Raw genomic sequence first — 576,716 nt, 5'->3', positions numbered from 1 at the left:
TCCAGAGGGTCGGAGCCCCCACAGAGAAGGCTCTTCCCCTGGGTCCCGCCAGACGACATTGTTTAGTCGACGGGACCCGGAGAAGGCCAACTCTGTGGGACCTAACCGGTCGCTGGGATTCGTGCGGCAGGAGGCGGTCCCGAAGATATTCTGGTCCGGTGCCATGAAGGGCTTTATAGGTCATAACCAACACTTTGAATTGTGACCGGAAACTGATCGGCAGCCAATGCAGACTGCGGAGTGTTGGAGTGATATGGGCATACTTGGAGAAGCCCATAATTGCTCTCGCAGCTGCATTCTGCACGATCTGAAGTTTCCGAACACTTTTCAAAGGTAGCCCCATGTAGAGAGCGTTACAGTAGTCGAGCCTCGAGGTGATGAGGGCATGAGTGACTGTGAGCAATGACTCCCGGTCCAAATAGGGCCGCAACTGGCGCACCAGGCGAACGTGGGCAAACGCCCCCCTCGCCACAGCTGAAAGGTGTTTTTCTAATGTGAGCTGTGGATCGAGGAGGACGCCCAAGTTGCTGACCCTCTCTGAGGGGGTCAATAATCCCCCCCCCCCAGGGTAATGGACGGACAGATAGAATTGTCCTTGGGAGGCAAAACCCACAGCCACTCCGTCTTGTCTGGGTTGAGGTTGAGTTTGTTGACACCCATCCAGGCCCCAACAGCCTCCAGGCACCGGCACATCACTTCCACTGCTTCGTTGACTGGACATGGGGTGGAGATGTACAACTGGGTATCATCGGCATATTGATGATACCTCACCCCATGCCCTTGGATGATCTCACCCAGCGGTTTCATGTAGATATTAAATAGCAGGGGGGAGAGGACCGACCCCTGAGGCACCCCACAAGGAAGAAACCTCGGGGTCGACCTCTGACCCCCCACCAACACCGACTGCGACCGACCGGAGAGGTAGGAGGAGAACCACTGAAGAACAGTGCCTCCCACTCCCAACCCCTCCAGCCGGCGCAGAAGGATACCATGCTCGATGGTATCGAAAGCCGCTGAGAGGTCAAGGAGCACCAGGACAGAGGACAAGCCCCTGTCCCGGGCCCGCCAGAGATCATCCATCAACGCGACCAAAGCAGTTTCTGTGCTGTAGCCGGGCCTGAATCCAGACTGCTGAGGACCTAGATAATCGGCTTCATCCAAGGACCTCATAGTTATCAGTACAAATATAATATACAGTGGTACCTCTACTTAAGAACGCTTCTACTTAAGAACTTTTCTAGATAAGAACCGTGTTCAAGATTTTTTTGCCACTTCTTAAGAACCATTTTCTACTTAAGAACCTGAGCCTGGAAAAATTTCCCAGGAAATTTGAGAGCAGCACGAAGGCCTGGTCAGTTTCCTGCCATTCCCCCTTTAAACCTGGCCATCTCAGGTTTTTCTGGGCTGCTAGAGGAGCCTTTCGGTGGCGCTTAAGGAGGCTTTGGCAGTCCAGAGTGAACAAAGCATTTTCCTTTCTCTGGGCACTTGGAGAGGGAATAAACCTGATGGAGGCTAGAGAAATGAAGTGCAGGCTGCTTGTTTTTGTTGCTTGCTTGCTTTTGCTTTTGATGGCTTAACTTTTGGCTGGTTTAATGGCAAAGATAGTTCTCAACTGGTTACAAATTCAGCCTTCTCTTTTGCAGGGGACATGCTACTTTGTCAAAATGCAAGACTGGTTTATTATTCGACAAAACTTGTCGATTTCAGGTGCAGCAGTTACCTTAAAATGGAAATGAGGGTAAAAATGAGGGATCTACTGAGATCTGCAAAACTGAAATATCCTAATCACATTTGATCACTAGGAGGTTTGCATCATTGTCTGATTGCCCCTGAAGCGTTACAATAAAAGCTAAAAGTAGAATTGCAGTTCTATAAATAGTTCACATTAGTTTACGTTGTCTTCACCTTGCTCTTAAAAAAAATGTTATCTAGGCATTTCGGTACAATAGTTCCCGTTTTATATTTTCTAGCACATTTTCCTCCTTTACTTTTATTTTACGTTTACCAAATTTAACATAACTTTACATTCAATATAAATGATATTTAATATATTTATAAATGTAAAATAATTTTATAGAGTTGTCTAACTTAAATATGTTTCTATTTTGTCTTTTTCCATAAAAAGATGGAAACATTATTACTTGCCATTTTATTCTGAATCCTTTCTCTTCGCTAATAATTATTTAATAACTTGCATCTACAAGTTTATACTGCTGCAGAAAACTGGGTTATGTTTGCCATAAATATTCTCTATGAAATTTTTTCTTGAGCAGTTCTATGGATTCTGGAATCATAATATTCTCTATTATGTATTAATAATCAACAAGTGTATAATGACAAGTACAAGACTGCACACTAATTTAAGGAGACTTGCAACAGTGGAATAATTTGGAGAAGGAAAATAAAAAGACAGGGATAAAGTTTTTTTAAAATATGAGCTGTATATATTGCTTGGAATACAGAATATCAACCTCATCTTATCTCCTACTCTGCTATAATCTTCACTCTGATGAGAATCTTTTGGAACTGCTGAATTCTACTTTGGTTTATGATGTGGAATGCTACATCCCATTTTGATATGCTGCCTGATTCATCAGATTATAATTACCCCAATTATGGAGGCTGCTCCTCAAATGTCAATACAGGAAGAAATAATATTTGAAAGCATTAACCTCACTGTAGTTTTGGACAGTCAGTCTTGGTGAAATGTCAATTAAGGGCACCTGGGAGGAAAAAACCCTGCCTCGCCGGACTTATTTTAAGGTCCTTCTATAGATTAATCCAGATCAGCATCGCACACTCCCCCTCATAATCTTGTAATGCTAGGGCAGTTCATGTGCTCTTTTGTGTCTGAGCTCAGATGCATCACAGGAGAAAACTCCGGAACCCCAAAGTGGTAGGCTGTTTCTCTCTGCCAAAATTGCTTCTTGGTGCCTCAGTTGTTCCCTGTGATGAAAGCAGGGTGCCCTGGCAGGATATCAATTTTCGATTCTAACACTGGCCAACTTGGAGGGGTTTAATCCATATATGGGGAATAATATTTCCATGAAAGCTGTGGCATGCACATTGATGCTTCATTATTATAAAATATCCATTTCCTTAATCTTTCTCTTCACAGGCTAAAGATACTAGAATTGCTGGTACGTTTTGCATGTATCTCTTTCACTCCTTAATTTCCACCTGAGCTTTTCTCATAATTCAATGTGGTAGCATTTTTCCTAGTATTAGGATTTGGGAGTGTTATGTAATATTTTATACCGGTATTTTACTTCTTTTTTTTGGGGGGGGGACTGTCTAAATCCTATTTACCAGCTGCAAATGAAAATGTCTGCATTCAGTTTTCCAACTCTATAGTATGTAAGATGAATTTAATAGGTCAGAATCAGAATGTACTGAATTCTCAGAAATCAATATGCGAGATTTTTTAAAAGGAATACATATGGGTAATAAAATTATAAAAATGAAACACAGGTGCAAATATGATAAATATATGGGAGAGATAATAATAATAATAATAATAACAAGAACAACAAGAACAACAAGAACAACAAGAACAACAAGAACAACAAGAACAACAAGAACAACAATAATAATAATAATTCCGTCTTTTCTTGCCATCTCCTGTAGTAATTCCTATTAAGCCTATCTAAATATTTCTTAAAGTATCAGTGGTTCAATTAACTTACAATGCTGAATCCTAATGTAGTTTGGTTTGGTTTGTCTTAGTGTATTATAAGAATCCTGCCATTAAGGTTTGTAAATAATTATTTATGTGTCAAGGGTTAATGACATGGGTGTCAAACTCAAGGCCTGGGGCCTGGATTGGGTCCCTGGGGTCTTAGATCTGACCCTGGAAACAGTGAAAGACTGATCTGTGGTGCTTTTGCCCGCAAAAACGGAGCTCCGTTTTAGTTGGCAAACAGTTGCAGGAGGCCATCACAGTCGAAAATGAGCTTGGAAACCCATTTTCTCTGGCAGAGCACTCGGGCCACTACACGATTGATGTCGAGCCACACCCACTTTATCCCCCTGAGGTCAAACACAACCTTGACATGGCCCTCAATGAAATCAAGTTTGACACACCTGGTTTATGAGAACCCAGATAACTGTGATTGGCTAAACAAACTACAGTTATGCAAACCATGGCTTAACACAATCTGTGAATCTGATAAGTTATTTGGTAGAATTACAAGATCTGGGATCAGGCAAGTAGAATAAATGATCTGGTACATGTATCAAATTAAATCATGGGTGTACAACTTTTATTTTGTATAGCATGCGTGGCTAAGACTACAATGCAAATAAAGAGGAAGTAGGTTAAAATATTAAAAAGTTTATATTTAAATGTAATTAAAATGAAAACTATTTGGTGATACTATTTGGAATGTCAGGAACCCATATTTTTATCTTTTTTGCTAAATTGGGCTAATGAGTCTTCTCTAACTCAGCTGGGTATCATAAAGTTTAATTAACTTGTGCTTACAAATTACTCTGACACATTCAAATAAAAGGTGTTAAACATAAGGTGCTATTATCTCCAAAACACTAATGTTTATTTCCTGTCACAGTTGGGCTTAAAAATTGAAAATACAAATTCAAGCAATTAGGAGAATCACATTTTCTTTAACAAAGAGTTAATAACGATATCTATCAGGACTATGACTGACATGAACAATGAGATAGAGAAGAGGAAAGAATATTTGTATTTAATTTAGCATGCATTTTCTATAAACACATACTAGTCACTGCTATTAGATATTAATTAGTGTTCTAAAGAATGAAAAAAGGTTAAGAAGAGGGTAAGTAAATTGGCAGGTGTTAAAATAAGATTAGACAACATCAGAAGACTTAATTTTTTTTTCTAATATGGAGAAATTGTCCTGAATTCTTTCCAGTCTCTAATTTTAGTTTTGCCCTTGTGAAATGAACCATCAGAATCAGACAAAGGAATGCTCAGAAAATAAGATTTTGAGCTTTTCAACACCAAAATGTTTCTTGTCTTAGCGGGAGACTTTTTGTACCCACAAAGTTGCAAGTTTCCCAAAAAGACACTGTCTGTTGATGCTGATATCACAATGTTTCATAGACAAACAGTTAAGATCTTACTTAATATTTCCAAAGGACAAACATCAAGATAGAAGGTGAAACAAATTACAGATGTCCAGTTTCTAAAGAAGACTTTCATTGTTGGCTTATGTCTATCCTAACAATAACATGAGCAGGATCATGATTAATAATACGAGAAAGATAAAATGATCTTTTTTTTCTTTTCTAGTTCCAGGCCTTTAGGGGACAGTACAATCCCATTATTATTTTTTTTCTACACAGGCATTTGCCAAACTAAAATATTACATTAGGTAAATCATTTTTTAGAATTCATATTTGTATGATTTAGTACTTAGTTATGATATTAAGGATAAAGAACTCCCCTATTATGTGACCTAATAAAATATTTACAATTCCACAAGCTTTGCAAGACACAAAATGTAAAAAAAGGTTCTTTCTTTTCCTTCTGAATCAATTAGCCCCAAAAACTTAATATGCTATTATTCACCTCCCATTTCCAAAAGGGCAACATTCTGGCTCTGTGCCAGAGATGCTTCTCTTAGATATTTAATCTTACATAGAAAGTTAACCCCAGAAAATCAGGGATTTAGCTATAAAGCATAATTCAACTAAACTAAGTGGTTTCAGATCAGGCAAGTAGAACAGTTATAGTAGGTATATAATTTTTTCAAAATGAAAAACAAATTCAGGAGTCTACATTTTCAGCAAAAATACTGGTAGAATTCCTTCTTAGAAGAGTCCTTTTAGATGCTATTCTACCTGTATAACACACATAAATATTGATAAACTTGTTCCTTAGTTGAAAAATACATGTTTTTTAAAAGAAAAGTGTAAGCAACTCTAACCATTTTCTAAAATACTTAACCGCCTTCTGCTGTTTTCATTTCTTTTGTATGTCATACAATCGTAATAACTTTAATTTCATGAATTAAAAATGTTCTCCTGTGTAGAACATATTCTTCCTTGCATGCTGCACATAGGATGAGTCAAGTCACAAACACTGTACACATTTTTTAAAATTCATGTGCATGTTTGCTCTTGTAATTGTTTGTTTGCTTATTTATTTTACTTTAGCTTGGACCCAGTTTAAAGATTTGGGCAGGGTACAACAAGGTATAAAAATATGAATTCAAAGTGGAACAAAGAAGCCAACCCTGCTTCCAAAATGAATGCCACAAAGTAATAAACTAAAATTAAAAGCTCAGTAGAACAAAGAAATTTTGACCAGTTTACAAAACACTAAGAGGGAAGAGAGGTTTCTGTTTCACTGAAAATGGAATTTCAGGGCATAGGAGTCACAACAGAAAAGTCCATGCCCCCCCCCCTCGACCAGTAGGCTTTCGTGAGATATTCTTACGGGATGGGCAGATTTGGAAAATGCAATTATACTATTCTGTATAGGGCTTTGTAAGTAATTACCAGCATTTTGAATTGGATCCAGAAACTTATTGAAACTTACGATATACAGGCTACTATGTTCTAAACTTCTTATCTCTTCTCCAAAGCTCCTGCAGATCCAGCATTTTGCAGTGTCTCATGTGAGTGGTGATGGCAGAATGAATTCAGGGGATAAAGGAGGGAAATTAAGGAGATATTATGTTCTGAACATGTTTGTCATCATCTTCAATAGCTGGTGAAAGGCAGGAGAGGAGGGGAAAAGATGGTGAGAAGATTGGAGATGGAGAAGTCTATAGACAAACTCAAGTAAGCCTTTTAGTTGGGTTAACCAGATGTAGATAGCAGGGAAATAAGGGTGGGCTACAATACTTTAATCTTTTACATTAGCTTAGTATGTCATAAACATATCCTAAAGCCATTATGTTGCTGGTCTGGTTTCAGTTTTACACAAGATGTGATTGCAGTCAAAGAGACTTGTAAACTTGGTTTATAGCAGGAATAAGCAACATTTTGGTGGCTAAAGGCCAACACTATTTAGTCTAAAGGCTAATGTGGATGTAGTAGCAAAACAAAATGTATAGTATGGTACCTATCAAGCCAGGCTGAGATTTTTTCTTTTATATAAAGTAGTTTAGGAATTTTGTTTGTAAACTATGTTCAGGCTATTTCAGGACTTACACTAGTTGTTATGCATTTCCAAGCACAGAATAACAGGAAACCCTGTTGTTTACATTCAGCAATTATGCTTTCAAATTTCAACAGCCTGGTCATTGAAAGCTCAGAGCTCACAACAATGGGATTCAGATATTGTATGTGGAGCTACAACTGCAGAGTTTATTACATCAGATTTAACAGTTAAGTTTAGCGGTTAAGTTTAGCATGTGCAAATTGAGTTTATGGTTTGACACAATGTGTTGCCCTTGCCGTTATGGATATTATATCTGATAATCTTAAATAATCTCTTCAGAGAAATGTGTGACATGATGTCTATTTGCTTGCATGAATAAGCTTTGATCTTAGGAAGGCTAGAAAGGAAGCTGGCTATTGAGAAAACAAATGTACACACATCTTAAAAAGTTAACTTGAATCAATGAGAACAGAGTGATGGTGAACGAAAACATTAACAACTTGAAATGTTTAGGGCTAATGTATGTAAGATGTAAAAATCTGGGTGACTTTTTTTCTGTATCGTTTTGCCATCTTGTGGTTATCCATATTTTTCCAGCCAAGACATGGCAGCTCAGTAACAACCTCAATAAGAAATAAGCAAGAAATGGTTAAACAGAGTGAGTGAACAATGGGTTTAAATCATTTTAGTGATATATCACCAATAATCTAGGTGCAAAAATCCTGGTTCTTCTGGAACACATTTGAGATTTTGACAATGCGTCATTGACATGGAAGGCTTCCTGTTCCCAAAGAGCTACCATACATGGTGTGGACAATCACAAAACTTTATCCAAAGCCGAATGGATAACATTGTTCCCTATTTTACTTTCTAGATTCCTAAGCAACTTGGATTAAGCCCCAGTTTATTTTTATCTCCTGGCTATGTTGTATATTTACAAACAAAGCACTGACTTGCCACTTTTAATTTCCAAGAATGCCTTTAGCTCTTATGTGGAAACACTATATTTCTTCTTAGAAATATGACATTGAAGGTCAGTGCTTGGATTTGCAGCATATCTATATTCTTGTATTTGATCAAAAATAAAGAGGGTTTGTTTTTTTTAAAAAAGGGAACATATTCCAAGTATAGCTAGAGAGTCCGGAGGTAACAAGGAATTATCTGCAGGTACACTGATGCCCACAGATACCATACTGGGGATATTAGATCTATGAAACATTTATTTTTTTTACTTTAATGACTCTTATTTGAGAAACTTGATGACTTTCCCTATTTTATTCTCAAACCTAAGAATAGCCTTGCTGCATCAGGCCAAGCCTATCCCAGTTTGTAAATGGATTAAATAATCCATTTAAAGGTCTCCCAAAGTTGTAGACCTCAACACATATTTGTGATCAAGCAGTATTATGTTTCTAGATTCCCACAGTCATACTGCTGAATTAAAACAGCATTACCCACTCCTCTTTTTGTTGACAGAGAACAATAGAAATTTCAGCATGAAATTTCCTACCCATATTGTCAATTCTACTGATACTGTCTCTATTCAAAATCTCTTCGGAGTTGCTATTGCTGTTCTGTTCGGGTCGTATGTGACCCGAAGCCAAGTTTGAGTCCCTGTAAAAAATTTTCCCTGCATATCTGAAATTTGAAATTTCATGAGTTTTCATCATTTCAGGGGTTCTCTCTATGAGAATTTTTTTGGGGGGGTGGGAGGTTTCTTTCTTGCTGAAAAAAAAACCCTCCCTAATGTTATGTTCCCGGGTCTATTTGACCCGGACTGCAAATTGATCATTGTAGGTACTTATATTTGGTCTTTTTGAAAGCTTTTTTCACCTGGAAACATGTTTGAACATTTCTGCACACAATGGAATGAAAATTGAACTGAAAAAATTAATCCTTATTGGTTTATTTTGCACATAAATGTGCCTCCCCCCCGTTTTTGTGAAAGTTTTTTTCAATTTATGGATAGTTTTGCTTGCAAAATGCAGTCTATTTTACTGCAGTTGGTGTGGGAATGGTACCTTGAACATTTCTGAATATAAGAAAAATATAAAGGAACTGAAAAAAATGATTCTTACTGGTTTTTTAACATCAGAAATAAGGCCCCCCCCCCCTCGGCTGCTTGCAACCATTTTCACTTTTTTTTTTTAATGCTCCAAATCCGAAATATTCTTTAAAATCTTAGGCATCCATTTACTCAATTTAACAATGCTGATCATCAAAAAATATTTTTGGGGTGGTGGCTAATTGTTTTCTGGGCAAAAAAAAATCATAACTTCGAATCTGTTTCTGTTCATATATGACCGGACCAAAAATATTTTTTTTAGGTACTTGAATTTGATCTTTTTGAAAACTTTTTCAACTGGAAAACTAGTTTGAACATTTATGAACATAATGATATGAAAATTGAACTGGAAAAATTGAGACTTATATTTTTATTTTGATCAAAAAGCCCCTCCCCCCATCCTTTCTGAATTTCGTGTCAATTTCTATTTTTTAAGGCTACAAATCCCTAAGGAATTTTCCCCCAAAAGGTTTGATATACTAAATTGAACATTTCTGAATATAAGAAAAATATAAATGAACTGAAAAAAATGGTTCTTATTGGTTTATTTTTGCCACAAAAGGGACCCCCCCCAGCCTTGATGTGTGCCATTATTGTCACTGTTTATACATATTTGTCTAGAAATATTTGGAATATCCTTTTGAAAATCAACCACATTGTAGCCAGATAACTAATTTTATGAAAGAAATCCATTTTACTAAAAAAAGTATGTAAGTTTGAAATTAACAGCATAATTTTTATATAAATTAAAATAACTTTATATGCAAGATAAACCAATATGCATCAATTTTTCCACTTCAATTTTCATATCATTATGTTCAGAAATGTTCAAGCTACAAATCCCACACCAACTTTAGCAAAATTGAATGTATTCTGCTAGCAAAACTATCCATAAAGTGAAGACTATGTCACAGAAACGGGGGGGAGGCACATTTATGTGCAAAATAAACCAATAAGGATTAATTTTCTCAGTTCAATTTTCATATCATTGTGTGCAGAAATGTTCAAGCTACCAATCCCACACCAACTTTAGTAAAATAGACTGCATTTTGCAAGCAAAACTATCCATAAATTGAAAAAAACTTTCACAAAAACGGGGGGGAGGCACATTTATGTGCAAAATAAACCAATAAGGATTAATTTTTTCAGTTCAATTTTCATTCCATTGTGTGCAGAAATGTTCAAACATGTTTCCAGGTGAAAAAAGCTTTCAAAAAGACCAAATATAAGTACCTAAAATGATCAATTTGCAGTCCGGGTCAAATAGACCCGGGAACATAATATTAGGAAGTTTTTTCGAACAGAACAGCAGAGTTAAGTTATTCCGATTACAGCACGATAAGCTAAGCAACTATCTGACTCCTCCAGATTTACTCAAGCATGTTAACTGCCAATGGGAACACCATTAGCCAACCATGATATTGGAGCAGGAATAGTGTAGATTTTACATTAATACTCTATTGGACATTTCTAGGACATTTATTTGTCCTTTTACTAGACCTATCATAATGCCACTTTAAAAGCTGGGAAGGGCAAAAAAAAGGAGACTACTAACAAAGTTTCTGGTATGCATTTTACAAGGGAGGGTACATTCTTATTTAGGATTTCTTTTCTATATGGTCACCTTTGGTCAACTTGTGGATTCATCTGTCTTATCATGAAGGACTCCAGGTTGATCCCTTTCAGTGTTACATAAGTTCAGTTTGTTGTCTTATTTCAGATACTAGCAACATTATGTTCTATGGCGTGACAAGTAGAATGGTGACAGAAGTTAATCAGCATCAGACTGAAACACCAGTAGATGCTTTCATGATTGGTGACTTAATTTTATCTCCATTGTCAAAATGACAATATCTAATAGATTTTATACACCCTGAGGCTATCACTGGATAGAATTCAGAATAAGGGAGAAAATACTAATTTAACATCAGTATAGCTAAAGAAGTTCTAAGCCTGTCTCATCCATAGACTGAGAATGGAAAAAAGGCAATATCCTGATGAAAAATGGATAAGTGCTATTGTCAAGGACTGATTGTGTTGTGGTTCTGCGCAAGGGGGGGGGCATAGCCATAATAATTTCAAAATTGTACACAAGTCTTACCTACCTCTTTCATTTATCAACATACACTTTTGGCCTCAGTTCTTTCCAAGATGAATGAGATCTACTTGTAGACTGTTGATAAATGGCTTAACTAACAGTAGCAACTTTAGAACAGTATCTGGTTCTTACTAAACATGTTGAACCAAAATTCCCATAAACACAAGCTAGTGATATAAACATGCAATTTTAAATGGTTTGTTCAACATGCTAAATAGATGCCATACACTTTCAAATAATCACCAGCACAAGAACATTGTCAGTGAAATGCAAGGATTATGGACAAATGAATGTGAAGCAAACCCAGGTTGTACAACACCGTACCTGGAGTTGTTTCTGGCAAAGTAGAAACAGAGTGGTACAGATCAGCACATTCTGAAATTCTGAAATATTTTTCAGGCCCCTTCATTGCTCTATGGCGTTGATGACTGAAGCACAGAGAGACTTGAATTAATTCACCTCTCCCTCATCTTACATGCTTGGCATAGTTGTCTGCTTAATTTATTCCTGACCCCCCCCCCAAACCCCAGACAGTCTGACCTTCTCTTCTTTGTTATTCTTTCTTGTAAAATCCCTTTTTATGAGGAGGGAAGTACTTCAAGAGGATTGAGAGTCAACTTTATTTTCATCGGGTGGGAGAGGGGGAAGAGACCAAGCAGCTGAATTGAAGGTCGGCTGAAGATGATTTTGTCTGTGGAAATTAAAACGTTTGGCTAACTCAGTCCTTACAACTGATTGCAATGTTAATTTATGGCTGGATGAGGGAAACGTTGTTGTTTTTTTATTTCCTCCCCCCCTCTCTCTCCCTCCCGCCCATGGACCCCACATTCTTGCTTCCCAACATCAAAAAAAGAGGCAAACACAAGAGTTATTTGTTAGCAAAGGAGCTGCTATCAAGAGCCGCTTCTTTTATTTTTGGGACTGATGCAGCGATTGGGGCGGTGGGTGGCGGGGTGGAGAATGGCTTAAAACTTAATCATATTCACATGACAAACCATAAATAAAGGGCAAAAAAAACCCCGAATACTGCAAAAGAGAGAGAGAGAGAGAAAAAACCTCTCACAAGTCGGAGCGAGCAGCTTGTCCACAGTTATAGGGAGGGGGAGAGGGAGGGAAGGAGAGAGAAGCTGTCAGACTTAGGGGAGGGCGCAGTTTTCCTCAGACGTTTGAGTTTTTCACCCCATTGGAGACGCCGGTCCGGCAAGGAGGCAACAAGGCTTGTGGGTAGCTCGCAACAAAAGGCTCGGGACTTCCCTCACGGGTTCGAGGCGCATTCAAAACCCTCCGCAGGAAATAGGGTTTCCTCTTTTGCGGCTGCCACCCTCTCCTCTCCCCCCCCCCGTTTCCCGCCTCCCGTCCCCTCCCCAATTGCACAGCCAAAGGAAACCTCATGCTCTGTGCAGAGCGACAGCCCAGGCGGCAGGATGGTTCGGCGAGGCGCTAACCAGCTCCCGTCGCCGGATGGCGGCTGCTTTTTCCACCTCCTGGTGGTCTCCCTGGTGCTGCCGGGGCTCGGGCTGAAGGTGCAGCGCAAGTTCGTCTCGCCCACCGCCACCAACAACTTCGCCCTGGATGGGCCGGGCGGCAGGATCTACCTGGCGGCGGTCAACCGGCTGTATCAACTCTCGGCTCCCAACCTGACTCTGGAGGTGGAAGAGCAGGTGGGCCCCAAGGAGGACAACCCCTTGTGCCACGCTCCCCAGCTGCCCCAGGCGTCCTGCGAGCACGCCAAGAAGCCGACCGACAACTACAACAAGCTGCTCCAGCCGGACCCGGAGCAGGGCATCCTGGTGGTCTGCGGCTCGGTCTACCAAGGTTTCTGTCAGCTGCGGAGCATGGACAACATCTCGGTGGTGGCCGTCCCCTTCCCGCCTCGCACAGGTGGAGGAGGAGGAGGCGAAGGGGGCGACCAGGTCACGGTTTTCCCCAGCATGCTCAACGTAGCGGCCAACCACGCCAACGCCTCCACCGTCGGCTTGGTGCTCAAGCAAGGCGGGCAAGACACGCGGCTCTTGGTGGCCGCCACTTACACGGGGTTGGGCAGCCCGTTTTTCCCGCGCAACGCCAGCCTGGAAGATCACCGCTTCGAGAACACGCCCGAGATCGCCATTCGGGCTCTCAACGCCCGCGGGGACCTGGCCCGGCTCTTCACGTTCGACATCAACCCGTCCGACGACAACATCTTCAAGATTAAGCAGGGCGCCAAAGACCGGCACAAGCTCAGCTTCGTCCGCGCTTTCCTCCACCAGGGAAGCCGAGGCTCGGCGACGCCCTCTAGCCCCGAAGGGGGCGCCACAGGAGGCCGGAGTCCTCAAGCGGGGACACCGGGGGCCCCCTATTCATCCCGGGGACCCCAGGCTGCCAAACCCGGCCGACCCCCGGCCGCTTTGCCCCGGGGCGGCCGCCCGTCGGCCTCCTATGCTTATTTGGCCCTCAACAGTGAGGCGAATGCGCGGGAAAAGGAAAGCCACTCGCACAGCCTTTTGGCACGCATCTGCTTGGCGGACCCGGCCGAGGCCACCCCTCTCAATAACACCAACGGCGGCAACGGCAACGGCGAGACCAAAAAGTTAACCGAGTCGTACATTCAAATGGCGCTGCAGTGTAGCCGCCCCGGAGCCGGCGGGGTAACGCCGGGAGGCTCCAGCGGGGATCTCTTCAACAGGCTGGTCTCCGTCTTTCCCGCTCGCGCCGCCCTGCAGGTGGATCCCGGGAGTCCTCCGTCGTCCCAGCCGGAGGAGCTGCTCTTCGGGGTGTTTGAGAAAGCTGCCAACCCGGGCGCCGGGCTTGGCGGTCGTCAGGCTCCTCAGCCCTCGGCGCTCTGCGTCTTCCGCTTCGCGGAGATCGAGGACGCCATCCGGGTGGCCAGAAACTCATGTTTCGTGGCGCCGGACGCCGACCTGGTCACTGTGCTGGACAGCGTCGTACAAGGCACCGGGCCTGCCTGCGAGAAGAGGAAAATCCAGGTAAGGTCGGGAAAATCCAGGTGGGCAGAAAAAAACTGCCGGTTATCTAAGTAACTAAAGTAGTGTGGACAAATTGATCTGCGGGGCTTAATGCTTGACCTGATTGCTTATTTGACCCCTATTATTGTTGTGAGCCGCCCCGAGTCTGCGGAGAGGGGCGCATACAAATCTAATAAATTATTATTATTATTATTATTATTATTATTATTATTACTACTACTACTACTACTACTACTACTACTACTACTATTATTATTACTATGATGATGATGACAATCATTAAGTGTACCATTAATCATTAAGAATCATTCCTTCAAGATTCTTGACAAATGTGTCTTTTCTTTTATGTACACTGAGAGCATATGCACCAAGACAAATTCCTTGTGAGTCCAATCACACTTGGCCAATAAAAATTCTACTCTATTCTATTCTTTATGATCAGTTGCCTGGGTGTGTGAATCAAGCTAAATGACGCGTTTTGCCTAAAGTGTACAAGCTGTTGTGGTTTATAAATTGTAGTCTGTGGTTTGTATGTCCCAACCTAGTGGTTTATTCAGTAAACGAATACATTAGGCAAACCATGGCGTAATGAGATTTGAGGCACTTTCTGGAAAGTACTGCTAAGGACAACTATTGGTGATGAATCTGAAAGGAGGGCTAAGAAGTGTTTTGGAAAACCCTTTTTGGAAAACCCTCCAATAGTGATGAACTTCCCTCAGAGACTGGAAGATGCTGAACAAATATGGAAGACACTAAGTTGGGAAAGGATAGATGAAACCACCAAACTAGTTTCTGGCCTAGCGCTGCTGTTTTAGAATCACAGGATCAGATCTCCAAATTTTAGGAAACTAGCCTTTGGATGAGTTATGGGGAAAATTTCCAAAGGAAAAATTGTGTTTGACTTTGATTTTTTTTAAAATCAGCAACCTAAGGGTAAATGTTAAGTTTATTATTGGACAAATTTTTTGAACCATAGTCTACAAAAGTTTATTTATTAATTTATTTATTTGACCTTGAGGTGTCACAAAATGCTTTGTTATTTCACACAGCTTCTGTGGTTCTATTTGAGACTTACTTGATCATAAGAGCAAAACTGGAAAACATACAGAAGAGGGCAGCCAAAGCAATCAAAGTATTGAAATACCTTCCATCTGGAGCAAGCAGTTTAGAGAAAAGATTGAGACCACAATAGAATTGGGCTTAGTGTAGAAAAATGTGTTCCCTTCTTTTCATTTTTGTTCATGGAAAACAATACCAGATTTTTAAAAAGGTTTATTAAGCGGTAGGTATTTTTTAAGTGGTTGCCTGAGTTCTTGGCACAATACTATCTGCAATGTTTTAAAGATATTATTATGGACATTTTTCAGAGAATGAATCTAAGAGATAACTCAATGTTCAAAGTAAGCTACCACAATCACTTTGGATAGTGAGATGGATGGTATATAAAGTAAGTAAGTCAGTAAATAAGTAAATTAAAGGTCAAGGCTTGAAGGATGACTGGTGCTTTCAGAACCAGCTTGTAAATTACCAGAATGTATCTGCCTGATTATATGCTAGTATTCTGTGATGTAAATATTGGGAAGTTTTGGCTCAACTGATATTGATGAGTGATGACAGCTGCCCCCAGTCAGGGGATGCTGCAGTCATCTTTTAGCAACATTTTGAGAGCCACAGTTTTCTTATCTTTGTCTTAGAGCCATGTTAAGTATTTACAAAATGCATATTAGATTGTGTGTACCCAGGGGTGGGCAGCAGGCAGGACGGGGTGGAACACAGTTCCACCGGTGGAAATGAAGATGCTTGCGCAGCTCCAGCTGATCGGCGGCTGTCACTTCCTGGATTACTCGGCTCAGCTCTCCTTCCCCCCCCTGCTGGTGGTGGTGCGTCTGCGCTCCTTGCTTTTTTCCTCTTTCATTTGTACTGGCTTCAGACAAGCTTCCCTCTCTCCTGCCCAGCTCCCCCACATCCTCATGCAACCACTTCCCGCCTGAGTTGCAAGCAGAAGGTGTGGGTGGAAGCGGCACTGGAATTTATGCTTCTGGCAGCACCCGTTCACCCAGCTACCCAGCCTGAGGCGGGGGGGGCAACCCAAGAAGGAGTGCCCGGGAAACATGGAGCAAATTGTCACCCCAGTGAGCAATACTGGTAAGGTTGTAAGTCAGGGACTTAACAGTTCACTTGAACGATTATGATCGTTCAAGCCACTCCTACCCAGTCATATGGCCATTAAGCCACACCCACAAAATAAGCTACACCCACAGCGTGGCAGAAAATTTTTTGGATGCCCATTAGTGTGTATACCTAATACACACGAGTCTTCGGAGAGGGGCGGCATACAAATCTAAGTAATAATAATAAATAAATAAACAATCTAATATTGTGGGAGTTTTATTTAGTTCATGAAAGCCAGGGTCCTATATTGAAAGTGTTAGAGTAGGATTGAGAAGCTTACAAGATAGACTTATTAGTGTTAGTTCTCATTGTTTCTTCTTAGCAGCTGATATTTAAGGCTTACTGCTGTAATTCAGACATAATATTCAGCCATTAACTCTAAAGGTTACAAAACTGTCTTCCATGCAGTTTGTCTGGTTTTGTTTTAAAGCCAACTGACCCTTACCATATTTAATGCCAGCAAATACTGTAATACAATTTTCCATTAATTTAATGTTGTGTTTCCATTTATCTGTCCTAAATAGCTCTGTGTTCAATTTTAATGGCATTTAATACTAACATTTTGAAAGATAGAGAAAAAAAGTCTAATTATGCATTGAATAATTTTATATTCATCTGGCATCCTCCCCCAAATCACCTTTGCTCCCAGTTAAAAATCTCCAAATATTTCTTCCTTGCAGGGACATGTTTCGGCTTCACAATATATTTTTACAGCCATAGATTTATAGAATGGCACCACAGTTATGCAATCTCCTTATAATTCTCTGTGTGGAATTCTCTTTGTTTCTTTTGCAGGAGTAACTTTGGACTGAATTTTTTGTTGGGATATTATTCATTCATTATTATCCATTATTTTCATGATTATTGCTATCAGGCACTGCACTTTAGTGTTGAGCTTACTGCACCAACACAATCACTTTGCATATTGAATTATATTTGTCATTTTCAGATTCTTTCAACCAGGAGAAACTATTGTGAAACTCATTGCAAACAGTTTTCATTTTACATCCTGAATAAATTATTATTATAGTATAAGCTCACTCGGTTACCTTACAAAGGTGCTTTTGGGGGCAACCCGATGACTGAGAATCTCCATAGATGGTTATTTATTTATTTATTCGATTTTCATGCCGCCCTTCGCCTTAGACTCAGGTGGCTTACAACATGTTAGCAATAGCACTTCTTAACAGAGCCAGCATATTGCCCCCACAATCCGGGTCCTCATTTTACCCACCTCGGAAGGAGGGCTGAGTCAACCTTGAGCCGATTATGAGATTTGAACCGCTAACCTTCAGATCTACAGTCAGCTTCAGTGGCCTGCAGTACAGCACTCTACCTGCTGCTCCACTCCGGCTCTTATCTTATTATATTATATCTTATTATATCTTATTATATTTACCTAAATTATCTTTTTTTCCTACATTTCCAAAATCCACTTTGTAGTATATCTCTTAAATGTCCATTTAACTGTATTGTGCTTTAGCAAGTTACCAATTGATGACTAAACCTGTTCTCTTAATATAGAGTTTTGTCAGCAGCTTTTGATGGTGACATTTATTAAAGGCGTTCTGAAAGTTGTAGTTGACTGATTTGATTGTGTGCCATCAAATTATTGCCAATTCTTAGTGACTACATCAATTATTTCCATGATAATGTATCCCTAATCTGATCTTTCAGAGCTTCAAGCAATCAAATTGTAATTGGTTTAAACATGGGTCATAAATAAGTTAAAATCTATGCAGAGGTGATGAATTTTAAAACTACACCTATATATAAAACTCATCTGAGATGGTCTCTCCTTTCAAGAGCAATGTCAAAAGGATTGTCATACTTCTCCCAAAGGTTTAGGCTACTGTATTTGTTTAATGATACTGAATGAAAAGTTGGAATGTTTTTCAGCAATGATTGTGGCAGTTTGGAGAACATATTATTGGAGGCAATTAGGAGCCCAAATTTTGGGGTATCAGAGCCCTGTTCCCCCTTTAGGATTTTACATAAAACACCAAAGAGATTAGAAAAGATAACAGATAAACGTTCTCCTCATCACAAAGTTACAGGCAAAGGTTATGGTAAGTTATCAAGCACAGCAGCACAATTGTCTGCTGCAGTCTTAGTTATGTCAAGGCACTATTGATAAACAAGGAAGGGATCTGTTCTGCTTGCTTTTCATCATAGCATACAATTGAGTAATAATATTATCCATACACAAATCAAATTAGATGTCTGCAGTGTGTATCCTGAATTTATTTACATGTCTTGCTGTAAAATGATGTGGAATGGGGAAAGGGTCTAATAAACATTTTGAAACTGGCACCCTTAATTCTGGGGCCATGAACACTTTTTATGTGCCTATCTTTCATCTTCTATAAAAGATAGAATTTCTGGAGAAGATCACAATATAAGCTGTAAATTATCCATGCTTACAGCAGCAACTTGGTTTGGAAGGAAAGTTCGAGCACATAGTATCTGTTAGAATAATGCTGTTGGTATGCTTGTTGGCAAATTTTAAAAAGTGCATAAGGTGAATGAGAGAGGATTTGCATGTTAGCTCCTATGTAGCAGAATTTGTCTTATTTATGCTTTCTTAGGGTAGCTCCTGGATCTATGGGTTGAGAAACTAGTTGTTCTATCTGACAACTATAATGATCGCCCAGATTTTTGCAATCCAGATTTGGTAATCCTGTGCTTGATTTATGATTCTGTAATACCATAATGTCTTCAACCATTTTACCTGCAATTTCATTGACCTGAAGTTAGTCTTTGACTTACCACTCAGTTCATTTAATGACCTTTCGAAATTACAGTGGCACTGAAAATGACAATTTTTTATACTTACGACTGTTGCAGCTTTCCCATGGTCAAAATTCAGACGCTTTGGCTACTGACTCATGTTTATGGTGGTTGCAGTTTCCAGGGGTCACCTGGTCACCTTTTGTGACCTTCTGACAAGCAAAGTCAATGGGAAAGCCAGATTCACTTAACAATGATGTTGCTAACTTCACAATAGCAGTGATTCACTTAACAACTGTGGCACAAAAGGTCGTAAAATGGGGCAAAATTCACTTAACAGTTGTTTAGCAACAGAACTTGGTGGCTCCATTGTGGTTGTAAGTCAAAGATCAAGCTTACTGCAAGTTGCCTGTAATCCCTTTCTAAGTGTATCATATAAATATGATGTGGACAGCTATATCGTTCTCTGTTACTTTCCTTATTGGCAGAAACTAAAACTTACATCTGGTTCATATTCATACAGTAAATATTTAGTAATTTTGCACAATGCAATACACAGAGTATTTTTTAGAAAAACGGGACAAACATGCATGCATAGTTTTTCCTTACCGATCAATATTCATACATTATTCAGTGACCCTGGATATAGTGTGAAATTCAGATAAACTTGTTTTCAATTTATTATGGAGCAAAATATACAGCATTGGGTTTGCATAGATGCAAAAACGATTTGTTCCTTGCCTTTTATTAGGCTCTTTTCTTCCCCATGTTCTTTTTGTCCCAAGGGAACCAGTTGTGACTCAGAGTTATGTCTCCCCCTTCCTCATTTTTGGTTAGTTCTTATTGCACTGACGCTGAAGAAAGACAGCTCTGGGAACATGTGTTCCCTTACATATATTTCCTTCCCACATCCTCAGCCTGCACATTCCTGCAATGGACAGCATTGGTTGTGTAAAATTCAGAAAGAAGGGACATAGGCTGCTTTGTTTTATTGCTTTCAGGGTGAAAGTTTACTAGTACTATAATTTGTTACCAAGCCGACATAAATGGTAATGACAACTGCATATATCTATTCCCATTTTTAAAAGTTAACAGTCAAGTCACAATAAGGTTGTGTTGTTTTGTTTTCTTCTCTTTTGGGAAAGATGCAGAACATGTCCTCCCCCGCAGAGATGCAGATCACATTTTTAAATCTTAAAACATTTGCTTGATTTCACAGCCAAGTTAGACCAAGAACACTTGGTGTCAACAGTATCAAAAAGGGTTTCTGTGTTACCAAAATACATTTGGCATGGTGGCTTTGATGTTGTGCCTTGTTGCAATAATTCATAGATCAACTTTAATAAGATAAAAGTCCAGATTTTAAGCAGCCAGAATCAAAACATTTTGACAACAGAATGTTGCAGCAGTTAATTCCTTAAAACCGAATAGATTAAATATTGCTCTTCTTTGCAATCACATGACGTACTGTGGATATTTGGTTTTTATAGTGGTTGAACTGTTTACTGCTAGAACCAGACATCCAGTTATTTGTAGAGTTTAGCTTTTGAAATGAGCTGAAGGTGAAAGCAAAGATTTAATGAAAGTTTATATTTTTATTGTCTGATTTCTAATTATGAATCTATAGTTGCCATGTCTGTAATAAATATATCAATATGTAAATAGTGCTTTCATTTTAAGTATATTTCATTAAGACATGCTCATTTAGGTTTGAAGGCAAAGATCAGAGCTTTTTGGAATCAAGAAGTTCATATATTTATAATCTGCTTCTGTAGGTCACCCCCCCCCAATGTCCTATATATGCATATATCAATCAATATAAAGTGAGGTACCTGTAAAAATTCTAGAGCAAATCGTAAACTTATAGAGTGACTCTATAATCTGTAAATATTGTAATGTTCTTGGTTTAAAATGATATAAAAAAGGTAGACCCTCATTTTGGTGGAGGGGTCAGAATAAATGATGTATCTCCAACAGTTAGCTATCCAACTTCTACTCAAATACATCCCATGAAGAGGCTCCTACTACCTGTGTGAGTAATATTTAACTGTTCTTACTGTTTGGGGCTTGAGAACCCTTTCTTTCAGTTTGAATCTCTCTTCTTCTAACTTTAAAAAATTATTCTTGTACTCCAGGGTGACAATACTTAGGTTTAAACCTTCTTCATAGTGACCTCCTTTTAACTACTAGAATAATGCTATTGTGTCCCCTTTGGGTCTCTCTTCTGAAAGCTAAATATATTCTACTTCTTCAACCTCTCTTCACAGAGCTTAGTTCTAATCCCCTGATCATCCTCAAAGTCCTGCTTTGAAATATTCTCATTTTTCCAAATTCTTCTTAAAATGTGGTATTAGAGCTGGACATAATAGTTGGTGCAGACTGCCCAGTGCATAATAGGATAACATAGTTGCATCTGTTAATAGGACTTTAAATTTTGTCCTTTTCCAACCATATTGTAATGCTTGTTCATATTCAATTTTCATTCACCTGTCATTTCCACAAATTATGTTTTCATGGCCCATCTACACGGTCCAGGAGTGAATCTTATGGCACCCTACTTGGTAGATCACTCCAGTTTGATGAAGAACCATTGATGAGCTGTTCTTATGAATATGAGGTCAAACCATCCATTTACTGTCATGCCACCTAGCTCAAATTTAATTGGATTGCTCAGAATCAGAATCAAGTACTTTGTTAAATGATTGTGAAAACCAAGATACATTATGCTGTTATACTGTATGTGTATATCAGGGTGGTATTCACTTACGCAAAGCCTTCTGCACATGCTCAGAGCATCAAAAACATGACATGCTTACGTCTAGATTAGTGGGCAAGGCAACCCGCAGTCAGCGCTACCAGTTCACCTGATCTGCCTAGAACAGGCTGAATACCACCATTGGTGTATATGCTTATGAGAAAATTACCTGATCAAAAACCTGAAATTAGGATATTTAATGTTATAGATTTTGTGAAAGACTGTGTCTTAGATTTTCATTTTCTGTAACATTAGTACCCTGTTTATCTTTGAAGTCATGCACAATAGTTTATATTTTGCCTCTCTTTTATCCTCATATCAGCCAGAAAGATTACATTAAAAGATATGTCCTAGTTCAAGAAATAAGACTTCTGGGCAGTAAATAGAACCCAGATCTTCCTGGTCTTAGTCTATTGCATCACATCCATTCCAAGCTTATTATCTTATTTGAAGCATTTCTCGTAAACTGAAATTAGCTTTAAAAGATCAGCTTTCTAAAAAAATTCTCAAATACCCTCCATGATAGTATTCCACATGCATGTTGAAATTAACATTAAACATAAGGTAATAGCCTGCTGATCATCTTAAGAGCATTAAATTAAGAACATTTTTTAAAAAATGAAACAAGTAATAGTTATTTTGCTATTGGTGATAAAGTGGCATCAAATAAAAGGGTTAAACCCTCTTTTCTCCATTTATATTTGGCTTTTTGCTTGATTTTGGATAACCTACAGTATGTGACGACCTAGCTCTTTTAAGGTCATTGTAATGCTGGAAAAGGTAGAACAAAAGAAAAAAAAGAGAATCATTAGGAGCAAGATGGATATATCAGTTGGAAATTTTGAAGAGCCAAGTGAATGAGAGATGGCCCTGGAGAAAATCTCTGTGTTCGCTGAGAGTCAATACTGACTCCTTGGCACATATTTGAAGATAAGATAATCTATAGCAGTGATGGCGAACCTATGGCATGGGTGCCACAGATGGCACGCGGAGCCATATCTGTTGGCACACAAGCCATTGCCCTAGCTCAGCTCCAACGTGCATGTCGCATGCTGGCCAGTTGATTTTCGACTCACAAGGAGGCTATGGGAGGATGGTTTCAGCTCACAGAAGGGAGTGGGAGAAGGCATTTCTGCCCTTTCCAGGCTCCAGGGAAGCCCCTAGAACCTGGGGAGAGGGAAAAATGGGCCTAGTGGGCCCACCAGAAGTTGGGAAATGGGCCATTTCTGGCCTCCAGTGAGAGAGGGAGGGCGTTTTGGATGTGGGCACTCACGCATGCATGATAGCGTGTGCACGCACACTTTCGGCACCCATGGGCAAAAAGGTTCGCCATCACTGATCTATAGCTTGCAAATACGTCCGTAGACAGACTATTCATGTTTGAATTGTATGCTTAAAAATAACATCTAGATCCGTGATGGCGAACTTATTGCACATGTGCTAGAGGTGGCACACAAAGCCCTCTCTGCTGGCACATACGCCGCTGCCCCAGGTCAGATCTCTGTGGCGTTTCTTTCGTGAGCTTCTTTTTACCTGCAGTCTGGAAGCACAGCTTTGAAGGATCATTTTTAGCTGAAGGAGGAAAAGGATAAAGTTAGTCTTCTGTGTTATTTCACTAACGAAACTAGCAGTTTTCTACAGCTGATTTTTTTTAACAATGGAAAAATTTGCAGTTTATATATAGAAAAGCACTCTGCCTGAAATACAAATCTAAAAATTGCTATATTTATATCAGTGTTGTAGGATTTCTGTGATATGTTATTAAATATACAGACCATGTTTTCTAGTAAAACCTGTAGCCTTAAAACTAGTTTCTGAAGTGACTAACTTGAAAGTAGATTGCATGGATATTTATGGGTTGTATTTTCATGTGTGTCAGTTGGCAATAGAAGTTACTTTGATGTCTTTGAAAACAACACTCATAAAATCAAATGTAAAAACAGACAACTATCTCTGCTAGTTATCATATCAGTAAGCATTGTTTGACAAAGAGTCCATTTCATATTGTATTCTGAGCCTAGCAAAATTATATTAATAGATAATCTATAAGATTAGTATAATGGTTTTCTTATATAACATTTAAAAAACAAAGTGAGATATGATACCTTTTGATATAAAAACATAAGAAGAGCCATGCTGAATCAGGCCAAAGCCCATCAAGTCCAGCATTCTGTGTCACACAGTGGCCCACCAATTGTCCATGTGGATCTTGAGTAGAAAGAGAAAGCAAAACCCTCCCTTTCTCTTGACCCCCAACAAATGGTACTAAAGGGAATCCTGCCTGCCTCAACCAACCTAGAGGCGGCACATGGACATCCGTTTCAATAACCAATATGCACTAGCAATTATTTTTATCATGTCTTTTACAAGGTTTCTATATCTAGAGTTTAAAAATTCCAGACTTCTGTGATAGAGTTTAACAAAATATTAACATATTTAGCTCTTAACTGCCTTCCAAGAAAATAGTTCTGCTATTTAAATATCTTAAATAGATATTTAAGCAGTAAGAACATCGTAGCATATTCTACATCTCAAAATGTCTTTAAATCTATTACATCTCTAGCATGGAATGATGAGAACCATTAAAAAAATCATTTCAGGGTCTGATAGATCCTAAAGAGGTTTGGTTTAGCTCTCCTCAACATTTTAGGTCATGCAAACACAATGAACATTCTTTCAAGTCTATTACCATTGGCTGAGCAATATAGCATACTGCAATTCTGTATGAGAACCAGTTTGATGTAATGGTTAAGGCAACAGTTAAAGCTGGGAGATTGTAAGTGCTGGTCCTGCCTTAGGCACAAAGCCAGTTGCATGACCTTGGGCCAGTCATTCTCTCTCTCAGTCCTAGGAAGTAGGGAATGACAAATCACTTCTGAAAAATCTTGCCAAGGAAACTACAAAGATTTGCCTAGGCAGCCACTAGAAGCCAATACTGATTCAAAGACATATATATAAACAATTCTCTGTTACAGGATTTTTTGTTTTTTGTTTTGGGTATACTGAATATGTGCTATTTTTGAATCCTAATAGCTAGAAAGATGAATAGAGAGATCTTGTGTATTACTCAATATTTTTTTGATTATTTTGGTAATAATAAATTGTCAATATAGTTTTAGTAAAGAACTTTCTTAATATATTTAATAGTTCTAGCATTTCAGAAGCTATAAGGGCATTGATAGCTAATGCCATGGATAACAAGTGTTTTAAATTACAGTACTGTATTGCCATTCAAACTTTCTATGTGCATTTTTTTTGGTAAAATCTAAGAAGTTTTAAATTGGTTCCCATAACAGTTGATTAATTATGAGCCATATTAAATATTACCAACCCTTTAAAAATAACTATTGCTCCAAAGGGCTATTTTGTGATGAGAAGAAAAATCACATGCAAATATTTTGTTTGCCAGTAAAGTCCAAGTAAACCAATATCTGCTAAAAATTGTCAAAAAATGCTAAAAAAAAGAACGATTGCAAAGATTGCTCCAATTATTGCACAATTGCTCTCATCCTGCACAACACCAAGGTTCTGCTTAAAATTATGTAATGTTTACCACAACTATCAAAAAAGAATTACTTGCTTATATCCATGCTAGCTTTTGAAGGTATCATAGCATTTGTGTTACCTACAGCTGCCTATAGATTTGAAAAAGCAAATCCTGGAAAAAGCAAGACAGGAAGAAGATTTATTTGAACTATGGTGCTGGAGAACCCTGCATATTCCTTGGACACTATCAAAGCTGATACCAGCCAGAGCATAGAAAAACACAAAGAATACTTGCCGGTGGTCTTCATCCCCCGGCGCGTTTTGCAGGAGGGCCGGAGGACACAGCCATCGGCGTAGCCGCCATCTTTAAAGTGGGCTGAGATCTCGCGAGATTTCGCGAGATTTCGGCCAAATTCGGGTGGCTTGGGCCTACCCGATGACGAGTCCGGGGAGGAGCCTGCTGGGCAGGCCTGAAATCCTCCTTTTGCTCCGGACTCGTCAAAGCGAACACCCACCCACCCTCCCTATCTTGCAGTGTGCCTTGAGGGTTGCCCTAGGGGGGCGAATAGGAATTTTTGGCGGTCTTGGCATTTGCCACGATCGTTTTTTTGCCTATTCCACACTGGGGAGACGCATAAGCAGTTAGGGGGTGCTTCGCCCCTTTTAGGCTAATTGGCTTACCTTTGGTCATTTGGGTAGGCAGGTTAGGGGCGGAAAACTGGGTGGTGGTTTAGCAACTGCGTGTTCTCCGTTGGGCATCTTTGGGGATGATTGACAGGTTCTCTCCAAAGGCTTGTGGTGTGAGCGACCTGAGCAATGGGGGGGGGGGACCTGTCTTTGGGTCCCGCCCATTTACTTCCCCTTGTAGGGGTTAGCAGGCGGGACCTCCTACATGCAAGTGCATGGCATGACTCAGGTGAGGGCGTGGTCCCTCACCTGGATCAGCATGGAGCTACACCCATAAGTTGCCCCGGAAGTTTTTATGATGTCATTTTCCGCCCCGGAAGCAATTGTTTGACCCTGCGGGTCCTTGTTAGGGTTATAGTTAATTATGCTAATTATGCTAATTAATTTGATAAATTATGCAAATTTCATTAATAAAAATGACCCAGTTTTAAATCCAGCTCTTGTGTCTGTGTCGTTACTTGGCCTCTCCTGCAAATAGAGCAAGATTGGAAGATGTTGAGTGATCTGGCCACTACCACTTTGCAGAACCGAGCTGAACCGGGAGCAACCCACCGCTGGTTTGGGAGGCCTGTAGAGTGCTCCTAAGGGCAGCGAAGGGCAAAAATGAGAAAAAACAGGGCCATTTTTTGGGGGGGAAAGGGGGCTGCAGAGACTTTGGGAGGCCTGTAGAGTGATCCTGGGAGTTGAGGAGAGCAAAAATGAGCTTAAAACAGGCCTGGGGTTTTTTTGCAAAAGCAGGGGTCTTGCCCTGCCTAGCCCCCAGGAGCACTCTGCAGGCCTCCCAAACTCTCTGCATGCCTCATTTTACGCAAAAATGGGACATACAGAAGGTTTGGTAGGCTTGGAGAATGCTCCTGGGGGGCGAGGAGGGCAAAAAGTTTTATTTTTTTTGGTTCACCTCTTCAAAATCTTGTTGCATCTTATACTCCGGTAAGTCTTATAGTGTGAAAAATACGGTAATAGAAGTAACTGGCATTTCTCTCAAAATATACCGGTAATACTTAATACAAAATTCATAGATATATTTAACACCCACCAGTTTACTAATTTATCAGAATATTTGCCATGCAACTGTACTGCTTATACAAATTGAAATGAAACTTATTGATATGCATTTCAAGGATATTTTTAATTATTAATGACATATTCAAATTCCAATAAACGAATTCCTTTAATTTTATGATTGTATCTTAGTAGACATGCTAGGCCTTCCAATATTACATTAAAAATTACATGAGATAAAGAACATCCTTGATGAATTCTGTGTTTCATTTTAATTACTAATGGAATAATCCTATTAATAATTTTCTTACATGAGGAAAAGGATTAAAATATTAAATTATATAAGAAATTTTAATTTCTGTAGCTGTTGAACCAAATATATGATTTAAACCATATCAAAAGCTTTTTCTGCATCCACTAACATGACAGATTGATTTGTATCAGCATAAAAGGCTACTACATTAACCAGAAACTTTGAAACCCTTTTTTTTAACTTTTAAAATGATAGCATCAAAATCTAAGAAGGATATTGGGCAATAACTTATTAACTGAAGATAATGTTTTCATCTTCAAAGTTACAATCATAAAAGCTTCAAAGTATGAAACTGGCAGGTCTTTATTTTACAAATGTCTTATTAATTATTTAAAGAAGTATAACAACTATTTTATCCTTAGATTTTTATACCATTGCATAATTACTTTATCTGATTTAGAAACTTTCTAGATTTTATCATATCAGTAATATAGATTTCTTGAGATATAAGAGATGCATTACTCCTGACTATAAATCAGAAATTTCTCGAGATGTCCGTTTATTTATTTGCAGTCAAAAAACAATATTTTAAAAAAATGTATAAGTAACAATAAAATTGCTTACATTTTAAAATTTATTTAAAAACACATGGAAACAAACAAGACATAGCCACTGTATGCATCCAAATAATATAATACAAGTAATAAGAAATTGCCATTTTAGCTCTGTAAAAGTAGCTAGCCAATCCAGGCTTTGGGCATGATTAAGTTCATTGACTTCTAAGGGCAATTACCATGGAGCTGAACACTGCCATATTTCTGTCTTTTATTTTTCTCCTTTACGAAATGTACAATCTTGGCCTTGGTTCAGACCCTAACATCTAACAAGAATGGATGAAGTAATTTTGGTCACATTCCTGACACCATAGTTCCCTCTAAGCTGAGCAGTGAGCAATCGCTCACTTAAAAATCATCATCAACTCAGAGTTTTCCAAACCTGCCCAGAAGCCGAGAGGGAAAGAGTGAGAGGGAAGGAGAGAGAGAGGAAGAGAGGAAGAGAGAGAAACAGATAGAAAAAAGAGAGGAAGGAAAAGAGAAAGAAAAAGAATGGGAGTAAGGAAGAGAGAAAGAAAATCAAAATCTAGTTTGAAACTAGCTCAACTATTTAAGTGGCATTTTGATATTGATAGAGTTGCCCTATTATGAGCTCACTGTTATAGACACACAGTATAGTATTTTATTTTGAAATTCTCTGAGGCAAAACAGGGTGGGTTTTTTATTTGTTTGTTTGTTTGTTTGTTTGTTTGTTTGTCTGTCTATCTATCTATCTATCTATCTATCTATCTATCTATCTATCTATCTATCTATCTATCTATCTATCTACCTACCTACCTATCTATTTATTATTTCTGTGCCGCCCAGTCCCAAAGGGACTGCCGCTCAGACACTATACTTTTCTGCCCACCCCCCCAAAAAATTAGAGGGAACACTGCCTGACACAATGGAAAATTCTGAAAGATTTACATCTTACATTAAAAAAAACTCTCTGACAAATGTGTAAAATATAATTTTTATAGAATTCACCAAACTGAACATACATTTCTTTATAATAAATGTGATTTGTCCCTAAGGAATTTATCAAAGATAGTATTTTACTTTGTTTGAAATAATTCTTTGAATAATCTGATCAGAATCACCTTGTGCAGGAAATGGGGTAATAATAATAGTAGTAGTAGTAGTAGTAGTAGTAGTAGTAGTAGTAGTAGTAGTTGTTGTTGTTCAGGAGGCAAGAAGCGACCCAACTCTTGTGTAGTGATTTTCTTTCTTTTCCATTCTTTTCGTTTTGGAAAAAAAAGATCCTTGGTTCTACTCAATATAATGAATCTGAAAGCTATAATACTCGGTTTTTGTTAGAAACAAAAACAAAGTTGTTTTTGTTTCCAACTTCTTAGAAAAATAGCTTTTGCAGCATGTGCTTTTTTGCATGAAATACACTAGTTTTGACTTTGAATACTACAAAATTATCCCAAGGGGAAAAAATGTAATAGGACTTGTGGTATTACAATCAAAGGTCTACTTTCCAATTGAAGTACCATTTATTTGCAACTTTCTTTATTTTTACAGAATTTAACTGCTTGAAACTTTGTTTAAAATCTAGTTCTATGGACTAATTGTTTTTGCATGAAGTTACAGTACACTATTTAGAAGGGATGCAGTGGCTCAATGGGTAAGATGCTGAGCTTGTTGATCAAAAGATCAGCAGTTCAGCGGTTCGAATCCCTAGTGCCACATAACGGGGTGAATTTTTGTTAAGTGTCCCAGATTCTGCCAACCTAGCAGTTTGAAAGCACGTAAAAAATGCAAGTAGAAAAATAGGGACTACCTTTGGTGGGAAGGTAACAGCATTCCATGCACCTTTACCATTTAGTCATGTCAGCAACATGGCCATGGAGATGTGTTCAGACAGCACTGGCTGTTCAGCTTTGAAATGGAGATGAGCACTGTCCCCTAGAGTCAGGAAAGACTAGCACATATGTGCGAGGGGAACCTTTACCTTTATATTATTAATACAGTACTGAATACAGATATTCTGGCTCTGACCACCATCTAGTCTTGAAGTCCACTGAAACTTAAATCAATGTATTCTATATATACCATATTTTTCATAGTAAAGGATGCACCTTTTTCTTCCCTAAAAAGGCTGAAATTTGGGTGTGTCTTATATTCCGAATGTAACTTTTTCAAGGAGTTTTTTTCCCAGCCCTAACAATCATTCCCTCCCTCTAAAGAAGGTTTTTTCTAGCCCTTAGTCTTTGCAGCCTTGTTTTCATTCCTACCCCCTCTGAAAAAGGGTTTTTCACCCCTAATGTGGGACTAAAGATCTCTCTGGCTTGTAGCATTTCTTTTTATTCCTACTCCCTCTGAAGCAGTTTTTCCTGCCCTAAATCTTTGCAGGTTTGTTTTCATTCCTACTCCCTCTGAAAGAGGCTTTTGTAGCCCTAAACTGGAGATAAAATAATGTGCTGAAGCTGAACAGAGCAAGGATGCTAGCCAGATGAATACCTGATAGGTAGATTCCCCCACCCCTATTTTCCTCCCCTAAAACAAAGGTGTGTCTTACACTCCGATGCGTCTTATTATATTCTGAAAAATACGGTAATGTATTAGGTTCAGTTGAATTGTCAAATAAGAGTTTTGACAAAATCAAAGAATTAAGTACAGTGGTACCTCAAGATACGAACCCCTCGTCTTACGAACAACTCAAGATACGAACCCGGGGTTCAGAAAAAATTTGCCTCTTCTTACGAACTTTTTTCGTGTTACGAACGCCAAATCCGAACTTCCGGGTTCGGCATTCGGGAGGCTGCTGGGAAGCCCCCCGGCTGTTTTAAAAGGTGACAGCCGGGCGGCGGGGCTTCCCAGCAGCCTCCGAACGCGGAAGTTCGGGTTTGGCATTCGGCTTCGGGAGGCTGCTGGAAAGCCGCCCGGCTGTTTTAAAAAGTGACAGCCGGGCTGGGGGGCTTCCCAGCAACCTCCCGAACCCGGAAGTTTGGCAAAAGTTCGGGGTTCGGGAGGCTGCTGGGAAGCCCCCCAGCCCGGCTGTCACCTTTTAAAACAGCTGGGCGGCTTTCCAACAGCCTCCGAACACCGAACGCAGAAGTTCGGGTTTGGCGTTCGGCTTCGGGAGGCTGCTGGAAAGCCTCCCGGCTGTTTTAAAAGGTGACAGCCGGGCTGGGGGGCTTCCCAGCAACCTCCCGAACCCCGAACCCGGAAATTCGGCAAAAGTTTGGGGTTCGGGAGGCTGCTGGGAAGCCCCCCAGCCCGGCTGTCACCTATTAAAACAGCCGGGCGGCTTTCCAGCAGCCTCCCGAAGCCGAACGCCAAACCCGAACTTCCGCATTCGGCGTTCGGAGGCTGCTGGGAAGCCCCGCCGCCCGGCTGTCACCTTTTAAAACAGCCTGGGGGCTTCTCAGTGGCCTCCCAAATGCCGAACCCGGAAGTTCGGGTTTGGCGTTCGGCGTTCGGGAGGTCGCTGAGAAGCCCCCAGGCTGTTTTAAAAGGTGACAGCCGGGCGGCAGCGTTTTTTTGCGGGGGGTTTTTTTTTGGTTGCACGGATTAATTGACTTTACATTGTTTCCTATGGGAAACAATGTTTCGTCTTACGAACCTTTCGTCTTACGAACCTCCCCCTGGAACCAATTAGGTTCGTAAGACGAGGTATGACTGTAATTAATTATAGCAATGCTATAATTAGATACTGAATTATGCATAAGGGATTTATTTTAGCAAAATAGAAAAGCTACATAGATAATGTACACATTGGTACTTTGCATTTGACACTAAAGGAATGATTGAATGTTAACTAATAGTCCAATTTTAGATATAGCAGTTCAAAGATAAATCCCAATGACTCATGAAAGGGAGTAATCCCAAATTAATAAAAACCAGAAGCCTGACTCACCTGCTAAAGCAATTCGTATTGCTTACAGCAGGCATGAGAAATTTGCAGTCCCATAGCCCTGGACAGCTAATAATGTTATTTGGAAAACTTCAATATTATTATGTGATTTATAAACATTAACTATATATATTTATATGTTCTTCCTCTTCAGTCAATGTGGCCCAGGCAAGGCAAAAGACTGGACAATCATGGTATAAAGGCAGTTTTCAACATATGACTGTAATGGAATTACCCATTGTGATTGCATGCCAAGATAGTTGAGAATTGCATCAATCACATGATTGACCTGATTTTATTGTATTTTTTGCTGTGGTGATTAAGTGAATAGAAATTAAAGTCACCGTTTTGCCGCATTTGTGGTTGGCTTCGTTCTTTCCTGCCATACCTACCTGACAGAGTTGTCATAAAATGAACTCTGCAGTCATTAAACTACCACCAGTAAAACCATCATAAAATGTCACATGGCCATGGAATGCTGCAAATGGCGGAAAAAGTTGCTATGTTGCCAAATGCCGAAAGTGCAGTCACATGATATAAGGATTGATGGGCCCGACCACCAGAATTTTGCAATAGTGACAATAGTGACAATAGTGAGTTTTATAGTAATAACCTGCCAAACAATGTTTATTACTTTGATAAACATTTTCATTGTGAATAAACTGGTTTGGGAGTTAAATCTAAACCAAGAAATTGTTAACAAAGTTGAATCCACATGGGAGTATGAGAAGAAATTTACTATGAATTAAATATAATCAGTCATTTCATTTGGATTGTGTTTTAAAGGAATATGTTATTTTGAATAATTAGTTTATATTAATCCAGAAAATCAAAACGTATCTTCCCATTCATCTTCAAAAAATTCTCTACTTTTATGGTAAAGCTTGGGAAGTTAGATTTATTAGAAAATAATTCTATAGATATAAATTTATATAAATTGTCACTCTGTTACCACTGTGTAGATTACAAATTTATTTATTTACATATATTATAGTTATCCAACTGCTGTCTGACCATGGGTGACATACAAAACATTAGCCCTTAGTTGTACTTGGTCATGACAATTTTGACTTTTGCAATGACACCGTTGGCATCTTTCCACTCATTTCATTTCTCTCCACTCACAAAACTGAAAAGCTGCTTGAAATTGACAACTGAAAAGGTGCCTCACAAAAACATTCTCATTTCATGTCAAAATATATTTGATCTTTATCATTTATCTTTCCACCATGAGTAGTCCATTTGTTCAAAATATTCAATTTGTTGGCAATACTAGTTGAATTACAAAAGAAAATAGCTATCGTGACAAAGGCAGCAGAAGGAACAATCCAACCAATTATTGTCAGCCAATACCTATATGTCTCACCATATGCATTTGGGATATCCATTCCTGGATTGACAGGCTCTACTTACAGTGACTGATGTCCTGGTCACCTCAACATTAGACCACTGCAGTGTGCTCTACATGGGGTTGCTCTTGAAGAGTATTGGCAGTTTCGGCTAATACAGAATGCAGCAGTGGAGGCAATTACAGTATGTGTGCTCCTCGAGTAAGGCATGTTATATCTCTGCTCCGCAAGCTACTTTGCTTCTGGGTCCAATTCAAGATGCTGGTTTTCAACGCCTTCATGACATATGACCGATTTATCTGAGGGACAACCTTTTCTGGTCACATTATCTCATCCCATTAGATCTGGCAGAATAGCATGTTGCAATTACAGGGCGCATTCCAAAAGTAATGCAATTATTTTTTTTAAAGTAATTTATTGAATAGATTTGCACAAACACTTAAAATTCTTCAAAGTACTGTCCTTGGGCCTCTACACATTTTTTCCAGCGACTCTGCCATGACTGGTACGCGCCCCGGAAGGCATCTGCAGGGACCTCTCACAAGGTCTTCATCACGGCTGATTGGATCTCTTCTATGGACGCGCCTTGCCACAATGCGCTACGAGTCCGCGAATTCCTGGCCAAACACCAGGTGCCAACGCTGCCCCCCCCCCAGTCCTGACATCGCCCCAGCAGAATTCTTTTTGTTCCCAACCCTGAAAGGAACCCGTTTTTCGTCCATAGAAGAGATTATTATTATTATTATTATTATTATTATTATTATTATTATTTATTTATTAGATTTGTATGCCGCTCCTCTCCGTAGATCCAAGCAGCCGTGACGAAGACCTTGCGAGAGGTCCCCAAGACATCTTCCAGGACACGTACTGGTCATGGCAGAGTCGCTGGAAAAAATGTGTAGAGGCCCAAGGACAGTACTTTGAAGAATTTTAAGTGTTTGTGCAAATCTGTTCAATAAATTACTTTAAAAAATAATTGCATTACTTTTGGAATGTACCCTGTATCACCAGAATAACAGAGTTGGAAGAAACCTTGGAGATGTTCTAGTGCAACACCCTGCTCAAGCAGGAAACCCTATATCCATGATGGCGAACCTATGGCACACATGCCACAGGTGGCAAGCAGAGCCATATGGGAGGGCACATGAGACTTTTCCATATTTCAGCTCCAGCCAGCTGATTTTTGGCTTTGGGAAAGGCTGTTTCGTCCTCCGGATGCTTCAAGGAATCTTCCCTATAGCCCCAGAGGAACAAAAAAATCCCCCAACGTACAAAATGGAAGTTCAGAAAAGTGCATTTTTTTCACCTACCAGCAATGGTGGGTTCATACCATTTTGGTCCAGAGAGCTGCACTGGTATGAACCCACTGAATTTTTAGCTATTTTTTTCCAGTGTCTCCGCATAGAAGAAGCCCTCAGCTGTGCTTCGGGTGAAGAATAAAGGTCGGCAATAAGATGAGGGAGGCGGGAGGGCTTATTCTGACACAGAGACCTTGGAAGAAAATTGCTGAAAATTGCTGGGCGGCTCTCTGGACCACACCAATAGAAACCCATCACTGCCTACCAGGCTTCAGAAAGACCTGTGTACAGCGCGGGGGATGCACATGTGTGTATGTGGGGGACAGATGATATGTGGCTACATGCACACATGCTAGCACACCCAAAAAAGGTTTGCCATCACTGCCCTATATCATTTCAAACAAATGGTTGTCCAATCTCTTCTTAAAAACTTCCAGTGTTGGAGCATTCACAATTTCTGGAGGCAAGTCATTCCGCTGATTAATTGTTCTAACTGTCATAAAATTTCTCCTTAGTTCTAGGTTACTTCTCTCCTTGTCTGCCTTCAGTTAGGAAACTTCATATAGTGGGTTCTAGGAGACTCCCCTTCTCTACTATCTGTATTATCTCTACTCTACTTGTCTGCCTTATGGAACTATCAGCCTCTCAAAATTATATCATCTCTTGTTATTCCGAAAAGCCTTTAAGGGATGAATATGTTTTTAGTCCCGTGGCTCTCATGCATCCAGAGACTTACTTAGATGGCTCCATTGTTGAGATGGATATTTTTATTCATACATATTTATATATGTATGTTTTTATTAGATTTTTTAAAAATATGATTGTTGTATGCCAGCCAGAGTTGCGGTTATGTAACTTTGATTAATAAATAATTCAAAAATAAGAGAAAATGTCATTTTATTAAAGAATGTAACACATGATTAAATATAAACAAACCCGATCAAATGACTACAAAGATTTCATTTGTAAATAGCTATTTTTTGGAAGGGAACTATGTATACTACTTCCAGTGTAGTTTATTAGAAGCACTATTAAGGGTATGAGAAACAAAGTTTATTGTCAATCCAAAATTTTGTCCTCTGGGAAAGTTAGGCTCGAAGTCTATTACTAAAGCTGGAACTGAGCATAAATGAGAAACACAGCTTGAATGGTTAAAAAGGGGTTTCTCTTGAGAAAAGAGCAGCTAAGAAAATATGACCAGAATAATAGGGTAGAGTCTGAATAAATCAGATTACTTATTCCAAACAATTTCAGTAGTGACATTTTAGCTGAGCTTTCTCAATTGGTGGAATGCCCTTGCAAAGAGGAGATTTGACTTAAGACTTCTGTCCCTGAGGAGCATAAGCAGAAAAATCGCATTTTCTGAGTAGAGTGGTTTTGGAGAAACACAAAGGATTTTGTTTCTTAAACATATAATACTTTGACTGTAATAGCTTTTTCAGGGGCTATTGTTCTTTAATCCATCATCTCTTAGTTCAAGGTTTTCACTGTATAAGCTTGAAGAATTATATTAACACAAGATGAAGAAAAATCAACCTGACCAGTTTGATAGCAATATAAAAGATGTACATTTTTCAAAAAGGGTAAATGTTTCCCAAATAGCTCTAATTGCTTGGGTACTTTGTATTGTAGTTACACAAGGATGATACTGTATGCATTCCTAATCCTCTTTGAGAACAGCAAGCACTTGCCCTGATAACATTCATTGATTTATCTGTGATGAAAATGTAGAAAATTCTCAAATGGTGCAAAATATGTCTGAATTTTAAAATAGATTATTTTATTAATAATTTCAGGACATGTAGATTCTGTTCACCAGATTCCATAGAGTTGTCAATCTGACATGCCTTTTAAATTCAACTCACAGAAGTGGTTTAGTTTCTGAATGTCAATGGAGATTCTCAGTCATCCAGGACATGGTTGTCCTAAAGGTGCTTTTTCAAGAGGCAACTGGACTTTCTGTATTTTCTTTTGAGATGTTTCGCTTCTCATCCAAGAAGCTTTTTCAGCTCTGGCTGCATGGTGGGCTGTGGAAGGATTTATACCCCGTGCAGATAACTGGTCATTTGCATTCTTTTAGTAAGTCCTTGAGGCCACCTGGAGGTTTAACTGTGTCATCAGGGTCACCTAGTAGTACAAATTGGTATAGAATCTTATTGGAATTGTTTGAAAGGACTGTGTTGTAGACTGAAGATTAATAATAATAATAATAATAATAATAATAATAATAATAATAATTTATTAGCTTCTGAATGTATGTTTGTTGAAAAGAAGTAGATAAGATTCCTGAAAAACCTCTAAAAAGAGATTACTACTGTAATATTTTTTATGTTTTGCTTGTAAACATTTATGAAAAGTTTCAAAATTCAAAGAAAAAAAATCAGTTTTTTTGTACAGGAACTTTCTTGTGTTTTCCAAAGAACTCTTGATATGATTGAGTGGAAATAGGCCTTAAAAATTTGAATCCCACATTATCATTACTAGTTAATTAAGATTCATTTCCTGGGTCTTTAATGGATAGGTAATTGCTTTCTTTTCTGCAGCTGAGATATTAAAGCTTAATAATGCTGGTTTTGATATATTTATTTTTTTGAAATTATCAGGTATACATTAATTGTTAATATATTATTTCTACTGCACTTAAAAGTGTTAATGGCTTTATATTTTATCTGTCTTAAATCACTGTTTCCCAATCTCAAACTTTAATTTTTTTTTAATTTAGTAAGAATAACAAGGTGCAAAATACCATTAGAGTTTCTATTACCGTACTTCTTTTAAAACATTTTGTTTCATCCAGCAATGAACTTAGCATAAAATAAAATAATGTTTGGTAGCTTAATTGATATTAAGTAATGTATTCTGTTGTAAAAAAAATGACAAAAATGCATCTTTCTAAAGTGTTGTTCACATCAGTAGTGGATTCTAAAACCCTTTACTACCGGTTCGTGCGCAAGCAAAATGCTTCTGTGCATGTGCAGAAGCATCCCTTCAGTGATTCTATTTCCTGAAGTTTTGCAATTATTGTGTAGTTCCACCATTCATGGTCACTAGAGAGATTCGTGGGAGTTGGCGTCCTCCCCACTTACTTTAATATGTGCATGAGTCTGCTGGGAGATGCCATCTGTTGCTATAAACAATAATAATAATAATAATAATACAGCATATCTAGCTGAATATCATCTCCCCAGCAGGCCATACTCAGAACACATCTTGATTCAATGTGTTTAGGCTGTATAGCAGTGGTTCTCAAACTTTCTAATGCCACGACCCCTTAATACAGTTCTTCGTGTTGGGATGGCCCCCAACCATAAGTCTAGCGCCAGTTCAGCCAACAGAGCTTTAAGCTGATTGGCAGGAAGGTCGGAGGGACACCCCCACTGTAAACGCCTGATTGGTTGGATTGTAAAAATATGTTCCAAGGCACCAAATTAGAAGCTTTAGTTCCTAACACCATGGGAAATTTGTCTTTTCCCATGGTCTTAGGTGACCCTGTGAAACAGCCGTTCGTCCCCCAAAGGGGTCCCGACCCCCAAGTTGAGAATCACTGCTGTAGAGGATTGGGTGGGAAGAAATAGGCTTAGACAACAAGATATACAGTGATCCCCCGCTCGTTGCGAGGGTTCCGTTCCAGGACCCCCCGCAATGAGCGGGTTTTCGCGAAGTAGCGCTGCAGAAGTAAAAACACCATCTGCGCATGTGCAGATGGTGTTTTTACTCCCGCAGCGCTAGCGAGGAGCCGAAGATTGGGGGCGGCGCGGCTGTTTTAAAACGTCGCCGCCGGCATGGGGGGCTTCCTAGCAGCCCCCCAAACCCGGGTTGGGGGTCCGGGGGGTGCTGGCAAGCCCCCCCATGCCAGCGGCGATGTTTTAAAACAGCCGCGCCGCCCCCAATCTTCGGCTCCTCGTTAGCGGGCAGGCAGGCAGCGGACAAGCCGTTCGCTAGCGCTCGGTCTCGCCGCTTTCGAGCTGAGTCCTGAAGCGAATTTGCTTCAGGACTCAGCTCGAAAGCGGCGAGACCGAGCGCCAGCGAACGGCTTGTCCGCGCTCGCTCTCGCCGCTTTCAAGCTGAGTCCTGAAGCGAATTCGCTTCAGGACTCAGCTCGAAAGTGGCGAGAATGAACGGCGTGGGCGGGCGAAGGGCGGGCGGCAGCGAGGAGTTTGCGTGGGCGGTGGGGAAACTCCTTGCTGATGCCCGCTGCTCGCCCTCCCGCCAGCAAGAGGGGGAAGACCCAGGGAAGCCGCCCAGCAGCTGATCTGCCGGGCGCCATCTACGCATGCGTGCCCATAGGAAAAAGGGCACGCATGCGCAGATGGTGTTTTGACTTCCGGGTTGAAAAATCGCAAATTACCCTGTTCACAATGGTCGGGGACGCAATAACCGGGGGATCACTGTAATAGCTGTTCATTGAGAATCAAATTCCAGGAAAAGTCTAAAGGGACTTTTTTAAAAAAAGAAGCTGTGGACAGGAGACCTTTTAACCAGTTCCAACTGGTATGTGTTACAATAATTCTGAAATGAGATGTTCTGGTTGCTATCCTTTATACCAGTGGTTCTCAACCTTTCTAAAGCCCTGACCCCTTAATACAGTTCCTCATGTTGTGGTGACCCCAACCATAAGTCTAGTGCCAATTCTCCTAACAGAGGCTTAAGCTGATTGGCAGGAAAGTCAGAGGGACACCCCCACTGTAAACTCCTGATTGGTCGATTGTAAAAATATGTTCCAAAGCGCCAGAATAGAAGCTTTAGTTCCTAACACCATGGGAAATTTGTCTTTTCCCATAGTTTTAGGCGACCCCTGTGAAACAGTCGTTTGACCCCCAAAGGGGTCCCGACCCCCATGTTGGGAACACCTTATACCCTTATTATTTCAAACTACTGCAAGTTATCATACACGGAGCTGCCCCGAATATTACTCAGAAGAGTCAACTAGTGCAAAATATAGAAGCCTTCCGGATTACATTTAGCCAGCCCAGTTATATAATAACTCTGTTGCAGGAGCTGTACCAATTACTGATTTCCTTCTCAATGCAATTTAAGGTGCTGGTGATTACTTTTACTGTCTACTCTGATTAGAATTTATCCACCTGATATGGACAAACAGAGGAGCAAGCATGCTGTAGGTTCTAAGAAAAATAGATGGTGTGTGGCCTTGGAAACAGTTGTGACTCTTGTAACTCTGGAATATGGTTTCCTCCCAATTAATATTGAGGAAGAGCCTTCAGAAATAATGTTTTGCTACACTGTGTTTGAATGAGCCAGCAATTATGGAAATTATAGATGTCATACTTTCATAATTGTTTTATTTTTATAACAACATTTTGTGGATCATACTGAAATGTAAGCTGCCTTAAATATATAGGTTGAGATGGCATACAGGGTTAAATATTGATTTATTTATATACACTATATATCTGTTATTATTTTTGCAATTAACTCAAGGCCAGTGATCATAGCCAACATTCCCTCCTATTTTCCCCACAACAACAACTTTGTGACATAAGTTGGGCTGAGATAGAGTGACTGGCCCATAGTCACCAAATTGACTTTCATGGTTAAGGTGGGAGTAGAATTTACAGACTGTTGCTTTCTAGTTTGGTGCCTTAGCCACTAGGCCAAACTGCCTCTCCGATTTGGATCATTATACGAAAATAAGCAAATTACCAACACATTTGAAAGGTATGATTTCAAATTTAAAAGCTGAATGTGAAAATACAATCTTATTAGAGATAAAAAGTTAAATGATATAAATATATAATATAAATAAATATAATATAATTAAATAATATCTATAATTGTATTGTGAGAGGACAAAGCTCTGAATGTTGATTCTTTTATAATGTTGATTATAACTCAGTTTCTTCAATATCGATTTTATATTTCCCTATATAATTAAAAATAGTTTGAAAGAAATAAATTCTTTCTATTGTTATTTAGTAGCATTTGGATGAAAATCTAATACAATCATCAATAATTAAAAGCTTGCTTCTATTTTGTATGCATTGTTTTTATAATCAATGCCTAAGGAAAAAAATTACTCTGTCATGAAACTAGTATACCTGATTCAAAATGGTAGATGTAAAATAGTATATTCTTTCAAGCGATATTATCTAAAGCTATATAAAAATAATCTGAATATTATGATTTCATCTGAACAAGTGTAATTATTTGCTTCAGATATGAGAGCCATTTTGTATTTATTATAAAATGTATACTTTTTTGTTGAATTTTTAATGTTGCAATTTAACTTTTGTATCTTGTTTTCTCCTTTTCCCATAGATCACAAATAGTGTTCTCTTTATTCTGATGAGCCTATTTAGAGAAATCTCTGCACTTTAAGTTCAATTTATTGCAAATCGAGTAGAAATAGGGAGAAAAATAAAATGCATATAGAATGAAAGAAAACTCTTTGAAGTCTGATCAATTGAACAAATTATTTTAACTATTGTAATATATCCGAAGATTGTGAGCTCAAACAACTATTTTTTTGCAAGGAATGGAGGTTGATTTCACTTGGTCTTGTTCAGTGAATGCTCATTTATAACCACAGTGTGACTCATTATAGGTTGATAGAGGCAATCAATTACAGGTTGTCTTCAAGTTATGTCCTGTCACTTAGCAACCATTTGAAGTTATGACTACTTCAAACCAATTTTCAAAGTTTAAGTGATTGCACACCTACATTCCATGCTCACATAACCGCATTTTGGGCACTTGGGAACTGGCTTGCAGCCATTTGCAGTGTCCCATGGCCACATGAATGCAATTTCCAACTTTTTTGCCAATTTTCTGATATTTATTTCTGGTTTCTGGCAAAAATACCTGTTGGGTAAAAGTGGTTTATTTTATTGACCATGGCAATTGCTTAACCACTAAAAAACTGTAAAGTGTAAAATTGGGTTTCGTCACATGGTGACCCACTTAATAATTGCAACTATCTTAGACCATAATTCCACACTCAATTATGGGTAATAAGTTTACATTCACACATCTTGTTGTTAGATTTCAAATTTTGTATTTCAAATGTGTTGGTCATTTGCTTACCGTATTTTTCAGAGTATAAGACACACCTTTTTACCTCCAAAAAGAGAGTGAAAACTTGGGTGCATCTTACATACCGAATGTAGCCCCACCCACCCAACCATCCCCACCCTTTGGCCTCCTTGCAGGAAACAGAACAGAGCCTATTAAGCCAAGCAACTGATTATCAGCTTCCTGACTCTCAGCTGACTGAGGCTGCAAGGCAAGCCACATGCTAAAATGAAAGTGAAACTAAAGTGAAGCTTTAGTTGCAAGGAGGCAAGAGGCAGAATTTTAGTTTCTTGTGCTAAACAGTGGCTGAATCTGCATGCAAGGAGGTAAGTAATAACTATAAATGTCTACAGAATGTTCAAATTATTAGATTTATTTTTAAAATAAGGTTGACACAGCCTTCTACCCTTCCGAGGTGGGTAAAATGAGGACCCAGATTGTTGGGTCCTCATTTTACAGCAATATATGCTGACTCTGTAAACCACTAAGAGAGGGCTGTAAAGCACTGTGAAGTGGTATATAAGTAAATGCTATTGCTAAAGACTGCTTTATAATTGTAATAATAATACAGAGTTGGAAGGGACCTTGGAGGTCTTCTAGTCCAACCCCCTGCTTAGCCAGGAAACCTTACACTACTTCAGATAGATGGTTATCCAACATCTTCTTAAAAACTTCCAGTGTTGGAGCATTCACAAGTTCGGGAGGCAAGCTGTTCCACTGATTAATTTTTCTAACTGTCAAGAAATTTCTCCTTAGTTCTAAGTTGCTTCTCTCCTTGTTCAGCTTCCACCCATTGCTTCTTGTTCTACCCTCAGGTGTTTTGGAGAATAGCTTGACTCCCTCTTCTTTGTGGCAACCCCTGAGATATTGGAACACAGCTATCATGTCTCCTCTGGTCCTTCTTTTCATTAAACTATAGCCATGCCCAGTTCTTGCAACTGTTCTTCATATGTTTCAGCCTCCAGTCCCCCAGTCATCTTTGTCGCTCTTCCATGCACTCTTTCCAGAGTCTCAACATCCCCTCTGCATTGTTTTAGACAACTTAACAAAAGAAGAAGCTTTTTAAAATAAATGTTTGATCTAAAGAGGCCCAGTGCTATTGTATCTTCTTTTAAATTATAGAGAATAATGTATACTTCCAGTGCCCAGCGCATCTTATACTCCCAAAAATATGGTATTTTCATATAATGATACTGAGGGAATTATGTGTTTTAATTAGGCAATGCTTATTTTCTGCTTTTGATAAATAAACATATATATTTAATGTGTATTTCAGTGCAAATCATTTCACTAATTGCACTCACATGTTGAATGGTCTGTATATATAGTATATGTTGTAAGTTTGATAAAATACATAAATATACTTAACCTCAATATTTTATAAAAATATTAAATTGTTTAGGAGCCTGAAAACTGAAGTTAATTCCCAAGAGAGCTAATCCAAGAGTCTTTTCCCCCCTTAAAATGATAGAAAAGATAACACATGTATTTCCTATCTAGAGTGATAACTATAGGAACAAAGTATGCCTAATAGTGAAAATAATATCTCACAGGAAATTTGTATTTTATTTGGATATCTTTAGTTGGATAGATTAAATTGCTATTGGGAAACTGTCAGCCAGGCAAGGAGGAGGTGTCAAGTGGGGAACTAGCCTTGAGTCCTTGCACAATTGCAAGAAGCCTAAGCCTGGCCCTGCTCCAAGTTCCATGGGACCTTATCTGTTTATTCCCAAGAAAGAGCAATCAGTCTGGGAAGATTTTGATATAAAGTGGTAGCTTGAACCCTTAATGTGAATCTGGTTGCCTGCACTTAACAATTACTCCCATTCCGTTGTTGCTTAACAGACCGGAAGGAGGGCAGGGGAAGGGAGAAAAATGTTTACACTGATTGTGTATTTGGATCTTCAATCCATATTTATTAGTAATAGTTATTGTTTTACAATTCAACACTATTGTCAGACTTTATATATTGATGAAAATATTCCTGTTTATATGGATTTAAGTCATAAAAAGGCATTACTGTATTCTGAAATGCTATTTTTGAGTTCAGACACTTCCACCTCTCTTAAATGTTCTTATAGTCTTAATCATGTAAACATTTAAAAAAAAATTTTTAGCCAACATTAGAACATTGGTTTTATTTTTGTCATTAATGTAAAGTACACAGTGGACTTTAAGCATGTGAAGCCTGTTATAAGTTTAAGAGATCATAAGTTTAAGAATTCAGAAAAAGATAACCTGACACCCCCTATTTAAAAATAATTTAAAAAATAAATCTATATGTTAGTTGGGCTGTGAATGATTGGTCCATGGCTGATAAGGGATTCCTAGGTTATAGTCCAGCCTTTTAATTACTACATTACATTACACTACACTCAGTTTCTATTAGCTCCAGGAGTGGGTTCCTCCTGGTTCGGATCGGTTCGCCCGAACCAGTGGTGACTCACTGGTGATGTCACAATGATGTCCCAGAGCCAGTTCGGTCAGTGCTGGTCTGTGGGCTCCGCCATCTTGTTTTTGAATTTTTTTAAATTGATTTTTTTTAATTTTCCTTCTGAGCATGTGCAGAAGCCAAGTTTCCAGCACTGTGCATGTGGCTTGTTTTTGGTTTTTTATTTTCTTTTTGATTTTTTGGGATTTTTCGGCACTGCATATGCACACACATGCAGCATGGGAGGAAGTGAATTAGCAGAAAGGTAAATTAGAACCCACCCCAGATTAGCTCTTTATGTTCCATGCAAAACAAAATATCACTTCAGATTTGGACTGTCCTAACAGTTGGTGGCAGAGGGACTGTTTCAAACTCACAACCCACAAAACAAAACAAAGCAAAACTCTTTTTTTCCTGAGTGTCATTTTAACTCTTCTTTCTTTCTGTATTTCTTCGGAAACAGATTTCCCGAAAGCTAATCTCTCTAGTTGAATTATTCTTCCCTACAGTAAAAGCTATAGTTAATTATCGGAAGTCTCTGGTTCAAGATTTAAGAGAGAGAGGGATGAATATAAAGTAATTTAAATGGGATATATTTTTCTTTATCTCTAAGACCATTATTCTCTTGTTTTCTATTATAACTTTTTTTTCTTAATACTATAATAACTGTGTAATCCTCAGACTATTATCTGTCTGCAAGTTATACATGTTGAATATATTTAAGGTAAAGAAAACTCTGTTTTGAATCAAGCTCGGCTGGTGGCTACATACCTAAATGTGTCTGTGTTGTTACCTTGGCAACAAAAGGAAACTATTTTCTGTTGGCTTGTTCGGGGCCTTTTTATTCTTCAAATCTTGATCTAGATTATAGTAGTAGGATTTTATAGCAGTCTCATCCAAGTGATAAGGTCAACCTGCTTTCTTTTTGAGAGCATCCAAGATTAAATTGGTTGATGTGATGTGCTTAGCTATAGTTGTATAAAATATGTGCACTTTTCATATGGACATAATGAAGACAGTTTGTCTGTTTATGCTCCAGTCTTTATAAGGTCAAATCAGAGTAAGGTTTTTCGCCACCAAATCAGTTTTTAAATATCACATTCTGAAATATTCAGGTGCTTGAGAGATTTTTGCCCTGCTGTCAGGGTTATAACCTGTAGGGAGCACTATCTTCCAATTCATGTCCCTGTTCATATCCCATTAAGGACTTAAACTAAAAGGCAGGTGGGTGAAATAACTTCACTTAGGACATCCTTAATTCAGTTGTGCTATCCCTTTCTCACTAAGAAACTCTTCTGTTATCTTACCATCATTATAGTTTAAGCCACAAACTTTCCACTTTGTTTTCTTTTTCTATTTGGAAAAGCAACGATGGTGAAAATGGAGTTGGGGAGGGATTGGTAAAAGGGAATCATTTTAATCCATTTCCTTTTCTACCTAATATTTAAGGTACCAAAAGCCTCTTTACTTTACCTCTAGCTCCATTATTCATAGAAATAAAGTTTTATATTATTCAGCAGGAATAGAATTCTGTGTATGCTGACAGCAGGTGAAGAATTGGACTTAAATTAACATATATTATAGCCTTCCCAGACCTGAGCTTCAGCTCTTAGAATTATCAGCAGTGATCATGCTGAGTAAGAATCTCTTTAGGAAAGGCTGATAACATACCTTGGGAACAAACTAATAAGGCTTGGTTTTCACAAGATAATATCTAGGAAAGCTGAATTGCTATAATGATATACCGCACAAGGATTGCTGAAGTGAAAATTCGCTATCTCACAGAAGGTACATACATTTTAAAAAAAAAGAAATCATGATTAAAGCCAAAAATTCTCAGTTTGAACTATTTACTAAATTGTTAACTAAATATATTATCCATGCAACTGGCTTTCATTTCTCTACTTTCTAATTTGTCATTCGGCTCCTCCATTTTGAATTTGGTCTTCTTTATTCTAAAGTATTCATCCTCTTTTTTTTCAAATAAATACATTTAATATTTAAACTGACTCTAATGCAATTTTATATTTGGTGCAGTCTATTCCCAAAGGAGTAATGGGTTTTTTTCTTATTTAAAGTTTGTCCTTAAAAAAATAATTGCCACTTATTCACCCAGGGCAACTCAATTTGCCCATGGCAACAACTTGTAAGCTACACTCTAGAGGGGTTATATTCCGATCCTTCCCCTTTAATTCTTGGAGCATTGGTACACTCCACCTGAAGAGCCTTACTGCCCCCACTGCCGCCAATTTTGCTGCCGCCGATTTCGCTGCCGCTGGGCCCCTCAGCTGTTTGGCGGACCACATGTCTTCTGTTGGCCGCCGCGGGGGCAGGAGGTGCAATCTGGGCAGCGGTAGCCAAGGCTCAGCCCCCTCGCCGGACCCGTCTTTTTTTGGCACCGGCGCTACTTGGGGAGGAGCCCTCGGTGGCTATGGGCGTGCCTCCGGATCCGACTACCCGCCTGCAGCAGCAAAGGGGGCCGACAGTTTGGGCTGGTCAGCATCGGGAGCTGCTCCTCCGATGCCACCGCCAATTTCACTGCAGCCGATTTCGCTGCCGCCGGGCCTCTCAGCTGTCTGGCGACCCACATGTCTTCTGTTGGTCGCGACTTTGAAGTGAATCTGAAATGTAAAGTGGCCCAAGCAATAGATATTATTTCTAAACAGTTTCCCTTTCCCATGCATTAAGTTAAAAACCAGAGCTTTTTTTAGTGGGGAAACCGAGAGCAATGACATAGCTGTCAGAATGGTAGCTTGAACATACACCAGAGAAATCTCATATTGAATTGGCTCAAGCCTAAACTAAAGCCCATTTGGAGCACTGTAATGAAGGCAACAAAGAAGGTTTCTAATTCTTTTGCACCTGCTGATATTGCTTTTGTGCACATGTTGCATCCTCCAAGGAGTGTATTTGCACAATTAGGTTTCATGTACCAGCTACAATCATTCCTGAGTCAGTCAACCTGGCAACAGTTAAATCTCAAGGGTCTCTAATTCTTTAATAGTGGTCTGGAAATTTTACTTGATGCAAAATGCTGCAGCCAATCTGCTAACAAAGGCATATTAATGCCCAAGTTGAAAGTGTTGCATTGGTTGTTGATGTTCTTCAGGCTCAATTTAAGATGAAGGATTTGAGTTCTATAACCCTAAACAGTTTAGACTTGACAATTTGAGATATCTGCTTAGTCACTAAATTAGAAGACAAGGCGTGTTTAAAGAAACTCTTATTTTCTGACGTCTGTTTCTCAAACAGATATATTGTATAAGAGAGACTTCTCTTATATTTTTTGCTCCTGAATTATACAGTGTATTCTAAGCTGCCCTTAGCCCCCTTTTTCATTTTAGGAAAGTGGTTAAGATTTTTTTCTTTTGTTTGGTTTTTCCCCTTTGATTAATTAATTTTAATTGCTTTTCTCACATTTAAAAGAATATATTGTAACCTTGACTTTTCTCATGGCAGAAAGATTACTAGTAAATATATATAATTTGCTAATTACATTGTTTTATAGCTTTTCTGTTTGGAAAAGTACTTAAAGCCATTAAACTTACACAAACAATGTAAAGATAACAAGATGTCTGTGTCAAATGAAAGAGAAGATAGTAGCAAAATAAATAGTCATCTTGGATGCAGTTCCAAACCAAGCATTGACAAAAGCACTATTAGTTTATTACAAAAGGCAGCTTTGTTTGGAACAGCTAACATCCTGAAACAATACCTTTAGCACCATCAAACAACAATAACTTATCTATCCCTGGTCTTTGGAAAGGACGTGATAAGTGGATAAAAATCTCAAATCCAGTTCAAACATCTGGCTGACTGTGCTATGAGCTATAATGTTAATAGTTACAGGTAATCCTTGAGTTACGAATGAGAGTTTGCCAATCACATTTGTAACCTGAGGATTCATTAATTGGAACTCATTAAAGGAATAAGCACAATTCCTTTTTAACTGTTGTGGTCTCAGGCATCTTCCCATCTTATGCCCCTTTCCCGGTGCCCCTCACTTTGCGTCTGGCAAGCGACTGGCATTGGATGGGCAGCGCTCCAAGCTCTCCAGCAGCACAATTGCTGAAATCCAGATGGGAGATCTGGCAGGCAGGAAGGTGTCTTCAGGCCACAACTGTTGCCTGAGGCAGATGCTCCTGGAAGCAATTTTATTTTCCACTTTCTAGCCTCAGAGTAATGGATGAGACCTTGGAATGATACAAAGAGCTTTGTGGATTACGATTCAATCCCCTTTGTGATTCAACAAGGACAATTCTACTTCTGTACAATAAAATTGCCTGATTGCCTTCCTTAAATACATTTTTGTATTTCAAAATTCACATATTAAATGCCTTCTTAGTCTGAAAGTTTAATAATATAATGTTTGTTAGCATGAGTGTTGTCTCCTTGGCTTGGCTTATATTTCCTGCAAATCACTATGTAAACAATAATCAGCATAGTAATCACAGTGTATTAGTAAAGTGGGAAAGTTTAAGTATTATGTAGCCTTTGGTATACTTTTAGTATTTTCCTTGTTTTCTATGAGAAAGCAGTCATATGTGCATAATCAGTGGTTATTGAAACAGATGTCCATGTGCCGCCTCTATGTTGGTTGAGGCAGGCAGGATTCCCTTGAGTACCATTTGTTGGGGGTCAAGGGAAAGGGAGGATTTTGCCTTCTCTTTCTGCTCAAGATCCCCATGGACAATTGGTGGGCTACTGTGTGACACAGAAGGCTGGACTCGATGGGCTTTGACCTGATTCAGCATGGCTCTTCCTATGTTCTGATATGTACATAGAAATAAATTACTTTCCGAAAATCAACAATCCTGAAGGAGAGTATTGTACGTCATCTGTAAATATTGAAGCTTAAATTAGTATTATTAAAGTAGAATAGAATTCTTCATTGGCCAAGTGTGATTGGACACACAAGGAATTTGTCTTGGTGCATATGCTCTCAGTGTACATATAAGAAAAGATACCGTATTTTTTGAACTATAAGATGCATTGGAGTATAAGAGAAAAATAAGAAAAAAACTTATTGGGCGGATGGATCAGCCTCCCAGAGGTGAATGTTAGCAACAGTTTCATTGGTTCTGAGCTTTGCACCTTGCTTTTTTTTTTACTGCCTCTGAAACTTCCATTTCAGAGGCTTTTTTTCAGCCTCTGAAACCTTTGTAGGAGAGACTGGGCAGGGCTACATTCGGAGTATAAGACGCACCTAGATTTTCACCCTCTTTTGGGAGGGCCCGAAAGTGTGTCCTGTACTCTGAAGAATATGGTAAGTTATATATAGATACCATAAGATATACAGTACTTAATATGATTAGTCAAGACAGGATTCAGAAGACCTACAAATGATTTTATCATTCTGACTTTGTGTACAATAAACAGAAACTTCAATTTAGATGAAGGTAGAAGCTTTATCGTTGCTTATTTGTTTCTCTTGTGTGAAAGATAAGGTGAATTTGGGGCTAAGGTGTTTATTTTATTTATTTATTTATTTATTTATTTGATTTGATTTGATTTGATTTGATTTGATTTGATTTGATTTGATTTGATTTGTATGCCGCCCCTCTCCGAAGACTCTGGGCGGCTAACAACAATAAAAAAGACAATGTAACAAATCTAATATTAAAAAATAATCTAAAAACCCCAATTTAAGAGACCAATCATACAAACAAGCATACCATGTATAAATTCTATAAGCCTAGGGGGAAGGGGAAAAATTTCAGTTTCCCCATGCCTGATGACAGAGGTGGGTTTTAAGGAGCTTGCGAAAGGCAAGGAGGGTGGGGGCAACTCTGATATCTGGGGGGAGCTGGTTCCAGAGGGTCGGGGCCACCACAGAGAAGGCTCTTCTCCTGGGTCCCGCCAAATGACATTGTTTAGTCGACGGGACCCGGAGAAGGCCAACTCTGTGGGACCTAACCGGTCGCTGGGATTCGTGCGGCAGAAGGCGGTCCCGGAGATATTCTGGTCCGATGTGTTACATTCATAAGTGATATATATTGCCTATACTGTACTGGATATGAACCAGATTCCATTACAACTTGCCAACAGTGGATCAGTTTGTTAAGATTTTGTAGTAAAAAAGGCCCTGCAGATATCATTTGAAAGAGGCATGAGACCATGAGACTTTGCCAAGTGTCAAGCAGTGGCCTGGTGCCAGACAATTGGTTCTTTGAAGATCCAAGGGCAATGAACGCACCAGTCGGAAAAGAAATGTGATTAATAACTTGAGCAGCCAGATGTAAACAAAAACATAAATGCATAACATAACATAGCATAACATAACATACCAATCAAGATGCTCTCGCTTCAGCTATTGGAAGCCCCCCAGTGACAACAGCAGAGAAAACCCCCCCTCCTCTCCACAGTGTTGAGTATTCAAACCTGTGACAAAGCTCAAAGTGCAATTTCAAGGTTTTTATTAAAACTTGGCATTACCATTGCTTCCATGGTCAGGACATTGCAAGACTAGACCTTGGCTAAATAGTGCATAACTCTGGGATGGGAATGAAAGACTGAGAATTATATAGATAAGCTGGTGTTTTGTATCTATGTGAAGATTTCTCCACCTTGCCAGCAAGTGTTAAAAACCCCCAAACCCCCGAGATTAAACATAGTTCAGAATGAACCCAAATTTAAAGTGTTTTCTAAATATGAAGGAGAAATCAAAATACATCACTAAACGCCTCATAATAGTCTTTCACAGGGCACGTGATTACTCTGTTTGTAAGCATTTGCTATATCACGGAATATCTGTTAAATAAAACAGTGAAAGGAATAGTGTCATACAATAATAAAAGGAAATTTGCCTATTTAAAGAAAGAAATGTAAATATTGTTTAAAGGTGAAAGCATTTTTTAAAAAGGTAATGTACTTAATAATTAACGTAGAAATGAAAAAAATATTTTTGCAGAGATCCTCATGATCCTCTTTTTTCCTGCATTAAATTCTGTGCCATATCTTGGAAGTCCTTATGGCATTCACAAAGAATAAAAGGGTTTTTAAAAATATATATTTTCCCTTTTTACTTTAAGTGCAGTAAACTGAAGAGCTATGGGGAGGTTACAGTGATCTCTAATTCAATAATCACTACTATAGTATTCCAAGCCCTGCTTATGCTTCCTCATCATGGAGAAGGTATTCCTGATAGTTCTATGACAACTCCTGTCATCAACTCACCATCGGCAACTTGCTGCCACCAACTCACGCCTTCCACCTTGCCCTGGGACACCTCACCCTTACCAACTCATGGTGGAGACAACTTGCTGCAAGCCTGGGACCTTCCGCTCTGGTTTCTAAAACCAGCCCAGCTTAAGGGAAGCATGGTATGTTAGTATGTATGATTGGTTTCTAAATTGGGGTTTTAAATTAACTTAAATATTAGATTTGTTTACATTGTATTATTATTGCTGTTAGCTGCCCGGAGTCTGCGGAGAGGGGCGGCATACAAATCTGATAAATAAATAAACAAACAAACAAACAAACAAATAAAAAGTTCTTGTCAGCCTGCACTGCACTCCTTCTTCAAAGGCTTCATTGCCTAACTTTCAAGGCTCTTCTCTCGAAAGTTGGGCTAAGTGGAAGCCATTGTTTAAAAACAGACACACACACAAAGACACACACAAAGACACACACATACACACACACCATTTCAAGCTTGGAGACTTTTAATCTGCTAAGCTGCCAGTCATTCCCAGGCTCCGGGAGAGCAGGATCTCCCCTTCAGCAGACTGTGCTGGACCCTGTTGGCTTCCAGGCAGACAGAGGGGCAAGCAAGGACAAGTTTTCCCCATAGTGAATTTGTCAGCGCCTCGTGTTCCACGGCAAGGTGGTGGGGATGAGTTGTCCCATTCAGATTCCTGGCAGAGAAGAATGAAGAACCACTGGGAATGGTCAGCAAGAGCATATAGAGATAGTCCTTGACTTACAACCATAATTGAGCCTGGAATTCAGGGGTGGACCAGATCGCTCAAACCATTAGCAACCCGCTGGTGATGTAATTTTGGCATAATGGATGCAGTTTGTCTGTGCTGGTCTGTGCATGCTGTCTTTTTTTTTCTTTTGAATTTTCCCCATTTCCCCCCCATTGTTTGTATGGCTTCTCCTCGTCCTCTGCTGTGAAAAAAGCCCTCCTGCCCACCCCCAGGTTATTACTGACCTTTATGTCTTCATCCAAAGCACAGCCGAGCAGTTCCTGAGCTGTGTTTTGGGCTGAAACTACCTTCTGAGCATGCACAGAAGGGAAATTGCAGGAAGGGACACATGCGCGTACTAATAGCAAAAAGTAAGTTGGAACCCACCCTTGCAGGAATTACAGTTGTCAGTCATGCTGGGTTATCTGTGGATTATCCCATGACCGTGCTTGATTTTACTGCCTTCTTTTATGGTGGCCGTTAACCAAATCACTAGTCTTTTGCAAACATGACAGCCATTACACGAATCCATTGTATGCAATAGGCATTTTCTGCATATTTTAATATGATTATTGTCCTACTTTATGGGCTAATCATTGATGCAGAAAAAGAGGAATCTGATGAGTTCTGTGGTCGACCTCAAATGAACAAAACATGCAGGCAAAATGTACTGCTTGTGGCTAGAGGCTGGAATAGCAAAATTAGAAATAGTAAGGAGAAAAGTGTAGTTGGATCAATATAGCCTTGGAAACAGAAATTAAACAGGAAAACAACAATTACTGTCAGTCCAATGATTTCTTCATAGTTAACACAATCTTCAAGTAACCAAAGTGATGGCTATATATACATATGGACATTACCAGGTAGAGCACACAGAAATCAAATTGATTATCTTACTAGTTCAAGGAGATGGAAGACTGCAGTTATAAACAGCAAAGATGTAACTGACAATGGCTCAGCTCACAAATGGCTCGCATGCAGTTTCCATGTCAAGCTGATGTTGAAGAAAAGCCAACCAGTTTCCATCAGGATCACTTTGAAGTCTTGAACCTCATTTAGGAATGATGAAATGAAATCAAAGACGTTGTTAAGGATGAATGAGGAAAGAGAATGCCAAATATAAAATAACAGAATAAAGCAAATACGATTTTAAAACAAAAGATATAAATTGCCAAGAAGAGAAGCCAAAACCAAGAAAGGCAATGATCTCAAAGAATTTTGAAGAACAGAAGAGACAAAAAATGGTATGACATCAGTTAAGACACTGAAAATGGAAACAGATACAAAAAAAACCAAGGATAGACCTCTGAATTCAGAAGCAAGTTCCTGTCTCATATTGGTATGCTGAATGATACCAATGGATAGATAGCAACTTTCATGGAAAATCAAATAAAGATGGAAGGAGCACAATTGCATTGCAGAAATTCGACATTCAAGATATCTCAGAATAGATTCTCTATTACAAGAATTTACAGTCCTAGATATGAAGCTAGCTAAGCATTCCTCATCATTCTCGAATTGGAAGGTTATCGAAATATCTACAGCAACAAGGCAAGCATGAAACAGAAGAATCAGTCCAGAAATATGCAAACCACAGAAGAAGGATCTACATCAGCACATCTGGAGAAAAACATAATAGTTTACAGAATAGATGAAATTAATCAACATGTAAATTCCAAAAAAGGGAGAATTAATACAATGTGCAAACTATCATACAACATCCTTGAGTTCAGACATTGGCAAAATAATTAGGATCATCCAACACTAATTAGGGCCATACCTGGAAAGGGAGATGCCAGATGTTCCATTTGGTTTTAGAAAAGACCAAAAACAATGGACGTTAGTGTTGATGTGTGAGGGATAAGTGAGAAAGTGAAAGTACTAAAGCATGATTTTCATAAATTATTGAAAGGCCTTTGATTATAACAATCATGACAAGTTGTGGAATATTCTTACCAAAATAGGGATCTTGGAACATTTCAGTATCTTGGTATGAAACCTATACATAGGACAAGGATTTGCAAACGGGTTGGATACCAAAATTGATACCAGGCCTGAATACCTCTGGAGTGGAAAAGAATATATTGATAAATTAAAAATACTGTAATCTTGAGCCACAAAAGAATATCTGGCAGTCAATAGGTGAAGGCTATCTTTGCGTTCTCTTTGCAGATGATGTCAAACTATTTAATACCACCGACAATGCTGCTACCCTTCAAAAAGACCTTGACCACGTAGCAGAATGGTCTAAAACCTGGCAACTTCAAATCTCCACCACTAAATGCTCTGTCTTACACATTGGTAAAAAGAATCAGAATACTAAATATAAACTTTGAGGAATTGAACTTATTTATAACCCTCAATCTGTCAAAGACCTTGGAGTACTCATATCCAATGACCTAAGTCCTAGTAGCCACTGCAACAACATTGCCAAAAAAGCTTTAAGAGTTGTTAAGCTAATCCTTCGCAGCTTCTTCTCTGGTAATTGTGAACTGCCAACAAGAGCTTACAAAACATTTGTCAGACCAATCCTAGAATACAGCTCACCTGTATGGAACCCACATTGCATATCTGACACCAACACAATTGAGAGAGTCCAAAAATATTTCACAAGAAGAGTCCTTCATTCCTCTTCTCACAACAAAAAACCTTACTCCGCCAGACTTGAAATTCTTGGTTTAGACAACTTACAACTCCGTCGTCTCTGTTCCGACTTATAGTTCATAAAATCATATACCAAAATGTCCTACCTGTTAACGACTACTTCACCTTCAACCGCAACAACACACGAGCACAAAATTGATTTAAACTAAATGTCAACCGCTCCAAACTTGTCTGCAAAAAATACGACTTCAGCAACAGAGTAATCAACGCCTGGAATGCACTACCTGATTCTGTGGTTTCTACTCCTAACCCCAAAACCTTTAACCTTAGACTATCTACAATTGACCTCTCCCCCTTCCTAAGAGGTCTGTAAGGGGCGTGCATAAGTGCACCACTGTGCCTACCGTCCCTGTCCTATTGTCTTCTTTTGTTACTTTTTATCATTACTTATCTAATGTTTTATTTGTACAAATTATCACCCTATAATTGTTTGACAAAATAAATAAATTACAAAATTACAAATTACCTGTATTGGTTAGTTCATTTATAACAGTAAAACCAAATTCTCTGGATTATAGTAAAGAAACCAGGCTAGTAATGGGGGCTATTTAATCATTTGTACTCTGCTCCTACCTCTTACCTTGGTTAAGGAGATAGCCCCAAGTATGATCCTTTTCCATTAGGGAAAGTACTGGTCAACTGAAAGTGAAATCTTTGCGGTTCTCCCAAATGAGAACTTAATAGTGTTGGTGTATCCACTTTATGATTCCCCCTCCTCTGTAGAAATACAAACCAGTCAACCTTATGGCTGCTTTCAAGGACACCTCTGATGCAGCTGCTTTTTCTTCCAGGCACCCCTTCTATTAGATATAATTCACATATCTGATGCTTAATTGCTTGCCTTATATGCTTGGCCTGCATTGCATTACTTGTGATTTATTACCTAATTGATTCTGTACAAGATTTGTATGCTAATTTTCTCCAATGCAATCAATTGAACACGAGAATTAAATAAAATAAAGTCTTTTTGGGGAAACTGGAACTGTGTGTCAGCGGATACTTTTATGAAGTAAAATTATACAGCAGGATAGAGTAATACTGCTGCAGCATTAAAGAACATGGACAGAGTTTAAACATATCTAGTTAGCTTGTAAATATTACCGGAGACTTTCATGATATATAGTTACTTAATGTTGCAGAGTAACATGAATATACCCAATTTAAAATGCGATTTACTCTTCAGATTTTAATATGCATATTTTAATTGTCTGCAACCATAGGGATTAAAGTAGTTTTAAGTTTTATTTTCCACTCATTTCCTAGTTATGTCTAGCATGGAATTTGCCCTTTCCACAATTGCTACCCACTGAGTCAACATCTTCATTGAGCTATCTAATAGGATCCTTTTTCCCTTAATCACTGACATTTCAGACCCCATCAGAATATGTGTGAAATTAGCATTACTTGCTACAGATATTCGTAGCTTTATTCTTATTTCAACTGAGCTGCATTTCTCATTTGATCATTTCACCCAGTGCAAAGATAAGCTTTTCAGAGGCATATTTTCATTGTAGTTTTTTTGTTGATTTGAATAGGTTGGTATCATCTGTAAACTTTGTTAATATGTAGTCTCTCAGGTCCTGGCATATATCTTGTTACTCAATTTGTTTTAGTAGTTTCAGTACCTTCCCAGAGATAGTCGGTGCAGACTTAAGCATCTGTCCTATATCTTCTGCAGGAATTGCAGATGGAAATAATTAATTTAGTTTCTTTGCTGTATCCATATCCTCCTTGAATGTCCTTAAAATGTGCACATAAAATAGAACAAGTGAACATAAAAAATATGTATCTCTGTTTTAGATGACTACTTATTATAAAATAAGAGCCTAGTTTACTCCTAATTGTATTTTCAGTTAGGAAGGGGGTTACAAACCTTTGCTATATTTAGAATATAGGTCTCATGAAATTTATGTTAAAGCTATATTTTATTTTATGCTAGCATTTCTATGCCATTATATTCCAAACCAGAACTAGTTCGCACTTTGATCCTGTGATTAAGGCACCAAGCTAGAAACCAGGAGACTATGAGTTCTAGTCCTGGGTTAGGGTAGACTCCTTAGTGCTACTCACCTCACAGGGTGGTTTTTGTGTGGAAAATAGGAGAGGAAGGAGTATTAGGTATGATTGCTGCCTTGAGTTATTTATAAAAATAATAAAGGTGGGATAAAAATAAAAAGCAAAGCTAAGAGTAGCAGACATAAAAACAAAAGCAAAGGATTAAAAGATTAAAAGGCTATCCTTGAAAAGTGTTCGGAGACAGTAGATAGTCCAGAATGCAGTCACGCGAGCTGTCATGGGTATACCTAGGTACATCCATATAACACCAATGCTCCGTGTGCTCCACTGGCTGCCAATTAGTCTCTGGTCACAATTCAAGGTGTTGGTTATTACCTATAAAGTCCTACATGACTTAGGACCAGACTATCTATGGGACCGTCTCCTGCCGCATACCTCCCATAGACCAATTAGATCACACAGGGTTGGCCTCCTCCAGGTCCGGTCGACCAAGCAATGCAGGTTGATGGGCCCATGGGGAGGGCCTTCTCTGTGGCTGCCCCGGACCTATGGAACCAACCACCTCCCAATGTCCACACTGCTCTTATTCTACTGGCCTTCTGAAAGGTTGTGAAGAACTGGCTCTGGCAGAAGGCCTGTGGGTCATGAATATTAATATCTAGTCACGGCCGAACTGTGATTGACTTATATGTATGTGTGTTTGATGAGATAATTTGCTTGGGTTTTATAATGGGTTATTTTTTACTGTTTTTATTATTTAATATTTGACTTTTTTATCAGTTTATTGTATTATTTATTGTTGTAAGCCGCCCTGAGTCCCATGGGATTGAACAGCATAGAAGTCAAATAAATTAAATTAAAAGTACTCAAAAATATGCATTTTAATAGAATTGATTAATATGGCTAGATGCAACACCTAACAATCCTGAATGTTCTCTTCCAGGGCCCTGTTTTTACTTCTACATAGAAATTCCTTAGGAAAAAAGTAGTCATTGTATATGAGGCCAAGTTGTTCCATAAAAATAGCAGCATTGGCAGGAAGGCCCTGTCATGGGATACTTGCAGAAGGATTCCTTTGGAGATGAGCCCTTCAGGGCTTCTCCTTCATATCTAAATAGATAAAAATAGCATTCCAAGGTCACAACTTGCAGATCATCTTGGATTCACAGCATCTGCTGCAACAATAGGTCGCCCTTATGACTAGGATATATTTTCGCTTTATTACATCATATGTGCCAGTTTGCAACCATTTTTGGATCCGGAAGTTCTGTACACGGTCACTCACACTGTTGTCATCTGAAGTCTTGAATATGAGGCCAACACCATGAAGACTTAGGACTTTTCAGGAGAATATTTGGGACAGCAATCATTATTTGGCATATTTAGTGGAGGTTTATTTTATTAATCCTGATAGTCTTGATGCATTAATTGATATAAGCTATTTACAGTCTTTTGGAATTGAGTGGTGCATAAGGCACAATGAATAATATAAATAAATAAAATTATATCCACTAATATATCCTTTTCTTTTCAGTTGCAACCAGAACAACTGGACTGTGGTGCAGCACATCTCCAACATCCATTATCAATTTTGCATCCAATTAAGGCTAAACCAGTATTTACTTCACCAGGCCTTACATCAGTGGCTGTCTCCAGTATCAATAATTACACAGTTGTGTTTTTAGGAACAACAAATGGAAGACTGCTTAAGGTAAAATGAACTGGATACCAAATAATTATGGGTGTTTTTGCAATTAACAATGGAGTATCTTTTTGATTGTTATCCTCCCATTCCTAAACGCCATGTTGATAATTTTAGCTCATGCTAAGCCATTGTAGTTTGTAAACCATACCACAGTATGAATGAAGCAAGGCAACTGGTTTATTCAGCAAATTATTATTTGATTTATGGTCAAAACGACTAGCTTTCTTCATTAATCAGTTTTCTAATGAGGCATTTATTTTCCATACTAATTATTCTTTCTTATCTCCCATCTCTTAAGGTTTTATGAATTCTGTTCAGTGATAGCTGCATGTTCTTAATATTTATGTGGAAGAAGCTGCAAGCTTTATGTAGTACAGTATTGATAAATTTTTTGAACAACCTGTGTATTTTTGTGAAATCAAAATTTTGAGAAATCCTCTAAACAGCATATTTTATTTTAAATAAATTTTAAACAATAGAATTTCTTTTAACAACAAAAGTAAATGAACCTTGCAGAAATTTTAGTTTCCATAACAGGCGTAGTTGTATCTGTCTAAAGAAGAAAGTAGACTGCGTAGGCCAGGGATAGGCAAAGTTGGCTCTTCTATGTCTTGTGGACTTCAACTCCCAGAATTCATGAGCCAATCATATTAGCTCAGGAATTCTGGGAGTCCACATGTCGTAGAAGAGCCAACTTTGCCTACCCCTAGCCTAGGCATCTTTTTGTACATGGCAAATGAAGATTCTGTCTATATTGCAAGGAGCCTCGATTCTTTTTTTATCTCTAGCAAAATCTTACTATCTATTTCTTAGCTTGAATTTGTGCCCCAAGCAGTCAATACTAGTGGTGAGCGTGCAGCTTACATTCATCATGATGGGTGGAGCTAGCATTCAGAATGGGTTGTCCTTGTCCAATCAGAGTGAGGACTGAGTCTGTCAATCTTCTTTTTTGAAGCTCTGTCCGCCATTACATTCAGCTTTGACTCAGGATTCGTGGCGCTTCAGTGAGTGTCATGAGCTACTTTAGCCCAGCATCAGTCGCAGGACCTTTGGTACAAGGCCACATAGTTAGTTCTGATTTGTATTGCTTAGCTGCCAGGTAGAAAGGCAATTTCCCCAACTGTTCTCTAGCTGCTGGGGGTTACAGCATAGTTTCTGAAAGTTCTCATTATTTCTCAATCTGCCTCATCTCATTCTGCAGCCAGAGACAATTGAGGCAAACAACCAGGGGAAATTCCCATTTTCTTGCTGCCCTGTGCCTGGACCAACAAAGGGCCTGCTATAGGTTGGCTCCAATGGTCCATTCCCATCAGCCCATCTAAAGACTTCATAATCTGTCACCAGATTTATTCCACCTGTTGCCAGTTGTGGAAATCCCCAAATGGCGGATGCCGTGGCCTAAATCTCCAGCCAGAAACTGCATGGAAAGTGGCAACATAAATCGGCCCATTCTGAGCCCAGGGAGGATAGGCAGAGGTTGCCTTCACAATCTCGTGGATCCCACAAGCTGTCCAAGGCTACTGAGAGGGATGAACAACAGAGGGACTGGGCGTTGCAGAAACTCTGTGCATAAACAGACAAAAAGGCCTTAGTTCTTCCAGTTACACAAGACAACAAAGCCACCTCTAGAGACCCATCCAGCTTCCAAATGATGCCGGAGCCTTCAAGGACCAGTTAGCCCTTGACAACATGGGCCTGGCACAGTTTGCATCGTTTGTCAACTCACCCCACCTGCACCCAGTGCTGTGCCTTTATCTTCGGAGGCATCTACCAGGGGCAGGGGTTCCATTGGGTCCTGTTTTGGGCCCCTTTAACCCAGCAGATCTGCAGTTAATGATCGCAGCTGCTGTGCAGGAAGGTCTTCTCTTTGCCTCTCTTCAGCCCTTAGGGTGTTCACCAAGGTGCTAGCAGCCCTAGAGGCCCATCTCAGGTCCATTTTCGTGTGTGTGTCCAGTGTTACTTGAATGATATTTTAGTGCAGGCACGGGTTCTCTGTCAACATGGACAAAAGCCATCTTTCTCCCTTCATTTCCTTGATCCACTTAGGAGCCATTGTAGACTCCCTAGAGCAGTGATGGCAAACATATGGCACACGTGGCACGCGGATCCATATCTGCTGGCATGCGGAGCCATATCAGTTCCAGTGTGCATGTGCATGCCAGCCAGTTGATTTGCAGCTCACACAGAGGCTATGGGAGGGCATTTTCGGCCTCCAGGAGAATGGGTGACAGCATTTTTGTCCTCTCCAGGAAGCCTCTAGAGCTTGGGGGGGTGAAAAACAGTCCTACCAGGCCTACCAGAAGTTGGGAATCAGGCTATTTCTGGCCTCCAAAGGACCTCCAGGGGGAGGTCATTTTCATCCTCCCCAGGCATTGAATTATGGGTGTGGGCACTCACACATGTGCGATAGTGCGTGTCCATGCTCTTTCGGCACCCAAGGAAAAAAGGTTTGCCATCACTGCTCTAGATAATTCAGTTGATTGTATTCATCTATCTTTGCTTAATAGGAAATTTGGTCCATCATACATCCCTGGGATGTAAGTGTTACTGTAAATAATATTTTGGGCGAGCCAAATAATAACTCTTTTCTCCAGTGTTCAAATATGTTTATACCAGAGTTGGAAGGGAGCTTGGAGGTCTTCTAATCTAACCCACTGCTCAAGTAGGAAACCATTCTGGCCAAATGGCTGTCCAATCTCTTGTTAAAAGCCTCTAGTGATGGAGCACCCACAACCCCTGAAGGCAAGCTGATTAATTGTTCTCACTTTCAGGCAATTTCTCCTTGGTTCCAGATTAGATCTCTCCTGGGTTAGCTTCCATCCATTACTTCTTGTCCTGCTCTTAGGTGCTTTGGAGAATAAACCAACTCCTTCTGAGTGACAGCTCCTCAGATATTGAATGACTGCTATTATGCCATCCCTAGTCCTTCTATTCATTATACTAGATGCAGCTAATTTCTGCAACTGATGGGCAAAGTTATGCTGATGCAGCTTATTTGATTAGAACCCTGTTGATAAAATTAAAGAATTCATGTTTGGGAAATGTAAGACTGGCCTGGCATATTAATCCAAGATTCTCCTAACTCAAAACAGAAAAATTAATCACTCCTCAAAGTGATCATCACACAGGCTTTCATTCTTCAATAAAGAAGGAATTAGTTGTTCCTTTAAGTTGCATATGGATATACAATATCTTCTAATTCTTAACTTTTAATCAGCAGTGGAGGCTAGAGTGTAATCAAGATGTTATTTAATATATTGTAGGAATAAATGCTTGTACTTAAGATGTTATTGCACAGCTTTCAGTTATTAACAATGCCTATTTATACATTTTCCTCTTTTGATTGGTACTTGTGAAAAACACAGCCCCCCCCCCACTTTCGGTGGTCAATGCCTCATTGGTTATAGTCATTGCTGAACTGAAGTGTGTGTAATATGCCTGCTTTATCGGTGTGAAACAATACACTGGAGACCAAAATTTAAGGCACCATTATGGTCTCTATACCCAGCAACAGCCAGCAGCTGTGATAACTTTACCGTATGCTGTTTGCTGAGAGCTCATTGTCAGCCAATTGCTGCTTACACCTATTCCTGCTAAATAGATGCCACCCTCTCACGGAAAGACATAAGTAGAAACTGGTTTATATCAATCTGAAGATAATAACACGCACTGTAGAATATTAGATCAGAGTAGGAAGTGAAAAGAAGGGAATCGGATTTCTCTCCTGCTTTGAAAATGTTCCAAGCAGGTGGGAAAGATAGCTGAGGTTTTTTTCTCTGATTTGATACTTGCCCAGAGGCCCAGTTTACACAACTGAAGTGCTAGGTAACTGGCCTGCACAAGCAATGAATGTGAACTACATTCCTCACCCAGCTTATATTCACACCGCAATAACAGCTCTGTTTCCATTATCGTATCAGAAATGGCAGCCTTATCTGCTGAACCTCCATTAGAAAAAGATTCCTAGCTCTTTTATTCCTAGGATAATTTGTTGAGATAGCTATAATCTAATTGTACTCCACAGCTGCACAACCAGAAGCCTTTTTACCTTGGGGGCTCCTTCTTATTTGGCACGGAATACGGATTATTTGAGTGATAATTCAGGTTTCCCATCCAAGACAAGACAGTAAAAGGAGGGTAGGCGATGTTCAGCCAGTTCCTAAGCAGCAATTATAATTTCCTATCACATAGGCAATTAATATGGTCCAGTAAATGATAAAGTACACCGGGCGAAGGCATATCACAAGGGCCATTACCAGTGGCACATTCAAGGGAGTCATTAACAGAACAAAAGTAAACGTAAAGGAGCAACACGTCCAATGTTACATAAAATATATTGCAAATTAAAACCATAAGACAAACCATTTTGCCAAGGCATATTTCTGAAATACAGTTTTGATAAACCTTGATTAGCTTAAATAATACATGACTGGCTAATTTGAGTCTAAAAACAACAGTGGAATTTTTGGGGGGGACATATTTTTTTAAAAAAATTACTTTAATATACTGTATAGAAGATAAAATAAAAGTTAAAAAGAAGGAAAAAAGGAAAACCATGTTTATACATGTGTATTTAATTAAGATATTTAGGCTTGCTGATACCAAATAATATTGATCATTCTTTCCATCCAAAAAGACCCATTTCATAAGCAGAGAAGGTATGTCATCATGTCATGATTATATTAGCATCTTTTTGTATGCCTCACACTTAATAAATCCATTAATATAGTTCTACATTCATACGTTTCAGATAGTTGTTATACAATTCCCAATTAGATTTACAGTTTAAAATTGTGTTCTCTTCTTAACAAACTAATGAACATTATATCACAAAGATTAATAAATATTGAGTCAAGGCCGTATGATATGGATAGTTGTTCCCTTGATCATTTTACAGCAGTATAATGTGTAATTTGGAATACTGTGTTCAGTTCTGGAGACCTCACCTACAAAAAGATATTGACAAAATTGAACAGGTCCAAAGACGGGCTACAAGAATGGTGGAAGGTCTTAAGCATAAAACGTATCAGGAAAGACTTAATGAACTCAATCTGTATAGTCTGGAGGACAGAAGGAAAAGGGGGGACATGATCGAAACATTTAAATATGTTAAAGGGTTAAATAAGGTTCAGGAGGGAAGTGTTTTTAATAGGAAAGTGAACACAAGAACAAGGGGACACAATCTGAAGTTAGTTGGGGGAAAGATCAAAAGCAACATGAGAAAATATTATTTTACTGAAAGAGTAGTAGATCCTTGGAACAAACTTCCAGCACACCTGGTAGATAAATCCACAGTAACTGAATTTAAACATGCCTGGGATAAACATATATCCCTCCTAAGATAAAATACAGAAAATAGTATAAGGGCAGACTAGATGGACCATGAGGTCTTTTTCTGCCGTCAGACTTCTATGTTTCTAATTGTTATTAAACATTCTGAGATGTCCAGTAAGCATGAACAAAATTAAGATGATCTTAAACTCATGAGAAAACATTATTCTTCAAGATGCTTAACCATTGATTTGCTAACATGGGTTATTTCAACTCTGTAATCCAGGGTTCTTGCAAGTAATTGCTCTACGACTTAGCAATGTTCTTTACTTGCATATTCAAAATGTTTTTAGTTTTAGAATAACACATCACATATTTCAATCCTGATAGCAATTCAGGAATTTTATATGCTACTAATGCATGGTTTAGTTTACAATAGCCATCATTTTCTTACTTAATGTTCTTGTGTTATCAAGTTAAAGATGAAAAGGATTTTTCACTTAATACTTTTCAAGATTCCATAGTGCTACTGTTTTTTAAACATCTTTTATAGGTCCATTCTCGTCTTTTTCCTCAAAATTTATGATATTGGAGGTTATATAAAATGTTCCCTTTTTACAGATTAATCTGAACAGTTCCATGGAGGTTATAAGCAGGGAGTCAATTATGGTCGCTTACAGTGAACCTGTCCATCCTATAATGCAGTTTGATCCATCTGATTCCAGTTACCTGTATTTAATGACTTCTCATCAGGTAAGATTCTTTCCTAAACCCACCTTTCTATGAAGTTTCAATGTAATCTGTTAGGGAGTTTCTTCAACTCTTTCTACATCAAACTTTTCACTGCTGCACAGATGACAAATACTGTGGGTCAGTATTTCTTATAACATATTATAAATACTTTCAAAATAATTGTTGGTCTTATTGGCTTGTCTTGAAATTCGTATTTTTGCAATATATTGTCATTGTTGCCAAATTATTGCTCCATTATTCCTCATCACTGATCATATTTTGTAGACATGGTTTAGGGCTGTGGGATGCCACATTTTTCTGGGAAGTGCAGATATAATTGCTGGGCATATTTTGTAAGTTTGTCAGCATAGCTTTTGAGAGCTTATTGGCATGGTGAGACAGGATTTTTCTCAAACAAGCCATAATTAGAGGATTCATTTTCATAGCAAGTCTAAAAAGAAAGAAATCATTATTTAGGAGTCTCTGTGAATTAGACTATTGAATGCTTCTTATAAGCAGATTTAATACACTTTTAATCTGCCCTTGATGATGTATTAGATGGAACAAGGTGGAAAATAAAACATTACTCCCAATACAATAAAAATTGATTGTTTAGTATGAGATAAAAACAATGTATTCAAAACACAGCAGAGACCAGATCTTAGAATGTTTGTACTATGGTTGTTACAAGTGGGAAAAGGCTGACAGCTGGCTGATACATTTCTCTTGTATAATTACGCTGTCCTACTGTTTGTGTTCAATTATGGTGGTAATAAGTGCACTGTTGGGATTCTCATCGGGTAGGTTGGGGACAGATTCACCAAGAGAAAGTCTATGTGGTCACTAAGAATCAGTACAAATTTGATAGTACATTACATAGGACAACAACATTTTTTCCCAAAAGTTTTTCTTTCTTAAACGAAGCCTATGATAGAACCCTTCAGACTAAATACAAATTTAATTTAATTTAATTTACTAGACTTGTATGCCGCCCCTCTCCGAAGACTCGGAGCGGCTCACAGCAATATAATATCAGAATTATTTATCATGTGGGATCCCCGAGAAATAGAAATTAACTCAGTTGTTATAATGTATTTAATCACATGTTTCCGACATGATGCATGCATTCAAGGGGATTAAAAGTGTTTCACTGTTGATTTTTGTTAGTACTGAATTCACCTTACTGCATTGTCCAACTGCATTGTCAGGCAGCATCGATGGACAGTTGCCCTGATATTGTTTTTATATTGTGGCAATATCCTGGTGAAAACTTTCCCCATGTTTATCATTTACTGCATTTAGATTTTTGGGAAAGTAGTCCAAGTGTGAATACAGAAAATGAATCTTCAGTGACATGTATTGTGTGTTCTCAGAAGTTAGAAATATGTTCTATTATTATTATTATTATTATTATTATTATTATTATTATTATTACTACTACTACTATTACTATTACCATTACTATTATTATTATTATTATTATTATTATTATTTATTAGATTTGTATGATTGTACAAGTTTGTCAATCATCTGAATGTAGTTTAGTGCTCTGTTTTCTTCAGTTTTATTTCGTCTTTTACTGTTTTGGCTGTCAAAGGAAATATAAAGTTCTGGTTCTTGCTTTTTTGACGGCCTCAAACCGTCAATTATTATTTTAAGCTATTGTAGTGTGTCTTTGATGTTGTCTCTCCATCTTCTGGATCTTCCTCTTTTTCTCTGACCTTCTCCTCTTTTTGTATATGCTTTGTATGGTATTGAATCCCAAGACATCCTCTCAAGATGAGCAAAGCACTTTATTTGCTGTTTTTGTTCGTAGTTTTAGGATTGGTCTATGCCAGTTCTTTCTCTTACGATCTCATTTTTATTTATTTATTTATATTTATTTGTCAAAACAAGTACAAGATGAGAGGTATGGTATAAACATAAACAAAAGCAAAGTAGGTATAGGTAAATTTGGACAATAAGACTGTAGGGTAGGGATGGTAGGCACAATGGTGCACTTATGCATGCCCCTTACAGATCTCTTAGGATTGGGAGACTGTAGACAGTCTAAGATTAACGCTTTTCGGACTTGGGGAAGAAACCACAGAGTCAGGCAGTGCATTCCGTGCATTGATCACTCTGTTGCTGAAATTATATTTTCTGCAGTCAGGTTTCGAGTGGTTTGCATTGAGTTTGAATCTATTTTGTGCACATGTGTTGTTGGGGTTGAAGGTGAAGTATTCATTGACAGGTAGGGCATTGTGATAGATAATTTTATGAACTACATTTAGAGATCGAAGGTGATGTAGCTCTAGGCTGTCTAAGCCCAAAATTTCAAATCTTGTGGAATTGCGAGCAGAGGAGTGAAGGACTACTCTTCTTGTGAAATATTTCTGGACTCTCTCAGTTAAAATGTTCAATATGCAGTGTGGGTTCCAAACAGGTGAGCTTTATTCGAGGATTGGTCTGGCAAATGTTTTGCATGCTTTGATTAGCAGTTTAATATTGCCCGAGAAAAAGCTACGCAGGATTAGGTTAACAACTCTTAGTGCCTTTTTGGCAATATTGTTACAATGGGCTCTGGCACTTAGGTCATTAGATATGAGTACTCCAAAGTCCTTTACAGAGTGAGGTCGTCTGCAAGGCTGTATCCTCTAAGTTTGTATTCTGATTCTTTTTGCCAATGTGTAAGGCAGAGCATTTATTGGTTGAGATTTGTAGTTGCCAGTTATCAAACCATTGTGATACATGGTCTAGGTCAGTGATGGCGAACCTATGGCACAGGTACCACAGGTGGCATGTGGAGCCATATTTGCTGGCACACGAGATGTTCAGTTCAGTTCCAACATGCATGTGTGCCGGCCAGCTGATTTTTGGCTCACACAGAGGCTCTGGGAGGGCGTTTTTAGCTTCCAGAGAGCCTCCAGGATGAGGGGGAAGGTGTTTTTACCCTCCCTGGCTCCAAGGAAGCTTTGGAAACTGGGGAGGGAAAAACATGAGCCTACTGGACCCACCAGAAGTTGGGAAACAAGCCATTTCTGGCCGCCAGAGGGCCTCCGGGGGGTGGGGAAAGCTGCTTTCGCCTTCCCCGGGCATTGAATTATGGGTATGGGCACTCATGCATGCACAACAGTGTGCATGCATGCTCTTTCAGCACCCAAGGAAAAAAAGGTTCACCATCACTGGTCTAGGTCTTTTTGAAGGGTAGAAATATTATTGATGGTGTTGAATAGTTTAACATTGTCAGAAAAGAGAATGCCGTTACTTATAATATGATCACAAAGGTTGTTTATGTAAAGAATGAATAGTGTTGGTCCTAGAATGCTGCCTTGAGGGACACAACTGTTGACAGGTGCAGGATTTGATAGGGCACTCCCTATTTTAAACATTTATTATCTGTTTGAAAAGAACGCAGTTATCCAGTCATGAAAGGGACCAGAGATGCCATAAGATTTTAGTTTACAAAGCAGTTTGTTGTATACTACTGAATCAAAGGCTTTACAAAGGTCTATGTAAATTGCATCTATTGATTTACCTTGATCGAGTTGTGACCTCTATATGTTTTTTGCAGTGCAGGAGTTGCAGGTTAGTGGATAATTTTTCTCTGAAACTAAATTATTTGTTGGAGAGTAGGTTGTTAGTTTCTAGATGAAGGGTGATGGAATGATTTATGATTGATTCTATGACTTTGCAGGTGACACGACATAAAGAGATTGATCTGTAATTTTCAACATTACTTGGATCTCCTTTTTTGAAGGTAGGGATGACTGTGGCTAGTGACCATAAGTTGGGTAAGAAGCTAGTCCTGAAGGATTTTTCAAAAATTATGCTTAGAGGTTTAGCTATGGTTGTGGAGAGCTTTTTTAAAACAAATATGCACATAGACCTTCAGGTCCAATGGATAGAAAAGGTTTTAGGTTGCTCATGCTTTTCCAACATTATCTTCAGGAAAATAAATTTGTGTTAGATTGTTGCAATTGTTTGAGGTGCAACTAGGAAATATTGGGCCTGAGCCATTGCTGTTTACATTTTTGAGTTTATATTTTCTGGTCACTCCAGCAGCTTTACTCAAATACTGTATCTCATTTTCATGATGACTAACTTTCATTTATATTTTATTGTGTCAGTGTTTGGCACTGGTAATATAAAGTTGGTAAGAATATGCTTTCTATGAGATGCTTCTTTGTGCTGATCAGTACTGACTTATGTTGTAGGAGTGGAGTGAGCTGTCCCAATACTTGGTTTACTTTACTATACAGGTAGTCCCCGACTTACGACAGGGATCCGTTCCCATGGCCCGTCATAAGCCGAGTTTGGTGTAAGTCAGAATATTTCAATTTATACTGATTTACACGGCGGCGGGGGGGGGGCGGCTTCTTCAAGGAACCAACATCCGGCAAAGCCTCCTGCTAAACGTTCAGGTGAGGGGAATTCCGCTGTGGGTGGCCTCAGAGGTTACAGCAATGCAGTGCCGAGAAGGACTGGCTTCAATGGACCAACAGCCGGTCCTTCTCGACGCTGAGTGGCTGTAGCCTCCGAGACTGCCCACCGCGGAGATCCCCTCGCCCGAACAGAGGCGGCGGCGGCAGCCTTGGAGGCTGTAGCAACGCAATGCTGAGAAGGACCGGCTTCAAGGAACCAACAGCTGGTCCTTCTCGGCGCTGCGTTGCTGTAGCCTCTGAGGCTGCCCACCATGGAGATCCCCTCACCCGAACAGAGGTGTTGGCGGTGGCAGCAGTCTCGGAGGCTCCAGCAATCCAGCGCCGAGAAGGACCAGCTGTTGGTCCCTTGAAGCCGCCGCTGCCTCCGTTCGGGCAAGGGGGTGTCCGCGGGGTCTCCGAAGCCGCTGCCCACCACGGAGATCCCTTCACCCAAACGGAGGCAGCGGCAGCAGTGGTGGCTTCGAAGCTGTCCCCGGATCGTCGTAACGATGAAACGTCATATGTCGGGGACAATGTAACCCGGGGACTACCTGTATCATATGTTAATCTCTCTGTCCATTTTACCATCTTCGATGAATGTTGTTCGTAGATATTTGAACTTTGATAGTTGTTTTACGCTTGTTCCCCCATTACTATGTTTAAGTTCAAGTTTCAAGTTTTATTGGATTTATATGCCGCCCCTCTCTGAAAACTTGGGGCGGCTAACAGCAATCATAAACAGTATACAATAATAATCCAATACTAAAAGCAAATTAAAAAACCCTTAATATACAAAACCAAACATACATACAAACATACCATGCATACAATTGTAACGGCCCAGGGGGAGAAGAAATCTTAATTCCCCCATGCCTGGCGGCAGAGGTGGGTTTTAAGTAGCTTACGAAAGGCAAGGAGGGTGGGAGCAATTCTAATCTCTGGGGGGAGTTGGTTCCAGAGGGCCGGGGCCGCCACAGAGAAGGCTCTTCCCCTGGCTCCCGCCAAGCGGCATTGTTTAGTTGACGGGACCCGGAGAAGACCCACTCTGTGGGACCTAACTGGTCGCTGGGATTCGTGCAGCAGAAGGCGGTCCCTGAGGTAATCTGGTCCGGTGCCATGAAGGGCTTTATAGGTCATAACCAATAAGTTTGTTTGAATTATGTTTATGTTTAAGTTGTTGCCAAGAAAATTTTCAATAGCATCCTTGAATACTTTCCAGGCAATTTTCTTGGGCCTCACTAACAGATCTTGTCACTGATGATATATCTGATCCATGGACCAACAAAAATGCCTTTCTTAATCTTGGCATAAGATATTCTTGAAAACATCTGTCTCAAAGAACAAAAAAACCCATCTTCATTGCACCTTCATAAAATGTTTCATCAGTCTGAAGCAGAATCAAAAATATCTTTGTCTGGTCAACAAGTGGTTTGTGTGCCATGTTCAGTTTATTCATTGACTTTGCTGATCAGAAGCGGGCTGTAAAGTATGAAACTACATGAGCAGTCTTTGTCATGTGACCATTGGGATCCAATGACAGTTATAAGTGCTATACCATTTGAAAGTTTTTTTTCAGTGCCACCATAACTTTAAACAGTTGCTAATAGACAATCATTAAGTGATGACTACCTTTACTTAAAAAACAAAATAAAGATGATCTTGAATTGAACACATGAACATACTATTTAGTTGTCTTGGGAGTTATATGAAATTGGTTTGCAGTTATGTTTTTCTGGGTTTTTTTTCCCAACTAACTAATAGCCTTGAATTTAGTTTCTGATCCAAGTACTAATCAAATCCAACCTTGCTTAGTTTCCAAGCCTATAAAAGCTTGAGCAGGTGTTGCCATCTGCTGAGATATAGTGAAAGCCATATTAATCTATTATTAGCAATAATACTTAACATGGGAACTGTCAAGGGAAGAGGAATGGGTATTCTGCTTGCAATAGAATCACAATATGTTCTATATAAACTACCTAAGGCAAGATTAAAATTTAAAATTGCAAGATGTAATAATTTGGTGGAAGCCATGCAACATTTTGTGTCTGCACCCACACAGAATGCCTTTTGTTGTTAGGAATGACATCTTTAAAATGAAAAAAAAATGAAAATTTAATAAATAAACTATAGGGAAAAACATCTGTTAAAACACCCCAAGTCCTTTGTAAATATCAAACAAACATTTATTTGTGAGAGGATTCATATTCCCTGGATGAAGAATTTCAACTGCCCAGAGATATTGTGAACCTATGTCAGAATGATTTGTCAATCTGGTTTTGTTTATTGGCAGAAATACCTTCTGAGTACATTCATATAAATGTATGTGGAACTAAGGCCATCAGGGAGCAGTATAATTCTGAATGGGGTCAACGTTATTGCAAATACAAAAGGCTTATCTTACATTTGAGTATGGTTAAGACAAATAACTGAAGTGATTGATCCAATGGCAGACTATGGCAGCATTGTATTAAATTCTTGTCAGATCTAACATTTAGAAAATAAAGATATCTTAAGAGAGTAAACGGTGTTAGAGGTCTGTAAAAATCCAAATTTATACTTAGGAGGAAACATCCATGGATGTTTTCAAGCCAGTTTCCATCTCCCATTTTCACTTACATATCTGCAGTGGATTTTTCTAAAGCAAATACTGTACTTTTCTCAGGTATTGGAAGAAATATGTGCCAAATATATTACCCATAAAAGAATGCACTAGCTTTTCACAAATACCTAGAAGCAAATTGCAGATACTGGTATTAATCATTTTCTCTTCTTAAACTATATTATTTTGTATTTTAGCCAAATTATAGTTGTCTATATACCTTTTATTAATCAAATCTTTCTTTTTTACCACTTACTGTGATTCATGCAGCAGAACATAGTTCCACCTGAATAATGAAACTATATTATTAAAGTGTGCATGCATCAATATCAGTGTTCTCCCACCCACCCCGTGTATGTAGAGTATGAAAAACAATTTCTAGGATAGATGGATGGGTGGGTAGGTAGGTAGGTAGGTAGGTAGGTAGGTAGGTAGGTAGATAGATAGATAGATAGATAGATAGATAGATAGATAGATAGATAGATAGATAGATAGATAGATAGATAATTTAAAATTAACATAGAAAGGGGGGGAAGCAAAAGGAGTATAAAAGGAGCACACGTGCATGATTTTAAAAGTAGACCAAAAATATGCTGAAGGGCAAGGAAGTGAACTGGTCCTAAACCTTTTAAGATTCCAAGAGCAAAAAAACACTCTCGATGACTATTTATCAAATAAAAATAAATAAATAAAACATTCAACCCATTATCCATGGATGGATGACTAGCTAAATTATCTCTGCTGGGGATCATTTACATGTATGTCTACTGTACAGTGGAACCCCGACATAAGAGCTGCTCTACTTAAGAGCAACTCGAGATAAGAGCTGGGAGGGGAGAGATATTTTTGTTCTACTTACAAGCCCAAATTCGAGATACAAGCGCCAAGGAGCTGTCTCCTGAAGCCAAACGCTAACTTCCGCGTTCGGCTTCAGGAGACAGCTGCGAAGCGGCGCGCGTGTTTTAAAAGGTTGCAGCCGGCCTGGGGGGCTCGAGGGGGTGCTTGCAGCTTTCTTTCTTGCTCTTTTTCTTTCTCTCTTTTACCTTCCCTTCCTCTATTTCTTCTTTTCTTTCTCCTTCCCACCTTCTTCCCTCCCTCCCTCCCTTCACTCATTCCTCTCTTACTCTCCCCTTTCATAAGTTTCCTTGCTTCCTTCCTCTGTTCCTGTCCCTTCCCTCTTTCCTTCCTTCCTTCCCACCCTCCGTCCATTCATTCACCCATTCCTCTCTTGATCGCTTAAAGCCGGTCCCTGGTGCAAAAAGGGTTGGGGACCTCTGTCCTACAGGATTGGGTGACAGAGAAGTTGAACATATGTAAATTTAAAAGTTTAAGAAAGTTTACAAGTTAAGTGAAAGAAACTTCATTATTCATTTATATGTACATGTACATTTCTTCATTAAAAACATGTCTTTCTGCATAATTTAGACTAACTTTGTGAGTTTTTTGAGGGCTGGAACCAATTAAAATTATTTACATTAATTCCTATGGGGAAAAGTCGTTCGAGATAAGAGCTGCTCGACTTAAGAGCCCAGGTCCGGAACGAATTAAACTCGTATCTCGAGGTACCACTGTATATAATTCAAAGAATATTATGAAAAGCAAAAAAATGACAGAGTTCTATTATAAGCTTTATAAAGCTGCTCTTTTGGAAGGGAAAAACTCTATTTATAACAATTTAATGATCACTAAATCTGGCAGATGAACCTCCTACTAGACAAGATTTCAATTTTCTAAGTATAAGGCTTGAGAGCAACTAACATCTCATCAGGGGTGGGTTCCTCCCGGTTTGGATCAGATCACCTGAACCGTTAAGTGACCCACTGATGACATAACATTGGCATCATGGATCCAGTTTGCTGGTGCCGGTCCATGCATGCCGCCATCTTTTTTTCTGAATTTTCAGTTAATTTCCCTGTGTTTAAGATCCTCCTTATTCTCTGCTTTGAAAAAAACCCTCCCGATCACCCCTGGGTTAATACTGACCTTTATTTCTTCGCCCAAAGCACAGCTGATCAGCTCCTCAGCTGTGTTTTGGGCTGGTTCCATCTTCTGAGCATGCACATGAACTGTAATTGCACTAGGGGACACACGTGAAATGTCACGATGCGAACCAGTGGCGAAAGTAATGGAACCCACTCTTGCATCTCAACTGTATTGGATCAAAAAGGACAGGTAAACCTGTGTGCCATCCATATTCTGATGATAAATGTTTCTAATCTTTCGATCAGTCTGGATAAGTATAAGGTGCTCTGTTGCTGATGTTGATTAAACAAGAATGTGCTAATAATAAATAATTATTATTATTTAAAACTGTTACCTTGATTTTTTTTTCCTGTTACACAGATTGCTCGTGTGAAAGTAGCTGCTTGTGATCAATACAGTACATGTGCAGACTGCTTGGCTGCAGCTGATGCTTATTGTGGATGGTGTACCTTGGAGACCAGGTGGAAAAATTTTGCATTTTATTATTATTATTATTATTATTATTATTATTATTATTATTATTATTTATTAGATTTGTATGCCGCCCCTCTCTGTAGACTCGGGGCGGCTGACAACAGTGATAAAAACAATACATAATGACAAATCTAATAATTAGAATCTAAAATAACAATAGTACATTTAAAAAGTCTAAAAAGCAAGGAACCCCAATATAAAAAACATACATACAGTCATATCATGCATAAAAACTACATAGGCAGGGGGAGATGTCTCAGTTCCCCCATGCTTGACGACAGAGGTGGGTTTTAAGGAGTTTGCGAAAGGCAAGGAGGGTGGGGGCAGTTCTAATCTCTGGAGGGAGCTGATTCCAGAGGGTCGGAGCTGCCACAGAGAAGGCTCTTCCCCTGGGTCCCGCCAGACGACAGTAAGCCCTTCTGAACAGATAATGATAACTTAATATTATTGTAAACTTTCACCAGATTCACTGACTTGTACAATAATAAATAGCTGATGCAGACTTCACAGATTATGTGAATATAAATACAATCAAATCATTGTTGGATAAATAGCATTTGAACAATTTTCATTTTTTTATGAGAATTCACACATAAGCTTAATTATTTTGTGGGGGAGAATCAATAAGTAGACTTGAGTATTATACTGTGCATGAGATAGTCCAAGGCAGCATTGATTTTGAAAATAATAAAAACTCATGCAATTCATAGTTATATCTTAATATAAAATTACCTGTCATATGTATTATGTCATTTCTTTTTTCACTTTAAATGTGATAGGATAAATCAAAATATTTCTTTTAAAAATGTTAAATTACACTAAGGTACTCTTATCATAAGAAAAGTCTCCAGAGAGGGGCGGCATACAAATCAAATCAAATCAATCAATCAATAAACAAACAAACAAACAAACAAACAAACAAACAAACAAACAAACAAACCAAAAGTCATGGACAGCATGCACAGTTTGAACCAGTCAAAAGTCTTTGTAGGAAACAGGATGGAGCCATGAAAATCAATGTATTATTTTTGAACAATATTTTAGGAGAGTCTAGGGCAGTGGTTCTCAACCTTTCTAATGCCATCACCCCTTAATACAGCCTCATGTTGTGGTGATCCCCAACCAAAAGTCTAGCCCCAATTCTCCCAACAGAGTTTTAAGCTATTTGGCAGGAAGGTCAGAGGGATACCCCCACTGTAAACACCTGATTGGTTGGATTGTAAAAATACGTTCCAAAGCAGCACAATAGAAGCTTTAATTCCTAACACCATGAGAAATTTGTCTTTTTCCATGGTCTTAGACAACCCCTGTGAAACAGTTGTTTGACACCCAAACAGGTCCCGACCCCCAGGTTGACAACCACTGGTCTAGAGTAAACAGAAATAGGACATATGAAATTGAGGGGAAACATTGAATGACTACCTGATGTTCTGTTAAGTCAGCAAAATTCAAAAGCTGACCATCTTATTTCTGTGGATTTAATAGCCTTTATCTCCTGTATCTTTGTTAGGAAAAACCCAGCCAGGCAGGGTGGAAGGGTCAAGGGTGGGGTTAGCCTGGAGTCATTGCACAACCACAAAAGACTGACCCCTCTAAATTCCTTGAAGGTTTATCTATTTGTTCTTAAGGGAAAGTTGCCAGGCTGGGCCAATTCTTGATAGGCAGAAAATAATAAGGTAGTAAGTTTGAACTCGGCATGTGTTGGTGTGATTGCTCGTGCCTGACAAACTTAGCTGTAAAAAAAATATCAAGATAAACAGAAGGCAAAACAATATAAAAATATATGAATCTTTCCTTTTCAGGAAAATTAATAATTGGTTTTCTTCTAAAGGTCTGGTGTCATAAATGTTCTACTTTAAAGCCCTACATGGCATCGGACCAGAAAACCTCCGGAACCGCCTTCTACCGCACGAATCCCAGCAGCCGATAAGGTCCCACAGAGTTGGCCTTCTCTGGGTCCCATCGACTAAACAATGTCGTTTGGCAGGCCCCAGGGGAAGAACCTTCTCTGTGGCAGCCCCGGCCCTCTGGAATCAACTCCTTCCAGAGATTAGAACTGCCCCCACCCTCCTTGTCTTTCGCAAATTACTTAAGACCCACCTGTATTGCCAGGCATGGGGGAACTGAGACACCTCCCCCGGGCTTTTTATATTTTATGTTTGGTATGAGTGTGTTGCATGGTTTTTAAATGATGGGGTTTTTAGATGTTTTTAATATTAGATTTGTTTCATTGTAACATTGTTATTATTATTGTTGTGAGCCGCCCAGAGTCTTCGGAGAGGGGTGGCATACAAATCTAATAAATTATTATTATTATTATTATTATTATTATTATTATTATTATTATTATTACTACTACTACTACTACTACTACTACTTGTTTTAGGTGTTCACTACAGCATGAATGCGCCCATTCGGAAGAATCCTATTTCTGGATCAGTGCCAATGAGGGAGTACAACAGTGCCCTTCCATGACCACAATGCCTTCAGAAATAAATATTGAGAACGAAAATAAGGTATGGGAAGTAGGAACTGTAATGTCTGTGAATAGATTGTCTTAAGGAAAGGGAACTGATGGCAAAGCATTATGAACAAAGTTTAAATAATTTATCTGCCCCCCCCCATCTTAAACTGTAACAATAACTCTTGGCAATGTGCAAGGATTACAACAACAGCTATAAACAATGTTCTATGTCACCCAAGGTAAACAATAAATCCCAATAATAAAAAGTCACATCAGCTGCATAGTGAAACAGCCTTGTGAAAGGTTGTCAGGGCCAGAGCCATCTAGATCTTTACAGAGGACATTGTTCCACTGGGCAAGTGTTGACACATAGAAGGCATCTTGTAATTTTACAACTCAGTCTCTGAATATTCAGTGCACTTGTTATTTTCACTCAAACAAAGTTAACTTAAAAATACTATTTTCAAAACCTATTTGTCAATATAATTTAATTTTTTGTTAATCTGTTAGAATGAAAACATTTTGTTGTTCATTTTTTAGGGCATGATAATCCAAATAAATGGGAACATTCCAAATATGAACGGAATGGAAATAACTTGCAATTATGGAAATAATATCCAAACCACTGCTAGAATTCATCCCCAATCTCATAACCAAGTAATTTACTGCAGTTTTCTTCCCAGAGAGCATTATCCAGCCTTTCCATTAAATCAAGGTATGTATGAAAAATAATGATGATTTAATAATGAGATTAAAGATGAGTTTCTTAATTTTATTAATTAAATGAAACATTATTAATTTTTTTTATTTAGTATTTGCATTTATTTTGGTAATGTTTCTATAATTGAGACACATTTGATCAGTGATGGATTTCTGAAAGCTTGCTTTGTTGAAATATATTTGTTGGTTTCTATACATACTCTGCATTGCGAACTAGCCTATTAGATTTTTAGGCTAATCTGAGTTCTACCCTAAAAAATTCTGTGGGGAAAAATACCCTACTAATTAAATGGCACAGGTAGACAAAATTCATAAATGCACAAGAAGTACTGTGAACTAGAACCAAACACATTTTTTTTAAAAAAAACACTTTCATTCTTTCATGTATGCACAATTTTTTTATGTCTTTGCCTTTACATTTCTCTAATCCAAAATGATATAAATTGACTATAAGAGAAAGTCACATTAAAAATTGCTCCACCCTCTTTTCAGGCAGACACCACAATAATTGACATAACCATGGAGGGTGGAGTATATCACAACTGGACTTGTAAAATTCTGTTTTTATAGCCATAACCCTGGGGGGGGATTACTGACCCCCTCAGAGAGGGTCCGTAACCTGGGCATCCTCCTCGATCCACAGCTCACATTAGAGAAACATCTTTCAGCTGTGGCGAGGGGGGCGTTTGCCCAGGTTCACCTGGTGCACCAGTTGCGGCCCTATCTGGACCGGGACTCACTGCTCACAGTCACTCATGCCCTCATCACCTCGAGGCTCGACTACTGTAATGCTCTCTACATGGGGCTACCTTTGAAAAGTGTTCGGAAACTTCAGATCGTGCAGAATGCAGCTGCGAGAGCAATCATGGGCTTCCCAAGGCATGCCCATGTTACTCCAACACTCCGCAGTCTGCATTGGTTGCCAATCAGTTTCCGGTCACAATTCAAAGTGTTGGTTATGACCTATAAAGCCCTTCATGGCACTGGACCAGAATATCTCCGGGACCGCCTCCTGCCACACAAATCCCAGCGACCGGTTAGCTCCCACAGAGTTGGCCTTCTCCAGGTCCTGTCGACTAAACAATGTCATTTGGCGGGACCCAGGAGAAGAGCCATCTCTGTGGCGGCCCCGACCCTCTGGAACCAGCTCCCCCCAGATATCAGAGTTGCCCCCACCCTCCTTGCCTTTCGCAAGCTCCTTAAAACCCACCTCTGTTGTCAGGCATGGGGGAATTGAAAAATTTTTCTCCCTTCCCCCTAGGCTTATAGAATTTATACATCGTATGTTTGTTGGTATGATTGGTCTCTTAAATTGGGGTTTTTTAGATTACTTTTTAATATTAGATTTGTTACATTGTTTTTTATTGTTGTTAGCCGCCCCAAGTCTTCGGAGAGGGGCGGCATACAAATCTAAATAAACTAAACTAAACTAAACTAAACACATTCAACAAAAGTAGTTTTTACCATTCGGTGGAGTTGATTCCTGGTCTGGTCTATCTGACAGAGCTGAGAAGTTGCCAGAAAAGGAATGAGAGAATGGATATATATATAGTAGTGGATTTATTTTTATTTTATTTATTTATTTTTATTTATTTTTCAAATTTATAGGCCACCCTTCTCCAACCAGACTAAGGGCAGCTTACAACAATAAAATGATTACAACATTAAAATACTCCAATACATAAAATAAGAAAAAGTAGAAAAGTTAAACCCCAATATAAACAACATACAATCATCACTCACTCATACTATTGGCCGGAGCGGAAAACCATTGCTCGACGGCCCCAGGCCTGCCAACATAAGTATGTTTTCAAAGCCTTTGGAAGGTGAGGAGACTGGGGGTGGTACGAATCTCTGGGGAGGAGTTGATTCCAGAGAATTGGAGCCACAACAGAGAAGGCTCTTCCCTGTGTTCCTACCAGCCGGCATTTCTTGGCTGACAGGACCTGGAGAAGGCCGACTCTGTGCAATCTAATCATCTAATCAAATCAGGGACTTTTGAGGCAGAAGACAGTCCTGTAAATAATTTATTTATATCAGTGGTGGGTTGCTCCCAGTTCGACCCACTACTGATTTACATCATACCTTTATTATTGTTACAAAGAATTCAAGACAGCAAACATATCCAACATATCTTTCTCCTCCTATTTTCAGTAGGAGGAGAAAGTAATCCTGTGAGAAAATTTGGCTGAGAGAGAGTGACCAGCTTAAAGTCACCCAGTTGGCTTTCATGACTAAGGAAGGATTTGAACTCACAGTTTCCTGCTTTGAGTGAATTCATTAAAAAAAAAGGTTCAGGCTTCTTTGAGTGAGGGAATGATGTCATCAATCTTAAAAGATATAGTAGTATCTTCTGAACAAGCTGTTATTATGGCAAGTCAAATTTTCCTTGCACAACATCTCCAATCAGAAATTATACAAGTCTTCCCCAGCCCAGGTGTTTTCCAGATGTGATAGCATCAACTGCAAAATGCTTCAAGCATGGAGCATAAAATAAGTGTCAGTTTACATAAGACATAACATACATCTGCAGGATATTTGGGATGGTGTCGTCCCTTCAAACTAGACCAAATCAGGAAACAGACTCCACAGAATTTACTGGAACTCTTTTTAATTGGTGCAGGTTATAGAAACATAATCTTGACAGTATTTTGTTCCCTTCCTCTTATCATATAGTTCTCAATTTCTGACTGCAATTGAGCCCAAAATTTGCGTTGATAAGCAAGCCAATTGTTAAGTGAGTTTTTCCCCATGTTACAACCTTTTGTTGTTGTTGTTAAGTCAGTAAAATGGTGGTAAGTGAATCTGGCTTTGCTTGTCAGAAGGTTGCAAAAGGTGATCATATGTCCCCAGGATACTGCAACTGTCATAAATACATGCAAGTTGCAAGCATCTGAATTTTGATCATGTGACCATGGGGATACTGCAGAAGTCCTAAGTGTGAAAAACAGTCATACGTCTCTTTTTTCACTGCTTTTGTAACTTCAAACAGTCACTAAACCAATGATGGTAAGTTGAGGACTACCTGCCCCAAAGAACTTAAGGCATAGCTAGTTGAAGTTTCTTTCTAATGGTCTCTTCCTTAAATCATGTTTTGCTAACTCTCCCCATAGACCTTCTCCAAGGCAACTTTTCTAATTCAGTATAGAGTGTCTCAATTTGATATGAAACATGTTGAGTCATGTTTAAAAAAACCCCTTATGTACAGTATTAAACACTTGTCACACGGCTATCTCATTCATTAATGTTACTTGCGTATACAGTTTTTTACCCCGAAAATTAAATTACCAGTTTCAAATCACGGTTTGGTTATTTGTTTCACTTTGTTTAATGAAAGTAATTTGTCATGGTCATGCAATACTTAATAAATCTATGTATAAAGTTTGGATCTGTTTATCTTGGTTACAGTTCAAGAGACTTGCCAAAACAAATACTTTATATGAAAATCCTGACTTTTCAAACTACTGAATTTATGTTAAATAATAATGCATGAAAAATTGCTTCAAAATAAAGAATGAATTATTATATCAACTCCATTTGGTTCATTTTCAAAATTCTTCAAATCTCAATTTTATCCCATCCGGTTTTTTTTTTTTTACAAAAAAGGGATATTTCTGTACAAGCTCCATTCCAAAATTTAAACATGTAAATAATTTTTTCTGTATATTCTAATTCAACATATCAGTTTCTCAATATTTAAAACAAACATATTAAAAAATTTACTAACAAAAATAAACCCTCGAAGAGATTACTTACATACATAATACATAATCATTCACAAAAATATGTATTGCCAGCTTTCCCTGTTTCATATATTAATTAGTATTTGTAATGTAACAAAATAACCTTGGGACTATGTGGAGAATTTGAATGCTTGAGAAACTTCAACTCTTGAGTAAACAGCAGTTTTGGATTTTTTTTTCTTTTTTTCAGACATTTATGTTGTCTTGGAAGTAAACTATGAAAAGAGTTCCCTTGTGACTTGCTTTTTTGGGGGTTGTGTGTTTCAGATCATGTAATTATTCAAACTGCAGTACAGGTCAACGGAAAAAACATTGTGTGGGCCAATTTCACCATCTATGATTGCAAGAGAACTGGGAATATTTATCCAAAGACAGCGTAAGTAAACTTATGGCCTGTAAATTATAGAAAGGCAGGTTGCTTAGCTTTGGTTTGCATCAGAATTCACTGGTCATGAATTCCTTTATCTTTGTTGGTGGTTTCAATTTAAGCAGGAGGAAATATTGCAAGACAGATAATCCAAAATACTACATATTCAACATTTTAATTTTTTTAGATAAGAGGCTTTCAAACTATGAGTTGCAGCTGCTTGGGAATTGCAGTATTGTTTGTTATAGCACTTTTACAAAATACTCAGTATATCCATAAAAATCTGCTACATCCAAAATTTCAGGAAACCTTTTAACTTGTCTTGATTAATTGTCATGGATTGGAGCTTTTTATGCAGTGAGTGTTATGGACCATCCCCGCATTTCTATGGGCTATTACAACTGAAAACTGTCGATCATGATAAACTGTTATTGGATATTGGTGTTTCATTGACATGGAACACAAATAATTGCATTTGTCTTCTGTCATTAATATTCATGTCTGTAGCATCCATGCCAGCAAGGCATGCAACACTGTATTTGTAGTCTTTGAAGTGTACATGCTTGTGTAGCTCAAGAGATTTTCTCCTGTAATTTTAACAAATGTTAAAACAATTACTAGTATACTTGCTACTAAAGAGGGGAAGCAATTCTTCTGACACATCTCAGCTGACACCTCTTTGAATATAAAATTTCTGGGGGGAAAAAATCTCCTCGAATTTTGGAGCAAGGTACAAAATTAGTACAGTGATCCCCCGAGTTTCGCGATCTCGATCTTTGCGAAACGCTATATCGCGATTTTTCCACCTGATGATGTCACTCCCTTCCTTTCTCATCTTTCTTTCTCTCTCTCTTTCTCTATCTTGCTTCTTCCTCTCTCACACTCTCTTCCTCCCTCTCTCATCTCTTTCCTTCTCTCTCTTTCTCTATCTCTCCCCCTCTTGCTCTCGAGCGGCGGGTGGCACCCAGGGAAGGTTCCTTCGGCCGCCCACCAGCTGATCTGCTCGGCAGCGCAGTAGCAGCGAGGAGCCGAAGATGGGGTTTCCCCTTTGCGTGGGCAACAGGGAAACCCCATCTTCGGCTCCTCGCTGCTACTGCGCTGCCGAGCAGATCAGCTGGTGGGCGGCCGAAGGAACCTTCCCTGGGTCTTCAACTCCCAGAGCGGTGGACAAGCGGAAAAGCGGCGGACAAGCGGGCAGGCAGGCGGCTCCTCAGCTGCTGGGTCTTCCCATGTGCGGAAGTAAAAACACCATCTGCGCATGCGCGGCCATGGAAAAAGGGGCGCGCATGCGCAGATGGTGTTTTTACTTCCGCACCGCTACATCGTGAGAAATCGATTATCGCGAGGGGTCTTGGAACGGAACCCTCGCGATAATCGGGGGACCACTGTACTATGATTTAAGAGATCCAGTTTGGTCTAGTTTTAAGGCACCAGTGTTGAAAGTAGGAGGCTGTGAGTTCTAATGCTGACTCAGCCATAAAAGCCTGTTGGGTGATTTTGGGCCAGTCACCTTCTGTCAGCCCAACTCACCTCACAGGGTCGTTATTGTGGAGAAATTAGAAGGGAAGTACATTGGATATGTTTGTTGCCTTCAGTTATATGAAAACATTATAAAGGCAAGATACAAACAAATATGGGAAGTCTACAGATATACTGAAGTCTATATAAGATAGGATATAATTCAATAAAGAACAAATATTAATAAATAATAATAATTATTATTATTATTTATTTAATTATTTAATTAATTATTTAATTATTTATTGCATTTGTATGCCGCCCCTCCCCGTGGACTCGGGGCGGCTAACAACAGTGATAAAAACAGAATGTAAAAATCCAATACTAAAACAGCTAAAAACCCTTGTTATAAAACCAATCATACATACAAACATACCATGCACAAATTGTAGAAGCCTAGGGGGAAGAGAATATCTTAGTTTCCCCCATGCCTGACGGCAGAGGTGGGTTTTGAGGAGCTTACGAAAGACAAGGAGGGTGGGGGCTATTCTAATCTCTGGGGGGAGTTGGTTCCAGAGGGCCGGGGCCGCCACAGAGAAGGCTAGATTTGTATGCCGCCCCTCTCCGAAGACAAATATATGTGGAATGAAAAATAGGAATGGCTGTCTCAGAAATAAAAACTAGGAATCATGCAAAAATAATCAAGTTCATCTTTCTAATTAAAAAAAAAATATGATTTTGAATATGACAATTTTGGTTTGTTGGAACAGGTTTTTTTTAAGTTATAAAGTTTGTGAAGTTTTCAAAATGTTTCATTTGATAAATATATAAAATTATTACTAAAATTCTTTTTTTTTGGCCCAATGCTAATTCTAATGATTTTTTTAGTTTAATTGTGAGGTAAAAGATGGCAGAAGCACAAACGCCTTCATTTTTTAAGTGATCACAGTACCAAACAGTTGGGAAACCTTGTTGCAGATTTACTACACTTTGTTATCTACAAGGTATTTTAGATACTGGGCAGGATTGGCAGGAAAGATGGTATAACCTGCCAAGAATTGCAGAGACTGGGTTTTAGAGTATTTCAGGCCATCTGGATATGTTGATGGTTTGGGGCAATTTTTCCTTTCCCATTTTCCCATGATAATATTCTTGACTGAAAGCTTTAGAGTTAACCCTCAGAAAGCTGATATAAGGAACAACTACATTTTTGAGATCATTTAATTTATATGTGGATATAGCTGAGTATCATGTTTGGTTTAATTTAATTAGTTATTAATAGTATGGCAGAAGCCATACTATTAATTTCACATGGTTTTTCTTGCTATCCTTTTAAAGCAATTTATTTTGGGTTTTTAGGAGTTATAGATAATAGCAAATGCAATCTAAGGTGCATTGAAAGACCTTCAGTATAATTTTAAAAATTCTAAGTCAAGAACAAGCAGATTTTTCACAAAATGTCTTGCCAATCCCAAAGTATGATACCAATTATATATTGTGCTAAGCCCATTGTGCTATAATTTATTGAATTAACCAAAAGAATTGTCATCCTTAAGCCAAACTAGTTATTTATAGTAGAAATGAGAAAGGGAATGTATTTATCCTAGAAGAATAGTAGCAAAAATAGTAAGCAAAAATTTGGACAAAATGAAAAGGAAATGGCAAAGGAGAAACAGGGCTACATAATAAATAAATTAGATCTATTCTAAAAGAATAATGTACTTGCATGGGCTGATACTGAAATTACTGAAATAATATTCTTCAGAATTAAAAAGTGGATAAGAATGGTTGGAAACATGCTATTTTTTAACATGTGGTCTTGTTTACTGTATTTAACTTATCATAAATACCTGAAAAATACAATTCACAGTTCAAGAATCCCTCTTTACAATAATTTGGTATTGAAAACATATTATTTTGAATTACATAATTTATTATTTCTTCTCTTGTTTAAAATAAAACCTCCACCACAACCAACAACAACAATATATATGTGATTACAATAGAAGGCATATTTTTAGCTCAGGGGTGAACTGTGGGATCCTTGATGGCATCCATGAACATCAATGAGCAGTCCAAAGACATGAAGAGAACTCTTTAATTGCCTAACACAAGGATAGACTTCACCATAATTTTGTCTGAGAGATGAGAGTCTCCACTAGAGAATTTCTGGAATCTTGAAACTCAGACAAATCAGCCATCAACAGGCACATTGAGATAGGCAACATCTACATACCATTGAAAAGAGACAATAGAAAATTTTAAAAATCACAACACCCCTTGATGAGCAATCAACATCATAAGGAAGCTTAATATCAAGCAGTAAACAACAGCTGGGGTGGCGCAATAGTTAGAGTGCAGCACTGCAGGCTACTTCAGCTAACTGCTAGCTGTAGTTCAGCGGTTCAAATCTTACTACCTGCTCAAGGATGACTCAGCCTTCCATCCTTCCGAGGTGGGTAAAATGAGGACCCAGATTGTTAGGGGCAATATGCTGACTCTGTAAACCGCTTAGAGAGGGCTGTAAAAGCACAATGAAGAGATATATAAGTCTAAATGCTAAATGTTAAAAGCCTAATCAAGGAACCACCAAGAACACTCCCATCAACACTGACAGGTCAACCCATCTGAATATAAGCAGAGAGCAAGCCCCAATACCTTCTAGCACAGTGGTGGCACAGTGGTTAGAATGCAGTATTTCAGGCTAACACTGTCCATAGCCAGGAGTTTGATCCTGACTGGTTCAAGGTTGACTCAGCTTTCTATTCTTCCAAAGTCAGTAAAATGAAGTCATATTGTTGGGGACAATATGCTGACATTTTTAAACCTGTGAGAGATTGCTGTAAAGCACTTTGGAACGATATATAAGTCTAAATGCAATTTCTACCGTACATATGCACAGGCAATTTAAAATATTTTAGCTTTTCAATAGATAGTTTTACCATAAGCCATAACAGAATTTGCAGATTCATAAAGAAAACAAAGCTTCAAAGAAGAGTCTGCTATGCTTAGTAAATGTAGTTTCTTTTATATATTTCAGATGTATCAGTTGCCTCTCAGCTAAATGGAAATGTTATTGGTGTCCTAGAAGAAGTTCCTGTGTATCCAATGTGACTGAATGTGAGGATTCAGTACAGATTACTGTAAGGCACATAACATTATAGTTTATTTTTTTAAATTTTTGCTTTGTTTCTCTTGTGTTGGGAGGAAATAAATGCTGCCAAGACTTTTTAAAAATATTATAGAAATGCTTATGTTCCGAAAATGTTGCATATCATTGAGGGGAATGGGAGAGAGTGTTGGAGGACTGTATCTGGTTACCTTTTATAGCATGCTTTCAAATAACTGAGATTTCCAGGGCTCTACAACTTATTCTATTTATAAATTGCCCAATTCCATTACAACTGTGCGCAGCATAAAATATGCAAAATGTAAAATAAAACAATCTACACAAAGAGAATATGTGGAGAAAAACAAAAAAAAATGTTTCACAAATCAAATAACTCACAAGAGGCCCATCTGCTAATCTAGCCAGGTTTTAAAGACATGTCAGGGTGTGACCTATACAATCTGTTGAAGAGAGGGAGAGATGAGATTGTGAGGTTCTTGTGAATCCCACACACCAGGGATATTTGCCTAAATTTCAGCTGGATCAGAGGTGGGTTGCTGTCGTTTGGACCGGTTCTTTAGAACTGGTTGTGGGGAATTTCCCCCTGTTTGCTGAACTGGAAGCGATCGCCAGTTGGCCATGTCCATAAACCAGTTCTAATGGTCTATGGTGGTGCTATCTTGTTTTTGGCACTGTGCATGCATGTATGTGCAATGTGTGTGTTCCCACGCGGCATGGGAGGAAGCAAACTGGCGGCAAATTAAGTTAGAATGCACCCTGAACTGGATCCAAATACAGAAAAAAAGAGAAGAATCAAACCCTTAAAATATTTCTTATGGCAGCTATCTAAAGGGCCATCTCTCCAGAGTGGGGGAAGAGTACAGCTATCTAAGGACCGATAAGAGCAGAGAAATAATTATATTTTGCTAACTTTATCTCTACAGTGTGATTCCTACTATGGGTTTTATTCATACCCAATTGGGTTCACTCTGTGCCTTTTAATGGTGCTATAACCAGGGGTGGGCTGCTGCCCAGATGGCAGGGGGGGTAGCAAAAATGGAGCTCCACCCCAGAGCACCCAATTTGCACTGAAAGATGTTGAAAGAAAATACAGGGCATCCTGCATAAGCCACGCCCACAGTGTGATAGTAAAATTTTTGGTAGCCCTTCACTGGCTCTAACCATCTCTTACAATGTTTTGTCTCCCAGTCCCTTGGAAAACCAAGATACCTCTTAGAATTGGCCCATAATGATAAGCTTCAGAGGAGCAATCCAGACCAAGAAATGCCTATTCTAGGCAATGACCAAGGCCTCACTTAAACTACTAATCAGATCCTTAGGGGAGGGGAAACAGTTATCTCTGTAACACTCTATTAGTTAGATTGGGGCAGATCAATCTAAAGTGTCCTACCTCTCTATGGTGGGAAGAGTTAATTAAAAGGCAATTAAAATGCGATCTGACCATGGCAAAGGACTGATGGTAATATCCCCTGTTCCCACATCATATTGCAGCTACCTGAAGTTAAAACAAACAAACAAACAAAAAACAGGTCTAGCATGTCCCCCCCCTCCCCCATCTATATATGTGAGACTCCTGTTACTTGGGTCAGGTACATTGTTGCCATAAGTTGTCATAAGCCTTGAAGACTCTACTACCTGAGCAAAGGTACTGATGAAACCCTTTCCAAAGCATGGTGCCACTTACTCTTGGGACTTGTTCCAGTGTACATCTTCATCTCCATTTCCTGTTTCTTGATTGGAACATACGGTACCTACAACTCTTTCTGATTGGAGCAGGCTGCCTTCGCTGTTGCCACACAAATGCTGTCTTTGAAAGCAGACTTACATTTTATATGCCTATTTGTGCAGTCTTATTAATTTTATTTCTGCTATCTGTTGCTTACTTTAATTAGCAGAATAATGTTGTCAGAGGAGTTGGATGTAGAATTACCACTATTTTATTCTTGCATCCCTAATGCTTAGGGATGGGAAATAATTTCTTCTGAAATAGATGTGATAAGCCAATTGGAGGCTCCTTTCAATAATCTTTTTTTTTCTCTTAAATTGGAACTATCCAGTATACCATCCTTACAAGTAATTTTATAAGTGTGATCCCTATCACTCTTGTCCATTCCATTGGGAGTCATTACCTCCCAGTGTCTTTTGTAGGTGGAGTCCATGCCCTCTCCGCCTAGACACATCTCCAACCACCATCCAGTAGCTGACTGGCCAGCTTCAGCTAGCAGTCCTTTCACAGCAAACGGTCTGCCAGGGCTCCATTCTATTTTTCCAGCAACCAGTCCTCCCCCAGCAACTAGTCTTTAGGAGCTCCAGTCTGTGGACCACCACTGCATTGTTATAGCCACTGCCAGTCAGCTGATTATTGGCATCCTGGCGCACTACCGATCACCTGGGCTGGGTGACCAGAAATGTTGCCATCACATGCTGCCTCCATCTGATAGACACTGGAACCTTCACCGCTGAACAGCTGGTTGGCGGATGGCTCCCAGCCTCCCAGCACGCCGCCTATCAGCTGTTCCAGACAGCCAGGATTGTCGTCCCAGTTCGTTGCTGCTTTTCTAAAATTCCCCTCCCTCCAGATACGGCAAACCCCCACTGGGGTTTGACACAGGTGTTCCTTGTTTTTCACTTTAAGCTTGCTTCCATTGGACTTATCTCTTATATCTAGCGCTTTGCCTCATTTATTGCAGAACCTGTTTGCAGACTCTAATACTACTGGGCCAATACTATGCTCCAAAAATCCTAGAACAATACTGCAATTAAAAAAAATCTATAGGTATACAGTGGTCCCTCGATCATCGCGAGGGTTCCGTTCCAGGACCCCAAGCGATGATCGATTTTTCGCGAAGTAGCGGTGCGGAAGTAAAAACACCATCTGCGCATGCGCAGATGGTGTTTTTACTTCCACCGCCGCCCGCCCTTCGCCCGCCCACCCCGTTGCTCGCGCCTGGGGTTTCCCCGCGTGCGTGCCGCCCGCCCGCCCATGCCGTTGCTGGGGCCGCTTCCCAGCTGGGAAGCGGAGCTGGGATGTCCCCAAGCGCGCGCGCGTTGCTGGGGCCGCTTCCCAGCTGGGAAGCGGAGCTGGGGTTTCCCCAAGCGCGCGTGCACCGCCCGCCGGCCCACGCTGTCGCTGGGGCCGCTTCCCAGCTGGGAAGCGGAGCTGGGATGTCCCCAAGCGCGCGCGCGTTGCTAGGGCCGCTTCCCAGCTGGGAAGCGGAGCTGGGGTTTCCCCGCGCGCGTGCCGCCCGCCCACACTGTTGCTGGGGCCGCTTCCCAGCTGGGAAGCGGAGCTGGGATGTCCCCAAGCGCGCGCACGTTGCTGGGGCCGCTTCCCAGCTGGGAAGCGGAGCTGGGGTTTCCCTAAGCGCGCGCGCACCGCCCGCCCACCCACGCTGTTGCTGGGGCCGCTTCCCAGCTGGGAAGCGGAGCTGGGATGTCCCCAAGCGCGCGCGCGTTGCTGGGGCTGCTTCCCAGCTGGGAAGCGGAGCTGGGGTTTTCCCAAGCGCGCGCGCACCGCCCGCCCGCCCACGCCGTTGCTGGGGCCGCTTCTCAGCTGGGAAGCGGAGATGGGGTGTCCCTGCGCGTGCTGCCCGCCCGCCCACGCCGTTGCTCGCGCCGCCGCTGGGGTCTTACCGGGGCAAGAGGGGGAAGACCCAGGGAAGCCGCCCAGCAGCTTATCTGCCCGGCGGGAAACTCCACCATCTACGCATGCGTGGCCATAGAAAAAAGGCACGCATGCACAGATGGTGGAGTTTACTTCCGGGTTGAAAACTCGCGATATAGCCCTTTCGCGATGCTCGAGGACGCGAAACTCGAGGGATCACTGTATCTCATTTGGAAGCATTCCCTCTTCTCAGGATTTACAGCTGTATTGAAAGCAGCTACTGCTAAGAGCTGAAAGTCCTTAGACTCACTGATGAACCATGGAAGTTCCTGTGTCTTCTGATTTGTTCCTGTGGCTGAAAAAAAGTTGTTGGAACACTCCAGCAGTCATTGCTAGTTCTATATATTTGATTTATAAAATCCAGAAAGTTTGACTAGATTGGTGAGATGGTCTCTTCCTTTCCCCTTTATTCTAATCAGAGAAATACAAAACCATCTGTTTATATCTTCTTTCATTTGCATGCAAATCTGGGTAAGGTCCAATTTACCAGCTGAGAAGCTTTAATAGGAATACCAAGATAACCAAAGGAGTCAGAACAAATCCGATCGCTAATTACATTATTACTGGGGATCCAGTGGCATCAAGTTTGATTTGTTTCAAATTATAAAATAACCAGATAGAATGCCAGATTTACATATCATTAACATGAGATTGGAAATTGGGTTCTGAATTATGAATAACTTTTTCATTGCAAAAACTTCCAATGAATTTTTAGTGAATTTTTAGTTTAATTAATGTGTATAACTTGTCCCTTCCTATTCTTATGATGGAGAATGGGTGACTTTACTGCAGTTCTCCTATAGTTCTTTAAGCTGCTGGCAGTTTGACATTTAGGGCTTCTATTGCTGAGCACTGAATGGCTTTTAAACAGTGATTTTAGTATATCGAATAGATTAGTTCTGTATCATCTTTATCTTATTACCCGAGATAAGGTTCTCCTTCAACCAGACATCTTTTCTCCCAAAGGTTTTTATTTTTAAAAATAAAAATCCAGATATGACTAACTGAATTCTACTGTGGATTCAAAATTGGTATTTATTTATGTTTTGGATATAATCTGCAACCTTTGACCATAAATTTGTTTATGCTGAATAAAGCAATTGTTGCTTTTAGGACTCTATTTTTCAAGAAGCTTCTTTGTGGATAAGCTGTCTTCTCCTTGAAAACATTGTTCACTAAGCATATGATCCTTTTTGCTTTAGAAACTCAGATTAACTTTTTATAGGAATTATATACTTTCCAATCGCTTCTTGACTCTGACTGCATCTTATGATGCTTACACTGTCAACAAAACAAGCTGCTTAACATATATAGTCCCAAGTTATGACAGCAACTGGGACTGAAATTTCCATCATAGAGCAATGTGATAGCAAAGTGTGAGTTCATCTGGCTGCATCGCTTAGTGATGGCAATTCCAGGACTCCCCATTACTGTTATCTACAGATTATCAAAATGGGTGTGTTAAGTAAAGATATTTCCCACTAGCTTCCCACAAGCATAGTCAATGGGAAAGCCAGCATAAGTTTCAAGTCCCATGCAGCTTGCAAGCAGGCCAGTAGAAAGGTAAGATGTGCACAGGTCTGGACATGTGTGCTGGGAGTGGTGAGGCCAGATCTATCCCAAGAAAAAGCTGTAAATTCTAGAGTGACTTGTGACTTTTCCTGCTGACTCCTTCATCTAATGTCCATCAAGTTAAATATCGATCAAACCTAACATGTTATATTCTTGATAATTATGTCATGCCATTAATACATCTTATTTAAATTGTATAGCAATATGGTTTATATTCCAATTACAGGGAGCACGGTGGCCTTGCAGTTAAGACACTAGGTTTATTAGTTGAAAGGTTGAGAGTTCAAGACTCAAGTACCATTGATAGAGTTAGCTCCGGTTCTTGACCCAGCTCCTGCTATCCTAGCTGCTCAAAAGCATGCAAATGCAAGTAGATAAATAGATACCACTTCAGTGGAAAGGTAAACGTGCACCTTGGCATATAGTCATGCTAGCTACATGACTACGCAAGCATCTTCAAACTGCTCACTTGGCTAGGAAATGGAAATGGCTATTGCTCTTTAGAATGAGACATGAGTGAATGTGGGGAAATCTTTACTTTTACCTTTTGTATTCCAAATATGTCATTAACTGGAGAAAATCTAGTGTGATGGCCCTTCGGGACCCCCTATATCTCTAGTGTATTGCAAGTTCCTTCCTAATTTCTCTGTCTTTCTTGGCCTTGGCTACGCTTCTCTTATTGGCTGTTTCCACTATCTTATAACATCCAATTTGCTTTCTTCTGTTTCTTGATGTTTGGCTGTCTCTTCAATTCATCCTCAATAATGTGGTGTCTGAAAGTTCTCAGTATTTTTTGAAATGGGTCACCATATGCTCAAAATCACATCAGAGAAAAACCGTTTGGCTTTGTTCTTCCACTTTAGCTTGACTTCACTTGGAATTTACACATGAGTGGATTGTAATATGTTCCACAAAGGAGACTCACTGAGTGCAACTTTGACATTACAATTGATCTTTCCACCTGCTTGTACCAATAATAATCAACATTGACTTCTAGGTATTCCATTTTATGATGTCTTTTGCTGTTTGAAGAGTGCGTTAATACTGAAGAAATCACTGCTTGAAGAAGCTGAAAGTCTTTCTCTTGCATTCATTTCTGTTCCCAAAACCAAACATTTCAATTACATTTTCTTCCTTATTGTTTCCAACATTGGCATTCCAATCTTCAACCACAAACACCATGCATGTTCTACCGATTTGAGATTGATCTTAATAATAAAAGATATCGATCTCTTCTTCATGTCAGTTGTTTGGGCATAAACCTGAATAATTCTCATTATTTATCTATCTATCTACCTATCTATCTATCTATCTATCTATCTATCTATCTATCTATCTATTTATTGTTAGAGTTGGAAGGGACCATGCGGGTCATCAAGTCCAACCCCCTGCCTAAGCAGGAACCCTATAGCATCCTAGCCAAATGGCAGTCCAATTTCCTCTTTAAAATGTTCAGAGTATTGGAGTTCACAACCTCCGCTGGTAGGTTGTTCCACTGGTTTATCGTTCTGACCGTCAGGAAGTTCTTCCTTATTTCCAGGTTGAATCTCTCCTTGGTCAGCTTCCAGCCGTTGTTCCTCGTCCGGCCCTCTCGCCCTGGAGAATAAAGTGATTCCCTGCTCTCTCTGGCAACCCCTCATATACCTGTAGACTGCTATCATGTCCGCTCTGGCCCTCCTTTTCTCTAGAATATCCATGCCCAGTTCCCGCAGTCTCTCTTCGTAAGTCTTGGTTTCTAGACCCCTGATCATTTTGGTTGCTCTTTTCTGCACCATTAAAAAGGGCTGATATTATTTGGTCATGATTGCATTGTACTTGGGGACTGTCTTTGCTTTATCCGTCATGATTTTAAAAAGAATATCATTCCTTAGTTGCTTTTGGCATCCTCAGTAATAAATAACATGATGATCTGATTAAAAGAGTCTAATTTCAATTCATTTCACTGATGCCTAAATTATCGTTTCATTTCATTCTGTTCATTTCATCATTTACTGTTGAGCTTTCTCATGTTCATATTTTTTACATACTTTTTTCTCATTGTATTTCTGTCTTCACAATTTGGGGTCAAAGTATCTTAGCCTCCTCTTTATCTATGGCTGTTAACATCAATTTGATAACACATAATAAATCAATAGCAACCTCAGCAATTAGAAACATAGGAACATAGAAGATTGACGGCAGAAAAAAGACCTCATGGTTCAACTAGTTTGCCCTTATACTATTTTGTGTATTTTATCTTAGGATAGATATATGTTTATCCCAGGCAAGTTCAGTTACTGTGGATTTACCAAACACATCTGCTGGAAGTTTGTTCCAAGGATCTACTACTCTTTCAGTAAAATAATATTTTCTCATGTTGCTTCTGATCTTTCCCCCAACTAACCTCAGATTGTGTCCCCTTCTTCTTGTGTTCACTTTCCTATTATAAACACTTCCCTCCTGAACCTTATTTAACCCTTTAACATATTTAAATGTTTTGATCATGTCCCCCCTTTTCCTTCTGTCCTCCAGACTATACAGATTGAGTTCATTAAGTCTTTCCTGATAAATTTTATGCTTAAGACCTTCTACCATTCTTGTAGCCCGTCTTTGGACCCGTTCAATTTTGTCAATATCTTTTTGTAGGTGAGGTCTCCAGAACTGAACACAGTATTCCAAATGTGGTCTCACCAGCACTCTATATAGCGGGATCACAATCTCCCTCTTCCTGCTTGTTATACCTCTAGCTATGCAGCCAAGCATTCTACTTGCTTTTCCTATTGCCTGACCGCACTGTTCACCCATTTTGAGATTGTCAGAAATCACTAGCCCTAAATCCTTCTCTTCTGAAGTTTTTGCTAACACAGAACTGCCAATACAAAACAATTGAGGATTCCTTTTCCCCAAGTGCATTATTTTACATTTTTAAACATTGAACTGCAGTTTCCATTGCTTTGACCATTTATCTAATAAAGCTAAATCATTTGCCATATTACAGACACCTCCAATATCAACCCTATTGCACACTTTAGAGTCATCGGCAAACCTTCCCTACCAAATGTCACTCGCAGGTCTTCTAGTCCAACCCACCCTGCTCAGGCTGGAAACCATATATCATTTCAAGACAAATGGTCGTCCAATCTCTTCTTAAAAACTTCTAGTGTTGGAGCATTCACAACTTCTAGAGGCAAGTTGTTCCACTGATTAATTGTTCTGTCGGGAAATTTGTAGTAGATCCAATTAGGCATTCATCCCTTGTTTCTTGGAATTCTGCACTATTGGAGAATCATACAATAAGTATGAAGCTTGTTTTTATCATCGGCTTGCCTATGACACAACCCTCTTCGGCTTATTGCATTATATCCATCATGTTGTTTCTCCTCATTTCAATGTCCCAAGTGCATTTTTAAAAATCTGTCTAGTTGCGATAATTAGAGCCTTTTTGGAAAGCAGTTTCAGAGTCTCAGATCATAAGCACTGTTTAAATACAGAACCTTAGTAATAGATTTCTAAAGGATTAAGCACCAAATGTGCAATGGCATTTTCCAATTCAGGTATACTCAGGCAGCTGTACCCGCTGTGGAGCTGAATATACCAGGTTCATCCATCTAGAATGTAGTTGCTAGAGTGATTAAACATAAGTATGCATGGTTTTGCAGCATTCACTTGATTTCCTTGGATTGAAAACAAGACTGAAGCATAGAAAGGAAGCAGCTGAGTGGATTTAACCCTTAACACACATTGGAAATGAATATTGGGCCTGTTAATGATGATCTTCAATAACAATTTCCGCTTTTCAGACATTTTTAATGATAAAAAGTTCTTCATTTGTCATACAGTGTTCCCTCGATTTTTGCGGGTTCAAACTTCGCGAAAACTCTATACCACGGTTTTTCAAAAATATTAATTAAAAAATACTTTGCAGTTTTCCCCCCTATACCACAGTTTTTCCTGCCCGATGACGTCATATATCATTGCCAAACTTTCATTCGCCTTTAATAAATATTCTTTTTAATAAACTTTAATAAATAAACATGGTGAGTAATAATCTAAATGGTTGCTAAGAGAATGGGAAATTGTAATTTAGGGGTTTAAAGTGTTACGGGAAGGCTTGTGACACTGTTCATAGCCAAAAATACTGTATTTACTTCCACATCTCTACTTCGCAGAAATTCAATTTTCGCGGGCGGTCTCGGAACGCATCCCCCACGAAAATCGAGGGAACACTGTATACCCTTTAAATGTAAACTAGGTCAGGGTAGGTCACAAACTAGGTCACTTCAGCAAATGCTTTACAAAAATAAGAGGACTTATATATTACATATATTAAAATGGCAAGTACCATTTTAAGATTAAGTGCCTATTTTTCATTGCTTGGTGTGGAAAAAGCATTGGAGATGTTACCTACTTGGGTAACGAAACATCTGCAAGAAAACAACCAAGCATCCTTTTGGACAGACCTCAGTATTATAATTTTCAAAACTGAAATAGCACCTAATGAAAATGCAGTACAGCACTAATTCATAGTAACCTCTCCTTTTAGGAGATTTCTAAAATGTCAAACCATGGACTGTAAGCATATATTTAAGTAGCAATAAGTTTGATTCAAATAGATAGAGGTTTTTTGACTTGGTGGGAAGGGTTAGTTTAGAAGAAAGAACAATTAGCGCTGTTCTTTAGCTTGTATGGTAGGAAAAAATAATTCTGCTCTTCAATTCCATTATTCTTCCTCATTCCCTTGTTATGAACACAGCAAAACTCCTTTCATCTGACTGAAGAGAAGCCCTTATTTGCAACCAAAGCTTTATGTACATATCGGACATGTTGAATTTAGATTTCAGCAAATGCCTTTGCTAGTCTAAGTGAAGATTTTTAAAGCGTTATCATAAATGGAAATGCAAGTATTTTTAAGTTTAAGCAGCCAGTGCCCTATATTATTTGTTCTGACAGCTGTAAGATAATATCATTTTCAATGATATTTAATTTTGCTACTTCTTGATGTAGGAGAAAAACCATTAATTTGCAGGAAAGACTACTAGAATTTTAAATGAATCAGGAACTAAGCGATTCAGAGAAGTTTTAAAAAGCAGGGCTTCATTTTCTCCCCCTTTTCAGTGATATTTTGGGTAATGGTTTTTTGTGGTTTGATGTCTTATCTATTTTTCAGCTAAAGCACTTGACATTTCCTCTTGTAAGCAAAGATCTATAGTGTCACTGGGAAATGGAAGAATGATGATAATGGAATTAGCCAGACTGAACATTTACAAAAAAAGGGAATTTTTGGAACATTCAATTTTTTTCCCCTGTGTCACCCACAAATGAAAGACACACTAAATTTTCACAAGACAGGAGATGGAATTGCAGATAGTTAAATGGTTCTGCAGTGTTTCTTTTTCTAGCAACTGAAGTGGTTGCTTTTACATTAAGTATGCAGACATGCCCTTCCTTTCTGGATTTGTTTTTCTTGAGGAGGCTTATGGGTCAGAATGCTGCCATGTCTCTCAGCTAATTTGCTTCTTTACTTGCAATGCTCTGAAAGTACTTTTTTTCTCACGAAGGGAAGCATTTTAAGATTATTGAGAAGACAAGAGGCATTTTCTTCATGCAAATGTTTCCGTTTGCAGCATTTAAGATGGAGAAGAACATTGCTTACCCCTTTAAGTTTTAGTTTTCCATTTATCCCACTCTTAAATAAATCACAAACTATTTAATGATATCAGAAGGAAAATTATTGTCCAGCATTGAAAACCGTTTTCTCAATTAATGTAGTTCATGCATATTGGGTTATAGTTGTTTTAATTGGATATTTTGGAGAAAAATATGGCAAAGTTAGGTTGTTTCTCCCTCCCTTTTCCTTTAGATAACCCAAACCCCTTCTCCGGGTCCCGTCGACTAAGCAATGTCGTTTGGTGGGTCCCAGGGGAAGAGCCTTCTCTGTGGCGACCCCGACCCTCTGGAAACAGCTCCCCCCTGAGATTAGAACTGCCCCCACCCTCCTTGCCTTTCGTAAACTCCTTAAAACCCACCTCTGCCGTTAGGCATGGGGGAATTGAGACATCTCCCTCGGGGCTATACAATTCATGTATGGTATGTTTGTGTGTATGTCTGCTTTAATAATGGTTTTTTTTAATGTTTTTAAATTATTAGATTTCTCTTGAATTGTTCTATTGTTGTTGTGAGCCGCCCCGAGTCTACGGAGAGGGGCGGCATACAAATCTAATAAATCATCAATCTAATCAATCATCATAAATCCTATTTTTTTTGTTGTGTGTTGAGACTGGTCTCTAGCATCAGCATCATGTGACTTCCGTTGTATGTGCATACTGTGTATATAAAAACAATTACAATAAAGTATTTATTATTCTTAAATCTAATCCATTTATTTGTACTTACTTATACATTTGGGGAAAGAATAGTGAGAGAGATTTTTATATCGTGGAATTACCTTTCATTTTGTTCCTGAAAGTTTGAATAGTTGAATGATGTTATATAGAAATAAGAGAAATAACACAGGATCCCCTTATTGGGGAAACAGGCAGCATATATATTTAATAAATAAATAAAACTGAAAATACTATTTATACCACTCCACTGACTTAGGAATGATATACTTCTTAGAGAGCAGAGGAAGAAATTAAATTTGGATTCAAGAGTATTGAAGTCTGTGCTGTTTCCACCATCACAAGTGGAAAATTTATCAGAACATAGAGACTCATATCTAAGCAAGGAGTGGATTTTTCAGCTTTAGCTGGTTCATTAGCTTTGCTGTTCCTAGATAGGATTAATTTGGCTGAATGTTCTTTATATATGGAACATCTGCATTAGATTATTGCAGTGTACGCCATAGAGTCTACGGAAAGGGGCAGCATACAAATCTAATAAATAAATAAACATAAAAACATAGAAGACTGACGGCAGAAAAAGACCTCATGGTCCATCTAGTCTGCCCTTATACTATTTCCTGTATTTTATCTTACAATGGATATATGTTTATCCCAGGCATGTTTAAATTCAGTTACTGGGGATTTACCAACCACGTCTGCTGGAAGTTTGTTCCAAGGATCTACTGCTCTTTCAGTGAAATAATATTTTCTCACGTTGCTTTTGATCTTTCCCCCAACTAACTTCAGATTGTGTCCCCTTCTTCTTGTGTTCACTTTCCTACTAAAAACACTTCCCTCCTGAACCTTATTTAACCCTTTAACATATTTAAATGTTTCGATCATGTCCCCCCTTTTCCTTCTGTCATCCAGACTGTCCGCCATGGTGGGTTACTGCAGAATGTTGCATTGTGTCATTGAAAAAGGCAATTAGAGCATATAATACCTGCTCTGAAGGTACCTATAAAGGCATACAAAAGCTCATATTAAGTTTTAGTAGTGGGATATCTGTCAGAGAATGTGCTTTTCCTGTCTGTTACCTGTAGAGGCCACAATAATTTGCTATGCAATCACATAAGAGAATATACTCTTGATACAAGCACTACCTCTCTCTTGAGGTTTTATCCTTGGTTTAAGATAAATCAGTTTGCTTCAGATTTTAAATAAATTAATGGATTTATGCCTTTTGTCCCATTTTCTTACAGTCTTCTGCATGATCTGCTTACTCATATTAACATCAATTTTTGGAAGGATTTTACTCAATTGTTTATTGTTAAATTTTAACTTTTTAAAATTTTAAATATGTCTATATGCCTATTATAAAATGTTTTTTGGAATGCTTCTTAGTTTAGCGTTGTTTTCTAACAGAAATTACATAGAAAATAGTAATTATCTAACAGTTTTGAATTTAATAGTGATTTGAGGGTTGCTCCATGTTCATGTATGTCTGTGTGCCTACACACATACCTCCAAACCACAGCAAGTCTCAAATTTCAGTGTTTTTAATTTGTATTTAATTTTTTGATCCCAGAAATATCGTTTGGTATCCCATATTTTATTTATTTATTGAATGATTGTATTTGCCACCCATCTTTTATGATGCTTATGTGTGCCAAGAAGTCCACCCAAGGGTAGGGTCATCAGGACTTTTGTTGGTAATGTAATTATCTGCATAAGGGAAATGATGTAATACAGGGATGTCAAATCAATTTCATTGAGAGATGCATCAGGGTTGTGTGATCTCAGGGGCCCAGAATGGGCAGGGTGGACATGGCCAACTCAACGTCACTCGTGTCAAGGCGCCTATGGTAGCCTGAGCACTCTTCCAGAGAAAACAGGTTCCCAAGGTCCATTTTGTGACAGCCTACTGCAACCCTCTACCAGTGAAAACAGAGCATGGGAAGACCCACATGTGCCCCCCCCCCCCGAGCTCCATTTTTATTGGCAGAGGCACTGCAGGCCAGTCCTTTGCTGTTTCCAGGGTGGCCCCACAGAGAGATCTAAGCACCTTGCTTTGAGAGAGATCTAAGCACCACAGGCTTTGAGTTTGACACCCTGATGTAATGGCTAGGATAAGCTCCTGATCAAATTGGTTAATATCCTCCTCTTTATTTGTCTTATTGGTGTATTTATTTATTATATATATCTTTAGATTGCATTTCTTCTCTCAAGACATACTAAAAATACTAAAGCAATTAAATCCATATCAACTTCTATTTTAAAAAATAGTAGCTACCAAACAAAAGAAAATCATAGTAATGAGTTAAGAGTACAATAATCTTTTAGTCATCTTTTTAATATGAAAATTATAAAAAAATTCAGTGCAGAATAATAAAATATGAGACATAACTCTTTATCATTGAAGACCAACTAAAAGGAGAAAACAATTCAAGTGCTCTCTAAAATACTTCCCAAAACAGAAAATTCCATAATTTGGGGGATCTGCTCTAAAAGTTTCTGTATAGCACCAAACACTGCATTCTTCCTAATGGATATTTGAATATAGCTTATATAAACTGGTTCTGTTTTAGGGCTTGGCTATATGCATAATAACATCTACCTCAAAATTAGTAGAAAGCCTTGCAGTACATTTGAAAAATTGTGGCCAGAGGCCATCCTAAACCTGATTATCCAAAACAAAATCAATCATTTGAACTGGACATAGTAGGAAATGAGTAGCTACTGGGTTGAATGCCGAAATCGGTATCTTGTTGTCACCTTAGCATGCCACACCTTCTAATATCTAATCTGAGCTGTTCTTCTTCAATTCAAATGTCTGAAGCGTTCCTGAAGCTGAAGACTAGTGTAGGGTTTCCTGCAATCTACTCTGGATGCGAACAATCACAGTGTATCCTGATGATGTTACAGTTGACATATCAGTTTTGCTTCTGTGGAGTATAATGATGGACCTCCAAAAACACCTTCACCTGAGCTGCACTCCAATTCAAGGACGATTTTAGAATGAACCTGGAAAAAACCTGTGAAGACTCTAGAAGGAACTTTCTGATTCTATAGAAAACACACAGTATCTTTGTTAGCATCATTTGATTATTTTCTTCTGATGAAACAGTGGGTAGAGTATCTACTTCATATTGACAGCTGAGGAGAGCATATGGTTTTCCATTTAATTTGTGGACAAATTAATTTCACTGTGAAAAATCCCAGATTGATAACAGAGTTGCCTGAAGTCACAAAGCTGAGTGTTCATCTATGGACATATAATGAAGAAAAAAAGAAATAGCACAAGCCAATCAAGTTTCACACCTTAGGGAGAATATTGGTGAAGTTTCTTTTGCTTTCACACTAATATGTGCTGAGTCTGTGCAAGCAAAGGTGTTATTTCATACCAAACATTCATTTGGCATCTGTCCATTAAGTTCAAAATTTACACTATTTCCTAGTGTACTTTTAAAGTTGAAAATTCGGGTAACATTAACATAAATGTAGGCAATTATTTAGTATACCCTCTAGGAATAAGATAATAGATTATATTGGAACTTATTTTATACTAAGATTAAACTCTATTATGTAAAGAATTATCAATGTGGGAGTACTCTAAGCTAATAACTTGTGAGAACACCCATTTTTGTAGCTTGGTTCTGCTATCTCAATGTTAAGAAGGTTGAATTTTTTTCCACCCTGACCTTCAATTCTTTCACTTGTTTCCTGAAATACAGAACAGTGCTGATTGTCCACAGATTGTGCCTGTTTCTCTTGCACCAGTATCCACAGGGACTTCTCAGGACATTACAATCACTTTGAAAAATGCTGCTTTTATAAAGGTAATAAAATAAATAGACTTTGTAAAGAAAGAGAAGGTAGATCCTATATTTGCACCTGTAGTCCTATAATTGAGATTATTAAATTAAGTAATTAAGTATTTAATTTAATTAAGTATTAAATTAAGTAATTAAGTATGTAGGAAAAGAGGTGTGATATGCTAGATTCAGTACAAACAGAGGGAATTTACAAATACAGTGGTACCTCAAGATACGAACCCCTCGTCTTACGAACAACTCGTGATACGAACCCGGGGTTCAGAAAAATTTTGCCTCTTCTTACGAACTTTTTTCGAGTTACAAACCGGCGTTCGGAGACTGCTGGGAAGCCGCGCGGCTGTTTTAAAAGGTAACAGCCGGGCGGCGGGGCTTTCCAGAAGCCTCCCGAACGCCGGTTCGTAACTCGAACAAAGTTCATAAGAAGAGGCAAAATTTTGCTGAACCCCGGGTTCGGTTCGGGAGGTTGCTCGGAAGCCCCCCAGGCCGGCTGCGACCTTTTAAAACACCCGCGCCGCTTCGCAGCTGTCTCCCGAAGCCGAACGCGGAAGTTCGGCTTTAGCGTTCGGCTTCAGGAGACAGCTGCGAAGCGGCGCGGGTGTTTTAAAAGGTCGCAGCCGGCCTGGGGGGCTTGCCAGCACCCCCCGAACCCTGAACTTTTACCGAACTTCTGGGTTCGGGGTTCGGGGGGTGCTGGCAAGCCCCCCAGGCCGGCTGCGACCTTTTAAAACACCCACGCCACTTCGCGGCTGTCTCCCGAAGCCGAACGCGGAAGTTCGGCTTTAGCGTTCGGCTTCAGGAGACAGCTGGGAAGCGGCGCGGGTGTTTTAAAAGGTCACAGCCGGCCTGGGGGGCTTACCAGCACCCCCCCGAAACCCGAACTTTTGCCGAACTTCCGGGTTCGGGGTTTGGGGGGGTGCTGGCAAGCCCCCCAGGCCGGCTGTGACCTTTTAAAAGAGCCGCGCCGCTTCCCATCTGTCTCCTGAAGCCGAACGCTAAAGCCAAACTTCTGCATTTGGCTTCAGGAGACAGCTGCGAAGCGGCGCAGGTGTTTTAAAAGGTCGCAGCCGGCCTGGGGGGCTTGCCAGCACCCCCCCGAACCCCGAACCTTTGCCGAACTTCCGGGTTCGGGGTTCGGGGGGTTCTGGGAAGCCCCCCAGGCCGGCTGCGACCTTTTAAAAGAGCCGCGCCGCTTCCCATCTGTCTCCTGAAGCCGAACGCTAAAGCCGAACTTCCGCATTCGGCTTCAGGAGACAGCTGCGAAGTGGCGCGGGTGTTTTAAAAGGTCGCGGCCGGCCTGGGGGGCTTGCCAGCACCCCCCCGAACCCCAAACTTTTGCCGAACTTCCGGGTTCGGGGTTTGGGGGGTGCTGGGAAGCCCCCCAGGCCGGCTGCGACCTTTTAAAAAAGCCGCGCCGCTTCACTGCTGTCTTCTGAAGCCGAATGCGGAAGTTCGGCTTTGCCGTTCGGCTTCAGGAGACAGATGGGAAGCGGCGCGGCTCTTTTAAAAGGTCGCAGCCGGCCTGTGGGGCTTCCCAGCACCCCCCGAACCCCGAATCCGGGTTCGGGGGGGTGCTGGGAAGCCCCCCAGGCCGGATGTCACCTTTTAAAACAGCCGCGCGGCTTCCCAGCAGTCGCTGAAAGCCGTTTTTCACGGGGGTTTTTTTGGTTGCACGGATTAATTGACTTTACATCGTTTCCTATGGGAAACAATGTTTTGTCTTACGAACCTTTCGTCTTACGAACCTCCTCCTTGCACCAATTAAGTTCGTATCATGAGGTATTACTGTATCTAACTACTAGATTTAAAACTGAAAATTTAAGACATGATAGTGAAACTTTCAATAATTGAAATACATGTTATGTCTTGCCTTCCTAAGAAAATATTTATAGATATACAGTAAATTGGATTGCTGGTTTGTGCGTCTATTCTTGTCTCACTTTATTGGCATAACCTTTTAACAACATAGGCAGGAATATTTTGTAATTATGAGACCATTTAATAGATATCTTATTTATTCAAAGATGTATTTCTTCTATTCTTCTATTTGGGTGGCCTATCCCTGAACTACGGGAAATTTTAATTTAAAATATGTAAAATATTTAGTTATTTCAACAAGCTTGTTGAAATTAATCAGCATAATCATTACTAATACAACTGTTATAATAAATGATATTCAATAATTGAGTTCAGAACTTGGCTCATTGATTTATCAACATATAAAGAAATAAATACCTAAAATCATTCCTTTTCTGTTAGAAAGTATGTAAAATATTATTACTCTACAGTTTTCTCTTTACATTTTTACTGTTTAGGCAATGCATTTGGAGTGTCACTTTGAAACTGAAATATTTGAGGCTCAGTGGCTAAATGCATCTGCTGTTCAGTGTACTAATGTGTTGGTGAGTTCATGACTGATTATTTTAATATTTTTAGAGTTTTCTGATTATAAATACCGTAGTAGCATGTTACTACCAGGTCCATACCATTTTATTGTCACACTTTCCATCAAAAATTTCAGTAGTCTAGCTCAGTGGTTCTCAACCTGGGGTCAGGACCCTTTTGGAGGTTGAATGACCATTTCACAGGGGTCACCCAAGACTATGGGAAAAGACAAATTTTCTATGGTGTTAGGAACTAAGACTTCTATTTTGGTGCCTTGGGACATATTTTTACAATCCGACCAATCAGGGGTTTACAGGGCGGTGTCCCTCTGACCTTCCTGCCAATCAGCTTAAAGCTCTGTTGGGAGAATTGGCACTAGACTTATGTTTGGGGAGCATCACAACATAAGGAACTGTATTAATGGGTCATGGCATTAGAAAGGTTGAGAACCACAGCTCTAGCTCCATGCTCCATATATGTTCAGTTCCAAAGCTGCTCTTTTTATTAGGAACTTCAATTCATCTTGATGTATGTATATACCTTATTTACATACTTACTTCAGTTTATACACCATACATTTCCAAAGAGGCTTACAACATGCTAATACAATGTGTAATTGAATTAGATTGAATGATTAAAATAACAGGAAAAAACAACTTGCAATAAAAATTAGAGCAAATCTGATGCACCATCGTTCAAGTGGTGGCATTGTATTTCTTCACCTCTGTTTTTACTGCGGTCCAGAAACACAATATAAAGAGAGAGGTAAGTTTTTTTCCAATTCAGCAATGGGATCCCTTCATTCCTTTGGTGGTAGACCATAGATTAAGCCTTCTATCTATGGTCTCACCAGACACAAAACTTCAGTTCAGAGAAAGTGATCTAAGATGTGTCCAGGCCCAGTGTGATATAGGAATTCCAAAGTGATGTCCAGCATCTTAGGTTGCATTCGGAAATTAATTGTAATTAGAGCAATTCCCATAACGGTAGGGTTATATAAGTGAACTTCAGTATGCTATCTGGGCTGCTGCTCAAGATTTTGAATAATCTTCATAGAGTATATTGTAATTGTCTAGGTCTAGGAATTAAACAGAAAATGGTGATGTAGAACCCTCTAGACCAGTGTTCCCCAAACTTGGCAATTTGAAGCTATTTGGACTTCAACTCCCAGAATTCCCCAGCCAGCAAATGCTGGCTGGGGAATTCTGGGTGTTGAAGTCCAGATAGCTTCAAGTTGCCACGGTTGGAAAACACTGCTCTAGACATAGGGCCCTCTAGACACATTTCCACTGCATCTCCTGCCCAGCTCATAAACTGGGTATTACTTATGAATTGATTATATTCTCCCAATGATCCACATAGATGTTAAATAGTTAAAGAAAAAAGACAAAGCTCAATGGCAGCAAGAAGTAGAGTTCCTGAGAGTTTGATCTCTTGTCCACCCATCAAGTAGAACTGACCACTCAAAGAGAACAGTAGGGAACAACTTGCTACACAAAAGTCTTCATTTCTCTTAGCCCGTCCGTAAGAGTCTCCTGCCCACTTGGAGGGGAAGGGAAATTATTTTGCTGCTGCAGCAGCAGCATTTTATAGATTTCCCTGTGGCTTCCACATTAATTTTCTGGGGAAGCTGACAGAGAAAATTGCAAATAAAGACCACATGATTATGGGGCACTTGACAACCAATTATAAGTGCCAAAAGGTTGCCAAGTGCCAAAAATGCAACAGTGTGACCTTGGGGATAGTGCACAGGTCCTAACTTTCAAGGACAAGTTGTAAATATTTTTTCCTGAATCTCTCATAACTACAAATAGTCATTAAGCAAAGGATAACATCTGTATGGTATTTGTTTAGTGCATTCTCCTGGTTTCTTCTGTTGAATATGTGTATCTTGTAATACAAAAATACTTACACAGTAAAAGCTTAATTTACACATTTTGGACTTCTGGTTCAGTAAATGAACTCTCCTCTTTTTTATGCAGCTTTATACCTTAGAGAAAAGACATTTATTTCTGGTAAATCTTCAGTTGAAAGGAAGATCTGAAAAATTTATTGACAGTCCACAGATGATGACAGGTTTGACATAAATTTGGTTTGCTTTTTATCACTTTCTAATTTGAGTGTTTCATCTAAAAAAGGCTTACATGTTTTTTACTAATTGGTCTTTTCATTTTATAGTCTCCCAAAGTAGGTTAGAGTTTGTAAAGCCAAAAAATGCAATATTTCAATATTCATAATTTATATCTATATGCAGATTATCTTGGTTCTTGTTCACAATTTAGGTGGATTTCATATAGTTGCTAGCAAACTGCATATTGATAAAAATAACACTTGCCATTGTATTTAGAATGTATTTTCTCAGTCAGCTTCAGTATATTTGCATATTGTTACATTTATGTCAATAAGACATATGGGACAAATGTATTTTGGAATGGAATGGAATGGAATTTATTATTATAGTACAAGATATGTGGTATCCAATAGTTTAAGGCTGATTTACATTTTACTTTAGAGCTGTTTTTAGTTTTTATTTTAAATTGATAATGTCCGAAGGTCTTGTCTATCTAGATGAATTTTGTAATATCTACAACAAATGTTCTCTCAGAATGGTGGCAGAACTCGGAGAACAATTGTATTTCTGGATCATAGATGTTTTAGATAGCTATTAACCATAATATGCAAATAAAAATGTATATGCGGGGTTTAATTACAAAATTATGAAGCTATAGGAAATGTCTACAAACAGTCTACAATTCACTTGTTATTGAGTGGCCTTGATGAAACTTTGCTTTATTTCAAAATTATTTTTCTAGTCTAAAGATTAATTGAAATCCAGTTCATGTTTCACCAAGTATTAGTACAGACTATTGATTAATGAGAGTCCTTAATTTCAGGGACAAATTATTTTTGAATGATACATACAGATTTTTTTTTTTAAAAAAAATATCCTTTAATGTTTTTACACCAATGTTGAAAGTTATTGGTTGTTATTGGTTTAAGATAGTTTGTAAACCACCTAAAGATATTCTGAACTATTGTGAATTGTGAGGATCAGGGCAGAACAAAAAGAACTGAACTTGACAGCCTTGGGACATAAGAAATAACCCCATTCATCTTCAATGAACTGTTTACCATTATACTTTGAGAACTTTTTTCATCAACAGTACAGTTACTTTGTATTACTTTGTATGAATAGTTAGGATTTTTGTCACAATGTGCATCTCTTTACATTTGCTTACATTGAATTGTATCTACCATTGGGATGCCTACTGTACTTCCCTAATGTACAGAAATCCATTTGGAGAATAAGGAAACAGCCAGGTATTCATTGTCTGAGAAAAGCTAACAGCTTTGAGGCCATCCAAAACACCAAGGAATGTTCTTCCTCATAGTAGATGCTGCTACTGAGATGAGCTGATTCCATCAAAATTACATTTTTTGAAAGAACAGATCTGGAGCGTACCCTATTTATTAAGATCAAGTACAACAGAAAAATAAGCAATAGGAGAAAGTCTGTCCACAGCAAGTAGCCTGACCCTATGCCATAGATGTCTTTATAGGTGATGAACAGGACCTTGAATTTTCACCTGTAACATGAAAAATCTTTGATGAGGGTCTTTATTAGAGGCTTCTTCAATATCTATGTAATTGATGTCTACTGACCCTTATCCACATGCTTATTAACAGCTTTAATAAACTCTAGTAAATTAGTCTAACTCTAGTTAGACAGGATCATGCTTAGTGAAACCATGTTAGATATCCTTGAGCATGCGTTGGGTCGCCAGATGTTTGGTAGTATAATTTTTAATAGCTGTTTCCACTGTCTTCCCCAGGACAGATGTTAAACTGACAGGCCCAGAATTTCCTGGATTTCCCCTGGAGCCATTCTTAAAAATAGGACTTAAATTGGCCAACTTCCAGTTCTCAACTGCAGAGACCAAAAAGTAGAAATAGGTTACATATTTCAGTTAGGAGGTCAACAGTCCCAATATTTAGGTCCTTAATAATCCTTGGGTAGATACCATCTGGGCCTGGTGACTTGTTGATATTCAGTTTTGTAATAAGGACCAATACCTGTTCTGTTGTCACCATTATACAGCTCCATTTTCCTGATTCTCTTCCCTTCCTTTTGATGGCAAGTTAGTGAAATGTTCACATCACACTGTTTGCTATGGAAAATAATGTTTGCTATCTTTTCTAACTGGATTCTGTTTGCTATCTTTTCTAACTGGATTCTGTAGTACAGAATTGATTCTCATGCAGTAGTCTAGAATTTTAAAAACATAACCCAGTGTGACAAAGGGAATTCTTAAATACTAAATTATGTTGTATAAAGGAGAAGTGCCAAGAATTACTGGGAAAGCTTTAGGGTTACAGGAGAAAACTCCTGTGCAAACTCTTATTCTTCTATCGGATTTTAAATGTTATGTTGCTGGAAAGGGGGAGGGGTTGCACATGTTTCAGTTTTAGCATATGCTGTCTGTTTTTTTCAGTTGAGATTTACAATTGTGCAATTGGAAGTGCTGATTGTTCTCAATGTCTTGGGAGAGAAGATCTTGGTCATCAGTGCATTTGGAGCGAGATCACTTCTAGCTGCAGACAAAATACAGAAGCCTCCCAGATCCCAGCCGTGTGTCCTCCTCCTGAAATCAGGAAGGTAAAATTTGGATTCAGAGCAGCATTCGCTGCATTTCAACTCTGGGGCTTTAAAGTAAAAGACAAAGAATGAAGAGTCTATCTATGGGCAGAATTGAGAAGCCTAGTGTCCTTAATGGAGGATGAAGCAGGAATCTGAATTTTGATCTTCGTAACAGATATATTAAGATAGTTTTATACATGATAGAAACAATGAATGATCATGTAAACATAATGCCTTTTATAAGAAAAGAAAATCATGGATCATAGTTTTCAAATGAGATATCTCCTGAAGAGATATAGGAATAGAAGAAAGGTATAGGAGATATAGGAGAGCAATAGGACATGCTTAGTCAGCACTTCACTATGATTGGCTGACTGAGTCACCAAACAAGATTCATTGACTAACCATGTTCTGATTGGCTGTCCCAGTCAGGAATAAATCTCAACAGAACCATCCCCACTCTACCCCCACCGGGCTGCCAAAGTTGGGGAAAGGTTGGGGACCACCGCTCTATACAAAACTAGTTGCTCTATTCAAGATGGAGAATGGTCAAAGCAGGTTAAAATGGAACAATGACCCCAAAGATGATTTGAAAATAATTCTGAGATGTGGCTGAAAACTAACTAACTTACTTTGTTTGTTTGTTTATATTACATATAGATATCACCCATCTCACTTTCATTTGGTTTCTTCACTGCCATATCATGCTGTTGCCTCATGTTTTGTTTCCAATTTACTACTAAGATCTTTTTCCCCAAAGTATCTTTAACAGCCAGGAAATCACCATTCCATTCAACATCCTTTCAACATCTTTAGTACCTTGTTTATCAGCACTTTTCAGTTAATTTAGTCTTGCTTCATGAGATATAGTAGCCATTTCTTTCAACTCCACCATGCTCTTATCAGGAGATTCGGGCAACAAATGTATTGCTTCCATTGAAGGTTTTAATCGTTTGCAATCATGAAAAAGGGAGCATTTAAAATAAGCAATTCCAAATTAGTCACTTTCTCTGTCTCTGGTATCTTTAATGATTCAGGAATAAAAATAGCTTTGCAATTTTGCTCAGTAATGTCTACTTCAGCTTTTCTATTAGCCTATTCTTCTCCACCAATTGAAACCAGTAGAAGTGATTATCTTCTCTTGAGTCTTACCTGAAACCCATAATTTACCAATAACTGCTTTCACTTAAAAATGAAGCTCTCTGCTACCCAAATAGGTATAGGTTATATTGCACACCAAAATAACGAGCTACCCTCCAAAACTGCTTTAGAACCTGTACTCATGATTCAGAAAATAAATTAAATTCACTTTATGATACATTGCCTTTATAGTACTCAATGGCACATTATTTTTTCATGGGTAAAGCTATATGCTCCTGCTCATTAGAGCAATTCTTTATTTTACGTTCAAGAGAAGAAAAGGCAGAAAAGATATAAAAATAACAACACATACTTATGCAGCAAGTTGCTGCATGAAGTATCCACAAGAACATGGACAGCATGAGTAACCATTTTACCCAATCTCTTCTGTTGATGCTATTTGTATAGTTATTGACTTGTAGTGTTCGTCTTTCCTTTCATTATATGTATCCATGAGCTGGAGAGATGGATAAAAACACTGGTTGAGTGCTCAGATTATCGTGCTTTCTCTGAAAGTTTTCAAAAATGTCAGGTAATACAGGTTGCCCTTGATTTACGACCACAATTGAGCCCAAAATTTCTATTGCTGATGTGAGAAGTTTGCTTAGTGAGTTTTGCTCCATTTTAAAACCTCTCTTGCCGTAGCTGTTAAATGAATCACTGCAGTTGTTAAGTTAGTAACATGGTTGTTAAGTGAATCTGGCTTCACCATTGACTTTGCTTGGTAGAAGGTTATAAAAGGTTATTTACATGATCTTAAAAGCAGTGGTGGGTTGCTACCGGTTCAGATTTGTTCATCCGAACAGTTAGTTCTGACTCCAAGTCAAGCGCGAACCAGTTCTTTGTATCTGTGAACGTGGACTTGCCCGCCCATCCCTGGGTTATACTGACATTCATCTCTGCTTCCATAGCTCAGCTGATCAGGGCGGCTGATTGAATTGTAAATCCGCAGCTGTTTTCTTTGCTCCTTGCCTAGTTTGCAACCCAGAAGTTCTATTTCCAGCAGATGTGGTTGGTAAATCCACAGTAACTGAATTTAAACATGCCTGGGATAAAGATATATCCATTCTAAGATAAGATACAGGAAATAGTATAAGGGCAGACTAGACGGACCATGAGGTCTTTTTCTGCCCTCAATCTTCTATGTTTCTATTTTCCCCAAACTGTGCATGTGCACGCACTCAGCAAACCAGTGGTAAATCCAGTAGCAACCCACTATTACTTGGAACACGGTGACCTCATAAATATGAACCAATGACTAAGCAACTGAACATTGATCACACAGCCATGGGGATGCTGCAATGGTTGTAAGTGTGAAAAAGGGTCATAAGTAGTGATGGGCAAACCCAACGGTGTTCGGGTTCAGGAAGTTCGGACGAACTTTATGCAAAATTCGGCCGAACCCAAACCAAACTCAAACCCGAACGGGGAATCCCTCCCCCGAAGAGATTCCAGGAAGTGATCACCTTGGCATCCTTAGCAACCTGCCGGTGACATCAATGCTCTGAATGCCGAACACAACCCCAAACTTTACCCAAAGTTTGAAAAAATTTTGGGTTCGTGTTCGGCATACCGAACACCGCAAAATTCGGTACGGACCCGAATTGTGCGGGTTCAGTTCGCCCATCACTAGTCATAAGTCACTTCAATGCCGTTGCAACTTCAAACAGTCACTAAATGAACAGGACTACTCATGTGGAAATAAATGCTTCTTTGAAGTGTCATTTATATGTACTGAAATGAAGGGATTCCTTCTTAAACTTGCCTGGCTGACTTCAAGAAAAACAGGACTTTGCATATCATGTTGCAGCATCCTAATCATTCATCTATGCTTTTGCTTTTTAGCACAGCAATACGTGAAAAGATTTCATTTAATTTCCATATGTTCACATTGCCAAGTAATTTTTTTTTTACTTTAAAGGAAAATCTGATTATAGTTTTCCATGCTGGAGTTCTAATCGCTTGTTCTTTGGGCTAATTCCCTGGAATTTGGCCACCTTGTATTTCTCTTAATACAGTCTCTGATTATTCCTCCAGAAGCACTCACTTCTCCTCCTATTTTCTTTTAACATTGGAAAGAGAAACATGTGACTCCAACTATTTGGTGCTTTGCACAATTGGTTAGTATAGATTAGCCACGATGACTGCAACAAATTATAGCTTTCAATAATCGAAATGGTTACTGTACAACTTTATGCACGTCTGTATGTGAATATCTGATCTTTAGGTTCTTTCTCTTTTTTTGGCTTTTCTTCTTTTGTAAATTTTTGTAGTTTTTTCTTTGGTTTTTGTATTTAGTTATTTTTTTAAAAAAGGATCAGCCACTCTATTGTCCACAATAGGTAATTAGGAAGCCGCAGAACACATCTCCTTGCAATCAGACATTATTCAGGACATAAGTTTTCCAACCCTCATAGTTTACCATGCAGTCCTTCAGATTCTTGTTGAATTGACAATTGGTTAGCTATGCCTTGTTAGCTATGCCATGATGAATATGTGGTATGATCAATATTCTCATCTGTGCCAGTAATTCGTAGAACTAGTAACATATATCTATTACGTAGATCTGGTAACATATATCGGAATTCTCTTGTCTCTAATCAAAATCTGTGAAGGCACTACAGGTATGAAGGCACCAGACGTATGATCAAAATTGAGCTCAGAACACCAGTTGTTAAACAAGGTATTTGTTAAGTGAGTTTTGCCCCATTGTATGATTTTTTTCTTGCCACATTTGTTAAGTGACTCGCGGCAGGGTGAAATTAGTCATACAATTGTTTAAGCAAATCTGGCTTCCCGTTAACTTTGCTTGTCAGAAAGTTGCAAAAGGTTAGTGACCCCGGGACCTTGCAATTGCCAGGAGTCTGGATTTTGATCATGTGACCAAGGGAATGTTACTGCAGCAGTCAGTCGTTAAGAGTAGAAACGGTCAGAAGTCACTTTTTTCAATACTGTTGCAATTTCTAATAGTCACTAAGCCAACTGTTGTAAGTCAAGGACTAATTGTATGCAGTTTATTTGGTAATCTTTCTATAGGAAACTAGCTGCATATGAAAGAATTCTAATGGACAAAGTAGAAAAATCTAATCCACCCAGGGAACTTAGAGTTGGTAGTTTCCTCATCTGTTCAAAATCAAGTAGCTAATTTATTACTAATATGTAAAATATGTTTCTGTTTCTTTGGTCTAACAATGCAGAGGAAATGCTAATGAGGCCCACTCAGTTCCACTGTACAGTGTAGGAAACTGAGCCCCTTGCTGTCTGCAAAAAGCAACTAGTGAAAACAAATCATCAGCATTAGCGTTATTAGACTAGAATGCTATTTCCTTAGCAGATGCTGTATATTCCATTTCAAAAATAAACAAGGAGGGGTTTTTTTTAGTGTCTCTAGAGTTGTCCTGAGAGGAAGAAGAACACGAGGACAAGTGTAGCTCTATTGGAGCAGTGAAGTAAGGGAGATTATCAAGTTTAAGCAGCTTGGTGGAAGAAAACGCATCCGCTGATGACCTTTTGCCCTGCCTGACATCATGTTATGTTGGCAGCAGTTAGAGGGAAAGGCAAGCTGTAGGCTTTGTAACTGAACTTCCAGGAAGGAAGTCCGCAGTTCCTTTGCTGTTCCTTTATTGTTGATTGTATAGATTTGTTGCGAAATGAAAATTTGTCACCAACTGACAACCTACAATTTTCTAATTGTAGGTTATTAAGGAAACTCAGACATCCTGTGAAATCAGTGACTTTGGTTTATGGAAAAAAACAAGTGGTAGCAAGTGAAATCTCCCCTGGGATTTGGTATTGTTGTAAAATAACGTTGTAGCTTCCGACATCATACTTACAAAATGGATAAATCCATTGCAGATGGTGTAAGGATGTTAGGGAATGATTGAACTGAATCAATTTTGAATAATCTTGTCACAAATTATTTTATTGATCATGGTGGAATTTTAGAAGCTGGGTGGTACGGGTTTGGTTTCCATCCAAAAATGTTACAGTTTATCTATATTTTCCATTGGCTAATCTTGTTGCTTCTCACATTCTTTTCATATTATTATGAAATGATGTTTTAGCAGGAATGATGTAAAGTAAAGGAACCCCTGGGGTTTTTACTCTGCTAGTTGTAGGCCAACTTTAGGGAGCAGTGTTCGTCTCTGTTTCATTAAACCATTGAGCCAGCACTGTCCAAAGATGTTTCCATGGTCATAAGATCATGTCACACAGTACAAAGTGTAGGGCAATTGTTACCTTCCCAGCAGGCAATTTTTACCTTCCCAGCAGTGATGGGCTCCTATGGGAATGCAAAACTAGTAGAAATGTTTTTTTTCTTTTTTCCCCTTGTGGGCTCTGGGTATGTTTTTTCTATTGCAGTAAATGAGATTGAATGTGTATAATTTTAGAAGAACTGTGTGCATGCATTTGTATATGTACATACACTTATAGTAGATAATGTATATTTTGTGTGCCTGTGTGTAATATGTATGTACACATATGGTATATATACATAGAATTAAATAGTATATTTTGGACGTTGAATAATAGTAAATAGATAGGGAAATTGTATCTCTTTAAGGTGAGAAGAGGCCAGGTACCCTAACCTTAACCCAAACCCTTGACATGAGTGACATCAAGTTGGCCACCTTTAAGCCAGTCACATGACCTTTAAGCAGTGAAGGGCTACCAAAATTTTTACCATCACACTGTGGGCGTGGCTTATGTAGAACGCCCTGCATTTTCTTTCAACATCTTTCAGTGCAAATTGGGTGCTCTGGGGTGGAGCTCCATTTTTGCTATCCCACTGCATCCCCTCCCCCCGTCCGGGCAGTAGCCCACCCCTGCCTTTAAGCCACCCCCAATCACATGATCATCAAGCCACTCCCACCTGGTCACATGGCCGGAAAGCCACACCGACAAAATAAGCCATGCCCACAGTGTAGTAGTAAAACAAATTGCACCCCTTCACTGCTTCCCAGTAAAGTGGTACCTATTTATCTACTCTTGTTTACATGCTTTCAAATTGCTAGCTTAGCAGTAACTGAGGCAGGTGATGGGAGCTCCCTCATGTAATTATATTATTATTATTATTATTATTATTATTATTATTATTATTATTATTTATTAGATTTATATGCCACCCCTCTCCGTGGACTCCGTAGACTCCGTAGACTCCGTAGATGCTAGGACTTGAACCAGCAGATTATTAGACCTTCTCTGACATCTTTTAAGCCACTGAGCCACTGTCCACTGTTTCCGCAATCATGTAGCCAGCATAAAATCATGCTGCAGCGCAAAGTGTATGGCAAAACACAGAACACAGTTACCTTTCCACCAAAGTGATGCCTATTTATCCACTCACATTTACATGCTTTCAAACTGCTAGCTTGGCAGAAGCAGAAGCTGAGGCAGGGGGCAGGAGCTCACTCCCTCATGTGATGACTTGAACCCGCAGAGTATAGACCAGTGATTTCCCAACTTCTAGTGGGCCCGATAAGCTCATTTTTTTTGCCTTCCTCAGGCTCCAGAAGCAAAAATGCTCTTCCCCCATCCCGCCAGAGACTCTGTGGAAGCCAAAAATGCCCTCCCAGAGCCTCCAGGTGAGCCAAAAATCAGCTGGCCAACACACATGCACATTGGAGATGAGCTAGGGCAATGGCTCATGTGCCAGCAGATATGGTTCTGTGTGCCACCGGTGGCAGCCGTGCCATAGATTCGCCATCACTGATATAGACCTCTCTCTGACATCTTTTAAGCCACTGAGCCGCCACACTGCTAGTAGTATCATAGGTAGTATAAAATAAAGCCATAAAATTTTAAATCATATATGAATGTTAACGATACGATTTGTTGGTTTGTTTGCTTGTTGGAGCAAATTAAAAAATCCCCCTTTTGTCTTCAGTTGTTTTCATTAAGGTGTTTTTTTTTTTGAACTTACAGATTGAGCCTCTGGATGGACCCTTGGAAGGAGGAACTCAGGTCACCATTCGAGGGAGAAATCTTGGCCGTAGATTCAGTGATGTTGTTAATGCTGTCAAGATAGGAAATGTGAAATGCTTGCCACTTCAGGACAGATATATAGTCTCCGAGGAGTGAGTAATTCAAGTTAGATTGTTTTGAAATGAAGCACATGGGAAGTGTTGATTTTGTCCTTTTCAGCAAATTGATCCTTTCTTGCTTTAGGGTTCAGGCCTGTGATGGCTTTGGTAAATGACTGCATAGAGGATTGCATGAACCTGTTAATATGTAAATTGATAACAGAATATTCAGTCCTTAACTTCTGTTACTGTTACTACTAACTGCTACTATTTGCCTACTGACCCAGAAAAATGAAACCCTCTGGTGCAAACAATCAAACAATCAGACCCACACACCAGCGGTTTTATTGCCGAAATGTTCTCAGACTGATGGTTTGCAGCTGAGTGAGACTAGATAAGGTTCAACTTAATTCAACTTAAAGGGATTGGATTTCACCTCTTACACCCATATAGGAATTCTAGACTAAGTTCCCATTTGACTCCTCCCCTGGCTGTCTCCCCTGACAGACAGACTCCTTCCCTAATCTGTCTCCTACAGAAACTATCTGGACCACCCCATTTCTAGAAGAACTGTCTGTCTGTCTGTCTCTCTCTCTCTCTCTCTTTCTCTCTATCACACACACACACACACACACACACACACACACACCTTTTCATTTTTAATGAGGAAATTTCTTCAAAATTATAGGTAACAAAACTGGAACTTAAAATTGACATATTATAAGTATTCACATCCTAGAATTCCAGCCCTTTATGCTGCATATTATTGTTCTGATTGAAAAAAATTGCATACATTTCAGGTTTTTTTTTAAAGCGCACAGATAATGTAAGTAAGGAAATTACATTTTATATAAAGTAATGCCTTACTGACAAGCATAAGTTGTTCTTTAGTTAGCTGTCTTTGTGTAACAAAGGACTGTAATCCACCAAATTCAGAGCTTCCTCATCTCTTACAGACAGGGAGGAACTTAGGGTGACAAGTGTAATAAAACTTACACAGCTGCTGCCTACTCTGTCATAGTTTACAAAAAAATTCTACAGTTCTATCAATCCCCCCCCCCCCCTAGTTTCACATCCACATACTTTTTGCAGTTGTTTTCATTACTGAAACTAGATAGGCTTCACAGACCAGCTAAGGTGAATTGTCTACATCCTGCTTTGGAATAAAATCATCCATATAGGAAAAATTCTATTTTGTTCTGTAAATGGAATACTCACTCAACAACCTAGATTAGAAAATTTAGCCAATAACTAGTAATCAAAAATTACTGATTCTTTGTTGTTCTGTTATTAAAAGCACTATAACTACATTTAACTTTGAACCATGCACGGATTATACATTATAGAGAATTGATGGATATATGGTAGGTAGGGATAAGTATGCTTAAATTAAGAAAAAGGGAAAATATACATAGCCATGCTAAAAATGAATGATAATTAAAATAAATGTATGTGATTGAATGCCTAAATATGCTTATTACAACTTACTATTGTCCCTGATACATTTTTTTTTACTTCTGGTTATTTATGAATTAAAGCATCCTTACACTTATAACTTTCTACAACGGCCCTTTAATTTTCTGGCCATCTATTATATTTTAAAACTTTCCCCATCATAGCCACTGTTGCAGCTTTTTCTTCAGCATAAAATATTTTAATAGCAATAATATTGACCAGAAGTGACATTCTTTCTCTCTCGTGTGCAGGAGAAGGGGACCTTTCCATTTATATGTAGGGTGTTGTTTATCCTACAGAAATTATTCCTATCTCTCTTTTGTTACATGTATGACAGAATAAACTTGAATACAGGGCATCGATGGTGGATGGGGATGTGGTGAATGTCCCAAAGACTACCATTTTCAGTTTTAAACCACCACTACCCCAACACTTCTGGCTAAGTATGTATGCATTCACCACAACAATATTATTATTTTACAATAGCACCCACTTAGTAGAAAACAAAACTTCTTGCTGTATTTGGTAATAGCAATATTGAGTTCATTAAAGTTACCTCTCCCCCCAAAAATCCCCACAGTGTAGTTCCTGGAAAAATTAGATGAAAAATGCATCAACAGCGCAATGGACAAAGGGCTAATGAAAAAGTTACGGTTCAATTAATTAAAGCAGTGCCGTGATTTTGGGTGCAGACATTCTTTAAATTTCAAATCCTATTCCAAGCAGAAGCTGGCAGTACGTTTAAATCACAGAATTGCTTTTTGAAAGTATTTTTAAAAGTTGAAAAATAGAGAAAAAATGAGAAAAACCTAAAAGACCAACCCCCCCCCCACACACACACACACAAAAACCAGCAACTAAAATAAACAACAAGATTATATAATATATCAATCAAAAACCATTCAGGACATGTTTGAAAGATATCACCAAACTTTGACCAAATGGAATAATGTTGATCCATCATTCCGTTACATTCATAGTTCATGAATTGAAACCAAGTACATATCAACTGAATCAAGATGTTAAATATGGAGTTACCAGGTCTTTCCAGACTACCTGGAAAAATCAGATAAATTCAGATTTGTTTGTATATAATTCAAAGTACCTTCATGTGATCATGTCCACATATACATGATCTGTGCATATTAATAAATATAGAGAAATATAAAGATAGCAAACCAATATGGACCACCAGGACACATATTACTATTTAAAATAAATTGTTTTAGTTTTTTAGTCAATTGCACATTTTCAGAATATACTGTAATGGCCAGTTCATAAGAATTGGAACTGAATTTCAGAAATATCAAAACGTATGAGTTACAAACAGCTAAAATGGGCATATAGATCCTGACTTTAATCTGATTTGGGTAGAATTGTCCATTCCTAAATAGCCTGTTTTGCATAGATTGGTATGTATAATTTCAGGTTGTAGCATTGCTTCAGAATTATCAAGGATAATAAAGAATTTGTAGCAGGATAATATGTGACTTATTGCTTTTTCAATGAGAAATAATCACAAGGCCCACAATGGTGCATATAAGCATTCTTAGAAATAAAAATAATACATATGCCAGCTTTTTAAAAATGTAAATGCTCTTTAAAAATAAAACAAAAACAATACTCAAAGAGCCATCAGGTCATATTTTCTCTATCCTTGACGTATTTTATAGTCTGGTCACACTTCTTATTTTTCAGTCAAAACCTCTTTTTTATACAGAATTGTTTGCTGGACTGGAGAAGCAACAGAAGAATTTTCTGATATGGTGACAGTTAATGTGAGCAAAGAAGGGAAATCCAAGGAACGATTTTCTTATATAGTACGTAATTTCTGCTAACTGAATTCTTAATCTTGGATTGTCATAAGGCAAAATTGTGATTTCCAGTGATATGCACAAACAAATGGGAAATATATCATTAATTAATAAAGACATATTAAAATTTAAATATGCCTTATCCATTGAGTACTTGAGAATTAAAGAGGCTGTCCAAATCTCTCCAGATCTACCTACTTTTACAGTTATACCCTAAACACTAAAATGATTCTAAAAATAATCAGGTTATCCTATTCTATGTAAGGTATGTCTTTTTGATAGATCTGTGAGTTTTTTTGTTGTTATGTTTCCCATCAGGCCAGAAAGTAGCTTTTGGGAAAGTATTTTAAATCAGGTGGATGGAATTGACAGGATAATTTGGGGGCAAGATTTAAAGATTTGGTGCTACGGAAATGATATTAGCATAGATATCATATGGAAGGAAAACCTTTAGATTCTTTTTGTAAACATCCTGTCACCAATAGTGCTTTTGGTTACCTTAAGGTAGGTAACTCTCATCCAGTTCACTGTGTCTGATTCAGGTGGGACAAAAATGAAAAGACAGGCTATTAAGGACAACTCAAATGTTTTACATTTATCTTGTGAGTAATATAATAATGATATCATTTAATAGCAGTTTCTATACCATGCAGTAGAAAATCAGCATGATTGATTTCTAAGTAATTAACTTAGAATTATTTTTCCTATGTCTTTTTAACATCTTTGATTTGTCATTGGAGAATAATAATAGGACTTGTGACAAGCATTTTTTTTAAATGTTTGCAGCATTTACATTTCTGAACTGAGATGTCACTACAAACTAGGGTACCAGCACATCTTCCTGACATTCCTCTTTTTTCATCTTTTTAGCTTCCAGTAGTGAAATCTATGTCTCCATCTGTTGGACCAAAAGCTGGTGGTACCAAAGTAACTATCACAGGAAATAATCTCAGTATAGGATCCAAGCTTCGAGTTTTGCTTAATACTACAAAAGAATGCAGAAACATCAGGTAAATACTACTCAGAATGAAACATGATGCAACTGGGAAGGTTAGAAATTATACTTTTTATAACAGCAAATTAATTGAATAAGAAAGTTTTCTAAGAATTATATTTTCCAAAGCATAAATTGGGTTTGCAGGTAAGGTGATAAATATGGGGCTTCTATATAAATTTATAATTATTTATATTGATTTTTCAATGTTTAAAGGATATGCTTTCAATGGATAACATAGACATGGTATTAATGCTATATGACTTTGTTATATAACTGTCTTGTACGAGGATTGCCCAGAATTTAATGCACCACAATTTTTTTCTTCAACTATTCTTTATTAAACACAATAAAACTTACATACAAGAAAGAATGATGTTTCTTCTACACCCCCTATTTTTCACATAATCTCCATCCCGTTCTATGGCCTTCCTACAGTGAGACCACAAGGGCATGTATGCCCTGTCGGTACCACTCCTTGTTCTGGTCATGAAGCCATTTCTGCACTGTGCGAATCACCTCTTCATCTTCTAATGGCCTCACCCTCTATGTCCAGTGACTAACCGTACTTCTGTTGACTGCAGATTCTCTATAAACTGTACACAAACGTTTGTGAATGTTCCCAACAGTTTCTTTCTCCGCAGTGAGAAATTCAATGATGACACGCTGCTTGTAACATACATCACTTACAGATGCCATTTTAAAACACTGCTGCAGCTGTGCTATCTGTCTGAAGAAATGCAAAATTTACACACACACTCCTGACAATTCAAATAATGTATATCTAAAGTTTTGCAATGGTACCATTATTGTAGGTTGAGAAAGGCCCATTTCTTTCTGGGTGACCCTCGTAGTAATAATAATAATAATAATAATAATAATAATAATAATAATAATAATAACAACAACAACAACAACAACAACAACAATAACAATTATTATTATTAGTATTAGTATTATTAGTATTATTAGTATTATTATTTATTAGATTTGTATGCTGCTCCTCTCCGCAGACACTCTGGGCGGCTCACAACAGTAATAAGAAATAAGAAACAAGTTCTGCTTAGATCAAATAATGCTTAGATCAAATAGTTTATGGAGGATATCTATCTGGTAGTAATTTCAATTTATTTCTGAATATTGTATTATATATCAGAATTTCCAAATAATCTGCAAATTCTAAAACTTTCCAAAACAGAAATGGGAAAGCAATGTTTCTTGGGGTTCTCTGAACTTGGATTTCTTTTTTCTATATGAATTTATTTATTAATTAAATTTATATTCCACCCATCCCACGCTCAACCAAGTCTGAGCAGCCTTCAATGAATACCAAGCATCCAACAGTCCAACCCTGAGTTAGATATATTCTTCAGTGTTCTTCCCTTTTTATCACAGTTTCATAAGTAACAAGCATAACTTACCGTACTTACTTGTAAACCTTCAAATGAATACCATGCATCGTAGATTCTCACTGTAAAATTGGGCATGCCCATGAATTATATTCAGAAATGTTTTATCTTTTCTTGATAGTCGCACTGATACCACCATCATTTGTACCATGCCAAGAGTGGAAACTATTACCCATGTGATTGTCTGTGTCCAATTTGAAGACAAGTCTTGCATTGGTTCTAATAACTTTCAGTATGAGAAAAATCCAAGTATAACAGATATCAACCCCAAAAAGAGTCCAATCAGGTAAGGTATCTCTCTGTGAGAGATGTTTCAAAAGTGGTCTGGGTTAAGTCTAATGCATTCATGGAACTTGTGTATGCTATTCTGAAGTTCGAATTATAGGGAAGAGGCAACTACCATGTTTTATTCAAGGGCAAATAATTTATCTTGTATAGAGACAAGGACCTGGCCTGCCAGTCAAAAAAAGCAACCACTGTTAGTGCACTGGAAGGAGATCTTCCATAGGGCAACTTCCAGCCTCTTGGAATGATAATACAAGAAATCCTTAGGGTTTTTGATGATTCGTTTTAAGTACAGAGACTGACCCCATTTCATCTTCTCTTATGCTTCCTGGTTGTCCCCGCATACTCATTCTTCACTGAAATTTGGGTAATGCATTAAACTTAGTGCAGTAACTATTGTTGGAATCTAGTCATTGATATGGCTAAATGGGGCACAGGGCTCAATTCATGATTTATTTATTTATTTTTATTTCTCAAAAACATGCACAAGATAGCAGGTATTGGTATAACCATAAGCATAAGCAAAGTAGGTACAGGTAAATTAGGACAATAGGACAGTAAAACAGGGACGGTAGGCACAATGGTGCACTTATGCACACCCTTTACAGACCTTTTAGATATGGGGTGAGGTTGACTGTAGACAGTCTAAGGTTAAAGCTTTTGGGGTTTGGGGAAGAAACCCCAGAGTCAAGTAGTGCATTGATCACTCTATTGCTAAAGTTGTATTTTCTGCATTTGAGTTTGGAGCATATTATATTAAGTTTGGAGCATCTTATATTAAGTTTGAATCTATTGTGTGCTCTGCATTATTGCAGTTTAAAGTGAAGTATTAATTGAGAGATAGGACATTGTGGTAGATGATTTTATGAACTACATATAGATCATAATGAAGGTGACGCCGCTCTAAGCTATCTCAACCCAAAATTTCAAATCTGGTGGAATATGGTAGTTTGTGGTAAGGCAAATGAAGATGACCTAAAATCCTGGTATAGTGGCTCATTGAAGGAGCCAAGTAAGGTTTGGTGCACTTCAATTAGAATAGGATCTAATTTCTCAGAAATAGCTTACTCATATGAGGTTCCTCAAGAATTTTTTTTCCCTACACCCAGCTGGGAAATAGTTCAGCTGCTCAAAACACTCTCAGTGCATGAAATTCAGATCTAGGATCTAACCTATACTTAAAATGTTATAGACACTATTGATTCCATTTCTGAAAAAAGTTATATTATGTTTTTTGTTACTGTATTTTCAGAGTATAAGACACACCAAAGTATAAGACGCACCTTAGTTTTCAGGGAGGAAAACAAGGGAAAAAAGGCCTCTACCTTTCTGTTTGCCAAACAGCAAACAGAAAGTAGCACAGATGATATACACTGTGTATTTCTGTACATGTATATCTGACCCATAAAAATAGCAAAGAATTGGAGAAATGTACATTATGGCAATACATTAATGCCAGAAATTTTTCTTAAATGTAGTCACACTAACTCCTCCCAATTATTTAAATAGATCTACTCCAAACATGACTAATTCAGAGTTTAAATCAGCTGCCTTATAGAATAGAATAGAATAGAATTTGCTGGAGAGACGGAGTAACGACACGGACACAAGAGCTGGATTTAAATTGGGTCATTTTTATTAACATAAATTTGCATAATTTATTCAATACTTTGCATAAATTAGCATAATCAACTATGACCCGGAAATGGACCTGCAGGGTCAAACAACTACTTCCGGGGCGGAAATGACGTTATGCCAAAAAACATTCCTGGGCAACTCATGGGCGTATCTCGATGCAAGTCCAGGTGAGGGCCAGGCCGTCACCTGCGACCCTGCCATGCTGTGCATGAGGGGGGTCCCACCGGCTAACCCGAATCCGGGAATTAAAGGTGCAGGACCCAAAGACAGGTTCCCCCCAGCTGCTCAGGCAGAAACTCCCTCCATGAGCTTGCGGAGAACCTGTCAATCATCCCCAAAGATGCCCAAGGGAGAACGCGCGGTTGCTAAACCACCCCAGTTTTCCGCCCCTAACCTGCCACAGGAGTGGGGGTCAGATCTCTATCTTGGCCCCCCGACTCCCCCCTCTAGCTGCGCCAGCTCACGCAGAGACCGCTGCAGGTCCTGTAAGAAAATGGCGTTCTCCCGTACTGACAGGTGAACGCCATCGGCCCGGTAAAGCCACGGCCGATCTACAGTGATGAGGGGATGGGCCACTACAACCCCACCTAAATTCCCTGACTACCCTTCCCAGGGCCTTATTGCCTCAACACCTGACCCGGTGAATGGCCCTAAGGGAAATGGCAACCCACAAAGATCCCCAGGGGATCGAAGACCGCACCACATACGTGGCGGGCCACACAACGTGAAGCCACCGCAGACTTCCGCAAGCCTGGCGGGTCCCCAACCGACCCCCAAGCCGTACCGGTCCTTGCCCCAAGAGCAAGACCAGCGACCGGGGCGCAGCAATGGGATGCCGCCCTCCCCGAACAACTGGGCGTAGCCATGGGATGCCACCCACCCAGCACCGCCTGGGCGCAGCAATGGTGTGCCGCCCTCCCAGGACCAACTGGGCGCAGCAATGGGATGCCGCCCTCCCAGGACCAACTGGGCGCAGCAATGGGATGCCGCCCTCCCAGGACCAACTGGGCGCAGCAATGGGATGCCGCCCTCCCAGGACCAACTGGGCGCAGCAATGGGATGCCGCCCTCCCAGGACCAACTGGGCGCAGCAATGGGATGCCGCCCTCCCAGGACCAACTGGGCGCAGCAATGGGATGCCGCCCTCCCAGGACCAACTGGGCGCAGCAATGGGATGCCGCCCTCCCAGGACCAACTGGGCGCAGCAATGGGATGCCGCCCTCCCAGGACCAACTGGGCGCAGCAATGGGATGCCGCCCTCCCAGGACCAACTGGGCGCAGCAATGGGATGCCGCCCTCCCAGGACCAACTGGGCGCAGCAATGGGATGCCGCCCTCCCAGGACCAACCGGGCGCAGCAATGGGATGCCGCCCTCCCAGCACCACCTGGGCGCAGCAATGGGATGCCGCCTTCCCAGGACCAACTGTGCGCAGCAATGGGATGCCGCCCTCACAGCACCAACTGGGCGCAGCAATGGGATGCCGCCCTCCCAGGACCAACTGGGCGCAGCAATGGGATGCCGCCCTCCCAGCACCACCTGGGCGCAGCAATGGGATGCCGCCCTCCCAGGACCAACTGGGCGCAGCAATGGGATGCCGCCCTCCCAGGACCAACTGGGCGCAGCAATGGGATGCCGCCCTCCCAGGACCAATCTGGGCGCAGCAATGGGATGCCGCCCACCCAGCATAGCGGTAGAAACCCCGTCCTGCCGCACACCCCGTCTCCCCCGCCAGACAACAAGGACCCAGCCGCCACGATGGCAGGGTCCCCACCCCCGACGGCACCGTGTTGCTGAGTGGTCTCGGAGCGCTCATGACCCAAAGCAACACCGTCGGTTCATCCTGGCGGGGTTGAATAGAAGGGGACCAAAGGGAGCCCTGGCCTAAGATCTTACCCCGGACCCTCAACTGGCCGTTCCTAGCCTAAAACAGGCCGTCGACCGCCAGCGGTCGGCATCCCCGAATCCTCAGTATCGAGAACGCCGTCACCGCACTGGAGGCGGCGCCACTGCGGAACGAGCGTTCCCACAAGCGGCGGGATCCACGCTTGGCCTAGCCAAACCCTGTACTCCAAAACCCGCCCGACTAAGGCAATGAGATGGAAGGCCAAAAGAACCTAGCAACCAGCGATAAGGCCCTGGCCAGCCGTCCCGCATCTTCACTATGCGGAACTCACCATAAATTCACAAACCAGCCCCCGCCTTAGACAAAGGCGAGGCCGGCCACCTGGACCTCAAAGTCCTAACTGAAAGGCCACACTGCGGAAACTGGACACAAATATGGCCAGGTACACAACTGGGACAGGCCAGCTATAGGGGTAACCCGTATCCTGCCTGAACTCCCCAAACTCTGCACCTGTCTGCTGCGAAACCCCTAGAGTGCCAGGCACCACAGAGAGGGCCACAGCCCAGCAGACCTTTACTCTCCTACACCCGGGAGCCCCCCCAGACTCCAAAGGTGGCCGGGGAACGCCTCTGGCGACTCCCAGGCCCACGGGGTCAGGGTCCGAAACCTGGACAATTGACCACGGGACAAGGCATCAGCGACCTCGTTATCCACCCCGGGGACATGCCTCGCCAAAAACAATGCGTTTAGGGACAAGGACCTGTGCACAAAATGACGGACAAGCCGCATGACCATGTCGCTCTTAGAGGACAGGGCATTCACCACATGGACAACCGCTAGGTTGTCACACCAAAAGGGCACGGACTTGTCCCTAAACTGCTCCCCCCAAAGCTCTAAGGCCACTATTAAGGGGAAGAGCTCTAAGAACGTAAGGTCCTTAACCAACGAAGAGGCACTCCATTCCGGAGGCCATGCCGACCAGCACCACTGGTCACCTAACACTACCCCGAAACCACAAGTCCCCGTGGCATCAGAGCAGAGCTGCAACTCAGCTTTCAAAAGAAGCTCGTGCCTCCAGAAAGACAAACCATTAAACCTAACCAAGAAATCCCGCCACACGCCGAGGTCAACCCTGACCCCAGCTCAAAGGCGGGTACGATGATGGGGCAGACGGAGCCCCTCCATCGTATCTTACAACCTCCTGGAAAAAAGCCCTACCAGGAACAACCACCCGACAGGCAAAATAAAGAATGCCTGCCAATTCCTGAAGCTGCCGTAGGGTAACCTTCCGGCAGCCCAGCACCTCATCGAGCGTTCTTCTGATCCTAAGCAACTTCCCTAGGGGCAATCTGGAAGATTGCACCTCCGAGTCCAATTCAATACCGAGAAAGGTAATCCTGGGGGCGGGGCCCTCGGTCCCCTCAGAGGCTAAAGGCCCCCTCAACAGAGCGCAAAGGGCTTTGAAGACCAGCATTAGAGCAAAGCATTGCTCTAAACGCGCAGGCCCCACCAACAAGAACCCATCAAGGTAGTGAACGACCGATCCCAGACCGTCGCGCCTCCTGAGCGCCCACTCCAAGAAGGTGCTAAAACTCTCAAAAAGAGAGCATGAGACAGAGCAGCCCATTGGCAGTGCCCTGTCCACAAAAACCCCACCTTCGAAATGGAAGCCCAGAAGCCCGAATCCGTCTGGGTGTATGGGGAGGAGCCGGAATGCCGACTCACTGTCGCATTTTCCCATTAGGGCTCCAACCCCACACTTCCTAACCATGGTCACGGCCGCATCAATGGATGCGTACCGCACCGAACAAAGTTCGTCAGGAATGAAATCATTCACTGACTCCCCTTTAGGAAAAGACAAGCGGTGAATCAACCTAGATTCACCACTCGCCTTTCCGGGGACCACCCTGAAAGGGGACCCCAGGATACGGGAAGGGCGGCTCCGGGAAGGGCCCAAGGGGCCCTCCCCCCGGCCACCTCCTCCGCCATTCTGGACCGAACAATGCCTTCAAGTCCCACAACCGACCTGAGGCTGTCGGACCTGAAGGCTTGCCCAAACCCCCATGCAAGGGATCCTGAATCCCCATGAGAAACCTAGCCAGAGAGCAGCCGCTCTCGAGCGAGGGTGGTAGTCCCTCAACCAACCCTCGAGCGTGCTTACAACCCTGTTGCAGCAAAGCCCCGACATGCAGCGAACGGGTCCCACACTGTGGTGGCCCCCGTACCCAACACCCCTGGCCCCGGCGGGTAAGCCGTCAAAAGGGGCGGAGGCACTACGGCCTGCGTTGGCGGGTCCGAACCCCCCCGCCCCTGACACACCCGGCCATATCAAAAAACTGCCCCAGGGGCCCGTGCCCCCGCAGTAGGAGCCGGCGGGGGGGCAAACCCGGTTACAGGTGCCCCCCCCGAAAAACCCCCAAGAAAACCAGGACCGGGTGGCCACCAACCGTAATCCCCCCCAGCAGGACCCCACCGGGGGGGGGCTTCCTAGCTACCCTGGCCAAGGGCCTCATCACCTTCCTAGGCTACCAAACGTTTAAATAATTAATGTTTGACCATAACAGTTGTACTGAAGTTGGACTACGACTTTACTGAAAGAGTAGTAGATCCTTGGAACAAACTTCAGCAGACTTGGTATATAAATCCCCAGGAACAGAATTTAAACATGTTTGGCTAAACATATATCCATCCTGAGATAAAATACAGTCAATATTATAAGGGCAGACTAGAGGGACCAATAGGTCTTTTCCTGCCCTCTGTGTGTCTATATAAATATATTAAATAATAGTAACCACAATTATCAATATCATTGTGTATGTTTTGTTTTACACCAGTTCTATTTTTGAACAGAAATGAAACCGGGGCCGCCCAGGCCCCAAAAGAGGGCAGCAAATGGCCGCAGCCCACACGGGCAGCGCAGCAGCAGGAAGCTGCCGCCAAGGGCCGAACTGCCCTCCAACCGGGGCCCCGAATGGGGGGGGACGCACACGTGAGCCCTCCGCCCGATCCCCACCGTTCCCGAGCTTCAATAGAGGGGCCAACAGCCGAAGACGGCACAGGCCCAGCCTCACCGCTGGACCCGAAGCCCCAACCGCTCCACGAGCCTCCGATGAGGCTCTCAAGATGGCGGCCGCAACACGCGGCCGCCTTTCCGAGCACGAGGAGAGACCGCAGGCCTCGGAAGGGCTGCTCCAGCTGCTCACACGAGCTGCAGCCTCTTCAAGCCTCCGACGAGGCTTCCAAAAGCGGCGGCCGCCCACGCGGCTGCCGAAAGGACTCCACGAGCAGACAACCATGTGTCTGCTCAGGTCTGCAGTCCGGGCGAGAAGGGAGAGCCCCGGGCCTGCTCGCCCTTATATAGGGCAAGCAGGCCCCGCCCGGACCAATCAGGAGCCTGGCCAATCAGGCCCTGATCTCCCGAGCGAAGTCTCGCATCGCGAGACTTCGCCCGGGATCCAAAATGGCGGCCGCCATGAGGGACCGTGTCTCCCGGTCCCTCCAGCAAAGCCTGCCTGCCGGGTAAGTCCGGCGCTGCCCTTTTATTGGCCAAGTGTGATTGGACACACAAGGAATTTGTCTTGGTGCATATGCTCTTATCTTAATACTAAAAGGGATACTGTTACATTTCAGATTATACTTTTACAAATCTTTAAATTTGATATGGCTTTCAGGAAGTATAGTTATTCTCTGCTATTAAAAAGAAGATACAATAGCACTGGGCCTCTTCAGATCAAGCATTTATTTTAAAAAGCTGCTTTATTTTGCTAACTTGTCTAAGACTATAATAAAGCAGTCTTTAAAAAATAAGTCTAATTGAACATTCTGTAGACATTTATAGCTATTGACTTACCTCCTAGCATTTACAGCAGTCCAACATTGCCAGCAGTTTACCTCAGAGCAATTGGACTCCTTGCAGCTAGTTTCATTTTCAATTCTAACACATGGCTTGCCTGTTTCTGAATTGGCTATGTGCTAGAGGTTGATACTCAATTGCTTATTCAGGCTCTGGGCTGCCCTGTTTGCTGCAAGGAGGTTCGACTATTGTAACACTCTCTAGATGGGGCTACCTTTGAAAAGTGTTCTGAAACTTCAGATCGTGCAGAATGCAGCTGCGAGAGCAATCATGGGCTTTCCTAAGTATGCCCATGTTACACCAACTCTCCGCAGTCTGCATTGGTTGCCAATCAGTTTCCAGTCACAATTCAAAGTGTTGGTTATGACCTATAAAGCCCTTCATGGCACCAGACCAGGATATCTGCGAGACCGCCTTCTGCCGCACGAATCCCAGCAGCCGGTTAGGTCCCACAGAGTTGGTCTTCTCCGGGTCCCGTCGACTAAACAATGTCGTCTGGCAGGACCCAGGGGAAGAGCCTTTCTGTGGTGGCCCCGACCCTCTGGAATCAACTCCCCCCAGAGATTAGGACTGCTCCCACCCTCCTTGCCTTTCGTAAACTCCTTAAAACCCACCTCTGTCGTCAGGCTTGGGGAAACTGAGACATCCCCGCTTCTTGCCTATGTAATTTTGTGACTGTGTGTATGTATTTATATGACTGTGTGTATGTATTTTATCTATTGGGGTTTTTTCTTTTTAGTCTTTTTAATGTAAAACTGTTATTTTAGATTTTAATTACTAGATTTGTTACCATGTATTGTTTTTTATCACTGTTGTGAGCCACCCCGAGTCTACGGAGAGGGGCGGCATACAAGTCTAATAAATAATGATGATGATGATGATAATAATAATAATAATTTTTTAAAAAATTGTAAGGCAGAGCCCAAAGGGTGGGGGTGGCTGGGTGGGGCTACATTCGGTGCACCCAAGTTTTAACTCTGTTTTGGAGAGTAAAAAGTAAAAAGGTGTGTTGTATACTCTAAAAAAACTGTAACTATTTTTAATGGAAGGAATTATTTTTAATACACCTTTACCCCTTTGCTCAATATGCTGAATACATTCAGCATATTTGGAAAGATTCCCTGTGAAAAGTACAGTTGATGAGTCAAGCACTTGTTCACTCTTAACCTAGTTTCAGCTAGGAGTATCAACTCCAAGTAATAACAAAAAATGTTAATTTTATATGCTTCGAATCATATAAAAACTTCAGGCAAATCCATATAAAATAGTATTATTTTATTGGTCCTCACGTCTTATATAGGTTGCATATTTTTATTAAGAAACTATTTTGCTCTTAAAATACATTGCCTTTGATGTCATTTCTTCTTCAAGGCCTTGGGGCTCCTGTTCCTTTCTGAATGCCTTATGAATTCACTCCCTTCTTAATACTCATTTAAGCATAGAAGTGTAATGTGAATAAAGGAAGGAGCAAGTGTACCTCAAGATCGTGTCACTCAAGGCTCCTGATCTTTAGTAGTTATTTAAAGGAAATTTTGACTTTTAATTACAGAGACCAAATTTTAACATGCGTGAAAAATCTTTGAAAGTGAGCAGTTGATGATACTTCCAGTTCTCACTGCTTGGTGTAAAATTATCTTAATTGTTTTATTCTGAGGATCAAGAGAAGTAGTTCAAAAATGTATGTCAGCAGCTGCAAAACGTAGCAGCTTATGCTTGGGAAAAAATGTACATTTAAGATTGAAATAAATATAATGCTAAAATGATATTGTACCAATGGCACTGGTACTGAAGTCAAATGAAAATCTCCTTCAAACACAGCAACACATAGGAATTATCACCACATTACACTCTCTATTTGTTTCACTGTTTTTCCCTGCTACAATGCTATGTTTTGTTTTACAATTATCAAAGAAAGTAGATTTTTTTTTTCAAATAAGTCATATCCACCAAACGTTTACACAGAAATGGTATGAGGCATGAGCTACAAATAGTTTCTGAAAATAGATAAAGTATAGCATATTAGGGCTTAAAGAAGCTTAGATGATTTGTGAAGTGCTATATGGGATATTCTGTTTGAGTATTTTTGAGATGAGATAGTTGTATTGTTATATTCTGATTTCCTAATAAGCCAATATAGTTAAAGCAGACGGGACATGAAGTTTGTGAAATAATAAAAAGTTGGATGCAAGAGAAAGCCTGGATAAAGGTTATTGGTAACCAGGGGAGATAGGCCATTCCCCTTTTCTGCTCTCAACGCCAGTGGCATGTCCTAGGGTCATTTCATTATTTCCTTTAATAGATTCTGCAGAACAGTTCCACATTTAGCTATCTAAAGGCAGCTTTTAAGGGGAGGAGTATTCAAACTTATTGTTTACTTGTAAGCAGCTGCTACTGGAGGTTTTGGTTTGGCAGCAAGACAAAAAAAATTATCCAAACTGTTTTCATTCAAGTTCAATGGTGAAATGTTTCTTAGTTAATTGATCATCTTCTGCTCCAGTGGCTTCTTGAATACTCCTGGATGCTATACAGCATCATTGCTAGCCTTGTCTCAGTCTGCTGTTAGCAAATGTCTAGAAGGAAATCATTCTCCTCTTATGATTCAGCTGGAGAGAAGCAGAGAAACCTAACAAGTATTTCTGAGACCCGATTGGATGAAGACAAGAGTAGTCATTGTAAAGATTTCCCAGGAGTTATTCAGGACTTTCAATAGCCTAAGTCTATAATAAATCATAAGTACCGTATTTTTGGACTATAAGACACACTCCCCCCCCACTCCCCAAAAATGGGTGGAAATATCTGTGCACCTTATAGAGCAAATATTGTGCTGGGGGTGGAGGTTTGGTATGCCACCGATCAGCTGTTCTAGGCGGCAGTGGTCTCCGCAGCCCATTTGTGGCGATCAGTAGCAAATGGAAGTGAATGGACTGCAGCGCCAAATAGGCTGTGCCGGCGGTAAATGGGCCATGGTGGCGAACAGGCTGTGGCAAATGGGCCACAGCAAACAGGTCATGGTGCCAATGAATGGGCCACGGCAGTAGCAAACGGGCAGTGGAGGCAGAAGCAGATTATTTCCCCTTGTTTTCCTCCTCTAAAGCTGATGTGCATCTTATAGTCCACGGTGTCTTATAATCTGAAAAATACGGTATCATAACTTGATTATGAATAAATAATGAAGTGTGTGCTGTAACATCAAGGCCCAATACCTGGCTTTCTGTATTTTCATCCAGATAGAAATATGTAATCCATGTGGCTTGGTTTTATTTTATTTTCATATATATGTGGAAGACATGTCTTGGTTACATGTAAATTTTACATACAGTCTATATATACTTGCAAAGTATATGGATAAAATAATCCACATGTCCAATATAAAGTTTCTGCACTGTTAATAAAATATTATACATTGATGTCCATCAAAAACCTTATTCTACTTAAAACAGCAGAAGGTTGCCAAGTCTTCCTAAAAGTGGGGGAAGAGGGGGAGAACTATTTTTGTCAAGTGAACATTGTGACAAAGACTCAGGGACAAATGCAAATTTCTGTGTCCTTGAATCTAAGTCTTGTTTTTCATATTATAGGTACTGGGGAAATGTACTTATTTCATATTTAATAAAAATATTTATTATATAAAGAATTCTTAGGATTGTTCCCATTTACTTATTAGGCTTATATCTCCCATATATAGCACTCCCCTTCAATTTTTTCATATAATCCCTTACCTTTCTGTTTCCTTTTATTCTGATTTAATAGTGGCGGCAGAATCATCACCGTGGAAGGAAATGGATTTTTGATGGCTCAGAGTGTATCAATGGTTGTTCGTGCTGTTGGAAAAGAACAAATGGTAAGTTTTCACCAGTGAAAAAGTAAGGAGCAAAATGTGTAAAAATGAAATGCAGGACACATACTTGAAAATATTTACTCAGTAAGTACAGAAGCCTCAGTTTTACTTTCTATCTTTACAGACAATTTTACTGTGGCGTTATTAAGCAGTTTATGATTCCACATGTATCTTTCATCAAGACATTTCAGTAAATCTTCAGAAAGCAATCAAATGTGCTAGGTTGTATATTTGAGCTGCCGTCAGCGTCACAGTTTCGTAGTTAGGAGATTGTTCTTAAAGGCTAATGAGATATGTTTTTGGAGACACTGGTTTTATTACTCATTGCCATTATTTTTTTCTATTTATAAAATGTTTGGATTGTAAAGTTTTAAGTTCATGGGAATTTAATTCCATTGGGAATTGGGGAGGGGAGATCTTGCTTAAAATGACTATTGCATAGTCCTTTTTTTCTGGGGATAATTTAGTGCTGATGTTCAGAGGTCTGGTTTTTTTGCTGTCAGCTATATGAAATAAATATAAAAATCAAATGCCATGCATATTTCATCTAGTTATCCTCATGTTTAGTAAGTTAGGCTAAAAGAGAATGAGCTACTTGGTGAGTGACGAATGCTGGTCATTCAGTAGAGAAAATTCTAAAGAAAGACAGTTTCAGCGTTGGATGCTTTCTTTTCAGTTATATCCTATGGACTAGAATTTGTGGTTTGAGTTGTATGGCTTCTGCCACTATTATATTTATGATTTTGATCAGTGCTTCTTCCCTTTCTTATTTTCATATATTATGAACAAAGAAATGCAATTAATTTTTTGCAGAATTGAATCTCAGATTTTCCATTTAATATTTTTTCAGTTTCAGTAAGTTAAACTTTGCTTCTGTTTACCTAGCATCTCTTACCTCCTGTCGTCCGTAAACCCCAAATGTACTTTTTCAAAAGGAAAGTGGGCTTTGTTTTTCCTTGGAGATGCTTTGCTTTTCATCCAAGAAGATTCTTCAGTTTTGACTGAATGGTGAATCCATTCATTCATTTCTTTCTTTCTTTCTTTCTTTCTTTCTTTCTTTCTTTCTTTCTTTCTTTCTTTCCTTCCTTCCTTCCTTCCTTCTTTCTTTCTTTATCAAAACATGTAATAAGATTGGTATAAACATAAACAAAAGCAAAGTAGATTCAGGTAAATTTGTACAATAGTAAGACAGGGATGGTAGGCACAATTATTAAATTGATCACTCTCTTGCTGAAGTCGTACATTCTGCAGTTGAGTTTCGAGTGGTTTACATTGAGTTTGAATCTATTATGTGCTCGTGTGTTGTTGCACTTGAAGCTGAAGTATTCATTGACAGGTAGTACATTGTGGTGGATGATTTTATGAATTACATTTAGATCAGATTGAAGGCGACATAGCTCTAAGCTATCTAGGCCCCAAATTTCAAGTCTGGTGGAATAAGTTATTGCAATCAGAGAAGTGGAGGACTCTTCTTGTGAAATATTTCTGGACTCTCTCAATTGTATTAATGTCCGATATGCAGTGCGGGTTCCAGACAGATGAGCTGTATTCAAGAATTGGTTTAGCAAATGTTTTGTATCCTCTGGTTAGCAGTGTAATATTGCTAGAATCAGACTTCAAACTCAGAATTCAGACAGAATCCTCAAAGGCATCAGTAAAGCTGAATTACACTATAGTTTTTCACTCTATTTCAGCCATTGGTGGAAGTATCTATTTTTGTTTTCGTGAATGCAAATATTTAAAAGTGTTGCCAACTTCACAGAATCACTTTTGTCTATGTTTGATTTGCTTTCTTCTGTTTTTAGAACTGTAAAGTTCACTCAGACACTGAGATTACCTGCCCTTCACCAGCTGCCTCCAATCTTACTGGAAGCAAGCCAGCCTTAGTGGACTTTTTCATCAATGGACTCCTATATACCGACGAGAGCCTTTTCCCCTTTGAATACCCGGAGGAAGCTGTACACGTTAGCAAATTCCATATGGAATACTATACAGACCCCCAGTTCTTCACAGCCAATAAAGAGAAAATGATTAAACATCATCCTGGGGAGCCTTTCACCCTTGTTATACATGTAAGAATTCGGAATATATGGACACTGAGAGTGAGGAGTATGCTTAATGTGAAAATATGAGGGAACATCGCCCAGAAAGTAGTGCAGCACATTTTTTTCTGCAACAATTATTTATTGAACACAATGGAACATATACACAAGAAAGAATGATGTTTCTTCTACACTCCCAATTCTCCACGTCATCTCCATCCCTTTCTATGGCCTTCCTCCAGCGAGACACAAGGGCATATTTGCCCTGTTGGTACCACTCCTTGTTGTGGTAACAAAGGCATTTCTGCACTGTGCAAATCATCTGTAATGTCCTCACCCTCTGTGCCCAGTGACTAAATGTACTTCTGTCAACTGCAAATTCTCCATAAATTGTACACAAACGTTTGTGAATATTCCCAACAGTTTCTTTCTCCGCAGTGAGAAATTCAATGACGACACACTGCTTGTAACTACATCACTTATAGATGCCATTTCAAAACACTGCTGCAGCTACGCTATCTGTATGAAGAAACGCAAAATTTACACACACACTCCTGACAATTCAAATAATGTACAGTAATACCTCGTCTTACGAACTCAAATGGTTCCAGAAGTAGGTTCGTAAGGCAAAAAGTTCGTAAGACGAAACATTGTTTCCCGTAGGAAACAATGTAAAAGCGATTAATGCGTGCAAAGGGGGGGGGGAAATCGCAAAATGGCGCTCCACTGGGCGCCGCCACCTGGCTGTCACCTTTTAAAATTCTCGCCGTTCCCCCGAACCTGAACCCAAACTTTTCGGGTTCGGGAGGCCGCCGAGAAGCGCTGCCGCCCAGCTGTCACCTTCTAAAACAGCCGGGGGGCTTCTCGGCGTTCTCCACATTTCGGCCGCCAGGAAGGATGTCTTCGTGACATCAAAGCTCCGCCCATGGAATTCCCTATTGGGCTTCCCCACCTCCTTTCCACCCTCCAGATCGGCCGAAAACAACAATGCCAATCGGAAAAACGGCGCTCCACCGGGCGCCGCCACCCAGCTATAACCTTCTGAAACAGCCGGGCGCTTCTCGGCAGCCTCCCGAACCCAAACCCGAACTTCCGGGTTCGGCGTTCGAGAGAACGCCGAGAAGCCCCCCGGCTATTTCAGAAGGTGACAGCCGGGCGGCGGCGCTTCGCAGCGGCCTCCCGAACCCAAAAAGTTCAGGTTCGGGAGAACGCAGAGAAGCCCCCTGGCTGTTTTAAAAGGTGACAGCTGGGCGGCAGCATCCAGCAGAGCGCCATTTTACAATCTGCGGTGGGTTCGTAAGCTGAAAAAAGTTCGTAAGAAGAGGCAAAAAATTTCCGAACCCCGGGTTCGTATCACGAGGGGTTCGTATCACGAGGGGTTCGTATCACGAGGGGTTCGTATCACGAGGGGTTCGTATCACGAGGTACCACTGTATATCTAAAGTTTCGCATTCGCACCATTACTGTAGGCTGAGAAAAAAAAGTGGTGCATTATCTTCTGGGCGACCCTCATATTTAAACCTCCAGGGGAAAAGAATCTTGAGAAGACAACATTGTCCGGCATAAGCAGATTGTCACCTTTAATAATTTCATTGATTATGAATTGGAGAAGGAAGACTTGGCTCAATTATACAGTAAAAATTTAGCCATGAGCATTCAAATAAAAGTCTGGTCTTTTTCTAACAACTTAAGAAAAGGGATAAATAAAAACAATCACAAGGGAACAAATGTATGACTGAATAGTAATTGAAAAAGCATTCTTATTCCCCAAAAACACCAGCCTGCTCATTCTAATTGCTTTTCTTAAATAAAGAAGAACATTTTGATAAAGTAATAGGATGAACAAGAAAAAAATGCTATTTGAAGGCCATTATGGTTACTTAAAGTCTTCATTAAGCTTCAGAAGCACTGGATAGTGTATTCATCAACGGGGAATGTAAGCACTACCTTCCCTCATTCAGTTTTTCCCCAGATTATTCTTCATCTGTTTCCCATCAGGTTTTAATATTAACTATCAGGTAAAGATCAAAAGCACAATTTGCGTTCAAGGCTTTTTAGCTCAGGTTTTCTATTCTGGGAATTTGAAAGGGATTGGTAAACAACTCCTGTTTTTATATGCATTAATATCTTAGTTAAAATAGAAAAATAAGGAGGATGGGAAGAGAATTCCATATTTGTGCCTTGAAAAAAAAATGAAACGTACAATCTGAGAGCTTTGAAGTCAGTAACATTCAGAAATGTTGAGGGCTGAATTTAGTTCCTGGTAGAATGATATTGCTCTTCTTTATTTCTCTTATTAGAAAGAGCCTGACAACCTTGGTCTGGAAAGCAATGAATATGAAGTTAAAATTGGCTTAATTTCCTGTGAGATCCAAATTGTTTCTGACAAAATCATTCACTGTTCAGTCAATGAATCTTTGAGCACTTCTGAAAGAAAACTCCCTGTTACGGTAAGTGATATCCAAGATGTATATAATTTGCTTTGTTGCCCATCTAGTCTCTTACGCCCCATGGAATTTGGCTTCTATTACGAAGTCCAACTAAAAATTTAAAATATTTTACCTTTGGCATCTTTGTTGAAAGAAAACAATATGAAAACATTAATAAAAACGTTCAAAGGTTATAAATATGGGGCCACAAAAAAGATAGCTTTGTGGCATCTTAAAAATGAATATGTTTAGTGAAAAATAATAATATTATGGTTAATAATGGTCAAAAATTAAATGTATTACATCTTAAGACGAGGATAATTTCCTTCATTCATGTCGATGTTCATATTCATACCCGCTATCTTGTACATATTTGACAAATAAACAATCAAACAAATATTAGGTTTTGCATAGTGACAAGGACTACATATCCAAAGTAGTGAGAACAAAAGAGGTTTCAGGAGTTTTGTCTTGTGGAAGAGGTTTCAGGGGTTTTGTCTTTTAAACCACCCACTTCATCTGTTCTTGAGTGGACCCTGAGAAACCCAAAAAGGATGCTGATTGGGTACAGACAGTCCCTGGAACACACATTTTACAGGTTGCATGAGATCATTCTTACATGAGATTGAAGAATACATGAGTCTTACATCCCAAGGACTGGACATGGTCTTATCATGCCAAGTTGTTTCATTCACCACTATCTTTATATGTACAGGTTGTCCACCCCTATGTTAAAACCTTTTAAAATATGGTCTGAAAGGAAAAAGAAAACCTCAAGGATTGCATCCAGTGATTTGGGAATTGTTAAATGTTGCTGAATATTGCCTTCTGAGCATCAAAATACAGTGGTCCCTTGACTTTCACGGGGGATACGTTCCAAGACCGCCCACGAAAGTCAAATTTCCATGAAGTGGAGATGCTCCCTTCCTCCCTTCCTTCCTTCCTTCCTTCCTTCCTTCCTCCCCCTCCCTCCTCCATTCCTGGTTTTATTTACCCCCAGAAGGGGAAGCTCAAGGCAAGAGGGATCCAGGCCAGGACTCGAAGCCCGGATTCCAGGCCGGTCAGCTGGGAGGTCGGATGCTATCACTAAGGGAGACGGCTTAGTTGGGTGGGGGAAGAAGATGCGGCAGCGGGCGGCAGTAAGGCTCGGCTTCAAGTGGAGCATACCAATACTCTGAGAATTAAAGGGGAGGGATTGGGAGGCTGGGGCGGAAGCGGAGCTTTTATTTAAAGAGGCAGGACGGCTGGGGTGGGGGGGAGGAGAGTTAAAACGCACAGTATTGTACATTGGGCGACTGCGGAAAAACATTCAAATGTTTAAAAAAACCACTGAGTATTTTTTAATTAATATTTTTTGAAAACCCGTGGTATAGCCTTTCTGTGACAGTCAGACCCATATAAAGTCAAGGGACCACTGTACACAACATCTAAAAAGACTTAACTTTTGATCAGGAAAGAGGGGATTGTGGAGATTCATTGTACTATGGTTTTTAAAGCTATCTCTATAATGAACAATATTCATCACAGCTTCTTTTTTAATTCATCCCACCTGAGGCTAGAAATAATGTTTTGGATTTCTTTCCCACAGAAGCCGGAGGATAGGTGAAAATCCAATTGAGTTGCTCACACTGTGTAAAATCCTGTGCTTTTGTTTCCTAGGCTTTCTAGAATAATATTTGTCCATTTAATAGGCTGCAATTTGCTTATTGTATTGGTCTTAACCTTTCTGATGCTTTTATTCTTTAATATTTTAATGTATTTTTTACTATTGTGTTGCTGTGCCTGTTGATAAATGGAAATGGCTCTTAGAGAGATTATGGACTGTGCTTCAGTGGATTATTTCAGGCAGAATTTCGACAGCCATCTATCAGGGTTGCTTTCATTTGGATTCCAGATGTCAACATGCAGCAAACAATACCCATAACCTTTTGCCCATATTTTTAGATCTTATTAGAAAAGGCCATATAAATTAAATTAAATTAAATTTATTTAAATATATCTTAAAATAGGGGTGTACTTTTGAAAAGCTGAGGGAAATACCTATTTCACCTACCCATAAATAAGCCCATTTGTGAATTAGTCTATTCGGGGGGTGTATTTTGGCACCTAAAATTATTGATTTATTCCAGAGTTTCTATGGTAATAAGTACATAATTAGAAGGAATACAAGTGGGCTGCAGTTGGGAATATTGATGTAGATTTAACTTCTATACAATATTGCCCTCTATCCCCCATGTCCATAAATGACAATAATTCCCACATATGGAAGACACCAAAGGAGACATACTCATACATACTCATGGGTGAAGATTAAATGTGCTCCCTATCCATTCTGTTCTTATTACCTAGAATGGAAAGCCATGTATTCAGACTTAAACTCCCCTAAGTTGCTCTTTGCCTCTTTAAAATATAATGCTTAAGTGTTAGCAAACATTTACAAGGGGTGAGAAGAGAGGAAGAAGTAATTAATTCAAACAGAAAAGGAAGTATCTTTGTGTGCCATTTGTAACAAAAATCTTCCAATGAAAGACCAGAAAGATTTTATCAAAATGACTGGTTGTACCCAAAATAAATAATGAGATGGAATAATTAAAAATCATAGAATGTGGTTTGTTCCAAGTGGAAATAATTTAATGATGAATTGTAAGTCTTGTCTACCATTAATAATTGTATGATCTATGTGGTAATTCTCAATAGAGTCACATTTTCCCCTTCTCTGAACACACACAGACCAAATACACACTTAAGAATAACAGATTGGAAGGGATTTGGAAGTCCTCTAGTACATATCAGAGGTGGGCCCCTCCCAGTTTGAACAAGTTTGCCCCAACCAGTAGCAAACTGCTGGTGACATCACGATGGAGTCATGGAACCGGTTCGATCGGTTTCTGTGGGAGCCACCATCTCTTTTTTTAAAAAAAAATGGGGAGGGAGATTATTTTTCTGGGTTTTTTTTCCCCTCCTGTGCATATACAGAAGCCAAATTTCCAGTACTGCACTTGTGTCGCCATCTTGTTTTTGGTTCTTTTATTTTTTATTTTTTCACTATTGCGCATACACAGGCGCACAAAGCAAGTCAGGGCCATGCAGCACGAGAGGAAGTGAACCACTTAGAACCCACCCCTGGTCCATATGCACTGAATACACTGGAAGAAACAGCTGCTATTAGTAAGAAGTACTTTCAAGAATTGTCAGGACAGGCTGTGGCATTAATTTTGGCATTAGGAACTTGGTCAGATTTTTAACTTAATAACAGATGTTCCACTCCAAATTTTATTTATTTATTTATTTTATTGATTGATTGATTTTGTCCAATACACAATGAGGGTTTTAGTGGGTATACACATAGTAAAATACATAATGAAGGTTATAGAGGATATACTCCTAGTAAAATATATCTAAGAAAAAATAGAAGAGAAGATATAGGAATAAAACATATCAATGAAAGAATAGAAGAAGAGACATAGGAATAGAAGAAAGGTATAGGAGATATAGGAGAGCAATAGGACAGGGGACGGAAGGCACTCTAGTGCTCTTATGCACGCCCCTTACTGACCTCTTAGGAATCTGGATAGGTCAACTGTAGATAATCTAAGGGTAAAGTGTTGGGGGTTTGGGGATGACACTATTGATAGCAATCCTTCCTTATTAGGAGGAGAGGTTTCCATTGCAATACTCTACCTATTGGTAGAGTATTCTCTACCAATAGGGTTACAAGGCTTTGAAAAAGGAATGAATATTCCTTGGGATTAAGATGGGTGAAGGAAAGTTTGAATTGTATCCTAGTAAAAATGATGGAGCCTGACCCTATCAAATGCATTCCTAAAATTAAGGCTTCCAAGAATACATATAACATAATGTACAATGTGTTTTCAACAGCCAATGCTTTACTTACCAGCACTTATCATCTAAATAGCAATAACACTTATATACCACTTCACAGTGCTTTACATTCAGCATATTGCCCCCTCTGTTACTCTCAGAAACACAGGATTCTAGGTAATGCTTCCCTCTCATGCTTAATATTCTTTTCCTTGTACACAAGCTTTCTTCAATATGTGATTGATTTTGTGATTTTATGAGTATCTCTAAGCTCGTAACCTATATCTTGCTTTTCATACTGTTCATACATTGGATACTGAGGGGTGACAGGCAGAGATTTATCTCCAAGGCCTAGTAGTATATGGCATTACATTTTCTGTTTACTCACTCCAAATTGCCACCCTTTTCAGTAAATGTATTCATATTAAATTGGCAGAAAATGTTTTCATTGAAAGAGGTAAAAAGAGAGGGAGGAGTAAGGACAAAATCATCCTGTGAAGTGCAACATTTTATAAACATAAGATGAAAACTAAGCCAATGCAAATTGAGAAAAGGTTGGTTTTTTTTTCATTTTTGAGGTCTTTATATATTGAATTCCATTGCCAAAACAAAAACCAACAAATATAATCACTGAATTTCCTGATATTTGTCTAATAAAATCAGATGTTAATTGTTAAGTATGCAGTTCAAGTTACTAGAGAAAAGTCAAAAGTTGTAGATTTTGCATATTCTTCACTGATTGGTTGGCCGCTTGGCGCTAAAATTGTATCAATGTCAAAGTTGCCTGTTGCTGGGGCTGGTTTATATAAATACTGTGTTTCACGGTTTTTGCTTCTGAGCGCCTCAGAACTTGTTATATAGAAACTGTTAGTGTGTATTGCTCCTGTCAGCTAATAAACAAAGTTAACTGTTTACTGAGATTCCGAGTTATTACATTAATCATAATAAGGAAGATAAGATCTGTGACTGCATGAACCGCCTTTATGTAATTTCATGTACACTTTCTTCAACGGAAAAATAGTCTATGCCATATTAGCAACTTATCCATTCCTAGACTAGTCATATCACATCAGTTGTATACAGGGGAAATTTGGGTGCTTTTTCAAACATTTGGCATCTATTTTATAAGGATTGTCTAACAACAAGAAAGACAAGTTTTAGAAAATATATTCTTCACCTCAAACTGGTTGGTTGGTTGGTTGGTTGGTAGGAAGATAGCTAGATACAATATGGAGAGAGAGAGGAAAAAGGGAGAGAGGGGGGAGGAAGGGAGAGACACACGGACAGACAGACACACAGAGAGAGATGCAGTTACAGTACAGTACAGGTGGTCCTTGACTTGCGACCAAAATATGAGCACAACATTTCTATTTTTAAGTGAGACATTTGTTAAATGAATTTTGTCCCACTTACAATTTTGCTTGCCATAGTTGTTAAGTGAATCACTGCAGTCGATAAGTTAGTAACCTGATTGTTAAGTGACTCTGGCTTCCCCATTGACTTTGCTTGTCAGAAGGTTGCATGGGCCAAGGTCATAAACATGAACCAGTTGTCAAGCATCTGAATTTTGATCACATGATCATGGGGATGCTGCAAAAATCACAATTCTGAAGAACAATCATAAGTCACATTTTTCAGTGCCGTTGTAACTTTGAGCAGTCCTCAAATGAACAGTTGAGGACTACCTGTATTAATTTTTGGAAGAAGAAATCCCAGAATCAATACTACTGAAGCTCTGAAGCCACAGCTCAGTTGTATTGCTTAGTCCTGATTCTATAGTACTGTATTTAGGTCATCTGATGTTCCATTTCTTCTCCTTGGCAGACTTTCATTGACATCTGGTAAAAAGTCTATGTTGTCATTATTGTTGTTGTTGTTGTTGTTATTATTATTATTATTATTATTATTATTATTATTATTATTAGTCTTCGGAGAGGGGTGGCATACAAATCTAATAAACTATAAACTACTATAAACTATTATTATTATTGTTAATTAGATTTGTATGCCGCCCTTCTCCAAAGACTTCCAAGGTCATCTTTGCCCTTTTTCTTCTTTCTCATTTATTTTTCTCAATGCTTTGAATGCTTTTCTTAGCTGTCCATGTCATGTTTCTGCTTAAAAGCTGTCCTTTCCATGAATCCATTTAGCTTCCTTCCATAAAACAAAATGGAAACTATTAGAAAAGCTGAATTAGAAAGGCCATCATAGTAATAATAAGGAATACTGGGGTTGTGATGCAACAATAACCGGAAGCCATGAATTCTCCATTTCTGTTGGATATTAAGCCTATTTTTAAAAATTATACTTAGTACTTGCAACTATTGATGAGAATAGGTTTCAGTCCAAATCAGACTTATCCATTGCTTAGGTGTGTTAACCCGTTCCTCTGCAATATATTATCTTCCCCTCGTCCCAGCTATTATTTACCTCAGATTTGTTTGTTTTTGGTGTTGTCAGTAATATGTTTGGGAAGAAACCACAGTTGTAAAGGATTTATGGTAGAATAGTAGGCCAAAAGGAAAGGATTATCCCTTCTGCATATATTGCCATTGGATGTCTGTGCAATCATTTTAAAAAGCAAACCCAATACAGTGGTACCTCGAGATACGAGTTTAATTCGTTCCGGACCTGGGCTCTTAAGTCGAGCAGCTCTTATCTCGAACGACTTTTCCCCATAGGAATTAATGTAAATAATTTTAATTGGTTCCAGCCCTCAAAAAACTCACAAAGTTAGTCTAAATTATGCAGAAAGACATGTTTTTAATGAAGAAATGTACATGTACATATAAATGAATAATGAAGTTTCTTTCACTTAACTTGTAAACTTTCTTAAACTTTTAAATTTACATATGTTCAACTTCTCTGCCACCCAATCCTGTAGGACAGAGGTCCCCAACCCTTTTTGCACCAGGGACCGGCTTTAAGCGATCAAGAGAGGAATGGGTGAATGAATGGACGGAGGGTGGGAAGGAAGGAAGGAAAGAGGGAAGGGACAGGAACAGAGGAAGGAAGCAAGGAAACTTATGAAAGGGGAGAGTAAGAGAGGAATGAGTGAAGGGAGGGAGGGAGGGAAGAAGGTGGGAAGGAGAAAGAAAAGAAGAAATAGAGGAAGGGAAGGTAAAAGAGAGAAAGAAAAAGAGCAAGAAAGAAAGAAAGAAAGAAAGAAAGGGGGAAGGGACAGGAACAGAGGAAGGAAGCAAGGAAACTTATGAAAGGGGAGAGTAAGAGAGGAATGAGTGAAGGGAGGGAGGGAGGGAAGAAGGTGGGAAGGAGAAAGAAAAGAAGAAATAGAAGAAGGGAAGGTAAAAGAGAGAAAGAAAAAGAGCAAGAAAGAAAGCTGCAAGCACCCCCCCGAGCCCCCCAGGCCGGCTGCAACCTTTTAAAACACGCGCGCTGCTTCGCAGCTGTCTCCTGAAGCCGAACGCGGAAGTTAGCGTTTGGCTTCAGGAGACAGCTCCTTGGCGCTTGTATCTCGAATTTGGGCTTGTAAGTAGAACAAAAATATCTCTCCCCTCCCAGCTCTTATCTCGAGTTGCTCTTAAGTAGAGCAGCTCTTATGTCGGGGTTCCACTGTACAGTGGAACCCCGACATAAGAGCTGCTCTACTTAAGAGCAACTCGAGATAAGAGCTGGGAGGGGAGAGATATTTTTGTTCTACTTACAAGCCCAAATTCGAGATACAAGCGCCAAGGAGCTGTCTCCTGAAGCCAAACGCTAACTTCCGCGTTCGGCTTCAGGAGACAGCTGCGAAGCGGCGCGCGTGTTTTAAAAGGTTGCAGCCGGCCTGGGGGGCTCGGGGGGGTGCTTGCAGCTTTCTTTCTTGCTCTTTTTCTTTCTCTCTTTTACCTTCCCTTCCTCTATTTCTTCTTTTCTTTCTCCTTCCCACCTTCTTCCCTCCCTCCCTCCCTTCACTCATTCCTCTCTTACTCTCCCCTTTCATAAGTTTCCTTGCTTCCTTCCTCTGTTCCTGTCCCTTCCCCCTTTCTTTCTTTCTTTCTTTCTTTCTTTCTTTCTTGCTCTTTTTCTTTCTCTCTTTTACCTTCCCTTCCTCTATTTCTTCTTTTCTTTCTCCTTCCCACCTTCTTCCCTCCCTCCCTCCCTTCACTCATTCCTCTCTTACTCTCCCCTTTCATAAGTTTCCTTGCTTCCTTCCTCTGTTCCTGTCCCTTCCCTCTTTCCTTCCTTCCTTCCCACCCTCCGTCCATTCATTCACCCATTCCTCTCTTGATTGCTTAAAGCCGGTCCCTGGTGCAAAAAGGGTTGGGGACCTCTGTCCTACAGGATTGGGTGGCAGAGAAGTTGAACATATGTAAATTTAAAAGTTTAAGAAAGTTTATAAGTTAAGTGAAAGAAACTTCATTATTCATTTATATGTACATGTACATTTCTTCATTAAAAACATGTTTTTCTGCATAATTTAGACTAACTTTGTGAGTTTTTTGAGGGCTGGAACCAATTAAAATTATTTACATTAATTCCTATGGGGAAAAGTCGTTCGAGATAAGAGCTGCTCGACTTAAGAGCCCAGGTCCGGAACGAATTAAACTCATATCTCGAGGTACCACTGTATAAGTCTAAGTGTTATTGCTATAATAGTATGTGGTCCAACCCTCAAGGTTTTTTTAAAAACTGAACTGATATAAAATACAGTATATTCTAGTGCTGTGTCACTGTGCCAGTGGTTTAGATCTTTTGTCTGTAGAACACCTCTCTGCGGTTCACTTAAATGACCCTCTCTTTTTTTTTACCCTTCTGCATGAGTCTGAAAAAGTGCTTTAAAAATTATCATTTTAAAATTAATGCAATTCAAGTAGAGTCCTGGAAAGAGGGACTGTTTTAAAGAATAGCAATGAGGCACTCTGCTTAGGGGCATGCAATGCAAGGCCCAAATAATTTTAGAGTTCACAGCTATAATATTGCTTATAAATGCTCTCCATTTACTATTTCAGTTTTTTCCACTTCTTGCTTCTACTTCTTTTTTATTCTCTCCATTCATCTTATAATCAAAACTCTACCAGTGGAGGGTTTTTAAAAAAATATAAAACATGTGAAAACTGCCAAGATTCTGTTTTTGTTGGCTGCCGTATTTTCTGTATTGTAATAGGCTGGAATGTTCTGCCAGTTTTTAAAAGCTATGAATAAAAGCTACATGTTTTCCTTATCTAATTAAAGGAGAATATGGAGAGTTTTTTTATTTAATCACTATAATACATATTGATTTTTGTCTTCAAAATCTGAAGGCTAAAACCATGTTTGGCCAGCATTTAAGATATGTGAATAAATCAGTTTCTTCACCTGAAATTTCCTCTGGACATGTTAGACTTCTTGATATGCTGAAGTCAAATTAAATAAAGCAACCAACAGTGAGTTACTGTACTTCTCACTGAATGGGAAATGAGATAAAAATATATCAATTTTTTTGCCATTATAAGCACAAAGCACAGATGGAAAGAAAGAGAGTATCAAGTAGTCTGTTAAGTAATATGACCTGAAAAAAATTAAACATTGGCATTTTTAGAATTTTGGCTTTATAACTAATTATTAACTGTTCTTGCTGGAATTCTGTTGCATCAGTTTTCAGCTTTCTTCAACATATTCTGTTTATTCTAAGTTCTTGGATCTTCTTATAAACCTATTATATGGGTCCATTCCTGCCTTGTGCTGAATCATGATTCTTTCTGGAAATGACTATGCTGGAAATTATTAGACGTAATTTCCCATTGATCTATTTCTCATACCTCTACTGCTGTTTAACTGCCAGATTCATCAGTAGGTGAAAATTATTTCATTTATTTTGCTTTAATTTCCATTCCATTTTACCAACATAATATCATCGATCAAAAGATATCTTTGATCAAAACTGTATGAAGAATGACAGAGATACAATATTATTCAATATAACATGGACCTTCTGGGCCAATGGTGGGGGTTGGGAGGCATTGTGTTGCAGTGCTTCATCTACTTTATCAGGTGGTTCTAGTTAGTGTTGAGGGAAGAGATAGGACCCACAGGCCCTCATTGGTGGGGTGACTCAAGGTTCAACACTCTCTCTTCTCCTGATTAGTAAGGCCGCACTGGGAATACTGCATTCCATTTTGGTTGCCACGATACAAAAAGGATGTTGAGACTCTAGAAAAAAGTGCAGAGAAGAGCGACAAAGTTGATTAGGGGACTGGAGGCTAAAACATATAAAGAACAGTTGCATGAACTGGGCATTAGTTTAATGAAAAGAAGAACCAGGGAAGACATTATAGCAGCATTCCAATATCTCAGGGGTTGCCCCAAAGAAGAAAGAGTCAACCTATTATCCAAAAGCACCTGTGGGTAGAAAAAGAAGCAATGGGTGGAAACTAAACAAGGAGAGAAGTAGCTTAGAACTAAGGAGAAATTTCCTAACAGTCAGAATGGTTGATCAGTGGAATAGCTTGCCTCCAGAAGTTGTGAATGTTCCAACACTGAAGTTTTTAAGAAGATGTTGGATAACCATCTGTCTGAAGTAGTGTAGAGTTTCCTGCCTAAGCAGGGGGTTGAACTAGAAGACCTCCAAGGTCCCTTCCAACTCTGTTTTTATGATTATGATTAATATTTACAAGACTCCACTAGGTGAAGTCTTCTGTCAGTTCACAGCTTAGTATCATCAACATATTGATGATATCCAGTTTAACAAGTACAAGTGAAGCTATTTAGGAACTGACTCAGCATCTGGTGGCTGTTTGAATGGAAAGAATAGATTTTAACTCAATCCTGACCAAAGTAGTTACAGTGACCCGCCAGCAGAGCAGATGCCAGACTTGGATGATGAGGAGGTTGGGGAAGAACTTAGGTCAGTTCTGGAGCCTGAGGAAAGCTCTGAAGGATGCTCAGCATCAGACACAGAGATAGAGCCAGCCATCAGAGAGGCAGATGCCTTTGGAGTCAGAGATGAGGGAGAAGGAGGAATAGCTGTGGCTTCTTCCAGATGCAGGTATGCGCAGAGCAGATAGCAGAGGTGAACAATGGAGGACAAGGAGTCAACTCGGGAAGCAAAGCAAACATCGCCAGTGAATGGCCCCTCCCTGGGTGGGGAATAAATAGGAGGAAAGGGGAGTGGTGGTTATAGCAGGCAACCATTCTCATTTCTGGAGATTTTGCTCATTGTGTTTCGTGTGACAAAGGCTGCTTTGCCAGAACTGAGATTTGTTTTTATTTGAACTGATTTAACTTGCAGCCTTTCAGCTGGGAGTTCACGGCCTTGCAATTGTTGTAACAAGCTGATAAGGCCTATTGCTTCAGTTAACTCCTTGCAGGACTCTTGCCTGGACATTGTGGGTGAATTCAATTAATTCACTGTTCTGTCGGGCTCTCTGGTAGAATCCTCCCAAAAATTCACAGGTACAAATTTCAGACATACACACGTTTGAAAATTCAAAACAATGTTCTTTATAATGAAAATTCACTTAACCTAAGCCCTCTTTTGGTATAGCAAAGAGCACTTGTCTCCAAACAAGCTGGTAATTTATACAAGTCCCTTATCAGTCCTGTGATACTTAGCTTGCAGCTGTGAGGCAATTCAAAGTCCTTCTTTCACAAAGTGAAACACACTTTGCTCTGGTTTAGTTTCAAAGCGGGGAAAAATCAGCACACAAAAAGTCAAAATCAGTAAAGCAGTCATGAAACACAACAATCAGATAATCCTCCACAATGGCCAAACCCACAGGCTGCTATTTATAGCAGCCTCACTAATTACCACAGCCCCACCCAACCACAGGTGGCCTCATTTTCTTTGATAATAATCTCTCAGTTGTTGTTGCCTATGCATCGCTCTCCACATGCCTGGCTGTATCATTAACTCTTGTTCTGAATCCAAGGAGGAGCTAGATAATTGATCTCCTTCTGAGCTGTCTTTCACACTCTCCTCCTCCCTGTCACTCATGTCTTCTTGGTCAGAGGAGCCTTCATCATCAGATTCCACCGGGAGCAAAACAGGCCTGCAGCATGTGGCTGTCTCCCCCACATCTACAGTCCTTGGGGCAGGAGCTGGGCCAGAGCTAACCACAACATTCACAAGGTGTACATAAAGAGGGTTTTTTCTTTGTGAGGAGTCTGCTTCTTGCTTCTGCAAAGGCTGGGTCACAGCATCAGAATATCTGGTTCATTATATTCCCAACATTTGTCTTGAATGGAGTTACGTTTCCCCCTTCAAGAGATATGCACAATTTTGGAAGTCCTCCTGTTCCTTAAAGAACAGGTGGCAGCTGTGACCAGGACAATCTTTGTAGAGATGCATCTTTTGTGCCAGTTGTGCCACTTCCTTGATCAGGAGAATCTTCAGATGGTCATCCACACCCTGCTAAGTTCACATCTGGGTTGTTTCAATGAACTGTACCTGGGCCTTTAAGGCCATCCGGGCACTAAAAAGGATTCAAAATGACTTCAGCTGTAATGGAGATTCCTTGTGGTGCCCCATATGTCAGCTACAATTGGCTTCCAGTGCAGTTCCAAGGTGCAGCTTGTTGTCATTTGTTATCTTTAAAACTCATCATGTCATAGAGCAGTGATGGCGAACCTGTGGCACATGGAGCCATATCTGCTGGCACATGAGACGTTGCCTTACCTTAGCTCCAGCATGCATGTGCATGCCAGCCAGCTGATTGTTGGCTCACATAGAGGGTTTGGGAGGGTGTTTTTGGCTTCCAGAGGACCTCTGGGGAGTGGGAGAGGACATTTTTGCTCTCCATAGGCTCTAGGAAAGCCTCTTAATGGGGAAGGCAGAAAATGGGCCTACTGATGCCACTGAAAATCAGGAAATGGGCCATTTCCAGCCTCCAGAGGCCTTCTGTGGGGGCTGGGGGGAAGCCATTTTTGCCCTCCTCAGATATTGAATTATGGATGTGGGCACTTGTGCATGTACAATAGTCCATGTGCATGCGCTTTTGGTACCTGAGGATTAAAAGGTTCACCGTCACTGGCACAGAGCCTGGCAATCTGAGGGATCACCACTCTCCCATTTTTTCAGACATCCCAGGACATTTGGACAGAGTGAGTATGATTGAGATTACCTCAATTAAACACTGTTATCTGGGAAGCCAAGGAAGCATCATTTCTCTGTGTCCGCCACAGCCCTCTGGAACAGCATCCCCTCAAATATATGGAGGGCACTCATTATCATGGAGTTCTAAAAAGCCCTTAAAACCTTTCTTTGATCCAAAGCCAGAAGTTAATAGGGGTATGTGTTTTAAAGTAGCTGCTGTAACACAGGATTCGTTGTTTTGCTTTTTTTTAAATTGTTGTAACTTAGTATTAGATTTTGTAAACCACCCAAGGTCTATTACAGGGGAGTGTTATAACAAACAAATTAAATAATAAATTAAAAATCATTAGTAGTAATAATGGTTATTATTTTAATTTGGAAATGCATTAAGTCTGTAGAGATTCTCAGTCATTCAGGTCATGGTTGTCCCAAAGGTGCTTTCTCAGGAGACAACTGGACTGCCTTGTTTTTACTTCTGAAGACGTTTTGCTTCTCATCAAAGTAGCTTCGTCAGCTCTGACAGGATAGTGGGGATCCTTCCATTCCCCATTATCCTGTCAGAGCTGAAGAAGCTTCTTGGATGAGAAGCGAAACATCTTCAGAAGGAAAAACAAGGCAGTCCAGTTGCCTCCTGAAAAAGCATCTTTGGAAATGTAAGGGATACACTTCAAAGCAAAATAAAATTTGCGCTGAAAGTAAGTTACTTTGCAGATATAACCATATTTGGGGTATAGACAGTTCCTGAAAAGATATCTATTCTTTTAAAAATAAACATAACAGGAAAAAAACCACTAAGGAAGTTGACATACTTTCTACAAGGATTCTTTGCTGGTCAAGAATATTAACTTTAAACTTTTAATTTATATCCTAGTAGTATTATCATGTAACTTCTGTGTAGCTATTTCCATTTTTATTTCTTTTTGCCAATCTGTCTGAGGATTGCTATCCCCAAGCTCATTATTCTTTGTACACATACACAGGCCTGTGATAACACTTGTCAGATCTGAAAATGCTAATCAAAATAAGTCTTGCTATTAAGTTACATTATTGTGATTATTGCAAAATTAGAAACTATATTCTTTGCTAAGTTCAGGCATTCGTGTCAAGCATCTTCCCCCTGTAATTTGATTTCTTTATTTCTTCTTTCTTTTCATTAAATAACTGAGCGATAGCTTTTCTCTGTTCTTTCTTAGATTCAAGTTGGGAAATTCAATCAAACAATTGCTATGTTGCATCTTGGAGGAAGTGAAACCGCTATCACAGTTTCAATAGTCATCTGTAGCATCTTACTCCTGTTCTCTATTGTAGGTAAGAAACCATACTGACTCAAAGTGTGTTAAGCATGCATTTTTAACACACTGAAATTGTTAATAACTATAAAATAATGTACTTAATAGCAGATTGGGTGGGCAACATTTATGTGATGATAACTTTTTTCAGTAATTATTCTGGGATTTAAGGATTTTTAAAAGATGTTGAGCTTAGTCAGAAGGCAAAGCAGCAAAGCAGAAACATGATGATGACATTGTACATGTGAGCGGAACTCAATTTTGTACATTCCATCTCCATTTCAGTATGGAAGTCTATTGTTTTTCCCTTTTTTATATATTGATACGTCCAGACTCTAAATACACCTAACATAAATTAGAATTAGATTAGATTAGAATTATTTATTGGCCAAGTGTGATTGGACACACAAGGAATTTGTCCTGGTGCATATGGTGTACATAAAAGAAAAGATACATTTGTCAAGAATCATGAGGTACAACACTTAATTATTGTCATAGGGTAACTGTGTCATTTCATCATTTAAATTGGCAAGAAATTAAACTATTAAGCTTTGGCAATTATTTGGTGGCTCTGAAACATGCAGAAAATGATCTTGTGAACTAAATAGTCTATATTTTAAACTTAGTTTATATAATATAACCTGCATCCATACTTATTGTAGAAGTGGAACATTTTATCTTCCCGAGAAACATGAAAAGTGAATTATATCACTCCATACATTTCTGTCCTTGCAAGCCATCTTTAAATCTACCATGTCCATATATCACTTCATACAAGTCTTTTGGTTTTTGAAAGCTTCTTATATATACAATATTTCTCAATTTTATAATCTTTTTCCTTTTTCAAACAGGATATATATTTCCTTCCATTATTTCATTCTTTTTAACTTTCTTTTTCCTTCAATAATATTCTTCCTATGATCCTTCTTAACACTTCCAAAATGCCCTTTCCTTCAGTCAGAGCAGTGGTGGGTTCCTTCTGGTTCTGACTAGTTCAACCAAACCTGTAGCGTCCTGCGGGTGATGTCACAATGACATCTCAGAACCAGTTCAGTCGGTGCCAGTCTTTTTTTAAAAAAAACATAATTTTTTTTCATCTGAGCATGTGCAGAAACTGAATTTCTGGCCCTGTGCATATGCAGTCGCCATCTTGTTTTTGGCTTCTTTATTTTATTTTTATTTTTTTCGGATATTTTGGCATTGCACAAGTAAACCGGCAGCGAGTTAAGTTAGAACCCACCTCTGGGTCAGAACATCTCATTAGCTACTTAGCAGTCACTAGTTTTCTCAGTTTCATCATAAACAAATCAAACCAATCATGCTTTTAGATATATACCCATTAATTCTTGTGCCACTTCTAAGTTATGGAAAAACAGATATTTTATGCTCTGAATCATTTAAGCATGTTCAAAACATAACTAATGTAATATTAATATTTATTGGTTTAATATTTTTTATTGTAAACTGTCTAGAATCGCCTCCAGAATGCGATGGACAACATATAAGTTGAATGAATGAATGAATGAATGAATGAATGAATGAATGAATGAATGAATGAATGAATCGATCTCTGCTTTTCCCTAAATTATTTTTGGTTTTTCCCACACTATCATCACCCTAAAGATTCCTAGTTTTCATGTGCAAGCCCATCCTAAATCACATCAATTTATATTTTCTCACATAAATTTTATTCCTTGTATTCATATTTAAAATTGCCTTTGTGTAATATACTTCATGGTATTTACTCATTTAACTCCACTTCATGAGATCATACCTCCTTTATTCAGACCTGCTATATTTCCCCCTTTTCTTTTACTTTAAGAGAGGCATCTGTTTTTTCTTCCATAATTTGTTAATTTATGCTTTTCTAAAATCATTTTTTTAAAATTATTTATTTTGTGACTGAGTCATTATTGACTACTGGTACCTGCACCAGGCAGTTTTCTGCAGTTTTCTTGGCAATGGGAGTGGTTTGCTTTTGCCTTTTTCTGAGGCTGAAAGAGGGTGACTAGCACTCAAAATAAGACTTTTTAGGGAAACCAGCAGAAAAGACATCAAATGTAAATCATGTGATCCTCTGGCAGTTGGCAATCGGTCATAAGTATAAACAGGTTGCCAAGCACCCAGATCACAGTTGCATGACAAGTGAGCTGGGACAGCCAGAACTCCAAGGACTGATTGTAACCACCATTGGTTCACTGAGCGTTGTCATAACTTTTATATAACTTTTTGTAATGATTGCTGACCAAATGGTCATAGGCAAGAACTGCCTGTATACTATTTCCTACATTCAACTGACTTGAAAATATATACCCTATTTTGCAAGGTTGCAAGCGAAAGTTTTAATTTCTTGGTACAAAGGTACCATCAGATATACTACATTACACAGTTTTAAACCTATTAAGTGGATCAGGTTGGTTTTCAATAATTCCTTATATAAAATCCACACATACACTTAATATGCTAGCTATTCCACAATTTTGATTTCTGGGTGTTTTAATTTAATTATATAGAATTAACATCAACTTTGTTTATTCAGTTTATAACTTCCTTTTCTGCCCCACGAGCCAAAGCTATTCATAAAATTTATAGAAATGTATTAAGCAAATATAAATACAATTTATTTTTATTGTATTTTTACTAAATAATAATCCTGTAATTAAAATTATGTTTAACTTTCTCATTTCATTGTTTTTAGTCATTCATTCTGGGCATAAATTTGTCTTGCATATTGCTATGTGCTGTTAAATTCTGCCAAGTTTTGCTGCAGGCTACATATTAATGAGTCTGATTATAATGTTAATATTTTTCTGTGCCAAAATAGTTAATAATGTGCCAGAATTAATACAAAGATAGGTTCTGAGAGGTTTTATCAGATGTTCACAGTCATTAGATCAATTTACATGTAACATAAAGAATATAAGGAGTAGATTCATGTAATCTGTTTTTCCCCCTCTGTTCTGATTCCAAGGAGGTGACAGCAAACATTAGCTTCCACTGTCATACACTGGGTTTTTTTTCAAATGTTTGAATGAGAAATTGTCTTTAACATTCACTAGGAAATTTCAAGTGCACTAGCAAGATTGAAAAATATCTCAGAAGAAAGCCGTGTTTCTATAATGATGCATTTAAACAACATGTGTGTAAACGACATATACTACCTGACTCTGTGGTTTCTACTCCTAACCCCCAAACCTTTAACCTTAGATTATCTACAATTGACCTCTCCCCCTTTCTAAGAGGTCTGTAAGGGACGTGCATAAGCGCAACATTGTGCCTACCATCCCTGTCCTACTGTTCTTTTGTCTTCTATCATTACTTTTTACCATTACGTATCTAATGTTTTATTTGTACAAATTACCATCCTATAAGTGTTTGACAAATATATAAATAAAATAAATAAACTTGACTCAAGGAAGAATATATTTAATCTTTTTTTTAATATACCAGTACTTCATATTTTTATATCCTTAATTCTTGTTTGCATCTAGTGCTTGTTTCAATATACTAGGCCTAACTATTTGCCTTGGTTCCTGGAAGACCATTCATAATTAGTTGAAAACTGTAGCAGAAGTTTCCATTCTCATTCTAAGAGAAGAAAGGAAGAAGTAGCATTTAACTTTATGCTGGGAGTGCTAAGCTAGGGAGCATGTATAGTTTCAAATGGCATTGGAATACAACTGATGGGATCCTTCACAAAGGCCCTTACTAGTCTTATTGCAGATTTTCGTTCAGGATGATAAAGTAAATAAGTTGCCTACTTTCGTACTAAAGCAGTGATGGCGAACCTTTTTTTCAGCCTTCTGGAGAATGGGGATAGGTCATTTTCTCCTTCCCCAGGCTCCAGGAAAGCCTCCAAAGCCTGTGGATGGCAAAAAACGGATCCAACAGCCCAACTGGAAGTTCGAAATGAACTTCCAGTTAAGCCTTTGAGCCATTTTTCACCATCCCCAGGCTTCAGGAAAGCCTCTTGCAAGCTGGAGCTGACATAGGGCAACACCTCGTATGCCCTCAAATATGGCACCCCATGCCATCTGTGGCACACATGCCATAGGTTCGCCACCATGATGCTAAGGTATAGTTTGGCTTTATGGGTTTTTTTTTTATCACAGTGCACCATTCTGTCTGACTGTGCAGAGATTTAATTAAATAAATGCTGACGTCTTTTAAAAATACCGTAATTTGGATTGCACTCAATAAGATACTTCTTAACTGATGCAAGATTTTCTATTGTTTCTAGATCCATTTCAATAGTACAATCTTTTTTTTTAAAGTCCCTTCAAACTTGGGGGAAAATTCTTGGGAAAAACACCTATTTTTATCTATAGCTCTTCAGATTTTGAACTGTTTCCCAGAACTTCTCTTAGTTCCTAATTATCTGATTTGTTAGTGAATAACAGAATGGGAACTTTTTAATGCTGGTGACTAGTTTGGAGTGCTCTTGCAAGAGATACTCACTTGGGATTCAATTAGAGATGGCGTTAAGCAAACACCTTCTCCTCTTCCAAGACTTTTTAGGCTTTTTTTTTTTGTAAAAAATTACAGTACTTTCATTTATTTTATTAAAGTTGTAGCTTTTGATTTTATTTTAATATTTTCTTTTATAGCATTTGGAGATCTAAATAATAACAAAATAATTTTTTAAATGATACATTTAATATTTGTAGAAGCATGGATTATCCATATACAGTGGTACCTCATCATACGAACTTAATTGGTTCCAGGAGGAGGTTCGTAAGGTGAAAAGTTCGTAAGATGAAACAATGTTTCCCATAGGAATCAATGTAAAAGCAAATAATGCGTGCAAATGCTTCAGGAAAATCCCAAACTTTAGAAGGGAGGTGAACAGAGGGCAGGGAGGAGCAGCTAAAGGTGGCGGGTGGAAGAAGCAAGGCTAGGCTAAAGGGTGAGTGGGAAGGAAGAAAGGCAAGGTTTAGGTTTAGGTTTAGGTTTATTGGATTTATATGCCGCCCCTCTCCGCAAACTCGGGGCGGCTCACAACAATAATAAAAAACAGTACAGTACATAATACCAAATCCAATGCCCACCCATCTAGTTACAATTTAAATTAATAATCTCATAAAAACAGTATATATAAAAAAACAGGCACACAGTCAATCAATCAACAAAACAACATGGGCAAGGGGGAGGTGTTTTAGTTCCCCCATGCCTGACGGCAAAGGTGGGTCTTAAGGAGTTTACGAAAGGCAGGGAGGGTAGGGGCAATCCTAATCTCAGGGGGGGAGCTGGTTCCAGAGGGTCGGGCCCCCCACAGAGAAGGCTCTTCCCCTGGGTCCCGCCAGACGACATTGTTTAGTCGATGGGACCCGGAGAAGGCCAACTCTGTGGGACCTAACCGGTCGCTGGGATTCGTGCGGCAGGAGGCGGTCCCGAAGATATTCTGGTCCGGTGCCATGAAGGGCTTTATAGGTCATAACCAACACTTTGAATTGTGACCGGAAACTGATCGGCAGCCAATGCAGACTGCGGAGTGTTGGAGTGATATGGGCATACTTGGAGAAGCCCATAATTGCTCTCGCAGCTGCATTCTGCACGATCTGAAGTTTCCGAACACTTTTCAAAGGTAGCCCCATGTAGAGAGCGTTACAGTAGTCGAGCCTCGAGGTGATGAGGGCATGAGTGACTGTGAGCAATGACTCCCGGTCCAAATAGGGCCGCAACTGGCGCACCAGGCGAACCTGGGCAAACGCCCCCCTCGCCACAGCTGAAAGGTGTTTTTCTAATGTGAGCTGTGGATTGAGGAGGATGCCCAAGTTGCGGACCCTCTCTGAGGGGGTCAATAATTCCCCCCCCAGGGTAACGGACGGACAAATAGAATTGTCCTTGGGAGGCAAAACCCACAGCCACTCCGTCTTGTCTGGGTTGAGTTTGAGTTTGTTGACACCCATCCAGGCCCCAACAGCCTCCAGGCACCGGCACATCACTTCCACTGCTTCGTTGATTGGACATGGGGTGGAGATGTACAACTGGGTATCATTGGCATATTGATGATACCTCACCCCATGCCCTTGGATGATCTCACCCAGCGGTTTCATGTAGATATTAAATAGCAGGGGGGAGAGGACTGACCCCTGAGGCACCCCACAAGGGAGAAACCTCGGGGTCGACCTCTGACCCCCCACTAACACCGACTGCGACCGACCGGAGAGGTAGGAGGAGAACCACTGAAGAACAGTGCCTCCCACTCCCAACCCCTCCAGCCGGTGCAGAAGGATACCATGGTCGATGGTATCGAAAGCCGCTGAGAGGTCAAGGAGCACCAGGACAGAGGACAAGCCCCTGTCCCGGGCCCGCCAGAGATTATCCATCAACGCGACCAAAGCAGTTTCCGTGCTGTAGCCGGGCCTGAATCCAGACTGCTGAGGACCTAGATAATCGGCTTCATCCAAGGACCGCTGGAGTTGAAGTGCCACCACCTTCTCGACAACCTTCCCCATGAAGGGAAGGTTGGAGACTGGACGGTAGTTATTAAGCACAGCCCCTCCCTTTTCTTTCTTCAAAAGACACCGTTTCAGTTCCTTTGCAAGCACGTTGTTCTCTGCAAAAATTTTCCTCCCCCAAGCTGCCCCTCCCTCCTCCCTTTTCTTTCTTAAAAAGACACCCTTTCAGTTCCTTTGCAAACACGTTGTTCTCTGCAAAATGTTTCCTACTCCAAGCAGCCCCTCCCTTTTCTTTCTTCAAAAAAGGGGGGGAAAGAAACCCCTTCATCCCAGCAGCAGCTGCTTGGGTTCGTAAGGTGAAAATAGTTTGGAAGAAGAGGCAAAAAAATCTTAAACACCAGGTTCGTATCTTGAAAAGTTCGTTAGAAGAGGTGTTCGTAAGATGAGGTACCACTGTACTTTGTAGTTCATTTTTTTTACTATGTAAATTAAATGGGTTAAATTAAATAGGTGATACATCTAATATTGTTCTCTGAAAATTTTTGATCCATCAGACATAGTTTCTCCAGGATGGCCTATCAATAATTGCTTGCTTAAGCTATTGCTTGTGTCATCAGTGATAGTATCTAGCCACCTACTCTTCTGACAGCCCTATTTTCAATTGTCTTTAATTTGTCCAATTACAGAGGATAATTTATTATTTATTATTCCTGCTTTCACATTAAAGTATATGTCCAGAATGTTTAAAATCTAGTTTCACTACCAGTGCTTCCAGGGAACAGCTCAGCTTTATTTCAGCTAATATTTAATTAATATTCAGCTAATATTGAATACATTTAATACATATTGATATCTAAATAAGGTATATTCCTCTGGCGTTTGGTATTTTCTAAAATATCACAACTGGTGTCTTCTGTAAGATGAACAATTAAATTTCCTAATCTTCTGGAAACATCTTTTTGATACACAACTCAGTGGACTAAATCTCAAGCACAACTCTGACAATTGTTTGTTTTTTCAATTGATTGGAAAGCTATTATAGCAACAGCTATTATAACTTCTGGAATAGTAGATTATATTATGTGTACATTTTCTTAACAAATAATCATAAATTCAGTGCTAGTTTAATTAAAAAACATTCAGTTGTTATTTTGGCTTTGGTGGTCACTTTTTCACATTCTGTGTTCCAGCACTGTTTGTGTTTTGCACCAAAAGCCGACGGGCAGAGCGTTACTGGCAAAAAACTCTGCTGCAGATGGAAGAGATGGAATCTCAGATTCGAGAAGAAATCCGTAAAGGTAAGTGTCTTTATTTGGGCAGAACAGAGGAGTCGATTGACAACAAAGAATTTTATCTTCTGAAACACTCAAAAGAAAACTTATGTATATGATAATTTAAGTCTGGGTTACAGGGGTGGGCTACTGCCCGGACCGGGGGGGAGAAGGCACAGTGGCGTAGCGAAAATGAAGCTCCACCCCAGACACCCAATTTGCACTGAAAGATGTTGAAAGAAAATGCAGGGCGTCCTGCATAAGCCACGCCCACGGTGTGATCGTAAAAATTTGGTAGCCCTTCACTGCTGGATTATGACCTTTAAAGCCCTTAATGGTATAGGTCATCCTGCTAGGAGAAGCCCATTCTATTTGGGCCAGTAGGGAAGGCTTACTTTGGATGCCATCAGTCAAAGAACTTCAACTGTCTGGATCCAGAAGAAGTGCCTTCTCTGCTGTAGGCCCTTTACAATATCTTACCTCTAAGATAAGATCTGCCCTTATCCTCCTATCCTTCTGCGAGAGCCTGAAGACTTGGGTCTGCTATTTGGCTGAGATTAAATGGATAAGTTCCACACCGAAGGTGGCTGGTGGATTGATGGCAAACTGCACCCCTACTGCCCCCTTTGCTCTCTGCCCTCCACTCTTCTTTTTAATTATCACTTTAATGTATTCTCATTATGTTCTGAAAAGCTGATAACAGGCTTTGAAACTTGAGTGCTGTGCAATAGGGTGAGTTCCCATTACTTGCCCCATATCTTGCCCAATTAGCAATTCAAAAGCATGCAAATGCAAGTAGATAAAGAGATAACACTTAGTGGGAGGGTAACACCATTGCGTGTACCTCGTCGTACAGTCATGATGGTCACATAACCATGGAAATGGCTTCAGACAATGCTTGTTTCGTCGGCTAACAAACAGAGATGAGCACTACCCCCCTAGAGTTGGACACAACTGGAAAGGGGAAACCTTTATTTTTAGAGTAACCCCATTATGAGATAGAAAATAAATACATTTAACAAATAAATAAATTGCAAAAAGTTAGCTGACATTAAAAGAAACCAGACATTTATTTACATTTAGTCTTGTGACTGAAATCAGGTTTTTGCAGAACTGCAAAGCCAATTTTCCTTGGAAAGTGTGAAACTGTATCATTTTAAAAGAAGAGAAACTGACATTGTACCTCCTCAAAATTTCTATTCAGCTGGCTATATTTGTGAACTTGAATGTGACTACTTTGAATGTATAAGGCATAGCCCAAATTGAAAAAATGTGTTCATTTGCATTATAAAGTGATAAACAATCAAAAGAATATTTATCTTTATTGGGTGTTCTTCAGAACAATGATATGAAGTCAATGCAGGCTATCTTGTACATGACTTAAACTTTTAATTACTGTAGGAAATTTATACTCTGTAGAATCCACTGATAAAAAGAGTTAAACTAGCATTGCATATTGTTGGCTGCAGAAAACTATAAAAAAAGTCTTAGCCCATTAATCTGTCTAATATAAAGGGATTTTATTTGGGAGATAGTTAATATCAAAAATTGCTACGTATCAGGTGGAATAATATACCTAATATTCAGAATAAGTTATACATTTAATGAAACTGGTTTATTCTCTTCATTATGGTTTCTTTCAATCAGGTTTTGCTGAACTTCAGACAGATATGACAGATCTTACCAAGGAGTTAAATCGCAGCCAAGGAATCCCATTTCTTGAATATAAATACTTTGTGACTCGCACTTTCTTTCCCAAAGTAAGACAAAGTAGCATACTACTATTCTTTATATATGGGTCTTATGTGCCACTTTATTTAGCTCACTCTGGGTAGCATGCAATTTGCAAATCCTTATTTTCAGATGATAAACAGGCTTTAAAATTCTAACCATACATTATAAATTGTTATTTTGGGTGATTTTAAGCTCTATGTACTTATGCATATAAATTTCAATTTTTGTCAAGCTGTCTGTCATCAGGGGTGTGAATACTATAAATATGTATCATTCTGATACGCAGTGCACAAAAAAGTATATTAATTTTTCACAAAGCAGACTTTTTACCACTTTTAGCTTTAGAAAATTACTAAAGTGTATGGCAAATATCTGATGAACACTTCTTTAAAAATGAAAATCTGTGAGAAACTCTAGGCTTATATCTTTTCATGCCTTTTCTCCCTTTAAAGACCAGTTGTTTCTCCTCCACATTTTTGGCAACTTTAATTTTAGAAGCAGAATAAATGTATGCAATTACATTATATCCAAAGATATTCTGAATGCAAAACTCAAAAGTGTTTTTTTCCCCTCCAGGTTACTCATACTTTAGGCATTTCTACAAGTGTAGGAGAATAAATCAGTTCTATTCTTTTACTCTTTTTTAAGGTACAATATTGCAGATATTCCATAGCCACTGTTTGTGGATTAGTCTAGAATAATTCACTCTCAATATTGTGAGAGCTTTGTTTTTGCAAAACATGCCTTATCAAAAGTTGTTCTATTTGTTCATTCAGAAATCTGCAGCCAGGAGTTTAAAGCTTCGATAAGGGCATATAAAGTTATTTATAAACGTATATAAATAGCCATTATAATGCAATATTGCAGGCTAACTCTGCATACAGCCAGGAGTTCAATCCTGATTGGCTCAAGGTTGATTCAACCTTCCATCCTTCAGAGGTCGGTAAAATGTAAGTCTAAGTGCTATTGCTATTTTTTTTTAAGTGGTCTCATGTCATGACATAGCTGCCAAACAGTAATGCTCTGTTAACATACAATTTAGCAAAGACATGAAGAATTAAAATATGCCTCTCTTTTTGCTAAATGCTTCCTGTGTTTATTTTTTCTAGTGTTCTTCTCTCTATGAGGAGCGATACATTCTGCCTTCCCAGCACCTCAATTCCCAGATGGGGTCTCAAATCCAAGAAACTCACCCATTATTGTTGGGGGAATGGAAAGTATGTAATTCTTCGGTAAATCCAGCTTAACTATTACACTGTGCTGTATTATATAGTACTGATCAGTTCATCATTTTATTATGAGTGCTTAAGAATACAATCAGTTCAGAGACTCAGTGGCTAAGACACGGAGCTTGTTGATCAGAAAGTTTGGTGGTTTGAATGCCTAGCGCCATGTAACGCTAAGTGCTGTTATTTGTCCCAGCTTCTGCCAACCTAGCAGTTCAAAAGCATGTAAAAATGCAGGTAGGAAAATAGGAGCCACCTTAGGTGGAAAAGTAACAGCATTCCTTGTGCCTTTGGCGTTTACTCATGCCAACCACATGACCACAAAAACGGCTTCAGATAGCACTGGTTCTTCAGCTTTGAAACAGAGATGAGCACCATCCCCTAGCCTAGAGTCAGGAACGACTAGCACATACGAGCAAGGGGAACCTTTACCTTTAAGAATACAATATATTTGGGATATTGAAAAAGAAAAAAACAGAGTAGCTAGTAAAGTTTCTTCTTGAGGAAATAGAAGAAACTAGTGAAATCTTTTTATGACTTGTACAGAATTGGAACATATTACATATTTGTGAAAATAAATGTTATAGTGTAACTATATCACTGATTTATTTGCATTATTTACTCCTGCATTACTTGTCCATAATGTCTACATTAATTCATTTTAGCTAAAGAATTCAGTCTGATATAAGCCCACATGATTACTACTTCCATCACTCCAAAAATAGTGCTTAGTGAGTCAAGTTTATTTTTTATTTTTTTTAAAAAGTATGTGACTACAATGCAAGGAATTCTGTTCAAGTTTCTTTAAGGTAAAGTCAGAGAATACTCTACTATTTGTACAAATTGTAATGAAATCTCTATTAGATTTACTGTTAAAAGGGTTCTGATTAAATTGGAGGAGCTTTGACATAATAAAGTTCAAACATCTACGGTAGTTTAAATATCAGATAATAATACAGATCTAATTAATTAGGATCATAATATGAAAATTCAGAATTAATTTCCTTTGTTTGCATACTAGGATGGAATGTCTTAATATTGGTTTCAGTGTGGTTATTGGCAGATTTATTTGGTACATTACGTGATGAAAGAAAAATATGAAGCATTCAGTTCTTATCCAGATTGCTAATTTTTGCCTTAGATTCCTGAAAACTGTAGACCGAATATGGAAGAAGGAATTGCATTGCTCTCCACTTTACTTAACAACAAGCACTTTCTCATTGTGTTTGTCCATGCTCTTGAGCAGCAAAAGGATTTTGCTGTACGAGACAGGTATGATTTTTTGAAATCTTAAACTAATGTGAGATAGCACAAACTTAATTCAAACTGGCTACAGTTATTATTCTGAAAAATTATGTGAGTCTACCCTGATTTTTTTCTCATTGAAAATGCTTTCTGAAAAATAAAATATTTTTCCTATGTTTTTCTGTACTGTTGCTCTGTGTTTTTAAACCTATTATTTGTACTTATAGAAAAAACGTTTACTTAGTTATTTGATAAACTAGAGCATAGTGCTAAGTTGTGAACATTGCATAACAAAAAATTTTGTAACTACAGATAATTCTCAATGTATAACCATTTGTTTAGTGATTGTCCTGAGTTACAACAGCCTCAAAAGGATCCTTTATAGCCTGTAAAATCCTTTTAATCATCATAAAATCACACACACACACACACACACACACACATTGCATGACTCTATTTCAGGTGCTTGGCAAAATATTTATATTTTAATTCATTGCAATGTCGCACAATCATGTGACCACAATTTGTAGCCTTTTGGGAGGGGGTGATTTATGGCAAAAGAAGACTTGTTTGGGAGAATGAAGTCAAACTTACAACTGCGTGATTCACTTAACAATCACCGTAAAAACACTTGTAAAATTGGGTTTTAATTTCTAATTCCATCTTGAAGTCCGTTTTGGTAATCAGCAGAGTAATTTGTTCATCTTCAGTAAGAACTGAAGTAAAGTGTTTAAAATCTCAACCACTTCAGACCAAATGTTTCATTTAAAGTAGCCATCTTGTTCTATAGTAATTGACCTTCAAAATCTTGTTTTGAATTTGAAATGTAAACAAGACAGATTTTCTTCTACCCAAGAGCATATTTCTAATTAACTTCAAATCTTTCCTTAAATCTAATCACAAAGACTTAGCATTGAAAAACTTTCCAAAAGCAATTCTAAAACCACCCGTTTGCTGTAGATTGCAAAAAAAAAATGCAAAGAAAAAAAAAGAAAGGACCTACAAAGCCGGAAGCATGTGCTTTTCTTTCTTTTTAAACAAATTGAAGAGAATCTCAACCCGCAACTGACAGATTTGTGGTTCCAGAGGATTTTAATCTTAAAGAAACAAAAAGTGATTTAAAAGATTAAATTTGGTGGAACCCTGAGGCCATAAAAGGCTGATTTACAGCTTGATGGAACCCACAACTCCCAGGTGATCACAAAAGGCTGCAAAAATGTCTATTTCTGCCAGTTACTCACAAAAATCAGCAGCCCAGAGTATTTGTGGGCAATCTCAAGTTCTCTTGCTATTCCAGAGAAAACTTTGGCAGTCTATATCCCACATCAACCTTTTGGCCTTTTTACCCTAATGCCCCTGCAATCTGTGAAATTGAGAAAAATGTGAGTGTTAGTTTGCCTTGCCTCACTAACTTTTAAACACACACTTGGGGAGCAGCCTTATTGGCAACAAGTTGGCTTTCCAACTTTTGTGAGAAGAACCATTCAATACCCATTGCATTACAGAGGCTCAGATTTTGAACCACATAGAAAATTGATAGTACAGAAAATTTCTTGTAGATGTAGCTCAAGTTTAGAAATGGCTGAATGACAGATGGTGAAGGTTATATTACCTTATACTAAAAAAAGATAGAATATTTTTTTTTGAAAGGAGCTAAACCATTTCCATTTTTATTATTAATGTAGATCTGAACAAGTAACCTTTGGACTCTCAAGGGCTATATCTGCAATGAAATATATCTTTCTTTAGAAATCAAATGTTCCTGCTGTTCTTGTCTTGCTTTAAATACATTGCTGTGCTGTAGCTCGATTTGCAGGTGTCAACCTTCTCTATTATTATCCCTTTTTCTTGTAACGATTGGCATCCATTTTTGTCAAAGGGTGGCATAATACAATGTGATTATGCACAGCTGTGATACATATGGCTTGAAACATCAACACTTTTGAGGAGCTTTGTGAAAGCAATTTGGAAGGTTACCATGGTTTTAATTTCTGTTCATGTTGATTGATGAATTGCATGTGGTATTATCAGTCTCAGTTATTACTCATTAACTCTTTCTTCAGATGCAATCTGGCCTCCTTGCTTACTGTTGCATTGCATGGGAAACTGGAGTACTACACCAGTATCATGAAGGACCTTTTGGTAGATCTCATTGATGCCTCCGCTTCTAAAAACCCCAAGCTTATGCTGAGAAGGACAGAATCTGTGGTTGAGAAGATGCTGACCAACTGGATGTCCATTTGCATGTACAGCTTCCTCAGAGTAAGAAAACTTCCCTAATTGTGGCAGGCATCCTTATGATGGTGTATAAAAAAGACTGGACATTTAAGACCCGGCAATACAGAGTTCCCTCGATTTTCGCGGGTTCGAACTTCGCGGAAAGTCTATACCACGGTTTTTCAAAAATATTAATTAAAAAATACTTTGCGGGTTTTTTTCCCCTATACCATGTTTTTTCCCACCCGATGATGTCATATGTCATCGCCAAACTTTCGTCTGCCTTTAATAAATATTTTTTTAAATAAACTTTAATAAATAAACTTGGTGAATAATAATCTGAATGGTTGCTAAGGGAATGGAAAATTGCAATTTAGGGGTTTAATGTGTTAAGGGAAGGCTTGTATACTGTTCATAGCCAAAAATAGTGTATTTACTTCCGCATCTCTACTTCGCGGAAGTTCAACTTTCGCAGGCGGTCTCAGACCGCATCCCCCGCGAAAAGTGAGGGAACACTGTATATAGTTTTCCATTTTATGCACTTTAATACTGGTTGTGTAATAAATTATTAGCTAATACTCTGTGTTGTCAAAGCATGAAAAGCTGACAAGACAGATATATTCTTTTTAAAAAAATCATAGTCCTGGAGAAATTTTACCTCTGAAGTGATTAATTTAAATTTAGGACAGGTAATATTCCATCATCTTATTATGATACTTCAAATCACAAGAACAGATAGTGTACTAAATTAATCTGATATGTCAACTTGTATCTTGATTGGAGGATTTATCATTTGAAAGTTTTACATAGCATTTTAATTGTTTTCCATTCAGAGGCTGTTGTATTCATGCAATTTTCTACTACTCCACAAGAAAAAACAAGTTAGATATGTAATTATTACTCATGCTGGGAAGATATTACTTCCCAGCAACATCTTTGGACATGTAAGACTTGGGGTTTGTGAGCTGCCTGGGCCACCCAGAAAACTGAGGAACTATTAAATTGCTAAAAGTTCAAAAAAAGACTAATACATAAGCAGCTGTAGCAATTTAAAAGTACAATGTATTTGAGCATTTGAGTAAAGATTTCAACAAGCAATAACCCTTTCAACACTGCGGTGGAATTCATATGTTGCAATACATGGAACATCACTTTTATCATTATAATGTGGTTAAAACAGTAATTTGCATACCAAGAAAAGGCCTTTCTGTAGAGCAAATTAATTCTAATATTTAGCAGATTTTTAAGCTGCAATTATTAGCTTTTCTACACAAAAAGAAGATTTCTAATTGGTGATGCTATGGAATTTCCATATTCAGTTCTTTATTATTCAGATTTTGTTTCAGAATCACTCCATCTTTTGTAAAAAATAATTTAATTAAGACTATTTACATTGGCCACATTTGTCTTCAAGAAGCTTTGTTTGCTTTTAGAAAACTACAAACTAGTGTTTCCATAGCCAGGCCAGCCTAATAAATCCAAGTGTAAAATGCAGCCATTTATGCAAATCTCAGCAATGGGCTCAATTTACAAATATTGTCTAATCTCAGCAGATACCAGCTTTCAAGAAATTCTCAAGTTTTAGTGTTCTTTTAAGGATTAAGTTTAGAGACTTTTTCCAAGGTAACAAGTTTTAAACATGCTTATCTTAATTGTCCACTGTCTTCATACACCAAGGATTCCTCAGCTATTTATCTAATTCCTATAAAATTATTTTGGGAATCCTTCATTTGGTAAATATTCTACATATGTGTTTACATATTTAGTTACACTAAATTATGCCAGACATATTTTAATTTCCTGGGGAAAATTCATTAATAAGAACCAGCCTGTATTTTTAAAAAATCTGAATAATATGGTGTACTTTTCATATTTACATTTCTCTATGCAGTACTAACCAAGTCAAAAATACATAAGTTTGAGAGCTATTTATGCAGCTTCAAGGATGGGTGAAAATTGTTGCCAGAAATGAGAAAGAATTTTTATTTGCATAAATATATGTACAAAAATGTACTAATTTTTCACTTGTACATTTTTATTGCCTGATTTCAGCTTTTTCAATACTTATCACTTTCTGCATTGTACTTCCTTCCTTCCTTCCCAAAAATTATTCCTGTTTTAATTTATTTAATAAATTTATGCACCGCTCCTTCATCTTAATATACATGACTCACAATCAAAACAACCAAAAAAAGAAACAACCAGAATAAAAATAAATAAAAATAATACAAAGTAGCAGCCAGAGAGGACTTTGTTATTGTTATTAGTTGCAAAGTTGTATCTAACCCACTTTTTCCTTCCTCTAAGCCTTCCTGTTCTCTACTATCCTCTGGAGTCCATTTAAGCTCATGCCTACTGCTTCAGTGGCTCCATCCAGCTACCTCATTCTCTCCTGTCCCCTTCTCCTTTTGCCCTCAGTCTTTCCCAGCATTAGGATCTTCTCCAGTGAGCCTTACAATCACTAAAAGAAGCCCAGACATGGGCTTCTCATGTTATTAGGGACCAGAGGCTCAATGTTTTTAGTGCAAAAAGCCATTGTACGCTTGATATTAGCCATTCAATAAACTGGGGATGGGGAAAAGTAAGAAACAAATTGGGTTTTAAAAATGGTGCTAACATTTACTGATCTCGCATAAAGTCATTGTAAGAAAGCAGAAACCTCTCTTGAGAGAAAAGAACTCAGTTGGAATCTGATACCACCAAAGCTGACTGCCTAATATCTCCTGAAGGGGGATATATGAACAGTGTGTAATTTTCTGGAAGGAAATCAAGTTTTATCCTCTGGGATTTGAGTAGGATATCTTATAAAAGAAATTAATATCTGCAGCTTTCAGAACTCTTTTTCTTTCAATTCCTTAATTCCAGTACAAGTGAAGAAAGAATTGTGCATTGACTAGTATTTTTAATACCATAGATCTTATTTTACGATCATATGAAGGCGGGAGACTTGTTTGAAGGAAGTATTTGAAGTGCATAGGAATGGTAAAATGTAAAAGGTTTGTAGTAGGAAACTGAAATAGTTTAAAATCCTAACCATTAATCTAAAACATGAACTATTTTTGTGTATCCTGCCCCTCTTCTTTTAAATCTGACATTATCCAAGCTATAAGGAAGGAGGGAAGGAAGGAAAGAAAGAAGGAAAGAAAGAAAGAAAGATGTTATACACAAACATTGATTCTTTATGTAAGGTGTGATAATAGAGTAAGTTTTTTGGTATTTTGCAGAGCAAGTTCATTGGCTGAACCTGAAATAGCCTGCCCATAAACTAGACAGGTTGAAAGACGGTTAATTTTGATGAGGATGAGACAGTGCTATCTTTCTGTCCGGTGTCCTTGTTGTGCTAAAACCTAGCGTACATATCTACCTCAATTAGCAACCCTTTGCAGTTACAAAACTACACTGTATTTTTTTACATTGGTAAAAAAATAATTTTACATCATACTTCCCACTCCTCTTAGCAATATAAGTTGAATAATTGAGAGCAGTATGTATTCTTGACCAGAGTGCTGATCTAACTTCAACTTGTAGTATTAGAGGTTTTTGTAAATATGGAGTACAGTGATACCTCGTCTTACAAACGCCTCATCTTACAAACTTTTCAAGATACAAACCCGGGGTTTAAGATTTTTTTGCCTCTTCTTACAAACTATTTTCACCTTACAAACCCACCGCCGCTGCTGGGATGCCCCGCCTCTGGACTTCCGTTGCCAGCGAAGCACCCGTTTTTGCACTGCTGGGATTCCCGAGGCTCCCCTCCATGGGAAACCCCACCTCCGGACTTCCGTGTTTTTGTGATGCTGCAGGAAAATTGCAAAAACACAGAAGTCCGGAGGTGGGGTTTCGAGGACTTCCGTGTTTTTACGATGCTGCGATTTCACTGATGCTCCCTTCGCTGGGAAACCCCACCTCCGGACTTCCGTTGCCAGTGAAACACTCGTTTTTGTGATGCTGGGATTCCCCTACTGGGATTCCCCTGCAGCATCGCAAAAACACAGAAGTCCAGAGGTGGGGTTTCCCATGGAGGGGACCCTCAGGGGAGTCCCAGCAGCGCAAAAATGGGCGCTTCGGCTGGCAAAAGGGGTGAATTTTGGGCTTGCACGCATTAATTGCTTTTTCATTGATTCCTATGGGAAACATTGTTTCATCTTACAAACTTTTCACCTTAAGAACCTCGCTCCGGAACCAATTAAGTTTGTAAGACAAGGTATCACTGTATTTCCTAAAATCTCTTGGATGTTGACATCTGTACTGCATAGGATTTCATAATTCTTCCATCATTTTTAATCAAATTCTATTTGGTCACTAACATCACTAAATTGAGTTTGGAAAATCCATCTGTGTCTGTTTCCATCTTTATAGATCTCATAATGCTGCTTCTTGTTTTTCCTAACAGCCTGTGGAATTCTTTATTACATTCCTTCGTAAGATTATTGTCTTTCTGGGCTTTGGCTTATCTTCTTGGCAATTTCCACCATGCTTTCAGTCATCCAGTTACTTTCTTCTGGTTTTTTAAAAATTATTATTATCTTCGACAGTCTCTTTTCATATTTATCCTTAACAACTTATTTGTTTTCATTCCACAATTCCTTTGGTTCCCTATCAGTAAAACACCAAACTGATTACTGATGGCTCCCTTGAAAATGGTGGGTATATAAGTTCAAAATCATATCATGGAAACATGGCTGGCTTTGTTCTTCCATTTTTGTTTAACTTGGAAACTACATGTATGAGCATTTTATGCTCTGTTTGACAGTTAGACACAGCCTGCATCTTTGCTATTATCCCTGAACACTGTCTCTGTATTAATAGTACTGTATACTCTATTTGATTTTTCTGTACTTCATCTGATGTTGTTAAAGTATATAAACATTGTTTTAGTTGTTTAAGTTTGGGTTAGCAATGAAGAAATCACTGTATTGGCAGTAATCATTTCCCTACTTAATTTTGACTTTCTTGGAGGCCAACTATATTTTCCTCCTTAATGTTTCTAATTTTGGCATGTCACTCATAAACCTCAAGCAAGTAATCTTGCTAGCACATTCTGTTTATTTCAAATTGAATGTGGCTATAAAACTCATCACTTCCTCTTCTTCTTCATCAGTGGTTGAAGAATAACACATTGTCATCTTAAAAAGATGTCTATAAAGAATTATTTATATTATTTGGTCACCAACTACATTGTGGACAAGTACTGTTCTTGCTATATGAAAGCATTGCCATTCCTTTTTTTTTCATATCCTGAGTATGATCTTCTGACCTAATGTGTACAATTCCAGTCCACTTCAATCTGTGGTCATTTGCCTCAACCTGCCTTCCATTGAGGTCCTCTATACTTCACGAGTCAAAAAGTGGGCTGTGAAAATATTTACTGACCCCTCGCATCCTGGACATAAATTGTTTCAACTCCTACCCTCAAAACGTCGCTACAGAGCACTACACACCAAGGCAACTAGACACAAGAACAGTTTTTCCCCAAATGCCATCACTCTGCTAAATAAATAATTCCCTCAACACTACCAAACTACACTGCTCAAAAAAATAAAGGGAACACTTAAACAACACAGTATAACTCCAAGTAAATCAAACTTCTGTGAAATCAAACTGTCCACTTAGGAAGCAACACTGATTGATAATCAATTTCACATGCCATTGTGTACATTCAACTTTGTACAGAACAAAGTATTCAATGAGAATATTTCATTCATTCAGATCTAGGATCTGTTATTAGAGTGTGCAGTATATTTACTAAGACTGCACTATTATTACTACTAATTTTTCTCATCATTCCTATCACCCATTTCCTCCCACTTATGACTGTATGATTGTAACTTGTTGCTTGTATCCTTAAGATGAATATTGATTGTTTCTTCATTGCTTATTTGACCCCTATGACAATCATTAAGTGTTGTACTCATAATTGTTGACAAATGTATATTTTCTTTTATGTACACTGAGAGTATATGTGCCAAAGACAAATTCCTTGTGTGTCCAATCAGACTTGGACAATAAAGAATTCTATTCTATTCTATTCCATAGTGAATGCGATCCAACCTGAGAGACCTATCGTGCAGCACTACATTGTCAGTCACGTTATGTTGTATGTCCTTGAGCCTTTCTTAGTACAATACAGGAGTGGATTACCATAGCCGTCTCCCATGACCTATGAAATTATTGCCTTTATGAATATCATTAAATCAACAATCCATTTCCAGTATCTTTCTATGTCGTACTACCAAAATATAAATGTTTGCTTGCTTTAACGAGGGCAGCTGATACAATCTCCACTCCTTGGGTGACCCTGCTTTGAGTGTATGTTTTTTTTCTGATCTAGCAAGTAAAAGTAGGAATGCTAGTGGGAAAGGAAATTCAATAATGAATCGTTGTCCTTCACTTGTCTCTATTAAACCTGTAGGGATGGCACTGCTAAAGAGATTTATTTCTGAGGCAGCGTTGAGATTGGCCATTTGAATGGAACAAATCATGCCACTGTATTTTGGCTACCTTACAAACTGGAGCAGAGTATAGTAAGGTGGCTGTCTTGATAAGCCTCTGTTTTAATTGAATGCAATCTGTAGATTTTGAACCTACTCATAAGAACTGAAATAAGTGTCTTTTTAATCCTCCTCGATGAAATACTAGGGATTATCCTATGCGCAGAAAGAATAATTTTAAGATGGTGTCTGAAGCATCACAAATCTGTTCCTTTTTCAGACTTGGGAATAGTTGTAAATCACCCGGCTATTTGCTGTGTAGGAAACATTATAAAGCAGTGACATTTCTTATTGCTTTGGAACTAGTAAGTGAAGTCAAGCGCAACCGAAAACAAAATTGCAAACCTCCAACAAAGAGTACTGCCTTGCATTTAGGTTAGGAGAGACGTCTGGATATATCCAAAAGTTATTTTTCCTAAACTGGAGATGAATGTTGGAGGTGGTGACCACAAACTATTTGGACCATCAGAATATTTCAGATAAATACATTTATAAATAATTTCCAATTTTCTTATTAAAGTTGTCTTTTACCAAAGCTGCTTTTTCAAAAGACAACTGGACTTTCTGGTTTTTCTTTGAAGATGTTTCGCCTCTAATCCAAGCAGCTTCTTCAGCTCTGATTTTTACCTCTTTCTCACAATATCTTTAACTATCCTATTCCAATATCCTTTGATTCTCAACAGCCGGCATTTATTGATATGGCTCTTATTGATCTTTGTATGTCCTTCCTTTTTAGAGATCATTCTAATCTAATTGCAGCACCAGATTTTTGTTCAAAACTCATTGTTTTATTTTTTTTATTTTGGTGGTAGAATAGCAAGCATGCAGAGATTCATTTTGGTACCAGTATTGAATATCAATTGTGAGTGATAGTATTTTCTTTAAAAATATTCTGCTATAAGGAAAAAAAATGGCTTCTTAAATTTTATAATGAGCCTAATTTTTTAAAAAACAAAGAAACTTTTTTTGTTTAAAACTGTTTTTATTTTATCAGGACCTTTTATCCAATATCTAAAAAAAAGGTTTTGTCCTATGTTCTAGAGTTCGTATTAAGTTTTAGTTATCCAGATTGTCTGTGTACCTATTCCAATCCCTGAATCCCTACAGTTTCTAGCTGAGCGAAGAATAGTATAACAGCACAACATGTCTTCTGTTGAGCTGCTAAGATGGTAATGGTCAGGCATAAACAATCACAGTAACCAGCATTATATCTTGCTGTAAAACTCTAAAAACTTGGTCTGTCTTATGTACTTTACCCATTTCCAGCCTTCACTCCTTAATGTATGACATAGCAAACTAGAAAAGTTCCTTTCTTGATGAAATTAGACAATTCAGCATATTGATTGATCGTATGTGTCTAAAAGATTCATCAGTTATTAGCTTTCCATCATCTGTTTCCAAAATATTTTCATGAAGAGGGCAGTGTTAATGAATAAAAATTCAAAATAGACTTTCCAAAAATCAATTTTGTTTTATGGAACTATAACTCCACAGTGTTTTCATTATATTGTTTAGTGGCTCATTTATATGTGGTGACGGTAATGAGATTTTTATTCAATCTGTTGATGATACCATAACTTCTAATTCTACCCACACTTTTAATTTCCAAAAATCCATTCAGCAGATTTCTAGAATCACAGAAAATAAATCATAACCTTTTCTACTTGTTGAAAGCTTATTCCTCTTTCCAGTAGAGAAATGATTTTTTTTAAAAATATGAATACCATCTTAATTTGTGTGTGTGTATAATATGCTAGTCAGATATCTTCAAAATGTACCTAATTTGTTTCTGTGAAACATATCCACTCATACAAGTTGTTTTTGTACAGATATTAACTAACTCTCTTGTACATTAGGCCATGAGACATTTTTGATGTTAGATCTGTTTTTAATTTTTCAATTATCCCCATTAATCACAACGTCTATTTGAAACAGCTGCTGTAAAAGGTCCTTAACAACTATGTGGTGAAAAAAAACTCCTGCTGCTTACATTTTTCCTCATAAGTTAGCATTACATGATGTACACATTTGTTTTACATTAATGCCCTCACAAACAAGCCATCCATTTGTGTCGATTTCCAGAACAGAAAATTGAAGCATGAGCTTTCTAATAATGCAAACTTTCAAAATAGTCAATCGTAGTTATCCATTGTAGGCAAAAGGCAACTGCAATGACAAACCTATATTTCAATTATTATTGTTATGTAAGATTCTGCCTATCTTCTTTGTAATCCCAATCAAGCTGTTCAACATTTAATAAGAAAATCTGTTTTGTTCTTAATGCAGAGTAAATTAGACTAGGCTTTCATTGTTGATTTGGTCAATCTACAAGACTTCATTTAATTCGTCAGACTTAATCAAAGTTATGGGTACTAACAGCATGAATGTGTATATGTGTGAACAGCGTGAATACATAACTAGATTGATCTCTTACATGGAATTCCCCTCTTTTGTTTTAAAACAAATTATCTGAAAACATGCAATAGCAATGCAATGCTTCAGTTCTGACATCATATTAAATTGTGGCTAAGAAAAGTTATAGTTGTTAAATAATAGTTTATGTATAATCTACATAAATAGATTATGTAACTTGAATTTAAATGTATGTATAAACATGATCTGTGCTAATTATTGTGAGGTATATAAATCAATGTCTTATAGTTGTATTTCAATACCTCGAAATTCTTTAGCATTGAAAATAAGAAACATAACAGAAACAAAAAAGCAAATACCAACAAGAATCTTTAAATTATAATATATTGTTACATTTAACAAAGTTGGTTCTGAACAGAACCTACTTTTCATTTGCCATAAGATTTATAAAAATATAAAGTTGTAAGGAACTTATTCTGTATTTAAGTATGAAAAAATTGTGATGTTTCTCCCAGAGGCCTATATTTGCCATAGTGAGTTTACAGGTCATTCTTGTATATAGGCTGTCTTGCTTTGCAGCACAACTGCTTGAATTTTTAGAATAAAACATAATAGATTTTGTTTGTTTGCATCCTAAGCATTTTATAACTCATTTTAAAATGGTTCCATAACCTTGAGTTTAGATGGTGTATAAACTTTTCTAACATTATGATGATGATACACATATACTAAAGCATGAAAACCTTGCTTTCTGGAATTAACACAATATATTGTGTTTGTACAACATGCTGTGCTTGAACTAGGTACTTTACAGCATAGCATAAAATTGTCTTGGTATAAGAATAACATATAAATTTGCCTGATATTCTATTTTATGTTTTTTAAGTGGTCATTTAGGTTGAGGCACATAGAGAAGCAGCTTGAAAACATCATATAAGGAACATTAGAAAGAAAGATGCCAATTGGCTATTTTTATTCATGCAAGTTATTTTTATGTTTAGGATTATTTTGAAGGAACCATATTACAGTCACCAGTCAAAATGTCTTTTTTTTTTTAAAAAACCAAATACAATGGATTTTTTCCCCTTCTAAGGAGATCCATTAATCATTTTTTCACACAATAAAACCCCAAGTCTTTTCCAAACCTATTTCCTACAATAATTTTGTAAAACATTCAAAGCATTGCTATTTCATCAGCAATTGTTTTTGGGCATTTCCTTTTTCATTTTTAAATGTGTTTCTTAGCCCAAATAACAAAATAATAATAATAATCACATAGTGACTATATTTTGTAGTTCTTTCTTCAGCAGTAACTCTTGCCATTTAAACTTGTTCCAAAGTAGCAAAGCCAGTAGCTGGCTTTTTTCTTTTTTTCTTTTGAGTAGGAATATCTTTCAAAACAAAATAGAAAAAGCTCATGCACTCTGTTTAATCAGATGCAGTATATGTGATGCCATGGCAATAAATACAAGTTCTGTCAATGTGGCCTTCTCATAAAACACATTCACTAGCTTTGGAAGCAGTGGCATGATTGACACATATTTTGTCTCTGAGACTTTAATAGATTTTGTGTAGAGGTTTAGCCTTGTTTGTTGGATGACAGGGTGTTGATGTATTGGAGAAGGAATTTAAATCTGAATCTACCATAGATCCAGAATGCATAACTGACCTTGATTTTTCAGAGGCTGGGTCTAAATTTAGTGTATAATGACTCAATAGGCCACTGTAAATTCACGGAAAAATCAGCCGTGATCTCCAACTTTGTAAGCGAAGCTAAAGGAATAATACTAAATACTTGAACCTCAGAGGGTGTTCCTGGCCTGCTTGGAGAGCTCCTACTGCTACCCCTCAGAATAGATTATCCAATTATTCCATCTTTTCCTTCTGAAAAGAACAGAATAGTAGATAAATGGAGGTAAGCATTGGGGGGAAACCCCCCCCCCCCATAAAATGAGAATAGTTTAATGTCATAATCTGAGACACATAATAGCAGTTTATTATCATTTTATCAGAAGAAATTATGCTGATGAAAAATTAAATCTTGGCACTACAAAACAGATGGAATACACACATGAGCAGCCGTGTTTATATTGTCTGGGACCAACTGAGTAAAAGCTGGTAATAACCTTGTTCCAAGTAGTGATGTGTAATATTAGTACCTACCAAGTGAAGGAATTTGAATGAACAGATGTTGATTACGTGCAGTTCTAAAACATTTTTACAATAGCTGTACTAGAGCAGTTAGCTATTCAGAAGGGAAAGATGAAGTTGTATCACAAAATTAAATACACTCTTTAATGAATGCAACAAATATTACTATTAACTAATGAAATTAAGAGGGTTTTCTGATGTTGACATGAATTTAATCAGAAAAAATTCCCTCTGGGTTCTTTAAAAGTCTCATAGAGAAAATGTTAATAAAGTTACTGCTATCCAATTTGAATATTGCCATTTAAAGTAAGGGCTGAATTAAAAGTTTTGGAAATTTCATTTTTAAAAGTTGGTTGGTTGGTTGGTTGGCTGGCTGGCTGGTTGGTTGGTTGGTTGGTTATTATAGCCACCCCTTTCAAACCAATGACTTTGAGCAGGAAACAATCATAAAAACAGTTAAAACAATTAAAACACAATACATATAAAGGAAATGAAATACCAATAGCAGTCAAGAGGTACTATACTCCATTGATGTCAACATAACCAGGAAATAAATGCATCCTGGTACATAGCCATGTCTTCAGGGCCTTTAAAAGGGCAACACAGTAAGGTTAATTTCTGGAGGGAAAATGTTCGATAGAGAAGGATTAGAAGGCCCCACCATCTGACAATTCTTGGCTGATGGAATCCAGACCATATCAATCCTGGTGAGCCAGATTGAAGGGGTAAACCAACTGAGACGACTCAATCCCAAATCATGAAGTGCTTTAAAATTGACAAGCAGTTAACTTGCATCTGGAAATCTGGAAACACACTGGCAAAAAATGATAGCTCCAAAGCAATAGTGTTAATGTGTCATGAAGCCGACACCATTTTGAACCTGTGCAGCTACATTCTGTCCTTGATGAAGCTTCTATATCAGGGATGGTGAACTTATTGCCACAACGGAGGGCACACAAGGTGTTGCATGTGCGTGGTGGCCAGCTGATTTTGGGAGCCTGTTTTGAAGGCTGTTTTGCCCTACCGGAGTCTTCAGGGAAGCTTTCCTGCAGCCCCAGAGTACAAAAAACAGCACAAAAAGCAAACCAGAAGTCCATTTTTCCAAGCTTCCAGTTTGTCCTTTTGGCTGTTTTTTTCACCATCCCAGGCTTCAGTAATGTTCGCACGCATGGGGGTGGGGGGATTATTTGCTGCGCAAGGGGCAGCACAGGGGTGCACATATATAAGGGGAGAGAATGGGTATGGAAGCATGCACATACACCCTTTTGGGACGCAAACAAAAAAAGGTTTGCCATAACTGTTCTATATGCTTTTCAAGGACAGCCCTAAGAACATAAGAAGAGCCATGCTGAATCAGGCCAAAGCCCATCGGGCTAGCATTCTTTGTCACAGAGTGGCCCACCAATTGTACATGGGGATCTTGAGTAGAAAGAGAAAGCAAAACCCTCCCTTTCCCTTGACCCCCAACAAATGGTAGCCCTATGTAGATTATGTTGCACAAGTCCAAAGGGGAGGTTACAAGGACATGAAAGACAATGAACAAAGTTTCCTGATCCAGATATGGGTGCAACTGGTATGCCGGGTTGGCGCAGCAGGTAGAGTGCAGTACTGCAGGCCACTGAAGCTGACTGTAGATCTGTAGCTCAGCGGTTCAAATCTCATCACCAGCTCAAGGTTGACTCAGCCTTCCATCCTTCCAAGATGAGTAAAATGAGGACCCGGATTACGAGGGCAATATGCTGGCTCTGTTAAAAAGTGCTATTGCTAACATGTTGTAAGCCGCCATGAGTCTTCTGAGGAAAAGGGCGGCATAAAAATAGAATGAATAAATAAAATAAATAAATAAATCCAAATGGTGCAAATGTCATCTGGCTATTGCCTGCTCCAGCAGGAGCTGTGAGTTCAAGAAGACTCCCAAATTGCACACCAGGTTCACCTGAGGCAGTGTCACCCCATCTAGGAAGTATACGAAGCTATAGTCTTGCTTTGGGTTGAGTCTAAACCCATAGTGCCCAATTCAGGCTCCTCAGCTTCCATGCCTTGAGACAAGATTCTCCATGACATCACTCAGGCAGGAGATACAAAACTGGGGACCGTCAGCATATTGATGAAAGCTCACCTCAAACTATTAGATCACCTCACCCAGTTCTATCTTCTCAGTAGAGGCACATATAAATGTTGTAGTTGCGCAGGTTATTGAACAAAGCTAAATTGTATGGTTGTTCCTCTACTATAATTTTTCAGCCTGAATGCTTTCATGTTGGTTCTTAAACTTTCCCATAAGTGAATAATTTTGCTTTGGTAGAGTGATAAGTAGCTCCTTTGGGCTACTCTGTAATATGCTAGTATTATAACTAGAGGTGTGAATTACCTTTTGTATGTATGGACAATGTTATTTTTTAAAAGTCCATTGTTAGTTTATGCTCACAAAATCATAGCTTTTTATTTCATCCAATAGGAAACTGTTGGGGAGCCCTTTTTCCTGCTGTTGTGTGCTATTAAACAGCAGATCAATAAAGGATCTATTGATGCCATCACTGGAAAAGCAAGATACACACTTAATGAAGAATGGTTATTGAGAGAGAACATTGAAGCAAAGCCAAGGGTAAGAATCTCCTGGTTTGATTTTGTTTTGTTTTTAAATGTGTTTGTTACTTTCACAGTTGCCTATGAGGCTTTTGTAACCAGGACACCTTAAGGTTTGAAAGCATGTCTCGTGCAACAGAGAGGCTGATACCTTTTTCTGAGTATGTATCTCTCTTCTGAAATTCAAAAATGCATCCTGTTCCTAAGCAACCACCACTAAGGTTACTTATTTCCTTGACAGACAAAGTGGCTAAAACTGTGACCGGGGACAAAAGGGACAGCAGGGATCAAATCATCATTTTTCTAAATGTTCATTCAGTTAGCAAGCTGCCCTTCTTCCCAGACTAAATTAGGGTTTTTTTTCACTTGCAACTCAAGTTTTTTTTTTAAAGATAAGTCATTGTTTTTTTAGTAACAGCAGCCCCAATGGCATATAGCAAGAGCAAAGGTGGTGTAGTTATTAGTCTGCAGTACTGCAGGCTACTTCAGCTGGCTGCTAGCTGCGGTTTGGCAGTTCAAATCTCATCAGGCTCAAGGTTGACTCAGCCTTCCATCTTTCAGAGGTAGGTAAAATGAGGACCCAGATTGTTGGGGGCAACATGCTGTCTCTGCAAACCACTTAGAAAGGGCTGTAAGAGCATTATGAAGTGGTATATAAGTCTGAGTGCTAATGCTATAACAATTATCCTTGAATTGGGGAACAATACTAAATACAGAAGTATTTGGGGGGGGAGTGTTTTCCAACTTAAACGTATGTCAATTGTTCCACTCAGTCATCTAGCAAAGAAAGACTCCTGGCTCATTGTTTTACCAGGAGTGTACTTTATTAAAGCTTAAGTGTTTACCATTGAAGAGTGGAGAAGGGTTCAAAGATAGGCAGAGATCATGTAGGAGTGAATGAAGCCAACTTTATTTTTCATCTCACTCCATATAATCAATATTATCTCTAGGCTACTTCAGCTACGTAGATGCACAGTTTTACATGATGTGGTAACTTCTATACAAAGAACTGTATCTCATTGATAATGTTGCAGGTGAAAGCACCTACTTTAGGGACTAACTTTAGGGAGTTTTGGCAGCATAATGTGTTTTGATGGTGCCAGCTGGCACGTCCCTCCTGGAACATTTTGCTAGAGGCTTGAACTTTCCCAGGCCTACCCAGCAACTCCATGATTGCAAGGCCTGCAAAAAAAAAACCATGCTAACTTATGCTAACAGCATGGTGTGAACAGAGCATCCATATGTGGCTTTGTGTCATATCTGGGCTTGCCCAACCATATGACTTTTGCCTACACAAGGAATACTACATACCATGAGATCTGGCATTTCCATGTGCAAAATGGTACAATGAGCTTTCCCTTTTCCCCATCCATCCCCCTGTTATCAATTAATGTCCAATCGGGTGCTTGTAGATTGTTTGGTAATGAACCCTCAGTTCGAAAGTTTTCCAGCTCTGCATTCTGATGAGTGACCTTGGGCTGACTGGTGTTTGTCACACCTCGGGCTGGCATGGCTAAGTTTCCATTCCCTACCCCTTCAATTCCTCCCTACATTCCAATCCTCTCCTCCCTCCCTCCCCCCCCCCCTGTGCACTCGTTGCTAATGTCAGGCTGTCAGCTTGTGTTGCTTGGCTTGCAGAATGGCAGCCATGACAGTGTATTAAAAAAGATAGATCTTTTGATCATATCTAGTGAAATAACTAGCCAATCACAAAATCATTAAGGTTCATAAGTTGGAATGCAGCCAAAGTACAGTTTCCTTAGGAATTATATAGATTAGATACCTCTTGGCCAAATTTTGCTTCCTATTCTGTATATCAAATGATAGCAGTTATGCAAACATGTATGAAATATGCAATTCTTAAAATGTTAGTGCTGCTAAGACCTCAAAGACAGAGTATATATAGAATCATCAATTCATAGCTGATGAAAACAGATGGTATACAAGGTTATGATGCTTTTAACACAAACAGTACAGAAATTGCATTTTAAAATTGTGCTATTTTATAATTCTACTGAAAAATTATGTTGATTAGTTCATTCTAGGCAGAGGAATGTGTTATATTCAGCTTGTTAGTAAATGCAGCAGTCAAATCTCTTAAAAAAATGAAAATTAAACTCTTCGTTCAGCTGCAATTGTGTAAATCTAGAAGAGTTATCTCAGAATCAGTGGGCTTCCTCAAAAGCTATGATGGTGTACATGAGAACAGCTTTGGGGCACTGAACCCTTTGCCTTATGGCCATATCCCTGTCCATAACTGAACGATCATTTAATACATGGCAGAATTGAAGTGCAGCTTTGTCTTTCGTGAATAATCCGATAGGAATAAATTGGGGAAATGTAATTGAGTCTTTGTTTAATAAAAAATGAATGCCCAATTCTATTCAGAGATACCATTAATAGCACATAAAGTGTTCACAGTTGATTCTTTTTTGAAAATACATATATAAAAAGATATCCCCATGATACAAGCAGAACTGTCTACCACTTGTAATACCTGTGATGTGACAGTATATTTAGTAGCTGAGGTCAGGGAACAGTGGTTCAAGTCCAACCTGCTGTCATAACAATAATTATTTGCCAAAGTTCTATACTTCCCATTTCTTGGCATCTCTGGGTTATAAGATATGTAGGACTTGAATGTATGCAGTACAAAAGACATCATACGGGTAGTCCCTGACTTACAACAGTTCATTTAGTGACAATTCAAAGTTTCAGTGGCACTAAAAATTAGTGACTTATGACTGTTTTTTACACTTCTGACTGAATGTTGCAGCTTCCGCATGGCCATGTGATCAAAATTCAGTTGCTTGATGGTTGCAGTATCCCAGGGTCATGTAATCTTTTGTTACCTTCTGACAAGCAAATTCAGATTCACTTAACAACCATGCTGCAGATTTAACAACTACAGCGATTCACTTAATAACAAAATAACGTTGTAAAGTAGAGCAAAAGTCACTTAACAACAGAAATTTGGGGCTCAATCACAGTCCTAAATCAAGGAATAGCTGTGTTTTGCTGACTAAAAGAGGAAGCTAATTTGATTTGATGGCTGAGGTATTGGATTAGAAACTAGGAGGCCATGCTTCCTGGTCATGAAAACCAGCTGAGGCTTCTTTGGGCCAATCCAGCTCTTTCAGCCCAACCCATATCACGGGTTGCTGTAGTATGCAAAATAGGAATTAGGAGCAATGTTCCCTCTAATTTTTTTTCGGTGTGGGCGGAAAAGTATAGTGTCTGAGCGACAGTCCCTTTGGGACTGGGCGGCATAGAAGTATAAATAAATAAATAAATACATACATAAATACATAAATAAGAAAAAAAATCCCTTTTTTATTAAAAGAAATTAATAATAAAACAAAACCAAAATCTATTACTATTATTACTATCTTCTCTTTTTCCATCCCTGTCTCCTCCCCCCTTGTGTGTGTGTGTGTGTGTGAACTCTTGAACCATTTCCAATAACAGGTGAGCTATTGGAAATGGTTCAAGAGTTCACACACACACACACACACACACACACAAACAAACAAACAAATGGCTGGGGGGTTTTTTCTCTTATTATTTGGGTGCTTTTTACCATATGCTTTAAATCAAGAGTCATTTCTCTCTCTCCCCCCCCCTTGCTCTCTCTCTCTTTTTCTCACTTTCTCCCTCCCTCTCTTGTTTTCTTTCTCTCTTTCTATTGCTTTCTTTTTTCTCTCTCTTTCTTTCTATCTCTCTTGCTTCCTTTCTCTTCTCTCTCTTGCTATCTCTCCCCCCTTTCTCTCTCTCTCTCTCTCTCTCTTTCTCACTTACTTTCTCTCTCTCCTCCTCTCTCTCTGTCAGTGAGGGGGCTGCGAGAGTGCTTTCTCCGAGTGCTTCGGGAAGGCCTGCCCTGCCTCTACTGCAGCCCCCTTGCTGGAAGTCTGGGACGAAAGCGCTCCCAACGAAGGGGCTGCGAGAGGGGAGGGCATTCCTGAAGCGGACGGAGAAAGCCCTCTCTCGCACCGAAAGCGCTCCCAGCCTCTCTCGCAGCCCCCTGGCTGGGAGCGCTTTCGTCACGAGAAGCTGAAGCCGAAACCGCCATGAGAGAAGTCTCGCCCAAGGCAGAAGGCGGCGGAGGAGGAGAGGGGGTGGATCGGGCGGGCGGGGGGCAGGGCCGAGAGGCTAGGAGCGCGAGGGGGCCGGAGGCACCATGGAGAGGCAGGGGCGGCCGCAGCTCCCTTCTACTGCCCGCCCGCCCGCCGCCCCCTCCCCGCCCGCTGCCCCCATGGGCTGGCAGGGGAATGGGGAGCATGCGCCCGAAGAAAACGCTGCGCGGGGGGGTATTTTGGAGCGCACGCGCACAGCTTACGAGGAACAGTGATTAGAAGTATTAAAAAATGTACCCCACCTTCATGTGAAGGCAGAATAAAAAATAAAATACTCTTGTGAAGTCATATTCATAAGATAGCACCAAGTATACATTTGGAAACTTCTGTTTCACATTTTTTGTGAATATGCTGTACATGATTATATGTAGTCACACTACTTCTAGATGAATATTGTTTTAATGGAATGAAATTCTGAATAAAATATTCAGGAACAGAATCTTGACATCTTCAGTTATCAAGAGTAATCTTCAGCTAATGTCTATGGTTTAAAAAAACAAAACATAGTTTTCTCTCTTGATGTCTCTTTCTCTTTTTGAATCAATAATATAGCTAGTGCATTATAGCTAGTTAATTCAAAAGGAACACAAAAATGTAAGAGGGAACTATGGTTTACAAATGCAAATTCTCAGAAATATCTTCTTATTGCTACAAATGCTGCATGGGCCTGATTATTCCAAAGCTCAAAATAAATTGTAAAGCTTTCTTAAACTGTGTCATGTCCAACTGCATTTAAAGATATATTTGATTGCTCTTCTGTATTTTTTTAAAAAAAATCCAACTATATTTAATAAGCTAAGATACAAGGCAGGGGGATTTTAGCAAAGCTTTTTCCCTAATGTGTTTTTTTATGTGTGGGGGTGTGTTTTTGTCTTGTAGAGAAGTATTTCATCATATCAACCCTCATTTGCAGTCTGAGGTAGTTAAGTTAAGACACATGTCTAGGTTTTATCTGCTTATATTTTATGAGAACTATGTCAGTGCAGCAGTGGTAGCAACAAAGAGACACAGGAGCTCAGGTTGCTAAATGTAATTTCTACTTAGCCCAGAGAAAAGCCAAGGTCATTTATTATGAAGTACCTCTGTTACATCTTCCTCCCTCCCTCTTTCTCTCTCTTTCTCTCCCAGAGAGAGAGAGAGAGAGAGATCATCATTATTCTAAGACAAAGTAAGTTATCAATTGCCATTCATTGTACCCATATTCACTGGTGCTAAAAATGAATTTATGGAAGAAAATGGCAAGTGCATAATATGGTTCCTGTATTTCAGACCTTAAATTCAAAGACAGACAGTTCAAAGGGAGCTTACAATGTTCTCATAGTGCCTTGCATAAAACAGTCAATATTAATTTACTGAACTATAAACCAGTGCTTTCAAATAGCTTTAAAATTCATCTTTTGCACCCCCCCCCTCTTTCGTTTAATATACGGTAGCTAGATTTGCCAAGAATTCTTGGACTTTATGGTTCACAGGCTTTTTATGTCTTATAACTTGCGAACATTACCTACAACCTTAGCAACCATCTTCCTCCACAGAATCTTAATGTGTCTTTCCAAGGCTGTGGAATGGACTCTCTGAGCGTTCGAGTCATGGATACAGATACTCTCAGTCAAGTTAAAGAGAAGATACTTGAAGCCTTTTGCAAGAATATTCCATACTCCCAATGGCCAAGAGTAGAAGATGTTGACCTAGGTAAGTTAGGTTTTTTGGTTGTTGTTATTCAGAAACACCAGTGTTTATCTTTGAGTATGAACTCTCATAATGTACAAGATAACCAGTGATGGGTTCCCACAGGTACTGTCAGGAATGCAGAACTGGTAGAAAATTTTTGATTTTTTTTTCTTTTCCCCCCTTCTGGGTTCTGGGTATGTTTTTCCTATCGCAGTAAATGAGCTTGAGTGTGTATAATCTTAGAAGAGCTGTGCGAGCGTGTGTGTGTACATACACTTTATATAGTAGATAATGTATATTTTTGTGTGCCTGTGTGTAATATGTATGTACACATATGGCATATATACATAGAATTAAATAGTATACTTTGGATGTTCACTAATAGTAAGAGAAATTGCATCTATTTGAGGTGAGTCGAGGCCAGGCACCCTAACCCAAACCCTTGACGTGAGTGATGTCAAGTTGGCCACCTTTAAGCCAGTCACATAACCTTTAAACCACCCTCAGTCACATGATTGTCAAGCCACATGGCTGGCAAGCCACACCCACACATGGCTGGCAAGCCCCACCCACAAAATAAGCCACGCCCACAGTATAGTAGTAAAAATGTTTGCAGCCCTTCACTGAAGATAACCTTCAGATATGGAATATCTTCCTTTAGTGTATTTCTGTGATCAGCTGCTTGGGAATTAAACAGTCCTTTAAGAGATTTGGTATTTGTTTTGTTTGTTGTTTGCCATTAAAAGTGCCTATGTTACATACAAGCAAAGTAATCCCCAAAACTAGAAAGCCCAGGAATAAAAAATGACAGAGATGGGTTGAATAAAGGCGGAGTATGTGTGTGTATGTGTGTGTGTTCTTGCATATGTAAATGATTTAACAAATAGAGATGGCACCAAGGAGATACATCTGACAGGACCCAGAAGAAGGGTCTTCTCTGTGGTGGATCCTTCTCTCTGGAACATCATCCCACCCCAGAGATTAGACTGGCCCCCACTCTAACACTCTTTCAAAAGGTCCTGAAGATGTTCTGTCAGCGGGCTTGAGGAACTCAGATGGAGCCCATTAAATGGCTAATATGAATGAGTGTTGTCGCTGGAGGAGGGGAGGTTGTTATTATTTTATTATTTTTTCTTTTATTATTTTTATCTTTTATATGGTATTTTTTATATCCTTATAAGCCATCTTGAGTCACCATGTGCGAGTAGGCGGCGATATAAAGTTGCAAAATAAATAAATACCATATTTTTCAGTGTATAAGACGCACCTTTTTACTTCAAAAAAGTGGGTGCATCTTATACACCAAATGCTTCTGAGGCCACCCAGCATCCCTCAGCGAGAGGCCAGCAGCTAAGCCCTGGGGATGCCCCCAAAGGCAGGAGATTGGAATGGGGGCTGATGGAGCCGAGCCCCCTCCCGCCAGGCGATCAGGGCCACACCACGAGGCTCCTCCTCCATCTGAATGCGCCAAGGGGACGCCCTGCCCAGTTCTTTGCAGCTGCATGTGGGGAATCCTTGCCAGGGGCTTCCGGGAGCTCTGCTCCGGACCCAGCAACAAAGCGTCGTATTCCAGGCTGCTGCATGGGGCTTCCGGGTGGCAGAGACAAGGCGGGCGCATCGCTGAGTTAGCCGGTCCCGGCAGAGAAGTAAAAAGGTGCAACTGCTGAGGCGGCTCCGGCGGCTTCCCTTCAAAGAGCATCAGCACCAGGAATGTCACGTCCACGCCCCAGGACCCTGCCACTGCCGCTTCCACCGTCTCAACTAGGACCGACTAACTTAGGCAGCACGCCCCCCCCCTTGTTTCTGCCACTCTGGAGGCACAGAATGAGAGGAAAGAGAGAGAAACAAAAGAGAGAGAGAAGTGACTCTTGATTTAAAGCATATGGTAAAAAGCAGCCAAAGAATAAGAGAGAAAAAAACCCCAGCCCTTACCTGTTTTTGGAAATGGTTCGAGAGTGTACACACACACACACACACACACACAAGGAGGGGAGGAGACAGGGAGAAAAAGAGAGGGGAAGTGAGAGCGGGAAGGAATGAGAGCAAACAGGAGAAAGAGGGAGACATGAAAAACAAATGAGAGAGAAAAGGGAGAGAGAGAGGGAGAGGTACCAAGAGATGAGAGACACCTGGAAGGAGAGAATGAGAGAGAGGGAAAAGAGAGAGAAGTGGAGAGAAAGAGAGAAAATGGAAAGAGAGAAGTGGGGAGGAAGGAAGGAGGGAGGGAGGGAATGAAAGAAAGAGAAAGAAGGAAGGAAGGAAGGAAGGAAGGAAGGAAGGAAGGGAGACATTTCCCACAGAAAACACAGGGAGCCACAAACCAACCCCTTGTGGCTGGAGAGGTTACTATTACTATTTAATACTACACCATTTGGTTCAGAATACTTTTTTCCTTGTTTTCCTCCTCTAAAATCTAGGTGCGTCTTATATACCGGTGCATCTTATACACCGAAAAATATGGTAACTATTGAATGATCAAGCCATCAGATGAAACACTGAGGGCTATATCTCCGCAATGTGCCCAGTTGTGCCTCTTGGTCACGTTCAGCAAAATAGCAAGTGGAACATAAATACTGTTGCTAATAATTGTTAAAAAGGAGATCGTATCAGAAGCAAAGTTAGCAAGCTTTATTTCCAAATATAAATGCTGGAGGAATGCAGAGAAAATGGTGATGTTCACAGGGAGCTCAACAGTTTCCCTCCTCTGAATTTTTTTTTATAAAAAAGTTCTGATGAAAAATTGCCTTGGTTGAAATTAGGAAGTACAAGTAATTTCAAATAATTAATAGATTTTTAACTGTATTTACGTTCTCTTTCATAAGTTGTGCTTCAGAGTTTGAAATTATCTGAATTTCTGTTCAAATGCATTCAAGATTAGATAATACTTGAGCAAAAGCAATTGTTGTACATTTATTTAAATCCAGGTAGCTGGAAATCTTCCTGCAGACTTCTTTTATTTGCATATTTTCTAAGTATGGTGGTATTTTTTAAAGTATGGTGGTATTTTTATTGGTATAGATGGGACAAAGAGGGTCATAACATCCAAGTAGAGTACAGGGATTACCTATTATCTACTTGCAATGCTCTTAAAAGATTTCCTACCATGGTTACTCACAAGTGAGTTTAATGGAATAAAAATGCTCTTTAAATCCCCCAAGCTCGCTATTGGAGTACTCGTTTCCTAAATCACAAAATGTGGCATCAAACTAAGAAAAGTGATTTATATTCTTGCTAGCTAACACTTGCTGTATTCTAGGCAACTTTTTTTTTTTACTCATTCCATTTTCTTTTTTTAGAATGGTTTGCCACAAGCACTGACAGTTACATCCTCCGAGATCTTGATGACACTTCCGTGATGGAAGATGGCAGGAAAAAACTGAACACTTTAGGACATTATAAGGTAAGAAGTGTCATTGCTCCGAGAATTTCTCTCCCTTTAAGCCTGGCTTTTCCTCCGAGGCCCCACGAGCTGCTTCCTAAGCAGGATTAACAGACGCAAAGCAGGAAGGTTGCCATAACTCCACGAGACCTTCTGGGGAATTAGACATCTGCCCTGGCGAGAAATTCGTTAATATTGCAACATATCAAGACTAATTAAACACTTTTCATGCAAAACAAGATATTGCCGTGGAAGAAAAAGCTTCGTTTTCCCAGTGGCTGCCATCCATCCATCCTAATTAAAATCATGCCGTTCCTCTTCTTAACAGTAGTGTCAGAGTTCGCATTGATCTCTTAGGGAAGCACGGAGTTGCCCACAAAAGAAGCTTGCTTTTTTTAATAACCCCCCCCCTTCCTTTGTGCAAAATAATTTCAATTTCATTTGAAGTGACAGTCGTATAATTTAGGCCTTTCTTCAAAGCGTTTTCACACGCGTATACTAATTTCATACAAATAGCCATGGGACTGAGCGTGTACTACTTCTGGCTCTCCCCCCCCCCTTCCATTCCGTTGTGCCCAATTTTCAGAGACTGCCTGGACAATTCCCTGCAGTTTTCTGAAGTGAAGGTTTTTCAGAAGTGGTTTGCCATTGCCTGCTTCTTAGAACAGTGAGAAAGTGACTGGCCCAAGGTCACTCAGCTGGCTTTATGCCTAAGGTTCCCAGTCTCCCATTTTCTAGCCTTGTGCCTTAATCACTACACCAAACTGGCTTTCATTATACAGTGTTCCCTTGATTTTCGCGGGGGATGTGTTCCGAGACTGCCCGCGAAAATTGAATTTCCGCGAAGTAGAGATGCGGACGTAAATACACTATTTTTGGCTATGAACAGTGTCACAAGCCATCCCTTAACACTTTAAACCCCTAAATTACAATTTCCAATTTCCTTAGCAACCATTTAGATTATTACTCACCATGTTTATTTATTAAAGTTTATTTAAAAAAATATTTATTAAAGGCGGATGAAAGTTTGGCAATGACATATGACGTCATCGGGCAGGAAAAACCGTGGTATAGGGGGGAAAACCGCAAAGTATTTCTTAATTAATATTTTTGAAAAACCGTGGTATAGACGTTTTGCGAAGTTCGAACCCGCGAAAATCGAGGGAACACTGTATTTATGGTACGACAGCCTATTTCTTGGTAGGACAGAAAAATGTGAGATAGACCACCACCACAGGGATGGTTCCTCCTGGTTCGGGCCAGATCACCCGAACCGTTAGTGATACGCTGGTGATGTGATGATGGCATCACAGATCCAGTTCAGTCAGTGCCAGTCCGTGGGTGGTGCCATCTTATTTTGGGAATTTTTGGTGAATTTCTCCGTGTTTTGATTACTTTTCCTCTTCCATTGCTTGAAAAAGAGCCCTCCCGCTCACCCATTAATACTGACCTTTATTTCTTTATTTTTTCACCCAAAGCACAACTGATCAGCACCTCAGCTGTGCTTTGGGCTGAATCCTGCTACTGAGCAAAATTGCACAAGGAGACATGTCAGGTCCTACCATGAGCAGGGGGTTTGGACTAGAAGACCTGCAAGGTCCCTTCTAGCTCTTTGATTCTATTTATTTATTTTATTTTATTTATTTATTTATTTATTTATTTTGTCCAATACACAATGAGGGTTTTAGTGGGTATATATCTATATAAACATAGTAAAATACATGATGAAGGTTATAGAGGAGATACTCATAGTAAAATATATCTAAGAAAGAATAGAAAAGAAGATATAGTAATAGAACATATCAATGAAAGAATAGAAGAAGAGGTATAGGAATAGAAGAAAGGTATAGGAGATATAGGAGAGCAATAGGACAGGGACGGAAGGCACTCTAGTGCACTTGTACTCGCCCCTTACTGACCTCTTAGGAATCTAGATAGGTCAGCCGTAGATAATCTAAGGGTAAAGTGTTGGGGGTTTGGGAATGACACTATGGAGTCCCGTAATGAGTTCCACGCTTTGACAACTCGGTTACTGAAGTCATATTTTTTACAGTCAAGTTTGGAGCGGTTAAAATTAAATCTATTGTGTGCTCTCGTGTTGTTGTGGTTTAAGCTGAAGTAGTCGCCAACAGGCAGGACGTTGCAGCATATGATCTTGTGGGCAATACTTAGATCTTGTTTAAGGCGTCTTAGTTCTAAACTTTCTAGGCCCAGGATTGAAAGTCTAGTCTCATAGGGTATTGTATCTCGAGTGGAGGAGTGAAGGGCTCTTCTGGTGAAGTATCTTTGGACATTTTCAAGGGTGTTAATGTCTGAGATGCGATATGGGTTCCAAACAGATGAGCTTTATTCAAGGATGGGTCTGGCAAAAGTTTTGTAAGCTCTGCTAAGTAATGTGAGATTGCCAGAGCAGAAGCTACGTAGGATTAGGTTTACAACTCTTGAAGCCTTCTTGGCTATATTGTTGCAGTGTCTGTACTTGATCTCAATTAAACCCTTCCTATTTTTTAACTTTATGTTTACTCAATCTTACGGTGGCTCCGTATGTGAACTAGTCTGTATTTCAAAAAAAAACCACCTCCCCTTATGGAATGCCCAAGGAAAATGGCATGACAAAGAATTCGTACTTAATCTGGAGAGTGCGCCTGCTATCAGAATATTACATTTCTACCATCTCCTGTTCAGAGATCTTTTGCGTAAAATCCAGTGTTTTTATTATTCTGATGCAATGTTTTCCACCAGCATTTTGTCACATAAAGAAAAATAGAAAAACAATTTATACACTATAAGCCTCTGCCAGTTTAGTTGCAAAGTCTCTCTTTGCACAATGTAGCTTTCTTAGGCACCTTCAGGTTTGTATCCTTTTACAGGGTTACATTTAATTCCCATTGTTGTCTCAGCAGATACCTTAACATTTCCATCAAAATGTAATTTTTTAAATATTTACATGCATATTAAAAATGTGATGCAGCCTAATATAGTTAAGTTAGCCAAGCTTTTAAAATAACTTTAGAATCAATAAAATGAATTTGCAGCCAAGTTTTATTTTAAAGATCTGATAATGGGCCGAGGAGATAAAAAAGAAAGTCTGTGAGCATTTGTCAGCAACAAGTTGCAGAAAGATGCATTTATCCTAAGATGGAGATTCTAATACTTTGCTAAATTTATTTAGTAAATGTCTCTCAGTCCTTTTTCAGAAGTGTCCCAATTTTCTTCCCCCTCTGCCTCACAGATCCCTGATGGTGCCTCCCTAGCCATGAGTTTAACAGATAAAAAAGACAACACTTTAAGTCGAGGTAAGTTGACACTCATTTTCTTTCCTAAATATCCTTGGATTTTTCAGGGAGGATTTTAAGTTATTGTCATTATTAACCATTCTATTTCATTAATTAAATATTAATTACTGTGACAGACATTTGTGGTTTAGCCTAATTTGGTTTTGTGTTACTGAATGAACAATGAAAGTTACAAAAAAAATCTTAACAAAAGATGGCGTGAGAGGAAAAGGGTATGAAGACTGTCTTCACTTAATTTGCAGCCTCAAACAAAAGACATATAGTTAAGTATCACGGATAGTCTAACTCAATAAATTAGCATTGCCTTCGTTTTTTGTGTAATAGTATTGCAACTTTTGAAAATACTACAGCTCTTTCTCAAATTTGCTTAACAAAGCATTCTGGAGGCAGAAATAAATGTGAGCTAACTTTATAATTGGAAGCAGGATTAGATGGGTGGGAGGTTAAGTAATTGTGGCTCCAGGGGGTATAAAGACTCACAGCCCAGAGGAAAGGGAGATTCAACCTTCTCTCCAGCCATGATCCCAATTAAAGAATTTTCCCATGTTCTGTTAGGAGGTGGAAAGTTAAACTTCAGGTTCTATTACACTGTGGCTCTAGTAAAAGTTGGGCTCCAAAATCACTGATAATAATTCTTCTATCCTCATTTATGACATCATACACATTTTTCTTCATTTTTTTGAAAAAAACCTTTCTATTGATGAGTAGGCTTACATGTAATTTATCACTGACTAACCAATGAAAAGGAAAACAAACTGAAAATACAAACTTGGAGGACAAACAGACCTCCATAAATCATCTTAGTTTTATTTTATTTTACTGATTGTAGCTAAATAATCAATATGGCTATATTTAAGGGACCAAGAGAGAGCGCAGTTTTCATACTTTCAGACACAGCTGGATATGAAACCTTCAATGTGAGATTGGACCATAGAGATTAGTTGAGATTGCTCTTGCTTATAGCAGTGTTCCTATCCTTGACATTGTAGCTGAGTTGGCAATGGCATTCCCCAAGCTTATGGTTCTGTGGGAGTTCAGCCAGTCTTCTCTAGGACTGGAGTCAGAAGTGGCTCAGATGTTCATAGCAACCATGAATCTGGTCCAACATATTCAGGGTCTAACTCACAAAGGAGGCCTCACAGTAGGTTTTTGTCCTCCATGGTATGAAACTTGTTCATACCACGAAGGATGTTAATAGCAACCCCTTGTCTTGTCCTTCTGGCCATAGAGTTTTCTGAGGTTACTTCACTGCTGTGTAATAGGACTCATTCAATTGGCCCACTCCAGGCAACCGACAGACCCAGCACCATTTCAGAGGGAACATGGACTTTTTCCTGAAGCTCTGATGCATGGTTTAGACAAGGCCTTGGTTGCAATTTGGAATGAGCACATGGAAGGAGACTTTGATTGGAGCTGATACACACTTTATTTATTTATTTATTTATTTATTTATTTATTTATTTATGCCAATACACAAATGAGGGATTTAGTGGGTGTATATGTCACATGTTTTTTGCTGAATTTGAAAATTAAGGGAGACTAGGATAGATCTATTTCAGCCTTATTTTGGCCTCATCAGCTAGCCATACCCACTGGGACTTGAACCTGCAACCTTTGCCTTGTAAGGCAGAGAATTATCCTCTAGGCTACAGTATCCAGTCCTTCAGCTCTGCACCAGGGAAGGGTTACATATTTTTGTGTCGAATCACCCTGGTGTATTGAAGGAACATCACAGCTCCCTATTTGTCTCTCAGCCCAACCCAGGGCCATTTCCAAGGCAGTTAATTTTATTGATAGCTGACAATTCTATCTGTATGTGTCACATGTTTTTTTTTTTGCTGCATTTGAAAATTAAGGGAGACTAGGATAGATCTATTTCGGCCTTATTTTGGCCTCATCAGCTAGCTATACCCACTGGGACTTGAACCTGCAAAGTAATAGAACATATCAATGAAAGAATAGAAGAAGAGATATAGGAATAGAAGAAAGGTATAGGAGATATAGGAGAGCAATAGGACAGGGGATGGAAAGCACTCTAGTGCACTTGTACTCGCCCCTTATTGACCTCTTAGGAATCTGGATAGGTCAACCGTAGATAATCTAAGGGTAAATTGTTGGGGGTTTGGGGCATCTCCTAAGCTCATAAAAGAATTGTTAGCTACTTTCGTTTAAGAGTACTTTTGCACAGTTGCAGATTGCATACCAGCTGTGCCCATTCCTGGATTGGGAGGCCTTGCTCATTATCACTCATACATTCATCACTTCCCAGTTAGATCATTGCAATGTGCTGTGCCATCCAGAATTTACAACTGATTTAGAATGTGCCCTTTGATTTACTGGCATTGCACCTCTGCTATGTGAGCTACATTAGCTTCTAAGTTCTTTCTAGATGCAATTCAAAGTGCTGAATGTTACCTTTAAAGCCCTGCATAGAATGGGTCCTGGTTACCTAAAGGTTACCGAATGGGTCCTGGTTACCATCTTCTACTGAGCATTGAGAGCTCTATGATTATTTATGTATTCGGAAGTGCTTTAGAGTTATGGCAGTGGCCAAGCTTGTTTCAATTTAAATTCTGAACTTTTCATTACCAGACTTCATTAACATTATTAGCATTTCTTGTCCTGTGCTCTTTCATTGATAAATGTGTTTTATGGTGCTAGGCTTCCTTCCTTCCTTCCTTCCTTCCTTCCTTCTTTCCTTCCTCCCATATTGCACATTAATTATCTATATTTCTTCTATTCATCTACATTAGATTTGGGATGTTAAAAGCCAAGACTTTATATCTGTTTGTATTTGGAAATCGCATGATATTTTAATCCAGTAATTTTTAAATTACTTTTTCAGCTAGAGGTTCCCACCAATTTTTCATTGCTGGAACATAATCATTTTTACAGATGTTCCAGTGAACCATTTTGGTTATTGTAATATTTCATTGTTTATCAGATTATGTGAACTTCTTGCACAAACTGAGCATGTGGTTTGCTATTTCCTCTATTTCTTTGTACAATCTTGCCTCTTGAATCACTTGACAATTTTTCAATTCTGGCCTTGATTGTGTTACTTTGAATAGCTTGCTCTTGAGCAGCCAAAATCAAGCCCTCAGATTCCTTTTTTAAATGTAAGCCATTGTCAGCCTTTATCTTAGGCATTTCCCCTGGATTTTTAGTAAAAGTTTATCATGCAATTAATATTATGGTTGTTGACATTTGGCATTTTTATCCACCTATTGACTCCTTCTGAGATAAGGAGGAGGAAGTTTAATCATGAAGTGCTTTAAAATGTTTCATGGCTTGAGATCATATTACCTTCAGTTGTTTCTAACCATCCAATCTGATCTGGCAGGATGGACATGCTCCAAGTCTTGTCAGCCAGAGCTGGTGGGAGCCGCAAGAGGTGTCTTTTCTGCCATAAGTCCTGCTTCTGGAATGTTCTACCTCCAGAGATTATGATGCTGCCCCGCCCTGCTGACCTTTTAGCAGGCCTTGAAAATCTGACTCTGTGCCCAGGCCTGCAGTCCCAAGGGTTTGAAGGCCTCTGTTTCCTGGTTATGTTGACACCAATGAATTATAATATCCGGCTGCTGCATGTATTTATTTTTTATTATACTTTATTCTGTTTTAATTGTTTTTATGATTGTTTGGCATCCAGAGTCACTGGTTTGAGATAGGCAATTATACAAATTGAATAGATAAATACATAAACTGATAAAGAATAATTGACCCTAGATAACTTAAGAAGCTAATAGTGTACAATAACTTTGGACCTAAGTCTCGTTTATCCCATTGGACATTGCCAAATTAATTCTTTAATTCAGTTTTAGGCTGAATTTATTAATGTCATTGCAGACCAATATTTCTTTTTTCTGTTCGTTGCATGAATTATGTGCATGGTGCCCTAGTAATCAATATTTTTATTACCTTCATTTCTTCCTGAATCTCCCAGGGAAGCAATGTTAAACAATAGCATGTGTTTTGCACTATGAATAGAGCTCAGAAAAAAGTATCTGAAAGGTGAACATAAACCCCAATCTTCTTTCCAACTGCAGTCTATTCCAATGTGAAAAGCTTATTTATCTGCTATCAATGTTTATAGCTTTCTCTGGCCCTAACATCTCTGAGCAAGGTAACAAGAGAAAACATGCAAAACAATTTAAAAAGAGAGAAAAAAACATTTAACAAAGTGCAAAAAATTAGAAACCCAAACATATTTGAACAAAAGTTTTTTCTACTACTTCAGCATGTCCATAATTTACCATTTTCTTCTGAAATCTTATTACTAATATCCTTTGTATGGAGTTTATGGAACCCATGTAGCATCAGAATTTCCTTTAATTTACACAACCTATTTGTCCCTTATACTGGAAAGTGTCTATGGAAGTTTTCAGTCACCCAGGTCATGGTTGTCTAGCTCTTTTACTGTGGCCTTAGAGTTCCTGCTCTGCTGCCGAAAATCAGTGGCTTACTTTCATATCATTTTTATAAAAAGATACAAAAATAGCAGGCTAAGCTCTAAGAATGGTTTAAGATAATCAAATAAAGAAAATAGCCATTCCTCCTTCCTGCAAAATAAGAAAATCCTGACCCTACACATGGACACTGCTACTGTTTCTGTAGTGCAGTGTTTCCCAACCTTGGCAACTTGAAGATATTTGGACTTTTATTTTTATTTTTTATTTATTTATTTTGTCCAATACACAATGAAGGTTTTAGGGGGTATATATCTATATACACATAGTAAAATACATGATGAAGGTTATAGAGGAGATACTCATAGTAAAATATATCAAAGAAATAATAGAAAAGAAGATATAGTAATAGAACATATCAATGAAAGAATAGAAGAGACATAGGAATAGAAGAAAGGAATAGGAGATATAGGAGAGCAATAGAACAGGGGACGGAAGGCACTCTAGTGCACTTGTACTCGCTCCTTACTGACCTCTTAGGAATCTGCATAGGTCAACCATAGATAATCTAAGGGTAAAGTGTTGGGGGTTTGGGGATGACACTATGGAGTCCGGTAATGAGTTCCACGCTTCGACAACTCGGTTACTGAAGTCATATTTTTTACAGTCATGTTTGGAGCGGTTAATATTAAGTTTAAATCTGTTGTGTGCTCTTGTGTTGTTGTGGTTGAAGCAGAAGTAGTCGCCGACAGGCAGGACGTTGCAGCATATAATCTTGTGGACAATACTTAGATCTTGTTTAAGGCATCTTAGTTCTAAGCTTTCTAGGCCCAGGATTGAAAGTCTAGTCTCGTAGTGTATTCTATTTCGAGTCGAAGAGTGAAGGGCTCTTCTGGTGAAGTATCTTTGGACATTTTCAAGGGTCTTAATGTCTGTGATGCGATATAGGTTCCAAACAGATGAGCTGTATTTGAGGATGGGTCTGGCAAAAGTTTTGTAAGCTCTGGTAAGTAGTATGAGATTGCCAGGTTGGGAAACACTGCTCTAGTGGCCGTCGAAATAAAAAATACCAATGGAACACCCCCCAAAATATATAGCTGTTACAGAAAATATATTTGAGTCATGGGAAAGCACCACAAGAAAGAAACTCCAAACAGTCGCACTTTGACTGGGTTAGATGTACTGTGAAGTACAAAGGAGCTTTGACTGTATTTTCAAAATTCTGCTACAAGACTTTTCATTCCATTAAAGTGTATCCCAAGACGCCTTGTGGTTCCTGTTTTCTGACTTTGCCTACCTCAAAGGAAAAACCTTTGCCCTCAGCACTCTTAGAAAGGGGAAGAAAAGGATGGGAAAATTGAAATATGTTTAACAGTTTTAAGCCTTCAAGCAATGCAGGAAAGAAAGGTGAGGAGGAGGAAAGAAAAGAAGGAAAGGAAAGGAAAAGAAAAGAAAATTTGGGTGTTTGAGTTGGATATAGCAGATGGTCTGAGAATATTATCAGTGATTATAATCAAGCAAACCAAAATGTTTACAGCTCTTTCTGTTTGCACCTGTATTGCTAGAGAGGCTGGGTTTTTGAGGTGGGGGGGGGGTTGGTCTGCTTGTTAAAGATTGTTGTTTTAAGATTGAAGATGATAGCTCCGTTCCTCTTGGTTTTAATATTATATTTTAATTTCGTTGTTTTTCAGTTTGGATTCTGGTGTTTTGTTTTGTGTACTGCCTAGGGGAACTCTGTTAAAAAAGAAAGCTGGTAGAGAAATGAATTTATAAACAAATACTGTCAGGTATGTTTTCTCTGAGGAAATGGCAGTAAAGGTAAAGAATGAATTTTTCTATTTGAAATCTATGAAAGAGACATAGATATCTATTATACTATAGAAGCATGGAAATGAAACCATGTGGGCTTACCCTATGGAGGTTTGGCAGCTCCAAATTTTACAGTGGCAGTGCCTTTTATTTTCTTGGAGATTTCCAGTCGCCATTTGGTTGGTACAGATCCTCCTTAAGAAATCTCATGCCGAAATAAATCCACTAGACTCTGAGAAATAATAACCCTCTTAAGGCATTATCACTTCAGGCTTGCAATTTATTGTTACTTCAGGTAGGTTTGTAATCCACATTTAAATTTTACATTACTAGATAAAGCTCAAAGGCAATCCAATATTCATTCCTAAATATGTTTTTTTCCCTGTTGAAAATGAACGCCCTCATGAAACTAAGAAATTTCTGTAGCTTGGAAGTAATTGACCTATCATGACATTGCTTTGTGGTGAGTGACTGGATTTTGCAAAGCTGGCGTGTCTGTGGCAGTTGAGGGGAAAAATAAGATACAGTAATTTATGTTGGTGAATCCTGCCATTCATCTAAACGCCTTCAGTGACATCCACAAAACTGAGTAGAATTGATGGCTGGACAAAAGAAAGACAGAACAGACACACTTAGTGCCCTGTTCACTGCAGTGCATGACTTTCTTTCAATAGCAGCCAGCAATCTGAGGGGCAGAAAAAAAATACGTATATGGATGTCCAAAGAGCAGCTAACAGTATTTTGGCAGAGCTTTAAGGAGGCCCAAGCCTGGAGCCATCCATAAATACAATATAACTTTGGTCATCAGACTGGATGTTATGAGGTCATTTTCTTTCCTTTTTCTAAACCGCATGCTTCTTGACCCTTGTTCTTCAATGGCTGTCTTTTCTATTGTGACACATCGGCCATCAATCTCATTCAAGTTCAGATCCTGGGCAAGAATGGCTTTTAGCTGGATAAGGAAGCAGTAAGCAGTCACTGGAGCTGACCAAACTGGTACTGGAACACCTCAAACCTATTAATGGCAAATTTCAAAGGTCACCTGTGAAGAGGAACATATCACCTATGCAATGCAGGGATGGGTTGTGACATACCTCGCTACCAGTTTGCTTCCTCCTGCACAGCACAAAGCCGAAAAACAGATGGCTGCCGAGTTTATTTATTTTATTTTATTTATTTATTCGATTTTTATGCCACCCTTCTCCTTAGATTCAGGGCGGCTTACAATATGTTAGCAATAGCACTTTTTAACAGAGCCAGCATATTGCCCCCACAATCCGGGTCTTCATTTTACCCACCTCGGAAGGATGGAAGGCTGAGTCAACCTTGAGCCGGTGATGAGATTTGAACTGCTGACCTACAGATCTACAGTCAGCTTCAATGGCCTGCAGTACAGCACTCTACCTGCTGTGCCACCCTGGCTCTCAGAGTTCTCGGATAGGGGCAGCATACAAATCTAATAAATTGTTGTTGTTGTTGTTGTTGTTGTTGTTGTTGTTGTTGTTGTTATTATTATTATTATTATTATTATTATTATTATTATTATTATTATTATTATTATATACAGTGCCGGAACTTGGCTTCTGCACATGCTCCGAAGGAAAAAATAAATTAAAAATATAAAACCTGCCTAAAACAAAATGGCAACACATACACAGTGGCAAAAACTCAGTTTCTGTGCGTGCTCAGAAGAAGAAAAAATAAAGTAATCCCCCCCAAAATCAAAAAATATTCAAAAAATTTTGGGGGGAAAATGGCGCCCCCCCCCCAGGGACCGGCACTGAGCTGGTGACATCACCAGCGGGCTGCTACTGATGCACCTGGACCAAACCCATCACAGCCCATCACAGATGCAGTTCTATTTTGTTTTTGCCTAGAAAATAAAACCCGTGAACAAAAAGAATGGGTGTGTGTGTTGTATGCTCGCAGGCCTGCTTGTCTGTCTGTCTAGCTCTGTCTGTCAGCCGGACATGAAAGTATTCTTATGGTGTAATCCATAATTTTTCCTTCACACGGGCAAAACAATTTCCCTCTTCCATTTTCACTATATCATTTTAAAGCTTGTCTGATCCTGGGGATTTACAGTGTTGGGAAGAATCAACTGCAGAGAATAGTAGAGAGGCTCATGGTAAAACCTCATTTTTGGATTTCCTTCTCCAACAGAGATTTCTCTACCTCATGAGAAACCCCCCAAAAAAGGCCTTTTTAGCTCCAGAACTCATTGTGTCTTTCATTGTTTGTATCTGGCAGAAGATAATGAAATGAGCAGCAAACTTCTGTTTATTTTTTTGGCTAATATAAGCAATTCACTCACAGCTTGCAGTGACCACACACAGTATAAATGTGTTTCAAGTATTTCAGATAACTTTTGCTGTAAATGAGTAGATATAAATATCCTGTTGCTGGAGCATGTGTGGAAGTATACTCTTACAATATTGTTTTTCCTGTACTGAATTCATTTCTTACTGTGTTTCCATGGCTGAAGCCTAATATAAATAATATTAGATTCAATAAATGTTTAATATTAATATTAAATGTGTGCTCATAAACTTGATAACAAAAAACTTAACTTGATTTACTTTTCTACTCCAGATATGTAGGTAGAGTAGATTGATTGTAAATTGCAGGTGGAGGAATTTATTAGACTCCTTGTAGTTGTCAGATGTAATCTGATTCTTTCTAAAAATCTATTTAAGTGGTTTTCAGGGAACTGATAAATATTCAGTGATAAAGGGCAGCCATAACAGACATAAGTTTAGAAACTGAAAAGCAAAACTGGAATCCAATATGCATTCCCATCTCAGCTCATGCATCTAGATCTCAAACTATTAAAAAAAACTTTTAAAAGCCAAGTAAAAATTGTTCAACTCGGTTAATCTTTCATGGAATAATGGTACTCAGGTTCATGTTTCAACTCAATAACTGACTTGCTGATCATCTTCAATACTCCATTACTCTTGAGGAAAAAAACATGCAAAATAGTACACTAAGCAAATTCTTCTTTTGTTTTTCTCCTGTTTTTTTTTTCCCAACAGTAAAAGATTTGGATACTGAAAAATACTTTCATTTGGTGAGTATTCTGTTCCAAGAAGTGTAAAGGATATTACTCTTCTATTCTAGGTGGGCCAGACAGATTTTCCTGAGAGAAGAAGTTTTTCTCTCTTGGCTGCATTCTCTGCACAAAATAGCTATCCAGAAAAAGGACCCACACACCAGAAGGAAAAAAAAGTGTGATTGACATGGTGTAGATCAGGGGAATTCAGCTTAGCTGGCTGGGGAATTCTGGGAGTTGAAGTCCACAAGTCTTAAAGTTGCCAAGATTCAAGACCTCTGGTATAGATAAATGAAGTCACACCCAAATCACAACAACTTTATGTAAAGCTGTGGAAAGAATTGACGGTTTGGAGGCAGGCCTAGCCCAGTGTAACTACAACCAAGTCTGTTTCTACTGAAACAAGCCCCCCTCCACTCCTGCCTTACAGTTTAGTAATGTAAGGACAGTAATGCTACACACGGTTTATTGTAAAGGCAAATATAAGAATGCTTTCCATACGCACAATATATGCAGAACAATAAATTTGTCATCCTGTCAGTTTATTGGCCTAGGATCAGACTCACTGGGGAAGGGACAGTTTAGCCCCTTAGGATTCTTGCATTGTTTGTGTAATAGGATAATAATTGAACGCACAAATTTGGCAGAAAGAAGGAACGCATTCAATTTTTAAAAACTTAGCCTCAGTCATAATCTTACATGTGTTTCTAACGTATTTTATCTTCCTGATGATTGCCAGTTATCAGAAGGGAAAGAATTGTTGTATCTAAATGATGTTTTAAACAGCAGAATTCATTGTAAACTGAAAATACTGCATTAACTAAAAGAGAGAAGGGAAAAGAAAGGAGGAGGAAATAACCAATACAGCTGGCAATAGTATGAATTATATTTAATATTGTTCCATTGTTCATAATACCATCACTCTGGTTTATAGCATAAAGAAATAGTCTTTCTTATTTTAAAAAAATAATAATTCTTTGTAGTCAGCTGTTATATTTTTTAAAAAAACCTTTGTAATCATACATCATCTGTTATGAGTGGATTTGTTCTTTATTGTTATTGTTGTTTGGCCATTGTTCAGGTCCTTCCCACAGATGAACTAAATGAACATAAAAAATCATATCGACAAAGTCATAGGAAAAAAGTTCTTCCTGAAATCTACCTAACCAGATTGCTTTCCACAAAGGTAGGACATTAGAGGTGCATTGAGTGAAAAGATTGATATACAGCCTTGGTATGAAATTATTGATCCCAGATGTCTGCTTTGGCATATTACAAATGTTCCAACCGACTAACAAAATCAAGTTCAACTAAAATTAACTCTGAATTACCCCATGTTTAACATTACATGAGAAAATAGCTATCCTTATGATTTAAAAAACCTGAAATTTTGTAGTGCAATTTTGTGTACGTCTTCTGTAAATAAAGCTTTTATTACTACATTTAATTGAATTGGCTTTTAGACTAGTGTGCATGAAATTAAATTGCATTTAGTAAAGAGTAAATGTAGTTTAATTTCATGCACACTCTTGGTAAATTGCATTTACTAAGGAGCCTAGTGACTTACATAGCTAGGACTTTGGATTAACAAGCAGCAAACCCATGTTCAAGACCCAAGTGCTGCCGTGGGACAGAGTGAGTTCCCATTTTTTGCTCCAGCTCCCGCTAGAGACATGAAAGGAGCCCCCAATTGATCACTGCTTAGGCAACAATGATGTTACCAGCACCTCAATTCTTCTGACATAAGTGCATGTGAGTAAAAATTATATTTCATTGAACTCACCAGAAGTTCATTAATATTTTTAATTACTACAATGTTGGATTAAGTTAACTCAGATTACTATGGTGATAAAAATCCAGATTTTATAAAGTTTGTAAATAATAAAGACAGTTTAGGATACTTCATTATTTTCTAATTTTGTGATACTAGGTTATATTCTAATATTGTTTACATAGTGCTTTAGATTTTTACCCTGCTGTTTTCATCTTGAGTATTGTTTTATGATGTGTTACTAGGTTTGGGGCATAGTGAATCTTTATATCATGACTGTTTTGATGGTTATACAGAGTTTCACGTTTATTACGGTTGACTATAGTAAAATTGCAAATCATAATTATAGGCAGAACTGAATTCAAGAGAGACAAATTTAATTCTTTCCCTCCCTATGGTGTTTCTGTTAATGTTTATTATTTCTTTACCTTACAGATTTTTGTATTAAGCAGGTAAAGTGATTGAGCGAAGGATTAAGCTTTCTCCTTTTTATCCTAGACTACATATCATGTAGATTAACGAAAATGTGCTGACAAAAACCTTTATTCTACACCACATTATTTATTCAGCTAAGTTAGACCTCTGTGATCCAATGGTCTATTTATGTGTCATATTTCTATAATAATCAATACCCAAAGCAGTTAACAGTAAACATTAATTTTTCCAACACATAGCATAAGATAAAGATCAATTTGCTTAAAAAACAGAAATAAATCTTAAAAATTCAATATAAATAGCATAGCATAAATATAGCATTACAGTATAACAACCACTACAAAACAAAATCAAAACTTAACAGTTCGTTTATATTTTTAAAAAGCAAAGTGTTTTTACAAATGCACATAGGTTAAGTTTCTTATTTTTGTCATTAAAATAACTGGAACGGGAAATATGATAGTATTTCTTCATCTTATCTCTTTTATACTCAAGAAAAACTTAGTTATCTACTGCAACAATGGTGAAGAGTCCCATCTACTTTGGGGGGGAAACCCATAGAGTATGAGTGCTAATGCTTTTAATGGACTTGGACACAGATGTTGGCTAGAAGCCAGTCTGTAATTCCAGTGCTTTGTGATTCATAATTGCAGGCGAGATCACAGAATTGCCAGGGGTCTATAGTTTTTCCCACTGTTTACCACACAGAACAATCACAGATGTGCTCTTATATCCCAGAACCAGAGAAGGAGAATCTCAGTGCCAAAAAGGATTAAATGCTAACTAAAACTAATTACTTCAGTATACACAAAATTAACCCAACTCTCACAAAAGAATCCACTCTCTTTGCTCAATCAGAGTTATTTCAGATTTCTTCAACTTAGTTTGAAAAAATAGTTAAAGCTTATTAATACTTTATCCATTGTTGCTGGTCCTTTCTTAGTCCAAGTTGATTTTTTTTTTCATTCTTCAAGGGCACACTGCAAAAATTCCTGGATGATTTATTCAGAGCCATTCTGAGCATCCGAGATGACAAGCCACCTTTAGCAATTAAATATTTCTTTGATTTCTTGGAAGAGCAAGCAGAGAAACGGGGGATCTGTGACCCAGACACATTGCACATTTGGAAAACCAACAGGTTCGGAAAAGAAGTTCAAGCATTTCTGTCTTATACAGGTCTACTTTTGAACAAGTGTCTTTGATCCCCATGGTCGTTCTTCCGGAGGAAGCATATGTAGAAAATGAATGAGAGGGGAATGTAAAGGGGGCCAGGAAATAACTGCAAAACTGCAGGTCAATGCTTTTCAAACTCACACCAGACAAATATCAGGTTATTAAAGTACTACATCCAGTTTTGGTCACTACAATGTAAAAAAAGATGTGGAGGCTCTATAAAGAGTGTAGAGAAGTGCAACAAAAATGATTAGATGACTAAAGGCTATAACATATAAAGAACGGTTGCGGAATTGGGTGTGTCAGGTTTAATATAAAGAAGGACCAGGGGAGAAATGATAGCAGTGTTTCAATATCTCAGGGCTGCCACAAAGAAGAGGGAGTGAAGCTATTTTCCAAAGCACCTGAGGGTAGGACAAGAAACAATAGGTGGAAACTAATCAAGGAGAGAATCAACTTAGAACCAAAGAAAAATTTCCTGACAGTGAGAACAATCAATGAAACAACTTGCCTCCAGAAGTTGTGAATGCATCAACACTGGAGGTTTTTCAGAAGAGGTTGGACAATCATTGGTATGAAAAGGTATAGGGGTTCCTGCCTGAGCAGGGAGTTGGAGTAAAAGGCTTCCAAGGTCACTTTCATATCTGTTATTCTGTCCTGTTCAAGGTTCAGAAATGGATAAATATTATGAAATGTTCATATAAATTTATGGTTTTCTAGTACTTAGAAAATAACTATAGACTTTTTTTATTTAAACTGAGAAAAGATTGATTTGACATATAGATTACCTGATTGAATTGGCAGCATTCATTACATTTTCACAGGGTTTTTTTGTTTAGTTGTTTAATTTACAGTATCTTCTCAAAGCAAGAAGATCTTAACCTTAAAGGTCAGCAAAGAATTATCCATTCATATTATTCTACCAATGGGGTGATTAGATTAGATTACTACTAGAGTTGGAAGGGACCTTGTAGGTCATCCATTCCTACCCCCCACTCAAGCGTGTAGGAGTCCCTACACAATTTCAGGCAAATGACCGTCCAATTTCCAGATTGAATCTCTCTTTGGTCAGCTTCCATCCATTGTTCCTTGTCTGGCTTTCTGGTGCCTTGGAAAGCACACTGCTGCAATTTAAAGGACAAGTCTGTACAGGTAGTCCTTGACTTACAACCACAATTGAGCCCAAAGTTTCTGTTGCTAAATGAGCATTTATTAAGTGAGTTTTGCCCCACTTTACGATCTTTCTTGGCACAGTTGTTAAGTGAATCGCTGTAGTTGTTAAGTTACTAACACTGTTGTTAATGAATCTGGCTTTTTTAGTCCCATTGTAACTTTGAACATTCACTAAGTGAATTGTTGTAAGTCAATAACTACTTGTACAAAAACTTTCTTATGGTGCTAAAGCCATATGTTTTATTGAACTCTAAGAATATATTATTGCACAATAGTATACATTTCTATGGAAGTTATAGATTAATCTCTACATTTAGCAAAAATAGAAAAGTTAAAATCCAAAATGGAAGAAGGATATTAGGCAATAAATGTGATAGTCAAATATTATTTCTATAAGACCACTTTCATCAACTGAAAATCTGGCAAAATCAGAAGCTAGATACTAACTAATACTTAACGTATTATTTAACTTATTTAACCCTGTAATGGAAAGATGTAAGGATGAACATGGTAACCATTCACTGTGAATTTTGTTCTGTAGCCTACCTCTGAGATTTTGGGTCAACATTCTGAAGAACCCCCAATTTGTCTTTGATATCGACAAAACTGACCACATAGATGCCTGTCTTTCTGTAATAGCTCAGGCTTTCATTGATGCCTGTTCCATCTCTGACCTGCAGTTGGGCAAGGTACGAAATGACCAGTAAGGATGATGTCTTCATCTGCTCTTCCAGTTAACAATATTTTATGTTGTCTTGTGAGTAGCACCTGTGTGGTAAACGATGTGAGGGGAGCAGGGAGGAAAGTTAATGCCCATGTCAGGAAAATGAGAACCAAAATTGAAACTTTAACTGATATATATTCATTTGATTCTGTCTCATCACTGTTTAATGTATCATTTATGTTATAAACAATAATGTTCAAATCGTTAGGCAAGTCAGGTAAATTATTGACCATTTGAAAGTTTTATTTTACTACCTACAATAGTTTACTTCCTGGATTACTTCTATTCAGTACCACCATCTTTTTGATAAGGATAATAATAATAATAATAATAATAATAATAATAATAATAATAATAATAATAATAATAATGGAGTCACGTTGTTATAGACAGCCCAAAATTGCAAGAATTATGACTGGAGCAATTTTATGATAACCTACAAAGTAGATTACCATTAAATTGTTCACGTCATAATTATGGAAGATGGGACTTGCAACTTTGGGCTGTCTAAACAAAGTAGATTACTTTTTTCCCCTGCCTCATGTCAATCTACAATGAATTTCTGACCCTGGAGAGAGTTGCAAATGCTTAGTAAGACATCTAATTTAGATGTTTGTTTTCTAATTGTGATCAGATGATTTTTAAAGCACATCCAGAATTCTCAGGTTCAAATGCCTACGCTGGCATTACTAAAATCATAGCAATAAGGAGTATACAACCTATTTTCTGGGAGCTGGACAATTTTGTACTTAGAATTATCTCTCCTTGCTACGACTACAGCCTTCTTTTTGTGATGAGGATTTATTCTGTTGTTGTTTTTATCAATGAACTTAATATGAGACTGGCTTGTTGAAAGACCAATCCTATTTTTTTATTAGGTATCTAACCTTATTCTGCCATTTGAATTTTTGTACTTTGCTATCACATCCTTCTTACATATTGGCTTTCAAGGTAATCTGACACCAGGAAGCCTAAACTAATTTATGGATCCCAAGGAAACCTAATGCTGATTTATAGCCCTTTGAGTGCTACAGAAATTTAATTGTAACAAAAACCTGTTTTGCATTGTTATTGAAGTCAATCTGAAGAATTTAATATACTTCCTTGAGGCACTTTGTTGAAGGCTATAATTTAATCCTTTAATTAGTCACCAATATAAATATAAATAAAAGTGAGCATATATTACGTGTAATGTTACAGCATGAGATACCCAGTGATACATGTTTTAGAAAATAATATTCTGCTAAGAAATTTAGCACTGTCCTGGAATAATGCTAAATTATATTTAAATATTCCTTTGGAAATACTGGTCAGTAAGGGACAGGCATAAGTGCACCAGAGTGCCTTCCTTCCCTTGTCCTAATATTTCTCTTTTACTAGTATCATGTATATAAATATCATATCTTTGTATACCACCAATACGTATGTGAGGAAACAAACAAATAATAAATAAATAAATTATATTTATCATGTGCTGAATCATATATTAGGAAGCTAATGCAAAGATAATTGCTCATTTCAATTACAGTGATGTTTTGAACTTGCCAGTGTATATACACTGCTCAAAAAAATAAAGGGAACACTTAAACATCACAATATAACTCCAAGTAAATCAAACTTGTGTGAAATCAAACTGTCCACTTAGGAAGCAACACTGATTGACAATCGATTTCACATGCTGTTGTGCACATTCAACTTTGTATAGAATAAAGTATTCAATGAGAATATTTCATTCATTCAGATCTAGGATGTGTTATTTGAGCTTTCTCTTTATTTTTTTGAGCAGTGTATTTATATTTTATCAGAAAATATTTTTCTTTGTTTTTTAGTAAAAACAATAATTAATCATTTAAAAAAATAATCGACTCCCTCTGGATTTTTAACTCTAGGATTCACCTACTAATAAATTACTATATGCTAAGGAGATTCCTGAATATAGAAAAATTGTACAGAAGTATTACAAACAGATCCATGATATGCCACCTCTTAGCGAACAGGAAATGAATGCCCATCTAGCAGAAGAATCCAGGGTAAGCAATCTCTTTTATAATGTATCAGTTTCATATTTGTCTCCTATAACAATTTATCCAAATCTTTCCACAAGTACAGTGGTACCTCTACCTACAAATGCCTCTACTTATGAACTTTTCCATATAAGAACCAAGTGTTCAATATTTTTTTGCCTCTTCTCAAGAACCATTTTCCACTTGCAAACCCGAGCCTCTGAAACTGTAACCGAAAAAGGCAGAGAGAAGCCTCTGTGGGGCCTCTCTAGGAATCTCCTGGGAGGAAACAGGGTCAGAAAAGGTGGGGAGAAGCCTCAGTGATGCCTCTCTAGGAATCTCCTGGAAACAGGGCCTCCACCCTCCTGTGATTTCCCCAATTGCACGCATTATTTGCTTTTACATCGATTCCTATGGGAAAAATTGCCTCTTCTTACAAACTTTTCTACTTAAGAACCTGGTCACAGAATGAATTGAGTTCGTAAGTAGAGGTACCACTGTACTTTTAATCCCATACAATCATACAGATAGTCCTTGATTTACAACAGTTCATTTTTTTATTGTTTTTCATACATAACCACTGTAGCATTACCATGTCCATGTGATCAAAATCCAGGCATTTGGCAGCTGACTCACATTCATGACGGTTGTAGCATCCCAGGGTCACATGATCACATTTTGTGACCTTCTGACAAGCAAAGCCAATGGGGAAGCCAGATTCGCTTAACAACCCCGTTATTAACATATTTCATTGAATAACTGTGTCGAGGAAAAGTCATAAAATGGGACAAAACTTCACTTAACAAATGTCTCACTTAGCAACAGAAATTTTGGGCTCCGTTGTGGTTGTAACTCAAGGACTGCCTCTATTAATTTCATGTCTAATTAAAAACAGTTTTTATATTCTAGTCAAACAGTGTCCAAGAGTATTAAGTATTATCAGGGATCCAACTAAAATTTGCTTGACAATAAATCACTAAAGAGATTTTCCTTGGCCACAATGCATTCTCATTTTTTCCCCTGTGCATTACTCATAAGTTATGTATGTCACATATTAATTAGCTGACTTTGAAAACAATCAGAGTTCAAATATGCTGATGCTGCATAGAGCACCATCCAATGCAAGTACAATTCTAACTCAACTGATTCCTGTCAAAAAGAGCCGCTGTGATTTAGTGAAAATTGAAGTAATGTTCTTTGTTTGTTTTACTCTTCATGAAGAAATATCGGAATGAGTTTAACACCAATGTTGCCATGACAGAGATTTATAAATACGCCAAGAGATACCGCAGTCAGGTGAGTCACTTCCTTCATCTGATAGGAAGAAGTTGTTTTATCTGGCAGCTTTGTAGCTTGTAGCAACCAAGGTTGAGTGTAACTATGTTTGCATAGTGAAATACGTCTGTGAAATTCTTGTGTCTTTGCAGTGATGCTTAACTAATGTACCAAAATCTGAACTTGCACTGAATTAATATTATTAATGTATAACATCATGAAGGGTATTAATCCATATCCCTTGTGATCTGGATTCAAAATATGAATCCAGATCATGAGGGAGCAACGTGTAGATCCTGATCCCTTTGAGCCCTTTCCAAACTTTTTGCAGCTTTCAGAATCAGCTTGCCATTGCAATTCCATAACATATTTAGTTATCTGAAAGGATTAGAATATTTTTGATGTAATCAAGACTCTCAACCACTCCACCCATAAGCCAACTGTAAAAACTGCAGTTTCCACAAAGAGTGGCTATCAGAGTCACATGAAAGATTTTAGTGATCCCTCGTTCTGGAGAGATTATGCATCCAATTTTGGTCAACACACTATAAAAAAGATGTTGAGACTATATAGTATTTTACGCCAGTAAAACTAGCACACTTCCAGAGGAAAGGAAAAGGAAATTGCTGCCATGGTTGCCAAATAAAAGGAGTTTTTATGCATATGCTCTGGGAATGCGTTGAAGTTCAAAAATTTTGGAAGGAAGTACAGAATGAAATTAACAATATGCTAAACATTAATTGGATAATCACGAAAGACTTAGCAACACTAGTTAAATATGGGGAATTACGAGAATTTAAAGAAATCAAAACAGCAGCTTTGGAAAGCACTCAAGCAGTAGTGGTATTAGGGTGGAAGGATAGCAATAAATGGACAATCCAGAATTGGTACTGATACATGGTGGACCACATCCACTTCGAAATTATGGAAATAAGATTAAATAACTTTGATGAAAATAAATTGGAGAAGCTGATGGCACGATGGAATAAAGTGAAAAATTATATCTTAAGTAGAATTTATGACGACAATGCGAAAAATAAATTACAATCACTTTTTGTATGTAAAGAAATGTAAACCAGAGCCAAGGAAGAAATTGAAACTTATTGCAAATAATTTAACCCCCTAAATGGTGGTGGGGTTTATTGGTGTTGGGCACTTTTTCTTTAAGTAATTTTTATTTTTGTTTGTTGTAATAAAAATTTAATGTAATTTTTTTTTTTTTTTTTAAGAGACTATAGAAAGATTGCAGGGAAGAGCAACCAAGAGAATTAGGGGACAGGAGGCTAAAACATATGATGAATGGTTGCAGGAACTGGGCATGGATAGTCTAGCAAAGAGAAGCACCAGGGGAGACATGATAGCAGTGTTCCAATATTTGAGGGGTGGCCACAGAGAGGAGGTGTCAACCTATTTTCCAAAGTACCCAAAGGAATAATGGATGGAAACTGAACAAGGAGAGACTCAACCTGGAAATAAAGAGAAACTTTCTAACAATCAACCAATGAAACAGCTTGCCTTCAGAGGTCGTGGGAGCTTCATCACTTGAAAGCTTTCAAGAAGAGATCGGACTGCCATCTGTCAGAAATGGTTAGGAACTGCTTGGTTGGACTAGATGACCTACAAGGTCCCTTCCATCTCTGTTAATCTGTAATGCCAGCTATGATCCAGAATCCAGCACCATTCTTCTTGGAAAAGCTATGTTGCTAGAAGCCGACAAGATGTTTAGCTCACCATGATGCTTACAGAAAGCATCCAATTTCATTATGCAATTAATTTCTCAGATATTTGTTACTGAGTTTCCTTCTTTGGCCTGGTTTACTTTTTTTATTGCCCCTATTAGTCCCAAATGCATCCTTTTTTGTTTATTTGGCCTTTGGCAAACCAATGATAATGTTACCCAAGCCCAAATTATACTCTTCCATGTTCCATTTGCATAATCAGTAGATTTGAAAATTGCTAATAACTCAAATTATTTATTGCTTCTAATGATGAGATCGATTTATATAGTAAAATATTAGCTCTAGAATAAAAGAAGCCACAAAATGCAGATCTTGCATGGGTTTTCAGTTTTAAGAATGATTATGTCATTTTAGTAAAAAAAAAAATCCACATCTTAGTTTCTTTTCATATAAACATATCCAATATTCCCTTCCTCTCACTCCCCACACAACTGCTACCTCTCAGATTTTTTTTACAGAAAATCTTTTAAAATACCATGAAAATAATATGCACAAACTGAAAAACACAGAATGGAATTAGTGTTATTTTTATTACCTGAAAACACCTGTTGGTGGGTAAATCTGAAAAATATTACACATAATTTTAGAGCACTGTTATCTAAGCCCAGCTGCTCTTAACATTCTGTGTAAAAATGCATTTTTGTACCGGGTTCAATTGGGTGGCTTGTAGTTTTTGAGTTGTTGCAGTCTATCACTTTGCCATAAGAATGAAAAATTCTCATTCTGCTACACTAAGAGTACTTCCCTATGCAGCCCTCCTCGGTTATTAAGTCCAATAAGACTTATTCCCATGCAAATACAGTACAGTGTTTAAGAAGTCAAATGGACCTCAGTTGACAGCTCTTCTTTCTTTGGCTCAATGCAATGCATCCAAGCTTTATTAAGCTACAGTTTCTATTAGAAATAATTTGGGACATCACACATTGCAGTTTAACAACATTAGGTATCCAGTCAGTATCGACCAGGGGTAGCTTCCACTTAGGTACCTTCTCCACCCACTTGCATCACAACATTTCATGCACATAATCCCTCGTGCAATTCTGCTTCCGCACATGCTCAGTAGGTAATCAGCCCAAAACACAGCTGAGCAAAGAAATAAAAGTAAGTATAAATCCAGTGGTGGGCAGATGGGCTCTTTTTCAAGCAGCAGCAGAAAAAGCAGAGGAAAAAATTTCCAAACAGTAAAAAAAAATCCCCAAAATTGGCAGCATCCATGGACAGGAATTGACCAAACCACATCCATGATGCCACCATGAAGTCACCAGCGAGTCGCTACCAGTTCGGGCAAGGACCACAAACCTGACTGGCACTAAACACAGCTTCAGAGGATGCTTTGAAACAGAACAGCAAAGGCTGGAAGGGACAGAGGTCATCTAGTCCAACCCCCTGCTCTCTGGTAAAATGGACTGCTAAATTGGCCACACCCACCCAGTTACATGACAACCTGGCTACATGGCCAATGGCCATGCCTACTTGAAGCCACACTCACCTGACCTCCGAGCCACACCCACAAAATAAGCCACACCTACAGAACCAATGCAGAAAGGATCACATTTCTCTCCTGCCTAGATTTCAGGGAAATGCCAAGCTCACATAATACAGCCATCTCCCAAGTCACTGGGAAAAACAGCCTGCCCCCTGTTCTGTCGGGCTCTCTGGTAGAATCTTCCCAAAAATTCACAGGTACAAATTTCAGACACACACACGTTTGAAAATTCAAAACAATGTTCTTTATAATGAAAATTCACTTAAACCAAGACCTCTTTTGGTATAGCAAAGAGCACTCGTCTCCAAACAAACTGGTAATTTGTACAAGTCCCTTATCAGTTCTGTGATACTTAGCTTGCAGCTGTGAGGCAATTCACAGTCCTTCTTCTTTCACAAAGTGAAACACACTTTGCTCTGGTTTAGTTTCAAAGCGGGGAAAAATCAGCACACAAAAAGTCAAAGTCAGTAAAGCAGTCACGAAACACAACGATCAGATAATCCTCCACAATGGCCAAACCCACAGGCTGCTCTTTATAGCAGCCTCACTAATTACCACAGCCCCACCCAACCACAGGTGGCCTCATTTTCTTTTATAATAATCTCTCAGTTGTTGTTGCCTATGCATCGCTCTCCGCATGCGTGGCTGTATCATTATCTCTTGTTCTGAATCCAAGGAGGAGCTAGATAATTGATCTCCTTCTGAGCTGTCTGCCACACTCTCCTCCTCCCTGTCACTCATGGCTTCTTGGTCAGAGGAGCCTTCATCAGCAGATTCCACCGGGGGCAAAACAGGCCGGCAGCATGTGGATGTCTCCCCCACATCCACAGTCCTTGGGGCAGGAGCTGGGCCAGAGCTAACCACAACACCCCCATTCACTGTGGAATTTTCACCATCTCAAATAGGAAACTAGAATATTTCTGGCTTGGGCTACATTGCCACAAAAGTAACATTAAAAAGGAAGAAGAAGGGGTGGGGTTCTTCCAGTAGTAATGTCAGAGGCTTTTGTGATAGTTCCCTTACTTATAAATAAGGAAGTATAAAATAATATTTATTCTGTACTAATACTAAAAGATAGCCATGGGTATTCAAGCAGCAAAAATGTGAAGCCAAGCCACCAGACTTCCCCACTGGAGGTTTGTTCCCTGGTGGATAGTGTCTCTGGAAGAGAAAGCCTCTCTGTCATTCTTCATCCCATCAGTATTCTGAATGCCTTTTATGTCCTAGAATATAAATCAAAAAAGTTTGTAATTCATCATAGCTAAAGCAATTATTCTTTATAATTAAAGAGACAAGCAGCTACACTATCAATAATGATTTTCTACAATAATCCTTCTTCTCCTGACATTGCTGTTTTATTGTAATGGCTGTGAGAATAACCTTGGGGAATGAAAAGAAGAGGCCATAGATAAGACAAGATAAGACCAAACAAGACAAGAGATTCGGTTTCCTATCTGGTCTATCTCATTTATCTTGCCATACGCTGTTGCAACTATATTTGCTTCTGAGTAAAAATACTTAATATTTGAGCTATAAGACCCATTCTCCAATGCACTTGCAAGGAGAGTCCAGGATGGGTAGTTCTCAATCTGATTGGTCGGGACTGAGTTTAATTTTAATATTAGGCAGGCACCGCCCCCCTTAGCCCTCCAGTCTAAAAACTCAGTCGCAGTAAAGGGACTTAGAGTTAGTTTTCTCTTCAATAAATATGTATTTATTGTGTTTTTTATATGTATTAATTCTTCTTTTTCTTTTTTTCTTCTTGCAGGTGCAGTTGGGGGAAAGTTTTCCTCACGCAGCCCTGGATTTAAAACCTCCAGTGGGTTTCATCCAGGGACTTGCTGCTCCTCCTTGGCAAGCCGGTTTTTTGGAGTGAGCACCCGGGGAGACTACCTCCGAGGTAGACCCCGGAGGAGAGGAAGAGGTTGACGCCTCGGGAGGGTCCGCCCCGCCCGTTGCGAACATACCTGGGATCGCTGATATGCCTAGGGAGGCTATGCAGCAGGGGACTGGCTCCGCGCCCCCCCCCCTCGCCCCCTCGACATCAACAGGATGAATGGAGGCCGATTGGCAGATAAATACCGGCGGCAGGGGAAGTATCGGCTGAAGCCGTTTTCCCCCAGGCGTTTAGAAAGAGCCAAAGGATGGGCTGGTCGGAGAAACTTCCCGCCCGCCTCCTGGGTAATGTCGCGCCGGCCATCTTGAGAGCCCGAAATTGAACGGGCAGGCCGGTTCGCGCTCGGCGAGCGTCTCTGGTTGCCAGGACAACGGTCCGGCGGCCATGTTTTATGACGCAATTTTCGCCGGAACGCCTTAATCATTCCTCAATTGGCGCCAAGTGCCTCCTCTTCCCGGGGCACGCAGGCGCAGTAGCCAACCGAGCAGTTGCAATTGGCGGTCTTTATTGCTAGCGTTTGCGAAGCACTACGATTCCGATCGGCGATTTCTGTGAGTAAATTGAGGAAGCGCTTTTATACTATGGCTGACCAGTCAATTCCGGCCGGGGAGGAGGCCAGCGTCACCAGGCCTACCACCCCCAAGATAAAGCCTCAGAAGCAGAAATCCTCGCAGGGGGCAGCTCTTAGAGAGGCTGAGAAGCGCATTAAAGCGCTAGAGAAGCAGTTGGAATCTTCCCAGAGGGCTGGGGGCCCACCATCTATGTCTGCCCAGCCCCTTATTACCATCCCTCCGCCGGTCTCCCCCGTTTTTGCTCCAGGGGTTGCAGGCTCGGCATCTGAGAGGGATTGGTCACCGGAGAGGCCCTTCCAACCCTCTCCCTCTTCTAGGCCCGAGGCATCCACATTTGCAAGACAAGCAGCATGGCATTCCTCCTACTCTGCTCAACAGCCAATCCTTCCTCGCTGTGGTCAGACACAAACAGCCACTTTCACCCCTACGGCTGCTGGATTACGCACGGCACAGGATGCCTGGCAGAGTATGCCCCAGGCCTTACAGGACCTCGTTGTCAGTGCCTATACGCAGGGTCAAGCAAGCGTGGCTCAGCAACAGCCACCACCTGCGGGCTCTATTCCATCGAGATTCAGGGACCCCTGGCTGGCTCCAGTTTCTCCTTCCGGCTTGGACCCCAGGGATGAGGATGAATTTTCCAGAGATGACTTCAGCGAGGCGGAGGACGAGCTCTCTGGCGATGACCAACCACCGGAGCTTCCGGCTTTACCTGGCCTTTTCAAATCCGCTCTTTTCAAGGTCCTGTTGAACAAGGCCAAGATGACCATTGACCAGGCGGGCGAAGGAGGTCAAGGTGTTCCTTCGGCACCAGGTCAGCCTTCAGGGGGCCTCTTCGTGTTCCCAAAGCAGGAGACGGTTAACGTACCTTCTTCTCATTTGTTTCTGGAGACTGTGCAACGGCCATGGGAGAGCCCTGCAACGGGGCAGGGCCCGTCCAACCTGGACAGACGTTTTTACACCTTTGACCAGGCTATGGAGGACCTTCTGGAGTTGCCTACCGTGGACAAGCCGGTCACCAGCCTGGTCTCCAATGCCCTTGTCCCTTCGGAATCTCAGGAGGGGCTAAGGGCCGAGGACAAAAGGGCGGACAATGTTGTTCGCAGAACCCATCAAATGGCGTCTTGGGCCGTAAGGGCAGCCTCGGCAGCCTCCTTCTTTAATCGGGCTACGCTCCTCTGGATTAAAGACATCCAGTCCAGAGTTGATCCACAGGATGCGAGAATGCGCCAGGACCTGAATAAGTTGTTAGCGGCCACTGAATTTTCCGCGGACGCAACAGTCAATGCCGCTAAGTTCGCCGCCAGAGCGATGGCCTCGTCGGTCGCCTCCCGCAGACTCATCTGGCTCCGGAATTGCCGTTCCAGAGAAGGAAGGTCAGTCACTCACACCTACGGGTGCGTCTAGACTCCGGGGTTCGACGGTCCTTACGGTGGTGGGTATCCCCAGCCCTAGCAAGGGGGTCCCCCTTTCTGGAACGATACCCTCTCACGATGACAACAGACGCCAGTCTGACGGGCTGGGGGGCCCATCTTTCTTCAAATTTGGCCCAGGGCCTCTGGGATCCATCGGACCTGAGAAAAGTCAACATCAATTTCCTGGAATTGAAGGCAGTTTCCCTAGCTCTCCTGAGTTTCGCAGACCTGATAAGGGGTCAGCACGTCCTAGTCCGAACCGACAACGTCTCTACCCGGTCTCACATCAACAGACAGGGGGGGACTCGGTCTCGACGACTGATGAGGGAAGCGGAGGTCCTGCTCAGTTGGGCGGAAGTCAATCTAGCTTCCCTGTCCGCGGAACACATTTCAGGGGTGGAGAACGTGTGCGCGGACTGGCTGAGCCGGGAGACCTTGGACCCAGGGGAGTGGATGCTGGACCACACAATTTTTCTGGACATTGTACGCAGGTTTGGGAATCCAATCCTAGACCTGTTCGCTACCCACAACAACTCTCAACTCCCACGCTTCTTCTCCCGCTTCCCGTCACTGGGTGCGGAAGGGGTAGACGCCCTTCGGCTACAGTGGCCACCAGGACTTCTGTACGCATTTCCGCCAACCTCCATCCTTCCCAGGGTAATCCGGAAGATTCTGGAGCAACGGGCGGAGGTGCTGCTGCTGGCGCCCTACTGGCCGCGCCGCAATTGGTTTGCGGACTTGATGCAACTGTCAGCGTCTCCCCCCTGGAGGATTCCGGACTGCAGGATATCTCTCTCTCAGGGCTCGATCTCCCACCCAGAGCCTCAATGGTGGCAGTTGACCGTGTGGAGATTGAGCGGCAACACCTAGAACGTCATAACCTACCAGAGTCAGTTATCAATACTATTCAGGCCGCGCGCAGGCCTTCGACAAGACGAATCTACCAGACAACCTGGGCTTCCTTTTCCAGGTTCTGTGAGGAGCGGGAGGTGGACCCACAAAAAGCTTCCCCTCCCTTGGTCTTAAGTTTTCTTCAATTGGGCCTAGAAAAAGGACTAGCGCCCAACACCTTACGTCGTCATGTGGCCGCCTTATCCACAATCATAGGCGGAGATGGTTACAGGTCCCTCGCCAGACACCCTTGGATTAGGGACTTCTTGAAAGGGGCCGCCAACATCAGGCCACCACCAATTCATCGCTTCCCATCCTGGGACTTGTCGTTGGTGCTTCATGCCTTAACGGGGCCTCCATTTGAGCCGTTTCGCCATATATCGCTCCGTTTGTTAACAATCAAGACTGCCTTCCTGGTGGCGATCACATCTGCCAGGAGGGTCTCTGAAATTGCAGCCTTTTCTACTAGGGAGGACCTTTGTAGATTTCACCCTGACAGAGTAGTATTAAGATTGGACCCAGCCTTTCTCCCTAAGATCAACTCTACCTTCCACAGGGCGCAGGAGATTGTGTTGCCTGACTTCTGTAGCCATGGGACTCATCCTTCGGAACTGCGGTGGCATAAGCTCGATGTGAGACGAGCTTTGAAGATTTATATCCGCAGGACCCAGGGATTCAGGATTTCGGAGGCCTTATTCATCTCCTTTGCATCTAGGTCCTTGGGCTCTAGGGTCTCGTCTAGGACGATAAGCCGTTGGTTGTGTGACTGCATCAGGGAGGCTTACCGATCTAAAGGATCACCTGTTCCACAGGGACTTACCGGACATTCCACACGCAGTACGGCTACGACAGCGGCCTGGAGGACCCAGGCCTCTCTAGAGGACATTTGTAGGGCAGCCACTTGGGCGGCTCCGTCTTCATTCATCAGACACTATCGAATTGACTCGTTTGCTTCTGCGGAAGCAGCCTTTGGGAGGAGGGTGTTACAACGGGTGGTTTCCTTCTCAGAGCCCCCGGTCCGTCCTTCTCCCTCCCTTAGTTAATATCTTGGGTATATCCCATCCTGGACTCTCCTTGCAAGTGCATTGGAGAAGGACCGTTGAAACTTACCTGAACGGTCTTCTCGATGCACTGCAAGGAGAGTCCAGACCCGCCCGAATCCGGGACCGGGGTCACCTTGGAAGGTGGGGAGTTTCTGGTTGTTTGGACGTTTTTTGATTACCTGAGGGTTTAATAAATAAGTTTGTTAGCTTTACTGCTCCTTCGTTTCCTTTAGACTGGAGGGCTAAGGGGGGCGGTGCCTGCCTAATATTAAAATTAAACTCAGTCCCGACCAATCAGATTGAGAACTACCCATCCTGGACTCTCCTTGCAGTGCATCGAGAAGACCGTTCAGGTAAGTTTCAACGGTCCTATGGGTCTGTGAGTGTCTGATTTCTAGTCGATTTCACAAGCACATCAGACTATCCAAACTATCCAACTAGAAATCAGACACTCACAGACCTATATGGGTCTTATAGCTCAAATATTAAGTATTTTTACTCAGAAGCAAATATAGTTGCAACAGCGTATGGCAAGATAAATGAGATAGACCAGATAGGAAACCGAATTTCACAATTTTGATTTTTCTGTTGTGGACTCTATAAGTAACAAAAAGCCTCAATGTCCTTCAACAACGTTTGTTTCTTTGTTACCTCTTTGCCATATTTTTATTTTGCTGCTTTAGAATTATAAATAAAGGAACATAGTGGAATCCCCTAATTAGGTAGCTGTCTTGTCAGGAACAGAAGGATGAAGTTATCTCACTCCAGAAGAGAAAGAAATTTCATGAAGTAGTTCATTCTGGGTGGGTTGAAAGTACAATGGTGGAACAAGTTGAAAATGCAAAGTACGGGCTAAAATAAAATATAAGAAAAAGTAAATCACAATAAAGAAAGCAAAAGCAATTGAGAGAACTTGCGCTGAGGGATGTAATTTGTAATCCTGAAATGCAAGTCAAATTGCAGAATAAGGACTCTTATTCCAATAGATCATTCATCTTTGCTAAGGAGTATTCCTCTTTTTTCAACTCTTACCTGCAACAGTGCAGACATTGCAAGATGCAAAATCTTAAATAGTTTTCCTTCAATTAAAAAAAAGGAGGAATAAGCACTGGAATAACATAGGAGGGTTTCAAGCAAATGGTTACCCAGAATCGTTGAAAAGCATTATCCATTCTTATAGACCACTGCTTCCAAAATGTGTAATGGCTATGGTTGCTGGAGAGTCCTGAGAATTAAAAATTGCAGGTGTGGAAATTGCCACTGTTGAAAAATATAAGTATAAATAATGATAGCAACAAGGAAATACAACAGTTAGCAATGTAGAAAAATGCTACTAATAGATGGGTAGAAATCAGATTAAACAGGTGGATGATTTAAGAACTCGAATGACATACATTGAGTGGACCTAAAGCAAGCTCTAGTCTTGACACACTTTCCCAGAGAAAAAGTAATGAATGAATGAATGAACGAATGAATGAATGAATGAATAAATAAATAAATCTCATGTTTGTTTGTTTAATTCCTTGTTTCCTCAGATAGTGAATGCGTTGGACTCCAACTCTACTACAAGACGCACTCAGCTGCAGCACAAATTTGAGCAAGTTATTGCACTTATGGAAGACAATATTTATGAGTGCTGCAGTGAAGCATAGGTATCAACCTGAACTTTCTTGCTGTGTTTAGAAGTGACCTTCTCTGCAGTGCACTGTCCTTTAAGAAACACCCTATCTAAGTCATTGTTTGTCAATAAGTTCCCCACTGTATGTATATGATGATTAAGAAACCAACTTGATAGCAGATCTGCCCCATCTTACACCATCTGGAGAGGTGTCCACAAAACAGCTTGAAATTTACTGTAGGATCTGCACTGTATGGCTCCCATAACTTATTTGCCCTCCTGCTCATCTTCAAAAACGGCCATCTTTTACTTCATTCATTTTCCCAGAGAAAATCTTTGTGCACCAAAGGATATGGAGATAATGCTAAGATTGTTGAGAGAACAAGCAGCAACAACTCAGGGAATAATGAATGAAGGTTTCAAAAGGATCTCAGATCCACAAAGGAATTCTCTGTAAACAGTGCCCCTCTTTCTTCTGTGTACTTTAAATATCAGGGAATCCATTTACTGTACACAGTTTGCTGCATTATATGTATTTTGTGCCTTTTATTTTTGTACTGTATGTGTAACATAGCCACACCATCCTCCAACATTGGAAAGAGGTGGAGATTACATAGGCTCCACAATGCAGTTCCTTACCGAATAGACATGGCATGTGAAAGCACTTTAATTCATCACAAAAATGGCTGTTACCTTGCTGAAGGGATCGTTCTTGCATCACAGACAAGAGTCCGAAAACAACCAATCAGTGCAGCTGCTCCCACTTCTCCAAATGTTCCTGTAGGTTGATTTGCACTTGGCAAATTCTCGGACTGCTTGAGGAATAATTTTTCCTAGAAGGAAAAGTATTACCTATGCTGCAGGGTCAAAGGAATGTGCTTTCTTCCCTTATTCTGCCCCTGTTAGTTCAAAGGGTATATATAGGGCTGACCTCTCAGCTCAGCTTAAACCCAAAGTTCATAACAGTTGGTTTAACGTAAGGCCACTGTTAATTTTCACTAGAACAAACACAATGGTATGTATTTCCGTTCCAGTTGCTATCTAAGGGAACCTTTTTTGTGCATTTGCCAGCATCATTACCGAGTCTCGTGTGTTACTATCTTTGATGCCTGAAATGTTCCCTTTATCCTTACATTGTCCTCTCTGTTGTGAAGGAGAGAATATCAGTAGTTCTAGTACTCTCAAAATTCCCCTTTGGTACCTTAGGTAGTTGCCTTCAGGCAATAGATGTTTTGTATAAGAAGATGAAAACTCATCACAAACACTGGCGCCGACACACGCCCTTGACAATGCCAAGCTCATGAACTGCCAAATAATGCTCAAAGCATACCACACTACCTCACCAAACACAAGGGAGGAGTTGCCACAGTTTTGAGGCTGAGTTGATTGTGGGGTGAATTTCATTTTTTTTTAATCAAAATCTTGTCCTTGACAGTTACCTTATTTCGGATATAACTTTCCAAAATGCCTAGTGTTAGTATATTATTTGAGGAACTGATATGTCACGATGGATTTTATATATTGCTATATTGAAATACAGATTTTATCTGGGACAAAAATAAGGAGGAATATGGAAGACCTGAAAACAGAACTTCAAAAAGTTACACTCACTGAAAAAATGTACATGTTATTTGCCAAGAGATTGGTTGTGGAAGAGAAATTTAAGAATGTAGCTGGGCTACATTTAACTTGACAGAAGTTGTTTGTTTCCTTCAAAATTATTATTATTTTTTAATTGTGAGGAGCTGCCCAGTTACACACGTACTTCAGGAAAACTCAGGAATGGGAGTGGGGGGGGGGATCCTATTCTGATAGAGGGGGAGAAATGGATTAAAATAGAAGCCAATTTAACAAATGTGCTAGTTTTGTCTCTGCAGGAAGCTGTAATTTTGGCATCAACAGCTTAGGTCCTACATAGAATTGGATGAGCAGAAAGCTAATATGTAGAGCTAATATGACTGATCTTTCTCTTCTCTCCCCCCCCCCCCCCTCGGAAGGTCCTATCCTGGGTATGACTAGAGGTAGTTGTGGGTGTTCCAAGCTGTGTGCTTGGTACACAAGTGTGATGGCCTGTGCTTTGTTATTTAATTCTTTGTTCAAATATTTGCTTCAGTCATTGAAAAGAAATAAGTTGTCTGCAAGGTGGAAATTGAGGGGAGCCCAACTTTATTGTAATATATATATATATAAATATATATTATAACTTTGTCAAGTTATTTGTAAGTGTTTTTCCCCTTTACCTGGTGTTTAATGGAAGTGGCAAAATCCTTCAGGTGATGGGGGATATCTTTGTAATAAAACAAGTTGATCAAATTTGTGTAGTAGTTTGTCCAAATTCCCTACCTTTTAGACAATTAAAATAACTAGCACAAAGTTTGTCAAACTGTAAAAGCCACTAAAATAGTCCCATCTGGGCAAAGTTTAGGCTTGTGGGATTTATGACTCTGAGATTCACAAAGATGAATTAAGCCTAAAATCATAAAACTAAAATAAGGACATTGTTTATCAGTATTCATATTTGTAGGAATCCTGACATTATTCATTCTTTAGCATTGTTATTCCATATTTCCTCCATTAGGATAATCTACTAAAAAATAGAGGAGCTTCCTCTGTCCAACAAAAGGAATAGCTCGCATACATTAGAGCAGTTTTTTTTTTAAATAGTTTGCCTTTCAGACCATGTATATAACAACAGAAAACCAGAAACTGCACTTGAAATTTGGAGAAACAGTAACATCCAATGACCACAATTACATCATGCAGTTTGGTTAATAGCATTATGATTGTCATAGTTTTTTCTGATTTCTTTGGCAGGTGGTGTAGAGCTTTGTTGTTGTTTTTTAACTGTGATGGCCTTATTTTATCATGATTTGGTGGTATTTTTCACTACAAAATGATATGAAATGATATGAAAAGAGACCAAACAGGTTGTACATCCCTACCTTGAATAGCCTAATTAACAAAAAGGCTCACTTGGCATTACAGAGAGGTTGGGAACAAACATCTGGAAAACTTGGATTCATGATTTTAAAAAATCCTGGGGCTCTTACAAGACGTGCTGATGCATTCATTTATGACAAAAATTGAAAAATAATTCCTTCCCTAGGGTGAGTTAAACTTCAGATAAATAGCATCCAGCAAGCTGCCTGTCATATGCACAATATCTGCAGAGGAGTTTTTCTCTGACATCCAATAAACCTGTGAGCAGATGCCCACACAATGACCTTTTAGCTCTACAGAAATAAATACCCCAGACAACTTTAGGGGGTCAATGGCTTTTTCATGAAAAGAATGAAATACAATGCATGTTTTCTAAATATGGAGTACTGTATACCGACAAGCTGTACGGTAGAGTGTTCAATGTCCAAGATACTTTGGAAGATATTATCTATTTAACAAAAGCCTCTACAATTGGAAGATGAAACTATATCAACACTCTGCTCATTGGTAAGTTGGAAGACTAAAGGAACTGATGGAATACTCACTGAAATACAGCAAGCAAGAGAAAACCTGTCAAGATTCTAACTGAGGTAGGACAGCAAATCTGGAGAATGAAATTATGGCCAACCAGTCAGAAGAAATGAATGTACATTCCAATTCCAAGGAAGAGACTGAACAGAGTGTGCAAAGTATCTTACAATATCTTTAGTTTCACACACAGTTACACAATGACAACATATCCTGTGGTTTTTGCACACTGTATCCTCAACATGATAGGTTCTCCAATGCAATAAATATTAAATGAAAAATGAGCTGATTAATTACCTGACGATGAAGTACCCATTTCCAATCTTACATGAATACCTGTTTCAGCCAGTCCATCAGATCATCAACAATCCCTATCAGAAAGTTGACTCTGATTGATTCTGGCCATAATGCTGAGATTATTGTCATACACTGAGGTGTTTAAAATTATCCCACATGTGTCCTTTTAAATTTGCCTTGGTTGAAGTGTTCACTTTACCAGAATGGAGTAGACATGAATGATTTTTGAATGCTAATATCTAAGAGTTTTAATAAATACAAAATTCTCCTATCTGTTGGTTTGTAACCTTAAATTGTATGAAATGGTGCATCATAAAGAAAAAAAGGTTGAACCAATGTACTTTAAATGAACGAATGTATAGAATGCCAGAACCCATCAGTTCCGTGTAGCCATTTCAGCAGCACCTTACTCAGAGCTGCCAGGGTCAGCTGCAATCATCTGACCATTTTGCCCCTAGGAGGGTTTTTAAGGGGGGATTATTTTTAATGATGTTTAATTATTAAGATTCATTTTTTGTAATGTTTAATTGTTAAGAGGGGATGAGAAAATAGACTAAATGGATCTTGGCTTATTAATAAGGAGATCAGAAGATTTAGATATGAGTTTATAGAAAATTGGTGAAATAAGGGATGAAGGTTATACTTATTATTTAACAGACGATGAATGAAGCCATCTTTGACCTTTTTTCAAAAACTAAGAAAAATGCAAATTTGATTTTGAGATTTGATGATTAGAATTAAATGGGATTACAGAAGTAATGTAGACTTTTGTTGATATTAAAATAAGATGAAAGTGGTTTTTTTTATCTATGTATTGGCTGCATAGCTAGAGGTATAACAAGCAGGAAAAGGGAGATTGTGATCCCCTTATATAAAGCGCTGGTGAGACCACATTTGGAATACTGTGTTCAGTTCTGGAGACCTCATCTACAAAAAGATATTGACAAAATTGAACGGGTCCAAAGATGGGCTACAAGAATGGTGGAAGGTCTTAAGCATACAACGTATCAGGAAAGACTTAATGAACTCAATCTGTATAGTCTGGAGGACAGAAGGAAAAGGGGGGACATGATCGAAACATTGAAATATGTTAAAGGGTTAAATAAGGTTCAGGAGGGAAGTGTTTTTAATAGGAAAGTGAACACAAGAACAAGGGGACACAATCTGAAGTTAGTTGGGGGAAAGATCGAAAGCAACGTGAGGAAATATTATTTCACTGAAAGAGTAGTAGATCCTTGGAACAAACTTCTAGCAGATGTGTTGATAAATCCACAGTAACTGAATTTAAACATGCCTGGGATAAACATATATCCATCCTAAGATAAAACACAGGAAATAGTATAAGGGCAGACTAGATGGACCATGAGGTCTTTTTCTGCCGTCAGTCTTCTATGTTTCTATGTTTCTATGTAGCAAAAAGCATCAGAAGCCATTTTTTTCTTCACTTTTTCCCATTTTCTTTTTCTTTTTTTGCACTTCTGCTTCTTGTTTGATGCTTTACTTTTTTTATATTTTCCTTTTTGCTTACTGTTACGTTTTGTTATGTTATGTTTTCAAAATTTACTGTAATAGAATCATATTTTTAAAATGGTATGGTGTAAATGGTATGGTGTCGATTTTGATGACACTATACTTTTAATAAAAACATGTTAGCCAGTTAAACAATCACACTAAAAAGTGTTAGCTGATCTGATATTAACACAGATGCTTTGTCTTATTTTGCATCTGGTCATTCTAAGATAGAGCCTTATAGAAACAGACAAATTGGTCAGAACAGAATAACAGAGTTGAAAGGCACCTTGGAGGTCTTCTAGTCCAAATCACTGCTCAAACAGAAGGCCCTATACCATTTTAGACAAATGGTTGTCCAATTTCTTCTTTAAAACCTCCAGTGTTTGAGCACTCACAATTTCTGGAGGCAAGTTGTTCCATTGATTAATTCTTCTTTTTTTTCCATTTGAAGACGTTTTGTTTCTCATCCAAGAAGTTTCTTCAGCTTTTTATATTATTTCACCTCATAACTGTTCTGTCGGGCTCTCTGGTAGACTCCTCCCAAAAATTCACAGGTACAAATTTCAGACACACACACGTTTGAAAATTCAAAACAATGTTCTTTATAATGAAAATTCACTTAACCTAAGCCCTCTTTTGGTATAGCAAAGAGCACTCGTCTCCAAACAAACTGGTAATTTGTACAAGTCCCTTATCAGTTCTGTGATACTTAGCTTGCAGCTGTGAGGTAATTCACAGTCCCTCTTTCACAAAGTGAAATACACTTTGCTCTGGTTTAGTTTCAAAGCGGGGGAAAATCAGCACACAAAAGGTCAAAGTCAGTAAAGCAGTCACGAAACACAACAATCAGATAATCCTCCACAATGGCCAAACCCACAGGCTGCTCTTTATAGCAGCCTCACTAATTACCACAGCCCCACCCAACCACAGATGGCCTCATTTTCTTTGATTATAATCTCTCAGTTGTTGTTGCCTATGCATCGCTCTCCGCATGCGTGGCTGTATCATTAACTCTTGTTCTGAATCCAAGGAGGAGCTAGATAATTGCTCTCCTTCTGAGCTGTCTGCCACACTCTCCTCCCTGTCACTCATGTCTTGTTGGTCAGAGGAGCCTTCATCAGCAGATTCCACCGGGGGCAAAACAGGCCGGCAGCATGTGGATGTCTTCCCCACATCCACAGTCCTTGGGGTAGGAGCTGGGCCAGAGCTAACCACAACAATAACAAGCCAATATTTTTACAATAGAGAGAATTACGAAGCAGCTAAAATTCTGAACATGTCAGAACTATTTCCAGTTGCTGTTATTACTATGGGATTATCAAAGAAGACAATCCTCAACCCAATTAAATCTGCATCAGTCAGGATACAGAGGTAGCTTGCAGTCAAGGAAAACAATTTCCCTCATCTCTCATCAGGGCCTAAGATGACAGGTGTTGATGTTCATGATTTTCCACAGATAAAGCATCTCCATTATCTGATTCCAGTTTGTACTTCTTCCAAAAGTGTGTCTATTTTGTAAAAGGAAAACCTTTCATAAAGCTTTATAGGCGGCCTGATGCTACATATGCCATTTTGGGTCTTAGATCTACTGCGGTTGTCAGTGATGAGCATGTGTATATTTTCTATCACTTACAACTTAGAGAGTTAGAAGTAAAAGCAAAACTTATATAGACCAAATGCTTTAAATTACTCAACTATACATATGGATTTTTAATTAGCTACTTAGAAATTAAAATGCAGCTTAGCCTACTGGGATAAGTGAACACTGCTCACCCATTGCTGCTTAAAAGATACAAACACGGCTGCCCTCATACAATAACTCTTGATTGAATTTTTTTAATTAATTCTATGTTATTCTTTCCTTTGTACTGGAAGAATGCCACATACTTTCAGCTAAGTTATATTTTACCCAATTGGCACTTATCATTGTTCCAATTAACAAGGGCAGGGGGAAATTGAATGCATCGCAACTGGAGCCATGTTCAAATTTCAAATAAGCTTTTTGCAAGAATAAAAACGATCTAGGACAAAAAGGAAATAATTCATTTTGTATGGCAGCAGTCCACAGAATGCCCCAGGTCTGATATCACTTCCCACATGAATCTTTCATTTTAGGTTACCTAACACAGTTGATGAAGTTTTATTCAAGTTTCTAGACAATTGGCTGACTAACTTGGCAATAGGAATTCTTGAGAGATCAAAAATGTGAGTTATATGTTAGCATAAATCTATTCTGAATGTAAGACATACTTTCATAATTCTTCCCATTTGGTTGGTTTTGATGATGGCTTGAGTACCGTATTCAGCTTCAGGCACCACACTTTCTGAGAATTTGAAATAAATTCAGAGAAGGACAAGAGCCTAATCAGGGAACTAGAAATTAAGATGGAAGTTGAAAGAATTGTGCAAGTTGTTGTGCGCAGAAGACCAGATGCTCAAGTGTAGATTAGATCAGCTCAGCTCCAATGTGAATGTGTGCAGGCCAGCTGATTTTTGGCTCACACAGAGGCTCTGGGAGGGCATTTTTGGCTTCCAGAGAGCCTCCAGGGGGGTGGGGGAGAGCGTTTTTACCCTCTCCCAGCTCCAGGGAAGCATTTGGAGCCTGGGGAGGACCAAACACAAGCCTACCGGGTCCACCAGAAGTCGGGAAACAGGCCATTTCCGGCCTCCAGAGGACCTCTGGGAGGGCAGGAAAGGCTGTTTTTGCCCTCCCCAGGCATTGAATTATGGGAGTCGGCACTCGCGCATGCACGATAGCACATGCCCATGCTCTTTTGGCACCCGAGGAAAAAAAGGTTTGCCGTCACTGCTATAAGGCATGGAATAATAGGTATAACTTTCAGCAATTCCAATTTCATCTTTTCAGTGAGCATTCACTAGAGGGGTTCAAGCAGAGACTAGGTAACTCATTGTCCCAGATGTTTTAATTGGATTCCTGCACTAAACCAGGTATTGAACATTGATGTGAATCTACTCTTCTAGCTCTGAATCTATTCTATTCCACAGGAATAATAAAACTTAGAATTCATTATTTCTGTTTTGTTCTAACTTTATTTACATGGCTAGATACAAAGAAGGCAATCTGGTTTGACTCTTGATAATTAAAACGTTGCTTTATTGGGAAAATAATGTTTACATTCTAATAGCCCAGTATAACTCCATCAGATCAGAGATTAAAATAGCTGTTCCGAAAATAGAGACGTGTTTAGAAGCACTCGTAGCTCAAAAACAGCACATGTTTTGCGCACAGAAAGTTGTCAATTTAATCCCTGGCATATTCAACTAGAAAAGAAAAAGCTGGAGGTGAAATGATACATTAGAGAGTTGCTTTTGATTTCCACTGCTTGAGAAGATGGATGAATATCCTGGCCTAGAATGAAGTGGCAACACTTCCACATAAATTAGATATAAATTAAATTATAAATTATATAAATAAGATAGAGCTTTGAGACTTATGCCTGGATGTAACATTGACTTTCATGTAGGAATATTCCAACATATCTTCCTATACAGTGAGACTATTATATATTTTTTACAATCCTGTTTATTGCAGACCCTTGGTCTCCTAATCCGCTCTTGTGTAACATTAGATTCCCTCAAAACATTATGTGTGAAAGACATTTCACTGTCGTGCATGAGCTTTTCCGGGAAGGTGTCTATAAACTTGAAACCAGACTCCTGTCTGCATTTGCTTGTGCATTTCCATGTGAATTTAACTTTCTGCAAATCTGGCATCCCTCTAGATTACGAGATAGAATTTATCTTCACCTCCTCTCTGTGGACTCAACTAGGTTTTAAGAGGTCTTCCCTCTTAATGGCCTTTTGCCCTCAGTGGTTGGATATATATGTGACATGTGACACATACAGATAGAATTGTCAGCTATCAATAAAATTAACTGCCTTGGAAGTGGCCCTGGGTTGGGCCTAGAGGCAAAAAAGGAGCTGTGATGTTCCTTCAATATACCAGGGTGATTCGACACAAAATGTAACCCTTCCCTGGTACAGAGCTGAAAAAATTGGATACTGTAGACTAGAGGTTAATTCTCTGCCTTACAAGGCAACGGTTACAGGTTCAAGTCCCAGTGAGGGTATGGCTAGCTGATGAGGCCAAAATAAGGCTGAAATAGATCTATCCTAGTCTCCCTTAATTTTCAAATTCAGCTAGAACATGTGACATATATTATTATTATTATTATTATTATTATTATTATTATTATTATTATTATTTATTAGATTTGTATGCCGCCCCTCTCTGTAGACTCGGGGCGGCTCACAACACAATAAAACAGTTCATAACAAATCTAATAATTTACAATTTAAAATATTTTTAAAAAACCATTATTAAGCAGACATACATACAAACATACCATACATAAATTGTATAGGCCCGGGGGAGATATCTCAGTTCCCCCATGCTTGACGACAAAGGTGGGTTTTGAGGAGTTTACGAAAGGCAAGGAGGGTAGGGGCAGTTCTAATCTCTGGGGGGAGTTGGTTCCAGAGAGTCAGGGCCAGCTGATTGGTGTCTGTCACTTCCTGGATTACTGGTCTCGGCTCGACTCTCCTTTTTTTCCCTGCTGGTGCCTCTGCACTCCTTGTTTTTTTCCTCTTTCCTCCTTCCTGGCCTTGGATGAGCTTCCCTCTCTCCTGCCAGCCTCACGCGGCCACTTCCCACCTGATGTGCAAGCAGAAGGCGTGGGTGGAAGCGGCGCTGGCAGCATTTATGCTTCTGGCTGCACCCGTTCACCTAGCTACCCAACCTGAGGTGGGGTGAGCGACCCAGGAAGGAGAGTGGGGGAAACGTGAAGCAAATTGTTACCCCAGCGAGCGACACTGGTAAGGGTGTAATTCGAGGACTTAACAATTCACTTGAACGATGATGATCGTTCAAGCCACTCACACCTGGTCACATGACTGGCAAGCCACTCCTACCCAGTCACATGACCATTAAGCCACACCCACAGTAGCAGTAAAAATTGTGGCTGCCCATTACTAGGTAGATAGATGATAGATAGATAGATAGATAGATAGATAGATAGATAGAGATAGATAGATAGATAGATAGATAGATAGATAGATAGATAGATAGATAGATAGATAGATAGATAGATAGATAGATAGATGATAGATATTCAAGTACGTATTGGTAGGATTTATTTTATTTATTTATTTATTTATTTTGTCCAATACACACACATAGTAAAATACATGATGAAGTTTATAGAGGAGATACTCATAGTAAAATATATCTAAGAAAGAATAGAAAAGAAGATATAGTAATAGAACATATCAATGAAAGAATAGAAGAGATATAGGAATAGAAGAAAGGTATAAGAGATATAGGAGAGCAATAGGACGGAACGGAAGGCACTCTAGTGCACTTGTACTCGCCCCTTACTGACCTCTTAGGAATCTGTAAAGGTCAACCGTAGATAATTTAAGGGTAAAGTGTTGGGGGTTTGGGGATGACACTATGGAGTCTGGTAATGAGTTCCATGCTCGGTTACTGAAGTCATATTTTTTACAGTCAAGTTTGGAGCGGTTAATATTAAGTTTAAATCTGTTGTGTGCTCTTGTGTTGTTGTAGTTGAAGCTGAAGTAGTCGCCAACAGGCAGGACGTTGCAGCATATGATCTTGTGGGCAATACTTAGATCTTGTTTAAGGCGTCTTAGTTCTAAGCTTTCTAGGCCCAGGATTGAAAGTCTAGTCTTGTAGGGTATTCTATTTCGAGTGGAGGAGTAAAGGGCTTTTCTGGTGAAGTATCTTTGGACATTTTCAAGAGTGTTAATGTCTGAGATGCAATATGGGTTCCAAACAGATGAGCTGTATTCGAGAATGGGTCTGGCAAAAGTTTTGTAAGCTCTGGTAAGTAGTGAGAGATTGCCGGAGCAGAAGCTATGTTGGATTAGGTTTACAACTCTTGAAGCCTTCTTGGCTATGTTGTTGCAGTGGGCTTTTGCACTTAAATCTTAAGTTAAATTAAATTAAATTAAATTAAAGATATAACAATGTTTATATACATGTTCTGTCTGGGTTCCCCCAGACCTCAACACCAACTGGAAAAAACAGCCAGACACTCTGGTAAAAGCAAAAGTACTTTATAGCTGGAAAAAATAAACACAGAGGAAAACCTGTTCTTCCCAACAGACAGGCTATAATACTTTACAGCAGAGTCCTGATGTCCAGACAATACAGCATGCTTCTTGCTGGCACACCCACCCCAAGGTTTCAGTAGTAAAAGGCACAAACCAGGATTCCAAGACGCCAAAGTTCACAGCCAGGTCCCAAGACTCTCAAAGATAAAACTCCACAAGCCAGGAAGGGTGGGTCTGCCTTTTAGCCTTTCCAAAGAGCACCACACCCAAACCCAGCTGTTGCCTCTTTAATGCTGAAAGTACCTAGCCAATTGGTCCCTTCGCTGTGTAGCTCTTCTCTGTCGCAGATCAATTATGGCTTGTGCCATAATTGATCTAAGGAATCCAGGCTGCTTGCTGGGGAGAGCTCCCTCTGGGGGTACTCTGGCTGTCCTCCCTCTTCTTCAGCCTGGGATTCCTCCTCCTTGTCTGCCTGCACCTCCTGTTCCTCATCCTCTCCCTCTGAGCTGGAAACCGACAGAAGATCAGCCGTTCCCTGAGGGGCCTAAGACGGAACCACAACATATACATGCTACAAGTAAGAGAGAAACATTAGGGCAGGGCACGGTAGGCACGCTGGTGCACTTATGCACTTATATTGGATAGGTGAGGCTAGTCTCTGTCTTCTGTTCTTTATAAGGAAACAGATCGGGAACATTTTTGTGGTCTTGCTGGCTAACTTCCACTGAAAGTCTTCTACTGAGCATCAGTTTGTCTAGACAAGGGGTTGGGTAACGCTGCCCCAACAGCCTGTCCTTGTGTGCAAGCTTATGCCTGCAAGGGGGTGTTAAGACTTCATTTGCATCCAATGAATTTTAACTGATAGGCTGTCATAATATAGTCGTCAGAGAAATAACATTTCTAGCATTTCCCGCTTCAATTTGCAGCTTTACGGAAAAAAATCGAATATTTCAGACCTCTGTATCAGGAAGCTGGGTTCTTTCCAACATTCCCCACACTGTCAAGTTTAGGCACTGTTGAAAAGCAGCTCCTAATCACAATCAACTGACTTAACAGCATTTGAGCAAGGCAAACAGATGGTACCCCATCATTTGGCATCCAAGACTTAACATCACTGGATTTTGCTGAAGGTTTTTGCTCACAGCTTTTGGTTCCTCCTCCTTAGCATCTGTTGAAAGGAATTGGGGATGGGGAAGTAAAAAAGAGAGAAATATAGACGAGTCATTTACTTGTGTTTACAAGTGAAGCCGACCCATATGGGGCTATTTAATCTCTCTCTCCTCCTTTGGCCAGGGGGCTTAATTTGTCGCGCCGGTGCAAACACACACCATAATCCACTGACAGAGACCAAGACCTGCCTCCAGCAGCTGGATATATTTTTCTTGCAGAACCCAAAGGTAAACAGGCCATCGGAATGAAGAAACTTGAATATGAATAAGTATCCATTTCTAAAGAAGTTCTGTACTGGAACTTGATGAAAGCCAATACACCCCCTTTTCCTCCCCAATAAAAACATAAATCAGGTTCTTTGCTTCGGGAATGGCTGAACAAGGATTAAAGAAAGCTGTAGTCCTAACTTTTGATGAGATGATCTTCTGGTGATCAAACAGTCATGGTAAGGACTTAAAAGATCCTTGGGGGTAAAGCTCAACTCCTGCTGATATTAAAGGCACATCTGCATAGTTGTTTTGGCCATGGTACAGGGATTATTTGTTAGTGGTTTCTTCAAGGATATTTGATCAAGTTCCCAAACTAGTCTAAAGTACAATAGTACCTCTACTTAGTAACTTAATTCATTCCGTGATGAGGTTCTTAAGTAGAAAAGTTTGTAAGAAGAAGCAATTTTTCCCATAGGAGTCAATGTAAAAGCAAATAATGCATGTGATTGGGGAAACCACAGGGAGGGTGGATGCCCTGTTTCCTCCCAGGAGATTCCTAGAGAAACCCCACAGAGGCTTCTCCCCACATTTTCTGCCCCTGTTTCCTCCCAGGAGATTCCTAGAGAGGCCCCACAGAGGCTTCTCCCCACCTTTTCTGCCCCTGTTTCCTCCCAGGAGATCCCTAGAGAGGCCCCATGGAGGCTTCTTCCCACCTTTTCCGGTTACAGTTCGGAGGCTCAGGTTTGTAAGTGGAAAATGCTTCTTGAGAAGAGGCAAAAAAATCTTGAACACCCAGTTCTTATCTAGAAAAGTTTGTAAGTAGAGGCATTCTTAGTAGAGGTACCACTGTATAGTGAAAGTTGGATGATATGGATGTAATGATTAGATTGAAGGGTTTTTATTATGAAATGTTTTAATTGATTATTTATATTGTTTTATTATTTTACTGTTGTGAGCTGCCCTGAGTCCTCAGGGAGTGGGCGGCATACAAAATAAATAAACAAATTCTGAACAAGAATTAATGACACATCCACGCATGCGTAGAGTGATGCATAGGAGACAACAACTGAAGGATTATTACAAGAGAAAATGAGGCCACCTGTGGGGGCTGCTGTAATTAGTGCTACAGATAAAAGTGCAGCTTGGTGTTTTAGCCTCATGGCAGTTTTAGCCTCATGGTGTTTTAGCCTCATGGCAGTTTATCTGATTCATTGTTTTGTCAAGATCGTGGTTTTTGTGCTGTTCAAGATTGTGTGTGGACTCTCTGGACTTTGGAATTGGACTCAATTTCCCAGTTATTGGGTGAGCAATTGGATTGCATTTAACCTGTGCCTTGTGTGTACCAGAAAATCCCTTTGACATTTAAAAAGGGAACTGTTTCTGTTTTTCTGTTTATAAAAACTTTTGGGTTTTCCTTTTATCGTGTGGTGTGTGTCTTCCTGTAATTACGGGTGGTTGAAACACGCCGGCAGAACAGCTAATGGTGTTGTAAATTCATGTGTTACTATGTTTATAAAGTCATTTATGAATCTACCTGAATCAGTCATCTCTGTGTGCTTCTGGTTTTGATTTTTGCAACAAACTTTAATAGAAAAAAGTCCTAATAGTCAATTGACAATGTGAGTTTGACACCCCTGGTTTAGGAGATACCAATCTTGTCTTTTTTTGAGCCAACAAACCTAGATCAGCAATCCCTTCTGTTCTTCCAGTAAAGGCCCCATAGTTCTCTTTGCCTCCATTAGACTAGCAGAATTATTTAAAACTGGAGAAATAATCAAGATGTAAATTTATGTAAGATTAAATGGATCGTCATATGGCTTCCAGCATTGCCACCAATAGGTGGTCCCTTGGAAATCTGCAAACTCAAAAAACAATCGCAGCTGGATGGCCTTTGAGTCCTTGAGAATGCCAAGAAACTGATTCAGTCTAGGTCTCGATGAGATCTAGGAACCTAATCTAATCATTTACAAGTCATTGCCAGAAGAATTATTTTTAAGATCAGCAAACTAGGAAACAAAAACGGGTCAACACCTTTCTTCCTCACCAATGCCACTAACCCCAAGGTGACATTGTTAACCTAACTTTCCCCATCGCCGCACATGCTAAAAGAGCCGCGCTGCCTTCTTTCTTTTTCCTGTCTATCACACCAGGCCTCCACGTCTCGGTGAGACCAACAGCAGCAGGCAGCCAGCATTTCTTTCCAATTTCTACTTTCTTGCTGATCTGTCCTCCCGTGGTGCCAATGCCTGCGGTCATGTTTTGCAAAATGCACAGGTAGACCTTTGCCTCCGGATCGAGGGCTCTTCGTAGGTCTCCTTCGCTTGCTTTGCTTGGGAGGCATCTGATTAGCACCTTAATTGAGAGGGCTGAGGTGGCAGCTGCTAATTATTCTCCTGCAAGTCATCCTGCCAGCATGACTAGGAACAGGTGGCAGTAGGGCTGAATTTAGCTTGCAAGCTCTCGTGCACAGGCGGGTGGGGGAAGGCCAGATAATGAGAGGTTTTCTGCTGTAAGAGAAATCTTATGGCCCAGTTCTAGTGCCACCACCACCACTGCCCCCCCTCCCATCCCAGAGCCGGAATAAATGGCAGGCTGCTGCTATTAGAAACAAAGAAACGTAGAAGATTGTCAGCAGAAAAAGACCTCACGGTTCATCTAGTCTGCCCTTATACTATTTATTTATTTATTTACTTACTTACTTACTTACTTACTTACTTACTTACTTACTTACTTACTTACTTACTTACTTACTTACGTACTTACTTACTTACTAATTTACTTACTTACTTACTTACTTACTTACTTACTTACTTACTTACTTACTTACTTACTTACTTACTTACTTACTTACTTACTTACTTACTTACTTACTTACTTATTAGATTTGTATGCCGCCCCTCTCCGCAGACTCGGGGCAGCTCACAACAACAATAAAACAATTCAAGACAAATCTAATAATTTAAAAACATTTTTTAAAAACCCATTATTAAAGCAGACATACACACAAACATACCATACATAAATTGGATAGGCCCCGGGGGAGATGTCTCAATTCCCCCATGCCTGACGGCAGAGGTGGGTTTTAAGGAGTTTATGAAAGGCAAGGAGGGTGGGGGCAGTTCTAATTTCAGGGGGGAGCTGGTTCCAGAGAGTTGGGGCCACCACAGAGAAGGCTCTTTCCCTGGGACCCGCCAAATGACATTGTTTAGTCAACGGGACCCGGAGAAGGCCAACTCTGTGGGACCTAATCGGTCGCTGGAATTCGTGCAGCAGAAGGCGGTCCCGGAGATATTCTGGTCCGATGCCATGAAGGGCTTGTATATTATCTTAGGATGGATATATGTTTATCCCAGGCATGTTTAAATTCAGTTCCTGTGGATTTACCAACCACGTCTGCTGGAAGTTTGTTCCAAGCATCTACTACTCTTTCATTAAAATAATATTTTCTCGCGTTGCTTCTGATCTTTCCCCCAACTAACCTCAGATTGTGCCCCCTTGTTCTTGTGTTCACTTTCCTATTAAAAACACTTCCCTCCTGAACCTTATTTAACCCTTTAACATATTTAAATGTTTCGATCATGTCCCCCCTTTCCCTTCTGTCCTCCAGACCAGTGTTTCCCAACCTTGGCAACTTGAAGATATTTGACTTCAACTCCCAGAATTCCCCAGCCAGCGAATGCTGACTGAGGAATTCTGGGAGTTGAAGTCCAGATATCTTCAAGTTGCCAAGGTTGGGAAACACTGCTCCAGACTATACAAATTGAGTTCATTAAGTCTATCCTGATAAGTTTTAGGCTTAAGACCTTCTACCATTTTTGTAGCCCGTCTTTGGACCCGCTCAATTTTATCAATATCTTTTTGTACGTGAGGCCTCCAGAACTGAACACAGTATTTCAAATGTGGTCTCAGTATTTCAAATGTGCTCTATACAGCGGGATCACAACCTTATTGGGTAAGGTTGACCTTCCTAGTTGCTGCCTTGTGCCCAGCAACATGGTTTCTCCCTCAGCTTACATCAGGGCTGGCCCTAAAGGCAGGGGTTCCAAGCCTGGCAACTTTAAGACTTGTGGACTTCAACTCCCAGAATTCTTTAGTCAGCCATGCGGATTGGGGGAATTCTGGGAATTGGAGTCCACAAGTCTTAAAGCTGTCAATTTTGGAGACCTCTTCTCTGAGGTTAGACAAGAAGAGCCTTAGCTCCTGCAGCATCGCATGGTGGGACAGGAGTGTCCTACCTGTTTCCTGGTAGGTGATGGCAGTGATAACTGTCTGAATGTCTTGAGTATCCCCAAGCTGCCTCCACAGCTTTTATTTTCATCAATCAGAAATTCTATGGACCACTTGAGAGTATTCTGCCACATGAATCCCAGCGTCTGGTTAGGTCCAACAGAGAAGGCCTTCTCCAGGTCCCTTCAACTAGACAATGTCGCTTGGCAGGACCTAGGGGAAGAGCCTTCTCTGTGGCAGCCCCAGCCCTCTGGAATCAGCTCCCTCTAGAGATTCGTACTGCCTCCACCCTCCTTGCCTTTCCTAAGAACTTGAAGACTTATTTATGCCACCAAGTCCACGGAGAGGGGCGGCATACAAGTCCAGTAAAAAGAAAGAGAGAAGGAGAGAGAGAAAGAAAGAAAGAAAGAAAGAAAGAAAGAAAGAAAGAAAGAAAGAAAGAAAGAAAGAAAGAAAGAAAGAAAGAAAGAAAGAAAGGCTCTGTGGTATGGCAGTAGGTGTGGCTGCGGTACCACAAGGTTGTTAGATACTACAGAGTTTCACACTCCCCCACCCCCATCATTACCCCCGCTACTTCACATCTATATGAAGTTAATCATGGTGTCAAATGCTACCAGTATGTTGGTGAGTCTTATGTATACATCTTGGCTTTGAGCAAACATGGGATGCGATAGATCTCCCTATAACAGTGATGGCAATTCTTTCTTTCCTCAGGTGCCGAAAGAGCATGTGTGTGTGCTCTCGCGCAGGTGCGAGTGCCCACACCCATAATTCAATGCCTGGGGAGGGCAAAAACAGCTTTCCCTGCCCCCCAGAGGCCCTCTCGAAATGGCCTATTTCCTGACTTCTCGTAGGCCCAGTAGGCTCGTGTTTGGCCCTCCCCAGGCTCCAAAGGCTTCCCTGGAGCTGGGGGAGGGTACAATGCCCTCCCCATCATCATGGAGGCTCTGTGGAAGTCAAAAATGCCCTCCCAGAGCCACTGTGTGAGCCAAAAATCAGCTGGCTGGCACACACATGCCGATTAGGTCCCATAGAGTTGGCCTTCTCCGGGTCCCATCGACTAAACAATGTCGTCTGGCAGGACCCAGGGGAAGAGCCTTCTCTGTGGCAGCCTCGGCCCTCTGGAACCAATTCACCCCAGAGATTCGGACTGGCCCCACCCTCCTCGCCTTTTGTAAGTCATTAAAAACTCATCTTTGACACACAACCCAATTGTCAAGTTTGGTGTTTGGTTTGAATGGATTGTGTGATTAAATTGTTTTAATTTTTTTAAAAAAAATTGGACTTGTACACTGTTTATGTTGTTGTGAGCCGCCCCGAGTCTTTGGAGAGGGGCGACAAATCTAATAAATTATTATTATTATTATTATTAATTATTATATTGGAGCTGAGCTAGGGTAACAGCTCGCTTGCCAGCAGATATGGCTCCGTATGCCACTTGTGGCACCTATTCCATATAGTGTTGCTGACCTGCGTAGTCAAAGATGGACTTCAGATGAAAGCAAGGCTTGTGACGATTAGGGGGCTGGAGGCTAAAGCATATGAAGAATGGTTGCAGGAACTGGAAATGTGTAGTTTGATGAAAAGAAGGACCAGGGGAGACATGATAGGAGTGTTCCAATATCTCAGGGGTTGCCACAAAGAAGAGAGAGTCAGGCTATTCTCCAAAGCACTTGAGGGTAGAACAAGAAGCAATGGGTGGAAACTAAACAAGGAGAGAAGCAACCTAGAACAAAGGAGAAACTTTGTGACAGTTAGAATTTATTTATTAATTCTATGCCGCCCACTCCCAATGGGACTCAGAATAATTAACCAGTGGAACTGCTTGTCTCTAGACATGGTAGGTGCTGCAACGCTGGAAGATTTTAAAGTAGATCACCATATGTCTGAAGTGGTGTAGAGTTTCCTACCTAAGCAGGGGGCTGGACTAGAAGATCTCCAAGGTCCCTTCCAACTCTGCTATTCTATTCTATTCCCTGAGGCTTTTAGGATCCAGATGGGGAATGTCAGGTCCAGGCACAATTCCATTAAACCAAAAAAAGAATGGTTTATAAAAGTTGGGGACAGCCTTGCCTTCCCCAGGCAGAGCTGGTTTGCAATCTGGGAGCCCTTTGGGACTGACAGCTCCTGCTTGAAGAACTGGAAACAGCTGGGCCCAAGATGGCTTTATTGATTATGGTGCAGCATTTATGAATGTCCCTGGACTGGGAGTCCCAACGTATTGTCACCAGAGCCTTTGTTGTCTCCCATTTTATATTATTACAATCCACTCTCCATGGGACTGCCTTTGAAAACCATCCAGAAGCTTCATCTGGTCCTGCTTAAGTAGAAATAGGAAGATTCAAAGTTTCTCCCCGTAGTAGCTACCAGTTGGCTTTTTATATTGCTCAGGATCTCTACATCTGCAAGACCGTATACTCCGAGGGGCCTCTACTCATCCAGTAAAATGGAAATAAGCAGGTTTAATGCTTCCCCTGCCCTCCCTTTCCTCATCTACAGAGTCTAAGGCATGGAGACTTCTATTTGCTGTTTCTTCTTTAGAATAGTCTATCATCCAAGATCAAACTGTGTTCCAACTTGTTATGGTTTACGAGAGTTGTGAAAAACTGGCTTTTTATGATGGCCCAGGGGAATCTCCTACCCTATCAGCTTTAGTTTCTTCTTTCTTTTTCAGTTTTTTCTTTTTAATATTTTCAATAACTTGTTTCATTTCATTTTCATTTTGTTTTGATCCTTTTACTGTAGAAAGGTCTCTGCTTAGAGTCCCATTAGATTGGAGTGGTATATGAGAGGGAGGGAGAGAGGGAGGGAGGGAGGGAGGGAGGAAGGAAGGGAGGAAGGAAGGAAGGAAGGAAGGAAGGAAGGAAGGAAGGAAGGAAGGAAGGAAGGAAGGAAGGAAGGAAGGAAGGAGTTTTGGATGTTGCTGCATTTCAACATTGAGAAAACATCACATGTTCAGTTCTGGAGACCTCACCTACAACAAGATATTGATAAAATTGAACGGGTGCAAAGTTGGGATACAAAAAGGGTGAAAGGTCTTAAGCATAAAACTTATCAGGAAAGACCTAAAGAACTTTATCTGTATAGTCTGGAGGACAGAAGGGAAAAGGGGGACATGATCGAAACATTTAAATATGTTAAAGGGTTAAATAAGGTCCAGGAGGGAAGTGTTTTTAATAGGAAAGTGAACACAAGAACAATCTGAGGTTAGTTGGGGGAAAGATCAGAAGCAACGTGAGAAAATATTATTTTACTGAAAGAGTAGTAGATGCTTGGAACAAACTTCCAGCAAACGTGGTTGGTAAATCCACAGGAACTGAATTTTAACATACCTGGGATAAACATATATCCATCTTAAGATAAAATAAGGAAATATTATAAGGGCAGACTAGATGGACCATGAGGTCATTTTTTGCCATTAATCTTCTATGTGTCTATGTTTCTATATTAGAGCAGTTTGACAGTATCTACCAGGCTATCCTGTAATCCTGAAGTTGGACTTAAGTTGGACTTAAATCATCACAATTTCAACTATCCTATCTTCCTGGCGAGAAATTATGAGAAATGCAATTCCTGTAAAATTTAAATGAAAGAACACAAGCTAGGGACAGCTGGACTAAATCCTGGAAACTCCCCTGCCTGTCAATGCAGACATTATTAGCAACGATCTAACTTCCCATAAGGCCACATTTAGAAGGGATTTTTCCCCTATGACAAGAACCATCAGTTATGCCTGCAAGAGATGCAAAGAGAGGAATCTGTGCATTAAAGAAACTTTGCATTAAAGTGACTACTACTCTTAAACCAGTGAAAACTTTTTCAAGCTCCTGCAGAAGCCTTTCAAAAGGGCTACTTTAATGAATACCAGAGCGCTATGTGCACATGTAAGAGCCAAGCCACTTCTTCTTAATCATTTTCAAAGTATGCATGACCCTAATATTCATCATGTCATGACCACCACATTGAGGAAACCACATGTATGTGGGAGCCACAATCAAGAAAGTAGACATAACACAAGACCTGTAACCAGCTTGGCATGGTGTTTAAGGTCCTGGATTTTGGAGTCTCAAAGTCCAGCCCCCATTCAATACAATTCGTTGAGTAATTTGTGACCAGTCAGTATTTCCCAGTCCGTCTCACAGAGTTATTTTGAAGCTAAGCTGTCCTGAGCAATTAGTGCAATGATGAGATCAGACCACAATAAATGACGTCACCTAAAAATGCAGTGCATTTCATTGGGGACCATTTGGATACTGGTTTGTGACTGCTCGGGATGTATCGATTCAGCTGACCTCAGAAGGGGTGCTATGCTCCTGAACTTGCACAATATTCTTGCTCTACATAGCAGCCCAAATACCTTGGAGGACAATGGAACTACAGCACAGAGCTTAGCCACGGCTGGGGATGGGGAGGTTTTACAGGAGCAAACAATTGCAGAACAGCCAGAAGGTATACAAATGTCTATTATTTTTACTCGTTATTACGAGTTAATGCCATTCAATTTAACACACTTGTAAAGAAAGTTGCCAATTACAGGCCAGCTATCGTGGTGCCTTTTTACTAGGATAATTAACATGCGGGAGTCCAGAAGGTACTTGTATGCTTAGTTCTTGCCATTTTCTAAAAGTCCCTATATTCCTCAGTAGCAGGTATTGTTAACAATCAGCGGTAAACTGGTACATGGGAAGTTTAATTTGTGGCATTTTCTCTCTTAATTGGCATCTGTTTTGCAACATAATTAGTTTTAATGGTGATGTTTCCCACTGAAATATTTGGAACAAGGTGACAGGAATTCAACTACTATTGAATGTGTACATATGTATGTGCATGCATGCATGTACATATATACATATATACATATACATGCATGCACATATATACATATATACATATATGTACATATATAATACAATTCTGAGATCTGAGCTGCAGTAATCCAGACGATACGATCCTAATCATAGCTGAGAGATATTGTTTCTGAATCTCCTTGCAGCCTTGCAAATTTTTGCAGGCCAGGCCTTTGGTCTTAGTCCAAGTGTTTAGGCCTACAGCTCTTTGTAAGTTTTCCTGGTAGTGATCCCCATCAAAATTGGACTTCGTATTCCTAAATAAAACATGCTATGATCAGCCTGCACACTCTTCATTAGGTTGAGAGGGAACAAGATGCAGTTATGCCGGTGGTGGTCGGGCAGTTTTGGGACGTGGAGGATATAAAGGGAGTGAAACATGCTAGGTCAGATGCTCAGTGAGATGTAAGCCAAGGGCACTCCCGTTTTGCTGACATGTCTGTTTGCAGCGGGCTTTGTGTATGTGAACGATTCTCAAGATTGTCGGGGTCATGGGAGCTTTGTGGGTGGATTGTCAGGCTGCCAGATTTGTGCAGGAGATTTCAGAAGAGAGCAGGGAAGGAAGAAACTTCTGGGTAACCAGGAATTTCTCAAATAAAGCAGACCAAATGCCTCCACTTGTGAGTTCCCGTTGGATGCCAGCCATTGGTTGAAACAAGGTTGCCAGATGTTCATTGCTTTGAACAATCCGGCTTTCTGGGTCTTAAAGAGTGTAGGAGCCTCATGTTTCTGCAAATATCCAGTCTTGATTTTATTGTACCGCAAAAACATGCACCACACAGTGAGTGCATGCATGACCTTTCGGGATCAGCTGTCCTTTATTTTGTTGGCAGCCTAGCATATAAGGTTAGCTCTGGGTAGATATTGATGCTTACATCATGCTGTTCCCTTTCAAAGTGAGCAAAGCTATGCAATGTGCGGAAAGGGAGAAAAACATTGTAAGCAAAAGAAATTAAAGCCACCATATGAAGTGGAGGGAAAGAAAAGAAGGTATGGCTAAATCTAGTTTACAGCATTCAAAAGGCTACTATTACTACTAATTTTTTCTCATCATTCCTATCACCCATCTTCTCCCACTTATGACTGTGTGACTGTAACTAGTTGCTTGTATCCTTAAGATTTCTATTACTTTGATTGTTTCCTGGTTGCTTGTATGATCCCTATGACAATCATTAATGTTCTACCTCATTATTCTTGATAAATGTATATTTTATTTTATGTACACTGAGAGCATATGAACCAAAGACAAATTCCTTGTGTGTCCAATCACACTTGGCCAATAAAGAATTCTGTTCTGTTCCTGTTCTGTTCTGTTCTCTTCTGTTCTCTTCTATTCTATTCTATTCTCTATTCTATTCTCTATTCTATTCTATTCTATATTCTGTTCTATTCTGTTCTATTCTATATTCTATTCTATTCTATTCTATTCAATATAACTCTCCGCATCTTTCTGTTTATGCAAACTATGTTTGCTTTCATCAAGTCATATATTACTTTTAGTTCTTTTCAATTTGTCACCTCTTTCTTTCAGATAATTTCATAATGTTTTAAATAACAACAACAACAACAGAGTTGGAAGGGACCTTGGAGGTCTTCTAGTCCAACCCCCTGCTTAGGCAGGAAACCCTACACTACTTCAGACAGATGGTTATCCAACATCTGCTTAAAAACTTCCAGTGTTGGGGCATTCACAACTTCTGGAGGCAAGTTGTTCCACTGATTAACTATTCTGACTGTCAGGAAATTTCTCTTTAGTTCTAAGTTACTTCTCTCCTTGTTTAGTGTCCACCTATTGCTTCTTGCCCTGCCTTCAGGTGCTTTGGAGAATAGGTTGACTCCCTCTTCTTTGTGACAACCCCTGACATATTGGAACACTGCTATCATGTCTCCCCCAGTCCTTCTTTTCATTAAACTAACCATGCCCAGTTCCTTCAACTGTTCTTCATGTGTTTTAGTTCTTTAATCTTTCCTTTTGTCTCAACCATTCTTTCCTCTTCCACATATTTCTAATTCAGTTCTCCTTTAATCTACAGATTAACAGAGTTGAAAAGACCTTGTAGGTCATCTAGTCCAACCCCCTGCCCAAGCAGGAGACCCTACACTATTTCTGACAGATGGTAGTCCAGTCTCTTCTTGAAAGCTTCCAGTGATGAAGCTCCCACAACTTCCGAAGGCAACTTCTGTTCCATTGGTTGATTGCTCTCACTGACAGAAAATTTCTCATTTCCAGGTTGAATCTTTTCTGAATCAGTTTCTATCCATTATTCCTTGTCTGGCCTTCAGTATGCTCCCTCCCATATTTCGGTATACCAGGTGACTCAACAGAAAAACATATTTCAAGCTATTAAGCTCTCATCAGCTAGCCATACCCTTCTAGGATTCTAAGTTTGGCCACTTGGTGCTTTTATCCTCTAAGCCAGTGTTTTTCAACCAGTATGCCATGGCACACTAGTGTGCCGTGAGACATGGTCAGCTGTGCCATGGGGAAATTAAACATGGGTCCCCAAACTATGGCCTGCATGCCAGATACAACCCACAGGGGCCATTTATCTGGCCCGTCACCAGCCGCCTCCATCAGAACATAAACATTTCCCTCACAATCCCTCCAGCCATCAGCGACAGGAAGAGTGGAAGCACAGGGAACGCTCACTGACCAATCACCTTCTAGGATTCATCCCGACCAATAGCAGGCTGCTTCTCATCCACACCCAGGAAGGTCCCCACTCGGGCTGCCGCGTACTTGTCATTGTGTGGTTGCGGTGAGTAGTTGAAGCTGCTACTCCTCCCCATGGTCCCGATTTCTAATCCTGGTCAGGACTGGGGATAAATGTTATTTTGGTTGGTGGTGTGCCCCAGGATTTTGCAAATGTAAAAAATGTGCCACGGCTCAAAAAAAGTTGAAAATCACTGCTCTAAACCACAAGTTGCCCTCCCTGTGTACAGGCACACACATATACACATATGTGTTTGTGACCTAATAGAATTACTGAAAGATACAAGACAATGATATAGATCTTTCTCAGCCCCGTTTTTTACAGTAATATTCTCCTATATGTATTTTCCCTCACCACATCCTCTTTCAGTGGCATAGACAAGACGGAGTGGCTGTGGGTCTTGCCTCCCAAGGACAATTCCATCTGTCCATCCATTACCCTGGGGGGAGAATCATTGACCCCCTCAGAGAGGGTCCGCAACTTGGGCGTCCTCCTCGATCCACAGCTCACATTAGAGAAACATCTTTCAGCTGTGGCGAGGGGGGCGTTCGCCCAGGTTCGCCTGGTGCACCAGTTGCGACCCTATTTGGACCGGGAGTCACTGCTCACAGTCACTCATGCCCTCATCACCTCGAGGCTCGACTACTGTAACGCTCTCTACATGGGGCTACCTTTGAAAAGTGTTCGGAAACTTCAGATCATGCAGAATGCAGCTGCGAGAGCAATCATGAGCTTCCCTAAATACGCCCATGTCACACCAACACTCCACAGTCTGCATTGGTTGCCGATCAGTTACCGGTCACAATTCAAAGTATTGGTTATGACCTATAAAGCCCTTCATGGCACCGGACCAGATTATCTCAGGGACCGCCTTCTACTGCATGAATTCCAGCGACCAGTTAAGTCCCACAGAGTGGGTCTTCTCCGGGTCCCGTCAACTAAACAATGCCACTTGGCGGGACCCAGGGGAAGAGCCTTCTCTGTGGCAGCCCCAGCCCTCTGGAACCAACTCCCCCCAGAGATTAGAATTGCCCCCACCCTCCTTGCCTTTCGTAAACTACTTAAAACCCACCTCTGCCGTCAGGCATGGGGGAACTGAGATACTTTTCCCCCCTAGGCCTTACAATTTTATGCATGGTATGTCTGAATGTATGTTTGGTTTTTACTTTAATGGGTTTTTAATTGTTTTTTACTATTGGATTATTGTGTATACTGTTCTATTATTGTTGTTAGCCGCCCCGAGTCTCCGGAGAGGGGCGGCATACAAATCCAATAAATCAATCAATTAAATCAATAGTTCTAGTTCTTTTCATATTTTGCTTTTCATACTTTTCTGTCTGTCCCAGATCAAATCATTTTCTTGTATCCTTCAATAATTCTATCAGGCTTACATCATAAATATGACTTTTTATTCATTTCTTTGCAATCTATAGGTATGGATAGGTTTGTGCTTCAGTCATAATGTTTAGAAGAAGCATATATTTTTTTCTAAATTGATACTTACCAGTCACCATTCAATTTCATTCTTGGGCCTATCTTTTTCTCTTTACTTTTTCTTTCAACAAAGAAAGACATGAATGTATTTATGAACTCTTGATTCTTTCCTATGTATACACTTGGGATAACAGAAGAATAATATTTTTCTTGGATCATTTTCACCAGGCTCAAGGTGAAAATTATCTCTCCATCTTTTCCATCTTTCCAAGGTGGGTAAAATGAGGACTCAGATTGTTGGGGCCAGTATGCTGACTCTGTAAACAGCTTAGAGAGGGCTGTAAAGCGCTATATAAATCTATGTGCTATTGCTACTGCTATAAGCACTCATAGCAGCCTAGATCAGGAGTCGGCAACCTTAAACACTCAAAGAACCAGAAAAGGAAGGAAAGAAAGAAGGAAGGAAGGAAGGAAGACAGAGAGAAAGAAAGAAAGAAAGACAGACAGAAAGAAAGAAAGAAAGAAAGAAAGAAAGAAAGAAAGAAAGAAAGAAAGAAAAACATATGATTACAATTGAGGCCAAAATTTTGGTTGCTAAGCAAGAGCATTGTTAAGTGAGTTTCACCACATTTTACAAGTTGACCATGCCTACCTGGTCACCTGACCTCTAAGCCATGCCCACCTGAAGGGGGTGGGGGGGTATTGAGGATGAGTTGTAGCACCAAGAGAGCAGTAGACTAGAAAAGTTTGGTAGTCAGTTTACTGTCAGAAAGCCTAGTATGATGGTTCTGTTAGATGAAGTGTTCACTCACTCAAGTAATGTCTTATTCCAGGAAGCTGGTGATCAGAAATATCCTTTATATCCTGGTGTGAGGTAGAAAGATGTGGTGGGGCCCAGTGTTCCCTCTAATTTTTTTGGGGGGTGGGCAGAAAAGTATAGTGTCTGAGCAGCAGTCCCTTTGGGACTGGGCGGCACAGAAATAATAAATAAATAAATAAACAAACAAACAAAGAATCAAAAAATTAATAAATAAAAAACCCACCCTGTTTTGCCTCAGAGAATTTCAAAATAAAATACTGTACTGTGTGTCTATAGCAGTGAGCTCATAATAGGGCAACTCTATCAATATCAAAATGCCACTTAAATAGTTGAGCTAGTTTCAAACTAGATTTTGATTTTCTTTCTCTCTTCCTTACTCCCATTCTTTTTCTTTCTCTTTTCCTTCCTCTCTTTTTTCTATCTGTTTCTCTCTCTTCCTCTCTCTCTCCTTCCCTCTCACTCTTTCCCTCTCGGCTTCTGGGCAGGTTTGGAAAACTCTGAGTTGATGATGATTTTTAAGTGAGCGATTGCTCACTGCTCAGCTTAGAGGGAACTATGGTGGGGGCCCAAATGCTTCCCATTCTATGCCATTGAATAAATCAGGTTGGATTCCTCACCGCGAAAGCAAAATAATCTTATCCGCACAATTGCTACGAAGCACATTTTTGCTTCTTTCTGCTTGGACTTGGTTGTCCTCCATTCTCATTCATAATAATAGAACAAGTATGGAAGATGGTGAGATTTGCCCTCCATTCTATGAATACAAGATCTCAAATATAAAGACTTTTAAGCCAACACATTATTATTCCCATCATACTGTTGTGGTTAGCTCTGGCCCAGCTCCTGCCCCAAGGACTATGGATGTGGGGGAGACATCCACATGCTGCAGGCCTGTTTTGCCCCCACCCCCTGTGGAATCTGATGATGAAGGCTCCTCTGACCAAGAAGACATGAGTGACAGGGAGGAGGAGAGTGTGGCAGACAGCTCAGAAGGAGAGCAATTATCTAGTTCCTCCTTGGATTCAGAACAAGAGTTAATGATACAGCCACGCATGCGGAGAGCAATGCATTGACAACAACAACTGAGAGATTATTATCAAAGAAAATGAGGCTACCTGTGGTTGGGTGGGGCTGCTGTAATTAGTGAGGCTGCTACAAATAGCAGCCTTTGGGTTTGGCCATTGTGGAGGATTATCTGACCGTTTGTTGTGTTTCATGACTGCTTTACTGACTTTGACTTTTTGTGTACTGATTTTTCCCTGCTTTGAAACTTAACCAGAGCAAAGTGTGTTTCACTTTGTGAAAGAAGGACTGTGAATTACCTCACAGCTGCAAGCTAAGTATCTCAGAACTGATAAGGGACTTGTACAAACTACCAGTTTGTTTGGAGACAAGTGCTCTTTGCTATACCAAAAGAGGGCTTGGTTTAAGTGAATTTTCATTATAAAGAACATTGTTTTGAATTTTCAAACGTATGTGTGTCTGAAATTTGTACCTGTGAATTTTTGGGAGGAGTCTACCAGAGAGCCCGACAGAACACATACCAGCTAGGAAGTATATGCAATATTGTGTGTTTGGTCTGGTATTAAGAGCTGATTAAGGATTAAGACTGTATGGCTGTGTTCATACAATATGTTTACCCAGGGATAATTGATGCATAATATGCCCAACAGAAAACTGCATGGAAGTGTTCATGAAATCACTTGTCAGCAGACTATTTTACTTAATTGAAAGAAACCCTATTTTCTGAATTTGTGCATCACACTGAACCATAAAATTATCACATAGAGTGGGTTCACATAATAAATGATGCTAAATGTGTTTGAATTGTACCGTTGTATATTATAAACCCCTGTGAACCCATATGAGAAGTGCGTCTTCTGCTGTATTTGGCTGCCTCCATGAATGCTACTCGGCACTTCCAAATTCAATGTGAATTTGTTTTAGTCTCTCTTCTCGGAGTAGGTTCCTTTTCTAACAGTGGTGGAACAATCCATAAGCAAATGGGGTGGATTTTGATTTAGAGAAGCAGATCAAAGACAACAGATGTGCTATATAATTTTGCAACCCTTCAATTGGCCTAATTTTATATATCTGAAATGCTTGCAGTGCATATGTCTCTACATGTGCTGAATATAGAACTGTAACACATACTCTCTCTCTCCTCAGATTTAGTGTGTATCTCACATAGTCCCTAGATTTCATAAAACTATGCCAGTATCTCAAACAGTTAGTACCATTTAGGATATGAGGAGATAGCAGTTTGGAACAATAACATTCCAACATGTTTTGCTGCCAGCAACTGAGCATGAAATGGAGGTTCCTCCAATGCTAGGGCCAACATTTTCAAATCATCCATTCAGACATTAAATCCTGCCTGCTTGTATTTTAAATTCTGCTACCTGATGCCGCTGGTTTCTCCACGGTGATGCCAATTTAGTTTTTATTTTTAACCAATGCTTCTTCGCTCTCAACATCCCGTTTCTTCCCTCCCCAGAGGGGAATTTTTAATGATGATATTTTGGGGGGCGGTTGAAGTTTCACCATCAAAGAAAGTGGATTCAACCCAGTGATCTTATAACATTAATAAAAATGACTTCAAAGTATGCATCCACACTTTGGATTTTCAAGTGGATTTTGCTTTTTGCTTTTCAAAAAGCAATTGGGGGCATTGTTTCCATATTCCCTTAGCTATAATAGTAAATTATAGTTAGAGGCGAGTAATCTATGCTGCGAATGCAAAAACCTTTCCATTCCAACTTATTTTTCCCTAATTTCAGTTTCATGCACTGTTGTGTGATGCCTGATCAAATTTTAAACACAGCAAATACTGTTCTGTTTTCGCAAACATGTGCCCCAGAGTAGCAAGTACATCTGGAAGAAATATTGGCACAGTGTTGTCTCAGAAATGAATCGGGCACCAGACCATGCCTTTGTTTGGCAGACCAAACTGTCATCCTAAATGTCAAAGCAGCCTAAGTACTGTTAGTTTACATTTGTTTCTTTTGTAAGGCTAAAGCATTTACAAAATGCCCGGGGAGGGAGATTTCAGCTAAGAAGCAGCCAAATAATGATCCCCTTGAACTGAAATGGGAACACCAGCAGAAGCAAAGCTGTCACAGATTTTGGAAACAATACAAAGCATTGGAAATATTTCACTTTCTGGACTGGGAGTGAAAAATTTGGAACGTCAGTCATAAACAATGGCCAGACAAGAATCTGAAAGAGTTTTTTTGGAAACCACACAACAAATGCAAACATCTGAATGGAATAACAAAGACACAGAATGTAGAATTTTGGTAATATGAAGAAGGAAAAACTCTTAAGAACTAGAAACCATAAAGGACAACACGCTCTGCCGGGAACGACTCAGATGAAAACAGACATATTATGTATTAAGCAGTGGGCACAATTATAAGCATTCTGATTGAACTCAATCTGTCCATACATGAGCCTTGACGAGTCAATCTTTCAAACAAAATACTTCTTGCAAGAGACAGATGGCAGGGTGAACAACAACAAACAGTTTTCTGTGTCTATGAAAATAACCTGTCTTTCCCGTGGGTGTGTGGGTGTGGGTGGGTGTGATTTTGCAAGTGTTTAAAATAAGACATTAGTAAGAACAGAGTATGAATGAAGAAGTTATGGTATAGGATGCTTTAGACCTGTGTTTTTAAACTTGGCAACTTTTAAGATATGAAGACTTCAATTCCCAGTATTCCCCAATCGGTATGCTGTGGCATCTCTTTCAATATTACTTTGGTTTTCTCCCATTCTGTTCCTGGCAGAAAAAGGATTTTTGTGTGCACAAGAAAGGGAATAGTACATAAGTATATTTTAAATACTTTCCAACTCAATGAATTATTAGAAAGAAATTATGTTGAGAGAATCTGCGCTTGTCTGTCTGTCTGTCTGGTCAAATGTGTGTTTGTATATTGGATTGTTTTTTTTAAAAAAATCACTTTCTAGCATGTGAGCATCTCTTTTTCTAGAATATTATAATGTAAGAGGCATCTTGTTTGAAGAAATGATGGAGCAAGCCTAAAACACACATACACTTTGATCCCAAAAGAAGAGTTTGATTTGCAAAAAGTCAAAACCTCTAGGCCAATCTCATTATTAAATGTGGACTACCAAATATTTGCAGTGATAATTGCAAATAGGCTTAAGAAATTTTTTAATGACTTTATACATATGGATTGAAATGGATTCTTACAGAAAAGACACATTAGAGATAACATGCGCATAATTTTGAAGACATTAGAATATTATGAACAACATCCAGAAAAGCAGATAGCGTTAATGTTTTTGGACGCGCAAAAAGCATTTGATAACGTGAATTGGCAGTTTATGATACAGCAATGAAAATACATGGACTTTGGAGAAAGATTTATAGGGATCATTAAAATAATCTATAGTAAACAATCAACAAAAATACTGATAAATGGAGGAATGCCAGAGAAAATCAACATTAGGAACCAGACAAAGGTTGCCAATTATCACCGTTTTTATTTGTGTTGACGTTAGAAGTTTAAATAAGAAAAATATGGGATCTCTCACTTGGAATCTCTGCCCCATCTCTGGTGTGTGTGTTTATTTATTTATTTATTTATTCAATCTTTATGACACCCTTCTCCTTAGACTCAGGGCGGCTTACAACATGTTAGCAATAGTACTTTTTAACAGAGCCAGCATGTTGCCCCCAAAATCTGGGTCCTCATTTTACCCACCTCGGAAGGATGGAAGGCTGAGTCAACCTTGAGCCGGTGATGAGATTTGAACTGCTGACCTTCAGATCTACAGTCAGCTTCAATGGCCTGCAGTACAGTACTCTACCTGCACAAATGAGAGAGGTCATCTCCTGAGCTGCACTACTCCAGGCAGACCCCAAAATGGTGCTGGCCTGCTATAAATTGTTCATTCTTTTCCCTAAAATCTCATTTAAGAAGATGGGACTGGTTTGTGTTTCAAACTGATTATATGATCATTCTAGAAAAAAATTGACATAATCACACATAGTCTGATAGATGGATAATAAATGGGTAATAAGGAGTAAGAAAATATAATCACTTTCCTGATTTGCATGAAGAAAACACAAAAGAATTACTCCAACAAATAAATCAAGTATCTAACACAAGTTCCTGTTTGGATGTTCACTTATTTCCACTAAAATAGCAACATCTGAAACATCTTTTCCTCTGCTACAGTGTTTCTAGACTCCCCACTTCTTGGTCCTTCCAAACTTCAATCAGTGGCTATAGAGAATTATTTTAGTCCCCTGCATTTTCCAGTCACTGTTCACAGCTTCTCGAGTTCTGTCGGTTATTTCAAAAAAGTGTTATCCCAGTGTTATCTGACTTGGTGTCTGAAAGGAAATATGGATCGGGACTGCCCTCAATCTGCTGAAAAGGGATGTGAGTTTTCTGAGTTCTGCCAGATGGTAGGGGAACTACAATCACTAGTTTTATTTTTGAATATGTTTATACTATCACAACGTGGCAACAATGAAAGCTTCCCCATCCAGAATCCACACACCTTAAGGTTGCCAGAGTTAAGAAACAGTGATCTAGAGTTCATCTATGGTCACTGCCTGGTTGCTATTTCAGTAGGGGGGGAATTAAAGAGGTCAGAAATTATTGTCCTCTCTTAATCCTGCTACCCAATCAATGTGATCTCAGAATGATTTTTATGTTCCATTCCAAAATCCTTATTTATATGGTGCTGCCTTGAGGCCTTTATCTTTTTGGGGTATCCCACTTCAGCTTCTTGTAGACTAGTCTCATCACCTCCCCTTCAACTAAGTCAGTACTTCTCAATTATTTTCTGTTACACCCCCCCCCACTCCAGGAAGGAGTAAACATTTCAGCCCCCCCTCCCCCCAACTTTCCACTGAGATTATTGTTTGCAACATTTGGCACATTTTTGCTGAAAAAACACACAACATAAGTGTAAAGTGATGGCTTAATTTATTTCACTTTATGCTGTCCGCTGCCAACATGTTTAGACACAGTAAACATACCAGTCTTTCCTTGCCTCTAACCAAAGTCATAATGAAGCCAAGCGCTGCATACACTTTGTCATATTATCTCCGTCTCTCTCCTCCTTTCTTTTCATCCCTGTTAAATATTTTTCCATGGTGTCTCTTAAGGGTTTGTTATCTGCACTTCATATCTCTGCTCTGTGCTGTGTGCTATTGTTCAGTGCAAAAACACCCTATTCCCTGTGGTAAAAAAATCCATGTTCCCCAGGGTCACACGCCCCCCTTGGCATCGCTCCGCGCTTCCCCAGGGGGTCTGCCCCACTATTTGAGAAGCACTGATAAGTCATTGCTTACCATGACCTCTAATACCTTTCAGTACCAATCTTTACTATGAGTGTTATGATGCACAAAAGCTATAACTCCTGTTGTGCAACTAGAAGACAGTTAGGAAATTGCTATTTTTTTCTTCCCTGCATTTCCTACTTTTCATTGCACTAAAAAAATGGCCTGCATTAGACCATTTCTCTCCCCCGCCCCCATAGCTTGAAAGTAAAGTTTCAAGTTTTAAGTTTTATTGGATTTATATGCCACCCCTCTCCGAAAATTCGGGGCGGCTAACAACAATCATGACAATATATAATAAAATCCAATACTAAAAGCAAATTAAAACCCCTTAATATATAAAAACCAAACATACATACAAACATACCATGCATACAGTTGTAACGGCCTAGGGGGAGAAAAAAGTCTTAATTCCCCCATGCCTGGCGGCAGAGGTGGGTTTTAAGTAGCTTACGAAAAGCAAGGAGGGTGGGGGCAATTCTAATCTCTGGGGGGAGTTGGTTCCAGAGGGCCGGGGTCACCACAGAGAAGGCTCTTCTCCTGGGTCCCGCCAAGTGGCATTGTTTAGTTGACGGGACCCGGAGAAGACCCACTCTATGGGACCTAACTGGCTGCTGGGATTCGTGCGGCAGAAGGTGGTCCCTCAGGTAATCTGGTCCGGTGCCATGAAGGGCTTTATAGGTCATAACCAACACTTCAAGTTATAAGTGACCACTTAAAGGACTTCAACTTATAAGTGACCACTTATATTGTGGCTCATAAGCTATTTGGGCTACCTGGGGGCTCAAGTGAGTGGGAAATAATAAAGCAATACAGTGATCTCTCGGTTAGCGCGGGGGTTACGTTCCAAGACCTCCCGCGCTAACCGATTTCCGCGTTATACTGGATGCGGAAGTAAAAACCACCATCTGCGCATGTGCGCCATTTTTTTCATGGCCGCACATGCGCAGATGGTGGAGTTTGCGTGTGGGCGGCGGGGAAGACCAAGGGAAAGTTCCTTCAGCCGCCCAACAGCTGATCTGCTCCGCAGCGCGGAAGCAGCAAGGAGCCGAAGATGGGGTAAAGGCAAAGGGGAAACCCCATCTTCGGCTCCTCGCTGCTGCCGCGCTGCGGAGCGGATCAGGTGTTGGGCGGCTGAAGGAACCTTCCCTTGGTCTTCCCGCCGCCCAGGCAAAGGGGAATCCCCAAGATTGCTTGCCGCTTGCCGCTTTGCAGCTTGGAGCCTTGCTTCGCCTCCTTCGCTGCAATAGGCAAGCGGCAAGCGATCTTGAGAAAGAGAGAGAAAGGAGGGCGACTTGCCAGTCCACGCCCCCCTGGATGAACAGCCTCGCATGGCCCCAGCGCCGGGCTCCGCTGTTGCCTCCGCCCCCATTCGGCTCTGCAGCTGAGAGGCCTTCCCGGCAGAGCCCTCCCCAACAGCTCCCGCCGCCAGCGCAAAAAAGAAAAGAAAAAAAAATCCCCAAAAGAGGCAGGCACAAAGCGGGGGCACAAGGGGAGCTGCCCGGCAGAGGTTGCTTTTTTTCTTCTCGTGGGCAAGTGGAGGGGGGAGAGAGAAGGGAGGAAGAGAGTGTGAGAGAGGAAGAAAGAGAGAGAGAAATGATAGAAAAAAGGGGAGAAAAAAGAGAAATGAGAAAATGATTGAAGCATAGTGACAGGAAAGAAAGAGAAAGAGACAGAGAAGTGACTCTTGGTGATGACGTATGACGTCATCGGGTGGGAAAAACCGTGGTATAGCAAAAAAACCGCGGACTTATTTTTTAATTAATATTTTTTGAAAAACCGCGTTGCAGCGTTTCGCGCTAATCGAGAACGCGCAAATCGAGGGATCACTGTATATCATTGGAGCTTTTTGTTTGCTTGCTTGTTTTAAAGCAGTAATTCCAGTGGTGGCTATTGCCCAGATGGGGGGGACATGCAGTGGGGTAGCGAAAATGGAGCTCCACCCCAGAGCACCCAATTTGCACTGAAAGGTGTTGAAAGAAAATGCAGGGCACCCTGCATAAGCCATGCCCACAGTCTGGTAGTAAAAATTTTGGTAGCCCTTCACTAAGTAATTCCCAACCTTTTTGCTGCATGGAGCAGCAGTGGAATGCAGTGGTGGTGGGAAGGGAAGGGATAATTTTGCTCACTCAACCTAATCCTACGCAAAAGAAGCTTTGCACGCTCACCAGCCATTTGCATGTCCCGGTTCCCAAGGGTCCATGGCACAGGGATTGGGGATTCGTGTTTTTAAAGCACATGACAAAGTAGGAAGTTCAGGGAACTTCTACTTACAAGGCAAAGTTTACAGGCATTGTTTTCTTATAGCATACTTGGTTAGACTAGATCTAAAAGATATCAAAAAGAAATAGTGAAAAGATTACCACCACCACCCCAAAAAGCTGTCTATTGTGCCTGCCTGTGTTTATTTACAGGAGGATCTGCTCGCAGGAAGGAAATTAATTGGCCAATGAACCGCCACTAAACAAATTTGACAACTATCTGTATTATACATTCATGTGTATAAATTAATGCACACAGATGTATAAATATGTCCAGGATAAGTGAAATATTCATTTTCCTTTCTCCACTGTTCCAAACCAAACTATTTTTCCTCCAAATAAGTAATGGGATGTCGGCTTTAGTGCATGGAGTTTAACTTATTGAAATGTCAGTTAAATAAAAAGGGTTGCTTGCAAATAGCTCTTTTTTAAAGGACCCAAATGTTTTCTTTCCCCAGCTACTTTCCTAACTACTCTTTATAAAGCTGAAGAAGATCATCATGTGATACAGAAATAGTCTCCAGAAGTGTAATTATAAACACAGAGAAATGTGGGCTTTTTAAAAAAATGAAATAACAGCACTAAAAATAAAAAATCCAAATACTTCAGTACCGTTACGTGATGCCATCTTGCATTTCCTCAGACATATGTTGCCATCTCAGGTCCATATGCTCTGTTGGTTGGCTTGCGCTAAAGTGAAGATAAGCTAGCTGCCGCACATAAATCTTCTGAAGAGACGGTGTTGGCCAAGAACCTTTGGTTTGGGTGCCTGCCAAATGGAATTCAAGCTGAAAGTGAGAAAGGTGCCCGCCAGAAATTCAAGGTCAGAAGCTGTGTGGTCTGTATGAGAAACCGGGAGGGGAGGGGAGATAAATGAAGTCATATGACAGGTAGGGTATGCTACCATGGAAACATGCCATGTGGCACCAAGACGGCAGCACACATTTTTCTAAGTCAGGTCTGTGATTACATCATTTTATATACAGCGTTTGAAAAGGATAAGGAAAAGAAAGAGAAGGACAAAAGGAAGATGGATGAGTGGGCAAAAAGCCATTTGCAATGGGTTTGTAACATAGGCTCACTCTCTTTGGACAGAGCACACATGCTCAATGTTTGGATAATGCGGAGAAAACTTGGGTACCACTTCTTCAAACCTTCACGTCTAATCTACTGCTTCACCTCTTCAGTTTAATTTAATGATAGCTCCCTGCAGTGACTGCCTGCGTGGGAACAGCAGCTTGTACAGCCTCGCTCTCAAAACTTCAGTCCAGTCATATATTAATGTAAGTCAGTGAGAAAACTAAGGCAGAAAAATAATGGTTTTGAAGGGGGAAAGGAAGAAAATCCCTGTTTCTAATTTCCTAGCTTTTGATCCATCGAGGTACTAGAGGAGATCATATTTCAATCAGAATAGAGCTGGAAGGGACCTATTCCTTAACCCCCTATTCAAGCAGGATATACTATACCAGTTCAGGTATGTGGCTGTCCAGTCTTTCCTTAAAAAACCTCCAGGGATGAAGCACTCACAATTTCTGAAGGCTTCTGCTCACTATTAGGAAGTTTCTCCTTAATTCCAGGTTGCTTCTTTCCTTGATTAATTTCCATCCATTGTTTTTTGTACTGCTTTGGAAAAAGTTGATCCCCCCTTCTTTGGGGCAATGCCTTAAATACTGGGATACTGCTATCATGTCACCCCTAGTCCTTCTTTTCTCTAGATTGGCCATACCCAATTTCTGCAACTGTTCTTCATACGTTTTAGTTTCCAGGTCCTTAGTTGCCCTTTCTTGAACTTTTTCCAAACTTTTTCCAAAGTCTCAGCATGTGATGACCAAAGCTGGATGCCATATTCCAGATGTGGTCCACTAATGATTTATAAAGTGGTATGAATATTTCACATGATTTTTATCTATGCCTCTGTTCATACAACTATTCTATCCTAGTGCCGGCCCAATAATCAGATGCAAACAACTTGTCCAAATAGTAAAAGGATTTAATATTTACAAAAGTTCCAATATTGTAAACGTCTTTTAAGAGTTTTTTCCAAGAGAGAAACAAATCTAGCAAAGTGTTATCAGTTGGATAAAGTCCCAGAGCGAAGATAAATTTGGCAATAATTACCAGCCGTAGCCAGAGTTCTCAGATGAAGTTCTCAGATATTGACTGGAGGACCAAAGCTCATTAATAAAGCCAAGAATGTGCCATTTAAAATCCAAACTGAATGCAAGAGTCAAGACGAGATGATTACTCAACTAATGACATTGTTTTTCTGCAACAAGGTGGGGCATGCCTCACCCTTAAATTGTGTGAGGGCGTGACCCAATTTTCCAGCAATACTATTTATGAGTGACTCTTCTCCTGGCCAACCATTCATGTCTTTTAAATGAGCTCCGAACCCTAGCATCCAGAAGCAGCTCTTTCTCTTCTCCCGAGTCACTCAGCCCTGGAAATGTTAACTCATTCCTGACTCACTCATGCCAGGAAGTGCTGAAGGCCCTGGCTATAATTCTGACCCTGACCCCTCATCAGCTTCACTGTCACTGTCAGGTGCCAGGAATACAGGATGCCTGCCTCGCCCTTCCACTATCTCTGTGTCCTCGGAGTCCTATTTGCACAGGACATGAGTGAACAATCACATCAACCAAGGATTGTGTTAACTTATTGGACCCAAATCAGCATGGCTTTACTGAAGGCAAATCATGTCAGACTAATCTCATTGATTTCTTTGACTATGTCACAAAGGTGTTGGATGAAGGTGGTGCCGTGGATATTGCCTACCTGGACTTCAGCAAAGCTTTTGATATGGTTCCACATAAAGAGCTGATAGATAAATTAGTGAAGATTGGACTTAATCCCTGGATAGTTCAATGGATTTGCAGCTGGCTGAAGCATAGACATCAGAGAGTTATTGTTAATGGCGAGTATTCTGAGCAGAGTCAGGTTACAAGCGGTGTGCCACAAGGGTCTGTTCTGGGTCCTATTCTTTTTAATATGTTTGTGAGTGACATAGGGGAAGGTTTGGTAGGGAAAGTTTGCCTATTTGCCGATGACTCTAAAGTGTGCAATAGGGTTGATATTCCTGGAGGGGTCTGTAATATGGTAAATGATTTAGCTTTACTAGATAAATGGTCAAAGCAATGGAAACTGCAGTTTAATGTTTCCAAATGTAAAATAATGCACTTGGGGAAAAGGAATCCTCAGTCTGAGTATTGTATTGGCAGTTCTGTGTTAGCAAATACTTCAAAAGAAAAGGATTTAGGAGTAATGATTTCTGACAGTCTCAAAATGGGTGAACAGTGCAGTCAGGCGGTAGGGAAAGCAAGTAGGATGCTTGGCTGCATAGCTAGAGGTATAACAAGCAGGAAGAGGGAGATTATGATCCCACTATATAGAATGCTGGTGAGACCACATTTGGAATACTGTGTTCAGTTCTGGAGACCTCACCTACAAAAAGATATTGACAAAATTGAACGGGTCCAAAGACGGGCTACAAGAATGGTGGAAGGTCTTAAGCATAAAACATATCAGGAAAGACTTAATGAACTCAATCTGTATAGTGTGGAGGACAGAAGGAAAAGGGGGGACATGATCGAAACATTTAAATATATTAAAGGGTTAAATAAGGTTCAGGAGGGAAGTGTTTTTAATAGGAAAGTGAACACAAGAACAAGGGGACACAATCTGAAGTTAGTTGGGGGAAAGATCAAAAGCAACATGAGAAAATATTATTTTACTGAAAGAGTAGTAGATCCTTGGAACAAACTTCCAGCAGACGTGGTAGATAAATCCACAGTAACTGAATTTAAACATGCCTGGGATAAACATATATCCATCCTAAGATAAAATACAGAAAATAGTATAAGGGCAGACTAGATGGACCATGAGGTCTTTTTCTGCCGTCAGACTTCTATGTTTCTATGTTTCTATGTAACTCTTTTGACTGCTGCTGCACAATATTGACTCATGTTTAAGCGATCATCCACTAGCACTCCAAGGTCTCTTTCACAAGTACTGTTTTCGAGCCAGGTTTTGCCTAATCTATATTTGTACCTTTGGATTTTCCTGCCTAGATGTAAAACCGTGCTTTTCTCCACATTAAATTTCATGTTGCTGGATAGGGCCCATTGTTCAAGTCTGTCAAGATCTTTTTGGATCCTGAACTTGTCTTCTGGGGTGTTGGCTATTGCTGCTAGCTTAATGTCATCTGCAAATTGGATAAGTTCCCCTTCTATTCCCTCATCTAAGTCATTTATGAAGATATTGAAGAACACTGAGCCTAAGATGGAACCTTGTGATACCCACTGCTTACTTCGCTCAGTGTAGATGTAGTACCATTAGGTACTACTACCTACTTGTTGAGTAGTTTGTCAACCATTTACAAATCTATCTGGTGGTGATGCTGTCTATTCCACAATTTTCTAGCTTACCAAATAGTAGATTGAATGCCTTGCTGAAATATAAGTATACTATGTCCACAGCATTTCACTGATCTACTAATTTAATCACTCTGTCAAAGAATGAAATAAGATTGGTTTGACATGATCTATTTTTAACAAATCCATGCTGACTACTAATTATAACTTTATTGTTTCTAGATGTTCACAGATCGGGTTCATTATTACCATTTCCAATATCTTCCTAGGTATTGATGTTAAGCTGGTTGGTCTGTAGTTTCCTGGGTCTGTTACCCCCCTTTTTTATTTTTTGAAAATGGGAACCGTATCCTTTCCAATCCTCTGGTAGTTCCTCAGTGCTCCAGAATTTTTTTTACAAAAAAATATGATACAATGGTTCTGAGATGACATCTGACAGCTCCTTTAAAACTCTAGGATTTAATCAGGTCCTGGTGATTTATAGTACATTTATCAAGATCAGACAGGTGTTCTCTTACCATTTTCACACTTATTTTAATTTTTGTTTCTAATCCACATTTGGTCCACAAAGCATCCAAAACTGAGTTGTCTTCTAGTTGTTTTGTGTACACTCTGTGCAGGCAAGAGTTCCCCATTGCCGCTGCTACTGGTGCGGTTGTGTGCGCAGCTCTCCATGACCAGTGTGTGTGCCTGTGTCCCCGCATGAGATTTAGCTTCTGTACATGTGCGGGAAGCCAAATCTCATCTGAGGAGGCTCGCACGGGCAAGATTTTGTTGATTTTTCAGCTATTTCTTTGCTTCTGCGCATGCGTGGAAGCAAAAAAAAGCCAAAAATTGGTGAAATGTCATGTGCATGAGCATCCTCGCGTGAGACTTGGCATCCTGCACATGCACAGAAGCCAAATTTCATGTGGGCACATGCACCCACTTGTTGATCATGTGGAGCTGTCGGCGCAGCTCAATTTTCCCTACCGGTGCTATGGCGTCAAGCGCACCGGTAGGAAACCAATACTGACTCTGTGCCTTTGGGTTTGCCTCCTAAAACAGAGGCCTTCTAAAAACAATAAAGGGACAGTCCCATTTCAGCTTTCATGCAATACAAATGAAAGATGTGAATGATTTGTAAATCAGATTCAAGCATTTTCTTACCATATTACTTCCTTTTAAGTGTTTCCTCTTGCCCGTCCATCCTGATCCAACATACCTTTGATATCTTTTGGACCTGCCTTAGTTCTTATCCATTTCTGCATGAGCATGTCCGTGGCATCAGCAGGAGCTAGGTGGACTAACGATGTGTCTATCTTTGCTTCCTTCGACTTGGTATTGTATTGCCTCTTATTTCCCTATCTGTGATGTTTTGCTGTTATTCCCTACCCTGCAGAATTCTAGAAATAAATGATGGAGAAGGACTTGGGACTCTTATTTATTTATTGATTGATTGATCGATCGATTGATTGATTGATTGATTTTGTCCATTATACAATGAGGGTTTTGGTGGGTATTTTATTTGTTTGTTTGTTTGTTTGTTTGTTTGTTTGTTTGTTTACTTACTTACTTACTTACTTACTTACTTACTTACTTACTTACTTACTTACTTACTTACTTACTTACTTACTTACGTACTTATTAGATTTGTATGCCGCCCCTCTCCGTAGATTCGGGGCGGCTCACAACAACAATAGAACAATTCAAGACAAATCTAATAATTTAAAAACATTTAAAAAAAACGTTATTAAAGCAGACATACAAACAGACATACACATAGTAAAATACATAATGAAGGTTATAGAGGATATAATGAATACATAATGAATGTTATAGAGAATATACTCATAGTAAAATATATCTAAGAAAGAAGAGAAGATATAGGAATTAAATATATAAATGAAAGAATAGAAGAAGAGATATAGGAAAAGAAGAAAGGTATAGGAGATATAGGAGAGCAATAGAACAGGGAACAGAAGGCACTCTAGTGCACTTATGCACTCCCCTTACTGACCTCTTAGGAATCTGGAGAGGTCAACCGTTGATAATCTAAGAGTAAAGTGTTGGGGGTTTGGGGATGACACAATGGAGTCCAGGAATGAGTTCCACGCTTCAACAACTCTGTTACTGAAGTTGTATTTTTTACCATCAAGTTTGGAGCAGTTAATATTAAGTTTAAATCTGTTGTGTGCTCTTGTGTTGTTGTGGTTGAAGCTGAAGTAGTCGCCGACAAGCAGGACGTAGCAGCATATAATCTTGTGGGCAATACTTAGATCATGTTTAAGTTCTAAGCTTAGTTCTAAGCTTTCTAGGCCCAGGATTGAAAGTCTAGTCTCGAAGGGTATTCTGTTTCGAGTGGAGGAGTGAAGGGCTCTTCTGTGGTGAAGTATCTTTGAAAATTTTCAAGGGTGTTAATGTCTGAGACGCGATATGGGTTCCAAACAGATGAGCTATATTCGAGGATGGGTCTGGCGAAAGTTTTGTAAGCTCTGGTAAATAGTGAGAGATTGCCAGAGCAGAAGCTACGTAGGATTAGATTAACAACTCTTGAAGCCTTCTTGGCTATGTTGTTGCAGTGGACTTTGGCGCTTAAGTCTTTTGTTATTAGTATACTGAGGTCTTTAACCGAGTGGGGGTTATCTGTGATAATTTTTATCAGTTCTCCAGCAAGACAACTCTCTAAAAGCAGAACATTGTGGGACCAAATGAGTTATCACTATCTGGGGGTGGTGATGGAAACTATATTAAGAAGAAATTCTTTAATGTGGTGTTCCTTAAATGTTTTCCCCTCAGGATCCTTCTCATTTTTTAAACTTGTAAGGATCCCCAAAGAGCTTTTATTTTTATGGGCTATCTATATCCATCATATTAAAAATTTAAGTTTATGCATTTAATTTTATTTTTAAAAAATCCACTGCGATTACTGCTTCTCACAATTGTCAATGGTCTTAGGGGACACTCAGGGTCCTTTGGATCACACTTTGATGAACACTGCCTAAAACCCCTTTATGGGGAAAATACTTGGGCATCAGCTTAGAATGTTATAGAAACCATTTTGTTTTCAACTTAAACTAACACCCAGAGTACAGAACGTATATGTAACCCACTCCATGCTTCTTCATGCACATGCACAAATCCACTCACCACCCACACCCACATATATGCACAAATACAGCTCAAAGGAAGAATAGAAAATACAATGCAAACCCTCCCTTCATTGTATAGAAGGAAAGGCAAAGACCCCTTATAGTAGGGGTCTCCAACCTTAGCAACTTTAAGACTTGTGGACTTCAACTCTGGGAGTTGAGGTCCGCAAGTCTTAAAGTTGCCAAGGTTGGAGACTCCTGTCTTATAGCCCCTGCTGATAAAGGTGTTGAAATTTCATGTTTTTCCTACATTCTAGTTTCTCTATCACTGCCTTTGTTTCTTATGGACACTCTTGATTTTGTATATTTTGATTTTAGCACTTCTTGGTGTTAGTGTCTCCTTCCTCTGCCCCATGGTCCTGCTGACAACCTTCCTTAAGTCCCATATTTGGTCTAGAATTGTTATGCTGGGTCACTCTCAATTCGTTGAATCTTTGGCAGGAATTTCTGTGGCTGTGATTGGCTGCCACGTTCCATTATAAAAGTGAGCCCACTGTTTTCTTCCTCCTTCTTGTTGCTGTTGTTGATGCTTCATGCCACTATTGATGTTAATAAATGACTGTTGCTTAATCCTGACTACCAGGTGGTGTGATTCCGTCTGAGGCTCCTCAGGGAACGGCTGAACCTCTGCCGGCTCCCTGCTCAGAGGGGGAGGAGGAGGAACAGGAGGAGGAGGAGGAGGCCCAGGCAGACGGGGAGGAGGAATATCAGGCCGAGGGAGAGGGAGAACAGCCAGAGTCCCCCGGGGTGGAGCTCTCCCCAGCAAGCAGCCTGGAGTCCTTAGATGAAAATGCTCAAGCCATCATCGATCACAGGCAGAAAAGAGCAGCACAACGAAGGGGACAATTAGCCAGGTACTTCCAGTCCTAAATAGGTAACAGCTGGGTTTGGGTGTGGTTCTCCCCAGAAAGGCTGAAAAGGCAGACCCACCCTTCCTGTATTGTGGAGTATTATCTTTGGTAGTCCTGGGACCTGGCTGTGATCTTTGGCGTCTCTGATTCTGACTTGTGGCCTTGAAGGCTGAAACCTTGGGGGAAAAGGTGTGGGGGCTTATTCTCTACAGTGGTGTGTGTGCCAGCAAGAAGTCTGCTGTATTGTCTGGCCGTCAGGACTTTGCTGTGAAGCCTCATAGCCTGCCTGTTGGGAAGAACAGGTTTTTCTCTGTGTTTATTTTTCAAACTATAAAGTGCTTTTGCTTTTACCAGCATGTCTGGCTGCTTTTTCCAGTTGGTGTTGAAGTCTGGGGGCACCCAGACAGAACACCAGGTTGTTGAGGGTATTTAACCAAAATGAAGAAACGGGTTATCTTTTTTTAAAATTCCCACAAAGGACCATTAGATAGAGAAAAAACACACAGAAATCCTGTGCGGAGGATTGTGGAAATCTAAGCTTGGGATAAAGCTATACATAGTATACTTGTATAGGCTGTTACTGTACTGGATCTAGATGTGCTCAGGTTAGTATTCTCCGTAGAGGTACCGCCTTCTCTGTGGCGGCCCCGGCCCTCTGGAACCAACTCCCCCCGGAGATTAGAACTGCCCCCACCCTCCCTGTCTTTCGTAAACTACTCAAGACTCATTTATACCGCCAGGCATAGGGGAGTTGAGATAGCCCTTCCCCCTAGGCCATTACAAGTTATGCATGGTATGTTTGTGTGTATGTTTGGTTCTATAATAGGGGGTTTAGTTGTTTTTTATTATTGGATTGTACATGTTGTTTCTATTATTGTTGTTAGCCGCCCCGAGTCTACAAATCCAATAAATTATTATTATTATTATTATTATTATTATTATTATTATATAAGTTGGAGAGCATAAGTTCTTTTTCCTTTTGCTTGCAAGAAAGAATGAACTCAGGCTACAAAAACAAGAAAACTCTGTCTGCTTTTACTCCAAGGGAAGTCAGCTTAGGACTCATTGTGTTCAGTCAACATGCACTAAAAAAGCAGAATCCTGTATTATTTTAGAATCCTTATCAGGGAAAAAACTATTTGTGCAAAATGTTTGCTCTCTATACAAGGAGAAGGTCCCCTTGAAGCCATGCTGGAGTCTTCTCCCAACCTGCCTCCCTCTCATTGCATTTTCCACCATTTGCTCCCTTTTAACCATCTCTTCCTCTGCTATTACATTCCCAATGACTGTCACACAAGCCCTCCTCCACTTCACAAGCAATTATTGGGGGGTAAAGGGGGCAGGGTCATCTTCCTTTCAAGTAAAGATGGTAATTATTTTCTCCCAGCTGTTTGTTTATTTTTAAATATGCAATCCAAAAGCCAACTGCGGCTTGGCTGTCACTTAATCAAAATATTAACATATTTCAGACATTAAGAATATAGAAGCCACATCTTTCAACTTCTTATGAGAATCCAGTATTTATGAGCGTTGTTTATTCATTTATTGTACAGAGCAATTGGAATCTTTGGGGAAATTATGTGATATCGTAATAGCTCAGGCTATTTCTATCTAAAAGAGGAGCCTAGGTGCTAAGCACCTAAGGTGCTTTTAAAAAGTTATTCTCCATCCATGAGATAATGCTAAAAGGATCAATTTAATTGGCAAAAGTGAAAAGATTCAGGTACCATCTCAGAAGTAGTGCTTCACCTCCTGTTTTGCTCAGTAGCCCCGAATTTTATTCATGATCCTGTAGTTTTTGGAGCTTTGTACTACATACAGTTCAGAAAAGCTAAAATAAGCGTGGTTCAGCAAATACAGGTTGTTTTCTTCCACATGCAGCTGTGACCTAATCTGATGTTAAGGCCTTTCCCTCGCATTTTGTGATGCCTTCCTAGCAAAAAAAATGTGGCAAGTGACTTCATGCATTTATTGGGAAGTTACCATTTCTTTCATGTGTTGGAAGCAGATACCTCCACCTTCTTGGGTCAGCCAGGTGTAGCTAAGAAGGAAAGACTTTCAGTGCTGGTGCTCAAACTCTTCTGCATCCTCTTAGGATACTCACCTGGTAAATTGGCTCTGCTTATTTTCTATGCTCTTTGATGCTGCTGAGAACTCTCTTTTGCTTGCAGCCTGATCATCTGGTGGTGAGGTTGTTTTTAGGATGTTGCTCCTTCTGTGAATTTGCTTAACTTATCATAGATTTGGGACAATTCCTTCCTCCCCCTTTTCTCCTCTGTATTATTCAGCAGAGCCACGCCTGGCCCTTTCCCAAGGGTATAGATGGCTGGGTAGAGTGGGAAGGGATTGAAAACGTTCCTACTGTCATTAATTTATCTGAAGGCCCCAACTAAATTTCCCTTAAGATCCCACATTTTTATGCTTTTTATAAGGTACCCCAAGACTGCTGATTGTCCCTGAACATCTGGAATACAGCTGTTAAAAATCTATCAATTTAATACATAATATCTGTCCAATGCAACAGATTATTTTAAACTGAGATCATTTGCACTAATGGTATCTCTCTGATCTTGAAAGAAATACATTGCAGTTTTATTTGCTGAAAAACTGTACTGATTAGATGAGCTGGAACCATTCCACTTCATTCTACCAAACTGTGTGAGGATATCAAATCAGTATGAAGCAGACTGTCTGTCACCTTTATCCACTCTCCTACTACACAAACATCAGATTGTAGTGGTGCATTTTGATAATATTTCTGCAAATTAAGCTCAGATAAGTCACCGGGTTTCATAAGAAATTAGAAAACAAAAATCCAAGTCTAATTGCTACCGTGAATGTGCAAATGTTCATTGAATACGAAACTTAGGAAAAGAATGGGAACCTAACAGAGGCAGCAATGTGTATTTAGGACAGAAAGCATGAAACAGCTTTAAGAATAGAACAGAACACAACAGAACAAAACAGAATAGAACAGAACACAACAGAACAGAATTTTGCAGAACTAGACAAATTGACTATAGACTGAAAGAAAAAGAAGATTTGGAATATTATAAAACATGGAATTTGTTGTATATTTTCTTGACAGAAGAAAATAAATATAACATATTAAGCATTAGGATATTAGTATTAAGATTGTAAAGACAAATGAACATAATGCTGCATTATATCAATACTTCGAAATATAAATTTTAAGTAAAGTAAAGGTATTATAATTAAGATCCTTAGAGATATATAAATTATAACGACATTTGACAAAAGATAAAAATAGTAAATAAGCATAAAATAACAGTCAGATAACCTTAAAGGTATAAATGTTTTGTTTTTTTGATCATTTTGTATAATATCTTATTAGTTTGTATTTTCTTTTATGTATTTTGTGAAGTTTATAAATGAATAAAATTATTTTAAAATGGAATAGAATAGAATAACAGAGTCGGAAGGGATCTTAGAGGTCTTCTAGACCAACTTCCTGTTTAGGCAGCAAACTTTATTTAAGAATTAAATGCATTTGCAGCAATACAAGCTAATGCTTCAGGATATATAACTAAGTTTGGGGCCATTAAATCTTCTTGTTCTTTCATGGCACTGATTTGATTTGCACCATTTAGACCACAATCCTATATGTCCTGTCAGCAAAAAAAAAAGCAGGTCCCATTTTGCAATATATAAAATCAAATTGGATCCCATCTTCCAATGGGAGTAAATAGGATTGCAACTTGAACATATATAGCTTCATTCCCTTGTCATCACAATCTGCAATATGGAGTTTATGCTGCCAGGTGAATTGGACGTGGTGGGCTGCCGCCAACAAGGAATGTTGAGAGGGAAAATTATGCCGTTGCTGAAAGGAGGTATTCAGAACTCCAAAGGCTTCCGTGCAAGATCTATGCAGGGGAAACCTTACTTGTGGAGACCGTAGATGTCTCTGTCTTGGTGCCAGCAGAAGTGTCCTCCTCTGCCAAAGGATTCTTTCCACAACAAAGTGTGGTGAGCATACAATTGCGGAACTGCAAATAAAAAAGAGAGTTGCAAGGTGAGATATAAATTTAATAATAAGTAAAATGAATAAAAATCTGGACACTGCTGTGTGCACTCATTCATAAGGGCAGTCTCCCACCATCTGCCTCCCTGGCCCTTTGATTCATTTGGAATAATGGGATTCGTCCCAAAGGTGCTTTTTCAAAAGCCGATTGGACTTTGTTTTTTCTTTGAAGACATTTCACTTCTCAACCAAGAAGCTTCTTCAGTTCTGACTAAAGTTCTTCAATTCTTCAGTCAGAACTGGAGAAGCTTCTTGGATGAGAAGTCAAACATCTTCAAGAAAAAAACAAAGTCTAGTTGTCTGTTTGAAAACGTCTAGTTGCCTTTTTGGACCACCATGACTGGATGATTAAGACTCTGCATAGACGATGGGGCTTGTAGTCTAATGTAACTGGCAGGCATAGTTGGTTAAATCTTTATTTGTCTTTCCATGGTTCTTCCTGAAATCCCAGAGAAAGTGCTTATATTTATCTTAACTGGTCCCTGTGTTTTAAGGTAAGTGAAAATCCTTGGCACACTCCAGACACCAAGAAAATAATTCACAAACCTATAATTCATTCTGTTTAAAATAACAGAGTTCAGCCTTCCTGCCTTGAAAGGCTCTCAAACACTTGTGAGATTCGTTAGCAGCTTTGTTTGATCCAATGAAAGAAGGAGAAGCTTTTGGCAAGTTTAAGACTGTAAGGACATATTTTTGGGGCCCAAACTTCGTCCCCTAACCCCCACACCCCATACACACCCATTGAACAGGTTGCTTGGGATTTTACGACTGACATGTCAGCTCCAGTAAGATGCATTGCTGCTTAAGCCATAACAAAGAAGCAAAATTCATTCAAAGAGAGTGAATATATCATGGGCTAGTTTCATTTGCCATCTGGCAATGAAACCACTGAAAGTTCTGCCGGTTTCCCCCCAATCCTGAGTTTATAATATGGAGAATAATTAGTCTACCTGGCAGGGCTTGCAACATGATGATGGGCATTTACAGCATTTTCCCTAAGTGCTTAAAGTGCTTCCAATATACTTCATAATAATTCATCATTACACTCTTGAAAAGCTGTGGCAACATTTCCAAGTTACCTGTTTGTTCATTACAATATAAATCACTGGGTTGTAGATTGCAGAGCTCTTGGCAAAGAAGGACGGGATGGTCATAAAGACAGGGCCAAAGTCAGATCCTTGATGAGTGAAGATATAGAAAGCCACAGAGGCATAAGGGACCCAGCAAATAAGGAAGGCAATCACCATAAGGATGACCATGCGAGTGACTTCTTTCTCAGCCTTCTGGGTGGTGGCTGATTCCTGTTGCTGAGCAGCAGCCTAAAAAGCACAACAAGACGTAGTTGAGACCATGCAACTGTGCTATTCAGAATGGACAGATGTAAACCAGAGGAAGGGCCCTGCATAGTGTAATACAGTGGTACCTCTACCTACAAACACCTCTACTTACGAACTTTTCTAGATAGAACTGGGTGTTCAAGATTTTTTTTGCCTCTTCTCAAGAATCATTTTCCACTTACAAACCCGAGCCTCCAAAACTGTAACTGGAAAAGGCAGGGAGAAGCCTCTGTGGGGCCTCTCTAGGAATGTCCTGGGAGAAAACAGGGCCGAAAAATGCAGAGAGAAGCCTCTGTGGGGCCTCTTTAGAGATCTCCACCCTCCCTGTGGTTTCCCCAATCGCACACATTATTTGCTTTTACATTGATTCCTATGGGGAAAATGGCTTCTTCTTAAAAACTTTTCTACTTAAGAACCTGTCACAGAATGAATTACTTTTGTAAGTAGAGATACCACTGTACTGGTTGGAAAGAACACTACATTATGTGCAGCTCTCAAAAATCGTGTGTGGTCTGCAGTGCTATATGTAGCTGACACATTGTGTTTGTGTGTGCATGTGTGTTTAAGTTAAAATTAAATGTAACAAACCTAAGGGGAGGAAGTCTGGATAAAGGAAACCACTTATGAAAATAAGTGGGGAGAGTTTGAGAAGAAAATGGGTTTTACTTTAGACCTGATCATTTGGGATTTCATTCACCCCTGTTGTTCTCCTGTCCCAGTCTTCATGAGGCCTTAACACAAATGCTCCCATAAATTATTACAAATATACATTTGGCTTTCTTAGCAGGAAAGCACGTATCTGATATGCTGGAGAAGGATCCCTCAAAAAATCTATTAGAACTTGGTGAACTCTTAGCACTGATGTAGCTGGAAAAGCCTAGGAAATTGCAGACATACTGCAGAAGATGGTGGAAGTGGTTATGACTATGACATTATTTCCAAAGAGAACCAACCAATCAAAATTTTAATATCTTAACAACTCTGGGTCTTATTCTCCTTGTGTGGATTAAATGTTTTCAATCTGAATTGGTCTGGTGGAGAAAAAGTTCCTCTTTCTTTTAGAATCACCCACCTCTTTAACAGTGCAGAGAAGACGACCATAGCAGAAGAAGATAACCGTCAATGGAGTGACAAAATGTACAAGGAACATGTAGATGACAAAAGACTCGTTATATACTTCTGGGGTTGGTGTATAATAATCAACTCCACACGAGCTCTGCATACCTTCTGGGATATACCTGTATTTAAATAAAATATAGTTAGAATATTACAGTCTGCTGAATTAAATAGTCATATTCAAGCAGGGGTTGCTGCTCCTATGCGTGCAACTTTGGGTCTTCAGAGTGCGTGTCCTGGTGAGATTTTGCTTCTGTGAATGCACAGGAAGCAAAATCTTGTGAGGGGACATGTGTGCAAGAGAGATTTTGGTGATTTTTTGCTTCAATGCATGCACAGAAGCAAAAAAATCACTGAAATCTCTCTCACATGTGCATCCCTCGTGGGATTTTGCTTCCTGTGCATGCACAAAAGCTCACTGGGATGCATGTACACACATGCCAGAAACCCAAAACTGTGCACACAGCTCCAGTTTTACTACCGGTGCATTGTCCTCATCCGTGCCAGTAGGAACCCAATACTGGTCATACTAGCCCTTTAAGATTGTTAATATGTGTAATAATTCCCTAAATAAGCAAAAGTTATGTAGGCATTGTGTCTTTGAAATGAGGTCTCATGGGAGCATTTCTTTCTTATTTGAGAGTGGCTAGATTTGTTTATTTATTTATTTATGTATTTATGTATTTATTTATTCATTCGTTTGTTCGTTCATTCATACATTCATTCATTCATTCATTCATTCGTCCAATACACAAATACATAGGAAGAAAAATAGACATGTAATAATATATATAAGGGTAAAGTGAACTTAGAGGAGAGGATATATGAAAGAAAGAAAATATATATAAGTGAGAGAAAGGAAAGACAATTGGACAGGGGACGAAAGGCACACCAGTGCACTTATGTACGCCCCTTGCTGGCCTCTTAGGAACCTGGAGAGGTCAATCGTGGAGAGTCTAAGGGAGAAGTGTTGGGGGTTAGGGGTTGACACAATTGAGTCTGGCAATGAGTTCCACGCTTCGATAACTCGATTGTTGAAATCATATTTTTTACAGTCAAGTTTGGAGCGGTTCGTATTAAGTTTGAATCTGTTGCGTGCTCTTGTGTTGTTGCGGTTGAAGCTGAAGTAGTGATTGACCGGTAGGACGTTGTAGCATATGATCTTGTGGGCAATACTCAAGTCGTGTTTTAGGCACCGCAGTTCTAGGCTTTCTAGCCCCAGGATTGTTAGTCTATTTTCGTAGGATATTCTGTTTCGAGTGGAGGAGTGAAGGGCTCTTCTGGTGAAATATCTTTGGACATTTTCAAGGGTGTTGATTTTATTTCCAAGATGATATCAAGTGACTAAGAGTCAGTTTTGTGTAGTGGTTACAGCACCAGGCAAGAAACTGGGGGACTGTGAGTTCCAGTCCCAACGTGGGCACAAAGCCACCTGGGTGGCTTTGGGCCAATCACTTTGTCTCAGCCCTAAGAAGGAGGCAATGGGAAACTACCACCACTACTGAAAACCTTGCCCCAAAAAATTGTAAGGACTTGTCCAGGCAGCCTCCAAGAATTGAACATGATTGAGTGAAAGGGGAGTAAAATCAGGTAAATAGAACTAGTTTACTATACTATCTATTTATTTGTTTCTTCATAGGAGTCTGTCCATTTGGTGCCAATCTTATTGGCTTGGAACTGCTGAGGCAGTTTGCTGATGTTGATTTGAATAGTCACCTTAATGGTAAAGTTACATACAGAATATAGGAAGAGAATAGGAAAAGCAGATGTCTGTGTGTGTGTAAAGGAGAAACAGAATACTATTTAGTTTGGGAATTATGGTAAAATTGGGGGAGAGTAGATGCAAAGATTAGAAAAGAACATTGACAGATGATCAACAGACTAGGAATAAGAAATAAATATACGTGTGATGATAGACAGAATATTTATTGTAAATAATATTACGATAGGATATTATAAAAATGCAAAATTAGGAGACATAATAGAATATATAATGTAGAAAAAATGAGGAAATATGTATAATATGTATGTTGATGTTGCAAAGTTTGAAATGATAATGAAAAAAACCTATATAATAAAAATATTTTTTTAACAGAAAAGCAGAAAGATTTTGGACATGCCCATTAAAAGAGGATACATCAGAGATTTAACCCTGATAAATAAATAAATAAATACAGGAGTGATATCATTGAGATTTTGGATACTCACAGCTTGGTGCAAACAAAAATTCTCTGTATAAGTTATTTTTCCACAATAACATTTTAAAAATGATGATTTAAAAAAAAATCCAATGGCATCTGAATTTCTCCAACTTGGCACCTGAAGTATTGAGCCAATCAATTATCGTACTGCATGGGGAATCCTGGAAATTGCTGTTCAACACATGCAGAAAATGTCAGATTGGAAAACTGACATTATAGCAAAATATATACTGTAATTGGCACAGGTGAACCTACATATTCCTTCTATGATCCCCAATTGCTCTTTTATCTCCATATATCAATTCATGTCAGGGATTGAACAGATACCCACCTTGACCATCCAATCAGAGGAGGAACAGCACAAGCCAATGCCATGATCCAAGTTAACGACACTCCCGCGATGGCGTGAGTTTCGGTGAAACGGAAGTTGCTCATGGGCTTACAAACTACTACATATCTTTCTACAGCCAGGACTACGAGAGACCAAAGAGCTATCTCACCTGTAAGAGAATAAAGCAACCACTTGGGTAGATATTTTTAAAAACATCAATGGAAAGATGAGAAAACATTTCCATGACCAAATGAAAATACTATTTTCTGATTTCCATTGTTGTGATCCTTCATAATGTTGCTGTATCACATTGCATTTATGTGCTTCCCACTCAGAAAATATCCTTGGAATATTTTACAAGGATAAAACAAAGAACAACAGTAAAATAAAGTAAAACAACCTAACAGAACATAAAAATCCAGACAGTCATCTAAATTTTTAAATTTTTAGAGCCATAAGTTACCAAATAAAAGTGTTAATATTTAAATGCCTGCCAAAAGACAAAATGTTGATAGATATACAGTGATTATGTCAGCTAGATTTCTTTAGGAAGAGAATATTCTTCAAAGCAGAGAGACCCCCAGGAATAGAGGCATTGGGAGAACAGACCTCTGGGTCTCTTTTAACAAGCAGTAGAGATACGTGGGAAGCGGAGTTCTTCATCTTTACAGGACCTAACCTGTTTAGGGCTTTAAATATCAACAACACAGTACACTCTGAGGCCCTGTCCCTGAAAACCACAGATTCTAGCAACTGTAGCTGGCGCGTCAATGAAATAAAATCTTTTCATTAGCCCCATTCAGAGTCTTTGATCTGGGGAAATAATGTAGATCCCTGATCTATGCCATTTTGAACAGGGCTGGAAAACTGACTGAGGATGTAGTGTAGGTAAACCATTAGAGTAGAATACAGCGATCCCCCAATTTTCGCGGGTTCGAACTTCGCGAAACGGCTATACCACGGTTTTTCAAAAATATTAATTTAAAAATATTTTGCTGTTTTTTTCCCTATACCATGGTTTTTCCCGTCATCGCCAAACTTTCGTCCGCCTTTAATAAATATATTTTTTAATAAACTTTAATAAATAAACATGGTGAGTAATGATCTAAATGGTTGCTAAGGGAATGAGAAATTGCAGTTTAGGGGTTTAAAGTGTTAAGGGAAGGCTTGTGATACTGTTCATAGCCAAAAATATTGTATTTACTTCCGCATCTCTACTTCGCGGAAATTCGACTTTCGTGGGCAGTCTCGGAACGCATCCCCCGCGAAAATCGAGGGAACACTGTACTTAAAATGGTCAGATCCAATAAGCTACTCTGTTCATCACCAACTTTCTTAATTTCTTAATTTATTGGATTTGTATGCCACCCCTCTAACTGTCTAATTGTCTCCAGACATTCTTCCACATGATGTAACATATTAAAATAACCCATATTAAGGGTTATGCACTCAATGCAATGTAGGGCTGCTACAAGGCACAAAAAGCCAGCTATTTTTCTATCATAGATTGATCTTATATAATGTAACTGCCACAAGATGCACAATGATGGAAGACTAATGAAATCCTTCAGTGGATGAATGGATTGTGAAAATATCAGAACTCACGGAGAGGGCAAAACTGAACCTGTTTGGGCAGATTAGAAACAAAAAAAAAATTCTGAAAGACTTGAAACCTTATATGGACTTTTTGCTGAGAGAAGAAAGAAATTAAATGATGATTTATGGGTTTGAAGATTAAGATAGATATGGACTAAATGAGGGCCTGAGGGAATTTATACGAGGGTCGCCCAGAAAGTAATGCACCACATTTCTTTTCTTTAACAATTATTTATTGAATACAATGAAACTTACACACAAGAAAGAATGATGTTTCTTCTACACTCCCTATTTTTCCACATAATCCCCATCCCGTTCTATGGCCTTCCTCCAGCGAGACACAAGGGCATGTATGTCCTGTCGGTACCACTCCTTATTCTGGTCACGAAGCCATTTCAACACTGTGCGAATTCCCTCTAATGGCCTCACCCTTTGTGCCCAGCGACTAACCGTACTTCTGTCGACTGCAGATTCTCCATAAACTGTACACAAACGTTTGTGAATGTTCCCAACAGTTTCTTTCTCCGCAGTACATCACTTATAGACGCCATTTCAAAACACTGCTGCAGCTACACTATCTGTCTGAAAAAATGCAAAATTTACACACACACTCCTGACAATTCAAGTAATGTATATCTAAAGTTTCTCATTCGTACCATTACTGTAGGATGACTAAAAAATGTGGTGCATTACTTTCTGGACGACCCTCAGAAGGAGGCGGCAGGCGGGTTAATAAAATTATAACTGTCTGTTGAAAGGGAGATCAGAAATCATTACATTTCTTTATTTTCTTTTCATTGTATTTTTTTCTCCTTTTCTTTCTTTCGATTTGTCTTTTATTGTATGGATTTTTTTAAATAAATATAAATAAAGTCAATATTTTTCTGAGGAATTTTCAGATTGGGGATAGAGTCATTGCAAATATAATATTCTGGGGTCAATCCTTGGCACTTCCAATATACACCAAGTGTCAAAAAAACCTTGACGATAATCCTGTTCTTACAACGGATCCAGAATTGTTGGCAAAGTAGAAGTACCAAGGTGCATCTTAGCTAAGTATCTCATATCATTCCTAGGATCTTATTCCATGTCTAACAAGTCTCTTTGAAAGCATCCTCATTTTTGAAGTTCAGTCTGTATATGAATGTGGCAGATCTCTGTAATTTTGCCAAGAGCTGTCCCACTTAAATGCACAGAGTAGGGGGAAATTTAATAAGGAAAAATAAAGCAGCCAATTCCTTTTCCTTCACATCCTAAAATTTCTATATATCTTTTTATATTTTATTCATAAAATAATTCCATCTGTATGACTCTCCCCTTCAGACATAGGCATCAAAACACAAATAATAGTTGTGTTAAACATTTAAACTACATGTGTTTATCAATGATAGCATGACCTCAGTAAATGCCATACATTAAAGAAAATAAATAACAAATAATAGTGAAATAAGTTGCAATTAGAGACATGGTTGTTTATACCCCTTTAGCTCACGCACCAGAACTTCCAAACCTTTCTCAAAACTGTAAAAAGCCCATCATTTTTCATTCCTTTCCATCTCCAGTTTTGAACTTCAACAACATTCCAATATTAAAATATTAAAAGTCACAACACTCCTCTCATTTCTGTCTTGAAGAATAGTGGAATGTGGGATTTGTCCCTCAGAGCACTTAAGAGGGGTGAGTTCTTGGAACATTTTAAAAAATCTAAATGTTATTTTCTTCAGTATCTGCCTGAACTCAAGCAATAATTTTGGAGCAGACACATCTTAAAAGTTTGCTTTCTTCTCAAGGAACTTCATTAGATTTTTATTTTTTTTTGCAAAACAGTTTTACATTATTTTTGTAAACAGTGAAATCAATGAAATTTGTACAAAAGCCACCTTTCTAAACTTTAAACATTCCAACATGGAAGGTGAAAGAAAATAAGCTAGGATTTATCTATTTTGTTTGGTTATAACAGCATTCCAAAGAGAAGAAGACTTTGGTAGAATTTGTTTTTTCTAGGTTATTATTAGGGCTCCTCTGAGGCCAGTATATTTGAGTAGTAAAGTATATAATAATAAACCAAATCTAAATCATTGCAAGATGATGTTTGAAACTGACTTGAACACATAAATAATTTTTAATATTTTAAATTTATTGCAGGCTGGCATGTCGATTTAGTAAAGTTATGCAAGTCCATTACATTGTGAAAACTTGCCGGAGATAGCTATCCTCTGCCTGAACCAGACAAAAATCACAATAAGAATTTTTGTCTAAAGAAGAAGGTTGGTGAACATATTAACAAAGTTTTATATTAGCACTTTTAAATCTGAGTGTGATTTTTACCATTTCATAGCCACATTAATAACTTGCTTCTCTTAAAAATTATGCTAGCACTTAAATCCAAGATACTAAATTCAAGATATACCAGTAAGTAACTAGAATTTCCCAATGTTAATTGTTTTGGAAATTCTGCTTTGGTGTTATAAAAAAGTTGCCAAGAACCCTAGAACCATATTCAACATTTAAATATGTTAAAGGGTTAAATAAGGTTCAGGAGGGAAGTGTTTTTAATAGGAAAGTGAACACAAGAACAAGGGGACACAATCTGAAGTTAGTTGGGGGAAAGATCAAAAGCAACATGAGAAAATATTATTTTACTGAAAGAGTAGTAGATCCTTGGAACAAACTTCCAGCAGACGTGGTTGGTAAATCCACAGTAACTGAATTTAAATATGCCTGGGATAAACATATATCCATCGTAAGATAAAATACAGGAAATAGTATAAGGGCAGACTAGATGGACCATGAGGTCTTTTTCTGCTGTCAGTCTTCTATGTTTCTATGTTTCTAACCCTACAGGGAAAATTTGAATTATGCAATGACAGCCTACAGGTTCATTAAGGGAAAAATGACATTTGGGAGGAGGATTCAAAATACATACCACCTAATGTAGCAAAAAAGCCTTCAACGTTGCATCCTATTGTCCCAAAAATGAAATATCCATTCATGGAAGTGTACATGGTAGTGGTGAAGCCAACCAAGACCATGAATAGATTGGCTACTGCCAAATTTAACAGGATGTAGTTCAAGGGTGTTCTGAGTTTCTTGTGTTGGATGGTGACATAGAGGGTTAGAAAATTGATGGGAAATCCAAGCAGAATCAGAAGAAACATGTATGCAGCCAAGGCAGAATATTTCCATGGATCTGCCAAATAATATTGGGGATACTCATATGGACTCCGAACAATGCCAGTCTTGTTCGACATAGGAATGTAGAAATTAAGGCCTTCCGTTCCATTCATGGTGGCAGCTTCTTAGATATCTCGTTTCCAGCAAAAATACCTTTTTTTCCTTTCTAACTCTCTTCTTATATATGAACAGTTATTTGTTGAACTGCTCCTTCCAAGCGGACACTGCTCCCTTTATAAAAGGTGACCCTGGTTAAGACTATGCTACTGGTGTCAGCACAACTTAGACTTAGGTCAACATCAATCATAATAATCCAAGATAAAATTGTTCCCTTTATTTTTACATACTGCATTGACACTCACCTGGTACTGTGGCTTGTTTCAAAAGAGCTGTAAGCATATGCAGATCCCCAGCATGGGTAGCTACACGGGTGGAGGAATTTTTTTCATTTTTTATTTATTTATTTGTTTGTTTGTTTGTTTATTGGATTTGTATGCCGCCCCTCTCCGCAGACTCGGGGCGGCTAACAACAGTAATAAAACAGCATATAATAATAATCCAATACTAAAAACAGTTAAAAACCCATTATTATAAAAACCAAACATACATACAGATATACCATGCATAAAATTGTAAAGGCCTAGGGGGGAAAGAGTATCTCAATTCCCCCATGCTTGGCGGCAGAGGTGGGTTTTAAGCAGCTTACGAAAGGCAAGGAGGGTGGGGGCAACATAGTAGTCAGTCAGCTTCTGTCTGGTCCAGTTTCTGTGCTGTTTGCTCTTGCCAATACAAAAACATCACAGCCTCCTTCTGGAAAACCTCACCTGTATCAGAAGGAGGCAACCTACTCTCAGTAGTGCTAAAGAGAGTGTGTAGCAACTTTTAGGGCACTAGTTCCTCATTCACATTGTCAAATGAGGACAATAGGCACATGCAACTTGAAATTACTTTGAAAGTGGATTCCTTGAAGGAATTCGGGGAAGTATGTTGATGCAGAGTGTGTGTGTGTATGTGTGTATGATTTGATACAACTCCCTGCTGTTTGTACAGAACTACAATTCCAATTTAGTTAGTTAGTCCTTGTGAGGTGAAATAAGAATGAAACTGAACTTGCACTTATATCAAAGAACTAATTTGCATTTCAATTCAACTATCCTTAACCATCATTTATGATGTGTCTACCGACTTCAAGCCCAAGTAATGCAAAAGAGCATTAAGCCATTGCCACAGTAAACAGAAAACAATAAATAATAGACTAGTTATATCGGTATAAAAGGTATACTAGAGCTTACCTTTTATACAGATCTTCAATTGATAAGTACCAGGGAGATGTGTGGCATATCAGAAGAAGTTTGCTGGAACTTGGGAGACCCCATTGGTTCTACTTGGAAAGTTATGGCTTGCATTGGCTGCCGATCAGTTTCCGGTCATAATTCAAAGTGTTGGTTATAACCTTTAAAGCCCTACATGGCATTGGACCAGATTACATCCAGAATCGCCTGCTACCACACAAATCCCAGCGACTGATAAGGTCCCACAGAGTTGGCCTTCAAGGGTTCCGTCGACTAAACAATGTCGTTTGGCGGGCCCCAGGGGAAGAGCCTTCTCTGAGGCGGCCCCGGCCCTCTGGAACCAACTCCCCCTGGAGATCAGAATTGCCCCCACCCTCCCTGTCTTTCGTAAACTACTCAAGACTCATTTATACTGGGGAGTTGAGATATTCCTTCCCCCTAGGCCATTACAAGTTATGCATGGTATGTTTGTGTGTATGTTTGGTTTTTAAAAATAAGGGTTTTTAGCTGTTTTATTATTGGATTGTCACATGCTGTTTTTATCGTTGTTGTTAGCCTCCCCGAGTCTACGGAGAGGGGCGGCATACAAATCCAATAAATTGTTGTTGTTGTTGTTGTTGTTGTTGTTGTTATTATTATTATTATTATTATTATTATTATTATTATTACTTACATGAAAAAGGAAAAGATGAAAGGAGAAACGTATCCACATCTCCCAAATCATTAACCAATCCTCTTTTTCTGATTTATGTTAATGTAACTGTAACGTGACTATATCATATCCCTACAGGACTGCTTTGGAAATAAAGAAAATTCAACTTTTGTGCAGAGATATCTTTCTCTCTCTCATGGCTTTTAAGTAATAGCTATAAAAATTAATGTATACACTTCAGAACCGAAGCCCTCTGTTGAACTCTTAAGTTATCCTATCATTATCCAAAGCAGAGTTCTAATATACTTAGTTAACTATACAACCTGCTTCCTCCCTCAAGTCATATGTTCTGAAATATCTTTTGGACAGTAGCCAAAAAGAACTGCTAGAGAAACCAAAGACATTCTTGAAATTCCCAGAAGCACAAATGATCCCCTATTATTTCCGGGGATAATTGCTGTCAAGTAAATGTCTCTTGATAAAAATGGGAGCAAAGCATACATTACAAGAAGAAAATCTATTCTAGAGGGTATTTATAGTCAAAGATTACATTGAGATTAATTGAACAGGTTAATCAAGACTAAATAGGTCTTCTGATTGATTTCACATAATGGTTATGATTACACCATAACATAAAATAAACAGCTCAGAGTTAACAAATATGTACGCACCATCATTTTCTCTTTGCATCTCTGATAGCTCTTTAAGCAAGCTTTGGGGCTCAGCCTGTCTTCCAATCCAAAATGGCTGACATTTTAAGTTTCTAAAACTGAAATAAACATGAAATAAACCACAAAACTCACTTAATGTGATGGCAATTAACATGGCAGAATCTGAATCTCGATTCAATTCACAGTTTAATATAATGAAGAATATAGAAGAAGGAAAGAAGGGAGGGAAGGAGGAAGGGAGGATGGAAGGAAGGGAGGAAGGAAGGAAGGAAGGAAGGAAGGAAGGAAGGAAGGAAGGAAGGAAGGAAGGAAGGAAGGAAGGAAGGAAAGAAACACTATGTATCTTAGTAATCTGTTTTTTTCTTCTAAATATAAACATAATTGATTCTTCAGACCATAGTTTTTATATTTCATATTTTATAGAGCTATTACCTGTGTGTACCTATAGTCACAAAGCTAAAAGGTTTTTAAAAGTTATGGAAAGCAATTTACTATGTTGCTCCTCAGACCATTATTTTTATGTGTAACATTTTTTGCATTGCTACCCTTATTTTTGAAACCCTCCAAGTGATATGTGTATGTAGTATGAAGATTACAGGTATGCTTGGGCAAATCGATTGGGTGCATCTGTGGGAGGGAATACCCAGTTTGCAACAAGGCAGAGAGGGGAGCCCAGGTTTTCTCAGCAAATGAACTTGCCGATCTCTGCTGCTCTCATTTACTGTTGAGTTCCCAAAACCAAATTAAATGATCTGACAGTAAAGAACAATTTGAGCACTTTCGACTGTTGTGCTGTATGAGGATACCCTGGAGGAAATGTGGCCCATAAACCTGGCAGCTTTTATTTTGGGCTCTGATCCCTCACTGTGTTGTTGTTATTGTTGTTGGTGGTGGTGGTGGGATACTATTCTTCCAAACACAATTAGAAAAAAGAAAAAGAAGCAGAATTCTTATTCACTCTTTTTGACCCAAGAATCTTTGAATGGAAAATATCAGCACTTAAAATATGGGGCCTTCTGCATATAGTTTCTGGTCCTGCCTTCGAGGCTTAAATATTCTCTTCTCCTTTGCAAAACTGCAATACCTCATCAAAAATTAAGAAATGAGTATAAGCTGCAGCAGGAGTGGAACAAGGGCAAAAAGGAACAGAAATGTACTGTGACAAAATCATTTAGTTGTGAAATTGTGCCTGAATTATGCACTAAGTTACACAAGGCGGCAGTTATATTTTCTTCACGAAGGAAGATGTAGAAGTACAACATAAATAACACAGATTCCAGGCCATATTGATTTAAAACCAGAGTTAGTATATTTGACCCATTTTTATTAGTGATATATGCATATTGAATTAAGCTTTTACTGTATTTCTTACCTTATTATTTTTTTATTACTGCTTGCAATTTAGCAGTTCAAATCTAACCAGGCTCAAAATTGACTCAGTCTTCCATCCTTCCAAGGTAGGTAAAATGAGGACACAAATTGTTGGGGGCAATAGGCTGATCCTATAAACTATTTAGAGAAGGCTGTAAAGCATCATGAAGCAATATATAAGCCTAAATGCTATTGCTATTACAAAAAAAAAAAACCTCCACCATTGCTCCAAGGAATGAGAGTCAGAGATGGAGAAAGAGGTAAGACTTCATCCAATGATGACCAATCAAAGCTCTGCATAGTCAATTCTGCTCCAAAATTTCCCAATTCACTGAACATGTTCATGAGGATAAAAATGATCGTGACTATTAGAATACAAAGAATGCATCTTCATAATTATTTTATACATGTTCATGTCCAAGTCAAACGTGTAAATAAAAAAGATTAATTATGGAAAGCAAGAAATGCAGATATTTTTAGTAAATATTATATGTCCCACTGTTTGGAAAAATCAAATCAAATGCCACAATTCATTCAAGAGGGAGGGAGGGAGGACAGAAGGAAAGAAGGAAAGAACGAAGGAAGGGAGGGAGGGAGGGAGAGATATTGCCGACCCAATGTGGGAAAGCATGCCAAGAAGGAGATGCCTTGGTGAGAGATACACAGATTTTTTTTATTAGGAACACTTCCTACCCAGCCAAGCTCATCCAAGGACATGGGAAATTGCAAGTGGACATGGCCTAAATAGCTAATCGTTTCTTAAGCATTGTATGGATTTGACATTGCTGGATTAAAGGTTTATCTTTCAGATAACGAAATGGATCATATTAAGAACTGATTCAATAAGCCATTGCTGAGGTGGGCACAGCTTACCAGTAAAACTATGTCAACTACATCAACTTGTTGGGGGGGGGGAACCAACAGAAGAGAAACATGAGATACTGTTTAAATATTGTTCTATTCTGTAAAAGCAAGGCAAAGGTTATCATCTTAACCATATTGTTCAAACTGCCATTTCTGAATTAAATTCAGTGCTTATCAGAACCTCTGGAAGATCTGAGCAATGATGAAGAGACATAAAGAGACAACATTGCTGGCATGAAAAATCTGCTGTCAAATTTCCTGCTATATCTACATATGTTTAACACTGTCTATTTTTTGCCATTGCTTCCATTTAACTGTTTTCATCTCTACACAGAAATGCTGCCTTAGCAGCCCACTCATTGTCCCATCTAGGTCAGTGTTCCCTATATCAGGTTTCCCCAATTTGGTACCTTTTTCTCCCAGAATTGCTACCCATTATGCTCAGGTGCTTCATGGGCTGAAGATGTCATGAAGATTTGTTCTACAGAGGTGTTTGGAAGAGTGACTAGCAAGAATCCAAGGACACTTTTAAGCCCAGGAGTCTTTTCCCTGTCAAAGTTTTGTGGTTATTTGTTGATGATAGATAAATAGAGACATATGTATGTGCGTATTTGTGTGTGAGAGAGAGAGTGAGAGAGATGATAGATAGATAGATAGATAGATAGATAGATAGATAGATAGATAGGGATGGATGGATGGATGGATGGATGGACGGACGGACAGACGGACGGATGGATGGATGCAGTGATGGGCTCCTATGGGAATGGTCAGGAACGCAGTTCCGGTAGCAAAATTTGGAGGTCCACTCCAGAGCACCCAATTTGCACTGGAAGATGTTGAAACAAAATGCATAAGCCACGCCCACAGTGTGGTAGTAAAAATTTTGGTAGCCCATCACTGGATGGAGGGATGAATAAAAATGGATAGGCATTTTAGATGCCATCCATTTCACTCTGCAAAGTAACTCTTTACAGTAGCTGTTTAGTTGGGACAACCATGTTTGCATTTAAGATTCCCATCTCTATAGAATTTCATTATGTTCCCTCCAATTTTGTTTGATCCTTTTTGAATCAGTCATTATGTGTCCAATGGTGTCATTCAATCTTTCATTTTCAGGGTGGGACCTCAGTCTGGATTTGGAAATCTTTTCAAAAATCTTTTCATGCTTTTGTTTACAATGTCTTTCAAGGTGTCATTGTAATGCTGCTTCTTGTCTCTTCTGACAACTTTCTGAAATTATTTGTTAATCCTTTTTGAAGCCTTTGTTTTTCTTGGCTTTGGCTTTCTTCTCTTGGCAATTTTCAACATCTGTACTGACATCTGGTTTGCTTTTTTTCCATTTTTAAATCCTGGCGGTCTCTTTTCATAGTCATCCTTAATGATAACTTTGGTTTCATTCCATGTTTCAATCAGTCCCCCTGGTTCCTATCAACAAATTTCAAGACTTCAAAGAAATTGCAGAGGATCTGCTTGAAAAAGACTGTGTATGTTCAAGATCGGTATTGTGAAAAATTGATTTGCATTGTTCTTCTGCTTTTGTATGACTTGGAGCATAAACATAAACAATTCATGCTTGTCATTACTTTCAACTTTGCCATTCAATTCTCCAGTTCAAGCAGCACCAGAGATGGGTTTCAGCATGTTCTGACCAGTCATGGAGAACTGACAGAGGAAATTTTGAGTAATTCGGAGAACCATCTGAGTAGCCCTGCCCCCATCTATTCTCTGCCTCTCGAGTCTTAGCTAATCAGGAGGAAATGGAAATTTTGCAGTATCCTTCCCCCTGAGTGTGGTGGGAATGGAGATTTTATTTATTTATTTTATTTGTCAAGTACATATTGAGAGAGAGAGAGAGAGAGAGAGAGAGAGAGAGAGAGAGAGAGAGAGAGAGAGAGAGAGAGAGAGAGAGAGAGAGAGATTTTTTATTGGCCAAGTGAGATTGGACACACAAGGAATTTGTCTTGGTGCATATGCTCTCAGCGTACATAAAATAAAATATACATTTGTCAAGAATCATGTGGTACAACACTTAATGATTGTCATAGGGGTCAAATAAGCAATGAAGAAGCAATATTAATAAAAATCTTAGGATATAAGCAACAAGTTACAGTCATACAGTCAACATGGGAGGAAATGGGTGATAGGAATGATGAGAAAAACTAGTAGAATAGAAGTGCAGATTTAGTAGAAAGTCTGACAGTGTTGAGGGAATTATTTGCTTAGTAGAGTGATGGCATTCGTAAAAAAACTGTTCTTGTGTCTAGTTGTCTTGGTGTGCAGTGCTCTGTAGCGACGTTTTGAGGGTAGGAGTTGAAACAATTTGTGTCCAATTTGATATAGATATAACATAGTTTACATACCTAAGATGAGTACCAATAAGAGGGAACAATGGGACAGGGCTGGTAGATCTCTTAGGAATCGGGTGAGGTCAACAGTGGACAGTCTAAGGATAAAGTTTTGGAGATTAGGTGAGAAAACCATAGAGTCAAGCAGTGAGTTCCAGGCATCAACCACTCTGTTGCTGAAGTCATATTTTCTACAGTCAAGTCTATGAGTTTATAGTTGGCTTTTTAAAAGTTGTACTCGGGTGCCCCATTATTAAGGTAATTCTTGCAATGGTGTAGATTGAGGACGAAGTCTATCATGTGATTGCTGTTGGAAAAGGGTTCTTTTATTTGCAGTTCATAAATTGTGCTTTTGCTGTTGCAGAATATGAGGTAAAGGCAGTTTTTGAGTCCCGTATTGTTCATTACTAGTTGGTCGAGTCCCAGATTGGTAACAGCGTTGAATAAGGGTTCAGTCGTGCATTTGTTTAGGGTCCAGTTAATGAGAGGTAGATTGAGATCTCCAAAAAAGATAAAGGGGTATGAGCAGGAAGCTGCCCTTGTTAGCAGTGAGGTTAATTTGTTCTAATTTGTAGTCTGGGTCTCTGTAACAAAGTAGGAAGTGAAGTGTGGTATTAAGGTCAGATCAGACGATGGCTTCAGGAAGGGTGCGATTGTGTGTAACTTGGATATTTTTTAGATGTAGTGTCTTTCTGTAGAATATAGTTACTCTGTCTCCACTGCGGGTTTCACGGTTGGACCCGGAAGACAAGGTAGTTTCTTGCTGTGATGATGGAGTCGGGGGGAGGAGATAATTTAGTTGTGTTTCACAGACAAAAATAATGTTGAAGGTGTCACTGTTTATAATAATAATAATTTATTAGATTTGTATGCCACCCCTCTCCAAGGACTCGAAGTAGAGTATCTTCAATATCTTGCAGTATCCTTCCCCTGGAGTGGGGTGGGAATGGAGATTTTACAGCTACTTTCCACTGCCACATCCACCAAGCCACACCATTCCCACAGAACCGGTACTAAAAAAAATTGAATTCCACAACTGAGCAGTACCTGTCAAGTGTTGGGCAAATCAAAAGATCCAGGCAATTCAAATGAACATAAAGATTTATTGCAAGATTTAAATTCTTACAAGAATCTGAACTACTAATGGGCAAAGCAATTTGGTGGTAGGTAAGAAGAGTCAAGGTCGTTCAAGGTGGGCTGGACTTAGGTGTCTTATAGCAGTGAAGGGACTCATGACTTATGATGCTTTTGACCCCTCCCTCAGATACATCCTGGTAATCTCCTACATCACCCCTTGCTCGAGTATTTTATCAATTTCAGATGGAATTTGACTGTAAACTTCCATCAACTTCTTTTTCTTCTGCAACTGAATTTGTAACATAAACTTGGAAAATATTTATTTATTTATTTATTTGTTTGTTTGTTTGTTTGTTTTTTTATTTATTGGATTTGTATGCCGCCCCTCTCCGTAGACTCGGGGTGGCTAACAACAGTAATGAAAAACAGCATGTAAATCCAATACTAAAACAACTAAAAAACCCTTATTGTAAAACCAAACATCCATACAAACAAACAAACATACCATGCATGAATTGTAAAGGCCTAGGGGGAAAGAATATCTCAGTTCCCCCATGCCTGATGGCAGAGGTGGGTTTTAAGGAGCTTACGAAAGGCGAGGAGGGTGGGGGCAATTCTAATCTCCGGGGAGAGTTGGTTCCAGAGGGCTGGGGCCGCCACAGAGGCTCTTCCCCTGGGCCCTGCCAAATGACATTGTTTTGTTGATGGGACCCGGAGAAGGCCCACTCTGTGGGACCTAACCGGTCGCTGGGATTCATGCGGCAGAAGGCGGTCTTGTAGATACCCTGGTCTGGTGCCATGAAGGGCTTTTTATATAGTTTATGCTAGACTTGCCTGTTAAGTCTTATATGAAACTCACTACCAGACTCTGTTGTTTCATCACCAAAACCCCAAAACTTTATCCTTGGACTATCTGTTGTTGACCTCACTCGATTCCTAAGAAGTCAGTAAGAAGCATGCATAATTGCACCAGCATGCCTAACATCCCTGTCCTACGTTTCTCTCTCATTAGTACCAATATTATGTATATACACAGTGTTATTTCCTTGTATACTACCAATACGTACTTGCCAAAGAAAATAAATTAATAAATAATAAAATAAATTAATCTGTAATTGGACCCAAGCACTGTCTTTGGCCTTCTGTTAAAAAAGTGCCATGTTTTTGTTTTTCATAAACAGCATGATCTTCTGACTTAGTGTTCAATTTCAGTCCATTTTAATTAGGTGATGTCTAAGATGCCAATGTTTAATCAGTTCATTTCCTTTTTCACACTGTGATTCTGGAGTTCATGCACTTGTGTTTCACGTTCGTGATGTAATTCTCAAATTTCTAGCTTCCAATATTTTTTGGTGTAATAACAGCAGCTAAGACATCCAGAAGGATTTAATGTGTTGAAACCGTAAACACTATTAATACTCTGAAAGGTCCTTCGCTTTTTCTCAGTAGTGTGTTATGCGAGAGCGAAGTTCAGAGGCACATCGTCTGGCACTGTATCATCAATCATTTTACCTTGTCTCTCCATGTGGCTTTTAAAAAATAAAATAAAATACAGGAGTGATTTACAATTACCTTCCCCTGTGCATTATGAATTAATGCTTTTGCCACTGTCACTGAAGTGATCATCTGCCTGCAGCTTCTTTCAATATGGTTGCTGACTAATATAAGTGCCTGTTTGTTTTTGCTGGGCAGCTGAGATGGCCTTCACGCCTTGAGTGGTTCTAGTAGGTGTATATATTCTTGACACATATTGCCAGAGGCTTTTCCCTCAGGAACACATAACACACACACCCCCACACACACACAGGGGTGGACTCAATGATGGGCTACCAAAATTTTTACTACCACACTGTGGGCGTGGCTTATGCATTTTGTTTCAACATCTTTCAGTGCAAATTGGGTGCTCTGGGGTGGAGCTCCAAATTTTGCTACCAGAACTGCGTTCCTGACCTTTCCCATAGGAGCCCATCACTAGGTGTACTACTGCCAGAACGGCTAATTGTGCGCAACTCCACGGTTCTGGAACGCGAGTGTGGGATTGAGCACAATTTTGCATCCCACACCTGTGCAGGTGGCAAAATCTCACACAGGGACACGCGTGCAGGCATGTTTTGGTGAGGTTTTTTTGCTTCACCACATGAGGAGAAGCAAAAACCTCAGCAAAATGTGCCCGCAGAGGTGTCCCTGTGCGAGATTTTGCTACCTGCACAGGCAGTGAAGGGCTACCAAAAATTTTACTATCATGCTGTGGGTGTGGCTTATGCAGGACACCCTCCATTTTCTTTCAACATCTTTCAGTGCAGTTGGGTGCTCTGAGGTGGAGCTCCATTTCCGCTACCCCACTGCGTTCCCTCCCGGTCTGGGCAGCAGCCCATCCCTGTACACAGGTGAGGGAAGCAAAATTGTGCTCAATTCTGGACTCGCTCTCCAGAACCACAGAGCTGCATACAATTAGCAGTTCCGGCATCAGCCCAGCCCTGCACATACACAAGGAGGCAGCATACCAAGACTTAAGGAGACATATACATTTGTCTTTGCATGAGCCAGAGCACCAGAAACATGAAGGTTAACTGGCTGGTATATATGCGCATGTCAGCCACCTGGTCTTCAGATTTCCAGCATGTTGGTATGTCTCAGTATAGCTAGGCTATGAGACCTTTGACATACACTGAGCAGAGAATTTTAACAGAATGTGGATGTGTGGTAAAGCCAAAGAAGAAGACACAGACTTAGTTATACTTAATAAGTACTATTTACATATATACAAAATAGAAACAATCCATAACAAGCACTAAGCAAGTACAGTCCCCATCAAGGCAAAGCAAAAGTGAATGAGCAAAAAAAGCATCATTGAGGGAAGGATTACTGGCGCCCTCTTACGGCGAACCAGCCCAAAATATTTAAAGTGATAGTACAAGAGACTACAATAGGTAGTTTACAATGGCAAACCCTAACAACCATGTACCTTGTACTAACAATGCACATGCATGTCAGACAGCTGCTCTTTGTGCGAACCGGGGTGCCGGAAGACCAGGTTTCCAGCGCTCTAGTGCTTGTGAAGACCAACTCTGTGGGACCTGACCAGCCGCTGGGATGTATGATGCAGAAATCCTGAAATTATGCAAGGAGGCACAAACTCCCAAAAGAAATATACATAAAATTCACAAAAAGGACAACTAGGGATAACATATATAAAAGACATATACTTATAAAGGAAAAAAATGATAATAGTTAAGGCGATTAGCTTTCCAACCATATACAGCTTTAAAAGCTGAATATTGACAGAGTCAAGAGAAGAAAAATGATGCCTTCAAATTATTGATTTGGAGGCAAAAAAAAGCATCATGTATTGCAAGAGGAACTGTCGATCTTGCATCAGATAAATACTGTTCCCTCAAGGTGATGATCAGCACACTGGAACGAAATATTATAGGGCATGTGCGGAGGTAATGGGCTGGCATGATTAAGCCTGGCAAGGTTGAGGGAAGTGGAAGAAGAGGAAGGCAACAGATAAGGTGGATTGATGGGATGAAAGAGATTTAGTGGACTGTCTTTGGAAGAGCTGCAGGTTATTATTGGAGACGGGTCAAAGTAGGGAGCATTTGTTCATGCAGTCACAAAGAACTGAATCAATATGACACCTTAACAAACTAACCAACCAACTACTCTATTGGTCTACCTGATCAATAGAGATTTATTAAATTTATATGCCACCCACCCATAGAGCTGTAGTGGTGCAATGGTTAGAATGCAGCATTGCAGGCTAACTGTAACAACTGCCAGCAATTCGATTCTGACTGTCTCAAGGTTGACTCAGTCTTCCATTCTTCCAAGATCTGTAAAATGGGGACTCAAATTGTTGGGAGCATTATGCTGACTTCCTTAACTGCTTAGAGAGGGATCTAAAGCACTAGGAAGTGGTATATAAGTCTAAGTGCTATTGCTATTGCTATCTTACTGCTGAAGTGACTTTGTAGTAGGTTGCTTCCAATTAAAATTCTGTGAGGGGATCTTTTACAAAATTAAGAAAATTTGATACAGACGTAATATTATTATAAAAAGTCCATATTAAAATAAAGAGCAAAGCAAGCTATTGGAAAAATAATAGATCAACTGGAAACTAGAAATCTTCTTTTTTAAAATAGGAATTATGTTTGGAAATTATGTGAAAGAAATATTTTCACAGAATTGCAAAATAAGGAAGAATCAGAATATTATATACCCGAGAAACAGGTTTTGTGTATGGTTAAAAAATAGGCACTCAATATTATAAAATGTGTAAATAATGACTTGTTAGATGTATACGGTATATAAAATTGTAACAAAATGGAAAAGATTTATGTGTACATAGGAACATAAGAAGAGCCATGCTGAATCAGGTCAAAGCCCATCAAGTCCAGCATTCTGTGTCACACAGTGGCCCACCAATTGTCCTTGGGGATCTTGAGCAGAAAGAGAAGTGAAGGCTCTCCCTTTCCCTTGACCCCAAAAAATGGTACTCAAGGGAATCCTGCCTGCCTCAATCAACATAGAGACGGCACATGGACATCCGTTTCAATAACCACTGATACACTTGGCATTGATGAATCTGTCTAATCCTTCCTTGAAGCTATCAAGGCTGACAATGTAAATGTAAATATGTAAATAATGTAAATGTAAATGTGTAAATAAATGTATAAAGAAGTAGAAGAGAGAATATGTATTTAAAAAGTCCAGAAGAAATACACAATAGAATAAAAAGTAGAGTAGAAAGTTGATACATATAAAAATATGTAAGGAAATGATTTATAAATATATCAAAAATATTTAAAATATAAGTATATAAAAATTTAATGGACTGATCTTGTGCTATATCCAAAATAGGAACTATGATTCTTAACAATGTATGTTTGTGCATTATGTAACATTTGTGTGTGTGTGTACACACACACTTTATTCTGTACAAAGTTGAATGTGCACAGTAGCATGTGGAATTGATTGTCAATCAGTGTTGCTTCCTAAGTGGATAGTTTGATTTCACAGAAGTTTGATTTACTCGGAGTTACATAGTATTGTTTAAGTGTTCCCTCTATTTTTTTGAGCAGAGTACTGTATATAATTAAAAAAAAGAAATGTCCTTATTTTTCATAAGTTCGTCATCGCCTTCCTCCTCTTTGTCTCTAGTACATTATACACCTGTGTATTTGAGTCCCCGAAAGCAAATATATTACCCTCACTAAACATGCAAGACAAAATAAACTTTATTCTAATAATTTGCATTAATTTGGATTTTTCTTCTTCAATTTTACCTCTTACAATGAGCCTGTCCAACTCTACTTACAGTTAATGATGTAGTATTGTTTGCATGGATAAACTGTTAAGTTTCTTCCTCCAATTTGGATTCCAGCTGTCATCTTTTCTACTCCTACCATTTGTATAATATATTCGCTGTGCAAACTAAACAGATGCGGAGATAATATGCATCTTTGTCTCACTGCCTTCACTGTTCGGAACAATTTTGTTTCTTACTTTTTTGTTCATTGTCAAGATTTCTTTGAAGAACCATGCAAGCTGTTGTGGGTGCGCCTAGGTACACCTATATTACACCAATCCTCTACAGACTGCACTGGCTCCCAATTGGTTTCCAGACACAATTCAAGGTTTATTTATTTATTTATTTATTTATTTGATTTGTATGCCGCCCCTCTCCGCAGACTTGGGGCGGCTATTTTATTTATTTATTTTGTCCAATACACAATAATACACAATGGTGTTGGTCATTACCTTTAAAGCCCTACACGGCTTAGGGCCAGGCTCTCTTCAAGACCACCTTCTACCACATAGCTCCCAGAGACCGTTAAGGGCCCACAGGGTTTTGTCTTCTCCAGGTCCTGCCAGATAAACAGTGTCAGATGGTGGGTCCATGGGGGAGGGCCTTCTCTGTGGCTGCTCCGACTCTCTGGAACCAGCTACTTCCTGATATCCAGACTACCCCCACCTTGCTGGCCTTCCAGAAAGTGGCAAAGACCTGGCTTTTCCAGCAGGTCTGGGGTTGTTGATCTAATAAGATCTGGCCATATATAGTGTGCATGGGCTTCATTGTTTTACTTTAATTGTTTTTTTAAACGGCTTTTATAGGTTTTAATATTCTGGATGTTTATTTTTTGTTGTGAGCCCCCAGAGTCCATAGGGAGTGGGCGGCATAAAAATTGAATAAATAAATAAATGAGGATTGCAATGTCTTGGGGTGATGGAATCAGCTGTTACAACTTTTTGACAAACAAACAACTTCAATGATTCAATTAAAAAGTGTGTAAAATAGGGTAAAATTCATTTAACAACTGTTTCGCTCAGCAACAGAAATTTTGGGCTAGTTGTAAGTTGAGAACTATCTGTACCACAGCCATTCAGTAATTGGCACGTTTCATCTGACTTTTTTTTTTAGTATATGTTTGGATAGTTTCCCAATAACTTTACTTTTTTGTAGAGAAGTGGATGTAGAAACATAGAAACATAGAAGTCTGACGGCAGAAAAAGACCCCATGGTCCATCTAGTCTGCCCTTATACTATTTTCTGTATTTTATCTTAGGATGGATATATGTTTATCCCAGGCATGTTTAAATTCAGTTACTGTGGATTTATCTACCACGTCTGCTGGAAGTTTGTTCCAAGGATCTACTACTCTTTCAGTAAAATAATATTTTCTCATGTTGCTTTTGATCTTTCCCCCAACTAACCTCAGATTGTGTCCCCTTGTTCTTGTGTTCACTTTCCTATTAAAAACACTTCCCTCCTGGACCTTATTTAACCCTTTAATATATTTAAATGTTTCGATCATGTCCCCCCTTTTCCTTCTGTCCTCCAGACTGTCTTTGGACCCGTTCAATTTTGTCAATATCTTTTTGTAGGTGAGGTCTCCAGAACTGAACACAGTATTCCAAATGTGGTCTCACCAGCATTCTATATAGCGGGATCATAATCTCCCTCTTCCTGCTTGTTATACCTCTAGCTATGCAGCCAAGCATCCTACTTGCTTTCCCTACTGCCTGACTGCACTGTTCACCCATTTTGAGACTGTCAGAAATCACTACGCCTAAATCCTTTTCTTTTGAAGTATTTGCTAACACAGAACTGCCAATACAATAGTCAGATTGAGGATTCCTTTTCCCCAAGTGCATTATTTTACATTTGGAAACATTAAACTGCAGTTTCCATTGCTTTGACCATTTATCTAGTAAAGCTAAATCATTTACCATATTGCCGACGCCTCCAGGAATATCAACCCTATTGCACACTTTAGAGTCATCGGCAAATAGGCAAACCTTCCCTACCAGACCTTCCCCTATGTCACTCACAAACATATTAAAAAGAATAGGACCCAGAACAGAACCTTGTGGCACACCGCTTGTAACCTGACTCTGCTCAGAATACTCGCCATTCACAACAACCCTCTGGTGTCTATGCTTCAGCCAGCTGCAAATCCATTGAACTATCCAGGGATTAAGTCCAATCTTCACTAATTTATCTATCAGCTCTTTATGTGGAACCGTATCAAAGGCTTTGCTGAAGTCCAGGTAGGCAATATCCACGGCACCACCTTCATCCAACACCTTTGTGACATAGTCAAAGAAATCAATGAGATTAGTCTGACATGATTTGCCTTCAGTAAAGCCATGCTGATTTGGGTCCAATAATTTATTGTTTTTTAGGTGCTGATTTATCCTCTTTTTCAGTAGAGTCTCCATCATTTTAACGACAACTGATGTCAAGCTAACTGGCCTGTAGTTACCAGCTTCTTCTCTACTGCCCTTCTTGTGGATAGGCACAACACTTGCCATTCTCCAATCCTCAGGAACATCTCCTGTTAACAAGGATTGGTTAAACAAATCAGTCAGGGGGGTAGCAATGACAGATCTGAGTTCTTTAAGAACTCTGGGGTGGATGCCATCTGGACCCATTGCCTTATTTATCTTTAATCGTTCAAGTTCTTCTAAGACATCGGCTTCTAAGATCACTGGAGCTGAATCCGTACAGTTGGAGGCAATGCTATATCCCTCTATAGTATTATTTTGTAAGGTGTCTTTTGAGAAAACTGAACAGAAGTAGCTATTGAAATGGTCAGCGATCTCCTTATTCCCATTAATGCATGTATTTTTCCCGGTACTAAGCTTCGTGATGCCGCAGTTTTTCTTCTTCTTATCACTAATATATCTGAAGAAGGTTTTATCCCCCTTCTTTAGAGATTTGGCAATTTCTTCCTCTTTTGAGGCTTTAGCAGCATAGTATAGTATAGTATAGTAATCAGTGTACCTTTTAAACTCTCTATATATATCCAAGTGCCGCCTCTATGTTGGTTGAGGCAGGCAGGATTCCCTTGAGTACCATTTGTTGGAGGCCAAGGGAAAGGGAGGGTTTTGCCTTCTCTTTCTGCTCAAGATCCCCATGGACAATTGGTGGGCCACTGTGTGACACAGAAATCTGGACTCAATGGGCTTTGGCCCGATTCAGCATGGCTCTTCTTATGTTCTTATATCAGACTTCAAGCTTTCTTGATAATAGTTAAGAAGGAATGCAAAGCCTATTATTATACTAATAAAGGGAAATATTTGTAGCTCAGGATTGACATGGAGGGGGTGTCCTTGGAGCTCTATGAGCTTGCTTGTTTTGTCTATGTTGTTAACGTCTATATCTATTGATGGCTGATTTGTCACAGTGCCAGGCTTCTAAAAATTTTCTGGGTTTTTTTTTTTTACTTTTTTACTTGGCTTTAAACTATGGTTAAATCTGTCTATATGTTGTGAAATTAAAGAATTTTCATGATGCAAAAGAGACCGTCACCCAGCCCAAAAAGGAACAAAAAGACCAAAGCACCTCTCGATCAACAATCAGCACCCAGATCAACATAGATTAACTCCAAGGTTAACATCAGACCAACAGTGAAGTGAACAATACCCCAATCAACAAACCACCAAAGAAACCAACAGCAAAGAGTCCAATCAAAGAATCTCTAAGACCAAACCACCCCCCACCAACAGTGTGAGGCAATGTTGACAGACATTGACAAACTATAATGGGTGTCAAACCTGCTAGCATTGCGATGTTTTAGCCTTTTTGGAGCCGGGTTGGGCGTGGCCCACATTGGCCATATCCACCCATGGGCTGCCAAATTTACATGCCTGAACTAGAATATAACAATAGCACTTAGACTTATACAGTGGTACCTCGACATACGAGTTTAATTCATTCCAGACCCGAGCTCGTAAGTCGATCAACTCGCATTTTGAACGAATGCCTTTAGACTTTGTTTTTCGTGCTGAGATAACTGGAAGCAAGGAGATTCTTGCGCCACCTAGTGGAAGCTCGGCTCGTATCCTGAATTTGAGCTCGGGTGTCGAACAGAAATTTCGCTCGCGTTGCGGCTCGTAACTTGGAATACTCGCATGTGGAGCAGCTCGTATCTAGAGGTACTACTGTATACCACTTCACAGTGTTTTACAGCACTCTCTAAGCAGCTTACAGTGTCAGAATATTGCTCCCTATAATCTGGGTCCTCATCAGAAGGATAGAAGACTGAGTCAACCTTGAGCCTGGTGAGGTTTGATCTGCCAAACTGCTGGCAGCCATTGATCAGCAGAAGTAGCCTGCAGTACTGCACTCTAACCACTGCACCACTGCAGCTCTTTAACTGACAGCAAACAACATTCCTTACTAGCATTCAAGATGTTACCTAGTTTGCTTAATGAAAGAAAACAAGCCAACTCAGAGAGCACCAAAGATCCCTCACATCTTTTTATGTCAGAAAGAGAAATTTCACATAACATATGTTTCTAATTTTTTGAATATTTTAAAATTACCCTCCAAGCAAACTTCATAATGTTGGATCATTTAAGTATTTTCAGATTATTTTAGTAATTAATGTGCTTAAACACATGACCTTACGTCAAATCTTTTGGTCTTGTAGACAATGCCTAGCAATGTTGATACGCTGACTTATCCATTGGTGCCCCACATTCTTATATTTTATGGGTCTCATCACAATAGTATTTTTAATAATGCTAAGCTTTAAAGAAATTTAGTCAGTTTTTTTTAAAAAACCCAAAACTTTGCAGAAGTAATATTCTTCTATTATAACAATTTACTCAAAATTGTGAATGTCAATTTCCATAACACGTGAAATGTTCAAAAGAAAATAAGGACACTTTTAAAAACAACCCACATATTTTATTGGGAACAGTAACAAAAATCTAATACTAGAGGTCAATTTAGAACGAACTCCATCCACTAAAATTCAGCATCTTTTTCAAGCAGAATTTCACCCCAGAAGTCATTGTTCCTTTTGTGACAAACTGGCAGTCTTTCATCAAAATGTCAAGAAAATGTGGAAGAGATTGTCAAAAAATATTTGCAGGTAGCCCTTCTTTCTTAATTTATAAATCAACAAGGTATACAGCATCATATAAATTTTACTATAAGTATATACTAACATATATACATACATTTCTTTCAGGAGCAAAACAAAACTTGATATTTAGATTCTTATTCACAATGAATAGGAAAATATATATTTTTACCTTCATGTATAATTTTCTTTCTGAACATCCACCCATTTTTAAAAACAACAATAACAGACTACTAAGAAATTCTAATGAACTTAGAAATGATTTGGAATCCCAGCAGCAGAACTACTCTCTGCCAAACAGTCTTCTTGTTGTTTCCTTTATTAGCTGGATTCATCTATTTTTCTCCGACAATATGGGCAACAATTATGCTGGAGCACCAGGAGCTCATAATCTTCTGAATGAAACATCTGTAAATGAGAGTTGCAAGATGGACTCAATAGATGGAACAGGGTACTGAGAAAGTGAGTAGATGGGATTATCTAAAGACAATTTCTGGTGTTTCTTTCCAGTGCATTATCCCCCTACTTATACCATTCTGCACGCAGATGATTGCAGGCTTATTCCTTTGCCAGCACAGCCCTTCTGTTCTTTCCACGGGATAAATATCTTCTAGGCCAGAGGATAAATGAAGATGAAATAAAAATAGCAACATACTGCAAGCCATGGGGAAAAAAATGTCAATATCTTGGGATATTACATTGCCAATTTTAAAATGATGAAGATTTCAAAACAGGGGAGAAAAGGAGTGAATTTAGAATGTAGAATGAGCAAAATGTGGAGTTATTTGCAAATTTAACTCTAATACATTTGGATTTTATGACAAGTAGGATATGATTCCTACTATGGAAGGAATAGTCTTTTTGAACTATTGATTCTGGATAAGTCATTCTACTATTATGCTGCAAAGATTAAATCCTTGCCAAGGAATGTGGAAGAACTTCCATGCCTCTTTATATGTCAGAGCCTTTGATCCTTCTTTTTTTTAAAAAAACCCTTTGTATATGAGTACATATATACAGCTGAAGTTACAGTGGCTGGCACAGCTAATGAAATAGGCTTTAGACCAGAAAATGTATATTGCAATACTTCTATTATTCTTTAAGGCACTATAGCATTTTTGCACTGCTTGTTACAAGCAGACTAAAACAATCATCCCTCTCGAAACAATACATCTATAATTTCATGAATAACTTGCCTTTGTATATAAGTGTTGATTTTTAAAATATTAATGGGCAGTTTCTATTCTCCCTGAATAAATGGCAGTACTTGAGTCACCTTAAGCACAAATTCTCAACCCACTCTCAAAACTTTCCCTTAAAAGACTAAACCTTTACAGATCATGCATGCTAAACATCCCCCACCCCACCATATTTACAAGGTTGCCTTTTAATCATTAAATATCCTGTGTCATTCTGCTTTTTATTTTATACAACTGGACTGGCTGGTAAGAGTGCACCAAATAATCAGATGGAGAGGAAAGAAATGCTTTACTTCATTTTGCAAAATGCTCTGCAGTGATCATGTGCCTGTCATTTTTTTTCTTACGTGCGGCAGAACATTTATCTAAAAACATTACAATTTTTCCCACTTCCAGGATATATTTTTATTTTAGCCAGCAAATCTATCCTTTACGCAGTATTTATATTCACCGCTTTTGTTTTTTACAGGTGCCTGTTCTTCCTTACCCTTCCACCACCCACCACCACCTACCAAATCTTACTCATACCTGAAAGCAGAACGAACACATGGTAATGGGATTGTCTGGAAGGAGAGACCGGAAGTACTGCCATTGTAATGGTTTTGACCAACGTTTAATCAGCACATCTCTCCTGCTCATGGATTTGAGAATTGCACGGTTCACTACGACAGGGACAAATTCAGAGCCCCCTTGCTGCAGGAAAAGAATAATTACAGAAAACAAAATAAATGCTTGAGTTTGGTTTAAGGCCATTTGAATGATAAAGATCATTTCAAAACTATGTACGGATTATTATTTTTCATTTTAATTTGCATATGCTGAGGCTGTATTTACACTGAGCTATCAGTTCCTATTCAGTTCTGTATTTAGCCCTGGAACTATTCCTAGTTTTAAAAGCATGCACATGTCCTGCTACAATGAAATCTGGAAAACGCTAAAGACGGCGTGTTGGAGTCCCTTTCGGCTTAGTCATCTTCTATCCCAGAAGAAATCTGTTCTGTCATCTAAGGTGCAAATAAATGGCTGGAATATACTCACTAAGTTTATGGCGACACAACTTCTAAGGCTTATGGGTGTATGATAGAAGAAAAACACAATTCCTCGTGTCCTTTAGAACAAGGATCTCCAACCTTGGCAACTTGCACGAATCCCAGCGACCAATTAGGTCCCACAGAGTGGGTCTTCTGCAGGTCCCGTCAACTAAACAATGTCGCTTGGCGGGACCCAGGGGAAGAGCCTTCTCTATGGCGGCCCCGGCCCTCTGGAACCAAATCCCCCCAGAAATTAGAATTGCCCCCACCCTCCTTGCCTTTCGTAAGCTACTTAAAACCCACCTGTGCCGCCAGGCATGGGGGAATTGAGATACTCTTTCCCCCTAGGCCTTTACAATTTTATGCATGGTATGTCTGTATGTATGTTTGGTTTTTATAATAATGGGTTTTTAACTGTTTTTAGTATTGGATTATTATTATATGCTGTTTTATAATTGCTGTTAGCCGCCCCGAATCTCCGGAGAGGGGCGGCATACAAATCCAATCAATCAATCAATCAATCAATCAATCAATAAACAAACTTTAGATGGCTGAGGAGTTCTGGGAGTTGAAGTCCAGATATCTCCAAGTTGCCAAGGTTGGGAAAGACTGCTTGCTGGCTAAGGAATTCTGGGAATTAAAGTCCACAAGTCTTAAAGTTGCCAAGCTTGGAGACCCCTGCTCTATGATGCCACCATTTTTAATATAGTTTAGTTTAGTTTAGTTTAATCAGATTTGTATGCCGCCCCTCTCCGCAGACTCGGGGCGGCTCACAGCAACAGCAATACAAGACAAATCCAATATTAAATTAATTTTAAGAACACCACAAGTTAAAAACCAATCATACACACTAGCATACCATACACAAATTTTATAAGCCTAGGGGGAAGGAACATGTCAATTCCCCCATGCCTGACGACAGAGGTGGGTTTTAAGGAGCTTACGAAAGGCTAGGAGGGTGGGGGCAACTCTGATATCTGGGGGGAGTTGATTCCAAAGGGTCGGGGCCGCCACAGAGAAGGCTCTTCCCCTGGGTCCCGCCAAACGACATTGTTTAGTTGACGGGACCCGGAGAAGGCCAACTCTGTGGGAAAAATAGTGTTTTTCTATTCCTCCAAAAGTTCCTTCCTTGCCTCCCAGGTTTTCATGCAGCTCTGGGGTAGCCTTTGATGGACCACACTTCATTTTGAAAGTGACTGTCCTCCATTTTCTAATTAGAAACAGAAGCCTTGTAATCACTATCACCCATGCTTCAGAACTTGAAAGTATTATTATCCTCTCTAAGTGCTATTCAGAGATCCCTTTGCTGAAGGTACAACTGCAACTAAATCTTGATGTAGATAGAAGGTGACAAATGTAAAGTTAGGGGTCAGGCCCCATGAAATATCCCAAATAAAAACTGTCCATTTATGGAGAGGGCAAGTTATGCCTCAGAGTCATCCTGCTAGTGTAAACGAAAGCAAAAAAAATGTAACAGCACTTATTACCCTTAATTTTTCCAAAGCTACAGTTAAAACTTGTTAAATATGTATGTCCTACAAATGTTAAAAATGCATTCCTTCTTAGTATAATTACTTTTTAGGTCACCCTTCTTTTTCTGCAAACAATAATATATATTTGCCTGCAGGATACTCAGCTGTTTCTTTGGTTCTTCGTTCATTTTCAAATTTAATTTAATTTCAAGGAGATAGGATAAGGACTTCATAAATAAGCCACCAGACAAACATGATCATGACAGATCTGACTACCTTCTCCTCATTAATGAATTTTTGGCACTTTTTCAATGTGGCGCACAACCTATTGAGCTGCCTGGTATGAGAACTGTGATTCAGCCAAATCAGCAATTACACAAGCCATTCCTGTCAGATATATCAAGGGAATTTTTAAAAAGATCAGAAAAATCAAAGCAACCTTCGTATTCTCTGGGCAAGATCTGATAGAAAACTTTAAAATACAGTGATACCCCGTCTTACAAACCCCTCATCATACAAACTTTTCGAGATACAAACCCGTTGTTTAAGATTTTTTGCTTCTTCTCCCAAACTATTTTCACCTTACAAACCCAAGCCGCTGCCACTGGGATGCCCTGCCTCCGGACTTCTGTTGCCAGCCAAGTGCCGGTTTTTGCACTGCTGGGATTTCCCTGAGGCTCCCCTCCATGGGAAACATCACCTCCGAACTTCTGTGTTTTTTGCGATGGGTTTGTAAGGTGAAAATAGTTTGGAAAAAGAGGCCAAAAAAAATCTTAAACACCAGGTTTGTATCTCGAAAGGTTTGTATGACGAGGTGGGGTTTCCCATGGAGGGGAGCCTCAGGGAAATCCCAGCCATAGTTTCCTCTAAGCTGAGCAGTGAGCCATGGCTCACTTAAAAATCATCATCAACTCAGAGTTTTTCAAACCTGCCCAGAAGCCGAGAGGGAAAGAGTGAGAGGAAGAGAGGAAGAGAGAGAAACAGATAGAAAAAAGAGAGGAAGGAAAAGATAAAGAAAAAGAATGGGAGTAAGGAAGAGAGAAAGAAAATCAAAATCTAGTTTGAAACTAGCTCAACTAATTAAGTGGCATTTTGATGTTGATAGAGTTGCCCTATTATGAGCTCACTGTTATAGACACACAGTACAGTATTTTATTTTTAAATTCTCTGAGGCAAAACAGGGTGGGTTTTTTATTTGTTTGTTTATTTATTTATTTATTATTTTTGTGCCGCCCAGTCCCGAAGGGACTGCCGCTCAGATACTATACTTTTCCGCCCACCCCAAAAAAAATTAGATTCCCAGCAGCACAAAAACGGGTGCTTCGGCTGGCAAAAGGGGTGAGTTTTGGGCTTGCATGAATTAATCGCTTTTCCATTGATTCCTACCGGAAACATTGTTTTTTCTTACAAACGTTTCACCTTCCAAACCTCGTCCTGGAACCAATTAAGTTTGTAAGACGAGGTATCACTCTATTTATTAATGAAAGGGAAATGATGGTATGAAAAGCACATTTGCTATAGAATATCCCTCATGACTACCTTTCTGTAACTAATCAGCAGTTTGAAGAAAACAATTGAATGGAGACAGTTCAGGAAAACAAGAAATTGAAAAGGAAACAAGAAATTGCTTATAACCTCAAAACTCAATTTCGCTGTAAACGGATCATCTTCCTCAATCTCGTCCACTTTATAAAGAAGTCTCATTGTTTGCACACCTAGAAGCATGTGTAAGGGAGAAAATCAGTTCTAAAAGGCATACACAACTGTACTCAGAACAACAGCAACCAGTGAAAACGAAGTGATTTCCAACACTAGTTTCAACTTTTCCTTATCTCTCATGAGAAAACCATGAATGTACATTTTATTTTCATAATTCCCGATACGGTGATTTGTTTAGAAATGTAAAACATGTATGGATGGAAGACAAAGATTAGCAAATTAGGGGCCCCTGAAAGAAGAAGATAGCTAGGAGGATCGGCAACTAATGTTTTGTATTTTATGAAAGAGGAAAATTCCACTTCTAGTTTCAGTATTGGAGAAAACCCAATACTTCATAGAAACATAGAAGACTGACGGCAGAAAAAGACCTCATGGTCCATCTAGTCTGCCCTTATACTATTTCCTGTATTTTATCTTAGGATGGATAGATGTTTATCCCAGGCATGTTTAAATTCAGTTACTGTGGATTTACCAACCACGTCTGTTGGAAGTTTGTTCCAAGCATCTACTACTCTTTCAGTAAAATAATATTTTCTCACGTTACTTCTAATCTTTCCCCCAACTAGCTTCAGATTGTGTCCCCTTGTTCTTGTGTTTATTTTCCTATTAAAAACACTTCCCTCCTGAACCTTATTTAACCCTTTAACATATTTAAATGTTTTGATCATGTCCCCCCTTTTCCTTCTGTCCTCCAGACTATACAGATTGAGTTCATTAAGTCTTTCCTGATACGTTTTATGCTTAAGACCTTCCACCATTTTTGTAGCCCATCTTTGGACCCGTTCAATTTTATCAATATCTTTTTGTAGGTGAAGTCTCCAGAATTGAATTCTGGAAAATAAATCCAAAAATTCCTATAATGTTACTACATAACAAGGATGTCAAACTCAAGGCCTGCGGAGTGCATCCAGCCCATGGGATGTTTAAAAATGGCCTACAGGATCGGCTTGGAAATAGCAAAGGCCTGGCCCACAGTGTCTCTGCTAGCAAAAATAGGGCAATAGGGGGACACACGTACCCCCCCATTTTGGCCAGCAAAGTGCTGCAAGGGGCCATTCAGGCCAAAATGGAGTGCAGAGAGTGCACATGGCCCCCAGTTTCCTGTTTTGGCCAACAGAGTGCATGGCTCCCCAGCGTCCCGTTTTGACCGGCAGGGTGTTGGAGGCAGGCATCCGTCCCGTCTCCTCCATGCCAGCCCGCAGAGAACTATAATGCTGATTCAGCCCTATAAGAAATCCAATTTGACACCCCACTATATAACATTACCATATATTTTTTCTTTGCAACCTGGTGGTTTTGTGTGTGTATATATATATGTGTGGATTTACAGTTATACAGTGAGTCCTTAAAAACAGATTTCTATCTCTTTGGCTGCATGCTTTTATAATGCAGCCAGACGTCAATAGAGAATGCAGGATTTAACATGTAATAATTTAGAACAGTATAATTGCCACCAATGCTGTGTCTCAAAGTAAATCCAAGCTGGTGTTCCCAGGCTGCAGAAATTGAGGTTTTTTTAAAAAGAGAACTGTTATCAAATAATTGTTAAACTTAATGTTTTTATATGTTTACTATATATACTGTATATCAATAATAATTATTTGCCAGAATAATATGCTTTTCTATAACTGCTAGGACGGATACCATTACTCATCTGCTCTTGCCATTCGCTGCCTATTTTGTTTAGTCTGGGTACTTCTAGATCAATCAGAGCAATAGCTTCTTCATCGGTTATTCCATCTTCTAAGTAGAATTCAACCAGATGTAAGACATCTGAAATGGTTACGGGAAGAAAAAAAGAGGGGAACAGTTAATTTTCCGTACAGCTGCAAAGCCCATGACATCTGTTCTAGAAATAAACAGAACACTTCTGCACATACACTTACACATACGAAATGGAAACAAAACACAATCCAACTATTTTAATATCATCTATGCACTCCTCTCATGGATAGGGTACCAAAGGCCACTCTAATTCTGGTTTTTGGATACATTTTGGTAAAAGGCAGCTTAGCTCCGAGAAGATAACAAGTCTTTAAAGAGCACCATTAAGATGTAATCAGATTAACCAATGCAGCAATAGAATTCTTTCTGTGAATATTGTAAGCAGTACTAAATGGAAAGGCAAGGATTGTCAGGCACTAAACTAGGAGTCCCATTAAAAAAATGTAGAGATGCAATATTTTAGAGAAAATGTAATATTCCAACGCACCATAAGAGGAAGCAGCAAAGACAAAAGGTTGCCTGCAATTAATGCAGACATTCCCCAGGTTGTTCAATAAGGGGTTGTGGGTGGAGCACCTGTAACATAAAGGCACCAGCTCCTGCAAAGAAACACAGAGATGTAAAGTCACTGCTAGCCAGACAGTCAGCCACAATAATCTAAACCTCTTAATTAAGACCCAAGGAATGGTGAAGGACCAGACTGTTGGGGGCAATATGCTGACTCTGTAAACTGGTTAGAGAGGGCTGTAAAGGCACCTATGAAGCGGTATAACTGTCTAAGTGCCATTGCTATTTCTAATGGCTGTTCTTCAAACACTTCTTGGCTTCTATCCCCTTATCTCCTTTATTTGATGCCGGTCTAAAGTGATTTCCAATACTGGCTGGTAATGCAAGACCTCTAAGGAAGATAGCCAACAAATTTGATGCAAGTGGGAAGCAATAAGTCAGGACATTGGATAAATATAGAAATAAATGTACAGTTAAGTCACTATTTGTTTGGATGAACAGCACATCAATACTTATAAAATGGAAGAAAGCACCCGAAGTGAAATATACCTGTCGCTTTAAAAATGACTTTTAAAATGACAAGTGTCTTATTTGGATTCTGTAAAGTATGACAAGTCTTAACATTCTGAGGACCTCTAGAAGAGTTTTCCGGATCCAGATAGCAACTACAAATACAAACTTAGAAATGTGCACATTTTTTATTTGTCACATTATATACAAGGATTTTCTGACTCAACAGAATTGTGAAAAACGCAGCAGACCAATAATTCAACCTCTTGCTATTCCAGCCCCAAGCTGTTTGAGCCACAATTAGTTTAGCTTCAGCATTTAAGGTGGCATTTTAACGTTATTAGGGTGGGGGGAGTAGTCTTTACCAAACTGAAAAGACTCACAACAGAGAGGAAAAAAACCTACTCATTTTCTGTCAAATAGATTGTGTAATAACAAATAGCAGAAAGGATTTTGGGAAGTGATAATCGCCACCTTTAATTTTCAAAAATCAAAAGCTTCCTATGAAATCCAGGGAACAACCTACTTGGCCAAAATTAATAGTGAAGACTCTTAGCTAAATTGGATTGACAGTTAAATCTGTTTAATAAGTTATAAACAGTCCTTGTTTTAGTGACCGTGTCATTTAACAACCATTTGTAGTTACAACTACTGGGATGATTCAAAAAAGTAATTTTATGACCAGTCCTTGCCTTTACAATCTTTCCAGCTCTTTAAAACAAAGGAAAACAAAGGTAAGATCATACGCACAATGTTGATTTCACTTAGCAACTAATTTGCTTAATTATGGTCACTAAATGAAGACTACCTCTATTTCTTTACTAATTTGCTTAACTAATTTGCTTAACTAATTTGCTTAATTATGGTCACTAAATGAAGACTACCTCTATTTCTTTATGTCATTTTATACATCAAACAGTCCAACAGTCTGAGCACATTACAAGAATAAAGAATGTAATAAGTCAACTGTATCAGCCAAAACTGAAAGATCCTTATCTTTTAACCAACGTATAAAATACAGTAGAAACATAGAAACATAGAAGACTGACGGCAGAAAAAGACCTCATGGTCCATCTAGTCTGCCCTTATACTATTTCCTATATTTTATCTTAGGATGGATATATGTTTATCCCAGGCATATTTAAATTCAGTTACTGTGGATTTACCAACCATATCTGCTGGAAGTTTGTTCCAAGGATCTAATACTCTTTCAGTAAAATATTTTCTCATGTGGCTTTTGATCTTTCCCCCAACTAACTTCAGATTGTGTCCCCTTGTTCTTGTGTTCACTTTCCTATTAAAAACACTTCCCTCCTGTTCTGTCTGGGTCCCCCCAGACGCCAACACCAACCAAAAAGAGTATCCAGACACACTGGTAAAAAGCAAAGGCAGTTTATATACTGGAAAGCAAACACAGGTAACAAAAACTGTTCTTACAGACAGGAACACGATGAAGCTTCACAGAGGTTTCACGAAGGCCAGGCAATAAAACATGATTCTTGCTGGCAAAAACAACACTGGAGATAATAAAACCCACGCCTCCCCCAAGTCTTTCAGCCTTCTAGGCCACAAGCCAAGATCAGAGACGCCAAGAATCGAAGCAAGGTCACAGGACTCCCAGTTGATAACTCTCCACAAGACTGTAAGGGCGGGCCTGCCTTTTCAACCCTGCTGAGGAGAACCACACCCAAACCCAGCTGTTGCCAATTCAGGGATGGAAATATCTTTCTAATTGGCCCCTTCTTTGAGCTGCACGTCTCTGCCTCATGTCTATTATAGCCTGTGCGTCTTCACCCAATGAATCCAGGTTACTAGCTGGGGAAAGGCCCCCCCCGGGGGTCTCAGGCTGCTCTCCCTCCTCCTCTTCTTGACGTTCCTCTCCCCCGTCTGCCTGGTCCTCCCCCTCCTGGTCACTGTCCTCCTCCTCTGGGCATGGATCCGGCCGAGCTCCAGCCGGTCCCTGAGGAGCCTCAGGCTGAATCACAACACCTCCTGAACCTTATTTAACCCTTTAACATATTTAAATGTTTCGATCATGTCTCTCCTTTTCCTTCTGTCCTCCAGACTATACAGATTGAGTTCATTAAGTCTTTCCTGATACGTTTTATGCTTAAGACCTTCCACCATTCTTGTAGCCCGTCTTTGGACCTGTTCAATTTTGTCAATATCTTTTTGTAGGTGAGGTCTCCAGAACTGAACACAGTATTCCAAATGTGGTCTCATCAGCGCTCTATATAGCGGGATCACAATCTCTCTCTTCCTGCTTGTTATACCTCTAGCTATGCAGCCAAGCATCCTACTTGCTTTTCCTACCGCCCGATCACACTGCTCACCCATTTTGAGACTGCCAGAAATCACTACCCTTAAATTCTTCTCTTCTGAAGTTTTTGGTAACACAGAACTGCCAATACAATACTCAGATTGAGGGTTCCTTTTCCCCAAGTGCATTATTTTACATTTGGAAACATTAAACTGCACTTTCCATTGCCTTGACCATTTATCTAGTAAAGCTAAATCATTTACCATATTACAGACGCCTCCAGGAATATCAACCCTATTGCACACTTTAGAGTCATCAGCAAATAGGCAAACCTTCCCTACCAAACTTTCCCGTCACTCACAAACATTAAAAAGAATAGGACTCAGAACAGACCCTTGTGGCACACCGCTTGTAACCTGTCTCTGCTCAGAATACTCGCCGTTAACAATAACTCTCTGATGTCTACGCTTCAGCCAGCTGCAAATCCATTGAACTATCCAGGGATTAAGTCCAATCTTCACTAATTTATCTATCAACTCTTTATGTGGAACGGTATCAAAGGCTTTGCTGAAGTCCAGATAGGCAATATCCACGGCACCACCTTCATCCAACACCTTTGTGACATAGTCAAAGAAATCAATGAGATTAGTCTGCAATCTCATTGATTGTAAGCAGTAGCTTAGACACTAGAAAGTCTCATATAGAACTAAAAATCAAACTCCAAACATCACTTTAAACTGAACCTACACGCCTGTACAGAAATCCAGCAAAGAGAATCTCAGATGTGTCTTGTAGGCAAGATGTTTCATCACAAGAGAGCCTGCCTGTGCTGATGCCCTTGAATCCTTGTTAAGGATGAGACAGAAAATAGCAATAGCATTTAGACTTATATACCGCTTCATAGTGCTTTTACAGCCCTCTCTAAGCGGTTTACAGAGTCAGCATATCACCTCCAACAATCTGGCTCCTCATTTTACTCACCTTGGAATGATGGAAGGCTGAGTCAGCTTTGAGCCTGGTGAGATTTGAACTGGTGAACTACAGCCAGTAATCAGTAGAAGCAGCTTGTAGTACTGCACACTAACCAAGGCTCAGTATCCCTTCCCTTCACACATGAATAGTTGAAAGAGGTTTTATTTGGAAAGGGCATTCTGGGCCAAGAAGTGTAGAGCTTTGTAATCTAAAAGGAGCACTTTGAACTAGATTCGAAACTGTACTGATAACTATCAATCCTAGGTCTAGAAAGCTTAGAACTACAATGCCTAAAACATGATCTAAGTATTGTCCACAAAATCATATGCTGCAACGTCCTGCCTGTCAATGACTACTTCAGCTTCAACCACAACAACACAAGAGCACGCAACAAATTCAAACTTAATATTAATCGCTCCAAGCTTGACTGTAAAAAATATGACCTTAGCAATCGAGTTGTCGAAGCGTGGAACTCATTACCGGACTCAGTAGTGTCAACCCCTAACCCCCAACATTTCTCCCTTAGACTATCCACGATTGACCTCTCCAGGTTCCTAAGAGGTCAGTAAGGGGCATACGTAAGTGCACTAGCCTGCCTTTCGTCCCCTGTCCAATTGTCTCTCCTTATCTCATATATCATATATCTTTTCTTCCTTTCATATATCTTCTCCTCTACTTTTATATCTTTTCTTTATATATAATACTTCATGTCTATCCTCTTCAATATGTATTGTGTATTGGACAAAATAAATAAATAAAATAAAAAACTAGCACAGCTAAGGAACAGATGAGTGATAACAAGCTGAATATAAATCCAGGTAAGACTGGTAAATAGGCCATAAGATTATACTATAACGAAGTAGTGATTGGAGAAATGTATTGATTCTTAGGTGTCACTAGATAGGCCTGTAGTAGGTATAGCACCTAGTCCTGATTGGTAGTCAACTTGCTTACAAAGGTACCATTTAAATTGTAGCTACTGACCTTTAGAGAAGTAAATGGTTTATGGCCCAAATATTTAAAAAACAGACTGTCCCATTATGAACCACTTCAACTGTTAAATTCAGCAGAGGAGACTTTCTTGAAAATGGTTTTGTGGCCAAGGTTCATTGTTCTGGGCCTCAAGGAAAAAGCATGCATTGTTCTGAGTGGATAGAATATACCCCACCCTCCCTCAGGAATTGTACTTGGCTTCACTCTCTCTGTGCCTACAAAATTGTAAAAGTGCATTTTTCGAACTGTAAAATTGCTTTAGCATTAAATGTTATTATGAATGTTAATCTTCCCTTTCTAGCTTTTTGTATCCTATTTTTGTTTAAATTTTGTTAAACAAAAACTGAGTGCTCCCTAGAGGTGAAAGGCAGGGTATAAAGCAAACACAAATAAACATTACGTTCTCCTTCCTACTTTTCTTTTACAGCAGTGTAATTACATCAGGACAGATGTAATAAAAACAGGAAATCAGGACCGTCAACTTTACATCATCTTTTTGAACAGGACTGTCTTGAGTTATTGCACAGTCTGTTTCCAATCCCTGCAGCATCAAATGAATCCGAATGCAATATATTTATTTGTCAGAAAGAGTGAACAAAGGTTAGTAAAGCAAGGGAGGGTTTGGCTCAAAGGCCCAATGAAACGAGACCTTTGATTCATTAACTTAAACTTGTTTTAGACTGCATGATTACCTCAGGCAACTTTGAAGTCCTCTAGGCCCTTAGTATCGTGTTGATATTATTTCAGGTGTCCAGATGGAAAGAATTTTGCCCTGTTCAATTAAGGTTAAGCATTTATAATACCCCATGTATTTTGACTTGCCAGCCCCTTTAGGCAGAATTTTAGAAGACATGGACAACTGCTCAAAAAAAGAAAGACATACTGGGAAAAAAAAACCTTCAAAAAGTAACCAAGTTTTGAACTTTTGTGAAGTTTCAGAAAGGAGGTTTCTCCGATTTTACACTAGTTGCCAACATGGTTTCTTGTGTCATGTCGGATATTAAAAAGAATGGTTGCGATAAGAAGAGGACTTACTTCACTGTCGTGGAAAGGCTTGGATCGGATCGTCATGCTTCCCAGTTCAACAGATTTCTGAAATCTGGTTGGGATCTGTAGTCCTTGCAACTTGTCGTAGGCATGACGAGCCAATTTATAGGCACCCAGAGTTTTGCTCTGCTTTGCCAGGGCAAATAATGTATTGCTGTAATCAAATTAAGGAACAAAACATACATATGGCAAGCAGGAGAAAACTACACCATTGTCTTCAGTCTGGGGAATCATGCACTAAAGCGTAACCAACGCCTCGATTTGAAGGTTGTTTACACAAACAAAAATACAAAACAACTGCTTGAATACCGATAATTTTTTGAATGAACAAGGGAAATGTAATGATTCAGAAATGAACTTATTTAATATCAGGCTTAGCAACATCTGCACAGAAAAGACAATGATGATTTTTTTTTTCTTTTTAAAGGAAAACACCATACATCTCTGGGGACAAAAAAGGCCTCTGCCCCACTGCTGAAAACATTATTTGCAAAAAGCAGCAAACAGGCAGCCCTGCTTTTCAAATGCATGCTCCGATGTGTAGTGTAAAACAAACATGCTATGTTCAATTGACAGGTGACCAGACAATCATCAAGAGGATAAATGTGCTGTCGAGATAAATCTGATCATATAAATTCAGCTTCACGGACTTAAAGTGAGCTTGCTTAATTGGATTTTAAACCTTTCACCCAGTATTAGGAAGGAAAATAGGAGGGGGCAAATGATCAAGTATCACGCTTGCAATTCTCCTACTCTCCTTCCCATGACCAAGTTATTATCTGCAATCTTCATTGGCCTCTTCACCAGAGACATTGATATACAGTAGATCACTTACACTTTAGCTTCAGCCTGATAAAGGCTATCCTGGATTAATTTTCTGTTGTTGTTGTTGTTGTTGTTGTTATTATTATTATTATTATTATTATTATTATTATTATTATTATTATTATTATTATTATTATAGTGCAACACAGCAAACGAGATCACTATGCTGGATTTTGTATTTCATCACCAGTCGGGCGCTTCCCAAGCACCTAGGATTGCATGATGTAGCGGCGAATTATGTTTGCCGATCCCAGTAAAGCGGCCTTTTGCAATAGACAGATGGAGATTTTGTCAATTCCAATATATGTTTATCCCAGGCATGTTTAAATTCAATTACTGTAGATTTACCAACCATGTCTGCTGGAAGTTTGTTCCAAGCATCTACTACTCTTTCAGTAAAATATTTTCTCATGTTGCTTCTAATCTTTCCCCCAACTAACCTCAAATTGTGCCTATTATTATTATTATTATTATTATTATTATTATTATTATTATTATTATTACGCTTTTACTCCTAAGTCCTGCTTTGCTGACTCACTGTGATTGAAGGAGAAGGAGGATTGTTTTGGGGGGAAATGATCAAATAAAATCAAGAGTATACTTCAAGAGTACATTTCCCAGAAGGGTCACCTGAAGCGTGAAGGTCATCCCAGTTGCCCGGCTAAAGTAAAAAGGCACTTAAAAGACAGCTGGAGGTAGGTGATCTCTCTCCTCTCTCTCTCTCTCCCTCCCCCCCCCCTCTCTCTCCCCCTATCTATCTATCTATCTATCTATCTATCTATCTATCTATTTTTTATTTATTTGACTTCTATGCCGCCCAATCCCAAAGGACTGAAAACTACTGTGCAAGAGACCAAACAAGCCGTTAAAAAGAAAATTAGGTCTTTTCCAAGCCACTTTTAAGAAAACACAGGACGGTTTCCTAAAGCCAGCAATAGATGATGATAGATAGATAGATAGATAGATAGATAGATAGATAGATAGACAGACAGACAGACAGACAGACAGACAGACAGACAGACAGACAGACAGACAGACATAGGGAGGGAGGGAGAGGCAGGCAGGTAGACACAGTCAACAGATTGAGGGAGAGAAGGAGAGACAGACACGATATAGGTAGGTAGGTAGGTAGGTAGGTAGGTAGATAGATAGATAGATAGATAGATAGATAGATAGATAGATAGATAGATAGATAGATAGATAGAAACAGACTGAGTGACTCACTACATATATTATATATAGTACCACATGGGAATCTAGGAATCTTTTTCAACATATAAATTTGAAGTATGTCACAAATTTTGATTGGAAAGAAGATAAAGATGGATGGTTTGATATTCTTTGATACGTTGGGAATAAGATAAATGTGATCTGGATGAAGTTAACGCAAATGTTGATTAAAATTTTGATAGGTCCTTCTATATTTCTTCATTCTATTTCAACACATTTATATTAAATAACATTGTCTGGCTGGGCCATTTTCATTCCATAGGCAACGTGCTGGGAAAAGTAGATTTCATTTTCTACTCTTTCAGATTTATTATAAGATGTTTATTTTAGCTTTGGTTATTGGTTGGAATGAGAAACCTCTGAACTGAACTCCTCTTCAGACTCAAATTGAATGCTATTATGCAACACCACTAAAAATCTGCAAATATTGAGTTCCTTGTTTGTGAATCAATTTTCACTCCTGCAAAATGAAAAGTATTGGGTCACAGTGCTTGTGCTTTTTGCAAAAACTTCAGTTCATCTGGCCTTTAAATTCCAAGTAAAGAGGCATTCCTGACCATGTTTTTATCAGTCTCAAGATTCAATCCTGGTTCTTCATCCTATCTTCATGAATTCCAGATAATATATATATATATTTATATTGGTTGGAGAAGATGGAACCAAAAGAGGAACTCAGTAGTTCTTTGGCATAAGTTTGTATGTTGCCATCTTCACTGGGCAGCAGACATGATTCTTTTTTCAGTTCAGTCGTGAATACTGGTCTATACACTTTCTCAGTAACCTGACTGCATATGACCTTTTCCTCTATGTGTCCTTTTTGATTTTCTCCCTCTGTGTTAGCTACACCGACTTTTGCTCTCGTCCATTTTTCTCATCAAAACAGTCTGGAACTGTGCTTATAATATCTGCTTCTTCGGGAACCCCTACCTATTTTTATTCCTTTTCCTATTAGGTTCTCCTGCCAGGAGATCTTATTTATGACTGCTATTTATAAATGCTGTTCTCCAGCACTTCTCCCCTGACAAAAAGGTTTTTGCTCAAAATGTGTTGGAATCTAGTTTGAAGTAAAGTACACACACACCATACTTCTTTCTTTCCCATCAGCAAGGCAAGTCAGGAATTTCCTGAAAGGATGGTGTCTGAAAGAGCTTAGATATGCCTCTCGAAAAATGTCAGAGCAATTAAAAACTGTAATTTTAAACTATAATTTCATGCTTCTTTGAGAGATTCACTTTGTTTTTTGGAAGACATCATCTATATCTTCTGCTTGGCTGGATGGGTGATAGGAGACATTAGCAACAGTATTATTTTTCTTTTGTTTTTGTTTTGCTCCAGTAATTTTAGCTCAGATGCTCTCTATACCATTGCCAAGTACATTGATTTGGCTTTCTGAACAAGAATGGATATATTTAGCATAAAGGGCAACCTCTCTTCCCTTTCTATTCTTTCAGTCAATTCATCCTTCAGTTAATATATTCCACTCTTGAAGCATTACACCAGATTTCTGTTACACCCATTAAATCATACTTTCCCCTTTCCCTTTTCTTTTCAATCTTATCATGATTATTTCCCATATTCTCAGCATTAATCTATAGATAATGAAAGCCATGAAGATTATGAGCAATTTTTTTCTAACTTCTCATCAGTGGTTTAAGAGGTTCCATTTCAGCAACACCCCATTTTTAACAGTGCACAACTCTTTACCTGAAGTCCTTAATTTAGCCTTTCTCTGAAATGCATTCACAGATGGGATTTAATTTTAAAAAACCCTTAATCAAGCTTGCTATGCTTTGGCCAAATGCACTTTTGCCATTCCTTGTGCCAACAATCCATTATCCAGATATCTTAGACCATGATCTGCAAAACCAACTGTACAGCCAGTTATTAATTTATGGTAGCTTTTTTTTCGTTTCCAGTCATCTTCCATAGACAGAAAGTGTAATAAAAATATCCCAGGCTTTTGAACTTGTCACATTCCTTGGTGAAATTCTGGAGCTGTACTTCACAGTATCACTTGTCTGGACATGTATTACTGGGAAGAAACTATCAGTGGTTTTGATAAAATGTCAAAATTGGTCTGTCAAGTCTTTGGTCCTTGACCCTGGTTGACAGCACACTTCCTAAGTTGGTAGTAGTTTTGTAGGTCCATTTGGTGTACAATTATTTCAATTATCTTGATTCACAAACTACTTCACAAAATGCCTTTTTTGGGTAGTTTTCTTAGAAGGCAAACAGTGGTTGCATCTTCTCAGTCTTTGAGGGATCTAGCATATTAACTCCTATTCTATGATGTCTCTTCTTTTTCCTCTATATGCTTTATCTGTAAGGGCCTAAAACCGTTTCAAAGGTCCAGAAGTACAGAGTGTTGCTTTATCTTTTGCTTATTATTCTCACCCCTGATGGTTGATTATTCTATCATCCTTGGAGTAGGCTGCTTCCACTAGCAGGCTGAAGAGCTTCTATAATTTGAAGGGATACACTTTTGCTTTTATCATCAGCTACTGCAGAACAACTATTCTCTTCTCTGATTCTTAGACTTTCCCCGCAAGCCTTGCATTTGCTTCAAATATATGACAAGTTGTTTCCAAGAGGAAGGCAAACATGTCACGTACTATGCAGGTCAGCATTACAGTGTCTTACTGTTCAACTTCACTTTTGCTTCCTAGACGCCTACTTACTGAAAATTTTTATTTCACATTGCTCCTTTCTCAAACCTTAGCCAAAGTACAATTTTTATGTTAGGGCCTTCTCCGGGTCCCGTCAACTAAACAATGTCGGTTGGCGGGCCCCAGGAGAAGAGCCTTCTCTGTGGCGGCCCCGACTCTCTGGAACCAGCTCCCCCCAGAGATTAGAACTGCCCCTACCCTCCTTGCCTTTCGTAAACTCCTTAAAACCCACCTTTGTCGTCAGGCATGGGGGAACTGAGATATCTCCCCCGGGCCTATACAATTTATGTATGGTATGTTTATATGTATGTTTGCTTAATAATGGGTTTTTTTTAATATTTTAAATTGTAAATTATTAGATATGTCATGAACTGTTTTATTGTGTTGTGATTAATTAATTAAATATGACTTTCTAGCTCTCTCTACTCACTGTTGTCAGTGAGCTATTATTTGGATTAATTTAGCAGTAGCTATTTTCAAACCCTTTGCATAACTGGGAAAAAAGTCCCCAGTTTGGATTATTGAAGAGTGTTCTTAGCATTTTACTCAATGTCAATACTTCTGTTTTAAGATTAAAGATTAACGTGTCTTAATCCTCCGGCCACGGTTGCTTTTGATGCTCCAGAATTGTTGGAAACTTTGAAGACAGGTTCCCATGCCATTATTCTAGAGAAGAGTTTTCCTTTACCTGTAAATTGCTGCAGGGTCATTTTATATTCTCCTTCTAACAGGAAAAGGAGCTTTTAAAACCAAAGCAATTAGCATGAAGTGCAAATGTCTACAAAAATTAGTCCAAGATTAGATGTCCCTGGAGGAAACTGCCTGGTGAATGATATTCATAAAGAATTATCTGACTTTTCTTTCCTATCCAGATACTCTTCCTTTAGCCTCAACTCTATCCAGTTGTGTTTCCATCATTCTCTTTCTTTCCCAATATAGAATAAGAGAGTTGGAAGGAACCTTTGAAGTCCTCTAGTCCAGTGTTTCCCAACCTTGGCAACTTGAAGATATCTGGACTTCAACTCCCAGAATTCCCCAGCCAGCATTCGCTGGCTAGGGAATTCTGGGAGTTGAAGTCCAAATATCTTCAAGTTGCCAAAGTTGGGAAACCCTGCTCTAGTCCATCCCCCTACTCAAGCAGGAAACTCTATACCGGTGATGGCGAACATTTTCAGCACTGAGTGCTGAAACTGGAATGCGCATGCGCCAGAGCCTGGAAACCTGAAGACCAGCTGGGTGGCGCCCATGTGCATGCCGGGCAGCTGGTCTTCCTGTTTTCGGACTGCGCATGCATGTTAGCCAGTTGCTGGCACACCAGCACACATGAAGACCAGCTGGCGACAGCCCATGTGCCAACAGAGAGGGCTCTGGAGCCATAGGTTCACCATCATGGCTCTATAACATTTGAAAGAAATGGCAGGTATATACAGTTGTATAGGCAATATACACTAGTAGTCATTCATTCATTCATTCCTTTAGATTTCTATGCCGCCCTTCTCAACAACTCAGGGCGGCTTACAACTTTAATACTATATACAGTTAATGTTTACTCCCATGCTCTTTCCATCATGCTTCTTTTTTATTCTAACTACTTCTGCTGGAAGGAAGGAGAGAAATGTGCATAAGTACATTGTATTTCTGCGTGGGACCGAATGGATTGAAGAATTAACCTTGTAACTGTTTTACAAGCAATTAATTTTAATTATTAATTTTGAGTTTCTGCTCTTGGCAGGATGGGGGCAAGGAATATGGCTTCTGTTCCATATATACATACTTATACTTTCTATAAGTGTGGGTGAAGATGCATATATTCCCACAAACAAGTGCCTATATATTTCTGGCCTTCAGGAAACATGGCTTTGCCATTTGCTTTGGGGATCCAGTAATATGGTTATGGAGCCTGCCACATGGCATACTGTTAGGAAAACAGAGTTCTCTCCTGCAGATCATGTATTTCTAATGTTTTTATTGTTTTAAATTATTTTGTTTCTTTGTTTGTTGTTTTGTTTTACTATTTTGTGTTTTTAACTTTATATGATGCTCATCGTCACGTACATTTGATGGGAGAATTACACAAATTTAGCAAATAAATAAAAATCAATCAATTAATCCCATTCACACATTGTTGAGACGGTAGGGACAGTAAGTCTCTAGAACTACATTTAGCACACTTGGTAAGCATGATTTGTCAAATAATGGAGAAACTGGAGATTGCTTAGGATTTTTGTCTTGTGTTTGTGTGTCTGTTTGTGTACCTTTCTCTATCTATTTTTCCTGGAGTGGTGGGCAGGAGCAGGGTAGATGCTTTAGAATCAGGATTATATTCCTTTAGGATAATACTGGAATTGATTTTATTAAAATAGTGTAGGGGACTAGGATTACTATAACTGATTACAATTTCCACTTAATTCAGAGAATTGTGGAATGATGAACTTGAACGCTCTCTGCTTGTGAACCAGAGGAAGACCGCTTTAAAGAATGTGAGATTAATTTAACTTAAAATGCGATTAATATAGCAGATAAGTCTATTTCACGTACTGGATGCCCCAACAAGTGATTAATAAGACTGGAAACAATCACCTTGCTGCTGGAAATGTAATTTAGAAAGTGACAGATTAACTCACACATTTGCCCTATTATTGTCACATTTGGGCTTGAAATTCACTGAAAGGTTAACATGACTTTAAATTGATTAAAGAGTCAAGTTGAAATCAATTTGCTAGTTAAGAGAGTGTATGTTCCACTTGGCTATATCCCCAGCATTTGGAATCAATCAACATAAAAATAAATGGATTTTTCATGCAGCGCGGATGTCCAAAAATTACTCTTACACAATACTAGAAGGATAAATCTATACCTGATTTGCAGCAATCAATTCTCATCAACATATGATCAGTCAACCCATGATTTATCTAAAAAAAGGCAAGGAAGAAAACTTTCAAATAATCTGTTCAAAATATTTGGGAGCAATTTTTTTTTGCTCATGACATAGATTTCCAGTCTTTTTCTTTCCTTTTTTTGTTAGGAGGGAAGTGATAAATTATATTATTTTATTACTTTGTTTATATGTGTAATTTTATTTCTTTTTTTAAAAAAATAGTGCAATGCAATTTTAAATGATGCAGCATGTCTTCTCATGTTTCCCAATAGTGGAACTCAGAGAGGTAGCTATACTAATCTACTGCAGCAAAATTAAGAATCTCATGACAGATTTTATATAAAAGATATTTATGGGGGCATAGGTTTTACTGGGCTAAAGCCCATTTTATCAAGTTCTGACCAACTGAAAGACATATTTTCTAAGTTGCATGTTTTCATGATTTATAAGTGTTTCAAAATTATTTAGGAACTGTTTTATGATATCCAACATAAAACATAGTGTTAAAAGATTTGTAGGCTGTGAAAAGGAATAATCATGCAATATAATAACCCTATAGTCTTGCAGGGTGTAGTATACAATCCACCATTGAGCCTTCTATTCTGCTCACCAAATAAGCCTTGAATTTGACATATGCCTTTGCCTCTCCCTTTCAAAGGATACACTTTAGAAATCCCCAAAGGAGTTTCCTTGGTAAGGCTATGAATTAAAAACCTAGACACATTGAAGAGTGTTTCAGGTAAGTAGTGATTGAAGGGTTCTTCCTGTAGTGGAAAAATAAAAGTTTATTCCCAGATTTCTATCTCACACACAGGGGTGCAGCAATATCAAAGTAAGAGTTTTGACAGGCAAATAATAAATAAATAAAATACACAAAAGAAGTTAGCTGTATTGACAATCTCACAACAGTCTCCCCATGGCAGCAGACTTCTAAAAACAAATATGACATCCATGAACTAGCTCATGAAAGTTTGAGGGTCAAAGAGTGAATTGCAACCATGTAAATATCTTACTGTGCATTTGTGGATGAAGTGATAGGCATGATACAGTTCTGCCAAGTGCTGGAAATGGTGAAACTTTTTTAACATTTCGGTCTTCTGGTCCTTGTTGTCTGAGGGAGGGAAAGGCAGTACCAGCATAAAACCTCTGAACAGTTGCCAGCCCAATAATGAAAGACTTATGCTGAAAGAACCTTGCATTAACGCTCCTAAACAAATGTGCATCCAACCAGAGCTTTTGTAGTTAACTTTGCATGAAATATTGTACTTTAAAAACAGGAAAATCAAGGCACAAACAGCACTGAACATTCATTTGAACATAGCTGGGTACTGTGGCTAACAATGGAATACATTCGCCTTCCAGTTCTTGAAAAATCAAACCGCAGAAGTTACAAGCAAAGAGAACAGCAACTTCCAACTCAACATTTGGATTTTAAAAGCACTTTGGAATTATCTGTTATCCTCTAGCAACTGGCAGACATGTTTACTTGGAAGCTAATCCTTCTGAGTTCAGAGAGAGAGATTTCTAGTTAAGTGAACAGAACAGTTGTAATCTCAGCTCAGTTTACTAAAGACGACTGATCTGTATCTTATGTGTACTTGCAAAATAAAGAAACCTTTGTATAATGTCATAGAATAAAAGAACATCACTCTGCTTTAATCCACCATGTTATAATGGTATAAACTTACTTGGACCTAATTCTATACTAAACAAGTAGTTAAGAAATAAGGGACAAATTATTTTCTTCTGGCTCAAGCCCAGTTTTGTGATATAAAAACTATAGAAATGATTACTGCCTCTTTCAGAAAACTGTTAGATGAATAAGGAACATCTCAAATGAGCTTGTGCTATCTAAGGAAGGACAGAAAATGTGGAAACATAGCAGGAACGTTAGTAGAAAGTGGTTTCTATGCTGATACCTATTCTCAACATCATTTGAAAAAATAAGATTATAATAATCTAAATACTGGGCCCTGATAAGAACCCCTCCCAATTTAACCCCCCTCCCCAATCTCAGGGGTCCTATATGACGAAATTCCCAAAGAACATTCATTGAAAATCTCAAGAGTATGTTAGATAGTCTATTTCAATGCGTGAATAAAGTAAACTTGCTAGCATTTCCTTACCTTGAGCTATATCTAAACACTGCATGGACAACATCCAGTAATAATATCCTGCATCATTGAATCGGCTTTCTACCACAGCATTGTGAGTTAATTGTTCCAACACTTTAACAGCTTCAGTCTGTCTGCCAGCTTTATGGAATGCTACAAAGGGGAGTCAAAATAAAGAAAACTGTGATTAAGCTAATGAATCTAAACATCAACAACAAAGCATCCAAAAGGATTGTGTTCTTCTGTTTTTCTACACTCTGCAGGGAAGTTTAATATAGTGCTACATGTATTTCTAAACAGAAGTCTTGTGGATTTTGTGGTAACCCCCCTTAGCTTCCTAAATGCATAATCTATCAAGCAAAGAAGCTGCACAATTTCTAGTCATTTGCAAGGTTCTCTTCCTGGCTCCCAATAAGTGTCACGACGAGGGAATATCAGTATGAATTGTACTTGCTATTACGGTAATAGTAAAAGCCAGGACAACAATGATTGGGTATTTCAAACTGTGGCTAATAAAATCAGTATGGATGTCTTTTCACAGAGCAATATTATAGGTAATCTGTGAAATCTAAAGTCACCTTGATGTGTAAAAGGGCACATACTTAAGTTTAGCCTCTACTGACTTCACAACTAAAAGCAAAATGACTAAATCTATTAGGCGTCTCTGGCAATTACAGAACGGCAGACTATTTCACAGGCCAGCTTTCCAGCAAAAAGAATAAAAATTAAGTCTGATCCTTTCACCAATATAAACCCAGGAATTTAGGACACACACCATTCCACACCAGCAGTGACTTATTTTCCCTTAAACATTATGCTTTGTATTCACAGTCAACCTGCTACAAAATAAGAGTCCATTTGCAATTTAAACTCTATCACGTGGTAACCGCCGATATAGGCAATGATCAATCCTAATTCAATTGAAGTGATCAAAAAATACAAATACATAGTGATTTATTAGATTTATCTGGAAAATTAAAAAGTAGAGAAAAATTAATGGAACAAAATTTAATGATGGATTGGTGGTCTTATTTATGATTAAAATTAAAGTACAGTGGTATCACTACTTAAGAACTTTTCTACATAAGAACCAGGTGTTCAAGATTTTTTTGCCTCTACTTAAGAACCATTTTCTACTTGAGAACCCGAGCCCGGAAAAATTTCCCAGAAAAATTTGAGAGTGGCACAAAGGCCCGGCCAGTTTCCTTTCCATTCCCCCTTTAATCCCAGCCATCTGGGCTGCCAGAGGAGCCTCTTGGTGGCGCTTAAGGAGGCTTTGGCAGTCCAGAGCGAACGAAACATTTTCCTTTCTCTGGCGTTTGGAGAGGGAATAAACCTCTGCCAGCGCCCAGAGAAAAGAAACGCTCCCTTCGCTATGGGCAGCTGAGGAGTCACCACAGTGAAAGAAAGGCGCCGGCTACAAAGTGAGTGAGCGAGAGGGGATCCCTTCAGCATGGGAAGGAAGACGCAGCAGGTAGTAGCAGCAGCAACCAGTGTATGGGAGGCAGCCTCGCGCCAGTGTATTGGAGGTGTGTGCTCCTCCTTACCGCCTCAGAGTCCCTCTTTTTTTTTTAAGCCTTAAAGTTTGGATTTTTTTAAATTCCCCTCACCTCACCTTCTTCCTTCAGCAGTAGCTGTCCTCCTCCTCTTCCTCCTCCTCCTCCTCCCACCCAAATTCCGAGCTTTTATTTCTTTCCTAAAGGGTTTGCACACATTATTTGCTTTTACATTGATTCCTATGGGAAAAATTGCTTCTACTTAAGAACGTTTCTACTTAAGAACCTGGTCACGGAATGAATTAAGTTTTTAAGTAGAGGTACCACTGCATAAGAGAGATATGGAGGAGACAGGTATAGAAATGGAAACACAAAAATTAGATAAAATTTTGCTGGGCCCAGAACAAAAGATAATATCCAAATTATATAAATATTTGCTTGAATTCAAAAGGATAGAGAATGTAGTTAAAGATCCCATGAAAGCAAAGGCAAGAAATATAGGTCATAATATACATCTAGCTGACTAGGAGAGGATCTGAAATATAAATTGTAAAATAACAAAATCTGTGACATTTAAAGAGAAATATTATAAAATGTTTTATAGGTGGCATCTAATACTATCAAAATTGGCCAAAAAATATCCAAACACCAAGTCGGCTTGTTGGAACATAGGTACCTTCTTTCATATGTGGTTGTTGTGCCCTAAAGCTAAGAAGTACTAGAAAAATATTAATTGACTGGTTACAACAGATTACGGGAAGACAGATTAAATACATTCCAGAATTATTATCTGGGGTTTTTTTTAGTTTTCTTCTTGACTTCATAATTAAGAATCGGGACAATGGAACAATATGGTATATTGTAAATAGATATGTGAATTGTGAAGTATGAAATTTAGAGATAGATTTGTGAAAAAAATGTTATGATGTTTAAACATAAAAAACAATTTAAAAAATAAATTAAACTCTGTCACAGTATCCCATACAAATGCAGGTAACTTTATGAGCTGTAGGATTGCTTTCATGGTCCTTAGGATGACAGTGCTAGGAATTAGCTGCAACGTTCTATATACATCACCACCATTTCCACCCAAAATTATCAGAAAACTGAAGAAATATAATGCACTAGCCCTTTAATGTAAGCTCGGAGAAACCTAACTGGAAAACAAAACAAAAATCTCTTTTAAAAACAGGAAAGCCATGCAATTTTTAAATCCTGACATAGATCTCTCAAGTTCTTTCAGATAATATGGCATGTTTATAATGAATACATCCAATGTATATCACACAGAAATTGCTGCTCTATATAAAGTGCATAAAATGGGATTCTGAAATGTACCTCAGAAAATATGGAAGCTATTCCCAAGCAGACTAGTCTCTTGATAAGCTAGAATATGAATATTCATATTTACAATACCCTTTAATCACAAAAAGTATGAGCAAACATACTTTAGTTCATTTAATAAGAGATACCATGCTATGTGAATGCACAGAAACAATTTTCTAGATATAAATATAGTACTGTAATAAATTATTTTAAACAAATTGTTCTTAACTAATTTATTAAAGTAACTTAAAATAAAAACATATTCATGAATATTAATATATCAATTGGATTATTTTAAAGATTTCTGTCTTTTAATTAAAATGTTAAATCAGTCATCAACAGATACATAGAGATGAAGCACATTTATATACTATTCAAAAGAAACAATAAAAAAATCTAGAAAAGAAACAAAATGAGAACACATCCCCATCAGCATCCAATACTTAGAAAAGCAGGGATCAGGTAGAAGACCATACCCTAAACAAGGTACCATCACAGAGAAAACCACCCACTCATCAAGATTAGCAGAACTACTTTTATATAAATTGGTGGCAAACCCCACACTCACTCACACTGATTATATTACTCAGGTGGGCAATGAAACTTCTGCAATTGCGTTTAGAGAGTACCAAGAACTTAATCATTTTATTTATTTTTATTTACCAAATTTCTACACTACCCAGCTCTCCTAAATGATTGCCACTTCAACTCTGAGCTACAGATACTCCCTTCTATTGAAATTCAATATTAACGTGCCTCCCAAATAAACATTATGCTTGTTTTTAATTTCAGGGAAGTACTGAATTACCAACTTAATAATAGTAGTACTGTACTGACAATAAGAGTAGCAATACACTCTTACCTTTTTGAGCTTCTTCAAATCTATCATTTTCTGCTAGCCACTGAGCGTATGGAACATAGACATCATCTTTAAATTCAAGGTGCTTTTCTGACAAAGCAAAAGCCTAAAGTACAGAATAAGTTCATGTTTAGGAAAATAATTACAGCCTAAAAATGCAACTGAATGTTATTGTTTTCAGATCCATAGATTTCAGGATTTATTATGTACCAGACACTAAGATATTTAAATAAGTATGTGTCGCTATTTAGTGGCAGCCAGTAATAATGTCTTGTCAAACCCTGAACAACCATCTTTGGCATTTAACATTCTGATGTCACAGCCCAATAGGTTATCTATATCATTAACAATTAAAGAAATTGTCAGATGGCAAATTTCCCATGGAAATGGTTGATTTATTCTTAAAACATTACTGCAAAATGGATCTTAATTGTGCTACTGCATATGTGGATAGTGAATTTATTCTTTGATTGCTGATTCTTATCTAATCCAATGGCTTCCCTCTGCATGTAAAGAGGAGGATTTATCAAGAATACAAAACCAAATCTCCCTAAAATAGTCCCTAAGGAAGGAAGCCCAAACAGAAAATGAGAGCTTTGACCAATTCACTCTGCTCAGCATCTTTACACTGCCTTTGACAGGTAGACTATTTCCCATCTCCTTTGGGCAATCCTGCCAGCTTCTCTTTGCAAATACAGACAGTATTTGTGCATGGACTGTTTAGATTTATGGTGGCACCACATAAATAAAGACTTACAACTAGTCCTGAATAGTCACTTGATCAAAATTTGGAGCACTTGGCAGCTTGCCCACACTTATGACTGCAGGGGCAACTCAACTGCCACCATCTGCCTACCTTCCACCATCTCTGCATTTTTGGCCTGCTGCACTCCATGGCCATTGTTGCCTACCCGACCTTCCCTGTCTTCTTTCTCCCAATGCTGAGGCTTGCCTGCCCTGGTCCTTTTCAAGGAAGCTGCTGGTCCCGGAAAGCTTTATTCGCAAGGTCAGGCATAGATATTTCCTGACAAAACCTAGCTAGGGCAATGGCGTGCAGGGCAGTAAGGACATTGATTTTTCATACCTCTAAAAGATTACCTATCCTGATGCTTACAATTGCTTGGAGATGTTTGCTACATTTAATTCTACCTAAAGGAAGATGCATGGAAGTAGATTCCCCTTTCACTCTCAGAATGTTTAGCATCTTGAGCAATGGTGAAATCCCAAAATTTTTACTAGCAGTTCTGTAGGCGTGGCAGGGGAAGGACACTGCAAAATCTATATTCCCACCTCACTCTGGAGCTAGCCAGTGGTGGTATTTGCCGGTTCGCTGAACAATTGAAAATTTCCCCTATTGGTTCTCCACAACCTGTCAGAACCTGCTGGATTTTACCCCTGGTCTCGAGTCTTGAAACATCTTCTTTTCATGTTTAAAGTGAGGGGTTGTTGGCTATTCTATTTCAAGATTTAAATACTGTGTTATTGGCTTGATTTGCATAAAAGTCAGGGATCTAATGTTGCATGTTCCCCAACACAATATTTATGTTAAAAACTCCAAGAAATAGAATAGAAAATAGAATAGAAAACCAAATAGATGACAACATAATGGAGCATTTTGTATGAGAGCATGCGGATTGAACAGAATCCTGAACAAAGGTTCTGCAGTGAAAGATCTGTCTGCAAATTGAAACACATTAAAATGCATGCCCAATTTAAATAGAAAGGGGGATTTTGTTCATACAGTGTAAAGATTTAAAACTACATAGGCATCAATACCTAGAAATGATAAATGATTCCCTTAAGAGAGGGCTGCATTTACCTCATCCCACTGCTGAGTTTCCACATAGAGCTGTGTCAAGGCCTTCAGATCACCAATCTTGATATAGGTTTCTGCAGCATATCCATGGTTCAATAACTTTTTAAAATAAGAGGCACACTTCGTCAAAGGTTCCCGTTCTGCTTTATCCAGCTTTCGAGCAATATCAATCAATCTTAATTTTAAAAAAAGAAGAAGAAATCTAGCCCCGGTATTATCCATAAGTCTTCCTAAATGCACATGTATGCATACACAGACACACACCCGCACAAAAAAAGCAAAACCACGCAGGATGCTGCCAGAGATGCAAGCAAACAGATGAACAATTGTTTACATTTATACTCCAGCAACTTTTTGCCAAGCCACAAACCTGGAACTGCTGGAGGACAAAAGCTCTTAACTAAATAAATTCACATTCTAATGTCTGAAACAGAGACCTTTTATTTAGATTCCACAATTTGCAGGCTCAATGAAGCCTCCAAGTCTTTCAAAAGGACTCCATGGGATCTTATTAAAATCTTAAGAACGGCATCTTACAGTCAAAATGTGCCACATTTTCAGAAATGTGTTCTGAAGCCTTTGAAATCGACATTAGGCAAATCGGCATCTTTATCTGTTGTGTAACTGATATCCCATAACTATGCCTGACCTTGAATAGTACAATTTGTTTCTACGATTGCAACTGTTGTACGATGTTTCTGAAAAGTTCTACTTGCTTGTCCGAGGCACCAGCTGTGTAAATGCGGAGAGCAACACTGAACTTGTGCTTTTGAAAAAGAAGTATGTAACTAAGCAAACAAAAGAATGTTCTGAGAGAGACATTGTGAGCATTTCAATCACAGCAAGACACAGGCCTTGTAGGAAACCTATGATAGCCCGTGGTGGCCCAAAATCAGGATTTTAGTATTTAGTTTTAGTAGGGATTGGATACTGTAGCCTAGAGGATAATTCTCTGCCTTACAAGGCAAAGATTGCAGGTTCAAGTCCCAGTGGGTATGGCTAGCTGATGAGGCCAAAATAAGGCCGAAATAGATCTATCTTAGTCTCCCTTAATTTTCAAATTCAGCAAAAAAACATGTGACACATACAGATAGATAAAATTAACTGCCTTGGAAATGGCCCTAGGTTGGGCCGAGAGGCAAAAAAGGAGCTGTGATGTTCCTTCAATACACCAGGGTGATTCGACACAAAAATATGTAACCCTTCCCTGGTGCAGAGCTGAAGGGATTGGATACTATAGCCTAGAGGATAATTCTTTGCCTTACAAGGCAAAGGTTGCAGGTTCAAGTCCCAGTGGGTATGGCTAGCTGATGAGGCCAAAATAAGGCCGAAATACATCTATTCTAGTCTCCTTAATTTTCAAATTCAGCAAAAAAAACCCTATGTGACATATATATATATTAAACAAGACCGAAATAGCGCTATCCTAGTCTCCCTTAATTTAAATTTTTTTTAATTTTAATTAAAAAAATTAATTTTAAAAAATCAGCAAAAACATGTGATATATGGTAAAGAGCTGAGGGATCAGGTCTGGTGGCTCAGCTGTTAATTCTCTGCCTTACAAGGCAGAAGCTGCCAGATCAAATCCCAGTAAGGGTGTGGCTAGCTGATGAGGCCAGAACAAGTCCGAAATGGTGCCATCCTAGTCTCCCTTAATTTTAAAATTTCAGCAAAAAACATGTGATACATACATACAGTGGAACCCCGACATACGAGCAGCTCTACTTACGAGCTACTCGAGATACGAGCTGGGAGAGTAGAGAAATTTTTGCTCGACTCACGAGCTTCCATTCGGGATACGAGCCGAGAAGAGCCGGCCTGGCTTGCTTTGCTTCCGAGCTGATGCAGAGCCGAATAAAGCGTCACGCCCCTCTGACGCTTTCGGCGGCTTCCGAAGCGATGCTGGGCTCTTTTGCCGCCAAAAGCGTCAAGGGGGCGTGACGCTTTATTCGGCTCTGCAAAGCAAACCAGCCTGACTCTTCTCCGTTCGTATCCAGCGCTTGGTGAGTCCTTGGCTTCTGCTGGGGGTGGGGGGATCTGAACGCTTTCTGCTGGGGGTGGGGGGATCTGAACGCTCTCCCTGGCTGGGAGCACTTTCGCTGCGAGAGAGGGCTTTCCCGAAAGGGATGGAGAAAGCCCTCTCTCGCAGCGAAAGTGCTCCCAGCCAGGAGGCTGCGAGAGAGGGCTTTCTCCGCCCTTTCGAGAAAGCGCGCCTGTCTGAAAAGATCGCCGCCGGTCTGGTGGGGTTTTGCAGCAACCTCCGAGCAACCTGGGCTCGGAGGTTGCTGCAAAACCCCACTGGACCGGCGGCGATCTTTTCAGACAGGCGTGCCGATTCTCCGCTTTTAGCAGTGAGCGGAGAATCGGCGCGCCTGTCTGAAAAGCTCGTAGCCGGCATGGGGGGATTTTCCATGCCGGCTACGATCTTTTTAAACAGATGCGCCGATTCGCCGCTCACCCGGAGTGAGCGGAGAATCGGCGCGCCTGTCTGAAAAGCTCGTAGCCGGCATGGGGGGGATGTTCCATGCCGGCTACGATCTTTTTAAACAGATGCGCCGATTCGCCGCTCACCCGGAGTGAGCGGAGAATCGGCGCACCTGTCTGAAAAGCTCGTAGCCGGCATGGGGGGATTTTCCATGCCGGCTACGATCTTTTTAAACAGATGCGCCGATTCGCCGCTCACCCGGAGTGAGCGGAGAATCGGCGCGCCTGTCTGAAAAGCTCGTAGCCGGCATGGGGGGATGTTCCATGCCGGCTACGATCTTTTTAAACAGATGCGCCGATTCGCCGCTCACCCGGAGTGAGCGGAGAATCGGCGCGCCTGTCTGAAAAGCTCGTAGCCGGCATGGGGGGGATGTTCCATGCCGGCTACGATCTTTTTAAACAGATGCGCCGATTCGCCGCTCACCCGGAGTGAGCGGAGAATCGGCGCGCCTGTCTGAAAAGCTCGTAGCCGGCATGGGGGGATTTTCCATGCCGGCTACGATCTTTTTAAACAGATGCGCTGATTCGCCGCTCACCCGGAGTGAGCGGAGAATTGGCGCGCCTGTCTGAAAAGCTCGTAGCCGGCATGGGGGGATGTTCCATGCCGGCTACGATCTTTTTAAACAGATGCGCCGATTCGCCGCTCACCCGGAGTGAGCGGAGAATCGGCGCGCCTGTCTGAAAAGCTCGTAGCTGGCATGGGGGGATGTTCCATGCCGGCTACGATCTTTTTAAACAGATGCGCCGATTCGCCGCTCACCCGGAGTGAGCGGAGAATCGGCGCGCCTGTCTGAAAAGATCGGAGCCAGCATGGAAAGCCCCCCCATGCCGGCTCCGAAGCACCGGGCACCCCTCAGCCGACGTCTTTTCCCCTCAGCCCTCGGGCTTGCACGCATTAATCACTTTTCCATTGTTTCCTATGGGAAACAATGCTTCGACCTACGAGCTCTTCGACATACGAGGTTCCTTCCGGAACCAATTAATTTCGTATGTCGGGGTTCCACTGTACATACATACATACATACATACATACATACATACATACATACATACAACAATAAAATAAAATAAAATAAATAAAATAATCAAAAAAATAATCAAAAAAATCAGGATGAGTCTAGTAGCAGTTTTTCCAGACTACAGTAGACTTTATTGAAAGTCATAAGTTTTTCTGAGCTATATCATTTCATCAGATGCAAGAGAGACTATAGCCTGAATGGGCAGAAGAGAAGGAAAACAAAGTGGTTATGTAGGTTATTATATATGAAACAGATTCTAAATAACTGACCAATTAACAATTAATACCCTTTTAAAAAGTATTCCTGAGATAATCTGTGATGGTGATTTATACATGAAAGCAAAGCAGGCATCTAGTTTCATTGCAGGGTCTCATTCCCCTGTTAGCATCACTGTCCTGTTGTTTTTCATTGCTTGTGAGAATGTACCTCAGGTTGGTTGGGTGGTTGTCTGTTTGAAAGCAGAGGCCCCTTGCTGCCTCATGCATGAGAAAATGTAAATATCACAGTCCAGTATGGGCTATAGTGGTTTGAGTTATGAGCTGTAGGTGAAAACTAGTGGTGACATCTACCGGTTCTAGTGGCTTGCTACCGGTTCTCACAAACCAGTAGCGGCAGGAGGCTCCGCCTACCTGCCCAGAGGACATCAAAAACGCTCTGCAAATGCAAAGCACTTACTGGGTGACATGTAGCCTTCTGTTACTGTTGTGTCTTGTAATAGACTTTTGTTGCAGGTAATCCAGTTCCTCTTCTTATTTGTCTACTGATCTAGTTGAGTGGGTAGTTCAATTTCCTGACTTCCTGGTTTAATTCCTCAGCTGACTGTCTTTGCCAAGTGCATCAGAACAAAGTAATTGAAGCATAGAGCAAGCTTGATTATCTGGCTGACAGGCTTGATTATGTATTCAGGATGGAAACGGAAAGCAGGGAGATGTGCCTTGTGATATGCAGTTTCCTGTATAACATTTCTGTTCTATTATGTCCCTTTACAGCAGGGGTAGGGAACGTTGGCTCTTCTATGACATGAGGACTTCAACTCCCAGAAGTCCTGAGCTAGCATGATTGACTCAGGTATTCTGGGAGTTGAAGTCCATAACTCATAGAAGAGCCAACGTTCCCTACCCCTGCTTTACAGTGTATCAAGGAGGTGAACCTATCCTGTAGATCATGGGTGTCAAACTCGTGGTGTCACACTGCCGTCCTATGACGTGTCATGATTTTTTTTCCCTTTGTGGAGCTGGGGTGAGTGTGGCCTGCGGGCCACCAGTTTGACACCCTTTCTTCAAGGCTAAGATTAATGATGAGGTAAAAGTTGTTGAAGTCATGAGATAATTGGATGAATAATTGTCATCAAGTAAAGGAAGGGTTGGGGGAGGGAGGGGTATATGTTGAGAAAGCATTGTCCCAGCTCAGCTATCACAGCTGCCACAGGCCCCCAACAACTACATACATAAAATGAGAGGCGCCTTCATCTGACAACACTACCCCCTCTGATCTCTATACATATAGGACAAACAAAATAATCTCTAGCACAAAATAATTAATACCAGGAATCAAAACATGAACAAAATAATATTGAAGCTTTTCAACCTCCCAGCACAATTCATTATAGATCTCAAGGTAGTTTTTTTTTAAGCTTTAATAGCACAATTGAGCAAGAGATTGCTAAACTCATATACATCAAAAGATTTCAGCTGTCTCAGATGATCTCAATAAGCCTAATGGCTTTACAATTGCTAATTGATATTTGTAATCTGTTTCACATGTAACTTGCAACTGCATAACCATCTTGTCTTTCTTCCCCTACTCTTGCCATTGAAACGTAATTCTTATATCAATCTGTAGCCATGCCATTGCATCTGATGAAGTATGTTGTAGCTCACAAAATTTCTCATGCCTTTTAGTAAAAAATATTTTGGCGGAAAAGTCTCTTCCTAAAATCAGGATATGGGGCAGTTATGTCAATAGTTTCATATTATCAATTTGTATATCATGTTGGCTGAGTTCTAATTCAAAGACTTCTGAACTTTTTCACAAGGCTAAAATGCAGTCTCTACCACATACGGTGTTTTCCCTAAAATAAGACCCAGTGTCTTATTTTTTTTTTGAACCCTGAAACAAGCGCTTGGCCTTATTGCCATGCATTTAAAAGCCCAATTGGGCTTATCAGGGGGTGTCTTATTTTGGGGGAAACAGGGTAGTTCTCCCCTCCTTCAATGTAAAGTACAGATAGTCCTCAACTTACAACAATTCATTTAATGACTGTTCGAAGTTATAATGGCACTAAAAAATAGTGACTTATGACCATTTCTCACACTTATGACCGTTGCGGTATTTCCATGATCACATGATTAAAATTTGGATGCCTAGCAACTAACTCATATTTCTGGTGGTTGCAGTCTTCTGCAGTCACGTGGTCACCTTTTGCCACCTCCTGACAAGCAAAGTCAATGGGGAATCCAGATTCACTTAATCATCATGTTACTAACTTAACAACTGCAGGGATTCACTTACAAAACTGTGGCAAGAAAGGTCGGAAAATAGGGCAAAGCTCATTTAACAAATGTCTCACTTGGCAACAGAAATGTTAGGCCCAACTGTGGTCATAAGTCAAGGACTACCTGTAGTAAACGGTTGAAACAAATATCAATATTTCTCTTGAAAACGTAATAGCATATTTCTTGGCAACACAGAAAGACATACACATCAACCCAGCCTTGATCTCCGCTGATTTCTATGGCCTTCATATGCTCCCCTGCCGTCATGTACATCTCTACTGCTGCTTTGGGTTCATTGATGTTCTTGGCCCAGTCTGCTTGCTTTGTGATTAGCATCTTTGTATCTTTGGGGTCCCCAGACCCAAGGAATTCCTGAGGAAGTAAATGAAATATTCTTAATTAAGCTTTTGCCTCAATTAGCCGTGGCAACTCAGTTTCAACTGGGGTGGGGGGTTAACAAAACTGGAATTTACAATATACTATACTAAGAAGAGCAAACAAGAAAAGCCGAAATGTCTAAATCACTTGATTACTATTGATTTAATCATGCCTTTTATCACAAAGAAAGGGGCTGGAGGGGGGAACCTTTCAAAGTTGAGGCAGGGAAAAAAACAGTCATCTTTAGAAAAGCAGAATTTCATTTTGATGCTAGAGGGGAAAATGCAAATGAAACATCAGTTTTTGATTGCTTTCGGTAGTTTGCCAAATATGACTTTCCTGAGTAAAGTTAAGACTTAGTGATGTTATTCTTTAAAATGCTCACTCTCACAATATGCCCATGGATTTATCATGAATCTGAGTAAAAACATGTTGCGTATTCAACAACATATTCAACACAACTTATGGAAAGAATTAACAAACTGGGAAGGCTGGAATGTTGTATCTGACCCATGAAATTCAGGGTAACATAATGGTTTACTGGAGCTCTTTTAACAGTGGTACTAAAGAATACTGGACTATGGGGATTAATGTTTTTTTTCAAAAGGTAACAGTTAAAAAACAGAGAATGTAAAGTCTCAAATGCAATCTATACCCGAGGTGATATTGACTTACTTTCCCTACCGGTACACCAATGTGATTGCTTGCACACACAGTTGCTTCTGTTGTACATGTGGCCTTCTGCACATGCGTGTCGCTTGCATGCATGCGCGTGACTTCAAAATGTGCCTAAATTTTGGGCGCCATAGTGCCGGGCAGGTGGGTGGGCCCAGCGATGAAACCCAGCAGGTTCTGGAGAACTGGTAGTGGAAATTTTGAGTAGTTTGGAGAACCAGAAAATACCACCTGTGGCTGTCCCCAGAGTGGGGTGGGAAGGGAGATTTTTCAATATCCTTCCATTGCCATGCCCACCAACCCATGCCCACAGAAATGGTAGTAAAAAAATTTGGACTTCACCATTGGTCGGGCCCATCTGCAGATCGCTACTACCAGTTCGCCTAAACTGGTCTGGACCAGATGAATATAATCTCTGATCTCTACCATAACCAATGATGAGATGGGAAGTATTGCTTGCTAAAACATGGGAGAGAACCCTGTGACTTAACCATGTATAACCCTATGGAGCACTTCTAATCCAAGTATTTCTAGTAAAGTTTTTAAAAAATATATTTTTGGTTAGAACAGGGCTGTTAAACTGACGCCTCACAGGCCGAATGTGTCACGCACTGGCCACGCCCACACCCGGTTTAGCGAAAGGGGAAAAGTCATGATATGTCACATGATGATGCCATGATGATGCGAGTTTGAAACCCCTGGCTTAGAAGAATCTGATGTTCTGAGTGGGTGATTTAAAAAGGGCGTTTGCCTTTCTTTGACTGTCAGGAGCAAAATCAAGAAATGAGACACAATATTTACTGGTATAATTGGATTTGATACCTGAATTATACGGAGAAATGTCACTTTCATGGATTGCAACTATTTGTGAGTTGAAAATAATATGTGATTAATATCGCTAAATAAATTAAAGTCACATGTATATGTAGTCTCTCGAACTGTGTCTCTAGATTAAAGGATATCCAACTGATCAGAAATATTTATAATTACTTTATCTCAAGAAATAGATTTGTTACAACTCCAGCAGCCAAAGACTGGCTGGCCTACTAATAAATAGATGTAAAATTTGAAAGAACAGGTAAACTTTGATATAATTATCCAGCACTGTGTAAATTGACACCAAAATCAAAATTAAGCATCAAAGAGCCGGGGTGACGCAGCAGGCAGAGTGCTGTACTGCAGGCCACTGAAGCTGACTGTAGATCTGTAGGTCAGCGGTTCAAATCTCATCACCAGCTCAAGGTTGACTCAGCCTTCCATCCTTCCGAGATGGATAAAATGAGGACCCGGATTGTGGGGGCAATATGCTGGCTCTGTTAAAAAGTGCTATTGCTAACATGTTGTAAGCCGCCCTGAGTCTAAGGAGAAGGGCGGCATAAAAATAGAATGAATAAATAAATAAATACATACATACAATCAGCTCTGATTAAATTTGCAAAATGAAAAATACTAAGAATGGTCAAACTGTCATTTTCCTTAATACATAATAAATATTATCCACAATTCACTACTCGGTTTTGCATATATAAAGTACTTATATGGAAACTTTATTTGCAATATTATCCAAAATATTTCATTTTACATCCTAAACATATCTGCCACAAGTCCTCTGAGCTGAAGGAAGCTTACCCATGTGCGGAAAATTTCAGTGGACATTAGAAATGCTAACATTCCAATATTAGCATAATGGCAGATTTTTAGTTCATGAGTTTATGTATCACAATATATAGACCTGCCAATTTTAAGCCAAATATTTAAGAGGAACTTGTAAGAAGTAAATGTTATTCCAATATATAAATGCAATTTGCATTTCAAATGAGAGTTTTCTTTTCCCCTAAGAATAAAATCCAGTAATCTATGTGTGTACATGGAAATGGTTTTGTTCAGTAATAGATAAGCTTAATCTTTAATGAGTGATTAGTGATACTATCCAGTAGACAGCTTTTTTACTTATTCTGATAAGAAAAATATCATGGAAAACTTCCAAAGTTCCATCAGCCGCACATAAAACTGTCACATTTTTCAAACGCCGCCCAATTTTATTTATTCTTGGGAATTCAGTTTTCAGACTTACATAAAAACAACTTCAGATTTTACTTTTCAGGAAACAAAAATCATTGCAGAAATTGTTAATTCAAAATTATTACTGCAACACTATACATTACAATTTTAAGTACAGTACTTTTGTATGTTTAACTATACTTTTGTGTAAAAATGCATTTTCATCAATACTTTGCTTTCCTCACATTTTTCTACCAAGTTTTCTTTCTATTTATATATCGATCTAATCTATCTATCTATCTATCTATCTATCTATCTATCTAAATAAATAAATAAATAAATAAATAAATAAATAAATAAATAAATAAATAAAATTTATGCATGGTATGTCTGTATGTATGATTGGTTTCTTAAATTGGGGTTTTAAATTAACCTAAATATTAGATTTGTTTATATTGTCTTATTATTGTTGTTAGCCACCCCGAGTCTACGGAGAAGGGCGGCATACAAATCTGATAAATAAAATAAATATCTATCTATCTATCTATCTATCTATCTATCTATCTATCTATCTATCTATTATCTATCTATCTATCTATCTATCTATCTATCTACCTACCTACCTACCTACCTACCTATCTATCTGTTGTGGCCTGTCTGTGTCCCGCTCAGCTGATCACGGATTCTGAGGATCAACAGATGGATGTGTTTTAGTATCCTAGGCCACTGTACTTGGCACCCTAGTCTGATAATGAGGAAGTCAGAGAGGATGTAGAGCCAGAGGCTAAAAGCCACCCAAGGTCTGTTGCACCTCCAGGGTTGCCCGTGAGTGACTCAGGAGAAAAGGAATAGCCTCTTCTCGATGCAAGAGTGCACAGAAATATTAGCAGGCAGGAATGGCTGAACAGGAAAAGATCTATGCATGAATAGCATAATAGAATAGTTAGCCATGCCTTCTAGCTATATAAGGGCAATTTTGTAATGAGTGAATGCGGAAGTCAACTGTATACAGTGATCTCTCGATTAGCGCGGGGGTTACGTTCCAAGACCTCCCGCGCTAATTGATTTCCGCGTTATAGTGGTGCGGAAGTAAAAACCACCATCTGCGCATGTGCGCCATTTTTTCATGGCCGCACATGCGCAGATGGTGGAGTTTGCGTGTGGGCGGCGGGGAAGACCAAGGGAAGGTTCCTTCAGCCGCCCAACAGCTGATCTGCTCCGCAGCGCGGAGCCGAAGATGGGGTTTCCCCGTTGCCGCGCTGCGGAGCGGATCAGGTGTTGGGCGGCTGAAGGAACCTTCCCTTGGTCTTCCCGCCGCCCAGGCAAAGGGGAAACCCCAAGATCACTTGCCGCTTGCCGTATTGCAGCTTGGAGCCTTGCTTCGCCTCCTTCGCTGCAATACGGCAAGCGGCAAGCGATCTTGGGGTTTCCCCTTTGCCTGGGCGGTGCTGTGGCCATGCGGAGCCGCTCATCTAGGGGGGCGTGGACCGGCAAGGTGCCCTCCACTCTCTCTCTTTCTCTCCCTGTTACCGGTGTGGTATAAGAGAGAGAAAGAAAGAGAAAGGAGGGCGACTTGCCAGTCCACGCCCCCCTGGATGAGCGGCCCCGCATGGCCCCAGCGCCGGACTCCGTTGCCGAACGCCGAAACCGGAAGGGGCGAGGTGGGGGGGGGAGAACGGGAGGCTCAGCATTCCATCAGTCGCAGCGCTGGCTGTCAACTTTTCTTTTTAGCACTGGGGAGGCAAGTCAGCTCCTGCCCAGTTTTAAAAAGAAAAGTTGACAGCCAGCGCTGCGGCTGACGGAATGCTGAGCTTCCCGTTCTCTCTCCGCCCCCTCGCCCCTTCGCCCCCGTGTTCCTAGGAGAAGTGCTGGTGAGGAGCAGAAGGTCTGTCTTGCCTCAATCCCCAGCACTTCTCCTAGGAACACAGGGAGGCGAAGGGGCGAGGGAGAGAAAACGGGAGGCTCAGCATTCCGTCAGTCGCAGCGCTGGCTGTCAACTTTTCTTTTTAGCACTGGGGAGGCAAGTCAGCTCCTGCCCAGTTTTAAAAAGAAAAGTTGACAGCCAGCGCTGCGGCTGACGGAATGCTGAGCTTCCCGTTCTCTCTCCGCCCCCTCGCCCCTTCGCCCCCCTGTGTTCGTAGGAGAAGTGCTGGTGAGGAGCAGAAGGTCTGTCTTGCCTCAATCCCCAGCACTTCTCCTAGGAACACAGGGAGGCGAAGGGGCGAGGGGGGGGAGAGAAAACGGGAGGCTCAGGAAGGGAGCTCGGGAAGGAGCCCACGGTCAGTCGGCTGCGGGCGGGAGGAAGGCGAATGTTCCGCTGCCGCCAGCATGGCCTGGCTGGCAGCGGAAGATGTAACGGAGCCCACAGGGGATTCGCCTTCCTCCCACCCGCAGCCGAGACTGATCGTGGGCTCCTTCGCAACCTCGGAGAGCTTCCAGGGCATGAAAGCTCACGAAAACCAGGAAGCTCTCCGAGGTTGCGAAGGAGCCCACGATCAGTCGGCTGCGGGCGGGAGGAAAGCGAATGCCACGGGGCTGGGCTCGGCTCCCCCCTCGGCTCCCCCCCTTACCAGCCCCGCCGCGGAAGGCTCCATTCTGTTCCCTGCCGGCCCGATTGAGCGGCCGGCGGTCTCCATTCAGGGAACAGAATGGAGCCTTCCGCGGCGGGGCTGGTAAGGGGGGGAGCCGAGGGGGGAGCTGAGCCCAGCCCCGTGGCATTCGCTTTCCTCCCGCCCGCAGTTGACGTCCACCCCCTCCTCGGTGTCCCCGGCACCCAGCGTCCCCACGCCGCCTCCACCTCCCGGTAATGCGCCCGACCTCTGCCTCTCTCTTTCTCTCTCATATACCACGCCGGCAACAGGGAGAGAAAGAGAGAGAGAACTAGCGTGGACTTATTTTTTATTTTTTAATATTTTATTTTTTTAATTAATATTTTTTGAAAAACCGCGTTGCAGCGTTTCGCGCTAATCGAGACCGTGCTAATCGAGGGATCACTGTAATCTGAATGACGGATTATCTGAGTTTGATGTGGAACTAATGAGTTTATTAGAAGGAACTTCTTATCTCTGGGCTGCCTGCCAATTCAGGTGTGCTAGCTGTGTGGTCAAAGAAGAATTAACTATGAACCTTATATCTGTTCTCAGACGATAATTAGCTGACACAGAAAAAACATTCTTTGCTTGTTGATGCATTTTGCAAACCTTTCTGCTTTATCAAATATTAGAATTATATGTTTTAAAACTTGCAAAATTTGGGTGTGTGGACCTATTTCCTGAAGGGCTCATCGTGGGGTCAGAACACTATCTATCTATCTATCTTACATATTTTATATATTCTATTTGAAAAAGGATACTTGTTTGATCCAATCTTTTCTTAAAATGCAATACTTTTCATTGTCCCAAAGAGTTTACTGAAATGGGGCATAATTCCATTTTGGTTTATGCGTATTTCAGGAAAAACAAAGTCAGTTTATCTAAGTGTGTTGCATACAGTTATATGCAAATCCAGGACTTTATTCACTTAATTATAGAGAATATGCTTCAAATGAAATAAAAATGTCTGTTTAGAACAAACTTCAATGCAGAGGACCACAGAGTAATTCCTATTTGTACAGTATTTTTAGTTAGCTTACAGTGGAATTTTGAGAGCTGTGTTATGCTGACATACATGGAAGGCTTCAAGATGGATGGGCTTGGATTATAGTATCCTAAATGGACAAAATATACCTATTGCCTTGAAAAGAGGAGTTGTGTGGGGTATAAAGTATAAGTTTGGTGTAATTATTAAGGCATCAAACTAGAAACCAGGAGATTATGAGTTCTAGTTCTGCTTTAGGCCCAAAGCCAGTTAGGTGACCTTGGGCTGGTCACTTTCTCTCAGCCCTAGGAAGGAAGCAATGATAAACTACTTCTGAAAAATCTTGCCAAGAAAACTGCAGCAACTTGTTTGGCAGTTTCTGAGAATTGGACACAATTAAATGGAAGGGGGGGGAAAATGGGAGCATAGTAATATTTCGGGTCTCACTTTTTTCTTAAGTTCCTGGTTGTGAAATAAATACTCCCATAAAATAATAACGTTTATCCTTCATATATAATAATTAAAGACATATATACGACTGAACTCTTTAGGAGGAAAAGATGCTTTTGGTGGAAATGTGTGCCACATAATTATTTATAATTCTCTTTCAAATACACCCAAAATCTGGTCTGACCACAATACTTAAAGGCCTTGGCAGCAAAAATAAAAGAATGTGGGTCCTAGCCTTATCCTTCCTAAGGAAAAACCTTATTAAACTGAAGTTTAAAACGACAATGCTGTTCTGACATGTGTGGTCCTAGGCAATATATTGCAACATAGCCATGCTATAACATAAGGCAAATATTACATGATGCGTAAGAAACAATAACACCATCAAATTGATCCTTAGAGGCTAATGATATTCCTTGAGATTTCTGAATAGGCCTAAAAGAGGATGTGTGTAACAGAACCGAACAGGTTGATTCATGGACACCAAGTCCAAGGAACAATAAACACCCAGGAAAAAATGTACACGTACCTTTGCATAGTCAAACATGCACAAGTCTGTATACATATCAAGTGCTAGGTTTTCATGGCTATTTCTTTTGTACAACTTGGCTGCCTCATGGAACTTTCCTTGGTAGGCATTAATCTCTGCTAGAAACAGGTCACTATTGTTCTCACCACGCTTCTTCCTTTCCTTAAAAAATAAAACAATAAAGGACAGAAATAGTTTAGTGAACATAATCAGGCAGAAAACATGACAGGCTGGAGCATCTGAAAATATTAAGCTATGTTTCACAAAGCTTTTAAACTGATTACTTGCATATAAACCAACTTAGACCTTTTGACATGAACAGCACTGCTTGAAAGCTTTTCATACTAAGTCTTCCAGCTCTTTTCACCTACCCGTAACATTCCAGAAAAACCGGTAAAACACCCCACTATAAAAATAAGGAAAAATGGGGGGGGGGGGGAACTTATTTAAAACATCTGTCTGTTTTATAAAAAAATTCAAATTGCCTTTGATTAACATGTTGCTAATCAGGCAACAATACTTTCAATATGCACATGTACACAGTGTATATTTATGTATGCATATGTAATGTTATTTCTTTAACTTAATAATTTTAGGAAGCTATCAGAAGACTGCAGTCGAGAGGGTGAATGGAAAATGTCCTTTTGTGAGTTTCTTTAAGTCAGGGTTGTTGAAAATCTGTTGCCATCCAGAAATTGCTAACCATAACTTCCAGCTGTTCTCTCTGTTAGCCATGCCATTAAGGCTGATTGATGGGAGTTGACATTTAGTATTATTAGGAACCCTATATATCACCTAAAAATTCACTCATTTGAAGTCCCAATCCTATTAAATATTAACTTGCATCATATCTCAACAGTATGGATTAAAAAAAAATCTTCCATTAATAAAGCCATAGGTTCACCTGAATTAAGAATAGAAATCAAACACGAATGAAGAGAAAAAGAGAACAGAAATCAAACATTTCACAGACTAGAGGAATATTTGATATCCTATTATAACATCTTAATTTCATTTTGAAAATATTTTTTGTTTCTTTATGGATGAAATTTATATGGCAAAAAATAATGAACCACAAATATACTGCTCAAAAAAATAAAGGGAACACTCAAATAACACATCCTAGATCTGAATGAATGAAATATTCTCATTGAATACTTTGTTCTGTACAAAGTTGAATGTGCACAACAGCATGTGAAATTGATTGTCAACCAGTGTTACTTCCTAAGTGGACAGTTTGATTTCACCGAAGTTTGATTTACAGTACTTGGAGTTATATTGTATTGTTTAAGTGTTCCCTTTATTTTTTTGAGCAGTGTGTATTGTCTTTTTAAAATGGGGTATGCAATATACAAATAAAATTGTTATCTGAAACATGAATTTTAAGTTACTAATTGCAATAAAAGATACTGACTGGAGAAAAGGATTAGGAGACGGTCTAAATCTCTGTTTCTTTGAGATCAACAGTTTCATTATAGTTTCATTCTTAGGGTTTAGGCATAAGGGCATGATTATCTATAGTTTTGCACATAATTTATATGAATATATTGTGTGGGGGGGGGGGCACAAACACATGCACAAGTGCTGGGCTATAGTCCCTTCCATATGATTAATGAACTCTAGTCCAGCACTTGTGTTTGCATGTGCGCTCATATAAATGATGTGCAAAACTATAGATGATCAGGCCCTTATATCTAAACTCTAAGAAATAACATCAACTCAATATTCGCAGTGATCACAAATATAACTCTTCCAGGCAATTTACCCTTGCTGATTCTATCTATAACAGTCCAAGGGGAAATCTGAAAAGAAATACAATCCATACGGATATGTGATGCCATGTATTAATCAACTGAGCATGAAAGACTGAAAAATATTCAAAATTATTGACTAAGAAAAGAATAGCTTCATCCATCTAAGCCTTTTTCACAAACTGGGATTTAAAGAGTTTAAGTCATCAGATTTTTTAAAAAGACTAGTTTGACATTCTATTTTAATACACTTGGTGTTTTTATTTATTTACCATCATTTTCATGACTATGATCATTCCCTGGTGAGTTATAAAACAAATGTGTTAAAATCAATGCCAAATCACAAAATCACGTTTAGACCATTTTAAAATAAGCCAATTAAAATGGAAATATCTAAGAGAACAAAAACAATTAAAAACTTTTTTTTTTAAAAAGAGCCAGAATGAACACGCATATTTTAAAGAGTTTTTAAAAACAACCATGAGAAGAAGAAGCTAAATATCAGAAACACTTGACATATTCATCGGGGAAGAGTATAATACAAAAGAAGATTTCATGCTTTGCAGATCAACACCATGTACAGTAATATGAAACATAAATGGTTTGTATGACTTAAATGATAGATATGAAACAACATTCAGCTTCAATCCCTTGAAAGTGCTTCATGGGTATTGGAACAGCAATAAAAAGAGGTTTATTATGTATTTGGTGGAACACATCCCTGATACCAATCCTTCTCATTTTATCTCACGTGCTACCCAATAGCCAATTAGGAACTGGACTGTAAGACTCCAGGAGTTCAACAACTATTTCCTAAGATCAGCTGTGGCTGATAACTTGAACTCTGAACAGAAAATAAATACTCATACTTGAAAGTGACCATGACTTAGTTTGACATAGTCAAACAGTGTTCCTGGACGAATGCCAAAATAACCATTAAGATAAAAATAATGATCCACCAGGCTTGTGTCCTCATTGCCCTCTTATGTCAGCCAATTTTAGTTGTCAAAAAACCCACAACCTTTTACCATCACCATGCACATTCAGAATCTACTAGAATTGGGTGGCCACTAAAGTTAAATTAGCAATAATAATTTCCATTTTCCTCTAGGATGTAAGACAATCAGGATTTTCTTGGGGGGAGGGGGAGGGCTGGTTTATGTATTTCATTTGTCAGATATCAATAAGAATTCTTTTTAAAATCTTGATCTGTTGTGACCTGCTATGAAATGAAAAGCCCACTACCATGACATACGGAGTCTACGGAGAGGGGCGGCATACAAATCAAATCAAATCAAATCAAATCAATAAATAAAATAAATAAAATAAATAAAATAAATAAAATAAATAAAATAAATAAAATAAATAAAATAAATAAAATAAATAAAATAAATAAAATAAATAAAATAAATAAATAAAATAAATAAAATAAATAAAATAAATAAAATAAATAAAATAAATAAAATAAATAAAATAAATAAAATAAATAAAATAAATAAAATAAATAAAATAAATAAAATAAATAAATAAAATAAATAAAATAAATAAAATAAATAAAAATAAATAAATAAATATTAAAATAAATAACTTAAATAAATTAAATAAATTAAATAAATAAATAAAAACTATCTGTAATTTTAAAATGCCTATATGGCATGTTAGTATGCATAAGCATTATCAGAACCAAGTGATGTCGACTGCTACTTTAAGGACAATCACAATTTTCTAAAAGCGAAAGTCTCAACAATGTTGAGCAAACAATGTTGCTTGGTTGTGGTTGTTGTTTTGCCATAAGGAATCAGGAAAATAGATTAGCAGAGCACCTGGGTTATTTTGTTCACTGTTAAGTATGCTTGTATCTTCCAGTCCTCTGAAAGGCACTGAGAACGAAGAATATTTCATTAAAAAAAACCAGTGAATCTAACTTGTAAACCTTTATCTCCAATTATTTGGGCATTTTACAACTCTTACCCCAAAGCTGCCAAAAACTGCAATACATAAGCCATTGCATAAATGTGAAAACGTGTTAAAGTGATTTAAAGCATACTTAATATTTTCATTATCAGCTCCACATTCAGAATTTGTCCCACACAGATTTTTTTCTTGAAGATGGAAACAGTGACCCTCTTTCACCACAATTATCCACCCAGCATAACAACTCCTATATTTTCATATGTGTGTTTTCTGTAGCAAAAACGACAGGTACTTAATTCAAATTCCACCTCTCTCTTCTTCTTTTACCCTCTACTACAACAAGAAAAAAAATATTCCAGCTAAGCAGAAGTAATCATTCATGGGGACTGAAAGGTAATCCTTTTCCCAGGAGAAAAAATGGCACACAGATTAGAGGTAGCCAGTTGTCTCCTTCACAAAATCCTTCAAAGTCTCTTTTTTTCCTGTTTTATTTGTATGCGTCCCTCATTACTACAGATCAAAACTTTCTTAACTCCCTTTTTAAAAACTCTTGAATATACCTATTCCCCCTTCAACAATTCTGTACTCATCTTTACATTGTCATTATTTTCTTACCTCAATGCTGCTAATCAGTTCTAGATACTGAAGATCTCGCATTCTGGTAAACGCCTACTGAAACACAGGAAGAAATATATCAACAATATAATATCACGCATAGTAAATAATCAATCCGTTCCCTACATCTTGCAAATATTATGCATACTAAAAAAAATATGTTAGAGACAGTTGGCAATTGCTAAAATTTACTGTATATTCTATGCTCTTCGCCTTTAAAAAAAAAAAAGACCAAATGGACCAATTATTTGTCTGACTTGACTACATGTAAAATGAATTATTCAGATTTTAATTATGGTGAAGAGATTAAAAAGTAGCACCAGCACTATTCAAAGCTCTGCAATGTTATTTGTGGTTCAATTGGGAACAGACGTAAAACTGGAATAGAGGTAGCACCACAGCTACACCACCCTTGCAAGACAGCTCCACATCTTGTGCCACCAAAACATTGGTGGTGAGCTGCTAGAAACGATGTAGGATGACAATTGTATTACACATTATGTAGTAATTAATTAAATTGTGGTTGATCTCACCTTGTTAAAATAGACATTTTAGAAGCAAGGATGTGTATCTCAATTCATTTACGCTCTTGTAGTTTAAATAATACCTAGTGATAATTCCAAATACATTTTCTAAGCTTACCAAAGGAGACAAACCAGTAATCAATAAATAATTATGTGTGTGGTTCCAGGGGTAGGTTATAAAGCCGAGAAGTCTGCATTGGTTGCCGATCAGTTTCCGGTCACAATTCAAAGTGTTGGTTATGACCTATAAAGCCCTTCATGGCACTGGACCAGATTACGTCAGGGACTGCCTTCTGTTGCACGAATCCCAGCGACCAGTTAGGTCCCACAGAGTGGATCTTCTCCGGGTCCCGTCAACTAAGCAATGTCGCCTGGCGGGATCCAGGGGAAGAGCCTTCTTTGTGGCGGCCCCAGCCCTCTGGAACCAACTCCCCCCCAGAGATTAGAACTGCCCCCACCCTCCTTGCCTTTCGTAAACAACTTAAAACCCACCTCTGCCGCCAGGCATGGGGGAATTGAGATCCTCTTTCTCCCTAGGCCTTTACAATTCTATGCATGGTATGTATGTATGTATGTTTGGTTTTTATATTAATAGATTTTTAATCATCAATACCAAATTACTATTGTACACTGTTTTATTGTCGCTGTTAGCCGCTCCGAGTCTCTGGAGAGGGGCGGCATACAAATCCAATAAATAAATAAATAAATAAATAAGCTAAAGACTGATCAGTGGCAATTGGAAACTCCTGGCAATATCAAAATATTTAGTGTTGTGTAATAAATATCTTTTCTCAGCTATTTCAATGTTAATTAGAGAAGAGAAACTATCACAAAACTTAAAATCATTCTATCATCTTCTAATAGTAGGAAGCAACTTTCTCAACTCAGGCATCTTTAGAATCCATGCACCTCTGTACATGTAATGGAATGTGGGAAAAGCGGGAAAGATATGTTGCCTAGGAAACAGTCAAACAAGAGAGGCAGGAACCCTGAGTGCTAAAACTCAGAAAAAGAAACTTAGGAAGGACCTGCCCTAATGAATTTAAATGATGGCATAAAATTTTATATTTTCAGACTTGCAAGGTTGATGTAAGCCCTGCCGGGAAACCAGAAAGCAAACACGACTAGATGACCTAAATCTATTTTACTGTGAGTCTACATTATCCAAATCTCGAACTGAAAGAGAACAAATTAAAAATGCTTACCATGAAATGTTTAAACGTTGTAAAATTAAATTTAGAAAAAAAAACAATTTGTCATTCAAAAATTGGAAATGCATAGTTCATAATGACGCAGTAGTACTTATCAATTAACAAAAATTAATGAAGATCCAAATGTACAGATAAAATTTTACCTTTTTGGCTGTTTCAAATTCAAGTCCTTCTAAAGCCTCCATAGCCAGTTCTTTCCAATCCGTATCAGTTACACCTAAGCAAGCAATTTTATAGGCTTCTTTGAACATTTTTCTTTCCAAGTATTGATACATGGGTGCTGACTGCAAATTTTCATTGAAACCAAAACAAAATATTGAGATGTTACTTCTGTTTTCAAATATTAAGAAGCAAAATATCACATTCATATCAGAATATATGAGTATAAATAATAATTTTCTGCCCTTCCCATCGGAAATGAAGAAGTATATAAACTCCCTGGAACCAGTTACCTCCTACGATCTGGACTACCCCCACCCTACTGGCCTTCCGTAAAGCAGTAAAGACCTGGCTTTTCTGGAAGGCTTGGGGCTGTTGATCTGATGGTGGTAACCATCGAGATCCAGCCATAAATGGTGTGCATGGGTTTAACTATTGCATTTAAATTGTTTTAAAATTGTTTTTAGAGGTTTTATTATTATTTGGATGTTTTATATTTTTGGTTGTGAGCTGCCTAGAGTCCCTAGGGAGTTGGGTGGCATAAATATCAAACAAACAAACAAACAAACAAACAAAAATAAATAAATAAATAAATAAATAAATAATGTGACAATCATTTCTTTTGCATGTAAAATTATGTAACTCAACCAAAGTCTTCAATCAACTTAAGGAAATCAGTCTCTGTAGCTCTAGCTAGATCAATGACTGCAGATATAAACTTGAAAACATATTACAATGCAAAGATTTATTTATTAAACAAATATATGTAGCTGCCCAACTTGAAAATAGATGACTCCAAAGCAGCTTACAACATTTGATGTAATTTGTACATCATTGAAATCCTGGATGCATATTTGAATGTCCATTTCTGCCAAGATTTAGGAATTGTAAATCATATTGTTTTATGTGCCTCATTGGATCAGGATATTTTTTTTCTGATAGCAATTGTCACTAAAAACATATTTCTGACAGCCGTTTTTTACAAACTGAGTTTTGTAGGAATAAACTGAATATATTCCACAATGTTATCCCTTGGCGATTTTGTTCTTTTGCCAAACTGTTCCTACAGATGGCAGTTTGTTTTCTTCTTCATACAAGCAACAGAATGTAATTACTCTATCCTCATTTACGGCAGCCTTTTAATGTTTAAAAATGATTCTCACATAATTATCCATTTTAATCTTCTCTTCCCTTACAGCCATGAAGACACAAATCCATAATTATATCCATATTTTTGCACTTACTGTCTTACTGCTCTTAACAAACACCCTCTCATTCTTGTGCTATATCAAGTCCATTATTTAGGCAATAACAGGAAATTTATTTTATAAAGTCTGACAATTATCTAATCTAATAAAGACTAAGTATATGTTCCAATCATAAAATGGCATCTGTTAATGGAATGAAATCTTTGTTCCTCCTCCACATGCCCAGAATCTGGTGTTTATGGCATAGGATGGTAGAGAGAGCAAATTGGTAGAATGGGAAGGTATAAATGCAGCCCACTGCATCTGTACTGAATTTTACTATCTTCTGTATGACGCTTTTATCTATGATTTGCAAAACTGAACATGCATTTAGTATTTTGGATCATTTTCTTCAATACGTGAATGAATAAGTACTGAACAATGTTTTTGACTCCTTTTGTAAATTGGTTTGATTTACAGAAGATAATCTGTAAAAACAGATTATGTTCTACGTCGTATTTATGCTGAAATATTGAAAATTCAAAAAGGGTCACAATAATTTTTAAGCACCACTGTACATGCTTCTCCTTGTCTACACATCATTCAGGGTTGAATTTTATTAAATTTATCAAGATTAAGCTACATCCAAAAATAAGTGAACAGAATTCTGTTTATTCAACAGGAGGCATCATAACCTCATATATTTCCACCTCCCTATCAAAACCCTTATGAAAGATTTCCCGACTTTTTCAAACAGCTTATTGGAATATGCAGAAAGGAGAAAAATATTCTATTAAGGAATGGCAGTAATAAATATAACCCAAGAGACTCTTGCAGCTTTTGGAATTTAAAGACAGGATTTTTGGAATACATAGGGACATTTGTATACTGTTTGTCTGTGACCCCTTAAAGCAGTTGTGCCTTTTTCCAGAATTATGCTGCTCTTTAGGACGGCAATGCAATGCCAGGAAAAGATGCATTTCTTTTATAGTTGGAGATTAATGTTAGATACATGGCCTGTATGTTCCATAGCACCTGTCTGCCTTTGAATGTAAAATGCTGTGCAGTCTTACAGCAGGTATCTTCATACACTTTTAAATTGTTGAAACTTTTACTTATGAGTCATCAATAACTTTTGCAGAGCATTACAGTGATCCCCCGCTCGTTGCGAGGGTTCCGTTCCAGGACCCCCCGCAACGAGCGGGTTTTCGCGAAGTAGCGCTGCGGAAGTAAAAACACCATCTGCGCATGTGCAGATGGTGTTTTAAACTTCCGCAGCGCTAGCGAGGAGCCGAAGATTGGGGGGCGGCGCGGCTCTTTTAAAACATCGCCGCTGACATGGGGGGCTCGCTAGCACCGCCCCGAACCCCCAACCCGGCAGCGGCGGCGACATTGCTGCCGGCTTGGCTTCGCTCGCCGCTGCAGCCAACGCGCGCTACGATCTTCCGGGCCAGCCAGGCTCAGCGGATCAAGCCCGGCTCCTCTCGGCCCAGCATCCCGGGCCAAGCGGCTGCCTTCCGTCACTGAGCCTGGCTGGCCCGGAAGATCGTAGCGCGCGTTGGCTGCAGCGGCGGCGACATTGCTGCCGGCTTGGCTTCGCTCGCCGCTGCAACCAACGCGCGCTACGATCTTCCGGGCCAGCCAGGCTCAGTCACGGAAGGCAGCTGCTTGGCCCGGGATGCTGGGCCGAAAGGAGCCAGGCTTGGAGATCGCAGCACGCGTTGGCTGCGGTGGCGAGGGCTTGCGATGGAGGGTGGAGGAAGCGGCCATGGGAGGGCGAGCTGCCTCAGGGAGGAGGATCGGGCGGGACCAGGTGGGGGCTGGAATTTCTCCGCTGGGAAGAAGCGGCCAGGGCGAAGGGCGGGCGAGCGGGTGCTGGGGAGGGCTTCTCGCCCTCCCGCCAGCAAGAGGGGGAGCGAACGGCGTGGGCAGGCGAAGGGCGGGCGAGCGGCAGCGAGGAGTTTGCGTGGGCGGTGGGGAAACTCCTCGCTGATGCCAGCAAGAGGGGGAAGACCCAGGGAAGCCGCCCAGCAGCTGATCTCCCGGTTGCCATCTACGCATGCGTGCCCATAGAAAAAAAGGGCACGCATGCGTAGATGGTATTTTGACTTCCGGGTTGAAAAATCGCAAATTACCCTGTTCGCAATGGTCGGCGACGCAATAACCGGGGGATCACTGTATCTTGTTCTTAACTGAACTAATTTTAAGCCAAACTAATTTAAGCCAGGCTCAATCCAAATCTTTCTTAAACCCTGCAATATCTCTCTGGTTTCTCTTCTTTTAAATAAAAGACAAGTAAAGAATAAGTAAAATCCAAAGTCTATTTGGTTTAAGAATAACATCCTTGAATGTTCAAAGCAGTTACATTTGAAATATCTTCGGCTAGTTCTTGTCAGTTGTTCATGGACACAAAATGAAGTGAAAGGTCCAGCAGAGGTGGCATTTTAACAAAGAATACTAAATATGAGTATTAAATCATTTTACATGAATTCAAAATTTCATGGAGTAAGTAAGAAGTCTGGTTGAAATATTCATAACTAGGCACAATGAGAGTGACCGTTTAAAAAATAAATAAATTGGGTTTTTAGATGGTTAGTTTTAGTTTAAAATAATTGGATTTAGGTAATTTTGTATTTCTTTATATGTTGTAAGCCGCCACAAGTCCTCGGAATGGGGCGGCATATAAACAAACAAACAAACAATACATGCATACATGCATACATACATACATACATACATACATACTGTAGGTAGCCCTCCACTTAGGACCACAATAGAACCCCACAGTTGTTAAGTGTATCTCTGCAATTGTTAGGTTAGTAACAGGGTTGTTAAGTGAATCTAGCTTCCCCAGATTGACTTTGCTTGTCAGAAGGTCACAAAAGGTGATCACATGACCCCAAGACACTGCAACCACCATAAATATGAGTCAGTTGCCCAGAGTCTGAATTTTGATCACATGATCATGGGGTGCTGTAACGATCATAAATGCTAGAAACATAAGTCCTTTTTTCAGTTCCATTGTGTCACTAAAAGAACTCTTGTAAGTCGAGGGCTACCTGTACAAAGACCTCTGTGCTCACTGTACCAGCTAGTTATTATCTATTAAACAAGTCACAACAAATGGAATTCTTAAGTTAACATAGTTTCCTGAAATAATCAGGACAAGTCAGAATCTCAAAAACAAATTTGATTATGAATGAAAATCCTTACTGAGCCCTGAGATGCTCATTGAACTAGGCAACAAATCGTTACTGTTCCTATTAGATGATTAACTGATTCTCATATTTCCAGTCATGCTTAAAGAATTGTTTTGTTTGCAATGTAAGTTTCTTGGAAACAAATAACATTTGTTGCTGCCCTAAAACGTTTTAACGCCTATTATCTGAACAAATCACTAAGAAAGAATGTGCAGAGAACCAGTACATGGGGTTTCACCAGGACAAAAACAAGAATAGAGAGAATAGAATATTAAATAATTTAATTTTTTAGGGCTCAATTTTTAAAACATAAAATAGATGGGATGGGGGGAGTAGTAAATAGAAAGAACAGCATTGGATTATCAAATAAAGAATATAAAAAAAAGTTTCTGCCTATTTGGTAGTTTCATGTGATATTTTTTAAAAAAAACTCTATGCAGGAAAATTGAACACATCAGAGATGACATTCAGCCGGTTCAGACTGGTTCGAGTGAATCAGGAATGGTGACCCACAGGTGGGTCTGCCCACCTGCCCAGGGGCTATGCCAGTGATGGCGAATCCATGGCATGCATGCTACAGGTGGCATGCAGACACATATCTGAGGGCATGCTAGGTGTTGCCCTATGTCAGCTCCAGATGATTTTCAGCCTTCTTTTTGGCCATTTTCGCTCTCCCGTGGCATCAGGAAAGTCTCCTGAAACCTTGGGACAGTGACAAACAGCCCAACGGCCCAACCAAAAGTTCATTTGTGTGCTCAGCCTCCTTTTTGCTGTCAGAGGTCTTCAGGAACGTCTTTGGCTTTGGACAGTTGCAGCCAGGCCTCCCACACCTGGCAAGGCTTTCCTGAAGTCCTCTGCAGCCAATAACAGAGCTCTGGATCGATCCGGAGCTCTGTTATTGGTTGGAGAAGCCTTCACTGCAGCCTTGCAAGCTGCAGAAGAAATGTGCTGAGATGTGCGAGGCCTACTTACAACTATCTGAAGGTAAGTAGTGTTCTGCCTGACTGGGCTCAGGCGATTAGTAACAGTCCAAGGAAAAGAAATCAAACACACAAGTGCTTTTCTAATCAGCAAACTTGTATTAAACAAACAAAAAAGGGTTAACAAAAACAGTCCTTAGTGCCAGGAATAAACGATATTGCAAGTCGTAAATCAGCCCCAATACAAAACACAGGAAAAAACAAACAAAGACAGCCTGCATGGAGCAGAAACGTTTCAGGAGTTCTTTGAATCTTGGAGACTTGAGAGCAAACAGCAAGTCCCAGAGGTTTCACCTCCCACGTGCCTGAAAAGGCTGGGTTGAAATCCAAAGGCACGGAACAGAAACTTCAGAGCAGGAACCACAAAGTAACACAGATAAACAGCCACAGTTTGCCTTGTGCCTCTGTTCCCTTTTATACCTTTAGCCCTCATTAAGGGAACCACACCCAGCCCTCAGTATAAGAACCACACCCAGCCCAGGTGCTACTCTGATCACTGATAATAGTCCTTTAATTGAGCCCTCTTTTGCATAGCTCTTCGGCTACGCATGTCTATGAACTGGTCTGCAGAGGAATCCAAGGAAGATAGACTGTCTGAGTGACTGCATGCCAAATCCTCTGGGCTGTCTGCTGGGTCCTGCGTGCTGTCTGCCAACTCCTCTGAACCAGTGGCCTCATCCTCATGGCTGTCTGCCACGTCTTCATGGCTGTCAGCCAGGCTTTCGCACTCTCTTTGTGCCGCATCTCTCCCATCTGTGGGAGCAACGGCTGGCCCAAGCCCAAACACAACAAGTAGTAGGGCAGATCTATTTATTTCGTTTCCGAACTTCCAATTGGCATGTTGGGCCATTTTTTAGTGTCACCAGGCTTCAGGAGGCTCTCCTGAATCTTGGGTTGAGTGAAAAATAGCCCAATGGGCCTAACAAAAGCTTCAGTGAGGCCTGTGCGCATCTGTGGGGGTTGTGCGCATGCGCGGGGATAACATTGCATTATGGGTGTGGTTACCCGTATGCACGCGCACCCTTTTGGTACCCAAGCCAAAAAAGGTTCGGCATCACTGTGCTATGATATCCTATTTCTGCATGTTTTGAAACAAATCGCATTATTATTATTATTAGTAGTAGTAGTATTATTATTATTAATTGGATTTGTATGCCGCCCCTCTCCATAGACTTGGGAGGGCTAACAACAATGATAAAAACAGCATGTAACAATCCAGTACTAAAAACCCCCACATGCACTCACATTTGCAAATCGGTAGGGAAGGTAAGTTAATGCCACCTCTGACACATCACACTCTACTTTGCCCCCCAAGCATATTACTATAGGCATGAATCATGTGAGAAAACAAGAAAATAAATTACTAAAACATTAATTCCAGAAAATGTCTAACTTAAAAATGTTTTAGAAATGTTAGACAAAATAATGTTCATGTTAACAGTGCAAGGATGAAATGAATGAGATAACATTACCTGGGGAACTTCAACAGCAGTCATAGAAAAAACATGAAGGCAAAATATTTTGGAGCCATTGTATCCCACTACGAATCCCTGAAGTTTTTGCTGATGGACAGGAAAATTGCTAGCTTTGATATTGAGGTATCCCCCTCCAGAAAAACAAAGCATGTCCTCACACTGTGTGTTCCAAGCCACACTGTTAGCATTGGGTTCCTAATGAGACCGTTAAACAAAATATTAATTAAGCGATAAACATTTTTAAAGAAACAGAGAGCATTAATTTAAAGCAGCTTCCCCCAATTTGCTACACTAATATATCTAGGGGATCAGGTTTAGCAAATACAATTAGCATATGCAACAGAGCTTAAAATATTTCAGGTTCTTTTTAAATATTTCAGAGTATTTTTTTTTAGCTTTACATTGTAAAACGAAATATTTTTGGTCAACTTGATTCTAAAAAGACACACAAAAAAACCTATTTGCAGTAATAAAATGTACTTGGCTAAAACACCAATGCAATGAAGAGTAGGGCTAAAAAGCACTATTTCCATTTCAAGGGGATTGATATATAAACTCTCTTAATTGTGTTATCAATTGTTTTGAGTTGTCAGAAAAATATACCACTTCAAAATTAGAACTGCATGATGTTTGACTGTATAATTTCTATATTGTAGAAATATATAATGACATATTCTGCATAAGTGATCATTTAAAAATGAAACCTGAATACCTGCCAGGAAGGCAACCCAATCATGATTAATTCCCCCCATCGCTCAGTAAAAGCAGAAGTATGAGACACAGATATTTGTATTGTTATGTGTCAACGTCCACTGACCAAACAGATTACTGGAAGATTACTGGAATATTTTAGGGGAATATGTAGAAATAATTCTTTAGAAATTGCCATTTAGTTTGAAGATTCTTCAGCAGTTGTATTTGTCACTAGAAAGTCTGCTTTCAAGTGGAAGTATCCTGAATGAAGCCTTGAAGACATACAGGCTTGTCTGCAGGGAGTAAATGTATAATGAAGCAATACTGAGAAACTTCTTAAAAGGCAATTCACAATACAGAGCATTGGACTGGAGACTAAGGTTGTTATGGCCTATTTGAAGAGGCAGGAGTTCTATTCTGTTTACTCTCTAGAAATCTTCTGTTTTCCATAAATGTCATCCAAACTGATTTGGTGCTCTCTGATCTTGGTTGTTTTCTTGCAGACGTTTCATTGACCAAACTAGGTAACAGTGCCAATCTTCATATCTATCTATGGAGCTTCTCAGTCATCCAAGTCATGATAGTCCCAAAGGTGCTTTTCCAAGAGACAACCTAACTTTTGGATTTTTCTTTGAAGATGTTTTGCTTCTCATCCAAAAAGCTTCTTTTCCCAAGCTTCTTCAGAAAGCTTGGGAGTGCTAACCTTCCAAACTCTTTGGCATGGATTGTTTTTCAAGAAAGGAATAATGTCATTATCTTTACTTGACCCTGACATATGGTTTTGTTTAGATGCCTGATAACTAGGCAGTCATTGTGGGTCTGGATAATTAACCCATCCCACAGAGAAATGCTTGTAGTGCTTACAGGATCTCCAAAAAACAGAGCCTTAGAAACAGTAATGAGAATGTCTAAGGATCTTTTGATGTTCCTTAGAACTGTAGAGAGTAAAGGAAGTCATAAAGAAGATCTGGGATGGTGTTATATCAGATTCATTAGTAACTGTTGTGGTTAGCTCTGGCCCAGCTCCTGCCCCAAGGAATGTGGAGGTGGATGTGGGGGAGACATCCACATGCCGCAAGCCTGTTTTGCTCCCAGTAGAATCTGCCGACGAAGCCTCCTCTGACCAAGGAAGCGTGAGTGACAGGGAAGAGGGGAGTTTGGCAGACAGCCCAGGAGATCAGTCATCTGTATCATCCCTGGATTCTGAACAAGAATTAATGACACATCCACGCATGCATAGAGTGATGCATAGGAGACAACAACTGAAGGATTATTACAAGAGAAAATGAGGCCATCTGTGGTTGGGTGGGGCTGCTGTAATTAGTGCTACAGATAAAAGTGCAGCCTGGTGTTTTAGCCTCATGGTAGTTTATCTGATTAATTGTTTCGTCAAGATCATGGTTTTTGCTCTTCAGGATGGTGTGTTTGGACTCTCTGGACTTTAGAATTGGACTCAATTTCCCAGTTATTGGGTGAGCAATTGGACTGCATTTAACCTGTGCCTTGTGTGTACCAGAAAATCCCTTTGACATTTAAAAAGGGAGCTGTTTCTGTTTTTCTGTTTATAAAAACTTTTGGGTTTTCCTTTTATCGTGTGGTGTGTGTCTTCCTGGACTAATTACCCTGTAATTACGGGCGGTTGAGACTCTCCGGCAGAACAAGTAACCATATATCAGTTAACTCTTCTAAGGACTAGAGATTCAAGGAAATGGATCTCTGAAAGTTTCCATTCAACAATGATTCAGCTTTAGGGTGTAATTTCTTTCTTCAGCCTGATAGAAAAAATGAGCAGACTGCATATTTTCTAGAAAGAAACTGGCTTTACAACTAATTTCTAAAAGATGGGTTAGGGCTTACAGCAGAGATCCTCAAACTTGGCAACTTTAAGACTTGTGGACTTCAACTTGAAGTCCACAAGTCTTAAAGTTACCAAGTTTGGGGACCCCTGGTTTACTGAGGTTTTGCTGAGGTTTTCTTTTGCCCAGAATCTGGAGGATGGGATTGTAGGAACCTGACTCAATTTTATGACCCTATTTCCTGCAGGTATTTGGAAGTTCGTCACTTAGATATGAAGAAAGAAAAAGAGACTCCCAAATGCCTGCTTTTACTTTTATTTGAATCACAACCCCATGTGAGAGGTTTTCTGAGGACATGCATTCTTGGAAAGTGCCTGGGAGCCTGTGAAGAATCCAAAAAGCTATTGTAGTCTCATCTCGTTGAGATTTTTTTCTTTCTTCTTTTTGCATATGGTACTAGTTGAAAGAATTCAGTGACAGATTCATCCAAAGAATTGACTGGAATTGCCCTGTACTGCTTACGATATTTTCCCTAAGAAGCAATGACTTCTTATTTTAAACTTCTTTATCTAATGAAAGGAGACTTGGGTCTATTATGGTAGCATCTGCTTTGTTCTGCTATAACAATGGATCGGCTAATTCAATGAAAGCTACCTGTTTAATCTTCTGAAGCCTAGAAGGAAACCTTGGGAGATCAGCAATAAGTAGAATGTGAAAAGACAAAGTTTTCTTTAGTAGACCTAAAATTGTGCCCATTATTTCCTGCTAAATAGCACCACCTTCTGGCCACATCACAAAGAACCTCCTGGCCTCCAAATCATATTTAATATAAAAACTGTGAAAAAAATTGCCAGACCAAGTAGTCCTGTTTTGCAAAATGCTCATCCGGAATAGTCCCTGAAGGTCTACCTAACAACTCATTTGCATTTGAAGTTATTCTTAGCAGCAGCACCTGCCTGCACAAATAAATGGCAGAAAAGTCTCCATTTACTGATACTAAATTTGGTTGAGATAATTGTCCCTGCAGCACAGCCCAAACACCTAATGCTGGACAATAGTAATGGGCACATTAGGACTGGAACTTTTAGTTGCTGCTATGTAAGATCTTGTTAGTGTCCCTGATATTCTGTTGTACCATGCAACTAGCTTTCTTTCTGCTCCCAGGCTTCAAATTAAGCTGCTTCTCCTGTGAAACCATTACTAAGTCTAGTGAAAAAAAGTGAGGATAATGTTGGGTTTTTTAAAAAGCAGATAACAGCAGAAACAAACTTTTTTACTGGAAAGAGAAGGCTATTTTAAAAAGTGAGAACTTAATAGGAAGAGATCAGGGCAAGAAATGTTATTTCCAGTGAAGGGCTCCCCATCGAGAGCTTGTGCACTGGCACAAAATTCGACTTCTGTGCATGTGCACGAAGCGACATCTCACGCAAGGATGCTTATGCGTGGAAGCAAAAAAGCACCAAAACTCGGTGAAATCTTGCACGTGCGAGTGCCCTTCCATGAGATTTCGCTTCCTGCGCATGCGCAAAGCCAAACCAGGGACGCGGAAATGCATGCCCATCTCCATTTTTCCTACCGGGACGGCGTATGGGACCGTCCATGCTGCAGCCCAATACTGGTTATTTCAATCAAGGAAGGAGCAGGTGAGAGAAGAGAAATTCTGACCTGGATAAAAGACACAGAATGATAGCTAGAGCAGTGATTTTCAACCTTTTTTTGAGCCGCGGCACATTTTTTACATTTACGAAACCCTGGGGCACATTCCTCCCCTTCACTCTATTTCTTTCTCCCTCCCTCTTTCTCTTCCTTCCTCTTCCTTTATCTCTCTCTCCATCCCTCTTTCTTTCTCTTCCTTCCTTCCTCTCTTTTTTGCTCTCTTTCTCTCTCCCTCACTGCCTCCCTCTATGTCTTTCTCTCTCTCCTTCTCTCCCTCTTTCTCTCTCTTGCTTTCTTTCTCTCTCTTTCTCTCTCTCTTTCTTTCTCTTGTTCTCTCTCTCTTTCTTTCTCTCTCTTTTGTTCTCTTTCTCTCTCTCTCTCTTTCTCTTTCTTGCTCTTTCTCTCTCTCTCTTGCTTTCTTTCTCTCTGAGCTTCGCGGCACACCTGACCATGTCTCGCGGCACACTAGTGTGCCACGGCACACTGGTTGAAAAACACTGAGCTAGAGAACCCACTCTGCAAAAGTAGCCTGCAATCCTAGCTTTATCTGCATGATTTTAAAAAAAGGTAAACCACCATGGTATGCTCCCTACAACAATTGGAAAATGCATTAAAAATAAGTATTCAACATTCTAGTCATAATAATCAAATATACACACAAATGATCTGGATGTATTAGGTTCCATTATCTGTTCATCTCTGTTCAACTGATACAGAATCTCTTACACAGTTAGTGGTTCTTTTAAACATTTACTTTTTTGAAGGATCCAATGTTGATTGGTCACCGGGACCAGAGGTTTAGACTCCTGAATTTTCAGACTCATGCTGCAGCCCAACTTCAGAGAACTTCTCTCTCACCAGGATGTGTCTTTTTTGCTTTATTTTTCTCCCCACAAAAATTAATTTTCCAGGTTTTGGTTTCTCAATGTTGGAATTTGGTTCAGATTTATATGCTTAAATAGTCAACTTCTTGTTTTCTGGAAAAGTCTGGTTTATAAATAGATACCAAACCCGTTCACAGTGAAATTACTGGACAGCTGAAAGGTACTTTTCTGAAAGAGCTATTCTTTCTTCCTTCCCTGCTGCTACTGTAAAATCTTATGTTTGAAAGGTTTTTGCCTCCTATGGACATAATCAATTTGTGCAATATCTTTTGGTGTGAATACATAAATTAGCAGAGCTAACTGTCAAACTACCAATCAATAACCCTACTCCTAACTCATTTAGCAGGGTGGGTGGAAGATATCCAAGATCAGATATCGTCAATGGTGTGAGAAACACACTGGTGGGTTTAAAATGTTTTGGCAAGCAAAAAAGGAACAAGAGCCAAATGGCTCCTTTCTCACTCTTTTAGGCGGGGAAATTTCTTTGAAATTCAAAGTGACTTATGAATATATAAAAACATTTACCTGAAACAGTAATTCTTTGGTGTTAATATCATAGACCAGACAGGTATCATTTTCATCCACTACTGCCAGCTTGTTTCGAGATGCACTCATATCCAGGCAACGCACGGCTGTCGATTGTTTTAGCAAAACAATTGCAAAAGGATTGTCCACAAAAATCTTGAGAATCTGGATATAATTACATCCTGAGAGTTAATAAAGCCCATATTGGAAAAGTGAAGTTTTCATATGCTAGTCAGATGAAATGATTTTATGGAATCCAGACCCCTGGGATCAGACAAATTAGACAAATTGAGCTCTTCTGTTATTTTATATATGTTTAAATGTAAAAGACATGGGGACAAATAATGGTTGACTGAGAGGACATATTCATTGAAAAATACATGTTAGGGTACAATGAGTAAATGATGTCTATCCGTGTGTATGCATAATGCATTACCTCAGAATTGAGGTCAGCCCCTACTTTTCTGGTTTTTCTGGAAGAATACAGTATTAAGATTTGGCTCTGCCAATTAGAACGGGGGTTCTAAGAGTGTGATGCAACCCTGGGGCTGACTGGTGGCTTAAGGTCCCTCAGAAGGGCAAAGAATACTTAACATTAAATGATGCAGGGAAAACGCAGAACAATTTTGATGGAAATAAAAAAAATGTTCTGAAAAATGGGTAAAATAGGCTCAAGAAATAACATTCAACATAGTGAATGGAATAAAAATAAGTGTGAGATAATAATAATAATAATAATAATAATAATAATAATTTATTAGATTTGTATGTCGCCCCTCTCTGAAGATTTGGGGCGACTCACAACAATATACACAATTATGTGGGTGAAATAAGGGAATGCCAGAAAGAATATTTCATAGAGCTAAATGGAAATTACAATAATGCTATGTCATTGCTACAAATCTTTGTGTCTAAAAAAACCCCACAATAAAATAATTATAAATTCTAAAAGGAGGTGAAAAAAATAATTCTGAATATGTAGATGGTTTTATTTGAGAAATATTAAAATGTAGCTGTTGTTTGTTTATGGAATAGCTTAAAGCGTATATAAAAGCTACATCCATGCCTGACAATGGGAAGAATGCTGTTATTCTTTATGTAAGGAGAAAGATAGCAATAATGACTATAAACACTGTAAAACAGGGATGTTAAAGTCATAGCCCGCAGGCTGGATGCATCACATTCCGGCTCTGCCCCCACTTGGTTTAGCAAAGGGGGGGGGGAGTCACGCTACATCATGTGACACCACTGTGACGATGCAAGTTTGATACCCCTGCTGTAGGAGACTTAATTTGTTACATATGTCAAGGTGAGCGATTTCAAGAATTATGACTAAAAGGTTACAATTAGAAAAAAACCAGAAGTACAACACGCCTTTATGGCACAGGCACAGTGCAGTGCAATGTTCAGACCGTATTTTTGCTCTTCAGTAGATCAATGAGAAATATGTGACTATGAGGGGGAAAAAATACTGAATATTTGTGGCTTTAGAGAATCGTATGGTAAAATGAATACAAAGTTGGAATTGTTTTGCGCAAATATGAAGGTTGGTTGATGACTGTTATAAGAATGGAAGCAAAAGGTATATTAAAATGAATGAATCTGATTGTATATACAACTCTAAAGCAGTATATATACATAATAGAATGCTTCGAAGTGATTTATCTCTATTCCTTTTTTCTTATCTATTGTCTTGAATTTCTTTGGATTACTATGTTTTTATTAATTTTCTATGGTGTACATAATGTTTCTTACCATAAAAGAGAATATGTAGAGAATTACAACTATGAACCCTAGGACAAGGTAGGATCTGAGACCAAGCTATAAGAAACAAGTCGGAATCACTCTATAATATGTAAAGAAATAATTCACTCTTGGGTTTAAATGATTTATACAAGAAATACCCCCAACTGATGGTGGGGTATGATCGATTGTCTGGTGGTGGGATCACTGAGCACATGTATATGTTATATGTTGTGTGTGTGCTTTATATTATAAAAATCAATAAAACAAAAAACAACAACTATGAACCCTATTTTTCATGAAGGAATGTATCTACAAAATATCTTCGATTATAATATTCTTTCAAATTCTGTTATTTTCTATAATCTAACAGCATCTGAATCATCACTACAAAAGGGGGGAAAAGGGCTTTATCAGAAAACCTCACCTGACCATTCTTTAAACCCACTAAGAGGCCTTCTCTGCCTGGAGGTCCTCCAATAACTTTTATATATCGAATAAGAGATTCCATCACCCATTCCCGTTCTTTTGTACCACTGAAAGAAAGACACTGAAGTCTCTTCTCCTAAAAAGGGGGAAAATATATATGTATACCAGTACGTACATAACCTGCTGGAAAATTTTCATACATCTTAGCTTGGCAGTGAAGTACATTTACCAGAATCTTTTTGCTATGTTTCCATGCAGACATAAACAAATGGAAAATATTTTATAATACCAAATAAGTCTGATTTCCTATAAATGTTCATGTCTATTGTTTATAACCACTCTTTACAGATTAATAAGTTTGCATTAATGAAATGTAGCTGCTCAGAAAAGTCATCAACCTCTAAGAAATCTAAATAAAATTGCTATCCATTACTTTTTATTACACTTTTATTCAACATTTCAGAGTTTCAGTAACTTCTTTCTAAAATGCCAACCACATTATTAGGTAATGCTATGCCAAACAAGGATAGGTGATTTATTGAAAGTAATTTATTCCAATTATCAAATGAAAGTGAATATGTTATATAAGAACTCGGGAAATCCATTCCCCGTGGAGAAAATGGTGTTACTTCTAGGAATTTCTAAATTCAATCTTTAGCTAATGCCAGGAGAGTTGAGAATTATGCTCATGTTACTGTGACAGGAATGATAATGAGGAATGGAAACCTCTAAAATAACTCTTCCCAACCTAGGGTGACATGCAGTTCAGTGCCCAGAGTTCACAACCAGAACCAAGCTGTCTACAGAATTGGAGAAAATTCTATTAAAATAGTTACTCTAATAGTTTTAATTCCTGGCATGAATTCTGCAAAGGGGTCAAAAATGAATATATATCTGATGTAGCAGTTACTTCTATTGGCCAACCCTTGTTATATGAAACACCTTCAACGGGGAATTTTTTTCTTAATCTTTCTTAGTGTAGTACTAGAAAACTTAATTTCATTTTTAGACATCATTTTATTTTTAGATGTAATGATCAGTTACCTACCTGGCATAAGATAATGTGTTCAGAACACACAACTAGTAAGTTACATTCAAATTTTTTTGCTATCTTTTCCTTCACTCGATAATGCATATCTGATGAATCGTCGGAATAGAGTTCAAAGATTTGGATTTTCTCTGGTAATTGGATTGCTAATCTGTTTTTGTAGATTGCAATTTTCTTTACAAGCTCTCGGTTTTTTATTCTAACTGTGGAAAAATAAGTTTAAATTAAACTATGTTTCTTTTGTATTACTGCAAACCACCTAGCATCATTACATGAGATAGGTGCCCATATTATACCAAATGTCCATTTATTTATTGGATTTATTAAGCCACTGAACTCCAAGAAAACTCTGGGTAACATATATTAAGTCTAATACATAGTTTAAAAAACATTTAATTGCCTGGACCAAAACAGCACTTCCAAACATGTAGAACAACAGGAGCTCCGCATCATCCTAATATTTAATTAAGGGTAAACATTTTTATTAACTCAATTGGATTCTGAGGAATTTATGCATGTATGTAATCTTCACCATACGACCATAACTGAGCCCAGAATTATGACCATAAGTTGCTGCAGTTGTAAGTCAAGGCACCAATACAACTGGAAATGATTTTAAAGATATTTTTGTATAGTCGTTAATTAATTGCTGCAATCATTAAGCAAAAATCCCTCCCTCTATCAAGCTATCCCAAGCTATCTTACACTAAGTATGGGGATAAAATTGGAAGAAAGAGTGCCATATATACTGCAATTCCTGGCAGGATATAAATCAAATGAAAAAAAACTATGAATAAATCCTACTCTACAATATAGGATTGTACCTCTCATGCTGTTCATAGAAATTTACACAACAATTTATATTTATACAATTAACATAAGAAAACAATTAATGAACAATCATCAAGGGCAACAACAAGAAATTAAAATACCAGCTACATCAATGTATTTTTGACTGCTGACAAAAGCCATCAAACATGTTGTCATCACAACATCCCCATACCAAAACATCTACACCAGTGGTTCTCAACCTTTCTAATGCCGCGACCCCTTAATACAGTTCCTCATGTTGTGATGACCCCTAACCATAAGTCTAGCACCAATTCTCCCAACAGAGCTTTAAGCTGATTGGCAGGAAGGTCAGAGGGACACACCCACTGTAATCACCTGATTGGTCAGATTGTAAAAATATGTTCCAAGGTGCCAGAATAGAAGCTTTAGTTCCTTACACCATGGGAAATTTGTCTTTTCCCACGGCATTAGGCAACCCCTGTGAAATGGTAATTTGACCCCCAATGGGGTCCCGACCCCCAGGTTGAGAACCACTGATCTACACAAACCACATCCAAAGACACAATTAGTGTTCATGGCAAAAAGGCACAGCCATCTTTCCACTGTAAAGATATATTGCCTGGTTCAGTTTGCAGACAAATATTATTTACTGGAGCAGGGAAGAGATGGCCCCTGGGTTATCTGAAAACATAATTCAATACTACCTTTTTGTTCAGTGATAAGATGTTGGACAATAACATCTGTCATGCTGTCTCTGTAAGCGTAGCGATCCTTATAAAGGCCATGGACTGTGCTGAAAATCAGCTGATACAGTGAAATGGTTCCATCCTGAGTTCCTACTGCCTGAAGAGAAAAGAAATTAACCAAATTCAAATCTATTTACCTGAATGATCATGAACTTGAAATGTAGAGATAAAAGTTTTGCTAGAATTTTAAGTTATTCAAATTTCTACACTTAGAAAATGTGTATCGAGGGAAATTTTCCCTTCACATGCATAAGATTTTGGCTGTCTCTCTTCCCACAGCAAAGCCCTATACAGTGATCCCTCGATTTGCGCGTTCTCGATTAGCGCGAAACGCTGCAACGCGGTTTTTCAAAAAATATTAATTAAAAAATAAGTCCGCGTTTTTTTTCCTACACCACGGTTTTTCCCGCCCGATGACGTCATACTGATTGCTGATTGGCCAAAATCAGGAAGGAAGGAGGGAGGGAGAGAAGGGAAGGAGGGAGGGTTGCCATTGCCATTGCCGCCAGCGCTGCCCCAAGAAAGCCGGTGAGAGGAAGGAAGGAGGGAAGGAGGGAGGGAGAGAAGGGAAGGAGGGAAGGAGGGAGGGAGAGAAGGGAAGGAGGGAAGGAGGGAGGGAGAGAAGGGAAGGAGGGAAGGAGGGAGGGTTGCCATTGCCATTGCCGCCAGCGCTGCCCTGTGGGTAGCGGCGAGGAGCCCGGAAAAATCACCATTGCATTGCCAGCCTCCGAACTTGCGTCGCTCCACCTTCTGCGCATGTGCGGCCATGGAACAAAGGGCGCGCATGCGCAGATGGTGTTTTTACTTCCGCATCCAGTATAACGCGGAAATCGGTTAGCACGGGAGGTCTTGGAACGTAACCCCCGCGCTAACCGAGGGATCACTGTAAATCAAAATTCATGAAGGCCATGGTAGGAAATAGCTATTTATACTTACGCTAGAAATCATTTCATTGTTTACAATTGTTTTTAACAGATGACAACAATAAGATCACTTGGTTTTTATTTAAAGGTCACAACAGCGGTTAACTAGAAGAATATTTTAAAATATAAAGTAACAAAAAGGGAGTTTAAAACATTTATTTCTATATTATTTACTCTTACAAACTTGAGAAATAAGCTTTGAATCAATATTAATAATGAAAATGACTTCAGAAATCAATGATTTTTCTTAGCAAATACTACAGACTATGATTGCCAGCTATACTGTACTTGAAAAAATGTGATTTTATTAATCATGTACAACCAGTCCTGTGGGATTATAATTCACGGATAACACAATATGCAATGGTTTGATGAAGTAAATTGATTTTGATTATCTCAATACAAAGATGTTTTACATGACCCAATCACAGATATTATAAAATATGCATATCACAAGGAAACATGGGGAAATCAAAATGAGAAAGGCATGAGAACCAGTAACAGTAAATGAAGGAAAAAGAAGATAAAGAGACAAGAATAAATGAAGGAAGAACAGGGAACTAATGATCTGACAAATAATGTTTAATTCACTAACGAATAATAAAACAAATAGATTTAAGCCACAGTTCAAGTCAAGGTCATTCTTCAACTTTATTATTATTATTATTATTATTATTATTATTATTATTATTGGTGGTAGTAGTAGTAGTAGTAGTAGTAGTAGTAGTAGTAGTAGTAGTAGTACTCTGTTTCTCCTAAAATAAGACATCCCCTGATAATAAGCCCAATCAGGCTTTTGAGTGCAGGCCAATAAGGCCAAGTGCCTATTTTAGGGTTCAAAAAAACCCAGGGTCTTATTTTGGAGAAAATACAGCAGTAGTAAGGGTAATAGACTAAGAATATAACTGCAAGTTCCACCAATAGACATAGAATCGCCTCTGTGATGTACAGAATGCAACCTGGCAGAGACACAGTTATAAAGTCTGCAAAAATTAATTTCCTAGGAAAACAACAGACGATTTAGATACATTTACCATATGGAAACGATGGAGGCCAGAAATAGTTACTTGTGAGAGAAAAAGTGTCTGAAAACACCTGGTATACATATTTTAAAAGCTTTTAGAAATTCATCCTTACCACATAATTGGAATCGGGCTTAGCTTTACAAGTCCACACCCAAGTGCTCTGTTCACCTACGGTGCCCAGACGCACTCCGTCCTTCGTATAAAGGGACACTTGCTTGTCAGAGCCTCCCATTAAGATATATTCTCCTTTTGAAAAATAACTAACACAACATGGATCAAAGTTCAGGACTCTGTCTTTTCCAATCTATAAGAATATGGACAAACATATTGTTGAGCATTTGATTTTGCAATAAGAAATCTCATCTGCAGACAGGAATGTAATTATACATATTTTTGCATTTGATTTGTCACAGAACTTCATTTGAGGTTGATACAACCTCTTCATTTTCAAAAGCTGCCTTAAAAATGAAATAATATGGTTAGTATTAAGTCCAACAATATATGACATGTGCATATTAGCCCATTTCTGTTATTCAAGGATGAGGAGGAAACTCAGCCAGAATAATTCTGCTTAATGGTTTTTGGCTCGGAAATAGACTGTCATACTGGTAAAGACCCCTCAGTTAATTCCATCTGGTCTGCTGTGCTTACCATCTTTTCTCTTTCTCTTTTTTATTTTATTGATTTTACTGTAATTTCTTTCATGACTGTGAGCTATCCAATCATTGAGAAATGGGCAACATACATATTTAAATTTATATACAGATACACGCAGACAAACACATGTATACTTTTCTACAAAAAGGCAAATAAATGGGCCTCTGATTTTGTAAAATATACAGCTAGCTTTAAAAAAATTCAAAAAAAGAAACAAAGTATTTGGGAAGAAAATATATATACTGCTCAAAAAAATAAAGGGAACATTTAAACAACACAATATAACTCCAAGTAAATCAAACTATTGTGAAATCAAACTGTCCACATAGGAAGCAACACTGATTGACAATCAATTTCACCTGTTGTCAGCACATTCAACTTTGTACAGAACAAAGTATTCAATGAGAATATTTCATCCATTCAGATCTAGGATGTGTTCTTTGAGTGTTCCCTTTATTTTTTTGAGCAGTGTATATATACAGAAAGAACACACACACACACAAACTTTCCAGTTAAGAAGAAACTTACTTGCTTGCCACTTAGTTGATAAAAAGAAAGCCTTTGTCCCCAATCTGCCACAGCTAAAATATCATTGTGCTCATCTCTATTGTGTATAAAAGGAAAAGCAATTATGTAGTAACAGTGCAAGAAGCAGACATAGTTTGTCAGTGCCAATATCATACCATGGTTAAGACCTTCTGAAATCTAGATATGGGTCAGCAACTCTAACGACTTTAGAGGCATTAATTATACTTCCTTATAAAAGTATGCAGTACATTACAGAAGATTAATATAACATTTTTTCTAGTATTAATCTTCCCTGTAGTCTTATATCATTGCCAATGGAAAACTAATTCTTGAGTCAACTAACTGAACACATATTATTATTTCATGTATATTGGATGCAAGTTTTGGGGGGAAAGCTGAGAGATTTAGCCAATAGCTAGAAACATGTTCAATACATATTACTGGATCTTAGAGTTTGATTTTATGCCACACAGAGAAATTATATTATCTTTTTTTCATGGAAGCCTCAGCATTTTTGTAAGTTATAATGCTTTTTTCAGCTGTATACCTAAGAGTGTTGCAACTAACAAGATATCAAAAGAAACATACATTGCATTGTCTTATGATTGGACAGAGATTAATATTATGAAAATGGAAGAACGTTCATTCTGTCAGTTACGTAACACCCTGAAGAACTGATTATTCTTTTCACTTCAGGAGTGGAGGACTGTTTAGAAATTTGGCCTGCATGTAATTGTATAGGTGTGTGGTTATAAACTTTCATTCCCTCCCCTCTTTTATATTAAATAAACTGACTTAATTGTACTGTATATGAACATATATGTAAGATTAATTAGTTAATAGTTTGTCAGGGCTGAATATTCATGAATTTTTTTTTGTATTTTTCTTTCATAAATAAAGTTTCATAATTGCATCAAATATATGTACTGTATGTGCTAAAATAATATATATTGTTCCCTCAGAGAATAATAACAAAACACTTTCTGGGACAGATTTGGTTTTTGTTATTTCTTAGATGCTGGTTCTGATAACTTGACTTGCTGGTAAGATTTTTAGAGTTTCCAAATAAGTGTTCCATATCCTCTATGAAGAAATGCTTTAAACCGTGGGCTTTATTACTGAACTATAACAACATTTTAGCTTGTATATTATTCTAGACATTTTAAGAGAATGCGTGACCCAGGAGAAGAGCCTTCTCTGTGGCGGCCCCAACCCTCTGGAACCAGCTCCCCCCAGATATCAGAGTTGCCCCCATCCTCCTTGCCTTTCGCAAGCTCCTTAAAACCCACCTCTGTCATCAGGCATGGGGGAATTGAAATTTTCCCTCCCCCCTAGGCTTATAGAATTGATACATGGTATGCTTGTATGTATGATTGGTTCTTTAAATTGGGGTTTTTTAGATTATTTTAATATTAAATTTGTTTACATTGTCTTTTTTATTGTTGTTAGCCGCCCCGAGTCTTCGGAGAGGGGCGGCATACAAATCTAATAAATACAAATACAAATACAATTCCTATTAATAGTTAGAAGTTGGATTTGACTTATATGATTTTTCCCACTGAACTTTTAGGTACGTCAATGAGCTTTTAAAGCAACAGAAGGTGGTAGATTGCAGTTTCCTAAAAAGGAATTAATGATACACTGTGAATAATGTGAGTATTTTTCCAATTTCCTTCAGCTCTGAGAGTTTGTACTGTCAAATTTCTTGAATATGGGAAAACATCTGCCTCATTTAGGAGTTTGTGCTAAAGTCAACTTTTAGTATACCAGACCAAATTAGAGAAGGAAAACAAGTTGGTAAAATCAGTATGGGAAATTTTGTGAAAGTCATTATACTGCTTTTGCATTTATGAAATACGATTACTTGTGATAATGAAATATGAACAAGTAGGATTCCATACATATCTATATTGATCCTAAAATGGTATAGCTTTATTTCCTTGATATTTCACTCACGAGCTGGCATTCCTAGGACTCTCATCTTCCTCACGTTCTTCTTCCTCTGCCTCACTACCCTGACTACTGCATGTGATGGACTTCAGAACTGGTATATCCTCTAAACAGGTATGACCTGCCTCGTCCTCTTCTTCGCTGTCTCTAGCACTCCAGAGATTCTCCCAGCGACTGCAAATACCAATTGTTTGTTCACATGAACTACTGACATATAATTCAACTTTCAAAATATGTTAGTTCAAAGGTCAGTGCCCTGGAATTACATAATTTTTCCCAGACAAGACTTTGCAGTCTCCCTTAAATGTTCTGGAATTTATAGAATGTATTGTTCCAGATACAAAAGAATTAATGAGGCTGTAGAAAATACAGCACTTTAAACACAGAGATTTTAGGGAGAAAGGTAATGGAAATCACTGATCTGGATCCATACATATACATAATTTGAAATGATTGGGTGGCTTAATACTTCTCAGTTACTTCTCAGTAAACCCAATCAATTAATACAAAATTTCAACATTATTACTTCAATGCTTTCTCACAATTTTCACCACAGAGTCCCATGTATTGAGCCACCAAAATCAATGAACGAAATAAGTGTATTGGCATAGGATACACTGAAAAGAATGGGGGGAAAGTTCAAATAAACATCCTACCTCCTAGCCTCTTGAGAAGCTTGTCTCTAAAATATTATTTTTGCAATAGACACCAAGTATCTGTAACTCAGGTGTAGGATGAGGGGGAAGGTTAGTTCTTGAAAAGAATATTCTTTATAAAAAGCTCAATCAGATATTCATTTAAATGAATTTAGACATCATTAGCATGTAGATATAGAACCACTATATAATTAGATGAATTTGCTACTATATACTATGCAAAACAGATCTAGCTCCTTAAATATTTATCATATCCTCCTTGGGGGTATGAGGAATGGGAAAACAGGATGCAGCTTTCTCTGCAAAAGTTTCTCATGTTTATGTAATACCCATCCCTGCAGTCAAATTCTTTTATCAAGGATCCCACAATTCTTTCATGCTTGTTTTTAATGGTTTTACTATGCAGCGATAAGGAGTTGGTAGTTAATTATAAACACTTTTGGAGGACATTCGTACTGCACATAAATGATGAAAAAGTTGAAATTAGCAATTAATGAATATTAATTATTGTGATGCCCCTACATTTTTCTATTTTTATTAAGCAAAATGAGAAAATGCCAGAGTGACATCTAGAGCAGGATTTATTCCAAAAATTAATCACAGATCTGTAGTAATAGGCCGACTGCTGCAATCGTAGGGATAGGTTGCTATGATAGTTATTAAAGATACCAATAGCACACTAAGTGTATGAAGCTTTGTTTTCATTCAAGACACAAACACGTTACCTTGATGGATTCCAAGAAATAGACCAAACTGGAGATAAAGATCCTCCTGGTCGTTCAATTTTGACTTTTTCTTCACCATTTTTATTCCTAATGCTGACAATACCATTGTACAATCCCAAAGCGAGATATTGTCCGTCATTCGTCCAACTGGGGGGAAAACACAATACATTTGGCTAAATGTTTCTCAGAGCTAAGGGAACCAACAATATGAAATGGAGGATATTTGGGGAGTGGAGAGTTTCCTGAGGGAAAAAAGGTAACCCTGCTGCTAATACTATCTGGCCACTTAAGTAAGGAAGGAATGCTTTGGGCTCCAAGACCAGAAGCAATGCCCCATTCCTACTTTAACTGCATCATGTTTTGTGTGGAACAGCAACTCATAAACATAACTGTGTATCATTTGAAAGCCCAAATGATAATCATTGAGCTAAACAGTTACATACCTACAACAAGTGATCTTATTGCTAACTTTATGTTTGTTGACTGACTTCTGTTCAGGAGACCACAGTCCTTAAAAACAACAAATCAAAATACAGAAATTAAAAAAAAAACACAATTATAATTGTGACAGCATTCAAAAGCAGTTATACAAAAACTGATAAAAATAACGATATTAATGTTCATCATGTGTATAATTCCTTTCTTTCAATCTGACTGTCCTCTCCAATGTTGCTACTTATTTCTGCACTGCATACTGTGTTTCCCCGAAAATAAGACACTGTCTTATATTAATTTTTGCTCCAAAAGTTGTGCTACATCTTATTTTCGGGGGTGGGGGTGGGTGCTTTATATTTCTCAAATAAGACAAATTCACAGGCAGAAAAGCTGACACCCCCCAAAAAAGTGTACTGTACGCTACACTGATTACTGTACCTGTCAGTATGGCACCCACACACACAAACGATGGCACTTATATGGTACAACTGTATATTCCCGCTATTGCAGCTTCCGGCCACCAGAGGAACTACAGTCTACGCACTGTAGTGGAGACTGTAATGGCGGTGAGACAGCAGCAGACTGTGTCTGCTGTACTGGACGGTACAAAGCGATGGAAGGGGCCAGCAGGGGATGCCACATTATTACGGTACCCGCTATGAACAGCTTTGAATGGTACCGTATGTTTTTCCACCGTACCGTATGTAAACTTGACTACGCCTTATTTTCGGGGGGTGCCTTATATTAGCAAATTCTGCAAAACCTCTGACATGCCTTACTTTCGGGGTACGTTTTATTTTCGGGGAAACAGGGTAGTAGCACTTCATAATGTTATTACCATCGTCTATGAAGAAAGGACTACAATGCTCTGGGAGGACTATAGCTCAATGGCAATGCCTCAAGTGCATTAAATTTAGGCTCAACCTCTGACATTACCAGTTAAGTGAGAACATAAAAGCTGATGCTAAACAACAAAACTGGACCAGGTGGAGAGGTAGTCTGACATGCTGGAAACCAAGCTCCCACATTTCCAATAAAATATTGTAGTATCTTGGGATATTATGCGATCTGCCCTTCACACTAACGAACATTTCCTGTCAGAAAAAACAGGGAGGACAATAGCTTCCATCTTTGTTTTCAAAATCTGCCCTTGGGTTTGGGAAATATCCAAGCAGCATCTAACGTGTGGGAAAACAACAGAAAGGAAAGGGGGAAGCATTACTCATATATTACATTTCAACTTTGAGCAACCTAAACTAATATTAGAGAAATGGCCTCAACTCTTGCTGAGTTTCTTCCTTTGCTACTTGAAGCACTAGAATTTGATCTTAGGAATTCGGCAATGAGGAATCCATACCAAAATCACTTGAAGAGCAGGATGCAAGTTGATGTGTAACAGGATTGTAAGACACACATTGTATTGAATCATTGTGCCTAAAACAAATTAATAAACAACAGTGAAACAGAGGCATTGGAAGAATGGCAAGCTAGATCAATATAGAAAAGCTATACCAGCTTTTTATAAGTAAAGCTATCAAATATGGGCTGTAGTAACCTGCATAACCTCTGGATAATAGAAGTAAGGGGTTTCTATTGCTCTTTACTGCCATAGGTCTAGATTTTGATTCATATTATAGGCTAAAGAAAGAAGGGGTAATATTCTTTACCCAATTCATTGAAAAAAATGTTATATTACTGGAAAGATTCACCTGGCTTCTATTTAAATTTTTAAGTGACTATTAACCTTGATGGCAATGTAACTGCCTCTGGAGACCAGTTGACTTCCTTGTGCAGTTGGTTGGCCTTTGGGAAAACACACTGCTGGACTACATGAGTCAGGGATCCAATCCAGCATGAAACTCTTCATATGCTTATAAAGGATTTTGCAAATGTTTTAAATATTTTGTACATTTTGACCCTCTATGCTGGGGGTCCCGCATCCCCAGGCTGCATCCCACTACTGGGCCATGGCCCATTGGGAATCAGGCTCCTGAAGAGGCAGGCAACAAGCTTCATTTGCGCATGCACATGAAGTGTACATGAAGATATTCCACCCCCACTGTAGAAACCACCAAAGCCATAGCCACCAATCCACAGAACCAAAAAGATTGTGGATCTCTGCTCTACACAGCATCAGTGAACAGACAGTGAAATCTCAGTTTAACAAACCATTCACGCTTATGTTAAATTGCAAGCTATGTACTTCTTAGCAATGTACATAATTTGTATAATTGCTGCAAGTAATAACACATTTTTGTAAATTTAATTGCCTCATCCAACTAGTTTGGACTTGTCTATAACTTGAAGTAATAGATAATTGTCTCAAATTTGGTCTGTTGGATCCAGAAGTCATTAAATAGATGTTTGTTAATTTGAGGTTTTACTGTACTTATTAAAAGGCTCTAGCTAGCTCTGTTCATAAACGTTATGCTGAGAATCTGTTTCAGGCATTCACAACAGATGTCTTCTAGATATACTGAAACATGGCTTTGTTGACTAATTATGAATACTGATATTCAAGCTAAATGGAGGGTAATAGTATGAGATAATAAATATGTTCATTAACAAATATTGGGAAAATATTTTTTTTCTCTGAAAAGTAATGGGATATTTCTGAAATGAAACAATTGAGTTGTTAATCAACATAACTTCATAACTTCCATTAGTAGCAATGTTTATGATCCGTTTATTTTGTGGAATCCCGTGGCCGTTCATGTGATCTTAATGGGTGTAATGTATACACTCAAGTTTTAGTCAGAACAGGAATTCACAATGTTTTCCATTTGCACAGTCACTGTATCCAAATACAATGATCTTACTCAAGGTTTTGGGGAGGAAGAAGGCAGTAACTCAACTTCTTCCCTCTTACAAAGTATTTAGGGAGTATAGCTTTGTATTTATTTCTTCCACTATTTTTGCTTGCAGCTATCATTATCTATGTCTACTTTCACCAGGAAATTAACTACCTATTTCTCCCATCAGCAAGATTATTAGGTTGATTAGCTCTTGGTAAAATAAGTAAGTCAGGTGCTGTCGGTCAATTGGCAAGCAGGGAGTCACTTGCTACTAATGGGAGATAGGAAAAAAGAGAGGCCGCTATCAAGCAAAAAAGAAAATGGGTTGGAGTTATCCCTATGCTCAAGCTTGTGCTGTGCATACCAACCAAGATCAAGAGCTTATTGTTTTAAATATGAAATGGAAACATATACAAATCCTTTAAAAGGTTGAATCCTATATCATGGCACTATTGAGTTAATCACCTTCTGAAAAAATCGCTTCACAAAGAAACACAGAATCACAAATCCAATATTCAGATATTTACTCAATCATGTGAAGGGTGCAAACTTTTATGGGGTGAGGGACAGGATTGCTAGCCCATGTTCTATGTTGGCTACTGGTACGGCCACCATCATTCTGTTTCAGATCTTATTCCACCAGGTGTCTTTTTCAAATAGATCCAGTTCCTGTAAAATTGTTTTCTTCTTTGTGTGAAGATTTCTTCTGTTTATATTAAAGATAATTCTGAAACACTTATACATCGAAGTCATAATCACTTACGTGTACTTCAGGATACCTTCTAACTTTGAAGTCCAGATTATGACAGTTTTGTCTGCAGCTCCTGATGCAAAGCGTTTTCCTAGGAAAATTTGTAGAAGCCAATATAAATTATGAAGTCGATTTAGAGTGAATTGTTAAATTAAATTAAATTAAATTAAAACACAGAAATGAAATAATATTGTCTAACATTTTCTTAATCTGGCTATAAATTGGAGGTGTTTGTTTGTTTGTTTATGCCGCCCTTCTCCATAGACTCAGGGTGGCTTGCAACATGTTAGCAATAGCACTTTTTAACAGAGCCAGCATATTGCCCCCACAATCCGGGTCCTCATTTTACCCACCTCGGAAGGATGGAAGGCTGAGTCAACCTTGAGCCAGTGATGAGATTTGAACCGCTGACCTACAGATCTAGTCAGCTTCAGTGGCCTGCAGTACAGCCCTCTACCTGCTGTGCCACCCTGGTTATATATTATCAGTACATAACCCTATTTTATATACATATTTATGGTATTACTTTAATTTACATAATTTTGTAAATGTTTTTAATTAGATTGATTGACAACTAATTGTATTTTTAATTAGAATTTTTTTCATTGCAGTACAATTTGTACAAATGTATTAATAATATGATCTCAAAGGCACTATTAAATGTTGGCAAGCACCTGCTATCTGTTTAGCAGACTATCAGACCTAAAGACTTATTAAGTCAATCTTTTTCTCAGTTCATTGAAAGAACTTTAAAATGTGTTGTGGATAACTATATTTTTGTTAGTGGACACACCCAGCATTTCAAGTCTGGTTGAGAAAGTAACATTTATACAATTATGAAAACCATACAATAACTGTTGATGCATACTTCATTTTGTTTGTATTTGCAGTAAGCAACTTAGCTTGAAAAATCTTGGCTATGTGCTGAAAAAATAAATCTGAGAAGTTCAAAGTTTTTTGTCCACAAATTCCCAACCGCCAAAACCAGACACTGTACTGAAATATGCTAACCACAATAATTCAATATTGTACTACTTAGAACTGAAATTATTAGCAATTTTTGGACATCCCAAAAAAATTCTTAAGAAAGTTTCATCAGGAGTTGATCAATACTTTGCCTCAGTTAGCAAGAGATGCTATATAGATCTTATATTGATGACATTAAAAAGACAAATGTAATGGTAAAAAATGTAAACAAGTGGATTTCATATTACCATCTTTTGCATATGCTACACAATATACTGTATCCTTATGGGCTTTCAAGGGCTGAATTAATGTCCCGTCGGATGTATCATACACCTGTACAGATAAATAAAAATAACACTTTAAAACAAAGATAATCTACAGAAAAATGCTCTTAAATCTCCAATTCTATATTGCAAAATTCCAGATGATGCAACATGACAGCAAAGATACCATAGCAACATAATTCACCAAAACATCCACCACAAATATTATAAACAATGGCACCTAAAGTATATGGAACAATAAAACTCATAGTAAGAATATAAAGAACATATTAATCAATAATGCATCAATAATCAGAATAATCATATACTAAAATTGCACAATTCATAATTCCACATTCATCTGTTTTATTTTCCAGCATTTTGAATTACAGTATACTGAAAACTCTATTGGACACCAATACAAAACTTAAAGCACAAGTATAATATTGCTCTGGTAGTTAAGGCCTGCTAGCAAACAGAATCAAAATACCATTTCTAGCTTCTGGAAAGCATCAAAAATAGCCCCATGCCAAGTACATTGAGACATCCATTTGCCCACCTAGCTGTTGTCATATACCAGGAGGCTTCCCGGTTACAGGCTTATCTCTTGAAGAAAAGCATCTCCCACTCTGAGACACAATGCTGGAAACAAACAGAAACCTGAACAAATCAACAATATCTTTGCCTGGATTTTTCATCAATTTATTTGTCACATTCAGATCCTAATAGCCTTTAGACATTAGGATAAGACTTCCATATTGTCAGGAATTAAAAATCCCTAGGTAATATCATAATGCAGAAAGCAGGCCTCAGTTAAGAATGCTGAGTCATTCTGAGGCAATTGAGCATGCAGCAACCTAGCAATTATGTGAAAAGTATTTAACTAGGCAAGAGCTCCCTGCTCTTTCTGTCTGTTTGCTGTTAGCTGTGTGCTGTTGCTGTTCATGGAAGTATGCTTTGAAAAAGCTGTAACACTGTAAAAGTTGGTTCCTGTGAGTTATTGAATTAAGATAGTTGTAGCAAGGTACTAGTAAGATACTATTTTATTGTATGTATAGTATAGACAGTAGTAGTAGTATAAAGAAGTAAATATATTTTTCCACAACTTCCTACTGCTGCTGTGTTTCATTGAAGACTTTAACTCCATTTCTACTGGTCTGTGGCTGGCTGGCTGGCTGGTTGGGTTGGTGGGCTGGCTGGACTGGTTTGCTGCTTGGGCACAAACAGGCTAATTTCTGCAAATGCAAGCTCTGATACATATCATGGTCCGTGGTAGCCCAGGATAGCAATGGAAAAGTCATTAGTACGTTGAGGACACTACATCCTGAACTGACTGATCGCTTGTCTCAATGGCTGCATATAGATGTTCACAAAACAGATTGATAAGAAAACCCTGTAGCACCCCTCATCAAATACTCACTGGGCTGATCTCACCTCACCTATAACTACTAACTGAAACGACCTGCTGAAAAGGACTACTACTATAGAACAATGACTCCAATCTCCAACCATGGCAAACTGAGAAGAGGGCAACTCCCTTACCAAATCACTTCAGAGGTAAACCCACTACCACAATCAATGCCATCTTTATTGCATGCCTAGGCCTGAATTCTGACTACATGAGGAATCTTTGTTGTTCTCTCAACTTCCTTGTCTTCTTACAGACATTTCATAACCCAAACTAGTTAACATCAACAGTGTTAGTGGATTAGCATTGATATTACCTAGTAATGGTAATGGTAATAAAACTTCTGCAAAAAAATAAGGGAGCTCAGAAAGCACCAAGGGCCTCTCATATCAATCCTAAACCTCAAATATTCTCCTTTATTAATGACTGAGTTCGGTACCCAGATAATCCACTTTTCTAATGTCTCTCCACCTCCCCATCCCTACCTCCAAAGCAAGTTTACAATACTGGGATTTCTTAAGAAAATTCTCTTTAAGTATTAACACCATTTCAAACACTTTTTCTAGTTTACATTTATTTTAGGTCACATATTGTATTTTTAAAAACCTCATACCAGTAATCTGTTTCCAGATGCAATTATTAGTTGTGTTCCATCCGGCTTAAAGGCAAGGTCGTAGACACTGTAAAGACAAAGAATGCTGTTCAAAGGCAAGTTCTCTTATCTATTTATTTGTTATTTTCATCAGATAGGTCATCAATCTACAAAACAGTGGTATAATGTATTAATGTGACATGGTTGGTTTTAGTATGGATACTGTGTGGACCAACAATTGTCATTGCCAGATTATTATACATATACTTTAGTATTTTACAATTAAATTATTCTTTATTCATTCTATTTTAAGAAATTTGTGGATTACTGTAGTGTACAAATATCCTCAACATATGACTAAGATTGAATTTGAATACGACCACAGGAATTTGTGCCAAAATCTCTGTTGTGAAGTGAGACATTTATTAAGTGAGTTCTGCCCCATTTTACGACCTTTCTTGCTACAGTTGTTATATGAATCATTGCAATTGGTAAGTTAGTAACCTGGCTGTTAAGTGAACCTTGCTTCCCCAATGACTTTGCTTGCCAGACGGTTGCAAAAGAGCAATGGTCAGAAGCATGAACTACCAGTAGTTGCCAAGTCTCTGACTTTTGATCACATGGTCATGGGGATGCTTCAAAGGTCGTAACTGTGAAACACAGTCATAAGTCTTTCTTTCAATCTTTGAACAGTCACTAAATATACTGTTATAACTCGAGGACTATCTGTACTTTTTCATTTATTTAGGTATTTATTCCATTTTTATCCCCCACAAAGTTCTTGCGATTCCCAGCCTTTTATTATATAATGTATTTGATGTTATAGAGCCTTGGTGGTGCAGTGGTTAGAGTGCAATACTGCAAGCTACTTCTGCTGATCACCGGCTGCCAGCAGTTTGTCAGATCGAATCTCAGTAGGTTCAAGGTTGACTCAGCCTTCCATCCCTCCAAGGTGGGTAAAATGAGGACCCAGATTGTTGGGGGCAATATGTTTACTCTCTGTAAACTGCTTAGGGAGGGCTGTAAAGCATTGTGAAGTGGTATATAAGTCTAAATGCTATTGATATTTGGGATTACATAAGAGAAAAGTGGGAGAGACATACCTTATTATTTAAGCTACTGTATCTAAACAGGGAGCAAACCCCCACATCCCCAGGCACTGATGAAGTTATCTAATTGGGTCATAAAACATCTAACAAGCGAACAACTAAGCTCAGAGAGCACCAGTTCAAACCCCGATATTCCCTTACTTCATTAACTTATAATATGTCATATAAATTTAATAAATGCATTTATATTGGAGTGGTTTAAAATAATCCCTAGCAGAAAAGAAAGAGGAAAAGAGCACCAGGTAGTAGCGGTCTCCCTCCTCCTCCTGATAAATGCAACTCTCTTCCCCGTCATCCTCCCCAGCCCCGGGTCGGAGAGAGGACCGCTTCTTACCACTGCTCGACCTTATCCCTCCAAGTCAACGCAGCTCGCATGTCGTCCCCTTCAGGTGCATCGCCCTCGCCGGCACCCAACTCTCTCACTCTTTTGGAGATAGATTTTTTTTTTGTGCGTTTATTGACGCAGGACGCCAGCCGGCCTCCCAAGGCAACACGCATGCGCACTCCTCTTTAAACGCCCGCGGAAGGTCCAAGAAATGCCCCGTGCGCAAGCGCGATCAGCCGTCCCCCTCTCCCGGCAGCGTGATCCGCGCATGTCCAGTTCTTCGCCGAATCTTTTCCAAGTTACTGTTTTCAGTAGCCCGCGGTAGAGAGAGAAAAGTTAGTGCCGCGAAAAAGAGGCGGAGACGATATTAAAAATGCGCTTGCGTCATCGGGGGGCGTGGTCAATCGAACCTGCGCTGTGTGGGTTCCCCCCTTCTTCCATCCATTCCCTTCTTAGGAAAACATCGGTAGTCTCTTTTATTTTCCGGGACTAAACAGTTTAAAGTGCGCATGCGCTCAATGTAGAATAGTAAGAATTGGCGCCTTCTGCGGGAAGTCCAGTTTTGGTGTTAAAATAGGAAGAGAGGGATCTCCATGAGACAAGGTAAGGATTTTTTTCCATTGGAGGAAACCAAGGAGAGATGGATTTTTTTATTATAGCCATTAGATTGTGCCAATAGGCTTAGTCTATTGGTTTGATCTCAGTGATGTCATAATGGAAGTGGAACCCGTTTGTGTTCTGTCGATTGAGTTTTAAACAGTGATGCATGCTAAATTTCCCAGTACTGTATACAATGAATGGTAGGATGATGGTTTCCATTTTCTCAATCCGTTTTAATAAATCCGCTTTGGGATTAAAAACTTTTATTTAATAGATGACCTGTTGATCTGCGATGCCCAGCCTTGCATTGATAACAGGCGGCACCTAGAAAAAGCCTTGCCTGTTTGTTCTGCAAAAGTATCTCTGTCGATTTCCCGAAGCGTGAGAAAAAACCTGAAACTGAAGCATGGAAAAAGTGCCCTAGTACGACAGCAAGTGTAAAGTTAGCAAATTTTTTTGTACACAATCCCCCCCCCTCCCAATTTTTTTTTCTGCAGGCAGAAATGCAAAGAATCGAGTCCCATTTCTATCTTAGTATTTGAAGATGAAAGTTGCTAAGAGATAAAGCTGCTTACCTTATGAAAGTAGAAATTGCATTACTATTGTAATTACATGGATCTGTCCAAAGACAATAATACCTAAGAATCAGTTGGCACTAGTCAGAAAGTCAGAAAGGTAGTTAGTTAAAATGTTGTACAGGAGAGAGTACAGATCCCAGTGTCTGCTTGGCCATGAAGCTCAGGGTGTGACTTTAAACTAGTAATTTGCTCTCACTCCAACCTTACCATGATTGTTAAATTGATAATAACAATAAGACTTTGAATTTCTTTAAGCAGTGGTTCTCAACATTTCTAATGCCAAGAGCCCTTAATACAGTTCCTCATGTTGTGGTGGCCCCCAACCATAAGTCTAGCGCCAATTCTCCCAGCAGAGCTTTAAGCTGATTGGCAGGAAGATCAGAGGGACACCCCCACTGTAAACGCCTGATTGGTCAGATTATAAAAATATGTTCCAAGGCACCAGAATAGAAGCTTTAGTTCCTAAAACCATGGGAAATTTGTCTTTTCCCACAGTCTTAGGTGACCTCTGTGAAATGGTCGTTTGACCCCCAAAGAGGTCTCGACCCCCAGGTTGAGAACCACTGTCTAAGACCAATGTTTCTTCATTCTGGCAACGTCCATGTCTGAATTGGAAATGTTTGAAATTTCAGTAATGATTGCATTGGACTGCATTGAAGTCCACCCATCATGGAGGCAAACAAGATGGGAAATACTGTCACACAGTGAGATAATAAAACTAGATCAGAATCTCTTACTATAGCTTGTATTGTAAGGAGCAGTATCTTTAGAATTTCCAGTCTTATCATCAAACACTTCTAGAAGAATATGATAATACAATAAAGCAAAGACAAACTGATAGAACTGCAGTAAAATATATTGTTTGTTGTGCTGGGTAATCCCAGTTGCCTATCTTGCTTTTCTACTTCTGCTACAGCCTGTTGCAGAATAGAGAAAGCATTCAATGATATGATACTTTTTGCCCAAAATTATGTACTTTTATATATGTATGTGTGTGTGTGTGTGTGTGTGTGTGTGTGTATGTATGTATGTATGTATGTATGTATGTATGTATGTATAATCTAATGCTGTTTAAAGGGTTTGTGTTTTAGGACTATTAAGATGTTCCACTCTGTTCATAATATATTCACAAATAACATATTCTCAAATATACCATTTCCTGTGATTGTTTATGAAAAATACGCTTAATACTTCTGAATCATACTATGTTCATCTGGTGAGATTTAGTCTGTTTCATAAACTCTGTATATCATCATTAGAATTGGAAGGGGCCCTGAAGATGTTCCAGTCCAGTGGTGTCAAACTTGCAGCCCGCGAGCCCAATGTATCACGTGCTGGCCATGCCCACTCATTTTAGCAAGGAAAAAGTTGTGATACATCACGTTGCAAGTTTGACACCCCTATTCTAGTCCAACCTTTCCTCAAGAGACACTTATAAGACTATGTAGTAGTATTGTAAATAATTATAATTATAAAATGTATAATTGCACATTTTTTTAAATTGTGGTTCTCGAGAGATGCTAATTCCCTGGCATCTCTACTGTGTGGCAAATGTGTTTATAAATTGTTCTTCTGTTACTATTTCAATTTTTCTTTCAAAATGGTAGTTTATTGTTTATATTATTTTTTCCATGACTATGATTATTAATAATTTATTAAACTTATATGCCTCCTGACTCACCAACTCTCATAATAAATAAATTGCAATAAAATCAATTCAAGATAAGATAAAAGATGGCAAATGCGATGACACCAATTGTTTATATATTTTTTGTTTACATGCATGTTTCCCTCCCCCCCAATGATTATGAACTTTATTGATCAAACTGGTTTTTTCTCAATGCTCCAGGATTCAAGTTCAGATCTAAACTTGCTCTATTGAATTACTTTAAAGAGGACAAAGATATCACTCTGACAACAAAGGATTTTGATTTTACTATGGCTGTTCAGAGGAATACACGGTTAAGAACCAAAAGATATTCTACCAGAAATGCAGGCACAGAAATTGAGAGTTGCATTTCTAGGAGTACAGTTTCACTCCCTGGATTAGGAAACAGTGAAGGAGATTATAAACCTTCTCTAGAAAGTAACTTGGAACTTGGATCTGATTCTAGAGAAACGAAAGTTCCTGCTATCTGTTTGCAGGATGGGACTAGTACCGGAGATATTTCTAAAGACTGTGTTATCAAAAGTGATAAAAACGGTACTATTCGAAGGAAGATTCAAGTTAGAAAATGCAAAAAGTCTGAAATAAGGAATATCACTGATGGCCAAAATAAAAAACAGTGTCTATCAGCGTGCAAAAAAGAGGCACAAAGCAGTAAACGTGCCATGTGTAAGAACAAAACGTGTGTACTTAATAGTGATTCCAGTGAAAACAAAGTATGCCGAAGAAGTTCAAGGAAAAGAAAAATATGTTTTAAGGATGAACTGTTGTTTGAACCAAAAACAGAGCAGAGTGATAAACAGATTGAACCTTTTTTAGAACACCAAACAAGTACAGAAATATTAAAATGTACTGAAAGTTCTTGCAGCAGAATCACTGCAGCCGCTGATAAAATAGAGGAAATGCAAAGAAACGTGATGGCTTCAGAGAGCGCAAGTGAACAGAGGGATTCCACTATGGATAATACTGTTTCCCAGGTGTGCGAAGATAAACCTGTTACATCAACCAAAAGTATGGGTTTATATATTTATTTATTTTCCAGAATGTTTAGATCAGTGTTTCCCTACCTTGGCAACTTGAAGATATCTGGACTTCAACTCCCAGAATTCCCCAGCCAGCATTCGCTGGCTGGGGAATTCTGGGAGTTGAAGTCCAGATATCTTCAAGTTGCCAAGGTTGGGAAACACTGGTTTAGATTACCTACCCTGTAAGACAGGGATTTCAAACTCAAGGCCTGGGGGTCAGATCTGGCCTGCTGAGTGCATATCTGGCCCGCAGGACTGCCCTGGAAACACCAAAGTCTACGGTGCCTCTGCCAGTGAGAACGGAGATCAGGGAGGACGCAGGCAGCCATCCCAGGTCTATTTTTGCTGGCAGAGGGTTGCAGGAGGCTATCACAGCTAAAAACGGAGTTTGTGAGGGCCTCGGGTGGCTCTCCTGAGCTGTTTTCACTGCAAGCGTTACAGGAGACTGTTGCAGACGAAAATGGAGCTTGTGAAGGCCACGGGTGGCCGTACTGAGCTCTGTTTTTGCAAGCAGAGGGTTACAGGAAGCCATCACAGCCAAAAATGAAGCTCAGAAACCAGTTTTCACTGGCAGAGCACTCGGGTGCCCATGATATGAGTGATGTTGAGATAGCCACATCCACCCTGACACACACACCCCAGGTCAAATACAACCCTATGCGACCCTCAATGAAATTGAGTTTGACACCTGTGCTCTAAGAGGATTGATTTACAAATTTTTAAAAAGCCAATAAAAGTACTGCTTGCTGCATCTCTGGGGAAAAAGCAGGAGTTGTCTCAAAGGATGGAGGGTTCAGAAAAGGATTAAATTTCTGTTGCCTTCCCCCAGCCCCCAAGAGCACTCTGCAGGCTTCCCAAGCCCTCTGCATGTCCTGTTTTTTGCAGAAACATCCATTTTTGCAAAAATGTGGTACACAGAGAGTTTGGGAGGCTTGCAGAGTGCTCCCGGGGGCCAGTGAGGACAAAAACTTTTCTTATTTACCTCTTTGAAATCTTGGTGCGTCTTATACACCTGTGTGTCTTGTAGTCAAAAAAATATAGTATCTCTATTCCTTAGAGCAGCGTTTCCCAACCGGTGTGCCGCGGCACAGTAGTGTGCCGCGAGACATGGCCAGGTGTGCCGCGAGAAGTTCCAGCTGCCTGAGTGTCGTCCTGTGGATGGTCTTGGGCTTCACAGTCGCTTCCTGGTTCCCTCTCCTCCCACCGCCTGTGTCTCCCGCCGTCGCCTCCCACCAAGCCGTCTCCCGTTGCCGTGGGTTCCTCGAGTGGGAGCTGCCGCTTCCCTCCGTCCAGCTCAGCCACGCTGCCGTAGAAAGCACAGAGGTTATTGCCACTGCTTCTGCCTCCACTCAGGGAGCCACCGTGGTCACCGCGCCTTTTCCTCTCGCTCAGCTCAACCACGGTGGCTCCCTGAGTGGAGGCAGAGGTGGCGGCAATAACCTCTGCACTTTCTACGGCAGCGTGGCTGGGCTGCCTGGAAGGAAGCGGCAGCTCCGAGGAATGAGGCGCTGGCGGTAGACACAGGCGGAGGGAGGAGAGGGAACCAGAAAGCAACCGTAAAGCCAAAGACCAGCCACAGGACGACCTTCAGCCAGGGGCACCGGAACCGCACGCAGCCATGGTGGGAGCAGCATGAGGTAGCAACGAGGCGCGAGGACAAGCAGGCAGCTTGGCGGAGGGGAAGCGCTGAGGGGCTCTCCTCCTTCCCCACCCCCGCGCTTCTCTCCCGCCCTGGCTTTCGCTTCGCCCCATGATTTCCCCGCAATTTCATCCAGGCCACCTCTTGCCTCCTTTTGAACTGCGGGGAAATCTGCGGGCGAAGCAAAAGCCAGGGCGGGGAGAGAAGCGCGGGGGTGGGGAAGGAGGAGAGCCCGTCAGCGCTTCCCCTCCGCCAAGCTGCTTGCTTGTCCTCGCGCCTTGTTGCTACCTCCTGCCTTTTTCCAGGGGCCTTTGGAAGGCACCCAGGGAAGGGGGGGATTGGGGGTGGCTTCTCGTCCTCCTCATCCGGCTGCTAACGCCCGCCCGGTCCCTCTTGCAGTCCCTTCACCGAGCGCTTTTGTCCCAGGCTGTCAGCGAAACGGCTGCAGGACAGGCGGGGCAGGCGTTCTTCTCACAGCTGAGGCAGGATTTGGAATGTCGGGTGTGTGTGCGTGCCCCTGCCACCCGGAACATTTAAAATAAGAAAAACCTTTGCCGGCCTCTGCAGAGAAGAAAGGAAGAGAGAGAAAGAGAGACATAGCAAGAGAGGCAGAGAGAGAGAGAGAGCAAGAGAGACATAGCAAGAGAGGCAGAGAGACAGAGAAAGAGAAAGAGAAAGAAAGAAAGAGCTAGCAAGAGAGAGAGAAAGAGAGACAGAGAAAGAGAGACAGAGAGAGAGAGAAAGAGATAGCAAGAAAGAGAGAGAGAGAAAGAGAGAGAGAGAGAAAGAGAGAGAATGAAAGAGATAGCAAGAGAGGCAGAGAGCAAGGGAGAGAGAAAGACATATAGGGAGGGAAGGAGGGAGAGAGAAAGAGAGCAAAAAAGAGAGGAAGAAAGAAAGAGGGATGGAGAGAGAGAAAGAAGGGAAGGAAGGAAGAGAGAGAAAGAGTGAGGGAGAAATAGAGCGAAATGGAGGAAGATTTTTTTTTGTCAAAACTTTTCTTTAGCCGCCACCCCACACACCCCCGTTCAGTGTTCCCCAGGATTTTGAAAATATGAATAATGTGCCGCGGCTCAAAAAAGGTTGGGAAACACTGCCTTAGAGCAGTGTTTTTCAACCAGTGTGCCGTGGCACACTAGTGTGCCGCGAGACATGGTCAGGTGTGCCGTGAAGAAGGAAGCTCAGTTTCCAGTTTTGCAACTTTTTGCTGAGAGCAAGAGAGAGAGAGAGAGAGAAGGAGAGGAAGGGGGAGAGAGAGAGAAATGAGCAAAAAGGGGAGGAAAAAAGAGAAATGAGAAAATGATTGAGGCAGAGAATGAGAGGAAAGAGAGAGAAACAAGAGAGAGAGAAGTGACTCTTGATTTAAAGCATATGATAAAAAGCACCCAAAGAATAAGAGAGAAAAACCCCCCAGCCCTCACTTGGTTTTGGAAATGGTTCAAGAGTGTATACACACACACACACACACACAAGGGAGGGAGGACACAGGGATGGAAAAAGAGAGGAGAGTGTCTTAGAGTGTCATTTTGGTTGGTGGTGTGCCCCAGGATTTTGTAAATGTAAAAAATGTGCCGCGGCTCAAAAAAGGTTGAAAATCACTGCCTTAGAGCAGTGATGGTGAACCTTTTTTCCGTCGGGTACCAAAAGCACATGCGTGCGTGCTATTGCACGTGTCGGTGCCCACACCCATAATTCAATGTCCCCTGCCCCTCCCCCGTGCATGCACACACAATCCCCCCGTTCTCCCGTTTCACGACTTTGGGTATGCCCATTTTTCGCCCTCCGTAGGCTCCAGTGGTTTTCTTTTCCACCCTTTCCTAGTGCCCCCCTCCGAGGCCCTCCAGAGGATGAAAATGCCCTCCCAGAGACTCTATGCAAGCCAAAAATCAGCTGGCCAGCATGCACATGCACACTGGAGCTGAGTTAGGGCAATCAATGGCTTGCATGCTGGTAGATATGGCTCCATGCGCTACTTGTGGCATGCATGCCATAAGTTCGCCCTCACTGCCTTAGAGGTTAGGTATACTTGCATGGAATGAAGAAAAGGAAAAAAATGTCTCTCACACACACAACTCCATTTAACCTATCTTCTTCCTAGATAGAGGCAATGCTAGTACAGGTAGTCCTTGACTTACAACAGTTCGTTTAGTGACTGTTCAAAGTTACAACAGCACTGAAAAAAGTAACTTGTGATCGTTTTTCATACTTATGACCTTTGCAGCATCCCCAAAATTATGTTATCAAACTTCAGATGCTTGGCAATTGGTTCATATTTATGACTGTTGCTGTGTCCCAAGATCTTGCATTCACATTTTTGTGACCTTCTGACAAGCAAATCATTGGGGAAACCAGATTCACTTAGCAACCAGGTTACTAGCTTATCAATTGCCGTTATTCACTTAACAACTGTGGCTAGAAAGGTAATAAAATGGGGCAAAACTCACGTAACAAATGTCTCACTTAAGAACAGAAATTTGGGGCTCAATTGTGATTTTAAGTTGAGGACTATCTGTATTGCAGAAAGAAGGGATTGTTGTTCTGTGTGTATCTTCTGTCCACCAAGAGCATAATTTAACGTTTGACATTATTGCTTTTGTTTTTTTATTTTGTTTTTCTACCATTAGAGAGCCGTACTCGAAGAACCCAAGTAGAAAGACAGAAAACCAGTCCGTATTTTTCTAGAAAATTAATCAAAGAAGGTAAAAATGTTTTATATGAAAAGGCTTTGTGGAAAATTAGCAAGCTTATTTTTTTAAAAAATAATTCTAATAGAATTTGCAGTCTGATATTAGCCATATTTATGTGGATGTAAATTAAAATGTTTTTATACCTGCATAGTTAAATGTAAGCAGAGATGTCCTAAAATAAGTATAAATATTTATAGTTGTCTTAGTAAATTATTACGGGTAATATTTGGATGGATGATTTATAAACACAGAATAATTTCAAATATATTACAGTATATGAAGATAGAATGAAGAAAGTAATCTCCTTCTGTGTATTAAATCATCCCTTCTAAAACATTTGGTCAGTTATATTGATTGAATTCAGATGTAATGAAAAAAAACATTGTTTACATTATGAGCACTGGCACATGGGCTTTTATTCATGAATTGTGAAAACAGAAGGTTTTACCATATTTAGATTTTAAACAATCATTCTCCGCTAATAAAAATAAATTTGTGAACTTATTTGTGTAAAATTCTAGCTATTGAATTTGATTGAGAATTACAACATAGCTTCTGATTGCTCTTAATAATTTCAGCCTGTACAAGAGAAAAGGAAAGTTATAATACTGTTGGCGTATTTTGCTTCATATATTGCCAGTCTAACAGAAGCATCCAAACACTGTCAGAAGGAAGCACATTTTTGATCCATCCGATCTCTTTCTGTTTAGATCTTGAAAAAGCAACTCAGAGTGTCTTTGTATCTATAGGAGTAATTGTAGACAATAAAAGTAATTATGGTCACTTTTTTTGTATTAGCTCCAAGTCCACCAAGAAGGAAAGCTTTTAGGAAATGGACTCCGCCTCGTTCTCCTTTTAATCTTGTTCAGGAAACACTGTTTCATGATCCCTGGAAACTTCTGATTGCAACTATATTTCTGAACAAAACCTCAGGTAAATAAGAGAGCAAATTATGGGCATTTCTTGAATTCTCATGCATAGATAGAATTGCTTTCCTGTGATTCAGTCCAGTGCTATTGGGACATGTGTAATTCATTTTGCAGACAAGTTAAAACATAAATTTGCCAGGGAGTGCTAATCAGGCTATAAAGTGCTGTGTACAGTAAGTTACTCTGTCCAAATTATGATTTGGTGTATTTCTAGTGAATGTCTACGGAGAGGGGCGGCATACAAATCTAATAAATAATAATAATGATGATGATGATGTAGATTTTCTCTCTAACAAAAATGCTGCCATCCAGCTGATAAGGAGAACCAGAAAGAGGACCTCACAGTATTGAATTTAAATTATGCAAAGTGAATTAATGCTACTAGAATGGTAATGATTCAGTAGTGACATTTGCTCAATGTATCATGCAAGTTTGGTTGGATCTTATACATATACAGTGGTACCTCATGATACGAACCCCTCGTCTTACGAACAACCCGAGATACGAACCCGGGGTTCAGAAAATTTTTGCCCCTTCTTACGAACTTTTTTTGCCTTACGAACCCGCCGCCGCCGATCAGTTTTTGTGATCTGCGGCTCTCTCGGCAGGTCGGGAGGCTCCAACTGAGGTGGGGAATCCCAATAGGGAATTCCAGGGGCGGAGCTTTGACGTCACAGAGACATCCTTCCTGGCCAGCCAAAACTTGGACTCCAGGAAGGAGGTCTCCGTGACGTCAAAGGTGTTGGAGGGGAGAGAGAACCGTGCGTCAGAGGAGCTCTCCACAGCCGCCCCATATGGCTGCCACTTTCCCCTCTTGCCCTTCGCTTCCTCCGCTTGGAAGTGAGACGAGGAAGCATCGGGCGAGGTGATTTCCCCCATCTCGCTGTCAAAATGTGTCCGTGGGAGACCCAGCCATCCATCGCCCACAGCCCCCTCCTGCCAGAAGCCCCCAAAGAGCCAAAGCTCGGTGTGGAGAAAGGCAAAACTTTCAGCTCCTGGATGGACCGGAGAGCCTGGAGACGCCGCCTGCCCTGCCGGTCGCCCTCCCACCCTCCGCCAACAGCGCCTGTCCCACCCTCTCTAAGAGCTGCACCGAGGCCGTCTGGGAGCCACTGCTTCCAGGAGGGTTCCCCTTGCTAGCCTCCTCTAGATCTGCCGTTCAAGGCTTTGGTAACTCTCTCTCCCGGCACAACTTGTCCAGAGGATTTTTTTCCACCTCTCACGATCCCTCCAATGCCCCAACCTGAACTTTAGCTTGCGGGAGGAAGGGGGTTGGCTCCCCACACGGGAGCCACCCAAAGGCGAAATATGATTTGAAAAGCTCTGGTACGCAAAAAGCTTGGGGACAGCGTGACTTGGTAATGTGGGGAGGAGGAGGAAGAGCTGGGCCGGGAGGAGGAGGAGTGGGAGGAAGGCAAGATCTGCTCCCAACACCCGTTGGGAACGCAGAAACCAAGGGTTCTCAGCCAAGAATTCTGAAAGAGACCGAGCTTTATGCAATCTCTCTTGGGATTAAAGGAGCGGGTACACAAAAAGAGGCGCTAGAAACACACGCTCAGTATCGGAGCTTCTTTCCTAAGCCCGAGATATCAAGGAAGAGATTTGGAGGTGGGGGGTGGAGGTGCGTGTGTGTGTGTGAGAGAGAGAGAAATAAGAAGGGTCCTTTCTCAGAGTCCACAGAGATCTACACTGATGCTTCTTTGATAAAGGAATCTCAAGGGGGGGGGTGGCAATGAAAAGAATCCAGAGTCCTGGAATAAAAGTCGAACCGACACAAAAGCCCAATCTCTTCACTAGAAACACACGCTCAGACATTAGTTTTGTTAGGGGCAAATTGTTTATTCGGAAAGGGACTGGTTTCCTCAGGGCTTTGAAAAAGTTACGATCTGAAGTCGATTGTTCCGAAATGCCTGGATTGGTAAATCGCTTTCGCTGGTTCCTTTTAAGTCCTTTGTTGCTTGGCCAGAAATTGTAGACCAAAGAATAACAGAAGACTTCAGGCATGGACTTATGGTTGCAAGATTTCCTCTCAGGCCAGATGGCAAGTTGATCGGGTCCTAAAGTAGGGAAAGAAAGGAAAGGGAGGGAGGGAGGGAGGAAAGAAAGAAAGAAAGAAAGTAAGTTACGAAAACTCCGGGGAGGGGGCTGGAGAGAAACACTCCCCACAAAACTTCCTCCCCTCCTTCTTTTTTATAGTGAAACCGGAGTGGGGGAATATTATTGGACCGAACAGAAAAGCGGGGAAAAGAGGCTCATGAAGGGAGAACTTTCGCTTCTTCCACCGTCCGCTTGCCGAACATTCCCCTTTTGATGTAACAGAGAAACATTGCTGTGTTTTGGTGAGCCTTCTTGAGCTGCCTCGTCCTTCCAGCTGGGAGCATGCTGGGAACAGTAGTCCTCAGACTGCCATCACCTGGCAGAGGGCGGCGTGATCCCTTCGGTGGGAACTACATTGCCCATGAAACCAGTCCTGCAGTAACCATGTGGCTGTGCTGTTGAGCTCTCCCCCCCAATCAGGTTTTAAAAAAGACAACAGAGGGTAGTGGAGGTGACTTCCCAGCTGAAGTGTCCCCCCCCCCCCCCGCCGCACATTGGGCTCTGCAAAGCTTCTTTAAGTGCTGTAACTCCCCTTTGAAAAGCCCGGCCTATTTCCTCATCGGGTTTCCCCAATCCTGCTTCTAGTGAAGAGATTGGGCTTTTGTGCCGGTTCGACTTTTATTCCAGGACTCTGGATTCTTTTCATTGCCACCCCCACCCCCCTTGAGATTCCTTATAAAAGAAGCATCAGTGTAGATCTCTGTGGACTCTGAGAAAGGACCCTTCTTATTTCTCTGAGAGGAAATCTTGCAACCATAAGTCCATGCCTGAAGTCTTCTGTTATTCTTTGGTCTACAATTTCTGGCCAAGCAACAAAGGACTTAAAAGGAACCAGCGAAAGCGATTTACCAATCCAGGCATTTCGGGACAATCGACTTCAGATCGTAACTTTTTCAAAGCCCTGAGGAAACCAGTCCCTTTCCGAATAAACAATTTGCCCCTACCAAAACTAACGTCTGAGCGTGTGTTTCTAGTGAAGAGATTGGGCTTTTGTGTCGGTTCGACTTTTATTCCAGGACTCTGGATTCTTTTCATTGCCCCCCCCCCCCCCCTTGAGATTCCTTTATCAAAGAAGCATCAGTGTAGATCTCTGTGGACTCTGAGAAAGGACCCTTCTTATTTCTCTCTCTCACACACACACACACGCACCTCCACCCCCCACCTCCAAATCTCTTCCTTGATATCTCGGGCTTAGGAAAGAAGCTCCGATACTGAGCGTGTGTTTCTAGCGCCTCTTTTTGTGTACCCACTCCTTTAATCCCAAGAGAGATTGCATAAAGCTCGGTCTCTTTCAGAATTCTTGGCTGAGAACCCTTGGTTTCCGCGTTCCCAACGGGTGTTGGGAGCAGATCTTGCCTTCCTCCCACTCTTCCTCCTCCCGGCCCGGCTCTTCCTCCTCCTCCCCACATTACCAAGTCACGCTGTCCCCAAGCTTTTTGCGTACCAGAGCTTTTCAAATCATATTTTGCCTTTGGGTGGCTCCCATGTGGGGAGCTAACCCCCTTCCTCCCGCAAGCTAAAGTTCAGGTTGGGGCATTGGAGGGATCGTGAGAGGTGGGGAAAAAATCCTCTCGGCAAGTTGTGCCGGGAGAGCGCGCGTGTGCTGGGCAGGGATCCTCCAAAGTTACCAAAGCCTTGAACGGCAGATCTAGGGCAGGCTAGCGAGGGGAACCCTCCTGGAAGCAGTGGCTCCCAAGCGGCCTCGGTGCAGCTCTTGGAGAGGGTGGGACAGGCGCTGTTGGCGGAGGGAGGGAGGGCATTCGGCTGGGCGGGTGGGTGGGCTCTCTGGTCCATCCAGGAGCTGAAAGTTTCACTTTTCTCCACACCCACCTTTGGCTCTTTGCGGGCTTCTGGCAGGAGGGGGGCAGTGGGCGATGGATGGCTGAGTCTCCCACGGACACATTTTGACAGCGAGATGGGGGAAATCCCCTCTTCCGACGCTTCCTCGGCTCGCCTGTCCCCACTCTGTTCTCCTCCACTTCGTCCGTCCACCGCTTTTTAAAAAAACTTAAAAGTTTTGGATTTTCCTAATGGGCTTGCGCGCATTATTCACTTTTCCATTGATTCCTATGGGAAACATTGTTTCATCTTACGAACTTTTCACCTTACGAACCTCGTCCCGGAACCAATTATGTTCGTAAGACGGGGTATCACTGTATAGTTTAAAAATCAGCTAATGAAGTTATGACCATATAACTCATGCTAACAATATAAACCGTAGGGCTGCTGTCAGGATTTTCTGTCACTTAAATTACATGTAGAAAATTGTGAATCCTGTATGTAAGTTGTAAGATATCAGTATGGCTAAAAACTGTCAACAGGTTTGTGCCAAGTTAGTTTTGTGCAGAAAAATCTGTCTTTTGAGAAATTGCAGCCAGCTTTGCGAATTCGGTGCACATGTTGTTGTTCACAGTTTCTTATTTTTGCCTAGGGAAAATGGCTATCCCTGTGATGTGGGAATTTTTTAAGAAATATCCTTCACCAAATATAGCAAGAACTACCAACTGGAAAGAAATGTCAGAATTGCTTAAACCTCTTGGCCTATATCAACTCAGAGCAAAGACCATTGTCAAATTTTCAGGTAATATCTATAATATTCCATATGTTTCATGTATATTATCTAATAAAATCTTGGTACAGTTATATATATCAGTATTTGTATTTCTTACTGTGGTTGGAAGACCAAAACTGAGGAATGATAGTTGGCCAAAGACCTCTTAATACATTCATGATTGAGACAATAAGTGGAAATGTGTTCCATATATTTGAAGTCATTATCATTTAGTTCTTGTAAATTGTGATTCAAAATAATATGTATACACAATCTCTATTATCTCTATTCATGAACTTTTTAATGGTTTTTTGTTTACTGGTACTGTACTTGTAAAATTGATATATTTTTGCCATTTTTAAAACCATTTGGAAATTTGGGAATTGGAATATTTTAGTAGTATGTCCTTTTTTGATTTATTGAGAAATTATTTGAACATAGAAGTGAAGTGCCATCTGTATTATTTATGAGTATTCTATTTTTTTAGCTACTGATAGTAGAACAAGCGTATAATTTTAATTTATCAAAGTTTTGATTTCTTGTAGTTTGAATTTTTATAAGTGAGCAACTACTCTTAAAGTATTATAAGTAATTGTTAAACTTAAAACTTACTCTCTATAACTAATAGAATTTAGTACAGCTTTTTATTATAACTATTTTTTGTTCCTTAGATGAATATTTGGTTAAGCAATGGAAATATCCAATTGAATTACATGGGATCGGAAAATATGGAAATGATTCTTACAGAATTTTCTGTGTGGATGAATGGAAAGAGGTAATAGATGCTTATGTATTCTTAATTTAATGAAAATTATTGAAAGCCTTATAATTTCAGCAATATTAATATTATAATAATATAATATAATAATATAATTAATGTATTAATATTAATTACAGCAATCTGTAATCTAGAAATAATACAAGAGCTATAATTATAGCTATATACCTGTTAATATGAATTAGAACTACAGAAAACAACAGAATATTATGTTCTTTTAGGTAGATTTTTTTAAAGTAAGACTTTTTGCATTTTGTCCTTATTGTTTCTTTAAAAACAACAGTCATTAGTTCTACAAAGTATTTTCAATATCACAACCTAAGAAATAAAACAGGACCCACCATACTTTTCTCATATTTATTTGAGGGGTCTTCTGCTCACTTTTGCTCTTTGATAGAGAGGAAATTTTTATACTTCGGCAAAGAAATAAAAAATTACAATAATGTGCAAAATGGCTTATGGATGACATTAGATCATTGATATACTGATGAAGTAAAAATATGTTCATTTCTCTTTCAGGTAGAGCCACAAGATCACAAATTGAACATTTATCATTCCTGGCTGTGGGAAAATCATGACAAATTAAATCTTAATTATTAGCTCTCTATAACCTCTTGGCCCTTTCTCACTTTTTAAACTTTTTATCCCACTTTATTAGCTATAAATATAAAGGTTCCTTTTATATTCCTGTAAAGAATTTATTAAATTTCATTCTATATAACTTGGTTCAAAAGTGTCATTTCTCATTTTTATTCCTTTGATCATGGAAATTTTAAACAGTGAAGTTTATTTAGTGTAATAGCAAATCATAGGAAGCCATGGCAATGAATTTAAAACAGGGTTATTATAATTAGAATCTGTGACTTGTGGAATAAAAGCATCAACAATTCAATACAGAATGTTTCCAGATTGGTGAAATGCCAAATTAGCATTGTGCTCATTTTAAGTCTCCTACTTGGGATCAAATCAAGGGTTTTTAGAAAAATATTTATTACCATTTTGAACCATAAATAATTTAAATCCCATGCTGTATTTTGATTTTTTGGGGGGTATGATTTATCATTTCAGCGGTTTAGTTTAATGGTTTAGCTTACTTACCGTAGTTCATGATGAATCTGGTTCAGTCACTAGTAATAAGAGCCTCGGTGGTACAGTGGTTAGAGTGCAGTACTGCAAGCTGCTGATCACTGGCTGTCAGCAGGCTCAAGGTTGACTCAACCTTCCATCCTTCCAAAGTCAGTAAAATTAGGACCCAGATTGTTGGGGGCAATATACTTTACTCTATAAACTGCTTAGAAAGGGCTGTAAAGCACTGTGAAGCAGTATATAAGTATAAACGCTATTGCTAGTTCACACAATGGGTCAAATTATACAATATTGTACCCCAGTATTTTGGCTTGCAAACCATGATGTAAGACAGCATGGAAAGCTATTTCTGTCACTGGAACTTGGTTTAGTAGACAAACCTTGATTAACGCCATAGAACAGATGTCTTCAAACTTGGCAACTTTAATTCTTGTGGACTTCAACTCCCAGAATTCTCCAGCCAGCATAGCATAGCTATGTATAGTATAGCATAGCTGGCTGGAGAATTCTGGGAGTTGAAGTCCACAAGTCTTAAAGTTGCCAAGTTTGGGAACCACTGCGCCATAGACACGTTATAGCCACCCCATAAACGGCTATTCTCTCTCAAGATCCAGCTGCCTATGTCATGAATGAAAGGGGTCGTCAGCGCGTGACGCCACCTAGGATGTACTCTGTCCCTGTTGTGCTGCTATTAATTCCCCGTCCCACACTTACAAGCAAACAAACAGACAAACAAAAAGGATGGAAGGGGCGAGAGCGCCGAGGCGGGAAAAGCCGGCCCGAAATTGACACGGGCGTCCACCGCGGCTTTGCAACACAACGTTCGATCTTCTCCCGCTACGCCAATCAACTGCAAGCCAAGCCCGCCCGCCCGCCTGCTCGTTGCCTTGGTGCCCGCCAAAACTAAGTTTTGCCTTATGCTCTAATGGTGGTGAGAGAGAGAGCTTGGCGAAGCTTTTTTCTGCTGCTGTTTTTATTTTTTTAACCCCTCGACTTCAGAACTGTAGAGAACGGCGGAGCTTTTCCTGTCTTCTCCACAGCCCAGTAAAACGGCGAGTTCCCCCACCTCCACCCACCCAGGGTCAGAAGACGCCGACTGTGAAGTTTCTGCTCTAGAAGGTCGCGAATATCGGGCAAAATGGAGCAGCCTAGCTGGGTATCACAAACCATGGCAAGCCGGAGTGTCCTTTCAGGGACCAGTTACATATCGCAATCCGTTTACGACTCCCTTTGTTCAGTTCTCCGGTTGGTACAATGCAGCAGATTTATAAAAGCTTTGTAGGGGGGGGAAATGGCAACGGGGAGACGTTTCTTGTGGTTTTCTCAGGGGTGATCGCTGCGGTTATTGGCGAGGTGACTGCAGAAATCCGAACGGTCGCTAGATGGTAGCAAAGAGTTAGAATGGCTAGGGAGATTCTCAATCATTCAGGTCGTGGTTGTCTCAAATGGGCTTTTCCAAAAGGCAACTGGGCTTTTCTTTTTTATTTATTTATTAGAAAAAGTTTTATGGAATATACATTAAAGAAGACAGTACATAATCTTTAACCTCTGTTTCATACTTATTTACATTACAGTAATCTTGTACAATGTCTTAAATCGGACAAACAAATTACACAAACAACAATAGCAACAGAGAGAACATATCTGTTGTATATTTAGGCAACTGGGATTTTCATGCCCCCCCCCTTTGAAAAAGTTTTGCTTCTCATTGAAGTTCTGAAGAAGCTTCTTGGATGAGAAGTGAAATGTTTTTGAGATTAAAATCAAGAAACTCTAGTTGCCTTTTTGGAAAAGCCCCTTTGGGACAAAGAGTTAAAATGTACTGCCTCTCTTGGCATTGAATGGTAGAATGAATAGGCTTAAGGGCTAGGGAATTTCTTTAGGAAATCAGTTTAGTCTAGTGGTTAAGGCACTTAGGCTAGAAAAGTTGAGACAGTGAGTTCTAATTCTGCCTTAGGCACTTACTTTATTTATTTAGTTAGTTAGTTAGTTAGTTAGTCCAATACATAATCAAGGTTAATGAGATTAACCATGTAGAATATATATCAAGGAAAGGAAGGAAGGAAGGAAGAAAAGATAGGAGTGAAGATATAAGAATAAAATGCAATACAACCGCTGGATGATGTTTGGGCAAGTCACTCTCAGCCCAGCATTACCCACAAAGTGGTTGTTGTGGGGAAAATAGGAAGAAGATGTGTTTTGGATATGTTTAGCCACCTTGAGTTATTTGTAGAAAATTATTTGTTTCTTTGTTCGTTTATTGATTTATTTGTAATTCTTATATGCTGCCCAACTCTCGAAGAGCTCTGGGCAGCTTCCAATGAATAAAAAAACAATACATAAAAACAGTATAAAACCCCATCAACATACATGCCCTCACTCACATTCCTAGGAAATCTAGGTGGCATAAAAATAAATAAAGCACTTAATCTCCAATCCACTAGCAGTTTTTTACACAGCAGTGTCCCCCAACCAGATGCCCTCCATATGTGGGAGAATGTAATTTTCAGACCCTGCCAATCAAGATTAGAAGCATCCTGTTAGTCACAGTTCATATGCTTGGACCCATCAAGTTCAATGTAAAAGCAGGAGCTTTCAGGGACTTCTGTCCCAACTCTGCCTGGAGAGACACTTTGGATTCTACCTGGACAATTTTTAATGCCATCACTTAAGCTTTGTCCTTTCTCTTTTAGTCTTGGAGGGATGCACAGAAATATCATTTTTGCATTGTGGCTTCACTTTCACCTAAGAAATGAAAGCTCAGAGGTAGTTTTATCAAATCTCTATAATTTCTGAAAAAAATCCATATCTGTTAAAATATCTGTTGAAATCTTAGGTTGATTATGTCCCCAAAGGAAACAATATTTACAGATATTAATATTGCCAGGTATACCATTAGGTATTTTAAATTTATTGTGTTTTATTATTATTTTTAAAGAGTGGGTGTGTGGTATTCATGATTTTGACTCTACCAAAATTCCTTCTTTTCAGGGACACTGAAAGTGACTCCACTTTAACTGAAGAATCTGTAGAAGAATCTCCCTCAGATAGGATTTTAAGCCATTGCTTTAAACAGTTTAAACTCAGAAATGAATATCCCTATTATTCCCTTAAATTGAAACCAAATAGATTTGGCCCGCCTAGATCAAGACGGCGTATTTTCATTGCACCACCTATGGACAATATGGCTTCTAGTATTCACAAGCCTCACCCACCTGTCCCCAGTGAAGCAGAGAAAGTTCAGGAGTCGGGACCACCTCCAGTGGCCCAGGACAGCACCCCGACTGAGGAGAGTGACTTGCTTAAAATGGAAGCTTGGATTAAGGAGAGAAAACAACTGCGTAATCTTTTGGAGGATTCCGTAAACCTGGAGGAATGGTTGACTGCAAAGAAGCCTCTCACTCAACAAGAAGAAAGCACCCTGAGGAAATTAAAAGAAGAAAGACAAGAGAAGGAGGCTAAAATTCAAGCTGAATTGCTGGCTCTACAAAGTATTGCGGTAAGTGTAGAAGAAAATCAGCATGGTGTCATGGTGCAGAACCAATGACTTGTTCTTTCAGATGTTTCCAAACCGTATTTGCAAACTGGCCCATCCAGCAGGAAGAATGGCGTAAGTTGTTCCTCAACCACATCTGGAAGGCTCCACTTGTGGATTAGAGTTTGGGGCCTTAATGGGAGAGTGTCAATTAAAAGCCCTTGTCATCCGTGATGTTCATGAGATTGACTAACCAGCTGTACAACCAGTCCCCTTTCTCAGTCCAGCCTTTGTGTGAGAGCTGTATTGAGGATAAGGCAAGAAGAACATGGACTGTCCCAAGCTTTTTAGAGGAAGGACAGCATAAAAATATGTAGATAATTGCAATGTTTGAGGATTTCAGTCAAAATTATACCTCACGTTTCAGACAGGCTTCATACCCGCCAATAAATCTTCAGTGTTATGGGCACTAAATTTTGTATTCAGGAACTTGCTTATAGCAGTACGTGCAAAGGCATGGCTATATGAATTATTGGAGACAAACCATGTATGCAGAGAATATCTGCCCATCGCAGAATCCAGAAATGAAGCCCTGTATATCTACGCCTTTTCCAGATTTAAAGTCTTTTCTTCCTCATTTTCTGAGCCAGAAGACTTTGGAACATTTCATTCCTAGTCTTGAAAGACAATATAATGTATTTGTATAGACTTTGTGGTTATATACAGGTAGTCCTCGAGTGAATGACTATGAAGGAGCCCAGAATTTCTAAATAATCACAATCATAAGTCGAAGCATTCACAAGATCAACCTGATTTTGCACAAAAAAAAACCACCTTTTTTTTTCTTTGCAGCAGTTGTAAAATGAATGCCACAGTATTAAAACGAGTCTATTCATTCCTTTTGGCGGGTTTTTTCCCCCACCAGAAACCAGCAAAAAAAAGAGAGTAAATTGATGTTATGTGCTGAGAAACACTGCAATTGGTGCCCAAAATGCAGTTATGGAACTGTGGTGAGAGGGCTGCTGCAGCAAAACTCTGGAACTTGGTAGTAGTACCATTTGGGGAGAGCAGGCATCATAATTTAAAACGATTGCTAAGCGAAAGTCATTAAGCGAGGACGACCATATTGTAGTATATTGGAGCCCGTTTTGTTTCTGATTTCCTTTGTAGCAAAAACAAATACAATGATAACATTAGCTCTTACTCTCTTTTATTACCAAAGCCCTTGGATGGATAAATTTGACCAGTAAATGCAATCAGTGAAGCCACAAAATGAGATAAAAATAGGACATATGTCAGACCAGTTGTCTGTTTGTTTTTTGCCTTCCATAATATGTCCACCAATCTGCTTGTGTTTTGCAATTACAGCTGATGGTTGCTTGATTGACTGAAGAACTAACCAAGTCTTTGCATTTCTGCTTCATTAAAACAAAGTGAAGTATAATCCTTTTAAAATGTTTGGATGTCTCTTCCGCAGAGCGCACCGAAAATTGAACCAGTGAGAATTAAACCTCTTATTCGGGCTCCGTATCCACCATCTATTATTACGCTACAAAACCTTCTGCATAAACAAAAACTCAAGCTTGTGGATCTCTTCAAAAAAGCTGACAGGAGCAGGACAATGAAATTCAAAAGAGTGGATTTCCTTAGAATTATCCAGGAGGTAGGTGGAAAAAAATCTTTCTAGTTGTTGATTTTGGCGACTCGTAAAGACGGCTTAGACACAAGTCCCTGAATCTTTTTTAGCAAGATTTTAGAGATGGCTTGCCACTGCCTCCTTCTAGGGTTGAAAGAGAGTTACTGGCCAAGCTCACCTAGCTTGATATCAGGGATTTATTTATTTATTTATTTATTTATTTATTTATTTATTTATTTATTTATTTATTTATTTATTTATTATTTGGATTTGTATGCCGCCCCTCTCCGAAGATATCAAGACAGGAGTAGAGTTCACAGTCTCCCATTTCTAGCCTACAGTAGGGCCTTAACTACTGCATCACAGTGGCCCCACGATCACTTTAGGCTAGGGGACGGAAGGCACGCTGTTGCATTTATGCACGCCCCTTGACTTACCTCTTAGGAATCGGGAGAGTTCAACAGTGGATAGTCTAAGGGTAAAGTTTTGGGGGTTAGGTGATGATACTTCAGAGTCTGGCAGTGAGTTCCATGCATCAACTACTCAGTTACTAAAGTCATATTTCCTGCAGTCGAGTTTACAGCAGTTTACTTTAAGTTTGTATCTGTTGTGTGCTTGTGTGTTCTTGTGGTTGAAGCTGAAGTAATTGTTGACAGGAAGGACGTTGTAGCAGATGATTTTATGGGCTATGCTTAGGTCGTGTTTAAGGCGACGTAGTTCTAAGCTTTCTAAACCTAGGATTGTAAGTCTAGTTGCATAGGGTATTCTGTTGTGAGTGGAGGAGTGGAGGGCTCTTCTAGTAAAGTATCTGTGGACATTTTCTAAAGTATTTATGTTAATTTATATTGCCAAATACAACTGTAAAACCACCGATTTTCAGTTACGTGATTCTTTTTTTTTCTATTAAAAAGTTTCATAATGGGTATTGTTATTGTTCAGTTGCTAAGTCATGTCTGACTCTCCAGGACTCCATGGACTGACAGGCCTCTCCTAGAGTTTACCCTAATTCTGTTTATTGCATCAATAACACTATCTATCCATCTTATTCTCTGCCATGACCTTCTCCTTTTGCCTTTCATCTTTCCCAACACCAGGGTCTTTTCCAGTGAGTCCTTTCTTATCATTAGGTGTCCAAAATATTTGAGCTTCAGCTTCAGTATCTGTCCTCCCAAATAAACCTCAAATCAGGTTGATTATATTTATGATTGACATAATGGTTATATCAAGACTTAAAACTGGTTTTCAGAAAACTTTTCATTTTTTTAAAAAAAAAAACGTGGTTGTCAGGTGGGTTGGGCTGAGAGTGAATGACAGGCCCAAAGTCATCCAGCCAACTTTCATGCCTACGGCAAAAGAAGAATTCGCAGTCTCCTTTTTCTAGGCCAGTACCTTAACCACTGCACCAGAATTCATAGTTTATGGCTAGGATGAACAGAAGGACAGAAGCACCAGCCTGAAGATGACGAGTGGGACCTCGTCGAAACGTCGCTAGAAATCTCTGTAACTTACACAGGAAGAAAACCGAATATGCCAAGACCTTCATACCTATACCCGTGAAAATCTACAAAAACAAATAGATATATATGTTATTAAACAAATATAGAGTCATTTTCTATGATTAGAGGAGTTTATTAATTTAATTATTAACCTTGTAAAGTTTGTTCCTGAGTTGGCTCTCTGCAGTATGTTAGATTTAGAGCAAGAATAAATAGATGAGGACAATAAAGTCTGATGAAAATATTGAAATTAAAATCTTATTACCTGGGACCATAACTGTTAACAAGACTTTTGATATAACATGTTAGGTTCTTCTCATCTATGCCTGACTTACACTATATTTAAACAAATATTTACATAGCCTAATTCTTTAGAAGCATGTTATAGGAAAGTAGTTTTCATTCACATATACGTACCTGAATGAGAGTATCTGTGTGTGCAAATATAGCACAGAGGTCCTAGTAAAAAAAAAAAAAATTCCAATTTATAGCATTTTTTTAGTGAAGAGAATCACATGAGCATCACCAGTTTGCAATTTACTGATGTTCAAAGTGCACATTGCTTGTATTGCAATCATTGGACTGCATGATTTCTCATAGAAGACCTCACATTCTATTTCAATGCAAATATTGTTCATTAAATCAAGGTTTGTGTGCATAGTAATAAATTGAAAGTGGAAAGTTTGTATCGAACTATACTGAAAAGATACCGATATAAGAAATGGTTCTTTTTGAAATAGCTGTTTCCCCTTAGATTTTTATATATGTCAATAATAATAATAATAATAATTTATTAGATTTGCATGCCGCCCCTCTCCGAAGACTCGGGGTGGCTCACAACAATAATAAAAACAATGTTATAGTGAAACAAATCTAATATTAAAAAAGAAAGCATATAAAACCTTATCATATTTAAAAACCATACAACACATACATACCAAACATAAAATATAAAAGCCTGGGGGAAGGTGTCTCAACTCCCCCATGCCTGGCGATAAAGGTGGGTCTTGAGTAGTTTGCGAAAGACAAGGAGGGTGGGGGCAGTTCTAATCTCCGGGGGAGTTGATTCCAGAGGGCCAGGGCCGCCACAGAGAAGGCTCTTCCCCTGGGGCCCGCCAAACGACATTGTTTAGTCGACGGAACCCTGAGAAGGCCAACTCTCTGGGACCTTATCGGTCACTGGGATTCGTGCGGTAGCAGGCAGTTCCGGAGGTACTCTGGTCCAATGCCATGTAGGGCTTTAAAGGTCATAACCAACACGTCAAGTCCCAGACTTAACTGCAATTTTTATTCTCTGTTTGTTTCCAGACCAAGGTTCCTATCAGTAAAACTGACTTAGAAGAAATCATTGTCTTTCTCACCCTTTCAAAGAAAGGACCTATTATAACTGCTGCTGACTTAGTTGAATGTCAAAGAATATGGATGGACAGTGTAAAGGAGAGCTGGAAACAGCCAAGGCAAGGTAACAAGGAACCAAATCAATACAGATGATTGAATAGTTTTCAGTTCTTGATAACTTTGATCCTGTAGTTCTAACTTACAGATGTAGTTGACGATGGCATCATAAACAAATATCAGAGGTGTTTTTTAAGGTACTGTATTTGGAAATTCCAGATGTGTGATGGCGAACCTATGGCACGCATGCCACAAGTTGCATGTGGAACCATATTGGTGGGAATGCGAGCTCAGGTTCGGCATGCATATGCGCACCGGCCAGCTGGTTTTGGGGCCTTCTGGGCCCACTGGGAGTTGGGAAACGGCCTGTTTTAAGCCTCTGGAGGGGGGTGGAGAAGGCCCATTTTTTGCTCTCCCCAAACTCCAGAGCCTTTCTAGGAGCCTGGGGAGGGGAAAAATGGCCTTCCCTACCCCCAGAAGCCTTCCGGAGGCCAGAAATATTCTGTTTGCTGATTTCCATTTGAACTGGAAGTTCCGGTTCTTTTGCTGTCCCTTTGGGACATGGGACATTTCTGGCCTCTGGGGGGGGCCTCCGGGAGAGGGAGGCCATTTTTGCTGTCCCTGGACTCCTAGAAAGGCTCTGAAGCCCGGCGAGAGCAAAAAAAAAATGGAACTTCTGGTTCATGGCAAATGGAATGTTTCCAGCCTCTGGAGGACCTTGGGGGGGGGCTGCTATCACCCTGCCCAGGCTCCTAGAAAGGCTCAAAACCCCCCCCCCTCCTTCCCCTTCAATTGAACATGGCAAATTTTCTGCCTCCTGGAGGCCGTTTTTGCCCTCTCCAGGCTCTTAGAGAGTCTCTGAAGCCTGGGGAGAGTGAAAAACAGGTGTGCCATTGCGTACCCTTATTGGGGGTGGGGGTGTCATGCATGCATGTCCAGGAGTTGGAATTATAGGGTGGGATGCGCGCACCTCCTGGCACCCCGCACTTTTTGGCACCTGAACCCAAAAAGATCTGTTCCAGACTGTAATTCAAACATATTTGAACTATAGCAAGTTGGGTAATATATACATAACTTAAGAAAAATTGACATTCCAGTTAGTGACATAATACTATGTTGGTATCGGCTATAAATTGACTTGCAGTTTGGCAATTTAATATAAGGTATGTAAAGAAATAAGCAATAGTCATATATATTCATACAGTATGTATTAGTTATTTTGGTTATTTTAATAGATGTTTAAAACTGCAGATTAGTAATTACAGTATTGTGAATGCTTACGGTTAAAAATCAAAGTAAGACCGGACATTTTTCTAATTTCTGAGAAAGTATTTCCTGAACTAAGTAGAAGCCAGCATGATAAAACAACTCAATAATTGCTTGGGGAGACGGGGGGGATAAATGAGACAGAAATATTGATGTCTTTATAATCTATTTCTTATTTTCTTTCCTTTGTTTTAATAACAATTCTAAAGAGCCTGTGGAAAGAACTTCTATCGCTTCATCCATCAGTACAAAAGGAGATATATTTTCTTATCGTCGGAAGTCCAGTATATCTTCCCAGGGAGGTCAATCTAGGTTACACCATTTGCAAGTTCCTCCCATCAACACTGAACCAGATCGCAGGCACTTAACTTACAACCAAATGGAAATAGTTGGGAAGAGATACAAGGAAACCAGACGGCGGCTAAAGGTACTCTATTGTTGTGGCTGACTACTAGCTGGTTTCATAAAGTAAAGATGAATTATAGACAGGCAGCCATTTCATTTTATAGTAATTTGGATAAATAATTAAATGTTTCAATGAATAGCAATAGCACTTAGATTTATATACCACTTCACAGTGCTTTACAGCCCTCTCTTAAGTGGTTTACAGAGTCAGTATATTGCCCCCCAACAATCTGGGTCCTCATTTTTCCAACCTTGGAAGGATAGAAGGCTGAGTCAACTTTGAGCCAGCCAGGACCGAACTAGCAGTAGCAGAGTAGGCCTACAGTGTTCCATTTTGACCTCTGTACCACCAGGGCTCTTTGAAATGTAGAGGAAAGAAACAGCAACAGCAACAGAGAAGAGTTAAAAAGTAAAAAGCCCAATGAGGGCAGCATTCACAAAGATGTCTGCCAAAGGATTTCCCTACCAGTGTTCATTTAAATATAGGCAACAGAAGTAGCTCTATCACTCTGGAAGAGCCCGGCGTGTATAATTGCTGACTAATCTTATCATATTTCTATTAAGGGAATAGCATCTTCCCTGGATCTTGAACAGCAGTTTCCCTATTTTTAATCAGGTTAGATGATGTAATGGGTTTCCCCATTGCTGAGTTAAAGCTGGTTAAGTTGGTTAAAAACTACACACTTATAAACCTGCTCCCCCTGTTGCCCATCTGTTTACCGTCTATTGCCACTTTCCCCTGACTTGCATCCTGAATAATGGGTGATACTTATTTATTTTTATTTATTTATCATTTTTACAAATAACTTGGGGTGGCAAACATATCTAACATACCTTCTTCCTCCTCCCCTGGGATAAAGGGAAGAATACAGCTTTAACACTTGACGCCTGTTCAGTATAAAATACACAAATGGCAGGTGCAAATTATTATTATTATTTATTGGATTTGTATGCCGCCCTTCTCCAAAAACTCGGGGCAGCTCACAGAATGAAATGGAAGACCCCACGGAGTACCGACTACCCCTGAAATAAAATATTTGTTTGTAATAGTGGGTATGCCCTCTAAAGCATGGGTGTCAAACTCCATCGTATCAAGGGCCAGATCATGACGTGTTGTGATGTTTTTTGCCTTTACGGAGCCGGAGTAGACATGACCTGGGGAGCGCCAGTTTGACAGGCCTGTTGTAAGGTTTCCTTTAGCACAGGCATGGCAAATCCATGGCATGGGTGCCACAGATGGCACGCAGAGCCATATCTGCCGGCATGCAAGCCGTTGCCCTAATTAATCTGCAGTGCACATGTGCGTGCCGGTCAGCCGATTTTCGGCTTGCGCAGAGGCTCTGGGAAGGCGTTTTCAGCCTCCAGAAGACCTCTGACGGGATGGGGAAGTATTTTCGCCTTCCCCAGGCCTCAGGAATGGCTCCGAGTCCTCGGAGAGGGGTGACATACAAATCCAATTAAATCTAAAATCTAAATCTAAATCTTTGGAGCCTGGGGACGGTGAAAAATGGGCCTACCAGGCCCACCCAAAGTAAAGAAAATTGTGAACGGGGGGATCTTGAGTGCACGCACAGGGAATGGGGCAGCACGGGGCGATCACATCTGCATGTACAAGGGGGCATTGAATTATGGGGGTGGGCACTTGCATGGGCACAATAGCATGTGAGCCGCCCCGAGTCTTCGGAGAGGGGCGGCATACAAATCTAATAAATAATAATAATAATAATAATAATAGTTGTTGTTGTTGTTGTTGTTGTTATTATTATTATTATTATTATTATTATTATTATTATTATTATTATTATTATTATTATTGGCACACATGCTTTTGGCACCTGAGGAGAAAAAGGTTCGCCATCACTGTCTTAGCAGTAAGGCAGAGATTTTATAAACTGAATTTTGACTTTGACATTAAGAATTGATTGCTTAGAGCAGTTGCTGCACAGTCGTTATTATTGCTATGTGGCAAGTGTCCGCAGTTCACGTCTTGCAAAAACATTTTATTTATTTTTATTTATTTATTTATTTATTTGTCAAACAAGTATAGTATTATAGTACATATTAACATAACATAATATAAGTAGAACGTAGTAATAGAAAGGATAATAAGACAGTAGGACAGGGACATTAGGCACAAAAGTGCACTTTATGCACGCCCCTTACAGACCTCTTAGAAAAGGGGAGAGGTCGATTGTAGATAACGTAAGGTTGAAGATTTTGGGGTTGGGGGAAGCAACAACAGAGTCAGGTAGTAAGTTCCAGGCGTTGACCACTCCATTGCTGAAATCGTATTTTCTGCAGTCAAGTTTGGAGCGATTCACATTCAGTTTGTATCTATTACGTGCTCTTGTGTTGTTGTTGTTAAAGGTGAAGTGGTCACTGACAGGGAGTACATTATGATGTATGATTTTATGAACAACAGTTAAATCAATTTTTCAATCCATTTTCAATAAAGGTCTGCATAGAGAGCTAAGGGGTTTTTTTTCCCCTGCGGTAGGACAAAATAATGTTTCTGCCCTTTTCATTCATTCCTCACTATGTTACAACTTAAGCAGCATAATAAAATTTATTGTATAACACTCTTGTTTTATAAGAGGCACCATCTTATTTTTGCAGAGGAAGACAAGTCCATTAGACTTTGCGGATCAGTGCAGACTGGTGAGATCTGGAGACCCAGCTGTTGATGGCCACTGCATGCCAAGCACCCTAGAGGGTGAAATGGGAGAATTAGTGGACCAGCATCGACTGGCATGCTACTATGTCTACTGTCAGTGTGTCAAGATTTGCAAAAAATATGGAATTCCAATTTCAGAAAGAGCGCTAAAAAGAGGTATGGAAAAAAACCCCACAACCACATGGAATTGGAGGGAGTGCCTTATATCAATCAGCCCAACCCAAATTCAACTTTGTGTTATAGATTCAGGATGGAAACCACAAGCAGACAAAATTGCTACGTGGAAGGCTATTTTTGTATTTCTAAGTGTGGGGAAATGAGTTTTAGTAGTGTTGTGATAGTGCTTATAAATCAAGTCCTGTTGAATTTCATGGCGTTTCTAAACAAGGATGCTAAGGATTGTGTTGAATAGCTCAGTGCAGGGATGAATTCAAATAAAAATATTTTTTTTAACCCTTACGATTTCAAATGCAGGTTCCAGAATATGGGCAGGGCCTACTAGTCTAATAGCTGAGAAAAACTGAAATGTTGTTCCCCTATAAAGTTGCATAACTATTGTCCATCTAAACAAAGGGAAAGGCTTATTAATTCAAAGGACACTGATAGGAAAATAGTATAGCGCATGTTGGGCTACGTCAGATATTTTCTGCATTTCTTTAGATTTCTATAGCTCCACCTTCGCCTGTGTATAACACTATATCAGGGCTTGTTTTATGATCTTGTCCCAATTCTAAGTTAAAGTTGCCATCTTAGTCTTGTTTCTTTATTGAGGTCCAGAATATTTTTTCCTTGTTTTCCTCCTCTAAAATCTAGGTGCGTCTTATACTACAAATATGGTATATAGACATTGCTCTATCATTTTTAAAGAATCTCCCTGCCATAAAACGTGCTACTTGATAAAATTATGGATGAAGTTTGCAATTAATGCTCTCTATAAAGTTTAGAATGACCCTTTGATCTGCACAGGTGATTTTCCTGGGCCATTGTGAATCCAGCTGCTGGTCTGTTGTCCAGAAACAATAATTGCTGCTGTTAGAAAACAACTGAGTAACTTAAAATTCTAATGTAGCTATAACAAATTGCACCAGGGGAATGAAGTTTAATCTCACTTCTTTTTTTATAGCAATTTTATTAAACATTACAATTAAAAAATAAAACTAATGCAAATTAAAAAGAAAAAAGGAAGCCTCCGCTTCATATAAACAATTTTAGCAACTTATCTCCTCTTAAAAAGCAACAAATGGTGTCTTCTACCCATTTCCCATCTCTTCTTTATAAACAAATCATTAAAGCCTCATCATTTCAGTCCTGGGGGCAACAAGAGTACATTACGGATTAACAGAGAAAACAACTCATTTATTTTAACCTTGATTAATAAACTAATATTATATTCCTTCCTTTAATTGCTAACAATCTCAATCTTTAGTCACTTCAAATAATGACCTAAAACTTGGTTTCTTTTCTTTTTCTTTCTCCCTTCTCAAAACATCCATCAAAGTTTTAATAAGTCTCTTTTGTAAATTCAATAAGGGAAAATTATTCAGATGCACATTCCACAGCTTATCCCACATGAGCTGACATTGTGTCCCTGTGGGTAAGGAGCCTTTGAAATGACAGCTCATGTCTTCTTACATTGTATCCTCTATGAGGATACACAGACTCATAACTCCACCCCTAATAGAATACTGGGGAATTCTGATCTCTTTTACAAATAGGTGTTATTATTGGATCAGTATGATACCTTGAATGTAGCTAAATTCTGCTACATTTTCTGTAAAATTAGGCAGACTTTGGCCATCCATCGATGGTTGTGTTTTATTTTAATGTTTTAATTTTTAATTCTGCTCTGAGACTCCTAAAAGATTGAGGTCCGCAACTGCTAGTCTGTGTAGTATGTTACATTTGTTGTTTTTAAAATAAAACAAAAACCATTGTGTACCATAGGTCTGCTGTACCCAGGGGACAGGCTCCTGAGACTTGGAAAGGACATCCGAAAGTTGAGGCAGCCAGGAGGATACTATAACAATTCTATCTACCTGGGGGAACCTGTAAGCTCTTCGAAGGTTGCGGAAAGGTTTGTTAAATTCAGTGTTTCTCAATTATTTTCTGTTTTGCCTCCCCTCCCCCCGGAAAAAGTAAATATTTTGCACACGCGCTCCCAACTCTTCGCTGGGACGATTGATTATTATTATTATTATTATTATTATTATTATTACTATTATTATTATTAATTGGATTTGTATGCCGCCCCTCCCCGTAGACTCGCGGTTAACAACAATGATAAAAACAGCATGTAACAATCCAATACTAAAACAACTAAAAAACCCTTATTATAAAACCAAACATACACGCAAACATACCATGCATAAATTGTAAAGGCCTAGGGGGAAGGAATATCTCAGTTTCCCCATGCCTGATGGCAGAGGTGGGTTTTAAGAAGCTTAGGAAAGGTGAGGAGGGTGGGGGCAGTTCTAATCTCTGGGGGGAGCTGGTTCCAGAGGGCCGGGGCCGCCACAGAGAAGGCTCTTCCCCTGGGTCCCACCAAATGACACTGTTTAGTTGACGGGACTCGGAGAAGGCCCACTCTGTGGGACCTAACTGGCCGCTGGGATTCGTGCAGCAGAAGGCGGTTCCGGAGATAATGTGGTCTGTTTGCAATATTCGACACATTTTCGCTGAAAAAAACTTTTACTGAGAATATTCTACACTGGCATAAATTAGCAGGACACAATGCTGGAAGCATGATGGTGTTTGCTTTTACTTAGCTGCAGACTTACTCTGTAACAGTAAACCCCAAAAGCATTTTATTCTCTAGCTTTTCCTCTTTGTGTTAGTGCTTTTAGTGCTCCAAATTTTTATGTATTTAAGTTTCATGTGAACCAAACGTTTCTGAAGATAGCTCCTCCAAAGCTTTGAGCAGGCTTCCTAGAAGCTTTGGATATGATCCTCAGAAAGCAGAATTTGTCATAAAATGATAACTTCTATAAGACAGAAGAAAAAACACTTTTAAAAAAACCAAATGCAGCCCTCGGGCCAAATTTTAAAAAGATATGCACTATCATTGGCAGTTTTAATTAAAACTCCCAGTAGTTTTCCCCAATTTTGACAGTGGTAGAAGATGTTGGGGATTATAGTCCTGCGATATCTTGAGGACTTCAGCTACCTCACCTGTGTAAAACAATTGCTGCTCTTTTCTGACACTGCAATTAATAAAAACTGAAGGGATGCTCTGTCTGCTGAACTGTAGACAATTCATAGCAAACATATTCATGCCATGAAAAATCCACTATAAATACTTCGCGGGTTTTTCCCCTATACTGTACCACGTTTTTTTCCACCCGATGACGTCATATGTCATCGCCAAACTTTGTCTGCCTTTAATAAATATTTTTTAAAATAAACTTTAATAAATAAACATGGTGAGTAATAATCTAAATGGCTGCTAAGGGAATGGAAAATTGCAATTTAGGGGTTTAAAGGGTTATGGGAAGGCTTGTGATACTGTTAATAGCCAAAAATAGTGTATTTACTTCCGCATCTCTACTTCACGGAAATTCAACTTTCGCGGGCGGTCCCGGAACGCATCCCCCGCGAAAAGCGAGGGAACACTGTACCGTTTTAACTCAAGAGCAATATATCTATTTATATATTATAAAGTGATTTCAATTTATTCTTTATAGCTTGTTCTTGAATTCTACTGTCCAGGTATCCTCTTACCTTGTCCCATCGTCCCATCAGTTCCCGCAGATCAGTTTCATTGGCCGAATTCATCCCCTTATCCATAATCTCAAATTGAATATGATCCACCATGTACCGATACCAATTTTGTATTGTCCATTTTGTCGCATCCTTCCAGCCTAGCACTATTACCGCCTGAGCGCTTCCTATCACTGCTTCTTTTATTTCTCTAATTTCTCCCATCTCGTCCTTTGTAATTGTCCATTGTATGTTTAACATCCTATTAGTGTCCTCTTGCATTTTTTCCCAAAGGTTCTATATTACCGGGTATTCCCAAAACATATGTATAAACACTCCCTTATCTTGACACCCATGCCAACAAGTATTTTTAACATTCTACTGAAAGTGTGCAAGTTGAGCGGGTGTGTGATCCACTTATGCAGTATTTTCCTGACCCGTGTATTCTTAATTTTCCTTATATTCTCCACTATATTCTTCATCTCTTGCACATCTACTTGTAATTCACTTTGCCACCATTTAGTCAGTCCTTGGATCACACACAAAGAGGTGGGAATGTCGGTGCATCTTATACACGCAATACAGCCATTTTTGGTCTCCCAAAGACCCGCCCTCGTGTCCCATTTTATCGCAAAAACGGGGTGCACAGAGGGCTTGGGAGGCCTGCAGAGTGCTCCTGGGGGCTTGGAAGAGGCAAACATGCCCCCATTTTTGCAAAAAATTGGATCATTTTTTTCAAAAATCAGGGTTTGGGAGGCTTGCACAGTGCTCCTGGGGGATGGGGCAGACAAAAACCTTTTTTTTTTCTTCCTTATCTCTTTGAAATATTGTTACATCTTATACACAAAAAATACAGTAGACTTCACTGCTGATGCAGAGCGTTCACCTTTACAGGTTTTGTCCTTGCATCTGGTGATACATTTTCATAACACGGACTTTTCTGTACAGTTGGGGGAGTTTTTTGGGAGTGGGGCTGTATGTATTTCTTTTTTTTTCTTACCTGATCTACTTTAGTATAAATGATAAAGACACATGAATAAGTGATCCCCATTCCCAGTTTTCCTGAATATATGATAACACTTTCTTTCCTATTAATATCTAAAAACTTCTAAACGTCAGTGGAGAGTCTCAGTCATCCATGATTTGGTTGTCCTAAAGGTGCTTTTTCGAGAGGCAAGTGGACTTCCTTGTTTTTGTTTGAAGACGTTTCGCTTCTCATCCAGGAAGCTTGTTCAGCTCTTTGGATTCTTGGATGAGAAGCGCAACGTCTTCAAAGAAAAACAAGAAAGTCCACTTGCCTCTTGACAAAGCACCCTTGGGATTAAAAAAAATGTGAGTTATATGCTAACACATCTAAAAAACATGGGGGAGGACCGGTCTAATCCTAATCTCCTAATTTATGTTCACTTTCTTCTTCTAGAAAGCCAAAACCAATTTCTAAGAAACCAGTCAAAAGGCAGGCTTTGGCCCACCGCTATATGTCATTTAGGGAATTTAAGAAACTGATGTGGTACGTATTCAGTAGAATGGAGTTATTATCTTAAAAAACTCTTGGAATAATGGAGCTTCAGTATCCAGAAGCACTGACATTTCCGTTCCATTCAGGTAGGCTGTTCACTTAATGTCCATTTTGAAATTACAAGAAATCTCCCCTACAAATATCAGCAACTTATTTTGGGAGTTAAAATGGCTCCATATACAATCACACAATCACATTTTGGGCACCCAGCAACTGATTCATTACGACTGGATCAAGGGTGAGATGCGTCTGATAGTAACCAATGCTTTGGTTTGCTGAACCGGTAGTAAAAAATGCTTTTAAAAAGTTTTTTTTTTAAAGTTCCAAGGATGGGGAAAGGGCCATAGCTGATTTTCACAGCTATGAACATTTTTTAAAAAAAGCTGTTTTATTACTTATTTGTCCAAAATGTGACTCTGTGAGGTCCCTGCTTGTTCTAGAGACCATTTTGTATGAAGTCCACCTGCTTCTGCATTGTGTAGGAGTCAGTTGTGTAGCTTTTGTGTTCTTTCTGTGTGAAGTGTGTGTACACTGGCATTCATTTCCCCTTTTCTTTTTTTGCCATCCAGTTGCCCAGCTTTTTTTTAAACAATACTGATGGATTCTAAATTGAAATTCTTTATGCTTTGCAGTAAACACTCCAAAAAAATATACCCTCCATCGGATATTTGGAGTGAGAGTTTGTTTGATGAGAATTTGCCTGAGAGTCCAGAAGAGTTTGTACAAAAGTACATGGAAAGGTATGACATTACATTTCTTTTGTTGAACTCGGCATTAAAGATCTGCATCTCTCTAGAAGTGGCCATAGGGATTGTTAGGAATTCTTGATTCTCCTTGTTCACATGATAATTCGCTTTCTTCCTGCTCTTCATAACTTTTTAAAATTCTTTCCTCCTCTCACTTCCAGTTTCTCTTTCTAAGCTTCTTTCTTTCAACACCCTTCTGTTTTCAAATAATATTTGAAAAAAAAGATTATGGGCTTGAGGACTTCAGCGTTATGTTTTCTTTTTTAATATCACATAGTGGGCAATGCTAAAAGTCAATAATGACATATATAATGTGTTCTGTCTGGGTCCCTCCAGAAGCCAACACCAACCCAAAAAGAGAAGCCAGACACACTGGTAAAAAGCCAAGGCAGTTTATATAATTCAAAGCAAACACAGGTAACAGAAACTGTTCTTACAGACAGGAACACACTGGAACTTCACAGAGGTTTCACGAAGGCCATGAAATAAGACAGGATTCTTGCTGTCAAAAACAATGCTGGAGATAACACACCTACGCTTCCCCCAAGTCTTCCAGACTTCTACTCCACAAGCCAAGATCAGAGACGCCGAGAAGCGAAGCAGGGTCACAGAACTTCCAGTTGATAATGCTCCACATGGCTGCAAGGGCGGGCCTGCCTTTTAAACCCTGCTGTGGAGAACCACACCCAAACCCAGCTGTTGCCAATTCAGTGATGCAAATACCTTTCTAATTGGTCCCGTCTCTGAGCTGCATGTCGCTGTCTCATGTCAATTATAGCCTGTGCTTCCTCATCCAATGAGTCCAGGCTACTGGCTGGGGAGAGGCCCCCCCACCCCGGGGCTCTCAGGCTGCTCTCCCTCATCCTCTTCCTGACTTTCCTCTCCCCCGTCTGCCTGTTCCTCCCCCTCCTGTTCACTGTCCTCCCCCTCCAGGCATGGATCCAGCAGAGATGCAGCCGGTCCCTGAGGAGCCTCAGGCTGAATCACAACATAATGACTGTTTGCACACCCTGAAATCCTTTGATAGTTGTAGCGGGAATCCCAGACTTATTTTCTCCCTCCCTGAGTTGTGCCATTTAGGGTAGATTTTAAGGGGCAGAATAGCTGACTTAAGTGCCAAAGGGCACTTATAGTTCCAATTCAAAACAATGAACATCTGAAAATGCCAATTTCCCCTCCCATTTAAAGTAAGTTGTTTTGCCCCAAACCACCCCAAATACACAGAAAAGGCCTCATTCCATGTTTGATAAATTTATCTCCTTTGTCTAATAACACAGGGAAGAACCACCCCCAAATGTAACACACACACACCCAAAAAATTATCAATTTGTGAACAATCCAAAAAAAATCCCAGGTGGGTCATCTTGGTTTAGGGATTCCCCCCTTTGTGTGAGCATTGGGGTGGCTGTGCTATTGCATAAAGGCAACCCAAATCCCCCAATACCAAAATCTTCAACCTTACATTATCTACAATAGACCTCTCCCCTTTTCTAAGAGGTCTGTAAGGGGCGTGCATAAGTGCACTTTTGTGCCTTCCGTTCCTGTCCTAATGTCTTTTTATCTTTTCTATCTCTACTTTATACTTATATTATGTTAAACATACTACAATATAATACTATATTTGTGTGACAAATAAATAAATAAATAAAATAATATCTTCATAAGCATGAACAAACTTGTTCATCTTTAACACTGTATCTGTAAATCAGCTCCAGAGAAGTCAGATTCAACTCACTTTTCAATGTATTTTAATGACATACAGACAGTAATGAAATCTGATGTATTTAACCTACATTTTATCAACCTAGATGTTTTTGAAATCCCAGAATTTTCAGCAATGGTCACACAAGCAGGAGAATTCTGGAAAATGATGCTTGTACAACTCTAGATAGTGCCGAGATCTGGGGAAACTTACTTAAATCTAATTATTAAGAATCACGCACATAAAAAATAATTTTAAAATATTCAAGTGCAGCACCCAAATAGAAGTACGATGGTAAAAGCAAATGTAAATCTGTTTATTAGAAGTTGAGTCCTTGTCATTCCATACATGCAAAGAATTGCCTACTATTACAGTTTATAAAAGGAAAACATTTTCGTTAGTTTTATTAGTTTATATATTAAAATTAAAATGTAGCTGGCTTTAAAATATACTTTTTTTTTAGTCTGTTTCAAGTAGTTTCTGCTTTAGCAAATCAAATTTCTTAGGACACATAATAAATGCAGATGCAAGTGAGTTACAGCAGGAGGCAGTGCTGCAGATCAGCTGAGCCCAAGCTTTTTAGTTTGCATCTAGGATTTAAGTTACAGTACAGTACTTTATTTTTATTTTGACTTAGGACTCATTCTTATTAAGGTGACAACAGTAAAATGTCAGTTCCCCTTTATTTTTTTTATGTGTGCATGCACAGGAATTTCACATTAATTGCATTGAAACAGCATATTAAATCTAAACCCCTACTTGCACTGCATGGTGGCATTCCAACAAATTTGGAATCAAAGGAGCCACAGCACAGCTTTCGTTCAAACCCTAATTTTATTTTATTTTTTTGCAAAATGACAAATAGAAACATAGAAATATAGAAGACTGACAGCAGAAAAAGGCCTCATGATCCATCTAGTCTGCCCTTATACTATTTTTTGTATTTTATCTTAGGATGGATCTATGTTTATCCCAGGCATGTTTAAATTCAGTTACTATGGATTTACCAACCACGTCTTACCAAATCTTCATTTCATTAAATCTCCACCTTATTTTTTCTGTATATTGTTTCCTGATCATATTATTTGCTTGCAGAGAACTGAGGAGAATGTTTCGCTTCCTGAATCCCTTGACCAACCCTAATGATTTCTGGCCGGGGCATCTTCTGGACAAGCTGTATCAACCTGAATCAAGAAAGAACAGAAGTGAAGTTCTGTTCAGTCGTGTTTCTGAGACGTGCCCAGTCATTCCTGAAATTAACATTCCACGCCACAACTGGCCGGTCAACAAGAAGGGATACATGATCTTAGGGGATCCAGAATCTTGCAAACGTATCTATTACAGTTGATGGCATTTTTTAAGAACTTAACCAAGAAATCTGCTCCAGTGGACTAATAGAGGATCATAGTCCATTATACTACAATATGACAAAATTATGGACTGGTGAAAGGAGCTTTCAATTAAAAAAAAAAGTATGTACATTAAGCATGTTGCATGAATGACCATGCTACAGATTGTCAATGAAAGATTCAAACACCTGGGGTTTTTGGAAAACATTTTTGCTTCTATTCCCTCTTTAAAAACAGAGAGAGGTACACAAAATGGGATATACAGTAAACACATTTTTCAATGGGTAGGAAATTGGTTCTAAAATGGGAGTATGGTTCCCATTAGCTTTGACAGTCAAACAGACTCTTCTAGTTTGGTTGCACATTCCTCACTATTATTGCAGGAGATGTATAAACACTGTTGTTATAATAATGGTACTACTGAGAAGGTGTGGAAGAAGGATTTTTTTGTTAGCAAAAATCTCCCAATTTTGTGTCCTGGCATCTTCAGCAAAAGGACTGTGATGGACTCTGCTAAGCATTCTGTTTTCAGTGTGACCAACAAATTACATCTGGAACGTCCCTAAGCTGCCCTAGTCTCTCCCTTCACAAGGTGAAAATTGCCTTGTTTATAATTTCCCTACACTGAATATTGTTTTATCAACCTATGTCCTCCCTTTATTTATTTTTTCCTAAAATGGATACCTCCAGCCATTACCTTTCCTGTTGGAGATGGAAGATGGTCATTCTTTGTCTCATCCTATAGCAGGGATGCTGAACCTATGGCACGGATGCCACAAGTGGCACACAAAGCCATTTCTGCTGTCACGCGAGCCGTTGCTGTAGCTCAGCTCCAACGTACACGTGCGTGCCAGCCAGTTGATTTTTGGCTCACACAGTGGCTCTGGGAGGGTGTTTTTGGCTTCCAGAGGGCCTCTGGGGGGATGGGGGAGGGCATTTTTACCCTCTTCCAGATCCAGGGAAGCCTTTGGAGTCTGGGTTGGGCAAAACACGAGCCTACTGGGCCCACCAGAAATTGGGAAACAGGCAGTTTCCACCCTCCAGAGGGTCTCTGGGAAGATGGGGGAAGCTGTTTTCCCCCTTTTCAGGCATTGAATTGTAGGTGTGGGCACTTGCGCATGCGCGATAGTATACATGCTCTTTCGGCACCCGAGGAAAAAAAAGGTTTGCCCTCACTGTCCTATAGCAGTAATGGCAAACCTATGGCACGGGTGCCACAGGTGGCACATGGAGTCATATCTGCTGGCACATGAGCCGTTGCCCTAGCTCAGCTCCAATGTGCATGTGTGTGCCAGCCAGCTGATTTTTTGGCTCACAGAGGCTCTGGGAGTGCATTTTTGGCTTCCAGAGAGCCTCCGGGGGGATGGGGAAGGGCATTTGGAGCCTGGGGAGGATGAAACGCGAGCCTACTGGGCCCACCAGAAGTTGGGAAACGGGCCATTTCCAGCCTCCAGCTGTTTTCGCCCTCCTCAGGCATTGAATTATGGGTGTGGGCAATTACACATGCACGATAGCGCACGCAGATGCTCTTTTGGCACCCGAGGGGAAAAAAAATTGCCATCACTGTCCTATAGTATCTACATACAATATACTGCACTGTAGAAATGGAAATCCTATACCGGGCTTTCTTGATCCAAATGGCTAACAAGTTTTTGCATATTGCTATACACAAAATTTAAGGTATAACTCTGTACTCCTCAAATAGGATAAAGATCAGTCTTGCATTGCTAGAATCATTCAGATATAAGATCACGATCTAACTTTAGAAGTCCAACATTTCATTAAGGAGATCAGTTGTGTTTCCTGTATTGATATTCATGGTGAGCCCATGATTTCATTATCATGAAATCAAACAAATTCAATCAAATCTTACAGGTGGCTGCACACAATTTTACCTACTGATTAAAGGCTATCATTTGGAGGATTACAAAATTCCATTTAGGAAGTGTCTCATATTTGAGCCCTTATACTAGGAAACCACTAGCAAGGCTTTATTACTTCTATGGCCCCATTCTTGCTGGATACGAAAACTTCAATAACCCTGGCTTGACTTTTGCAGCCAAACAGGTTGAGTGAGCTGTCAAAGGGGGGACATGATCGAAACATTTAAATATGTTAAAGGGTTAAATAAGGTCCAGGAGGGAAGTGTTTTTAAAAGGAAAGTGAACACAAGAACAAGGGGACACAATCTGAAGTTAGTTGGGGGAAAGATCAAAGGCAACATGAGAAAATATTATTTTACTGAAAGAGTAGATCCTTGGAACAAACTTCCAGCAGACGTTGTAGATAAATCCACAGTAACTGAATTTAAACATGCCTGGGATAAACATATATCCATCCTAAGATAAAATACAGAAAATAGTATAAGGGCAGACTAGATGGACCAGGAGGTCTTTTTCTGCCGTCAGACTTCTATGTTTCTATGTTTCTAAATAAAGCAGGATAAACAGCTCAAAATCCAGCAACCTGCTTTTGACAATTGCTGTAAGTGCTAAAATTAATTTCAAAAGGGAAATTCATTTTGTAAAATGGAAAAACTAGCTAAGGAGATGGGAACAGCAGTAGTTCCTAGGCCAAAGAGAACCACTGCATAAATACCCAATTTCAAAGCTGCCAGGAATCTGTTAATAAAGAACAGAAGGACAAAACATTTGGGAATATAGAATAGTTAATTTTGCATTGCAGAGAGCTAGCAACTCTTATGTGTGTAACTTCAGTCTTGTCTTCAATAAATATCCTATTGTTATCTAAGTTGGGACATGATGTGAATCTCCTGTCAAGCCATGCTGAGAATGTTGGGTTAAGATTAAACTGGGAACTTATTAAAATGCTGCTAAACCTAGCAGTCAACCTGCACAGCTCCCTTAGCCACTGATGACTTGTCCAGCAGATTGCTTGAAGCTGCTATGTGATAATCCCCTAATTTGGGAAGGAAGGAATGATCAGAAGGGTGAGACTGACATTTCTGTAAGAAGATACTGTTCAATGATTGCAAAATCTCCTCATAGGGATTTTGAAACCAAACATAAATTTATGGAGCAATTAGAACATTAACATCTAGACTATGATAGTATACTAATTTGATCTGAAGTTGTCAGTGGAGGCATAAAAGAGCAGAATAGAATTTGAAAAAGAGCAGAACTATAAAGTGTGGCTAATATTAGTGGCCACCATGGTTTTTTTTTTACCACATCAGAAAATACATAAACATCCTTTGAACAGATGAATTGAATCTGCTGCTTTCAAGGATTTCAGTTATTTAATTCTATTGGATCTTCATAAATTAGTTTGCAGGTCAAATCCATGAATCATGATGGATTGGTCAATAGTTCAAACTATACTTGCATACTATGGAGCCATGTGTAAAGTTGAGCTATATTACCACAGCTATGAATTCTACATTTTATTATTCAGATTTTGGATATGCAACTAGCATAGGAAATGCTATCTTCATTTATTTTATATAGCACGCTGAGCCCTAATTTGCTTAACTGGATCATTAAATAAACTACAACTGGCTGCAGTTTGTTTAATGAACCAATTGGGCTTCTACAATATTCTAGACACAGACCATACATCATACTTTAAAAAACACAATTATTAGATTAATATACTAAGCCAAAATGCATTATTTTTTGCAGTGTGTGAACCCAATTGTCAACTGCTCCTTAGGGGTGTGGTTTGTAAATGGTGCCTTTCTGTTTAATAGCTATTGAATAAATATCCACAAACAAAATGCTTTTTTTACTCTCCCTCCCTTGAATAAAGCCCAGCTTCTGCTAGGTGTATGGATACATTCCTGTAGCTTTTTTGGAGACAATACAAAAGTCTTGGCATTCTATGAGATTTTTCTTTTCAACTTTCCAATGGAGATATTGGGTTTCCTGGTGATAATTCATTCAATAATTAAGCAGGTCCGATAATGCTTATCTTCTTCCAGATCAAATAGGATTACTGGATATTGCCACTGTGATATTCACAAGACAATCATTAAATCAGGTTCTTATATTAGAATCTTTTTCAGAAAGGATTATTTTATATCACACAGCAAGAGTGAACTTCAGTTACATGTAATTTAGACTGTGTATATTTGACAGGAATTTTTACGTCCCTTGTCATAACGGTTCATGTAAGTAGCACAACCAACCCAAGTGTCCACCCAAATGAAGATTTGGGGCTTTCATACTGAAATGTACCTGGCAAAATCTCCCAATTCTTCAACCTGGTGCACAACTACAGTTAGAGAGTTATTTTAGAGAAGGCCCACCTCTATAGTTCTATAGTTTTTTCCTCTTTCCATTAGAAATTAGAGATGCCCTTTGAAAAGTGGGAAAGCAGAATTAAGAATTTTAATCAGTAAAGGGCGAGTACAAGTGCTCTCCTATACAGTATCTCTTATTCCTTTCTTCTATTCCTATATCTCTTCTTCTATTCTTTCATTGATATGTTTTATTACTATATCTTTTCTATTCTTTCATTGATATGTTTTATTACTATATCTTTTCTATTCTTTCATAGATATATTTTACTATGAGTATCTCCTCTATAACCTTCATCATGTATTTTACTATGTGTGTATGTGTGTGTGTGTATATACAGTATACACACACACACACACACACACTAAAACTCTCATTGTGTATTGGACAAAATAAATAAATTTTAAAAAATAGAATTCTTTATTGGCCAAGTGTGACTGGACACACAAGGAATTTGTCTTGGTGCATATCCTCTAAGTGTACATAAAAGAAAAGATACATTTGTCAAGAATCATGAGGTACAACATTTAATGAATGTCGTAGAGTACAAATAAGCAATCAGGAAACTATTAATAATTTATTCTATGAACATTCCAATAATCTCTTAGAAGGTCGGAAACTTCAGATCGTGCAGAATGCAGCTGCGAGAGCAATTATAGGCTTCTCCAAGTATGCCCATATCACTCCAACACTCCGCAGTCTGCATTGGCTGCCGATCAGTTTCCGGTCACAATTCAAAGTGTTGGTTATGACCTATAAAGCCCTTCATGGCACCGGACCAGAATATCTTCGGGACCGCCTCCTGCCGCACGAATCCCAGCGACCGGTTAGGTCCCACAGAGTTGGCCTTCTCCGGGTCCCGTCGACTAAACAATGTCGTCTGGCGGGACCCAGGGGAAGAGCCTTCTCTGTGGGGGCCCCGACCCTCTGGAACCAGCTCCCCCCTGAGATTAGGATTGCCCCCACCCTCCCTGCCTTTCGTAAACTCCTTAAGACCCACCTTTGCCGTCAGGCATGGGGGAACTAAAACACCTCCCCCTTGCCCATGTTGTTTTGTTGATTGATTGACTGTGTGCCTGTTTTTTATATATACTGTTTTTTATGAGATTATTAATTTAAATTGGAACTGGATGGGTGGGCATTGGATTTGGTATTGTGTACTGTACTGTTTTTTATTATTGTTGTGAGCCGCCCCGAGTTTGCGGAGAGGGGCGGCATATAAATCCAATAAACCTAACCTAACCTAACCCATATATCCATCCACCTCATCTGCCACTTTTCCTCTTCCCTCAACCCTGTTTGCCAATGTAATTGTAAAATCATTTAGCATGCTAAATGATTTTACAATTATTGGCAAACAGCACAGTGGCAAATTTATCTTCTTGATATTTAAACGAGCTCTGTTTTCAATTAATCTCTTTTTTAACTTTCATAACGGGGATCTAAATCTTTTCTATTTTCAACTAAAGAAGTGGCGCTATTCACAATCTGTTGGTGTCCAGGGCTACCCAATAGCTGAACAGGCAACGGAGGTGTTAATTGGAACATCAGAAAAGGCTTTTTCTATGGTGGAATTCATGCTATGACCATCCATTCATTTTCTCCCGCCCCATTCAGACGGCAGATTTTTTTTAAAAAATAAATATTACATTGAATCAAAATGAATAATTATTGTTAATGCAAAAATGTGTAAAAAGCAAGACACAAGCATAGTTCCCTCTAAGCTGAGCAGTGAGCAATCGCTCACTTAAAAATCATCAACTCAGAGTTCTCCAAACCTGCCCAGAAGCCGAGAGGGAAAGAGTGAGAGGGAAGGAGAGAGAGGAAGAGAGAGAAACAGATAGAAAAAAGAGAGGAAGGAAAAGAGAAAGAAAAAGAATGGGAGTAAGGAATAGAGAAAGAAAATCAAAATCTAGTTTGAAACTAGCTCAACTATTTAAGTGGCATTTTGATATTGATAAGAGTTGCCCTATTATGAGCTCACTGTTATAGACACACAGTACAGTATTTTATTTTGAAATTCTCTGAGGCAAAACAGGGTGGGTTTTTTGTTTGTTTGTTTGTTTGTTTATTTATTATTTCTGTGCCGCCCAGTCCCGAAGGGACTGCCGCTCAGACACTATACTTTTCTGCCCACCCCCCCAAAAAAATTAGAGGGAACACTGGACACAAGACTTTGCGCGCTTTGTTTGCTGCTGCCCTGTCCGGGGTCCTCTATTTCAGGGGTCTTCAACCTTGGCAATTTTAAGACTTGTGGACTTCAATTCCCAGAATTCCTCAGCCCGCAAAGCTCTCATACAGAATTCCTCAGCCAGCAGAGCAAAGCCGGCTGAGGAATTCTGGGAGTTGAAGTCCACCAGTCTTACCGTTGCCAAGGTTGGAGGCCTCTGCCTATTTAATCCTATAAATTCTGGGAGTTGAAGTCCAAATATCTTCAAGTGGCCAGGGTTGGGAAACACTGCTATAAAGAGCTCTCAATTGAACAGAGAGCGTGGCTCCCTCTCTACATTTTCTTACTTCCGTGGGCTACTTTCCTCGTTTACAATTTTCCCCTGCTGCGGAAGTGACGTACACAGGTCCTTTCTCATCGCCAGCCAAAGCCGCGCGCTGTGATGCGGTTGAAATGCGGGTTTTATTTCAATAGAATTCAACGAAATTCAATAGAATTTAAATAAATGCATTTCTTATTTGATCGTCCGTTAACCAGACTGACCGGCTAAGAGGCCCACCTTTCCGTCGGCTCTTCATCCGACTCGAAAGGCTTTCCTCCTACCTTCCAGGACTCCGTCGAGCATCCCATCAACCCTTGCGGCTTCCGGCTCCTCTCTCTCTTTTTCCTTCCGTGTCGCCGAGGTCTCATTGCCTTGGCACTTAAGAGTCGGTAAGTTGGGAATCCGTTGCCATCCTGGCCGGAGAGGCGTCGTATTGAGCTTTTTTTCCTTCTCGGGGCTGCTCGGGGATGGTTCCCGTCAGTTCCCGCCGCTCTTTTCCGAGGCGGGGGAGAAACGGCGGCTTTTCTCGCACGTCGTAATTTTGGGGGGAGGGGATGTTGCCGGCTTCGCTTTCTTCGGGTTGGGGTGGAAGGCAGCAGGGGGACAAAGTCTTGCAGGCCCGGATCCTTCCCCCTGGTTCCAGAGGCGGCGGGAGGGTTTTTGAGGCAGCCCCGGAACTGCATGCGGGTTGGGAGTGATAGCAATAGCGTTTAGATTTATATGCCCCTTCACAGTGCTTTACAGCCCTCTCTAAACGGTTTGCAGAGAGCCAGCCTTTTGCCCCCAACAATCTGGGTCCTCATTTTACCAACATTGGAAGGCTGAGTCAACCTTGAGCCTGCTGAGACTCAATCTGCCAAACTGCTGGCAGCCGATGATCAGCAGAAGTAGCAACTCCAGGACTTATTGTTCGCTTAGTGGCTGTTCTAAGTTACTACAGCAATGTGACTTGTGACCGTTTTTCACACTTAATGACCGCAGCATCCCCACGGGCCACATAGGATCAGAATCCGGCAACTGGTTTGTGTTTAGATAGTTGGGAGTGTCCACGCGATCTGATTTTGCCACATTCTGACCAGCAGTCAGTGCGCAGGGTGGATGTGGAAATCCAGATCTGCTTAACAACCCTGTTACTAACTGACCAAAAGCAGTGATGATTCCCTTAATCTTTGTGGCAAGAAAATTTGCACAATGGGGCAAAACTCAGTGAACAAGTGTTTCACTTAGCAATGTAAATCGTGATTCGAGGACTACCTGTACTGTAGATCATTGTTTTTTAATTGACATAAATCAGTTGAAATAAATCAGAGCATTAATCGCCTCATTTACTAGATGGATGGATGGATAGATAGTAGAATATAGTAGAAAGAATAGAATAGAATTCTTTATTGACCAAGTATGATTGGACACAAAAGGAATTTGTCTTGGTGCATGTGCTCTCAGTGGACATCAAAAAAAGATACATTTGTCAAGAATCATGAGGTACAACACTTAATAGTCTAGGTACAAATAAGCAATCGGAAACAATATTAATATAATTTAATATAAATCGTAAGCATACCAGCAACAAGTTAGTCATAAGTGGGAGGAGATGGGTGATGGGAATGATGAGAAGACTAATAGTGCATATTATGAGAATTATACATTTGCTCTTTCATCTGATAAAGCTTCATTGATGATGAAGCATGTTTGATATTTTTATTAAATTTTCATATATAGTGGTACCTCTAATTACTAATTTAATTTGTTCCGTGCCCAGGTTGTTAAATATAAAAGTTTGTAAGAAGCAGCAATTTTTCCCATAGCAATCAATGTAAAAGTAAATAATGCGTGTGATTGGAGAAACCACAGGGAGGGTGGAGGCCCTGTTTCCTCCCAGGAGATTCCTAGAGAGGCCCCACAGATGCTTCTTCCTGCCTTTTCTGGCCCTGTTTCTTCCCAGGAGATTCCTAGAGAGGCCCCACAGAGGCTTCTCCCCGCCTTTTCCGGCCCTGTTTCCTCCCAGGAGATTCCTAGAGAGGCCCCACAGAGGCTTCTTCCTGCCTTTTCCGGCCCTGTTTCCTCCCAGGAGATTCCTAGAGAGGCCCCACAGAGGCTTCTTCCCGCCTTTTCCGGCCCTGTTTCCTCCCAGGAGATTCCTAGAGAGGCCCCACAGAGGCTTCTTCCTGCCTTTTCCGGCCCTGTTTCCTCCCAGGAGATTCCTAGAGAGGCCCCACAGAGGCTTCTTCCCGCCTTTTCTGGCCCTGTTTCCTCCCAGGAGATTCCTGGAGAGGCCCCACGGAGGCTTCTCCCTGCCTTTTCTGGTTACAGTTTTGGAGGCTCGGGTTTGTAAGTAGAAAATGGTTCTTAAGAAGAGGCAAAAAAATCTTGAACACCCGGTGTTCATAGGTAAAGGTACCACTCTACCAGCCTTTTCAGTTATCAATGAAAGAAGGTAGAGTTATGATTTTGCTAATCTTCCCAATGTTTGCATTTTTGGCATGATGTGAACGTAAACCACAGAGATATACTTTGTGCAGTTGAAAGCCTCACAATTCCCAAGCTGGTCTCTTTTTTTCAGATGACAATTTAAAGTTGTAAGACAATTGGAAGAACAGTGGCTGGGCACAGAAAAGCAGCTATTAACCTAAACATCCAGCCTTGCAGTCTTATTCAATATTTACAAACAAAACCCCCCTTCAAATAATAATTGGGAATAGTTAATCTGATTTCTGACAAAGCTTCCACTTTCCATGAGTCTGTTTGTAATAGATGAGTTTTGCAGTTAGTTGATTTGTATCGTTTTTAAGAATGCTGTTTATACGAAAGAAATATGGTTAAATGAGAGATGCAGAACTCGTGTTTTAAACCAATAACCTCCTAGGATCGCATCTGGAGAGTTTTTGTACTCTTCCAGCTTTGGACACGGGAGGGATAGAAGTTGCAGAAAACACCCATTCTGTTTCTGGCTCTGAAAAGTGCAAGCAAACGGAAGATATTCTGCAACAAGTTTATACTTCATTTACAACTTGCAGGGCATAATTCTTTACATATGTGTTTTATTTGGTTTTGAGGTTTTTTTTTTTTTTTGTAGTTACAATGCCAGCTCTGAGGCCTCTCATCAAACCTAATATTGTCAAAAAGAGGACCAAGAAGTTCATCCGTCATCAATCTGATCGCTATGTCAAAATCAAGGTAGGAGTTCTTTTTGTGAATGTTAAACCCTCAGTAAGGTTAAAATATTCTAGTTGAGGGGTAGCTAGCTGAGGAATTCTGGAAGTTTGAAGTCCACAAGTCTTAAAGTTGCCGAGGTTGGAGACCCCTGTTCTTGTTGGCGTTTTATTGTTGATGGTCAAGACTTTTAAAATGACAATCTCTAAAAACATGCTCAAGTTTTTCCAACTGCTTTTGCATTTTTGTAGCGTAACTGGCGCAAGCCAAGGGGTATTGACAACAGAGTTCGCAGAAGATTTAAGGGCCAGATCTTGATGCCCAACATTGGCTACGGGAGCAATAAGAAAACCAAACACATGCTGCCCTCGGGATTCCGGAAGTTTCTTGTTCATAATGTCAAAGAGCTGGAGGTGCTAATGATGAGCAACAAGTAAGTTGGAAGAAGTGTTTTGTAATTATTCTTTAGGATATGCCATGTTGCGTTGCTATAGTAAAATTAAATTGCTCTGAACTGAAGATGAAATCCATTAAACCAGGGTTTTTGGTTTAAGAACCTTTTCTAGGTACCGTATTTTTCTGACTATGAGATGAGCTTTCTCCCTCAGAAAAGGTGAAAATTAGGGTGCATCTTATAAACCAAATGTAGCCACACCCACCCACCAGCCCCCACCCTTTGGCCATTTTCGGCTTCTGCGCGTCACATTTAGGCCTCTACCAGGCTGTAGGGTTTGCCACAGGCTCTCGCCATCTCTGTGCCTCACATTTTTGGCCTCTGCCTCGCATTTTCAGCCACTGAACGCTCCATTTCAGACCCGTTCAAGGCTCCTTGGATCGCAAGAGCACATCGCCATCGATTGCTTTCTCCATACATTACATTTTCAGGCAGTTCCAGGCAGCAGGGAGCAGCAGCAATCCCCGCTGCCTGGAACCACCCAAAAACACGTCATAGTGAGAACTAGAAATCCAGGACTGTGACTGTATTTTACTCATCTTGAACACTAATCCCAGGGCAGTTGTGGATATATTTATTCCAAACAGATCCAGTAAAGCATAGCATAGGATTGACTCCCAGCAGTCAGTTGTGGGCATAAAGGTAGTCCTCAATTTATGCCCGCAAATGAACCCAAAATTTATGTTGCTAAGCAAGGCAGTTGAGTCCATTTTGTCCATTTACGACACTTCTTGCTACAATTGTTAAATGAATCATTCCAGTTGTTAAATAAGTAACACAGTTATTAAATGAATCTGGCTTCTCCATTGATTATGCTTGGCAGAAAGTTATACACGTTGGTCACGCGATACTGGGACACTGCATCGATTATGAATTTTTAAAAAATGAATATGAGTCAGTTGCCAAGTGTCTGATTTTTGATCACCACGAGGATGCTGCAGCAGTTATAAGTGTGGAAAACGGTCATAAATCACTTTTTTCAGTGTTGTAACTTTGAACAGTCATTAAATGAACTGTTGTAAGTTGAGGACTATGTACTGAATCCGGGCAGTTGACTCATTTTGTACATCTAATGCTCCAAGTAAAACTAAGAAGAAAGAAGAGTAAAAAGGGAGCTTTCTCAGAGTTTGCAGCCAAATCTGTAGAATATAAAACTATAGTACCAAACTGTACCCACTGCTGCCTTCCTCCCTAACAGAGGCAGGATAGTAATGAGAGCCAGTTTGATCTAGTGCAGGGGTCGGCAACCTTAAACACTCAAAGAGCCACAAAGGTCCTAACCGGAAGCCCCCACCCCATCCCCATTCAATTCTGGAGCTGACCAGAAGTCAGGTTCCCCCACCATAGTGTCTCCTAGCTTGGTGTCCTTTTTCCTTTATTATTTTGAGGAACACTTCTAAGAAACATTCAATACATTAACAAAGAGCTTGTAACATTCTTTTTTGTGGTTGTTTTTAGGTCATTTTGCGCAGAAATTGCTCATAACGTTTCATCCAAGAACCGGAAGGTAATTGTGGAGAGAGCAGCTCAGCTTGCTATCAAAGTTACCAATCCAAACGCCAGACTGCGCAGTGAAGAAAATGAATAGTTTGTCTTGAACAACTATATTTAATAAAGTATAAAATTTGGAAAAATGTGTGTTTGTGGCGTGAATTGAATTAGGTGATGCACCCATGAAAGAAATTCTAATTTGAGAAATCCTAATTTAATCCTAATTCTAAAATTAGTGAGATTGCTAATCAATACTTTGAAAAATTGTAATTTGTTGTAATACAAAAGAATATATTGTCAAGCATGCAGTTGGAAATCAGTGATTGCCAATGTCAGAATGAATTTCAACAGAAAACCTTCCCAGACTAACCACCTACATTTTTCATTGAACACATTCCAAGAAATTGTGGGAATACTGTGCATAATATATCTTGATTTCCAATTATAATGACATACTACATTTTGATTAGCAAGCTAATTCAGTGTGGGGTGAATTTAATGACAATTAAATGGATGTACCACATAACTGGCTTGAAAAATACTGCAAGCAATGTAATGCTATTGAGAGGAGTACAGTAGGGTTCAGATCCGGGTCCTCTTCAACTTTGTGCTTATGTGGATGTAGTGTTGAAAGAAAACGTGATTCAATTTGCAAGTCGGAATGTAGCTGAAACCCTAGAAAGCAGAAATAAAATTTAGCACTTTAGATCAGAGTCATCAAAATCAATTTCATTGAGGACTGAGGACATATTCTGAGAGGGGGGTGGTGGAGGCCAGCTTGGTCAGTCATTCCATTTTTGGCTGCAATGGCCTCCTTCCTACAACCCTCTCGCTAGCAAAAATGGAGGTTGGGTGGGGGATGGCATGCATCCCTCCCAGGCTCCATTTTCATTGGCTGAGACATTGTGGGCTTGTCCGCAGATTCCAGGGTGGCCCCATGAGCTAGGTGTAAGCATCGGCCAGCAGGCCTTGAATTTGACACCCCTGCTTTAGATAGTTGTCCTAAGAATTTTAGTAAATATAATGAATATATATTGCTCAAAAAAATAAAGGGAACACTTAAACAATATAACTCCAATAAATCAAACTTGTGAAATCAAACTGTCACTTATTGACATCAATTTCATTTTGTCAGCATATTCACCTTTGTACAGAACAAAGTATTCAATGAGAATATTTCATTCAGAACTAGGATGTGATATTTGTTCCCTTTATTTTTTTGAGCAGTGTGTATATATATATGAAAAGTCCTTAATATAGGGAACAAAAATGCATATACAGTGTGGCATACAGGATAGCTGGCTTGGCAATAGTACTTGTGAAGATGGTGCTGTACTTCAAACCCAATTACAGTACAGTGGTACCTCGAGATACGAGTTTAATTCGTTCCGGACCTGGGCTCTTAAGTCGAGCAGCTCTTATCTCGAACGACTTTTCCCCATAGGAATTAATGTAAATAATTTTAATTGGTTCCAGCCCTCAAAAAACTCACAAAGTTAGTCTAAATTATGCAGAAAGACATGTTTTTAATGAAGAAATGTACATGTACATATAAATGAATAATGAAGTTTCTTTCACTTAACTTGTAAACTTTCTTAAACTTTTAAATTTACATATGTTCAACTTCTCTGCCACCCAATCCTGTAGGACAGAGGTCCCCAACCCTTTTTGCACCAGGGACCGGCTTTAAGCGATCAAGAGAGGAATGGGTGAATGAATGGACGGAGGGTGGGAAGGAAGGAAGGAAAGAGGGAAGGGACAGGAACAGAGGAAGGAAGCAAGGAAACTTATGAAAGGGGAGAGTAAGAGAGGAATGAGTGAAGGGAGGGAGGGAAGAAGGTGGGAAGGAGAAAGAAAAGAAGAAATAGAGGAAGGGAAGGTAAAAGAGAAAGAAAAAGAGCAAGAAAGCAAGCAAGAAAGAAAGAAAGAAAGAAAGGGGGAAGGGACAGGAACAGAGGAAGGAAGCAAGGAAACTTATGAAAGGGGAGAGTAAGAGAGGAATGAGTGAAGGGAGGGAGGGAGGGAAGAAGGTGGGAAGGAGAAAGAAAAGAAGAAATAGAGGAATGGAAGGTAAAAGAGAGAAAGAAAAAGAGCAAGCAAGCAAGAAAGAAAGAAAGAAAGAAAGGGGGAAGGGACAGGAACAGAGGAAGGAAGCAAGGAAACTTATGAAAGGGGAGAGTAAGAGAGGAATGAGTGAAGGGAGGGAGGGAAGAAGGTGGGAAGGAGAAAGAAAAGAAGAAATAGAGGAAGGGAAGGTAAAAGAGAGAAAGAAAAAGAGCAAGAAAGAAAGAAAGAAAGAAAGGGGGAAGGGACAGTAACAGAGGAAGGAAGCAAGGAAACTTATGAAAGGGGAGAGTAAGAGAGGAATGAGTGAAGGGAGGGAGGGAGGGAAGAAGGTGGGAAGGAGAAAGAAAAGAAGAAATAGAAGGGAAGGTAAAAGAGAGAAAGAAAAAGAGCAAGAAAGAAAGCTGCAAGCCCCCCCCCCCGAGCCCCCCAGGCCGGCTGCAACCTTTTAAAACACGCGCACCGCTTCGCAGCTGTCTCCTGAAGCTGAACGCGGAAGTTAGCGTTCGGCTTCAGGAGACAGCTCCTTGGCGCTTGTATCTCGAATTTGGGCTTGTAAGTAGAACAAAAATATCTCTCCCCTCCCAGCTCTTATCTCGAGTTGCTCTTAAGTAGAGCAGCTCTTATGTCGGGGTTCCACTGTACTTAAATATCTACTGATTAAGATTCTGTCTTCTCAAAAGAGCTTCACCATTTTGTTTCATTAACATTTAAGTGCTTAAAATCTGAGATTTTAAAATTATTTTGGATAAGAGTAGCAAGATCAAGTTCATGTAAAGCAGTGATGGTGAACCTATGGCACGGGTGCCGTAGGTGCCACACGGAGCCATATCTGCTGGCACGCAAGCCATAGCCCTAGCTCAGCTCCAACGTGCATGTGTGTGCTGGCCAGCTGATTTTTGGCTCCCACAGAGGCTCTGGGTGTTTTTGGCATCTAGAGAGCTGGGGGGGGGGGATGGTGTGTGTTTTTACTCTTCCCCTGCTCCTGGGAAACCTTTGGAGCCTGGGGAGGGCGAAACATGAGCCTACTGGCCCCACCAGAAGTTGGGAAACAATTCGTTTCCTGCCTCCATAGGGTGTTTGGGGGGATGGACACAAGCTGTTTTTGCCTGCCCCAGGCATTGAATTATGGGTGTGGGCACTCGTGCATATGTACGCTCTTAACACCCGAGGAAAAAAAGATTCGCCATCACTGATATAAAGCATATAGAATGTCCCTGTATCTGAAGGTATTGTGAATTGTGCCACTTGCGTTTTGCTGTCAATTTATTTAATTTCAGTGTTGGAAATAACTAGGCTTCATTTCAATTCTTTGGCTCCAGTATGTTAACATTTTGCTTGTCTGTATCATAACAATGATTATTAGCGTTTTAAAAATGGTTATTTTTCACAAGTGGCCATACAAAAGTTAATTGAGTAGAAAGCCAATAATTAACCAAATTCCATCATTTATATATTTGACTTTATTTTCTTCTGATGCATATACAGCAAAAGGTGACACCCTGTTTTATAAATAGAGCACTTAAGTGATTCACATATTAAGTGACATATGACTCCCCGCTCCTTGCCCCAATGAAATGTAATCAGAAGCTGCAAGGCAGCAATATAATTCTTGCTGAATGAAAAAAAAAAATTGAGAATTCTACAGTTGTATTTCCATTTTGACAAATGAATGGTGCAGATTCATTACTTGCATACTTTATACCAGGTGAATGTCTCTTGATAATAACATGCTAATTTTATACACTTTGAAATAATCAATGCTTTGGTATTAGCTCCTTTTAAAAAAAAAACCAAGAATTGTAGCAAGAGGCTCCATACAAGAAAAAAAATTACAGTGGCAGACAAACCACATTAATGAAGCATAAGGCATTCAATCTTGGAAGACAGTTAAGATACTTCTGCAATTTAATATTAATTTCAAAGGAGGAAGGCAGGGCAATGGGTATAAATTCTTGTAACCCTGAAAAATCAATTGATTGTAATATCTGCAAACAACATGGAACACCAGTTTTTAACTGATGTTATTGCCACATCTGTTGATTCATTTGGGAGTACAGCATGATAGTCTATCATCACTTTTAAGAATTAAGTGTGTTTTCACTTTAATAATAATAAAAGTAATAGAAATACACTTGTCAAGTGCTGTAATTAGGTTGACTCTTTTGGCACGATTTCATTTTGGAATAAGTGATAACTGAAAAATAAGGTTGCTGTTCCTTTATCCTATCTGAAATCTTACTTTGTTTCAATAGAAATAGTTGTCATTTTTAAAATGACGCCTGTCTCCAAAATCATTTCTAGATCCTGCGCTGGGAACAGCGGATTGTAAGAAGCAGACAAAATAGTCCCAAAAGTTCTAATGCAACTCCATTGATTCTGATGCTGATAATGAAGGGGGATCCTTCTGAATGCTTTCAAAGAGGGAAGACAATTCTGGGTTGGCTCGGATTTGGGAAGAAAATTCAGCCATTACAGGGCTTTTATCAGCATCCGTGATGGTCAGTAGAGCAGCTACTGCCCTCATTGCTGAACGTTTCAGTTCATCTTGCTTCTCAAATTCCTGTTTTACAGAACCAGCCTTTACCTAGGGAAAAAATTGATTTTATGATTAGAATACCTTCAAAAGATATTTAGGCAAAATTAAAATATTTCCAGTCTTAATCACCTTGATACGACTATTCAGTGCCTTCTTGTGTCATCAAGAAAAGAAAATCCAACTACATACCTGTCCATGTCTAAAACACTTAGGATATATTAAAATAAGTTTTAAATACAATGGTCTCATTCATTCATCTCTGCATATTCTAGACCAGCTGAAACTTCTGAGTTCTTCAAGAACAACCCAATGTACTGCACGTTGTAGGAATCCATGAAGTTATAGGAATCCAAAAAAGGCAAGAATGATAGCAGAGACTCCTGGTCCATAAGTAGTGCCCAAGACAAATCTGCAAAGACCATTCCCAGCCTGCAAAGACCATTCCCAGCCATGTTGCCACCTTCTCTACAGATGGAAGCTGATTTCAGGAGGACTTGAGATCAAGTCCAAAACTGGGGAAATGCAATCCCACCAAGAGTTGTAGATGAAAAACCATGAGATCCGGGCAGGGGTGGGGGGACGACTCAGGGTCACCTGGTCTTGTCAGGACTGAATTACAACCTGTTCTCCTCCATTGCTCACAGTCACCAGGTCTAGGTAAAAGCCTCAAGCTCATCCTCATAGTTCCCTCTAAGCTGAGTAGTGAGCTATGGCTCACTTAAAAATCATCATCAACTCAGAGTTCTCCAAACCTGCCCAGACGGCCGAGAGGGAAAGAGTGAGAGGGAAGGAGAGAGAGAGGAAGAGAGGAAGAGAGAGAAACAGATAGAAAAAAGAGAGGAAGGAAAAGAGAAAGAAAAAGAATGGGAGTAAGGAAGAGAGAAAGAAAATCAAAATCTAGTTTGAAACTAGCTCAACTATTTAAGTGGCATTTTGATATTGATAGAGTTGCCCTATTATGAGCTCACTGTTATAGACACACAGTACAGTATTTTATTTTGAAATTCTCTGAGGCAAAACAGGGTGGATTTTTTATTTGTTTGTTTATTTATTATTTCTGTGCCGCCCAGTCCCAAAGGGACTGCCGCTCAGACACTATACTTTTCCGCCCCCCCCCCCCAAAAAAAATTAGAGGGAACACTGCTCATCGTTAGTTAAGATATATAGCATTGCCACCATATTGATTTTTTTTTAACCCAGTGCTGATAAAACTGCTTAGATAAAGTCATTTAAATTTTAAATGGGAACACAGAGATAATTAAGCCATGAGATGCCCCAGGTATGAGCGGTCCAAGTCTGGTTGTTCTTTCTATATCCAACACCTACTGGAATCTGCCTTGGGGAAAGGAAAACTACTACAAAAGAAAGCCTCATCTAAGTCCCCCAAAGTGGTCAAGAAGGATACCATGGTCAATGGCATTGAAACCTGCTGAGCGTTGGAGGAGAGCAAGGAAAGATATATCACCTCCACTTTGAGGCCTCCATCTTTTACTTGCTGGATTATTCAGCAACCTCTAATACTGTCAATCATAGTAATCTGAGTCACCTACAAGATTTGAGAGAGAACTATGCTACGGTGGTACTTCCTGTGTGGTGAGTTCCTGTTATTGGTTATAGCAGAAAATAATAACAGAGTAGAAGAACAACATAACGGTGTTGGAAGGGGCCTTGGAGGTCCTCTAGTTTAAACCCCTGCTTAAGAAGAGGCCAAATTGTCCCACACTGTTGAATCCAAGAATGGCTCCTTAAGGAGGGATGGAACAACTGCTTTGAAACACATGGACCAAACTCGCTCTCAAATAAGTGTTCACTATTACAAACCTTTGCTCCTCCTGAATAATAGCAATAACATTTAGACTTATATACTGCTTTATAGTGCTTTTGCAGCCTTTTCTAAGCGATTTACAGAATCAGCATATTGTCCCCAACAATCTGGGTCCTCATTTTACCCACCTCAGAAGGATGGAAGGCTGAGTCATCCTTGAGCCGGTGGTGAGATTTGAACCGCTGAACTACAACTAGCAGTTAGCTGAAGTAGCCTGCACACTAGCCACTGCGCCACCCCGACTAACCAGGCAGCAGAATTCAGAGTTTTTGGGGACTTGGTCCACCTCCTCTGTGCTAATCGGGAAATTTATCCCAGATTATCAGTTAAGTGTCAGGTCGAAGCCATCATTTGAGTTGAAGACTTCTGGCCTGCCACATATTATGCATTAGGCTGTATTAGTGCTGTGGGAATTTGGGAGGGCCTGCTGCATGAGGGGTGTAGAGATGTAGTCGTAACAAATTCCTTCTAGATTCTCAATGTCATATTTTGTTTGACATCTGTCCGGAAGTTGATGGGAGTAATGGGGATATTGGCATGAAGGAGACTGGTTAACGTAATGAACATGTGGGTGGGGGAACAAAGGAATGAATTTTAAACTGGGTGGATAAACTCATAAGACATCAGATTCGGATTTCTCACAGATGTGCCAACATGGCTCTGCTAATAAATTGGATCATTGAGGAATACTAAGCCTTGGACTCTGATTTGGGACTCTGACACTAAGATTGCTTCAGTCACTTTCACTTCCACAACTCTAATTAGCACCAGAATTTCCACTGGTAAGCAAGGCAGTTGTTAAGTATATCATGCCTGATTTTGCAACATTTATTTTTGCCCCAGTGCTAAGCAAATCACTGCAGTTGTTAAACGAACCATGCGGTCATTAAGTGAATTGGGTTTCCCCCACTAAATTTGCTTGTCAGAAGCAGACTATAAAATATGATCATGAATGGTAATTATGGTCACAGGATGCTGCAACGGTTGTAAGCGTGAGGACTAGTTCTAAGTCACTTTTTTCCAGTGCGTTAACTTTGGTCATTAAATAAATGGTTGTAAGTGGAGGATTGCAATTGTGATTCTATTGCAACAGTCATCCCTCGTCTCTTAGGACATGAACAATTAGTTACTTCAGGAAAGAAAGAGAAGTAAGACTATCAAATAGATGCAAGCTTCTCAAGACATTACCTTAGTTGAACATGTCGCTCGCAGTGGTTCAACAAGCCGCTCTAATCTTTGCAGGACAGCATTAGGGCAGAGTGTTGACAAGCGAGCCAACATAATGAAAGTCAGCATCTTCATAATGAAGAAAGGAAAAAGCTTACATTAGCATCCGTTTTTTTCCAGCATGTATTTCAGTCATAATTTACAACAACTCGTGGTCATTTTTGCCTTTAAAACAGACCCCTTAAAACAGGGGTCCCCCATCCCCAGTATCTGGACATTTTTACTTTTAAAACAAACCCCTTATAACAGGGGTCCCCCATCCCCGGTATCTGACACCGGGCCGTGGCATGCCAGAAATCGCACCACACAAACAAGGGAAGCCCCATCCATGGGATGCAGGCATCACATGAAACCATGGCCCCTCTGGTCCATGGAGAAACCTTTCTCCGCAGAACCCATCCCTGGTGCCCAAAAAGTTGGGGGAGGGCACTGCTTTACAACAAAGCTTCCTTCCTACTTAAGAGTTGCTTTTCCTTCTAGGTTACAAGGCAGAAGAAAATAACATGGAAGTGGATTATTTAGCTCTTATAGGATTCCCCCAGTTCGGGCATTGTCTTTGAGAAAGAAGACCCGTCAGGATTCATTGCATGGGGGTAACTGATTCATCCCAAACAGCCCTACAATGCAGTGGGGGGGAAATGGAATTAGAAGCTCCAAAATTAATTTAAAAAAAAGCAACGTTACCCTTATATCATAATGATCTTTCAAGCCATCTTCCACATGATTTAAGTATTCGTAGATGTCCAGTCGATCAAGGCAGCTTTCCAAAAGTGTGTACATGCATTCAAAGGCAGCTTTCCTCACATCCAGCCCATCATCTACTGTGTGTTTGAATGGCCCCATTTCTACCTAAAAGGGGAAATTCAAGGTAGCAGGAAGTTTTTAAAAAAGGAAAACTTTCACACACCAAATTTATCTATCCCAGTGTGAAGCCACACAATTATTTAGTTCATTTCCAATTGAAATTCAGCTGAAGGTATTTCAATTTAAAGCTTTAAATTACAGGTCTGGTAATTATTTCCATGCACTTGTGGGATTAAGTTTATTTTCAGGTCTCATAAGAACACTGGCTTAATTATATTCCCACACATCTATATCTATGTTGCTTACTTATTCCCATTTATGTATTGATTTATTAATCACATTTCTTCTCCTGGGACTCAGGGCGGCTCACAACAAAGAATATAATATATGAAGAAATCTAATATTTAAATGTACTAAATATACTAAAAACTCACTACTAAAAACATAAAAACCTAATTTACATTAATTCTAAAAACCCCTATACATTTATGAAACAGACATCCACATTCATCTTCATTATTCTTCATTTACGGGCCAGGGATATCAAAAGTTCTTAGTGTCCCCAAGCCTGTCGACAGAGATGTGTTTTCAAAGTTTTGTGAAAGATCTGGTCTTTGCGAAAAACCATTTGATCTGATCGTGCAGATCCCTGGCCATCATTCATAACAACATCAGTAAGATAGGAGTACTGGGGGAATCATCCAACTCAGGAATTAACCACTATGGCCCCATTATGACCTGTGGATGTCAACTTCCAGAATTCCTGAGCCAGCATGAGAGTTGACATTCCCAGGTCATAAAGAGGCCATAGCTGCCCACACCTGATCCAACATCAGTACAGAATAATGCTAAAATGGAATATGGACCATACCTCTCTTATGAGCTCCCTTCTAACTTTGGTTTCATTGTATAGGTGGGGCAGGACCGTATTGAGCTGATCTCGGATTAGGGGAGGTTTGTTGTGAGCAGCAGAATTAAACATAGCTAAAGCAACACGACGAACATTCAAGTCGGGATCCTGAAGAGTTTTCAAGAAGTCACCTGCACAATTATAGCATAACAAGAGTTTAAAAGTTAACAACATTCGCTTTAAATCCAGGCAGGGGAAAACAAATGGACAGCCCGCTCTGTCATTTATTCCCTAGTATCATCATCAATATTCAATATGCAGGCAATAAATCAATATTAACATCCAGACTCAATCATAGAATACGGTACTTTAAAGATAGCATTGTAGAAACAATTCAGATGACCTAAGCATATTTAACAAGACTATTCTCTATTTTAGATAACAAATTGTGTCATTCAGTTCATTGTGGAAATGGTGCGTCAATATACTTAATGAGAATGGAACCAGTTGAAGATCTGCTTGGATTTTGTTTCTTCATAATAAAAAGAGTAAAATTTTCTGTTATACATTAGACACATATTTCTTGTTTTAAATGGTCAGAAACACCTCTTTCCTTGGATTCAACTTCAATTTGTTTGCCCCGCCATGTATCTGATATCAGATAACATTTAGAATTTGAACAACTTATCAGATACAAACAGAAAAAGGTTGGGTGGATAGGGGCCAACAATTAGAGCAAAGCCAAAACTATGCCAAAACTTTTGGAAAAAGTTAAATCATGTTCGTATAGCAGCTAATTCTTTAGGGTCGTTACTCTTTTCCCTTAATTCCATTCTGTATTCTTTTTTTAATTTAACAAAGCTCGCTATTCTGACTTCCAAAGAAAGTCTCTTATTAAAATTACCTATGCATCCTTTAAGTAGGGGGTCAATCGGTTGTGGGTGATCCGAGATGGTGAATTTTATTGCAGTCACCACTGTACTCCGAGCATAGGGGGAGCCTACAATGAGAAGTGGGAGGAAAATATTTATCATGAAAAATAACACAGATCATTCCTACCATCTTTTCTACCCTTAAGATTGCTTTTCTTCACCGTTTCCAAAACACTGATAATAATGAAGATGCACAAACAAGCCCAGCATGCACTTTGTGGAAATTATTCTGAGCTCTCTTTTTATAGCTCTCATCCTCTGGAAGGAGCACAGTGGGTCACATGTTTATGATGCTCGGCTGGAGATTAGAAAGCCCATGTTCAAGTTCTGAGTACTGCTGTGTGGCAAGGTGATCTCCCATCGTTTGCTCCAGCTCCTTGACGGAGACATGAAAGGAGCCGCCATAAGCATCCCCTGAGCAACAGTGATGTCATCGGCTAATCCTTTCAACCAGGAAGGGCCTTAAAATGGTGCCTACAACATGAACAGGACAGGGCCTTCTTGAAAGGAGACCGAACGGCAGTCCTGGGCTGCTGCCCACACTGGGGGGGAGGGGGGGGGATGAGACACAGTGGGAGTAGCAAAAATGGGAGCTTACATATAGTAGATAATGTATACTGCTCAAAAAAATAAAGGGAACACTCAAATAACACATCCTAGATCTGAATGAATGAAATATTCTCATTGAATACTTTGTTCTGTACAAAGTTGAATGTGCTGACAACAAAATGAAATTGATTGTCAATCAGGGTTGCTTCTTAAGTGGAAAGTTTGATTTCACAGAAGTTTGATTTACTTGGAGTTATATTCTGTTGTTTAAGTGTTCCCTTTATTATTATTATTATTTATTAAATTTGTATGCCTCCCCTCTCCGTAGACTCGGGACGGCTCACAACAATAGTAGCAAAACAATATGTAATACTAATCTAATAATTTAAACTAAAAACCCATAATTTAAAAACATGCACACAACACACATACATAAGCAATATAGGCCTGGGGAAGTTATTTCAGTTTCCCCATGCCTGATGGCAGAGGTGGGTTTTAAGGAGTTTACAAAAGGCAAGGAGGGTGGGGGCAATTCTAATCTCAGGGGGGAGCTGGTTCCAGAGGGTCGGGGCCGCCATAGAGAAGGCTCTTCCCCTGGGACCCGCTAGACAACATTGTTTAGTTGACAGGACCCGGAGAAGGCCAACTCTGTGGGACCTAATCGGTCGCTGGGATTCGGTTTTTTGAGCAGTGTATATTTTTCAGTGCCTGTGTATAATATGTATGTACACATATGGCATATATACATACAGGATTAAATAGTATACTTTGAAGGTTCAGTAATAGTAAATATCTTGTATCTCTTTGAGGCGAGGAGAGGTCAGGCACCCTAACCCAAACCCTTGACGTGAGTGACATCAAGTTGGCCATCTTTAAGCCAGTCACACAATCTTTAAGCCACTCCTAGTCATATGATCGTCAAGCCACTCCTACCTGGTCACATGGCTTACAAACCACCCCACCCCCAAATAAGCCATGCCCACAGTGTGGTAGTAAAATATTTTGTGGCCCTTCACTGCTAAGTGGAATAAAACAATCTCTCAGAAACAGCTTGTTAAGGATGGACACCAGAAGGTAAACATGCGCTACAAGATTTCACAGATCTACAACACTGATTCAAAGAGAAAAGTACAACCCTGCCCTCAGCTGAGCAATTGCCTCAGTCCTAGCCTTCCCTTTTTCTTACCTGAGGACAGCTGTTTTTTCAGCCGGGGTAGCAACTGAGAAGGGTTTACTACAGTCAATTTCCCCAAGCATTCAGCCACAACATTGCGGGTTCCTTCCTCTGCGTATTCGCAGTGCTTGAAAAGCAGAGCCCATATGTCCTCCCCATAAGGTTTCAGGCTCTCCGCTGGGGAGGAGCTAATGACTTCTTTCAGGGAATGAAGCAGTAGGTACTGCCGCTTAGGCTGGCCACCAATCTCTTTCAGCATGAAGGGAAGGTACTCTTTCAGGTTACCCACACAGATGTTGCCCAAAGCGTAGGAAGCCGCCGATTTCACCTCTTCGCTGGGTGAAGCAAACGCATCCAGGATCACGGCTTTGAGTTCCTTCTGAGCGCTCAGGTTGGTGGTGCGGCCTATTTCCGCAAGCGAGAGGAACGCCAACATTCTGACAGCAGCGGTAGACTTTGGGTTCTTCACATCCTGAATGAACAGGTTTACGAGGCCAGGGATTTCTTTTGGACACACGCAAGAAAGGGCCGCCACACATTTGGCAACAGAGTGAAAAGATTGCTTGTGAAAAGTGGTGGAGACTCCGCTAGAGGTCGAGGAGTATATAGGACTAGTTAGCTGCTTCGTCAGGTCAGCATAACTCATGTTGACCGCCTTGATCACAACCAGTGCTTGGAAGAAGTTTACAATGGCATTTAAGACCCCTCCTTGCATCAAAGGCGAGTAAACCAGCTGGAAAAGCTCTGACAGGACTGTACCACTGATCTTGGACAAGGATGAGGGATAAACCTTCGCTAAAGTGGTAAGGAACACAATGGCCACCTGAGAAACGTGCATATCATTCTCGCTAATTAAATCCGGGAGCTCCATTAGAACGCATTCAATCATGGCTGGCTTGAGGCTATCACTATAGTTTCTGATCAAGACGTCCAGAGCCGTCAACGTACTCAGTTTCAAGGCACGCTGATTCTTACGTAAGAAGGAAGCCAAGATGGGGAAGCCTTCTGCTAGAATGGGCCTCAGGTCTATTTTGAGTGGGGAATTTGCAATCAGAGTCAGTGCTTTGACCGTCGTGAGTCTGGTGATTTCGTTTTTCAGCCTCTCAAGGAAAATCTTCAGGGTTGGCGGGAGTTCGCTGCTTAAGTAATCCCCCAGATTGGAAATGATTTGCCCCATGCAGGAGATAGCCCGTTCCTTCACCTCCTGGTCAATGTCAGCCGCTTTCAGCCGCTTCAAGGTTGCAGAAAACATGTCCGTCACGTAAGGTTTGGCTTCAAACGTACAAGGCGCATCCAAGGGACGAATTACTTTCACAAGCTGTAGAGTCACCAGCAAAGCTTCGGAAGTAATCTTGTAAAAAGGATCCCCGATGCAAACGACCACTGGGGGCAGCAGGTCTTTCACGTGGGGATGGAAGACTTCCCGGGGGTGGTTGCAGAGAACAACATGGAGGAAAGTCAGAGTATCTATCTTCATGTTGGAGGAGCTGGATTTATCCGTCAAGGAGAAGACTAGTCCTGTGCCAAGAAAACATTGGTCTTTATAGTTGCACCTCATCCAACCCTCATCAAAACAGACTTTTTTCACAATAGAAAATGTCCTATCTCCCACACTCTGCACCTCCCATGGGACCTTCAAATCTGCTGCAGAGGATTTCCCCAAACTTCTGCAACATGGTGAGCTGTAAAAAATACCTTCGTGGTCACTTAAAAAAAATCTAATAAATAAATAAAAGATTAAGGTACATGCATGAGGTTACACTACGAATAGAGTCCAGAGCATGAAACCATGGTCTTTTGAGACTGAAGGATGTCAATGTAATGCATTCTTTGAGGAATTCATCTGCTTCAGTTTGGTTTGCTATGGATCTATTACTTGGAACCCTCACACTTCGATTTATATACTGTTTCACAGTGCTTTTACAGCTCTCTAAACCATTTACAGAGTCAACCCTATTGCCCCCAACAATCTGGGTCCTCATTTTACCAACCTCAGAAGGATGGATGGCTGAGTCAACCATGAACCCCAACCAGATCCAACTCCAAGCTATGGGAGAGTTTGCCCGCAATAGTATATTCTAACCACTGCACCACCATGGCTCTTAATATCAAAAGTGAAGAACGAATGAGAATGAAAATTTATTTATTTATTTGTTTGTTTGTTTGTTTGTTTATTAGATTTGTATGCTGCCCCTCTCCGTAGACTCGGGGCGGCTCACAGCAATAATAAACAATATATAACAAATCTAATAATTTAAAAGAAACACTAAAAGCCCCATTATTAAAAGCAAACATACACACAAGCATACCATACATAAACTGTATAGGCCTGGGGGAGATGTTTCAATTCCCCCATGCCTGACGGCAAAGGTGGGTTTTAAGGAGTTTACGAAAGGTGAGGAGGGTGGGGGCAGTTCTAATCTCTGGGGGGAGCTGGTTCCAGAGGGTCGGGGCCGCCACAGAGAAGGCTCTTCCCCTGGGTCCCGCCAATGAAAAATGACCCTTGCTGAAAACTTCCCCCATAATCGTTTAGTCAACAGACAAGCTTTACCTGGCACTAGTGCAGGTAGGTGATCCGCAAGGCAACCAGGAAGGACATTCGCCAGTTCAGTCAAAAGAGCGAAGCACCCTTGTCTTGATCTGACGCTCTTCTCTTTGAGTTGCTTGTGCAAAGCTTTGATAATGTTTGGAACCTGTGCAATTAGAAATAAGCTCATCGGTAATCTGATTCAAAACCAAAAGAACTCAAAATCAAAGTGAATGTTAATTATTCAGCACAAACAGAAAACTGGATCTATGTGGAAAATGTTTCAGGTATAAATGAAGAATTAAGGGATGTTACAAAAACATGAAGATTTTTGAAAGTTTACAAATAATCACTATATATTTCGCTTCAGGCAAAAAGATTATCTTCATAGCTCTTTGTTTTATTTAAATATACTGTGTCCCACCCACCCCCACCCTATCCCAACTCCAATGATTTGTATAGCTATTTCTAATCATTAGTTGGACCTTTACTTAAGCAATCATTATATTTAATGGTCAGGCAAGACAGCATGGTGTCCAAAAGCAGGACAAAGTGGTCAAAGGGGCGTACATAAGTACACTGGTGTGCCTTTCGTCCCCTGTCCAATTGTCTTTCTTTTCTCTCACTTATCATATATATTTTCTTTCTTTCATATATCCTCTCCTCTTAGTTCACTTTACCCTTATATATATTACTACATGTCTATTTTTCTTCCTATGTATTTGTGTATTGGACAAACAAGCAAACAAACAAACAAATAAATAAATAAATCACTGAGCAGATCATTACTACCCAAATACTGTAGGTTTATTTACATAGACTTACACCTAGTGGTGGGCTCTTAACAGTGCAGTCAAGAGCGCCGCACTGGTAGGAACCACAGATGATGCAATTGTCACTATTTTTTCCCAGCATCTCCTGAGAAGGAACTTCTCAGCTGTGCTTCCGACAAAGAATAAAGGTGGGCATTAAGACAAGGGCGTGTGGGAGGGTTTCTTCCTATATGGAGATGCGGAGGAAAAAATCACCCAAAATTGCATCATCAGTGGGTTCTTACCAATGCGCCACTCTGGATCACACCGCTGTTAGCCCCTACCTAATATTACTGGATGGCTACGTGTTCAGAACTGGTGCAGAAAGTCTTTTGGTAACCCAGAGTATCACTGTAAATGTCATGACAAATAAGCAAAAAAAACCCCAATGCTGGACAGAACGAGGGCTACAAATATTGCCACTGAGATCTGCTAGGCTGCTGCTGACAACTTTACTAGGTGGACCAGACTATAAAATCAACTCCATACTATGTTTCCCCGAAAATAAGACCATATTTTTTTTGAACCTTGAAATAAGCGCTTGGCCTTATTTTGGGGGAAGTCTTGTTATTTTGGGGCGCGTGGAGCAAGGCAGGGCTCCTCTTGCCATCTTAGCTGATTTCCAGCTCTTTCTCCCTAAGCTGCACATCTTTTAAATATTTTTTGGGAGGACTTATTTTTGTGGAAGGTTTTATTTTTGGCGGAAAGCTTATTTTCAGGGGAAACATGGTAGGAAGTCTAAAGCTGCTTTTATCCTTCAGAACACCAAATAGGATAAGAGCAGTAACCTTTTTAAGTAGCATAATATGTGTCCATCAAAGAATGATCCAAGGATTAAAACCTCACATGACATCATGAAAGAGCCCAGATACCTTACAGTAAGGGTGCCAAATTTGATTTCATTGAGGGCAGCATCAGGTTTTGTTTGACCTCGGGGACTGAAGGGGCATAGCAACAGCCTCATGCAACCCTCTGCCAGTGAAAACAGACCTCAGGAGGTGGCCCTCCCAAGCTCTGTTTTTGCTGGCAGAGGCACTGCAGGCTGGTCCTTCACTGTTTCCAGGGTGGGCCCGCAGGACGGACCTACGCACCCCACAGACCAGATCCAGCCCACAGGCCTTGAGTTTTACATCCCTGCCTTACATTCATTCATTCATTCATTCATTCATTTATTCATTCATTTATTTTGTCCAATACACAATAATACATAATGAATGTTATAGAGGATATAGTAGAGAAGAAATATGAGATAATAACTTAATTATAAGTAATTATAAGTAATTTATAAGTAAATTATAATTACTAAGTTTTTATATTATATTATATTATACTATTTTATATTATATTATATTATAATTATATTATAATTACTAAGTAAATTATAAGTAAAAATAACATAATAACTTAATTTTGAGCAATTGAATCTATTTTGAAACAGCAGTTAGTTGCATCTATATTATGCCAAAACAGCAACGTCTGATTAAAGGCAACTCACCTGGTTCTGAAGCATGGTAAGAGGTATGTCCTCTTTACCTGCTTCATCCGAAGATTGCAGCCAACTCTGAATGGGCAGAGTTTGCTTCAGTAAAGATATATAGGTTGAGAAGATGTCTGCCTTAACGTTCTCTTCCCTTTCCTTGAACCTGCTTATTAAAGTCGGGGAGAGAGTTTTGTAGAAATCCTGCAGAAGGTCGTGTCTGGTGCTGACAATGGCCTCAAGGCACTTTGCAGCTGCCCTACGAACTTTCCAGCTGATGTCATCGTCGTCGCTGTATTCATCATCACTTTCTGAGGAGGAATGAAGGAGAGTTATTACTGATAGATGTTGGAGATCAGGGGTGTCAAACTTGTGGACAGTAGGCTGGGCTGGATGCGCCATGCACTGGCCACCCACACCCCCATTTCAACAAAAGGAAAAGTCACATGGGACCATGGGACGATGTGAATCTGACATCCCTGCTGTAGACAGAATTTTTTTCTTCTTTCAGAAGAAACCTCAGCAGTGACTATTTTATAAGTTGACCATGGGTCAAATTCTCACCTAACACTGTCAAGGACCTAATTCAACTTACCTCCAAAGTTTTGGGTATGATGTAAAGCCATATTAATATAATCTATGAATTCATAACCAGCCCAAATTATGAAGGACTCTTGACAGCATTAAATGACCAAAAGAAAGAGAACTTGCATTCCCACTAAATCATTACTGAAAGCAAAAACAAACTCAAGATAGGTATTTCATAGTCAGCCAAAGGTTCATCAAGAAATAGAAATAGTATGTTTCTGAAACAATAACAAGGTGAGGACCTATAAGTACTTCTGGTGGGAAAGATCTGAGAGAGGGAAGCTACCATGAGGGTTTTCAAATAAATGGTGAATTCATTCCCTCTTGATTTTGTTAATTCTGGAAGTGCAGCTCAAATCTGTTCCCAGCATGGTAGTCCAACTTTAAATGCAACCCTTGGCTCACGCAGAGCTGCATTTTCACCTTAGAATGACAAGAGCAAAGAATCATGCTGAATTATTTAATTTTACAAATTTAGGAAATTGCCTGAAGTTTTCCTTAGGTTGTACAGACTAATTGCTAGCATCATCAAGTACAGAAGGGGCTAGACAACATTAGTTGATCGACTGCATACCAGAGCAGTCCTTCTTGCTTTTTTTAAAAAAAACTTAATTTATTAGCCTTATGGGATGCCAAACTCCTTTCAGCCTCCTTTCACATGCAAGCAACAACAACCATGAAAACCTCAGGTCAGGGAGAGGGGAAATGGGCAGGTCATAATTTAAGGAAGATTCATAGCAAAGAATGATAATAGGACAGTCATAAACTAGGAGAGTCATAATCAGTACCTTCAGAAACCTCTATCAACAAATAGAACATATGGGACAGTGATGGCTAGCCTTTTCAGCACCAAGTGCCGAAACTGGAGCGCATATGCACCTGTTAGAGCACTGGAATCCAGAATAGAGCAGCAGCCTGGTGCGCACATGGGCTCTGCTCTCTTCTGAAAATAGTTGGCTGCTAAAAATGTGTGCACTGGAAAGCGGAAGAGAGAAGCTGGATGGCACGCCTGCATGCACTGGAACCCAGAACAGCAGCTGGCGACAACGTGCAGGCGCGCAGGTTCACCATGGATATAGAACATAAAGAAGCCTGAGATTCCCACCTACTCTTACCCACTCATTTAAACCCTTCCTTTAGATCAGTGTTTTTCAACCAGTGTGCCGCGAGACATGGTCAGGTGTGCCGCGAAGCTCAGCAAGAGAAAGAGAGAGAGAGAGAAAGAAAGCAACAGAGAGAAAGAAAGCAAGAGAGAGAGAGAGAGAAAGAGAGGCAGGGAAGGAGGGAGAGATAGAAAGAGCAAAAAAAAGAGGAAGGAAGGAAGAGCGAAAGAGGGATGGAGAGAGGAAGGAAGAGAGAGAAAGAGGGAGAGAAATAGAGCGAAAGGGAGGAAGAGAAAGAGAATTTCTTTTGTCCAAACTTTTTTTAGCCCCCCCACTCCCTCCCGCTCAAGGTGCCCCATTATTTTGTATATGTAAAAAATGTGCCGCAGCTCAAAAAAGGTTGAAAATTACTGCTTTAGATGCACCAGAGTTCTATCTGGCCACTTTTTGAGACTTTTCACTAATTGATTTAGAGCAGGGATGGTTGTACAATTCACATGCTCTTCTGAGCCCTGAAATATTCAGGAAAGAAACAGAATGGTTTGAAAGAACTTCCTGAACTGGTGGGCGGAGGCAATTCATCTTTATCAATGACTATCGTAATCCTAATTGCGCAGCACCTTGTTCCTCCTCCTCTGCATTTTCAGTTTCCATCATTTCGTCTTCCTCCTCCTCTTCGTTATCATAGTTGTAATTTGGATCGTATGTGATGTACTTGAGGCACAGTCCTGTCACATTAGGAAGGTGAGGGCCAATTTCTTTTGGACACCTTTAGAAACAGCAAGGTAATCATAGATTAGCATGGAATGGAATGTTTAATTCTGTTGATCATGTTTTTCAAACAGTGAGCTGGCATTTCACCTCTAAAGATAGCCCTTGGGTTCAGTACATACCAATACATCATTTTAAACAATCAGCATACTTCCCAATGCTTTGTGTTCTATAAGTGTTTACAGTATGGAGTCATATACATCACCAGCTAATCTTTCCCTTATTTTTGCTTAAGCTAATCAAAATTCTTTTAAAAAACTATACAGGCAACTGGGATAATTCTACTGAAATATATCTGAAGCCTAGCGGTCCCATAAAATCATGATCTAGGGAAGATTCGGGACAAGAGTCCACAAGCGCCTAATCTAATCATATTTCTCTTCCTGGCAAACAGTCATGTTTCATCCCTCATTATCCAATTTACACTTACTCATCCTGAGAGACATATATCCTCTTTGTTCATTCACTATCAGCCTTTTAAAAAAAGTTAAAATCTTATTTTAAACTGTAACAATCTCAAAAATCCCAGCTGCAGATCATTTCCATTCTCCAGAACCACTAGCTGAGACCACTTTATCAAGAGTCTACAGCAATTCAGATTTGGAAGAAAAGAGAGATATGGAGCATGCTGGGTTACTCAATAAACCTACTGCAAATTTTCCTGGATTTCTCCAGTTGATCCCATATGATCCTATGAAAAGTTGTTGTTGATTCGAGAAACTGATAAGAGATGCCACAGACTTCCCCAAAATCCCTATGAATCTTTCTAATCTTTACAGGCCCTTGCTTAGAGGTAGGTCATTCTTCTAGCAGATAAAGGTCCATCACCCTGGAAACTATGACACCTAGTTGCCTCCAACTTTCTTACTTGGAGTAGATAGCCCTGACTTCTGCTGCAAACAACAGATGACCAAAAACAAAAAATATTTCCTTCTAAAAGTTAGAACAAAAGAACATGGGAGCCAAGTCAGCTGCATACAACACTTGAGTAAAAGGTACAAACCTTCTGACGAAAGACTCAAAGGCTTGGAAACAGTATTCCCTCAGCTCATCATCCTCTACATTGCAGTACTGAATTATCAATGGGATCATCTTCTCTAGGTAGTCCCCTAAAAGAAAGACACAGAGTAAGTGATCCACAAAATACCTTCCCAGATCCACTGAACAATTGAGGCCCACTGAGAACATCCCTTTTTGAAGCAAAGGAGGGCATGGGCCTGTCTATCTCACAGGAAAGGTACCACAAGGAATATCACAAAAGACAAGAACGTCTGTTCCGGTTCTGTTCTGTTAAAATGCCCTTCTCTCTTAAAGCTGCTTGATTTGTGTTTCAATCAAAATGTGAATGTTGCGGTGACCAAGCAAATCCACCACGGTGTTCTTCTATTCCTTTACAAAATAGCAATGGAAGGAACATCTGGGGTTTCAAAAAATTATGAAGCTAAAAAATATTGTAGGAGATTCCATGGATGGTTACAAGAAATGATAGAAACTACCATTGAATTTACCCTGGAATTATTCCTGTTAGGCATCATTAGAAAAACATACCCAAGAAATACCAAATATTTATTACTACACATTGTAACGGCAGCAAGAATCGCACACGCACAAAAATGGAATGATTCAAAGACACCAGGAGACAAGGAAATATGAAAAATAGCAAATAGCCAAGAGAAATTTAGATAGCTATAGCACTTTAAATATAAATGAAAGCAAAGAACATTATCTAAAACCCGGATGATAGCATTTGGAAAGAAGGTAGCACAGGATGATATATACCAGAAATAATTGGATAAATAATTAGAAATGTTTGATTAATTTGACTAAGAATTTGGCATTTGATATTGTATTGTATTATATTTTAATTTGAGGTATGTAAATTGGAATCTCTGTAAAGTGTGAAAAACAATAAAAAATTTATACACCCCCCCAAAAAAAAGAAAAAAGAAAAATCCAACTCATAGTGAGAAATGGAGCATTATACAAAACTACATGTACAAATGTATAAATATGTAATATACTGACATACATGTTAAAATATAGATGTAGACCCAAGATTTGACTTGAAAACACCAAAATTTGTATTTGTATCAATGTTTGTATGTTATGTTCATGTCTCTTTTTTTCTGTAATGTCTTTTTAAAACATATATTTCAATAAAAATTATTTTTTTTAAAAAAAAATGATTTAATTTCTCTGACACAAAAGCCCATATCCATATCCAAGTAAGCAGTCTGAATTTGTATCTTGGACAGTAAAAGCACAAAACCCAAGCCACCCAAGAAGACAGTGTCAATAGCAGAGAAAGAAAACTATTTTTACTCCCACTCGTAAAATCACCCATTAATGTTCTTAAACCCTACCATTTTCCAAAGGAAAATTTCCCCTATCACCCCTTGTTGGGCTCAAAGCCGTGAAACATCTGGATGGATCTATTGTGGAGATGCCTTTCATAGCGAATACCTTCTTCGCTTCTATTCTTAGGTTGTGGTCTATTAGAATAAGCATGTATTGTGTAGGAGCTGCCTCTATGGAGAATTATTTAGGCCACAATTCCAAACTATGCTTGCCCTCTAAGGAACTCCAAACATATTCTAAAACAGTAGATATTCAGAGCAAAATAGGCAATAAGGAAAGAATAAGGTGAACACGACGGTAAAAATGCAAGGCAAGACTGGAGGAAGTTTCTTGGGATAAGCAATGGGCATGAAACAACAGTTGTGATAACAGCCATTGCAGATCAGAAATAAGATAAATATCCAAATCACAAGGCTTTACCAATGCGGTGTCCAGCCTGCTTGCTGATACCAGCAATGCACTGGATATATGTTCTTGTAGTAGAAGTGGAATTGTTCCTCTTCAGCTCTGACAAGAGATGTTCCATAAGCTCTGCAAAGATGTTCCCATTGCAAGTCAAGACCAGGTGGCCCAGGGCAATGATAGCTCTCTTCCGAACGGCCAACCTGGGACTGATGAGCTGAGGAAGGAGGCAGTTCAGGATGGAAGAATGGAAGGAGTACAGAGTTCCTCCTAGCCTGAAACCACAGACAAAGTTCACATCAATTCAAATGTTCTCGAAACAGAGATGGACTTAACTGTGAATTTCCTGACGACAGACATTTCAAGACATTTTTTCCACTTTTCTTCCATGATTTATGTTTTAGACGTAGACGTAACCGTAAGACACCCAGGATTACCCTATGGCAGTGCTTCTCAAATAATGGGGCATGCCCCCTCTGGGGAGGCACGGAGTGATGCTGGGCCGGAGTGCGGGACTCCGGGGAATGTGCTTTTTTTTGCCACAGTGAGTAGGACGCATGTCCTACCTGACACTTGTATCGGTACCTCTGTCGCATTCCTCGGCATTGTATCCAGTGCAGCCCGTTCTAAAAGAAAATCTCCATGAGTTCAATCAAACTTCTCAAACTCGCGAGATGTTTTCTTTTACAACGGGCTGCCCAAGACACAACTGCTCGAGAAATGTGACAGAAGTACTGCTACAAGTATCAGGGAGGACGTGTGTCTCATGGTGGGGCGTAATTTGGGGGTGGCAGATAAGGCGGGGTGGGCTGCAATACTATTTACAGTCATGGAGGAGAGTTGGGGGGCGCAAAATGTTTACTTCTTCCTGGGGGAGGGGTCATAACAGAAAATAATTGAGAAGCTCTGTTCTACGGTAAGATGCATGGCCAACAATTTTTATAAACAAATAATGATGAAAACATGTGTTGTTTGCAAGAATTACCCTTGCAGACCATGAGGGGTGTAGATGAGATGATGCCACAAAAAATAATATATTTGTACAGCAAAGTATCATCCAAATTAAGAAAAGCAACAGTTTATATTAATGTGGTTTTCCCAACAGTCCCTTTAAGGCAGAGATCTTCAAACTTGGCAACTTTAAGACTTGTGGATTTCAAGTCCCAGAGAATCCTGGGAGTTGAAGTCCACAAGTTTTAAAGTTGCCAAGTTTGGGGACCCCTACTTTAAGGGCTCAGGAAGGTAATAAAAACACATTATTTAGGATATATTAACTCCACCACGCGCCATCTGATATATCTAACTAAAAGGCCACGACGAGAACTCAATTCATTTTGTAATGCAAAAAGAGAAATCTGAAGTATGACTTTCCCTCAACATGAAGTTCTCTAATCGGTGCAAGTAAAACTTCCCCTGCAGATCGAAACCATTTTTTAAGAAAACAATTTCAGAACATTTACACACTAAATATTGAGGCATTTGTTTCTAATTGCATATTTAGCATTATGCCGTCAATCAGCATGTTCAACTATAATGTAGTGTTTCAATATGGACAGCAGTTAAGCTGACTGAATGACTCATTTTATTAGAAGCTGAACCCGGAATTGTCAAGAGTTCGTTCATGCAATCTTCCCCCATTTAACAATTTCCAGATGTTTTGCACTTTCACTTTAAGCAATTATAGTTTTTAGCCATGTGGACAAGGTCATTTCTACTCCACCAAAACAGCCTAATGATGTTCGAGCAATTAATGTCTATAAGTTTTTTAAATCTTTAAATATTTTAATTAATTGGATTATTTATGATTTGTTTTCACTTGTTGTGAGCCGCCCCGAGTCTTCGGAGAGGGGCGGCATACAAATCCAAATAATAAATAAATAAATAAATAAATAAGTAAGTAAGTAAGTAAATAAGTAAATAAGTAAATAAGTAAATAAATAAATAAATAAATAAATAAATAAATAAATAAATAAATAAGTGGCATTTACTGTATTTCTTTTCCTTCCTTCTTCCTTCCTTCCTTTCATCTCTCCATTCAAGGATATAAGCAAAACTATAAAAAAATATGTTCCTTTTCCTCTTCACTAAAAGGCCCCCAGGGTCATTTAAGACCCCTAACTGGGTAGTGACCCTATTCAATTCAATTCCATTTAATTCCATTTATTAGATTTGTACGCCGCCCCTCTCTGAAGACTCGGGGCAGCTCACAACAATAAAGGATATGTCCTTACCATATGTCCTTTCTTATAAAAGAGAGTTCTTCATTTCAGAAAACTATTCATTACACTTAATTTTTTATTTTCTTGGTTTTGCTTCTGAACTCTCCTTTATAAAACAAAGTCATAAACATTAACAATTTTTTATCTTTGTCAACCTCTTTCAGATTTGTCCCTCTCTCAGGTTTTTACCCAAGAAAATATGTCCACTGTTCTGATAATTAATATTTACAGGCATAAATATTTTGAGGTACGTTATCAGCTCACAGACTCCCAAAACATAAACTGGAACTGACATGCCTGTTTAAAAGAGTATTTAGTTTATTACAGACATCATGCAGCAAACAGAAGCATGGAGAGATATTAAGCTTATCAGGTGGAGTTGAGGAGAGAGCTTACAAAAAAAGGAATTACAATTTTTAACCAAGTCCAAGTAAAGGCACAATAGACAGGCTCATCAAAAATGAAACCAACCAGAGGTGGGTTTGGCCCAGTTCGGACTGGTTCTATAGAACCGGTAGTAATTTGGCGGCCTGAGTCCCTAGAACTGGCAATGACTCAGGCCTGCCATGTAGGCGGCGCCATCTTATTTTTTGCTTCTGGGCATGCGCAGCAGCTTTGTTTTAGCACTGGGCATGCGCAAATGTACCCACACGGTGCATCCCTGAGCAAAGCAGCAACGATGAAAACCGGAACCCTCAAGAATTAAAGAAATGGGCAAGATGTGTGAAGTAACAGAGAGATCAGGCGGACATTCACGGCTGAGGTAAATCTTGTTTTTATTTCAACCAGTAACTAACGGAACAACCAACTGCTGTAGAAGCTCTTTTATATATAGTGAAGCAACTCGAACTGACCAATGAACACGGTCTTCAACAAAACTAACCAATGAGAGTCAAGTGACTCACAGACACCCCCTGTCTAGCTTACCGACATTACAATGTGTGCGTTATCTAAAATAAAGTGAAAATCTCTAACATACTTTCTCTGATTACTTATTGGTTCTTAAATGTTATTTCTTGAATCCTGGAAGGGTCCATATGCTATGGCAGGACAGCTCTCCTTCCCTCCTCTTCCTGTTAAGATGCTGCCCACTCAGGATGAATCTAAGAACAGAAGCTCTTACAAACTCTTGGTTATTTAAATCTTAAAGGACCAGTGATGGCGAAAGCTACCTTGGCTCAAAGATTTAGCTACTTGGCTCTCTTAGGCTTTTTAAACTTAGAAGCAAAAAGGATAAATTTGTCATATGTGTGTGCTGCTTTCCAGTAGTTTAGGGATCATAGTTTGCCTTGCTGCTGGAGCCCATTTTATCTAAAGCAGTGTTTCTCTACCTAGGCACCTTTAAGATGTGTGGACCTCAATTTTTAGAATTGCTGGTTGGAGAATTCTAGTTCTAAACTGCTAACAGGGAAGAACATTTTCAAGCTTTTTGAAACAACATTGCTTAAATATATATATATATATTTAAAATGTACCTGCTCAAAATGTCTGACAAAATGTCAAGGGCCTCAAGTTGTACTGACACATCTTCTTGCTTCCCAATAGCTCCAGTCAGCTGACTTGTGATTTTTTTGCAAACGTTGGCTGTCATGGTAGAACCTGTGAAGGTGGGAATTTGAAGAGAAAAAGAAGGATGGCTTCAACAAAATTGTTCTGATATGAAGACCTTATCTGATGAAACGTGGAAGAATTTGATTCCAACGTTCACCATGTGTTTGGGAAGCGGGCAATGAAACATACATCTGCTTGTTTGCTTAGAAAATAAATTGTTTTCCAGAATCCTCCCATCACTATTGCAGTTAAACAACTTCTTTGTCTATGATGAGAAAGGAAAGGCCTTCCATCAGGAATGCCCATGTAGCATTCTTTCAATCACAATGGCAAGCAATGGATTACTTGTATTGTCAAGACCACTGCTCCCATGTATATATTGACAGACCATTGTCCTGATGAAAGGAACGGCAACCAGACAGTGACTATCTCATTAAATCTACATTTGCATCTGCCTACATAAGTCACCAGGGCATCATTTGCATCTTTCATAAACAATTTCGCCCTGGCATTTTCTTCAGAACAAGGTCAGTATTAATTTGCAGACTATGAATTTTATTTCATTTACCCTTCCTCTCTTAGGTTTCTAATTTCACTGCCATTCTCAGCATGAAACTCATTTTTTAAAAAACCCCTGTTTTTATTTTATTTTATTTGTTTGTTTGTTTGTTTGTTTATTTAACTATTTATTATCTATCTCTATCTATCTATCTATCTATCTATCTATCTATCTATCTATCTATCTATCTATCTATCTATCTATCTATCTATCTATCTATCTATCTATTTGTTCTGTCGGACTCTCTGGTAGAAACCTCCCAAAAATTCACAGGTACAAATTTCAGACACACACACGTTTGAAAATTCAAAACAATGTTCTTTATAATGAAAATTCACTTAAGCTAAGCCCTCTTTTGGTATAGCAAAGAGCACTCGTCTCCAAACAAACTGGTAATTTATACAAGTCCCTTATCAGTCCTGTGATACTTAGCTTGCAGCTGTGAGGCAATTCAAAGTCCTTCTTTCACAAAGTGAAACACACTTTGCTCTGGTTTAGTTTCAAAGTGGGGGGAAATCAGCACACAAAAAGTCAAAGTCAGCAAAGCAGTCATGAAACACAACAAACGATCAGATAATCCTCCACAATGGCCAAACCCACAGGCTGCTATAAATAATTACCACAGCCCCACCAAACCACAGGTGGCCTCATTTTCTTTGATAATAACCTCTCAGTTGTTGTTGCCTATGCATTGCTCTCCGCATGCGTGGCTGTATCATTAACTCTTGTTCTGAATCCAAGGAGGAGCTAGATAATTGATCTCCTTCTGAGCTGTCTGCCACACTCTCCTCCTCCCTGTCACTCATGTCTTCTTGGTGAGAGGAGCCTTCATCATCAGATTCCACCGGGGGCAAACCAGGCCTGCAGCATGTGGATGTCTCCCCCACATCCACAGTCCTTGGGGCAGGAGCTGGGCCAGAGCTAACCACAACACTATCTATCTATCTATCTATCTATCTATCTATCTATCTATCTATCTATCTATCTATCTATCTATCTACCTACCTACCTACCTACCTACCTACCTACCTATGCCGCGCAACTCCCTAGGGACTCAGGGAGGCTCACAACAAAAATGAACTTGAACCAGTATAAAAACATTTCAATTTAAAATAATTGCAGCCATCTATTCATTCCTATGCCGACCCTGCTAGTCATCCCCCCAGGGTTACTGGCCCCAGGCCTGTCAGAAAGGCCAGGTCTTTCCGGCTTTCCGAAAGGCCAATAAGGTAGGGGTAGTATGGATATCAGGAGGTAGCTGATTCTAGAGAGTCGGGGCAACCACAGAGAAGGCTCTCCCCCGAAGACCTGCCAGCTGACACTGTTTAGCTTACGGGACCCGAAGGCCAACCCTGTGGGATCTTACCGGTCACTCGGAAGTATGTGGTAGAAGACGGTCTTGAAGATACTCTGGTCCTGAGCCATGTAGGGCTTTAAAGGTAATAACCAAAACCTTGAATTGTGACTAGAGACCAATAGGAAGCCAGTGCAGCTCACAAAGAATTGATGTAGTGTGGGTGTATCTGGATGCACCCACAACAGCTCGTGCAGCTGCATTCTGGACCAACTGTAGTCTCCAAACACTCTTCAGGGGTAGCCCCATGTAGAGGGCATTGCAATAATCCAGCCGTAAGGTGATAAGGGCATGAATGACCGTGAGAACACTCGATCCAAGTAGGGTCACAATTGGTGCACTAGGCGAACCTGTCCTCCTAGTTACAGCTGTCAGGTGTTGATCTAATCTGAATCTAGGACATCCAAATTATGAACCTGTTCTGGGGGGATTAATTTCTTTTCCTCCAGAACTAAGGAAGGACAGTTGACATAGTCCTTCGGAGGCAGTATCCACAGCCACTCGGTCTTGTCAGGGTTAAATTTGAGCCTATTGACTGCCATCCAGGCCCTCACCTTGTCCAGGCATCGGCACATCACATCCACTGTTTCACTGAATTGACATGGGGTGGAGATATATAGCTGGGTGTCATCAGCATATTGCTGAAATCTCACCCTGTGTTGTCAGATGATCTCACTCAGTGTTTTCATGTAGATGTTAAATAGTAGGGGAGAGGGAACCGAGCCCTGAGGCACCCCGCAAACGAGGGATCTAGGGATCTACCTCTGCCCTCACACCAACACAGACTGCGATCGACCAGAGAGATAGGAGAACCATTGTAATATAGTGCCTCCCAATCCCAGCTCCCTTTGTCAGTGCAGAAGGATATGATGGTCAATGGTATTGAAAGCAGCTGAGAGGTCAAGTAGCACCAAGATAGAGGAATGACCCCTATTTTGGGCTCACCAGAGATCATCCATCAGAGAGAGACCAAAGCTGTAGCCAGGCCTGAAACCTGATTGAAAAGGGTCTAGATAATCTGTTTCATCCAACAACCGTAGGAGCTAGAGCGCCACCCCTTTCTCTACAACCTTTCCCACAAAGGGAAGATTGGACACTGGACAAAGGTTCTTTAGTTCTGCTGGATCCAGGGAAGGCTCCTTGAGGAGGAGCCTCACAACCAATCCCAGATGTGCATATTTTTCTCTATAATAATCACAGCATTTGGAAAAGAAATCTCACAAAACTAGCTTTATCCAGCATAGATTCCCATTTGCATTTGGAGGCTGGCAGCCTGATTCATTTGATCTTTCTGGACCAGGGGTCTCCAACCTTGGCAACTTTAAGACTTGGGGACTTTGCTGGCTGAGGAACTCTGGGAATTGAGGTCCACAAGGTTGGAGACTCCTGTTCTAGACTATAGACTGACTGCAAAGGTAAGGTGACCAGACGTCCTGCTTTTAGCGGGACAGTCCTGCTTTTTAGGAATTCCCCCCCGCATCCCGCATTGTTTTTAAAAAGTCCTGCTTTTTTCATGTGACCAGTTTGCAGAAGCGCGCTCACTCTTTCCGGCTCTGCAGCGCCCAACCGCCGCGATGCCCCTCGCCCGTCCACCCCTCCTGCTGCTGGGATTGCTGCAAGACAGCAAGCCGATCCAAGCCACCTCTGCACCCCAAACCGATGGGCCAAACCTGCCCTGATGCTGTGGGACCCACAACTCCTGCTGCAGTCTCCCTCCAGCCCTCCAAGCTCTCCAGCGACGCCTACAAGATAGGGGCCCTGCGGATGCCATCGAAGCTGCCACCCTCTGCCAGCTATGTCTTCATGGGAAAGAACAGGCAAGCTTTTTTGAGCGTTTTGAGTTTTGTCAGTCATCTGTCTCCACCACTACCCACCGCCGATGGTGTCCCACCTTACCTAACTCATGATCTGGTCACTTTATGCAAAGGGAGAATCAGCCTGAGCCTCTGCAAAGAGAGGGTCAAAGCTTTTACCTGTAGATGGAGGAGGCAGCTCAGAAATGACGGTCTTCAACCCAATGCTAGAAATATCCCGAAGTTGTTCCTTATCCGACAGCATGTTTGTACACAGTGTATCAACAATCGTTTCCACCTGATATTCTTTCACTTTGCTCACCAAAGGACCCAAACTGGGGAGAAAGAAAGAAATCCCATATTAAAAAAAGATGGAAATAGGAATTGTAATGCAATACAAACCATCCTGCCCCTTCCTGTCTTGCGCAGATGTCTCTCAGTCAACAGATACCTTTCACTATACCAGTAATGATCAAAGGACAGGGGTACAGACATGTCCTTATCCTTTGCTATGGAAGCCTACACCACGGGAAAGGTTTTATCATCAAAGCTGATCTATTGAAAATATATCCTTCTCTCTTGGCACTTTAAGCAGGTCTCTGCTGCCATACCAATCATGCAGAACCATATTTCTCCAATAAACCTGGCTGCTTTCTTTCTTTCTTTCTTTCTTTCTTTCTTTCTTTCTTTCTTTCTTTCTTATTTATTTATTAGATTTGTATGCCGCCCCTCTCCGAAGACTCGGGGCGGCTAACAACAATAAAGAAGACAATGTAACAAATTTAATATTAAAAATAATCTTTAAAAAACCCAATTTAAGAGACCAATCATACAAACAAGCATACCATGTATAAATTCTATAAGCCTAGGGGGAAGGGAAAAATTTCAATTCCCCCATGCCTGACGACAGAGGTGTGTTTTAAGGAGCTTGCGAAAGGCAAGGAGGGTGGGGGCAACTCTGATATCTGGGGGGAGCTGGTTCCAGAGGGTTGGGGCCGCCACAGAGAAGGCTCTTCTCCTGGGTCCCGCCAAATGACATTGTTTAGTCGACGGGACCCGGAGAAGGCCAACTCTGTGGGACCTAACCGGTCGCTGGGATTCGTGCGGCAGAAGGCGGTCCCGGAGATATTCTGGTCCAATGCCATGAAGGGCTTTATAGGTCATAACCAACACTTTGAATTGTGACCGGAAATTGATCGGCAACTAATGCAGACTGTGGAGTGTTGGTGTAACATGGGCATGCCTTGGGAAGCCCATGATTGCTCTCGCAGCTGCATTCTGCACGATCTGAAGTTTCCAAACACTTTTCAAAGGTAGCCCCATGTAGAGAGCATTACAGTAGTCGAACCTCGAGGTGATGAGAGCATGAGTGACTGTGAGCAGTGAGTCCCGGTCCAGATAGGGCCTCCAAAATTTATTTCCTGATATGGCTCTGTTGGCTAATCAGCAGCAAAGTGACAGAAGAGAAAGTAGACCTGCGTTGTATGAAATTGAGGTCCTTGTAGGACTACCAGAAGACACCATTTTTAGAAGTTCTTTCAAAACAACTTCATATCTAAACTGCCACAGATAGCTTAGACTAAAACAATTACAATGATAATAATTTAGACCAGAAGCCCCATAAATACATTCACAGCAGGCCTACATTAAAAGCCTGATCTGAAATCAGAGAGAGAGTTGTATCTCAGAGGAACATATTTCATGAAGTATGAGGCCATGGTAGAGATTTGACACTTTTTAAAAAAATTGCTCAGAACCTGACAAGAGTATTTCAATTGGGTCTAGCCAGAGCAATGTAGTGTTTTCTTATAGCTAATGTAAAAAAAAAATCTTACCATTTGACAGCCAGGTTTTGCACTTCTCCATTTTTATCTTCAAGCAATTTTAGGAGCATTTTCACCACCTTTTTCTCACTGTCTTCATCTAGCTTTATGGAATCTTTCTGCAATTCCATCATCAAATCATTGGTAGCCATAAATCTGAAAAGAAAGAGTATCAGTGGTAGGTTGGTCAGTGGGGAATAATAAATCCATGTTCCATGAGAGAAAGAAACATCAACATCTAACTATCCAAGCAAAATTAATTATTCATTAGTAATAATGAATTTATTAAATGTGGAACAAGAACCCTCTTAATTAAAAATAATACAATACAGATGTATTTATATATCCAAAGAGAATCACTCAATTTTTGCTTGCTCCAGGAACCTTGCTTTTGGAAAGCACTGCAAATCATCTGATTTGAAAATGAAAAATATGCATTTAACTCCCAGCAATGCTTTGCCAGGAAAATTGTTAGCTCTGATCCAAAGAAGTGTTTCATGCATTATATAGCTGGGGATGAGGAAAGTTTCCACCACGCTAAGCAGGTATGGCTAACATTCCCCCAAACTTGTCTTTATGCTTAGATTTTCATAACCATCTTTGGCATGCCATATTTTTGTCTTAACCATGTACAACGGCAAACACCAATGGAACAACTGGTTGTATTATTAAATACAACTGGTTATGACCTATAAAGCCCTTCATGGCACCGGACCAGAATATCTCCGGGACCGCCTTCTTCCGCACGAATCCCAGCGACCAGTTAGGTCCCACAGAGTTGGCCTTCTCCGGGTCCCATCAACTAAACAATGTCGTTTGGCGGGACCCAGGGGAAGAGCCTTCTCCGTGGCGGCCCTGACCCTTTGGAACCAACTCCTCCCAGATATCAGAGTTGCCCCCACCCTCCTTGCCTTTCGTAAGCTCCTTAAAACCCACCTCTGTCGTCAGGCATGGGGGAACTGAGACTTTCCCTCCCCCTAGGCTTATAAAATTTATGCATGGTATGTCAGTATGTATGATTGGGTTCTAAATTGGGGTTTTTAAATTAACTGAAATATTAGATTTGTTTACATTGTATTATTATTGCTGTTAGCCGCCCTGAGTCTGCGGAGAGGGGCGGCATACAAATCTGATAAATAAATAAATACATAAATAAATAAACTGACATTTTCGAGTTGTGGCATCCAAGCCCAGAATATTTTTATTATTCTGTTTCTTAGGCCTTCTAATCTTCTGAGCGTAACATCAAACCAGAAACTCACTCAAATCCCTAAAACTCACTCCTCTCTGCGCTCTAGAAAGAGTGCAGAGAAGAGGATTAGGGGTTGGAGGTTAAAACATATGAAAAACAGTTGCAGAAATTGGGTATGTCTAGTTTAATGAAAGTAAGGACTAGGGGAGACATGATGGTAGCAGTGTTCCAATATCTTAAGGGTTGTCACAAAGAAGAGGGAGTCAAACTATTCTCCAAAGCACCTGAGGGTAGAACAAGAAGCAATGGGTGGAAACTAAAAAAGGAGAGAAGTAACTTAGAACTAAGGAGAAATTTCTTGACAGTTAGAACAATTAATCCGTGAAATAGCTTGCCTCAGAAGTTGTGAATGCTCCAACACTGGAAGTTTTAAACATGATGTTGGATAACCATTTGTCTGAAGGGTTTCCTGCCTAAGTGGGGGTTTAAGACCTCTAAGGTCCCTTCCAACTCTGTTATTATTATTATTAAATACCCACCTCTGTCGTCAGGCATGGGGGAATTGACATGTTCCTTCCCCCTAGGCTTATAAAAATTTATGTATGGTATGCTAGTGTGTATGATTGGTTTTAACTTGTGGTGTTTTAAAATTAATTTAAATATTGGATTTGTTTACATTGTATGGCAATTGCTGTGAGCCGCCCTGAGTCGGCGGAGAGGGGCGGCATACAAATCTGATTAATAAATAAATAAATTAAATAAATAAATTCTCAGAATTTAAAATTGACATTCTTCTATATAATCCTTCTCTAGTTTGCTGCCCTTATAGATAAATTGGATCCAAACCCTCAAATTTTTCCAGCCTGCTTGATTATTAAATATATTAACTGGGAACAAGAGAAACTACAATTCAACAATTCTGGGAGTGTGGGGATGATTACCCTAGACTTAGCCCTACTGAATCCAAAATATTATTTTCTACAAACACATTTCAAACACAGCTGCAGAGGCTGCAGATTTCAACATGCCACAATTGCTATCCTAAAATGTTTAGCATAATTGTTGTGCACCTAGAAGGCAAATTTGAATGCAGCTCTATGGTGTCTTGGATCTCAGTAGGATAAAGTTGAAGCAAAGCTACCAATTAATACTACTTGGAAAACATGAACATAAATTTGGTTTGTGCCACTATGTTTCATGCTCATCCCTATATAATACCACTCTTTGCTTTCAGTTTAGTGTGGTCTATAAGCTATCTTAATCAAGGTTTACCTCATTTTACCTTTATGGGTTCATCAATAAAATATAGTTAAAACCCTTTCTTACTGTAAACTACTTACTACTTAATGCTACTTATTACTTTTTTTTTCTATTTGCCTTATGTTATAGCACATAATTAAAACAATATTCAGGAAATGTGGAGTAGTTACTAAGTATCTGACTAGGGACAAGATTTTATAAAGACCGATCTATAAAATAAGAACATGGGTTTAATAATGTGAAACTTTTAAAAATATAGATGCTTCTGAGCTTTTGTCACAGACAATATGCAGATCATGATAGATCATAACTGACTTCAATTGTATTTGCTGCCTATTCAAGGCAATTATTTCTGATTTGAGATACAAAAAAGTTCTGAGTTGAACAAACATAGGAAATATGGGCCACATTTTTTAACTAAATCATAATATTTTGAACCAAGTGAGTTTTATATCGTCTGATAAGAATTTGAGTATTTTTGTGCTTCTGGATTTTGTGCTAGAGATGAAGGGAAATGAAACTGTTTTTTGCTGGTAAGATAAAGTTTGTTGTTACATAAATGGTTAGCATCTATTAGCATGTAAAAGTAAAAAGTTAAGGCTGTAATGTTATTATCCTATTCTATTGCACAAAAAAGAGTTGGGAATCAATGTTTTTCTTGTATCCCCTTTACCCTACACATTTTTCCTTCCCTTTTCCCCACTATTTTCATTTTCTTTTGTTTTATATCCTGATAAACTTGATTTAAAAGTTTGCAAAAAAGAAAAGAATTTAACTATCTTTTCAGTGACATATCCATATTTCAAATAAAAGACAACCTTCCTACCCCTCCAATTGTGCCTCATAAGTCAATGGTCTTGTTACACTTCAGTCTACAAGCAGAGTAAAAAAAACTAAATGTACTACATATTTAAGCCAGCGTAAACCTATTTATGCTGTGAAATTAAAAAGGAATTTCTTTCAACACCCTGAAACTATGAACTATCAGTTTCTGTACTGTGATGAAATTCTACCTCTTTTGCTTACTGCTGCCCAGATGTGCTGGGACTGCAATTCCCAGGATTCCTAGCTGCCAATTCTAGGATTTACACTCCCCTGCCCCCAACATCTGGAAGATAGTAGCTTGAGGAACATTCAATTGTTCTGAGTTTATCCCCTTTAATATATTTGATAGCACTATTTAACCTTCTTTGCTTTTATCACCGTTTCTTTCAAAACCTTCCAAATGTGTAATATAGGCCGGTGTATCTAATACCGGTATGTAGCATACTATTACTTATTTAGGAATAAATATTTCCAATTAAACGAAGCATCTTTTCAAATTAAACCCCGTCAGAAATTCTTTCAGCAATGCAGCAAAACAGTGCTTGGTGACCAATACAGTACTCTCTCTAGCTTCCCAGTTTATTCGCCGAGATTACTTTTTTGTTTTTCTTTCATCAAACTGGTGAAGATAACTGGCCAATAACAGCTGATTAAAAGTGTTTCCACTCCAATCTCGGAGGAAGGATAGAAAAGGTCACCATATTAACGGCATGAGAAATTGGAGAACGTAATCTTTCCCTTGCTCCCTATGAGGAAACCCGCAATAAATTTCCTATCTGCCTTATCTATAAACACAGCCTGCCTCCTGTACGCTACCAATTCGAGCTAAGCATAAGTACCTTTTTCATGATAAAGGTTTCCTTTTTTAGCTGCAGCTATTAAAAATACACCCCCCTCACTTCCTCCACAACTGCCTCCCGCCTCCCTCTCCTTTGCCAATATACAGACACATGTCATGTGGGCAATTCAACAAACAGTTCACCAAAAGCAACACACACCTCCAAACGGAGCACTGCAGCTCTCTCTCGCTCTCTCTCACGTGTACGCACACACACAGCCCGCCCCACCTCCTCCGGGGAAGCCTCAATGAACCCTTACCTGAAATCTTTATCGGTGGATGTCATCTTCTCCAAGAGGTTGGAGATATGGTAGGATATGTTGGTCATCTTGAACAGCCGGTCCGGGAAGACAAACTCTTCTTATACGGCTTGCTTGAATAACAACTAGGGTTGCAAGCGGGAGTACAAGTTTCTCGCTGTCCTAATGAGGGAGCCCCGCCTGGGTAGGAATCTGCATGGAGAATATGGCGACAGAAGGGGCACCGTGAGCCCGGGGTAGTGTTTTTCCTCTTTCTCTCCCCCCACCCCTTGGTTAGAAGTCACTGGAAAAGCTAAGCCCCTGGACTGTTACCATAGGATATATATATAGCCTGTGGTTGGAGCTGTAGCTGTGCTAATGGCACCCCCTCCCGGCAGACATCTGCAGCCTCTCCGGGGGAAGAAAAGTGAAGGAAAGGCGGCGGCAGCTGCTTCTCTTCTCACCCCATCTCAGCGGCTATTTGGCCAGGGCTGCAGCAGGACTGCAGGTGTTTGCTGACACACTGCAATCAAATGGCGAATCATCCTGAAAAAAAGAGGGGAGAGGAGGAAGGACACACATACACACGCTATGTATTGCCCCTGCCTGACTAGGGACAGCTGATGTTGATACTCAATGCAAACGAAGGTCAATTAGTCTGCCTTAAGTAGAAAGTTCTCAATCTACTCACCCTTCCAGGATAAGAGCAGCTGTTCCTACTTTGCGAAGTATTCTGAATTTAAATTAATCTGATGTCTATGCATCACCATAAATCTAAAATAGATGCTGGGTAACCATGCATTCTTTTTTTGGGGGGGGGGAATGGCTCATTAAGTGTTGTACCATATGATTCTTGACAAATGTATCTTTTTCTTTTATGTACGCTTAGAGCATATATATGCACCAAGACAAATTCCTTGTGTGTCCAATCACACTTGGCGAATAAAAATTCTATTCTATTACAAAAGCTATAATTTTTTGCTTCCCAAGAATTTGAATTGATAATAGTATTTTTTTTCCTGGCCATGGAATGCTAATTACAGTTAGGTCTGTTTGTTTTTATTTTTAACTTTACGGTATAACAAGGAAATTGACCATTTCTTTTAACAAATTTAAATTAACAATTAAAAGAAATCCCATTACTGCATAATTGTATGATACTGTATTTACTTCTGGTTAATTGAGCTACTTGCACAATACATTGAACCATCCAGGTTGGATTCATCCAGCCTTCTAGATTGAAATGTGGTTTATGCTTCCATGTGCCATGTGAATATAAGCAATGAGTCTGGGGCAGATACAGAACTACGGGACAAATCAATGGATATGTACTGAAAATGTTAATTTGCTTGAGTTCTGTTTAAAATTACTGTTAGATGATGTCACGAAATTGCAATCCGTTTGAATTTTATTTTTTAGCAAAGATGCCCCCAACACTCTCTGACATGAATTTTAGATATACTGTATCTAGATTTTTCTTTACTGGTGTCAAGTATTGTATATAATTCCTGCACAAGAATGTACTTTTCCAGCACTTTCAGAATGTTTTGTCCCAATGCAATTTACAGTTACCAAATAAGAAATGTTTAATGATTGACAACATCAATACATTGAATGCAACAAGCATCAAGTAACTGCTATGGATTAATCATCTGTAACTTGATTCTTCCACATGACAGAGTTTCATTTTTTAAAAAAGTATTTACAAATCTGGGTTTCAATACTCACTCTACCAAACTGTGGAAAAAGAAAAGAAAGCAACAGCACAGTTGATGTGAGAATTGGATCTATAATGATTGTGTTCAAATCAGGCATGGTTTTGCTTTACAACTCATAGAATGAAATTATTTTTCAGCTTTTGTCCCGTTTCCAATTATTTATCTAAAAGTTGACAGCACTGAAGGAAACTGGTAGTCAATGTTGATACCTATCAACATTATAACATACTTTAATCGCAACACATTTTACTACAGAGGCACACTCATTTTTAATATTGGGAATAGAAAGCATTTTACTCGCAGTGAAAGCATGACTTAGTCAACTCAGCCTTTCAACAAGCCCTGTGAAATTATTGCTTTTTCCATACTACTATGGAGTCCTCGGAGAGGGGCAGTATACAAATCCAATTAATTAATTAATTAATTAAACAAATAAATACTAGGTATGCAGAAGTGCATCAATATCCACCTTGCTACCTACAAATGTGTCAGACTAGCATCTCACTATTCCCGAGAGTGGAGCAACTGATGAATCCCAATCAGTGGAGCAACTGATGATCCAATATCATGGCATCAAATTCAGCAAGTCTGATACTGAGGGCAGGAAAACAAATTTGTTTTCTGGCTGGGATTACAAACTGCGCCAAGCCCTAGCTTGCTGAATATTTCTTCACATCACACATAAACTGCAATTTACACCCCGCTGAGCTCAATCCAAACTGGCTATGGTTCAACCCCTAAGACAAAATAATCAGTCTGCCCCCACTCCCATGTTTATATACATGATACTAGTATAAGAGAAACATTAGGACGGGACAGTAGGCACGCTGGTGCATTTATGCACGCCCCTTACTGACCTCTTAGGAATTGGGAGAGGTCAACAGTGGATAGTCTAAGTTTTGGGGGTTAGGTGATGATACTATAGAGTCAAGTACTGTAGTGAGTTCTATGCATTAATTATTCGGTTACTAAAGTCGTATTTCCTGCAGTCCAGTTTGGAGCAGTTTACTTTAAGCTTGTATTTGTTGTGTGCTTGTGTGTTGTTGTGGTTGAAGCTGAAGTAGTCGTTGATAGGAAGGACGTTGTAGCAGACGATTTTATGGGCTATGCTTAGGTCATTAGTTATTCTTGGGAGCATTGTGCTTACTCTCTGTAAATTGCTTAAGAGAGGGCTGTAAAGCACTGTGAAGCAGTATATAAATCTAAATGCTACTGCTATCATGTATGTATGTATGTATGTATAGAATATAATAGAATTTTATTGGCCAAGTGTGATTGGACACACAAGGAATTTGTCTTGGTACATATGCTCTCAACGTACATAAAAGAAAAAGATACATTTGTCAAGAATAATGTGGTACAACACTTAATGATTGTCATAGGGGTCAAATAAGCAATGAAGAAACAATTAATATTAATAAAAATCTTAGGATATGTACCTGTCTGTCTGTCTGTCTGTCTGTCTGTCTGTCTGTCTATCATCTATCTATCTATCTATCTATCTATCTATCTATCTATCTATCTATCTATCTATCTATCTATCTATCTATCTATCTATCTATCTATCTATCTATCTATCTATCTAATTTTATTGGATTTATATGCAGCCCCTCTCCAAGGACTAGGGGCAGTTTACAGCATATAAAAATAAAACAGTACAATACAATGTCCTTATCCAATTATTTCAATTAATTAATCTAATCTAAAATTAGATTTTTGCTATTGCTATAAAGGCGGCAAAAGGGAGGCTGTGGGAGAAGCCCCCAAACACCCAGCACCTTTCGCCTGGCAGAAGGAAGGTAAAGACGAAGGAGGCCTCGGCAGCACCAGGAGGAGGAACTTTCGTGCGGATCTCAGGAAGAGGGGTTTTGTTTTCCAGTCGGAAGGTTTTGCTTGTCGTACGCACAGCCGGGCTGCGGATTGCCACGTCTGAGAGCGACCGGGCGGGCGGGCAATCGTATCGTGGAACCGGGCTGGTCCCGTGGAGATTCCTCTCTCGTTGTCACCGCTGCCACCATGGTGAGATTGAGACGGGGAGAGGACCGGGATTGGCCGCTCAAGATTGGGCTCCCTTCGCTTAAGTAGTCAGGTTGGCGCCCCGGCATGCTCCCCTCCAAGTACAAGGAGTGTGGGTATAGCGGGGGTCATTTTGCCAGTCCCCGAAGGATTGAGCTGTTCGCTGAGTTCTCCCGGGAAACGGCGACGGTCGAGCGAGGCGAGGGTCAAGGATCAAGGCTCATTCCCCGACTCCAGCTTTTCACTGATCCCGGCCATGCCTAAAACCCTTTGCCAAGCCATTAGTTTGGGATCCTGAAAGCGCCCGTCCTGTATTTACTGGACGCTTTCCAACAATAGATGTATCTACTAACTGCTCCATTCACATCAAAGCGCTTGTTTTTCATTCATTTTGTTTTTAATCGGAGGGGGGGGGGGAGTTGGTTTTCTTGCACCGAACTGAAAACGTAGGCAGGTATTTTAGTAACCGAGTTGGTAATGTAGTATCATCACCTAACCCCCCAAACTTTACCCTTAGACTGTTGACCTCTCCTAATTCCTAAGAGGTCAGTAAGGGGTGTGCATAAATACACCAGAGTGCCTTCCGTTCCCCTATCCTGATGTTTATCTCTTACTAGTACAATTTCTTACTAGTAACATTGTTATATCTTTGTATACTACCAATACCTACTTGACTAAGTAAGTAAGTAAGTAAGTAAGTAAGTAAGTAAGTAAGTAAGTAAGTAAGTAAGTAAGTAAGTAAATTTATTTATTTGTTTGTCTAAAAGGTTACATCAAAGTTCTTACTGGTTTTAAATATTTCTGATCCAGACCAAATGTCTATCTATTGGGATTCTCACTCATCCAAAAAAAAATAAAGGGAACACTTAAAAAACAGAATATAACTTCAAGTAAATCAAACTTCTGTGAAATCAAACTGTCCACTTAGGAAGCAACACTGATTGACAGTCAATTTCACATGCTGTTTTGCACATTCAACTTTGTACAGAACAAAGTATTCAATGGGAATATTTCATTCATTCAGATCTTGGATGTGTTATTTTAGTACAGTATTCCCTTTATTTTTTGAGCAGTATATATTATACCACCAGGAGGAAGATAAGCTATGATGAAAATGAAGGGAATGGTTGTGAATTTTGGAATCTGTCTTCCCTATTAGATAGGTTATTAATTAGAAATTATATGCAAAGAATGTATAATTTGATGTTGCATATTAAATATAAGTAAATGTGGATTTATTATTGGATAAGGGTTTTTAGTTGTTAGGAAAGTAAATGAGGATGGGAAGGAGGCACTACGTCTTAGATTTAATAAGTTAGAGATATATTATTTTAGCAGGAGAAGGAAACATTAGCTGTCAATTGAATTGGAGGATAATTTGTGTATCCGGATGATGAAATTAGATAAGGGGGTAGCAAAAGTTAAGTAAAATATACCGAAGGGTAAGATAGAATAGAATGGATATGTGATTCTTTTTTTAAAAATTGTATTCAAGGAGAGATATGTTTAAGCTATATTGAAGGTATATGATGTTGTAAGCATGTTTTTATTGTGGAGAATTTTTAAAAAAAAACTACTTGGAAAAAAAAGCCAATTGCTGCATCTTTGGGACTGATCCAGATGAGTTATTAGGGTTTAGTGACGGACCTAATTTGATATTGCGGAGACAGTTGAAAAGCTTGATAGCAGCCAGGAAAAAGGCAAGCATTTCCTTTTCTCCATCAGGGTACAGTATATTTATGCTGAATGCTGTACAGGTAGTCCTTGACTTATTACTATAGTTGGGCTCAAAATTTCCATTGCTAAGCAAGACAGTCATTAAGCCACTTGCACTCTGTTTCGCAAACTTTTTGCCAGGTTTGTTTAAATAAATCAACTGCAGTTAAGTTTATCATGAGGTGGTGAAAGCGATTCTGGCTTCTCTCATTGAATTTGCTTGTTGGAAACCAGCTCCAAAGGTTACAAATGATGCTCACACAACCCTGGGACAGTGCAACTGTCATAAATATATGGCAGTTGCCAAGAGCATGAATTTTGGTCAGGTAACTATAAGGAATGTTGCAATGGCCAGAAATATGAAAACTGGTCATAAGTAACTTCGTCCAGTGCTGTTGTAACTTTTGAATGGCCAGTAAGTTAATGGTGATAAATTGAGGACTAGTTGTACTAACTTTCTGGACAGTTAGCCATAATGATCTTGCTGGAGACCAGGATGGATTGTAATACTAGTAGATGTGCTTAAACAGTCCACATCTTTGTTCTGGGTCTAAGATATTTTTACATCCTGGGTTAGGCATAGTTTTGTGGGCAGGGTGGGCAGTGAGAATGAGAATCAAGTTTTCAAAACTAGGTGTTCTGCCACCATTTTTCCCACTGTCCTGTCAACTAAAGCAGTAACAAAGATTAAGCTTCTTGTGTTACCTTATACCAGCATCAATTTCAATATGTCATGGAAGTTCTAAAGATTAACTTAGGAAAAAAGAAGTCAAAATGCATATGGAATGCTATAAAATTATCTGAAGATTAATCGTGTTAATGTAGGTAAACTCTTCTAAACAGTATGGCCAAATCCTAGATATTTTAATCATTGATTATAAATATACGGTCAGAATCTAGTAGTGTCATTACAGCTTTTTTGTATTTTCCTATTAGGTGTCTGTAATTAATACAGTGGATACTTCCCATGAGGATATGATAGTAAGTATTTTGTCTCTCTCTTTTTTTAGAATACATTTCTATCCCAAAATAAATACAGAAAAATTCATTTTAGAAAAGAATGCAAGGAATGAATATTTTTGTGATGTACTGTAGAAAGTATCAAATCAACACCTATATGCTAAAGACCATTTACATAAAAGGGAAAAGAAAATTATGGTAAGGCTAAGAATTCTCCCCTTCCTTTGGAGAGATATAACGGAATACAGTACAGTGGAACCCCGACTTACGAAATTAATTGGTTCCGGAAGGAGGCTCGCACGTCGAAAAGCTCGTATGTCGAAACATTGTTTCCCATAGGAAACAATGTAAAAGCGATTAATGCGTGCAAGCCCGAGGGCTGAGGGAAAAAGACGTCGGCTGAAGCGGGGAAGTTCGCCAGGAGTCAGCAAAGAAGCCGCGCGTGTGTTTTAAAACATCGGAGCCGGCATGGGGAGGCTTTCAATCAGCCCCCGAGCCCCCAACCCGGACTCGGGGGTTGATTGAAAGCCTCCCCATGCCGGCTCCGATGTTTTAAAACACACGCGCGGCTTCTTTGCTGACTCCTAAAGCGGGGAAGTTCGCCAGGAGTCAGCAAAGAAGCCGCGCGTGTGTTTTAAAACATCGGAGCCGGCATGGGGAGGCTTTCAATCAGCCCCCGAGCCCCCAACCCGGACTCGGGGGTTGATTGAAAGCCTCCCCATGCCGGCTCCGATGTTTTAAAACACACGCACGGCTTCTTTGCTGACTCCTAAAGCGGGAAAGTTCGCCAGGAGTCAGCAAAGAAGCCGCACGTGTGTTTTAAAACATCAGAGCCGGCATGGGGAGGCTTTCAATCAGCCCCCGAGCCCCCAACCCGGACTCGGGGGTTGATTGAAAGCCTCCCCATGCCGGCTCCGATGTTTTAAAACACACGCGCGGCTTCTTTGCTGACTCCTAAAGCGGGGAAGTTCGCCAGGAGTCAGCAAAGAAGCTGCGCGTGTGTTTTAAAACATCGGAGCCGGCATGGGGAGGCTTTCAATCAGCCCCCGAGCCCCCAACCCGGACTCGGGGGTTGATTGAAAGCCTCCCCATGCCGGCTCCGATGTTTTAAAACACACGTGCGGCTTCTTTGCTGACTCCTGGCGAACTTCCCCGCTTTAGGAGTCAGCGGAAAAGCCGCGCGTGTGTTCTAAAAGATCGGAGCCAGCCTGGGGAAGCTTTCCATGCTGGCTCCGATCTTTCAAAACCGGCGCGTGGCTTCTTTGCTGCTCCTAAAGCGGGGACGGCCCCCCCCCACCCCCAAGCAGAAGCCAAGGACCCCCCCACCCCCAAGCAGAAGCCAAGCGAATGCTTACCAAGTGGGATACTACGAGCAGAGAGGAGCCGGGCGCTTCCTTGCCTTCCTTCCTTCGCTGCCGAAAGTGTCAGGGAGGCGTGGCTCGTATCCCGGATGTGAGCTCGGGAGGCGAACGGAAATGACGCTCCCTCCCAAGCTCTTATCTCGAGTTGCTCGCAAGTGGAGCAGCTCGTATGTCGGGCTTCCACTGTAGTTGAATCCAGAAAATGTGGCATTAGATGATAAACATGCTTAAAGTAAGGTAGCTGTTCATTTTTAACATATTTACATGTTAAATATACCACATATTTACATGTTAAATATACCACATTATAGCAGGTGATTGGAGCAAGAGGCACATTAGCTGTTATATTTTCTGAATGTAACAGTGAGTACCATTTGCTACTTTGAAATATGCATAAAAATGGCACATGCCAGTCTTAATAATATGGTGACAATATATAGTAATATTTGAGTACATTCTGCTTGAGGGTAAATATTTGTCTCAGTCCAAACTCCACTATCTCTATGATTGCTTTGCTTATACTATTAGTTTTTCATATTTTTGTTTTTATTTCAGAATTGAGGTATGCAGTCTATAGTCATAAATTATGAATTTGGTGGCCTTATAAATATCTGGGAATTTGCACTGAAACAAAATGTTTTTTTTAAAAATCATGCCCTGTAAAGTTTTTACTGGAACATTATTAGATTTTGAAAAATGTTATGGTAGGTTGATGTTAGGCAAGTATCTAAGACAGGGGTATCAAGCTCGCATTTTCACAGCATCATTACATGATGTACTGTATCTCAACTTTTCCAGCTAAATCGGATGTAGGCTTGGCCAGCACGTGACGAATCCGTTCCACAAGTTTGACACCCCTGATCTGGAACAAATAAAATGCTTTCTCAGTGTAAAATTAATACATGGAGCTGTGACAGTATCTATCACATTTTTCTGGTTCCCTAATTATAATTTTAGGTGCTAAAATGAAGTGTTGACTATAATTTTCCCCCCAGTAAAATACTTTGTAAACCTGTATTTTACCACTCATTGATGCCAAATAGCTAATATATAATATAATTCCTGATTATGTTAACAACCATTGTGTCAGGGTTCCATATAGCATCCAAAACTAAATCAGAATCCGAGACAAAGTATTCCTCAAAGTTCCAATTTATTAGTAGAGCCATGTTGGCACATCTGGGAGAAACCTGAATCTGAAGTCCTGGGGTTTCTCCATCCAGTTGAAAATTCAAGCCCTTGTCCCCACACACCCAAGTCCATTGTGTAAACCAATCTTCAGCTGCTAGTTTGGCAGATTCTACCTATCTCCTTCTCTGCAGGTGCAGGAATGTGACAAAGGATGACCTTGACTATCTAGAAAGAATTTGTTATGGCTACATACAAACAGCCCTCATGCAACTCCCCCTCCCAAATTCCCACAATGAAGAATACATATTAAACCAGCATAAAGTGTGACAGGCCAAAGACCCCAACTAAAATGGCTTCGGCCTGACACATTGATTGTGACATTTTCTTATGCTGGGTATTTTATATCTTTGTATTTGATGGGAAATTGTTTTTAATTTATTTTCAGAAATTTTTTTGCTGTTCCTAGTCACTTCTGTGACCAACTGGCTATACAAATTATAATGAATGAATAAATATTGCATTTTCAAAGATTTAAAAATCATTATATAAATGGTGAGGTTTTTAAAAAGCTTATTACATTACTTCCTAGCATGATGCTCAAATGGATTACTATGGCACTCGATTGGCAACCTGCTCTTCAGACAGATCTGTGAAAATATTTGATGTCCGGAATGGAGGACAAATTCTCATAGCTGACTTAAGAGGGTGAGCTGAATACAAGATAATTCTTTGTCATCTTTGTCATTATTCTATTTTGGTTTTTGCAAATAGACAAAATTGCTGGTTTTTAGCTATGTTTTTTGCATATCTAATATTTGACTTGACAGCTTTTGTAAGTCAACCTTTATTTGGCCTGTCTTACATCCTATAAGCTGTATATCCAATTTCTTAGGCCTCATCTCATTTAAAAAGTGATTTAAATAAACATTGATTAGAGTCACAAACACTAAGAAGTAAACTTGGGAGTTCTGTACGATTAGGCAATAATTTGTTTGATTTATGTCTCTCCAGATAGGATGTGTTAAATTTTAGAAGTGAATCTTCTTTGCAAATGGAAATATTATAACTTTGGCTTTTTAAAAAATGCTGACACCTGCTTTGAAGCCTTTGATAAGAAAGCTGATATGTGTGAATAAAGACCAGAATAGTTTTATGTGTGTTATTTCAGTATATAAATCACTTGACATGATACATGTTTTTAAAGTGCTTTCCATATGTCATAACTAAAAGCAAGGTCTTGATGCAGTAATTATTCCATTTTTCCAATAGACATGAAGGTCCTGTATGGCAGGTTGCTTGGGCTCACCCCATGTATGGAAACATTCTGGCTTCGTGTTCCTATGACAGAAAGGTTATTATTTGGAAAGAAGAGAATGGTACATGGGAGAAGACATATGAATATACAGGACATGATTCCTCAGGTAGGGATATTCTTCTCCAACTGTTTGGGTATAGGAACACAGTGCTTTAATTTTTTGGTAGGAATTTACCTGTTTTGAGTATGCTCATTTCTTGCTTTCCCAACTTTTTGAGGGGTGCAGGCACTTCCAACTTTTAAGTGCATCCCTGTTGAAGCCAATTTTGTTGCTATCACCACTATCTGCAAATGCAACAATTGTATATCAATATCATATTGTTTGTGGAATAAAGTAGCCTAGTAATCTGCAAACTAAATACCAGCTTGAAGGCATTAGTGCTGTTGATGACATTGTATTTTTTTAATAGTTAGAAGATGTAGATATTTTTAAAAGAGGCTGTAGCATATTAGGCTCTCATCTCATTTAAGTAATGTAGACTAAAAAGTCAAGATTTTCCCCTTGTAGTTGAGTGATTCATATAATAATGTAATCTTCTATATTTTCTAACAGTCAATTCTGTATGTTGGGCACCACAAGACTATGGGTTGATCCTGGCTTGTGGCAGCTCTGATGGGGCTATCTCTTTGTTGAGCTATACTGGTGATGGACAGTGGGAAGTGAAAAAAATCAGCAATGCACATACAGTGAGTATAGAGTCATTTTATTAAACATTTTATGTGGCAAACAAGGTGGAATGTTTAAAGCATGTAGAAACTTTTTATTTTACTAGAATCTCAAGTTCAAATAACCTGAATCAAAATAAACTTTATGTGGGTAAGGAAGGAAAGGCAGAGTTTAATTGGATAAACATCCATGCACTGTTAAACAGGGGGTATATATTTATTGTTCAACCCACAATAATAGATTACTTTAAAAAAATTTCTTAGGAATGGTTTATAAATGAAACAAATAGTTGTTAAAATTTGTCTTTAGTTTTGCTATAAATTAGATGAAACTTGCATTGATTTATTTTTGCATAGATTGGTTGTAATGCTGTTAGCTGGGCACCTGCTGTTGTAACAGGAAGCCTCATAGATCAGCCTTCAAACCAAAAACCAAACTACATCAAACGATTTGCATCAGGTGGCTGTGATAACCTTATCAAAATTTGGAGGTAAGTTATCTATCTAACAGTTTTGGGAAAAGGGTTTGTTCTTTTTTGTTTGTCCTTGCTACAAAGTTACCCTTGCTTCTTGCATCTGCCAAATGATTAAATGGTTTAAAACCTTTCCTTGTTTGTCTTCAACAATTATTTGGGTGAGATCATCCAAAGGCATGGGGTAAGGTATCATCAGTATGCTGATGATACCCAGTTATAATCTCCACCCCATGTCCAGTCGACGAAGCAGTTGAAGTGATGGATGGGTGTCAACAGGCTCAAACTCAAACCTGACAAGACGAAGTAACTGTGGGTTCTGCCTCCCAAGGACAATTCCATCTGTCTGTCCATTACCTTGGGGGGGGGGTGTGTGGAATTATTGACCCCCTTGGAGAGGGTTCGCAAATGGGGCGTCCTTCTCAATCCACAGCTAACATTAGAACACCATCTTTCAGCTATGATGAGGAGGACATTTGCCCAGGTCCACTAGGTGCACCAGTTGCAGCCCTATTTGGACAGGGAGTCTCTGTTCACAATCACTCATACCCTCATCGCCTCGAGGTTCGACTACTGCAATGCTCTCTACATGGGGCTGCCTTTGAAGAGTGGTTGGAAATTTCAGATTGTGCAGAATGCGGCCACAAGAGCAATCATGGGCTTTCCTAGATATGCTCATGTCTCGTCAACACTCCACGGCCTGCACTGGCTGCCAATCAGTTTCCGGTCACAATTCAGAGTGCTGGTAATGACCTATAAAGCCCTGCATGGCATCGGACCAGAATACCTACGAGACCACCTTCTGCCACACGAATCCCAGTGGCCGATTAGGTCCCACAGAGTTGGCCTCCTCCGGGTCCCGTCGACTAAACAATGTCGTCTGGCGGGACCTAGGGGAAGAGCCTTCTCTGTTGCAGCCCCGGCCCTCTGGAATCAACTTCCCCTGGAGATTCGAACTGCCCCTACCCTCCTCACCTTACACAAAATGTTGAAGACACATCTCTGCCGCCAAGCGTGGGGGGATTAACCCACCCTCTTTTGTTGGACCTCTGTATCATGATTAGTTGGACTGAATGTGTATGACTGTGTAGTTGATGATTGCTATGACAATATATTTTTAAATTAGTTTTTTAACTTTTTAATATTGTATTTGTATTTCTACTGTATTATTGCTATGTTGTGAGCTGCCCCGAGTCCTCGGAGAGGGGCGGCATACAAATCTAATAAATTATTATTATTAAATCCTCTACCTAGGATAGAACTCATAACCTCCTCATTGTGAGGCAAAAGCTCCACCCCTAGGCCACGGCAGCTGGGCTGACCGCCTTTTGGGAAAATTTACTTGATTCCCATACTTTGCTGGAAATTAAAATTAATTGCCTAAATGACATCTTGTAACTGTTAAGAATGTGTGAATAGTTATTAAAAGCAGACATAAAATAACTCCATTGCAAAGGGTGCAAAACGTAACTGTTAGGTTTTGGAGCAGAGCTGTTTAAAACTCTTCTCCATTCTGTACTTTGATCAGAAAGTAAACAGGCCAATTCTATAACTGCAACACCTACCTGTACTAATATTGCTGATTTTTGTTAAGATAGCCATTTCCTTTATCACCATATATTTATCTTGGTTTTTTGCCACTTTTTCTGAATCTTCATCTTCCCCACTCCCAATGTTTCCAGAGAAGAAGATGGCCAGTGGAAAGAAGAACAAAAATTGGAAGCTCACAGTGATTGGGTCAGAGATGTAGCCTGGGCTCCTTCCATAGGTTTGCCAACAAGTTCTATTGCCAGCTGCTCCCAGGTAATTTTACTTTAATGTTTACTGAGTGAAGAGATCTGTTACTGCCTTCTATGAGATGGGCGGCATTTAAGTTTAATAAATAAAATAAATCTAACATGTTATGAAAAAGCTGCTTATCGAGGAGAAAATTTTAACCTTAAGCTTTTTTGGCAAATTGGTTTTTTAGCAAAATTATTTTTAGGGGTACTATTTATTTGATAGTTTCATTTAGAATTCCAGTTCCTTGTTTGTAATCCAAAGCAGGTGCATCCAGTTAAGACCTGTATCAATGTGTTTTTAACTACTAGCATTAGAAATATGTTACTCTTATGGATTGACAATTGCCAACTTGAGGCTCAATTTGAATCAATTCCATGGTCATGGAGTTGTAGCTGTGGCCTTGGTGAAAGGATTTCCTTGTTAAAATGTCAGCGTCACTCAGCCATAAGAGATACTGAATATACCCTTGTCCATGTTTGCCTTCTTCTAGGATGGCAGAGTGTTCATCTGGATGTGTGATGATGCCTCTGGAAACTCATGGACACCAAAATTACTCCATAAATTCAGTGATGTAGTCTGGCATGTTAGCTGGTCCATTACTGCAAATATTCTAGCTGTGTCTGGAGGAGATAATAAAGTAAGTATGAAAGCAGCTTGTTTCATCAGTCCCAAGTGGCCTTTTGCTATTACAGTGTACCTCTTTCCTAGATTCACTTACTTGTGTTCCAGTGGTATTAGTTGAAGCTAGCTCAGTTACAACCTGTTTCATATTTGAAGTGAATCAACTTCTGTGAAAGCTTCTGAAGAGACTGTGAGAAAGTAGGAGCTTATGTAAAGGCCCTGGTTTATTACACTGGGATAATTCAATCTAACCTAACTCATCTTTCTTTAATAAAGAAGGAGATTGTTACTCATTCCTTATCATTCATAAATTTATAACTTCTGTTTCATGCCCATTAGTCATCCCCTTTTGTTAAATACTTTTTTTCCACAAGGATTTATTGTCAGATAATAAGTATAGTACCATAATCTCTATCTGCCATCAGCATTATCTAGTATACATCTTTTTTCTTCTTCTCCCTCTTGCCAGTGCAGCTTTTATAGTAATATACTAAAGGACCATATGAAAATAGATGCAGATAAATATAACTAAACACATATACAGTGATACCTCGTATTACGAACTTAATTGGTTCTGGGACGAGGTTCGTAAGGTGAAAAATGTGTAAGATGAAACAATGTTTCCCATAGGAATCAATGGAAAAGTGAATAATGTGTGCAAGCCCCATTACTGCCTCATTACTGCCGGCATTCGGATCCTTGTTCGGAGGCAAGTGGCGGAGGGGGTGGGGGAGAGACAGCGCAAGCTGCCCGGAGGGAGCCTCGTGGGTGGATTGACACGCACGGGAAGCTGCCTTGCGACTTGTCAACTGGTGGGGCTACCACCCTCGTTTTCCCAATGAAGCGCTGGCGGGGGATGTCAGGCTCTGGATCTGGAGAATCCCTCCTGCCCCTCCCCCAGCCACGTCCGCTCAGAAACCCCGAAGCCAGATCTAGGATGTGTTCTTTGGGTGTTCCCTTTATTTTTTGAGCAGTGTATTTATCAGTCTAGCAACAGCTTTTTTTCCTTCCTACATTATTCTCTCAAAAATGGATTCTGCTAATTTTGGAAACCCTCCAAAGCAGTTTGAGAGTACTGGGGGAATAAGGGAGAAGCTGCTGCAGGATGTCTTGCCTGTGTTCTGCCAGCAAGTATACTTTGCCTTGACCGATAATACCTAATTAAATTTAAAAGCAAATACATGAAAGCTGATTATTAGCTATCAAATCTAGGAGCCTTAATGAAGACAAATTTTCAGAGTAAGGTTCATGTTGTTTGTGGATTGAGTACTAAAATAAACATCTTTTCTAGGTAACGCTATGGAAAGAATCAGTAGATGGACAGTGGGCATGCATTAGTGATGTCAATAAGGGCCAAGGAGCGGTATCTGCCATTACAGAAGGACAACAGAATGAACAATGATGTCTATGGTGATGATTTCCACTTTAAAGAAACAGTTTTTTTCTACTTTTCATAGTAATCCAGGTTTATTGAATACAGGCTGTAAAATTTAATTTGTTCTGAATGTTCACTTGATTAAAAAAATAAATAAACTGTGCAACGCCTTTACCAATGTGGTATTTAATAGTTTGATTTCCTTGCAGCACTGTCTAGGAATTAGAAATTGAGGATGAACTAACACATTTAGAAGGTACCAGGTTAGGGAAAACCCCTGTAACAATTTGCTTTAATTGACACTTTTAAAATTCAAGGCAAAATTGACATGAAAAAATACTGTTCGTTTTAGTGTGCTTTTAAAAAAAAACCACCAGTAGTTTTTCATCATTTTACTTGAAAGTTTTGGCACCCTTTCAGCTGGTATTTCTCTGTAAAAAGAGTCCTAAGAGTTCCTTAGAGTAGATATTTTGGTAATTACACTTTTTAATATTTTCTCTTGTCAAGAACTACCTGGTAGATCATTTGAACTTAAGAGGAAGAGATGGCAGCCGACATTTATACACACTAGTCCAGTCACTTTTGCTTTTTAGTTTGCCTTATATGTTTAACTGAAAATGTACATTTGATGTCTAAACTGCATAATTGTTTCGTTCTTTTGGTTTTAAAAAATAAAGTTTAATTAAAATTCACTGAATTGTTCAGAAAGTTGTTTTATGTTGCAATTATTTTGTACATTTTTCATAGTAAATTGTAATAAATTCAGAAAGTTATTTAAGTTGGACTCATAGAATTATTGAACTCCCATTTTAACATAGAACAGGAAATTATTGAACTGTTTGTTCTTTAAACTTGATTTGCTTGCTGTTGGTTTATGACACAACGTAATTGTGTAAAGTAATAGAAACAATAAGTGTAAGGAGGGATGAGGCAAGTTTTAAGTAGTACCAGAATAAAGAACAGAAGTCAAAAGCATATTGTTTTTCTTACACTAATGATGGGAGCAGATGTAGTATTATTTTTATTTATATAAAAGTTTGAGTTTATAGCAGCTCAAATATATCTCCCTACTCAACTGGAGTATAAGTCGGAAAGGATGTACCGCAATGGACTTGCAAAACTGTTAGGTAGACAGCATACTGAGAAATCAATTTCAGAGGAAGGTTAAAACTACTTATCTTAAGATTGGCTAAACTAACAAATCCTTAAAAGCTGTTTATGAACATTATCTGCCTGTTGTGGCCTTGAAATGCTGCATGTTTTATTTATCCATTACTATAACAGAGTTTGCATTCCTCCATCAAGGCAGTCTTCCTTATTATTATACAAATATCTCCAGTATGAAGCAACACAATCAGTGACATGCTTAAACTTACAAATTTCAGAAATGATATTTCAGCAATTATCAAGAGCTACAAGTACAAAGCAAGTCAGCATAAATTGATACAGAAGTCCTATTTTGCTCACTATGAGTTATTTCCTGGGGTGCAATAGGTCTGCAGTTTTCAGAAAGCATAAGCTAGGATGAGTGGGTGAGCATGGGCTTTTCTAAGGCTTTTTGTATAACGTGTTTCATATATTTTGTCCACAGCTTTATTTAATACACATTTCTGTTATTTTCTACTCTCTAGAGTAGAAAAATCAAATGACTGCGTGGAAAGCTCATCCCTCTGCAATAGTATCCCTCCAGAGTGTACCTAATGATGTTCTGAAAAGGGCAAAAACGTGGCTTGTTACAAAGTTGGGAGTACAGTAGCTGCTTAGGCCCTAACTGTTTTTTCTTTCTGGTTTTGTCCTTCCAAATGATTAGGATTTTTCATGATGTTTTTCTGTTTTTTAAAATAATTGTATTAAACAGTTAAAGATAAATACTGTACTATTTTTTTTTTTTAAGAGAAAAAATAAAGAACTAAAAAAGGAATTCCTCCGGAGATTCGTACCGCCCCCAGCCTCTCCGCCTTCCGCAAGGCTTTAAAGACCCATCTTTGCCGACAGGCTTGGGGCCACTAAATTTAACATCTAGTCCCACCCAATGAGTGAATTCATATGTATGACTGGATGAATGTGAGTGACTAGTTTTAATTGTAATTGGGATTTTAAGATGTTTTAGATTTAGATTTCTAATGTTTTGTATTTTTCTTGCTGTGAGCCGCCCTGAGTCTAGGAAAGTGGCGGCATAGGAATCTAATAATAAATAAATAAATAGAAAATATATAAATGACTTCCTTCTTCATCACAAGTGTAAACAATTTTAGTAACTTAATCACTTTCTTTTAAAATACGACTAATTATATCTTTCTTTCACATCTCTTATCTATAAACAAATTCTTAAAGGATTGCTCAGTCCTGGTCAGCGAAAGTCCATTGAAGATTAATACAGATAACAACATACATATTTTAATCTTGATCAAATACACCAATTTTACATTCTTTGCTTTTAACAATCAAACTCTATTTTTACCCTGTAATTTTTCATAGTAAATTAATCCTTTCAAATAATATTTATTCATGTGGTGCTTCAATATGATCACAATGGCTTACAACCAGGATTCTAGTCCCAATTATGTTTAAATAAAGGAGTATCTGAATAATAATAATAATAATAATAATAATAATAATAATAATATTTTGCTCTAGGCTTCTGCATCCTAAAAATTGTAAATTAATGAAAGATCTCTTAATGGCCTTTAGAAACAATATATTGATATAATATCTCATTCATGATGGTACAACTGCCACAAATATTTGGCACCAAATTAAAATGTGTTTTTTCTCAAGTCTATTACTTTTTGATTTAGACCTCCAGCTTTTTAATTGAATTTTATATTTTCAGCTTTAAAGAAAAACAAAAACATTTTGTCTAATTTTATAATCTAAACAATGTTGAGTATGTATCTGTGGTTTGTCATCCCAATTTGGGAGAACCAAGACAGCAAGTAGACACATTTGCTCCTTTTGCAATTCACAATCCCAATGAAATAAACTGCAATTTATTTAAACTGGATCCCACTCAATTTATGTAAATAATTTATTGCACATGTATCGATGATTGTTGACCTACATAATTTTTCTATTCTGTTTTTGTTTCTGAATGGCCCTTTTATTCAAGCATCGTTATGAAGACCACATAAATTTCCAGCTTCGCAGGCAGCATTTGGGGAACACCAGTTTGAAGATAGCAATAATCAGTTATTTCCCAATCTCAATCCCTCTGAACTGAGGAGGAAAACAAGAGGAGGTGATCTGCCTCTCCCTAGCAGCATCCATATATATTTATCTGGCTTGCATCCTGTTAGTGTGTGAGAAAGTTGAGAGCTTGTTAATTATTAATAATAATATAAGAAATACTCATACTCTGATGGCCATTTCGAAAAATATTTTCTTAGTGAGCATCCAGAAGTCAAGAGGAATGTATGTGTCAAATTTCAAGTTTGTAGACTTCTAGAGATTTTGTGATTAATGTGTGAGTGGTTTTTGCTTTTATATAGGGGGTCCCCGACTTACGATGTTGATCCGTTCCTGCATCGTGTCGTAAGCCGAATTTCGATGTAAGTCAGGACCACTGCACTCTAATGCTCTCTTCCCTGATTCCCCCCAACCCTGAAGCATGGCCAGCTACATTTGAAGGGCCTTGCTGCCCCCGGGTCGCCACATCATGACGTCACCACTAAAAAAAATGCCTGCTTGCTAAAGCGCTTCATTCCCACCTTCCCGCGTTTCAGAAAGCAACGGAGCCAGCGTTGCTAGGGGCTTTTCAGCCTGAAGGAGATAAGTAGCGCGGCAAGAGCAGGAGTCGCTGTCCCCCCCTCCCACAGGAAGCTTGCCAGAGGCGTGGGGGAGCCATTGCTAAGGACTTTTCACTGGCGTCCTCTTGGCCTGAAGGAGATAAGTAACGTGTCGTAACCAGAGCGAGCCAAGGGAGCGCAGCATGGCAGGAGGAGGGGGCCCAGTTTTGTGTCGTAACCACAAAACATTGTAACTCGGGGCTGACGTAACCCAGGGACTCCCTGTATATAGAATAACACTAAGAACTTTGGTTACATGTGAAAAATATAGAAAAAATTAAGTAGTTCTTTTTACCTCTCAAACAAACAACCTGAGAAATGAATCACTGGAGGCTTTTAAAAAGAGATTGGATACCCATTTGTCTGAGTGATATAGGATCCCCACCTTGAGCAGGAGGTTGGATTGGAAGATCTCCAAGGTCCCTTCCAACTGTTATTCTAAATTTTGAAGTACAAGATTCTGCATTCTTTAATAACTATATATCTGGTAACTAAGGTTTAGCATAAAAATAACCCTGAGCTGTTGAAAGCCAGAAATAAAAAGCAAATACTGAAGGAGGTGAATGACAAAAAAGGAAATGAATAACCCCCTAAATAGCTCTTAAAACAAGATTATAAAATGATCTGGATACCACCAGCCTCATGCTTTAGAGCAGAAAAGGAAAACTTATTAGTTTGTTATAAAATTCCAAAATCAAAGGGGTATGAAGACATTTTTGTTCTTAATCTTGTTGAATTCTTTTAGCATATTTGCAGAATGATACTATCAGTCATTCCTTCTTAATATGTACACCTTGAACAGACATGCAAAAGGAGAAAAAAAACTAAAAATCTACTTTCACAAACACTGTAAACATATTTAATAACATGACCAAAAGTATCTACAGAAATAAAATTTAAAAATACACAACTGCTTTGAAGACAAAGGAATGTTTTTCAGTGTTATTGACTACAAGATTAATTAGTTTTTTCAAGATGATTAATTGTAACAACACTGATACAAAAATAATTTGACAAATAAATTGTTTAAGGTCAAAATAATGCATAAAATTATAGAAACATATAATCACTTCCCTAATTAATAGAACTCTCTGAAGAAATTTAAAGAAAACAAACAAATTCAAATAGAAATTAAAATTCAATTAGTCTGTCAGGAATAATCTTAATACCCTATTTTACTCCCTTATCTTTGTTTCATTAACATATGTTAATGCAGATATTTTTCACTTCAGCATAATGCAGCTAGGGAATTTCTGTGACTTTCAGTAAGTATTTATAAACAATATTTGTGTCTCTTTAACAAATGATTTATCATTTACTGTACTTTTATTTTGCGAAAAGTGTGTTGGAAAAAATGATCAGAAATAGGAAATGCACTTCATTACTACTTTGAGGTTATTTCTACATGTTTGTTAGACAAATGGGTAATGTTTTTATTGCAGCAGTTAGGTGATTTGCTGCTCAGAAGAAATACTTAAATTTAGCTTGATAATACTAAGAGCACTTTAGGTTTGTTTCTGTTTTGTTTTTGAAAAATTAAAATACTGACAATTTGTGGCCCCAAAGATTAACAACTAAAAAAAACCAAAGCTCTTATAATTAAAATCAACACAGAGGCACATTAAAGAGAAGGAACAAGTAACAGAATTGAAAAAATTTAAAAAAAAGATATTAAAGGATATTCCAAATCCAGGTCTATATTTATATTACAAAATAAATTTAAAAGGATAAAATCAACTTTACAAAAGCATTTCCTCTTCAGTTCTTCCTTCTTCTCTTTGCACCTTCTTACAAGTTATAAATTTTGTTGGTGTTTCGCCTTAGAACAGCTAACATGACAGGCAATGACACCTCTTTGATACAAGCAATCTCTTTCACTGTGTGCAGAGCTACACCAGGATGAGAAAACCGGCTAACACTTTTTGGCACCTAGGAAAAAAAGGAGCTTTAGACAAAGATCAGATTTCAACTCTGTACACAAGTAGTGATGTATACGACTCTACACACAAGTAGTGATGTATAGAAAGTAGGTTTATCAAGTAACAATTACTGTATTATTTGGATTATAAGACATTCCTGGACCATAAGAAGCACCTACCTTTTGGGGAGAAAAACAACAACAAAATCTGCCTCTGCCTCCCAGCATCCATTGGTATTCATCTGGCTAGTGTCGTTGCAGCAAACAGCAAGGTCAGTTTCAGCATGTTATCGCAGCCTGGTTTAGCACGAGCAGCTGATTGGTGGTTGGATCGGCCTCCCAGAATACTGAAATCAGCTGTTCCAGGCTAACGAGGAGGCAGCTTGCAGTTTGGAGAAGTGTATATGTAGCCTCGGAAAGAAGGCTTGATATAGTCAGAGCTACCTTGCATACCACCTTGCTGGCAGCAAAGAGCCTGTGAAGCAAAGATTGGTGGGGACAGCTGGGGTTTGTGCTGTGGTGCTGGTTGTGGCAAGGGGCTTGAGATTTTGACACCCTTCACTAGCAGTGCTGCAGCATGGCTGGCACTACCATCCCCACTGCCAAATGCTGTCCTGCACGGCAGCTAAAAAGACAGAGATAGGGGGGAGATGGAGGAGGAATTAAGATGAGACAGTCCCTGACCTTACAAGGCTTCAATCCCCGACGAACCAAACTGGGAATGGCTTGGATCAGGGTGGCTCCTCATATAATTACTAGTTGTATTTGGTTAGTGGCAGCAACAGGAACTGCTGGTATTGCTGTCACTAAACAATGCAGTCAGGTGACATTGCACTTTATGACATCAATTATCGACAGACATTCCAGTAAATATTTATGTTTAACTGAGGACTACTAGCATGTTCTTCCACTTCTGATGCTTACATTCGCTATTTGGATTAACTCTTCAGAAATTTGAACTATCAATACAGGTTGAAGTATTAAATTCTTTTTCCTACTAAGTAAATTGATTTAATAATTATGTAATATTAGCACAAATGAATACATAATATATCATGGATTAGGGATAATTTCATTTAATTACATAAACTATGTAGTTGTTAAAGGCCATGTTGCCTCTACTTTATTTATTTGTATATCATAAAAAATCAGCAATGAAGGCAGAATTAAATTTAGAACAGCTTTTAATTCTATTTAGTAGTGCTACAAATATACTGATTTCAGTTTTTACTAGATATGGAAAGCTTTGAACTAATGGAATCTTTTGGTGCCTGTAATATTACAATATTACCTTTGTTATCAATTTTTGTTATAGTTTTCTGAGATATCACATGCATCAACTATTTTATTACAATTCAAGAGAAAAAGTAATATGTTAGCTTTTTCACATTTCAGTCTCATTTTCTATCCAAGAATTTTCCCTCTCAACACCCCCCCCCCAAAATCCCCACTTATGTTAATTCATTATAAATGGAGAAAGATAATGGATATATTTTTAAAAAACAATCTTACCTGCCGAGGAAGGAAATAAGGTGCATCTGTTTCTACCACTATTCTATTCAATGGGATTTTTTGAACAGATTCTCTAGCCTCATTTGCTGATGGGTAAGACAGCAACGCAGTGAATCCAACAGTCAGATTTGGAAAGTAGTCTAAAAGTGGTTCAATGACACTATACCTGCCAGTGAAGCAATGCCTATGAAGAGATCAAAAATAATGGTCATCCCACCATGTCAGACGAATAACCGGTAACAGGAAAAGGTTAACGAAGGTCATACTAAAGACTTAACAAAATAGTTATGTGCCATTTTGATAATTCTATTTTGGTAGGAAAACCTTTAGACAAAATTATCTTGAATGGAAACATTTATGGAATCTTATTTCAATGAAATTATTTCATTCAGATTGTGGTTTCATATTCAGCTTTGATTTGTGAGTTAGAAGAGTCTATGGGAAAAATTATTTGATGCTTAGCTGTCCATATACTGTAAAATCTTGTCAACTGAAATCTCTTTAAGTTTCTAGAATTTTTCAATGTTGTCTGCACCTTATGGTAGTATTCTAATTAGGCAAACTGTTATTCCCATTAAGATTCAATTGCTGTTTTTTTTAAAATAACAAGAATACAATTTAAGAACATGGTACAATTACCTGTGTATTTTGTAGTCTTTTGGTACACATTTTTTCATGATTTTTAACAGATCATCATCAGCATCTCTGCAGTGTATAACCAATGGCTTCTTTAAGGAAACAGCTAGATTCAGTTGCCTCTCAAAAACCTGAAGCAAGTAAAAAGCAGCACACCTTCAAAGGCCATTACAACTGCCCTGAGAACAAAAGTAAGACATGGGGGAAATATGCTAGCATTAAGCACAGCCTTTTATAATGTAACCAAACTAAAGCATATTATGAATATTTAAATGTACAAGAAACGCTGGACTGTTTTCAGTTATTTATCACATTTACCATTTTAGGACAGCATTGCATAATCGGTATTTCTCAGGAAATAGCACTTCACAATGGTTCAACAACCCGTTCCGAAGGTTTTTCTTAAAAGGCTCTGAATTTGTCATGATTCAACAATCCACTCCAGAGTGAAAAAGATTCTGAATTTGTAATGTTCTGACTTTAGGTTTGAAACTGGTAGTCTAAGCGTAACTGAGGCCATTTAAGCTCAGAGTATTGTTGGACACATCCAGCAAGAAGAAAACAGTTGAACTTGAAACAGAGCAACTTGATTTCAAAAGTTGGTATTTGAGTTCAAAACATTTTGGACACTTCTGCAATCCACCATCATGGTTTATTAAAACTATTATCACCTTCAGTGGTTTGACAAAGTATTTTATCTAAAGCCTATCAAATCAATGCAATTACAGTTTAGTGCTACACAACTATAAAATATCTTAACAGAGTTTAGAATTAAAAAAAATTACCTTATGCTGCTTTGAAATTTCTGTACTACATTTATGAGAGTAATCCAGTCCTATTTCACCAAAAGCAATGGCTTTGGGGTGTCTCATTGCCTGCAAGATATTTCTTTCATGAAGTTGTGTGTAATAACGAGCAAAATGCGGATGGCAGCCAAATGCCCCCCAAACCATGTCTTCTTTTATTAAATCTTCCCACAAGTTGTTTTTTAAAGTACGAGGGTCACAAAAATCAGCTATACAGCCCTGAAATTCTTTAGGAAAAGTGCTGCTATACCTATTCCTAAACTCATAAAAACTGCCTCCGAAACCTGTTTTTGAATATAACATATCCAAATGACAGTGTGTGTCAATAAATCCTTCTTCTAAATATTTCGGCAAGCTTCTAGAAAAATCCTGGTTTACACAATTATTAGTGAAAGAGTCCGACTTGCGTGATGAGAAGATTGGAACATAGGCTCCTATTTCCATACTACGCCGTCTTTTTTTTTCTTTATAGTCCAATAATGAACCACATGACCACTCTCTCTCTTGCATATTTTCTACTGAAGACTTTTTATTCTTTGTTGTATTCACTGGACTTTCTAAAGAAATATCACAGACATTATTGGAATATGAGGTGTTTTCAGTGGGGCTTGAAAAAGAATGTGTTGGCTTTGAATTGCTTGTCCAGTATTTTGCATAATCACTCATTTTCTGACTGTATAAATGAGGAGGATACATCACAAATTCTGTTGTTGACAATGACATTTCCTTCGGTTCTGAAAGACTGTGATTAAGGATGGAATCTTCTTGTGAAAAAGTAACCAGTGGCTCTCCATCTTCCATGTCGGACCAATCATTTTCAGCTGAAAGCTCTTTCTTGGGCTCCATACTCTGCAAAAAAGGGGAGGATCGATTTAAGATGAGCAGAAAAATGAAACTTATTCAAAAATCTATTTTTTTCTATAACAATATTTAAAATGACAGCCATGTCATCTCTTCCCTCAGCAGCTTCTGGTGCATTATATTCAATTGACCAGATTGTCCCTAATCTTTCCAAAATGTCCCAGCGCAACACAATTTTTCAGCAGACCAATACAATCTTCTCATTGACCTCCCTTCCTTCTCTCACCTGAACTGCTGATAAGATTTACTAAGCATCTAAAATCACTACTTTTATTGGGCATGCCACAGTTTTATATGTAAGACTATTATAGCAAAAAAAGGAGTGTTAAAATTGCTGTAGTAATACAATTCATTGAATGTTACTCATTCTGAATAATTTAGGTCTAATTAAAATATATGTATTCTTAAAAACCTGTTATCAGAAAGTCTTTTAAAATTGTGCAACTTGAAAACTCCCAGAATATCCAATATGGCCTCAAAATGAAGCTAATTTGTGAATATATATTTATCAAACATAGAAATAACATTTTAGTAAAAAATATAGATCTTCTGTGTATCTGGAATCACATTTCCATCTACCACTTGAATCTCCCGCAATCATACCGCTTCCAAAAGTCTACATAATTAGAATCCCTAAATATTTTATCAATTAAAGTGACTCTCTTGAAACTTACATCTTCTATAATTCTTGCACTATGTAAAGAATAATGAAATGCTGAGGGCATTTTAGAACATTTCAGGACTAAGTTGTAAACGTGTAGTCATTCAATTTAGGGTTTTTAGATTTGGTTAAAATAATGACATTAATACTATTTAATAATTTTGGGTTTTTTAGAAATAACGTAATAATAGGTTAATATTTTACCTTTTGATCTGTTTCTGAATCATCCATAAACACAGATTCTTGAGAGGATTCAACAGTAACAGTTGTCTGGAAATTCACAAACCTCTCTGTGGCATCACTTGCATTAGATGAAGTGGAGGAAATATATTTGTCTTTTGTTATGTCTTTTTGTTTTGCAGAAGCACTAATGTCTTTTATAAGAGCTTTCTGATTGTTGCTATTCTGCTTGGTCTCTTCAATTTCACATTTTGAATTTTCAACTATGCTTTTCAAGTGGGTTTCTGATTTCCAATTGTTTTTTTTACTTTGACTAGCAAAAATATTCCCATCAGAGATTTTACGTCGCTGTTTAGGAGAGACTTGCTCATCTTTTTGCTCTCCAATTTGTGAACCGCTGGACTTGCTTTTAGATTTGTGCTCTGAGTGGCAATTTTCTTTCTTTGTTTTACTCTGCACAACATCTATTTTTTCTTTTACTGAAGTCTGCGGACCATCTGATCCCTGATAAAGTTCTACTTCATCTTCAAAACTTGATTGTATGTGAATGTATTTGGAAGTAACCACTGGTTTGGAAAGTTCTCTTGTGTTACACTTAGTTTTATTTTCTTTTTTTGTAGAAGCTTTTTCAACATTGGAATCTTCTCGCACATCAACTTCATCCGCAAGTCTCAACAGTCGATGACTTTGCTTTGACTTAACCAAAGGTTTGTCAAGTTCTTTTATGCTATACTTAGAACCTTTGTCTTCTGTTTCTTTAACAGTCTTCTTAAAGCTGGAAGTCTGTTGGAGTTCCAATTCATATTCATATTTTGATCGTTTATGTCTATGTTTTGAACCATGCCTTGGTTTAGAAACTTTAACACTATGCCCAGTTTTATCATCTGTTTTTGTAACAGCTTTCTCAATGTTGGGATCCTGTTGAAAATCTGTTTCATGCTCTGATCTTGATACTGTGGAAATTTGTGTTAATCCAGTTCCTGGTTTATTTTCTTTTTTTGTAGTAGATTTTTTGAAGTTGGAGTCCTGCTGAAGTCCTGGGCTTTTTTCAAATCGCAAATCTGGGCATTTTTCAAATCGCAAATCTGCCGAGCTTTCTGATATCAAAAAAACCTTCTGAATGTTGGATTCTTGTTCTTTTTCTTCTGAACTTGACATTAGAGATACACGTCTTGAATTGCCATCTGACCAAGATGATTCTTTACTGTCTTGCTTAACAGAAATGTTAATACGTTCCTTTGGTGCAGCTTTCAAACAATATGATTTGCTTTCAGTTTGTTGCTCTTTAATTTCTGATACTATCGAAAATTGTCTCTGGTTGTTAATTGAGCCAGGTTCCTCTTCTTTAGAATGGCTTTCCTTATGAATTCCATTTAGAGATGAAGGGTTTTTTCGGCCTTGCAATTGTCCAAATATACTCAGCAGAGCTTTACGATATATTAATCGAGATCCCGCATCCTGATCTTGGCCTTTTATTCTTTTCCGGCCACATTCAGCCCGCTTTTCTTGTAAAGCACTTTTTCTTTCAGGGACTGCTGCAATGTTTATTCTTGCATCACTGCAATCTTCTTGCTTAATCTAAATAGTAAAGAGTAAAGTAAGTTTCATAAATTGTAAGTAAAAGCCAACTCACAAAACTATTTAGCTCCCACTAGGTTAGGCAGCAATGGCCATTTCATCAGGAATAATAATACTGAGATTTGAAGGAATTATTGTTTACAGGCCATATATTATATTTTGCTACAGAAATGCTGTTTCCTGTTACTTGGCTCCTCACACCATCAAGATTAACTCTGCCAGAATCCAAAACTTGCCATGTCACCAGGGCTCTTGGCAATCTATTCTTAAAAACAAAACTGCAAGTCAACAATTACTTACTATAAGAGCTGTAACCAGGAAAAATAGTTTAGATTATAACATAAACTATCAAATTCTAGTTTCTGCTGGTGGGAACAAAATTGCAAGAGGAGTGAACTCATTAAAAAAATAATCTAATATTTATTAAAGACTGTTAGGAAACAAAAAAAAATCCAGGATATATAATTTTAAAATATTTTCGAGGGCTAAATGAGAAGGTTAAACACTTCAAAAAATTTACAAAATGAAAGCCAAATGACTGGATAAAAATGGAATTATCCTCCCCAGGAAACGAAAGTTATCAAAATACAAAAGACATCATGTATTTTAATCAACTACGGGATTTTTGAGGCCATTATTTAAATCCTTACAAAGCAGCACTATATAACACATAACCAGAGTAATAAAAAACATACAGGAATCAACAGCAATATTCTAATTTCCTCTGCAACTACTTTTCACCCAGCAATTTATTTGTTTGTTTGTTTGTCAAACATGTATAGGATAGTACAGTAGTTTCGATTGCTACTTAACCTACCTTCATCTTCAGAGATTCCCGAGGGGGAAATGCCACATTTTCCGCCGTCATATCGGAAGCAGAAGGCTTTGTGAGGAAGGTTTTGCTGAGGAGGGGCAGCTCTTGCCCACCACCGCCGATGTCCTCGCCTACTTCAAATTCATCCGAGGAAGAAGAATCCTCGGCCGCGAACGAAGTCCGGGAAAATTCCCTACACGAAAAGGCCGGGCGGGTGAAGACTCGAGGCTTCCCAAATGTGGCCGGACCGCCGCCGCCGAGGCTTCCCCGAGGAGGCTGGGCCGGCGTTTCGGCCAGCTTGCCGATTTTCGCAGGTGAGCTTCCAGCGAAGCGGCCCCACTCGATTTTGCGTCTCCGGCTCGACTGCATCGGGGCTAAATTATCTGGTTATTTAAAACGGAGAGGGGAGGAGGTTTTTTTAAAAAGAAAAGGGCCGTTTTTAACACATGACTGGTACAGCGGCTTTATTTAAAAATGCAAATAAAGGACCATGAAGAGAATATTTCACCACACCGAGATTCTCCCACCTTTATACGCGGTCCCTCGGGTAAAAGGACCGTCCACAAAAGCCATCTTTAACGCCCAAATGTGGAGGGGGCGCGGATCCCCTCAACGGCAGAGCGCCGCGGCCTTTGCCCGCCGGGCCCATCCAAGCCTCCTCCTGCGAGCAGCAACCCCGGGAAGCGGGCGGGGAGGGGAGAGACAGAGACAGGCGGAGGGGGCACTGTAGCAATGGCCAGAAAGGTATTTCGCGACGAGGCCGAAAAGGAGAGAGAGAGGCGGGGCCATACAGAACCTTCTTCCAGGCCTTGGGGACCGCCCACCCCCGCCGCTCAGCCGTGCCCGCTCATTGGTCGATTCCCCAGTTCGTCTCCGCTCAGACCCCGCCCTCCGACTGGATCCGCTTTCCGCTACCTTCTCGCGGCCTCCTCCCGCCGCACGCCACTTCTATTCCCCCTCTTCCGAAGCCCCAGGGATCGCGAAGAGGGCTCGGAAGCCGCGAAGCACCTGGCTTGACTTGGGAGGCCTGAGCCTAGAAAGGGCGGGGCTTGCGTTTGAAGTCACGTGGGTTGGGTGCTCGAATTGCAAATAGGCGTGAGCCGAACGGGCCTCTTCGTAAGCTTTTTTTGGGGGAAAGTGAAAGTAAATATATTTTTTGTCCCAGAAGTGCTTTTTCAAGAGGCAACTGGACTTAATGGTCTTTCTTTTAATAGAATTCTTCATTGGCCAAGTGTGATTGGACGCACAAGGAATTTGTCTATGGTGCATATGCTTTCAGTGTACATAGAAGAAAAGATACATTTGTCAAGAATCATGAAGTACAACACTTAATGATTGTCGTAGGGATCAAATAAGCAATCAGGAAACAATATTAATATAAGTCGTAAAGATGCAATCAACAAAGTTACAGTCATAAGTAGGAGATGGGTGATAGGAACAATGAGAAAAGCCAATAGTAATAGTAATGCAGCTTTAGTAAATTAGCAGTGGCGAGGGAATTTGTTTAGCAGAGCTGAAGAAGCTTCCTGGATGAGAAGCGAAATGTCTTCCGAGATAAATCAGAAAATCCAGTTGCCTCATGAAAAAGCATCTATGGGTCAACCATGACCTGGATGACTGAGAATCTTCAGAGACATTCATTCCTTCATCCACCCATCCATCCATCCATTTATTGGATTTGTATGCTGCCCCTCTCCGAGATCTCTGGGTGGCTTACAACATATAAAAGAAACAATATAAATATCCTAAATCCAATTAATTTAACTAATTAATCTAAAAGCCCTAGTAACATTAAAAATCACTCATGGTGATGTGACATGGTAGTTTAAAAAACGAACGGATGTGAACTTACCGCTGGTATTGCTTTGAGAGGTCAGGACACCATTTGCTTTTGCTGTCCTCCCCTAAAGGAACTGTGTGTGACTTAAAAGGGACAAATGAGAGACCCCAAAGAATACAGTTGTAATCAACTTACTATGGGAAAGGTGGTACTGTACTTGCAAAATGTGCTAAGATACGATCAGTAAGAAACCAGCCCTCAAAAAATCATAAGATGTTCAGTACTTAGCCTTTGTACTTTTGCTCAGGATGTTTCACATTAAAAAAGGGGAGGTGGAGGGGGTTCTCATCTGCCTCCTCCATAAATCATAAATATCCTGTCCAATTGATTTCTTTGTTCTAATATTCCACTTGCTGTGAGTACAGATGTAAAGCAGGGATCTTCTTTCTGCTTTAAAAATTTCCATGTAATAGTATTACGTCACTGTGCAGTATTGTACTGAGTACGGTATTGGGACTACAGTGTTAGAATTTCTAACAGAAGAAAAAGATTTAGGGTTGCTCACAATGATGGTTGTAAATAAGTAAACAGGAATATGTGTCCAGTTCTGAAGACCTCACTTAAAAGAAAAAAATGATATAATTGAGTGAGTCCAGAGGTGGCCAACAAAAATGGTGCTAGGTCTGAGGGACAAAACATATCACGAAATAATTTTATATGTGCAACCTGGAATACAGAAGGGAAGGGGTGGGGAGCATGATTAAAACCTTTAAATATATTAAGAGCAGTGATGGGCTACCAAAATGATTACCACCACACTGTGGGCGTGGCTTATGCATTTTGTTTCAACATCTTTCAGTGCAAACTGGGTGCTCTGGGCTGGAGCTCCATTTTCGCTACCCCACTACATTCTCCCCCGTCCGGGCAGTAGCCCATCCCTGATTAAGGGTGTAAATAAGATCCTAGAAGGAATATTTTCAATATTAAGCAAAAATCACAAACATGGGGAATAATCTCAAACTGACAGATGGGAAGTGTAAAAATAATGTTAGAAAGTATTATCTCTTGAAAAGAGTCGTAGAAGCTTAAAACCAACTTCCAGTGGAGGTAGTGGATCAATCTTCAGGAACCGAGTTTAAAAATGCTGGGACAAACACATGCTGGGACAAACACACAACCAACAAAAATTAAAAAACAAAAACCAACAATTAAACAAAAAAAAACAATGGGCAGGCTCAGTGGATCACTAGCTGTTTTTCTGTCAACAATTTATTATGTTCCTATATAAATTCTTCCTAAATCCTGCTGCTGCTGGGTCCTCAGTACTACTAAATGTAGATCAGGGATATCCATTTTTTGCAACATTTTAGAGTTGTGGACTTCAACTCCCAGTACACAGGTCTTATATATCGAGGTATCAAACTCAAGGCCCAGGGGTCAGATTCAGCCTGTGGGGCTGAAGGACCAGCTTGCGGTGCCTCTGGCAACAAAAACTGAACTTGGGAGGGCCACAGGCGGCCCTCTCGAGCTCTGTTTTCACTGGCAGAGAGTAGCAAGAGGTAATTGCAGGTGAAAATGGAGCCCATGGGCCTGTTTTCACTGGCAGAGCACTTGGGCCTCTAGGTGCCCCCAACACGAGTGATGTTGAGCTGGCCATGCCCAGCCTGGCCACGGCACCCCAGCCCCTTGAGATCAAAAACAACCTTGATGCAGCCCTCAATGAAATTAAGTTTGACACCCCTGTTATAGATGCTCAGTTTGGATACCCTTGCTATAGACCAATGGAAAGAACACTGTTGCCAAATTTGGAGAAAAGGGAGAATTATTCTTCCCCTCTTCTTCCAAGCACTATTTCTCGATTTCTGCAATTTCCTCCTTTACAGAAATCTCCTCTGCCTCCCTCAGTAAAATAGGACTAATGATGCCTCCAGTGGCACTGAGGTAAGGGGAATTGCCACACTATTTATTTCATGTCTCCGATAAAGGGGGACAGAAGAAGCAGTGGCAGATTACCTTGCAAGAAACAGCTAGGAACACCAACAGCTAGGAATACTATATATTTGAGTTTAGTCATTTAGAGTAAGTGGAAGCCATATAGTCATTCATATATATATAGGCCAAAATAGTGCTATCCTAGTCTCCCTTAATTTTAAAAATTCAGCAAAAACACATACACACATATATACATACTGTATATATAATAGTTTTTGAGATGTTTTGCTCTCAGAATCTCTCCCCATTTGAAATCATGAATTTAAATCATATGGCATCGTTATGAATCATATTTATCACCATTTGCTGTATTAAAAATTAAAACTGGACAAATGTATAGAATATGAATCATGTAAAAATAATATTAATGCCATTAGATAGTAACATAAATATTTTAGGGAAATATTTTTAACAAAAAAAGAGAAACAAGACATTGTTTTTTCAAATATTTTTAATACCTGGCAAATTTTTATTTCATAGGCCCAAGTGAGGGTCTTAGGGGGGATTCCCCAGTATCCTCAGGCCACGTTTCAAGAAACTCTGATATAAAAGAACAATAGTACATTAGTAGTATGCGCTTCATGCTTCTTGCAACTAGTTTTAAAAACCCCTGACTCATTATTACATTAATTTAATAAATATAATATTTATGTTATTAAATTTATATACTGCCCATCTCACTCTGAAGCAACTCTTTAAAAAATTCTTAAATAAAAATAAGATACAATAAATAATCCTAAGTAAATACCAGTTCCAGATTAAAACCATATATCTGTACCTTCATCTGGTGTACAGAAGTCTATTTCTGTTCAATTGTGGAGTTCCTGTTATTATGATTAAATGCTCTATAATGCTTATTAATTCATTGAGCACTATTTAATGAACTCGTATATTAAGGATGCCAGATAAACATATAATTGTTCCTTCACTTAATACCCTTTAGTGCAAGGGTTTCCAACTGGGGGTGCGAGACAATATTCCAGGGGCGTAAAAACTTGGGTTTAGAAATTTCAAAATTATAGTGTATATGCATAATTATATGCATATAATTATTTACTTTTATAAGAGATGTGACAATATATTAGAAATGCTCTAAGGTTTGGGGTATAGAAAAGGTTGGGAATCCCCGTTCTAGTGGAATCTGCTCATGTTTTTTCTCAAACAGTAAGTCCTTAAGGAGCAAAAATTATACATAGGTATACATACAAAGCCCCAGGTTTTGAGTCATTATCTTACAAATTATAGACAAATTGTAAGGAGGCCTAGTGATTATGTAATTCAATACCATGTACAAAATAAGAAAGATGCATTTGTTTTCAGAGAATTTATCAACCAGTAATCAGTTGCAACTGAAGAATTCTGCTCTTTTTTTCTTTGTGCGTGTGTGTGTGTGATTATGATAGTATTTTAGCTGAATCCAACAAAATAATTTCAACCAGAACAGGAAAATAGCCATATATAAATGGATTTGGAAAATAATGCTTTCTCATTATGTAACATTACTGTGGCTTTCTTGTATATATAAGAGTACTTTAAAAATACATTTTGCTGGTGAAGAAATGCTCCATCTTCTGAAGTCATAACTGATAGAAATATATTTACATTGAAGATTCAAAGAGGTCATAACTGTTTATCTTATTTTCATCATATAAGGTTATTTTTTCCATTAGCTGTTTCTTTTTATCATTGATTTTTATTTCTTTCATTGAAGCTGAAATAAAAGACAAAGTAATATCATTGACCTAAATAATGAATACACAAGTTTTGTCTCCATTTCACTGAGAACTGTTATGGAATGCATTTTAACACAATGTCTAAAACAGATTAACAATTCATCAGAAAGCTAAATACCATGTAAAAATTTTTTTTTTTTAAATGCAAACGTTAAACAGTTTAAAAAATCTAAAAGTTGCCATAAATAAAGACCAGTCCAAGACTTCTGGAAAAAGAGTTTGCTTTTGAAAGCCAAATCTTGCAAAAAGCAAAGGGAACTGCCTTTGTGAAGAATTCCAATGCTTGAGTACCACCAGGAAACAAACCACTAGATCAAGGATTCCACAGAAATCTTATGGTATACATAGGTGTAAATCCCAAGCATTTGGGAGTCATGCTACTTAGAATAGTAAAATCAAAATTTGAACTGGTTAAAGTCTACTTTAAGCTATGGAAATTGACTTGAGTGACTTTATTCCTGTCCTTTCTCTCAATTCAACCTGACCTGTAGGGTTACTATTGTAGAGAGAAAATGAGTAAAAATCTCTTAATTTATAGGAAAGAGATAATATAATCCCAATGAATAGACCTGGAAACCAGCCAATTAACTAAACAGTTATAGACTGATATGTATATGTTTTGTACAGACAGCTTTGATCAAAATTCTATCAGGCATACTCCATTATTTCCAACTACTTCCAAAATTTAATCTAGAAGCCATCAATGCAAGCTTCATCATTAATGCATCTGATAAGCTAGACAATGTGGTAACATACATTCTTTACTATGTCTGGCATATGAGGATCCAGCACCAGGTAGATTTTTAAATATGAGTGCTCTCCAATCAGCACAGGAATAAATATATATTGGAGTGAATATTTTCCCAGTAAACAGTACTGTACTTTGATATACCTCACCTTATTTTTCCTCTCTGATTTACTGCTGACTTCAGGCATTATTTCAGTCTCTCCTCACTTGGAGAGTAACTGTAGTATGTCAGTTATTTCTGTGATGCTATATCAAACTTTCCACAGAATCTTTGATATCATTAATTTCTACCAATTTCAAAAGAATATTTAAATATTACCTTTTACCTTGTGAGGAACAACCAGCACCATCATTTTCTGTCTGCTGTTGATTTGTTTTTCGCTCAGAGCCTGTATTTTTTGCTGTGAACATTACAGGCTCAATGAAAGAAACATTTTCTGGCTCCAGACTGTGTTTTGCTGAAGCACAGCAGGAAGCGTGTTCTACACTATCCCATGAAAAGTTACAGGATTCATCTGATTCGCAAGGTTCCCGTAAAATCTGCTCAGAGTATGTTTCAGGAGGAAAAACGTTAATGCAAGGTGGTAATGTAGTGGCATAGTTGTGAGATCCATAATTGGCAGAGGATTTGTGGTTGTGACCATAGAAATCAACATTGAAGGGACTAGCTGGTTCGTCATTGGTTTCTTCTGGAATATTGGTGAAGAGTTCAAGATTTCTGCTTCTTTCTGACATGTTCTGAGATCTTGTCTGACTATCTGCAATTTCTATCATTTCATTCACCTGTTTTTGACAAGAATGTTAAATAGATTGTTTCAATTTTCCTCATTAAAATAAATCAATTTCCCTATTTTTTACATTTACTTATATACTCTTAAATCTAATAAAATAAATAAAATAAAAGGACTACATAGCAAGGGCATCTCCACTAACAAACTGATTATGCTTACCTCTGTTGTGTTTGCATTCTTTTTCCGTAGGCAAATGCAGACAGCATTGGCCAAGCATAAAGAAACTTTTTCTGTCAAACAAACAGTTTGTTTATCTTGATATTTTTGACATATTTGTATGGCAGCGAGATTTTCAAAGTTTTTCTCCTTAGTACAAGATAATTCTTTTGCCATTCTGAGTTCTTCAAGCAAGGCATCTTTCTGTTGAAGAAAAGGTTGGAAGAATACAGGTGATGTTATTTCTCTGTCTTTTAAAGAATTGTTCACTTGTTTGATTCACTTACCCAATTAAGCTGACAATAATTGTTCTATTTTCTACATATTACTAAATAGTTCATATGCCTTCTATACCAATCCATACATTGATATCATTTCTTGTATTAAACTAATAAAGTAGCCTAAATCACATTTCAAATTCCCAGTAGTTCAATCTGTCCAGGAATTTATTTCAAATAGCTGATTTTAATTATATTAAGCGACAGACTAGATGACTTTTTGCATTTTTTCTTTGTTTTATAATCATAATCTTAAATCATTATTTCTATTTCTATTCTATTCTAATTTAACTTTCGGTATATGTTACTTATTTATCTAATGCTGCCTCCTTGTCTATTTTTGTCATCCAGATTATGACAATCATTTCTCATTACCTTCTATCCCATTTATATTAAATTAATATTAGAAACTTTATCTATGTTCTTTTTCAAACCATTCATAAAGTTTCACCCAAACTTTGTAAAACTCCGAGGCCTCTTTATCTTTAATCGCCAGCCTATTCATTTCCACACAATCCATTATCTTCTTAAATATTTTCCTCTCGGTCGGTGTTCAATTTCCAATTTTGAGCATGTACTATTCTTGCAGCTGTTCATATATGTTCAATTAAATATGTTTCTTCTTTGTTAAATGTCTCTGGCAATATGCCCAATAATAATAATAATATTAATTATTATTAATAATAATCTCCGGTTTGAGTGCAATACTTTGTTTCAAGATCTTTCCAATCCATGTCTGAATCACTGTCAAATATTTTTTGGCTTTCATGAATGTCCACCACATATGATAAAAAGAGCCAGGCATCTGATTACAGTAGTACCTCTACCTACGAACGCCTCTACTTACAAACTTTTCTAGATAAGAACCAAGTGTTCAAGATTTTTTTGCCTCTTTTCAAGAACAATTTTCCATTTACAAACCCGAGCCTCCAAAACTGTAACCGGAAAAGGCAGGGAGAAGCCTCCGTGGGGCCTCTCTAGGAATCTTCTGGGAGAAAACAGGGCCGGAAAAGGTGGAGAGAAGCCTCTGTGGGGCCTCTCTAGGAAACTCCTGGGAGGAAACAGGGCCGGAAAAGGTGGGGAGAAGCCTCCATGGGGCCTCTCTAGGAATCTTCTGGGAGAAAACAGGGCCGGAAAAGGCGGGGAGAAGCTTCTGTGGGGCTTCTCTAGGAATCTCCTGGCAGGAAACAGGGCCGGAAAAGGCGGGGAGAAGCCTCCATGGGGCCTCTCTAGGAATCGCCTGGGAGGAAACGGCCTCCACCCTCCCTGGGGTTTCCCCAATTGCACGCTTTATTTGCTTTTACATTGATTCCTATGAGAAAAATTGCTACTTCTTACAAACTTTTCTACTTAAGAACCTGGGCACACAACAAATTAAGTTCGTAAGTAGAGGTACCACTGTACATTTCTATGCTATGGCCATTTTTGAACATCCCATGACAGTTGCTCAGCTGCTTTTGCAATCCTGTGTTTTCTCCTTCTCCCAGCAACATCTGCTTATGGGGGGGGGGAAGAGGATGTGGAACTAGTGAACCGCATAAAATAACAAAAATAATTCAAAACATTCTCCAGCCAAAGGACTTCTCACTCTCAGGGTCTTTCTTCAAATATTTAAATCTTTCAAAATATATTTTCTACATACCAGAAAAATAGGATTTCTTCTTTCATCTACTGATTTCATACCAGTCAGTATTTCTGCTAAAACCTAGAAAAATGATTACAATTAATTATATATGTGATATATATATATATATATATATATATATATATATATCTCACATTTTTGCTGAATTTTTTTAAAATTAAGGGAGACTAGGATAGCACTATTTTGGCCTTGTTCCAACAGAAAAAAACATACATACAGTATATATAATAGAAATATATATAATATAATAGAAATCTGATAATCCTGACCTTCAGACTATTTATGTAATTCATCTGGTGCTATCTAGGTGCAATCCAGTCCTATTATAGAAGAAAATCTTTCTATCAGCTACAAACCAGCTTTCAACCAAGTCAATTCTGCCTATGTTGACAGGCAGCTTCTCTCTTTAATCTGAGGCAGAAGCCTTCCCTAGTCTTATAATCCAAAACCCTTTTTTGCTTAAAATACCAAGATATAACATAGCTCAAATGCTGCCTGCCATGCAAAACATTTTTTCTGGCATGGAAAAATGATCTTATTCATAAATTTTCAATCTCTAAGCATAATTTTATGAAACCACATCTTGTCATTTTTCTAATATATTCACTGGAAGTAAGTTATCAAACTTAATTAAAGGAAAACATGTCCAATTCTTTGCATGAGAATTATGTAAGATTACTCATGAAGAATAACAACTTACAATTCCACAAGCAAATATGTCCACTTTTTTAGTCAGCTGCCCATGCCTGACAAAATCTTCTGGGAAATAAGCTAATGAAGCTTGCAAGACCTTGGTTTTTATCACAGTATATTCCGATTTCTTTTCCACAGGATGCAGTCTAAGACCAGAATGTCCAAGTTGTGGTACAAAGTTTGCATCCAGCAAAACATTGGAACTGTTTGTATAGGAGACGAAAATACAGCATTATCAATTGATAAACATCAGTTAAACAAACAAGACCAAAACCTGATTTGAAAGATGTAAGAATTGGTAGTTAATTCAGTATACAGTACATACATTTGAATTCTAACAGTGTCATGAGAAGAAGGTACTATATAATATGAATTTTGCCAATATTATCACCAACAATGTTTTATTTACATGACAATTTCTTAATTAGGGCAAACTTTCATAAGAAAATATGTATTCATAATTATTTTTAATTTATCAATCTTGTATGTTTCCCTCTCCCTGAAGGTAAATCTATACATCTGGAGATAAAATAATTAGGTCGTGTATTAGGCTGAATAAATGAATAAAAGAACAGAGGGTGCTCTCTAACTTTTCCCTCCAAGTGCTCTCTTCTAGTTATTCTGCCCTAATCAAGCACAGTAATCCTACGGTTATTGAACCAGGTTTTGGTGTTCTGGCAGTGTGGGCAGGTGCCAAGTCCTGCTGGGCTCCCCAAATCAACACACTGGAAACTTCACTCTAGACTTCAAGCATCTTGCTGTGTGTGCCTCTCCATTCTTTCTCCATACTCTGTGTTCTTGGTTTCCAAATGAGATGCAAAAGTTTCCACAGTCTGTGTTGATTTGGGGAGCCATGTCATCTGCTGGTGTTGGTCCACTGTGCTTCATTAAGACCAGGGTCAACACAATTGTCTACTGGGAGATTTTGGAGTACTTCATGCTTCCTTCCGTAGCCGAGCTTTATGGGGATACTGAATTGTCCAGCAGGATTTGCACCTGCCCACAGTGCCAAAAACACCAAAAACTGGTTCAATGACTATGGGATTACTGTGCTTGATCCTGGCCTGAACCCCATAGACAATCTATGGAGCATTGCCAAGAGAAAGATGAGAGACATGAGACCGAACAACATAGAAGAGCTGAAGGCTGCTATTGAAGCATCCTAGTCGTCAATAACACTTCAGCATCACCACAGGCTTGATAGCTTCCATGCCATGCTGCATTGAGGCAAAAGAGGCCCAAACCAAGTTCTGAGTATATGCTCATACTTTTCAGAGGTCTGATATTGTTCTATGTACAATCCTTGTTTTATTGATCGCATGTAATATTCTAATTTTCTGAGATGGTAGATTTGGGGTTTTCATGAATTATAGCTCATAATCATCACAATTATGAAAAATCACGGCTTGAACAATCTTGTCTTGCATGTAATGAGTCTCTCTCATATATTATGTTTCACCTTTTAAGCTGCATTACTAAAATAAATGAACTTTTGCATAGTATTCTAATTTTTCAAGTTTCACCTATAAGTTTGCCTTGAAGTATTGAAGATCTGTTTTGCTTTCCATTTTTTAAGTCATGAAAGCCAAGCCAGCATTCTCTCTGTGTGTTTGTGTGTGCATGTGTGTGTGTGTGTGTATGCTTGAGGATGAAGTATTTTATGAGTCAAGTTACATCCTGTGTTACTTGATACTATTTATTGAAAACAAAGTTTCTAGGAAGATCCAGCACAGTGCTGATGTTGTTTAGCTATACTCCTTTCTTGTGAAAATGCAACATTTTCAATCAGATAGTTTAAGTAGTTCATTAAGTAATACATAATAGGATGCATAAAGAAATAAATGCTATTTTAAATGCACATCCCCACCTTTTTACATTTCCATGAATAATTCCAAACTGATGTAAATGCTGAATGGCTTTAATTAATCCCAAAGATATTCCGGTGCGTTTTTCCCATGTTAATGGTTCGGAACTGTCCTGCAACCGAAAGAACAATGGATCTTTAAAAAGATGACTGTTTAGCAGTGAATGACAAAACTCCCATAATCCCTCTCATACTGGTTGAACTGACAAAAGTGCTTCCTTTTAATAGTTGTGGTACGCAAAAATGCATGCTTTTTGTTTACCTGACACTGTAGCCTGTCCAGTAACGATCCATTTTCCATGTAGGGATAAATCAAGGAGTGAAGTCCACTTTCTACACAGAAACCCAACAACTGTAGAATGTTAGGATGGCAACATCTAAAAGGCATTTGAAGAAATTGTATTTATTCATGCTAATCCTGTTATAATCGTACAGGACACTCAACAGTTTCCCAAGGATTCCAAATTATAACATACACAATATAACGAGATCTAAGAAACATAAACACACAAATCACAAATCCCACAAGACCTTGTTTGAGGCAAAGGGTCTTCTAGCCCTTTCCTTCAGATGGAGCTGAGAGTCAAAAGAGGAGAAGAGTTTCGAAGCCTAGTTAGGAACAAACAGGCAGAAAAAGCCAAGTGTAAGCAATGATTTTGATAGAAGAGGAATAGAAAACTGAAACAAAAAAAGATAAAAGAGATCGAACCTGATACAAAAGGCGCATAGGTAGGCTTTAAGACAAAAGAAATATAGAGGTCAGCAATAAATATATTACAGATACAAAATCGATACAAAGACGTAACACTGAACTTTAAATAATATGGTGTAAAGTAAAAGCCTGTATAGATAATAGTATATACCTGTGATGGCAAATCATTGGCACGCATGCTAGAAGTGGCACGCAGAGCCCTCTCTGTGAGTAACCGGAATATCACCAGCTGGTCTTCACTGCAGTGGAAAACAGCCTGAAAAAGGCCGTTTTCGGGCCATTTTCAGGCACTTTTCAGGCCAAAACTGACCTGAAAATTGGACCATTTTCTGATCATTTTTGAGCCATTCTTGGGGCCAAATCCAGCCTGAAAATGACTTGAAAATGCCCCCCCAAATGACCTGAAAATGGCCAAAAAAACCTGGCCAAAGAACAGGCATGCACGGGCCGGCAGTTGGTCTTTGGATTTCCGCCTTTCCATCATGCATACATGCACGCATTTCAGGTTTGGGCACTCAGTGCCGAAAAGGTTCGCCATGACTGTTATATACTATAGTTTTAGCAATAAGATCCTAATTTGTGAAATAGTTGAAGGCACTTAAGATTTTTGTGTTGTGAATGTGATAGAATGAATATGGGTGCCTGTGTTTTTAATAATGTTGAGGTTTTAGAATTAGATTTTGTTTGGTTTTTCCCATATGTTTCATTTTACATTATTCCTGTTTTGTAAGCCGCCCTGAGTCTACAGAGAAGGGCAGCATAGGAATCCAAACAAACAAACAAACAAATAAACAATAGGTGGGGGGAGTAAAATGTCTTTGTAAAATAGACTCTCCCCAGCCACTGAAGGGAGATGTAAAAGCAAAATAAAGCAGCTCTTCATTTCTAATTCTTTATTGTTATTAAGTCAATCTAATGTATTTGTGTTTCACACTGTGACAAATACATGTTTAATAAATAAATGTTGAATTATATTCCTAAAGTATAGAACTGTCATCTCATGAAGAACCTTGGCTATCAATCTTGGGGCACAATAAAGTAATGCCATAGGCACAATAAAGTAATGCCAGGGTAATTATCGTTGTTATATAAATATTTAACAAGCTTAGTCTCAAGAACCAGAAAATTTAAGATTTAAAGACCTCAGGCTATAAAACCAAAGATTGTTAGCAGTTTTTAGTCAGACCAGGAAAATTCAAAGAGCTTGAATTTAGGAATCAGGACATTCCTGATAGTTGAGCTTTACTCTGGAAAAAGGTAAAATGTAACTAAGAGAATATTGGCATTTCTGTTTATGCAAGCCTATGTGGTCATCTATCTATATCTAAAATCATTTTTAAAAGATTATTCATAATGCAAGCCCTCCCTTCAATCTACCCCTATTCTGGGCCTCTCCGATACAAACCCTAAGTTAGAAATACTTTTTGAAAATAAAAGTTTATTTCACTAGACTAAACTAGAAAAGAAAAAAATGAATGAGATTGTTGCAATGCCCACTGATGCTCAAATGTTTCTCAAAGAGAACAACTTTTTTAAAAAGCCAAAATAGCAAAAATAAAATATCAAAACATTAACAGACTAAAAAACACATATACACATAACACCCATTCAGCAATTGTTCAAGCAGTTGTCATCGTGCTGAAGAAAAGGACTTATAACTGATCTTTGAAATGTATGTGTGTATGTATTCATTTATTTATTAAATTTTTATACCATCCACCTTGCTATCCTAAGCAAGTCTGGCTCACAAGGTAAACTAACATTGTCATCTTCTGCTTTTCCACACTAAAAGTGTTGCCCAGCTACTTACCGAAAGCAGATTTGCACTTCCGTATGAAAAAATATTTGTGCCTCATTCTGGAATAAAGATAATTCTTTTATTTTTCTAAATAGCAAGTTCATACTTACACATATTAGTATGTACAATATACACTAGACATATTCTTTAACTTATTTGAATCTATTAAAATCAAAATGACAATCATAATTAGAGAAGGAGAGGCTAATACTATACCCAATGCTATACCCAATTTCATCACTATTCATGATCCAAGAGTTCTCTGCCAACATGCTCGTACATTGCATCTCACTTAACACTATTTATCAGTATAGAATGAAACCACATTATATTATTATATATGCATTTTCAACAATATCATTTTAAAAGTGAACTTTTTTGCGTCTATTTTTAAAATTCTACTATTTTTTAAAACAGGCTGATTTACTGATTTAACTGGGAGGTTAATTGAAATCTATATTTATATTGTATTAAATTTGTGTAAGTAATTTACACCGCTTTGTAGAAAACATGGCTAGAAAGTGACAAGACTTTCACATCTTTCTCTCATCAACATAAATAGGTTCAACATTTAATGCTATTTGGTTCCAGCTCAACAAAATTAACCCCACTATAATAATCCAAGCCTACCAATCTCAACTCCTAACAATAACAGGGGATCCAGATTTTTGCTAGATTTGGCTCTGATTCAGCCAGTCTGGGTCAAGACAGATAAACAAAAGATGCCGTGTGAAATTATTGCAGACCTTTTCTAAAGTAGTGCAAATAACCACCAAGAGTCTTCTTTCAAAAAACACAATGTTAGGGATGGGAATGGCAGTGCCAAGAATCCAATATGGCTATATGGAGACACACGCACAACCCTTGATAACCAGCTTTGACATGCCTCCCTAATTTTGTTCAATTCATGAGATAAATGAAGACAGACACCTACCTTTTTAAGTTTTTTAACAGCAAAGTGAGCATTATCTCTCTGCCCTTTGTAAGTAGTAGCAAAGACACCTTCACTAATTCGGTTTTTTTCACTGAAGCCGCTAGTGGCAATTTCCACTTCCCTCGGCATCCACAAAAGGCTTGGCTTGTCGTGATTAGGAGAAGCTTTCTCCTGAGGAATGGAAGGACTATAGAGCTATACATTGAAGAGAAAAGATATGATGGATATTTTGGTAAAAATCAGGAAAAAAATTACTTTCAATCCCAAGCCACCCCACAGGCTGTCATTTCAAAATAACTATACCTAATTCTGTTACCACTACAATTGCTTATCTAAAAGTGTATACAGTATTTCAATTTGATTTGATTAATGTTATTAATTATGCGAGGGAAACAATAGAATTGATTCTTCACTATTATCCTCTATATCAGGTGTGGGTTCTAACTTACGTTGCTGCTGGTTTGTTTCCTCCCACACCGTGTAGCTGTGCTTTGTGGGTGTGCGTGCTTTGCACGCACACATAGTGGCAATTTTTTTTAATTATAAAGGTGAAAAGATGGTGACGCATGCGCAGTGCCGGAAACTTGGCTTCTGCACATGCGCAGAAGAAAAAAAATAGGAAAAAAGTCAATTTTGTAAAAATCCCCCCCAAAAGATGGTGGCGTCCACAGACCGGCTCCAACAGAACTGGTTCCATGATGTCATCGTGATGTCACCAGCGGTTTATTCCCAGTTCTATAGAACCAGTGCAAACCGTGAGGAGCCCACCTCTGTTCTAAATTCATAAATGTCTTCCAGGTGGTTTGGGGGAGCAGGTTTCATGGCCATTTTAACCTCTTTAGTAAGAAATATTGCAGAAGGTTAATTTTTATTTTGACTGGGTATGCTCAGCTTTGTTGCCACGTCATTTTGAAAGTTGGGTGGTGGTTTTTTGTAATATAAAATCTGAGAAGTTTTAAGATATGACATGAAATGTTATTATTTTCTTGGGTCTTTTTAACTGCCAGGTACTAATTTACATTGTTTCATAACTCTAAAATTGTAAGTTGTCAGAATGCAGCATATTTGAATGCTATTTCCTGGAATGAGATAAATATATTCAACCCTGAATATACGGATGGTTTTTCATAACATTAGACTGAGCAATTGCCTCAGTTTATATATCTAATGGGTGGCAAATTGATAATTATTTATTAATTATATTTTAATACAGATTCAGATCCAAATGTTTGTAGTATTTACTTGTCTCAGATAAAGGATAATTTAGCTGAACTGCAAGATTTTGGAAGGAGTGTTATATTGTTGTTTAGTTTCTCTTGAAAAAAGCTGAGATCCAGGATTTGACAGCTGCCTGAAACTCCAACATCTTAATTGTTATGCTTTACTTTGCCTCTTGCATAATAACCCTATCAAACAATCCCTCTCTAATGAAACATTTCTCTTGACTGAGCAAACATTTAATAGAGATAGTTGCTAACTATGCATATAATTATTTTACCGATAAACATATAGCCGATAATACCGATAACGGAGTTTCTAAAACCCTTGCTGTATATTTTGAATTAATATCTTATTAGTTTTACTATCTATATGCTTAAGTAATATATTTTACTGACTGTAGAGTGTTTTAGCTAAATGCAATAAATATGATCCACAGAAAACAGTTTAAAATAGTGTACTTTTTCCTGTTCTTTACCTTTTCATTTGAGATATTTGAATGTAAAGAATGTGGGAAGTCCATGGAGGTTGGTGGTAGAGATAAAGAAGACAAAGCTGAATCTACTTTTAAAAGAGGATCTGAAAATAATAAATTGAAATACATTAGAGGCTACTTCTGCAGTTTTGTAATCACAGCAGAGGAAGATTTGTTTCATTTCAAATATTTGTACTCAGTGAAAATTAAAACAGTTACTAAACTTCTAACATTTTAAAATTGGGTTGCAGACCTTAATTGCAAGACCTGATCTTGAAAATGCTATGCAGGACTGCATTTAGTTACTATTTAGACAGGGGGATACTAAGCAGTTTCGGGCCTAGGTTACACCTGGAAGAGAGAAATAGTAAAATAATTTATAGAGAAAATTATGTGGATATGTTTACATAGTCCTCAGAGATTGAGTTCAACTCAATGGTGACTTTACTTCTTTGTGCCAGAAAGCAGATCCTGAAGCTTTCCAGATGTCTAGAATTCAAATTTCAATTATCTCTTTAAAGCCACCTTACCTTGGGGCAAGATGGACAACAAACAAATTTAATAAATAAATAAGTAAATCCATAGACAGGATGCCATGCTAGAATTTATGGGAATTGAAATCCAATATATTTGTCATATGCCAATATGAGGGAAATTGCCCTAAGTGAGACTTATTGCTTAACATTATGCATGAGCCAGGCCATTATGAATAGTTTAACAAATAATGTGGAATTAGTCACAGGGTGATGCCATGCATGAGTCTAATCACTGTCAAGCACCCTAGGAAACAGATGAATTTGTGTGGTAATGTTTATGTAAGATAAGCCCGACAACTATCAATCTTTACTGTGAATTTTTTTTTGTTTCCATTGAATCAAAAAAACCAAAGTATTGCATTTGATAGCACATTTAAGAAATAAGATTTTGCATATATAAGCAGTGACTGACAGCTTTCCCCCTTTATAAACTAAACAAAACTTAAGGATTTTTTTAAAAAAAATCTAAAAGCTTTTTGTACCATACCATTCTGTCTTCTATGCATCTGTGTCACGTTTGGCCATGATGGTGATACTTCCATCCCATTTCCTATTTTCTCTTTTTTTCCCTTCCCATTTTCCTGTTCAGGAGACTTCAAAAGGGTCCTGGCAGAATCATGATTGTGTGACTTCCCTGTAAATATAAAATACATTGATAGAAAATTCCCAATTGTATATGTGTAGAGCCAGAACAATAGGACATTGAGACTTGCAAATCCATTTCAGATGGTTTTTCTGCTCAAAATACTTACACCTATACAGATCGGCCTTGATAATGAACAATCTATAATAATATATTGATTTCAAAATTTATTCCTTCTCTATAATAATTTTTTAAAATTTTCTGTTATATAGGTGGTCCTTGACTTACAAGTTCATTTATTGACCATTCAAGATACAACGGTACTGAAAAAAGTGACTTATGACCATTTTTCACACGTATGACCGTTGCAGCATGGTCATGTGATTTATATTCGGATGCTTGACAACTGACTCACATTTAGGACAGTTGCAATGTTCCAGGGTCTTGTGATCCCCTTTTGCAACTTTCTGACAAAGTCAATGACAAAACAGATTCGCTTAACAACTGTGTTATTGACTTAACAACTACTACGGTTCACTTAACAAATGTGGCAAATAATTTGTAAAGTGGGGCAAAACTCACTTAACAAATTTCTCACTTAACAATATCAATTGTGATTGCAAGTTGAGGACTGCCTGTATTTCATTTGTTTTTGGGTTGGGCATTTGGTGCCAACAAATGGTCATCTTCTACAATGAGTATAAGCTGCATTGAGATAAATATTTGAATTCTCTGAAACAAATAACAGGAATCCAGTGATCTCATGGAAACATTTCAAAATTGCTGCTATTATATTTCAGGAAATTCCCATCTTTTCTTCAATGTCCCTGTTCAGCCTTTTGTTGAAAACAATGCAATAGAATGAAATTCCATACCACTGGAATCTGCCAGACTGTAATTCAGTGGAGAAATGAGAAGGTTAAAGAACAAAAGGTATCAAGATATATGGATAAGGCAGAAGCAACCAGAAACATGTTAGTATAAACTACTATAAACCTCATTTGATGTCTTTACTTAGAATAGTACTTTATTATTTATTTATTTGTTTGTTTTGTCCAATACACAATAATACACAATGAGGGTTATAGAGGATATACTCAGGTAGAATGTATTGAAGGGAGAATAGAGGAGAAAATATAGGAATAAAATATAACTATGAGAGAATAGCAGAAAAAGATATAGGGATAAAAGAGAAGATATATGACATATGGGAAAGAGAATAGGACAGGGGACGGTAGGCACTCTGGTGCACTTATGTACGCCCCTTACTGACCTCTTAGGAACCTGTTGAGGTCAAACGTGAATAGTCTAAGGGTAAAGTGTTGGGGGTTAGAGGATGATACTAAAGTCTGATAGTGAATTCCACGCTTCAACAACTCGATTACTAAAGTCGTATTTTTTACAGTCAAGTTTTGAGCTGTTAATATTAAGCTTGAATCTGTTGTGGGCTCTTGTGTTGATGTTGTGGAAGCTGAAGTAGTCTTTGACAGGCAGGACATTGCAGCATATGATCTTGTGGGCAATACTTAGATCATGTTTGAGGCGTCTTAGTTCTAAGCTTTCTAGAACCAGGATTGTAAGTCTAATTTCGTAGGGTGTTCTGTTACGGGTAGAGGAGTGAAGAGCTCTTCTGGTAAAGTATCTCTGGACATTTTCGAGGGTATTAATGTCAGAATTGCAGTATGGATTCCAAACAGATGAGCTATATTCTAGGATGGGTCTGGTGAAAGTTTTATAAGGTCTGGTAAGTAGTGTGAGATTACCAGAGCGGAAGCTACGTAGGATTAGATTAACAACTCTTAAAGCTTTCTTGGCGATGTTGTTGCAGTGGGCTTTGGCACTTAAGTCTTTAGTTATTAGTACTCCGAGGTCCTTGACCAAGTGAGGATTATCTGTGATAATTTGTTTATTCAGTTTGTATTTGGAGTTCTGATTCTTTTTGCCGACGTGAAGGACAGAGCATTTGCTGGTTGAGATTTGGAGTTGCCATGTGTTGGACCAATCAGAAACAGAATCTAGGTCTTTTTGGAGAGCAAAAAGACTTACAACTTTTCTGCTCTTTGCCTATTTTCACTTACCACAGTTCAGGGAAGATGGACTTTCAAGTCCTTTCAAGCTCAAGAAAAGATAGAAGGTACTTACATTCTGAAATTGTTTGGGCTGCTCTGTAGAACTCCAATTCCTGCAGAAGTTCCAACAATTGTTGGACCGTCGCAAGCCGCACTCCCCACCACCACATCAGTTCTCTCGTTATACTAATTCCTGCTTTTTCCATGCATTTGATTTTTCTCAGCTCAGTCTGGTCAGTTATCACATGAGATGCTGAAAGCAGAACAAGACTATTTTGATTAACAGGTCACTTTCCTTTCACATGTATTTACCATTACTTGTTCAATCTGAAAGACATGAAAACTCCGATGGTTTTACCTCAGAATTTAATCCAGAGCTTTTGATTATTGAATGATGTTCAATAATCAACAAATCTCAATTAAAATCAGTATGGCAGATCATGAAGAAATCTGGGATTTGTAGTTTAGCAACATCTAACATGGATCAACTTCCTTACTATGATCACACAGAATAGTTTTGACTGTGATAATGTTCTACATTCTTGGGCCGTAAAAATCTTCTTTGGATTTAGTGATGCTCCTTAGATTGAAAAGTTTCATACAGCATAGTTTAGGTATCTGAATTTATTTTATTTTTAGCTTATTAAATTGCCAACACTGCATGATGACACAGATCTGTACTTTAACAATTCTGAAGATACAACACAAAACAGAATAACATTGCTATCTGGAAAGGTATATGCTATTCTACTTCTGCTTAACATTATTCTATATAATATAACAAAAAAGTTATAGGTAGTGGTGGTTATAGAGGTCTCACCATAGTTCCTTGTTTTTTTTAGCAAATGACTGCAACTATAAGGACACAGTGATTGGCCAAAGATCTCTGCAAGTCGCTTCATTGCCCACATAACACCCTATTATATTGTTCCATAAAAAAGCTATAGATTGCTGATGCCCTAAAACAGGTTGACAACATACAGTTCCGGAGCCCCATGTGGCTCTTTTGGTCCCTTGTCGTGGCTCCCTGTCCCATCACTGGCTGCCTCGCCCCGCGCCCTCCCCTCGCTCACCTGGCCTGATGCAAAAGGACACGGCTTCTCTCCTGCACAAAGGCTCCAACCATCGCCTTGCCATGTCCCTGTCAGGCCAAAGCCAGATTTGCTTGGAGATTTTGGCCTGTCACATTATGCTATATTCTTTGGGAATGTTTCTTGCTGTGGGAAGTTGGGAGGGGGTGGTTGCATGAGGAATTAGAGATAGTCATAATAAATTCCTTTTAGAGTTTCATCCTTTGTCCAGCACCTGCCCAGAAGAAGAAGGGAGTATACAGATCCGTTGGCAGAAGATGAATGGTCTATGTCAGTGTTTCCCAACCGTGGCGACTTGAAAATATTTGGACTTCAACTCCCAGAATTCCCCAGCCAGCATTTGCTGGCTGGGGAATTCTGGGAATTGAAGTCCAAATATCTTCAAGTTGCCAAGGTTGGGGAAACACTGGTCTATGTGACAAATTTGTGGGTGTGGGACAGGGGAATTAACTTTAAACTGGAAGGAGAAACCCTGGGAAATCAGATTCGGGTTTCCCACAGTTGTACCAACATGGCTCTGGGAATAAATTGGAACGTTGAGGAAACTTTTGCCTCAGACTCTGATTTAAACTTAGGTGTTATATGGAACCCTGACAGTCCCAACCCCCAGAAGCTTTCTGGCCGAGTGCAGAGGGCGCAAGCCCTAGCCCGAAGCGGCAGGAAGCAAAGTCTGCATTTCAAGCAAATGTGCTGTGAAGACAGGTACAGGGCCGCTTCACTCCTGCACTAAGGCTCCGGTGACCCTCCCTTCCTCCCCCTCTTTCTCTCATGCGAGTGGGGGAGGGAAGACAATGCTGAGTCTTAGTGCAGTAGGGAAGCGGCCCTGTACCATCATTTGCGTCACATTTGCGCTTAAGCCAGATTTTGCTTCCTGCCACTTTGGGTTGGAGCTTGCACCCCTCCGCACTCAGCCAAAGAGTTGCTGAGGGGGGGGGGGCACAGCGATGGCTGGAGACTTTGTGCTGGAGAGAAGCCATGTTATTTTGTGTCCTGTTTGAGATTTTCCTTAAGGAAGTGGCTGCCCAATGCCCACCCTGTGTGCCTTTGCTGTACTTTGGCTCTTGACAGTCTCCCCATGTGGGCACATCCTCCTGGCCCCCCCAAAGCTGGCCAGGGGGTCGCAAAAGGGGGAGCAATGGATGGCAATTGCTTCTCAGCAGAGAGAGAGAGAGAAGGGGAAAGTGAAGAGGAGAGAGTAGGAGAAAGAGAGAGATGGGAGAGTGGGAGGAAGGGAGATAGAAGCATAGAAACATAGAAGAATGATGGCAGAAAAAGACCTCATGGTCCTTCTAGTCTGCCCTTATACTATTTCCTGTATTTTATCTTAGGATGGATATGTTTAGAGAAAGAGAGGAAAGAGATGGAGAAAGAAAGAAAGAAAAGAAAGAAAGAAAGAAAGAAAGATGGGAGGGAGAAGAGGGAGAGAAATAGAATTGGGAGAAGGAAAGTGGGAGAAAGATGGGTAGAGAGAGAGAAAGAGAAAGGAAGAAAGAAAGACATACTGTACCTATTTTTCATAGAAAACAGAGAGAGACACAAAACCTAGGTAGGCGTGGCTGGGGGGGTGTCATGTGACTTGGTGGGAGTGAGTGACATTAAGTGACGCCACACCCACCCAGATTTTGTGGTGTTTTGTTTTCTGTGGGAAACAGGTCCAAATGGCTCTTTGAGTGTTTAAGGTTGCCGATCTCCTGCCCTAGAACTTGGAAGAGAGAAAAGGCTGTTTCAGGGGTGGACCTCAAATGCAGCACTGTATTCATGTTTTTAAATAGTGACATTGTGATCAGAACAGGTTTGCCAAAAGATTGGGAAGTATTGCTACGTTTCCTCATTTTTTTCTGCTATCACTTATGAACATCAGTAGTACATCAGTAGTTCATCTATATGTCTGAGGGATGCCTAGGATGTAACTTTCACGTGCCCAAGGCAATATACTCAGAAGAGTTTCCCCCTTCCTCATTGATGGGAAATCGTTCCACAGCAGACTACTAATCCCTCATTCTTCAGGAATGCATCCAGCAATTCATAAAATATGATTCATAATTGTTGGTGAATGAACTAAAAAGCCAATGATAACACAGCCTTTGTTATGTAAGATGTGTGTCTTGAAATACTGTGTTTCCCCGAAAATAAAACCCTATCTTATATTTTTTTTGAACCCTGAAATAAGTGCTTGGCCTTACTGCCATGCACTCAAAAGCCTGATTGAGCTTATTATCAGGACATGTCTTATTTTGGAGGAAATAGGGTACCTCTGTTAATGAAAAACTATGTGGGCAAATCGAAAAAACAATTTACACCCAAAGATTCAGTGAGGACCCTCATATCTAGAATATACATATAGAGAAACAAGGATCACATTTTCATGAAGGTCTTTTTTTATTTCAAAAGAGGGAAGAAGAGGTGTACCTCTAACAAAAAGCATTTTATCAGAAGAGTTAAGCTGTAAGGACAGATCACAATAAGTGAATAACATACAAGGGAAATGCCTTTTGCTAAAACTAGGAAGCTCTTAAAGGAATAATAAATAATTTTACTGCTAAGGCACTTTCATTGACAGGTGAGATTAATTTTCATCATCATCATTTCATCATCTCCCTTTTTTTAAAAAGAAAGTTCTTTTATTACAAAACAAAACAGAAGCAGAAATAAGAAATGCAGCTCCAAAATGATTCCAATCTTTCACATAGATGCCTTATCTTCTTGAGAATACCCAGGGATATTTATTTTAGTAGATTTCTAAATCTTTAGGAGATTCTATCATTAGTTTACCAAGACAAGTTAAATTCTTTCTGGCATGGGGAGGGGGCACACTGCTAGAATTTTCAAGACCTAACATTTCAGTTCATTAGAGTAATATATACACTCCTCAAAGAAATAAAGGGAAGACTTAAATAACAGAATATAATTCCAAGTATTCAATGAGAATATTTCATTCATTCAGATCTAGGATGAATTATTTGAGTGTTCCCTTTACTTTTTTGAGCAGTATATAGATATATAATAAATATTATATAATTATTATATAATTATGTGCGTGTGTGTGTGTGTGTGTGTGTGTGTGTGCGCGCGCGCTTTCGTAGATTTTCACGGGTACACAGGTATGAAAGTCTTGGCATATTTGGGTTTCTTCCCATGTAGGATTCAGGGATTTCTGGCGACGTTTCAACAAAGTCCCACTCGTCATCTTCAGGCTGGTGCTTTAGTCCTTGTGCTAGGGCGAACACATTGAGACCTGAGCTGCCTTCCCTCTATAAATACTGGTGGGTGGGTGTGGTGTGCTGGCTCAGTATATATATATATATTGTATGTATATGTGTATACACACATACATACATAGTATATATACATAGTCTATCTAATACATATGATATATATATATATTTTTTAAAAATCCAGCTAAAAAAACATTTGACACATACAGAATATAGTTGTTGGCTATAAATAAAATTAACTGCCTTGAAATGGTCCTGGGTTGGGCCTAGAGGCAAAAAGGAGCTGTGACGTTCCTTTAATATATACCAGGGTGATCCGACATAAAAAAAACATATAGCCCCTCCCTGGTACAGAGCTGGAAGGGATCTGATCTGATAGCTCAACTGCTAATTCTCTGCCTTACAAGGCAGAGTCCACCGGATCGAATCCCAGTAAGGAAGGGTGTGGCTAGCTGATGAGGCCAGAACAAGGCCGAAATGGGACCATCCTAGTCTCCCTTAATTTAAAAAAAAATTCCAGCTAAACGTCGCCAGAAATTTCCAAATCCTACACGGGGAAAAACCCGAATATACCAAGACTGTCATACCTGTACCTGTGAAAATCTACGAAAACACACACACACACACACATATATATATGTCATACAATTTTGTGAGGTTTTAAAGTGTGTGTGTGTCTTTTGTGTATTCACCAGAACTAGACACAAGGATAGTTCCACCCCCCCAATACCATCACTCTGCTGAGCAACTAATTCCCACAACACCCATCGTACTTAGTAAGGCTGTATTACTATTATTCTTCTCATATTTCCTGCTAGGAGTACCTACCGGTATCTCCTTTTCTACTTATGACTATAACTTTCCTGCTTGTATCTTTACGATTTATATTGTTTTATTTAGTTTGCTACTATGATTTATGTTAATTACTTATTTAGTATCCTATCTGTCTATCACTCATTGTTTTTATCTTATGATTTCGGATGAATTTTTATGAGGACTCTGATTATGATTTATCACTTGTAGCTTTTATGTACACTGAGAGTTTATGCAACCAAGACAAATTCCTTGTGTGTAAAAATCACACTTGGCCAATAAATCTAATTCTAATCCTATTCATTCGCCTTCTTCTGCCGGAGCAGAAAACCCAAACAGCAACGTGACTCCTCTCCCTTCTTGCCCCACCCACCCACTGGGTTTGCTCACCAAAGCGCATCCAGTCGTACTCGTTGAGGCAGTCCATCTTCTGGCAAAAGTCCTCCAGCACCGAGGAGGGCAAGTTGTGGAGGTAAGGAGACTGGGGACTCGACCCTTCCAAGGAGAAGCAGGACGGCGGCGGCGGCTGAGCCATTTCACTCTCCGCTTGCGTCACAGGCTTGGGAAATCCCGTCTCTTTACCTTTAGCCATTCACAAGTGCTGCCCGTCCAGATGTCCAAATGAAAAGGGGGTGGTGGTGGGTGGAAGGTGAACTTGGCGCTTTCTTTCCGGAGCGCCGGGCTCGCCTTCCCTTCGGGGCGGCCGGTTAAGAGAGGTCGAGGCAGCCGCTTCCCGCAACTTTCCTCAGGCCGAGGACTTAAACGCGCCTTCAGCTCAGCTCCACCGCGCCGACCGCGGCTTTCAGGCCAGCTGCGCGAAGGGGCTGGCCTCCACCCCGAGCTGGTCGGGTTCCGCCCTTCCTGTCGTCAGTTTCTACACGTAACGCAAACCGGGTTTGTTTTTGTTTGTTTTGTTCCCTCTCTGTACCCGATCACCGCGATTGCGCCGGTTGGTTTTACCGCGGATCTGAAGAGCCTTTGACTTTTAGCAAAGTGGGGCATTGCAAAACGTCAAAGGGGAAACCTCCACTGCCCCGTTTCTAGGTCACTTCTGGGGAAAAGGAAGCGAGGCCCCTGAAAGGAAATGTGGCAGCGCGGCGGGCACGGGTAAACAACTTTCGGGCGGCCAGAATTTTTTTTGGGGGGGGGGGGTCGACGGGGACACGCTTCGTTTACGGGAAAGGACCGTACTATATACACTGCTCAAAAAGATAAAGGGAACGCTTAAACAACACAATATGACTCTAAGTAAATCAAACTTCTGTGAAATCAAACTGTCCACTTAGGAAGGAACACTGATTGACCATCAATTTCACATGCTGTTGTGCACATTCAACTTTGTACAGAACAAAGTATTCAATGCGAATATTTCATTCATTCAGATCTAGGATGTGAATGATGAGTTATTTGAGTGTTCCCTTTATTTTTTGAACAGTGTATATTTAGTAGATGCGTAAGTACACCAGCGTGCCTTCAGTCCCCTGTCCTATCTAAAATCATATAACAAAATGTCCTTACTGTTAATGACTAGTTCCCCTTCAACCGCAACAACACAAAAGCACGTAACAGATTAAAAACTAAATTTAAACCACTCCAAACTAGACTGCAGAAAATATGACTTCAGCAATAGAATGATCAATGCCTGGAATTCACTACCTGACTCTGTTGTTTCTTCCCCCAACACCAAAATCTTCAACATTAGATTGTGTACAGTTGACCTATCCCTTTTTCTAAGAAGTCTGTAAGGGGCATGTATAAGCGCACCATTGTGCCTATGGTCCCTGTCCCATTGTCTTTTTTGTCATGACTTTCTATGTTATGTTTATATAAACTACTATCCTATACTTGATTGACAAATAAAATAAATTAATAAATAGTATGTATATAAATATTGTTATATCTTTGTGTATACCACCAAAACAAACAAACAAATACCGGTAAATAAAATAAAAGGCTATTTTTTGGCTCCAGGAAAAAAGCCAGAGCCTAACATTTCTAAATAAAAATTATCAATGCCTGAACATCACTTACATTCTACTTGGATGATTGAGAAACAAGGGCACTAAGGATGAATCAGACTGCAAGGGTTTTTTTTGGTTTTTAAAAAAAACAGAAGTTCAAGTATCTAATTCTTTGAATTATGCAAATAGAGGTTTGAGAAGGTAAAAGCCTCTAGGACAGGGGTGCCCAACCTTGGCAACTTTAAGACTCCCAGAGTGTCAAGGTTCCAGGTATCATCCAAACTAAATCAGAGTCAAAGTACTCCTCCAAGTTCCAATTTATTTCCAGAGCCTTCCTGGCACCAACACTGGGAAACCTGAATTTGAGTTTCCCACTCAGTTGAAAGTTCATATCCCTTGTCCCCCAACCACCAACTTGTCACTTGGCCCACTCAGATTGTGCCAATGTGGCAAGTCCTTCCGCTTCCGCCTAGGTGGGTGGGCATAGGATGCCCTTGAACCAATCAAAAGAATGCTTTGCGGCTGCATCTGTTACCTCATGAAAACCACCCCTTCCCAGTTCCCGTAAATATCAGGCCTTCTATAGATAGTGTGGCAAGCCATTGATTTATCACCAACTTCTGCACTAGCTTGACATAGAGTCTTCGGAGAGGGGCGGCATACAAATCTAATAAATAAATAAATAAAATAGAGTTTCTCAGCCAGCTTTGGGTGTTGAAGTCCCCAGGACTTAAAATTAACAAGGTTGGAAACCTCTGAAATAGAGGATCCTGGGCAGGGCAGGGCGGAGTCGTCTGGAAACAAAGTACGCACTCACAAACTCCACAAGTCTTAAAATTGCCAAGGTTGGAGACCCCAGCTCTAGGACACATTGCTAGCTAGACCACAGGTTGACCCTAGGTATCCCAGGAGCTATTAGTGAAATTTAAAACAGTAAGACAAAAAGACCCTTAAATGTTTTTTGGACCACATTTTTACTTACCTGAAATCTATTAAGAGCCTTTTACACAAGGAAATAAACTGATGTCAACTAGACATAAACTCCCCAAGATACCAAAATAAACACTTAAAGAGATTTTCCAACATCTGGGCCAAAAGTTAACTCACACAACAGATATGAAGATTATCTCACTCCACAGGGTGAGGAAATGGCACTTCCTTCCCACCAGATTAAGCTCAAACCTCCATCTTAAGTAAATTATATTTGCATGCTGTACTAACAAAGCCTAAACATGTCTATTATTTCCAAACCTTGCTTTTCAATACATGACTGGCCACCTTCAACCGCTGGGTGTTTACGCTGCTGTGGAATAAATTCTACCTCCACTTCAAGAAGGTGTTCTGTACTCATTGACTCAGCACAGAACAGAACAAGAATTTTCTTCTAACAGATGGAAATATATCACAGACAGATTTAGAGCACATCAATGGTATTTTAAAGAGGTTTTGGTTCTTATAATATTTTAACCCGTGAGTTTTGCACGTGGATCAACCACATCTGCTTATTATATGTCATGCTTCCTTCCCCCTCTATGCATTATTCATTGATAAACTACCTATGCAAATTTATGTAGCCCTGTTATGTTCACAAGGATATTGCACCATTCATTTCCGTCTGTGGCAGGCATAAGATGTAAGATTTTAATACTAGCGCTGAGCAAAAAAAAGGAACAAGAGCTGTTCTTTCCTCCAAGAGGAAATTGTGTCAACCTAAATTCTGCTGCCCTCATGCAGTGTCCCGACTTTGATCTGGAATTGAACTAGGCCTGTTCTCCCATTCAGGACTACTGCCTCTCTTAGCATTCTCTGGTGACTTTCCTGGCTCCTGCCCATAAAGATTTTGCTCCTGCCAATAAAAAAACACCAATTATTATTCCAAGTTTTATTTCATTTCTATAACTGCCCATTTCAACATGAGCACTCTGGATGACTCTGAATGTATCATTGCTTGATAGGCCGTTGCTTGGTGACTTGGTATTCTGCCTATTTTTTAAAAAAATGGTGGGATTACTGACAATGATCTCCCTTGTGGTCACACTAAGAAATCCAGTTACAAATTCAGCAGAGTCGGCTGAACTTGCAGTTGCAGGAGTGGGGACAGTGGGTTTTTTCGGGACAGAATTTTTTCCTGGATAGCCAAAATATATTTTCTTGCTGCTGGGTGTTGCTGTGCCTCTGGTTGTAGGAATGGCCCTGTTCTCTGATAAATGAATTATCAATGAGCCTTGATCTCTAACATGGAATGACTTTATGTAGTTTCTCATTATGCTCACATCCAAGCAATCATGGCTGTCCTTGTTGGGATGAATCAAGATAAGGTGGAAGTCGTGCTAAGCCTGGACTTAGCATTTAAAATGGCAGAGATGTTGATCAACAGTACCTGTCTTACCTCAGCTACCTGTAACAGAAGATAGTATGGAAGCCAGTGTTCCCTCTAATTTTTTCCCGGTGTGGGCGGAAAGGTATAGTGTCTGAGCAGCAGTCCTTTTGGGACTGGGCGGCATAGAAGTATAAATAAATAAATAAACAAACAAACAAACAAATAAATAAATAAATGTGTGAGTGCACACTATCAGGCGTACGCGAGTTCTGACATCCATAATCCGCTCCCCCTCCTTTCTCTCTCCTCCTTCCTCTCTCATCTCTTTCCTTTCTCTCCCTCCCTTTCTCCTTCCGTTCTCTCCCTCCCTCTCCCTCTCCCTCTCTATCCTTTATATATCTCTCTTTCTTTCTCTCTCCATCGTTCCCTCTTTTTCTCCCTCCCTTTCTCTCCCTCTTTCTCTCTATTCTTTCTATCTGTCACTCTTTTCTTTGTTTCTCTTCCTCCTTCATTCCCTCTTTCTCTCCCACCTTTTCTCTTTCCTTTCTCTCCCTCCCTCCCTCTTTCTCTCTATCCTTTATATCTCTTTCTTTGTTTCTCTTCCTCCATTCCGGGCCTGTCGCCCCCAGCTCCAGGGGGCAGCTCCCAGCACGGCGGCTGGGGAGGAGGCCAATGCCTCCTCCGACGCCAAGGGGAAGCGGAAGGACGTGGGAGGAGATGGGCATGGCCGACGGCAGAGCCCAGGAAGCTGGGGCTTTCTCTCCCACCAACAGCTTGGGAGGGGCGGATCAGCTGTCTGTCGGGGAGAAACCCGCTCCACGCCAGCTTGGAAAACTTTGGGCTGTCGTTAAAATTTGCCTGCTCTATAGCACGCTGCGCAGCTTACAGGGAACTATGATGGAAGCTACAGAATAGAACTTTCTTGGGATGGGTAACCAGGAGCAAGACAAGTTCAGGGATCTGAAGATTGTGTTCTGCAAGCTGTTGGAGCACAGTGAGAAGCCACTAGTTGTTTACCCTAAAAGCTATGGATGGTTGACACTGACAGGTGAAGTACCAGCACTCTTAAAGATAAGGAGAACTTAGTAGGTAAGGTATTAGCAGCCAATCCCCTAGATTGCAAACTCTTCCAGTTGTATGTTTAAAAAAAATATTTTTCAGCCCCAGGAATTGCCAGCAGCCTTTGCTCCTTGGCTGGTTTTATAGGAACCAATGGCATGTGTTTCATTGCAGTCAATGTTAATCAGAACATCTGGTGGTAACTTTGCATCTCCATTCCTACTTCACCCTAAAAATAAAAGCAATGGTCTGTTGACAAATTCCAAAGGTTTATTTTGGACAGTCCCTGCAAGGAGTTTTCACAGAACAGCACCCATCTTGCATATTCCATACTGTACTGCAAAAATGTTTTGGCTTTCCAGAAATTTTTGAAAACCAAGTTCTTTTGAAAAGCCAGTGGTGACTAATGGCCACAATTTTATGGCTTAGAACCCCTACTGTACATATTTTATTTTAAATGTTTGGCAATAGAGGAGGTAGTGGAATCACTTAAGTGTTCATGCTTGAGCAACATTTTCAAGAAGTATTAGACTATACACCCCACAATTGTTCTCAATGATCAAGTCACTAGGAGATAGGAGTGCCTGAACTAGTACTCCAAAATGTTTTGAAACCCAAGATTGGGTGGAAATCCTGGGATTCCCAGAATACTGAATTATTTAGAGAATCCCAAAATTTCTGCATGCACCGTAGGACATAGAATATGGAAAATAGTATTCAATTCCAACAACACTTATATGGAAAAGAAACAATCCATCACATTTTTTTATACCAGCTGAAGAGAGCCATCCAGGGGAGGGTATAGTCTGTTGTGGCCTGTCAGCTGTGTCAGAAATAAGTTTATTTCTGGAGGTAATATTAAAATATTACAAACCCCAGGGAAGGCTGATGTAAGCCATAATCAGTATGTAATCATGGGTTTGCTAATTATGCTGCAACCTGATTGGCTGTAACCTATATATTAGGAGTAACACCCTTGCATGGATGTAGTTTGTTACAGGGCTTGTTATAGAGTGTTTTTGTTCTGGATGGTGTGTAGTTAGTGATTATTGGTTGCAGTGGTGGATGTAATAAAGTTATATAATAGTATTGTGAATAGTTTGTTACAGTGGTTAAATGTAAAGGTGATAGTTTATTTAAAGAAGCATTTTGACCAGAAGAAAAGTAAAATATATTTTTACAAGAAAGCCTGCTGCAATTTTTTCATTGAAGACTTCAATTAGGTATAGTGGTTAACTGTGGCTAGTTGGTAGGTTACCTTCCGCATGCACAAAACTCTCCCAACAAGCTGCCGGTCCTTCCAGCAGCCAAATCAGATGAGGAAGCGTGGGAGTCAGGGTCAGCATTAAGGCAACTTGAGAGGTCGGAAGGGGAAGAGGGAATGGAGCTGGCAGAGAGAAAGAAGCGGAGCCTGGGCCATCCATCACTCCTCAGCTGGACAGTCAACAGCCCCCAGGTCTGGAGGTGGCTGATGAAGAACAGGAGAAACAGCTGGGTCCAGCGCCTGATGTGTGGATGCACAGAAGGCAGAGGAGAGCAATGGAAATCCATGGATTGATCCTTGGGAAGAGCCACCACTGCTAGCGAAGCCCCACCCTTGCTCTGGGTACTAAAAGGTGGGGGGCCATGATCAGATGTGCCAGACAACTATTCATCTCCCCTGCCAATGGACTTGTTAGTTTGAGGTGAAAGAGAAACTTTTTGCCAGGGCTGTTGGCGCTCCCAATAAAGGAATCACTTCAACTACAGAGGATTTTCCGTGTTTGGGGAGTTGGGTCAGAACACAGCCTTAGGAAATTTATTTGCCTGCTGAGTTGTTTCTTTTTTGATGTTATTCACTAATATAGCAGAATATAGCACACACACATCACCTGTCTCATCCACCCAGCAAGAATCTGTAACAAACTCTAGAAAAAAGTTTATTATTGTAACAATTTCTCAAGTGCAGCGACTAAAGCTGGTTTGTAGGAGCAATGCTAAAACAAACAAAATAAAAAAGTCCATTGGCATACAATACAAACTAGTTCTCATTTGTGCAACTCATACAAGATTACAAATTATTGATTAACAACATTAAACATTTTAAAACTTTAAAACAATTGATAAAACTGTATACATTGCTTCTGCCTTTCGTTTTCAAAATCAATAAAATTAGTTCCAATCCATGTATGTCCTAGGTGTAAAGACACTATGGAAGCCAGTGTGATTATTTTAGATGCACGTCTCTGGATATGTCATTACAAAGGATGGGTGCCAATGTACCCCCATGCCTGTCAGTACATAAGACTCCCTGCTCCCCTTGTTCTTTTCCTTTTTAGAACTGCTTTAATGACAAAGTGGAGAGAAAGTGATTAGGGAGCATGAGAAGGAATAGATTTTCCTTTGGCTTCTAATAATTGAGTGGTTTATTTTACTGGCGGCCTTGTTGGTTACGAGCATTTTAGGAGGATGCCCATAACATGCTCTCAAAGTTCCAAAGCTGTCCACTGCCCCCCACCTCCCAAAAAATCCTGTACAGTATACTTCTGAGATAACAGTGTAAGTTTGGTATCTGGTAAATGCAGGGCCTAAAAGCATGGGTGTCCAGCTTTAAGATCTGAGGATTTCATGGCTGGCTAAGGAATTCTGAGAGTTGACGTCCAAAACTCTTAAAGTTGCTTGAACATCCCTGTCCTAAAACAAAGTGTTTTTGATAACTAGCTCCACATATAAGGGATCTTGAAGTGAACTGGGGGGAAACCTTTTGGAGCCACTCTTTCAACTTAAGGCAGGAGCCGGACATCAAAGCAAAATGTGGTTGCTTCAGCTTCATCAGATATTGTCCATCCTTATTGTAAAGCATTACCAATTAAATATATATCTAAAAAGTTATTTATTTCATGTAAAGTAGTGCTACTTAGAGTAACTGTTGTGACAGCTGGGTCTATTCACCTGCATTGCTTCAAAGGAGTTTAAAAAGGAGAAGGTGAACCCATTTTAAAAATAGAGAAAAGCATATGTATATCAGATCTCTAGCCAAACATTGCTAAGAAATGTACTTTTGTCAAGAAAAGTAAGCATTGCCCTGAGACACCTGTATGAAAAGACTGTTAATTAGCCCATTGTGCTTCCTAGTGTGGGGGCAATTTTTCCTACAATTGCTTTCTTGCATCGTTTAAGAATCTAGCAAGTAACATTATGCTTGGCTTCATGTAACGTGGCAAGACAAAATATGACTTGTATGTTTGTGGCTTTCCATCTGATACATATCTATCTAATGAATTTTATAAACAATGACTTAATGTGCATTAATATAGTCTACAGGTTTACATTTTAATACAAACTGAAGGGGCAGGAGATAAAAGAAAAACAGAGATCCAATTAAGAAGCTGCTTTAATATTTTCAAGGATTTTTTTTTTTAAAAAAAAGATAAACTGCATTATATGGAATGTTGAGAAATAATCAAATATACATTAAAACAGTTATTAACAATTCAGAAATTGAAGTCAAATAAGCCAGCCTGGACAACTATTATCACTCTATATCAAATAAACATAGAATTACACAACAGTAATGATGTGCCCAATTTCACATTAACAACATGTTTTCTTTTAAGAATTCAGATACAGAACTAAATACTTTAAGTTACTAAAACTGAACTATAGACTTCATTTTCATAAAGACCTTCCTGTTTTATGTTGCTATTTTTGCTCTCTGATTTAAAACAGGAGTATCTTATTTACAGCATTCCAGCCAACATTCATATGCACACAAATTATACACATTAGAAAATATTTTGGGCATGAAATTATTTAACAAACATGCCTGACTTGAAAAATGATATCCAAACATTGGCCCTTTACCTCAATTATCCCATCTGAAAGTTTAAGATTAAATAGCGAAAGCACTCTTTGCTGACACCGAATAACATAAAAATAATTGTGAAACTTAGTTTTCAGTAGCTATATAGAAAAGAGACTGGAATTTTCCCCATTAAAAAAGAAAAAAAAAAGAAAAGAGACTAGAAAATTGGATAACAGTGACTCTCATGCACAGCCTGCACTGGGTTTCCACCATATGTGAGTGTTTCCTTAATACTTTGACTCTATTCTCTGCTTGGATTTGCCTCCCTCTTATCTCTGGAGGCTGGCTGAAAGGAGTTCAGCTCCCCTCTGTACACGAAAGGGAACTCCTTCAACTGGGTGAAGGAATGGAGCCCAAATCTTCAGGGTTTTTAGCTCCATTTCTGCATCCTGCTGAAGGGATTCAGCTTCCCTTGGGAGGCAGCTCTTTCAGACAGTTCCCGGAGATGAGAAGGGCGGCAGCTTGCAAACTTTCCCTGCTGGCTTTCTCACTGGTTTTCTCGAAAGGTTGGCAGAGAATATTGCAAATGCTAATCATATGATCGCAAGGCACTTGGCAATAACTTGGTCATAAATGTGAACAGGTTGCCAAGCACCCAGATCAGGATCACATGACTGCAGGGCGGAGGTATAGTGTTTTGCAAAAGTCAAAAGTGCTTTATGGGCTGCAAAGCACCTTTCCAAGGGCATCGTAATTCTGGACTGTTATGAAATGAAGATATAAGTCAAGGGCAACATATAGTGCAATGAACTGAGGAAGCATAGGAAATTCAGGAAGTTTTCTACCTATTGCTCAGGCCAGGAAATATCTGGTCATCAGCTTCTGGTTAGAACATCAAAAAAGTGGAAGCTATTATTTTATATTTATTTCATTCACTTTTACCGGTATAGTGACACTTGAACCAGGGTTCAATTGTGTTTTAGCCTAAAACTATGCTATACAGCTGTTAGATTTTCAGGTTAGTGGCAATGGAAAGAATATTAGCTAAGAAAATGCTTAATCCCTGTTTTACGGAAGTAATATTCATTACTTCAAGACATTCATTCACCGAATTTCCATCTTTTTCTACTTATGTCAGATATCTGCAGCAATAACAATAATCTACAGGAAACATAAGAATAAAAGACAACCTAATGTTCTTGTCTCTCAAAATCAATTTGTAAGATAAATATAGAGGGGTGAAACATTTAATAGTAATTTACTCTTAAATATGAGGATTGTTTTGTTCACAGTTCAGTTTTTACAATAAAATAATAACAATAAAACAGTAGTTGGAATATGTGAAGAGCCACCAAGAAACAGCTTTGGAAACACTTCCATCTTCTCTTGTATGATATCTAAATAAAGTTCCATAACTTCCCTAATGTTTTGTTTCGTGGAAGTATTTTACCTATGGCCTGGTGGCATTTTGACTTATCCTCCTTTGCCTATAGCTATCAACATATAACCTACATAGGCTAAACCAAACAAGAGCTAAGTAACACACAATGGAAAGTCGATGTCATATTTTCCATTCATAAAATATAGTTAATACCTCTTTTACACAGCAGTTTATTAGCCCAAGTAGCTTTCTCATTTAAGACTCCTCATGTCAATCAGAGATTCCATTCCTCAGCCGGTTATGCCTTTCCACAGAAAGCCGCTGAAGATCCTTCCTAATATCTGGATAATCTTCTAGATCTTCATATAATGAACGAACAATGTCTAATTCCCTGTAGTTTCCTGGTTTCACCAATGTGCGGATAACTTGCAGACATCTTTCCTTCAGAGTGAATACTATCAAGAGAAGAATGGGCTTTTAATGTTTGGCTTAAGATACTCAAAACTAACGTGAAGCAAGCTTAAAGATCAAATATTCTTATTAGCTATCAAAACAAAAATCATGGCCCTCCATGATAAATTTGTATTTAAAAAAAAAGAGAAACAGCAAAAATTATAGAAACTGCTTCAGAAACAGTGTCTCTACTAAATTTGCAGTGAATGTTCAACAGATTGTAAAAAATATAGAGAGGATTAGTTCTGTAGATGATTGCAAATCAAGGCAGTTGTGATAGAGAGAAAACAGACTGAATAATTGCTAGTTATATATAATGATGAATAATTTGTGCAAGTTGATGAATTTGGATCAGTTGAATGTCTTATTAAAGCTGGAAGCACAGATGGACCAATTTTAAAATGTGCATGTGCTGACAGGCAGGTAATGGATGATATATTGAAAGAATGGATGTTTAATGAAAGAAACAAGAAGGCTACATGTAATTCTGGCCACTTTGTTATTTGGAAGTGAAAACTGAGTATGTCAGGAGAAAATATTAAAATTGAATGAAGTGGGAATTATATGTTTAAGAACTGTATCTGATAAAACAAGAAAAGATGGAGTGAAAAAAAAAGCCAAATGTTTACTGAATCCAAAATAGCACACTGGGTGGGTTTATCATACAGAAAGAATAAAGACTGGCCAAAAATACAAGGAAGAAGGAAAGAGATGAGAGGGACAGGAAGACTAAAAAGTTTTGGTGCAGTTGATATGATCCTCAAAATGAGAGACATCAGAGATTCAGAGAATTTCAGTTGTTGCTTATTTCAGACAAAAAGGAGAGAACCAAAACAAACTGCTAGTAATTGCATTGTTTTTATCATACAATAGAATAAAACTATACTGCAATCTCATTTCAGATATTCAGTACTAGTTTTACCTGGCAATGTAATATTTGCTAATATGGGTTGTCCATTTCTATTGCGAGTAGCTACAAACAGCTCTGTCTGGTTGACAAGGAGACTGTCATCTGACGTGGCATCTCTGAACAACCAAAGATGTTCTAGAAAAGAAAAAAGAAAAGTATCTGCTAGCAAGTCATACACATATATGGAAAAGTCACATATTGTTGTCGATATAAAGACTGCTGGAAGAGAATGCAAAATCCACAAAGATTAAAACTTTGATGGAATTGGAGATAATTATCAGTATAATGAGAGAATTGTCAGAGTGACACACAAGTGCAGATACAGTTAATATTTGTGAGTGTGTTCTTTGGAATCACCTTTGACTAGATGAATCTCTGCAGTTTTCTTGGCAGCATTTTCAGAAGTGGCTTGTGTTGCCTTCTTCCCAGGGCTGCCATTTATTTGGCAGAAAATCTGACCATTATCTGCAAGTACCTTGGGATTTGTTTCTTTAATTTCCTAGATCTTTCCATTTTTAATAAAATACTATTTTATTAAAATTTATTTTAAATACTATTTGTTTTTAATCTGTTTTGGTTATTATTTTTACCAGTTTTGATGTTGCAAGTAGTCCTGGAATGTTTACATTTACAGTGATCCCTCGTTTTTCGTGGGGGGTGCATTCCAAGACCCCCTGTGAAAAACAAATTTCCGTGAAGTAGAGGAAAGATAGTTTTTTATGTATTTAATGAGTATTTGGACTTTTAAAACCCACCCTTTGCATTAAACAGTCATTCTATAATGTTTCTCAGCTGGAACTACATGTGATATCCTACCAGTTTCTTTATTAGAGAACAGTAGTATTGCAGAAGAATTTTATGAATTTTTAATGGATTTAAACTTTTCAATGGATTTAAGCCCCTTTTGAAAACCCGTGAAGTAGTGAATCTGCAAAAGATGAACCGTGAAGGATTACTGTACACTGAAATCTAAGAGGACACACAGGCACACCTTTCAAATCAAGATATTTTACAAAATCAGTTCCTTGAATATGCATTCATAGGGTTTTTACCAGTGCAGAAACAGCCACCTTTCTCAGAAACGCAGCCTGCCATTTTTTCAATTTATCCTGACAACTTCAAATAAAGCTCTACATTTGTATAGTGTTCCTGACCTTTTTTTAAAAGGTGAAACCTTCTAGATTTTCTCCTAAAAGGAGAAACATCCTCTACTCAAAAACAGACCCAGGGAGGGGAAAAAGTGGCATTTTCTTCACTACACACTCGGGAAAGATGGAAAAAAAGGGGGAAATCCAGCAAGGCAGGGCTGTCAAGACCTGGTTCAATATCAATCGAAAAGCCATAAAAACACTCTCCCCGCCTAAGCTTTTCAGCAGAGAACGGGTTGTTTCTTTCCCCCGCGTTTTTTTATGTACAGTCTGAAGTCCCCGAAAGGCTTCACCCTGCAGACATCACGACTTCAAGCATCGTCACCCACACGGCTTCTTGCAAAAACACGTCGCCTCCTGCGCAGAGAAACGGGCATCTCCGTCTTTTTTTTTTTTTAGCTGCCCCTCGAAGGATTCCCCCCTAATAAACATTTTGCAATATTGGTCTCTTTATTTGCAACAACCCGACAGCAGAAAAGCGGCGAGCCGCACGTCGCGTCCGTTTTAATAAAACCGACCGCAAAGCGCTGAACGCCCGAAGCGCCCCTCCGCAAACTACCCACCCAAGTAGCTGTATATCCGGCGGCCGGTGCCCGGATTCAGGGTGGGGTAGGGGCGAGGCTTCCCGCTGAAGTCCAGCCAGACGGGCTTCACCGAGCGGGGGGTGCGGTTGCAGAAAATAACTTGGCAAGGCTCCCGCGTGTTTACCGAGCACAGACGCCGAGCAGCCTTTTCCCGTTCTCGCTCCTCCTCCTCTTCCTCCCCGGGTCTCTGCGGCATCCTGAGCGCCTCCGGTCCTGGGCGGTACGTCTAGAGACCCGAATCGAGGAAAACCTATGCGCGCGGATGGCCGCGCACGCAAGCGGCCATTATTTTGCAGGAAAACAAGCTCCCCCGCCCGCGCCGCCGTTCCACGCATGCGCATCCCCGGCAGCCATTGTTTTGCGGAAATCGTGTGCCGTAGACGTGACGGGCTGTAAGCGCTTGCGCAGTTCGGATGTTTTGGAGGGACTTGTGGTAGAGAGGCTGATGTTCGCTTTGATGGGAGCAGGGGAAATCATATGACCAGTGTATAGGGCTGTTTTGCAACAATTGTCTGAAAGATACATTATCCTCTAATCTAGTAAAATAATTACAGTATTAGTAAGATAATACCATTTGGCTGAGATCTGAATTAATAAATGGTGGGAAGCAATGATCAGAGATGTTTTTTTAAAAAAAATCCCAGCATTTATTTATTTATTTATCGATTGATTGTTAGAGTTGAAAGGGACCATGCAGGTCATCAAGTCCAACCCCCTGCCTGAACATAGAAACATAGAAGTCTGACGGCAGAAAAAGACCCCATGGTCCATCTAGTCTGCACCACAGCCAAGTGGCAGTCCAATCTCCTCTTGAAAGAGTTGGGGAGTTCACAACCTCAGCAGGCAGGTTGTTCCACTGATTGATTGCTCTGATCATAGGAAGTTCTTCCTTACTTCTAGGTTGAATCTCTCCTTGGTCAGCTTCCAGCCTTTGTTCCTCGTCCAGCCCTCTGGTACTCTGGAGAATAGAGTGGCCCCCTCCTCTCTGTAGCAACCCCTCATATACCTGTATACAGCTATCATGTCCCCTCTGGCCCTCCTTTTCTCTAGGCTATCCACGCCCAGTTCCCGCAATCTCTCTTCGTAAGTCTTGGTTTCAAGTCCCCTAATCATTTTGGTTGCTCTTTTCTGCACCTTCTCTAGAGTTTCAATGTCTCTTTTGAAGTGTGACCAGAACTGAACACAGTACTCCAGATGTGGTCTGACCAGGGCGTAGTAGAGTGGTATTAATACTTCCCTGGTCTTGGAGTGTATCCCCGTTGATGCAGCTTAGGATAGTGTTGGCTTTTTTGGCCGCTGCTGCACATTGCTGGCTCATGTTTAGTTGATTATCCACCAAGACCTCTTTCGCAGTCACTACTGCTAAGTGGGGTTTCTCCCAGGCTGTATGTGTGTCTAGGGTTTGTTTTTTTTACCAAAGTGAAGGACTTTCCTCTTGTCGACGTTGAACATCATGTTGTTAGTGTGAGCCCATAGTGTTAATCTGTCTAGATCTTTCTGTATTTTGAGCCTGTCATCTAGGGTGTTGACTACCCCTGCCAGCTTGGTGTTGTCTGCGAATTTGATTAGTTCCCCTTCTACTCCTTCGTCCAGGTCATTGATGAAAATATTGGAAGAGTACAGGGCCCAGGACGGAACCCTGTGGTACCCCACTGCCTACCTTCTTCCACGTGGTTGCATGCGGTTGGCCAGCCAACTGTTTATCCATCTGCATGTGTTGTAACCTACCCCATTTTTTTCTAATTTATGGATTAGGAGGTTGTGGTCAACTTTATCAAAAGCTTTGCTGAAGTCCAAGTATATGAGATCTACTGCGTTGTGTTGGTCCACTAATTTGGTTATGGTGTTGAAAAATGATATGAGGTTGGTTTGGCATGATTTGTTTCTGACAAACCCATGCTGGCTGTTGGATATAATGTTGTTTATTTCTAGGTAATGGCAAAGTTGTTTTTTAATTATTTTCTCCAGTATTTTTCCAGGTATAGAAGTCAGACTGATTGGTCTGTAATTGCCTGGGTCAGTCTTTTTACCTTTTTTGTGGATGGGGACTACGTCAGCTCGTTTCCAGTCTTCTGGAAGGTCTCCAGTGGTCTTCATTTGTTATAGACCATCTGGTTAGTTCCGAAATAGTTACATTCACATATTTTAAAGTGCTCTGGAAATTTACTGGTGGCTATTACTGTATTCCCCTTTGATGAAAATAAATTCATTATTACCGTGTTCGCATCCTCATAATTTTTAAAATCAGTCTCATAAGCAGTGTTTTCCAGGTGAGTTACAAAAGTGCATAAAATATTTTTAACAACTCAAAACAGATTAATTTTGCTGCCAGATAGAGTGTACATTTGACTCTGTCAAATATACAAAAATGAGAATGCGAGCAGAGAAGTCACGTAAGACAATGGAATTTCCATCTACCAGTATATCCAAACACCAGAATTGTTTGCACCTATTTACTTACACAAGTTGTCTAGTTACCCACATATATTTTGGGACTAAAATATCCTCCAACAACCACATGGTATCCACTGTCTAGATTGTCTGGCAGAGTATAAATGGTACAGTACACCCACCTTTCCCCCCCCAAAATAAAGCCAAAGCCTTTATAAGCAACTGAAGTGACGGGCTTCAGAAATAGCTTTCAGTACAGAGCAGGCTTTTTCATGTAAAGAGCTAATTGCAGACAACTTCTCTGCTGTCACTGTTCCTACTTTGAAAATCCCATTTCCACATGAAAAAATCCATATGGGTTCCAGACCAGAAGTAAATTTAACTACTCCTCTCTCTTCTCAGCCATCTTTCCTCTTCTTTTATGCCATGCACTGTCACTGTCCTTACTAATAGTTAAACATATACATTTCTTAATTGCTGCATGGATTGTGTGATATAAAATTATGATAGTGAATTGGCCAAACAATGATATATAGTGTTTTTAAAATGGTTAATAGTTGATAGCAACAGGAATCTGAAGCTTTAAATTTTGATGGAGGAGGGAGAATCCTCCCCGCCTCCCTCTCCTGCCCACTGCCTGCTTGAAGCTGCCGGCCGGGATCCTGCATAGCCGGCTGGCAGAATCTGCCTCCCGAGCCCTCTTGCCTGGCGGGAGGCAAAGCGCTGGGGGGGAGGTGTCAGGCTCCATCAAGCGAGCGATGGCTGGGAGCCGCCGAAATGAGAGAGAACTAGGGGCAGGGATTTTCGGTGGCTCCCGGCCATTGCCTGTTTGATGGAGCCTGACACCCCCCCCCCCCAGCGCTTTGTTTCCCGCCGGGCCAGAGGGGTTGGGGTTCAGCAAACCTACCCGAACTCCGACGGCAAGTTTGTCCGAACCTTCCGAACCTGAACTTCAACGGGTTCGCCCAACACTACTCAATACTGCTTGAAAGACACATCTTACTATCTTTTAATCACTCTGAAAGAAACAAGATGGTTCAAATTTTATACTAGTTGCATTTTCTATAGAAATTGGCAGATGTCTTTATCATATAGAGAATGAAGAATATCACTTAATTAATCAGGTCAAAGGATTAAAGTTCTACACATCAAGCAATTGAAATATCACTAATTAAAAAGTGCCCAATCACAAAATTCTTCACTTAAAAAACAGATGTTTAATTAGATAAGTTCTTCATTTATAAAAGGTTGAATTATAACAGGGCAGAGCATCTGCTTTTCTCAAAAATGCTTCATTAGAATATCATATTTATTATTCAAGGATTTATTTAATACTTAAGAGACTGAATATACCAGCTTTAAGTTCTTAGTTATAAATTAAAAGGAACAAATATAATTGTAAATATGAATAACAGTTTATGATTTTCTCTGAATTATGTTGTTAAATTACTGGTATGAACAAGTAGTACCTCATGATACAAACCCCTCGTCATACGAACTTTTCGAGATACGAACCCAGGAGTTAAGATTTCTTTGCCTCGTCTTAAAAACCCTTACGAACACGAGCCCAGGTCCCTGGGCTCTCTTACTGTGTGTGCGCTCACTTACTGATGCAGGGATTCCCCTGCTTTGTGACTACACCCGATGGGATTTCCCATTGGTTTCCCGCACCCGCCGAGATTCTCCGCCTCCCGACTGCCAGCTGAAGCGCCTGGGATTTTCCCCTGGCTTTCAAGCGGCTGGCCAGGTTGCCCCCCTTCCTCCTCCTTCTGGCCGGTGGAAGGCAAAGCGCTGGGGGGCGGGGTGTCAGGCTGGCCCTCCTGCCCCCCCAGCCGAAAACACAAAGGTGGATCGCCACCGCTGCCGCCACCAGCTTCAATCTCCCATTCCTCCACACCACTTCGCCCTGCCTGTCATCCTGGCTCAAGCTGGAGGCGGCAGACCGCCTTTGTTTTCGGCTGGGGGGGAGGACCTTCCTAACTCCCTCCCCCCAACGCTTCGGCCAGGACAACAGGCAGGGCGAAGCAGCGTGGAGCAAAGGGAGGCTGAAACCGGCGGCGGCTTCAGCTTCCCATTGCTCCACGCCGCTTCGCCCTGCCTGTCCTCCTGGCTCAAGTGGGCGGCGGCAGACTGCATTTGTGTTTTCGGCTGGGGGGGGAGTTAGGAAGGTCCTCCTGCTCCCCCCCCAGCCAAAAACACAAAGGCGGTCTGCCACCGCCCCTTGAGCCAGGATGACAGGCAGGGCGAAACGGCGTGGAGCAATGGGAAGCTGAAGCCGCTGGCGGTTTCAGCCTCCCTTTGCTCCACGCCGCTTCGCCCTGCATGTCATCCTGGCTCAAGCGGGCAGCGGCAGACCGCCTTTGTGTTTTTGGCTGGGGGGGTAGGGAGTTAGGAAGGTTCTCCTGCTCCCCCCCAGCCAAAAACACAAAGGCGGTCTGCCGCTGCCACTTGAGCCAGGATGACAGGCAGGGCGAAGCGGCGTGGAGCAATGGGAGGCTGAAGCCGCTGGCAGCCGCCGACCTCTGTTGTGTTTTCAGCTGGGGGTGAAGAAGGAGGACCTTTCTGACTCCCTCCCCCCAGCGCTTCACCCAGGATGACATGCATGAACGCCCGATTAAGTTCGTAAGATGAGGTATTACTGTATACCTAAATAACCTGCCTTACAAGTAACTGCTTGGGTCGTTTGATATGTGTGAAAATAAACACCAGAAAAACGAAGGATAATCCTGGTAAAAACTTTATTATATACAGGAAAAAATATGTCAGTGAATATTAACAATTAATATGAGAACCAAATAAAGTTTTGTAAGAGTATGGAATACCAAGCTGATAGTGAGATGTATGTTTATTGTATAGATCTTGTTAATTTGGAACTTGTTTGAGAATCAGTACAAGTTACTGTCATTCAGTTACTAAGCACATTCTTTAGCTCTTATTTTCAGATTAAAATTAACATTATATTCTCATGTGTCCTGCAATCTACAATGCATACAGAGTTTATTACTGCATTTTAACCTGAAATCTGGATTAAAAGGATGACAAAGGAAAAGTATAAAGACTTACACAACACCTTTTCAGTTAAGAGCTATAACAAGCATATGACAATATACAAAAGATTTAACTCTTACATTTGGACAGCAGATAAGGAACAACATTAGTGAGATCACAGAATGTAATTCAAAGCTTATAAAAGTTAGTAAAACCATACTAACATTATTGTGCCTATTTTGGGCAATAAAGTTTGTAAAACGGTACTAACTTTGTTGCCTTATTTTGGATGCCAAACAAAATAAAACGGAGGCAATTCTCCAGTGGCAAAATATTATATACTCTTACCTAAAGAAACTCTAAACTGAACAATATTAAAGAAAACAATCCTCTAATACTATATTTTGAAATATCTCTTCTGAAACTGCTATTAACCTTTTCACAAAATCGGGTAGCTTGCTTTATGAATATGAAAGCATTTGCATTTTTGCACAGTAGGCTGATAGTAAAACTGCAAGCTTTATCAACTTACTACATTTTCCTATTCAAGTGCCTTCAAGAGCTTCAAGTTGGATTTGGCACAGTATGTTTACCCCAATGGTTCATTTTCCTGAACCCACTTAATTTTGAAACACTGCCAATTTGGAATCTCAAGTAAAGCTATTGGATTACGGAGGACTGTTAGGCTTGTCTAAAATGTTATCAATACCAGCAGATTTTCTCTGCTCAATTATTTCTGAGGTGCGTTTTAGGAGATAAACAGCAGCACAGAGGCCTCCAACATTCACCCAGATTGTTTGAGACTTTTTCCACAGGTGCCCCATTTTTGACAATGCCTGAAATAGAAAACAATTCAAATGCTGTTTTTTAAAAAAAAATAAAGATTAGCAAATCAACTTTATTTGGTAAATACCTAAAGGCAAAGACTTATTGCAGCCCTGAGCGGAAATTTACATTATTTTTAATCACCAAATAGATATATAACAGGAAAGCAAATTAAAAGGTTAAAAAGCCTGCAATTAATTGTACAATTACAATTTTCTAAGGAAAAAGGGAGGGGAGAATGGAGAAAGAATGGAATAAGCATTCTTTGAAGGTGCCTTTTAGTATATAAACAAAGATATTCATTAGTGGGTAGTCTGCATAAAATTATATTATGCTTTTTACAGTCCACTAGTTCTATTTGTTAACAAAGTTAGTAATACAAGATTTACAGTTATAAACTTATATCTTAACTTGGATAATGCATACTGAAGAATTATCATCAAGTAAATATAATTGAAAGTGTCTTTTAAGTTCCCCTTGAAAAAATTATCCAGCTTACAGTTCCTCACATACAAGCTGCAATTTATCCTGGGCAAGATAAATGTGACCTCTTACTTACCTTTACTAATGTGGGATGTGAATGTGGGATAAGCAGAAATCAAAAAATACTGTAATACTGCAATAGCATTTAAATTTATATACTTCCCCATAGTACTTTACAGCATTTATTGGGCAGTTTACAATGTAAACATTATTTGCATATTGTCCCCAACAATTTGGGTCTTTATTAATCTTGGAAGGGTGGAAGGCTTGAGTCAACCCTAAATCCCATCAGGATTTAACTCCAGACTGTGGGAGAGTTTGCCTGCAATACTGCACTTAACCATTGTGCATCCAGCACTAACCTATGCCCTTTGTATGCTCTACTATGTCCTAGGGACATAAGGATTGCTTTGAAGATAACATATTACTGCCATACAGTACGCTAAAAATCATATAATTACCTTGGTAAAGCATTTTCTATCTTCAGTCAACAGCACAGCTCTCCCAGTCTGTGGTCTACAAATTCGGGCCATCTCCATAAGGCTAGAGGGGTAGAGATTCCAATTTTTCTTCTTGGACCCCATCCTACAGTGAAATTGATTATTAGTAGAAAGTGAGTAACTTTAGAAGTTCTTAATTTGATCAATTCTTAATCCGTCAACTAAGCAATGTCGCCTGGCGGGACCCAGGGGAAGAGCCTTCTCTGTGGCGGCCCCGGCCCTCTGGAACCAACTCCCCCAAGATTATAGGAACTGCCCCCACCCTCCTTGCCTTTCGTAAACAACTTAAAACCCACCTCTGCCGCCAGGCATGGGGGAATTGAGATCCTCTTTCCCCCTAGACCTTTACAATTCTATGCATGGTATGTATGTATGTATGTTTGGTTTTTATATTAATGGATTTTTAATCATTTCTAATACCAAATTACTATTGTACACTGTTTTATTGTCGCTGTTAGCTGCCCCGAGTCTCCGGAGAAGGGCGGCATACAAATCCAATAAATAAATAAATAAATAAATAATTTTGACTCTCTGTTAATAGCTGTCTAGCAATAAGTAAATCATGAATATTGTAATAATTTAAATTAGAACGAGAAACTGTAAGAAGCCATAAAGCTGTACTATTTTTCCAGTTTTTGTTCACTTAAGCTAATTATGATATAAATAGCCACTTTCATGCTATTGCATCTTTGTACAGTAATGAGCTAAACTTCCAATGATTTTTAATCATGTACAACCAGTTTCAAGAAGGAAAAGCATAAAAAAAACCTAAATAAACTTTAAACTATTTTTAATTAGTATTTTAAAGAATGAATACAAGTAATCCTTGACTTATGGCTGCTTATGTAATGATTAAAGTTCCAATAGACTCTCTCAAAAGGACCGGATTTTGAAGAAACAACCCTCTCCCCACAATCAAGTGATCACTTGATTGTGGGGAGCATGGCAACTGGCTCACAAGTAGCATCTCACAGGCAAGTGACTGAAATTTTCAATGTTTTTTGCTCGTTTCCGATGTTTGCTTTTTGTTTTCAGCAAAAAACATATACCGGTTAAAATTTGTTTAATGACTATGGTGTTCAATTAATGACCGCAGCAAAAAAATTGAGTCTGGTAATGTGATCTCTTGATTCACAACTACAAACCTATGACTATTATATTATTAATTTATAAAAGGAATATTATAAATTATATAATTCAATAAATACATTTATTTATTTATTTGATTGATTGATTGATTGATTGATTTCTCCGAGGACTCAGGGCGGCTCACAACATATAATAAACAGTGTTCAATTACCTTAAATCCAATTAAATAATTAAAATCTAAAACCCAAAAAGTATTAAAAAAAAACAATCATTCCATTCACTCAACAGTCTCTCAACACATTCAATGGCCAGAGGGCAAGGATCTAATGGCCCCAGGCCTGGTGGCATAAATGAGTCTTCACAATTTTACGGAAGGCGAGAAGGGTAGGGGCAGTATGAATCTCCGGGGGGAGCTGATTCCAAAGGACCGGGGCTCCCACAGAGAAGGTTCTCCCCCTAAGTCCTGCCAAACGACATTGCCTGGCCCTAGTTGACGGGACCTGGAGAAGGCTGACTGTGGGACCTGACCGGTTGCTGGGATTCATCTACATCAGTGATTTTCAACCTTTTTTGAGCCGCGGCACATTTTTTACATTTACAAAACCATGGGGCACATTGAGGGGGGAGGGGCGCGGCTAAAAAAAGTTTGGACAAAAAATTCCTCTCTCTCTTCCTCCCTTTCACTCTATTTCTCTCTCCCTCCCTTCCTCTTTTTTCTCTATCTCTCCATCCCTCTTTCTTTCTCTCTTCCTTCTTTCCTCTTTTTTGCTCTTTCTCCCTCCCTACCTCCCTCTATGTCTTTCTTTCTCCCACCTTCCCTCCCTCTCTTTCTCTCTCTCTTTCCTTTCTTTCTCTCTCTTGCTTTTTCTCTCTTGTTCTCTTTCTCTCTCTTTCTCTCTCTCTCGTTCTCTTTCTTTTTCTCTCTCTTGCTTTCTCTCTCTCTTGCTTGCTTGCTTTCTCTCCCTCTTGCTCTTTCTCTCTCTCTCTCTCTCTCTCTTTCTCTCTCTCTTGTTTTCTTTCTCTCTCTGAGCTTCGCGGCACACCTGACCATGTCTCACGGCACACTAGTGTGCCGTGGCACACTGGTTGAAAAACACTGATCTACATCACTGTCAAATTGATTCTGGGCAGCTAATTCCAGGCTAAACTAGGGTCGAAAATCAAAAACTACCTTGATGTTTTGAAAGTAAAAAATCTGAGTTTCAGATTGTGTATAATAAATTACCTATTTTTCACATTAGAATTTTTCTGCATAGAAGTTTTCTGCATAGACTTTGGATATGATGATTGTTGTTAAATTATATTTTTTAATCCTTCTCGTTGCTCAGTCACTTTTGTGATATAGGCAGCCACACAAATTGTTAAAATAAATAAATTTCCTGCATCTTACCAACTAGGTAGTTACTAAATGTAATGTGTTTGGGCAATGGGCCTACCCACCTCGGGTTGCTTAAGAAGTGCAATAGGGCAGAGGAAGAAACTAAAGAAAGTTAAAATATATTTGGATAGTAATTCACTGATCAGTAATCTCCCCATCCCTGAAGAAGGAATAGAATCATCCCAATATATGGATCTTTTACCTTTTTCCAAATGGCAGATCTGTTACAATGACATCCACAGAGCTGGTCCTCAGAGGGAGATTGCAGCTATCCCACTGGATGCTATCTATGGGTATTCCTGTAGAACTGCTGTTATAAATTAAAAATTCCCATCAGCTGTAAATTATTTCAAGGAGAAAGAATTGCTTAGACCCACATATTCACAATTATGAACTCATAAATACTTTCTATTATTTGGATGTTTAAAAAAAAGAAATATGCGATTATGCTACTTTTTAATTCTTACCTTTTTTTACTTTTAGTTTGCTTCAGTAAAGAGGAGATATTATTTGCTGTTTTCAACACAGCCTGTGAATGGTTATCCCCAGCAATATGATAACAATTTTGCCAGACAGTAACCCCCTGTGAATGAGAAATACAGTGACACACTATAGAGATGACCTGGAAAGGAAGAGATTTGCTTGCAACAATCTATTTGTAGCGTTTGGAGGCAGGGTTCTAAAAACAGCCAATCGTTGAGCAGACTGCTTAGCTGCCTATTCTAAACTACCAGAAGCATTTCTTTCCTGTATACATTAGAATTTGCCCAAAAACTATGTAATATCTATTTAACAGAAACGTAACTGGTTAGTTTTGTTGAATTTTTGAGATCAAGATCAAAAGGTTTTCTTTGTATGTTTCTGACCTTTGGGCTATATAGTATCATCCTGAAGTAAGGAGGGCAATTTGGGCTGGAATTTGTATTGCTAAAACGATGCACTTGTAAAGTGTGATGTCATGTGATTGCATTGCTCAGCAATGGCAATCCTGGAAATCCTAGTTGCAATTGGTAATTGAATACCACAGGTGTTAATCATGGACCCACTCTACTCCAAACCACTCTGGGCTTAGTCTCTCCTATCCCTGAGTCTTGGTAAGATAACAGACTGTCTTCTCAATTTGCCACACTGGCCTTTTCTCTTACCTATTGACATCCACCCACCCACCAATCCATCCATCTCTATCAATCTGTCTGTCTTATCTATCTATCTATCTATCTATCTATCTATCTATCTATCTATCTATCTATCTATCTATCTATCATCTCCGTCTGTCTGTCTTATCTATCTATCTACCTACCTACCTACTGTATCTATCTATTGTATCTATCTATTGTATCTATCTATTGTATCTATCTATTATATCTATCTATCTATCTATCTATCTATCTATCTATCTATCTATCTATCTATCTATCTATCTATCTACCTACCTACCTACCTACTGTATCTATCTATTGTATCTATCTATTATATCTATCTATCTACCTACCTACCTACTGTATCTATCTATTGTATCTATCTATTATATCTACCTACCTACCTACCTACTGTATCTATCTATTGTATCTATCTATTGTATCTATCTATTATATCTATCTATCTATCTATCTATCTACCTACCTACCTACCTACTGAATCTATCTATTGTATCTATCTATTATATCTATCTATCTATCTACCTACCTACCTACTGTATCTATCTATTGTATCTATCTATTGTATCTATCTATTATATCTATCTACCTACCTACCTACCTAATCTATCTATTGTATCTATCTATTATATCTATCTATTATATCTATCTATCTATCTATCTATCTATCTTTCTATCTATCTATCTACCTACCTACTGTATCTATCTATTGTATCTATCTATTATATCTATCTATCTACCTACCTACCTACTGTATCTATCTATTGTATCTATCTATTATATCTACCTACCTACCTACTGTATCTATCTACTGTATCTATCTATTGTATCTATCTATTGTATCTATCTATTATATCTATCTATCTATCTATCTATCTATCTATCTATCTATCTATCTATCTACCTACCTACCTACTGTATCTATCCACTGTATCTATCTATTATATCTATCTATCTTTCTATCTATCTATCTATCTATCTATCTATCTATCTATCTATCTATCTATCTATCTACCTACCTACCTACCTACTGTATCTATCTATTGTATCTATCTATTGTATCTATCTATTATATCTATCTATCTACCTACTTACCTACCTACTGTATCTATCTATTGTATCTATCTATTATATCTATCTATTATATCTATCTATTATATCTATCTATCTATCTATCTATCTATCTATCTATCTATCTATCTATCTATCTATCTACCTACCTACCTACCTACCTACCTACCTAATTTCTTGCCACCCTTCTCCTGGGACTGAAGGCGGCTCACAGTAAACAATTACAAAACATGAAGAAATCTAACATTAAAATATTCTAAACGTCTCAGTACTAAAACGCATAAATATCTAACATAAATTATACTCTACAGCCCTTATATATTTTAAAAAAGCAATCATTCACATTCATCCTATCATTCTTCACTTGTAGGCCGGGGTAGATATTAAAATTTCTCTGGCCCCAGGCCTATCAGCAGAAATGCATTTTCAAGGCCTTGCGGAAGACTGGGAGGGTGAGGGCGGTAAGATTCTCTGTGGGGAGTTGATTCCAGAGGGCCGGGGCCGCCACAGAGAAGGCTCTTCCCCTAGGCCCCGTCAGACAGTATTGCCTGGCTGATGGGATCTGGAGAAGGCCAACCCTGTGGGACCTAACAGGCCGCTGGGATATGTAAGCTGGAAGATGGTCCCATAGGTAAACTGGTCCCATGCCATGTATGCTGCCGCTTTCTGGCGGTTTCTGCTGTCTTGTACTTGCTAGCTCTGCCATCCCTGCCATCTCCAGCTGAACCTTTGCCATCTTCTTTCTGTGCTTGCTGTGCCCGGCTTGGCCTTTTGTGAGGCAGCTGCTGGCTGCAACAGGCCTACCCGAGACTGCACTCAACCCTTGTCCAAATTGCATGCAGCCTTCTTGCAAGGTTTTAGAACCCTAGAAAGCCTTGCAGGGGCAGCAGGTTGGCTGAGCCAGCAGAATGCAGTGGGGCCAAAAGGGTAGAGATGGGGGAGGGGAGGCAGACAGGTGAGGGGACTTGGAAGTACTAAGGTGGCTGTAAGGATGGGCTGTCTGCCAAGTAACTGGATTTTTGATTACAGTGTTCCCTCGATTTTCGCGGGGGTTACGTTCCAAGACCTCCCGCGAAAGTCGATTTTCCGTGAAGTAGCGGTGCGGAAGTAAAAACACCATTTTTGGCTATGGACAGCCAAAAACTACCCCCACGCACCCTTTTTCAAGGCAGCGCAAGGAGTCGGGCTTGAAATTAGGGCAGGTAGCGACGAAAGTGCGGAGGCCGGCAAAGATTGCTTTGAATGTCGGCTGCCCCCGGCCCCCCAGCACCTCCGGCCCCCTCGCCGCTACCGCCCGCACGCCCGATCCACCCCTCTCACCGGCTTTCGTGGGACACGGGTCCTCCTGCAGCAGCGCTGGCAGCTACGGCTTCTCATCCTCCTCATTCGGCCGGTAGCCGCTCTGAGCGCTTTGAGAATGCCCACCCCGCCCCTCTCACAGTCCCTTAGCTGAGAGCGCTTTCGTCCCAGCTATCAGCGAGGGGGCTGCAGGAGAGGTGGGGGCAGGCGTTCTCACAGAGAGGGAGAGAGGGAGAAAGAGAGAGAGAGCAAAAGGGGGGAGAGTGGAAGGGAGAGAGAGAGAAAAATTATAGAAAAAGGGAGAAAAAAGAGAAATGAGAAAATGATTGAAGCAGAGAATGACAGGAAAGAAAGAGAAAGAGAGAGAGAAGTGACTCTTGATGATGACATATGACGTCATCGGGTGGGAAAAACCGTGGTATAGAAAAAAACCCGCGGAGTATTTTTTAATTAATATTTTTTGAAAAACCGTGGTATAGCTGTTTCGCGAAGTTTGAACCCGCGAAAATCGAGGGATCACTGTACACGATTGTGGGAGTAATTGCAACAGCTGTAATTTCAGAGACCAGGGTAACCTGGTTAGCACAATTTCTAATGACTATCTGTAATGTAATGTAATCCAATTGGAACTCAGGGTAGAAAACAACCTGCTCCATTGGTTTCTTATTATCTATTTGCTATCCCCTTCAGCCAGGCAGCTCAAAGGCCTTTCCAAATTCAACTGCAAGGTGCTGGGAAGTACTGCAGTTTCTTGAATAGCAATAGCACTTAAGACTTATATACCGCTTCATAGTGCTTTTACAGCCCTCTCTAAGCAGTTTACAGAATCAGCATATAACCCCTAACAATCTGGGTCCTCATTTGACCCACCTCGGAAGGATGGAAGGCTGAGTCAACCTTGAGCCGGTGGTGAGATCTAAACTGCTGAACTACAGCTAGCAGTTAGCTTAAGTAGCCTACAGTGCTGCGCTCTAACCACTGTGCCACCCCGGCTCATGAAGAGTTTAGGCAAGCTGTAGGCTCAACATCTCTGTAACTATTCTGTAAGGATTCTAATAAGACATTAAAGGAACATGTACTGTTTCCTGTACACATAGTATAGTAGTGATTTAAGTTATATATCCAAAGCTCAGACAAAAATCTAAGATGTGCAGGTTACCCCTGTCAGTAAGATTAAAATGACTATATATACTCTTCCCCATTTTATAATAAGCCATATTTCAGAACAGTTACTGCTATGAGAACCTACCTCTATTGGTATAGCACCTGTCCCACACATGGGATCAATTATTACATCGGCTGGCTGAGGCTCAGACAATCTAAACAAAACCAGCATAAAAATAAAGCAGAGTATAATATTAAGACACAAAGGAAACTAACTTACCACATCATGGAGGGAGCGTGAAGAGCAAAATAATAAAACAACAAGCAAACAGCAAACAAAACAAAGCCAAAAGCTAAGATACACACAAATGTAATATTATTAGCTTTTTTCATTCCCCTCCTCCCCCTCATCAATAGTCTAAGAGCTATTGCTACTGTTCCATACATAAAATGCATGGCATGGAGAAAGTGGACAAGGAGTTCTCCTGCTTTCAAAATACAGTGTTCCCTCGATTTTCGCGGGGGATGCGTTCCGAGACCGCCCGCGAAAGTTGAATTTCCGTGAAGTAGAGATGCAGAAGTAAATACACTATTTTTGGCTATGAACAGTATCACAAGCCTTCCCTTCACATTTTAAACCCCTAAATGCAATTTACCATTCCCTTAGCAACCATTTAGATTATTACTCACCATGTTTCTTTATTAAAGTTTATTAAAAAAATATTTATTAAAAGTGGATGAAAGTTTGGTGATGACATATGATGTCATCGGGCAGGAAAAACTGTGATATAGGGTGGAAAAACGCAAAGTATTTTTTAATTAATATTTTTGAAAAAACGTGGTATAGACTTTTCGCGAAGTTTGAACCCGCGAAAATCAAGGGAACACTGTACTATGAGTGCTAATCATTTAATGAATCTGATTGGAAATAAATTTAGAAAAGACAATACACCGTGATTAAACTGTGGAATTTAATTTGAATGGCTTTAACTGAATATTATGGAGAACACATCCATCAGGGTCTATTAATCTTGAAAGCCAAATATTATCACTAGACATAGCCAGAGATACCAGTTGCAGGAGAATAGTGGTGGAAGGGTATGTGTTCATCTCCTGCTTTTGAGAACCCTGGTACAGAACCCTGGTTGGTCTGTAACAAAAAGCTGGACTAAGGTAGAGTTTGCCCTGATCTGGCAAGACTATTCTTATATTTTAATCAATTTCAAACATATTTCCACTGGTAGAAAAACAGCTTCCTGCATGCCAAGATAACATAAAATGGAAGGTTCCTTTCACCTATGGAAATTTTAATTTAGGAAAGCATTTCTGCTAGAGAACAAGTGAAAAGCAATATTGCTACTACACTCTTTACATATGTAGGTCTTCCCTCTATAATGGTGTACTCTAAAGAGAATTCCCCAGAATTGCTCCACAGCAGGGGTAGGCAAAGTTGGCTCTTCTATGACATGTAGACTTCAACTCCCAGAATTCCTGAGCTAGCATGATAGGCTCCGGAATTCTGGAAGTTGAAGTCCACAAGTCAAAGAAGAGCCAACTTTGCCTACCCCTGCTCCAGAGGAAGAGAATACATAAAGATCACCCATCTTTATTTTGTCCCATCAGTAAGAGCAATTCCCTAAGTAGAATAGTCCTATCAGCAGAAAAATATGTAGACTCAATCTATCAAAAGTAGTTTTTATGTTATAGTAGTGATGGGCTGTAATTCTTCATACAAAAAGGCAATAAGCCTTTTTGTATGGAGCTTATCTTTTAAAGGGAGCAAAACAAAACATAAACAATGACAAAAGAGAACTACAGTAAACATCTGGTTGAAGTTTAAAATATCATGGTTAGTGGTGGTTTGCTACTTGTTTGGTTGAACCGGTAGTGGCGGGAGGCTCCGCCCACCTGCCTGGATGTCATCACAGACTATCTGCACATGTGCAGAAGCACATCTCCGAACTGGTAGCAAAGGTAAGTGAAATCCATTAATGATCATGATAATAGAATAGTAAAACATATACATACTAGGTTAGAATGTATAGCGTAATTATACATATGATTTTTAATTGACTATTTGATTTTGGTCAAAATTTGAAATACATTTTCACACATACCTCAGCATTCCATATGCAAGAGTGGAACGAAGAGTTGTGGGCCCAAAATGTGTAATATTTCTTCTATGAAGACTCTGCTCTGTTAATGCAATCCCTATTATCACTTCATTATTGTGGATATTGAGAAGAACCTTGAATAAAGTAGATTAATATTTGGTAATTATTGTTAAGATATTCATGAACTGGGAGAGCCAGTGGTAACAAGGTTAGCCAATGAATGGGCATAGCAACTAAGTCAGCCAATCGGAGCTTGAACACTTCTGAGTTTGTGCAGAGAATTGAAATTCAAACAAGCTTAAGGCTGGATGTGGCTCCAGTCCACTCTGCACTCTCCTCTCTGTACTCTCTCACTCTGAACTCTGCTGAAATGAAACTAACTGTTCTCTTCTGTCTGTAACTGCTTGAAGAACTCTGCTTATGATATTGCAAATTCGTCTGTTACTATGTTTATAAAGAAGTTTATTAATCCAGCTGAATCAGTCATCTGTGTGTGCTTCTGGTTTTAATTTTTGCAGTTATTAATAATAATATTAAGGACCGTAATTAAACCTGGGATTACAGTTGTAATTCATGCCAGTAATTAAGTATGTCACATGACTGTGCCCAATTGCATGACCTTTTTTGTAGAGATTGTTAAGTGAACATCATGGTTAAGTGACTCTATAAAGGGTTTTACAGGGTAAAAGTAAATGCCAGTTTCCATGAAAAAACAGTGTAAATCATGGTCATGTGACTGAAGGATGCCACAAATGGCTGTATATGTGGGCCGGTTGCTGGGCAACCAAAATGCAATTATGTGATGAGGAGCGGACTGGCAGTCAGAACCTCAAATCTGGGTTGTAGCTCTGGGGAAGCCCATTGTAACTTTGGACTGTCACTAAGCGACTGATCATAAGGTGAAGACTATATGTATTGGTGTTTTAAACATTCTTCCCACTGAACATATAAGGGGAGACTTTCAAAGAATGAAATGTTACCTCTACATCGAAATTGGTCATATCTGCTTTCCATTGAAAGAAGTCTTGTACGGCTCCTCCAAAATCTCTTGCTGCTTCATCTGATTTAAAGTTGTGGATATCACCAGCTCTATTACAAGTTACCCGGAACTTCAACAGTTCAGCTTCCATTTCTTGTTTCTTACCATCACCTGATTCCTCTTTGTTGTCACCATTAGATGTTATCTCTTCCCTGGGTTCAGAATGCTCGTCATCAGCAGTTTCTGCATCTGGGACTTCAGCAGATTTGGAATCATTTTCTGCTGTTTTTTGCAATTCTTCATTGTCTTCTTGATTTTTATTCTTATCTAGCTTCTCCTTCTTTGCATGACTGCCCTTATTTCTTCTAGTTTTTCTTTTTTTAAGACTTGTATTTAACTTCCATACTTCCAAAGAGTTGGTCCAGGGGAGATCCTTAACCAAACCTTCTAAACCCTTTAAAGTTTCTTCCTGTAACAATTAATAAAGGTTTTGATACAAATTCATAGTATACACTTGCATATTTTCCATTTGAGAAAATGAACTCATTTTTGGAAAGCAGTGGATGGTCTGCTGTTCTCCAAATAATGTTTTTTAAAATAATAATAATAATAATAATAATAATAATAATAATAATAATTATTATTATTATTATTATTATATTTGTATGCTACCCCTCTCCGAGGATTCGGAGCGGCTCACAACAAACAATACATAGTATACAAATCCAATATTAAAAACAATTTTAAAACAGTTTAAAACACTTTAGTGTTATCTACAGGTAATTCCTCGGATCCATGGGTTCCTCTAGCGCAGGGGTCGGGAACCTATGGCTCGCGAGCCAGATATGGCTCTTTTGATGGCCGTATCTGGCTCGCAGACAGGGCTCCTAGCACTGAGCTCCCGCTCGCAGCTGTCCCCTGGCTCCTGCTCGATGCCACGGTTTTCGGCGCTGTCCTGCTGGGCCCCAAAGACGGAAGGCAGGAAGAAGGAGAGCTCCATTCTTCTCGCCTTTTTCCCGCCTTCCGTCTTTGGGGCACAGCAGGACATCGCCGAAAACCGCGGCATCAAGCAGAAGCCGGGGGACAGCTGCGAGCGGGAGCCCCAGGAGGGAAGTACCGGCAGCGCCCCGCCCAGCTGAAGCTTCACTGGCGTCGGCGGCAAATGTCCTTTGTGGCCCGATGGGAGGGGGGGGGGGCTGCAGCGGCCGCAGGCAGTCGCAGGGAGATGGCGGCGGCGAGAGGGAGCTCCAGCTGGGCTGGGGGTTCGGGGGGGCCATGAACGCCGCCCGGAGCCAATGGCTTCTTTTGGGCTTACTTGAATTCCTGCTGCTGGTAAGCGCGCGCGGGTGGCCGGGTGGGAAGGGCGAGGCGCGAGGGGGAGGCAAGTGGAGAAGCGGAGAGAGAGAGAAGTGGACCAAAAGAAAGAAAAGGGAAAGAGAGGGAGGGAAAGAGAAATGGAGAGGAAGGAAGGAGGGAGGGAGGGGAGGGAGGGAGAGAAGGAAGGAAGAGAAAGGAGGGTAGAAAGAGAGGGAGAGAGAGAGGAGAGAGAAAGGAAGAGGAGAGATAGAAAGGAAGAGAGAGAAAGAAAGAGGGATAGAAAGAGAGAGAGAGTGAGAGATGCTCAGTGAGCCTTTCTTTGAAGTTGCCTTTCTTTCTTTCTTTCTCTCTTTCTCTTTCTCTCTTGCTCTCTTGCTCTTTCATTCTTTTTTCTTTCTCTTGCTTTCTTTCTTTCTCTTTCTTTCTCTCCTTCCTTCCCTCCTTCCATTTCTTTCATTCCCCCTCTCTATTTTTATTTCTCTTTCATTCTTTCTTTCTCTCTTTCTTGCTTTCTTTCTTGCTCTTTTTCTTTCTCTCTTTTACCTTCCCTTCCTCTATTTCTTCTTTTCTTTCTCCTTCCTACCTTCTTCCCTCCCTCCCTTCCTTCAGTCCTTCCTCTCTTACTCTCCCCTTTCATAAGTTTCCTTGCTTCCTTCCTCTGTTCCTGTCCCTTCCCCCTTTCTTTCTTTCTTTCTTTCTTTCTTTCCTTCCTTCCTTCCCTCCCTCCATTTCTTGCTTTCCTTCTCCTTCCTCCCTTGTTTCCTCCCTCATTCCCTTCTTTCACTCCTTCTTCTCTTACTCTCCCCTTTCACACCTTTCCTTGCTTTCTTTGCACCCTTCCTCTGTTCCTGTCCCTTCCCTCTTTCCTTCCTTCCTTCCCACCCTCCGTCCATTCATTCACCCATTCCTCTCTTGATCGCCCCTTTTACCATTCCTTCCTTCCTTCCTTCCGATGTGGGCCTGGGCCAGCAGAGTAGTTTGCTTTTGCACCCCGTCTCGAGCTCCCTTGGTGCCAACCCGGCCCTCCCCACTTCAGAGAGAAGGGGGAGAAAGAGAGAGAGAGAAAGAGAAAGAGAGAGATAAAAAGAGAAAGATAGAGGGAGGGAGAGAAAGAGATAGAAAGAGACAAAGAGAGGGGGAGAGAAAGAGAGAAAGAAAGAGAGAAAGGAAGATACGTACGGCTCTCGCGGAATTATATTTCAAAATATGTGGCGTTTACGGCTCTCTTAGCCAAAAAGGTTCCTGACCCCTGCTCTAGCGAATTTTCACCAGAACTAATTCATTCAGAAAGGGTACTTACATTAGAAATTCAAAACTGCAATCAGAAACACGCCTCTGTAGCCCTATGACTTAGATTGAATTACTGCTGCAGTCTCCGCCATTTTTAACCTTGCTGGGCTGTTCGGGATCACAATGCAATTTCCTGAACCCAGCGGGAAGGGTGTGTGTGTGTGTTCTTGGTCACATGGCCAAATAAGATCTGGTGATTTTTACAGCCAGCCTGGCATGGCATTTTTGGTTTTTTTAGTGCTGCGTGTAGGATCCACCTGTATTGCCTGGACTTCAGAACTGGGGTGCCGGAACTGATTTGGTAAGTATTTTAAAATATTCTTTTTTTGTTACTCTATAGTACTGTACTGTTTGTAAACACTTTGGGAACTGCTGTGCTTTTTTTGAAGTACTGTACTATACTTTGCAAATTACAGTATTGTATTTGTAAGTACAATTCTTTGCAAAGATAAAGTTTTTTGTATTTGTTTTGAAACTGTTTATAGAAATGCTAGCCAGCATCTACACAAAGCATTCTATAATGCAGCGATTTTCAACCTTTTTTGAGCCGCGGCACATTTTTTACTTTTATGAAACCCTGGGGCACATTGAGTGGAGGGGGGGGGAGCCCTAAACAAGTTTGGACAAAAAAATTCTCTCTCTCCCGTCCTCCCTTTCGCTCTATTTCTCTCTCCTTCCCTCTTTCTCTCTCTTCCTTTCTCTTTCTTTCTCTCTCCATCCCTCTTTCTTTCTCTTCCTTCCTTCCTCTTTTTTGCTCTTTCTCTCTCCCTCCCTACCTCCCTGTCTTTTTCTCTCTCTCCTTCCTTCCCCCCCCTCTCTCTCTTGCTTTCTTGCTCTCTCTCTCTCTCTTGCTTTCTTGCTCTCTCTGTGAGCTTCGCGGCACACCTGACCATGTCTCGCGCCACACTGGTTGAAAAACACTGCTATAATGTGCTGTATCTCTTCACTAGAGACTGCTGGTTTTCAAATTTGCAGGCTATCTATTTGAGGTTTTGGATTTTGCCTGGAGAGGCTTATACTGATCAGGGCAGTATTTTTTTTAAAAGAGGTTTTAAATCTAAATTGCCTCCAAAAGTTGTGAGTGCCCCATCAATGGAGGCTTTAAAGAAGAGTCTCTTCACTGCTAACTCTTGTGAGAGCAGTGAGTTAGACCAGTGTTTCCCAGCCTTGGGAACTTGAAGATATTTGGACTTCAACTCCCAGAATTCCCCAGCCAGCGAATGCTGGGAATTCTGGGAGTTGAAGTCCAGATATCTTCAAGTTCCCAAGGTTGGGAAACACTGAGTAGACTAAATGACCTCAAGGTCCATTCCATCTCTGTTCCTATTGCAAGTCTAGAGATCTGTAAATCCCTCTTGGTGATTGGCTGGAAACTCTTAAGCTACTGGTAATTAGTGGCAGGTGGTCGGTAAATTACTACCTCATCTCTCCTCTGGACAGCTGTCTGAAAATGCTTGAGCTGATCAGCAGCAAATGGGTTTTTTAAAAACTGCAAATGGAGCTGCTTGGAGGCAATATAATTCCTTATTTGGCTGTACTGAAACAACTGATTGACGGCTGGGTGGGGAAGTAAGTCAGATCTTCCTTCATTTAATGAGCCATTTGATTCAGTTAATGAATTTGATTTTTAAAATAAATAAAATTGAGTCTAATTCATTTGATGAATTTTTTTTACTTATGAACCTAATGGGCAGGCTCCATTGGATTCAAACCTCCAGAACTACCTGTATTAGGGCAGAATCTTTTTAATTGGATGCAAAGAATACAGACTGCTTCCAAGGAAGACCATATGTTTAAGTAGTTTAAAATGATTCTTAAAATATGAGTAAAATTGCATTGTGGATGGTTATTCTTCCCATTTTTATGCTTTTTGTTTATATATTGTTTTGCTAGTGTGCACTAAGTATCATTGAATTTTCAGGTTTTCAGACTTTAGAAGATGAGCTATATTTCAAAGAAGAGGCTCTGTTCTGTAGTTCAGATGCATGCCCTTTAAGTTTCCATTTTTATAAAATCAACAGTTTTGAAAAAACAAATGTCTAGGTTATTTATTTTTCCCTTCCCTCTCAACTTGCATAGAGTTTATTAAAATGAAAGCTGGGAAATAGAAATGAGATTTGGTAAATTCCAGAAGCTTTGAAGAATGGTAGAGTATCAATATTCCCTCCGCAAATAAATATTCTCAAACCCCAATTATTATTGAATCATTTTTTTAATATAAAATTTGAATTTGCTTACAATTATGGAATAAAAATAATAACTTACCTTAGTTTCTTTGAATTGATAATCTTGGAATTCTTGAACGACGACAAATAAATTATCAACTGATCTTAACTGGTGAACCTGGATGAAATTACATATTTTTATTTTACGTGACATATGTATAGTACACTGTACAATTTTAGTTTTTACAATTTCAGAATTATATAAACTAAAACTGCTCCATTCCATAGTACTTTTTAAAAAAGTGAAAAGTTCTATCTAAAACGTAGAACATAAATCTACCAAATACATTGCTCAAAAAAATAAAGGGAAAACTTACAACACAATATAACTCCAAGTAAATCAAACATCTGTGAAATCAAACTGTCCACTTAGGAAGCAACACCGATGGACAATCAATTTCACATGCTGTTATGATATTCAACTTTGTACAGTACAAAGTATTCACTGAGAATATTTCATTCATTCGGATCTAGGATGTGTTATTTGAGTGTTCCCTTTATTTTTTTTGAGCAGTATATATTGAAAAATACTAGCTGGAATAGATGAATTTCAACCTTATAAAATTTGGTACAATGTGTGTAGGAATGAGACCCTCTGGAGAGTGTGTGCCAGAATCCTGCCTACATGACATCACCCTACCCTCATGCCTACATGACATCACTCACTTCACATAGCCAAGATGAGGTAAGGTACTTCCCTCTGGCTGGTAGATGATTTCATCTAGGTTGCAACAACAGGATGCTAATTAAAGCTGGTAGAGGGGGGGATAAGTGGGGGGATAAGTGGGGGGATATTCCATATTATTTCTTTCTTCTACCTTTGGCTCCTTGGAAAACTGTATAGAAGCAATAAACACTTCAAAGGCAGTCGACATCTTTGTATCCTGACAAATCTAATTCCATCAAATGTACTGTATTATAGTAGTCTGATCCACCAGCTATCCAGCTCTAGCTTTTACAACAAATTATGATAAAACATATGGTTTAGTAAAGTGTATGAATCAAGTCCCAGCATGTGGATTCAAGAGCATCCAATATAATAAATAAAATATTAAATATTATAGAATATGTTGCCAGAAGTTGGAGTGAATGTTAAGCTATAAATCTGAAATTTATAGCCATCAGCAACATATACATGTGGGTAACCTCAAGGAATACTGCAGCCTCAGAGCAATATTCAAATAGCAAATTGCAGAATAAAATTTTCAAACCTTTGGAAGACTTATAACTGGAATTTCAAAGTAGATCTTCCCACGGCCATTGCTAATCCTAGATATTGATCCTAATTTTTCTTGTACTTCACCGGCTGCAGTCAGCTCAAATCCAGTTGGTACAGTAGCTCCAATAGTAATCACAATGTCTTTAGGATTCTTTGGCTCTTCTTTATTCTCATCTAATGGTGTACTTGCATCACTGAGGTCCACTTCAGATAACACATCGGCAGCATTTGCAACTTCGGCAGCATTTGCAACTTCAGACATGCCGGCAATCTAGTAGTTTTTAAAACCTTCCAGAAAGAAAATACAAATAAAGAAACATTAAAATAACAATTAAAATAATGGATAGTCTTTAAAAACAGGAGTAAAATACAAAGCAATGGAAATACTTATATTTCTACCCATGTAAATGATCTTATTAACTCATAGCATATCTAGGTGGTGTGATAAATGTCTGTGGTGGCACTCCATTTATGGAATTCCTTTCCCAGAGTACTGCCCACATTAGTATCATGTTGGGGTCAGGCTTTTCATTGCATATCTTAATCCATAGTTTTAATTTTTGAAAGACCACTTTGTTTTTTACCTAGTTTACACGATGCTTTTACTATGTACAGGTAGTCCTCACTTAATGACTCCCCTGTTTAATAACCATTCCAAGTTATAATAGTGCTGAAATTTTTTTTTTACAACCAGTCTTTCCACTTAAGTCAGACACAGTGTCTGCAGTCATGTGAACAAGATTTAGAAACTTTGCAAACAAACCATATTTACTATTGTTGCAGTGTCTCGCAGTCACACAAACATCATTTGCAGGCTTCATAGCCGGCTTCCAACAAGCAGAATCAATGCAGAAGTTGGCAAGTTGTAGTTATATGATACCTTGTTTAATAAGCATGGTGAATTGCTTAATCTCATTTAATGATCATGTCACTTGATGTCAGAGTTGTCAGTTCCAATTGTGGTTGTTAAATGAGAACTATTTCTATTTCTTGATTGTATGTATATATCTTTATTCAGATTGTATTTTGTCCATAGTGCTTTGGATATCGGTTTAAAAAATTAATAAATAAAATAAAATAAAATATCTTGACCTGGCAGATGAAAAACTGAAACACGGAATATAAGAATAAATGATGAAGAACGTAAATTAACCAATTAAATGAAAAACAGATATATGTCTGTGAAAAAGGAGGTGCTAACAAACCTAAATGAAGATGGACTGATTTTATGGAGCTGATGCTATTAAGTCTAGGGTGTTCTCAACATGACCATTCATTTAGTGACTTCCAAAATTAGGAAGCTGCTGAAAAAAATGGACGTGACCCATGTCCAAAATTATGGCTGTTGCAGAAATGAACTGATTTCCAGTAAATGTTAAATTGTACAATACAATGAGGACCATGGACCTGAAAATTAATGTATTGAAAAACACGGTATTAGGTATCACGTGGTCTGTTTGTAAGGAATAAATTCTTATTGGAAGATACAAAAATACCTACATACAGAAGTGTGCCTTTGCTCACATTGTTATTTTTTAAAATGAGAATCTGGTATCTCAGAAGAAAGATAAAATCTGGATGCTGTGGGAATGGATCAGTTATGTTCTCAAATAAATTAGGATTAGGACTGGAGTATAATATGGACTAAGTATAAAAGCATGTGACTACACAACAAGTCAACCCCCCCCCCCAATGAAGATCCAACTGCAAATCCCAACAAAGTTTTTTCAAGAGGCAACTGGAGTTTCTGGTTTTTCTTTGAAGACATATTTCACTTTCCATCCAAGAAGCTTCTTCAGCTCTGAGAGCAAAGTGTCTTCAAAGAAAAACCAGAAAGTCCAGTTGTCTTCTGAAAAAGCAACTTTGGGATAACCATGTCCTCGATGATTGAGAATCTTCAGACACCCAACTGCAAAACAGGCAAATTTTTTTAAAAAAAGGATGGGTACAAATGAAGTGAAACAGATGATTAGGGAACTGGAGGCTAAAACATGATGAACGATTGCGGGAACTGGGTATGGCTAATCTAATGAAGAAAAGGATCAGGGGTGACATGATAGCAATGTTCCAATATTTGAGGGGCTGCCACAGAGAAAAGGGGGTCAAACTATTTTCCAAAGCACCTGAAGGCCAGACAAGGAATAATGGATGGAAACTTATCAAGGGGAGATTCATCATAGAAATAAGGATAAATTTTCTGACAGTGAGAACAATCAACCAATGGCTTTCAAAAAGACACTGGACAGCCATTTGTCAGAAATGGTTAAGGGTCTCCTACCTGAACTGGGTTGGACTAGATGATCACAAGCTTTGCTATCTATTCTATAATTATATATAATATATATATTATCTATTCTACTCTATATTCTACATTTTATAATATTATATTATACATTATACTCTATTCTCTAGTATATTTTATTCTATTCTCTCTTCATAGAAACATAGAAGATTGACGGCAGAAAAAGACCTCAGGGTCCATCTGGTCTGCCCTTATACTATTTCTTGTATTTTATCTTAGGATGGATATATGTTTATCCCAGGCATGTTTAAATTCAGTTACTATGGATTTACCAACCACGTCTGCTAGAAGTTTGTTCCAAGCATCTACTACTCTTTCAGTAAAATATTTTCTCACATTACTTCTAATCTTTCCCCCCACTAACCTCAGAGTGTGCCCCTTTGTTCTTGTGTTCACTTTCCTATTAAAAACACCTCTCCTGAACCTTATTTAACCCTTTAACATACAGTATTTAAATGTTTCGATCATAGCCTTTTTTCATCAGTTTGCAAGGGCAGGGAAATTACAAGGATGGAAGATGTTGATCTATAATATTCATTTCCTTAACCATATCTTTGATTCGCCATTTCTTAACCCTATTTTGAACTTTGAATCAAGTTTTTACTCCCAGTGGGCAATTCCGTGATCGGCATGTACCTCGGTATACTGACCGGGCTGCTTATGGGTTCTTCAGCCAAATTTAAAGACCGCACACAAAGATATCAACACTACACGTGGGTTGCTTCGCGAAAGGAAAAAAACCCTCTCCCTCCTCACCCAGTCTGCCCGCTGCCCTCGTTCCCCTGTATAACGCGAGCAGCCGCGACCGAGCGGGAAGAATGAATCGCGGGTGAAACCGAGTCCTGCGCGGTGCTCTTCCTTAATAAACTTTCAACAACGCTCCTTCTCCCCTCGCGCATAGGGCACGAGGAATCCGCAAACACTCTTCCGGAAAAAAGGTCAGGAGCGGTGAGCGGAGGCTTCCGGACGAAAGAGTTCACGAGATGAGCGGACTTTGACTGGAAGAGAGAGAGAGCGCCGCTTAGCGGGCGGTTCTACTTGATGGTTGGACTCCATAACTCCGCCGCCCCGTGTTGCCATAGCATCCCAGCGCGAAGATTTCCGAAGGGCGGGGTATGCTGGCTTTTGCAGCTGGGCTTGGTTCCTTTGCTGCGGACCTAAAGGAGGATTGGGCTCTTTCCTTAGGTGGCAGCTGCCTCAGCAGCCATGGTATTTTTATTAGAGCGCTGGCCCCTTAAGCAAGGAAACCTAATGGCAGTTTTACAAGAAAATTAGAATATTTTCTTAAATTACTTACTTACTTACTTACTTACTTACTTACTTACTTACTTACTTACTTACTTACTTACTTACTGTTCTTACTTACTTACTTACTTACTTACTTACTTACTTACTTACTTACCGTACTTACTTACTTACCTTACTTACTTACTTACTTACTTACTTACCTTACTTACTTACTTACTTACTTACTTACTTACTTACTTACTTACTTACTTACTTACTTACTACTAATATTTATAAGCTGCCCAATTCCCAATGGACTCTGGGCTGACAACAATAATAAAACAGTATAAAAATAAAAAATACAATCATAACAAGAGTAAAAAGCAGTATAAAAGTACATTTAATACCCCGTAAAAAAAAACCATACACACTCTCAGTCATTCATGGCTGAACCAAGGTAACAACTTAATGGTCCCAGGCTTACCTGAAAAGCCAGGTCTTAATGGAGACATTAAGGGCAGGGATAGTGCGGATCTCCGGCAGCAGTTGGTTCCAGAGCATTGGAGCCGCCACATAGAAGGCCCCTTCCCCGCAGCCCTGCCAACTGACACTTTAGTGGACGGAACCCGGAGAAGACCAACTCTGTGGGCCTTTATTGGTGGCAGGGAGGTATGAGGTAGAAGGCAGTCCTGCAAATAGTCTGGTCCTAAGCCACGTAGGGCTTTAAAAGTAATAACCAACACCTTGAATTGCATCCGCTGCACGAATCCCAGCGACCAGTTAAGTCCCACAGAGTGGGTCTTCTCTAGGTCCCGTCAACTAAACAATGCCGTTTGGCGGGACCCAGGGGAAGAGCCTTCTCTGTGGCGGCCCCGACCCTCTGGAACCAACTCCCCCCAGAGATTAGAATTGCCCCCACCCTCCTTGCCTTTCGTAAGCTACTTAAAACCCACCTCTGCCATCAGGCATGCGGGAACTGAGATATTCTTTCCCCTAGGCCTTTACAATTCTATGCATGGTATGTCTGTATGTGTGTTTGGTTTTTTATATTAATGGGTTTTTAATCGTTTTTAGTATTGGATTATTTTGTATACTGTTTTATTATTGTTGTTAGCCGCCCCGAGTCTCCGGAGAGGGGCGGCATACAAATCCAATAAATAATAATAATAATAATAATAATAATAATAATAATAATAATAATAATAATAATAATCCATAGACCTACTGGTAGCCAATCAGTTTGCAGAAAGATGGAGTAATATGGGTGCATCCCAAATGGAAGCATGGTTAGATAACATGGGTTCAGGCTTAGAGTTACTGGGTTGAAAGTATTGGGATGAGGATAGGTGGCGGAAAATGCAGGTAGTCCTCGATTTACAATGGTTCACTTAGTAAACATTCAAAGGTACAGTGGGTCTGAAAAAAGTGACTTATGACCATTGTTTACGCTTACAAATGCTATAGCATCCTTATAATCGCATGTTCAAAATTCAGATACTTGGCACAACTGGTTTCTATTTATGACAGCTACAGTGCACCGGGAGTCATGCGATCAGCTTTTGCAACCTTCTGACCAGCAAAATCAACAGGGAATTTAACAACCATGTTACTAACTTGACAAATGCAATGATTCCCTTAATAAAGGTGGCAAGAAAAGTCGTAAAATGGGGCAAACTCACTTAACAAATGTCTCACTTGGCAATATAAATGTTGGGGGCTCAATTATGGTCCTAACTGGAGGACTACCTGTAGAATGAGTGGATTTCGTAGCTCCTTTCTGAATCCAGGACCAGATTCTCATAATACACTGAACCACAAACATCAAAGCCACTTTAAGCCAGCATTATTTTAAAGTTGCTGAGGTGTTTCTCAACCTCAACAACTTTTAAGATAACACTGAAGCACCATATAAAATTTGGGTGTTTAAACAAAATAATTTTCTTTCTTTTTCATGTTTAAATTATCTATATTTTAATATTTTACTTATCTAAAATCATTCCAACTGTATTGGTTGAAAACATACAGAAGAACTCTTCATCCTGCAGGGGATAGACAACAGCTAAAATGATGAGGATGAATTCTACTTTACACATAGATCTATTGGTTTAAGGCTGACGTTTACATTGTGCCTACCCAGAGAGGGAGAGGAACATGTGAGATTCCTTTAGAATCTATTAAGCAGGACAGTAAATTATCTTATGGTATCTTGGATAGCTACCTGTTGTTGAGCCAGCTGCCTATCCAGTGGATGGGTCAATTTGGTATGCACAGAATGAGAAAGAATTCAGTAATTTATCCTAGTTAAATAGATAAGAAGATTATTACATTGTAACTCTAGGTTTTAAAAAATATTGCATTTTACTAAAGTAGCCTTTTTATCTACATGGGTGGGCAATTAATTTTCCCAAAGGACCATATGTGAAACTGCTGTGGAGGATTGCCATCCCCCTCCCCCCCAGGACCCTCTACCCCTCTGCTGATGTTGCAAGCTGGACAGGGACAGCTGAAAGGCTGGATGTGGCCCATGAGCCATAAAATACCGAGGCCTGCTCTATAGAGTATTAGAATAGAATAGAATAGAATAGAATAGAATTCTTTATTGGTCAAGCGTGATTGGACACACAAGGAATTTGTCTTTGGTGCAGATGCTCTCAGTATACATAAAAGAAAAGATACATTTTTCAAGACTCATGAGGTACAATACTTAATGATTGTCATAGGGTACAAATAAGCAATCAGGAAATTAATAGAAAATAACTTATTTTTGGGAAAGGTTTGGCACTTTGATTAGTGGTGCACCTCATTACACTTCAATAATATTACCTCCAGATTTGGGTTATTAATTTTGGGTGTCCATGTTTGTATCTAGTAAAAGAACCTTAAATTTCTTCCTCAACCTTTTCTCTCTATGTGCTAAGTTCATTTTCTTCCTAATGGGTGCTGATATGTTCTTCAAAGAAATCAATCAATCAAACAATCAATCAATCAATCAATCAAACAAACAAACAAACAAACAAACAAACAAACAAACAAACAAACAAACAAACAAACAAAAGTACAACCACAACTGAACCCAAAATTTCTGTTGCTAAGCGAATCATTTGTTTAGTGAATTTTGTCTCACTTTATGACCTTTCTTGCCACAGTTGTAAATCACTATATTGTATTTGTCAAGTTAGTAACATACGGTAGTGGGTTCTAAAAACCTTTGCTAACAGTTCACGCATGCGTGACACTTCTGTGCATGCACAAAAGCATCCTGGGTGGATGGGCGGAGCCTCTCACTATTGGCACTACTGGTTCACAGAATTGGGCTGAACTGGGAGCAATGCACCGCTGGTAACACCACTGTTAAGTGAATTTGGTTTCCCCATTGACTTTGTTTGTCAGTATGCTGCAGACGCTGATCACGTAACCTCAGGATACTGCAACTGTCTTCAATATGAGTCAGTTGCCAAACATCTGAATTTTGATCATGTGACCATGGGGATCCTGCAACGGTCTTAATTGCGAAGAATGCTCATAAATCACTTATCAGTGCCATTGTAACTTTGAACTGCCACTAAGTGAACTGTTATAAGTTGAGGATTACCTGTATACTGCTCCTTACTTCTTTACAACGCTCTCTAAGGTTTTTTGCAATGTCAGCATATTGCCCCCAATAATCTGGGTCCTCATTTCACTGACCTTGGTAGGATAGAAGGTTGAACCAACTTTGAGCCAGTCAGGATTGAGCACCTGGCTGTGGGCAAAGTTAGCCTGCAATATTGCATTCTAATTGCCAAACCACCACAGCTCAATGTAGGTTCAGTGTATTCAGATCCACAGAAACTGTAGGTTTCTTTCTTTCTTTCTTTCTTTCTTTCTTTCCTTCCTTCTTTCCTCCCTCCCTCCCTCCCTCCCTTCCAAGTTAGTCTTGAATCTTGGTGACTACCTGGACCAGTCCCTGTAGTTTCCTTGGCAGCATTTTGAGAAGTGGTTTGCTATTGCCTCTTTCCTAGGGCTGAAAGAGAGTGACTGGCCCAAAGTCATTCATCTGCCTTCCATTCCTAAGGTAAAAATATAACACACTGTCTCTACAGTGTTTTTAGCCTGCTGCTCTAACCATCACATCATATTGGCTTTCATGCTTTTACTGGATTCTATTAAAAATATAATGTGAAATCTCTATAGAATTAATTACAGTATTTGCAATTCTAAATCTGAAATAGCCTTGAATCCTTTAATAAGGACTAAGCTATTTCTATTTGATACTCTTATTGATGGTGTTTATTTTATGGAAACTCTCAAATGGTTCACTAGAGGGCAGTCTTGCATAGACATATTATACAGCAGTGATTAAACGCAATGAAAACAGCAGTTGCAATTCAAGAAATTTTGCCTTCTCAAAGTTGAATTAAGGAATTTCTTTAGACTACTTTACAGTATTGTGTAGATCTGCAGTATTCAGTCAGTTTGTGAATTTAAATTAACAAATATAATTTATAGCATTGAGTATTCCTCTTTGGGGCTGTTCAATATCAGACATGCTTCAGGGCAGGTTGTGTATTTTGTTGTGAGGAGGAGTAAATGTTTCATCTTCTTTGTTTTTTAAAATTAATTTTCCCTTTTCAATTTCCTTCTAATTTTTCTGCTTTTTCACCTTTCTTTCACCTTTTTCTCCTTCTCCCAGCCACCATTTAAGCTTCCTCATATTCAATAGTTTAGAAGCTTGCATGCTATACAATTTGAATCTGATTCATTCTTTAAGTTCATCTGATTGAATCCACACTTCCAGGATTTTTTTTCCCCTTCATCTTTTTCTTTCAATGATTCTGTTACAAAATCATCCTTTCATTTATTATTTTTCTGTATTTTTTTCATTTTCTTCCCAAACAGAGGCCTTTGGCATTTTGGGGGGCAAGGATACTTAAGTTGAAAACTGGATTAAAACAAATAAAATTATAGAGAACGAAAGACATCCTGCTATCATTTCCCCTTTTATATATGGTGCCTTCTTGAATACAGAATACTTGAAAGCCAAACTTCAATATTAATAGCAACAACTTGACCAGATAACCATTTTATTAAGGCAATTATTTATTTATTTATTGGATTTGTATGCCGCCCCTCTCCGGAGACTCGGGGTGGCTAACAGCAACAATAAAACAGTGTACAATAGTAATCTGATGTTAAAAATGATTAAAAACCCATTAATATAAAAACCAAACATACATACATACATACCATGCATAGAATAGTAAAGGCCTAGGGGGAAGGAGGATCTCAATTACCTAGAGGTGCCCATATAATAATAATAATAATAATAATAATAATAATAATAATAATAATAATAATAATAATAATAATAATAATATTTATTAGATTTGTATGCCGCCCCTCTCCGAAGACTCGGGGCGGCTCACAACAACGATAAAAACAATATTATACTGGCACAAATCTAATATTAAAAAAAACCTAAAAACCCTATCATAATTAAAAATCAAACAGCACATACATACCAAACATAAATTATAATAAGCCTGGGGGAGAGGTATCTCAAATTTATTTATTTATTTATTTATTAGTTGGACTTGTATGCCGCCCCTCTCCGAAGACTCGGGGCGGCTCACAACAAGTAAAACAGTCACAACAATGCAATTAATTAAAATATTTAACGATTTAAGAAAAACCCCATGTAATAGCAAACACACTCACAAGCATACCATGTATAAATTAACGTGCCCAGGGGAGATGTTTAGTTTCCCCATGCCTGACGGCAAAGGTGGGTCTTAAGGAGTTTTCGGAAGGCAGGAAGAGTAGGGGCAGTTCTAATCTCCGGGGGGAGCTGGTTACAGAGGGCCGGTGCCGCCACAGAGAAGGCTCTTCCCCTGGGGCCCACCAACCGGCATTGTTTAGTTGACGGGACCTGGAGAAGGCCCACTCTGTGGGACCTAATCGGTCGCTGGGATTCGTGCGGCAGAAGGCGGTCTCGGAGATATTCTGGTCCGATGCCATGAAGGGCTTTAAAGGTCATAACCAACACTTTGAATTGTGACCGGAAATTGATCGGCAGCCAATGCAGACTGCGGAGTGATGGTGAGACATGGGCATACCTAGGTAAGCCCATGACTGCTCTCGCAGCTGCATTCTGCATGATCTGAAGTTTCCGAACACTTTTCAAAGGTAGCCCCATGTAGAGAGCATTACAGTAGTCGAACCTCGAGGTGATGAGGGCATGAGTGACTGTGAGCAATGAGTCCCGGTCCAGATAGGGCCGCAACTGGTGCACCAGGCGAACCTGGGCAAACGCCCCCCTAGCCACAGCTGAGAGATGGTTTTCTAATGTAAGCTGTGGGTCGAGGAGGACGCCCAAGTTGCGGACCCTCTCTGAGGGGGTCAATAATCCCCCCCCCCAGGGTGATGGACGGACAGATGGGATTGTCCTTGGGAGGCAGAACCCACAGCCACTCCGTCTTATCCGGGTTGAGTTTGAGTCTGTTGACACCCATCCAGGCCCCAACAGCCTCCAGGCACCGGCACATCACTTCCACCGCTTCGTTGACTGGGCATGGGGTGGAGATGTAAAGCTGGGTATCATCGGGATATTGATGATACCTCACCCCATGTCCTTGGATGATCTCACCCAGCGGTTTCATGTAGATGTTAAATAGCAAGGGGGAGAGGACCGACCCCTGAGGCACCCCACAAGGGAGAGACCTCGGAGCCGACCTCTGACCCCCCACTAACACCGACTGCGATCGGTCAGAGAGGTAGGAGGAGAACCACTGGAGGACAGTGCCTCCCACTCCCAACCCCTCCAACCGGTGCAGAAGGATACCATGGTCGATGGTATCGAAAGCCGCTGAGAGATCGAGGAGCACCAGGACAGAGGATAAACCCCTGTCCCGGGCCTGCCAGAGGTCATCCATCAACGCGACCAAAGCGGTTTCCATGCTGTAACCGGGCCTGAAACCTGACTGTCGGGGACCTAGATAATCGGCTTCTTCCAAGGACCGCTGGAGCTGGAGTGCCACCACCTTCTCGACAACCTTCCCCATAAAGGGAAGGTTGGAGACTGGACGATAGTTATTAAGTACGGCTGGGTCCAGGGAGGGCTTCTTGAGGAGGGGGCGCACGAGCGCTTCTTCCCCCATGCCTGGCGGTATAGGTGGGTCTTAAGTAGTTTACGGAAGACAAGGAGTGTGGGAGCAGTTCTAATCTCCGGGGGGAGCTGATTCCAGAGGGCAGAGAAATATTTAATCAGTGTCATATTAGTATTGATAAGAACCACAATAGCACAATGATTAGAATATAGCATTGCAGGCTAATTCTGCCGACTGCCAGCAGTTTGATCCTGACTAGCTCAAGATTGACTTCAGCCTTCCTTCCTTCCTTCCAAGGTCGATAAAATGAAAACCCAGATTGTTGGTGCCAATATGCTGACCCTGTAAACCAGTTAGAGAGGGCTGCAAAACATCATAAAGCAGTATATAAGTCTAAGTGCTATTGCTATAATGGCCTCTGCAAGGCAAGTTTCCTTTGACTGTGGCAATTGCTCTGTAACATAGATTTCTCTGTAGGAAAATGTGACTGTGATACGGTAATCATTGCATGAACTTACCACATGAACCTTTGCAAACAGAAGTAACTAATTATAAATAATCTGTTTTCAACTCATTAAACACATAATGAATGGTAGTATGTTCATATGATATGCTTTGATATTCTTCTTACATTGTGATCAAAAAAAGTTGTTCTAAGTACTTAATTGTCATTATATTTCACATATATAATTGGAATTTTTTATCGTCAGGTTATTGCTTACAAAAGACATTTTGGCATAGTGGTTAACACATCAGCTATAAAAACCAGGAGTGCTGTCCTGCTTACACACATTCAACCATAGCCGTGGTTTAGTAGGTTTATTAATATTCCCCTGCAACTCCCTGCACCAAAACCCCAGAACTGTCCCAATTACATCAAGCCACAAGCAGACCAATGCTAACCAAGAGCAATGGCCAGTGAGTCCACAAGGCTCTTGAAACTTTCCCAATCAAAAGAAACCCACCAAGCAAAATTAAATCCACAATACAAGAGGGTCCACCAGACAAGAAAAGTCCAGAGTTCACATGGCGTGATCCAAGTCAAGGTACAGTGTCAATCAATCCAAAGCAAAGCAAGAATCACAACAATCAGAAAACACACAGGTAGGAAATGAACATGTTGTTCCCATCTGTCTGCTGTGCTAAATAGCCATCTCCCGGTGCAGCCCATCAAGAAGGGTGAGGTTGCCTCCTCACAAGTAATCTGGCTGATCCTCTCTTCTTCTGCCTTTTCTCTGCCCTATGTGTTCTTGGATTAGGTGCAGAAGATCTTCTTCTGCCTCATCAATAATTGGCCACAGCTGCATGCTTTCCCCCACTTGAAGCCTCAGTGCTGTCCTACTGCAGCTGTGCTTCAGCCAAATCCCTTCCAGATGGCTGCTTGGAGCCACAGACTATCTCTCCTCCAGACGTGCCTAGAACTGGTCCATCCTCCAAGCTGACATCTGGAGAAATATCTGGGGAAGCATCTGAGGGGAGTCATCACACTAGGAGACCATAAATTTTAGTCCTACTTTAGGCCCAAATCCAGCTGGGTGATCTTGGGTCAGTCACTTTCTCTCTCTAGGAAGGAAGGAAGCAAGGGCAAACCACTTCTGTGAAACCTTGTTAAGAAAACTGCAGAGGCTGTCCAGTTTTGCCAAGCAGTGTTTCTCAAAGTTGGGATTTATGCAATTTCATCTGAGGGATACGACTGGAAAGGTACACATTACCTATAAAATAAGCAGGACAAATTCAACCTGGCAATTGGTAGCCTGTATAGCCCTCCACAGGGGTGGGTTCTATTTACCTGGTCCAGTTCACTGACATCACCAGTGGGTTGCTACCTGTTTGGGTGAACTAGTCCAAACCGGTCCAAACCTACCTCTGGCCCTCCATATTATGGAAATATGATTCTATGGCATTTTGTTGAGATAGATGACAATAATGTATGTGTCCTCCATGCAGATTCCAGCAATTTAGATCATGAGTGAGATTTTCCACCAAAGTATCTTGTTTTAAATTCTTTTTCTATAAGTTAACTTTGCATGATTATCTATATTAGTCCTACAATATTTTGCTGCCTGAAGCACAATATGAGTTTCCTTCACCTCCGCAAGTTATCTCCATCTCCTGTGGTGTTCTTTCTTTCAGATCAATATTATAAATTAAAGAACAAAAACTGCAAAAAATAAAACCTCCAGCACAAGTAGATAATCTGTTTCTAATTACATTTTAGCGCAAGCAGCCTGGTATGATTTTCAAATTTAATAGCATTTGGTCTTTCAACATCAGCTTGCATTCCGTATGGAATGCAGATTTTGTATTCTACTTCCACTAACCTTACCTTGGATAATTTTAAAATTAAAAACAAAGCTTGAGATTAAGAGTCATTTCTCATCCCTTCCAAGAGAGTCACATTGCAGATCTTACCTATGTAATGTCTCAGCAAAGAGCAGTACTTCTATGAGCTTGGAACTAAGCAAGGTTGGTCTAGATTAGCCCTTAACTGGGAGATCATCAGGTACAGACAATCCTTGATTTACAACCACAACTGAACCCAAAATGCCTGTTGCTAAACGAGACAGTTCTTCGGTGAATTTTACCCCATTTTATAACCTTGTTCGCCACAGTTGTTAAGTGAATCGCTGCAGTTGTTAAATTAGTAGCACAGTTGTTGAATAGAAACTGGCTTCCCCATTGACTTTGCTTGTCAGAAGGTAAGAAAAGGTGGTCCTGTGACACTGCAAACATTACACCAGTTGCTAAGCAACTGAATTTGGATAGCCTGACCACGGGGATAATGTGAAAGTCGTTAAGTGTGAAAACTGGCCATATCATTTTTTCAGTGTCGTTGTAACTTTTAACAGTCACTAAATGAGGACTATCCATAATTCCAGTGATGCAAGTTATACTGGGAAGACTTGGAAAAAGGCAGTGACAAATATTGTATTGTGGCTAAGAAAACTCCATAGGTATGTCCACGCAGTCGCCAGGAATTAAAGTCCAAGACTGGACAATGTTTAATTTTATCCAGACTACCCCAACCACACTGGCCTTCCGAAAAGCCATAAAGCCATGGAAAAGGTAGACGGGACAGATTCTTTCTTGGAAGACACTAGTATTTTGTTATAGACGGTTATCCACCCTTTATCTGTAGTTAAATTGAAGTTAGACCAGCCAGCAATGAACACATAGATCAATATCATTACAGAAATGTTAAAGCAACAGAGTAAGAGAAAGGTGCTTTAGTTAATTAATGAAGAGAAGAAAGAGACACAAAGGAAAGAGAAACTAGAATGACAAAAGAGTGAAAGACAAGAGAAGAGCTTGGAGGTCTGATTTAAAAGGGTCCAGGCACCAGAAGTAGCACCATCACTTCTGAGATCCAGCCACAAGAGACATGTATGTTTTTTTCTTAACTGTTGTAATTGTTTGATTGTTGGTTTTAGATTGTTTTGAACTGTTTTAGGAGGTTTTATGTTATATTTTATCTGCATTTGGTTGTGAGCTGCCAAGTCCTTCTGGAGTTGGCCGCATATAAGTCCAAACAAACAAACAAACAAACAAACAAACAAACAAACAAACAAACAAACAAACAAACAAACAAACTGTTTGATATTTCTCATTCCTGGACACAGATTATTTAAAGATGCATGGGAATATGTTATCAATCTGTTAAATACAAGATAAATTAGGATTAGAATCACTCAGGGAAAAGTTAAGAGGGATAAAGAGGAAGCAGACAGGAGAAGGCAGAAGAGAAGGAGTGGAGGGAAGTAGGAAGGGGGAAAGAAAGAGTAAGATGGTAGAGTGAGGAGATGGAGATAGAGGGAGGAGTGTGTTAAGAAAAAAAGAAAAACAAGGCTGATAAACAACAGCATAAAATAGGTGCCAAAATAGGATATTGATTCATGGTTGATTGGATAAAAATGTATAATTATGTATGTCATTGATATGTCTTAAGGTATACGCATTAATGTATACATGGAAACTGTGGAGGAAAAAAAACTTTTACAAAAAAAAATATTTCTGCAACCATGATCTTCTTAAACATTATTGTCTCCCAGGCTTGTTAAAACCTTTGAATAAGGGGTGTCAAACTTATGGTGTCACGTCATGTGATATATCACAACTCTCTCCCTTTACTAAAACAGAAGTGAACATGGCCAGCAGGTGACACATGTAGCCCACAGGCTGTGAATTTGATACCCCTGCTTTAAATGCAAAGGTTTTTGAGCCTGGAAGTGTCTTACTGCTAATGTTAAGGGTGTATAGACTAGAGTATATTTCTCAAATATGGCAACCTTCAGATGGGTGAATCTCAGCTCCCAGAATTTCCTAGCTAGGTACATCTTAAAGTTTGTGAAATATATTCCAACATATACCTGGAAGTAATAAACTCATAGCTAACGCTCACCCTGTTAAAGACCTTGGAGTACTCATATCCAATGACCTAAGTGTCAGAGCTCACTGTAACAACATTGCTAAAAAAAGTAGCTTCTTCTCCAGAAACACTGATCTACTAACCAGAGCTTACAAAACATTCGTCAGACCAATACTTGAATACAGTTTGCCTGTTTGAAACCCACATTGCATAACTGACATTGACACAATTGATAGAGTCCAGAAATACTTCAAAAGAAGAGTCCTTCACTTCTCCTCTTGAAACAAACTACCTTACTCCTCCAGACTTCAAATACTATGGTTAGACAATCTACAACTACGTCACCTCCGAACTGATTTAACTCTTGTTCATAAGATCATACACCACAACGTCCTTCCTGTTAGTGACTAATTCACCTTCAACAATAACAACAACAACACAAGAGCATGTAATAGATACAAACTAAAGGTAAATCGCTCCAAACTTGACTGCAGAAAATAGGATTTCAGCAACAGAGTGATCAATGCCTGGAACTCACTACCTGACTCTGTTGTTTCTTCCCCTAACCCCAAGATCTTCAACCTTAAATTATCTGTTAAATTACTGTTGACCTCTCCCCTTTTCTAAGAGGTCTGTAAGGGGCGTGCATAAGCAACTATGGTGCCTAGCGTCCCTGTCCTTCTGTTCTATTATCCTTTTTTATCACTTCTTTATACTTTGTTATGTTAATGTGAAGTATAATTCTATATTTGTTTGAAAAATCTAATAAAACAAACAAACAAACAAAATAAAAATACTGATATAGAGGAAGTTCTGCATGTTCTGGCTTTATGTTTGAGTCAGGAGGAGGAACTACCTAAAGCCAAATATTAATGAAAATTATTCTCTAATGCCGTGGTTTTCAAATGGTTTGGGAGCATTGTTAATCAAACAGTTTGTGTGACAGCTTTCTCTGTGGGCCACGGATGAGGGGCTTGACATTTACAACAAAATACCAATTTTGCTAGATCAGTAACAGATGCTATATCAGTAAGGATATAGATTGCTGCAATTTGACTTCACACAGCGTAATGTCCCATCAGGCTTTACTACAAAGGATTTATACTTCATAATTCTCAGCCAGAATAGCCTACAGGATTATGGAAATTGAATGGACACACCTGGGAGGGGTGGGGATACTATCAAGTTCAGGAAGACTGCTACAATACAATGCTACTTGTCAGATATTCTACTTCAATCTGCCCATTTTTTTAAAATGATGGGGCAGCTTTGATTAATGCATTTCTCCATAAATCTTTTAAGTCAGGAACTCAGCTTGTCTTGCCTTATTTGGGAAATTGGGCACTTGATAATTTTGAATTATTCTCAGCTCAGCATAAAAAATTTACTATTGTGAAACAATACAAAGAATGAAGTGTTTGATGAAAGGAAAGCTATCATTAAGAAATAAAATTCAGCAATTGGAAACCAACTTAAAGAATCTCTGTTGAAGTTAAAGAACAAACAGGAATGAAAATTGTGAACCACACAAGCTGTGTCATTAAACAGAAAGACAAATATCAAGCACCTTAAGGTGAAGGATTGTTTCCATGACAACAGACTGCGGCTAGAGCTATTTCTTAGAAAAATCTGTGTGTTTTGTAAGTCCTGCTTTGAATAGTTAGAAATATGTATACAACTTCTATGAATAAGATTTCATAATTGTAAAGGCTTCCCCCCCCACCAATTGTTTCATGTTTCAACACTTGAATGCCCGATATGATTTCTGTCTGGCAAACTTGATGGGTCAAGAAATCAGCATTTCTTACATAACATGGGTCCAAGATCAAAAGTTTCCTATGGAGTGTGAAGATTTATAAAGCATCTACACAGGACAGTCTGGTGCCAAAAGGTCCAGTTTTAAAAAGGGTCCCTCTCTGAGATTCCTGGCATTGATCTGCTTGTGTCTTCTGCTTTTTGACAGTGACAAATGGAACCATTTAAAGGTTTTCACGAGTTACTCTTTGCCCCATATAATCAGAGAATGAACTTTTTATTTCTACTTCCATTAAAAATAAAAAAAAAACCCCAAACAAAACAGTGAAGTGTGAAATGGCTCAAATTCTGAAAATATGATCAATTGCTATGAAGGTAGAGAAGCACTTTGAAAGCTTTTCCATAATAGCCTCCGTGTATCTCTTGATTGATCGGGACCATCCTTCCTCACCTAGTTGTCAGGCTTCATTCAGCTTATATTGGAACTAGAAATCTCATTGGCAGTAATTCAAGGACAACCATATTGATAAGCACTGTTTATTGCAGGAACTAACAAAAATCCATTAAGAAGAAGAAGAAGCAAGTGCCAAAAATGAAATACAGGCTAAGCCATATTTATAATAGATGAAAGAGTCGATTTTGGTGCCATCTCCTCTGACCCATGTTATGTTCCAAGCTGAGAGCTGCTAGATTTTGGACAGGAATTGCAGTTGACACCATAGGTTTCTATGGAAGATGAACAGGATAGCAAATAAGGGACTATGTCCTGGGACATCATAATGCAAAAGTTGCTCCTTATGCTCTTGTAGGGATGCAACTTTTTGTAAATACAAATACAAAAAGATGGAACTTGTGCCATGATACATATTTTAGTATTATCATAGTGTGGAATCGAGACTTGCTGTTATAAATGTCTTTCGTTATAATGTCATAGCCTGATCTCTGATAGTTTCCTTCTGATTTTGCCAGACCTCATCTTACACTAGTGGACCATAATGATTAATTAGCACAAACACTTCAAATTTATTTATTTTATTTATTTATTTATTAGATTTGTATGCCGCCCCTCTCTGCAGACTCGGGGCGGCTCACAGCAATAATAAACAGTATATAACAAATCTAATAATTTAAAAGAAACACTAAAAGCCCCATTATTAAAAGCAAACATACACACAAACATACCATACATAACTGTATAGGCCCGGGGGAGATGTTTCAATTCCCCCATGCCTGACGGCAAAGGTAATAAATTGAGTGAAGGAGAACTATGTGCTTATGTATTTTTTCATATTAATTTCAAGGCATTAAGATAAAACATTAATTAGTTTATTGCCTGATAAAGGTGAATTTCTCCCGGTTTGGACCGGTTTACCTGAACTGGTAGCAACTTGCTTGTGATGTCACAGAACTGGATTGATCGATGCTGATCCATGCAGGTTGCCATCTTTTTTTGAATTTTTTAAATGGAATTTTTTTCAGTGGAGTTTCCCGCACTGCACATGCATCGCCATCTTCTTTTGGCTTTTTTTGGGGAGGGATTTTTTCTGATTTTTTGCTACTGTACATGCATGCATACATGCCTGTGTGGCACGCCCATGTGGCATGCCCATGCAGCACACCCAGGCAGTGTGGGAGGAAGTGAACTTGCAGCAAGGTAAGTTAGAACCCACCCCTGGTTTATTGGCTTTAGATATGCACAATGGTAAGTGATCCTGGCTAATAGTTTTTCAGGGTTTTTACTTGATTTCAGAAAAAAATGAACAGTTCGAAACAGGGTTTATATGCTACGCCAAGTCTCTCTTCAAGTCTTTTGTAAGAAGATGGTTATACACAGTGATGGGCTCCTATGGGAACGGTCAGGAACGCAGATCCGGTAGCAAAATTTGGAGCTCCACCCCAGAGCACCCAATTTGCACTGAAAGATGTTGAAACAAAATGCATAAGCCAAGCCCACAGTATGGTAGTAAATATTTTGGTAGCCCATCAGTGGTTATACAACTCTTATCACTTGCTATTCTGAAAACAGAACTAGTCAAATGCAAAAATTTGGGCTAAGACTTTATATGTTCACTGTCCTCCTCCAAGGCAAGAAGGCTGACTGAAAATGATATTTTAGGGATTTATTTCACAAAAGAAAATTTAGTACAAATGTATTCCTTACAAACTTTTTAGCAGAATGCTTTTATGTATGTATGTAGATTTCAGTCAGGATTATCAAGTATTCTGGTTAGATCAATAGTTTTTGAACACTACTCATATCATTAATCTTTATATATCCTAAATGTTCTGTCACCCTAATCTATTCCCACTATTACCAACAATTGGGACCTTATTTTGATTATTGTGCATCTATTCTTATTCCTTATTTTGAAACGATAATGGAAAAAAATATCTGTTGCATTTTCATCCTGAGATATGAAATAATGACAGAATTATTTAAGGTGTGTATGTTTCAAATGATCTGGACACAATAGTACCTAAACAGGAAAAAAAAATCCTGCTAGGTTAGTGATGGTGAACATTGCAAACATGCACGCTTATCAGGGCTGTGTTCCAGAAAAGCAGAACTTCTGGGTTCTAGCGTGCATGTCTGCCCGACAATCAGCTGGCCAGTGCACATGTGCAGGCTGGTTTTAGCACTGCTGCGTGCATGAAGGGATTGCACTCTGGAAAAGCCAAACTAAAATCTGGGTTCTAGCATGCATGCATGCCTGACAATCAGCTGGCTGGTGTGTGTGTGCACCCCAGTTTTTGGCATTGCTGTGCAGGTGAAGGACAACTGATCATCACACACGCATGTGCTCCAGAAACCTGGAAGGCAAAGAGGCAAGGCTGCGAATGCCAGGTGACAGGGCTTTGTGTGCACGCGTGCCATACGTTTGCCATCACAGTGCTAGGTTCTCTACTTCAAAAGATATACAGTGGTACCTCTACTTATGAACTTAATTCGTTCCGTGACCAGTTTCCTAAGTAGAAATGTTTGTAAGAAAAAGCAATTTTTTCCATAGGAATCAATGTAAAAGCAAATAATACATGCTCCACAGGGAAGCCCTGTTTCCTCCCAGGAGATTCCTAGAGAGGCCCCACGGAGGCTTCTCCCCACCTTTTCTGGCCCTGTTTCATCCCAGGAGATTCCTAGAGAGGCCCCACGGAGGCTTCTCCCCACCTTTTCTGGCCCTGTTTTATCCCAGGAGATTTCTAGAGAGGCCCCATGGAGGCTTCTCCCCACCTTTTCTGGCCCTGTTTCATCCCAGGAGATTTCTAGAGAGGCCCCACGGAGGCTTCTCCCCACCTTTTTTGGCCGTGTTTCATCCCAGGAGATTTCTAGAGAGGCCCCACGGAGGCTTCTCCCCACCTTTTCTGGCCCTGTTTAATCCCAGGAGATCAGTAGAGAGGCCCCACGGAGTCTTCTCCCCACCTTTTCTGGCCCTGTTTCATCCCAGGAGATTCCTAGAGAGGCCCCCCGAGGCTTCTCCCCACCTTTTCTGGCCCTGTTTCCTCCCAGGAGATTTCTCGAGAGGCCCCACGGAGGCTTATCCCTGCCTTTTCCGATTAAGTTTCGGAGGCTCGGGTTTGTAAGTGGAAAATGGTTCTTGAGAAGAGGCAAAAAAAAATCTTAAACACACGGTTCTTATCTAGAAAAGTTCGTAAGTAGAGGCATTTGTAGGTTGAGGTACCACTGTATTAGTTCTCTATGCTACCAACCTGTTGTCCAAAGAGGGTATATGCTTACTTGACCCAATTAATTTTTTTATTTATCTGCAATTTAATATGTTGTTTTTATGTACTTTTAGCTACCTAGTATATTTAGTCTTGTCTAATTAGAATTATGTTTTGCAGATTAGACTCAGCCTACATTCCTCAAGGTATGCTCATCAAATTCTTTTCCCCCCTTAAAGCCTATGCTGACGCGGTCAGTATTTCTTATCCTTGAAGGCTTCTTGGTGAGTAGCTTCCTCAGCGAATTCCACTCTTCTTCCTTCTCTCTCAGCAGCTGCAGATCTTCTGTAGCACCACTCCACTGTTTCTCTCCGAGATTCCAAAACAGAGCCAGGAGCCTTTGAAAAATTGCCTCCAAAGCAATTGAGATGAAGCAAAAATAGAAAGTAAGGCTGGCATGATATGAGGAAGATTTGGGAACCTTCTGAGATGGCATCTAAGGATGAAGGGTATATTTGGGCCCTGACAATGTTGATGATGAAATTGAGTAAGAGAGCTGAATTTATCCCCTGCCAGTTCTCCATTATCCCCAATATTTATTTGATTAATCCAAAGGTGTCAAACTCAATTTCATTGAGGGCCATATCAAGATTGTGTTTGATGTGGCCCTCAATGAAATTGAGTTTGACACCTTTGGATCCTGGGGTGGGCATGGCCGGCTTAACAGAGCCCGGGTGGCACAGCAGGTAGAATGCTGTACTGCAGGCCACTGCAGCTGACTGTAGATCTGTAGGTTAGCGGTTCAAATCTCATCACCGGCTCAAGGTTGACTCAGCCTTCCATCCTTCAGAGGTGGGTAAAATGAGGACCCGGATTGCGGGGGCAATATGCTGGCTCTATTAAAAAGTGCTATTGCTGACATGTTGTAAGCCACCCTGAGTCTAAGGAGAAGGATGACATAAAAAAAATCAACCAACCAACCAACCAACCAACCAACCAACCAACCAAACAAACAAACAAACAAACAAACAAACAAACAAACATCATTCATGTTGGGGTGCCTGTGATGGTCCGAGCATTCTGCCAGTAAAAAATGGGCTCCTGAGCTCCATTTTCAGCTGAGATGGCCTCCTGCAACCCTCTGTCAGCAAAATCAGAATTCAGGAGGGCTGTGGGAGGGCTGTTTTCAGGAGTGGGCTACTGCCTGGATGGGGGGCGGAATGCAGTGGGGTAGCGAAAATGGAGCTCCACCCAAGAGCACCCAATTTGCACTGAAAGATGTTGAAAGAAAATGCAGGGCGTCCTGTAAAAGCCACGCCCACAGTGTGGTAGTAAAAATTTTAGTAGCCCTTCACTGCCTGTTTTGCTGGCAGAGGCACTACGGGCCAGTCCTTCAGTGTTTCCAAGAGCCCCCATGCACCAGATCTAAGCATCCCAAGGGCCCGATCTGGCCCGTGGACCTTGAGTTTGACACCCCTGGATTAATCTACATGTTTTGGTAAGTGACTGAAACCTAATTGTTAGAAAGCATTTTGAGGGAGGAGTAAGAGGATGCGACCCGAATATAGTTATCTTCACTCCTTGCCAATGAACTTCAGCACAAATGTCTCACCCATCTGTATTTATATTCACTGAGGAATAAAATAGTTCCTGACCTAGACATGGAGTCAGATTATATGAAGAACTGCTTTTATCTGTGTAATTCTGTCTCTCCCACTAGAGCTGTTTCACAACTCTTTGAGTGTCTACTGTTTAGAAAATCGGTTGGGAAATCTGTAGATAAATAAGCCAATGAATAGTTTAGGCTGAAAATAATTGATGTGGAACCACGAGAAATGGAAAAGCGATTGAAAAGCCGTGCCATACGAAAGGTTAGCTATCCGATTACAAATTTTGCACAAAATGAATTCAAACATTGATGTTATAATATGAATAGTCCTTCTGTTCTTTTCATCTGCACTTGTGGGAACTTGGTTGGGGGCGGGGGAGAGCACATTTATCCATACATCTATTATGTCAGCAAGAACAGAGCTGCTCCAACGAACCCATTTTTCAATATGGATCATAAAACACTAGCACTGTGGAGCGCCTTAGGGTCTCTTTTTCAGACGGATTTGATCACCCTATCTCCGGCTTCATGTTTGTTCATTTTGATAACCCAAAAGTCAGAATAGTCTCTGCCTCTGATCTAAAAATATGGATTTCATTTCATTTTCATTTTATTGGATTTGTATGCCACCCCTCTCCGCAGACTCGGGGCGGCTAACAACAGTAATAAAAACAATGTGCGACAATCCAATACTTAAAAACTAAAAGCCCTTATTTTAAAAACCAATCATACATACAACGTACCATACATAAATTGTGGAAGCCGAGGGGGAAAGAATATCTTAATTCCCCCAAGCCTGACAATAAGATGTTTGACTTATTCTATAAGCAATATGAATTTTTTTTGCTTTTTTAAATAACAGTACATCTTTCTTCTGTAACTAAAGGTAGTCCTCAACTTACGACCACAATTGAGCCCAAAATTTATGTTGTTAAGTGAGAAATTTTTAAAAAGAGGCTTGAGATAGTATAGCTAGAAAAAAAGGTAGCCTGCCCTGGAACTTTGAACAGGAAACTTTATAGGGGAGTGTTTCATTGCCAATTCCTCTTCCTAAATTTGCAAAGCAGTTTGTGTCATGGATGATTATGATCAGTGAAGGGCTACCAATTTTTTTACTACCACACTGTGGGTGTGGCTTATTTTGTGGGTGTGGCTTGATGGTCATGTGACCGGGTAGGGGACTAGGGTGGCTTACCGGCCATGTCTCCAGGTGGGAGTGACTTGATTGTGGCTTGATTGTGACTTGACCAAGGATTTTCCAAAAACCTCAAAACAATACCCATATCAATGGACTCAAAACAAGCAGGTCACCCATATCCTACAAGTGAGCAGCTATAGAACAGTAAAATGACAGAAAGCACATTTTGAGCATTGTCATAAAGGTGCCTTCATGATTAAAATGGCCACTTACAAAATAATCACTTACTCAAAGGCAACAATCTAAAGTGTTCCTTGCTACTTTCACAGCCTAAGTGAACATCCCAAAATGCTCCATTCCACATAACAGTGTTAACCCTCCTTCCTGCAAAACAAAATCAAGGTTTCTAGCAAAACATTAGATTTCAAACATTATTCATTTCATTTTCTAGAGTAGGGATCCCCAAACTTGGCAACTTTAACACTTGTGAATTTCAACTCCCAGAATTCTCCAGCCAGCTATGAAGACCTCTGTTCTAGAGAATACTATAGCCATTCGGAAAGGAGGGAAAGGCAGAAACTCAGATCACATAGAATTAATTCCAGATCTTATCTCCTTATACTTTTTCCTAGACACTTTTGTTTGTAGCAGAATTGCCGGCTTTGGGGGTTTTAAACGCTTTTGGGAAGAGCGCAGAGGCTGCCCAAAGAGGACGCCCTGCATTTTCTTTTAACATCTTTCGGTGCAAATTTCGATGCTGTGGGGTGGAGCTCCTCCACATCTGGGCATCAGCCCTGAGTATGACCCCGTTCAATTTACAATCTCCTTCAATTAAGGTTATCTTCTGATGACCACAACTCTGGACATGTCCAGGTTGTTTTCTTGGCAACAGTTGTGAGTGATTTATTTAACTTCTTTCTGGACGTGTTTGGCAATGTCCAAAACTCATTCAGTGTCTTAGAGTTTCCTGGTTCGCTTTCTTCCACGTTTCTAGGTTGGATCAGCTAAAGTTGTCTAGGTGCTACTACTCCTTGCTTGTTGTTGTGTTTGGGCCTGGGCCAGCCGTTGCTCCCACAGATGGGAGAGACACGGCACAAAGTGAATGTGAAAGCCTAGCTGACAGCCAGGAAGATGTGGCAGACAGACAGGAAGACGTGGCAGACAGCCCGGAGGACAAGGCCACTGGGACGCAGGATTCAGCAGACAGCCCAGGGGATTTGGCATGCAGTCCCGCAGACAGTCTTTCGTCCCTGGGTTCTTCTGGAGATCAATATATTGATCTGCATAGCCGAAGAGCTATGCAAAGAAGGGATCGCCTTAAGGATTACAAGTCATTATAGGAGCACCTGGGCTGGGTGTGGTTCTTATACTGAGGGCTGGGTGTGGTTCCCTTAATGAGGGCTAAAAGGATAAAAGGGAACAAAGGCCAAGGCAAACTGTGGCTGTTTATCTGTGTTATTTTGTGGTTCCTGCTCTGAAGTTTCTGTTCTGTGCCATTGGAGTTTTCAACCCAGCTTTTTCAGACAAGTGGGAGGTAAAAACTCTGGGACTTGCTGTTTGCTCTAAAGATTCAAAAGACTCCTGAAACGTCTTTGCTCATTCCAGGTTGTCTTTGTTTGTTTTTTCCTGTGTTTTTGTATGCGGCTGAAGTAAGCCTTGCATTGGACACTACGAACTGTTTTGAGTAACCTTTTTTTGTTGATTTAATACAAGTTTGCTGATTAGCAGAGCACGTGTGTGTTTGATTTCTTTCCCTTGGACTGTTACGCATTGCCTGAGCCAGTCAGGCAGAACACTTGTAATGTGGGGAAGTGCACCAAGACCTTTTTGAAGGATCAAGTCCAAAATAAGGAGGACTTTTATGGCTCAAGATAGCTTGGCGCTGCCAGTCTAGTATATCAGCTGTTCTAATTGATTCACATAGTTGTATTGATTAGACAATATCTAAAAGCAGAGAATTGATCTCATTTCTTTCTCCTCTTTCTTGTCAGATTTCCATTCCTATTTTTTTCCCCTGGCTGTGCATTGATTTCCTAGCTCAGTGCTTGAGTCCTGGCATGAATCACAGATTTATAGTGCTGAGCTCTGCTGTGCAATTGAACACAGGGGAAGGAAGTCCAATCAGGGCCTAATCAGACATCCACTTTCCCTAAGAACCTCCAGGCTGCATCACAATTAGGCTAATCACAGCTTGAGAATATTTTCTGACCTCTGAAGCAGAAATAGAGGCAACACACTGAGATTGTTTCTTGCTTTGAAGATGAGAACCACTGCATTTAAGGAATAAAATGCTTCCCCCTCCCACTCTACAGTTTGTAGCATTATTATGATTGCTTCTTGATACTGGGAGGCAGAAGCAAATGTTAGAGGAGGGAGCCACAAACTCATATTTCAGCTGTCTTCGAGAGTGTTGTTTTCCTCCTTACATTCCTTATTTATGGTCTCCCCCACCTTATCAATCCTGGAAATATCCCAGGAATAGTCAGCTTCCTTTTACATCCAAGTTTGCTGCTGATGTACACATAGTAGCTTGAATCAGAACAAAGCCAGGATGTTATATGTACAACAGTGGTGGGTTTCCAAAATTTTTACTATCAGTTTATGGTCATGGCTTGGTGGGTAGGGTGTGGCTTGGTTGGTATGGCTTGGTGGGCATGGCAGGAACAAAATCTCATCCTCCCCTTATTCCAGGGGAAGGTTACTGAAAAATCCCCCTTTTCTCCCAA

General features: G+C 39.5%; 12 protein-coding genes and 1 non-coding gene across 23 annotated transcripts; 6 read left to right on the top strand and 7 right to left on the bottom strand.

Annotated features, from left to right (window-relative positions):
* Positions 1-12,643: 12,643 nt before the first annotated feature.
* On the top strand, positions 12,644-221,139 carry PLXND1 (plexin D1). The gene is made up of 36 exons (XM_070738311.1): positions 12,644-14,222; positions 57,997-58,173; positions 64,060-64,191; positions 73,516-73,616; positions 76,016-76,145; positions 76,634-76,808; positions 80,824-80,932; positions 85,422-85,524; positions 100,784-100,888; positions 103,198-103,284; positions 105,250-105,343; positions 107,761-107,924; positions 114,972-115,123; positions 118,245-118,344; positions 119,209-119,348; positions 120,863-121,027; positions 132,111-132,201; positions 134,004-134,270; positions 136,541-136,690; positions 150,698-150,812; positions 158,385-158,492; positions 160,113-160,225; positions 161,309-161,416; positions 162,567-162,697; positions 164,734-164,932; positions 178,361-178,507; positions 184,157-184,313; positions 187,589-187,692; positions 190,904-190,967; positions 200,218-200,252; positions 201,316-201,420; positions 203,415-203,578; positions 205,328-205,475; positions 207,400-207,540; positions 208,735-208,809; positions 219,364-221,139. Exons 1-36 carry the CDS (start codon positions 12,681-12,683, stop codon positions 219,478-219,480), a joined length of 6,015 nt encoding a protein of 2,004 aa, XP_070594412.1. The 5' UTR covers positions 12,644-12,680; the 3' UTR covers positions 219,481-221,139.
* A 45,567-nt stretch (positions 221,140-266,706) lies between these two features.
* On the bottom strand, positions 266,707-277,088 carry RHO (rhodopsin). Its single transcript, XM_070738310.1, has 5 exons — positions 276,728-277,088; positions 272,206-272,374; positions 269,630-269,795; positions 268,300-268,539; positions 266,707-267,185 (listed from the first exon to the last, which is right to left on the bottom strand). The coding sequence occupies exons 1-5, from the start codon at positions 277,086-277,088 to the stop codon at positions 267,063-267,065; spliced, it is 1,059 nt and encodes a 352-aa protein (XP_070594411.1). The 3' UTR covers positions 266,707-267,062.
* An 18,338-nt stretch (positions 277,089-295,426) lies between these two features.
* IFT122 (intraflagellar transport 122) lies at positions 295,427-376,610 on the bottom strand. 3 transcript variants are annotated; one of them, XM_070738297.1, is made up of 30 exons: positions 376,324-376,515; positions 374,902-374,968; positions 372,866-372,950; positions 371,664-371,742; positions 369,463-369,539; positions 368,114-368,180; positions 367,671-367,817; positions 366,296-366,463; positions 364,340-364,415; positions 363,267-363,458; positions 361,165-361,303; positions 359,669-359,871; positions 358,619-358,756; positions 356,449-356,613; positions 350,892-351,089; positions 344,037-344,177; positions 342,159-342,212; positions 337,879-338,040; positions 330,475-330,641; positions 324,275-324,446; positions 322,459-322,561; positions 318,787-318,927; positions 317,674-317,771; positions 317,324-317,424; positions 309,050-309,215; positions 303,260-303,371; positions 302,692-302,820; positions 300,964-301,043; positions 297,354-297,518; positions 295,427-296,034 (listed from the first exon to the last, which is right to left on the bottom strand). In XM_070738297.1, exons 1-30 carry the CDS (start codon positions 376,485-376,487, stop codon positions 295,948-295,950), a joined length of 3,843 nt encoding a protein of 1,280 aa, XP_070594398.1. In that variant the 5' UTR covers positions 376,488-376,515; the 3' UTR covers positions 295,427-295,947. The 3 variants fall into 3 exon arrangements, with proteins under 3 accessions (XP_070594398.1, XP_070594399.1, XP_070594400.1); XM_070738298.1 differs by lacking the exon at positions 366,296-366,463 and having other exon boundaries at positions 376,324-376,610; XM_070738299.1 differs by lacking the exons at positions 295,427-296,034; positions 297,354-297,518; positions 300,964-301,043; ... (1 more) ...; positions 303,260-303,371; positions 309,050-309,215 and adding an exon at positions 315,764-316,694 and having other exon boundaries at positions 317,271-317,424.
* Positions 376,611-377,107: 497 nt separating this feature from the next.
* MBD4 (methyl-CpG binding domain 4, DNA glycosylase) lies at positions 377,108-391,585 on the top strand. The gene is given in 9 exon segments (XM_070738309.1): positions 377,108-377,155; positions 377,158-377,250; positions 377,253-377,337; positions 379,342-380,169; positions 384,447-384,521; positions 385,308-385,442; positions 389,967-390,116; positions 390,758-390,861; positions 391,384-391,585. Coding segments are annotated over 9 exon segments (1,599 nt in total). The 3' UTR covers positions 391,465-391,585.
* A 925-nt stretch (positions 391,586-392,510) lies between these two features.
* EFCAB12 (EF-hand calcium binding domain 12) lies at positions 392,511-413,498 on the top strand. The gene is made up of 10 exons (XM_070738306.1): positions 392,511-393,195; positions 394,942-395,449; positions 396,903-397,088; positions 399,866-400,019; positions 401,428-401,645; positions 404,240-404,453; positions 406,242-406,371; positions 409,414-409,503; positions 410,145-410,252; positions 413,056-413,498. The coding sequence occupies exons 1-10, from the start codon at positions 393,089-393,091 to the stop codon at positions 413,306-413,308; spliced, it is 1,968 nt and encodes a 655-aa protein (XP_070594407.1). The 5' UTR covers positions 392,511-393,088; the 3' UTR covers positions 413,309-413,498.
* Positions 413,499-420,125: 6,627 nt separating this feature from the next.
* RPL32 (ribosomal protein L32) lies at positions 420,126-425,298 on the top strand. The gene is made up of 4 exons (XM_070738308.1): positions 420,126-420,449; positions 423,134-423,234; positions 423,462-423,643; positions 425,123-425,298. The coding sequence occupies exons 2-4, from the start codon at positions 423,139-423,141 to the stop codon at positions 425,250-425,252; spliced, it is 408 nt and encodes a 135-aa protein (XP_070594409.1). The 5' UTR covers positions 420,126-420,449; positions 423,134-423,138; the 3' UTR covers positions 425,253-425,298.
* On the top strand, positions 422,914-423,050 carry LOC139163273 (small nucleolar RNA SNORA7). The gene has a single exon (XR_011558439.1). It is a non-coding gene; the product is annotated as a small nucleolar RNA SNORA7 (small nucleolar RNA).
* A 3,366-nt stretch (positions 425,299-428,664) lies between the features above and the next one.
* Positions 428,665-461,445, bottom strand: LOC139160440 (cullin-associated NEDD8-dissociated protein 1-like). Of its 4 annotated transcripts, none has more exons than XM_070738301.1 (16): positions 461,144-461,445; positions 460,832-461,023; positions 456,469-456,612; positions 454,814-454,968; positions 450,852-450,975; positions 447,176-447,432; positions 445,401-445,506; positions 444,247-444,395; positions 441,954-442,246; positions 439,671-439,812; positions 437,132-438,637; positions 435,369-435,464; positions 434,486-434,655; positions 433,495-433,659; positions 432,772-432,879; positions 428,665-429,806 (listed from the first exon to the last, which is right to left on the bottom strand). In XM_070738301.1, exons 2-16 carry the CDS (start codon positions 460,897-460,899, stop codon positions 429,579-429,581), a joined length of 3,711 nt encoding a protein of 1,236 aa, XP_070594402.1. In that variant the 5' UTR covers positions 460,900-461,023; positions 461,144-461,445; the 3' UTR covers positions 428,665-429,578. The 4 variants fall into 4 exon arrangements, with proteins under 4 accessions (XP_070594402.1, XP_070594403.1, XP_070594401.1 ...); XM_070738302.1 differs by having other exon boundaries at positions 461,275-461,414; XM_070738300.1 differs by lacking the exon at positions 461,144-461,445 and having other exon boundaries at positions 460,832-461,132.
* A 2,909-nt stretch (positions 461,446-464,354) lies between these two features.
* SEC13 (SEC13 homolog, nuclear pore and COPII coat complex component) lies at positions 464,355-476,722 on the top strand. Its single transcript, XM_070738307.1, has 9 exons — positions 464,355-464,547; positions 467,197-467,241; positions 470,302-470,417; positions 470,982-471,133; positions 471,581-471,714; positions 472,051-472,184; positions 473,849-473,969; positions 474,439-474,585; positions 475,861-476,722. The coding sequence occupies exons 1-9, from the start codon at positions 464,545-464,547 to the stop codon at positions 475,969-475,971; spliced, it is 963 nt and encodes a 320-aa protein (XP_070594408.1). The 5' UTR covers positions 464,355-464,544; the 3' UTR covers positions 475,972-476,722.
* A 3,843-nt stretch (positions 476,723-480,565) lies between these two features.
* Positions 480,566-489,540, bottom strand: LOC139160441 (uncharacterized). Of its 2 annotated transcripts, none has more exons than XR_011557946.1 (7): positions 489,223-489,540; positions 488,699-489,078; positions 486,328-487,881; positions 484,581-485,450; positions 483,799-483,974; positions 483,160-483,343; positions 480,566-481,658 (listed from the first exon to the last, which is right to left on the bottom strand). XR_011557946.1 is itself a non-coding variant. In XM_070738305.1 (7 exons), the coding sequence occupies exons 1-7, from the start codon at positions 489,266-489,268 to the stop codon at positions 481,518-481,520; spliced, it is 3,303 nt and encodes a 1,100-aa protein (XP_070594406.1). In that variant the 5' UTR covers positions 489,269-489,540; the 3' UTR covers positions 480,566-481,517. The 2 variants fall into 2 exon arrangements, 1 of the variants encoding a protein (XP_070594406.1); XM_070738305.1 differs by having other exon boundaries at positions 483,799-483,926.
* A 3,360-nt stretch (positions 489,541-492,900) lies between these two features.
* On the bottom strand, positions 492,901-514,657 carry IRAK2 (interleukin 1 receptor associated kinase 2). Of its 2 annotated transcripts, none has more exons than XM_070738296.1 (13): positions 514,210-514,657; positions 508,774-508,953; positions 506,536-506,682; positions 505,516-505,616; positions 503,820-504,014; positions 502,898-502,944; positions 500,638-500,752; positions 500,379-500,488; positions 498,519-498,714; positions 497,816-497,878; positions 495,899-496,099; positions 495,268-495,731; positions 492,901-494,178 (listed from the first exon to the last, which is right to left on the bottom strand). In XM_070738296.1, exons 1-13 carry the CDS (start codon positions 514,409-514,411, stop codon positions 494,151-494,153), a joined length of 2,049 nt encoding a protein of 682 aa, XP_070594397.1. In that variant the 5' UTR covers positions 514,412-514,657; the 3' UTR covers positions 492,901-494,150. The 2 variants fall into 2 exon arrangements, with proteins under 2 accessions (XP_070594397.1, XP_070594396.1); XM_070738295.1 differs by having other exon boundaries at positions 495,275-495,731; positions 514,210-514,616.
* A 7,857-nt stretch (positions 514,658-522,514) lies between these two features.
* Positions 522,515-527,795, bottom strand: VHL (von Hippel-Lindau tumor suppressor). Of its 2 annotated transcripts, none has more exons than XM_070738294.1 (3): positions 527,544-527,795; positions 525,700-525,822; positions 522,515-524,779 (listed from the first exon to the last, which is right to left on the bottom strand). In XM_070738294.1, the coding sequence occupies exons 1-3, from the start codon at positions 527,758-527,760 to the stop codon at positions 524,595-524,597; spliced, it is 525 nt and encodes a 174-aa protein (XP_070594395.1). In that variant the 5' UTR covers positions 527,761-527,795; the 3' UTR covers positions 522,515-524,594. The 2 variants fall into 2 exon arrangements, with proteins under 2 accessions (XP_070594395.1, XP_070594394.1); XM_070738293.1 differs by having other exon boundaries at positions 527,399-527,764.
* Positions 527,796-532,531: 4,736 nt separating this feature from the next.
* Positions 532,532-554,094, bottom strand: THUMPD3 (THUMP domain containing 3). 3 transcript variants are annotated; one of them, XM_070738290.1, is made up of 10 exons: positions 553,907-554,094; positions 550,841-551,136; positions 549,670-549,747; positions 544,799-545,266; positions 543,822-543,952; positions 541,850-541,919; positions 537,541-537,656; positions 537,276-537,383; positions 534,568-534,691; positions 532,532-533,634 (listed from the first exon to the last, which is right to left on the bottom strand). In XM_070738290.1, the coding sequence occupies exons 2-10, from the start codon at positions 551,108-551,110 to the stop codon at positions 533,467-533,469; spliced, it is 1,533 nt and encodes a 510-aa protein (XP_070594391.1). In that variant the 5' UTR covers positions 551,111-551,136; positions 553,907-554,094; the 3' UTR covers positions 532,532-533,466. The 3 variants fall into 3 exon arrangements, with proteins under 3 accessions (XP_070594391.1, XP_070594392.1, XP_070594393.1); XM_070738291.1 differs by having other exon boundaries at positions 553,801-553,917; XM_070738292.1 differs by lacking the exon at positions 553,907-554,094 and adding an exon at positions 553,787-553,891.
* Between the last annotated feature and the right edge of the window lie 22,622 nt (positions 554,095-576,716).

This window comes from Erythrolamprus reginae, chromosome 2 (genome assembly GCF_031021105.1).
Source record: "Erythrolamprus reginae isolate rEryReg1 chromosome 2, rEryReg1.hap1, whole genome shotgun sequence".
In the NCBI taxonomy this organism is placed as follows: domain Eukaryota; kingdom Metazoa; phylum Chordata; class Lepidosauria; order Squamata; family Dipsadidae; genus Erythrolamprus; species Erythrolamprus reginae.
The sequence above is the reverse complement of the archived record's forward strand: the minus strand, read 5'-3'. Positions and strand labels throughout refer to the sequence as shown.

Excerpts from the sequence above, each read along its gene's own strand:
- SEC13 (XM_070738307.1), top strand. Across the intron at positions 470,418-470,981 it reads CTCATAGCTGACTTAAGAGG|ACATGAAGGTCCTGTATGGC; the intron begins GTGAGCTGAATA and ends TTTTTCCAATAG. Across the intron at positions 472,185-473,848 it reads AACCTTATCAAAATTTGGAG|AGAAGAAGATGGCCAGTGGA; the intron begins GTAAGTTATCTA and ends CAATGTTTCCAG.
- LOC139160441 (XM_070738305.1), bottom strand. The coding sequence starts at position 489,268 with ATGGCTTTTGTGGACGGTCCTTTTACCCGAGGGACCGCGTATAAAG. Across the intron at positions 485,451-486,327 it reads ATTCAGAAACAGATCAAAAG|AGTATGGAGCCCAAGAAAGA; the intron begins GTAAAATATTAA and ends CCTTTTTTGCAG. Across the intron at positions 483,927-484,580 it reads AAATTTCAAAGCAGCATAAG|GTTTTTGAGAGGCAACTGAA; the intron begins GTAATTTTTTTT and ends TACTTGCTTCAG.
- LOC139160440 (XM_070738301.1), bottom strand. The coding sequence starts at position 460,899 with ATGACCAACATATCCTACCATATCTCCAACCTCTTGGAGAAGATGACA. Across the intron at positions 433,660-434,485 it reads GAAGGGAGCTCATAAGAGAG|GTAGAAATGGGGCCATTCAA; the intron begins GTATGGTCCATA and ends TTCCCCTTTTAG. Across the intron at positions 432,880-433,494 it reads AAGATCATTATGATATAAGG|ATGCTGACTTTCATTATGTT; the intron begins GTAACGTTGCTT and ends TTCATTATGAAG.
- RHO (XM_070738310.1), bottom strand. The coding sequence starts at position 277,088 with ATGAATGGAACGGAAGGCCTTAATTTCTACATTCCTATGTCGAACAAG. Across the intron at positions 269,796-272,205 it reads CCTCTGATTGGATGGTCAAG|GTATATCCCAGAAGGTATGC; the intron begins GTGGGTATCTGT and ends ATTTAAATACAG. Across the intron at positions 268,540-269,629 it reads TTCTCTGCACTGTTAAAGAG|GCTGCTGCTCAGCAACAGGA; the intron begins GTGGGTGATTCT and ends TGTGCTTTTTAG.
- THUMPD3 (XM_070738290.1), bottom strand. The coding sequence starts at position 551,110 with ATGTCTGAAGTTGCAAATGCTGCCGAAGTTGCAAATGCTGCCGATGTG. Across the intron at positions 534,692-537,275 it reads GATCTGCCATTTGGAAAAAG|GATGGGGTCCAAGAAGAAAA; the intron begins GTAAAAGATCCA and ends ATTTCACTGTAG. Across the intron at positions 533,635-534,567 it reads ATAGAAAATGCTTTACCAAG|GCATTGTCAAAAATGGGGCA; the intron begins GTAATTATATGA and ends TTTCTATTTCAG.
- PLXND1 (XM_070738311.1), top strand. The coding sequence starts at position 12,681 with ATGGTTCGGCGAGGCGCTAACCAGCTCCCGTCGCCGGATGGCGGCTGC. Across the intron at positions 14,223-57,996 it reads GCGAGAAGAGGAAAATCCAG|TTGCAACCAGAACAACTGGA; the intron begins GTAAGGTCGGGA and ends TTTTCTTTTCAG. Across the intron at positions 121,028-132,110 it reads CCCAAAAAGAGTCCAATCAG|TGGCGGCAGAATCATCACCG; the intron begins GTAAGGTATCTC and ends CTGATTTAATAG.
- RPL32 (XM_070738308.1), top strand. The coding sequence starts at position 423,139 with ATGCCAGCTCTGAGGCCTCTCATCAAACCTAATATTGTCAAAAAGAGG. Across the intron at positions 423,235-423,461 it reads ATCGCTATGTCAAAATCAAG|CGTAACTGGCGCAAGCCAAG; the intron begins GTAGGAGTTCTT and ends GCATTTTTGTAG. Across the intron at positions 423,644-425,122 it reads GTGCTAATGATGAGCAACAA|GTCATTTTGCGCAGAAATTG; the intron begins GTAAGTTGGAAG and ends GGTTGTTTTTAG.
- IFT122 (XM_070738297.1), bottom strand. The coding sequence starts at position 376,487 with ATGCGTGTTGCCTTGGGAGGCCGGCTGGCGTCCTGCGTCAATAAACGC. Across the intron at positions 338,041-342,158 it reads AACTGATTAGCAGCATTGAG|GAAAGGAAGAAGCGTGGTGA; the intron begins GTAAGAAAATAA and ends TTATTTTTTAAG. Across the intron at positions 297,519-300,963 it reads CAGCGAAATTGAGTTTTGAG|CAAGGGGGCTCTGAATTTGT; the intron begins GTTATAAGCAAT and ends CTTTTCCTGCAG.
- IRAK2 (XM_070738295.1), bottom strand. The coding sequence starts at position 514,411 with ATGGCTAAAGGTAAAGAGACGGGATTTCCCAAGCCTGTGACGCAAGCG. Across the intron at positions 508,954-514,209 it reads GTACGACTGGATGCGCTTTG|CATCTCATGTGATAACTGAC; the intron begins GTGAGCAAACCC and ends TTCTGCTTTCAG. Across the intron at positions 502,945-503,819 it reads CTGTTAAAAAACTTAAAAAG|AATGAGGCACAAATATTTTT; the intron begins GTAGGTGTCTGT and ends TCTTTATTCCAG.
- VHL (XM_070738294.1), bottom strand. The coding sequence starts at position 527,760 with ATGCGCATGCGTGGAACGGCGGCGCGGGCGGGGGAGCTTGTTTTCCTG. Across the intron at positions 525,823-527,543 it reads CTGCTCGGCGTCTGTGCTCG|AACATCTTTGGTTGTTCAGA; the intron begins GTAAACACGCGG and ends TTTCTTTTCTAG. Across the intron at positions 524,780-525,699 it reads AGCAAATATTACATTGCCAG|TATTCACTCTGAAGGAAAGA; the intron begins GTAAAACTAGTA and ends TTCTCTTGATAG.
- EFCAB12 (XM_070738306.1), top strand. The coding sequence starts at position 393,089 with ATGGAGCAGCCTAGCTGGGTATCACAAACCATGGCAAGCCGGAGTGTC. Across the intron at positions 395,450-396,902 it reads TGGCTCTACAAAGTATTGCG|AGCGCACCGAAAATTGAACC; the intron begins GTAAGTGTAGAA and ends TCTCTTCCGCAG. Across the intron at positions 406,372-409,413 it reads TCTTCGAAGGTTGCGGAAAG|AAAGCCAAAACCAATTTCTA; the intron begins GTTTGTTAAATT and ends TTCTTCTTCTAG.